The sequence below is a fragment of the Ostrinia nubilalis genome, chromosome 27 (genome assembly GCF_963855985.1).
Source record: "Ostrinia nubilalis chromosome 27, ilOstNubi1.1, whole genome shotgun sequence".
NCBI lineage: Eukaryota > Metazoa > Arthropoda > Insecta > Lepidoptera > Crambidae > Ostrinia > Ostrinia nubilalis.
The window spans coordinates 460,707-1,037,422 of record NC_087114.1 but is presented as its reverse complement, the minus strand read 5'-3'; the positions used below and the strand labels follow the sequence as shown (position 1 = coordinate 1,037,422).

Sequence of the window (576,716 nt, the reverse complement as noted above, 5' to 3'; positions counted from 1 at the left end):
ACCATAGGGGTCACTTGAAAATTAAGGATTGATGGTGAAAACGGGCATAAAACAATTATTTTGAGTTTTTAAGCAGGGTGGAGAAAAACTTTTATCAATATTGTAGTGTAACCCTTGCCCTTGCTAAGATTGCTTAGGAACATGCTACAGTGTGTTTAACACACGCCGCATGCGGTCGTCTGTCCATCGCCCCATTAACAATTCAAAGTGCGTACGCTATGGCTTTGTAGCGGGTTCGGAGAAACGAAATTGGGTAAATCGCTTCACTCAACGGGACCTCTGTTTGGCAGTCAGCTGGTGTTTTGAATATTAGTAGGTTTTTTCTTCTTAGGCCCGATTCAACCAAACTTTTATCCAAGAATAACTGGGACATTGACAGTTTCAGTATGGGAAATATGTCCAAAATGACGAATAACTAACGATTTATTCTGAATATTTACTCTTGTTTGGTCGAATCCACCCTTAGGCCTCAGCCTCGAACTTAGCGGGCAGCGGGGCGGGAGCGGCGGCGGCGCGGGAGCGGGGCGGGCAACGCAGACCCGTTCTCGAAACAAGCGGGCAGCTAGCGCGGCGCTTTAGCGGCGAAGTGTTGTGTTCGGGGTTGTGTTGTCGAGATATTTGTTTTTATTCGCAAACGAAATGTCTGAACAACGGCGACAATTTTATTTCAATTCAAATTGATTCCTAACGCTCGATTTATTGTGGGCAAAAGAAGGAGTGCGCTGCCCGCTCGTTGCCCGCTCCCTCGCCGCTGCCCGCTCGTTGCCCGCTGCCGCCCCGCTGCCGCGCCGCTGTTTTCGAGAACCGGTCTATTTGATTTTACGCATAAGATCCTGCCGCTCCCGCGCCGCCGCCGCCGCGGCCCCGCTGCCCGCTAAGTTCGAGGCTGAGGCCTTAGACTGTTTTAAAAGCGAGTATTTTTCTTTGAAGACCATTCATAATAATATTTTAAACGCCAAAGCCTGAGAATGGATGGATTCTTCCTCGATAGAAGCAAAAACTACTACTAAACGGAAGAATTTTGATAAGAGCTAGGATCTCATTATCATCATCATTATTCCAGCCAAAAGACGTCCACTGCTGAACATAGGCCTCCCCCTTTCCCTTCCTGTACGTGGCCCCCACTCCAGAACCTTGCTGCCCCATCGGCCGTCAGTTCTGTGTACTATGTGCCCTGCCCATTGCCACTTCAGCTTGCTAATCCGTCGGGCTATGTCAGCGACTTTAGTTCGTTTACGGATCTCCTCATTTCTGATTCGATCTCGTAAAGCGACGACCTGATAAAGGTAGCAGAAAGGCGCTGGATGCAGGCTGCTATCAACCGTGCGATTTGGAAATCATTGGGGGAGGCCTATGTTCAGCAGTGGATGTCCTGTGGCTGAAAATTCATTTCAAAATCCCATTCCTAAGACATGATCGGTATCCATAGACTAACTTTCGTCTCCTATTTCACCCTCTGTAAGAATTTTTACGAAAATAAATTAAATTAAATAAATTTTACAGAGTACTTTCGCGTTTAATTCTGTACCCACAGCCTCAACAAAGTTAGTAATAATTCTTCCATGATTACACGATCAGAATAAGCGCCCCATTACCATTTTATGATTACAATCAGTCGATCGCGATATCGGCGCACGCGCCGGTATAGTTGTAGTGTATTTATGGATAGTGTTATAGGAAAGAACTGTGGGAGATATGTGTGAGTTTTTAATATTATTATAATGGCTGCTTCGTGTAAATAATTTTTGTTTGTGTAATAATATTGTGCAATACAATAACATAAGGCTGAGACCTAACGAGTGAAAATGCGACTGCGTTTTGAATGTAAGACACCTTAGAGCTTAGAAGAAGAAGAGTAAGCACCACTAAACCGATTTTGATGATTTTTTAGGGATTTTTTGAGTCCCTGGAAAGGAAGAAAGGGATATTTATTTATTTAATTCGTCTGCTAACAACGACATAGGATCTATAGTTTTTATCCCGGTTTTTGAAATAGGGATGCGCACGCTAATTCTCTTCTGTGAGTGACAAAATATCTCATGGGCGAAGCCGTGGGCAAAAGTACCTTGGTACTATTACTTATTCTGTGCAAAAGCTATTGAAAAATATATGAAAATGAATATTGCTTTGTTAGTTCTAAGGCCTCAGCCTCGAACTTAGCGGGCAGCGGGGCGGCGGCGGCGGCGGCGCGGGAGCGGGGCGGGTAACGCAGACCCGTTCTCGAAACCAGCGGGCAGCTCGCGCGGCGCTTTAGCGGCGAAGTGTTGTGTTCGGGGTTGTGTTGTCGAGATATTTGTTTTTATTCGCAAACGAAATGTCTGAACAACGGCGACAATTTTATTTCGATTCAAATTTATTCCTAACGCTCGATTTATTGTGGGCAAAAGAAGGAGTGCGCTCCCCGCTCGATGCCCGCTCCCTCGCCGCTGCCCGCTCGTTGCCCGCTGCCGCCCCGCTGCCGCGCCGCTGTTTTCGAGAACCGGTCCATTTGATTTAACGCATAAGATCCTGCCGCTCCCGCGCCGCCGCCGCCGCCGCCCCGCTGCCCGCTAAGTTCGAGGCTGAGGCCTAAGCATTATCCAAGCTATTTTTTATTTTTTGCCAACCTGGCCCTTACACTTTTTGTATTAAAATATGCAACGCTACTCAGAAGTTAAGTATAATGAAGCAATCATAGAATTTTAGCTCCGCTCCAATAGGCGTATTAATAACTTATTTACATACTAGCGGCCGCCCGCGACTTCGAACGCGTGGATCCCGCTTTACCCCTTAGGGGTGGAGTTTCGTAAAATCCTTCCTTAGCGGATGCCTACGTCGTAACATCTACCTGCATGCCAAATTTCAGCACGATCCGTCCAGTGGTTTGGGCTGTGCGTTGATAGATCACTGTCAGTCAGTCAGTCAGTCACCTTTGAGTTTTGTATATTTAGATGCACATAGAGTATACAGTTTTGTTGCAAAGTCGCTTTTAATACAAGTACATAAGGTACAACAGTGTGTAACTTGATCAGCCGTCTTTATTCTAACCAGCTTTGTTTGATTTATAACGTCCTTCTTAAACGGTATATGGTGAAGAATGTAAATCAGTTTCTTCAATGCATTGTTAAATAGCAGCATACTCAAAATAAGATTAGCTTTTTGGTACCTTAATCCTAACGAAATAATAGGCCTTAAAATCAGTCTTATTGTCTGACATCTTGTACAAATATAGCTCAATTTGTTTTTAGTGCATCTTAGTGCAATTTTATTTATAAACTCAATCGCATGAGTCGATGTCGCCGCGCTTTGAAATGAATGATGCATATAGTAGGGAATTTAGTGCAAGAACCCCTCCACTTTGGTATAGAAGGCTCATTTTTGCAACAGTGGTTCTTTGGGTGCTCCTGAGTAGATTTCCGTCGGTAGACATCGGGAGCCCCCCCTGTGGTAGCAGGGGGAGGGGGGGCAAGTTTCCTTCCGCCGCGCTTCACTTTAAGCCCCATATCTTCAAAACTATGGGTATTGGGGCAAGTGTGGTATCATTTTCGGATAATTAAAGGATGGCGAATTCATTTCTAGAACAAACTTTTTGCCTTTTCATACAAAAAATTAGAAATATTGAGTAAAATTCACAAAAACCAAAAAGTATTTTTTTAAATAAACGTCGTTTACTTTTAAACCACTGGAGATAATCTAATAAAAAAAATATGACCTGAAAGCTACATTTATCAGGATTATAAAAATATAACATTGTATGGTACTTTTTCCGCAAAAAGTAGGTTAAAAAAATTTTTTCTTCAGGACACAGCGGGCGAATTTTATTGCGCATCGGAAAAAAATATTTATTTTATCCATGAATTCATACTATTTGGTTCATAAGCAAGCAAGGATTATTATTTTAGAATTTATTTAGAGTTGCTGGCACATCAATCTACCATAATTTGTATTTTTTCGTCAATTGATTTTGAACTCTATGTGTGAGACATAAGGTTGAAAATAGCTTAAATACATTTTAATATTGAAAATATCATAAGAAGGAAGCACTAAATAAAGAACTTTAATTTGTCTAAACGTCTTAATGATTATTATTATTTTAATTAACACTTTTATTTCTACATATTATTGTACCAGTGATTTAACGGAAAGGTAAGTGTGAGGAAAATGAGGTTTCACAATCATAGTACGGGAAATATTTTTAGCACAAAGGTTACGGCTGTGACCTTTTTAGTTGTTTTTTTCAGACAGCACCAGCTTCTGCACTACTTCTTGCACTTACATCTCACCATTTCCAGGCAAGCCTCGGCAGCTACGGGCAAACCGGTCCATGTAGGCTCCATCTTGCTATCGGCTCTGGTCCACCACCAACCAGTCGGGTAAAGGGAAGACTGAGTCGGTTGCTTGCAACTAATCCTATACGCGAACCCCTTGGATTTATCTAATAGTAAGTGGATAGATCTTGAACAAGGGACGACTAGAAAAGAGGACCAAAATCCCAACAGGGCGCCCCGGGTGCCAAGCATCAGAGGGTGACACATGTCGCACAGATTAGCACTCACTGGCGCATCTGCATAGCAAGTCTGCGCGTGCAAAGATGGCATTGGGAACGGGAACGGGAGTCTACTGTAAACACTTCGAACATAGTAAATGCTTAAGGAGGTTTGCTACAGTGTTTCAAGCTGAATTCTACGCTATAATATTATGTGTGCACTAAAGAACAGGGGTGTAAAAAACGCAATATTTACATCCTGATCCACAGCCAGGCAGCACTCAAACAAAAAGCCATCGCCTCAGTGAAGGTTGAGTCTAGAATTATTCTAGATTCAATCGTAAAGATGAACAAACTCGGAAGGCATCAAAGTGTCCCTGATGTGGGATACCTGGATATACACGGATCAAATGCAATGGGAGAGCCGACAGTCTAGTGAAACTAGGGTCAGAGCAGAGGCGATACCTATTGGGTCAGAACTGATACTTACCTTTATCTAACGGCATACCTCATGGCCATAATATGGCCATATCCAAGAAGCACAGTGCTGAATGGGAAAGCTCCAACGATATAAGATAAGCATCTCCAAATCATTCCTAAAGGGAAACACAGGGTCATGGAGAAAACTCATTAAGCGGAAATAAAAGGTACTTATGCCCAAGCAATTACTAGTACGCAAACTGGGCATTATGGAACGAACCACATGTCCCACAAAATAGGCCTGACAACAGAAGACAGCTCTCGAGCATGTAGAATACATGTGGGATCCATGAATCAATACTGTAAGGATGGGTCTGCTTGGGTCAGCATACCCGGCATCAGAAGACTTAGAAGGCTTTCACTCAGACGCTTAATTCATCTAATGAATAGGATTTTTTTGGATGATAGGGAATAAAAAAATGGAGAATAAAGATCCTAATGGGTCGCTGTGGACTACGCTAAGACCTAGCTTAGCTTAGCTTAGGCCCTACATAAGATAACCCAGACAGCAGCAGCAGCTTTGTATCAGCCTTGGCTACTGGCAGTATATCAAGGGATTAGCGTATAGGATCAGGTGCAAGCAACCGACTCGAGTCTTCCCTTTACCCGACTGGTTGGGGGTGGACCAGAGTCGATAGCAAGATGGAGCCTACATGGACCGGTTTGCCCGTAGCTGCCGAGGCTTGCCTGGAAATGGTGAGATGTAAGTGCAAGAAGTAGTGAAGAAGCTGGTGCTGTCTGAAAAAAACAACTAAAAAGGTCACAGCCGTAACCTTTGTGCTAAAAATATCTCCCGTACTTTTTTTTTTTTTTTTTATGTGATAGGAGGCAAACGAGCAGACTATGATTGTGAAACCTCATTTTCCTCACACTTACCTTTCCGTTAAATCACTGGTACAATAGTATGTAGAAATAAAAGTGTTAATTAAAATAATAATAATCATTAAGACGTTTAGACAAATTAAAGTTCTTTATTTAGTGCTTCCTTCTTATGATATTTTCAATATTAAAATGTATTTAAGCTATTTTCAACCTTATGTCTCACACATAGAGTTCAAAATCAATTGACGAAAAAATACAAATTATGGTAGATTGATGTGCCAGCAACTCTAAATAAATTCTAAAATAATAATTCTTGCTTGCTTATGAACCAAATAGTATGAATTCATGGATAAAATAAATATTTTTTTCCGATGCGCAATAAAATTCGCCCGCTGTGTCTTGAAGAAAAATTTGTTTTACCTACTTTTTGCGAAAAAAAGTACCATACAATGTAATATTTTTATAATCCTGATAAATGTAGCTTTCAGGTCATATTTTTTTATTAGATTATCTCCAGTGGTTTAAAAGTAAACGACGTTTATTTAAAAAAATACTTTTTGGTTTTTGTGAATTTTACTCAATATTTCTAATTTTTTGTATGAAAAGGCAAAAAGTTTGTTCTAGAAATGAATTCGCCATCCTTTAATTATCCGAAAATGATACCACACTTGCCCTAATACCCATAGTTTTGAAGATATGGGGCTTAAAGTGAAGCGCGGCGAAAGGAAACTTGCCCCCCCTCCCCCTGCTACCACAGGGGGGGCTCCCGATGTCTACCGACGGAAATCTACTCAGGAGTACCCAAAGAACTACTGTTGCAAAAATGAGCCTTCTATACCAAAGTGGAGGGGTCTCCATACAAATCATTGCACTAAATTCCCTACTAATAATCCTGTATTCTCATACTCGCCCCAGCTAAGTCGAACTTTAATTTCGAACTCCTATGTTCTATTTTGTAAGAGACAATATTTTATTTACAAATTCGTGTGTGTATTTGTCCCAGTTCAGCCGTATTGCTGTACTGTTTCTATAGTGATTTGTATTTACATATTTGTCGGCCGTTTGGTGTAGTGGTTCAGAACGGACTACTATGCCGAGAGGTCCCGGGTTCGATCCCGGCCGGGCAGAAATTGAAATGATGAATTTTAATTTCTGTGACGGGTCTGGGTGTGACTATGTATAATATATGTAATTAAAAAAAAGTATATGTATAAGTAGTATATCCGTTAAGCTAGCACCCATAACACAAGCATTAAGTTGCTTACTTTGGGGCTAGCTGGCGCTGTGTGAAATTGTCCAAAGATTTATTTATTTATATTGTGTTTTTTGCTTGTCCCAGGTGGCCCAAAATGGATTGGAGGTGCTAGCAGCGCTTGCCGAGCGAATGGGCCCGGAGTTCTCACACTATGTGCCCACTGTGCTGCCCCATATTATTGACAGGTACGTGTCATCATCATCATCATCATCATCAGGTCATCAGGTCATTCAGTCTCTACTGCAGGAGCATGACCAATCTAATTTACCTGGTAAATGGAGGATTTGAACCAAATATGAGCACGACTTTCTAATTTACTGACCATATTGACCCATTTTCTGGTGCTGGTAAAATTTTGGCCGCCGTATTTTGGTTCTTAAATTATTTATCTAATAGCCAAGAGAGACGAGCTAACACAAATAAAGCCAAAAATATTTACACTTATTTTTTGCATAAGTAAATATCGTTGATTGTGTAGTGAAGTAAATTAGTTTCACTTATTGTTTGAATAAATTTTTCGCATAAAGTTTAAGAGTTGACAGTTTCTATAGGTGAATGTAGCCGTTAAAACATACTTTTAGAGTGCTTGCACATTTAGGGAACTAGCAGCTTTAATGTGAAAGCAGTCTTATGACCCACACGACACAATACAACTTAATGTCATTAAAAATCTAAAATCATGATTATGATGACCAAGCTGTCAATTTTATTATAATTAATTAACCAATGACTCCAGCTAATCATGCCAGCTTATCCCATTGTTTATACCCAAGGATGTGACGTCACACCCACCAGAGCGTCACAACCAATGGCTCGTGACAGCATGAATTATATTTATGCTAAGTTCTGTCACATTGTTTTCATAATGCTGAGATAATTTATGCCTTATTGTAAAGGAGGAAGATGCGATTGTCGATTGTGTGGTTTGATTTGTTATAATGTTGGTTTTGTATGCCTTTATTGGGCAAAGATAAAGGTTGCTGTACCCAAACGGGTGTGCATTAGTTACCTAAGTTACCTAGTTTTAAGTTTCTTAGTGTACAATGTATTTTATTGCAATAAATAAATAAATACTTAGCTTCCTTGAAACGTAATTTGTTCAGTTTAGTATATCTCTTTCACTAATTAGTTAATTAGTTAAAAGAAAAAGACAAACTGATCAAACGATCATTATTCTCCCTTTATCTTGCAAATAAAAGGAAAGTCATTTAAGTTGGCGAGAAAGTGACGTCATAGTTTGTTATTGCCATAGAAAATCTAGTTTTGCCAGCTCATAAAAAAATCAATTGGCTAGTGTGTCTTTCACTTACTACCCTAATATCATGTTTTGTTAACATATTGTAAGGCACACATACTCCAACAACACTGGTGGGATAGAAAATCTTCTATATCTTCAAAAGTGTGTCTATCTTAATAAAATTGCTATAGACTAGGCGCAGACCATCGATTTTTACCCGACTACGGCAAAGCAAAAGGAGTGTTATGATTTTTTAGTTGGCCGATAGTTGTGCCCGATTTTAAATTGTATGAAGAATCGACCAAATCAAATCGGTATAATGTGCGCACTTCCATACATGCCCATACTGATCAACTGTCCGGCTAAACTATCGGCCGACGAAAAATCGATGGTCTGCGCATAAGCTTAAATGTATAAAAAATTATAATATTTTGTATTTTCCTTCCAGACTAGCGGACACCAAAGAGTGCGTTCGTCACATGGCCCGCGTGTGCCTATCCGCGCTAGGAGAGAGCCGCGCGGCCCCCCCTCGGGCCCTTTTAGCCCGCCTCACCCCCGCGTTACAACACAAGGCCCCCCATACTAGGGAAGAGGCCGTGAGGTGTATACAGGCGCTGCTAGACACGTGAGTGACCTTCTACCTCCTTCTAGAGAGTCTTTAGCTTCAGTTGGCTCTAGGAGAGAGCCGCGCGGCCCCCCCTCGGGCCTTACTGGCCCGCCTCACCCCCGCGCTACAACACAAGGCCCCCCATACTAGGGAGGAGGCCGTGAGGTGTATACAGGCGCTGCTAGACACGTGAGTGACCTTCTACCTCCTTTTAGCCTGAGTTGATCCTAAGAGAGAGTCACCCTATTATTCTGTAGTGCCCTATTAGCTTGCCTCTCTCCTGAGCTTTTGAGTATAGCTCCAGAGAATTAGCTGAGGTTGAAAGGAGTATACAAGCGCTGCTAGACACGTGAGTGACCTTCTACCTCCTTCTACAGGGTCTCTACCTTGAGTTGATCCTAGAAGAAAGTCGCTCAGTAATTTTCTAGCTTCCTGTTAGCTGGTCTCACTTTCACTCTAAAGCATAAAGCGCCTCACACCATGGCCACAGAAAAGTAGTTGAGAGGCTGTGAGGTGTATACAGGCGCTGGTAGACACGTGAGTGACCTTCTACCTCCTTCTAGAGTCTCTAGCTTCAGTTGATCCTAGGAGAGAGCCGCGCGGCCCCCCCTCGGGCCTTACTGGCCCGCCTCACCCCCGCGCTACAACACAAGGCCCCCCATACCAGGGAAGAGGCCGTGAGGTGTATACAGGCGCTGCTAGAGACGTGAGTGACCTTCTACCTCCTTCTAGAGAGTCTCCAGCTTGAATTGACCCTAGGAGAGTCTTCTTCTAGCTACCTTCTACCTCCTTCTAGTTGAGTTGATTCTAAGAGAGAGTCACCCTATTATTCTGTAGTGCCCTACTAGCTTGCCTCTCTGCTAAGCTTCAGAATATAGCCACAGAAAAGTAGTTGAGAGGCTGTAAGGAGTATACAGGCGCTGCTAGACACGTGAGTGACCTTCTGTCTCTTTCTAGCTTGAGTTGTTCCTAAGAAAGCGTCTCCCTGTAATCCCCTCATACCAGGAAGGAGGCTGTAAAGGTATACAGGCGCTGCTAGACACGTAAGTAATCCTCTTACCTTCAAAAACAGCTGTTGGAAAGAAGCTCTTGTCTCGCTCCCAATTCACCCTATTATTCTGTAGTGCCCTACTAGCTTGCCTCTCTCCTGAGCTTCTGAATATGGCTCCAGAGAAGTAGCTGGGAGGTTGAAAGGAGTATACAGGCGCTGCTAGACACGTGAGTGACCTTCTACCTCCTTCTAGAGAATCTCTAGTTTAAGTTGATTCTAGGAGAGCGCCGCGCGAGAGTCTCCAGCTGTCATTCTTAAGCTTTCTGCTAGCTCATCACTCTTTTAACTCTTTAGTACTACGCAAGCAATGTAAGCTGTTTACATTATGACGTCGCTGTTGTCATCATTGCTTACACGAGAAATGTGTTCTGTTTTTGGGCATATTGCTGCGACACCGGCCACGCCCCCTTGTCACATCTCCCTTTAGTTTTTGTGATCTGTGATTATAACCAGAGTAAATAGAAATGAGTAGGTCATCTTCATAGAAACGCACCGAGCGCGGTTTGTGCGTGAGCGCGCCAATATACGTATGCGGCGCGCACGCACACACTGACAAAATTCGGCGCACTATAATCCACGCTAATCACGCTAAATTTTGTCAGTGTGTGCGTGCGCGCCGCATACGTATTGGCGCGCTCACATACAAACCGCGCCCGTGCGTTTCTATGAAGATGACCTACTCATTTTTATTTACTCTGTTATAACTTTTTGACACTAACATCTATTTCTTCATTGTACACAGATACGGCGCTACGGAGCTACAGCTGCGAGCGGCGGTGCCTAACTTAGCGGCGTTAGTGGGCGACCCCAACAGCGCCGTGCGGGACGCCGCCATGCAGCTGCTGGTTGATGTGTATAGACACGTCGGTGAGTATAACGTAACGCGACATAGTGCGACACCACGATACACTGGGAGACGCTACGCTACAGGACGCCAGCATTAGTAGCTATAGGGCGCGAAGCTAGGCTACAAATTGCGATGCTACGGTACAAAACGCGACGCTACGCTACACAGCGCGACAACACGCTACAGCTGCGAGCGGCGGTGCCTAACTTAGCGGGCGACCCCAACAGCGCCGTGCGAGACGCCGCCATGCAGCTGTTGGTTGATGTTTATAGACACGTCGGTGAGTATAACGTAACGCGACATAGTGTGATGTTACGCTACAGAGCGCTACACCACGCTACAGGACGCCAGCATTAGTAGCTATAGGGCGCGAAGCTAGGCTACAAATTGCGACGCTACGGTACAGAGCGCGACGCCACGCTACAGAACGCGACACCACGCTATAGGCTGCCAGAATTAGTAGCTATAAAGCGCAGTGCCATGCTACACAGTGCGTCTTGACGCTACACAGCGCGACGCTACGCTACAAAGCTTGATACGCTAAGGGACACCATCATTAGACCCCAACAGCGCCGTGCGGGACGCCGCCATGCAGCTGTTGGTGGACGTGTATAGACATGTTGGTGAGTACAACGATACAAAGGGCGAGGCTACGCTACAGGGTGCTAGCATTAGTAGTTAGGGCGCGACGCCATGCTACAGAAGGCGACACCACCACGCTACACAGCGCGACACCACGATACAGAACGCAACGTTACGCTACAAAACGCGACGCTACGCTACAGAGCGCGACACCACGCTACAGGACGCCAGCATTAGTAGCTATAGGGCGCGAAGCTAGGCTACAAATTGCGACGCTACGGTACAAAACGCGACGCTACGCGACACAGGGCGAGACTACACTATAGGAAGCCAGCCTGGTAGCTATAGGACGCGAAGCTAGGCTACAAATTGCGACGCTACGGTACAGAGCGCGACGCTACGCTACAGAGAAGCAGCTGTGATCCTAATAGCGCCGTGCGAGACGCCGCCATGCAGCTGCTGGTGGATGTTTATAGACATGTCGGTGAGTACCACGATACAAAGGGCGACGCTACGCTACAGGGTGCTAGCATTAGTAGTTAGGGCGCGACGCCATGCTACAGAAGGCGACACCACGCTACAGAGCGCGTCGCTACGCTACAGAACGCAACGTTACGCTAAGGAGTGCAACACTGCGGAACAGGACGCCAGCTTTAGTAGCTATACGGCGCAACGCTAGGCTACAGAGCGCGACGCTAGGCTACAGAGCGCGACGCTACGCTACAGAGCGCGACACCACGCGACCGTAACAGCGCCGTGCGAGACGCCGCCATGCAGCTGCTGGTGGATGTTTATAGACACGTCTGTGAGTACCACGCGACATTACGCTACACAGCGCGACGCTACGATACAGAGAAGCAGCTGTGATTCCAGCAGCTGCTGGATACACCACGATACACAGCGCGACACTACGCTACAGGACGCTAGCATTAGTTGCTATAGAGCGCGAAGCTAGGCTACAAATTGCGACTCTACCCTACACAGGGCGACACTACGCTACAGGACGCCAGCATTAGTAGCTATAGGGCGCGAAGCTAGGCTACAAATTGCGACGCTACGGTAAAGAGCGCGATGCTACGCTACACAGCGCGACACCACGCGACCCCAACAGCGCCGTGTGAGACGCCGCCATGCAGCTGCTAGTGGACGTGTGTCTTGTATAGACGTGTCGGTGAGTACCACGCGACACGACGATACAGAATGAGACGCTATGGTACAGGATGCCAGCATTCGTAGCTAAATAGCGCGATGCTACGCTACACAGCAGGACGCTAAGCTACAGAACGTGACGCCACGCTACAGAACGCGACACCACGCTATAGGCTGCCAGAATTAGTAGCTATAAAGCGCAGTGCCATGCTACACAGTGCGTCTTGACGCTACACAGCGCGACGCTACGCTACAGAGCTTGACGATGCGCTAAAGGACACCATCATTAGTAGCTATAGAGCGCGACTACGCTACAGAGCCGCAACTGCGACCCCAACAACGCCGTGCGAGACGCCGCCATGCAACTGCTGGTGGACGTGTATAGACATGTTGGTGAGTACCACGCGACACAGGGTGACGCTACGCTACAGGGTGCTAGCATTAGTAGTTAGGGCGCGACGCTATGCTACAGAAGGTGACACCACCACGCTACACAGCGCGATACCACGATACAGAGCGCGACTACACTACAGGAAGCCAGCCTGGTAGCTATAGGACGCGAAGCTAGGCTACAAATTGCGACGCTACGGTACAGAGCGCGACGCTACGCTACACAGTGCGACACTACGCTACAGAGCTACAACTGCGACCCCAACAACGCCGTGCGGGACGCCGCCATGCCGTTGCTGGTGGACGTGTATAGACATGTTGGTGAGTACCACGCGACACCACGATACACAGCGCGACCCAAGAGCGACGCCGCTATGCCATAGATGCCTATAGACACGTCGGTGAGTACAGCGCGATCCTACGCTACACAGCGCGACACTACGCTACACAGCGCGACACCACGATACACAGCGCGACGCTACGCTACAGTGCGCTACGGCACGATACAGAGCGTGACACTATGCTACACAGAGCGATGCTGCGCTACACAGCAGGACGCTACGCTACAGAGATCGAACCAAAAGCGACTCCACTATGCTGTTGTTGATAGATGTTTATAGACACTGGTGAATACAGCGCAACGCTACGATACAGGACGCCAGCATTAGTATCTATAGGGCGCGACGTTAAGCTACACAACGCGACTATACGTTACAATGCGCGATGCTACACTACATAATGCGCCGCCACGTTACATAGCGCTACAAAAGGGACCCAAACGCCTCAGAAGGGACGCTACACAGCGCGACCTAACAGTGCCGCATAGCGCGACGCTACGCTACACACTTTGATGCTACGCTACAGAGCGCGACGTTACAGAAAGAGACGCTACAGAGCAATATGATATAGACCAATACAAATTGTCGTTGACGCTTAGAATAGAATAGAATAGAATTTCTTTATTGCGGTAAATGTGGTACAAAGTAGTGATAAACAATGAATGTCCGTTTCACACATCTAACCAACGACAATTGGCATGCAACATACAGTGAAACTTAAACTCAAGCTTTATCCTTTTTAAACGTAAATTATATGTATGTTTCTTTCTGTGCAGGTGAAAGACTGAGATCAGACTTGAAGAAGAAAGAACTGCTGCCGGCCCAGAAGTTGATGCTGCTAGAACAGAAGTTCGACGAGGCGAGAGAGGCAGGCCTATTGCTACCTACAGGTATGATATTTTACAGTATTATTTAGAAACGAGATTATTCCCACCGCTGCAACTCCTGCTTACAAAAACTTTATAGATGATGGTCAAGTTTGTACCGGGTGTTAAGTCTATTAAATAACATAAATAAATAAATAAAGTACATAATTAAATTCATAGATATAATATACAATAATAATAAACATAATGTTTGTAATAGAAAATAATTTTACAAATTGTACGTACACCACATTAGTTAAGTTCAAAAGGTTACTAATAGATGGCGCTGTGCTTCTTTAGATCGCGCAAGCGTTGTATTTTTTCCGAACTACTTATACCTTTCTTACAAACATTAAATCGCCTCCGTTCTGAGATTGGAGTTTTATTTGAATTTCAACTCAAGGATTTTGGGATCCTGTACCGATATCGTACAAGGTCCTACGAGCCGAAGGACGGTTTTTGAGTGAACGCACAAGTCCTCCCTTGGAAATTGTATGCAAAGTATTAAGTGCCTAGTGAAGTGATCCAATGTATGGAGTCTCGAGCACCGCTGCCGCGCTGTACTACCCGGAAGCTGCCCCTACCGTACCGTGCTGTGTGAGCAACCATCGCCGGCGCTGGGAACTGGATGAGCGAGCAAGGAGCAGTAGCCGTAATCAGTGATAAGTAAAGTGCAAGTGAAACCGTGAGTACATTTACGTGTTACAAAGTGTTAAGTAAAGTAAATTTGACTTAGAATAAATCAGTAGATCTTGGACTTAGAATAATTCGCTTAAAAGTGACGAGACGGGGAATCCACGCCGGTTTTCATAGCGATTGCAAGCTTCAAAAGACTTAGAAAATTTACGCAAAAAGTGGACCGGACTTAGAATTTTCAACTCGACGTCTCAGTCACACCCCAACATCTGCACTTCGAGTTACAATCACTTCACTAGGATTACAACCAGAGATAACTTTATTTATTTTTCATAATGGATAAAACTTTGCGTGTATTGATAGATTTAAAATCACAGATTGAGAAAGGATTTACCAACTATAAAAAGTCACCTAAAGATCGGATAACTGAGAACTACATTAGGGCGAGATTGGATATTCTAGATAAGCAGTATCAAGACTTTATAAAGAAACATGAAAAGCTCGTTGCAGAATTTACTACTGAAGATTTAAGTAAATCAAGTTACATACAAGATGATGCATTCGATAACGTTTTCGAGACATTTTTAGCTTATAAGGTTGAACTTCAGAATGTACTTTCAAAATTCGAGTCTAACAATGTTTCAATTGACAATAAAAATAATGATGGCCCTAAGGGGGAGTCTGTCTTACAATTACCTAAGATTCAGCTGCCCACTTTCAGCGGAAAGTACGTTGAATGGACGTCGTTTCGCGATTTGTTCACTTCCCTCGTACATAACAACGCGTCACTTGATGACGTTCAGAAATTGCATTATTTAAAGACACAATTGTCAGGTGAAGCAGATCAGCTCATACGCCATGTACCAATTACGCAGAATAACTATGTTAAATGTTGGAATATGTTAACAGATCGATATAATAACAAAAGATACATATCATTTTGCATTCTGAAACGTCTGTTCAGTCAACGTAATATTGTACAAGAGTCTTCTAGCGCCCTTAAAGAATTGTTAGATGTAACTACCGATTGTTTGCAGGAATTAACAAATTTAGGTATCGACGTCACTTCCTGGGACGTTATTGTAATATACGTTGTAAGTATGAAGTTGGACGCCGAGTCGCGCAAGCAATGGGAGTTGCAGGTTAGTAGCACTTCCAATGATTTACCTACACTAACCCAATTCAAAGATTTCTTAGGTACTCGTTTCCGCGCTTTAGAGTTTGTTGAACCTAAAACCAAACCCAAGGCCACTCCTAATGTAGTTTCTAACCCGAAAGCTTTGCATACAACCACAAATATTTCATGCCCGCATTGTTCTGAAGAACACAAGTTGTATAATTGCAAGAAGTTTGCTAATGAGGATGTTGATAAACGTCGTAGCATTACCAACTCGTTGGGGCTATGTTTCAACTGCCTCGGATACAACCATTCGAGCAAGGTTTGTCGCTCGTTCACCAAATGCCGTATTTGCAAACGCAAACACCACAGCCTATTGCATCCCAAAAGCCAATCCGACACAACCACGACTACATTAACTGCTGCCCACAGCGCTGCCGATGTTGTGTCGAATAGCGAGGCCGTCACTAATATTGCCGCCCATTTTTCTAAAGGTACTACAGTCCACCAACAAGTTTTATTAGCAACAGCCCTTATTAAGGCTGAATCGAAAGATGGGTCGTCTCAAGTTTTGAGAGCGTTGTTGGATCAGGGGTCGCAGGCCTCATTTATATCAGAAGCTGCCGTTCAATTGCTGCGGCTGAAAAAGACATCGACTAAAAGCGCCATATCAGGTTTAGGTGGGGGACAAGGTGATCTTACCTCTAAATATACGGTAATGCTCAACATTCAGTCCCGTTGTGACCCTACCTTTTCCATTCAGGTCAGAGCCCATGTACTCGGAACTCTTACGTCAGTTTTACCTGAAAGAAAATTTGCTTTAGTAGATTGGCCTGAGATCGCTAATATTGAATTAGCTGACCCGAACTTTAATTCCCCAAACAAAATTGACGTTTTGTTAGGAGCCGAGACTTATTGTCATATTTTAAAGGAGGGACTAATTAAAGCCCCGCAAGGCACGCCTATTGCCCAAGACACTTACCTCGGATGGATCCTCTCCGGAACAATTGAAGATTTGCGTAAGGAGTGTCATCACAATGTTATTGTCAGCATGCACACACAAGTTGAAGAAAATGACTTACTGAAACGAATATGGGAGCTAGAACCAGAACCAGTTTCCCTCAAGAAGCGTCTAACGCAAGAAGAACAGGCTTGTGAAGACTACTACGATGCTACCACTCGAAGAGATGAGTCTGGCCGATACGTTGTGAATCTTCCTTTCCGATGCGCGGATCCTCCATGTAAGTATGGAAACTCGAAGAACATCGCCGTGAAGAGACTTCAAGGTCTTGAACGGAAGTTCTTGAAACACCCTGAAATTAAAAAACAATACACAGAGGTGATTAATGAGTACTTGACACTTGGGCACATGGAAAAGATCACAGATGAAACTCAAAGAAACAAACCTGATGCGGTATATCTGCCACATCATGCGGTGATTAGGGAGGATAAGAGCACTACCAAGTTGAGGGTGGTTTTTGATGCATCGTGCAAGGGAACGAACGGCTTTTCCTTGAACGATACCTTAATGGTAGGACCCACACTGCAAGCAGATTTACGACACATTATCATGAAGTGGCGCGTTCATCCTATATGCCTGTCTGCTGATGTTATTAAAATGTTCAGACAGGTAAGAGTTACTGAAGAACACGTCGATTTTCAACGAATTGTGTGGAGAGAAAGACCGGAAGAGGAGATTGAAGATTATCGCATTTTGGTTGTGTCATTTGGTACCGGTTGTGCACCTTACTTAGCGGTCAAAACAATGCAAAGAATTGCTTGTGATGAAGGTCATAAATATCCATTGGCCGCTGAGAGGATAAAATCAGATGTGTACATCGATGATGTCATGACAGGGTGTCAATCGGAAGTCGAAGCAATCGAGGTCTACAAGCAGTTAAACCAACTCCTAGCAGAAGGTGGTTTCAAATTGCAGAAATGGACAAGCAATTCTGACAAACTCTTAGAAGTTTTTAAAGAAGATGCAGGAAGAGATGTAGAGATAAAGCAAGATCAAGTAACGAAAGTTTTAGGACTTACCTGGAACAGAACTACTGATGAATTTGATTACTCGGTGAAGCTACCTCCGCGCACCGCCACGTCCGCACCTGAAACAAAAAGAAAAATTATTTCCGAGATTTCACGTCTGTTTGACCCACTAGGTTGGATTGCACCATGCATAATTACCTCAAAGGTTTTCATTCAACGACTGTGGATCGCTGGAATGGGTTGGGATGATGAGCTGCCGCCGGAGCTTCTGAAACAGTGGGAATCATATCGCAGTGAATTAAACAAATTGATAAATTTTCACTTACCGAGATGGGTTAACACCACGAATGACGCCAAGGTTGAACTACATGGATTCAGCGATGCTTCCAATATTGCTTACGCGGCCGTCATCTACATCCGTGTGGTCGATCCAATCGGTAATGTTCAAACCCACTTAATTACTGCCAAGTCCAAAGTAGCACCGATAAAACAAGTATCCATCCCGCGACTCGAGTTGTGTGGTGCTGTCCTTGTGAGTCACTTGCTGGTTGAGGTAGCCGAAGTGCTGGGAATACCGAAGTCTCGCCTACATGCGTGGACTGACTCTACAGTGGTGTTGGCATGGCTAAACGATCACCCAAGTCGATGGAAGACGTTTGTAGCCAACCGCACGTCGGAAATCCTCGGTCTTCTGGACAATTCACAGTGGTCTCATGTACAATCAAAGGACAACCCCGCCGATATTGCGTCGCGAGGCACTACTCCAACTGAGCTTTTACATAATCCTCTTTGGCTACAAGGACCAAGTTGGTTACGCGGCGAATCTTTGAATTACGGCAGACCTAGCTCTATAAACCACAACGACGAAGAAAAAGTAGTCCGTGTTCATGCGACGGCGATAACTCCCGAAGATGAAGATAATTGGTTGTGGGACAGATTTTCTTCGTTACGAAAGCTGGTTAGAGTAGTCGCTCTTTGCAAAAGGTTCATAAAAAGATGTCGCGAGCCCAAACTCAAGTTGTTGCCTTACATTTCTGTGTCCGAAATAAAGGAGTCTCTACAGCTATGCATTCTGAAATGTCAAAAAACCTGGTTCCAAGATGACCTTCGAACTCTTCATTCAAAGGAAGAGGTTAGCAAGAGTAGTCCTCTTTCTTCGCTGTCGCCGTTTCTTGACGACGACGGAATTTTAAGAGTTGGTGGGAGAATTCGTCATTCCGAATTACCACCTGAAAGCAAGCACCCTATTGTTGTCCCAAATAAATCAAGGCTAGCTAAATTGTTAGTGGCTGATGCTCACGAACGAACGTTTCACGGCGGGCAACAATTGATGCTCCGGTTCTTACAGACTGAATATTGGATATTGAGGGTCAAAGGTTTAATAAGATCACACATTCACAACTGTGTTCCTTGTATCCGTTACGCAGGAGCTTCTCGAAATACGTTAATGGGAGAGCTACCTTCTTGTCGAGTTACACCTAGTAAACCGTTTTTAAATGCAGGTGTCGACTTCGCAGGCCCCATAAACATTCGATTTTCCAAGGGGCGAGGACAAAAATCATACAAGGGATACATCTGTTTATTCGTTTGTATGGCCACCCGCGCCGTACACATCGAAGCCGTCTCGGATTTGACGTCAGCAGGGTTTCTCGCCGCCTTCAAAAGGTTTGTCGCCAGACGTGGCCATTGTAGCCACCTCTGGAGCGACAATGGCACGAATTTTGTGGGTGCTTCTCGCGAACTGCGTTGTCTGTTCGGGGATGAGAGGAGTCAGGTCGCTTGTGAAATAGCCGATGCTCTAGCAAACAACAACACTGACTGGCATTTCATCCCTCCTCATTCTCCAAATTTTGGAGGGTTATGGGAGGCAGGGATCAAAAGCGTAAAACACCATTTTAAACGTGTGATAGGAGATAGCACTCTCACTTTTGAAGAGATATGCACAGTATTAAGCCAAATAGAAGCGTGTCTTAATTCGAGACCGCTGTCTAAGGCCAGTTCTGAACCAGATGTAGCTCCGCTTACACCTGGTCATTTTCTGGTTGGGCAACCTCTTGTATTGCCCCCAGATTACAACTTTGAACAACATGTTCATCTCAGCACTTTAAGGCGCTGGCAGTTGACGCAAGGGATGGTGCAATGCTTCTGGCGACGGTGGTCGGCTGAATACCTGACAAACTTTTTTCAACGACATAAGTGGTCAGTACGCACACCAGGATTTAAATTAGGAGATGTAGTCCTGATTAAGGAAGATAATTTACCTCCGGCTAGGTGGTTGTATGGAAAGATTGTCGAATTGCACCCGGGTAGAGACAACATTACACGCGTGGTCTCACTTCGTTGTAAAAACTCCGTCATCAAGCGTCCAACTTCAAAGTTGTGTCTTTTACCTACAGCTGATTGTTAAATCTATTTAGAATTAGATAGATACTTGGAATGTCGATTTTATTGTGTTACTTTGTCCATACTTATTCCGTAGCCAAAGAAAAATGTATTGTTAAAAATTTAAAAATGTTGCTAATGTTTCCAATTCATTTTAGATGTTTACCATGAGCCTATTTAAAATGTTTAAATTTTGTAATTTGTAACTTACTATTCTCATGGTGGGCGGATTGTAAAGACTAGTCTTTGGTGGGCGGAATGTTAAGTCTATTAAATAACATAAATAAATAAATAAAGTACATAATTAAATTCATAGATATAATATACAATAATAATAAACATAATGTTTGTAATAGAAAATAATTTTACAAATTGTACGTACACCACATTAGTTAAGTTCAAAAGGTTACTAATAGATGGCGCTGTGCTTCTTTAGATCGCGCAAGCGTTGTATTTTTTCCGAACTACTTATACCTTTCTTACAAACATTAAATCGCCTCCGTTCTGAGATTGGAGTTTTATTTGAATTTCAACTCAAGGATTTTGGGATCCTGTACCGATATCGTACACCGGGAGAAAGTGAAATTATCATTAGTCCCAAAACTGAATAAAGATTCTTCTCATTTTAGGCTGAGTTGCACCACCTAATTTTGACCGTAACTTTGACGATAACTGGTGGTTTTTGTATGGAAGTTGACACTTTTTCACGTTTGTCAAAGTTAAAGTAAGATGGTGCAACCCAGCCTTAAAGTCGCTTAAAAATGAGTTTAAAATTGCACTTCTTCTCAATTCATATAGCACTAGTAATCTTATCGTGTATGTTGCTACAACTGAAAGAAGAAATGTTTAGATCCTGATTTTACTAGGGTGTCAATAAAATTATGATTATACTTAATTTTGTGTAAAGATACTTTACTTTGTTTAGTACTTTGAGAAAAACTCATCCATCATAGATTTGGCCATTGCATCTTCTGAAGGATTAATAGTCCTCACCAGATATTTTATGCTACAGTAATTTAAAATTTTAATAAATTTAGATAATCCTACTAATATTATAAAGGCGAAAGTTTATACGCAACGCACCTGTAACGCCCCTGGGTCTGCGGGTGTCTATGGGCGACGGTAATCACTTACCATCAGGTGATCCGTCTGCTCGTTTGCCTCCTGTCACATAAAAAAAAAGTTTGTATGGATGTCTGGATGTTTGTTACTCTTTCACGCAAAAACAACTGAACGTATTTTGATGAAACTTTACAGTGATATTGTTTATAACCCAGAATAACATATAGGCTATAATTTATGACGATCTGTGGCAAACGAAATTTCACGCGGTTGAAGCCGCGTATTACAATAATTACTCCATCCACAGCGACGTCAGGCGGCGACGAGCCGGACTTCATAGCGCGCAGCGCGAAACGCACCATGACCATACCCACATCCGCTCGTTCTAGAGATGGAGACAGTTCTGGCGCTTCCACACCAGGTCAGTACGTCATCAACAGCATTATCTTTTCAGCCTAGGACAATCGTAAGGGCTGGGGCTCATAAGGATCCCACAAAACCGGTCTGTCGTGTGTTTTAAATTGTCGTGTGTGTGTGTAATTCGAACAGAGGTGGAATTCTGTAAAGCAATTGTTATCATTTGACAGTTCATAACGTACGATAAAGTCAGTTTAACAAAGCGTTTGACAGAATAATCGTACGTTATGAACTGTCAAATGATAACGATTGCTTTACACAATTCCACCTCAGATCGGTTTTTAACGGGACACTGCATTGCACTGTTCATGAACGTTAACATTGTATACTATTATCAAACGGGATCTTACAAAAAATCTCCGTGGGAACAAGCCCTTGAACGTCACAAAGCACGATCTTTTTAGCATACAGACCAAGACCTTCCTCGTAGTGGATAAAAAAATAGTAGTCCACTGCTGGACTTGAAGAAACTCCAAGAACGATCTTAGTCCACTACTGGACAAGCCAAGGAACATTTTTCCATCCAGCTTCCCCTATCATCCTGAGGTCGTCGGTCCATCGAGCAAATATTTTTGCACCACAACACCTGTAACCACATAAAATGCTACTTTATTTATGTTAAAGTGCTGTCATCTAAAATTGACGTGGTATTTCTAAAATCAATCTTTTCCAAAAATGGTTGTTGAACAAACTAAACACAACAAACATTTTCTTTCCCTAACTTAATCTAAACAATAAATCAACTATTTTAGTATTTGAAACGAAGTGAACTATTCAGATTCAAGCGTTTGATTGTTATCTAAATATATAAAAGGAAGAAACTGACTGACTGACATATCAACGCACAGCCTAAACGGCTAAACGTAGGCACTTGAAATTTGGAAGAGATATTTGCTTAGGTACCGTAGAGGTGCACTAAGAAAGGAATTCCCGAAATTCCCATGGGAACGGACCCCTAAGGGGGTAAAAAGGGGTACACGCGTACGAAGTCGCGGGCGGCCGCTAGTAAGTAATGAAACTCAACCAATCAAGCTTGAGTGCGTGCTTGAGTTTGAATCAAGTTTCAGTTTCGTTTTTGCAACCTTGAAATTTTGCATGACCATTAAAGTATAATGATGTCCAAGTCTTCAAACATAATTTACATCTAATCTATCAATAAAAACTAATATTCAATTCTCTTCTCTTCACCATGTCTTCACCGGCTCGCTGCTCATCACCTGGGACTGTCCATCACCACGTAACCTCATCACCGATCTAACTAATGACTTGACACACTAATACTGTCAACACATGCTATGACAACTTCATAAAATCTATAAAAAATGCCACGACTAAAAACGGCATGTGTCGCGACAATTTTCGTCACTACATTTTTAAAAATGTCATGACTGAAACTACATCTTTTAAAAAATGCAATGCGGTAATAAATGATCATTTTCAAAATGCATGTGCATTATTAATTTTTCTAATGAATTAATTTAATTTTGGATGTATTTTTCTCCGTTACATATTTAAATTAATATTTCTTGCCCACATTTTTGCTAAATTATCACATTTTGCATCGTCAAACTTCTAAACGTCATTGCATATTTCAATTGACATTTCTTGATCTAATTTCTGACTAAATTAAACTTAATTTTCATTGATTACCACACACATTTGACTTTGTTTACCCTTTATTTCGGGATCTACCAAATTGTGCCCACTTTCCGTTCAATTTTGTCTACTCTGGGTCTTTATAATTCTCCTTGTGCAATTAAAATATTCTTGGGTTGCAAACGTCTCAATACACTGACTATTGATTCCTACACTTCTATTAAATATCCCCAATTTGTGACGATCCTACACATCTCGTGACAAACTGTGACACACGTCCCCAACTCTACACATATCGTGACATACTTTACTACACGTCCCCAACTTTACAAATTTCGTGATAAACCCTACACATCTCGTGACAAACCCTACACATGTCGTGACAATACTCTACACACCTCGTGACAATACTATATACCTCTCGTGACAAACCCTACATATCTCGTGACAAATTTCAACACACGTCCCCAACTTTACTCACCTCGTGACAAAACCCTACACTTCTCGTGACATACTCTACACGTCTCGTGACAATCTCTACACATCTCGTGACACACCCGACACGTTTCGTTACAAAACCCTACAAATCTCGTGACATATTTTGACACACGTCCCCAATTCGCGACATACAATGTGACAACTGTTGACACATGTCCCCGACTCGTGACACGTTGTGACAACAGCGTGCGAGCCACCAAAGCGGACAGTTCCAGGACTGTACAGCCTACCATCAGCGAATAGGAAGCCCCCGCCGCCGGCTAAATTCACCTCTGGTGGGAGCGGTAAGTTATAAACAACTGGTTACTACGTTAATAATATTGTTTTGTTTTTCTTATGTTTATTTATAGCAATTAAAATGTGTTTTACGCCATCGAAACTAAGTATAGTCGGCCACAGAACTAGCTACACATTTCCGTTTTTTCTCTCGCTCTAATCAAATGGTGATTCTTTGCGATAGATCGAAACGACATGACCGGGAATGTGTAACTGAAACTGTGGCCCATAGAATTTTAATTTGCGACATTAAATATAAAATAATTAGATTTTTCATGATCCGTACACAAAATACCAATAGGCACCCCAAAAGTGACAGCACTAATATAATTTTACACTTACCTATTGCCTTATTTACAAAGACAAAAGTTTTTCGTGATTCAAAATACATACTAGCTTCTATTTACCACTTTTTTTACAATCGATAGTATTAATACTACGATATAACATACATTATTCATGATTGAGGATAGATATCGATAGTCCGATCTAGTGATCGTCACTGTGAACTTCATCTCTAAAATGTTAGGTTGGCCGTAGTTTATGATCGCCGCATCTATACGAGACACCTTTCCACCTCAGTCTAGGAGGGCGAGATTCTCGAAACTATTAAAGATAGATAAAGTGACCCACTTATCTCGCGTTACCAAGGCTCCTAGTCATCAAGGAGGTTTTCGTCAGCCCGTTTACTATCGTAGTTTCCACAATGTTCAACACAGTTCCTCCTACAGTGTCGACAGCCATCGGCAGCGCCTCCACCGGTTCAGGCGAGGCCGGTGCGGTCTCCAGCGAAGCATTCGAGGCTGCCTTCGCGGCCGCCGCTCCCGCTGCCGTGTATGGAGCCAGAGGACTTGACGACTTGTGTCGACACACCGCCGCCTTGCTGGGAGATAGGGGGGCGGACTGGGAGAAGAGAGTAGACGCGGTGAGTTTAAAGTCCGGTCGCCGAGCACGTTGAATTTCGTCCAATGACCCCAAGCTACCCATCCTTATCGCTCGCGCGTAATTATATTGCTGTCGCGACTGTGCGACGGCCGCCCGCAGTGAGTGTGCGAGCGCGACAGAAATATTATTATTACGCGTGATCGATAAGGATATGCAATATGCAGGGGTAGCGCATTTTCTTACATAACTTTTCAATTCCTATCATTGGAGGTCCGAAAATATTTCTCATACAATTTGATACCATAATGATCATTCTTCATAAAAAATTTAAAACCTACATATTTAAAAACATAATCATTGATATTCATAATATCACTAATCATACACTTAGTTATTACTAATATTTGTTTTCATATATTTTTCTATACTAATGATCGAAACTCATAATCATTCGAATAAATAACTATAATATTCATAAATGTGATGTATCCTAATATTTGTTTTCATAAATTTATTACTCATAAGTGTAGGTATTTATCCATATCATTGAAAATCATGATGTCTATATTCGTATTAAATCGTATTTTAACATTAAATTAATTTGAAATGGTCCAAAACAGGCAATATTTTGTGCCACAAAACTAACGTGAGAGAAACGAATCGCTGCAAAACCGACTCCACGTAGTCTTGTCTGCCCTACCCCTAGAGTGTAATTTAAAAGCCGGAGGCGCGGAGGGAGGGCAGCCCTCGCCCGCTGTAACGAGGCTCAGGCGCCCGGGTGAGCTGGAGCGGCTGAGGCTGGTCAAAAAGCCAAAGCTGCGGAAGCAAGCGTGGGCGCCTGAGCCTCGTTAAGCAAGGGCGGAAGGGCTGCACATCCCGCAGCGCCGGAGACGAGGAGATACCAATGCATGCTGCATGCTTGCTTTCATGCTGCATGCTCTGCATGCTTATCTACTCTATTAAAAAATTATATATGATTTTTTTAAATATACGAGTATGTCTGTTATAAAGTAAATTATTCTGAACAACAACATTATGAGTTAAAAGTATGTTCTTAGTAACAACATTATTAATTAAAACAATATGATCAATGAATGTTATGAAGAAAAAAGATCTGAAAATAAAAATTATGTATTTTAAATGGTTCTTGGTAGTAACAGTATTGATAAAAAAATTATGATTACTAACTGTTATGAGCTCCGATGGTAGTAATAAAAATGTATGAATAAAAAAAGTATGAAAAATAAAATTATGAAGAGAGATTATTATGAACACAAATCGGTAGTAAGACAAAGAATAGGATTTAGAATTTTATGTGAGCCAATATAGAACCATATGCAGGGTATATAGCATGCAAAATTGACGGTAGACGGGGCAGCAAGGTTCTAAAATGGAGTTCACGTACCTGCAAATAAGGTAGAGATAAGGAGATTTAAGACGAAACGATAAAATAACTATATTTTAAAGACTATAAATACACCCTTGAAAAAAGAATTTTGAAAATCGGTTCATAATTGGCGGAGTTATCGCGTAACAAACATAGAAAAAAAACATACGGGTCGAATTGAGAACCTCCTCCTTTTTTTGAAGTCGGTTGAAAAGGAGGCTGGCAATAGTGAGTTTCTTGCGTTGCTTCTTCTCAACACTGGCCCATTTATTGTCCCAAAGCATTGGTAGGGACAATAGTGAGTTTCTTGCGTTGCTTCTTCTCAGCACTGGCCCATTTATTGTCCCAAAGCATTGGTAGGGATAATACTGGAACGTGTAAAAGTGCTTTTTAAAAGCCTATTTGCACAAATAAATGACTTTTATGAGTTTAACAGTTGTCTAATTCGTAATATTCGTCCACAGCTAAAGAAAATTCGCTCGCTGCTAACGGCGAATGCGCACACACAGTATCCGACGGAATTCGCGGCGCACCTGAAGGACTTCTCCGTGCCTTTCCTCGTCGTCATCAAGGACCTCAGGAGTCAGGTCAGTTCTAATACCTTTGAACGCAGAATAAGGCCCGATTCGACCAAACTTTTATCCAAGAATATCTCCTGGTATAACTGGCACATAGACAGTTTCAGTATGGGAAATATGTCAAAATTTTGAATAACTGACGATTTAAGCCATGTATTCATTAGGCAACATTTGTTGATAAACACTGATCATAAACAATGTTTCATAATGTTTCCTCATCTCTGTAAACAGTTTATAAACAGCCCATAAACATAGGTGGAAAAACATTGTATATGATACATGTTGCCGTGCTCCCGCTATGAGTGGAGAGCAAGTGTGGACGGCCAAGTTTCAGAAACCTGTGTTTATGGTAAACTTGTTTCACACTAGTCATAAACAGTTTTATCAACAAATGTTGCCTAATGAATACATGGCTTCATTCTAAGATTAATATTTACTCTTGTTTGGTCGAATCCACTATTAATCGATTTACGTGAAGAAATCATTTTTTTATACCTATTTCATTATTTTTATCCGCTGCGCGCGGTTTCCAAATTGGCACGCGTGGATAATTTGTTACGTTCATAAAAAAATACGTATACACAGCTAACTACAAAGTTTAATAGACACAATGGTACGCCAAAATAAGCCTTAACCTTTAAAAAATAAGATATGGGCACCTGCAAATTAGATGTTCAATTTTTTATGATTGCAATGAATGCCTCAACGACGGTGTAGAGAGAAATCCGTGGAACACAATTTCTGACCTCGGGACTTTATTTAGACTAGTTAGGAGGTGAACATAACAAAAGTCCCCGCCCTTAGCCCTTGAGCCGGCGGGGAGAGGGGGGTTTAAAGGTACCACTTTTCGGTTTTTCGCTGAATCCTCGGAAACTATGCGTCCTAGTGACATGACTACTATGAACCAAACAAAGCTTATTCAATTTGCTACAGGTGAGAGAGTCAAGTTTTTCTTTATCTTGTATAGTTTTCGCGGCATCTGCTCTAGAAGGTCTGTAATATTGGAAATTTTATTTTTGTCTTACATGTTCCCATCAAGAGAAAATCGATTTCTATCTATAATGCTTTATTGACTGGACTATTATTTAAAAAAAAATGGATACTGATTACAAAATCACCCTGTATTTAAAGGGTTAATATCAACAATTTCAATAATTCCTCTCCTACCCACAGGTGGTTCGCGAAGCGTGCATAACGATCGCGCACATGGCCAAAGTGTTACGTCACAAGCTGGAGCAGTTCAGCCTTTACATCCTGCAGGAGCTCATCAACCTCATACAGAACGCTGCCAAGGTGAGCTTACAATGTGCAACGTATAATGGGTCACAGTTCTAGCTACCCATTTCCGGTCATATCATACTGCAAAGAATTACCATTTGATTTGATTTGATTTGCAAAACCAAAAAGAGAAGATAATGCTTTACACTGCCACGGTGTAAAGCACTGTCTTGTGTTGTAACCACTGGGCGACACACATCACGATAACCCGAAGATTTGCACTATCAGTGTTATCAAGTTGTGTATGGCCCAGCCATAAGAACATTTTCCCGCTAAGTCAGAGCCGAATCTGTCAAAATACGGATCCAAAAAATTTACCAGAGATATTAATTTAATGAGTTAACTCCCATACAAATAATTTCAAGAATATTCCGAACCACAGATCACAGATTTTAACGCGAGTTTTAGCGATGGTTTTAAGGCGCAAAAATTACCTTACCATACAAACTAAGACTGAGTTGCACCCTATTTTAATCGTGACTATGACCATAACGGGTGTTTATTGTGTGTAGTTTGACATACTTTTGACCTTTGTAAAGTAAGAAAGTGCATCCCAGCCTTACATAGAGATTTGTTAACAGTTAACTATGTATTAAAAAATTAAAATTAAAAATTCTTTATTGACAAAAAGTTTTATACAATATTAATAGCGGAGGCTTCCCAGTAAGTAATCGAAGATACTTGTGTTGGGAATGTCTCGCATCTTTCCAAACGGTAAACAAAATTACATAGCTTTATGCAAAATACAATTTGTAGAGGTAAAAAAGAGTGAGTGTTGTAATTATGATAAGTAAATGCATGCAAGTGTGTGTGTATGAGTGTGCGTGTGTGTGTATGAGTGTGCGTGCGCGTGTGTGTGTGTGTGTGTGTTAGGTTATTCTAGTTAGTAAACTTTCAGTCTCTGCGTATGATAAAGTTTTTAACCACTCAGTAACCGTTTTTTTACATGTAAATAGTTGCATAGGGTAGATTTTGAGTATACGTTTAATGTTATTGTAAACGTAAGTTGTTGTATCATCATCAACAGCCCTTTACAGTCCACTGCTGGACTATGAGCCTCCTCCACTATAGTGGAGGGTTTTGCCATAATCTCCACGCTTGGCAGGCGGGTTGGAGATCGCAGTTTAAAAGATTGATGTTTTTCAGAGAGCGCTGCTGCCCATTCTCTGTTTGATGTGTAGTCCCTAAGTCGCCTCTTACGACACCCGCGGGAAGAGTAGGGGTTGGTGACAAATGTATTCTACTCTGCCGTCACCACACGGCCAAGTTGTTGTATTAAACACTATTTTTTTTCTATTAACAGGTTGTGTCGTCAGCGGGCACGGTGTGCGTTCGCTACATAGTTTCGTACGTGCACTCGCCGCGCCTCATCCCAGTCATCGTGACCAACCAGACCACAAACAAGTCTAAGGAAATCCGCTCCACGCTCAGGTGAGAACCGTTCCCCAGTAAAGTGCCCCATAAGGGCTACCTTTTCAAAGATAAAAAAAGATAAAAGATCATTTATTCACCGAGACAAGGTAATACAACAAGGTAGATGTTACAATATGTTTCTTTTTATTGTTTGCTATATTTGACGTTCATGAGTGCCACTTGTGGTCCAAACTGAATAAATATTTTTAATTTTGTTCAAACTCTATTTGCTAGCTTTTTCTTGTGGCTTCGCCCGCGTGAATTTCGTTTAGTCACAGAAAGATAATTTTTCGTGTTAATGCATATTAAATACCTGTAATGTTAGAGCTAAGATTGTTATTAAATAAATAAATCTTACGCAAAATAGACAATTCGCGAACGAAATTAGAGCTCTCTATCGAAAACTTTAGAAACAAAAATTCTGACAATATTACTTATAGGGATCGTTTGGTGTCTAAAGGTAATTTTAGCGATTTTTATAATTGTGATGTTTTGCACGAACGATATTGTCTATTTATGACATCCACAAAATAATGATGTGGCTTTCTATTGCTAAAATAATTTTCTATTAGTCATCATCATCATCATCATCATCATTAACAGCCCTTTACAGTATTTTTTTCAAAATCGGACGAAATCACAGACTTTAAAATATTAGTATAGATAGAATGTAACCGTTCAAATGTCGAGTACACTAGCTATCTCGGTCTTGCTAAATATGCGCAAGCGAGACAGAAAGTATGAACCTTACTAATTCGGTATCAGATCAAAATATTAACAACTTTCTCTCTATCTCTTACAGCGAAGTACTAGTGCTCCTCCTAGAAAACTGGAACCCATCGATTGTGGACAAACAAGCGCAAGTCGTCAAAGACGCGATACGACGAGCGTGCGTAGACGCAGACAGCACTGCGAGGACTTTTGGACGGAGGTAATTTGGTTGATCAAAAACATATTGAAATTTGACAGATGATGGACAGATTTGGATTAATACTCAATACTTTATATTGCTTCACCACATTAGCATTTAGGTCTTACAATTCAAGCAGATCAATGTGGACTCAGTTAGGGCACAGCAACCTTTGGAAGGAGGCAGAACGATCTCAGTAGTTTATATCGATTGAACTTAACCGGTTGAGTATGGTGGAAATTTATTAGGATTGAATATAGAAAACCAGCAATAGACAACAGACAAAAGACCAAAATCAAGTAATGATTGCGCTCTTCTGCCTTGATTTCTTGTCTCTTAATTCTCCTTTTTGCTTCAATGAGGGTTCTTCGCGATTGAAAAATCCGCCAGATGGCAATACGTAGACGCGAGGTCCAAATGCTGCACGATTGGTTATTTTTGACAATCATGACATTGACAGATATGTCAAAATCCACCAATCATGCCGCATTTGGACCTCGCGTCTACGTATTGCCATCTGGCGGATTTTTCAATCGCGAAAACCCTCATAAAAACCTTTTGATTCCTTTTCAGAGCGTACTGGGCCTACAAGCGACAGTTCCCCGACGAAGCCGAGCAGTTGTTCGCGAAGTTAGACATCGCTGCTCAGAAGCAGATAGAAAGAGAGCGGAATATCGGCAGCGTGGACAGCCTGCACCATGTTGGGACAGGTCAGTTTGATGAAATATGCGGACTTATTGCCATAAGGTCTAAACTTTAACCGCCTCTATGGTCTAGTGGTAAGACCACCTGCTTCAGACGCAGAGGTCCCGGGTTCGATTCCCAGTGGGGGCAGATTTTTCTGTTTGGTTGGTGGTAGGGCTTGTTCTAAGTCCGCCTGGCTAGCTACCACCATCTTACCTAAGTCTGCCGCCATAACAATAATGTTAACAGCATTGTTGTGTTCCGGCAGTTAGAGGTAAGATAGCCAGTTCCTCCGTGGTTGAGGATTCCGGGTGAAGCTCGCTTCCACCTTCGGCCTGATCATCACTTACCATCAGGTGGGATACAGGCCAAGAGCTTCCTCGTTGTGGATAAAAAAAAGATCCAGAAATGATATTGAATACGTTTCTTCAAGGGCCAGTAGCTTACCGAAACCGCTTTTATCGTGCAATTTTATCGATTTTAGGTGACAAAATTTGTTGATGCCTAAAATAATCGATAAGATTTAGTCACGGCGCGCACAATATCAAGTTTTTATGATATTATCCTGACATTTGTAAGTCAATGTCTCATTCATAAACAGTTGGAGCCATTTGCTAGTAACAGGAACTTCGAACTCCTCCTAATAATTTCGTTGCGGGTTCAATGCCAGTTTAACTTACTTTCCCCCGGGACAAACTTTAAATAAATAAAAAAATGTATTTATTGCCTTCGAACCATTTGATTAGACATAGGTAACTTGACCTTCACTGATTGGGTTGTAGGCGGTCGAGCTGTAGATCCTGGCTACACAGGAGTTGCAGCGGCGAGAATAGTCAAGCAGTCCATATGTTGTCTCGAAGTGGTGGTAGGGCAAGCTATATTTGGGACGTGTATAAGCGCCCTAGAAAGGACATATGTACTGAATAAACTATTTGATAAGTCTATTTAAAAATATTTTCTCCCTTTTCACAGAAAGGAGAGCCATCACCAGCCCTCGTAGTCCATCTGCCAGCGTCTCAGGTATGTATAACTAAACTAGACTTATATTTACAAGATTTATATTATATAAAGTTTATTTACACTTATACATAGTCCATGTTAAGACTAGCCAACTTTAGAACTTATTCCAATAAATGTTTACATTCCAAAGAGGTTTTATTATTCGAAATTGATTTTTAGATTTTAAAACATGATCGGTCCTTCCAAAAGTTGAGTGAATGGTGTGTATGTCTCAAAAATATTTTTTAAAGTATAAAAGTGTGTTCGTAAGAACGTAGGAATGAAAGTACAGTGTGAGATATAAATGAGGGTTTTCGCGTATGAAAAATCCGCCAGATGGCAATACGTAGACGCGAGGTCCAAATGCTGCATGATTGGTTATTTTTGACATGACATTGACAGATATGTCAAAATCCACCAATCACGCAGCAGTCAGACCCCACATCCACGTCCCGCCATCTAGCGGATCTTTCATTCGCGAAAACCCTCATTGTGTATGAACGAGTGTTTAGTGTCATATTTTTTATATTAAATACGATATTGCACCAAGTCACAATGAAAAAAATTGCGATCAAAAAAATGAGCAAGTTTAACTAGACTCGAAGCCTATTCATCCGAAATATTACAAAAATAAATAAATTAATACGTGTTACAATTTATTTATCTACTGCTTCTAACCGATCACTCAAATATCAATTACTGCCTGAGTATGTTTGTGTGTATATTATGTGTGTCCCTGAATGTGTGATATTAACAATAACTTTGCATTATATTGAATGAATGTGTGATATTAACAATAATTTTAGCATTGGTTTTCAAAGTTGGGGGCGCGCCCCCCAGGGGAGGCGTAAAGACCTTTAAAGGGGGGCGCGGGCCATCTGTGTACTTAAGTATAAAAACCTGCGACCGCTGCGAGAATGCATTCCAGACTGCTCGATACGACCAATAAATAATCTTGACTGGAGGAGGGGGGGGGAGGGGCGCGGTTTATTTGTATGGTCGAAAGGGGGCGCGTTTCAAATAAGTTTGGGAACCAATGACTTAAAGTTTAACGATTTTCATACCATATACTTCACTTATGTAATACATTTTCTTGTAGTCTACTACTAAGCTACACTTTGTAGGTTTAAACTTACTATTATATTAGTTGTAAACAACTAATACACCTTCAAGCATGCTTCCTACTCTTTCTACACATAAAATTTCAAAATTGGAAGGGCAGATCATGTTTTATGGAAATCTTTTAAAATTTAATTGCATATATCATACTAGGGGCTAATTTTTCAATTGCCAGATAACTTCCACCTCCAAGTTTTGAATATCGACGGTTTCTCTGTGGAAATACGTCAGAATGTCAATTTTATTCTTCAGTTCATCATACATGTTCTTTCTCCTTTACTCACGGTATATCTATTTCATTTCACGCCGCTTGGATAATTGGTAACGTAGCATCGACGGAAAACTTAGTGTCCGGAGTTAGTCGCACCAATTCTCTTAGGAGACGGCGGGCCTCACAGGAGAGACCCCCCATTTCACACATACCCGTCGCTATGAGAGGTCAGGTTATTTGGACATTGAATAGACCTTCCGTTTAGTTTTTTAAGGGATTATAAGTGGGCGATCACGCTGCGACAAAATTCTTACAAAGCATGCCATTTCAATTTTGGATAATGTCAACGTGAAATTGTGAACTCTGTCAGTTTATAATATAACGCTAGAGATTGTAAACTACCAGGATTAGGCCCGGTTTCTGTTTATCTGTCAATTTCATTCTATCTGAATGAAATCTGATTGGTTATTCAAGACATTTCTCCGCCCCGCTCCGCCATGATGGAAACCAGGCCTTAGGTTAAAATGTAATCTAACTGTCAGATCATAATCTGATGGAATTCACAATTTTACTGTAATGTATCCTTGTAAGCAGGTCATAATGGTGAGTTCGATACTTACCTAATATTTTTAATCTTTTCCAAGGCAAATTCAAGACGCTACAAAAAAAAGGAATATGTGCCATACAATATCTGCAATATTAGCGAGATATTTTTTTTACATTTGAATAAAAAACACATCAACGCAATATTGCCGTTCAATATTGTAAAAAAAAAAGGAATATCAGCGGGCGATATTGCTCTATTATTCTTTGTATTATTCCCTACACTCTATCAGTCCACGATATATCGTCAGAGCTATCGCCCGGACCGGAGCTAAAGAAAATAGCCGAATTACAGCAATATTGCCCCGGCAATATGGCAACAAAATTAAATTAAAAATTTCGTAATATTGCCAAGCAATATTGCTCAGTTATTCCGTCCATCAGCGCACGATATATCCACAGAGTGATCGCCCGGAAGCGCTGCCAGGTCAGTGTTAGCGGTGGACGCGGCGGCGGCGCAGCGTACTATCGATGCTATTTTAGTTTACATATCTGCAATGTTTCCAGAAAATATTGTAATTTGGCAACATTTAAATATTACTATAAAAAATAACCGAATTACAGCAATATTGCCAGCAATATAGAGCATCGACATTCAAATAAAGACTTCGTAATATTGCCGGGCACTATTGCTCTACCATACCCGGTCCGCAATATCGTCAAGCAATATTGCTCGTTTGTTCCCGGACAATATTGCGCGTTTCTCCCGGTCAATATAGCTCGTTATCAGCGCACGATATATCCACAGAGCGTTCGCCCGGAGGCGCTGCCAGGTCGGTGTCAGCGGTGGACGCGGCGGCGGCACAGCGTACTATAGATGCTGTTTTAGTTTACATTTCTGCAATGTTTCCAGGAAATATTGTAATTTGGCAACATTTAAATATTACTATAAGAAATAACCGAATTACAGCAATATTGCCAGCAATATAGAGGGTGTTAGGTAAATGGGTATATGAGCCGACACTAGCCCATGTTAACATGGTCATATAAATGGTATGGTGAAGTCAAAAAATTGATATCTTCATTTTAATTATTTTATTTTTCATACAAATCGGATTTTATAAAATTTGTTTTGTATGTAAATTAAAAAAAATAAAATGATGCCCATGTTAACATGGGCTAGTGTCGGCTCATACACCCATTTACCTAACACCCTGTAGAGCAACGACATTCAAATAAAGACTTCGTAATATTGCACTATTGCTCTACCATACCCCGTCTGCAATATCGTCAAGCAATACAGCTCGTTTGTTCCCGGGCAATATTGCGTGTTTTTCCCGGGCAATATTGCGTGTTTCTCCCGGTCAATATAGCACGTTATTAGCGCACGATATATCCACAGAGCGTTCGCCCGGGGGCGCTGCCAGGTCGGTGTCGGCTGTGGACGCGGCGGCGGTACAGCGTACTATCGATGCTATTTTAGTTTACATTTCTGCAATGTTTCCAGGAAATATTGTAATTTGGCAACATTTAAATATTACTATAAGAAATAACCGAATTACATCAATATTGCCAGCAATATAGAGCAACGACATTCAAATAAAGACTTCGTAATATTGCCGGGCACTGTTGCTCTACCATACCCCGTCCGCAATATGGCTCGTTTATTCCCGGGCAATATTGCGTGTTTCTCCCGGTCAATATAGCTCGTTATCAGCGCACGATATATCCACAGAGCGTTCGCCCGGAGGCGCTGCCAGGTCGGTGTCAGCGGTGGACGCGGCGGCGGCGCAGCGAGCCAGGGCCCGTGCGCTCTATTCGCACATGAGTAGAGCCAAGATGGCCGCCGGCACTGCGAGTTTGCGTGAGTATTGTCAACTGTCAATATTGTGCACTATATTCGGGAATATTGCCACCTCTAGTTTTCTGTTAACAGTATCTAAAGCCCGGTCCGTGAGCACGTAGAATTTTGTCCAATGACCCCAAGCTACCCATCCCTATCGCTCGCGCGTAATTATGTTGCTGTCGCGACTGTGCGACGGGCGCCCGCAGTGAGTGTGCGAGCGCGACAGCAACATAATTACGCGCGAGCGATAGGGATGGGTAGCTTGGGGTCATTGGACGGGACTCTACGTGCTCACGGACCAGGCTTTAGACTCGACATCAAATAAATCGCACCTCCCGCGACAAGCACTTTCAAACGTATGCATCCCCACTTCCCACCAATATTGGCACCATTTTAAAGCCTAATTCTAAACTTCATTTCATTAAAGGAAAGGTTTTTTTACCCCAAAAATGTGTCTTTAGAAGGATCCAGTCACTTCTTCAAAAAATAGGTAGTTACCCTTGAGCCAACTTTTATGGCTATAAAACTGTTAAGTTGGGATTAATCGCTATCCATCTGTTAAAAAGGACACGTGGGAACATTATTTGGTTTTATAACCATAAAAATTGGTCTAATTGATCCCAGATATGAGCCCAAAGTGAGGTCTTTTTTTAAGTCACATTTATGGTATACGTTAATCATTTATTAAGAAATTAAATGTGTTTTTCTTTAAGGATATTTATTGGGCTTTCAAATAACACCTATATTGTTGGGGCATGGGGCACTATGATTGTGTCAGAAAAAAATCTTTAAAGTTCGCGTCGCGGAAGGTGCGGTTTATTTGATGTTGAGTGTATATTCGAGAATATTGCCACCTCTAGTTTTCTGTTAACAGTACCTACTTGAGTTTATCTTCGGGAATGTTTTAGTTTATTTTGTATTCATATCCCAGTTAAATACCGTTTGATAAATTCAAAAACATTACTCGCATATTACTTTGGCTTGAATTTTAAGACGAAGCTCAAGATTCGCTTCAAACTTAACAATTCCATATCCTAAACTTGCATTACTTGAGTTTGAGCCGAATTTCGAGCATCTTTTTGGAATACTGGTCTTTTTAATTAAATCATATTATATTTATTTAGTTAATTATTCAAATATTATAATGATTAAAAAGTAATGTTTGTGAATTTTCAGCGCCAAGAATGAGCAATTGAACAGAAGATAGATGTAGTTACGAATAAATAATGTCGAAGTATATAATTTATGTAAATATTGTATTTTACGCCTTACCGAAGAGGGGGAAATGGCACAACAAGGTATCTATGTAGATAGGAGCCTGAAAGAAAGCTCAGAGTGATCGCTATGCGTCATAGATCGTTTCATCCACGAAGACGCGCCCCACCATTCTTCCGCGAATGTCTGAGTGTTATCGGTACACGCTAAATGCTCCATGAGTGCACACGCACACTACAGTAATGCCTTACGGCTTGCTCGGACCACACTCCCCGCACCCCGCGCGACTGAGACCAAAAATTGGTGGATGAAACGATCTGTTACCATCGAAATCCTCGTCTTCAGTCACTCTCTGCTTTCTAACGACAGACTCTAGTAATTAGAGGCTTCATTTGTTTAAATTCGCTTTAATATTCGTACAGTCCTCAGTATACCTTAGTAGGTACAAAAAAAATCTCAAATTACTGTATTTAGTACAATATAAACGTCAAACACTGACCTCTACTCACCACTGGACAGGCTGTCTCATACAAATGACAGCTAATTTTGTGTGCCGATTTGAAGCGCCACTACGAGTGTCCCGAGAACTAATTTTGACGTTGTATGGAATAACCATAGAAGTAAGCGGGAAAGAAAATCACAAATTTTAGTTCCATGGACACTATCACACTATCTGCCTACAGCATGGCCTACAGCGCCAAATGGCGATAATCAAATAGGCACAAAAATATTATAACAGCAGCCAGTCCAGTGTGTAGAGGTCAGTGACGTCAAAGCACTTGTTCTAACTCCGTCAAGTAAGCGACGAAATCAAATATTTTCTCCCTCAAAAAACAATAGATGGAGGTCCCGTGTCAATAAAAGAGATAGGTAGGGTGATCGCTATAGTAATTAGCCAATACATAGTTATTGGCCAACTTGCCTAAAATGAAAAGAAACAAGCCTAATGGAAGTTATTAAGAGAGGAAAAGAGACAAATTTTATATTTTTTCTGAGAAATGTAGTAAATATTTTTGTCTCTTACTTATTAACAGTCCAATATGCCAATAACTATGTATAGGCCAATTACTATAGCAATCACCCTATTTGTATTAATAGCTTATCGCTGATTGTACTCAATAGGCTAGTTTCATTAAAAAAACTTTTAATCTGTCAATAATATTATCAAAAAATATTGGACACATTTTATTATTTGTCAATCAAACAAGAAAATAAATAAATAACGACATGACATGACATCACGGGCCTCTTCTTTTAAACTTTGGCACGCTTTACCAATTTTCAATAGTTTGTAAAAGTGAAGAATACCTGTCAAGTATTTTTTGATAAGTTAACTGACGGACTAATTCAAACTCTTGCTTTTTTACCCAGGAAACATGACTATTAGCTAATCTCAACGACGAAAGCTGTCAAATAAAATATTAGCTATGCTTGCCGAGATAGGAACCAGTAGTATTTTTATTTATTTATTTTATCTTTATTAAAGAAACAAACCACTCTATTTTATAATACTAATATTTACTCGAACACTCGTTTGTATGGCGCTGGCGATAAAGCTAACAGAATTGACGTTTGACTTGACAACATGGCGTGCGTGACGTTTCTTTTGCGTTAAAATAATTTATTTGTTGCTTACTGGCCGGCAGTGGGACAACTGTCTAAAATCCATAGCGAAAATTCGTCATTTTGCAGTACAGTCAGCGTCAAATAGTTCATGATACCCAAAGTAGCCAATAAGTTCGCTACACGTCTTTGTTACAATAGACAATTTGACACCATTCCCCAATAATTCGAAATGACAACTTTTTATAAAGACCCTTCATTCTGGTCTTAAAAACTTAATTAATTTTAAATTACCTGTAAATTGCGATTATTGGTCGCATTGTAATTGAAAAAAGTAGTTTAATCGAGTTGACAAAATAGTGACGTCACTTGCTTGTGCCATACAAAGTCTATGGGAGAGTTTCGTTTTGACAGTTTCAAAAAGTACGTCAATTGATTGGTGGTGTCAACACGTCTATTGATATAGGGTTGTGTTATCAACTTTTTGTCCACTTTGATAACTATTTGACGCTGTTGTACCATCGCCAACAGTGTTAACTATCCATTGCCTGTCATGTCGTCTCGTTCTATCGCATAAAATCGCCATTTGATGAGAGCGAGAGAAAAAACGGAAATGGATAGATAACAGTGTGGCTGACTGTGTCATTAGTGTGCTATCAAATAACAAATATTTGTCTCACACAGCGCGCGCGAAGAGATCCCCAGTAAGCGGGACGGCTAGCGGTGTCCCTCCCAGTCCGGAGAGAGTCGTGGGACGCTCTAGATCCCGGCCCACCGTGTCCCAGTCGCAACGTGAGTGTCTAGTGCAACCTATACTAATCTACGAGGCGTGTCCCAGTCTCACAGACATCCCCAGTGAGCGGGACGGCTAGCGGTGTCCCTCCCAGTCCGGAGAGTCGTGGGACGCTCTAGATCCCGACCCACCGTGTCCCAGTCGCAACGTGAGTGTCTAGTGCAACCTATACTAATCTACGAGGCGTGTCCCAGTCTCACAGACATCCCCAGTGAGCGGGACGGCTAGCGGTGTCCCTCCCAGTCCGGAGAGTCGTGGGACGCTCTAGATCCCGACCCACCGTGTCCCAGTCGCAACGTGAGTGTCTAGTGCAACCTATACTAATCTACGAGGCGTGTCCCAGTCTCACAGACATCCCCAGTGAGCGGGACGGCTAGCGGTGTCCCTCCCAGTCCGGAGAGAGTCGTGGGACGCTCTAGATCCCGGCCCACCGTGTCCCAGTCGCAACGTGAGTGTCTAGTGCAACCTATACTAATCTACGAGGCGTGTCCCAGTCTCACAGACATCCCCAGTGAGCGGGACGGCTAGCGGTGTCCCTCCCAGTCCGGAGAGTCGTGGGACGCTCTAGATCCCGACCCACCGTGTCCCAGTCGCAACGTGAGTGTCCAGTGCAACCTATACTAATCTACGAGGCGTGTCCCAGTCTCACAGACATCCCCAGTGAGCGGGACGGCTAGCGGTGTCCCTCCCAGTCCGGAGAGAGTCGTGGGACGCTCTAGATCCCGGCCCACCGTGTCCCAGTCGCAACGTGAGTGTCTAGTGCAACCTATACTAATCTACGAGGCGTGTCCCAGTCTCACAGACATCCCCAGTGAGCGGGACGGCTAGCGGTGTCCCTCCCAGTCCGGAGAGTCGTGGGACGCTCTAGATCCCGACCCACCGTGTCCCAGTCGCAACGTGAGTGTCTAGTGCAACCTATACTAATCTACGAGGCGTGTCCCAGTCTCACAGACATCCCCAGTGAGCGGGACGGCTAGCGGTGTCCCTCCCAGTCCGGAGAGAGTCGTGGGACGCTCTAGATCCCGGCCCACCGTGTCCCAGTCGCAACGTGAGTGTCTTTCATTATTTTCAGTTAAGAGCAGTCAATAAAAGTTCGAAAGACAACCTCAAGAAGAAGAAAAGTAAAAAAAAATGTAAAGTAACGGAGAGTACAGTTCGCGAGGCGTAAGCTAGCTCTACATTTGTATGAGTGATCATTAAAAGTAGTCAGACAAAAAACTTAAAAAAATCTCAAAATGTTTGGATAGAAAATTTTTACACAGAAACAAAATACGAAGAATTAAACATATCACGCTGCTAAGTGTGACAGATGCTCGGCGGATTTGTGCCTCAGACCCATTGATAGAAAGCGGTAATATTAGCTGTCACACCTACACCACTCAAATGCGGTGTGCGCACACACAAATGCAAATCTCAGCTTAGGCCTCGCGACCTGTGGATCTAGACAAAGTGCACAATAAAATCGCAAACCAGTCGAAAAATGGTCGAAAGGCCTTTTTTGTATGGAGTTTTGACGGATTCGATTTTCGATTCGATCAAAAAGTGCAACTTGTCTAGGGAGGCTGTAACAAACAATGACAGTTGTGATTACGAAATAGTAACGCACCGGCGTTTCTGTGTGTATTTACTTCGCTCCGTGAAGCGATTTCAATTTAAACACACGGATATTAATTTGTCTAGACCCCTGAATTTTCTAAAATTAAGCAAACATAAATACTAACCTATGTTCTTTCCAATCACCAGCTACGTCCAGGTCATCATCGCCTTCGTCCCGAAGCAGCGGCCCCATGTCTCTGGCCAGCGCGCGCAGACGGCCCTCGGGGATTCCCCGGTCTCTGGCGGGTTCTAGGGAGACCAGTCCTACCAGGTAAGAGAGCAGATAGCTAGAGAGACTTTACAGCCACGTCCAGGTCCCAGGGATCCTACGAGGTGAGAGCTGCTGATAGATAGAAAGACACTCCACAGCCATGTCTGGGCTCTAACGGGTTTATGTCTAACTAACGCGCACTAGGTCCCACTTGGTGACTTTAGCTAAGGCGCGCCACCGGCCCTCGGGGATTCCCCGGTCTCTGGCGGGATCTAGGGAGACCAGTCCTACCAGGTAAGAGAGCAGATAGATAGAGAGACTTTATAGCCACGTCCAGGTCCCAGGGATCCTACGAGGTGAGAGCTGCTGATAGATAGAGAGACACTTCACAGCTACGTCTAGGTCCCACTTAGTGACTTTAGCTAAGGCGCGCCACCGGCCCTCGAGGATTCCCTGGTTTCTGGGGAGACTAGTCCTAGAGAGAGCAGATAGATAGAGAGACTTTACAGCCACGTCCAGGTCCCAGGGATCCTACGAGGTGAGAGCTGCTGATAGATAGAGAGACACTTCACAGCCACGTCTGGGCTCCAACGGGTTTATGTCTAACCAGTGCGCACAGACGGCCCTCGGGGATTCCCCGGTCTCTAGCGGGTTCCAGGGAGACCAGTCCTACCAGGTAAGAGAGCAGATAGATAGAGAGACACTTCACAGCCACGTCTAGGTCCCACTTAGTGACTTTAGCTAGGGCGCGCCACCGGCCCTCGAGGATTCCCTGGTTTCTGGGGAGACTAGTCCTAGAGAGAGCAGATAGATATAGAGACTTTATAGCCACGTCCAGGTCCCAGGGATCCTACGAGGTGAGAGCTGCTGATAGATAGAAAGACACCACAGCCACGTCTGGGCTCCAACGGGTTTATGTCTAACCAGCGCGCACAGACGGCCCTTGGAAATTCCCTGGTTTCTAGCAGGATCTAGGGAGACTAGTCCTACCAGGTTAGAGATCAGATAGGTAGAGAGACACTTCACAGCCACGTCCAGGCCTAAGATGCGCGCCGCGATAAGCGGTTATCACGCCATTTTATCGTTTTTCCATACATTTTGACGTCGATAAAAGTTATCACGACGCGCATCTTAGGCCTACAGGTCTCAGCGGCCCTATGACTTTGGCCAGTGGGCGCAGACGCCCCTCGGGGATTCCCCGGTCTCTGGCGGGATCTAGGGAGACCAGTCCTACCAGGTCAGTTCATACGGTCTTTATTATAGAACAGCACACACAACTGGAATCAATCCCAGTCTGTAATTGCTCTAAATATTAAGTTCTACCAATCAGAACCCTTTAATTATAAGTTCTTTCTTTGTAATGGTTAGTGAAAGTGTTTTTTTGTTTTAGAACTATGCTTTAAAGTCATTGATATCACTGAATTGTGCGCTCACCAGTTTGACCCGCTATTTGGTGGCCAAATCTTACGTGATAAGTGATAACTGATGAGCGCTAATACATCTAGGATGTAAACCTGCAACCGCCGCTTCCTGATCACAAAGCAATCACAGTACGATTATTATCTAATGATGATTTTTGCTAAAGGACATCCACTGCTAAACATAGGTCTTCAATGATTCCAAGATGGACTGATTGATAACAGGCTGTATCCAGCTCCTTACAGCAAGTCATCCATCTACCTTGTAGGTGGATTGTAGTGTACGATGTCTAATAACAATATTTTCTACAGAACGGGTCGGTCCAGCAGCGTGGTCGGGTCGGCCATCCGCAGACGCGAGTCGGTCGAGAGGACCGCGCCCTCCCGCGCGCCCACCGCCACGCTGCGGCTGCTGCGACAAACTAGGGATGCAGAGGGAACGCTGAGGGTAAGTCATCTATAGAGCTTAGTCGGGTCAGCCATACGTAGACGGGTCGCTCCAGTGACGGTCGGTCCAGCAGCTTGGTCGGGTCGGCTATAAGCAGACGGGTCGCTCCAGCAGCTTGGTCGGGTCGGCTAAACGCAGACGGGTCGGTCCAATAGCGTGGTCGGGTCGACTATACTTACACGCGAGTGAGTCGATGCCACGCTGCGGCTGCTGTGATAAACTAGGGACGTGGAGGGATCGCTGAGGGTAAGTCGTCACACGGGACGGTCGCTCCAGTGGTCGGGTCGGCTATACGCTGATGGTCACTCCAGCATCGTGGCTGGGTCGACTATACGCAGATGGGTCGCTCCAAGACGAGAGACGCGGAGGGAGCGCTGAGGGTAAGTCATCTATAGAGGCGACGTCACAAATGACGGTCGCTCCAGCAGCGTGGTTGGGTCGGTTATATGCAGACGCGAAGCGGTCGATGCCACGCTGCGGCTGCTGTGACAGACGAGGGACGCGGAGGGAACGCTGAGGGTAAGTCGTCACATAGGACGGTAGCTCCGGCAGCGTGGTCGGGTCGGCTATATACAGACGCGAGGCAGTTAATGCCACGCTGCGACTGCTGCGGCAGACTAGGGATGCGGAGGGAACGCTGAGGGTAAGTTGTCACATAGGACGGTCGCTCCGGCAGCGTGGTCGTGTCGGCTATACGCAGATGAGTCGCTCCAGCAGTATGGTCGGGTCGGCTATAATTATGCAGACGCGAGGCGGTTGACAGAAGAGGGATGCAAAGGGAACGCTGAGGGTAAGTAATCTATAGAGGCGACGTCACAAAATCTTCAGTGTTCACTGTTCAGTGTGGCGTGTCTATTTCAGGACATCCTGTAAAGCTGTAATTTTAATTATTAAGGCATTGCTTTATGTCATTTTTTTCCCAAAATTGATCACACCATATTTACTTAACAACTACTTTACCTGGGTATCTACACTAATATTATAACGAGGAAAGGTTTGTTTCTATTAAATAGGCTCCAAAACTACTGGATCAAATTGAAAAATGTTTTTTACCATTAAAATCCTACATTATTTCTGATAAACATAGGTGGTACGAAGTTCAGCTAGGCAGTTAGTCACAATAAAAATCTGATTTAATTAGAAAAAAGTTTCAATTGTGAAGTAAGTACTGTTGGTTGTAAAAAACTTAATGTTTTGACAATCCGCAGAGCCCCGAAGACAGTTCGGCGTGCGACGGCGGCCGCGGCAGGGACGACGACTCGGAGGCCTCCAGCGTCTGCTCTGAGAGGAGTCTGGACTCCTACAGGAGGCATGATGTGAGTTACAAATAATAGGCTGGGGTATGAGAGCGGCACGGGAGGGGTGACATTGACATGACACATCAGAAGATCATACAAATCTGAAGGAGATCTGAAGTCTTGCTGACGTTTGACCGTCATAAAAACGAAAGACATACTTGACCTTCATTGATTGGGTTTTTATGGCGGTCAAGCTGTAGATCCTGGCTACACAGGAGTTGCAGCGGTCGGAACGAGAAGTGGGAATAGTCCCGTCACAAAAACGCCCTCTCGTGCTACTCCTATACCTTTAAGGCCCGTTTCCCACCAAGGCGGAGCAGAGAATTGTTTTGAATAACCAATTAAAGGGTTATGCCCACTTAGTATGGGACCTTTGGCCTGAGGTGGACAGACATTACAGCATGTAATTTGTTATTTATTAAATAGTCTATACCAGTAAGAAACAGAATATAAATATCATTTTGTATCCAAGTCCTAAAAAAAATTTTTTTTGGCTTAAGACTAGAAAGGTTAGAAGCAAAATAAAACACCATTTTTTTATTATTATTATTTTAATCTGACTCATGGGTCAATAAAATATTGTCTAGGAACTAGGCAGGTGGAAATACATGTTCCTGATACCTTGCCCAGCTCAAAAACCACTAAATTGTCATAACATGAGCACAGCCACCTACTGTTATTCGGCCAATATAAGGGCAAATGAATTCTCGTCCCATCATGTGTATGTTGGGGCTCCACAGCATATGTAGCAGCTCGATCAGCTCACTGCCATCAGGGATGACATATTTGGTCAGATCCCCGCAGCTGAAACAAAGAAATTAATTATGGTATCATTCAAAATTCATTCTTTAAGATATTGAGATGTGATGTCAATTTTTATCTATCAGTTAGAAGTATTTGTATAGAAAAAAATATACACTTTGTTCAAATATATCAAGCCAATGTCTCTAATAAAATATAATGAAAATAATTATAAAAAAAACTTACTTGACGAGGTGAAATCTGTTCCATTATTACATTATTTTCGAATATGTGATTCTCTTTCCGTGTTAATATGCAGTCTATGGAACGTATTTGTAACAAAGATAATCCACGTTAACTGTGACCAGTGCTAGTGGTTGCTTCTTCATTTGAAATATTATTTGTCCTTGATTGGTGCAAAGCCACACCGTGGACACGGTCCAACATGAGTGACAACATACACTGCTGTTATCAATCTAAAAAAAAAGTTTTATTAGGACTATGGTAATCTACGGTAAAGGTAGTTGATCAAATACATTGTAAAAGGTATTCAACAAGTCCACACGCTCATTCAATAACTTACCAGCTGAGGAGTCATCCACTGACATTATAACCAACTGAACTTAATAAGCTCTAGGCTATGTCGCCTCCTCTGCATCATGTCAGCTATACAATTGATACAATATCATAGGTTCCTCATGAGATTGAGGAATTGCTGGTTGCATTATCCAAAATCGGCCTGGGGTTAACATTGGGGCTCGGGTCGGAGTCCATACGTAAGCCGTGGTGACGGCGTTTAGGCAAGGTTCGAATCGATGTCCGAAAGTGAGCCATTGGTCATTCATTGGTTGAGTGAGATTCGTAGTTCGAGAGTATGCCAGGGTCATCGGGAAGGGAAGCATCGAGGACCATGGTCAAAAAAATAAAGTCGTCAAAAGGGAAACTTATACAACACTCTTCTGCTTTTATTTTGGCAAAGACTTGGTTTTGAGAACTAAACAACACTCACGATGAAAAATACAAAACAAAGCGAATGACAGATAACAGCTGTGACAATATTTTCAGTGTTGCCATGCTAATAATGTGGTGATGAATAAAAATAATCGATATAAAAATCGATTGTATTTTTTGATGACTCAAAATAAGGTGTGTGTGAAATAAGGTTTCATTTAGTTATTCAAATATTTTTGGTAGTGTTATTGGAATATTAAAAAGGTTTTATAAATGTCATTTTAATGAATACGTGTTTAAAAAAATACTAATTGTCATAGTCGAAAACCAATCGATATGAATCGATTCTTACCGATAAGATTCATTTTGGCAACACTGAATTGAGTGTTAAAGACAGGAAGTTGTAATTATCACATAAAGTACTATTTAAATTGGATTTTTATAAAGGCAAATTGATACTAAGTTACACTAAGTGAATACTTTAAAAATTAATTAAAAATTTTTGGCAAATTCATATTTTCATTAGCAGCTTGTCCACGCCAGGCCAGAAATGAACATTGTCCTTTCCTGGTTTCCTGAATTATAAAAATCTGATTAGTCATTCAAAACACTTCTTCGATCCGCCCGCTCCGCCTTGGTTTTACGTTTGTACGAGCCGTGGATGAATGTCCAATTTTAGAACAATAATGTCCGTTTTCACCAGCAATCCCTAATTTTAAGTGACCCCTTGGAAACAAAATTCTTGTTATATGATACCATAGGAGGGCTCCGTTTCAATGGCCCCGGAGGGCAGAAAACATATGCAAAAAAGATATCTTTGTATTTATATGATGTCCCATAGTAAAACCTTTATTTTCTGTTTATTAGAGCGTGTCATGGTCCGGCTCAGCTAGCCGACTCGGTTGGGAGTGCGGCTCTCCGCCGCCGCCGCCCCCGCCGGATGACATTATAGAACTTTGTGCCTGCACGCACTGGACCGAGAGGAAGGATGGCCTCACACACTTGGTAAGTGTCATAACACCTCTTTTTCCAACACAGCATATCATCATCAGGTCATTTAGTCTCCATTGCAGGAGCACGTCCAGGAAAATGGAATTTACGCACTAGACCGAGAGAAGGGATGGCCTCACACACTTGATAAGTGTCATGCCACCTCTACAACACAGCGTAGGCGATCCGATCACATAGGTGGAGCGACTCGTCTGCGTATTGCCGACCCGACCACGCTGGTGGAGCGACCCGTATGCGTATTGCCGACCCGACCACGCTGCTGGAGCGACCCGTCTGCGTTTAGCCGACCCGACCACGCTGCTGGAGCGACCCGTCTGCGTATAGCCGACCCGACCACGCTGGTGGAGCGACCCGTCTGCGTATAGCCGACCCGACCACGCTGGTGGAGCGACCCGTCTGCGTTTAGCCGACCCGACCACGCTGCTGGAGCGACCCGTCTGCGTTTAGCCGACCCGACCACGCTGCTGGAGCGACCCGTCTGCGTATAGCCGACCCGACCACGCTGGTGGAGCGACCCGTCTGCGTTTAGCCGACCCGACCACGCTGCTGGAGCGACCCGTCTGCGTTTAGCCGACCCGACCACGCTGCTGGAGCGACCCGTCTGCGTATAGCCGACCCGACCACGCTGGTGGAGCGACCCGTCTGCGTTTAGCCGACCCGACCACGCTGCTGGAGCGACCCGTCTGCGTATAGCCGACCCGACCATGCCGCTGAAGCGACCCATCTGTGTATAACCGACCCGACCACGCTGCTGGATCATCTCCGCATGCGTATAGCCGTCCCGACCAGGTTGTGGAGGCCTGATGTTCGCAATTTTTTTTTTCATGTACTTGGTTTTTACACTACGCTTCTAGTCCCAAACTAAGCAAAGCTTGTACTATGGGTACCAGACAACGGATATAAACATACTTAAATTGGTCCCACATTCGCCTCTTACGACACTCGCGATAAGATTAGGGTTGGTCCTATCAAATAATTGTATTTGACAATTATTGAATTGTCTACATACGTTCAATGATACTTCATTCCCCAAGTCCCATTTTAACTCTTGCTTTCTCCCCCAAACTATATCAACATTTTTTTTCCACAGGCCAACTACCTAAACAGCGGTCGCCTCCTAACCGACGAGCAGTTGAAGCGACTCACAGAACTCCTCAACAAAATGTTCGTGGACGCGCACACGAAAGTGTTCTCACTACTACTGGATGCTGTGTGCGAATTGCTGCTGGTACATTGGCAGCAGCTTAAAGACTGGCTATACCAGCTGGTGTTCAGGTATGTCCAGTTTAACAAGACCCTCCGTTTGTATAGAGCGGCTCTTTAGAAAGAGCTCCAGTTACAGTGGTGACCTGAATCGCGGTGACAAAGTTTTTTACCCTGACTACATACAGGGTGGAAACGATAAGTGATCTCACTCGATTATTTCTAAACTATACAAGATATCGATAAACTGGTTACTGATCCTGAAAGTACTTCACAAGATCTATCCAACGGTACCAATAATAGGTTACAAAATAAACTGGATCTATCCGAAAATTCAATGTTTCCAGCTTCCATACATTTAGTAAAACCTCTTAATATTAAAAACTATACACGATATCCAAAAACTGATTACTGATCCTGAAAGTGCTTCACGAGCTCAACAAACAACAAGTAACAATAATAAGTTACAAAATAAACTGGATCTATCCGAAAATTCAATGTTTCCAACTTTCATACATCCATACTGCCACAGTCATGGCACTCATGTCTTGATAATATTATAGCAAGTAAAGCCTACAATCAATGTTTTCCATGAATAATTTTAAATAAGAATGCAATTTACGAGTTCATTTTAAATGTTTATTATTTAGTAAAAAAAAATAACACTTAATATTGTGTGGCTGGCATACATTTAGTATGGAGGCTGAAAACATTGAATTTTCGGATAGATCCAGTTAATTCTGTAACTATTTATTGATACCGTTAGAAAGAGCTCGTGAAGCACTTTCAGGATGAGTAACCAGTTTTTCGATATCTTGTGTAGTTTAGAAATAATCGAGTGAGATCACTTATCGTTTCCACCCTGTATAGGCCTGAAGAATTCCAAATTTAACCATGTAGGTGATCAATAGTCAATCGTAACTTGGTGATTCTATGGAATCTTCTAAACTAGAATGTTCTCTGATCTGGATTTACGCAGAAATCGCCAACTTTTTCACGGAACCCATAGACATTAAGGTAGATTTTGTCAGACACGCTGGCCTGGTCCTAATATAAAAGATGTACTTCTATCCACCTACCTAGATTACAGTACATTGGCAGCAGCTTAAAGACTGACTATACCAGCTGGTGTTCAGGTATGACCAGTATAGAAAGACCCTACGCTTGTATAGAATGGTTGAGCTTTTTGGGCTCAAAGTATAGTGGTGTCCTGAATCGCGGTGATGAAGTTTTTTACCCTGTAGTTATTATTATTATACAGGGTATTCGGCGCATGGTTTGACAAACGGAAACGGAGCAAAGTGGTGGGATCATAATATGCTATGTACCAAACCCAAAAAGTTTGACAATTCTCCACGGTTTTTTTTAATGAATTTCATTGAAAAATTTAAGAATTACCAACATTAAAAACCAATTCACAACCAAATGACCCCACTACTTCGCTGTTTCCGTTTGTCCAAAACCGTGTATAATAACTAGCATTCCGCCCGCGGCTTCGTCCGCGTAAAATTTTGTCTGTCACAGACTCACAGATAAACTTTAACGCGCGCTCGCTGTTTCCAAAATCGGGATAAAAACTATCGTATGTCCTTTCCCGGGACTCAAACTATAAGCCTTTCATAAAAATCGGTCGGTTCAGTGGTTTAGGCGTAAAAGCGACACAGATAGACAGAGTTACTTTCACGTTTATAATATTAGTAAGGATTATTTTGTCAACAGATTGCTCATGAAACTCGGCACGGACATTTTGGGCTCAGTCCAAAGCAAGATCATGAAGACATTGGACGTCATACACGAGTGCTTCCCGGCTGAATTACAGCTACACAATATATTCAGGTGAATCTTCAGTATTTTGCAAAAATGGGTTTTGTGTGACTTATAAGAAAGTGTAAAAAAATAAAGTACTTTACATGTCCAGAGTCAATGACATACTTTTTATCAGCTTTCAAAACGCTATTATTCTATACAGATTATATGAAAACGCATAATGTTTTGAACCAAAATTTAGATTTTGGGAAAGAGACGTTTGACGTCATGTGTATTTTATTACAATAATGTAAAAACTATTCCTTTAATTCCTGTAGCAATGCGGTCCCATAAGGATTGAAGAAAAACTTCAAAGCTTTTTTTGTATCTTGCTTTTTCAGGTATAATTTCTGTTCTCCTTATAACATCTTTTTTAAAAATCCTAATTCGTAAACAATAAAAAAATTGCTGAACATACATAGAGGTGATTCGACTAAAGTCCGGTCTCCGAGCACGTAGAATTTTGTTCGAATTTTGGACGAAATTCTACGTGCTCGGCGACCAGACTATACCTCTGGGTTTTGGCTTAACACTATTTTTGGGACACTCTGTATAGTACCATATTCAAGAAGCAAACTCCTAAACTACCACATTTCTCCAGGTTCCTAGCAGATGGTGCGACGGCCCCGACCACTAAAACCAAGGTGGCCGCGCTTCGATTCCTGGCGGATTTGGCGCACGATTACTGCACGCCCAATAGCTTAGCGGTGGCGTTGCATGGTAAGTTTTATCGAATATCTACTCTGAAACAAGGAAGCTAGGTTCAAAATGTAGTCTATCATATCTGTAACATGTTTCCAAAGCCTTGTTATTACCGTTTTAGGCCCGATTCGACCAAACTTTCAAAATGTCGAATAACTGACGATTTACTCAAGACTAATATATATAACACAAGCATTGAGTTGCTTACTTTGGGGCTAGCTGGCGCTGTGTGAAATTGTCCAAAGATTTATTTATTTATTTATTATTTATTTATTTAATATTTACTCTTGTTTGGTCGAATCCACCTTTAGCATGATATTAATATTGAATTTTGGGAATATTTTTTGTGAAAAGTATATTTAAATGTTTTGTACAAATTGTATGTTGTATGAACATACGAACATACATATGACATACTAGCTTTCCGCCCGCGGCTTCGCCCACCTGGAATTTCGTTTGTTAAATTTTCCTGAACTTTTTTTGCTATAAACCTAACGGAGCCCGAGACCTTTCCAACGAATGCAAAACCGTGGAAATCGGTTCGTGCGTTCTGGAGTTATAGCGTCAGGAAGGAAAACCCGACTTATTTTTATATAGTAGATGAACATTCTCCTAACATAAAAATATTTAACTCCAAAAACACTACATATTGTTTACCCCCACTAGGAATCGAATACGATACCTCTGGGTTTTAAGGTGGTGGCACTATACCGCAGAGACGATCCCACATGTTATTTATTCAATAACTCAATACATCTCTCTGTGCCTTTTCTCGTTTCATCTGGAGTCAGCCCTCGTTCAAGACAGTCTATCTAAGGTTGTCTGATCGCTGTCGTATCTATTTTATTTTAATTGGGATAAGGTTTCTTTTTTGTTCTTTTATGTATGTTTTATCTTGTATTGTGCCTATATCTGGTATTGTGTATTGTGCCAAATAAACAATATTTTAGTCTATTCTATTCTATTGATCTATGCTCGTTCCAAATCCCTTGCAACGGTTATTACTTGGCCTGCGTCTTTTGGCTGCCTTACGTTCGAGAACTTCATTAATCATCATTATAATCATGTTTTGTCCACAGGTGGGGCGACAGGCGTGGCAGGACGCGCCCTGGTCAAAGTGTCCTTGCTAGCCAGCGACCCGCGAGCCGGTGACGTCAGAGCGGCTGCAAGACGCGCACTCGCGTGCCTTTATGACTGCAACCCCGTGCCGGTGAGACATGTGACAGTGACAGGTGGCGCGACGGGAGACAGGTGGCGTGACAGGAGATACAGGTGGTGTGACAGGAGAGACAGGTGGTGTGACGGGAGAGAGGTGGCGTGACAGGAGAGACAGGAGGCGTGGAGGCGAGGAGACAAGTGGCGTGACAGGAGATATGTGGAGACAGGTGGCGTGACGGAAGAGACAGGGAGTGTGACAGGAGAGACAAGTGGCTTGACAGGAGACAGATGGCGTGACAGCTGTGACAGGAGAGACAGGTGGCGCGACAGGCGTAGCGGGCCGCGCCCTGGTCAAAGTGTCCTTACTGGCGAGCGACCCGCGCGCCGGTGACGTCAGAGCGGCCGCAAGACGCGCGCTCGCGTGCCTTTATGACTGCAACCCCGTGCCGGTAAGACATGTGACAGTGACAGGTGGCGTGACGGGAGACAGGTGGCGTGACAGCTGTGATAAGAGACAGGTGGCGTGACAGCTGTGATAAGAGACAGGTGGTGTGACAGCTGTGATAAGAGACAGGTGGCGTGACGGGAGACAGGTGGCGTGACAGCTGTTATAAGAGACAGGTGGCGTGACAACTGTGATAAGAGACAGGTGGCGTGACAGCTGTGATAAGAGACAGGTGGCGTGACAGCTGTGATAAGAGACAGGTGGCGTGACAGCTGTGATAAGAGACAGGTGGCGTGACAACTGTGATAAGAGACAGGTGGCGTGACAGCTGTGATAAGAGACAGGTGGCGTGACAGCTGTGATAAGAGACAGGTGGCGTGACAGCTGTGATAAGAGACAGGTGGCGTGACAACTGTGATAAGAGACAGGTGGCGTGACAGCTGTGATAAGAGACAGGTGGCGTGACAGCTGAGACAAGAGACAGGTGGCGTGACAGCTGTGATAAGAGACAGGTGGCGTGACAGCTGTGATAAGAGACAGGTGGCGTGACAGCTGAGACAAGAGACAGGTGGCGTGACAGCTGTGATAAGAGACAGGTGGCGTGACAGCTGAGACAAGAGACAGGTGGCGTGACAGCTGTGATAAGAGACAGGTGGCGTGACAGCTGAGACAAGAGACAGGTGGCGTGACAGCTGTGATAAGAGACAGGTGGCGTGACAGCTGAGACAAGAGACAGGTGGCGAGACAGCTGAGACAAGAGACAGGTGGCGAGACAGCTGAGACAAGAGACAGGTGGCGTGACAGCTGTGATAAGAGACAGGTGGCGTGACAGCTGTGATAAGAGATAGGTGGCGTGACAGCTGTGATAAGCGACAGGTGGCGTGACAGCTGTGATAAGAGACAGGTGGCGTGACAGCTGTGATAAGAGACAGGTGGCGTGACAGCTGTGATAAGAGACAGGTGGCATGACAGCTGTGATAAGAGACAGGTTGCGTGACAGCTGTGATAAGAGACAGGTGGCGTGACAGCTGAGACAAGAGACAGGTGGCGTGACAGCTGTGATAAGAGACAGGTGGCGTGACAGCTGTGACAAGAGACAGGTGGCGTGACAGCTGTGATTAGAGACAGGTGGCGTGACAGCTGTGATAAGAGACAGGTGGCGTGACGGGAGACAGGTGGCGTGACAGCTGTTATAAGAGACAGGTGGCGTGACGGGAGACAGGTGGCGTGACAGCTGTGATAAGAGAGACAAGTGGCGTGACCGGTGACAGATGGCGTGACAGCTGTGATAAGAGACAGGTGGTGTGACAGCTGTGATAAGAGACAGGTGGCGTGACGGGAGACAGGTGGCGTGACAGCTGTTATAAGAGACAGGTGGCGTGACAACTGTGATAAGAGACAGGTGGCGTGACAGCTGTGATAAGAGACAGGTGGCGTGACAGCTGTGATAAGAGACAGGTGGCGTGACAGCTGTGATAAGAGACAGGTGGCGTGACAACTGTGATAAGAGACAGGTGGCGTGACAGCTGTGATAAGAGACAGGTGGCGTGACAGCTGTGATAAGAGACAGGTGGCGTGACAGCTGTGATAAGAGACAGGTGGCGTGACAACTGTGATAAGAGACAGGTGGCGTGACAGCTGTGATAAGAGACAGGTGGCGTGACAGCTGAGACAAGAGACAGGTGGCGTGACAGCTGTGATAAGAGACAGGTGGCGTGACAGCTGAGACAAGAGACAGGTGGCGTGACAGCTGTGATAAGAGACAGGTGGCGTGACAGCTGAGACAAGAGACAGGTGGCGTGACAGCTGTGATAAGAGAGAGGTGGCGTGACAGCTGTGATAAGAGACAGGTGGCGTGACAGCTGAGACAAGAGACAGGTGGCGTGACAGCTGTGATAAGAGACAGGTGGCGTGACAGCTGAGACAAGAGACAGGTGGCGTGACAGCTGTGATAAGAGACAGGTGGCGTGACAGCTGAGACAAGAGACAGGTGGCGTGACAGCTGTGATAAGAGACAGGTGGCGTGACAGCTGTGATAAGAGACAGGTGGCGTGACAGCTGTGATAAGAGACAGGTGGCGTGACAGCTGAGACAAGAGACAGGTGGCGTGACAGCTGTGATAAGAGACAGGTGGCATGACAGCTGTGATAAGAGACAGGTTGCGTGACAGCTGTGATAAGAGACAGGTGGCGTGACAGCTGAGACAAGAGACAGGTGGCGTGACAGCTGTGATAAGAGACAGGTGGCGTGACAGCTGTGACAAGAGACAGGTGGCGTGACAGCTGTGATAAGAGACAGGTGGCGTGACGGGAGACAGGTGGCGTGACAGCTGTTATAAGAGACAGGTGGCGTGACGGGAGACAGGTGGCGTGACAGCTGTGATAAGAGAGACAAGTGGCGTGACAGGTGACAGATGGCGTGACAGCTGTGATAAGAGACAGGTGGCGTGACGGGAGACAGGTGGCGTGACAGCTGTTATAAGAGAGACAAGTGGCGTGACAGGTGACAGATGGCGTGACAGCTGTGATAAGAGACAGGTGGTGTGACAGCTGTGATAAGAGACAGGTGGCGTGACGGGAGACAGGTGGCGTGACAGCTGTGATAAGAGAGACAAGTGGCGTGACAGGTGACAGATGGCGTGACAGCTGTGATAAGAGACAGGTGGCGTGACAGCTGTTATAAGAGACAGGTGGCGTGACAACTGTGATAAGAGACAGGTGGCGTGACAGCTGTGATAAGAGACAGGTGGCGTGACGGGAGACAGGTGGCGTGACAGCTGTTATAAGAGACAGGTGGCGTGACGGGAGACAGGTGGCGTGACAGCTGTGATAAGAGAGACAAGTGGCGTGACAGGTGACAGATGGCGTGACAGCTGTGACAGGAGAGACAGGTGGCGCGACAGCTGTGACGGGAGAGACAGGTGGCGTGACAGCTGTGATAAGAGACAGGTGGCGTGACAGCTGTGATAAGAGACAGGTGGCGTGACAGCTGTTATAAGAGACAGGTGGCGTGACAGCTGTTATAAGAGACAGGTGGCGTGACGGGAGACAGGTGGCGTGACAGCTGTGATAAGAGACAGGTGGCGTGACAGCTGTGATAAGAGACAGGTGGCGTGACAGCTGTTATAAGAGACAGGTGGCGTGACGGGAGACAGGTGGCGTGACAGCTGTGATAAGAGACAGGTGGCGTGACAGCTGTTATAGGAGACAGGTGGCGTGACAGCTGTGATAAGAGACAGGTGGCGTGACAGCTGTGACAGAGAGACAGGTGGCGCGACAGGCGTAGCGGGCCGCGCCCTGGTCAAAGTGTCGTTACTGGCGAGCGACCCGCGCGCCGGTGACGTCAGAGCGGCCGCAAGACGCGCGCTCGCGTGCCTTTATGACTGCAACCCCGTTCCGGTGAGACATGTGACAGTGACAGGTGGCGTGACAGGAGACAGGTGGCGTGACAGGAGACAGGTGGTGCGACAGGAACAAGGTGGCGTGACAGGAGAAACAAGTGGCGTGACAGGAGAGACAAGTGGCGTGACAGGAGAGAGGTGGAGTGACAATAGAGACATGTGGCGTGACAGAAGAGAGGGTGGCGTGACGGGAGACAGGTGGCGTAACAAGAGAGACAGGTGGCGTGATGGGAGAGAGGTAGCATAACAGGAGACAGGTGGCGTGACAGGAGACATGTGGCGTGACGGGAGAGACAGGTAGCGTGACAGAAGAGACAAGTGGCGTGACAGGAGAGACAGGTGGCGCGACAGGCGTGCCTTGCTGGCAAGCGACCCGCGCGCCGGTGACGTCAGAGCGGCCGCAAGACGCGCGCTCGCGTGCCTTTATGACTGCAACCCCGTGCCGGTAAGACATGTGACAGTGACAGGTGGCGTGACGGGAGAGACAAGTGGCATGACAGGAGAGACAAGTGGCGTGACAGGAGATATGTGGAGAGACAGGTGGCGTGACGGGGGACAGGTGGCGTGACGGGGGACAGGTGGCGTGACGGGGGACAGGTGGCGTAACAGGAGACAGGTGGCGTGACAATAGAGACATGTGGAGTGACAGAAGAGAGGGTGGCGTGACAGGAGAGACAGGTGGCGTGACAGGAGAGACAGGTGGCGCGACAGGCGTAGCGGGACGCGCCCTGGTCAAAGTGTCCTTACTGGCGAGCGACCCGCGCGCCGGTGACGTCAGAGCGGCCGCAAGACGCGCGCTCGCGTGCCTTTATGACTGCAACCCCGTGCCGGTGAGACATGTGACAAGGACAGGTGGCGTGACGGGAGATAGGTGGCGTGAGACAGGTGGCGTGACAGCTGTGATAAGAGACAGGTGGCGTGACAGCTGTGATAAGAGACAGGTGGCGTGACAGCTGTGATAAGAGACAGGTGGCGTGATAGCTGAGACAGGAGACACGTGGTGTGACAGGCGTGGTAGGACGCGCCCTGGTCAAAGTGTCGTTGCTGGCGAGCGACCCGCGCGCCGGTGACGTCAGAGCGGCCGCGAGACGCGCGCTCGCGTGCCTTTATGATTGCAACCCTGTGCCGGTGAGACATGTGACAGGAGACATCATCATCATCGTCATTTCAGCCACAGGACGTCCACTGCTGAACATAGGACTCCCCCAATGACTTCCACATCGCACGGTTGGTAGCGGCCTGCATCCAGCGCCTTCCTGCTACCTTTATCAGGTCGTCGGTCCACCTTACGCAGAACTGACGGCCGATGGGGCAGCAAGGTTCTGGAATGGAGGCCGCGTACCGGAAAACGCCGTAGCAAACTGGGACGTCCACCCACAAGGTGGACCGACGACAGGAGACAGGCGGCGTGGCAATTGTGACAGGAGAGAGGTAGCGTGACAGGAGAGATGCGCGCCGGTGACGTCAGAGCGGCTGCAAGACGCGCACTCGCGTGCCTTTATGACTGCAACCCTGTGCCGGTGAGAACTAAAGCCTGGTCCGTGAGCACGTCGAATCCCGTCCAATGACCCCAATCTGCCCATCCTTGTCCCTCGCACGTAATTATGTTGCTGTCGCGCTCGCACACTCACTGCGGGCGCCCGTCGCACAGTCGCGACAGCAATATAATTACGCGCGAGCGATAAGGATGGGTAGCTTGGGGTCACTGGACGGGATTCTACGTGCTCACGGACCAGGCTTTAGTCGTATTATAAAGCCTACTGGAACTTATTTAAGCCAGTGCCATTGAAGTAGCAATGGGCAAGGCACATAGTACGCAGAACTGACGGCCGATGGGGCAGCAAGGTTCTGGAGTGGAGGCCGCGTACCGGAAAACGCAGCGTGGGACGTCCACCCACAAGGTGGACTGACGTCATCATAAAGGTAGCAGGGAAACGCTGCACGCAGGCCGCTACCAATCGATCAACGTGGAAAGCATTGGGGGAGGCCTATGTTCAGCAGTGGACGTCCTATGGCCGAAATGATGATGATGATGATATTTCCTCTCGTTCCCACCGCTGCAACTCCTGTGTAGCCAGGATCTACAACTTGCAACAACCCAACCAGTGAAGGTCAAGTTTGTCCCGGGGGAAAGTTAAACTGTCATTGGGCCCACAACGAAATTAATCAGAAGATAATTTAGCAATCAAGTCGAAACTATGGAATTTGACACCAAGTCAATTGACATAATTTTTACAAGCTGTCAAAGTGCACCAATCCCATAATATTTATGTTGTAAATGTTTGTTCCAGTTCACGGCGCTGATGAGCGAACTACCCGCGGAAACCCAAGCGATGGTGAACGGAGTCGTTCAACAACACGTTAGAAGGACTTCCAGCAGTAAGTACACTTATCATCATCATTTTAGTATCCACTGCAGGAGCACGACTCTCTAATATAGAGGCAAATAGAGAATTTAGCCTACACTCCCCATGCTGGCCAGACGGGTTGGGGAGGCATTATCATTTCAGCCTATGGCCACAGAATAATAAAGTACTACGTACAGAAGTTTTACTTCGCGAAGGTATTTAAAAAAATGTATGCTCAATGTCATTAACAATATGGTGTAATTTAGCCTGTCTCAAGAGTCAAGCAGCATTTTGTTGACAAACGTCAGTGATCGGCACTGCGCCGAAGCTATAGGGCTGACTTCGGTAAAATGATGTGACGTGAGGTGCCAAACTGCGGAAAATGGCGGAGGAAATACATGATTTAGCATGAATTATCATGAATTAACTACTTATTTACCTCTTAGTGTCTTGAGGCAACTTAAAAAAGTACATTTTGTGTTTTTATTATTATTTAGGCAGTTAAATACTGCACAGTATTTAGTACACCATTTTCTTTATTTTCTTCCATCATATACAAGAATACGCGTGCGTGAGTCAATGTTCGCTCGTATGTGAGGCCTTGTCGAATAGTATCCTGTAGGTGGGCCATCGTGCGTGTTTTGTTTTCGATGTAAACTCGCGGAGATGAACAGGCCTGGTATGGCCCGGTTGCCACCAAAACGGAGCGGAGAAGTGTTTTGAATAACCAGGACCTTGCTAACTAACAAACCTTGGTGGGAACCGGGCCTATTCGTCATTATAGGTGTACCTATGACTTGGAACTTGTTACATTTGATTATGCAAACACTATCTTTCCGCCTGCGGCTTCGCTTCGAATTTTGTCTGTCACAGAAAAACTTTATCGCGCGCGTCCCTGTTTCAAAAACCGGGATAAAAACTATCCTATGTCCTTTCCCAGGACTCAAACTATCTCTATGCCAAATTTCTTCAAAATCGCTTCAGTTGTTTAAGTCGTGAAAGCGAGATAGACAGAATATGTCAAAGATGTTTGCAAAGATGTCTGTTATTTTAGATGTCATAAAAGAAATTTACTACGAACATAGCAAATCAAAAAGAAGCATAAGACAAATAAGAAACGAAAAGCAAAGAAAAACACTGGAAGAAGTCGAAAATGTCTTTATTTTCATAACAAATATTTAACTTTAACCTTATCAATATCTGTCCAGCTGGCAGCGACAGTCCGCTGCGTACCGTCAGTAGCACTAGCAACTCGGGCGCGGCCGAAGACGTATACTCGCGGATACGGAAGACCACCAGCGAGATACACACCTACACCGCGCAGCATGCTAATGGTAAGTAAACATTTTTAACCGTTGAGTGTCACGTTGCCTCGTCACTCGTGTCACGTAGCCTCGTCACTCGTGTCACGTTGCCTCGTCACTTGTGTCACGTAGCTTCGTCACTCGCGTCACGTAGCCTCGTCACTCGTGTCACGTTGCCTCGTTACTCGTGTCACGTTGCCTCGTCACTCGCGTCACGTAGCCTCGTCACTCGTGTCACGTTGCCTCGTCACTCGAGTCACGTTGCCTGGTCACTCGTGTCACGTTGCCTCGTCACTCGTGCCGCGTAGCCTCGTCACTTGTGTCATGTTGCTTCGTCACTCGTGTCACGTTGCCTCGTCACTCGTGTCACGTTGCCTCGTCACTCGTGTCACGTTGCCTCGTCACTCGTGTCACCGTGTCTCGTCACTCGTGTCACCGTGTCTCGTCACTCGTGTCACGTTGCCTCGTCACACGTGTCACGTTGCCTCGTCTCTCGTGTCACGTTGCCTCGTCACTCGTGTCATGTTGCTTCGTCACTCCTGTCACGTGCCTCGTCACTCGTTCCACGTTGCCTCGTCACTCGTGTCGCGTAGCCTCGTCACTCGTGTCACGTTGTCTCGTCACTCGTGTCACGTTGCCTCGTCACTCGCGTCACGTAGCCTCGTCACTCGTGTCACGTTGCCTCGTCACTCGAGTCACGTTGCCTGGTCACTCGTGTCACGTTGCCTCGTCACTCGTGCCGCGTAGCCTCGTCACTTGTGTCATGTTGCTTCGTCACTCGTGTCACCGTGCCTCGTCACTTGTGTCACTGTGCCTCGTCACTCGTGTCACGTTGCCTCGTCACTCGTGTCAGGTTGCCTCGTCACTCGTGTCACTTTGCCTCGTTACTCGTGACACTTTGCCTCGTCACTCGTTCCACGTTGCCTCGTCACTCGTGTCCCGTTGCCTCGTCACTCGCGTCACGTTGGAAGACCACCAGCGAGATACACACCTACACCGCGCAGCATGCTAATGGTGAGCACAACCGCATCATAAAATATTCATCTAAAGTCCGGTCGCCGAGCACGTAGAATTTCGTTTAATGACCCCAAGCTCGCACACTCATTTCGGGCGCCCGTCGCACAGTCGCGACGGCAAATTACGCGCGAGTGATAAGGATGGGTAGCTTGGGGTCGTTGGACGAAATTCTACGTGCTCGGCGACCGGACTTTATCTATCATCATCATCATTGCAGCCACAGGACGTTCACTCTATCTTTTTTGTTTTATGCATAACAAGACAGTTATTTGACCACAATCGCACCTGATGTTAAGTGGGATGCAGTTTAGGATGGTACATATTTTATCGGTCCTGTAAGTGCCTTTTCACTCTCGCCTTGAAAAGGCCCGGCAGCAGGCAGCGAAGTCCAGTCCCTAGCTGTTCGCATTATAAAAGATTATCTATCATCAAAGCGACGATAGCCGAACGATAAAGTGAGCTCACTGTGACACAAGCATATTTAGCTTAGTACGAGGGGCTAACGGGACTTAAAAAAACATTAATGAATATAATTTGGACTAGGGCTAAGAAGAAGCAGGGAAAGAAAACACACTTACCCCTGAGCCATACACATCGCGATTATCCAAAGATTCCCGTTATAGCGATGTGTCACATGTGTGTAGTCAATTATTCGCGTATACAATCCGAAGATTCACTCTAGCGGCCGGTTCACACATGTCTCCGTTTTATCGTGTACGTTTTTTTTTCGTCGATTTATGTATTACTGTATACAGAATACTGTGTCATGTGTGAAGTCGCTCATACAACTACATACGCCATCGACGAAAAAAAACGTACACGATAAAACGGAACAGTAAAACGGAGACATGTGTGAACCGGTCGTAACGCGATGTGTGTAACCAACTATTCGCGTATACTTCGGTGCTTTTTAGGGTTCCGTAGCCAAATGGCATAAAACGGAACCCTTATAGATTCGTCATGTCTGTCTGTCTGTCCGTCCGTCTGTCCGTCTGTCCGTCCGTATGTCACAGCCATTTTTTTCCGAAACTATAAGAGCTATACTGTTGAAACTTGGTAAGTAGATGTATTCTGTGAACCGCATTAAGATTTTGATGCAAAAATAAAAAAAAATATAATAAATATTGGGGGCTCCTCATACTTAGAACTGAAACTTAATTTTTTTTTTTCGTCAAACACATACGTGTGGGGTATCTATGGATAGGTAAAAATGATATCGAGGTTTCTAAAATACTTTTTTTCTAAACCGAATAGTTTGCGTGACAGACGCTTCCAAAGTGGAAAAAAGTTGGTCCCCCCTCTAACTTCTAAAATAAGAAAATTAAATATTTAAAAAAAAACATATGATGTATAAATTACTATAAAAACTACCAACAAAAATTGTTTTGAACGAGATCTAGTAAGTAGGTTTTTTTTAATACCTCGTAAATGTCGGCCGTTTGGTGGTGTGGTTCAGAGCGGACTACTATGCCGAGAGGTCCCGGGTTCGATTCCCGGCCGGGCAGAAATTGAAATGATGAATTTTAATTTCTGTGACGGGTCTGGGTGTTACTATGTATAATATGTATGTATTTAAAAAAAAAGTATATAAGTAGTATATCCGTTAAGCTAGCACCCATAACACAAGCATTAAGTTGCTTACTTTGGGGCTAGCTGGCGCTGTGTGAAATTGTCCAAAGATTTATTTAAAAAAAAAAAAAAATCGTAAACCGCTTATTACCGCGTAATCTTTCACACAAATAACTTATATAAAAAATAATTTCATAAATCAATGGTACGGAACCCTTTGTGCGTGAGTCGGTTGGCCGGTTTTTTGCATAGTCGCAAGAATTCGCTCCGCTTTCAAATGTCGCCCGACTATTATCGCGATGTGTGTGGCCCAGTAGATCTAAGATGTGCATTTCGATAAACTTTTATCGCGCCGTTTTATCGATTTTTCGCGATAAACTCAAACATTTGTCTATAAATCGCGCGCATGCTAACCCTATCCTAAATAGTTTTGTGTTTTTTATCGTATTTAAATCTTGTTTCAGCGGAGTGCGGCAATCATATGTCGAGCAAGGACTCCGGCATCAGCCAGATGTCTGACGTCACGCTGTCCAACCGCGGCCACAACGGAGTGCCCAATGGGCATTACAACGCGTAAGTTAAAAACTAAAATCCGGTCGCCGATCATGTAGGATTTCGTCCAATGACCCCAAGCTACCCATCCTTATCGCTCGCGCTTAATTATATTGTTGTCGCGACTGTGCGACGGGCGCCCGCAGTGAGTGTGCGAGCGGACTTTAATAAAACTCATTTATTTTTGCAAGTAGGCTTTCAAAAAGCGCTTTTACACGTCCCAGTATTTCTTTAACCCTATCACTAATTCTGAACAATAAGTGGGCCAGTGTTGAGAAGATTTTAAAACCTTTACCTGTAGGCGTAGGATGCACACCGCGATAAACTTCTATCGAGCCATTTTATCGATTTTATGTGACAACCCCATACATTTATCGTGTAAAATCATCGATAAGATTTTATCATGGCGCGCAACCTAGCCCGGCTGAAGATGGCAGAATTGATGCCACCATATTTTGAACTTTGGTGAGATAACATTAGCTTCAAATCCAATGATAAATATTTTTCACTCTACCGGTTACAGGGTTGACGCACTCTGTAAATAAGAAAGATATGGAAACTTCATCAAGTCATTAGTGTCTACTGCAGGAGCACGACCATCTCTAATTTAGTATCAAATAGAGAGTTTCACATTCATACAGGAACAACATCCGAATTCTCGAAAAAAATTATATTCCCATACTTATTAGCTGATTACTGATGACAATTCGTATGAAAATGTGAATTTTGTTTGATTTAAACTTCCTTCTCTTGGGGAAAGTTGTTCATCAATCCTTTTTGTTTAATCCATATTTAAACCGGCACCCTGTATACTATTATTTGTACTAATCTAATAATGTGTATCTACCCTCAGAGAAGCACTGGCGCGCGCGGCCTCTGCAGACAGTTCTGAAGAAGCTCCCAGCACTAAAGAGTCTTCGCCGGTACCGCACGCGAGGCTCGACTACCCTCACGCGCACGGGTGAGCTAATTTCAACCTTATTGCCTGAGATTAAGGTCCAAAATCAGTTTAAAATATTGGAGCTAGAGAAATGTAAGTTTAAAGGAGGTTCCCAGTACTAAAGAGTGCTCGCTTGTACTTCAAGGGAGGCTTGACTACCCTCACGCGCACGGGTGAGCTAATGACAACCTTATTAAAATAAAAAAAATCATAAAATTAATTTATTTTTGCAAATAGGCTTTAAAAAAGCGCTTTTACACGTCCCAATATTAACCCTACCACTGCTTCGGGACAATAAATGGGCCAGTGCTGAGAAGAAGCAGCGCAAGAAACTCAGTCACTATTGTCAGCCTCCTTTTCAAGGTTTTACAGTCTTTAAAATATACAAATTATAGTCATAAGTATTGATGCGAGCTAGGTAGTTAAACATTCCAAACATTTTTATCTTTTATATAATCATCAACTTTATAGTAGCCCTTTTTCATTAAGGTGCTTTTGATATGTGCTTTAAATTTATGAATGCATTGGATTAAGGTCCAAAATCAGTTTAAAATATTGGAGCTAGAGAAATTTAAGTTTAGAGGAAGCTCCCAGCACTAAAGACTCCTCGCTAGTACCGCACGCGAGGCTCGACTACCTTCACGCGCACGGGTGAGCTAATGACAACCTTATTGCCTTAGATTAAGGTCCAAAATCAGTTTAAAATATTGGAGCTAGAGAAGTTTCAGTTTAGAGGAAGCTCCCAGCACTAAAGTACCGCACGCGAGACTAGACTACCCTCACACGCACGGGTGAGCTAATTTCAACTTTATTGCCTGGGATTAACGTTCAATTTGATTCACAGTTTGCAAGCATTTCTAAAGTCCGGTCGCCGAGAACGTAGAATTTCATTCAATGACCCCAAGCTACCCAACCTTATCGCTCGCGCGTAATTATGTTGCTGTCGCGCTCGCACACTCACTGCGGGCGCCCGTCGCACAGTCGCGACAGCAATATAATTACGCGCGAGCGATAAGGATGGGTAGCTTGGGTTCATTGGACAAAATTCTACGTGCTCACAGACCGGGCTTTAGGATGGTACATGGCCGTGAAAAGGCTCGGATTATAGTCTTCAGGGAAGACAGCAGCAGGCAGCGAATTCATGTCCCTAGCTGTTCGCATTATAAAAGAGTCATCGAAACGCTTAGTGCGAGTGGTGGAATGTCGACACTGTAGGGATGGTACGCCAACCTGTGTCTGGTTCCCCGGTGATGGAAGGAATAATGTCAACCTTATTGCCTGGGATTAAGGTCCAAACAACTCGGTATTCTTCATTCCATCAACAACCGGTACCTTCATATCACACCCTCACCTACACTACCTCCATCTATTGGAAGGTTTTGGAACTATTTACAGCTTATACGGACGGTTCTCCTTACCTCAACCCTCCGTATTCAATGGGTGGCCTTGTAGGACAGTACGTAGTAATTCGGTGGCTCACCCATAGATGGCGTTGTACGGTTTTAAAAGGCGATATCATATGATTTTTTCTTGACTTTAAGATCTTAGTGATTTCCTAATATTGTATAATTACTTATTTACATTCCTACAATAATACATAATAACTAAAATTTTTGGAAGTGACCAATATATTTTGTGATATTTGTGTGTGATATATTGGTCACAAAGAAATTACTATGAAAATACAAATCATCATTATCATTTCAGCCATAGGACGTCCACTGCTGAACATAGGCCTCCCCCAATGATTTCCACAATGGCCGGTTGGTGGCGGCCTGCATCCAGCGCTTTCCTGCTACCTTTACGAGGTCGTCGGTCCACCTTGTGGGTAGACATCCTCCGCTGCAACATTAATATCAAATCAATATAAATTTTTTGTTTTTTTCGCAGAGAATTCAATTCAAGTCACCTTGGCAGAGACAAGATGAAACCTTACGAAACGGACGAGAATGGATATATCATTACCAAATGTAAGTTATTTACACATCACTACTTATTTAAACCTTTTTAGGGTTCCGCATCCAAAGGGTAAAAACTTAACCTTATTACCAGGCCTCCGTCACTCGCCTATGCCGGCCGAGATAATTACCTACAGCGCGCGACAACTTCAAGTTGCAAATCAGTCAGGGCCGCCACGCGCCTGTGAGCACACGCGTATTTCTATACACGTTCGGTCGATCATCGTCGCAATCAAGGTTTATTGTTCCAACAGCACTGTTTTCTTTAATGGAAAATCGTAATATTTGGGAATAATAATTAACTGTAGTAATTTAAATAATTAAAAAAAAACTACACTTTAAATAATTTTGAAATGCTTATGACAAAAAACTGTAGAAAAAAAATATTTTAGCATAAAAACATTAACTTTAATTCACTGTGTCTGTTTTCCGACACTACACCGTTTAAAACTGTTTGTCTAATTTCGAATTATCGCAACACTGAAGTTTATTAATAGGTACTTTAGAGGTGGTACGATTATAGAAACACCACTAGATTAAAGTTTACCAATCGTAAATACAATAAATGCTTCTTAAAATTAAGTTTTTATTTACTTTACTTTTCTTATACAACCCTGACGCTTGTGCCGTGAGGTAGATCAATTCTGAACACAAAAAAATTGCGCTCTTGTGAGCGTAGTAGTAAGGTGCGATTTCGAATGCACCATGTGCGTTGGATATTTGGCATTATTATTATTATTACCGTTAAAATGTCGGCATCTGATCCTAAACAAAGGATTGCAATTTCTGTTGCTACTATTATGTATTCTGTGCTATTACTAAGACTCCACCGTCTGTCTATCACCAGGATATATTGTATAGATCGTGTCATCCACTCGGCCGCGCCCCAGCAATGTCTGGTCTCGGTCGCGCGGGGTGCGGGGAGTGTGGTCCGAGCAAGCCGTAAGGCATTACTGTAGTGTGCGTGTGCACTCATGGATGATTTAGCGTGTACCGATAACACTCAAACATCAGCGGAAGAATGGTGGGGTGCGTCTTCGTGGATGAAACGATCATACAGGGTGGAAACGATAAGTGATCTCACACGATTATTTCTAAACCAGACAAGATATCGAAAAACTGGTTACTGATCCTGAAAGTGCTTTACGAGCTCTTTCAAACGGTATTAGTAATAGTTTACAGAATTAAGTGAATCTATCCGAAAATTCAATGTTTTCAGCCTCCATACTAAATGTATGCCAGCCACACAATATTAGAGTGTTAAATGTTTTCATTAAAAACTAAACACTTAAAATGAACTCGTAATGCATTCTTATTTAAAATTATACATGGAAAACATTGGTTTTAAACTTTATTTGCTATAATATTATCAAGACATGAGTGCCATGACTGTGTGTGAAGTACTAAATGTATGAAAGCTGGAAACATTGAATTTTCGGACAGCTCCAGTTAATTTTGTAACTTATATTGGTACCGTTGGATAGAGCTTGTGAAGCACTTTCAGAACCAGTAACCAGTTTTCGGATATCTTGTATAGTTTAGAAATAATCGAATGAGATCTCTTAACGTTTCCACCCTGTATGTATCTACAACTTGTACGGAACTTTCAGAACGAGAGTCCGACTTGTATTTACCCGGTTTTTTTCTAATTTCATCGCATCTTTCACAGCGGGCCTCCGCGAACAAGAAGTCTTAGAAGCCCTATGCAAGCTTGACGCGACGCAAGCGCCGCCTGAACAATGGGAACGTCTATTGCTGGCCACACACGAGCTGTTGAAATATGGAGATTGTCGCGCGCCCTGCGAGTATTTCAAGTAAGCACTTTTTTATGCATAACAAGACAGGTTCGTTCGTTACAGCTGACAGACGTCCACTGCTGGACAAAGGCCTCCCCCAAGGATTTCCACAAAGACCGGTCCTGCACCGCCCGCATCCAGGCACCTCCCGCGACCTTCGCCAAATCGTCGGTCTACCTAGTGGGAGGCCTGCCCACGCTACGTCTTCCGGCTCGTGGTCGCCACTCCTTTCCTGCCCCAGCGACCATCAGCTCTACGAGCTATGTGCCCCGCCCACTGCCATTTGATTTTAGCGACTCTGCGGGCTATCGCCCGTATTCACAAACATTACTATGAGGTCTCACTGTGCGCGTGGACGCACAGGGTGACTCACGAACCGACACACAGGTCGACAATAACAAAAACAACCCGGCTCCAATAGATGTGCTTCTAGTGTCGTTTGAAAGGTCTTACCAAGACGAACAACTTTTACTATGGCCACCAGCCTCAGATCTAGTTGTGTTCGAAGATAAACATACTTTTTTGCAAAATGGTCCCGGCTCCAATAGTTATGTTTGTGGTGTCATTTCCATCCATCATCCTTTCTACACACCTACCTTATATTTAATTCTTAAATTCGATTATTGTGATTGTTTCAGAAACATCGTCAGGGTGGCGCTGGCAGCGCTGACGATCGAAGAGGGCTCGGGCGACAAGGAGAACACTGAGAACGCTTCCAACGCACAGCAGTCGTCAGGTAAGCTAATATCGTGGGCGTAAGGTTCTTTTTCAGGGGGCCTGGCCTCCGGATTATCAAGATTCTACTGTGTTCGCGCCTTGCAGACGCGATGGAATTTTATAAATAAAACACGGAAACTGCTTATTTCGTTGTATTCTTGAGACGTTACAATTTTGATGTTGTTCGATGGGAATCCAAGAGAAGTGAATTCACACAATGTTTAACTCAATATAAAGTATTGACTGACAAAAGTATATGATGATCATAAGTGCCACTTGTGGTCTAAACTGAATAAATATTTTTTGATTTTGATTTTGAATAATTATGATAAGGTGCGAGTAGGGCCGCAACATACTGTATTCACTAGTTACATACTTAATCTGTCATTTATTTATTTATTTACAAATGATTTCAGTTTGAAACTGATTTACTCATAAAGTTAATATACCTAGCGGAATACAGCAACAACTGAGCGAGCGAGATGTCACTAGCAGCAACACTGTGTGATAAAAAGAGATGTGTGATGCCGTCGCCGTTACGTCAAACAGAACCGTTTTTTGCACCTATTTGACAGTTTGGAGGCACTTTCAGCGTGCCAATAACGCTGAAAATTTGAACTGAGATATTTTCAGATTTTACGTAAGTGAAATCGTGGATTTTAATGAGAAATAGTGCTTCAGAAACGGGGTGACTAGTGCAGTGATTGATTTATTGTACAAACAAATGATATCCAATGTCATTAAAAATCGGTTTCGTTTGACAGCTCGTGGTTGTTGCTCTATTCCGAAGGAATATTAACTTTATGCGATTTACTACATACTAAAGACTAACCACTTAACCCGTCCAGGCTGGGGCACGGCCAACGAGCGCGCCGCGGCCGAGGCAGTGAAAGTGTTAATCTGGCTGTGCCGGCGATCCGAAACGCGCGCCCAGTGGCTGGACTACTTCGACCTTATACTGCTGAAGCTTATCAACGCTTACGGAGCTTTAAACAAGGAGGTAAGAAGGGGAGGGACAGGGTGACAATAGTGTGGGGACAGGGTGACAATAGTGTGGGGACAGGGTGACAATAGTGTAGGGACAGAGTGACAATTGAGCCAGGACGGGGTGACAATAGTGTGGGACAGGGAGATAATAGTGGTAACAGGGTGACAATAGTGTGGGGACAAGGCCACTATAGACTGGACAGATTGTCATAGAGTGGGGACAGGTCGACAATATAGCGAAGAGTGTAGGCAAGACGTTATCAACAGAGGTTTTGACAATCTGTCAAATGCCAAGAAGGAGATGAGTACAGACAGGTCGAATAAGAACTAGACACACGGTGGTGTGTATAGATAAGTCGTCTACAGGGAAGTTAGTGTAAAACAAGCCTTTAATATAATTATGTGGAGGCGGTGAAAGTGTTAATCTGCTGTGCCGGCGATCGGAGACGCGCGCCCAGTGGCTCGACTACTTCGACCTTATACTGCTGAAGCTTATCAACGCGTACGAAGCACTTAATAAAGAGGTAAGGGACAGGGTGACAATAGGGTGGGGACAGAGTGGGAGATGGACAGGGTGAAAGTAGTGTGAGGACAGTGTGACAATTGAGTGAGGACAGGGTGACAATAGTGTGGGGACAGGGTGACAATAGTGTGGGAACGGGGTGACAATAGTGTGTGTGGACAGGGTGACAATAGTGTGGAGACAGGGTGACATATCGATATAAAGTGTGGACAAGTCGACAACAAAGAAGAGTGTAGACAAGACATCAACAAGGGAATTGACAAGCCGTCAAGCGCTGAGAAAGAGGTGAATGTAGACAGGTCGAGGTCGAGGTCAGTATACAGGGAAGTAACTATAAAGACAAGTCCTCAATATACATATACGGAGGCAGTGAAAGTGTTAATCTGGCTGTGCCGGCGATCCGAGACGCGCGCCCAGTGGCTGGACTACTTCGACCTTATACTGCTGTAGCTCATCAACGCGTACGGAGCGTTAAACAAGGAGGTAAGGGACAGGGTGACAATAGGGTTGGGACAGGGTGACAATAGTGTGGACATGGTGACAGTAGTGTGGGGACAGGGTGACAATAATGGGGACAGGGTGACAATAATGGGGACAGGGTGACAATAGTGTAGGGATAGGGTGACAATAGTGTGGGGACAGGGCGAAAATAGACTGGCGACAGGGTGACAATAGTGTGGGGTGTCCCCCAGGCGACAATGTAGCGAAGAGTGTAGACAAGACGTTATCAACAGAGGTATTGCCAAGCCGTCAAGCGCCAAGATGGAGGCGAGTATAGACAGGTCATCTACTGGGAAGTAAGTGTACAAACAAGCCTTCAATACATATGCGGAGGCGGTGAAAGAGTTAACCTGGCTGTGCCGGCGATCCGAGACGCGCTCCCAGTGGCTGGACTACTTCGACCTTATACTGCTGAAGCTGATCAAGGCGTACGGAGCGCTTAACAAGGAGGTAAGCGGGACAGGGTGACAACAGTGTGGGGACAGGGTGACATTAGTGTGTGGACAGGGTGACATTAGTGTGTGGACAGGGTGACAACAGTGTGTGGACAGGGTGACAGTAGTGTGGGGACAGTGGCAATAGAGTGGGGACAGGGTGACAATAGTGTGAAGACAGGGTGACAACAGTGTGTGGACAGGGTGACAATAGCGTGGGGACAGGGTGACATTAGTGTGTGGACAGGGTGACAAATGAGCCAGGACAGGGTGACAGTAGTGTGGGGACAGGTCGACACTACATTAAAAAGATAATGTAACCGTTAGAACCATGTTAGCGAATCTTCGCTCTATCACTTAATGTCTGATACTTACTGACGGTTTTAAGATTGAATCTTTTATGAAAAATAGATTTCTTTGTAGGTAGGAATATACGGGCAGAAATTTCAATGATGAATTTTAATTTCTGTGATGGGGCTGGGTGTTACTATGTATAATATGTATGTATTTACAAAAAAAAGTATTTAAGTATGTTTGTATCCGTTGTCTAGTACCCATAGTACAAGCTTTGCTTAGTTTGGGACTAGAAGCGTAGTATAAAATGTCCAGGGATATTTATTTTTCAGTGTAATATTTTGAATTGTTTTCCGCAGGTGATGCGAGCAGTAGACGCCGGTATGCCGCACATCGCTCAGGCATTGCCGGCACAACAGGTAACTATATAATCTATATAAATAAAAATGAATTGATGTTCGTTAGTCTGATTAAAAAACTCGAGAACAGCTGGGCCGATTGAGCTGATTTTGGTTTTAAAATGTTTGTCGTAGTCCAGGGTAGGTCTAAACGGTCAGCAAATACGCGCGCGATATTGTTTTTCTGTGACAGACAAAATTCCACGCGGGCGGAAAGCTAGTTAAATATAAATATAGTTTCAATGTGCTTCCACACGCAAAGCTTTTCGTGGCGCTATGTAAATGTAAAACATTTTTTAGTTAAGGCTTCGTATGATTTGATTATTTAACCAATGCCAAGTATTACGTGTCAACTTTTGGCGTGTTTAGTGCAAATTCGCTTGCAAAATCCCCCCTTCATTGAGTGTACTGAGGGCCTAGTAAGAGTTTTTATTAAACGCGCTCACAAGTGAGCGCGTCAAAAAATTACATTAAGAGCCATTTTACATTTTCGTGCGAATTTCTAAGATTTTGGAAGCATGAATTACTATCTTAAGCAACACCCAGAGATTATTTAATAACTGCGAAAGATAGGTCAATCCTTGTTGTTGACCATTAATGAAACGGATTCACTAAAACTCTTTTGCTTAATTCACAGTGCCCCATCTCCCACAACCATTTTACGAAAAAATTGCCGCAGACTCATTTTCAAAGTCCTGTATCTATTATTTATGCTCATATAATAAGCTTAAAAATATATAAAAATCATCGGACATATATTCTTGTAGTCCATTAATGAAATAGATTCTTGAATTTCATTACCATTATTGAGTAAAATCTAAAAATAATTTGGCAAATTTGAAGATTAACGTCACATTTTGATCGTGGTTTTTGGTTTAAAAACACAGCATAAACTGCAATAAAAGTATCCCAAATTAAAGAATATTCATTGTAGAATTAATTTCTACAGTTATTGTTTAAATATTAGTAACCACTTTGTCAAAATATTGATGTGAGTATCAGTATAAATTACAATGCGCAAGCCGACATCGATTAGTATGGCGCGAGCGCCCGTCAAGGCAGGACCTGTGTCATTTTTCCCGCCGTGACGTTTACGTGCGTTCGTGTCGTAAAGCGGTGATTTGTACGGCGACCAAATACATTTGATACTATGCCGAGAGGCTGTTTCGAGTCGGCCGGCCGAGCAGAAATTGAAATGATGAATTTTAATTTCTTTGACGGATCTGGGTATAACTATGTATAATATGTAGGTACCATGTATTTAATTAAATAAATAAATTATAAAAAAGTATATTCATTATGATAGCACCCTTAACACAAGCATATTGGTTGCCTACTTTTGGACGCGCGAGATGGCGCTGAGAAATTGTCCAAAGATTTGTTTATTTATTTATCCGCTTTGAGTTTTGTTTCGTGAAGAAGAAAAAGAAGCGTTTTGTTTTGTTGTTAAATCTATACTAATAAAAGAGGAAAGATTTAATTGTTTGTTTGTTTGTTTGGAGGCAATAGGCTCCGAAAAAAAATTCTTTCACGATTTAGAATCCTAATTTTTTTCTATGTAGGCTATAAAATATTTTCAAAAACTTTAGTCCAAAGTCTTTGATAAAATTCGACGTTTAATAAATAAATTAGATAACATGTTAATACTTTTTTTTTTCAGTACGATTTTAGTACTTGTTTTTCAGAAATTCTACGATTTAACTAAACTTCTAAAGTGTTTATATTTTATGCATAATTTATTAACTTCTAAAATATACATATATCCTATTGATAGATGACGTGCTTCGTATTTTATTAAAATTATTACCTGACTAGGTTAAAAAGGTGTGGAATGTTATTTTGGAGATAATTTGGTTCCATAGAAATATAGAGAGATGCTAAGTAATGCGCTGAGTTCGAAACTCAGTGTCGTATTAGAAATTCACACACACAAAGAAATCAAATTATGTGCTCATTATCCATTGCGGTATCATCACTATGCAAGCAATATAAACTGTTTACATAATGACGTCGCTACTGTCATCATTGCTTTCACAAGCAATATGTTCCAATTTGTCCCTTGTCACATTTCCCTTTAGTTTCTGTGATCTGTGCTTGTTTCTAAGTTGATATCAATGAAATATTCCTTAGTACTTTTGATTTAAATTATTATTTTTTTATTTTGACACGTGTTTGAAAAATCAAGGTCAGATTACAATAAAATAACAAGTGAAAACGTAACATTGCATTGCAACTCGCAATTTCGCAATATTGATGAGGAGATTCCATTGGAAAGTCTGTATTCATTCCTAGAATTCCCCTAACACCATCAAATTCAAGAGAATTCAAGAGAGTGCAGTTTCCCATCTCATGCTTAGGGACCACGGTTTAAAATAGTGTGGTTGCATAGAGCCTGCAATGGGCAACCGCGTGCGCAGCTGCTCATACTAATTTTCGATACAAAAGCAAGTGTTGGCGCCCTCACGAGTTTTAGCGGAGTTCCATATGGTAGCGGGAGTAGACTTAATGGAAATCTATGCTTCTCCGACGACCAGTTGTATGTGGAATACTCCAGAGTATGCGCACACAATAGCCTGGTGATTTTAGCACCTGAAGGAAAAACAAAAAAACATTGTTTACAAAGAAATCTGCGGCAGGTGTAGTGTTTTAATTTTGTTTTAGAAAGATCTCATAATTTTGTAAGTATTCAAATATTTAAACATAATGATGTGTAGATTTTATATCAAAAAATATAATCATTTAACAAAATTAATTTTCTTAGAATATTTTAATTCTATTAGAACCATTTTCCACTTCATCGCAGAAGAAGTCGCGGGCAAAAAGCTAGTATGAAATATGTAGTATTGCCCGCGGCTTCACCCGCTTGAAATTTAGTTTGTCACAGATCGTCATAAATTATAGCCTATACATTGTTATTCTGGTCGACGCCAGGGATGGATGAGCGTCGCTGTCGCTGGCGACAGGGTCTTCTGGTTCAGGGTTCATGGCGTAGGTCTCAGGCAAAATGAAATCTACTCGTAGAAATTAATAAACTCAGTGTATTAACGAAAATAATTACACACAGCACTAGAGTCGTATCGGAACTGAGTGAACCAAAGGTCTTGCGATAGGAACGTCCGACCCGAGTGATAGTTGAACACAGACTGCCTAGTACTGCTGTACTGTACTGTAAAGTTTCATCAAAATCTGTTCAGTAGTTTTTGCGTGAAAGTGTAACAAACATCCAGACATCCACACAAACTTTCGTATTTATAATATTAGTAAGACTAGTAAAAAGTAAGATAGTAAGATGAATTATTTTAGTTATTTGTTTACTTATAATAATATTTATTTATTTATTTCTTAGCTCTGTCTGATAATGGATCTGGAGGAGATGCAATGGCCACCTCCGTAACAAAACAATAGAACCATATGGAGTTTGGGCTTGTGTGATTCGCCTTGACGAATATTTCGTATCCAGGGTCCGATGATGGAGCTGTAAGGCATGGACCTATAAAAAAAGGCGGACGGAACTCGCGCTACAACAAAACTGTGACGCAAAATTTTGGCGTTTGTCTATTGTGTGAGTGAATTTAGGGATGCCATGTTAGCCAAAACATTTTACCCATTTATTTTAAGAAAAACATAGATCGGCAGATGTTACTTGGAAATGTAGACAGAATTTGAAAAGGATGAAAGGTGAATGCGTTGAGGTAGGCGAAATTTTCAATGTTCAAATTTTGTTACATTATTTGCAAGTCATTGTCAGGGTATGTACCTACATAATGTTGATCAAAAATGATTTACGCAGTTACAAATTACGAATCTTGTGTACATTATAATCATAATCTTATGCATCATCAATATAATTATTATTATCTCTGATAGATTTTAACATACAACCTGATACTGACTTGCAATCAATGTAAGAAAATTTGAATTTCGCAGTTTCACATTTTTAGGAAGGATCAAATCTGCCTATGAAAATATATCCCATTAAAACACAATTATTATGATAAATTACTTTATTTCTATAGTATGCGTAATAAATTACTAAAAAGTCCTAAAATTATTATTAATTTCCCATATTTCGGGTAATTTTCCCACGTAAATAACTGAGAACACTGGTTTTAGACGTATTATTTTTTCGAGTGAATGACGTTTGATTTCAATTAATTTCAATATTTTAATGTCGGGGAAATAAGTGATTGGATTATTATTTTACCTGTGAAATGTGATTCCTTAATTTTTGTTTGTTCGAACAGAACGGTTTTTACACAATTTCATCACACAAGACATGTCGTATTCGTATTGTTTTTTCGCTGCTTAAATGTGTCAACTGTGTGAAGTTTGCACTCGAAGTGGTGTATCAGGGTGTGAATGTGTGCGTGCCGGCCTGTACGTACAGGCAAGCTGGTGTATCCTAATGTCACAGTATTTTGTTGATGAGAATCCGTCCGACTTTTTTTATAGGTCCATGCTGTAAGGGGTCAGATTTTTTTTTTCACTATGTAACTGTCTTTATTTTGTACTTAATATATTTTACATATTATACCTATTCGTGTTTCATTATTCGTATCCAGGGTCCGATGATGGAGCTGTAAGGGGGCAGATTTATTTTTCACTATGTGACTGTCTTTATTTTATACTTAATATATATTTTACATATTATACCTATTCGTGTTTCATTATGAATCGAAATATAAAAGACTTAATAAACTCTATTAAAAATTTAAATTAATTAATCAAGTTTGAATACCTCATTCTACCTTAAAATTAATAACTTAAATCAAGTCTTAATACGGTCACGGCTCAAGATTTTTTTGTCCATTTCAGCGTTCTTTTTACTCTTTTGACGTTGCGTTGACAGCTTTTACCTAAATTCGCGCGGAATATTTTTGTGAAATGGCTCTTAAATGTATGACGGATTGTACAGAGCCCCTAGTGGGAAACGCCCAAAAACTAAAATTTTCATACATTTATAAACGCGTGCACTAGTGAGCGCGTTTGATGTAAACACACAAAATAAAATAAAAAATCAAAAATATTTATTCAGTTTAGACCACAAGTGGCACTTATGAACGTCACACTCAGCCCACTGGTGTTATGATATTGTTTTACAGTTAATAACAAAATGATTTCCACTCAGGTGCTAGCTCTCCTCAAGCCGGTGATCCGCACCCGCGGCTATCCCACGTCCCTGTGCGCGCTCAAGCTCGCCGCAGAGGTGGCCAAGGCTCGCAGCCACGAGCTCGGCGACGAGACCGTGGCCTCGCTCATGGAGGGGGTCGGACAGGTAATACGTCCTTCCACGCAGGTGCTAATCCTTCCACACAGGTGCTAGTCAGCAAAACATCCTTCCACATAGGTGCCAGCCCTTGGTTTCTGAAGGAAGAGGTCGGACAGGTGAAACATTCACAGGTGCTAGTCAAGAAAATATTCTTCCCACCCAGGTGCTAGTTAGCAAAACATGTTTCCACTTAGATGTTAGCCAGCAAAACATCCTTCCACACAGGTGCTAGTCAACAAAATGTGCTTCCACCCAAGTGCTAGTCAAGAAAACATGCTCCCACCCAGGTGCTAGTCAGCAAAACATGTTTCCACTCAGGTGCTAGTCTACAAAACATCCTTCCACCCAGGTGCTAGTCGACAAAACATCCTTCCACCCAGGTGCTAGTCGACAAAACATGCTTCCATCCAGGTGCTTGCCTTCGGTCTCTTATGGAAGCAGTCGGACAGGTGACTAAACATCCTTCCACTTAGGTGCTAGTCCTCTATTTCTAATGGAAAGGGTTGGAGAACATATTCTTCCACTCAGGTGCTAGCTTTTTTCAGTATTATTGTATAAACATCAGAATAACATATACCCCCTTATTTATAAAAAGTTACACCTAGGATAAATCCTGGATTAAAATGACATTTCCATACTAAATGTCAATTTAAGCCAGAGTTCAACTAGGTACGTAACTTTTATTAATAAGGGGGATAGGCTATGATTTATAACGATCTTTGACAAGCTAAATTTCACGCGTGCATAAACTAAAGCCCGGTCGCCGAGCACATAGAATTTCGTCCAATGACCCCAAGCTACCCATCCTTATCGCTCGCGCGTAATTATATTGCTGTCGCGACTGTGCGACGGGCGCCCGCAGTGAGTGTGCGAGCTTGGGGTCATTGGACGAAATTCTACGTGTTCGGTGACCGGACTTTAGTTAAAAACACTTCCATCTAACCGCCCACGTTGCCCACAGCTGGCCGACCACCAAAACTCTGCTGTGCGCAAAGCAGCTGTGTTCTGCATGGTGGCGTTTACCTTCGCGCTGGGCGAGGAGCGCATGCAGCCGCATCTCAAGCACCTGTCCGTCAGCAAGTACCGGCTACTGCAGGTGAGTCTCCTGTTGGGACGTCCACCCACGAGGTGGACCGACGACATCATATAGGTAGCAAGAAGGCGTTGGACGCAGGCCGCTACCAACCGGCCAACATGAAAAGCATTGGGGGAGGCCTATGCACAGCAATGAACGTCCTATGCTATGGCTCAAATGATGATGATGATGAAGTCCCCTAAGCTCCCGCGCACGGTTAGATCGCATCAATACAAAATGTTTAGAGATCGATGTTTTTACATGATACGGGCTGTCTTGATGCTTTGTGTTTGAGTTTCGATCAACAATACCAACTGGATCAGCGCAAAAATCACATCTGATGCGTTTCTTTCGACCTGCCTGTGGCCTAATTCACGTATCAAAACTTCATGCAAGCGATTTGATCGCTGGCGTCACTTTTTGTATTCACGTATTAATCGCCCGATTTTGTCTCGATTTCATTTTGATGCTTATTCGATCGGTCCTCCGCGGTATTTACCTTTTGAAGTTTGGTGCCAGTGATTAAATGTCAAGTGACAAATCGCTGAGTTGCGATCCTATTGAGTAATCGTGAATACGGATAGGACTGTCTTTCAATAGGACGACTTCTAAATGTTAACGACATTTTGACTGTTTCAAAATACGTGAATTAGGCCACTGATCGTAGATAACATTCAGTGTGACAGACAGATCTTTAAAAGTTAATTCGTTCCCCAGGTGTACATAAGCAAGCAGCGCGAGGAGGCGGGCCGTCCCGGCGGCGGCGGCGTAAGTTCCGGCGGCACGTAGCGGCGGCGGCGCGCGCGCACCACCACGCGCGCCACGCAGACTGACGCGCGCTAGGCAGCCGCCATCTTGGACGCCATCTTGGTTGGTGACGTAATGTAACTAGGGTTGCCAGATGGAAACTTACCAAATCCGGGACAATCCTACTAGGACAACGGTGTTGGGACTTGGCCATAGTAAAAATATCTTGGTTTCTCAAATGATTTAATTTGAATTTTAAAAGAAAAATGCCATTTATTTTCAAATACACACTTTTATTAAATAAGTAATGTACGTCAACGTACATAATAGGAATCACAGGCAGGCCAGCCGTGTCATTTGTTATTACATATATTAGTTTATTTTGACACATAACTATTAGGTTTTCGGAAATCCGGGACAGTAATGTCTAATTACTGGACACGGGACAAGACGCAAAATTCCGGGACAATCCCGGATTTCCCTGGCATCTGGCAACCCTAAATGTAACTGACACATTATAAAGAAGATTATAGGTCGCGCAAAAAGAGTTGAAGCGAAGACATAGTCACACTTGATGTAATATTGGTCATTAACTATGAAATTAGCGTTTTTTTTTTCTTCAATATTCATTAGTATTTCCTTCATATTGTAGCCATGTTCATCGTTCTTTTTTATTTGAAATTTGATTTCAAGGACTTACTTTTAACCAACTTCTATATACATTTTTAACAAATTTTGATTTTTTCAATTAGAATTAAATCTTCAAAGAAAGCTCGTCCTAAGTGGCATCAGTTTTCGTTACAAAAGTAAAAATGTTTTTACACAGATACCAATTAAAAAAACTTGATGTTTTCTATTGAATTAGTGTTGTTTCAAACTACCTACAAAATTTCAAAAAAATAGTCTTAGTATTTGAACATATACAAATCTTTGCTTATGTTAACAACTTTCGCTGCGCGACCTATGCTTGTTAAAATGGTGTGCCGTTCATTAATCGGTTACGGATTAATTAAAAAATAATATGTCAAGATTTTGTTTAGTTCCAATAAATACAGTAATAAATATAGTCTTGAAAATTTAATTCACTAATCTTTTAAAAGCTAAAGTAAAACTTTCACTGTGTAAAATGTAAACACATCACAAATACATAATTAACTAAATAGCATCACACTTTTTTATTTTATGAACACTGATTAAATATCACTTTTTGCAAAAACAGAAAAAATAATACTGTAAAGAATAAATGAAAAAAATATTTAACACATTTTTAAAGTACTAATTATTTTGACAACTTCATAACCTGATGGAACGTTTGTCAAACGTCAAAAACCAAACAAGATGGCGTCTAAAGAACTGTCAAAGAACAAGATGGCGACGAAAGAACTGTCAAAGTGTAGCAAGTCGAGCGCGGCGGGCGGTTATTTAAACGTTTATTTGTGACGAATGTCGGTTGAACGCGGTGTTGTATAAACAACTTTAAGTCGGAGTGTTTGAGCTCTAAGTCGCGTGACGAACGCTTGATGTTACTTGAGAGAAAGGGTGTTGAGAAAGAGACGACAGTTTTGATTTTGTATAGCACTATCTCTGTCATTTACACAAAAAAAGTTAATTTTTATGCATACTTCGTCTCTTTCTATCGAATATTGTTTTCGCTATGATAGAAAGAGACAGTGATACCACTAAACCTTGTTCTAAAAGTACTAGTTTTCTATCAAAATGTCAGCAAAAGTCTTCCAACATTGTAAAGTTTCCTTGAAAAGCAACTTACAACTAATTTCCTCAAGAAATTGAACTTTAACGCCTTTAACATAAGATTAAAAAACAATTGAACAATTTTGTAAAATTTAGTTCATAAGAAAAGTGTGACAGAGATAGCGCTCTACAACTGAAACTATCTGCGTCTCTTTCTAAACCCAAGTGTAATTTCTCTCCGTGTGTCCCTAATTTGAGAATAGGGTAAATGTAAACAACAAAATGTGAACCTACCCGCATATTTTAAGGGTAACAGCACTAGTCATTTGACCGACAGTTGATATTGTATTTTGGACATTATTCCTTTAATATTACGTTGTATGGTTTGTTTATTGCGTACATAGTTTATTATTTTTCCTCTTTAAAAGAACCCCTTTTTTGGAAGTCGGCTAATTCCTAAAAACATTCCTAATGACATCAAAAATCACAGTTACACCCGTATTCACAAACAAAAACAATGCTTGCTTAAGTGAAGCAGCAAATCTAACGCACAGCGTTGAATAGAGCTCTGTGATTGGTTCGTGTGTCACCCTGTGCGTCCACGCGCTGTGAGACGTCGTAATGTTTGTGAATACGGATGTTAAAGTACTAAGTGACAGGTAAAATATGTCAGTCAACTGTCCGTAACTTTATCTGGAAGATAAAAATAATAAACTATGTAACGTGAAGTTATGTGAGTTACAAAAGACACGTTCCTTTTATTTGGTATTGGGCAGCGCGCGCGTCGTATGTAAGGGTAGCTTAAGATTAGATCTATGATGGCTGACGTTTCTATAAGTTTTATGACATGTGTCAGATGTCAGGGCAAGGGTATATTAGTTAGACAACGCTGAAGTGTCTCAGACATGACATTGTCAGGAGGGCGCTACTATCTATACTGGACTAGCTTTCCGCCCGCGGCTTCGCCCGCGTGGAAATTTGTCTGTCACAGAAAAACTATCGCGCGCGTCCCTGTTTCAAAAACCGGGATAAAAACTATCCTATGTCCTTTCCCGGGATTCAAACTATCTCTATGCCATGCATTTCATCAAAATCGGTTCAGTGGCTTAGGCGTGAACGCAAGACAGAGTACCTTTCGCATTTATAATATTTGTACAGATTATTAGTTCAGATTATTGCCACGTTGGGTCGTTCGTTCGTTCGTTTCAGCCAAATGACGTCCACTGCTGGACAAAGGCCTCCTCCAAGGTTTTCCACAATGCACGGTCCTGCGCTGCCCGCATCCAGGCTCTTCCCGCGACCTTTACCAGATCGTCGGTCCACCTAGTAGGAGGCCTGCCCACGCTACGTCTTCCAGCCTGTGGTCGCCACTCGAGAACTTTTCTGCCCCAACGGCCATCGTCTCTACGAGCTATGTGCCCCGCCCACTGCCACTTGGTTTTAGCAATTCTGCGAGCTATGTCGGTCACTTTGGTTCTCCTGCGGATCTCCTCATTTCTGATTCGATCACGCAGGGAAACTCCAAGCATGGCCCGCTCCATCGCCCTTTGGGTGACCTTGAGCCTTCTTATGAGGCCCATAGTAAGCGACCACGTTTCGGATCCATAAATCAACACTGGCAGCACACACTGCTCGAAGACTTTTGTCTTGAGACACTGCGGTATTTCGGACGTGAGTATATTGCGTAGCTTCCCGAACGCTGCCCAGCCGAGTTGGATTCGACGATTGACCTCTTTCTCGAAGTCGGCCCTACCTAACTGGACTGTTTGTCCCAGGTATACATAATTGTCAACAACTTCGAGTGTAGAGTTGCACGTTGGGTCACCATATAATTATTATATTTACAGGAGGGCGCTAGAAAGAAAAAAAGAAAACAAAATATTTTGGCAACAAAAGACATACACAAAAAAATTAACAAAGTTGCCAAAAAAGGTCACCCACTCAGTAACATCAAGATGTTACTTGTAACTGCCAAGACACTACGTCTACTGTAAATATTAATTTTTGCCACCTGACGTTTCAGATTCGTTTGTCTATGTGAATACTTGTGTCAACAACTTTGGTGTCAAACTGCGTCAGACAAGACAAGACTTATCATGCCATTGGCATTGTCAAAAACTTATCGAAACGCCAGCCTTAAGGTGTGATGTGAAGTGAGATTCGTCTGTGCGGTGATGTGTAAAATAGCTGTATGTATGTACAGGTTTTGTATTTATTACGCGGTTTTCGTATTAGGTATATAAAGAGCGTTGGTGCGATGTGCTAAGTTTTATCAGTAAAGGTGCAGCATTTACAAGAGTACTTGATGGTAAATTGATAATGCGATTACTATCATAGCTCATGAGTGAGTACCATCAACTAACTTTGAATCAGACTCTGATTCGGCGAACTTCGTATCGCCTATGTTCATCAGCAATAATGTAGGAGAATGGCGCAAGAATTTTTAAAATCGGTTCAGTTTTTGAAGCTTATTCAGTACAAACAAACAATCTAATATTTCCTCTTTATAATACATATTAGTGTAGAAAATGCAAGTAAGTATATCAATGTTATATCACACCTAATGTTACAGTTGTCCAACACAGTTGTCCAACACTATCAATTATTAGTTCATTTTTGACAAAACGCAAGATTCCTTTACAGTCCACTACTGGACTATGAGCCTATAAAGGGCTGTTGATGCAAGATTCCTAAATAGGCTAGTTTCCTAAAAAAATTTTTTTAGTCCGTCATGTTTAATATCAAAAAATATTGGACACATATATTTTTATTTGTCAATCTAACAAATAATTACATAGTTATGGTGCGTTGAAGTTCCGCGCCACGTCACAAAGTGCAGCACTTTTATGCACTCATTGACGTCACGGGCCTCTTCTTATGAACTGTGGCGCGCTTTATCTCTTTAAATTTTCATTAGTTTGAAAAAGTGAAAAATACGTGTAGAGTATTTTTTGATAAGTTAACTGACGGACTAATTAAAACTCTTGCTTTTTGACCCAAGAAACATCCCTATTATTATAGCATTTACAGGAGGGCGCCACTATCAATACTGGGTTGTTATTTCCAATTTTTGCCATTTGACGTTTCAGAATCGTTTGACTATAAGCTGACAACAAAACATGATATTATTATGTAGTTGTAACTTGTAACACATCGCACCAACACCCTCTCGCTAGATTGAAATAGGCGTTTCTCTGTCGCACTCGGTAAGTAAGGAGCTTGAATCGACGTGGCCGCGTGTTCACATCCCGGTTAGTGCTTCAAATGTGGTTTTAGACAACTTTCGCTGTAGTTAGCACCTATGTACAGTCAGCGTCGAATAGCTCGTGACACCCAAAGTGGGCCAAACGTTGATAACACAAGCTTATTTCAATTGTAACAAAAAGGTTGCGGACTTTTTGGCTACTTTGCGTGTCCCGAACTATTTGACGGTGACTGTACCCTGCTGGATTACTGACATTTGGCAGTAAGATTAGCAGTTCAAAGTATGATGGTTAACTATACTGTACAAAAAAGATATAAAAAAAAACTTTGAATTTATGCCAAAATGAAAGTTGTCTAAAATCACATGCAATCGGATATTCGTAAGTCGATGTAGCTTGTTTTTTTTTTGTAGGAACTCTGAATTACTAAATAGAAACTTAAAAGGATATTAAAATATTTATTGACGTCCACTTTAAAGGCAAAAGAATAACTAAAAAAATGATTTATGTAAACTTTTTCCCATAAAATGTTTACACTATTGTCTTTTGCTTTAAAAGTGTACGTCTTTTCATTCATAATATTTCTTTAAAATAACGGATAAATCTATAAGTGCCCTTCACCACATTACCTACAAATTCGGGGAGTAGAGTTGTGCTAGCATATTTTTTGGCATATTTTTTTGTTAAAAAATATTTATGCCAAACCAAAATCGATGGCTCGTTAAATTTTTCGTCAAAAATTTAACTAATCAACTTTTATTTTTAACAAAAAACTATGTCAAAAATCAGATTTTGATATTGAACACGAATTTACAATATAAATCAAAGTAGACAGTTGAAAATAGCGCAGACTAGATGAAAATATAGTGGAATATTTACTAATAATAAATAAATAAGCAGTTAATCTATTTTTAAAACATTAAAAAAGAAATCTGCTATCGAAATTGATGAATCGATTCGAAATTTTACGATATTGTTTCTTTTACTTTGATATTTTTTCGTTAACTAGTCTTTATGCGACTAAAAGTTTTGGATATTAACTATCTTCTATCACAATGATAACCATTGTGCATTGCTGGGCACTCTTATTTAACATAACAATTTTATTACGTTTGAAAATACCTTTTTTTTGCATAATTTAAATGATAGGCCAAAGTTCTGCTGTCAAAAGTGCTTTTAATGACATGTTTTTGACAGTCAAATGTCAAAATCAACCATTAGGACGCAAAAGAAAAGCAAAATTGATAAAATTATGTTGCAATTTTTTGGATAAATCGTTTATTTACATTATTGTCGCTGTCTATTTTTGGTAACATTATGTATAACTAACTTATGTTCTAAAAATCATGTACATCACTATTTGAATTGACTGTATTTCGTTCTAAACTTTAAATTTTTGAAAATAATGTATGGAAAGGAAAGCTACATAGCACGATATGTTTTTGTATAGATTGTCACTTAACTAATAGTAAAGAAAACCTGACTAAATGTAACACAAGTCAGTCGGTGTTATTTTTGATCACAAAAATAATAATCGTTGTCAAAATCTCTCATAGTTTTTGAATAATTGAATTAATTTATCATTGGTTATTAAAACTAATTATATTTAACCTTCGTTAGATTAAATTAAATGATATAATCATTGCTTCTTTAGCTTTAGAGATTAACAAAATAAAATAATTTGAAACCGTTAATTGAGAGATTTTGACAGCGCCACGTTGACAGTTTGACAGCTGTCAGTCTTCGATATGAGGTTTCAATTTTTATATATTTAAATATGTTTGTGTTATATTAGACGGCGTTGGTTAGTATATGTGCCTTCATGCCAAAAACTTGTTGCGTTCACATTATATAAAATTAATACTCCTAAGATGTTTGTATTGAGCTCCAGCTAAGGAAGGGACGCTACGCTGTATGAACCGATGTGTCATCAATGTTGTATGTTTGTAAGTAAGTATGTATTTGTATTGTACATTTATTGTATCAGTTTTTTTCCGCAGTACGGACGCTTGAGTTGAAGATGTTGGTTTTGAACTTTTTTTTTTTAATTAAAAATAATAATGTGATCATTGTATTGCCTGATCGTGCAACAGATGAATGAATGTTTAAAAGTAAATTAAAATTAAAAATGCTAAATCACTCTTAACGCGCGCCGTGCCATTTTGACATTATCTGTCACTATGACATCTGTCAAAAGTGTCGGTTGCAAAGATGGCGCCGGCGAATCACGTTTTCTAACTTCAATCATCTGTCATGTTCTTTTTCGTTTTTCTCCTTTTTTTTAAGCTTAACTGTCATGTCATGGGCGACTTACTTTTTTAACTATACCTAGACTTTGTATATCGCGTGTTGGAAAGGTTATTTTAAATGTTTTAACCGTTTAAAATGCAGTTTTGATTTTATTAAATGATGAACGAGAAAGAAAAATATTGATTTGACCATCATAATGTGGTTTTGATTATGTTTTCAATTATTTTGCTGTCACATACAGACGTCAACACAAATGACGAATTTCTCAATTTATTTTAAACTTTCTATCTTTACCATAAGGTTGAAAATAGATTGAAGGTTTGTAGCAAAAATGTGTGTTGTCGATTGTAAAAAAATAATCGTTTAAAACAATTTAAAATGACCTTTAATGCCCTTATAAACAGTTTTCAATGTGAACTAAAGTTGTTGAATCTCAATGTACTTTTGTTTTGTAGTTTCAATGGTTTTAATTTGAAAACAATAGCTTTAAGATTATATTGTCTCGATATTAAACATTGTTCTTTGATATTTTTTTTTTCAATTAGAAAAGTCATACATAAATATTTGTGTTGTGTAACTATAGCTCTAGGGCTTATCTCAGTGATTAGGTATGGGAGGGTGTTTTTGTAACGTCAAACGTCAGCGAGACTTCAGATTTGTGTGCTGTCACGTTATACAGGGTGTCCTAGAATGGGTGAATCGTTCCGAAATGCTGTTGCGTTACCTTTACTCGGAAACGACACACTCCGAACATAGAGGTATTTATAGACGGTGACCTTATTCCCTGCTGCAACCAGGTCAAATTTTTGGGTCTGACTCTAGACTGTAGACTGTCAGGTGTCGCTCATTTTAACTCCATCCTTAAAAAGGCGGAAAATGGAATTAACGTAATTCGCGCCCTTTCAGGCACTTGGTGGGGGGCCCACCCTTACTCTCAAAAGCTCCTTTATAACGCCATTGTGCGCAGTCATTTTGACTACGCGTCTTTTCTTTTGGACCCTTGTAACAAAGCAGCCCTTGATAGATTATCCAAAACACAATCAAAGTGCTTACGCATAATTTTGGGAGCAATGAAATCTTCGCCTATAAATGCGTTACAAGTAGAGTGCGTTGACCCTCCCCTCTATTTGCGTAGGCAGTACCTCAGCGACCGTTTCTTTGCTAAGGTCGCTCAGAATGCCTCTCATCCACTTTTAAAAAAACTTGAGCTTCTCTCGTCTTCTAACATTTCATCTTCTTCTTTTCAAAAGACACCTTGCATTTTGCTGAGCTTCCAAAAATTTAGTCGTCTTCCATGCCCCATTACAAAAACTCCTGTTTTCCCTCTCTTCTCCAATAGCTTTGAATCTTTAATATTTCAACCGCCTGTTATTTTAAATTTCGGTATTTCTAAAGATTCCCCTGCCGCACCCCAAGAATTCAGAATTATTTTATCCGAACACTGGCAAGGCTGGCTCACGATGTACACAGATGCGTCCAAGCTCGCTGATGACGGCTGCGTCGGCGCCGCAGTGTGGATACCTGTGTACAAAATCGCTCTTAGTTACAAATGTCCCCCAGTGACATCGGTTTTTACCGGTGAAGCAGTGGCAATTTTAGAAGCAATTCTATACGCTAAATCTCACTCATTAAATAATGTTTTAATTTTTTCGGACTCCCTAAGTTGTCTCCAATCGATTCTGGCTAATACTTTTAAGTCTAAAGTTAAATTTCCAACCGTCTTAAAAATAAGAGAAGCTCTTTTTGATTGCCGTTCGAAGGGTATAAATATCGTTTTGGCTTGGATCCCTAGTCACAGAGGAATTCCAGGAAACGAATCTGTTGACTCATGCGCAAAACATGCTATATCCTCTGGCTCCCTAGAGCACTACTCACTATTCTCTCATGACGCTGCATCCCTCTCCCTAGCCCATCTTTATAAATCGTGGAGAACTCATTGGGACAATTCAAAAAGGATGGTTGGCAAATACTATGCAGACATTCAAAACGATATTCCCCCTAGACCCTGGTTTTTTAAACACAAATACTTACCAAAAAGTTCTGTATCAATTATATGTCGACTGCGAATTGGTCATGCGTGTACTCCGGTTCACCTTGCGAAGATGCACATAAAGGATAGTTCCTTATGCGAATGCGGCTTAGACGAAGGCACAACTAATCACATTTTCTTCAATTGTCCAAACGTAGGTTCCTCCTTATTTGATTTCCTTCCTGAAAGCGTTCCTCGCCCTACTAATATTAAATGTTTATTAAATTCTATGGACCCACCGCTTTTGAAACTACTATCAAAATTTATTCAATCCCGCAAAATTCGTTTGTAGGTAACCGAAATTTTTTTCTTTCCTCTCCCAATCTTTCGTCCCACCTACCCCCTTCCTTACATTTTAATTTCTATGTTATGTATCTATTTGTGGTGTCTCAATTTGTGTTGTCTTTTTTGTTATAGGTACACAAATAATAATTTTGCTTATTATTAGAAACGTTAAATATTTTTGTTTTTTTTTGTAAACCCTGTTACTTTGTCAAAACTGTTTACGTGACATTGGCGAAATCATGGTTCTCAAAACCAAGCCGTTGCCATAAAAAAAGAAGAAGAAGAAGAAGAATAGAATGGGTGAATCAAACTGGTAGGGGAGGTAGCTCTACTAATGTACTATCCCTAAAAAATATGAAAACAAAGCGCATAAGGACACGAAAAATTTTTTTTAAAGTGAAATTTAGCTTTGCCTAAGTATCTGGCTATAATTGCTGCGTTTGGAGTTTATTTGTACTTTTTTCTTACTAATATTAATTGTACATGATCGCTTCGTTTATCTGTAAACAAACTTTTGAAAATAATGACTAGATTTCGAGATTAGAGCACATTATTTAAAAAAAAATCCGAACTCATTTTTTTTCATATTTTTTAAAGATAAAGCCTGGTCCGTGAGCACGTAGAATTTTGTCCAATGACCCCAAGCTAGTATCCTTATCGCTCGCACATAATTATGTTGTTGTCGCGTTTGCACACTCAATGAGTGCGCGCGTCGCACAGTCGCGACAGCAATATAATTACGCGCGAGCGATAAGGATGGGTAGCTTGGGGTCATTGGACAAAATTCTACGTGCTCACGGACCAGGCTTTAGTAACTATCAGTTTGATTCACCCATTCTGGGACACCCTGTATCTCAATGTCACGTCCCGTGCCGCTCCCATACCTCGGGCACTGACTGAAATAATCGCCAGATCTATAACTTGTATTGAAAATTCATTATTAAACATAGTTTTCGCCATTATTTAGCATTTATTCCCCATTTCAATGTATTTAACCAATTTTTTTCGTTTTCTATTGTAAGATATTATGTTAATCACAAAAGTACAGTTAATTGACGAACTTCTCCAATGGATTTTGATCTTTATACCTTTGGAATACGGTTCAAAATCGATTGAAGTTATTTGTCGGCTGACTACCTTACATTTTTACCATACTCGGCAAGGAGTGATATTTGAATTTGCAGAAAAATTATCATTTCTCCAAAAGTCAACAAGTCCCAGTCTACAATATTGTTATTTGTTACTTTAGAATATATCAGTCTCTCTCAATCACCAGTGAATCTAACATGAGTGACAGAGACAACCAGGTATTGCTTGCGTCTCTTGCCGAGTAGGTAAAAGCCCGTATTACAAAACGACTTAAAACTCGATTCAATCTAAGACATAGATTCTGTCTTTGATCTAAACATTGAAATTCAATCAATCAAAAGCGTCAATCTACAGCCCGGTTGCGTTAACTGCGCATCTGGCAGCCGTGACGTCACATCGACGATTTGGTACGGATCGAACGAACGCAGGGAGGTGGGCGAGAAAGAGAATCGCATTCGGCTGGTTTTAGAGTCACGCTGACGCACGCTGACCGTCAGCGCTGACAGCCGAAATGTATGAAGCGTTGGCGCCGAGCGATCAGCGTCACTCAGGAACGTTCCCTTCAATTACATACATATTGATCTGTCAGCGCCGACGATCAGCGAGCGGTCAGCGCGATTCTAAAACACGCCTTCCAGCCAGGTTAGCCCGATTGGGTTGTATGCCTGAAATTAAGTCTAGTTTTTTTCGTTTTCTAAGACCTTAGTTGTCTATGCTTTTTTATTTATTTTGTACCATAAGTTAGTATTTGTAAATAAGTTCGTTCTTCGAGTACATTGAAACCTGTTTATAAGTTTGTTTTTATATCGTTTTTGAATCGCAAGGGTGTGTTGAGATATGAATAACTATAAAATAAATACATAGTTATGTTTGAGAAAGTTGAATACATAAAAATGCATAAATGAATGTTGTAAGCCACTCCCACTTTGAGGAGGCGTGGATATCCATACTAAATTCATTAATTGTATGCACATCTAATTTATATTCATGACACATGGAGACATGGAGTATCATCTAAAATAATCCTGATATTGAAAAGTGAAAAAATAAAACAAATTCAGATTAACTTAAATGCAAAAAAAAGTGTGAGAATAAATTTAAAAACTGTCAAAATGTAGTTAAAGTCAAGCTGTCATTAAGTGGGCGTGGTTTAGCTGACTGCAGACTTGTCAAATGTCAAAAGTAGATGTCAAATCGTGGAAAATTCGAATGTGAACTCTATGGGAATTTCAATAAGGCAGAATATTCGTTGGTAAATAAAATATGTACAGTTGTATCAAAATGTGTATATTGAGATATATTGGTTTTGTTGAAAACACGAGTTATTTTAGAGGATTGTATATGAGATTTTGTTTGGAAAAACCCTTGTGTCAAAAACGATGTATAAACAATGGTATGATATATAAAAACTGCATTTATATAAATAAAAATAACGCTTGTGAGTGCGAGTGACTCTGTGTCAAACGTATTTAATTAATTGATTAATATTATTATTGAATATAATTATTAATGTACGATAGTTATGAATAAAAATGATTTTTAAGCCTTTAATGTGTTGTTTTTATTTATTATCCCCTTTTTAATAGCCTATAATTTAGTAAGTATAATAACTTACATACAGGGTGTCCCAAAAAGGGCGTGACAAACTTAAGATGATAAACTAATGAATGAGCATCCTACACAAAAAGAACTTTAGTAAATGTATCGCCATTTCAGATATATCTTTATTTTTTTATAAAATCCCCAATTCTTTGCCTCTTGTTCCTGTGTGTACAAATGAGCAGATATTTTCGAATAAGAATAAGAAAAACATGAAAAAAACTCGAATGGTGATACTTTTACTAAAGCAATTCTTAATCGCATAGATACCTGCATTTCATATCTCAATATAGGTACCAACTCATTAATATCTTACTCACTGCAATACAATTTTGTTAATAATTATATTTGCATTCAGTCGCAAATAAAATATCTTTCTTCTGACTCACAAAGTTCCGTGTGATTCATTTAATTTTACAGTTATCAATATTACTTTTGCGTTTGTTTTGAATAAGTAACAATTGGCCATCTGCTGGGAACAATGAGTAAAATTGGAACGCAAAATAAGTTCGCAATAACGAAACGCAAATAAGACCTGCCTCACAATATTTAAAATGACAATATTAAGGCGTAAATATTTTTTCATGGGATGGGCTAGAATCTAGATCCTAATTCCTAAAGTTCTCACATAGGTAGGTGGTAGGTACTTTGTTATCGTCGTATTTTTTTTTTGTATCCACCCACAATGTGAAAGCTTTTGTCTTGCATCTCACTCAACCGATGGAAATGTGAAAGTTTGAGAAGGTGGATCTTCATCATTAATTTAGGTATTCTTCCACGCAAAAACTTCTGAACTGGTTTTGATGAAACTACAGTAAGTATCATAGTTTTTACATTCGATATGAAGGTAGGCTAACAATTGATAAATTATGATGAATGAACCCCCGGTAAGCCCCCACAAGATGGTGTAATTTTTTATTGTCCAAATGGATAACTATTTTTTTATTTGTTTTTTTTATCCACAACGAGGAAGCTCTTGGTCTGTATCTCATCTGATGGTAAGTGACGATCAGGCCGAAGGTGGAAGAGAGCTTCACCCGGAATCCTCAACCACGGAGGAACTGGCTATCTTACCTCTAACTGCCGGAACACAACAATGCTGTTAACATTGTTGTTATGGCGACAGACTTAGGTAAGATAGTATTATATGTATCCTAGTTCTTCTTGGGATTCGAATCTAGAACCTGACGTCATTGTAACCGCTGATAAAAGGGGCGTTATGTATTACACAATATAACATAATGTTAACTTATCCAAAATAAAATAACTATGTAATATCGTCAGAGCAATTTTTCTTCATGACAACACACCGAAATAAATCATTTCCTTTATTGACTTATTTATTTTATTTACATACCATTTACGTGCGTTTATTTGTTCTTGTGTGAGCAGACACAATTAAATTGAAACAAAAGCATGAAAAACATACGCTCTTTGTTTTATATACGTACCTACTAATATTGACGAGGTTTGGCTGTATGTCTGTTTGTCTGCCATTTAATTAGATACTGTGGTAATGGGTAGGAGACATAGCTATAGAACTGTCGGATATAGGCAGGCCTCCCACTCGATGGACCGACGATCTAGTTACGACGGTGAAGGTCGAAGGTTGTGGATATCTTTAAGGCCTAAGTATTCAGACCTAAGCGGTATTCGCTACCGTCTGCGGCAGAGAAAACACAGCGGCAGCGAATATCGCTCAGGTCGCTCTAGCCGCGATACTTGATACTAAATACCTGAGCGAAACCCGCGCGGTATGTACCTCTACCCACAGCGGCAGCGAGTATCGCTCAGGTCGCTCTAGCCGCGATACTTGATACTAAATACCTGAGCGAAACCCGCGCGGTATGTACCTCTACCCACAGCGGCAGCGAATATCGCTCAGGTCGCTCTAGCCGCGATACTTGATACTAAATACCTGAGCGAAACCCGCGCGGTATGTACCTCTACCCACAGCGGCAGCGAATATCGCTCAGGTCGCTCTAGCCGCGATACTTGATACTAAATACCTGAGCGAAACCCGCGCGGTATGTACCTCTACCCACAGCGGCAGCGAATATCGCTCAGGTCGCTCTAGCCGCGATACTTGATACTAAATACCTGAGCGAAACCCGCGCGGTATGTACCTCTACCCACAGCGGCAGCGAATATCGCTCAGGTCGCTCTAGCCGCGATACTTGATACTAAATACCTGAGCGACACCCGCGCGGTATGTACCTCTACCCACAGCGGCAGCGAATATCGCTCAGGTTTGAATAGGCCTTTATTCTTTGGGAGAGGCAGCAGTAAGTAGGCGACTTTAAATTTAATCATATTTATTAGACAGTGCAGTGGCCACCTTCTCAGTACCAGACAAACTTGCGAGCAAATCCAAGTTTAAATTAAAGTAAACAAAGTATTTATCGAATTATAATCGTTTTCATACCTTTATTCGCGTCAATTGGACCAAAGTTTGTACAGCTGAGCAAATGACATAAATATTGTCCCATACTTTTCCAGAACCAGCGGCTGTTAATTTGAATTATTGTGCAGTAGTTTCGCAGAACATAGAGCAGAGAGTCGTGTCGGGCTCATCACAAAATGGCGTCCAGACTTATTGTTTTATCTGTGATTCTCGCTGCCGCCTGGGCCGGTAAGTAAAATATAGAAATTGGAAAAAAGATTTTAAGGAAACCTCAAAAAGGGCTAACCAAAATAATAAATTGGATTTATTTGGATAACTAAGTAGATGATTATTTTGTTTTTTTCTTTTGTTTTTAAGCGTAGTCAATTTTTAGTGTTCCGTAGTCCATTATGAATGAAATAAATAATGTTCTTTTTTTAATTTATTGTATTTCACTTTTTTTTATTTTAAGTCCTAATAAAAAAGTTAAATCAGTTTCCTTTAATTCTACTACTGATCAGTTTAGGCATAGAAGTCATAAATATTTAATTTTTCAAATTAAACTTTCAAAAAGCGATTTTTAAAGTATCCGCGTATAATAAATCTAACTTTCTTAACACCCTGTAGCACCCAGTGTTCGACTACTGCAGTCATTAACGCTTCAATCTTTCCATGTAAAATTGTAAATGGCTACAAATAAAGTTTTATTAAATAAATAGTAAGCACTGTGTAAATTATATTATAAAACCTCATATTATGTATAATAATACCTATTCTATGCAAATAAATGTTTGAATTTGAATTTATTTATTAAATTTATTTTAGCTTCACCACCAGTACCACAACCCAAATCTGGTAAAGTGAGGCCATGCTACCTAAACGACTACAAATGCATCGCCGACAACCTGGCAGCTAACAGCAAATGCAACAAGAAGGTCGTGGGTTCGGTGCCAAGCCAGTACACAGTGAGGAACCAGCGGTTCGAGACACCATACTTTAACTCGTCGTACGTCGATAACGTGTTGATCGTGAGGAATCATAATAAATGCTACGTTTCGGAGTTCTTGTGAGTATGAATAAGTATTTAGTAAAATAACTGAATTGATAAGTTTTTTGAAAGTCAAGTGCTGAAGTGATGCTGCAAAATGCTGAAAAAAGTCTCGCTCGAGGCTAATTTTGTAGTTTAACTTTAACTGCGTCATTTAATTTATTAAAAACTTAAGTAAATCTCTTCAAATACCGATTCGGTTTAAATATTGATCTTTAGATCAAAAATGATAAAATGTCCAATAATTTTGTTAAATTATAAAGAAAGTTTATACGAACCATCTTTTTAGAAGTCGGTTCAAAATGTAACTAAATTATATCTGACCAGCATGGAGAGTGCAGAACAAATCCTCCATTTGCCTCTAAAGCCTGGTCCGTGAGCACGTAGAATCCCGTCCAATGACCCCAAGCTACCCATCCTTATCGCTCGCGCGTAATTATGTTGCTGTCGCGCTCGCACACACACTGCGGGCGCGCGTCGCACAGTCGCGACAGCAATATAATTACGCGCGAGCGATAAGGATGGGTAGCTTGGGGTCATTGGACAAAATTCTACGTGCTCACGGACCAGGCTTTAGTAAGTAATTTATAGGGTCGTGCTCCTGCAGTGGAGACTAGCGCCCGTATTCACAAACATTACTATGAGATCTCACAGTGGGCGTAGACGCACGGGAGACACACGTACCAATCACAGAGCTCTATTTAACGCTTTGCTGCTTCACTTAAGCAAGCACCGTTTGTGAATACGGGCGTAAATGACCTGATGATGATGATAAAAAAAATATAACAATGTTTTTCATCTCTTTCTAAAGCTTCAACATAGACAGAGACACGCTAGTCCTGTCGGTGGACTGCCCTAAACTCGACCTGGACTCAAACCGCACCCTCATCCAGCACCACTCCTTAGGGGAGGATACGGAATACAACTACCACATCAGGGGAAATTACCGTGAGTATTACCTTTCTTCTTCTCAGTCGGTACACTCTGGTCAGAGCAGGGGCGTAGCTACTAAGGGGCAAGGTGGGGCAGTGCCCCGGGGCCCCCAAGCTTAGGGGGGCCACAAATCCTTACCAGAAAATCTCAATTGAACTGGTCTCATATAAATTTCTCCCATTTTCAACATAAATAGAGATAAATTCGAATTAGCCTAAATTCTTCTGTGGATTGGCACACTTTGACGGATAGCGATAATAATATGTGTGTTTTATTATTTATCTATGTGCGTTTTATTGTGAAGAGAAGAGAACGGTTAAAAAAAATAATGCTATAACAGGAGTGAGTAAGCTTAATGTCAATATATTGGATAATAAAACCTAACCAGTTCAGATTGTAGTGGGGCCCCATTTTTTTATTTGCCCCAGGGCCCTTGGTTACCTAGAGCTACGCCACTGCAGAGTGGTCGTGGTCATCATTGTGAATCACGATGAGTGATGTTCCTCGCAATACGGCGCCATTCCTCGCGGACTGCAGCTTTCCGGGCACTTTCGTTAACCGAACACTTAGTTGCGGCCTTGATCTGGTCCGTCCATCTCATTGGTGATCTACCACGTGGTCTGGTGCCCTCAACCACCCTCAACTTTTCCCTGCACTACGAGACACTCGTAGAGCTGATGGCCGTTCGGGCAAAAAAAAGTTCAAGTAGCGACCGCGGAAAGAAAGACTTGGTGCGGGTAGACCTCCGATAACCAAATAATGGGAATTGCGTAGATAAATCTATGCTAAATACCTAGGAATTATGATAAATTAGTACATGTTCACGCCTAGGTAAAAAAAAATGAAAATGTACAGGTACTTACCTAGTTCGGTAATCGCTCAGAAAATGTTAACTGTGAACTATGTAGGTACGAGTTACACTACGGACGGCAAGTAACACACAAATTAACGTTCATAAATATTAACCAGGTACATTGATAGGAAACCCACTAACCTGCAGAACTGATGATCGCCTTCACTGGCTGAAGCCAAGACCCGTTGAGTTTGGAAAACTTCTTGAATCGTTCTTCACAAGCATCACAATTCATTTCACAGTTTTACAGTACCTAGCTCACAATTTAAAAAGAGCGCATTTTCACAATAAAATTATGAAATGAAAATTAATATCAAGACAAAAAGTTAAAAAATACGGTGGCAGATGGATTGGAAATATTTTCAACAATGATTTGATTGGTTCACGAGACACGATGACAGAAGTTTTCATTGGCCGATGACTAGCGCCATCTATGCCGAATAATTTTTGAATTTACCGACAGGAAGTCATTACAAGAACTTTAATATTTAAACAATATTTTTTTTAAATTTGTGAGCCCAAGTTGTTAAAGTCATGAAATAAAAATTTGTTTTTTTTTTCGAGACGCACTTTCAATCTCTTTTTGAAAATAAAACAAAAATCGTTATTTTAATCAACTTGAACAATAATGTTTGGATGTTTTCTATGTATTAAGTACCTAATGTTTCTCTAATTAAATATTTTTATAAATACAGTTTTAGGTATATTCCTTGTCTAATACCCACAGTATTTTAAGCATGTGTTTTATTTAAAAGATCAGTGTTATCCTATATGTATTTAATACCTATCCGTTTCCGGGTGTACCCAATCATTGCCTACTTTAGGTCTAGATGGCGCAGTATCTAAGTCCTAGCATATTCTAAACAATGTTCCCTTTCTTCCCAGCTCTCATCCGCATGACCACGAACCTGAAACACGCCGACAAACTGGACCTGTGCTCGGCCTACGTGCTGGGTGACGTCACCGCGCTGCCGATCTTCAACATTGATCCACTTGGTAACTATAGAACTAATAGAAAAATTACTTTAGTTAAAAACACTCCCTTTTTTCGTAACTGGGGTTGTAGCACGGGTTGTAGTGGCCAAGTTATAATATTCTAACATCTATTTAGAACTGTGTAAGTTAAATTAGGTTGAACCATCCCCACTCTTCCATGGATGTCGTTATAACAACTAAACGGCCAGTGCAATCCTAGAAAGGCGTGGCGAAGAGACCAAGAAGAAAATGATTTCAATAAAATCCCGATGTAACAAAGCCAGGGTTTTTTTTAAGTCTTTTCGCCGCGCCATCGCTAGTTTTCGCTGGCCCATAGGGACAAAATAATATGCGTAAATAAGGCCTCCCCACCAACCTGGCCAGTGTTGGGAGTGTAAGCCAAATCCTCCATTTGCCTCTGGCAAATTGGAGAGGGTCGTGTTCCTGCAGCGAAATCAACATTGATGATGACTGGCTTCAACTACACGTCCCACTGCAATGCACAAGGTCTTCCCAACTATGGGCTGGTGTTAATAGTTTTTATTTTTCACAGACAAGCCAACAGCGAACTTCCTGTCGCACGACCTGACCTTCCTGAACATCTACGAGAGAGAAACCTTCTTCTATCGCGCACGCCATCTGCTGCGTTACTTCGTCAACTCTTACATCTGCAACTTCGGATGCAATTGAATAATTTGAAATAATGATATTATTATAAATATTGGGATTATTTGTGTATTAATTATGTTATTTTGGGAGCGGGAGATATAAAATAAAATAAAATTTTGTACAAGGCCTTTCTCATTTTCGAACCTTTTTCCAATCATAAAAGGTAGGCAATGTTGAAATATTTTCTTGAATAATTTAATATGAGGGTGAGATAAACAAATAAAAAATACAACCGCCATTATTAAATTGTATTTTAGGGTACATAAGCCTAGTTTCTGGCGCAGTCAGGTAAAAAAATTAAGCCATACGAGGAAATAAATCTATGAAGGAATTTTTTTACGTTTTTTTTCTTTTGATTAAAAAACAAATAAACCTTTTCAGTGCCATTCATTTTTTTTGTATATTTTTATTTATTATTAGTCACTTTTTTTGTTTTAAGTTTCAGCAGAAATAAAACGAACAAAAACTTTCCATCTTTTATTATCAAAAAATCACATCTGGAACACTATGCTTCAGGACTTTTAAAAAGGCAAAAGCTAACTTTATTAAATTATTTAACTTCATCTCAACATTCCTTAAAACTTTCGAACAATATGGAAAAATATGTACTATATTACATTAATAATATGGCGATCGTAGAATGGCCTTAGCTGTGGCTGAGAAAGAAGAAATTTAAAACGGTTCAGATTCAAGCAAAATCAAGCATATAAATGTAATATTTACAAGTTTTTTTAACCATTTAATCAATCCAAAACGCTTAAATTTCCAGTCTTTCAGCCACTACATTCAGTATAACTATGCTATATCCTCCACAACCTAATTCAATGTTTCGTTTCATACCAAATCATGCAAAATTTTAATATCTGTTTTGTTTATTTGTATCTGCCTTTTGTTAGCGAATTGAGTTTAAAACACAATATTTGATATAAGGCTATACGCGTACGGGTGACTTTTTGCACCTTTTTGTCACCGTGATAGTTTATCTTTCTCTTTTACACTTTTATAAAGAGAAGAGAGACATACTGTCACAGTGAAAAGTCATTCGCGCGGGCGCCCTTTTAGTCATTACATTGCATTTGATTGGTTAATCCAATTTTTTAAGTTTTTATAATCCACGATTATACACGATTCGATCTAAGATCACAGATAAACTATGTGAGAATGTTTATAACAGCATTATTGTTTTTATTACATCTACAAAGGCTTTCCATATTTCTTACAACGGGCGGATGATTTTTTTTATTTAACAGAATTTTTTATTGAATATCTCGTGCGATATCGGGTGATATACGAATACGAAAGAAAAGTTGTACAAAAAGTCATGTAAGAAGATAGGGGGTACACCCTACAACATAGAAAGATGTCGCACGACATATTTTGACATCAGACGACGTCGTACCATATATTTGGATGACAAACGACGTCTCACGACGTATTATAGACTTCAGACGACATAGGCTGACGTCGTACGACATAGCCTGATGACACACGACATATTAGTTCGACGCTACACTATGTAGCTCGTTATATTTGTTCCCTAATTTAAAAAAAACCTTTACAGTACACAAAAGACGAATTTTAAAATAAATCACAAAGGAAGATTATAAGATTTCTTCAAAAAAGAATAAAAATTAACTTAGTAAATAAAAACTCAGTAGCTCGTAACACATACACACCGAGTCCTGTAATACTGTAATACAAGTCCTTAAAGTGTTCGCTTTTCTATACACATATAGGCACATATTTATGACAGATTGATGACAACTAGCATCCAAGACAGATTAAACGCTTGTTAAAATATAAAATCACAACTGCATTTCTATCAAGGCTGACTGAGCAAGCAATTAGTGAAAATTAACACTAAAAAGTTGCCAGTTAAAAAGAAGAATTAGACCATAACGCATTCTTTCAAGATGAATACAACTTTTAGAAACGATCAAGTAAAATATGACTAAATATGTAGTAACAACCGATGTAGAGATAAAATAATTGATTATTAAAATAATTTCATTATCAATTTAAAAACAACCATTTTAAAAGTTCATTTTTGACAAAAGTATATAAATAAAACAATATTTATTTTTGGCATGGCAACATTTGACGGAAAATGGCAACCATCGAAATAGTTTGAAAGTGACAGTCCTATGTTTACCTAGGTACATTAATTTTGTTTAAAAATCGCACCTTTCACAACTCAATAAACTAAATAAAGTGCTACAATGTGTAACTCTATGTGCCATTGTTAGTAACCTTGCCATATTGAGCTACTACAAAATTTCAAAACTGCTCATTCGATTATAAACCTTAAACCAAAGACTTAAAGTTTATGATCTGCTAGTGGCCGTTACATAAAAAGTCTAGCTTATCTATTAAGCTTTACATAGTTTATATACGTATGTATAAATACTTAATTATAAATAAAATAAACTATACGAATGTTTAAGATTTATACATAAAAAATACTTATATTTAATCAAATTTAAATAGAAACTTAATGCATATTTAATAGGAAGTTTATGTTTTAAAAGATGTCAATTTACTGGTAATCCAATTGATTTTTAACTTTATCCCAATAAGTTTCAAAATCAATTGAAAAAAAATCATTTGGTTTAGGTAGAAACGCTGGCGTTCATTCGCAAATAACTTTACTAACTATTTATTTTTATATTAACTCTAATTACTAGTTTAAGGCTTTCATTGTTTTCAATTCAATTGCATCAAAAACCAGACAGCATTGTGGTGAAGACCGTTTTACGAAATTGGGCATTACATTTCTTATTTTTTAAATTGCATTTAAAAATGTCACAACTAAAATCCTAATAAAATACGAATTATGGTATATTTTTAACCTTCTAAGAATCCTCACTCAATTTGGGAGCTAATATCAAAGACATGAAGTTCAAAATTGTTTCAGGTGATTTTCATTATTTCGTAGGTCGATTTTAGTAGATTTTACCCGACCAAAGAAATTTAAAACAAAATTATCCTTAAAATAATTTACATAACGTTCCTTTTACTTTGATCTTAATTTTTCTTACATTACTTCGAGCGCGATGTAGTTTTTTAATGAAGAGAGTAATTTTAATATCATAATTATTGAGTTTACAAATCACATTCTCACTTAACTACCTACTATTGGGGTAAAGTCGGGGCTTGACTATCAGCGGATAATATAAAAGTATTTTTTATTTGTGTATAAATCACTAATAAAAAATCTAGTAAACAATTTGGTAGACCCTCTAAAGGCGTACATCATAATTTTAAATATTCCTTTACTGCATCGCTTTTTTCTTTTAGTTTTTAAACATTTTTTTTTTACTTCTGGAGATCAAAATTTGGAAAGATGTCTTAAAAACTATTTTTCCCTCGTCCATCGACAAGGTAAAAAAAATATATAAAACTTATTTTTTTTATCACATGAGGTTTTAAAAAACGTTACTGGAGATAAAAAATATTTTAAGTCGGTAAAGCAAAAGGTAGGGTAAGCAACAGGTAAGCGTCCCTGAGTATTTTTTTTTTATTTTAATCTTTTTTTTTTGTATATTTTTCGCCTTCAGTGTAGCCCCGGCCTAACCAACCTGTCCTTAACCTACAACTCGCAGTTTGACTGCGCCTATCTAACTATCATCGAGGACGTAACGGTTAAAGTCTAGTACATTGCCAATATGTTTACATCTAGTAATGATACAAAAACATGACATAAACAATTATTTATAACTGTGCTGTCAGTCGTTAAGATAGCAACAGTGACCTTTCTCAACAGACAATAACTATCGCCCGTATTTACAAATATTATTATGTCTCACAGTACGCGTGGACGCACAGGGTGACACACGAACCAATCACAGAGCTCTATTCAACGCTGTGCGTTCGATTTGCTGCTTCACTTAAGCAAGCATAGTTTGTGAATACGGACGTAATACGAGAGGTATTCACAAACTATGCTTGCTTAAGTGAAGCAGTAACGCTATGCGAAGTTGAACGCATAGCGTTGAATAAAGCTCTGTGATTGGTTCGTGAGTGTCACTCCGCCACTCAAGTATAATAGGTAGAATAGGTTTTTGGGATCCTGTGCGTCCACGCGCAACTTGAGACCTCATAGTAACTGATAAGTATTTCTTGTTCTTTTTTATGGCGACTTTAACACAACCATGATTCGCCAATGTCACTTGATCACCAAAGTTGCCATGTCAAAAATTGACATTGACAAGAGCACAGTTATAAAAATTGATCACATCCCTTGGTCTATGACATTGTAATAACTAGGGAATCATTTACTTTTGGATGGCTATTATTTATTTTTAAGTGCTGTTTGGCACCAAACATGAAAATTCTCGTATTTTTTTATCTTTTTTGTATCATCAACAATGTTACAAACTTCAATGGTAAGAATGGAATTAATTGTAAAGTTTTTTTTATTTATGTAATGGACCATGGATGTTTTTTACGTATACTTGTTTGAAGTAATGAGAGCTGCTATTTTTAATGTTAATATTAAAAAATCAAAATCAAAAAAAAAAATTATTCAGTTTAGACCACAAGTGGCACTTATGAACGTCAAAATGTAAATAACAAAAAAAGAAAAGGTAGCCCTTATTTTATTTATTTTGTTTTCTAAAGTCGATATCGTATTTTAGATCTATCTATATCTCTTATGGCAGCATCTCGCTTTGATCGACAGTGATAGATACAAAAGTATAACGTTTAAATTTTAAAACTACCCTCAATGAAAATCAAGCCTGTTATTGGTTGAATTTGATTTTTTTTTTAACAAATACAAGCACTCGTAAATTGTCAAGTGTAAATTCTTATTTCAACGTAATTTCACCGGTATACATTTAACTTTATACTTAAAGTCCGGTCGTCGAGCAGATATAATTTCGTCCAATGACCCCAAGCTACCCATCCTTATCGCTCGCGTGTAATTATATTGCTGTAGCGCTCGCACACTCACTGCGGCCGCCTGTCGCACAGTCGCCGACAGCAATATAATTACGCGCGAGTGATAAGGACAGCTTGGGGTCATTGGACAAAATTCTATCTGATCGGCGATCGGACTTTAGCAATTTAGCTGTCAAAAGTTTACTATTTGTATGTCAGCTGATAATCCTATCTTCTCTGAAGTCATAATTATGTAATTACTGTACAAAAAAACCTACATTTTATTTACAAATGACTATGTATCTATTTCTATTGTGCTTTGCAATGCCTCCAAAATACAATATATTTTTTAAGAGCACATTTAAAAATTATATAAAAAGATAAGGAAATTTATATACAGGATTACTTGTAAATTAAAAAATGGGTCACAACAGTCGATTCTGACACAAATTTTGTGAGGTTTAAATCGAATTTTCAGTCATCAATTCATACTAAATCTCTGATCATGCTATATTTTTACCCTTAATGGAGAAGCTCTTGGCCTGGATCTCACCTGATGGAAAGTAATGATCAGGTGGATATATCAATTTGTATACAGTAATATTGTTCAGTGAGAGTAGTGCACTAACAATGCAGTAAGTATACGAGCAAAACTTGTAATATACATTTTGCCCGCACTGGTATCGCGAAACTAAATATTTTGGCATCAGAATTGACCCAAACTTTAATAGGCAGTAGTAATATAATTACTACTACCGTATTTGGTGTTCAAACCTTGTGTATAGAGCCAAACACATGGTTATTTATATTTTCCAAGTAACCTTGTATATTTTTATCATGGAACATCGATCTATTATATTAGTTAAACACATCAGCGAGATTAAAAGTGTGACATGATTAATGGGTGAACGACACGAGTATTAAATTGAATATGAAGATGCCTTTAATGGAGTCTCGTATGTGGGCCAATCGATATAGTAATTGGGCCAAATGTTGGAATTGGGTGGATGTAGTTGGCACATAAAGAGCCTTATTACAAAAAAGTGAAAAACACGCTGTTAAGGGGCTCACCGGTGATCCGCAGGGTTGGGTTAAAAAATTGATTTAAAAATAAATTCGTCTAAAAAATTTTGGAATGCATTTATACATTGTTTCTTTCCAATTTTAGACTATGTATGTACGTATTTCCTTTTGTTTGGGCGGTTTTTACTGTCAATTACAAGTACCTTATACAATTTAAACTCGGGAGGGGAATAGTTTGAATAAAAATAGGGAATGTGGTGAATTACAGAGGGATATAATAGAAAAGAAATATAATATGGATAAATGAAAATAAGAAAATACGAGATTTTCGTGTGAGAACGATTTTCGTGTGAGAACTATTCGTTAAAATATGGGAAGTACTTCGATTTGTCTGTCCGCCTACCAATATTTTTTTGAAGATTCATTTTTTAATACATTTTATAAAGTCTGGTACATTCACATTTAGAATAAATAATATGAAACAAACACAGTCATAATTTCACAAATAGAGATTTAAAAGCTTTCAGCTACATTAAAAAAATAATCTCAATAAAAGTTTTTGCACTTGATTGTAATAATCAAGACGAGTATTTAGCTTTTCCTTTGATTATGTATATTTAGCGTTATATTTTGTATACAGGATGGAAGGAACAAATTGACAAAAAAATTGACAACTTAGATCATACTAGGAAATTGTGGATTATTTCCCAGTTTCTTTTACATATTTTCAATGTTTTTTTCTTATTTTAACTGATAAAAAACAGTAAATCACTGGCACGAGGGCAAAATGTAGTTAATTGTGGAGATAAAAAAAGTATTTTTATTTTCTGGAAAATTATTTGAGCCAATCGTTCATAACATCCTGTATACTACTAACTATGAATAACAAAATAAAAATATATATTTGTATATACACGAAAACATTGATATAAATCAAAGCAAAAAATGCTAAAAACTAAATAAACAATTTAAAAACGGGAAGCCCAAATTCACAATGTAAAAAAATATAAATTTAAAATTGATTTTATGTACAAATTTAATAAAACGATATTAAAATGGCACCATTTTAAGAATTTTCGCACATTTGCTATATTTTTAACCAACGCGTGAGTGATATTACTTGTAAAACATTTAAAAAGACTTACCTAAAGGGAAATACTGAACACAAGATAATGGACCTATTTTTCTTTCTCAATAAATAATCTTCTAGTCTTAAATCGAGTATAAATCAGTCGAAGTTGCCTAGATTGGCTTGAGATTAGATGTTTTTTTACAAAATAAAAATATTTTTTTTTCCTAGCATTCTTGACTTACAATCATCCGAAGATACTTGTAAAATACGTACGTATTTTCTCGCTCCAATTTAATCTGGAAAGGATTAAAAAAGAAAATAAACAAAAAAGAGCATAAAAATCCTGACATACCCATAAAAAATAAAAAAAAAACCCATTTAAAACGAAGAAAAACGACAATAGCGGACAGACAAATATTTACCTCAATTATTAACTTCCTTAATTTATTGAAATGTTTACAAAAAGCAAGCTGTATTTTTACCGCAATTATGTAATTTTACCGTATAAAACCCAGGAAAGTTTCCACAAAAGTTCTAAAAACTGCAAAAATTTCAGTTTATCTTTTCATAACGTTTAGAATAGTGACAAAGTGAAACTGTATAATTAAACATAATAAAAAGAAACAGTGAACAATGAAAGATATATAAAATGTTAGTGTAGTAATGTAAAGCGCGTATACATAAAATATACACAGGATGTAAGGGAGAGGTTGAAATATCACAAGTAATTTGGACCTTGAAACTTATTATTTTTTTTAAAGTTGTTAGTAAAAATTATCGTATGCCTGCGAGTTCAAAAATATTATACGAAAAAAATCTAATGAACCCACTCCAAGTGAAAAATGAAAGAAAATTGTAGAGTGCCAATAAATAAGTTACTCTAGAGACTATATTTTTATTTATAATAAATATATTTTTACCCCATCTCTTCCACACTACCTGTATATGAATCATGTATAAAGCATATCCCATTGTTAGCTAATGATTATGATATTTTCGCTAGATTATGTAATGATGTAAGTGCACATACAAAGCTATATAGTGTTAACCCATTGTAATTTTGGAAGCATTGCACTGCACGGTTGCAAATCTTAAGGCACTAATGCTTAGCCCATGCATGCCTATTCTGTAGATATGTATACAGGGTGTAAAAACAGGCATCCAACTGTGAGGCCAAGAATCTATCATAGAACAGAGTAAGAATGTAGTTAAAAAACGTCGACAGTTTTTTATTTGAATTCTTATCCAGATAAAATTGTCGTTATCTTTTCTTCAGTTCAGCATATCTACAAAAACTTAGTCTTGTCAATTACATTTTTAAATATCAGAGTTGTAATTTTCCTCTTTCTTTGATTGGTTCTTAACCACTCCTATAAACCTCCCTTATTTTTACACCCTGTATGTTCCTGAAAACTTTAACCGTATAATAATGAAGTAGTATAAATTCAATACACCCAACAAACCCAATAAAGCATAATATACTTGAGAAAATATTTAGCGCAAGCAATTTTGTGTACAAATACATAATACTAGAGAACAATTCCGCTTGCACTTAATATTTTCACGAGCACAGACTACGTTTAAAGTGCGTTTAAGTGTTTGCCTACAAAATGACTGAAATAAATGAAAATAATAATGTGGAGTTATTATTCTCATTTATTATTATGAAAATAATAACAGTGAAGTTATTATTTTTATTTATTTGAGTGGAGCCTGTAGATTTTAGAACTCATAAAAGCCCAATGCACCGCGTAATATTGGAAACAATATTTTTATATTCAGTTACTATCTATTTCTATTTCTTTATTATTTTGTCAGCCATCATGTAAGCAACACTTCAAACCGTAAATAAACTAAAAATTTGTTAATTATGGCTCAATTACGGTATGTAACAAAATCTTATTAAATATTTACTTCCATCGTTGGACTTATATAGAAAATTTGATATCTTACTCTCTAACATTTAAATTAAATAAAATAAAACAATGACAGCACATCAATAATAAAAATGTTTACATTTCCTTTCATATAAAATCATAGAAAGCATTAGTAATAATAATAAACAGGACCTGACGTATATTTTAGAAATAACTTTAGAATTATTCAACGAAACAAGCAACGAATTTAATCAATATAATAATAATAATATACGTTAATATACAACCAATTTTTACACAACAAAATAATATAATTCCGTGTAAATATGTACTTATTTAATTTGATATCATAGCCAGTATAAATAAATATATTTGTACTTATGTTTTTTAAAGCAAAACAAAATGCAAAGGCATGTTCTTTCACTAAATATTATTACTGGCACATTTATTTGTTCATTGTTATTATGTCACATAGCTGATAATTATTATGTTATTAGACACTTTTTGTCAGGATTTTAGTATACAAGCTGTCACAGACAATCCACGAAATATTTTTTTCAAACAAGTACCAAAATTGATATACAAATTTTCAACTAATTTATAAAATACTAGCTGACCCGGCGAACTTTGTTCCGCCTTAATGGCAATAAATAAGCAGACTTTTTTTTTAATTTCGAACGGGATAAAAAGTATCCTATGTCCTTCTCCTGGCACTACCTCCCTGACAATTTTCAGCTAAATCGGTTCAGCCGTTCTTGAGTTATAAGTGGAGTAACTAACACAACTTTCTTTTATATATATAGATTTTAAAGATAAAAAATCCAATCCACGAGATATTTAATGCCTATTTTTTTCTTCAACTTAGGCTGAAGTTAACGGGAATGTTAGCTAAAAAATCTTGTAATCTTTAAAAAATTGCGGGAATAATAATATTTGTTGCAAAAAAAATTACTAAAATTCTTTTTAAATATAAAAAAATATCAAAAAAATATCCATTGGTTCGGTGACAGCTTGTTACTAAACCCGACAGATGGCGCAATGCATCACAATGCAAAAATACATCTCCAACGCACCTCGGTACACTATAAAACGTTTCACTTAAATACTCGCACGATCACAGTCTTCTTACCATCAAAAGAAGCATCAGAGTGCTGTGAAGATGATGATGATAAACTTTATCATCTATTTATATAAATTGATAATCGAGGACAAACTTACAGATCAAACTGAGATCCTTCTTTTTTCGAATTTGGCTAAAAATCTGTCCCCGCGACAAGTAACACTACGATTTTGGCCCTATTACTATTAAATTAATAAAAGAACCCTTTGGATAGTTCTTCTTTTCCTTATGAATCATTGCTATTGAATATGACAAAATTTATATCTTTGCCTTATTGTGAAAACACAATATTTAATATAGTTGCCGAACAAATTCCTTACACGATGTGACGACATGAGGTGTTAAAAAAAGCTTTGGAAATAATATTTAATATAGCTGCCGAACACGTGACGTCATGACATTTGACGTTTTGGGAACGTCAATGAGATTTTCAAAGAGTGATATCTCGGGGAGTTTTAATACTACCGAAGTAATTCTTTCATCAATATTATATTAAAGATCTATCTTTCAAACACCAAAATAAAAAATTGATAACATGCCTATTACTACTACCGCAATTAGTTATTACCGTTATTAGTCTGTAGACACAAGATTTTGAGACAAATACTAAAAAAATAATTGAAAAAATTATACCTACCTGCCAACCGAATTGAGAACCTCCTCCTTTTTTTTGAAGTCGGTAAATATCATTAATACTGTTAATAAAGTTCATCACCTAGCTACAACAAATCACCATCATCATCATCATCACAGCACGACATCCATAATGCACTTAAAATACAACAAAAAGGGAAGATACGTTTCCATGGAAAAAACATTCCTTGAAAATATGGCGAATGTCAGCGTCAGATAGTGTCAATTTTATTGTATTTTATAAAGGAAAAATAGATGCCATGGACTTCATATTTTTAAATAATTAAATTGTATTGCGTAAGTCAGATCAATTGAGACCCGTCAAAAATGATATCCTAGGACAATGATGGCACACCTATGGCACGCGTACCAATGATGGCACACAAGGCTGCATAAAGAGCAACATTTTTAAGTTTTTTATTAGTCTTTATTTTTATTTTAATATTTGGCGATTTATAAACACTATTTAATAGTCCATGCAAATAAATAAATTTTGACTTTGACACAATATTTTAGGCACGCCACCAATCACAAAGTTGCAGAATTTGATGCCAAATGTTGGTCTCGAAGCGCTGGTAGGGTATAAAGATTATGAGACATGTAGAGGCTCCTTAAGAGCAAAATGACGATTTGTAAGAACTATTTATTAGTCTAAACAAATAAAGAAATTTTGACTTTTGACTTTTTTGACTTTTAGGAAAAAGTGACAATTTTTTAGAAAAATATGGCACGTTGAAACATTATATTCCTGTCCTAGGGCGTTCTAAGAGCGAAACAAGTTTTTCAGTTTATCTTAGAATGGGCCCAGCTCCCGGAAGAAAAAATATTAAAAAATTCAATCCGGCGACTTGGCCCGTGGACCAAGCTAAAAGTGGGTCAAGTCGCTGAAAGATTCGCGAGACGTTTCAAATCAAATCAAAAATGTTTATTTGTGGAAAATCTTCCCTTTTTGTTCTAATCTAAGATAATGCAACATAAGACCATCCACCAAACCTAAACTAATCTAAAGAGATTCTCCGAGATTCTAACATTCCAGCACCACACAAGCGTCCTTAGGTCGCTATACATAAGGCCCAGAGTCGCCCAGCACTACTTGGTCGAGGTAAGGCCGTATTTGGTTAGTTTTTTTGGCGTAGGTTTCGGGCGAAGGCGTTCTTTCCTTACCTGTGTGAGTCGCCACCGCTCGCAACTGTAACAAAATACTATGGTTAACATAGTGTATAGCAGTCTTTCCCAAAGTGGGCGATAACGCCCCCTTGTGGGCGCTGCAGGCTTAAAGGGGGGCGGTAAGAGACCCAGATAAAAAAAGCGGGACGTTGTGTAGAGGCTTGGGAGGCGTCATTTACTAGGCGGACTCTTTCTTAGACACCGACTGAGCTCGACTCGACTACAAAAATGGGGGGCGCTAAAAAATAATTTATTCTCTAAGTGGGCAGTAGACTAAATAAGTTTGGGAACCGCTGGTGTATAGTCTGGTCTGCGAGCACGTAGAATTTTGTCTAATGACACCAAAATTCTACGTACTCGCAGACCGGGCTTTAGAACATAAATACAAGCCGCTTACTATGGGCCTCATAAGAAGGCTCGAGGTCACCCAAAGGGCGATGGAGCGTGCTATGCTCGGAGTTTCCCTGCGTGATCGAATCAGAAATGAGGAGATCCGTAGGAGAACCAGAGTGACTGACATAGCCCGCAGAATCGGTAAAATCAAGTGGCAGTGGGCGGGGCACATAGCTCGTAGAACTGATGCCCGCTGGAGCAGGAAAGTTCTTGACCGAAAGGCGACCACTAGCAAGAAGACGTAGCGTGGGCAGGCCTCCCACTAGGTGGACCGACGATCTGGTGAAGGTCGCGGGAGGTGCCTAGATGCGAGCGGCGCAGGACCGGTCTTTGTGGAAATCCTTGGGGGAGGCCTTTGTCCAGCAGTGGACGTCTTTCGGCTGAAACTAACGAAGAGCATAAATATTTTATTTTATTTGTTTATACAGGGTGTCCCTAAACCTTAAGTAGCTGAATGAAAACAGCAGAACGGACGTGCTCTTTAAAATCTGTGGGGACAGACCTTTAAAAAGGGTACGCATAAATGTAGGCACATATTAAAGTAGTTACTTCAAAGTGTACCCTGTACCCGATAGGTACCGAGGGTACACGCGCCCTCTACAACGTGTTAATGAAAAAGCGCAAAACCTCAGACAGCCCAACTTATGGTTATTATAAAAGAATTATGTAAATTATTAAAATTCACTCTTTTTGTTTTCGCCCCGCGCACTTATTATCTCTTTTTTACGCATTTCTGGAAACGTATTGAACTCTCACACGCTGATTGCAAGGCATGCACGCCTATGAGTAGGTTAGTAGTTAACGTAGATAGTTCATTCACCTCTGAAAATAGAGTTAAGTAACACGGCGTAATTAAAATATTTTTTTGGTTAAAAGAAGAACGGTCATCTGTGACCCAGGCCCGACAGAAACGAGACATACCTTAGTTTTTTTGTCATGATGTCTTAATTAGTTAATTTATATATTTTTTATATTCGAAATCTATGTATAACACCAAAATATTACCCTTTCTTTTTGTTCAGGCGTTATACAAAAACTAATACAAAATGCCTATTTATCACCAAAATTGGTAAATGTATGTACCTAAATGTCTATTACAGCTGCTATGGAATGTATCTAGGTGACCTGGAGATACAGCCGGATTATACAGGGTGGAAACGAGAAGTTACAAAATCCAAAAATTCAATGTTATCAGCTTCCATAATCTGTAACCTATTATTAGTACCATTTGAAAGAGCTCATAAAGCACTTTCAGAATCAGTAACTATTTTTTCGATATCTTGTATAGTTTAGAAATAATCGAGTGAGATCACTTATCGTTCCATATGTATAACCACCCTGTATAATCCGGCTGTATCTCCAGGTCACCTAGATACATTCCATGGCAGCTGTAATAGACATTTAGGTACATACATTTACCAATTTTGGTGATAAATAGGCATTTTGTATTAGTTTTTGTATAACGCCTAAACAAAAAGAGAGGGTAATATTTTGGTGTTATACATAGATTTCGAAAATAAAAAATATATAATTTAAGTAATTAAGACATGACAAAAAAATTGAGGTATGTCTCGTTTCTGTCGGGTCTGGGTTTTTTTTTGTATGGGGCGTGACCGTTCTTCTTTTGCGCTTTTTCATTAACACGTTGTATACATGTACCGGGAACTGTACCTGTGGGGGAACAAACCTGTAGATATATGGGAAAATCTAGTGTACCCTGTAACCAATAGGTAACGCGGGTACACGCACCAGACGTAGGTGTACCGGAGACTGTAACTATAAAGATACAGATCTTTAAAGCGGGTACTTATTAGAGAATTCCCTCTATGGGCCAGAAGCTAGGTACGCAGTTACGCACATGCTTCCAGCAATCTAGAATCTGTAAGTAGTCTAAAAAAGGCGGACGTTTGTGCTTTGTGGCGCTTTATGAGGCGGCTTGCGTCCGGCTGTCTTTTGTGGAAGTGATAAGGAAACTTGACTTCTGCAGCGCTCTTTTGGGTGTTCTGTGGCGCTCCTTGAAGGCTCACGTCCAGCTCTGGACTCCCACCTGTCTGCTATGCTATTGGCTCCTATCTGCTAGCTTACCTATCAACATGAATTAGTCACGCCAGGCGTCTGTGCAATCTAGAATTTAAGAAAAGCAAGAGATCGTTGATGGACGAACCCAAGTAATTAAAATGGCAGCGACTCGCTGAAAACAGGAGGAGAACGTGCTCTCTTAGTTGCCCCTTCTCGGGGCATTCTTCCCCCTAGATTATAGTCTGGTCCGTGAGCACGTAGAATTTTGTCCAATGACCCCAAGCTACCCATCCTTATCGCTCGCGTGTAATTATGTTGCTGTCGCGCTCGCACACTCACTGCGGGCGCCCGTCGCACAGTCGCGACAGCAATATAGTTACACGGGAGCGAGAAGGATGGGTAGCTTGGGGTCATTGGACAAAATTCTACGTGCTCACGGACCAGGCTTTAGTAGCTAGGTACGCCCATGGTTCCAGCAATCTAGAATCTGTAAGGGAAGATCGTTTTAAGGCGCATCTTTGGGGCGAGTTCCATCTGGAAAAGGTGATAGTGCTATGTGACTCTCCTTGAAGACTTACGTCCAGCTCTGGACTCCCATTGGCTACACTGCTAGCTGTAATGACCACCTACCTATCAGCCAGGTCTAGGCGCCCTAACCGCCGATGTAACAGCCGCATGCGCCGCGGCGACACGCGGTGCGTGGTCGCGTGCGAATGCGCGGCGCATTCGGCGCGCGTGCTGCCCGCCCGGTACGAAAAGTCCGGGTCGTCCCGCGGGATTATCCGGGGGGAGGACCGGATGGCGCACATGCCTGGAGAGAAAAATAATTTAAAATACCTAAGTTTAGAAGATTATAGGCAATAACTAGTAATATAATAGTCAACATACATATTTGTTTTATTTATTTTTATGAGCTATCAAAACATAGTTCTCCCATAGTTTTGACAAAAAGACGACATCACTTTGACTGAGGATTGGTCTCTCAGAGGTCTCTCAGGACTATATTTCGAATATTGTCAAAATCAAAAATATTTTATTCAATTTAGATCCCAAGTGGCACTTATGAGTCGAAATAGCAAATATCTAATCGACAGTCTGATTCTGACACTGTTGGACTATTTTATATCATAAATAAGTGCCACTAGTGGTCAAAATTTAATAAAATATTTTTTATTTTGATTAAATTCATTTCAGGTAAAGTTACAATACCTACAACTACATAGAATTAATTTATTATCACCTCAAAATTGAAAACTCAAAATATTTACAATCATTATTAAAACATCGAAATCAAACTCACCAGTGATATAAATATCCTCCAAATGGAAATAGTTAGTTCTGAGCGCCGCCGAGTAGAGGGCGCTGGCAGCACGCGAGCTTAGAGCGTACCCTGTACCCGATAGGTACCGAGGGTACACGCGCCCGCCGTACATGTAGCGGGGACTGTACCTGTGGGGAAACAGACCTGTGGTTATGTGGGATAATACATAGAAAAAGTTCAGTGTACCCTGTACCCGATAGGTACCGAGGGTACACACGCCCGCCGTACATGTAGCGAGGACTGTACCTGTGGAGGGACAGACCTGTTAAGTTATATGGGATAACCAGCTATAAATATAGAGCGTACCCTGTACCCGATAGGTACCGAGGGTACACACGCCCGCCGTACATGTAGCGAGAACTGTACCTGTGGAGGGACAGACCTGTTGAGTTATAGGGGTTAACCAGCTATAAATATAGAGCGTACCCTGTACCCGATAGGTACCGAGGGTACACCCGCCCGCCGTACATGTAGCGAGGACTGTACCTGTGGGGAGACAGACCTGTGGTTATGTGGGATAATACATAGAAATAGTTCAGTGTACCCTGTACCCGATAGGTACCGAGGGTACACGCGCCCGCGGTACATGTAGCGAGGACTGTACCTGTGGGGAGACAGACCTGTGGTTATGTGGGATAATACATAGAAAAAGTTCAGTGTACCCTGTACCCGAAAGGTACCGAGGGTACACACGCCCGCCGTACATGTAGCGGGGACTGTACCTGTGGGGAAACAGACCTGTGGTTATGTGGGATACTACATAGAAAAAGTTCAGTGTACCCTGTACCCGACAGGTAGTGAGGGTACACGCGCCCGCCGTACATGTAGCGAGGACTATACCTGTAGGTGGACAGACCTTTAGAACGGATACTCATGAAATAATAGATCTATAGTCTGGTCCGGGAGCACGTAGAATTTTGTCCAATGACCCCAAGCTACCCATCCTTATCGCTCGCGCGTAATTAAGTATATTGCTGTCGCGACTGTGCGACGGGCGCCCGCAGTGAGTGTGCGAGCGCGACAGCAACATAATTACGCGCGAGCGATAAGGATGGGTAGCTTGGGGTCATTGGACAAAATTCTACGTGCTCGCGGACCAGACTATAGATCTATTATTTCATGAGTATCCGTTCTAAAGGTCTGTCACCAGACTATAGACACATATTTATGTAGTCAGTTCTGAGTGTACCCTGTACTCGGTAGGTAGCCCTGTACCTGTGGGGAAATACACCTACATACCTCCTTCTCTTATCACCTTATTTAAATCTGTCGCTGCAAAAACATTATTAACAGCATCGTTGTCTATCGGCAGTTGGAGGTAAGACAACCAGTTCCTCTGTGGTTGCGGGTACAACTGTACCTGTGAAGGAATAAGAAAAAAACAAGAAAAAGTAGAAGACATTAGAAAAAACTAAAATAAACTGACCATTTATTATTGCTATCCAGCACAGGTCTCGCACCACATATTAGCGCTCCAATCAACAAGTACTCGTGGTCTTTCGCCCCCGCCGCCACCTTCTCATCGAAGTCTCGCGAACGGTTCTTCAGGTTGAACATCAGTTTTGGCACGTTTATGTACATATCGTCGTCTGTCTTTAGGATGTAGCGGACTGGAACAAGACATACAATTTTAAAATCTATATCTATAAAAGCGAAAGGTCACTGACTGACTCACTCAACACAAAATCTCAGAAACTACATGATTAACGGATTATCTCACTCATTTATCACGGAATCTCAGAAACAACAAGTTCTAGGAGTCTCAAATTTTGCATTGGGGTTTCTTTTACAACGTATGTAGGTGCTCACTAAGATTGGGTTGCACCATCTTACTTTAACGTTAACAAACGTCAAAAAGTTGTCAAACTGTATACAGAAAGCACCGGTTATCGTTATAGTTACCGTTAAAATTAGGTGTTGCAACTCAGCCTAAGACGAGATTTTGCAAAATACAACCCCTAAGGGGGCAAAACAGGATCCACACATACGAAGTCGCGGGCGGCCGCTAGTTGAGTATGTATTTGATACCATTTAACAATAATTAATACACGTCGCAGTTTTAACCCTACCACTGCTTCGGGACAATAAATGGGCCAGTGCTGAGAAGAAGCAGCGCAAGAAACTCAGTCAATGATGATGATGATGATAATGATGTACTCACCACTCTCATTACACTTATTGGTGATCCACTTCAGCATCATAATAGACTTCAGCGTCAGATTATTGTACGAGTCTATAAACCCCTCCTGAATGACGTCACCGTACCTTTCCACCTGAAGAAAGAACGCAGAAAAACAATCTAAATATATATAGGCTCAAAGGTGACTGGCTGACTGACTGACTGACTGACTGACTGACATAGTGATCTATCAACGCACAGCCCAAACCACTGGACGGATCGGGCTGAAATTTGGCACGCAGGTAGATGTTATGACGTAGGCATCCGCTAAGAAAGGATTTTACGAAACTCCACCCCTAAGGGGGGTAAAACGGGATCCACGCGTACGAAGTCGCGGGCGGCCGCTAGTTTCGTATAAAGTTGGACAGTATCTATCACGTTTTGTTCGCTCACCTCTTCGTCAATTTTACTCTGGACCTCCGTGTCGTTATTCTGCGTTGGCAACCCTAACAGGAACACAAGTTTGAACTCTGGTTCGGTGTTGTCAGCCTCTTCTGTTTTTTCCTCCACCTTTTCGGGGAAAACGTCTTTTTCTTTCAACATTTTTAGTATTTTCCCCAAACTCGGACTGTCTTCGTAACCTGTATCAAAATTTAATGTATTAGAAGCAATCTATTTGTATTACTTCGATACAAGAAATATAAGGAAATAAATTAATAACATTTATTACCCTAGCTTTTTTATTTAAGAACAAAAGCCATACATAAAAAAAAACTATGTCCTACCGCAAGATCTATTTTTTTATCAAAATTTAATCAAAGTTGAGTATTTTAGATAATATATGAAAAACAGATTATTATTTTCGCATTTAGGTATAAACAACAAATTCAAACAATGCTGTGAGTTTCTTTAATAAAGTTAAATAAATGAAATAAATAAATAAATCACTCGAAGCTCTAATTTCGCAAAAATCACGCTAGATTGAAGACATCAATCCCTAATTTTTAAGTGACTCCTATGGTAACACATAACAGGAATTTACTTTCATATTGGTCACTTAAAAATTAGGGATTGATGATGAAAACGGACATTAAAGAAAAGATAATAATTCCACTCACCTCTTGGAGGTATCCTCATAATATTAGATTCATATTCATAATCATAACTTTCCGCGTTCTCCCCCAGCTCTTTATTCATGTCGAACTCTGGCAACACCGGATCATCGTCGTCCTCAAACCGCTTCTCAGGTACATCCTCAGTCTTTGTATTAACCATATTATTCTGCAACACCTTAGCTAATTCTGGCAAAATACTGCCAATGGATATGTCTCTCCTAGACTTACTTACATTCACACTAACATTATGAGATTCTGGGTACAAGTCGTACGTATAATTGTAACTTTTGTATTTATCCGAGACAGTATTGAAGACTTTTTCGAGATTTCTGTATATGTCTCGGTTGCCCCACGTTTCGCGTATGGCAACTCTTCTCTCGAAATTAGTGGTTGAGGAACAAACCACTATAAGAAGGAACAGTTTGTTCTTTTTGTTTCTATCTAGCTTGGAGCATATGTCTTTCGGCTCGTGAATTAAGGTTACGTTGTTCGGCTGTACGTATATTTTTGTGTCCCGATTCGTGTGTACCGACCAGCCGGCTACTAGACCTGAAAAATAGAGGAAATTTGAAGCTACTGTTATAATAATAGCGTTTACTAGCCTGATGCTAGTTAAGGAAGAAAAGTTTTTGAGTGATGACCATGAATCAAAAGACACGGTAAGGACAAGCCTTTCACTCAGTCACTCAGTGGACAGACGATCTAGTGAATGTCCTGAAAAGCACCTGGATACGGGCAGCGTTCAATTCAATTTCAATTCAATTTATTTATTCCAAAATCAAAATACATTGTATAGGAAAATTAGTTAGACATTAAAATTCACACAATATTCAAATCAATTAAAATAAAATTAATCTAATTTAACCCTAAAATTTCATTTCACATTACGGGCAGCGTTACCCGTACAGCGTGCCGTCTTTCCTGATTCCAGATATCCTGAACACCTCTGTCCAACAGAGGACGTCTTTTAAGTTGGTCAAAAAGTGACGTCATCAGCTAGTGTTTTCTTGCAACATCTTTGGAAGCGAAAGTCTAGATGGGGAAACCTCGAATCCAGCTCGACGCCGTTGTGTTTTTGTCACCTTTGGACCTTTATCGTTGGAGGGAAATGGGGCTAGACCTTTTCCCAGCAATAAGACACTTTGGAATCTTTCTTCTGCAGTGGACATCCTTTGGCTGAATGATGAAGTCATCAAGTAAGTAAAAAGTGACGTCGTCGTGGAGGAATCTGGGGGGATACTTTCGCCCAGCATTGAGACAGAAGGTCTTCTATGAGAAGCACTGGGACGCTGTAAGGGTATGAAAACAACGAACCTATAAGCAGCTGACATCGTTGGGCTACTGTCGCCTTTATCTAGCAGACGATAGGCAGAAATGATGCTGTACTCACCTTTATGCAGTTGACACCGTTGGGCTTTCGTCCAGCAGTGGAAGTCCTTTAGCTGTTGGATGATGATGACGCACCAGCAGCAGGGGTGTTTGAAGCTACTTGATGGACTGACGATCTAGTGTCTAAACTGAGTCTTAAGGTGGACCGATGATGACCTAATGACACTAAAAAACGCGATGTGAACAGGCCTTCCACTCAGTGGACAGACGATCTAGTGAAGGTCCTGGATAATGCCTGGCAGCTTAGTACCGTCTTTCCTGATTCCAGACCTATGTCCAGCAGAGGATGTCCTTTGGCTGAATGATGACGTCACTTTTTAAGTAAAATGTGACGTCATCAGCTAGTGTTTTCTTACAACATCTTTAGAAGAATTGCGTTTTGACAGCTCATAAAGAATCCGAAAGAGAGATGGCGCCAAATACCCTTTTAGCATTAGCAAACATGGCTGTTAGACAGTCGAATCAGCGATCCAGCTTTGACACTTTTTGTCATCTTGCAGTCTTGAGGGAGGCTTTTGTTCAGCAGCAGTCGTAGTCGGCTGAAAGGTGACTCGACTCACCTATAGGCAGCTAACAAAGACCTTGGGCTGTTGGATGATGATGGCTCACCTTTGGGCAGCTGGTCGCTGGCGCGGTTGTAGGCCGGGATGTACAGCAGCGCGCAGAACAGGATCATGGCGGCGGAGAACAGGAAGCACTTGGCCAGCGCGGTGACGGCGGACCTCCTCTCGCGGGGCCCGTGAGGCTCCGAGGCCTGAGTGTACGAGGCGCAGCGGGGCAGGGCTTACAGCAGCAGGGGTGTTTAATGCGACTCGATGGACCGACGAGCTGGCGAAATCACGAGAAGACCCAAGATGCGGGCAACAACAAACTTACAGCAGCAGGGGTGTTTAAAGCGACTCGATGGACTGAAGATCTAGTGTCTAAACTGAGTCTTAAGGTGGATCGATGATGGCCTAATGATACTAAAAGACGCTATGTGGACAGGCCTTCCACTCAGTGGACAGACGATCTAGTGAAGGTCCCGGAAAGCGCCTGATATCCTGGATATAGGCAGCTTAATACCGTCTTTCCTGATTCCAGACCTCTGTCCAGCAGAGGACGTCCTTTAGCTGAATGATGACGTCACTTTTTGGGCAAAAAGTGACGTCATCAGCTAGTATTTTCTTGAAAATCCTTTGGAAGAATTGCGTTTTGACAGCTCATAAAAAGTTCGATAGAGAGATGGCGTCAAATACCCCTTTAGCATTAGCAAACATGGCTGTTAGACAGTCGAATCAGCGATCCAGCTTTGACACTTTTTGTCATCTTGCAGTCTTGAGGGAGGCTTTTGTTCAGCAGCAGTAGTAGTCGGCTGAAAGGTGACTCACCTTTAGGCAGCTAACATCGTTATAGATGACCCACGCTGAACTGTCCCACCAAACTCAATGACAGGGGGGCGCTACCATCGTTCAACTATATGGTTTCCAACATGGCAAAAATCGGAACCAGCGATCCGGTATTGACGGTGGCGCCCCACTGTCAATGTCATGCATAGGACAGTTCAGTATTTTGGAACTATATCACTTTTATCTAGATGACCTTTAGCTGTTGGATGATGATGCCTCACCTTTGGGCAGCTGGTACCGTTTGGGCTACTGTCTCTTTGTCCAGGGCTGGGTGCATAGCTGTAATGATGATGACGCACCTTTGGGCAGCTGGTCGCTGGCGCGGTTGTAGGCCGGGATGTACAGCAGCGCGCAGAACAGGATCATGGCGGCGGAGAACAGGAAGCACTTGGCCAGCGCGGTGACGGCGGACCTCCTTTCGCGGGGCCCGTGAGGCTCCGAGGCCTGAGTGTTCGAGGCGTAGCGGGGCAGGGCTTACAGCAGCAGGGGTGTTTGAAGCTACTTGATGGACCGACGAGCTGGCGAAAACACGAGAAGACCCTAGTGCGGGCAACGCAGACCTAAACCACGAACTAGAAGACGCGGTGTGGACAGGTCTTCCACTCAGTGGACCGACGATCTAGTGAAATTTGCGGGAAGCGCTTGGATTTGGACAGACCAGTCATGGTAGAAATCTTTCAGGGAGGCTTTTACCCAGCTGTGGACGTCTTTTAGCTAAATGATGAGCTTAATCAAATGGGTAAAAAAGTTACATCAGCATTACCCTCCTCGCCTCGTCTCCTTGTCACTTTGTGCGTTATGCGCGCGTCACGTAAGCGCACGTCATTTCAACGCACTGTGTGGCATGTCATTCAGTCTCTATGTAGAATCACGGAGCGTCACCGCTCAGTCGTCGCAGCGTCTACGCATCGCACTGTCGTGCTTGTGTGGCGTCTCTGTGAGACTGAAATGAAGATGAACAAACCTTTAGGCAGCTGGCACCGTTGGACTATTGTCGCCTGTATCTAGCAGACCTTTGGCTGTTGGATGATGATGGCTCACCTTTGGGCAGCTGGTCGCTGGCGCGGTTGTAGGCCGGGATGTACAGCAGCGCGCAGAACAGGATCATGGCGGCGGAGAACAGGAAGCACTTGGCCAGCGCGGTGACGGCGGACCTCCTCTCGCGGGGCCCGTGAGGCTCCGAGGCCTGGGTGTACGAGGCGTAGCGGGGCAGGGCTTACAGCAGCAGGGGACAGTGTATAAAACGACTCCATGGACCGACGATCTAGTGTCTAAACTGAGGCGGGCCCGTGAATGGGCTCCGAAGCCTGAGTGTAGGAGGCGTAGCGGGGCAGGACTTACAGCAGCAGTGGTGTATAAAGCGACTCCATGGACTGACGAGCTACAGTGTCTAAACTGAGTCTTAAGGTGGACCGAAGATGACCAAATGACACTAAAAGACGCGATGTGGACAGGCCTTCCACTCAGTGGACAGACGATCTAGTGAAGGTCCCGGAAAGCGCCTGAAATCCTGGATATAGGCAGCTTAGTACCGTCTTTCCTGATTCCAGACCTCTGTCCAGCAGAGGACGTCCTTTGGCTGAATGATGACGTCACTTTTTGAGTAAAAAGTGACGTCATCAGCTAGTATTTTCTTGCAGCATCTAGGGAAGAATTGTGTATTGAAAGCTCATAAAAGTACTTGATTTGGTAGATGGTGTCTGCCTTTTAGGAGCAGCGTAGATGTTTCTTACACGGTGGCAGTTGGAGGGTCTGGTAGTAGACCTTTTCCACGTCTTGATGACGATTGAACTGCCGTCTCTGTCTTTCGTATCAGTAGCCCTACAGCCGTTGAGTTGCCTTGTCTCTTTCTACTCTCTCGTTTCGTTCTTCAGCTGTTAGATAATGCCTCACCTTTGGGCAGCTGGTCGCTGGCGCGGTTGTAGGCCGGGATGTACAGCAGCGCGCAGAACAGGATCATGGCGGCGGAGAACAGGAAGCACTTGGCCAGCGCGGTGACGGCGGACCTCCTCTCGCGGGGCCCGTGAGGCTCCGAGGCCTGAGTGTACGAGGCGTAGCGGGGAAGGGCTTACAGCAGCAGGGGTGTTTGAAGCGACTCGATGGACCGACGAGCTGGCGAAATCACGAGAAGACCCTAGTGCGGGCAACGCAGACCTAAACCACGAACTAGAAGACGCGGTGTGGACAGGTCTTCCACTCAGTGGACCGACGATCTAGTGAAGTTTGCGGGAAGCGCTTGGATTTGGACAGACCAGTCGTGGTAGAAATCTTTCAGGGAGACTTTACCCAGCTGTGGACGTCTTTTAGCTAAATGATGAGCTTAATCAAATGGGTAAAAAAGTGACGTCATCGCAACTCACTCAGCAACAGCGTTACCCTCTTCGCCTCGTCTCCTTGTCACTTTGGGCGTTACGCGCGCGTGACGTAAGCGCGCGTCATTTCAACGCACTGTGTGGCATGTAATTCAGTCTCTATGTAGAATCACGGAGAGTCACCGCTCAGTCGTCGCAGCTTCAACGCATCGCACTGTCGTGCTTGTGTGGCGTCTCTGTAAGACTGAAATGAAGACGGACGAACCTTTAGGCAGCTGGCACCGTTGGACTATTGTCGCCTGTATCTAGCAGACCTTGGGCTGTTGGATGATGGTGCCTCACCTTTGGGCAGCTGGTCGCTGGCGCGGTTGTAGGCCGGGATGTACAGCAGCGCGCAGAACAGGATCATGGCGGCGGAGAACAGGAAGCACTTGGCCAGCGCGGTGACGGCGGACCTCCTCTCGCGGGGCCCGTGAGGCTCCGAGGCCTGAGTGTACGAGGCGTAGCGGGGCAGGGCTTACAGCAGCAGGGGTGTATAAAGCGACTCGATGGACCGACGAGCTGGCGAAATCACGAGAAGACCCTAGATGCGGGCAACACGGACCCAGATCAGGAACTAGAAGACGCGGTGTGGACAGGTCTTCCACTCAGTGGACCGACGATCTAGTGAAGTTTGCGGGAAGCGCTTGGATTTGGACAGACCAATCGTGGTAGAAATCTTTCAGGGAGGCTTTACCCAGCTGTGGACGTCTTTTAGCTAAATGATGAGCTTAATCGAATGGGTAAAAAAATGACGTCATCGCAACTCAGCAACAGCATTACCCTCCTCGCCTCGTCTCCCTGTCACTTTGTGCGTTACGCGCGCGTGACGTAAGCGCACGTCATTTCAACGCACTGTGTGGCATGTCATTCAGTCTATCTAGAATCACGGAGTGTCACCGCTCAGTCGTCGCAGCGTCAACGCATCGCACTGTCGTGCTTGTGTGGCGTCTGTGAGACTGAATTGAAGACGGACGAACCTTTAGGCAGCTGGCACCGTTGGACTATTGTCGCCTTTATCTAGCAGACCTTGGGCTGTTGGATGATGACGCACCTTTGGGCAGCTGGTCGCTGGCGCGGTTGTAGGCCGGGATGTACAGGAGCGCGCAGAACAGGATCATGGCGGCGGAGAACAGGAAGCACTTGGCCAGCGCGGTGACGGCGGACCTCCTCTCGCGGGGCCCGTGAGGCTCCGAAGCCTGAGTGTACGAGGCGCAGCGGAGCAGGGCTTACAGCAGCAGGGGTGTTTGAAGCTACTTGATGGACCGACGAGCTGGCGAAATCACGAGAAGACCCTAGATGCGGGCAACGCAGACCCAAAAGACGCGGAGCAGGGCTTACAGCATCAGGAGTGTTTGAAGCGACTCCATGGACTGACGAGCTACAGTGTCTAAACTGAGTGTTAAGGTGGACCGATGATGGACTAATGACACTAAAAGTCGCGATGTGGACAAACCTTTCATTCAGTGGACAGACGATCTAGTGAAGGTAGAGGAAAGCGCCTGGATACGGGCAGCGTAATAGTAACGACTTTCCTGATTCCAGACCACTGTACAGCAACCGTCTCTCCTGATTCTAAACCTCGATCCAGCAGAAGACGTCCTTTGGCTGAATCATGACGTCACTTTTAGGGTAAAAAGTGACGTCATAATCATGCTGATGACGTCACTTTTTAAGAGAAAAAAGTGAGGTCATCAGCTAGTTTTTTCTTGCAACATCTTTAGAAGCGCAAGTCTAGATGGGGAACCCTCGAATCCAACACGACGCCGTTGTGTTGACACTGTAAGGGTACCTATGAGACCAACGAACCTTTAGGCAGCTGGCACCGTTGGACTATTAATTTGTCGCCTTTATCTAGCAGACCTTGGGCTGTTGGATGATGACGCACCTTTGGGATCTTTCTCTTATACAGTACTTAATAGCCGTTGAGTTGCCTTGTCTCTTTCTACTCTCTTTTGTCTCGTTCTTCAGCTGTTGGATGATGATGCCTCACCTTTGGGCAGCTGGTCGCTGGCGCGGTTGTAGGCCGGGATGTACAGCAGCGCGCAGAACAGGATCATGGCGGCGGAGAACAGGAAGCACTTGGCCAGCGCGGTGACGGCGGACCTCCTCTCGCGGGGCCCGTGAGGCTCCGGGGCCTGTGTGTATGACGCATAGCGGCGGTGGCGGTCGTATCTGGAACAAATACTCAATTATAGTATTTATGCCGAGTCTGCACGTTTGGATCGCCACGAGCCTGTCATTGTACTCGTTAACATATTTGCAGTCTCACAGACAAGCATTCAAAACGATTTTACAGCTCGACCTGAAAGATTTTCGGGCTTTGTTTGGAGGGCGTGTAGCCGCTGGTTTTTTTTTTTAACTCGGCGCGCACCTCTCGTTCGGCCAGCCTGCGTGCGCGCTGGCATTTAAGTAATGTATGAATTTGTAGCAATGAGTTCACATCAATACGTCCTGTTATTGGCTGCGGCGATCTATGCAGCGTCTGAACGCGGCGATCGGCGATAAAACACGCTTGTTATTTTGGCGTTTCTGATTTTATTATAGTAAGCCTTAGGAACGCGAACGCAGGCTGCACGCATTGGTTTCGCCGAAACTTTATCGTTCTTCAAATTGAAGAATGTGCGTCAAGATGCATTGAAGACTTCAATGCATTTTGACGCGCGGTGCTATGACATGTATAGGTCGCGCAACAAGAGTTGAGGCATGCAAAGATTTGTAACTGTTTACGCTATTTGCGCTGACGTCATATTTAATCAGACTGACAAGTGATCTGTCTCGCTTGCAGACATTGACAATGTATTCACAAACATATCATATAACTGTGAGGTCTCACAGTGCGCTTGGACACACATGCATAAATGCTGTATGTATTGAAAAATTCAGTCCTTACATCTTTGTAACCTTAAAAAATGCATGAAAAAAAGCGAGCAGTCGGGGGGTCGCAAAATATTTTTTTATACTAGGGGGGTCGTGTCGTGTCATGAAAAAGGTTGAAAAACACTGCCTAAAGCATTCCATCAGTTACTGAGCTGGCGCATTTTTTTGTTTAGTCATTTTTAACGGCCAGCACATGTGTTTTTGAAGGCCATTTTCAATTTTAACGAACTTAGTTGACAAATTAATTAATTAAGTAACATGTACTGACGGCGTGTGCGATTAATGGATTAAAAACTAAGGCATGATTAGAAACAGCTCAATTGAACTAATTGGAATGTTTTTATCAATTTAATTGGATGTTTTGTAATAAAATGCGACATGATAGTAATGAATCATAGATTACAGATTAAATTGATTAGAGATTATAGATTCAGATTTAGATTAAAAATCATGTTTGATTACAAGATTAATTTTACTTTGCGGGAGTGAGATTATAGATAGCTTTTTGATTGATTCACCAATCATTATTTTATACCAAAAGCAAATTCTAGGCAGAATTTTATACGTCCTAATTTACGAAGTTATTAAATGTTTTTCCACCAATGTTTACCCATAAGGTGGACCGACGACCTCATAAATACAGGCCGCTGCCAACCGATCATAATGGAAGTCATTGAGGGAGGCCTACGTTCAGCAGTGGACGTCGTATGGGTGAAATGACGTTGATGATGATGATGAAATGTTTTTGCGGCACGCATTACATCTCTAAGGCCTCAGCCTCGAATTTAGCGGGCAGCGGCGCGGGAGCGGCGGCGGCGCGGGAGCGGGCCGGGGAACACAGACCCGTTCTCGAAACAAGCGGGCAGCTCGCGCGGCGCTTTAGCGGCGAAGTGTTGTGTTCGGGGTTGTGTTGTCGAGATATTTGTTTTTATTCGCAAACGAAATGTCTGAACAACGGCGACAATTTTATTTCTATTCAAATGTATTCCTAACGCTCGATTTATTGTGGGCAAAAGAAGGAGTGCGCTGTTGCCCGCTCCCGCGCCGCTGTTTTCGAGAACCGGTTTATTTGATTTTACGCATAAGATCCTGCCGCTCCCGCGCCGCTACCGCCGCCGCCCCGCTGCCCGCTAAACTCGAGGCTGAGGCCTAATGGTACAGCCAAACCAACGCGATCAGCTGGCGTGCAGCGGCCAGCGATGGCGATCAATGCATTTAAGTCTGATCGCGTTAGTTTGGCTGAACGTTAACATTACGTACGTCATGCTTTACGTCTCAAGGGACAAGAGAATCATCACCATCATCAGGTCATTTAGTCTCCACTGCAGGAGCACGACCCTCTCTAATTTACCAGAGGCAAATGGAGGATTTGGACTGCACTCCCCACGCTGGCCAGACGGGTTGGGGACGTCTAATGTTCGCATTATAATACGGGACTATTCCCACCTCTCGTTCCCACCACTGCAACTCCTGTGTAGCCAGGATCTACAGCTTGACCGCCACAAAAACCCAACCAATGAAGGTCAAGTTTGTCCCGGGGGAAAGTTAAACTGTCATTGGACCCGCAACGAAATTAATCAGAAGAACATAGGAGGAGTTCGAAATGAAGGTTCGACTTCCCTCCATTGCAAAGCGGATGACAGGTGACAAACAAAGGTTCGGTTGGTTCGCATTATAATAGCAGGTAACTTCTTCTATTGCCCAATTTGATTTGGCATATTATGATTTTTTAAATACAATTTTAACAAAAAATAAACTTCAGAATTATGCACAATCGAGAGTCATACATGGCGGTTTGATCGATACGCATGGTAGGTAGGAACACCTGTATAAAAATTAATCGTATGTAGAGCAAAAATCGAAATTAGCTTTATAATTCGGCATTGTTTTTTTTAACGAGGAGAAAATGCAACTTTCAGTGTATTGTATCATTATTTTCTGCCCTACCAGCGCTTCGAGACAAACATTTGGCAAGTGCTGAGAACTCACGCCCGTATTCACAAACATTACTATGAGGTCTCACAGTGCGCGTGTACGCACAGGGTGACACACGAACCAATCACAGAGCTCTATTCAACGCTGTGCGTTCGTCAGTCTCACAAAATCAACCGTAGGTTACTAATTTATGCACTACTAGCGGCCGCCCGCGACTTCGTACGCGTGGATCCCGTTTTACCCCCTTCATCTATCTTACGCGGTTTAGATTTTTTCATACAAATGTTTTTTCCCGCTAACTCCCGTTCCCGTGGGAATTTTGAAATATCCTGTTGTAACTAAGCTTTAAGTTTACTAAGGTATCTGCATGCCAAATTTCAAGCGTCTAACTTAAAGCAGTTTAGATTTTTCATACAAAAGGATTTTCCCGGTAATTCCCGTTTCCGTGAGAATTTCGGGAATTCCTTGTTGTAACTAAGCTTTAAGTTTACTAAGGTACCTACATACCAAATTTCAAGCGTCTAACTTAAGCAGTTTAGATTTTTCATACAAAAGGATTTTCCCGCTAATTCCTGTTCCCGTGGGAATTCCTAAGTATACTATAACCTGCCCAGGAGTATGAAGAATAATTGTACCAAGTTTCGTTAAAATCCGTCGAGTAGTTTTTGTTTCTATAAGGAACATACAGACGGACAGACAGACAGACAGACAAAAATTTTACTGATTGCATTTTTGGCATCAGTATCGATCACTAATCACCCCCTGATAGTTATTTTGAAAATATATTTCATGTACAGAATTGACCTCTCTACAGATTTATTATAAGTATAGATGCCCGCATTTAAAAGATAAATCGTTCCAATCAATAACAATCCATCGCATGGCCATGAAGAAAACAAGTACTAAGTGGACAGAACAATTTCTATTGTCAGCGGTTTGGTTTAATTATTTTTTTCCCATTGTTTCATAGCAGGAAACGCGCATGACCTTGTTTCGCTTTTTACTGTAGCTCTGTGATAATGAAAAGGTAGTTAAACTAACTACATAGATAAAGGTACCTAAACTAGGTGGACCGACGACCTCATAAAGGTAGCAGGAAGGCGCTGGACGCAGGCCGCTACCAACCGGCCATTGTGGAAATCATTGGGGGAGGCCTATGTTCAGCAGTGGACGTCCTATGGCTGAAATGATGATGATGACCTAAACTAACTACATAGATCGCAGAGCTCATGGCCGCTGGGGCAGAAAAGTTCTCGAGTTCACGAGCCGGAAGACGTAATGTGGGCAGGCCTCCCACTAGGAGGACCGACGATCTGGTGAAGGTCGCGGGAGGTGCCTGGATGCGGGCGGCGCGGGACCGGTCTTTGTGGAAATCCTTGGGGGAGGCCTTTGTCTAGCAGTGGACGTCATTCGGGTGAAACGAACCTAAAATAACTGGGCAGGCCTCCCACTAGGTGGACCAACGACCTGGTGAAGGTCGCGGGAGGTGCCTGGATGCGGGCGGCGCGAGACCGGTCTTTGTGGAAATCCTTGGGGGAGGCCTTTGTCCAGCAGTGGACGTCATTCGGGTGAAACGAACCTAAACTTCATTTAAAATCATTCATTTAGTTGTAATCCTATCCTTTGTCACTTTTTTTTAGTTTTTGTAACCCGAACTTTTAACATTTCAACAAGACTCCTAAAACATTTTCTTTCATATTTTTTTTTCTCTTTATTTGGGACAGTCTTTGAGCATTACATCGGTACAAATATTAAGTTAAGTAAATAATATTATTTATTAAAATCTGAAATAGGTATCTGTTGCATGCCGATATGGTATGATGTAGCTGAACAATATAATTTTTTATGTGACCTATACAGGGTGTTAGGTAAATGGGTATATGAGCCGACACTAGCCCATGTTAACATGGGCATATAAATGGTATGGTGAAGTCAGAAAATTGATATCTTCATTTTAATTATTTTAATTTTCATACAAATCGGATTTTATAAAATTTATTTTGTATGAAAATTAAAAAAAATAAAATGATGATATCAAACTGACTTCACCATACCATTTATATGCCCATGTTAACATGGACTAGTGTCGGCTCATATACCCATTTACCTAACACCCTGTATGTACCTACATTATGCAATAAATGATTTTGATTTGATTTGATTTGAAAAAAGGTATGTTAACCTGTAACGCCCGTATCCACAAACGATACTTGCATAATTGAAGCAGCAAATCGAACGCACAGCATTGAATAGAGCTCTGTGATTGGTTCGTATGTCACCCTCTGCGTTCACGCGCACTGTGAGACCTCATAGCAATGTTTGTGAATACGGGTATTCGATAAAGGAATGAGGCAAAATGTGAGCTTAACTATAGGATTAATTAAATTAATTTAAGATTAAAATAAAACCCGGTAAGATAAGCAGTGCCCATATTTCCGCTTAGTTTTAGAATTAATTAAAGAGAACATTTCACACTTGATTCCATGTGGTTTATCAAGGTAAAAAATCCTTTATTTTTATAGGCTATTAAAATAAAATAGTACTTAAAAACATCGCAAAGTATTTAAAGAAAACTAGCTTTCCACTCGCGGCTTCACCCGCGTAAAATTTTGTCTGTCACAGAAAAACTTCACCGCGCGCGTCCCTGTTTCAAAAACCGGGATAAAAACTATCCTATGTCCTTTCCCGGGACTCACACTATCTCTATGCCAAATTTAATCAAAATCGGTTCAGTGTTTTAGGGGTGAAAGCGACACCGACAGACAGAGTAACTTTCCCATTTATAATATGTATTAGTAGGGAGGGATAGACTAAAAAAAAATTAAGTACTGTCCTTTTTACATGTCGCATAGTTTTTTTGCCCTACAAGCACTTAGAGACCAACATTTGGCGGGCAGGTGTTCTTAAACTACAAACTTTTTTAGAGCTGCCAGTTCCTAATTTGTGTTACTGATTAACAAAACCATTATCTCGAATACTTACTATACTTATGAGGAAGTCTTTAAATAGACTTCGGACGCAGGTCGGCCGTAGTAAGGACAATCTGTTCAGGTGGGGTTTCTTGGATGGCTCAAACTTGGAGTGCAGGTGTGGTTTTGTTCCCCAGTCGACGAAGCACATGATGTCGTGCCCTGCGTGCCCAAACAACTGCAGGCCGGAAGATTTAATGAAGGCTACTGAAAACGCCATTATTGTGGCGGAGTTTTGGGCCGACGCTGTGTAGGTTTGTTGATACGAAAAGAAGAAGAAGTAAGAAGAATAATAAATAAGTAAATAAATAAGGCAGTTACGTCATCGTCAAGTGATTCAGTCTCTACTGCAAGAGCACCTCTAATTTAACAGGCAAATGAAGTATTTGGCCTACACCCCCCACGCTGGCCAGACGGGTTATGAATGCCTAATTCATAGACTAGCGGCCGCCCGCGACTTCGTACGCGTGGATCCCGTTTTACCCCCTTAGGGGTGGAGTTTCGTACAATCCTTTCTTAGCGGATGCCTACGTCATAACATCTACCTGCATGCCAAATTTCAGCCCGATCCGTCCAGTGGTTTGGGCTGTGCGTTGATAGATCACTATGTCAGTCAGTCAGTCACCTTTGAGTTATATGTATTTAAAGATATGCCATCATCGTCAGGTCATAGAGTCTCCACTGAAGGAGCACGACCCTCTACTACCATAGGCAAATTTCTACCATAGGCATAGGTCTTTTCTTAAAAATTACTAAACCTTTTTCGTCACCTGTCATCCGCTTGGCAATGGAGTGAAGTCGAACCTTAACTTCGAACTCCTATGTTCTTCTGATTACTTTCGTTGCGGGTCCAATGACAGTTTAACTTTCCCCCGGGACAAACTTGACCTTCACTGGTTGGGTTGTAAGCGGTCAAGCTGTAGATCCTGGCTACACAGGATTTGCAGCGGTGGGAACGACAGGTGGGAATAGTCCCGTTTGAACCTTTGTTTGTCACCTGTCATCCGCTTTACAATGGTCCCTCCATTCGAACTATTATTCGAATTAGGTCGAACCTTAACTTCGAACTCCTCCTATGTTCTTCTGATTAATTTCGTTGCTGGTCCAATGACAGTTTGACTTTCCCCCGGGACAAACTTGACCTTCACTGGTTGGGTTGTTGGCGGTCAAGCTGTAAATCCTGGCTACACAGGAGTTGCAGCGGTGGGAACGAGAGGTGGGAATAATCCCGTATCATAGGCAAATGGGAGATCTGGCCAAGTTAAATTCTGATACTAACCTGTAGGATAGTATAGGGCTGTCGTCGCTGTCTCGGCCTGAAGAATAGAAGCGCTCGTCATCGTCCCAGCTTTGTTTCTCGCCATCATGTGCCATGTAGTGTACTGGAACAAATCAATTTAAAATTGAGATGTTTGTCGGAAGATTTTGATTTTGTCGGGAGTCAGGAGAATATACAAAAAATCTGGAGAATCCTGCCAAATCCTAACCATCTGGCAGCCACCCTTAGCGGAAGACAAACGCATTAGGGTCCTTACAAATAGCGACTTTTTGCATCCATAGGGATATAGCTGCTGTAACTAAAGCCAAGGGCGTGTTACTGCGGAAAACAGTCGAGAGATTAGAAAAAGAGGGTCCGTGGTCTCCGATATATCATGAATTCAAAGCTAACCGTAAATTAGATATTGCTTATATTTCTAACATAAAAATTAACAACACTCATACGGTGGGTGTAGAGGAAACAACAGGTGCTCTTCTTAACGCGCTTATACCCGACGATAGTGTGTCTGACGATAACGATTATCATCGGGACGTCAGAAATGCTATTGCGGTGCTGCCTGAGTCGCCTGTGTCTTCTATTCCTAGCCTTGATGAGTTTTACGATATAGTAAATAGTTTACCCTTAAACAAAGCATCGGGCGAAGATAAAATATCAAATAAAATGATTAAAGCAGCGTGTAAAACAGCCGGAACGGATATTCTTAATGTTTTCACTCGTTGTATCTCGGAGGGCGTGTTTCCGAGTATATGGCGTCGCGGATTTATTAAAATTATACCAAAGGGAGGTGACAAACCGCCCGAAGATCCTAAATCGTACCGACCTATTACATTACTTCCCTCATTAGGTAAATTGTTAGAGCGATTAGTAGTGCCGCGTTTGCTACCGGGTGGTCCAATTTTTCACGAGCAGCAGTTTGGCTTCACCGCCGGGAAGTCTACTGCAGATGCAGTAATATCTGTTAGACAAAAAGTGACGTCCTCGGTGGCAAAGTACGTTGTAGGAATATTCCTCGATATTTCAGGTGCCTTCGACAATGCTTGGTGGCCGATCCTGCTCTTAAAACTGAAAGTTCGTGGATGCTATAGTAATATATATTCACTACTGCACTCGTACTTTTGTAACGGTACAACTAAATTAAAACTCGGCCATCATGCTGAATCAAAGGTGCTCACGCGCGGCTGTCCCCAAGGATCGGTCCTAGGGCCCTACCTTTGGAATTTGGGTTTCGATGATTTTCTAGCATTACCATTACCCGAAGGCTGTTCGTTAACCGGGTACGCTGATGACGGTCTCCTTTTAATAGAGGCTGACACTAGATCAAAGCTTGAAAATCTAGCGGATACATGCTTGAATTTAATATCTCAATGGGGAGACAGGAATCGTTTGCAGTTTGCCCCTCACAAAACTTATCAGCTTCTATTAAAAGGTAATCTTAAAGTTTTGCCTCGCATTAAATTCAATGAAATAACTGTTAAAAAACGGGAATCTGTTTGCTATCTCGGACTAATTTTAGAGAAAAACTTTAGTTTTGTCGAGCACATTAAACAGATCGGTGAAAAAGCTAAAAAGAACTTTTATGCCTTAAGTCACATTTCAACCTCGACGTGGGGTCTAACGTTTAAAATCCTCCGAGTAATATATTCGGCCACTTATTTAAGCTCCATTTGCTATGGTGCACCAGTTTGGGCTGACAGAGCTACTATAGGAGCCGCTCGACGGAAACTACTCCAAAGTCAACGCCTTGCATTGATTTTTCTTTGCAAAGCTTACAGAACTGTGAGCACGGAGGCTCTGCCAGTCCTGGCTGGTGTACTGCCGGTCGACTTAGAGGTACAAAAGCGTGCGGCTATGTACTTCGCATCAAGGGAAAATATAACCTCCGATTTCTTAAATAGCCGCGATCGTTCTAAAATAAGTCGATTATTTGATTCCCGAGAAGTCGTTGAAGAAGATTTACTTAATGAATGGCAAAAAAGATGGGATACGTCAGTCAAAGGACGTCACTTATATAAATTCTTCCCGAATGTACGCGAACGTCTAACTAGGCGATGGTTAGAAATCGACCATTGCTCGTCGCAGTTCCTCACGGGACATGGCAACTTTAAACATAAACTTCACGAATTCAAACTAGTTCCGTCTCCTTTTTGCGAGTGTTCCACTGATGATGTCAGTCATGAGCAGTCTGCCCATCATATCTTGTGGGAGTGTGATCTTTGGAAACATGAACGTGATATAATGCTTAATTCAATACAACATACATCTGTTTCCGCAATTTATTACACCGATCTTGTCGCGACAAGGAAAAATTTCCGTGCTTTTAAGCGATTTTGTGAAAAATATTATTGGCAGGTAGTTGCTAATTGCTCATAAGATAGGCCCCCTTAATTTAATTTATTGTCCGTGGTGCATAATCTTTTTCTTAAAGGTTTTAAACCTTTGTTTGTCACCTGTCATCCGCTTTGCAATGGAGGGAAGTCGAACCTTAATTTCGAACTCCTCCTATGTTCTTCTGATTAATTTCGTTGCGGGTCCAATGACAGTTTAACTTTCCCCCGGGACAAACTTGACCTTCATTGGTTGGGTTTTTGTGGCGGTCAAGCTGTAGATCCTGGCTACACAGGAGTTGCAGTGGTGGGAACGAGAGGTGGGAATAGTCCCGTAAATCCATAGGGATATAAATGCGAAGTAACTCTGTCTGTCTGTCTGTCTTGCTTTCACGCCTAAACTACTGAACCGATTTCGATGAAAGGCATAGAGATAGTTTGAGTCCCGGGAAAGGACATAGGATAGTTTTTATCCCGGTTTTTGAAACAGGGACGCGCGGGATAAAGTTTTTCTGTAACAGACAAAATTCCACGCGGGCGAAGCCGCGGGCGGAAAGCTAGTACTTTCTAATACATTACTAATTACCTCTTGCAAATAAATATCTTTATCTTTACATCATGGATACTCTAAAATCTGTGATACATTTCTTTTGCTGCGAGTCTGGGACTGGACAGATCACCGAAGATGGAACGAAGCGATTTCGAATTAAAAATGTCACAACTGGGTCATTCCATCGTTTCGGGTGTTACGTTCGTACACACATATTCAACAATTTCATGTATTTTGAAATAGTATTTTAATAATGTTAGTGCCTTAATCTGTCCGTTTTTAGTTGCTTTATCTAAATAATAAAGTTTGTACAGCTTAGAATGTAGGATAACGAAAATATGAGTCGAAAAGTGTGCGTTTCGGGCGTTACGAGATTTTGCCTCTATGTTCTGACTGTTGCTGCATTTACTCGAAATTTAGCGAATTTTCTTAAGAAATCATACCTATAACTTACAGGACTTCTAAAGTATGATATTTACAAACCATGTAACATACAATCACTGTTACATAAAACGTTTTACTATATTTTTATAATTTTTTTCTTTGTTTCGGGTGTTACAATGGTTCTGTTTCGGGTGTTACGAGTACGAAAATTCAACGCGTTTTATCGATAAAATCGGTGTTTTATTAGTCTCTAGGTACTACAAAATAAGGAGAACAACAAATAAACACAAATAGAGCGATTTCTGGTTTGAAATTACGAAGCAGCTTTTTTTTAAAAATATACAAAGTTCAAGTTTAATTTTTCCTCAGTATACAGCTTTTTCTATTGTTTTTGGCTTGAAATAGCATTAGTTTAATTTCTAATTACGATATTTATTGGAAATGTTGAACATCGAGACTTTTTAGCAATGCCTTAATTTTAGTGTTAAGTCGACATTTCAAAAAAGTCTTAAATAGAGAAATATGACTTCTTTTCCGATGCCAGCGCTAGTGGGAGGTCGAAGGACCCTCACAGTAATACTTTTTGACTTCTCCAAGCAATATACACATGTTATCGACATATAAATAAAAATGTAATACCCGAAACGTTTCGGGTGTTACAGTTTTTAATCAAGAAAAAAACATACTAAATTAGTATCATGCTCAGATATTAGTTAGTATTTGAAATCATTACTACCATGACCTTACTTTTACCAAATATTGTTACCCTAATCCATGTGTAAGGTATAATAATAAAACAAATACCTGTTTTTTTGTTTCGGGTGTTACATCGTCGAAGTAACAAGAAAACACACTTAAAACTTGATGATTATCAATTTTTTTGGGACTATGACACTATTTACCAATACTATGATAAATACCCTCAAATCATATTGTGGCAAAACGGTTCACAGATTGATAGTTTTTTTAAAATCGTATTACCAAAAATTAGAGAGAAAATTATCATTCAGACAGTTGACTTAAGTATAGACTTTGAAGACTAATAACTTAAAAATTACTTGTTTCTTCCAGATTTTTTTTGTTGCACATTATAAGTTGGAATGTTTACTTTCAAAATTCATCAGATTTAATGCGAAAAGAACATATTTACTTTTTCACCCTCGGTAACATTTGTCATGGAATGACCCAACTGATACTTTGTCACGGGACTCAACTTGGTTACTTGAACCATCAAGTATCAAGATTTTATTTCGTAACACATCAACACTTATGATAAGGGCTTTTGTAAATAAAAACAGAACCACAATGACATTTAAAATGTCGGGGAACCGGTTTTAATTACTTTTATTGCTGTTTATGTTTAACAATAAAAATGAATCCGTGTTGCCCTTGGTCACGTCAGTATTTGAGATTAAACAAGACGATTTCATTCATTTTTTTTAGTTTTCTTAATACTTTGTAGAAGGTTTTTATGGCGAAAAATACACTACATAGTATTGTACCTTCATCCACAACTAAATTTTGCAGAGGGATTTTAGTGAAACGCAGGTATTCGATTTGAAATCCGTGTTGAACAAAAGTCAGTTACAATGTAATTGAGAATGTAATACAATTTTTTGATGGTCATTCATTAACTGAAAAATTCCAAGTTATTTTAACGACTAGTTGTAGAACTGTCAAAAAGATTGGTTATGACACCGCATGCGGTCTATACTATACTACATAAATAAAATCATAATCATAAATAAAAATAAATACAATAAATTAAGATTTGGTATAACGCCACAGTATAAAACAAAGTAGCTTACCGCTGCCTGCCCCTATGCTTAGAACTTTAAAAATACGCAACGGATTTTGAAGCGGTTTTTTTAATAGATAGGGCGATTCAAGTGGAAGATTTATATGTATACTTAGCACCCGTGCGAAACTGGGGCGGGTCGCTAGTTTAGAATATTTCTAGCACATCCACGGCAAACTTAAGGCCGGGTAGCAGAGAAAATGGCGAAAATGAGGTTTTCATTTTTCATTTTTGAGGTACTAAACAGTAAAATTAAAGGCTAAGATTTTTATTGGGCATAGTTGAGGATATTTTCTAGGGCTATTAACGGATGGAAACACGATTTGATGAAGTTGACTCGATAGAATAAATTCCCAAAGTCACCTCTATTCGTTTTCTATTTATGGTTTTATTTTTAAAATAAGCGATTTGAGATTCTAAATCTTTTACTAAACTAAAGTTCAGAAATAACTTGAGGGCTTTTAACGGATGAAATTTTTATATTGCGTCTTATTTAGTTACTATGTTAAAAAATGTGGAAAAAATCGTCCATGACGGCTTGGACAATCTCAATCAGTCGCGCGGTGGCGCTTACGGAGGACGGACGCGTGTCAGTTTTTTGGTCGTGACAGTTCGCGATTTGTCAATATTTTTGACAATGATGACTTTGATGAGTCACAGTATAATAATATCAGTGTTACTGGAGAAAGCTTAAATTTTTGATAATTAAAAATTATCAATTTTGTCTACCTATTGAAATTTAAATCGTTCGCATCCTTTTAAACGAAGACTCTACTCATGATACATAGTACATTCCTCAAATATGAGACAAAACCAATGAGTTAAAATTACATTTTAATAGTACCTAAAGGGGTCATTGGACAAAATTCTACGTGCTCACGGACCAGCGTGAGCACGTAGAATTTTGTCCAATGACCCCTAGCTACCCATCCTTATCGCTCGCGCGTAATTATATTGCTGTCGCGACTGTGCGACTGGCACCCGCAGTGAGTGTGCGAGCGCGATAGCAACATAATTACGCGCGAGCGATAAGGATGGGTAGCTTGGGGTCATTGGACAAAATTCTACGTGCTCACGGACCAGACTATACATACAATCGTCTTACACTCTTTAGAAGAGCAAACTGACACAAATAAATAATAAAAAATACTGTCTAAGGTCTGTAGCTAAAGGTCTAAGCTGTAAGATAGAAGAATCTTCTAGCCAAAAAGATGGCAGATGCAGCAGATGTCAACGGATTTAAAACTGGAGTTCATATGACTCCTTGTAGACTTGAGTCTCTAGAGCGTCCCTTCCTCCACCATGCGTAAGAATGTTTCAAAAATACTGTCTAAGGTCTGTAGCTAAAGGTCTAAGCCGTAAGATAGAAGAATCTTATAGCCAAAAACATGGCAGATGCAGCAGATATCAACGGATTTAAGACTGGACTGGCACCACCTTGCAATGTCATCCTCTCATTGTTATCTGTAATGTAAATTATTTTTAAAATTTATTTAAAAAATAAAATGTTCGTTTTATTATTTCAATAATCTGACCTCTCAACTCAACTACACTACACAAACACCTTTGTTCGCAACTGTACTGACGAAACCTCGATATTATACCGTTCATTTAAGATGGCAAGCCTTATGTATGGAACGGTCGCTTTTTTGTAACCTTTATAATTTGGTCGGCTTATAGAAGAATTCCTGATATTTTTTTGCAGTTCGATAACTTTCATAAGTCGTAATATTAGTGGACAAATTTCTGCTCACGATGGACTAATTATCTGCTATACTCTCGACTCTCTAAAGCACAACATTTATAAACATTTTGCTGCGGTAATGCACTCCAGGTAACCGTGTGTGATGCTTATTGCTCATAGTGATTTTCGATACAGAGCCCCGTACATACGTAATACATAAATTATGGAAAGAAAACACCCAGACCAATACAAACAAATATGTATGCAATTTTAGTATGATATTTTTATTTATTAATAAACAAAAAGACTGAACAAAATTGATGCGTGTACTGATTAATGTAATTAACCACATGCAAAGCTTTGTGAATTGCAACAACTATAATTTATTATCCAAGCTCTAAATAATCGCTACTACGAGTAACTGATCATAAAATGTTTTTCCAATCGCTCAAGCTCCCGAGGATCTACCGATAGGTCGGGTGACGTAATCTTGAAATTCTCTTAGCCGGCGCGGAACTTCCGGAAGGTCGGGTGACGCCACGCCTCTTTGAACCGTGTTTACTTTGGCAGTTATATTCTATATTTATTCGATTCTAAAATATATTCCCAAAAGTTTTGAAAGTTGTTTTAATTTGTATCACTTGGATATGATTTGTATTAGAAAGTGCTGTGAGTGTGACGCTTGAACGGAAGGAAGTCAACCTAACCTAACCAACTGCGTATTTCTAAACTGCGTATTTCTATACTGTGTAGCCGCGAGAGCTCTTTGGCGCGCTGTCTTCGGCGAAGAATTGCGCGCGCAGATTTTGACAGCGCGAAATACCTACTTTAGCAGAAATACCAAGCCTTAAGAATCTGCTGTTTTAATGCAAACATATTCAGTCAAAAAACTGCACCATATGTTCGTTTTAAGCTTTCAAAACGCTCTCCTGTAAAATCCATAATTTAAAGATGCGAAAGTTGGCCGTGAAAGTGATTTTCACCGCTATTTCGAGAAGCTAACGATGACTTTTCTTATACAGATGTTCCTCATTGTGGCATCACGTAGAGAAACTCCAAGCGTAGCTCTCTCAAGTGCTTGAAGTGTATTTAAGAGGTCAAGGGCCACATCTCAGTGTCGTGAGTCATCACTGCTGCACTGCACTGTACGAAAACTGTGAGAATATGGGTATGGGTGACTGTTTTATGCCCCTTTTCAAAATCTATACTAATATTATAAAGCTGAAGAGTTTGTTTGTTTGTTTGTTTACTTGAAGGCGCTAATCTCTGGAACTACTGGTCCGATTTGAAAAATTCTTTCAGTGTTAGATAGCCCATTTATCGAGGAAGACTATAGGCTATACAACATCACGCTACGATCAATAGGAGCAGAGTAATGAAAAATGTTGCGAAAACGGGTTTTCACGCGTTCGAAGTCGCGGGCACAGTTAGTCAAAAGGATATGGGTGATTTTGTTTTATGTCCGTTTTTAGCCAGGACAAACCAAAATATCATCGATATTGTAGAGACTCGACATTGACGTTTTGCATCGTGTGCAGACTGCAGTCTAATAAAATCATTTATTCAGTACTTAGACCCTTTCCAGGGCACGTGTACACGTACCAAATACAGCTTGCCCTACCACCACTTCGGGACAACATATGGGCTGGTGCCGAGAAGAAGTGGCGGAAGAAACTCAGTCACCTTTGTCCAATTTCGAGACACATCGTATAAAAAAGATTCCTCTTTCTACTTCTATCACGCTTCCAGATCCATCACTTACGTAATACCTAAAGGATGTCCGAAAATAGTTGAAAAAGAAGCTGGCACAGGTGACTGAGTTTCTTTCGCCACCTCTCAGCACCAGTCCGAATATTGTCCCGAAGAGGTGGCAGGGCAAGCTGTATTTGGGACGTGTACAAGTGCCCTGGAAAGAGCCTAAGTATTAAATAATGATTTGATTTGAAAACACGTCATACTAACACCGGAGCCTAATCTATGTACCTATATCTATAAAAGCGAAAGGTCACTCATCGACTGACTCACTCATCACGAAATCTCAGAAACTAAAGTGCTAGGAGTCTCAAATTTTGCATGGGGGTTCCTTTTAGATCGTAGGTGCTCACTAAGACGGGATTTTGCAAAATTCAATCCTTATAGGGGTTAAACGGGATCCACGCGTACGAAGTCGCGGGCGGCCGCTAGTAACAAACATAGAGACAATATCCTTAGAAGAAACTTAACATCCATTTAAGCGCGTGCGCAAAATGTTTAGACGACAGCACATCAATCTTATCACTGTAGTATCTTATAACCTCGTCATAGAAGCTATTTTGCAACAGAAATGCATAGTCTGACATTGTTGCTATTATCCGTTCGCGATAAGTTTGCCACTGGCAATATGACGTCACTCGAAAGGAAGCTATAACTATGGAAAACTATATTAAAAATAATTTTAATTTTAACTTATTAATATTGATAAAAATCGTGTATTTGCGTAAAATAAGACACATTAATTGGGTTTAATCACTAACTAATGAGGGCTATCGTTTTAGCGCTCACCAGTTAGCGCCACTGTAGAGTAAGGTCCTGTCACTTGCTAGTAGCGAAGACAGTGGCACCAACTGGTGAGCGCTAAAGTGGTAGGAGGACTATTGCATTTGCACTCATCAAGATGGCGCCACTGTAGAGTAAGGTCCTGTCAATCGCCAGGGGTGCCAACTGTTAAGTATAAAAACGATAGCCCTCATTGCGTTTAATCGCGGTTGGGGGAGGGGACGCGCTTTCCACGGACCGGCAAACTTAGCGCGAACGGGTAGTACCAACCTACTTGCTATATTTCCAGACATATCGCCACCATGCCTACCGACCGACAAAAATGGAAGCCCAGGATGACGTCAGGTTCTATTTTAGTAATGCCATTCAAATTAGGCTTAATAGCAACTCATACATCGAGTATTGACGGGTCAATTAGGACTGGTATCGAGTTGTACCGGCGTTTCTTCCCGGCACTTTATAATTCACTTATTGTCTCGAAGATTGGGCCCAAAAGGTAAGGAGACATGTAAAGTGCCAAGGGCTACCTTTTTTTATTATTTTTGACGTCCATAAGTGCCAAAATACTGGTCAAAATTTCATAATTTTTTTTACGGCGAAGCCGACCGCGGCTTCGCCCGCGTAAAAATATTGTCTGTCACAGAAAAACATCTGCGCGTCCGTGTTTAAAAAACCGGGATAAAAACTATCCCATATCCTTTCCCGGGTCTTAAACCATCTCTCTGACAAATTTCAGCAAAATCAGTTCAGTGATTTAGGCGTGAAAGCTACACAGACAGACAGACAGTTACTTTCGTAGTTTCATCATTATTGGTAGGGATTTGATTAGTACCTACTACGCACAAGATTTTGCACTGCAAACCGTGCACCTTACTTTAGTGCGACTTTGAAAATCATGTAAGGGATTTAACGCTGCATTTTACAAGTTTGGTCAGACGACAGATATTTTGTGACAGAACTGTGTGGATGTCAGAAAATATTTAAGCTTTGTGAAAATGTTACGCGCTTCAAATAATTTTCAGATTAACTAATTTAATTTAGTTCATTGTATGCACTTCTACTGTATAAACTGCTCCAAAAATATTTGCGGAACGTGAGTGGGCGAATTTACAGTGATTAAAACACATATTCGCGTAGAGCGAAAAGTAAGTAGTCAGACAAAAAACTTATAAAAAAATGGCAATAATCTAAATGCGAAATACCACTCACTGATTAAAATCTCGAAAACTATACCTACAAACTTGAAATCTGGCAGGTAGATTCCCTAAAGGACGTAGAAATCTTCTCTCTAAAAACGGATTTTACGAAACTCCACCCCTAAGGAGGTAAAACAAGGTCCATGCCTACGAAGTCGCGGGCGGCCGCTAGTGTTCATATGGTAAAATTTAAACACAAAAACAAAATATGAATTAAGAGCCTGTATGAGCTTTAAATATTTACCTCTGTTTATATTTTTTTTGCGCAAAAATGACTTTTGGCGCGATACTCGCTCGATAACAAGAAATGCGCGCGAAAACCGGTTCCACACGATGTTTTGAGCCGCGCCATTTTTATGCCCATGACTTTTATGATAATAACTAAGTTTCGTAATATCGTAGCAGCTATGGTGAAAAACTAATGGCTTATAGTGAAATCATGGAAAGTTACATAAATTATGAGGAGAAAATTTGTGTAATCTACAGTTTTTTTTTATTTTCACATCATATAGGTGTGAAAAGAGATCCCACATTTTAGTCACATGCAGGCACTGAATTGTTTAAGTGACTAGGGCCTAGTAACTAGACATTTTGTACCCTAGTAATAATAAATTTAAATAAAATAAGTAAGTAGGTACCTACCTAACATCATTTAGTTGCAGTTTCTCTTTTTAGAACTAAATAACCCAGATTGTTTACTGTTGGTACATACAGTTGACACTAGTTCAGCATCTATTTGGTTTACACTCAATATTTACTTAAGTAATTTGTATGAAGCGTAGTTGAACATTTAAACTGACAAACAGACTATGACATACAGATATGTATATGTTATAACCAGGATATAGATTTTATTTGGTTTCATTGAAGACGTACTATCATATTTTTAAAACAGAAAAAGATTTGTTAAAAACTTTGAACTTAATTGAATTTTAAATCACTTTTTACTTTGATTATTAACTTATCACCGTTCATATTTCAATTAAGCACTGACATATCTCATGCAGTTGTAAAAATGTGAATTTTCAATAAAATACATATAGTGAATATTAAGATCTTCATATTAGTAGAAGAATTTGTTTATATCCACTATGCACATCTCTGGGGAAAGACAAACCTATCTGCCTTTCAGAGATGTAAAGACCAAAGATTCAACCCAAAAGCAAATGCAGTCTAGAAAAATTTTACCAATCAACTTTAGAGCACTCAGTAGGTACTTCCCTAGACATATCTAGTCTATCACTTCTTTAGGATAAATAGTAAAGTTATGAAAGTTACTTTAGTCACTTATGGCTTTACTACAGAAAACTCAATTGAAAAATAATATGTACTAACATAAGATTTAAATAATTTAAATTATTCTAAAAAACATTAGCAATGAGAATAAAACTTGTCCTCATAATCTGACCAATGTCACACATATGAAAATACACAGATATGTAAATATCTATTCATAAAAGCAATTAAAACACAACAAAGTAGCGCGGAAATACCCACTTTTTACATTAAAATTAATTACTGAGAATTTACAGAATGCCTTGTAAAACTGTCCATTAAAACCCTCATTTTCTTATATGATAGCCTATTAGATCTTTACAAAGTTAAGAAGTTACTCAACATGATTTCAACACCAGAAACCTTATTACACAGTAATTAATATTACTTAGACAGTCAGTGACCAACTGGAGCAACGTTGTTACTAATATAAACATTGCATGCATGATGAGTACCCTAACCCAATAAGAAAAAATTACACAACAAAAGTGTTGGATTGTTTACCTACCTCAGAGGTTATTTATAGCTCAAGAATAGTTACTTCCAATAAAGAATATGATTAATATCCCACGTTCTTCACAACTACTATACAAGGCTATTCTAGACACCAGTTTAAGCTGAAAACTAAATTACATGTACGTAAATATCAACACAATATGTACGTACGTATTTCAACTGAAAATACTCACTGTAAAATAACTCGGTCGATTGCAAACGGTCACCAAATGATATCAGTTTTGGTTTAATAAATTTTGATGTTGTTATGGTGGTTAAATATTTAATTTAACGTTAAAATTCACATTGATACACTATGCCTCGCTCAATACATGACTGCGACTAATTTGGTGTTGCCATGTTACCTCATATAAATTCCCTAAGTTGAAATTTGAAAATGCACCGGGGATGTTCCTACAATAATAATATTTGTATGGTTGGTGGTACAGTAAGTTGCCTACTAGTTGCATGATGAAATGAAATGAATATAAATGAATTAACATATTCTTATAACACCTTTGTTTTTAACCTTCTTCATTTTTTAACTTAATAATAGAAATGGATGATTCTCATCAACCTTTGTACTAGTCAAATTTCCTGGTGGATTTGTCTTACAAAGTGGTTGTGAACTTTTTCATGTATGTAATGGTACGTTTACACGCTTGCCAAGCCTTCGCAAGCGGCAAACAGCTCCAAGCCTCCACAAATCTCGTTTGGCGTTTGAAAGGAGTTTACACGCTTGGGAACGCGTCAGTCTGCAAGATAGATCCAAGCATGGCGGACACCGAACTTGTAACGGCTATTGCATTTGGTTTATCGTACTTTTATTTAAAATGCAAGCAAAGTGAAACAAAAAAAAGAAAAACTCGACGACAACGAAGATGGTGGATGAAAAAGATTCATCGAAATCGTACCAGGTAACTACTATTTTGGTGTAACCATTATCTGTTGTAGTTACGTTATTCCACAATATTTACTGTACCTATATTTTATTTGTTACAGACAATTTATAGAAGAGAAATTTAATGAACTTTTATATGAACCTTCTGGCGAGTTTGATAACTTCTGCCGAATGAGCTATACCGATTTTGAATTTTTACTGCAGAAAATTTCACCAATGATATCCAAGCAAGATACAGACTTCAGAGATGCTATACCGGCCAAATTTCGTCTTGCCATTACGCTACGATTTTTAGCATCTGGTGATTCTTACAAAAGCCTTCACTACATGTTTAAAGTATCTGTCTCTATGATATCAATAACCATTCGTGAAGTTTGCCGATCTCTTAATGAAATTCTAAAGGATCTAGTTAAGGTAAGAATAAAAGAAAAAATTGTTATACATTTGTTTAGGTTTTAATTGATTCATAGGAAACTTTTTTACAGCTTAATTATTTAACTTTATATTTAACCTTAAATAAGAATTATTTTGACGACTCAAAATCTTCGAAAGCATTCAATAAAGCTAAGTTTATAATGTTGGTGTCTCGCGGGGGTGGGTTGAGGATTTGGTCCGATATTATACGAATAGATGACAGGGGTGCTGTTGATGTAGAATATGTAGATGGAGCTGGAGGTATTGGAGTTGGTATATGTTCTGTTGTGTTTGGCACTGAATGAGAGGTTTCTGTGTATGGAGAGGGAAAAAAACTTTGAGTGTTATGTATAGGTTCAGAATAAACGCTATTAACTGATGTTGGCCGACTCTGAATGACTTGAGGAGATGGTGTATGGCGTGAATATGAACCAGCAATTGAGGAAGGTCGAGAATAATATTGAGGGTATGGTGTATGACGCTCATTTGATTTTTGACTGATTCTGTTTATAAACAACCCATCTATTTGGTACATCATAATTTTTCGTTCATCATTTGGCAGTTCACGTAGCTTTATAGCCAATAATTTAGCATATAGATCGCAATCATCTTCTTTGTAAGGAGGTCTATTTTCATTCTGTTTTTGACTTAAAACATTCGTTAATTGACCAAAAGCCACGGCCATTTGCTTTTCAGCCGTTTCAGAATCAGAAGCAAGGCGGCGACGTTTATTAACTGCCTGTATGGATGGTGATCTAGATGGTGGTCTGGATGGTGTGGTAGCCGTACTGGTGCGGTCTCTTATCAGAGGATCATCCTCTGTCTGATCTGTAATTTCTTCTATTTGTTGTGATTGCTGCAAAGAATAATATACAGGGTGTTAGGTAAATGGGTATATGAGCCGACACTAGCCCATGTTAACATATACATATAAATGGTATGGTGAAGTCAGAAAATAGATTTCATCATTTTAATTATTTTGATTTTCATACAAATCTGAATTTTTAAATTTTATTTTGTATGAACATTTAAAAAATTAAAATGATGATATGAAATTTCTGATTTCACCATACCATTTATATGCATATGTTAACATGGGCTAGTGTCGGCTCATATACCCATTTACCTAACACCCTGTATTGTTACTCACACTTCATTTAGTTTCTTTTTTTACAGATGCCCACCACAGCAGAAGGATGGCTTAATATTGAAGAAGGATTCAGGACCAAATTTCCACATTGCATAGGGTCATTGGATGGCAAGCATGTAGTCATTGAAAGCCCAACTCATAGTGGAACAGAATATTTCAATTATAAAAAAACTTTTAGCATTGTCCTTTTGGCGTTAGTGGATAGCAAATACAAATTTGTATTTGCAGACATCGGGAGTCAAGGAAGAATAAGTGACGGTGGCGTGTTTAATAATTGTTTACTATGGAAAAGAATATGTAGGAACGAGATAGATTTTCCACCGCCATGTCCACTTCCAGGATCGAATATTAATATTCCATACGTGTTTTTAGCTGACGGTGCTTTTGCATTGAGTCAACACGTAATGAAGCCCTACCCTGGAAACCATGAAGTAGGCTCACCAAAAAGGCTATTTAACCAAAACTTATCTAAATCCCGAGTTGTAGTTGAAAATACGTTTGGAATTTTAACCTCGGTTTTTAGAATATTCAGACGTCCTATCGATTTAGAACCACAAACTGTGACAGAATTTACGATGACTTGTGTATTACTACATAACTTTTTGAGAACAAGTAAAAGTTCTTCAAATCGATATATTCCTCAGGGTTCGTTAGACGTATATGACAGTAGTGGAAATATGGTTACACCTGGTTCATGGCGCAGAGATAACGACGGATATAATGCATTGCAAACATTACCACAAATACCACGAAGATCTCCGCTGAATGCCAAAGAAGTCAGAGAAGAATTTACTTCATATTTTAATAGGATTGGATAAGTTGATAAAAATGTATAAATAAATTTATAATAAGTAACGGATTTTTTTTATTTAGAATAAATGACTTTTGACTTACAGTTTCGGTGTTTAACCCTTCATTACAAGTATATACTTGCAGTAAGAATGACTCCATGATTTCGTAGGCATACCAAGTGGGATTGTATATTTCATCGGCACCTAAAATAAAAGATATATAATGTAATGTAAATAATGGAATTATAGGAATATAATTTTTATTATTTAAAATGCGTGGAAACACTTTTAAACATATATCTTTTTTGATCACTTACATTAATAGCTCATTTAAATTTAAAAAAAAATTCAAAACGTATCTTCATAAATTAATACGGAAGTGACCAAAAAGAAAATATGATTAAAATATGGGAAATGTTACGGGAATAGGTAATCTAGTGACTAACAGAGAGTTTTTTTAGTATCACAATTATTTTCTCAAACCTTTGAAAACGTCGAAAATTAGAGCGAGACAGTTGCGGAATAATAGAGAAACTAACTTTAATTAAAGTTACACCTTGCTAAGCAGACTATCAAAATAATTATAAAGGTACATCATAGGAACATACCTGCGCCAGAACGCATAGATTCCTGTTTCTTTTTTAAGTGCTTGCGAAAAGTAGTCATCAATATCTCTTTTTTATTTTTTACTTCCTTCACTGGCCTTCCGGTAAGTTGAGCGAGACGAATCCATGCATCTGCTTGTTTCTTCTTATCTTTGTGATTTGCATCTTTCGGATTCCAGATGCAGGATTCCATCTGGTAATGCTCGAGGAAGGAAAGACACTCGTCATTTGACCAGCTACTCATTTTTTATTTTGTCCGTACAAGCGTGTACTCGCCGCGAGATCACAATGCCCACTGAACGTGGACCAACGTGTAAATGCGTCCCAAGCGCTTGCCGCAAACGCCCTTTGATCTGCGTCAAAAAACCGACACTCGACTGGATCGGAAGCAAGCGCCCACAAGCTCACGCAAGCCAAGCCAAACGCCTTCTTTACACGCTTGTGATTGTCGGGGCTTGCCAAGGCTTGGCAAGCGTGTAAACGTACCATAAAATTATAAAAATGAGTGGCACAGGGGCCACAGGGCCTATATTATGATATTGCTTTTTGTTTCGAGTATTTCAATTAAATATCCTAATTAAGTGGAGAAATTCTTAAAGTAGCAACACTTTTTTGACATATAAATTTTTTTTGTCGGTCGGCTTGTGCAAGTGCGATCACGTAAACATTTTATAGCAAGGTTTGGTTTCTAATTTAATTTATTACATAATATTTTCATTATTTATTTACTCTAATTTTTTTCTTACAAATAAGAATATTACGGGTCCTAAAAGTTCATATTTTTATTATTTATTTTGAATAAACAAGTGCCTTAAACGGAACGAGTGTAGATATAACGTTCCGTTCTAAGTTTTACAATCATGTTTAATACTGATTTAAATCATAATTAGTCTGTTTTATTATAAATGATTTATTTGTATGTCTATTTAAAACAACAATTTTACTTATTTATTGTAATTTTGATTTTTAAAATGAATAATTATGAAATAAATCAACTTTTTCTTTTGACATAAGCATTAACTGCGCAAAACCGAACGTACTTTTATTTACACAATTTTCCCTGAAAAATTCTTGTGAAAATTGTACCTTCTAAAAAAATCTGAAAATGTCTTCAGGCGTAACAAAGATGCAAATTCTTTCGATGTATAAATTACTTATGAGAGAATCACAGAAGTTTCCCAATTACAACTTCAGGTAACTGCAAATTTATTTGAAAAATATTACATAACCTCAAAATTGTATAAATTATCGTATTTTGCATAAGATTGCAACAAAATTTGTAGTTTTCTGCTGGCTAAAATGTTCTAAGCTATTCCTATTATAGTTTCATGGTTGGTTTACATTTTAAATATAGCAAATTGAGCTATTTTCACTTCAACATGGAGTTTCAAGTCACTTTCTCTATATTGTTATTAATAAATTTCAGGTCCTACGCTCTTAGGAAAGTTCAAGATGCATTTAGGGCTAACAAAACTCTATCAGACCCCAAACTTGTTAAGAAGGAGTTTGATTATGCAAAGGAAAACTTGGGCATCATTAGACGTCAGGTACGTATTTTTTATTTAAACTTTATTACACAAAGAAAACCACGCCATGGCCACGTACCGGAAAACGCAGCGTGGGATTCCGCCCATAAGGTGGACCGACGACCTGATAAAGGTAGCAGGAAGGCATTGGATTCAGGCCGCTACCAACCGTGCGATGTGGAAGTCATTGGGGGAGGCCTATGTTCAGCAGTGGACGTCCGGTGGCTGAAATGATGATGATGACACAAAGAAAATACAATTTAGCATTCTCACTTGTCGTCGTCGCAATGACTGCATTCTCTACCAGTCAACCTTGAGGTATTACAGATGCCAAAGGCAGGTTCAAATTTAAATTACAAATTATTATGATTTCAAGTTTTAAAAAACCTGTTGACATGTCTCCATAATCCAACATTTTTGAGATAGCAACCCTTCGTCAAATAATTGTAATTTTTACGTATTACAGGTCGTGATCGGAGATATGTACAGCACAGAGAAGCTAGTGATCGAAAATATTAACCAGTAAATGTAAGTTTCATCGTTATCCGTTACAGCTTTACGAAGACATCACTGTAGTTTTTGTGTTTGTTAATATTGTAAAAAATTTCAATATTTTTAGGTTTAAATTCTGAGATGTTATTACAGAAATATTTTAGAAAATCATTTGCAGCTACGAAAAAGATGTTACAATATTCAAAATAAGTACAGCTAGCTTTTGTGATATTCAAAAGACGTTGTATTGTAGTTGTAAAAACAAAATCTATAAAAGAACAAATTATTTTACACAAATAATTAAAACTTGTTTTAAGCTACACTCTCAATAATGTACTATCCGTTCGCGATAAGTTTGCCGCTGACGATATGACGTCACTCGAAGAGAAGCGTCTATAACCATAGCAAACTGTATTGAAAATATTTTTTTATTTATTAATATTGATAAAAAATGTGTATTTGCGTAAAATAAGACACATTAATTGCGTATAATCACTAACTAATTGCGTTTAATCGCGGTTGGGGGAGGGGACGCGTATTCCTCGGACCAGGAAACTTAGCGCGAACGGGTAGTATACGTTTTGTATTGCACTGCCCATTTTTATGTGAACACAACTTTATTTATAATACTCGTAATAACTAATAGTCTGATGTAGTACGCGAATGAACTAGCTCGGAACTGTGTTCATTTATAGACGAAGTACGCATTCAAACTAGTTTCCAAACCCTCAAGTCCTTTAGTTAGTTTATTTTACTGGGTTTATATGTCAACGTAAAATTGTGAATTCATTCAAATTTTAATTTGACGCAGTTAGATTACAATCTAACCTACCCTGCTGTTAGTTTACAATCTTACGCGCTATATTATAAACTGACGGAGTTGACAATTTATTATGTTTCTGCTTCATGGCAATCTGTTTTTCAACAATAAGCCACTTCTTTGGTTGATTCCTCAGTTTAAGTTTTCTTCGAGAGCCATACTTGTGTGAAAATTCATTTCACACACGACTCTCTTTATGTCAAGTGGTAAATCTTTTGTGTAGGCTCGGTATGTCATTTCTTTTTAGGCGGGTATACTGAAGAGCGCCTTACTCATATTTTCTACAGCAGTAGCCAACCGGTTTCACCATTCATGGAAAAATATCTTTGGATAGATCATATCACTAAGACTTCCTCAGTTATAAACTAATACAGGACTTATATTTATTCATGAATAAATATAACACCTTGCTATGTATTGTCTACCAAGTAACTTGCACATCTATACATTATACAAAATAGTTCGTTTCATCGTGTACGTTACTCCAGCTGGAAAGTAGCTCCTAGAGTGATATGAGTAGAACGTATAATTAGTTCCCAACATGGTGTAAATGTGCGCTGAATTAGAGATTAGTGCGTGCTGTCGTTTTGGTACAAAACGAAAAAAAACGATTCCTGCTGGAGTAACGTTGTTCTAGCAGGAAAATTCTAAACGAATGATCGGAAAGAGAAAAACTGTGTACGAGCACATAGCTTATATTTGTTCTATTATGTGAGCTGAAAATGTGATTTGTGCGTCTTCAGGTTTTCGAGATACTGCATGTCCTGCCAGGGTAACGTTTTGCAGAATGCTCTATCTCAATAACCGTTATATGTGCGCCTATAGAATAAACACACACGAGTAGCTCTTGATTTGTGCGTATTTGTGAAAGAAACACGTTTATGAAAATATTTATAAATATCAAGTAATCGAGCTTTCTTCAAAATCCGAAAAAATCGTGTAGCGCCTGAATAACACAACATACAAGCTCACTGAAAACTGTATTCGATCCTTCTTAATACGTATTATAACCATAAAAAGTTTCAAAAACGCACATTCATGGGTCATTGAATAATATCACTAAAAGTAAATACGACGGTGCTATAACTTTGAAGTCAAAATACAAGGAATCAGCTACACCAAGATGAGCGGATGTCAACCTTATAATTAGAGCGTTTATTAAACAAATATAAAATATAATATTCAGCTTGAAATGTATCGCTTAAAAAAAGATATACACAAAAATATCAAATTGTAAATAACGGCTGGTTACCCGACCAAATTTGAATGCATACAAAAAAGCGACGGATTCATACACATCGATGACCTTCTACATTGAGTGTATTAAACTTAAGCTGTTGTTAGTACAGTCGTGTTCAAATGTTTTGGCAATTATTTTAAATAGTCGTATTTTAGATTGTTAATGAAAAATAAATACAATTTGTAACCACATCAAATAAAAAACCCTTATTATTTCTCTTCTTAAGAATCTCTTATCAATTTATCTTAAAAAGTATTTAATCATGACGTAAAATCACAGATCAATATCGTTCGAAAGACAAGACACTACTGGACAAAGGCCTCCCTCAAGGATTTCCACAAACACCAGTTCTGCGCCACTCGCATCCAGCTACCTTCCGCGACCTTCACCAGATCGTCGGTCCACCTAGTGGAAGGCCTGCCCACGCCACGTCTTCCGGTTCGTGGTCGCCACTTTGTGGTGGAACTCTCCTGCCTCAGCGGCCATAAATTACTAAAAATGTTTTATAGACATGAAAGAAAAGTGATTTGTGTTGTGACAAACTAAATTTCATGCGGGTGAAGCCGTGGGCAGAAGCTAGTATTAATATAATACACATATTTCACGTCAAGACTTAATTGTAAATTATAATATAGGCGCACTTACACATTACTCATGCAAAAGATAAGAAAAAAAAGTTTGTCATTAAAATTTATTTTTTACTTGTTATTTTGTACTTCAGTGTACTTCGGTACAACAAATTTCTACCGATTAGTGAGTATAGTTAAGAAGGTCATCGATATGTATGAATCCGTCGCTTTTTTGTATGCATTCGAATTTGGTCGGGTAACCAGCCGTTATTTACAATTTGATATTTTTGTGTATATCTTTTTTTAAGCGATACATTTCAAGCTGAATATTATATTTTATATTTGTTTAATAAACGCTCTAATTATAAGGTTGACATCCGCTCATCTTGGTGTAGCTGATTCCTTGTATTTTGACGTCAAAGTTATAGCACCGTCGTATTTACTTTTAGTGATATTATTCAATGACCCATGAATGTGCGTTTTTGAAACTTTTTATGGTTATAATACGTATTAAGAAGGATCGAATACAGTTTTCAGTGAGCTTGTATGTTGTGTTATTCAGGCGCTACACGATTTTTTCGGATTTTGAAGAAAGCTCGATTACTTGATATTTATAAATATGTTCATAAACATGTTTCTTTCACATATACGCACAAATCAAGAGCTACTCGTGTGTGTTTATTCTATAGGCGCACATATAATGGTTTTAGAGATAGAGCATTCTGCAAAACGTTACCCTGGCAGGAAATGCAGTATCTCGAAAACCTGAAGACGCACAAATCACACTTTCAGCTCACACAATAGAACAAATATAAGCTATCTGCTCGTACACAGTTTTTCTCTTTCCGATCATTCGTTTAGAATTTTCCTGCTAGAACAACGTTACTCCAGCAGGAATCGTTTTTTTCCGTTTTGTACCAAAACGACAGCACGCACAAATCTCTAATTTGGCGCACATTTACACCACGTTGGGAACTAATTATACGTTCTACTTATATCACTCTAGGAGCTACTTTCCAGCTGGAGTAACGTACACCGTTTCATCCACTCGGCCGCGCCCCAGCAATGTTTGGTCCCGGTCGCGCGGGGTGCGGGGAGTGTGGTCCGAGCAAGCCGTAAGGCATTACTGTAGTGTGCGTGTGCACTCATGGAGCATTCAGCGTGTACCGATAACACTCAAACATTAGCGGAAGAATGGTGGGGCGCGTCTTCGTGGATGAAACGATCTATACCTCTTCTACTGAATAATATAAATAATAAATGAATAGACTTATATGTAAATTATATGTATTATATGCATTTTGTTGTACACTAGTATAGATAGATGATAGTTAAATTTTAAGCTTGTTATAAATTATGTTGTAAATAAACGCAAAGACGAATATTTAATTGTTTTATTGATTTAAAAAATTGTTTCTAAGTAATTTAGTAAATAACTTTATTATGCTTAAATATACCTTCAAATAAAACCACAAAAACACTTCAATAAATGGCTAAGAATTACTAAAATACACAATTTTTTATAATGGCAAAGCCATTTATCAAGGCTTATGAAAAGAAGAACCATAATACAGTATAAAACAGCAACAAAATCTTACTAATATTATAAACGCGAAAGTTTGTTACTCTTTCACGCAAAAACTACTGAACGGATTTTGATGAAACTACAATATTATAATTTAAACATCTGTAACAAACTGAATTTCACGCGTGAAGCTCTTCAAAAGCTAGTTTGAAATAAATCAAAAATAAAAGACTAATGCCCGTTTTCACCCTCAATCCCTAATTTTAAGTGACCCCTTTGAAAACAAAATTCCTGTTATGTGTTACCATAGGGGTCACTTAAAAATTAGGGATTGATGGTGAAAATGGGCATTAAGTACTTATAACCAGACTTATTCCAAATAGCTTGTCTAGTTTAGTAATATTACTATTTGAAGAGGGCAGCGAGGTTCTGGAATGGAGGCCACGTACCGGAAAACGCAGTGTAATCCTAAGGTGGACCGACGACCTCATAAAGATAGCAGGAAGGCGCTGGACGCAGGCCGCTACCAACCGGCCAATATGGAAATCATTGGGGGAGGCCTATGTTCAGCAGTGGACGTCCTGTGGCCGAAATGATCATTATTTGAAGAGAACTTAGGCCCAGAACAGACGGTGAAACGCAACTGCAACGAAACTGCAACTGTTTTTGAGTTAATTGCATCTAAGTTTCTGCCATAGCGTCCGTTGAGAGACCACACATGACGCGACCAGTTTGAAACTTTCAGTTTCAGTTTCATTCATCAGAATCAACAGAAAGTTGCATCAGAACGATCAGAAAGTTGCAGTTTCGTTGCATTTGCGTTTCACCGTCTGTTCTGAGCCTTTGTGTGTTGTTTCGATAGGTTTGTCTGTAAGTACTATTGGGAATCATTTTCTAGCCATAGCACTACTGTCTTCCAGCGAGACCACATTCCTATCCAGCTCCACGGAGTTAACTTTATTCACTCGCTTCTTCTTGTCTTCTTTATGGTGTTTCTTATGGCTTCTGCCTTTGCCTTTCTTCTTCTTATGCGAGTGTTTTTTCTTCTTCTTCTCCAGTTCTTCTGAGACGTCTGATAGGATGTGGGTGGACTTGCGACGGTTATCGACAGGGGCCATGTAGGTGGCTTGGGGCTCCTGGAACAATTTTTATAAATAAATATTATTATTATTCAATAACAAAGGGAAAATAATCTATCCTTAGTTGAGAAAAGTAATAAGTGAAAACTGTCAGCAAAATTTTCCTGAATCCGGCTCGAAGGACCAAAAAATAAATTTTATAACCTTGCATATTTTTTACATTGCGCCTCTAGTCCCAAACTAAGCTAAGCTTGTACTATGGGTACTAGACAACGGATATAAACATATCTAAATATTTTTTTGTAAATACATATTATACAGGGTGGAAACGATAAGTGATGGCTTAGCAGGCAGGCTTGGTAGGATTCCTGTATCCGGCGTTACTCAATAATTTATTGCATTCCTAATGCTACTGCTACAAAAGATGGTATGGTAAGGTTAGATACAATTAATAGAATTCGCTACCACTGCTGTCTTTCCTGAACACTATAATCCAGCCTTTTCGAGGCGAGAGTGAATAGGCACTTACAGGGCAGGTATGTACCATCCTGGACTGCATCTGACTCAACACTAGGTGCGATTGCGGTCAAATACCTGCCTTAATTTTGCCTGAATTTTTACTAATATCTATAATATTATTGGGTCTGCAGTTAAATGAACACATTCTACTCACAATGGCGCTATGGTTGCAGTGCTTATGGCTTATGTATGTGTCGTCGTGGCCCTCCAAAGCCTCCGGAGCGATGCGCTCGCCACTCGTCGAGTTGGCGTCCGCGTCCCTCAGCTGAGGGCAAAAACATCGGTCAGGAAGCTTTGGGAGGAATAGACTAAGAGCTGGTGAACGCCAGACCTACGTCATTTTATAAAAGCTGAAAGTTTGTCAGCGTATGCTCCCAATATAGGTTAGAATGTTGGTGAATCATGAAGTTTGGGTCATCGTGGCTTTGGCAGTTAAAAATGTTGTCTGGCAAGGAGTTGGAATTGAAAACTGGCTGATATGGAAACAACTTCTTCATACGATGACAAACTTTCAGCTTTTATAAAATGACGTAGGTCTGGCGTTCACTAGCTCTTAGTCTAGTAGTGCTTTAAGTACAAACTTCGAGGCGTCAAGTTCTTATTTTTTAAAGGCTCGAGGTGGATTTGCTGGACTTAGTGACCTCGGTATGCTCGTACAGTCAGCGTCAAATAGTCTGTGATACCCAGTGGCAAATACCAATCTTTGTTACAATTGGAATAAGGTTGTGTTATCAATTTTTTGCCACTTTGTGTGTCACGAACTATTTGACGCTGACTGTATGTTCAGCAGTGGACGTCCTGTGCAGGGGCGTAGCTACTATGGTAAGGGGAAAGGCGGGGCAAGGCCCCCAATCTTAGGGGGCCCCCGAATCCTTACCAGAAAATCTCAATTGAACTGAACTTTTAAAATTTTCTCCCATCCTCAAAATAAATAGAGAGAAATTCGAAAGTGATACCTAGGGAATTCCCCTAAATTCTTTATGTGGGTTGGCAGTGTTGTAAATTTGACGATAGCGATATGTGCGTTTTATTATTCATCGATGTGCGTTTTATTGTGAAGAGAAGAGTTAAAACAATTAATGCTGTATCAGGAGTAAGTACCTAAGCTTAATGTCAATTTTGGTAAAACCCAACTAGTTTAGATTGCAGTGGGGCCCTTTTTTTTATTTGCCCCAGGGCCCTTGATTACTTAGCTACGCCACTGGTCCTGTCCTGTGGCTGAAATGATGATGTAATGACGCAGATTTAAGCACAGACCTTGGGAGGGTTAGCTCTCCTCAGCACGCTGTTGCTAGCGTCGCTGAAGTAGCCGTTCATGTTGTTGTCTTCCACGAAGAGAGGCTGTTCCGTCGTGCTGTCTGTCGCTGCGTGGAGGTACTTGCTGCCTCTATTCCTTACTGAGAACCTGGGAAATTAATAAAAAAACTCATTTCTTTTTGCATACAGGCAGGGACAAACTTGACCTTCATTGTATAGTATGTAGTATGATCAAGTTGTAGATCCTGGCTACACAGGAGTTGCAGTGGTGGGAATGAGAGGTGGGAATAGTCGCGAGGCTTTTAAAAAGCACTTTTACACGTCCCAGTATTAACCCTACCACTGCTTCGGGACAATAAATGGGCCAGTGCTCAGAAGAAGCAGCGCAAGAAACTCAGTCACTATTTAAAACTAGTAACGCGATAGCTGAGTCGTTTTTCTCCTCGATTCAAGTTACCCTAATCTCATCGATGATCCTGAAGGTTAAAAGAATCTTTGCCCAGTATTTGCATGCGCCTTCACAGGTCCGGTTTCTGCACGAATACAATTGAAGTGTCATAGAAAAGTGTACCGTTTTTAAAATCCGGGATAAAATATACTAGGAAAGGTTGCGAAACATGCCTAGATACGGGCAGAATCGGTCCGTGGGGTTCCCACTTTCTTCGCTTTTGTCCAGCAGTTTGGTTGAACTTGAAACATAGTTACTAAATATTTTTGTAGTAAATAGCAGTCCCTATTTAAATTCCATAAGATGCAGCAGTGTTAATCTTTAGGCCCGGTTACCACCATGGCACTTCTCCGCTCCACTCCGCTTTGGTGGAAACCGAGCTTTCATTTCAAACCGTTTCGGGGGTCCAATTACAGTTTAACTTTCCCCAGGGACAAACTTGATCATCACTGGTTGGTTATTGGCGGTCAAGCTGTAGATCTTGGCTACACAGGAGTTGCAGCGGTGGGAACGAGAGATGTACGGCTAGCACGAAAAACTTTCGAGTTCGAATCGTTTGCGTATTCGAATCGCCATCAAAAGGTTTAGTACGAAAACTACAACTTCGCCCTTGTGAAAGTGCTGTAAAGTGAACTTAGTATGAAAAATGGTCGCACGAAACTTATTTTGAGAATCAAAATTGACACGTTATCGTTTAATTCGAAGGTTGAGTATCGAGTTTCGAAGACGAAAGTTGTTCATGCTTGAGGTGATAGTCTCGTAAGCTTTCATCATGATTAAAGTGTACCTTTTGTAATGGTCTCCATCAGGGTTGGGTCTCTTAGTCCGGTCCTTGCCGTGTTCCTTCTCCCCTTTATGGTGTTTCCTCGGTGGAGGGGTTCCTTCCACATCTGACAGTGACCTGCTGAAACACGGTCGATGTAACTTCGTTGGTAGTAGGTACGGATAATCACACTAATATTATAAAGGCGAAAGTTTGTGTGTGTGTATGTTTGTTACTTCTTCACGTCTAAACGGCTGGAGCTATTTTAATATTTGGTATGGAGTTAGCTGACACTCTGAACTAACACATAGGCTACGTTTTACCGCGGGTAACACCGCGGGGCACTTAATTAGAGAGTTGAACTCGTGATCAATTGGCTGTCAAGATGAGTTGATAAAATCTTATCGATGATTTTAGACGACAAATGTCGTGCAAAATCGATTAGTTTGTCGTAGCGCGCATCCTAAACCAGTAGGTAGGTAGCTACTGGTTTCGACGCAAATTGAGTAGTTCGAACACGGGATATTTCCACTTTGAACAATTACTGTTTTTTCCTCAGTTTGTTAAAAAAAACTCTTTAAAATTGCCCTATCTTCTTCTGGTTAATTTCGTTGCGTGTCCAATGACAGTTTAACTTTCCCCCGGGACAAACTTGGCCTGGATTGCTTGGGTTTTGGCGGTCAAGCTGTAGGTCCTGGCTACACAGGATTAGCAGCGATGGGAACGAGATTCAGAAAGAAGAGGTTCCCGCAAACGGGTTGTTTGTGTGAATGTCATATTAAAACACGTATTAAGGTCGTAGCACACTTATCAACCCAGAAAGGGATCGTAACCGTATCCACTCGAGGCGCTCAGTTTTATTTGTATGAAACTCCATACCGCAACGCACACGTATCCGCACCGTAACATAAACGCCTCGCCTCGCGGTTGACAGCACGCAAAAGGCGATGACAGCTCGCGAAATACGATACGGCGTTGATCCATTTCCGAGTTGATAAGTCTGCTATGACCTAGTGGAGCGGTTCCTCTGGACCGCATTACTCTAAAACGCTCCCTAGAAGTTCATACAGATTGCCCGTGCGGAGCGGGTCCGCACCGGACGGTCCGCGTGACACTAAAACCAGCCTTAGCCTATCCTACAAAAACTGTGCCTGCAAAAACGTTTTCTAAGAGCCCTTAGTTCTTACCTTTTCTCAGCACTGCTAAACTCAGGAGTGGGAGTCTTCGCCTGATGTACCTTCTCGCTCATCCTTTGCACCACGTTTTCGATGTCTCTCATCCTGGTGCCGATGGCGTCTACCAACGCTTGGAGGTTGGTAGGTTTCTCTTCCTTGAAGACTGGTTGTTTTTCTTCTAGAGGAGGGAACTCGGGCTGGTGGCTACCGTCCTGAAGACATTTTAAAGTCAAAGTTTGCTTTGAATAGTAAGTAGGTCCTTACAAATGATCAAATATTTTAATTAAAAAAAAAAGACTAAGTAATGATAAAAAAGTTTTGCTCAAGGAGCCTTCACATGTCTCATAATCTTTTTGTACCAGCGCTTCGAGACCAACATTTGGCAAGTGCTGAGAAGAAGCGCCGAAACAAACTCAGTCACCACTGTCTGCCGGTTGAAATATAAATAGAAAAACCGGCCAAGTGCGAGTCGGACTCGCACACCGAGGGTTCCGCCGTACAAACGTAGCGGTTTACAATTTATGACGTATTAACTACTTACTAGATATCGTAGTAGTCTTTAAGTTTTGATTCCGTTGCGAGTAGTGGCGAATTTCAAAATATGCGGTATGATTATAGGTAGGTACCTACCTCAGCGTTTTGAATTTTTGCGTTGATTTAGAATTTTTCACAGTTTAGAGGCAATTAGATTTAAGAAGTGTTTGATATAAATTTCAACTTTAATATCTCTACGCGTTCATGTGAAAAAGGGTAGGTAGTAAGATTATAATTATTAAAAAAATATTTTATGTCATGTAAGCAAAAATAATATTTTATGTAGCTAAGTTCAAATTTATCATTTTCGCAATTTTTCCTTTATCTGTACTATAATAACGTTGCTTCGTGCCGAATTTCAAGATTCTGAGTTCACGGGAAGTACCTTGTAGGTTTTGATTCCCTAGCGTGTGACGGAAATTCGTCTAAGGTGTCGGTATAACTGCTGTATCTTTTGATCGCGTTAACTTAGAAGTTTGATTTTTTCACTGCTTAAAGGGACAATAGGCCTAGGTATTTGGTATAAATTTCATATTTGATACCTTTATTCGTTCGTGAGAAATAAGGTAGTAAGTTTCATTTTATTAAAATATTTTTATTATATTATATAACTAAAAAAATGTGATTTTCGCAATTTTTCCTATATTTGCATTATATGACAATGCTTCATGCCAAATTTCAAGATTCTGAGTTTACGGGAAGTATCCTGTAGGTTTTGATTCCTTTGAGTGTCGAAAATTTGTAGAAAATATCGACATAATCGGCTGTATCTTTTGATTGGCTTGGCTTAGAAGTTTGATATTTTCACAGCTTAAAGGGACAATAGACCTGAGTATTTCATGTGAATTTCAGCTTGATACGTCAACGCGTTCTTGAGATAAAGGGTCTTGACAGACAGACAGACGGACAACAAAGTGATCCTATAAGGGTTCCGTTTTTTCCTTTTGAGGTACGGAACCCTAAAAAACGGTAGAAGGTACTAATAATAACTGAGACTATGTAAACCCTGGTCACAAAATAGGATTTTGTGCCCTGGTCTTCCTAATATAAATAAATAAATCTACCGAAGAGGCCTGTCCAGACGACGTCTTCCGGCCTGTGGTCGCCACTTGAGAACTTTTCTGCCCCAAGCTGCTTGGGCGGTCATCATGTCTACGAGCTATGAAATTTAATTTGCATTCTTATGTTTTGATTTTAATACATTTGTCGAAAAAATGGCATATTCCCAAGGGCGTCACAGTAAAAAGTTTGGGAAGCCCTGCTTTATCCTATTTCAAGAGTAAGAAAGCCATAAATTGATGTCATACCCTGACTGTGGTGTCGACATCTGGAATAGGCTCGTGTTCGTTCCACTGGCCATTCGGGATCTCCGTCCAGGCCACTTGGTGGTGCTGAGACTGTAATTAATAAACATACATTTCTAAATATTATAACTCAAAGGTGACTGACTGACTGACTGACTGACATAGTGATCTATCAACGCACAGCCCAAACCACTGGACGGATCGGGCTGAAATTTGGCATGCAGGTAGATGTTACGACGTAAGAAAGGATTTTACGAAACTCCACCCCTAAGGGGGTAAAACGGGATCCACGCGTACGAAGTCGCGGGCGGCCGCTAGTTTGTTTTATAAAGATTTATCCAGAACTTCGTACCGCCTATGTTCATCAGAAATAATATAGGATTCTAACGGTGAAAGAATTATTCAAATCGGGCCAGTAGTTTCGGAGCAATAGCAGTATTGAAATACAAAAGTTAAACATAATATCGCCTTCCTCAATGTTAGTAAATTAATTAGTTTTTGTTTTTATTACCTTGTATGGTTTTTGTGTGACTCCATAAGCGTTTACGTAGAATTTCTCTTCCGAAATAGGGTCAGCTGGCTGAAACGTATAAAGTAATTTACTTAATTAACTAAAACAGTTATACCTAGTAAGTACCTATTATAAAAACATGCCTTCTAACTCTTCATTCCTCGTATTCCTTATAAGAAAATTAGAATTATTTGTTATGTCATTCATTACCTACATAATTATTCTATAATGCGAACTTAATGCCATAAAGCATTCTCTGCCAGTTATCTTTTAAGCTAAGCAGAAAGAAATGTATTATTTAGGTGAACTAGGTTAGTTATTACCTTCTCAGTCGGCATAGATTCTTCGTTATCTACTTCGTTGTGGTGCTCAGACATTTCTTCTTCATAAAATGGACCGGTGGGCGGCTGCTTCCTTACTCTTTTGTGCCTTTAGTTGGTAAAAAGAATAATCAATTGAAAATTTTGAAACAAAACATAACCCTTATGGCGTAGTCGGGTAAAAATATTATGAAGATGTATTTTTTATAATATTATCATCCATGTAACTCGTTCCCAAGGCAATCCAGTAATGCAGAAGAATCCCGTAAATCTGGACGTTCGTGCAAACTGGAAACACCAATTATAAATTCGAACGGAACGGTTTTTTACGTGACACTGTAAACGGGATGTTCTTGTGAACGTTAATATTAAAACACTTATGCCTGTGTTCACCAACAATCTTTAATTTTTAAGTGACCCCTATGTAAACAAAATTCCTGTTATGTGTGACCATAGGGGTCACTCAAAAATCGACTACAAAAAGCAGTTCCTGCAAAAAACAGAATGTCTCCGTGGGAAAAAATCCATTCAGCTAAATGCTTTGTTTACTATAAAAAAAAGAATAATTTAGAATTTATTTTACGAGCGCGTTTTTTGCCCCATTAACTTTCGTATCAGTCCGAGATCTTAAGGGTGAAGTCGTAAGCAAGTTACAATAAAAAACTTTAACTAGGGGAAAGTAGTACGAGATGATCCCCTTAAGCGGGAATCGCTGTAAAATACATATTTTTCAAGGTAAACCAAAAATAAAGACGATTACTACTAGTATATTTATCTATCCAACTTTCCTTATACTCAAAACCAGAAATTAATTGAGGTTTCATTAAAATATTTCATTTTTTGCAAAACCTTACAAAGTGATCATCTTGTACACCCCTGTGGGTAAGATGATCCCCCAGGTAGGGGTAAGATGATCCCTATGATTCTGTTCTATGATCTATTCTTTTCTGGTTATATTCCTTTCGGAGTACCTAATTATGCGAACAAATCGTTAAAAAGTTAGAAAAGAAAAACATTTACGAATTAAATAACGAAAATAACTGATTCTTTCTTAGTACCTGCTAAAAAGCGTTTAAATAATTGAAACGCTTTTTGGCTGGAGCTGTGTTGAATTATCACAAATAAATTCACCTGCTTCATCACCCTCTACCCCAGCACATGCTTTATGGCCCCATTTTCCACATGCATAACATTTTATCCATCCTTCACCCTTGGTATCGCTTGAAAACTTTTCTGTTCAGTACAGCCACTCAGTATCATCTCCTTCAGACTCAGGTGAGTTATATGAAGTTCTCTTTCTTTTATTTCACTTCCCTTTACCTACTCCATTTACTTTTTGGTTTTAATTCCCAGGGATCATCTTGTACATATAGGAAGGGATCATCTTGACCCAAGTCCCACTTTTTGTTAAATATTTGCTAAAATAATCTACAAGTACGCGGCTACGTTTTTATGGCCAAAATATTAAAATTAAACATAATAGAAAGCCTAACGACAACAGTAATTACATTTAACATTGTTTGAATAAAAGTAACATAAGCTCAAAGTCATGCCTATTTTAGATCAGAAGTACACAATTTTTCTTTTTTCTCGTCAAATTCGATGTATCGCTCACGCCACCATTACAATTTGACTGAGGCGGGGATGTGTCCAGAGCTATGTTTTACCAGTGAAAGAAACTAAATGACGTTAGTGGTTTCAGCACAATCGCGAAAGATCATCTTACCCCAGGGGATCAACTCGTACTACTTTCCCCTACCCTCTTTATGGCACATGTTAAAAAAACATTGGTTTCCTCCATCTTATGACAAGTGAATATGGTTCAAATTATGTTAGCAATGCTACCCTATAAAGGGTGAAATGGCCAACCCTTTTCACAAAATAAAAATAAAATCTTTAAAACCCTTACCTACGCAACTTGTTCCTTCAAATCGGTACATTAATGTCTTCGAAAGTATAAAAAATAATAGATCCAGAAAATATTATTGTTTTACAGACTCACGAACTACATACTAGATAGGACTGAACGAAGGTATTCCTCACATAAGGTGCGCAGTAGCTTTTATCGCGGCATTTTTATCGATTTTACGCGATAAGCCCATACATCGATAATATTTTATCACTGCGCTGCTAAAGGCGCGACCGCACGGGTGTCTTAGGCTGGTTTTAGAGTCACGCTGACGCACGCTGACCGTCAGCGCTGACAGCCGAAATGTATGAAGCGCCGGCGCCGAGCGATCAGCGTCACTCAGAAACGTTCCCTTTATTGATCTGTCGGTGGTCTGCGCCTAGGCAAAAGTAGCATGTCTACTGTGACCCTAATTTATTATTTTGAGCCCTATCTAGCAGTTTTATTTTAAGTCTATATTGCTTTAACCTTGTATTCTCGTTCTTTTTGTGTTCTTTCACGTCGTTGTTGGTCGACAGCGCGATCTGTGAACGCAGAAATTGTACGTTGCTTATTCTATTTGTTGTAGAGGAAACGAACGATAAACATAATAGTTAATAAGGAAAGACAAGCGCAAACCCTATGGTAAATTATTACAAAGTGTCAAAATGTTGGCAGAGTAACTATTGAAAGATGGCAGAATTGCAGAGTGACTATTGAAAAATTACAGAATTGCAGAGTGACTGTTGCATTAATAAGTGACTATTGCAAGATTGCAGACTTCAGTTAGTATTGAAAGATGGCAAAATTGCAGAGTGACTGTTACAAAAATGCAGAGTGACTATAAAAAGACCTAAACAAATAAACAATCAAATGTTAATCCTCTTTATAATATTAATGTAGAAACTCAGTTTTGACAAAGAATATCGCTAGCAAGGCTGATTTTGTTTCATACTTTGTGATCGATGGCGTGCCCAAAATATTGTACCGCGTGCCATAGGTTCACCTTCATCATCCCAGCTCTATGCTATTGTAAGATTGCGAAAAACAAGACAGTTGAAAACTTGCACAGCTTCGCTAACAGATTGTAAAATCATAGGGTGACGTGAGATTTAAAAATATTCGTAATAATACAAAATGTTCTCACAACGATGTCGGGCGTGGGCACCGCTCGTGGCGCCACCTCGTTGCAATCCGGCGACTCCGTGGTACTCTTCTTGTTGGCTCGGAGCACCTTCTCCCTGTCCTCAGTGTCCGATGCTAGTTCGTAGATCGGACCTTCGTTGGGAGATCTAAAAAAACATCCCTGTAATTTCACCATCAATCCCTAATTTTTAAGTGACCCCTATGAAAACAAAATTCCTGTTATGTGATGTGTTACCATAGGGGTCACTTAAAAATTAGGGACTGATGGCGAAAAGGAGCATAATAGTCGTGGATCAGAGAAGAATAGGACCAGGCCCACTCTTCCCGCGATGTCAAAGCGTTTAAGGGAGAAATATACAAACCCATTAGCCTCTGTAAATTAGTTAGGGACTTCATCTTGACCTGAATGACCTGTCAGTTGACTACTCACATTAGGTACAAGTACAATATACCATCTCAGTACCACATGCTCGACAAAATGGGCCTAACAACAGAAGACCGCTATCGAGCATGAGGATAATATGTGAAGTCTATGAAACACAAATCCGTTCTGCTCTATGGGTGTGAAACGTGGAAGGTCACCAAGGTTATCTCGCACCAGCTGCAGGTCTTCATCAACCGCTGCCTTCGCCGAATTCTCGGCATATACTGGCCCGAGAAAATCTCCAACGTCGAGCTATTGGAACGCTGCCACGAAATTCCGGTCGACCAGCAGATCAAGCGCCGCAGGTGGAACTGGATTGGCCACACTCTCCGAAGGGACCCCGATCACATCCCTAAGCAGGCTCTGGATTGGAATCCCCAAGGGAAACGCAAACGTGGTCGACCCAGGCAAACTTGGCGGCGCACTGTAGCGGACGAGGCGAAGAAGATCGGCAAGACCTGGAGCGAGATCAAGCGAGAAGCTCAAGACCGAACGAGATGGAGGACTGTTGTGGACGCCCTCTGCCCCATCTAGGGGACATAGGACCATAAGTCAAGTAAGTCATGAAACACGAACATTGCGAAAGCGACGCGTTAGCAATAACAAGGATGGGTCTTCAGGAATCGGTATATCCGGCACCAGAAGACTATAGGTCCCACTCACCCTGGTACTTAATTCTCCTACTAGATAGGATTTTTGCGGATGATATGGAATAATGAAAAAGGACGCATTAAAAGATCATTTTGTAACGATGTGCACTACGCTTTGGTATACTTAAGATAATATGATATCTGCCCCCTTAGACAAAACGCACTTTTTGATCGAATCGAAAATCGAATCCGTCAAAACTCCATACAAAAAGGGGCTTTTCGACCACTTTTCGACTGGTTTGCGATTATAATTTGCACTTTGTCTAGACCCACTGTAGTAGTCCTTTCAGAATCATGTCTGGCCCCACAGACTCAAAAAAGCATGAACTGAAAGAGTTTTTAATAAGAGGCTAAGAAGATCAGTTTATACTCACTTGGGCAAGAAGGTGCTGTCCCCTGGAGGTGGTTTCTTCATCTTGTACATGTGGCTCCAAGGAGCGGCAGGGAGGGTCTCCCAGGGCTGCCCCAGCACCCTGGTCCAAACCTCACCCCTCACTACCACCAGGCATCTAGAAGAATACTTAGGTAAATTGTTTTGCAACGCTCGTTCTGCCCATTTCAACTGCAACTCCTGTGTAGCCAGGATCTATATCTTGCCAGCTACCACAAACTAAAGAATGAACTGATTTCAGATCTGGTTTTAGGCAACTCCTGGTTAGCCAGAGTCTAAAGTCCGGTAGCCGAGCACGTAGAATTTCGTCCAATGACCCCAAGCTACCCATCCTTATCGCTCGCGCGTATTGCTGTTGCGCCCAATTTTACGTGCTCGGCGACCGGACTTTACCGCTTGATAATACATAAACTTGGTCTGCCGCGTCGCGTCGCGTCGCCATCGCTCGGCCGTTGCCAGTTTTGTGCCCGCAGACTGAGTGAGTTTCAGCACTCATCAACGTCGATAAATGGGAAAACTAAAGGCTTAAAAATTATTTTCAGATGGCTGGTATGACAATAAAATACACAAACATTATATTATTCTGTCCTTACCTAAGTCTGGTGCAGCAGAAGGGAAACTGCATGTTGGTGTCTTCGACCACTTCTTCACACTCAATCGCCGACTCCGGCGCTTCTACGCGCTTGCATCTAAAATGAAAAATACATTTGAAACTCAACTCCAATATCAGTTGTGGTGGTAGATTGTGATCAAATACCTGCCTTGTTAAGCATAAAAAAAATCAGTCATGGTAGCGTGACTAGTCTCTTCAGTAGCAAACACCAATGACAATCAAATCAAAAGACATTTGAGGCGCCAATACTTAGTCCAACGTTGAAGGTGCGGACTGCCCGACTCGAGATCCAAGATACGTTGGTCCAAAACTCGCCTCCCGCTGGACTATTATGGTGAACCCACTTGCTTGTGACACAAGTATATTAATCTACATAAGTATTTGCTTATCACAAAGGGTAAACTAGACTTATTTTCACCATCAATCCCTTATTTTTACGTGACCCTTATGGTAACACATTTAACAGGAGTTTTGTTTTCAAAGGGGTCACTTCAATATTAGGGATTGATGGTGAAAACGGGCATTATTTCAGTATTTTTTGCATAAAAAATATTCAGATAACGTCCTAAAAAGCTTCCTTCTCTGCTCGTTTCTGGACCAAGGCCTCAGTTTCTCATAGACTTGAAGAATACTAGGGTGCATAATTAGTTCTCCCACTTGGTGTTGCTCTAATTCACGAAGGTTAACGGGACTTGTTATAGTTATTTGTGTAATATTATTTAGGTAAGGTGCTGCCTTCTCTGGTCTGGTGGACTCTGGACCAAAGTCAAAGTCAAAATTTCTTTATTTGTTTAGACTAATAATAAATAGTTCTTACAAATCGTCATATGCTCTTAAGGAGCCTCTACATGTCTCATAATCTTTTTACCCTACCAGCGCTTCGAGACCAACATTTGGCAAGTGCTGAGAAGAAGCGCCGCAACAAACTCAGTCACCACTGTCTGCCGGCTAATATAAATAAATAGAAATAGTAGTATTAGGTACATTCGATTCAGGAGCAGTTCACTGAATTTACCATGCATTCTTGTATGGTGTATCATAAGAATGGGTATACAAGATTGCGTGGTATATTAAACAAGGTAGTGACGTGCTAATATCTAGACTTACATATTAAGGTACCAGTAGAAATGACTCGCTTACATAAATTTGAATAACTTGGATTGACCAGTCCCCGAAAGCAGCGCCTGTTCACAGACATGACGAGTGAACCAGCCATCGCCCGAGGCTTTTACAGCCTGTCATAGACTTGAAGATTAAGGTGTTGAATACAGGCCTCCCACTCGGTGTTGCTCCAATTTGGAGAAGATCGCGGTAAGCGCCTGGATGCAGGCAGTTTAAGATCAGTCTTTGTGGAATGAAACAGGCCCTTGTCCAGAATTGGATGTCTTGGGAAACTGTCCAGCAGTGGACGTCTTTTTGTTTTTTGAAGTGGCAATGGGCAGGGCACATAGTAGGTACGAAGAACAGCTGACGGCCGATGGGGCAGCAAGGTTCTGGAATGGAGGCCGCGTACCGGAAAACACAGCGTGGGATATCCACCCACAAGGTGGATCGACGACCTCATAAAGGTAGCAGGAAGGCACTGGATGCAGGCCGCCACCAACCGGCCATTGTGGAAATCATTGGGGGAGGCCTATGTTCAGCAGTGGACGTCCTATGGCTGAAATGATGATGATGTTGACTTACCCCACAGTGTAAATAGCCAGGTTTCTCCCCCCAGGCTGGCAGCGATGACGTGTGCAGGAATACGCGTCGGCCCACTCCGTGTAGGCTGCGTGTTTCTGCATCGTGCGAGGGTCGGTGCAGTCTGAGGGACATTCGAAGAATACGTCATTATTCGGCATGTGACGATGCACAGCATCTGGTGAGAGATGCGTCTACTTCCGGTGTAGTTTTTTACCATTTTATACCTTAAATGACGTCATTTCCGCAATTATTTAATAGGAATTGATAGTGTCCGACCGAATGTTCGGTTTCGGTTTCGTTTTCGGTTGAGTTTCGGTAAAAACACGAGTTTCGGTTTAGTTTCGTTTTCGGCGGCAAACTTGCCGAAACTACGACCGAAACCGAATGTGCATTCGGGAGTTTCCGCGCTGTTATCGGTCATGTTCGGCGCGTTGAATTAGTGAATGCATCCGATCAGAGCCAATGTCGTGATTCGCTCGCTTGTTTGTTTGCTGTTAGTTTTGTTTTGTTGTGGTGGCGAGTTTTCGAGTGATTTATTTTGAATTTGGTAAGTTTTATCTCGTTTTATGTCGTTATAACATAAGAGCGGGTGTAAACATCAAAAAAAATATTTAATATGACTGATAAAAGTATAATCAAGTTTAATCTAACCTACAATTTTTTTTTTGGTTCGCAAATGCTATACGTAAACAAACAATTTAGTTGAGTAGTTAGTAATGACTATAGTGCATTTCATGGTGATAATATTATGGATTCAGAGTTTCAAAGTTCATTTTAGTATTTATCACCAAGGTATCCAAGTGGCAAGTACAGTAGATACTAACTTACGTACTACCTATTTTGTTTTGAGAAATTATTATAGTTCCAAAATACTGAACTGTCCTATGCATGACATTGACAGTGGGGCGCCACCGTCAATACCGGATTGCTGGTTCCGATTTTTGCCATGTTGGAAACCATATAGTTGAACGATGTTAGCGCCGCCCTGTCATTGAGTTTGGTGGGACAGTTCAGCGTGGGTCATCTATAAGGTAAAAGACTTGACCATGGGACGGGTTATTATACTGAATATTGCGAGTAATTAAAAAAAATCTAGACTATAAATCCTTCTTTTTCTTTTTTAAACATAATTTGATATCTTTTAGAGTAAAAAGGCACTTTATAAGTTCAATTTTAATGCAATTTAAAGAGAAAACTAAAGACTGACTGATTATAATTACGTTTTCTTTATTTTTCCCTTAAAATATGAGCCTTGTAAGGAAGTTTCGGTTTCGGTTTCGGTTTCGACCGAAATAGACACCGTTGCCGAAATTCGTTTTCGGTTTCGGTTTCGGTCGTAAAACTTGTTTCGGTCGGACACTAGGAATTGATTTGACTTACTTCCGTTTGCCGCCATTTTAGTCACCTGGGGGCGAGCTTGCTCGGAGTTCTTCATAGCGTCTTTAACTTCCAAACTAGCAACATCGTAAGCAGAAACTCTGCTCAGATTTTTACTGAAATAATTTATTTCTCAACGTTCTTATACTAAGTTTAAAATTAAAAAGTGCAATTGACCGCGCGTGTGTGACCGCGAACGACATGTACGTGATGGTGGTTGGCGCCAAAGAGGACGAGTGTCTTCCGGACGACGAGCAGGTGGACCCAGAGCGTCGGATACCGGAGAAACTCGGACCCCGGCGAGATTCAAAACGGATGAAACGAGGTACGTGGGATTCTGATAGCTTTAACACTCTTTTCGATCAAATGAGCATTCTCGCGAATCTCTATATTGTATAAATAGATTGAATAACGTACCCACAACCATCTTATACAATTTTAACGGTAGCCCCAATCGCAAACATTACCAATCAAAATACGTTGTTAGCATCACCACAATCGAACGATAACTCTTTCTGGTACGAGTTTCTTAATAAATACCCATTTAAACAGGCTCATTGTGCTCATAAGATAAAGCACCCACAAATGCTTTACCACATCAACAAAGCACTTTAAACTACAACTATTAGTAGACTGGGTGGCCACCCCCAACACTGAGCCAGCTTACAGCTTGAATTATTAAATTCTAATGTTTTTTGCAAATCAAGAAGCTTAATAAGTATGACAAAATGTGCTAAGTGCATCGAACATGTATACTTCTATTTTGCAACAACATATAAATCGTAATGTGACATGCAATAAACGTTTTTGAATTTGAATTTGAACATGTCACGAGCGTATCCTGGCTAAAATTCCTAATAAGCATTGTGCGAGGAGCACCCTCCCAGTGCTGGATTTTTGTTGGGCAAAATCACCCTGTGCTCGTACTGGTGATACCTATCTAAAAAATAATCCGACCTTGGTTCTCTAGCCGGTCACTTCAAGCAAAATCAAAACATAATAATATCTTTATTTGCTTAGACTGATTAAATTAGTTCTTACAAATCGTCAAATACTAATAAAACAAAAAGCCAAGGATTCCAAATCAGTCCCTTCAGGTCCCCTTGACGACCAATAAGTCAAATGACCATCCACTCAGCAAATTCTATGGAAGCTGCCTTTGAGCGTACCTATCTTGGGCATTGGCAGGCGTCATCATCAGACTGCGGAGGTCAACCTGTTACCTGACAATGGTTCCAAGGATGCGTCTGCCATTCACCTCCAAGCCGGTGCTTGCCCCTGCACCTGCAACGCCGTGCTTTATTCAGCGTCTTAACACTCTTGACTGTCTAGCGCTGACCAAATAAGAATAGCAAAGTCAAGTGACTTTCCACTCAGCAAATTCTACGGAGGCTGCCTTTGAGCGTATCTTAGGCAGTGGCAGGCGTCATCAGACTGCGGAGGTCAACCTGTTACCTGACAATGGTTCCAGGGATGCGTCTGCCATTCACCTCCAAGCCGGTGCTTGTCCCTTCAACGCCGTGCTTTATTCAGCGTTCTAACACTCTTGACTGTCTAACGCTGACCAAATAAACCGAAATCCTGTTAAAACAGGTGCTGAAATTACCAGATAAGGCACCGCTCAGCATGAGCCTGCTCCTCACAATTTCCCTTCGCAAGAAGGACAGACCAAACAACCTATTCTATTAAACGTCCTAATCAGTAGATACAATTATGTAAGTATTGATCCGATCTGAAGTAGTTGAATGCTAAATTCTAAATCTGGATGCAGATACCGATCACAGAGACACCGCCGGCCTCTCCGCATGTCTTGTCAAGGTACCCTAAAATTATCAATCTCTCGTTCTCTACTGCATACCGAAAAACATTGATACAATCACAAACTACTTACTAAACCTCATCACCTTTGACAAACCAGACGAGACAGCAACTACTAGAACGGAAGGTTAGTGTGTAACATTTTATCTTCTGGAACACTTTAAACCTTGTCAATTACGTGAAATCAGGTTCAACAAGTCGTCATCTCTAAGGGTTTTGTCGGTAAATACGAAATCTATACGACTCAACAAGTGCCTATAATGGTAAGCTTGTTCTCCAGTGAGGGCTCATCACAACTCGACCCCACACAACCGATCCAATACACAAGACTCCAGCTCAGCATCTCTTAACAACCATCTGGATGTCTACAAAATATCAGAAATCATAATCAGCGATGTGGGATTTCTCATTCTTTCATTTCATGTGCGTTCACTAATTTTGCTATCGGACAATCAAAGCATAGCCTATACTCGAAACTAAGGGAGGAAGGGGCACATTCAGAGCCTCTATTGGAACTGTCTCTCTAACTTTTCAACTTGAAAAACATCACCTCCTTTCGGTTCAGTCGGGTAAAAATAGCTCTGACAGCGCAAAATATTATCTCCCAGGTCGATTCAATCAAATTTATCTGACGATCTAGGTCGATTTACGGGGAAAACAACCTACTTAGTGGCATCTCCTGGGTTCAAATCCAAAGGTATATATTCCAAAAGTTCGGGAAACTGGATATCCAGTGACCCCACAGAGATTCACCAGCAGCCTTTGCAACGACTTCAACCAGGGTGGCTATGGTGGTAAACTAGGCTAAATCTTTGCTGTCCCGTTTCTTACCACAACAAAAGGTACCTGCTTAGCACCTCGAAGTGACCTTTCTGGCTTTTCTTAGCAGGGCTCGAGGCCGACCCTCAAAATACAGAATCTCCACCATGTTCTTACCACATGGTGACCTCCACGTCAGGATCAGGTAACATGTAATTTTTTAGTATGTTGAGTTGGGGGTAATAAGGTATCGTTCCTAAAACATACCTGGCAAAAATTCACTTTAAAAACTTTTAAAATAACCTGGCCTTGGTGGTTAAACTAATGGCCTAAGGAAAACAGTCGTAGCTATATACTTACCTCTTGAAGCTCGACAGCAAGATTTATTTGCTAGACTAAATCGTTTATCTACTCTTCTACTACCTTTATGCCCTGTGGGTCTAGACAAAATTCACTTTAAAATCGCAAACCAGTCGAATGATGGTCGATTAGCCTTCTTTTTTTTCTATATGAAGTTACAACGTATCCAATTTTCGATTCGATCAAAAAGTGCTACTTGTCTAGGGGGGCTGGTATTACTAATCTAAAACTATATTAAAGATAACTTAATTTTCTTACTAAGCATAAAAGCTTAACCAATTTCACTTCCTGATAAAGGCCTTAAACCCAACAGTAGGTATCTAAAATGTGTCCTTTACGAGGCTTCTCGTAGACTAGCTTATGTATATTTTTCTCCTACCATCTACATCAGCTGCTGACATGACAAAACATAGTCTCACCTGAATCATTTCAAGATTAAGTTAATAAACCTTGACCTACGAGTAAGTTTGGCACCGTTACGGCATCATTAGGGTTTCTGCTCGAGCTTTCTCGAACTCGAGAAAACTCGAGAAATTTGGCTTCATTCGAGACGAGAAAAAAATCACCGGAGCTCGAGAATTCTCGAGTTTCGATTTTGAAGCTTTGATATTCTTGAAAGCCTATTTTCTTAGACAAAAGTAAGTTTTTAATTATTTAATAGGCAAACGTTGCTTTTAGACTGGCCTAGTCTTTCCTTTTTTAACTGATTTGATTTGAAAGTAATGATCTAAATCGAAACTAAGTTATAATGTTCACCAACGAGTATGCTATATTTATTATTATGAATGTTTAACTCTGACTGATTTAAAGACGAAGATGCTTGGTGTTTCTTTGCGAGATCGAATCAGAAATGAGGAAATCCGTAAACGAACTAAAGTCGATGACATAGCCCGACGGATTAGCAAGCTGAAGTGGCAATGGGCAGGGCACATAGTGCGCAGAACTGACGGCCGATGGGGCAGCAAGGTTCTGGAACGGAGGCCGCGTACCGGAAGGCGCAGCGTAGGACGTCCACTTACAAGGCGGACCGACGACATCGTAAAGGTAGCAGGGAAGCACTAGACGCGGGCCGCTACTAATCGATCAACGTGGAAAGCATTAGGGGAGGCCTATGTTCAGCAGTGGACGTCCTATGGCTGACATGATGATGATGATGATGATTTAAAGACTGAAAAATCTGTCTGTTCGTTTAGGTACTCGTGCCTCTTCGTAAAGTTTATTCAAGTCGTTATCTTTAAGTTTAAAAAAATATTAAAAAGTTTTTTATGTTTATAAAAAAAAACTATTTATCGTAATTTTGCTATTCGGACTTGTGTTCTTTGGAAAACAAGTGATTCAATTGATTTTTATTGTTATTTATCCTTAAAGTACACGCGACTTTATGACTTTTGTTATGATTATTAGTTAATATTAATTATGAAAGAAGATTTTATTTTTTGTTTCTTTCTTTACCAAAATAAGTGGTACTAAATTCTAATATTGATTGTTGTGCAATAAAAGTAGGTATATTACATTAAAAAAACCTGTGTTTTTATTATATTTCAACCGATTTCAACAGTTTTCATTAAAAGACTCGAGACCCGAGAAAACTCGAGACTTTGGCCTCGAGAATTCTCGAAACTCGAGAAAAAAAATAAGTCGAGAAATCAGAAACCCTAGGCATCATACAAACAACTGGGAAAAATGACAGCAAATCCCAAAAAACAACATATTATTATGTATGCCCTTGCTACGGTTGCGTAAGTTACTGGAATCAGGCGAGCAGAGGCGAACAGCGGAATATAATAACACATTATTTATTTATTTATTTTTTTTCAACACCAAGTAATACTAGGAATCTACATGGATAAAAACAGTATAAAGGTTGTTGGATTTAAAACCTCTCCTGGTATTGTTGACTTCGTTGTGGCATCTTTAATTTGGGTTGATATTTAGCCATAGATGAAATTATTTGACGAGATATTGGCGTAGGCAGAACAATAATAGCAATATTATAAGGCAGACACTTTTATTAACTGATCTACGACCGATACACCAAATAACATATTATTTAATTAATAACTTTCAATCAACAGATCTAATGCACGTTGGATACTCTTCAATCACATCGTACGCCTGTATTATAAACTTATGTTGATGACTCGCATGAATCTTACTGCCATGCGGGCAAATTATATCAATACACACTCAATCTGCATTTTAATGAGGAAAGAATTTCTGAATTCAGTTCAGTAGCTTTCCAGTTTATTCATTTTAAACATACAAAAGTACAAACCCTCCTACTTTATGATATTAGTGCTGCTTTCACTGGGCATTTAGAACAAAACATATTAATACCCTGAAATTAATCATGTTCTAATCTAGTTCTGTTACAGAAACTCGAAAACTTTCATCACATAGCGCCATTGGTAAGTAGTCACCAGGAGCTAATAAACAAGTCTCTCACCAGATGCTGTGCATCGTCACATGCCGAATAATAGTACAAGTTTTACAAAACAATAAAACTTGTATTATTGAGCAGAGACGATGCACAGCATCCCAAGAAGGCCTCCTGGTGAGCTCTCTATGAAGAACTCCGAGCAAGCTCGCCCCCAGGTGACTAAAATGGCGGCAAACGGAAGTAAGTCAAATCAATTCCTATTAAATAATTGCGGAAATGACGTCATTTAAGGTATAAAATGGTAAAAAACTACACCGGAAGTAGACGCATCTCTCACCAGATGCTGTGCATCGTCTCTGCTCAATAATACAAGTTTTATTGTTTTGTAAAACTTGTACTATTAAGAGTGACATTACCTTAATTCCAAGAATTTGCAGTGTAGTCGTGCCATCCACGAAGACTTGCCCCACCATTCTTCCGCTAATGTTTGAATGTTATCGGTACACGCTAAATTATCCAGTGCACACGCACTCTACAATAATGCCGCTCGGATTGCTCGGATCAAAATCCCCTCACCCCGCGCGACCGATACCAAACATTGGTGGGGCGCGTCTTCGTGGATGGTACGATCTATAGTGGCGTCACCATTATTAGGTCATTTAGATTCCTTGGCCTTTACAATCCTCACGTGCTCAGATGGATACTATACACTACACAGAAGGGTAGGTATATTCGACATTAACCTTTAAAGTCCCAGACGGCATACATTAATGCCATAACAATTGATTATCTATTGTGTCTAGATTCGCGGGCCATGAAGGATTAATCGTCACTGTAATTATAGGTTTAGCGCTTAACTCACTCAGTGCCTGAGCCTCGGGAGCGGCGCGGGAGGGGTGCCCCGTGACATTGACATATTATGACGTGACAGAGCATATAAATCTGGTGGTCTAGACAAAACGCACTTTTTGATCGAATCGAAAATCGAATCCGTCAAAACTCCATACAAAAAAGGGGCTTTTCGACCACTTTTCGACTGGTTTGCGATTATAATTTGCACTTTGTCTAGACCCACTGAAGTAGATCTGAAGTCTCGCTGCCGTTTGACGTTACAAAAACTGACTAAGTTTTTAAGCGAACGAGGTGGGAATAGTCCCGTATAGTTAATCCCTACTAATAATATAAATGCGAAAGTAACTCTGTCTGTGTGGCTTTCACGCCTAAACCACAGCACAGATTTTGATGAAATTTTGGCATAGAGATAGTTTGAGTCCCGGGAAAGGACATAATGATAGTTTTTATCTCGGCTTTTGAAACAGGGACGCGCGCGATAGTTTTTCTGTGACGGACAAAATCGAAACCGCGGGCGGAAAGCTAGTAATAATGTACATAATAAACACAACTCAAACTCACACTGGTCTTTGTAACTTTCCGTAGCTGGCCCAGCCATAGCCGCAGCTAGCATAGCAACTAACACAACTATCATTTTGTAGATCTTGAGCCTAACTCAATACATTATACTTCAAACTGGCAGACTCAGTAACTAGGAGCGAAATGAAAGCGTTTTCAAAGAATAGCTGCTTATGATTTCGTACAGTTAGCGAGAAAAGTTTTTTGGGAGATTTTTGCAGAAGTGTGAAGTAAAAAAAAACAGGTAAGTTCATGTTTTTAACTGTGCGTGTTAAAAAGGTTCCGTATTAGTATTTACTTCAATAATGCTGCTGGGGCAGAAAAGTTCTCCATTGGTGCTGGCGACCACGGGCCGAAAGACGTAGCGTGGGCAGGCTTCCCACTAGGTGGACCAACGATCTGGTGAAGGTTGCGGGAAGAACCTGGACGCAGGGCCGGTTGTTATGGAAATCCTTGGGGGAGGCCTTTGTCCAGCTGTGGACATACTTTGGCTGAAACGACGACTTCAATAATGGTTTCATAAATGTTAGGATTAGGAAAATTATAGCAATTACTACTTAGTCACACTCACATAGCACGCAGAACTGACTGGCCGATGGGGAAGCCAGGTTCACGTACTGGTAATTACTTAATTGATCGCGGGAGGTGCCTGGACGCGAGCGGCGCAGGACCGGTCTTTGTGGAAATCCTTGGGGGAGGCCTTTGTCCAGCAGTGGACGTCTTTCGGCTGAAACGAACGAACTGGTAATTAAGCGCAGCGTAGGACGTCCTCTTATAAGGTGGACAGATCGCAGGAAGAAAAAGGTCCCAGGAAGGCTCCGCAACGCTAGAAGGATGTAAGATGCTTCTAACCGACCAAACTGGGAATCATTAGGCCTAGCCCAGCAGTGGACGTCCTGTGGCTGAAATTATGATGATGATGATGAAGGAATCTCAAATTGAACGTAAGTCTGACTCGCATTGACACTGTTTCTTCCGCCACTTTCTTCTCAGCACCAGCCCATATTATGTTGTTCCGAAGTGGTGGTAGGGCAAGCTATACAGTGTGAGTCACGTTAAAGTGTACATATGAAAATAGATGAAACTAGACCTATTTTTATCGACAAAAAAGAGGTCAAATTTTTTTTGAGATTTTTTTTTTATTTTTTATAGAATTTTTTTTCTTCCAATTACTTATTGTAAAGAAAACGTAATAACTTTTAAACGAAGCGGTATATCCTGATAAAATAAATCAGTAATAATGCGTAATAACAGGCGATACTAAAAAAATACATAAAATACACAAAAAATGCCAACAAATAATAAAAAATGATACTTTTTGAAAAAAATCTGCTTTTAAATTCGTGTTTTTTTTGGTTATTTGATAAATTTCTCCAAAAAATGCCCCTATAACAGGTGGTTTTTATTACTTTGTATTATTCTCTATCGTATTATCTTTGTAGAACCAAAAATCGCATGTCTCTATCCCTATCACAACATTTGCTATGATCGTTTGAACAAAGGCCTGCCACAACATTATTCTCCGCTACAGGTAGAGACAATTTTAATTTTAACTTAAATGCTTATTTTACTTCGAAATCTTTTGTTTTTATTTGAAATCTAACTTGTCTTTATCAAAATTACAAATATAGAGCCATTTTCAGTTTCGTTGTTAACGAAGCGTTGAATGGCGCGCCCGGAGAGGCTTAGTTCAAACGATCATTGCAAACGTTGTGATAGGGATAGAGACATGCGATTTTTGGTTTTACGAAGGTAATACGATAGAAAATAATACAAAGTGATAAAAACCACCGGTTATAGGGGCATTTTTTGGAGAAATTTATCAAATAACCAAAAAAACACGAATTTAAAAGCAGATTTTTTTCAAAAAGTATCATTTTTTACTATTTGTTGGCCTTTTTTGTGTATTTTATGTATTTTTTTAGTATCGCCTGTTATTTAGCATTATTACTGTTTTTATTTTATCAGGATATACCGCTTAGTTTAAAAGTTATTACGTTTTCTATACAATAAGTAATTGGAAGAAAAAAAATTCTATAAAAAAATAAAAAAAATCTCAAAAAATTTTTGACCTCTTTTTTGTCGATAAAAATAGGTCTAGTTTCATCTATTTTCATATGTACACTTTAACGTGACTCACACTGTATTTGGGACGTGTATAATAAGTGCCCTGGAAAGCTACAACGCGAAGCTCTCAAAGATCGAGCCATGACAAAAAATCTAGCTTTTGAGGAAGTTGGTAACTATATTTAAATGAGAAAGTTTGTATGTATGTCTGGAGGTTGTACATGTTTGTTACTCTTTCACGCAAAAACTACTGAACGGATTTTGATGAAACTTTACAGTATTATTGTTTATAACGCAGAATAAGATATAGGCTATAATTTATGACGCTCTCTGACAAACTAAATTTCACATGGGTGAAGCCGCGGGCATGGACCTAGTGCCGTACAGCTTACGCTGAGCCGGATGCCCTTGTCACCTTATTTTTAATTGTTAAGCTGTGTTAAAGTTGTATTTTTTTTTGTTATGTTGACAATAAAGGTTTATTTATTTATTTATTTATTTAAAAGCTGTAGGTAATATACGTAACTCAAACAAAATCGGGTCGTTCAAACTCAATGTATCAGTGTGTATTTTTAGTTGACTTTAACAAAAAACAGTCCTCCCTCTGAGGTTACCACAAAAACTTTTCCCTCCGACTGTACAATAGGCCGCAGTAAAAATCTGATATTTACCAACATTCCTCCCATGTATCCGGCAAAGTATTACACTCTAATAACTAGCTTACCGCATTATGTTAAGGACATTAATTGAGAATCAAGGTCCGTAGTTAAAGAATGCCTTTTTGAAAAAAAGGATTTTTATGGATTCACGTGGTTCAAGACGTGTGGTTTTTGGGTTATTGTCAATTTACAAAGTAGAATCGTCATATTTTTATAACTATCATCATCTAGGGAAGCGCTGGACGCAGGCCATCAACATGGAAAGCATTGGGGGAGGCCTATGTTCAGCAGTGGACGTCCTATGGCTGAAATGATAGTTAATAGTGACTGAGTTTCTTGCGCTGCTTCTTCTCAGCACTCAGTACTGCTGACCCATTTATTGTCCCGAAACAGCGGTAGGGTTAATACTGGGACGTGTAAAATGTTTTTTTAAAGCCTATTTGCATAAAATATTTTAAATCTAAGTATTACACACGTTGAAGTCTCCTAGTCGCCTACTTTATTTTCAGTTTGGCCCTAAGGTTGACTGGAGGAAAATGCCGAAAGGCATTAAGTCCGCCTTATGTTCACTGCTCTATGTGCATACAAGTTTAAATAATAAAGTATTTTATAGATAGAAAGCAAATCAATACGTCTACAATTATAAGACTACTGTATAAAGTTCCATTATGTTTATTATTATGCGATCGTCCTTGGACATCCCGTCGTCCTTGTAAAAAACCTAACAAACAAGTCCCATAACCACTTTTACTATCCTTTGGGTCGACCTTTTCATTCTAAACATGTAGGATAGAAAGAGTAAGATTGAATAACTTGCGCTTTCGTTTAATCTGGGGGCACGGCAGTGCCCCCACCAAGTCGAGCAAAAAAGCGGCACGGCCGTAACATCCTTTTCTCGAAGCAATTCAGGCCATTTTCGACCGCCTGTAACTTCGTTGTGGATAAAACTAGAAGGCTGAATTTTCATTAGCTATGCAGGCATTGTAAAGACACGGTATATTTAAAATTTCATTCAATTTGAACCAGTAGTTTAAGAATTATAACGGGTCAAAGTTACTTAATTTTGTCACTCACTGACTCACTGACTCACCGATCATCAAAATTCTAAGGCACTTCTAGCAGACCTAGAAGCTTCAAATTTGGAATATAAGTAGTGTTTGGTGTATGAATCAAGGAAAAACGAAAATATTTGGGGGCACGGTAGTGCAACCGCCAAGTCGAGTAAAATTTTTCAATTTCGGTCCAGTTTTCTAGATACATAACTGCTGTCTACAAAATACAAAAAGAAATGAGATCCCATCAAAAACAATACTTGTCAAAAAAACCAAGTCAAATTCAAATTCAAATTCAAATTTTTTATTCTAGTCTCGCAACTCAGTTGTTCTACGGTAAAAAGTTGTGAGATCCATGTAATACCAAGTCCAGGCCAGGAAATCTTTAACGTTTTACATAAATATATTGACTTGGCCATCGCATGAAAACACGTGTAAATTAAATTATTTAGTGCGATGGCCAAGTCAATATATTTATGTAAAACGTTAAAGATTTCCTGGCCTGGACTTGGTATTAGCTACATGGATCTCACAACTTTTTACCGTAGAACAACTGAGTTGCGAGACTTGGTTTTTTTGACAAGTATTGTTTTTGATGGGATATAAATTGTATTAGCGGACTTCAAAAAAAAGGAGCAGGTTCTTAATTTTTTTTGTTTCATTTTTCGAAGACGCCTGGGCTAATTTGGAAATTATACTTACTTTTTTTGTTTGAAAGAGAATTTTATTCCCAGATGGTGGTTTAGGAGAGACCGACCTACATGAAAGCGTAGGTAGGTAAATCGATTTGGTAGTTTTTCAGAGTCCTGAAACTGTACAAGTCGCAAAATTATTTTTTCCCAACTTTATGCGCAGATTAGTACTCACTGGCACATCTGCGGTCTATGTCATGATACGGGGGGGGATTGTCTTTCAATCTTCGAATCGGTAGGTATCCTCTGGTACCTTAGGAGTTATGATGGGGGGGGGGGGGGGATCGCCCCGGTGCCAACCCATGCTACGCCGCCACTGCTCCTGGTATAACTGGCACATTGACAGTTTCATTATGGGAAATCTGTCAAAATGTCGACGAATAACTGACGATTTATTCTGAGATTAATATTTACTCTAGTTTGGTCGAATCCACCCTGAGTTGGTAAACAAATAAAAGTAATTTAAATAAAACAACAAAGTGAACCTACCGAAACCAAATGCACTATACAACTTAAAGCTACAAAAAAGTTCTCCCGCATTATAAAAATAGAATAAGTTCTGTAACGTACGACTTAACGTGTCATTTGCATGCAAGCAGCCATGTTGTCAAGTTGTGTGTTGTTGTTACCGGTTATCTCGGTACGTACTTTTTTAAATTATAACTGTCATATTATTATTTACTAAGGCTGGGTTGCACTATCTTACTTTAACTTTGACAAACGTCAAAAATCTGTCAAATTCCATACAAAAAGCACCGGTTATCGTCATAGTTGCCGTTAAAGATAGGTGGTGCAACCCACCCTAAAATACTTCTTTACTTAGTGCGCCCGCGGCTTCGCCTGCGTGGAATTTTGTCTGTCACAGAAAAACTTTATCGCGCGCGTCCCTGTTTCAAAAACTAGGATAAAAACTATCCTATGTCCTTTCCCGGGACTCAAACTATCTCTATGCCAAATTTCATCAGAATCGGTTCAGTGGTTTAGGCGTGAAAGCAAGACAGACAGACAGAGTTACTTTCGCATTTATAATATTAGTATAGAAGTATAGAATATAAAAGATGTAGTGATACAGTGTTTATGTCAGCTGAAAAAAAAATCGCACTTGTTATCACGAAAATGGGTGATATTTATTAGGTCAAGTATTTTTGTTTTATGTATTTTTAATTGTTATCAAATCAAAAATAAAAACAATAAGTACGTTACGCAGATTTAAATTCTTTCAAATGAACTTTAGATTTTAAATACATAATATTGTTTTTACTGGTATTATAACTTTTAAGTCAAAACTAAATTATGTTAGGTATGCTTCGATTTATTTATTTTTGACCTATTAGACCAATTTTATCTTAGCCACGGGTGACTTTTTGTCACCGTGACAACGTAACAGTATAATTATCTTTCTCTTTTACACTTTTATAAAGAGAAAAAGAGAGACAACGTAGTACTTATTCTTAACCATGTAGACATCTTGTCACGGTGACAAAAGTCACCCGTGCGCGCGCACCCTTATATCTTTTTTTTTTTCGACAGTCCCAAAAAAATTTTTTTTCATAAGTTTATTCATTCGTTATTGTAAGTAAGTCTTTAACCGATAATTTAGATTAATTTTACGCAAGTGTGTGACGCAGTGATGTTGTACAATTCATTTTCAATAAATTGCTCTCATTAAATTTTTTATCTGCATGTAAACAAATAGATAACTGAAATGACATAATATCGTTTGACGTAAGCAATAAAATAAAACAAAGTGAGAATCTGAGATTAACTATGATACAAAATATGAGCAAAACTATGTAGGTTCATCTCCGCGAGTTTTCATCGAAAACAAAACACGCATGACGGCAACCTAGGATATTTTTAATCGACAGGACACTCAAGAGCGAGCATTGACGCACGCACGTGTACTCTATACCCATTTGCATTGTAATTAATACTGTGCTGTATTTTAACTGCCTGAATAATAATAGAAACACAAAATGTAATTCATGCTTATTCATGTATTTCCTCCGCCATTTTCCGCAGTTTGGCACCTCACGTCACACATCATATTTTTACCGAAGTCAGCCCTATGGTTTCGACGCAGTACCGATCACTGACGTTTGTCAACAAAATGGTGTTCGACTCTTGAGACAAGCTAAATTACACCATATTGTTTAACGACATTGAGCATAATAGCGACGTTTTACCTGAAAATAAAACGTTTATTAAACATACTTACCTTATTCGAAGCCTTTATAATGAGAGTAGTGTCTGTCTTTTCCTGTTTGAGTACTAGTTTTGACGTATAATCTGCCCACGTGACTTCCGCTCCGGTCCCCCCCCGCCTAGGGATATTCCGATACTAATAAATACGAGTAGGTACTCGATACTTTTGATTCGATACCAAGTATTTATTGTATCGAATCAATTTTGCGATACATAATCGGTATCGAAACAAAAATACGTGGTATCGAATCGAATCAGCAAAACAACCGAAAACGAGATGAAGTTTCTCTTTATTTATAAAATCCAGTAGTTTCTCTTAAAAGCAACCCATTTGCAGAATGGGATGACATGAAGTTGGTGTTTCCTTGTCTTTACAAGTATGCACAGCAAAATTTAATTGTTGTTACAACATCAGTTCCTAGCGAGTGCCTTTTTCCAAAGCCGGTGCAACAATGACACAAACAAGGAATAGATTGTCTTCAAAATACCTTGAACAGTTACTGTTTTTGGGCAATCTTAATGCTGAAGAGTTTTTTGTTTAAATTAATAATAAGCCTAATAAAAACTTATAATAAATAAATAGTTGTTTTCTTCTCAATTTTGTTTAAATTATTGTCCTTCAACGTTCATTGATATCACCCTCAAAATAATAAAACAAAATAAAAGTTCCAAAAAATATCGATATCAGTAACTATCGATACTTTAAGAGTACTTATTTAAGTAGTATCGAAAAAATATTTGAGTATTATCGAAATGAGTAGGTATCGATACTTAGGTGGTATCGGAACATCCCTACCCCCGCCTAAGCACGCCTCAATTAGCGACACTAGCGCCACCAATGGTAGCTCGAAACTAGGTTTCGATATTCTCGCCATTGTGTTTTATGACACCAGGTAGATTTAAAAAGTAGGCTTCGAATAAGGTAAGTATGTTTAATAAACGTTTTATTTTCAGGTAAAACGTCGCTATTAAACAGTACTGTACTGTTATTCGAAGCCTTTATAATGAGAGACGTGTCTATTATCTCCTGGTGGCGCTGTGTAATCGCCAATGTGATCAATTTAAGAATAGGACATTGATCAGTGAGAAATGTTATGAATTAGTTAGAACCTAAATAAAATTGTTGAATATTTAGGTGGATACGCTTATCTGTCTACCGAGTGGTAATGTACTGTGTGCAGGTACATTAAAATATTTTACAGAATGCAACCACTGCATCTGCATCTCCGTAAATTCACGTTTAATGGATCGTTTATTAACTACGTAATAATGAACTATCGGTTACTTTACGTCATGTAAAAGGCTCAAAAGCTACGTTCACCTTCACTCACATTATCAGACCATTGGATGAAATATGTAAGCTTCGGTAAGAGTGAATAATTATTAGGTATGGATAAGAATATTCACTGGTATAGTTAAGGTCGCTTGCCGATAGCGGGCGTTTGATGATCTCCAACATTTACCACATTTAGGTATCAGATCAGATTTTAATATTTATAAACCTTTACAGGACCGTAGCCTAGGTGGACGGTGTAATGAATAGGTGACAATAGCTAGCCGGCTATGTATAGGTACGATACTTTTGTATTGTCTGAGTATTCCGCGTTATCGCTGTTCGCTAGGGATAGCGAAGTTTGAGTCGGAATTGATAAAATTTATAATGATACAAACTTTCCTAGTACAAAGTTAGTAAACTTTGCGGTTTACCAACGTCGGTGCTGTGGTAGGACTGTGCGACCATTATCTTTAGGGCTAACAGTGATAACTTGTTAGCTAGATCAGCTTATTGACGGTTAGTCAACCAGCTTAATTCAGAGCAATCTTAATATGTAATTATGTATTATTGTAATTGCAATTATGATAATAATGTTATAGGGCTGAAGAAGAGTTTATTTGCATCAACACAAAAATTATCTTTGTGTTGGAGTCCTTTAACCACGAATGCTATAAAATCATAATTACATCATTCTACAACCAATAGTAGCGGAGCATCAATAAGAATGTTGCGAAAGCGGGAAAAGTTATGCAGACGAAGTCGCAAGCATAGCTAGAATTAAATGATAGTTTCGTAGCCGATCTAAACCTTATCAGGTTTCATCAAGGCCCTTAGGGTGGGCATCGGTTCGAATGATTTATTTTCATCACCCTGAATGCCGTTGGACGATCGCTCATTTGCACGATGTAATAATATTTATGTAAAAATATTTGTGTAATGATGTTTGTGTAACACAAAGTTTTATATCATCGCCAATGTCACTCATGATTCATTGAAGTGTACATACCTAAGTTGCCTGTAGGTAGGTAAGTACTAATTTTTGTGACAATAGTCAGCAGAGACAAATTACTTTATTGACCTAGCGAGTCGGGTAGGTATTAGAATATTTCACGAGGCTGTTGTACTTAAAACAAGCTAACTCGTAAACAGTTGTTTGTGCCACAACATTTTGCTTGTGACTACCTTCGTTACAGTATAATAATTGATGGATTTAAATCACATCAAATACGAATTTTGTAAATTGTACCATGTAGGTAGGCGAAGGACTTTCGGCCCCAAGCAAAGAGCTTAAGAGTGCGGCACAATTATCCAAAATTAATTCCAACCATGTTTATGTACTTCTGTGTGACCCTAAGGTCACAGTGATAATTGGAAAAATCAGAGTTAAATTACTTTCTTGGACTGAAGGTTTTTATTTATTCCCTTAATTCTTCGTAAAACTCGTTCATATTCATACGACAATTTTTATTGTACCACAGAGGTGCACAAAAGGTCGAATTAGCAATATGACATGGTGTCATATTATGACACTAATAATAAATTATATTTATTTACTTAAATTAAGTAGACTAGACGTAGTCATTGACACTATAATAGGGCACACGGAAAGTTCAGTTAAGAGACTGAAGACTTGTGTGACTTTTGGTATGCAATCTTTTCTCCAACGAATGTAATGGCTTGTGTAAATGAGAAAATAACAAATTGTAGTAGGTAAACCTGCGCGGTTTAATATATATTTAGTAAGTACGGTTTACTAAAGTCACTGTTTTCGTTGTACAGTGAAATTCAATTGCGAAATGCGTTACCATGCAGCGTGTCCAATTTGTTTTAAGCTCAGATAAGCTTCATACTTTTGGTTATTGTGGATCATAAGTACTTGGTATTGGGTGCCATGAGCGCCTCAAGTTGGCGGTTAAAATGCTCTTTGCCTCACGCAAATCATGAATTGTAGTGTTATAACATGAAAATAGCCAATGCTTTAGGATTTGTAACGTTACGTGACTTGATCTGCATGTTTTTGGTAACCGAGACTCGGTTAGACCATTTTGTATTTATGGAGTTCACCTTTTACTGTTACTAGTTTGTAAGACTGTTATTATTTTGTTTATTTATTTTATATAGGTAAGGACCGACTTCATTGTGTTTATTATCCAGACTTGTATGCTTTTATTACAATAGGGGCATGGGTTATATCTGACCCCGAAGCAAGGATGGGTCCTGAGTTACCCCAGAATGAAGTCGTCCAATAGGTAAGGGCGCGAATGTCGCGACTCTTTCTGTGCGAATCAATTGCCGTCAGAACATTTGCATGAGTCTGTCGGTTTACTATAGGTATGTATAGGCAGAAAAATACTTATTTTAGTATTCAGTACTTTGTGGTACCCGCCCAGCGTCTATGGATGTATAACCTTATTTAAAAGACTATCAGGGCAATAGTTGTAACTCTGTACCCCCAGTGAAAAGGGAGTTAAGTCGAAAATGGTGATTTTTGGGAAATCGCATTTGAAGTTAAAAAAAATCCTGCTTCATCGCTATTAGAGATAACTTGGTGAAATATTTTTTAGGTGAAAGGTAATGTTAGATATAATTAGGCAGTGTGCCAGTTTGGGAAATATAGCATGTGGTTTTTTCGTAATTAAATAAAAACACAGTTATATCACCATGCACGACAACTTTACATTCGTGCAAAGTGATGTAATGGAACATAAATCATTTTACACCACACTGAATTGACCACACGCTATCAAGTGTAAAGTGATACATTTTCCGCCATTTCTGTTGATAATTTTTTGTTTCTTCAATTTTAGAAAAAGTTGTAAAACAAACATAAGTAATTACACTATGAGGAATCATTTTTTCAGGTTATTTAGGGTAAATCGTCGAAAAATTTTAACTTATATCAATATACACCAATTTTTTGGTGAGAAAAAAATGTGTAAACTGATCTAACTAACATAATAGCGATCTAAGTATCCTAATAATTATGTGTAAAGTGATACAAGTGGCGACTGTAAAGGAATAAGGCTAGAATTTGAGACTGAATTCTAATTATTTACTCCTTAAATGTTTATTCTGATCTGAAACTACTATTTTATTAATTATTACACCATATACCATGAATGATATCGGCCTAAATCACATACATTATCTCCTATTTTAAAGTAAGTATAGCTGAAGCAATTGTGTAGTAAAGACCAGAAACAACAATGGTTTCACATCAACTAATTAGACAGGAGACATAGAAAAGTTTGTTTTCTACAATTACCCTATTAGGAATCAAACCCTGGACCAGAGATGATGATGTCAAGCTATATTGATTGCCTTTTGGCTACAGAAGGATAATATAAAAGTAAAGTCATAAAATGCATTTGTTTTCAACAAAGAGGCTTTTAAAAAGCCCTTTAACACGTCCTAGTATTACTTGAACCCTACAATTCTTTTGGGACATAAATGGGCCAGTGCTGAGAAGAAGCAGCGCAAGAAATTTAGCCACCCTTGTCAGCCTCTTCTTAGATCATAAATAACTTGAAAAAATCGAACTGCCTAAGGCGGGAATCTTCTTAAATCAATAGAGACATGAATTAACAAGACATGTTATACTTGCGAGCTAAGCAGATAAAGTTCAGCAACACATGCCATTTACATAATTATTTACTTTATACATAGTAACCATTCATAAGGACATAAGGACTTTCGTAGTTAGTTTTTCAGGGCAATCGAATATTGCACTTAGCCTCTTGATTAGACCATTGTGCGCTATTTGTAGTTTATCTTCCTATTCCAACCGCTCCAGATCCCCCCCAGGTAGCAGCAGCCTATCTAGGTCGCTACAGGCCTTCTGCAGCGACCCTGGTGATTGGAGAATTTGAGCCTGTTGATGTGCTACGCTTGTGCACTCCTTGTGCACGTGCTGCGGTTTTTCTTCTACCTCCATGCATCTTCTGCACAGTAGGCTGTCTGTAACAGCTATATTGTGTAGGTGTTTGTTTAACATACCTGTTATTACATTTAGGACCTTGCGGATGTTGTCCCTGTTTAGTCTTATGAGGCTGCGGGAGAAATTTTTCGACATATCCACAACTGTATCTTTTGTTTGCCTGCATCTTTCACAATCTTTCCATTCTGTGTGGTGTTATTTTTCTATTTTTATCTGTGCTTATGGTATCGGCATTATAATTGTTCCGGACCAAATACCGTCGTGTACGATCCCCTTCTGTCCAGTTCATCTGCTGCGTCGTTGCTCAAGGAGTTACTGTGCCCTTTGATCCACTTCAGGAGTGCAGTCCATTTGCGTCTGCAATGACTTAGGAGCGCGTCATGGCATTCCAATATAAGTATTATAATGTAGTATATTAAGTTGCTTTGTATTGCTTGCACTATCTGAGATTATTTTTATATTCAGACCTCGGATGTCTATGGTTGCAACCGCCTGTGCTGCTCTGATTGCATTCTGCTTGGAAAATTGTATTGTGTTTATCTAGTGATGTTGATATTCTTAGTATATTTAGGTAATTCGAGAAGACACCAGCTCCCGTACCTTTTTGGGTTTTGGAGCCGTCAGTGTATATCCTAACTTCATTGATTCCAGAGCAATCTTGCGTTTCCGCTGTAAGCTGGATATTATATCTCCAGTCGAAGATGTGAACACAGGGAATTCTGTCGATGGGTGCCTCGGTGAGAGGTATTTCTTTTATTAGGGTTTTGTGCAGGATCGTGGAATATCCTGTCTCCTTGTTTTGCTTCTATATGCCGTTCTTACCTTTAAGTCTTAGAGCGGCTGCTTGCGCTTCCTTCTGAATGAAGAGGTCTAAAGATCTAAGATTCAGAAGGTACTCAAGTGATGTCGATGGAGTGGTTCTATACAACTAGTGGCCGCTATGCTTACTAGGCGTTGCAGGCTTTGGAGTTTTGATCTTGCTGTGGATAGTTGTGTTCTGTGCCACCACACAAGTGATCCATAATAATATGTGTAAGAGGGCCATATAACCGACGTGTAGAGCCAAAGTGTTATCTTTGGGTTGAGACCTCATCTACTACCAATGAGTCTCTTGCACTGATGGAATGCTATATAGGCCATTTTTATTTTGTTCTCGACATGACTCGCCCAGTTCGATTTGTTGTCAAAGGTGATGAGTTGTGTTTATAAAGAGTTCTGGTAGTTGGAGCTCTTGTAAATTCGATAATGCACTTATTAAGTACTTTTATTGACAACGTTAGGCACTATGAATTCAATTATATGTTTTACTAGTAGATATTCACCATTATTTATTAAAACTATTAACTAAAATTCTTTGATTTCAAAACTACGACATTATTTTTTCCTTTAGTCTGACGTTTGGGCTAAGTGATATCATTTTACACCAATAATTAACCACATTATTAGTTGCGATTTTCAAATGTTTTTGATCTAAGTAACTTATAACATTTTACACATGTACGAAAGTTTTGTGGTTAATGGTATTAGTCTAATTGAATCATTATACACAAAATAAATAATCTTTTGTCTTTCACTTTTTGTGCTTTAAATTAAGTTACATTCTTTTTCACCAACCAACAATACATAGTTTTTTTTGTGTATATTAATATGAGTCATCTTATATTGTTAATCACAAACTCAATCTGAACAACTTCAATCGTGTAAAAAGTAGTAACACGAGTCATACCTCTTGACACAATAAAAAAGTGAAAGAAGCCTCCGGTACACTTTGTTAAAAGTAGACATGTATCAATATACACGAAAGAAAACTCAAAATTGGTTCACAAAGCCTTACTTGTATCATTTGGCACAAAATTATTTTCTTTTCTATACGTCGTAGAAACATACCGATTAGATACAAAAATAGCTAATTTTTCAGAGATTCACATTATGTTATAAAGTCAATTTTGATCTAAGTCGAGTTAGATCCCTTTTCACTGGGGGTACAGAACTTTACTATGCAGAGGCTGCATAAAGGCTTAAGTTTATTTAATTTCTCCAGGCGTTAACTGTTCGGTACCAAAAATTCAGAGCGCATAGCTGCGGCCCCGATTAATTAACATCCTTCAAGATTCTGAAGGTTTAGGGCGATGCCCTTGTATCATCTCGGCAGTAATGAAATAAGCCAAACTGACACGAATCGAGTCATTTTTGCGTAATCTCATGATCTCTGTCTCCACCTTTTACCCATGGCAGGTCTTAAATAGCTTACTTTTGTCATGAAATAAAGCATTTTAATTAGGGTTCCATAACCCTTGAAAATTATGAGGATTTGGGGCGATGCCCTCATGTCCTCCCGGCAACATCACTTTAATTTTGCCGTGCAAAATAGAATTTCAGAACCTTTTATAGTTATGCGGATTTAGGGCGAAGCCCTCATGTCTACCCGGCAACTTTACTTATTTTCGTTTGCCGTGGAATAAGGCGTTTGGGTTCTATAACTCTTCAAAATTATGAGGATTTAGTTTAGGACGATGCCCTCATGCTTTGAACCGCAAATACAAACGAGCGAGGTTGCTTGGCTCGAAATGTAATGATCTGAGTCCGATTCTCTTTGGGTAATCTCCTATCCCAGAGGGATGAGGGATAACATGACAGTTTAGAGCGATGCCCTAAGATCTCTCGACGTAAATAAAAATGAGCGAGGTTGCTCGGCTCGAAATGTAGTGATTTGAGTCCGGTTCTCTTTGGGTAATCTCCTATCCCAGTGGGATGAGGGATAACATGAGGGTTTAGAGCGATGCCCTAAGACCTCTCGACGTAAATAAAAATGAGCGAGGTTGCTCGGCTCGAAATGTAATGATTTGAGTCCGATTCTCTTTGGGTAATCTCCTATCCCAGTGGGATGAGGGATAACAAGAGGGTTTGGACCAATGCCCTACTAAGACCTCTCGGCATAGATAAAAATGAGCGGCGTTGCCTGGCTCAATATGAAACTCCTTGAGTGTTTGAGTTTTCTCCTATCCCGGTGGGATGAGGGAGAAAAGGTTCTGGCTCCTGGTTTTTCCCTGTTTGCTCCAAGAGAACTTACCCTCGCTACAGGATTATGCTGCTGCGCTTTGGTTACACTGCCATCTAGCTTGCCGAGTAGCCAGTTTGAGTTTTCCACTGTAGGTATTTAGCATAAGACGAAATCTCAGATCGATCTGCGGAGCAGAGTTGCGATCGTATTGCTGCCGAAAAATTTTCCAGACGCCGCTAGCATCAAATAAACTGCGTATCTCCTTCACCGTTTATTACACAGACTCACTGTTTATCTACACAGTAACAGCATAGCGTTTTCCTGAAATCATAGTTTAAGAAAACCACAAAGGTATTATTATACCTACGTACCGTATCCTAATAGGACAAACTGCACACTTCACTCTTGGGTTATAAGCCATGCGTTAGACTTCCATAATGGCGGTAGGGTAGGTACGTCGGTACGCTACCCTACCTAGTGGAAGTTTTCATACTTTCCCCGGATGCATATTGATAACGGTAGTTTACCGTTTATTTATTTTGTTGATTTATAAATCAACACAATCCGTCCGATGGAATTCGTATGTCTGAAATGGTATTGGTAAGTTGGTACTTACAGCTTATTGTAGCAAGCAATCACATCTTGCGACTATCACATTACACCACACCATCCTTTGATTTGACCTCTACGCCAACTCTTGCTCCTCTTCTGCACGTGGACATAATATTTCCTCTTTCCTTTTAAAAATAAAGACATCTAACGGAAAACCCTTAGGAACAAACACAGCTAAAAAGGAGTGTTATACCGTTAGGAATGAACATTGCTAAAAAGGAATATTAGTTTTAACACTAGAGTGCTCGCGCGGGTGACATATGTCACCCAGGGTGTAAAATTTGTAAATATTTTTTCAAGGTATCGAGCTACAGTGCTACCTTCTCAGGTATTCCTCGAGCATGTATTGTCGCACATGATAGTAGTAACACCATCTTGCTAGACGCATCAATGTGAGTGCAGAAAACATTTAAAGTGTTTGGGTGACGCATGTCCCCCGCGCGAGCACTCGAGGAATTGTTTGAGATCTTATCATCGCGGTTTAAAATCAAGTTTACTTTCATGTAAGTTCAAAGTTATTCTTTTTAACCATTTTTTAAACTTTTACAATAATTATATTGTTTTATAAGCATAAACTGATGCAAGAAAGTAGTTGTTTTAGATTGTAAGTAATGTAGTAATAATACACCTAGGCCTATAAAATTAAAAACCAGGATTCTTCTGGGGTTGCGAGAACACCAACTAGCACAAAACTTGCCAGTACTGTGGCAAAGGACGATGTGTTTATCGCACAAGAGCAAGAAATCGAACCACTCGTAAGCAAATGTAACAAGTGGAATAGGCGTTTTTGTCCAGATCATCAAATCAAATCGTGCCCGAGTTGTGATCAAAATATCACAGAATAAGATCAATCTATTGATTAACTTTCTAATTAGGTAATATTTTTGCCAAAATAATGGGTCCAAGGACTATTTAAACGACTTTGGTCTCGTCGACTCTAAAATATTTGGAAAATATTGAAGTATTTATTTTGGTGTATAACATGAGTTCATGAAAGAATTACTCACTTTTTTTTAATTATTTAGTAAGAAATATTGTTTATGTTTAATATTATAAATTGTTTTACTTGTATTAAATAATATTAGAAAAAATAAACCCATATCATAATGGGTGACATATGTGACCCGCGCGAGCACTCTAGGAGTATTTAGGGGCGCGAGCACTCTAGTGTTAAAACACATCTAACGAAAACCGTTAGGCACAAACATTGCTAAAAAGGAATGTTAGTTTTAAAACACATCTAACGGAACACGCCGTCAGGTACGAACATTGCTAAGAAGAAAAGTTAGCTTAAAAACATATGTAACGAAAAACCGTTAGAAACAAACATTGCTAAAAAGTAATGTTACTTTTAAAACACGTCTAACGGAATACCGTTAGGTACAAGTATTACTAGAGAAGAAAGATAATTATTAAAAATTACACTGAGTTAGATTGAATGCAATCTACCCCCGAACGGTAACACCGTTGTAAAAATAAATTACACTGCGAAATAAGTAATCACAGTAATTTTTATAAGTTTTCAGCCAGTACATAATAATTTAGAAGTACTTACATTATGATGGTAATATTTTACCTGAATCACGTCACGACTAGTACCTGTGAGATGGGTCGCGAACTAGCGGAGCTAATTCTACGACCCTCTCGAACGGGAACTAAAACACCAATGGCGAGAATATCGAAACCTAGTTTCGAGCTACCATTGGTGGCGCTAGTGTCGCTAATTGAGGCGTGCTTAGGCGGGGGGGGACCGGAACGGAAGTCACGTGGGCAGATTATACGTCAAAACTAGTACTCAAACAGGAAAAGACAGACACTACTCTCATTATAAAGGCTTCGAATAACGGTACAGTACTGTTTAATAATATTCTTTTAAATACCTTCGTGAAGAAAACCTTCAAGTCACAAGTGTGCGCGCGTCCTTAATGTCTATTGATGCTGTGTGCCATAAACAACAGCTTACTGCAACTGTAGGTAGGTAGGTACTATGTACAATTTATTTAATATGTAGGTAGTTGTAGTTATCTCATTTCAAATCATCCTACTCACGCTCATTTTACTCGTGGGTGGATAGCATACCGAGCGTTTTACTGCTGATAATTGAAATAAATTATTTTTTTGCAATAAATTAGTATGTGTTTCGGAGAAAACGAAGTATTGAGAAGAATCCGTGGTTACTTTGGTTTTGGTAGGAACAGGAGTTCTGCAGATAGTACCGTAAGTTTTTTTAAATTTCTTAGCGATTACTCGCTTCTTAAACTAAATTTTAAATAAACAACTTTAAAATATCGAACTGCCTAAGACGGGAATTGAACCCACGACCTTTCGTTTGCCGGGCGACTGCCCTATCTAATTAATTAATCCTACCGTAAGTAGGCAAGTTTAATTTTTTACCGTTACAATTTGTTCTTTTAAAATTTTTACAGGATTTTCTATTTCTTTACAAGTAGCATTTTAGTGAAGACAAGTTGACTCGGCGAACTTCGTAACTTCGTAATATGTACATCAGAACGACGGTCCCTACGTATAAAAACGTATCTGAAAACGGCCAATTTTACAGGAGAGCGGTTTGAAGGTTTAAACATGTGTAGCTCGCGTTCTATTTATCATACATTGATGAAATTTGGTATAATAGTTTTATATGAGGTATATTTTATCAAAACATGAAGAATTATCAAAAAATAGTCACAATAAGTGTATTATTTGTCATTTACTCACTTATACAACGGAAAGTTTCTAATTACAAATGACGTAAGTGGTACTTACTAACTTTTACGTCGGAGTAATATATTTGTTTAACTTATTAACTGCCACATAAGCAATTGTACACGGGAACAAAGTTCAGCTACTACTGACCGCAACTCTCACTCTAGGCCCATAGTCCTGCTCGACAAGGTATAACAGCGTCGCGCCTCGTTTCCCAGATAGTTGCATTTTGGAGGCACTCAATACCTTAAGATTCTTCCTTATCTAAGGGGTCTTTTGACTGAAGAATACTTGTAGAACCGGTAAATTTTCTTTGTCAATAGTGCCGGCCAGGTTTGACGGCATGGCATCGAGTCCGAAGATCAACATGGCTCTTTTTTGAGTTCGATCTTGTGGAACATTGAATACAACTGGGTACTAAATGGAACCCTTTTCAAGGGCATGGATATTTCAATATTTCATATTTTCTGTCATGCAGATAGTTTCATCATTACATGAATATCCTCATAAATAAATAACTATCACAGCGAGGTGGCTTGCCTGGGCGAAACAGACGGCATTATGTTTAAAGGCATCCCTGACACCTTAACCTGACGCCCACACCACTGTCAAAACTAAGGCCCAGATCAAATATCTAAGAGTTATCCTGTTAATCACCAGTGGCACCAAGTAGTGAGTGCAAATACGGTGACCTTAACTGTATATAACCAGTGGCAGCTCGCACTTTTTCCAATTCGTCGCCATGCATATGGAAGACAGCTTGCTTTTTCATGGCTGCTTCCCTAATTTGGAGGTCCGAAAACTCTATGTCGGAAGGCTATGGAGAAAGGCCGGGAGCTCTATACTGGCACCCTCAAAAGCATAATTCTGTACAGGACTCCCATCTAAGGCATCACCCTCGTAGGGAAAGGTAACGCTGCCCATCTTCTAAGATCTTAACAGGCCCAGAAAGTCTACAGGGCTACATCGTCGGCTTTAATGCAGCGTGAAGAACGAGGTGAAAGCTCCGCATTAGGAGGACAGAGAAGCCATTTGACGTGAGACTCGCTAGACTGTGCTGTAGTCTAGTAGTTGATAAACTACCTCGCCGTAGCTAAGTTGGGTCACTGAACTTTATTCGCACTCGTGCAGAAGTTTAAGGTTGCTCGAGCGATCGCACCATGACTGGGCACGGATCCTTCGAGCCCTAACTGTATTGTGGTGGCTAGGAGCATACGGCACACCATATTCTTGCGGGATAGCATAGTCAAAGCTATGTGGACGGTAACAAAACCTGGGTGGTAATAAATCACCTCTATCTGAGAAGACAAGGTGCCGAAAGAAGCTGCGGTACGATAGCGCGACTACGAAGCAAGTGCGGGTGCATTTGAATTCGTTCCAGGGAAGGTGATAGTATGATTGCGTTTTATCTTCCTTCCTTAGTAAATTTCCGTGCTTTTAAGCGATTTCGTGAAAAATATTATTGGCAGGTAGTTGCTAATTGCTCATAAGATAGGCTCATAATTTAATTTATTGTCCGTGGTGCATAATCTTTTTCTTAAAGGTTTTAAACCTTTGTTTGTCACCTGTCATCCGCTTTGCAATGGAGGGAAGTCGAACCTTAATTTCGAACTCCTCCTATGTTCTTCTGATTAATTTCGTTGCGGGTCCAATGACAGTTTAACTTTCCCCCGGGACAAACTTGACCTTCATTGGTTGGGTTTTTGTGGCGGTCAAGCTGTAGATCCTGGCTACACAGGAGTTGCAGTGGTGGGAACGAGAGGTGGGAATAGTCCCGTTCCTTAGTAATGGCCAGCGTAACGGAGTCGTGAGGCTGCACGGGAGGCATTGCATAGGCCACCACCATCGTCTCCTGACGGTGAGTGTGTGTACGAGAAAGCTGTATACTTCCAGCTGCTCTCGTCCCAACTGTCGCCGTGTAGGCGGGAGGTCTTTGTCTGGAACCTCAAAGTTAGCACTTATAGCGAGTGACGGGGACATCAGGGTATTTTTAGTGGGTATACCTCATCCTTCTGACGGGTATGTATGCAATATCATGTAAGCATTATCATGTAATAGTAGCTTCTAACTACAGTTAATTGAAACTTTTGTTTGTAAGTGTTACCTACTTATATTTATTTCTGAATGCCATAATATGCTTGATAAATAAATAAAATAAATTTAACGATATTTTTACAAACTTGTATCTTGTAAAAAGTAGCATAGGAGAAGAACTTGGTTGCGTTAAGTCTAATAAATGACCCTAGATACTTCAGTCGTGTTGTATATCATATTTTATATTGTTTTGTCTTCACTTTTATCTCCACCAGATATTGCTAAAATACAATTTCTCAGCGTAAAACACCGTTACTGGCACTTGCTTATAGACATAAAACAAACTTTTCCAAAGTAAAACATTTATAGTGGCAGTTACGGCTAGATGATACTTTAATTTTCCGACGTAAAAATAGGTAAGTGCCACTTACTTATAATAGTAACTTTAATTTTCCCTAATGAAACAACGCAACTACCAGGTTCCTACAGTTAATTGATTAATTTGCCGTTGGTATAATGTTGAGTGAAATAGATTAGGTTAGAAACCATAATAATACCTATTTTCTTCATAAATTACGTATCAATTCACTCGATCTGCGTGAATGAAAGTGGCAGTTGCGGGGCTGGGCGAGCGGAGCTAAGCGTGAGGTCCAGCGTAAACTTTCGTAACTCCCACTAATGCAATTTTACTGCGGAAATCGTTCTAATTTTGTAGTTGCGGGATTTGTTTTTTGGCGTTTTAAGGTTCAATTTGAATAAAAAGTGTATGTTTTTTTAACTGAGCCGCAACTGTTGGGTCCTCTGAAGGTTTTGCAAACAAAAACGGCAAATCACGGAACTGGTAGATACTGAATTGTACGTAGGGACCGTCGAGAAAATAATGTAGGTTAATGGTGAAATAATTTTTCAACGGAGTAGTTTCGGTCTATTCAATACAAATAAACAATAAAATCTATCCTCTTCATAATAATAATGTAGATTAAAGTATTTGTGTTATAACTGTTTGTGTTACTATTTCTGTATTTCTGTTTATTCATAAACTCGGTTTCGGAGTTTTGCGTACCTACCTACCTACCTACCTATGGTGCATTATCTTTTCATAAAGGTTACTAAACCTTTGTTTGTCACCTGTCATCCGCTTTGCAACGGAGGGAAGTCGAACCTTAACTTCGAACTCCTCCTATGTTCTTCTGATAATTTCGTTGCGGGTCCAATGGCAGTTTAACTTTCCCCCGGGACAAACTTGGCCTTCACTGGTTGGGTTGTTGGCGGTCAAGCTGTAGATCCTGGCTACACAGGAGTTGCAGCGGTTAATCAAGTAGGTCGTGCTCCTGTAGTGGATAATGACCTGATGTCTGATGTCTATGTTAATGAACTAAGTATACCTTGAAATTGCACTTATCGTCTAGGAAAATATTGAAGGCGAGCGTGTTTTAAATGGCAAACTAGCATTACTGCGGTAATCTTGATAATGTATTTTTAATTGACCTCTAAATTCCTCACGGACTCTATAGGATTACAGACTGTACATTTTTGCTTCAAAATGAATCTTTTTACAACTATAATAAGAACACATGTTTGGTTTAAAGTGCCCTTGTGCATAACTAGTTACTTAAAAATAAAATAAGTCTACATGCAAAAGCAAATTCGGTCACAAATAAGAAACATGTAAAGTTTGCCTGCACCGACTCCAAAAGTATCAATCATGGTATACCTACATAAATATTAATTCGTCCTAATAAATAAGTAGGAAATTAGTAATTATTTTTCTACTTTTTAGTGTAGGTTTTTTGGAGTCGGTTTTATTTTTTTTTATAAAATTTTACTTATTTCTTGCTTTTTAGTTAACTAATTATTTGTCCAGCAGTGGACGTCATTTGGCTGAAACGAACGAACGAATTATTACCTTGATGTTACCACTGAAGGTAGGCAGTACCTACATTGACACCATATTCTTCATGTCTAGTGTAAATAATATTCCATACAAAATACAGGTTACCATATAGGAAACCTAAAAGACCCTAAACCGTCAGCCCACCTTAAAAACATGAAAGAATACAACTGTTGGTCTATTTGTACTTATAATATTTAAAGAATTATCCTCCAACTCCTAAGCATTAAGGAGTTGTACCTACCATGACCAATTCATCATGATGAGATGATGAATATCTGATGTAAACACTTGAATAACTTTAGAAACTATACTTATCTATAAAATTAAAAGAATTATCCTCCAACTCCTAAGCATTAAGGAGTTTTACCTTCTATCATCAGCTCATCAATATGAGATGATGATTTCCAGGAGCAAATACTTGAATAACTTAAGAAAAAGTTTGAAAAACGATATACGTGCCTATAAAATTTGAGGGTTGCCCTCGATTTCCCTAGGATCCCATTATCAGATCCTGACTTGGTGACAATGGGACCACCTCAAAAGTATACCCTATCGAACAAAAAAAGAATTTTGAAAATCGGTCCACAATTGACGGAGTAATCGGTGAACATACATAGAAAAAAAAAAATACATACAGTCGAACATTATAACCTCCTCCTTTTTTGAAGTCGGTTAAAAACTTGGTTCATGGTATCGTAAGGATAAAATAATATTTATCACACAAAAAACCTTTGTTCAACTTCATGGTATCTTAAGGATAAAATTACCTACATTAATTTATCACACAAAAACTTAGGTAACTAATAATTCTGTAACTAATTTATCTTAGTGCCTTTTTCCTGGTGATATGTCGACATGCTTGTGGATCAGTATTTACGTTAATCTTAACAAAAATATAAAACGTGCGTTTAAGAAGAATGAATGGATGTTTAAGTCTTTTACGCAAAATACTGGACGGATTTTGACGCAAAACAATAATATTATATCTATATTAATAGTAGGTATCAGGTCAGGCGGTAAGTTGCGGAAATCCATAATTCGATATTAAAAAGATAAAATTACTTACTATTTTATCTTATTAATATCTAAAGTTATTAGATAGTACCTATAAAATATAGGAGAATAGCTCAAGGAAGGGCACAATTAGGCTGTTTCTTATTGAAATAGCCTAGCCTATAATTAATGCAGATAATAAATATAAATAGGTAGTTGCAGAAAAGTCTCTTTGTCGGCGTTATACCTACTCAATTATTACTAATTTGCTTACTCAATTAAATTCTTTAAAACATAACCCTCCTGGCGCAGTCGGGTAAAATTAAAATTTAAAGGGTCTTCAAAATTCAACTTCATACTTTAGTTGAGAATTTGAAAGACTGTGCCAAACCGGTATTTTTGCAGACGAAACTACGCGACGCTAACTTTAGTTTAAATTGCGATTAACTGCACACAGCTATCTTGTGTACTACAGTTTGAATATTCATTCACGAACACAGAGCTAAGGCAAGCCACTTGATTCTACGTAACTCATGTGGCAATACATAACCTAAACGATTGAGGCATGATGGTCTGTTGTTGTAAAACAATTTAGCGGCAAAATCCAAGTAGGTATTTTATGATTTTTTAAAGCCTCATGATATTTTTTTATTTTTTCACAGATGGTGGTCGGGGTAGAAGTTCCGAAGCTGAAAATGAACGACGGAAATTACATGCCAGCGATAGCTCTTGGCACCTATTTAGGATTTGGCAAGGTAACGTAATTAACTATTCATAGATAATGGAAATACCTAACACCTTAGCATTTACACATTTATCTGACGTGTTTAAAAGAAACAAAAATATTTACGTTTGTCATTTTGATCGATTGGATGAGTGCATGCATTTCCTTTGACCTTCACTTATTCTGATGTTTTTAAAAAGCGCGCGATTTGGGGATGTCAACTCTTAATTTTTAATTACCCATTTTTTGATACGTTCACTATTTTTGAGTTTTTTGACTTTGATTGGTACACCCTGTTGTGTCAAAACATTGTTTATTTTCAACTCTGCTTATTTTTTTAATTTTTATTTGCAATTATTTTCATACAGCTTATAGTTTAATACAAATAGCATATAAAAATGAGTTATACATAAGCCTAGGAGTTTTCAATGCTAATTTAAAATAGAAAAAAACAAATTACATTTGAAACTAAACTTAAAAGCGTACGCAACTCTTAACTAGTAAGGTTTTTAAAAAATACATAAATTTTGTGTCTACGTTTCAGGATGGCCCAGTCAATTCTGAAAATAACATGCTGCACGACGCTATAATTCACGCATTGAACGCTGGGTACCGTCATATCGACACAGCCGCTATTTACAATACGGAAGCTGAGATTGGTGAGGCGCTGAGGATGAAGCTTGCTAGCGGTGAAATCAAACGAGAAGACTTGTTTATAACCACTAAGGTATTTTTCAAACTATTTTGTAAAGAAGATGTTAATGATTTCTATAGTTATGTTACGGTTAATGTGATAAATTGAAAATTATTAATAATAACCGGTTATTATGAATAATTCCCGACAGTCGCGGTGAAAGTGATAAATTAATCACATTTAACAGTGATTATTTAATAATTCAACCTTAGTACTAACAAATTTCATAAAAGAGAACAACATATTGTGTACGTGCTCGTGTACAGCCAAACTTTTGAACGTTTTGATATCATATATTAATATAATTTGGCATAATGAGTTTGGAATGTTTTTTGCATAATATTACTTTTCCATGATGCCTACAACATAATGTTTTGATTTAAAGTGAAAAATAGGTTAAGGTGCGGCGGGGGTGGCCCTTGGGCCACCCCTAAGCCGCCTATTTAGTTTTATACACACATAAATGACCTCATATTAATCACATTTACCAAATCATGCGGTAATTATTCATAATAACCGGCGATTATTCATAATTTTCACATTTATCACTTTGACCGTAACAGTTATAGCGCTTAACTCAATTAGTGCTTGAAGTATGTGATAATGTGAGGTATGTGAGCAACACAGCAGCAAAGTCATTCACTTTGACATAATAATTATGACGTAACAGAGCATTATAAATCATCTGAAGAATAATCAGAAGTCTCACTGACGTTTAACTCTTAAAAACACCCTCCCGTGTCGCTCCTATACTTACCTCAGGCACTGAGTTAAGCGCTAAACCTATAGTAAATCGAATATTACTATACTCATGCAAACTTGTTTTTTTAGTTGTGGAATACAGACCACAAGCGAGAAGAAGTAATGGAAGCAATGAAGGAATCTCTAACGAAGCTGGGACTCAGCTATGTTGACTTGTACTTGATGCATTGGCCGATGGGTCTCAATGTGAGTAACATTGAAAATAGAACTGATATAATTCATTGCACGATTTCTTTTACGAAAATGTTTATTATTTATTTATTCATGTAATTGTATTTTATGCGTGAAGTAATAAATAAATAGATAATAATTATAATCTTCTAAGAAATGGTGCCGGCCCCAGTGTCGTAACTATACCATGGGAGGCCCGTGGCAAATTCCGTTCATGGAGGCCCCCCGTGGCGTATCTAGAGTTATTTTTCAGGGGGGCCCGCGGGACCATCGCGCTGAAGCAACGCGAGCAAGGGGGTGGGTGCGATTAGGGTCGGGGGCCCGTGGCATTTTGCCAGTCCTGCCACCCTATAGTTATGTCACTGGCCGGCCCAAAAGATAAGGAGAAATGTAAAGTGTCCCTTAGGTGCTACCTTTTTTTTAGTGTATGTTGACGTTCATAAGTGCCACATTTTCCAGGAGGACTACTCTCATTCTGATACTGACTACATCGAGACATGGCGTGGGATGGAAGATGTCCAACGCCTCGGGCTGGCCAAGTCCATTGGTGTGTCCAACTTCAACAAGGAACAGTTAACAAGACTATTGAGAGAAGCGGAAATTAAACCAACTGCTTTACAAATTGAGGTGAGTAGAGTATACCCGAGTGGCGACCACGAGCCGGAAGACGTAGTGTAGGCAGGCCTCCCACTAGGTGGACGGACGTTCTGGTAAAGGTCGCGCAGGACCGGTCTTTGTGGAAATCCTTGGGGGAGGCCGTCATTCAGCTGATACGATATATCTAATGTTTAAATCATTCAAACAAATGCTGAATCGCGGTTTGTATTGTGCAAGTCACTTAGTCGTAGTTAAATTTCTGAGACCATTAAATTTCTTTATTAAAAGTCACGTAGTTATAAAAATAAATCTAATAATAGATTTTTTCAAATTGAGGTTAACGAAAAAGTGCACCATAATAAAAAAAATACACCTATCTAATTCAGTTTATTCATTTTTCAGGTCCACCCTCAAATCATCCAAACGGAGCTGGTACAGTTTGCCCACTCTGAGGGAATAGTTGTCATGGGTTACAGTCCATTCGGCGCGCTTGTGATGAGATATGGCATGGAACTGCCTGGCCCCAGATTCACCGACCCACGTTTGGCTGATGTCGCCAAGAAATACCGCAAAACTCCAGCTCAAGTAGCGTTGCGGTGGTTGGTACGTATAAATTCTTTATATCTGACAGTTAGATCTGTAGCTAGAAACGTTGTGTGATGTGATGATTGAGTAGTATTTTAAAGCTTACACTACCGACCGGTGTCATTACAAAAAAACTTAAACAGACGTTAACCACGTGTTTCAAATTAAAGCATACGAAATGTCAATTTAAACAAGTGTTTAACGTCCGTTTAACTTTTTGTAATAACTCCTTAAATGTTTATTTGTTTGGTATTTTGTTATGTTTCTCACTTCGTTTGCCTTTTTAACTTAAAATTGAGACTTATTGATTTTTAGCCACAAAAACAAATCATAATTTATTTTGAGTGCGTATCTGGAAGTCCGATTGATAGAAATATTTTTTTACAGGTTGACAGAAACATCGTGCCAATACCAAAGAGTGTAAATCCGAAGCGTTTAGAAGAAAACATCAATATATTCGACTTTAAGCTCGCTCCGGAGGAAATAAACAGGATCAACGATTACAACTCTAACACTAGATACACTCTGCCCTCGTTCTGGCAGGATCATCCCTATTATCCCTTCGAAAAGATTGCGAGCCCGGCAGCAAATCCTTTTCTTAGAGATTAACAGATGATGTGATTGTTACTCAGTAAATTTTAAGATTTATTATTGTGATAAAAAGTCAGGTTTCTTTGATGAAATTTTTGTACTGATGTTTAATAATTAATGTGAATTCAAGATAAGTATAACAGTATTAAAGAATGAAATTTATTTTTGTACTTATTTTTATCTATTTTTCACACCCTACTTATTGATTATTGAGTATAATGTAGGTATGTAATGATGATGATCAGCCATAGTTAACTTCATTTTGATTACAGATAATAATAAAAGTACAGTAAAACCATGCAACGATTCCTTGCATAAAATTAAACATGAAAGCAATTTTTTACCATATTAAATGTAAGTTAGCTTAACGGTGGCAACACCATACTGCAAGTGTCAAAGTAAGTATTGATTCCGTTCCGATTTTAGTTAGTGAAATAATTTCTGTAACCATTTATTCTTGTAAACTTGTATTAAAATGTTTAAAAATAAAGAATAAAACACAAAATTGACTTGAATATTAGTTAAGTAAATATTATTCTACAATTAATTGAATTATTGATGAATAGTGAATATTTTTTAAAGTGCAGTAGAGATAGGTCTGTGCGATTCGGACCATACAAACGTCAGATTGAAAAAATAAACGAGTTGGTCTGTCGCTTGCATTTTGTAAAAAATCAAATCAATTTGTCGTCCATATTTCTTTGTAAACCTTTTGTGCAGACAGTGTGAATTTCAGTGCTGGTGTAAGTGAAATTTTGCATAGTGGCCAAGGTAACTCCGTACCCGAGTATGGCGTACTCCGGAAGAAATAAGTTCGAGGTGGGTCTATCGATTGGTGGAACAAGTTTTCTTTGTTTGTTTTTGTTCTGAACAGCTGACGGATGTCTGTACAGCCCTTCCTAGCCCTTTGTTTGCTATCACGTTTAATTTCCTCCATGCATAACCTTTTCAAATTAAAATGTAGCAAAGTTATAAAAGTTACACTCGGTTGGTACGTTCGTAATCATAATAAACAATCCGAATCTATTTTTGACTCGAGAACAAGCACGGAAGCATTCCGACGCTGTTAGTGTACAGATAAAATACTTTTTGAACGTTTACGACGCGTTTTCTGCGCATTTAGGTGTATTTCGTAGTTTTTGCTGTCAGTTTATCAACCTCTGTGGAGGTCAATCAACTCCGATGGTACCGTTACGCGATGGAAATGACCCCTAAATTCGGTGATTGGGTTTTGCAATTTTGGCCACTTAATTTTTTTTTTCATGTTTTTTGAACGTTCCAATTTTCTATTTAGTTTTCTATCTAGTTGCAATATTTTGCAATTAAAATTTTTTTCAAAACTAGGAAACGGTTAAAATTGATTAATACTGCCTACCTAATTTATTTTCATATACCTATTTTTTATTTATCACAATTTTTTATGAATATAATAGTAGCATAATAATAATAAAATAGAAACTTCAATTGCTGTATAAATTGTAAATTTTATTTAATTTAGTTATTTGATTTGCATTAGTACATTCGAGTAATTATCACACCTGAAAAGTATAGGTAGGTACATAAAAGTTTATAATTTTAATAATTAATGAGTTCAATCTGCATTTTTATTATATTTTAATTAGGTATTGGTCATGTTAAGCAGATGCTAGAAGGACATAACAATATTATAAATCAGACTATGACGACAAATAATAATATCATAAGCCACATGCAGCCAAAAACTTTGCAAAACGTCTTTATTAAAATTGGAATAAGGATTGTGTTGTCAACTTTTTGGTCACTTTCGGTGTCACAAACTATTTGAAGATGACTGTACGTTACTAAAATTTTCATATTAAACATTTCCTGACAGTCTGACGTATATTATTGTTGTATTGTTATTGATTCCTTATCAGCTGTTATCAATAGGTGTCAACGTAATTGTTTAATCACATTCATTTGTTTTGTGTCTACCTTTTTTTGTTGTCTTTTCTATCTTGATTATAATTATTATCAATACAAACAAAATAATAAATGACCTAAATAATTTTGGTCATAAATATTATTATAAATTTTATTATGTGCAAAATAATAACATAAGTTTTGTTTTCCAAACTTGTTTGATTTTGAAGCTGCAACATCAAAATTACTTTAATAGTCAACATTTTAATGGACTATCTACCAGCTTTTGCCCGCGGCTTCACCCGCGTCAAATTTAGTTTGTCACAGATCGTCATAAATTATAGCCTATATGTTATTCTGGGTTATAAACAATAATACTGTAAAGTTTCGTCAAAATTCGCTCAGTAGTTTTTGCGTGAAAGAGTAACAAACATACATCCATCCAGACATCCAAAATTTCGCATTTTATAATATTAGTAGGATAAAAAAAGGTCCTGGGTTCAATTCCCAGATGGCGCATATTTTTCCCAGTCTCAGCTGATTATCTAAAGAAAGAATTCTAGCCGCAGTGGACATGCAAAGTCGTCAGTCCGATTAAATCCCATAAAGACAGAAATTACCTTCAGCATCTACAATGTGCTCTTTTTGATTTCCTGGAACTCTAGGGTATTAATAAGACCACTTCAAAGAATGGAATGGCATTACATTTTTTGTTAAACAATTTTTTTCGAATATTTTTTTCATACGAAATTATTTAAAAACTTAATTTTTCACTGAAATAATTCATAATTTACATACACTTATCAATAAAAAGTCTGCACAAAAAGACTAGGTGACAATTTTGATTAAAAAAAACTAGATTGATGATACTATGTATAATCTAAATCAACTATAGTCTGATTTTTAATTCGACGGAATTTTGACTTTTTTTTTTTTTTTTTTTTTTAATCCTTCCTGGCCTGGAAATTTGTACCATTGGCCGAATACTTGTAAGTTGTCAATATATTATTTCATGTCGTTAAAATAAAATGTTTGCTTCCATTCCAGTTTGCTTCTTCTTTACACAGTTTTGAACTTTAAACTTGTCCTTTTTATAAATGTCCAACTGTAGTGATTACATATTTATATAAATATTCATAAGTAATAGGTTTTGATAATATTTCCTGGATGTGGCGGGGTATTACATTAACATCTGTATCTGCTTCTGATAAGTGATTCAAATCGGCTACTAGTGTAAGTCTTTCAAGGCCAAATCTTGGGCATTTCATAATCAGATGTTCCAGGTCGGCATCAGCCTCATCACAAAAATTGCATGAACTGCTATTCACTATTTTCATTCGCTGTAGATGGGAGGGAGATCTGAGGTGTCCAAATCGCAGACGATTAATTGTTGTTACAAATCTACGGCTTATATACTCTTTGTAATAATACCAGGGTTTCGTTGGTATTTCCTTTTGTATCCCAGCATACCATCTGCCTTTGGTTTCTGAGCATATTTTCCAATAATTTTTCCATATCTCTTTACAGTTTTCTTTCATAATGGTGTGAAAGTCCGTGAAGGGGACCTTAAAATGCTCCGAGTGGTCTTCATGAGGTTCAGAGTTGGCAACTTGATCCACAATTTCGTTCCCTGGTATGCCTCGATGAGACGGAATCCACTTGAGTGAAATTGGTTTTTTAATTTCATTAATAATGTTTCTTATATTATAAATTAAATAATTTGTTTTAAAGTGCATATTATTATTGTCTAAGCTCATCAAAACACTTTTCGAATCAGATAATATCATAAACTCATTATAACTACAATAGCTTAAAGACTTAATGTAAATTAATGCTTGTAATATAGCATATGCCTCAGCAGTAAATATGCTACACTCTGTATTAATTTTAAAACATTTACTATATTTACATTGTGGATCATAAAGGGCAGATTTGACTGCATTTAAACTTTTTGATCCATCCGAATATATTTTATACACCATAGTTTTGTGACTCATAAACTGAAAAAAGTCTTCTTTGGAATCTACACTACTTACATCAACTTTTATTTTATTCAAGAGCGAATCATATTTACATGTGTAGATAGGCCACAAATTACATCTGTACATATTCTTAGTCATATCATTAATATGAGTTATTATTTTTAACATAACAGGTATGTTACCATTTATAACATCATTTGCTGTAACGTAAGCAGAATTTAGCAAGGTATTATACAGAGGTGTTGGTAAGTGAAATTTTTCTAAAACTAAGGTAAGTGCCCCCTACTTCGGTATATTAAGGCTCTTACGACTTTAACATTTTATTTAAAAATAACCAAGCATGATATCAGTATGAAATCTTTTGTATGCTAAACTTTGGTCTTTTGACAGTAAGTTAATACATAATTTATAGTTATAAAGTTTGAACTTTTTTTTATATTAATTGTTCTGCGGACCTCTTGTTTGGATCCTGTTTCGTGACAAAATTTTGCTCTGTTTCTAAGTTCGTGAACTCATGTCCCCTATTTCGGGATAAGGTTTTATGCATACAGTTAGGATATTTTAATAATGATTAAGGGTTTAATAAATTTAAAAACGATAATAAAAATTTAGAATAAAATAATTATGTGAAATTGACGATATTACTTACCTGAAATATTCGAAATAATGTGAGTCTAGTATAATATTTTGATTTGTTAATTCTAAAAATATATGAAAATATTTATATAACCATTAGAAATGTAGGGGGGGGGGGGGGGAACTTAACCCCCCCCCCCCCCCTCGTACCCATAAAATTTAAATTTGTTATTTCTAGCGATATGTGAAAATATTTATATAACCATTAGAAATGTGGGGGGGACTTACCCCCCCCCCCCCCCTTCGTACCCATAAATTTTTGATTTGTAACCCCTTCTCCCCATAATCCCACCCCCGGAGCTGTTTCAAGTGAGGGTAGCCCCCCCTGAAAATAACCCCAGATATGCCAATGACTCATAATAAAAAGTAAGTAATTAATTAATTTCTTAGGTAGGTAAGTATTAAAAACTAAAAAATATGTCGATTTCTTTGATGGTGTGTGTCATAAAAGTACCTAACACCATACATTTATATATCACGAACTTGGAAAAAAGTAACAATAATACGGTTCCTTGTTTCGTGATACTGATTATTCAAAATTCCCCAAGTAAAATTCATGGATTATTGTCAAAATGTGTCAATTAACTATTATCTATCCCATATACAATACAAATAAACAAAGATAAATAAAACAAATCGAAATAAAACCAAAATTATGCTGGTACTACTTATGCTAATTTATCTTAAAATTGGTCATATATGTGAACTTCAAACTCGTGTCATATAAATTCTAGTGAACGAAACATATACCGAATTTAGGTCATGAGAAACTTAAATAAATGCGTTATTTGTTTCATAACTGACATTTAAATTATTATAAATAATTATTTAAAAACCAAGCATCAAAATGTTATCCATAATATCCTTGAATCGGTAGTGTCACGAAATAGGGGACACCCGAAAAATAATATGTACGCTATTTCGTGAGTCAATTAGTCGCAATTTTAAAGGAATTCTACGTTTTCATATAACTTTTTTCTAAGCCAAATCAATTGTCAAGGAACACATGAAACCACTATTACAAGTTTTATTGAAATGGACGTTCCTTCGCCTTTTTATAAGCTTAAGAAGTTGGAGCGCTAACCTTACGGTGAGAGCAACCTTCGCAAGCCGCACGGGTGTTTTTGGCTCTCTGAGAGTTTAAAGCTTCGTATTGCTCTCATTTTTGGCGCCACAATGTTGGTACTTGGTTTTTTAGATAGCTTAAATAACAGAGTTTTTGTAGTAATGAAGAATTTTTATAAATAATATTCCATTTGCTTATTATTTGAGCTAGAAAAAAAACTTACGAACTTACGTACTATCACGAACTAGTAGCCGTTTACCTTATAGGGTCATTCCTAGCTAAAATTTTTGAGCAAAACTTTTCTGATAAGTAAAGTCTACGCAGAAACAATGGTTCTATACATGTTTCTACTTCCAAAGAGTTGATGGGTGTAGTGCGCATTGCACCACTAATTATTCGCAAAGCCATATTTTGAATTACATCCAATCTTCTTAATACTACACTATTCGCATGAAAATAGGCAAGACAACTGTAGTCAAAATGACTTCGAACTAAACTTTTATACAACATATTTAAAATTTTAGGGTCTGATCCCCAAGATATACCAGCAAGAGATCTCATTATATTAATACCCTTCATAGCGTTGCGGCAGATATAATCTATATGACTTCTAAATTGAAGTTTCACATCAACGATAACACCGAGAAACTTTTTCTCCTTTTCTTGTGGAATTTTCATACAATTATATACAATATTTACCGGAGAGCTATCTCCAAATACTAACACTGAACTTTTGTTAGGATTAATATCTAATTTTAATTTATTTTTGTAATAATCATTTAATTTATACAAAGCACTATTTACATTACTAGATGCTATATTTACATTTCTATTAACACTGTACACTAGAATATCATCCGCAAATTGTAATAAATTTACATCTCCTGTTACATATTTGTTTATTTGAGAAGTATATAAGTTGTAAAGTAAAGGGGACAATGAAGAACCTTGCATCAAGCCCTTGCTAGTTGTTTTAGGACCATGTAAAATGTTTCGTTTAACGTATAGAGTCCTATCATAGCAAAAATTAAATATCCATTTTACTAATTTACCTGGCAGACCTATTTCCTTTAGAACTTGTACTAGCTGTTGAAGATTTACATTATCATACGCACCCTGAACATCGAGAAATGCACATACTGCAGTAGACTTAGCTAATACGCATTTTTTCATATCTTCAACAAAGGACACAAAACTTTCTGTACAACCTTTTCCTTTACGAAAACCAAATTGATAATCCGGTAACAGATGCTGGTTCTCAACATAATAATCTAATCGTAACTTTATAATTTGTTCAAATAATTTTCCTAAACAGGATGATAAGGAAATAGGTCTGTATGAATTAAAATCATTTACAGGTTTGTCTGGTTTCAGTATCGGTATAACGCATTGCGTTTTCCATGTTTCTGGAATAACTTGATTTACCCAGAGAGTATTGAAAACCTTTAATAAAACATCTTTTGCAGTCTGATCTAAATGTTGTAGCATTAAATAAGGATAATTATCTAAACCAGGAGTTGTGTGTTTTCTAGTTTTCAAGACCATATCAAGCTCTTTGATACTAAATTCATTCAGTAGAAATTCATTATTATCATCAACATTATCATTATCACAAATATCATTAATATTAAAATCAATTAAGTTCACGTTATTAGAAAGCTTATTTATAAAGTCATTAACCCACTCATCATTTCTATAAACATTTTTACAGGAATTGATTCTCTTAAACCTACGCATATAATTCCACACTACAGCTATTGGAGTTGTTCTATTAAACGAAGCACACAGATTTTGCCACCCATTCCTTTTAGCATCACTCAATACACGCTTTTTAAGAGCATCAATTCTTTTATATTCTATGTATGACTCCATAGTAAGGCAATTTCTATAATTACAAAGAGCTAACTTAGAGTCCTTAACTGCTTTATCACAGTCCTCGTTCCACCATGGAGCTGGACTCTTAGTATTATTTAATTGTTTGCCCTTAAAAACTGGCACACATTCCTGCCTTAATTGAGTTAAAATATCACAAAAAGAGTTGTAATAATCTAGTGGGTCATTCTTGAAAATACAATTTTTTATTAATAATTTAGAAAGAGCTTGATACTTACTCCAGTCTGTTTTATGAAATAAATATTTCTTTTCCATACTTTCATACTTATAATTTATTGAGGATGTTATTATATCAATAAATGTCGGATAATGGTAGCTACCCAATGGATCATCACCAACTTTCCACTCGCATAATGGAGCGAGGACCGGACTCACACAAGAAATATCAATTGCCGACTGATTTATGTTTGGCCTGCCGACAGTCGTCACTTGACCAGTATTTAGAATACATAGGTTTGTATCATCAATTATTTCTAGTAATTCCCTACCTCGAGATTGAGTGCTATTACATCCAAAAACTACATGGTGTGCATTAAAATCACCAGAAATTAAACAAGGTTTAGGTAAGTTATTGATTATAGTCTTAAGTTTCTGTAATCTAATATTTCTTCTATTATCAGTTCTAGGAGGACAGTAAACACATAAAATAGAAATAGGACCCATTTCAGTTAAAACAGAAATTGCAACATTTTGAACATCTTGATAGAAATTTGTATCAATAATTGAATACTTAATTTTGTTGTTTATTAAAATGCCTACACCACCATGTTCATTATCTGCATTTTTAAAAATAAAATTATAACCAGGCAAAGCAAAATGTTTATTATTTTTAAGCCATGTTTCATTAAGTAGGCACACATCTATATTGTGATTCATTAATGTACTTTTTAAAAGAGACTTTTTATTACATAAACTCTGAATGTTATGCTGCATTATTCTCAAGAAGAGGAAAGATTTTTAATTAATTCCTCTTTTATGTGCGCCGATGTTTTTATTTGGCTTGAATTGCCCAAAGTAATTAAAGTTTTAACTATGGCATCTAATAATTTTGAGTTATTTACAATATTCTGTACATCACCAATTGCTGATGTTGGTTTGCTCTTTGTTTTGTTATTTTGAGATATTTCATTTTGTGTTGCCTGGGACCGTTGTTGTGGTAATGATGGGAAATCATTTTTGCTCAATAAAGAGGCATAAGTTCTATTTGAGTTTTTATTTTTATGCAATTCCTGTTTTTGGGTTTTGAAAGGGCACAGTTTTGAAATGGCCAAGTGCGAACCTTGGCAGTTACTACACTTAATGACTTCAGAAGTACATTCCTTATGACTGTGATTACCAGAGCACTTAGAGCAGACCTGTTCATTACGACAAATTTTTGCTGAATGATTAAATTTGAGGCATTTAAAACATTGCATTAGAGGAGGCACGTATTTGAAAACTTTATAACGCCAATTGTCTAAATAAATATATTGAGGAAGTATGGTTCCTACAAACGTGACCGTGATCGTTGTTAGAGGAACAAGTTCATCTTGTTCCTTCTTCATGAACCGTCGAACAGAAATGATTTCCGAGTCTGATGTTAACTTTAGAAATAAGTCTTTGTTTGATTGATCCTTCGGAATGTATCGGACCACACCAATTGTCTCTACCGATGAGGCAGGAATGTATGCTTTCATTGAGTTTTCCGTTAAGCAGCTGTGATTTAGAAAGTCGTTCGCTGCGGAAGCCTGTTTAAACACTAACATTATTTTGTTAGCTCTCAATCGTCTGCTTTCATGAATACCTTTCACTTGTTTAAATATCTTTGAGAGAAGTAAAGGATTTTTATTACCGATTTTATCCTCAGTGCGCAGTCCCTCGACGTAGACTGGGAACTCGCCATTAGTAATAGTGTCGGGGTACGTACGCTTGTACCCTGGCTTGGTGTACATTTGGTATTTCATCCTCGAAGATTCTTCCGAGCTTTCCTCTCTTGCATCCTCCCTCCCTGGCGGAACTATCCTGCGTTTTTTGTTCGCCACCATTTCGGCTGAAAAACCTCTGAAACTTTCTCCGTCGTCATCTGACGACATCCCGGTGGAATAATCGCCAGTTTTTGCGATATTTACAACTTTCTACACAATTATTTATTAAAATAAAATACGAGAAAATTTAACTACGCCCAACTCTCAAAAAGCCCGCCACGGCAATCCCGGAATTTTGACATTTCAGAAGTGTTGCTAACATTGAAACATTCCCATTAAGAAAGGAGAGCATTTTCACAAATTAAAAAATAATCCTTTCGTGAATTTAAGGTTTCACTTGAAAAACTAAGGCTTAAAAATGTACTGATCATATCAAAATGGTTATTTGATTTTTTATTATCATATTTTTGAAGTTACAAAAGAAATTGGGAAATTATTTTTCTATTACTGGACTCCCTGGCCAATAATCCATGGGTTACAAACCTTTTTTATGAAAATCCTTTTGTTAATAAAATCTTAGCTTCATAAAATAACCAATTTAACAAGATGCCAATTTTATAATCCAAGTTGATTAAGATGACGATAATGATGGTTGATGATCAATACATATTTTCGTTTATGATAATATGTTGTTTTACTGTGTTAAAAACACGTTTTTTTCTATTTAATCTCTAAAATGTACATAATAATTAGTGTACATTGATTTCACAAAACAAACAATAGTTCATTCTTGTAAGTTGTACTTGATGAAATTTCATTTCATATTATTTATTAATAATTCAAAGCAAAAAAGGCTTATTACCTCTGAATTGTCAAAAAATGACAGCTGTCAGAATTCCGTCGAATTAAAAATCGGACTTTAGGTATCTTCTAAATCTAGAATCCACAATATCTTCAAAAATATGCTTTTAGAAACTCATATTCCTAAGACTCTTTAACTAGTTTTTATTTATAGAATATACCCCTAAAATTTCCGGAAAACAAAAGGAGCACGTTGTATAGAAGTTTAGAGACAACCCTAGCACATAAGCATTGTTTTGATAAAACATTCAGGTGCTAAATACGTTTATTTTTTTACGATTTGTCTATAAGTTAAGTCGCAGGTACATAACTTCGCAGTTGTTTTTCGCAGTACATTTGCTTTTCGCGCAATTTGTCAATAATTTTACTGCGCAGCACCTCAATATTACCGCTAATGCTTAGCGCGTGGGTCTGGAATTGATAAAATCAACAATTAGAACTATATCGCCACAATGACTTTTGTAACCGTAGGCAAGCTGCCACATGAAGAATCTTGAGTCCAAATATGTATAGCACTAGCAGCCTCAGCGAACATCGTACCGCCTATCTTACATTATTTCTGGTGAACAACGACCTGATGTCGTGCCCTGAGTGCCCAAGCAACTGCACTCAGGAGGATTTGATGAGTGCTACTGACAACGCCACTCTTGTGGCGGAGTTTTGGGCTGAAACTGTGTAGGTTTGTTGTCGACACGAAAAGAAGAAGAAGAATGTAGCATTATAATGGTGAAAAAAAATTTCAAATCGGTCCAGTTTCGAAACCTTTTCAGAACAAACAATTAACAAATGTTTTCTCTTTATAAATAATGTAGAATAGTCCTGTAAATATACCACGTCATATCCTACTAATATTATAAATGCGAAAGTTTGGATGTCTGGATGTTTGTTACTCTTTTGCGCAAAAACTACTGAACGGATTTTGATGAAACTTTACAGTATTATTGTTTATAACCCAGAATAACATATAGGCTATAATTTATGACGATCTGTGACAAAACGAAATTTCACGCCGGTGAAGCCGCGGGCAAAAGCTAGTCATATAGCCAAGGAGGTGATCTGGACTGGGTTTTTTAAGGAACAAAGTAACTCCAAATAAACGCCGGAGCGAAGGCCTTTCGAAATTATAACTGTTCGTTTTGCCACTTGTCTAAGGGGGCTGGCGTCGCCTGTATAATAAAGCGAGAGATAATGCTTTATGATACTCCCTGAGCATGCTTACATGCAACTAAGTATGGCCTGCCATTGCCTGTGGGCTGAGTGTGAGTTTACATTTACATCAAACGTTTACATTTCAAAAATGTATGAAAATTTTAGTTTTTGAACGTTTCCCGCTATATATTACGGGCTATGTACAATCCGTCATACATTTAATGTCATTTTTTGATGCGCTCACTAGTGAGCGTGTTTGATGAAAACTCACACTAGGCCCTCTGATAATGATAAAAATACTCAAGAATTTTCTTTATCTTTTCAGATATCCCGGTTTACGGGGGAAGACGACAACCACATAAACAAAAAGCTGCCGAAGGAGCTGCTCCTCAAGATCCTGTCGTATCTGGACGTGGTCTCGCTGTGCCGGTGTGCTCAGGTAAACGGAACTTTATCTCTTTGCTGATAAGATACATTATTCCGTAAGTACTTTGGAAAGCATGTTAGGGTCTTGCCACACTGGCGGATTGCAAGTGGTTTCAAATCGGAGCGGCGATTCTGCCTAGAGTTTTCGCCTCGTGTTCGCCGCAGACACGCGGAGTCGCCGCTCCACTTTGAAAACGCTTGCAATCCGCCAGTGTGGCAGCTCTTTTAGGCAGAGTACTCACCTGCCATGTAGCACGTAACGTAGCATGTAACGTAACCAACCTTCAAGTGAGTACGGCTCGTCCACGGTCATCGCGTATCTGACTGCGAGCTCCTGGATCCTACTGCGAGCCCCCTTTGTGCTCGCAGTGATACCGCCACTCGGCGGTTCGCTGAGATCTCCCTGCGAACGCTCGGGCTCGTGCCCATGTACTCACTTGATACAGTATCTGACATTACATGCTACACACACGGCTAGATGAGTACCCTGCTTACGACCATCATCGCCTTTAGACTCCCCGCAGACAACAGACTTTCTTGGCCGATAGTTTGGTCGGGCTGTTAATCAATATGAACATGTATGGAAGTGCACACATTACACAAAATTGGTATCGGCCGATTCCTCATACAAATTGAAATCCGGTCAACTATCCGCCAACTAAAAGTCTATAGTCTGCAGGGAGTCTTGATCGAATTAATTGATTGAATATTAATTATGCCCTATCTTGACAATTTAATAATTTCAAATTGCAGGTCTCGAAACTATGGAATATTTTGGCTTTGGACGGCTCAAACTGGCAGAGGATAGACTTGTTCGAGTTCCAAAGAGACGTGGAGGTTCGTATACGAGTAGGGTAGACTGGGTACAGTTGTAAGTAACAGGTAGAATGTAGCAAGGTCGGTGAGGGGTACAATGGGAAGGGAGGGTAGACTAGGTAGATACGGTTGTAATAAGGCGCTTTTACACTGCCCGAAAATTAGCCGAGTCAAGTCAAAAAACAGTGGGGTGGGGATGAAAAATGAATGAATTTCATTCCCACTCCACTGTTTTTTTGACTTGACTCGGCTAATTTCCGCGCAGTGTAAATCCGCCAATAGCTCGAATGTAGCACGGTAGGCGAGGGGTACATCTTACAAGGGGAAGGGAGGGTAGACTGGGTACGGTTGTAACAGGGTACGGTTGTAACAGCTCGAATGTAGGTGAAGGGTACAAGGGGAAAGGCATGCGGGCGATAAGACAAATAAGGCTGCATGGACTTGCCCACATGTCTTTCCCCTTGTATCCTACGCATACTGTGCTAGTGTAAATGGGATTTCCTGTTTTCAGGGGCCAGTGATCGAGAACATATCTCAAAGATGCGGCGGGTTCCTACGACAGCTGTCGTTGCGAGGCTGCGAGAGCATAGCCGATGGATCGATGAAGACTCTCGCACAGGTATGTTGTAGCGCAAGAGAGAGATAATTATTAGGTATACAGGGTGGAATATTGTAATGTCATGGAAATGTCATGTTGCCCGGTTGGTAGCGGCCTGCGTCCAGCGCTTTCCTGCTACCTTTATGATGTCGTCGGTCCACCTTGTAACATGGAAAGCATTGGGGGAGGCCTATGTTCAGCAGTGGACGTCCTATGGCTGAGATGATGATGATGATGGAAATGTCATTTGTCAAAACAGTGTTCAACAACTGTGTAACTTTTTATTAGTAAGGGGGTCAGTATTTAAGAATAAAAAAATCTTTAAACATCCAGAATGGTATGAGGATGTTGGTTTTCAGAATGTGCTCATGTTTATTTCTGTATTTTCCAGTCATGCCCAAACATCGAAGACTTAAACCTGAACAAATGCAAGAAAGTCACCGACCAGACTTGCCAGGCCCTAGGCAGAAGGTGCAGCAAACTACAAAGGTAAAACTGTTTCACCATAAACTAATTTATCTTTTTTTGTACTGGCAACTTTTGTAATGAGTTTATTTTATACTGGCAACATTTCGCAATATCTTAAACGGATTTTGTTGTCTGTGTATAGTTCAATATGGCTAAGTCATAAACATCGTTTATAGATCAAGCCCATAACTCAGTGCCTGAGGTATGTGAGCGACACGGGAATGATGATTTTGACATATCATGACGTGACAGAGCATACAAATCTGAAGTCTCGGTGACATTTGACATAACAAAAACACATCTCAGTCACTGACTGGCTAGACCTATAGTTGGCATTTTTGGTTTCGTAGGTAATAGCTGTTGTTCATAGTAGGTGTGGCAAAATTACCTACTAGACAGCACGAAAAAAATACGGGACTATTCCCACCTCTCGTTCCTCTTAGGCGTTCGTGTATATTCGGAAATCTATACTTAATCTAATTATAAATGCGAAAGTCTCATACTCTGTCTGTCTGGCTTTCACGCCTAAACCACTAACCGATTTTAATGAAATTTGGCATAGAGATAGTTTGAGTCCCGGGAAAGGACATAGGATAGTTTTTATCCCGGTTTTTGAAACAGGGACGCGCGCGATAAAGTTTTTCTGTGACAGACAAAATTCGGGAAAAACGGGCGGGCGGAAAGCTAGTAATTTATATAAGTGACGCCCTTTACTTGACGTATCTCATTTTTTTTGCCATTCAGTAATTAGATCAATTCAATTCAATTCTCTATTGCCACACGTTTAAGGATCTAGTTTTTTTAAAGATTTAGGTTAAGGAAAATCTTCTTCAACGATTTTTTCTTCTGAAGATAACGTTTGCTAAGATGTCGTCGTAACTCCTGTGAACCGTACACTTTGCAATATGGCCGATTTTGCAGTCCCATATTTGTAATTCGGACATTTTGCGATGTGCACGGTTTGCCATGTCGTCGTTCTGAAGTTTGGAACAAAATAGGTATCTATGTCGTTAATTCAGTGTTGGATGTTTTTAGTTGTCGCTTCTTTTCTTTTGGTTTTGTAGTTGTTTCGGTTTTTTTGTTGTTGTTTTAGCGATTTGTCGCCCTTTTCGTAGTGTTTTTTAGTATTTTTTTTTTAGTTTTTGGTTTTTTAGGAAAAGTTGTTAACAGACTCGTACGGACTGTGGCATGAAAGTACGTTTTTTAAAAAATATAACATTTTATCGTTTTATTTTTGGTAGTTTTTTGTTTTTATCTTATTCAGTTTCGGCTTTTAGGACTTTTTTTAATTTTTGAGGCATATTTTGTTTCTTTTTGACTATTTTTTGGTTATTTCTTAGATTGATTATGTTTTCGTGACGTAGTTGTATTGTTTGTTGTTAGTCTTTTTATAGTGGTATTATTTAGGTAAATTAAATGTTGTAGATACTTTGGGGCACATTTAAAGTACCCTGTCACGGGTACCCGAAAATTGTACCCCAATTCTTTACACCCTGTATACAAGATTAGTGTTACCAGTATATTAAATATACATTCTATTGTTTCCAGGATAAACCTCGACTCGTGTCCGAGCATAACAGACATATCCCTTAAAGCACTATCAGATGGATGCCCGGTAAGTTTTTCTTTATTTTTCATATATTTTTCTAATATCATTAAAACTACAATGTTGTCTTTGCATTTTATTCTCATAGACATTTTTGTCATAAATCAACAATTGAAACATTAGATTAAGCCTAAGCGCAGACCACCGACATTTAATTGGGCGATAGTTGGGCCCGATTTCAATTTGTATGAAGAATCGGCCGATACCAAATCGGTGTAATGTGCGAACTTTTTTAGTAATTTGTTATTACACAAATTACTAACAGTCCCGTTAGCCCCTCGTACTAAGCCATTGGTTCCCAAACTTATTTAAGTCACGCCCCTTTTCGACCATACAAAAAATTCCGCGCCCCCCTCCTCCAGTCAAGATTATTTATTGGTCGTATCGAGCAGTCTGGAATGCATTCTCGCAGCGGTCGCAGGTTTTTTATACTTAATTACACAGATGGCCCGCGTCCCCCCTTAAAAGATCTTTGCGTATCTCCTGGGGGGCGCGCCCCACACTTTGGGAACCAATGTACTAAGCTAAATTAGCTTGTATTACGAGTGAGCTCACCACAATAGTCATACCACAATACTTTCATACATCTCTACTGATTAACAACCCGACCCAACTATCGGCCAACTAAAAGTCAAAACAAAAAGGCCATCGAATTTTGGGCCCTTTAACTCAAGATGGGGAAGCGCTGGCCGCTACCAATCGATCAACATGGAAAGCATTAGGGGAGGCCTATGTTCAGCAGTGGACGTTCTATGGCCGAAATGATGATGATGATGAACACAAGATGGCGGCTAACACGTCAACGTGTCGTGTCCACAGATGCTCACACACGTCAACGTATCGTGGTGCCAATCGATCACAGAGAACGGCGTCGAGGCTTTGGCTAGAGGGTGCCCTAAACTCAAGAGCTTCATATGCAGAGGTCAGTTTTTTAAAACAATTCTGTTATTCTACCCATAGAGATATACAGGATGGAATTTTTAATGCCACCTGGAGGTAAAGTACTCTTAATACTATAGGTAGAAAATTTTACTCAAAGAAAACATTCCTTAATTTTTGAAAAGAAATAGAACTGCATTCAAAGATTGCCAAAAATTCGCATGCCACACCCGGGAATCGAACCAACTAAAATCTGTCAAAAATTACACCCTGTATTTTTATTGCATCGAGGGTTAAGTATAAGGATGAAATCTCTCTAACAAACTTGATAAATCAAATGAAAGGAAATCCAAGAAATCTTAAATTATTGTAATTTTTTTCAGAAAATTATATGTATGGTATGGTAGAGAAATTTCGAAAAAAAATCGAAAATCTTTGAATGCAGTTTTCTTCCATTTAAAAAATAAAGAAATGTTTTCATTGACTAAAATTTTCTATCTACAAAATTAAGAGTACTTTACTACTTTCTCTCCAGGTGACATTACTAAATTCCACCCTGAAGAGAGATGCCAACTAATGCGCTGAGTTCCAAACTCAGTGTCGCATTAGAAATTGACACACACAAAGATCAAAATATGTGCTCATTATCCACTGCGGTATCAGTACTCAACGTTCGAATAATCTTTAGTAGCAAGCAATATAAATTGTTTACATTATGATTATGCTGTCATCATTGCTGTCACGAGCAATGTGTTCTGTTTTTGGGCATATTGCTGCGACACCGGTCCCGCCCCTTTGTCACATCTCCCTTTAGTTTCTGTGACCTGTGATTCTACTATTTAGTGTAGCATGAGATTTTTATTATTCAACTTGTTGTTTTTGTTCTCAGGCTGCAAGAATGTGAACGACAGAGCGGTGTCCTGTCTTGCTACATACTGCCCAGACTTGGAAGTTTTGAATGTGCAGGGATGTGATGTGAGTATACAGAATATCGACGACTTATAGAAAAATTATAAACTTATTTTCGGGTCTTTGACTTAAAAAACATAATATATTATTTTACGTCAGTAAAAGCAAGCATGTAAAAAGTCTATTCTTTCTTATTATCTTTATAATTTCTATTTTTTCTTCACTGGTCCTTCGAGCCGGATATTGTTGAGTTAACAGGGTAAATAAGGACTACTATTATTCAACAGTCACACAAATTATACTTATTCTTTTGGTACATAGTTGCACCTATTAACGTACTATTGAAGCTCGCTGGAAGAACCTGGATGTAAGCAGCTCAGGACCGCTCATTGTGGAATTCCTTGGGAATGTCTTTGTCCAGCAGTGGATGTCCTTGGCTAAAAGAGGCTGACAATAGTGACTGAGTTTCTTGCGCTGCTTCTTCTCAGCACTGGCCCATTTATTGTCCCGAAGCAGTGGTAGGGTTAATACTGGGACGTGTAAAAATGCTTTTTAAAAGCCTACTTGCATAAATAAATGAGTTTTTTTTTAATTAACGATACACTCGACCTCCTCATGTACTAATAAAACTATTAACTACTTTCTTTCGCAGAATCTAACAGACGACTCGATAATCAAGCTAGGGGGCGCCATGCGTCGCCTCTGCGTGTCCGGATGCACGCGACTTACGGACACCTCGCTGTCCGCGCTCGCAGCGCACTGTCCGGACTTGGTGACGTTGGAACTCGCGCTGTGCAGCCAACTGACTGATGCTGGATTCCAGGCTTTGGCTCGGGTAAGAGCGGTTTTTGAACCACAGTAAGAATTAGAATTTTAGCAGTTAGAATGTTTCCATCATTTTTGGATCAGAATGCACACACACACACACACACACATACATAGTGAGCAGCAAGCATAACACAAAAGCCACATGTAAAATTAAATTTAAGTAATTACAATACAATGTCTCCAGAGGAATCACTGTTCTCTAAGATACAGGATCTATCCTAGTTTAGAGGACAGGGGCATGCCATTCTACCGACTTGTACCTACTGTACTAAAATACTTATGTATTAAGTTCTGTTAACACTGTGTACATATTTCTGTTATGGTGAATAAAAAATTTTTTTATTATTATTATTTTATTATTATCAGTGACGCGCTGCGAACGGGCGATATCGGACGTGTGCGTGTTGTGCTATTCGTGACACGGTGACGCATCGCTTGTGGTTATGACTCCCATGTCAACTACGGTGAAGTGTGCGAATTGTGATGTTGTTATCAACGAGCTGTTGGCATTTCTTTGGAATGTCCTGGATTACATGGATGAGGAAAGCGTTCATCAGCTATGTACGTCGTCGTTTTCATCAGAGGATATAACAAAGGCAAAGAAACTGCTTTTTGAGTCGTTACCCAATGCGAAAAAGGTACCCAATCGAAGGAAAGAAGGCAAGAAAAAAATGTCTAAGGAGCTGGATGACATAATTTGTCTGATGAAAGGTACAAGCAACGAATTATTTCCGATCTTTGTAGCTAAAGATCTACACAAACTTCCACCTGTCTCATTCGACCATGTCGATGTTACGCGTATTTTGAGAGACATTTCGAGGCTACAAAATTATGTGAGTACGATGGAGGAAAAATTCGTTACTGTTCATCAGTTTGACGTTTTTAAACAAAGCGTTGAGAATATGAAACACGCATCTATGATAAATGGTTCACCTGAACTTAGCGTTTTGAACATAAATACAAGAAGAGGTGCATACGTATTACAAGACAGTTTTGATTTGGATAGTGGGCCCATAGGTCTACATTATGTACCAATTAAAACGATAAATACGTCGCAAACAGCAGCGGCGAATAATTATCCGTTGTTACACTCGTCGTCGTTAGCAAATATGTGTGCGGGTGATTTGCAAAAATCGCCCAACGGTCGAGATGAGGCGCAAACAAACGAAACTGCGGTTTCGAACAGTGCGAGCAGTATCGGGCAACCTACAGTAATCCCTCCGGCATGCAAGAGCGAGAGCGAGATACACCAAGAGGCCGCGCCGTGTACTTCGGTTTCGCAAAACGACGCGAGCGCAGTGTCCCCTACTATCGTTATCGCTGGGCCGGTCAACCGCGAGTCAAGTGAAGTTATGAATAAATCGTGTGACTTACCGAAGGAGTGTAGTGATAACGTCCCTTGTGTGCGAGTTTTAAGTGAGAATCACGAGCAAGTGGTACGGGAACGGGTTGATAATAACAATTGTTTACAAGATTGCGTTTCTACGATTCATAGTAAAAAGTTACTGTCGGAAGTAGCTAAAAATGGCAAGTGGAAAGTGGAAAAGCCGACCGAAGACTGGACTTTAGTGCAGCGTAAACGTCTACGTAATCGTTTTGTAGGTATGAAAGGGAAGGCAGATTTGTCCCCGGAATGTAATTTTAAAGCGGCCGAGGTAAGGGTTCCCTTTTATATCTATAATATCGATAAAGCGTCGTCAATGGTAGATATTGCGAACTATATAAATCGTAAAACTAATGTTGAAGTTAAGTTGCAACAAGTAGATATGAAATTAGATAAACAATATGTAGCCTACAAATTTTTAATTCCAAAGGATAAATTGTCTGTGTTCATGGATGAGAATTTATGGCCTAGTGGCGTCTCCTTTCGAAGGTTTGTGAGTTTCAATAAAGCGCGAGGAAAGCAGCAAAATAAATACAAATTGTAATGAATTCTATTAATTATTCCAATTGCAATCTCGTTTCAAAATTTGTAAGTTTTAATTGTAAGAGTATAAATAGATCAATTGAGTGTGTGCGAAATCTTTGTAAGTCTGCAGATATTATAGCATTGCAAGAAACATGGCTTATGTCAAATGAAATACCTTTATTGGGTGATATTGATAGTGACTTTGGGTTCCACGGTAAGTCTTCTATGGATTCCACCAAACTCATACGAGGTCGTCCCTTCGGTGGGATAGCCCTCTTATGGAGAAAATCTTTGTATCGGACGGTGTCTGTGGTTGAGTGCAGTAGTGACAGAATTGCTGGAATTAGGATTACACTTGGTGACCGAGTGATACTGGTTTTATGTGTATACATGCCTACTAATTGCGCAGATAATCTAATAGAATTTTGTGACTGTATGAGCAAAATAGCAGCAATAGTAGAGAGTTGCAACGTTGAATCCGTATTTATTTTGGGGGATTTTAATGCTGATCCTAAGCAATTATTTGGTAAAGAAATGCAGTCTTTCTGTACAGAGCAAAGTTGGCTCTGTGCAGACATAACTAAATTAGGATTAAACTCGGGTACCTATTCGTATGTCAGTGATGCCCATGGATCTACGAGCTGGCTTGATCATTGTCTCGTCACGGAAGCGGCGTGGCGGTCGGTTGAGCATGTCGAAGTATACTATGACATATACTGGTCGGACCACCATCCGTTAATGGTTCAAGTTAATTTGGGAGTAATTGGGCCAACATTACTTAGTCCCACGATAAGAAAGTCGGTTAATAAAGTAATATGGGGCTCGAGAAATTCCTGTCAGGTTAAATGTTATCACAAAATGTGTGCTGAAGGTCTAAGAGAAATAGATTTTCCCAAGGAATTTGCTTCATGTTGTGACAGTATGTGTAACGATGTGGGTCATAGATTAGTGATAGATAGGTTTTATGACGATATCGTAGTTACGCTTCAGGAGGCAGCTGAGTCTAGTTGCGTACAGAGCAACCGTAATAAACGAAGCCGAAACACTCCGGGTTGGAATAGGTTTGTCAAGGAAGATCATGGTAGGGCTAGACAGGTATATTTGGACTGGGTTTGGCATGGAAAACCTCGATCGGGTCCTCTGTATCAGGATATGTGTGATTCCAGAAGAAAATTTAAGGCGAAGTTAAAATCATATCAAAGAAAACACGATCAAATTAAGATGGATTTACTGGCATCAGAACATGAAAATAAAAACTTCCCCAATTTCTGGAAACACACAAAAAAACTTAGTCCAAGGCCGGTTGCCCCTATTAGCGTGGAGGGAGTCAGTAAGCCGGAAGAAATTGCAAATTTGTTCAGAGATCACTTTTCTGTAAAGCCGGTGCTCCGGACGAGTGACATGGAGGTTGCGTGTACTGGGGACGTCGTCTCGGGTGTTCCTGTCTATATTACACCTAGTGAAGTAAGAGCGATACTCAAGACGATGAATAAGGGTAGGTCGCCTGGGCACGACGGCCTCAGTATAGAACACCTTCACCATGCTGGATCTCATCTTCCTAGGGTTCTGTCATTGCTGTACACCTTCTGTATTAGGCACTCGTACCTACCCTCTGCACTAATGAAGACTATTGTGGTCCCTATAGTCAAAAACAAGACAGGGGACATGTCGGACAAAGGCAACTATAGGCCTATTTCGCTGGCCACCATACTGGCAAAGGTCCTTGACGGTGTGCTTGAGCGACGACTTAGTCACCATCTTAAGCTTAATGATGCTCAGTTTGGGTTCAGACCCGGTTTGTCAACTGAGAGTGCTGTGTTTTCGCTTAAGCATACAGTCAGGTACTATACCCAGAGAAGGACGCCTGTGTATGCTGCTTTCCTGGATCTCTCTAAAGCATTTGACCTGGTTAATTATAAGTTATTGTGGTCGAAACTATCTGACATAGCATTGCCACCTGAACTAATTACTACTTTTCAGTACTGGTATGGTAATCAGATTAACCAGGTCAGATGGTCTGGAGAGCTGTCTGATGAGTACACCCTTGAATGTGGGGTGAGACAGGGAGGGCTGACGTCTCCTGCGCTTTTTAGCCTTTATGTGAACGACCTCATCGTTGAGCTCAGCGACACCAGGGTCGGCTGCTCAGTTGACGGTCTTATGATCAACAGCATTAGTTACGCAGACGACATGGTGTTGCTGTGCCCAACGGCAAATGGTCTGTGCAAATTACTGTCGGTGTGTGAAGAATATGCTTCTAAGCATGGACTTCTTTATAATGTCAAAAAAAGTCAATTCATGGTTTTTCGATCAGGTAATAAGAAATCAATTCCAATACCTCCAGTGAAACTTCTCAATGTAGAACTGGAGAGAGTAACTCAATTCAAATACCTTGGACACATTGTCACTGAAAACCTATCGGATGACTGTGACATTGAACGAGAGAGGAGAGCGTTGGCGGTCCGATGCAACATGCTCGCCCGCAGGTTTGCCAGGTGCACAAGAGATGTCAAAATTACCCTCTTTAAGGCATTCTGTCAAACATTTTACACCTGCAGTCTGTGGTGTGACTTCACGCAAAAGACCTATAACGCTCTCAGGGTTCAGTACAACAATGCCTTCAGGATGCTGATGGGGCTACCAAGGTTCTGCAGTGCTTCGACTATGTTCGCGGAAGCGCGTGTGGATGACTTCTACGCTATCATCCGTAAACGAACAGCGTCGATGCTTGCGAGGATACGGGAAAGCGCCAACAGCATCCTGTCGGTTATCAAAGATAGGCCATCGTGTCCCATCTTTAAGCACTGGATTAATATTCCCTTGCATGGATCCAGAAACCGGTTTTTTGACTGATTTATGTTACTACTAACCTAGTTTTTAAGTATAAGATTGTTACTAACACAATGTGTTAAACAAATGTTGAACGTCGTAAATACGCAGATCAAAAACAGCTTGAATGCTTTGAATGAGCAGGTGGGAAGCTTTCGTAGTTTCATGGATTTTATTAGTGACAAATTCGACAAGTTTACCGAAGATTTTAACCGACAAGGACAAGAATTATTGTCACTAAAGAAAGAAAACACGATATTGCGTGGTGAATTGGACATACTTAAGAACAAAGTAGGCCAACTTGACCAGTTATCACGAGCTTCATGCCTTGAAATACAGTGCGTACCGGAGAAAAAATCTGAGAACGTCGTGAACATCGTAAAAAACCTAGGGCGCACCGTCAATTACACTATTGGCGACCATGACATCCAGTACTGCTCAAGGGTGGCGAAATTGAACCCTAACAGCCCTAGACCTCGCTCAATCATAGCAAAGTTCGTCTCACCGCGCATCCGTGATTGTGTACTGTCAGCTGTTGCGGAGCACAATAAGAAACACAGCCGCGATAAGCTCAACACCCACAACCTGGGCTTCACGACCGAGGATAAATCACCAGTGTTTGTGATTGAAAATCTATCGCCCGAGAACAAACTACTGCACGCCGCAGCCAGAAAACGCGGAAAGGAACTCAACTATAAATACATATGGGTTCGTGCAGGAAGAATATACATGAGGAAGTCTGATACTACTGGGACCATATTTATTCGTAATAGCGAAACTTTAGAAAACCTAAAAAACTAATTTTACCTGAGAGTCAACTGTTTGCTCATGTTATGTTTAATCATTTTTTGCTGGTAATGTTTGCTATTTATTTTCATACAGATTTACTTTTTACTAATACACTTAATAAAAAGTTATTAATATGTATTATAGCTAACATCTGTTCATTGTTTTTCTCAGTACTGTTGCATATTCTATGTTTTTACCGTTATCATGTAGCAATGCTGGCTGGTCTTGGCAGGTTCAGTGATGTAATATTTTATCTTGATGCAAAAGGTGTGATGTTTTTAAATAGTATCTGTATAATCTTAATAATAAGCAATTTATTCACTTTTGAGTCGCGTATTATTATTTCTTACACGCATTCTTTTTCCCACAGTTACCTTTTACAATATACTATGATATGTATGAAGATATTCATTTTTATCAGGGGCGGTTTCTCACTATCACAACAATGTCCAACTTATGCAGTGGAGGTTATTTTTCTTCTCAATAACTTAAAACGTAATTTGTACACTCACTTTCGTTTTAGATGGAATATATTGAATTTTATCAAAGACTGTCTCTCACTTTCACAATTATTTACAACTTATACAATATTGCAATTTTTTAATCATATTAACTTATTATTATACAAATTATTTTACAAATTATTTAATCAATCTAATATTGGGATGGTATTTTATTTTAAATGGCGCTGTTTCGCTTCAATTCAACAATCATCAACTCTTACAATGATGTTTTATTGCAATAATTTAGAATATAGTTTGAACAATGGTTTTCATTTTGGTAAGAACATATTCAACTCTTTTAGAGGCTATTTCTCATCAACTCAACTATTTACAATTTCTACAGTGATAATTACTCGTGCAATTGTATCTATTTTTACAAGCTTTATTTATGACTATTACGCTAGTTCTGCAAGTATAATATTTTTTAATTTTTATAGTTAAATATGGATTTCAATAAAAAACCTATTAGTATCTATTATCAAAATGTAGGGGGCCTAAGAACCAAATGCTTAGATCTTTGTAACAACTTACTCAGTTCAGACTTTGACATAGTTTTATTCACGGAGACGTGGCTCCAAGACGACATTATGGATTCGGAGCTGTGTGATAACAATACCTATGATATATTTAGAAAGGATCGTAACTTAGCAAACACTGGTAAGAAAACTGGTGGGGGGGTCATGGCTTGTGTAAGGAATTCCTTGAATGCACAGGCATCGGGTAATTTCAATACCAATGCAAACACAGAATTGCTTTGTATTACTATCCCTGCTTCCAAAACGGGTTCAAGCTCAGAGTTAACAATAATATTAGTTTACATTCCGCCTGACATGTCTTCTAAGCCTGCTCAACTTGCCGAAACAAAGGAGTTTTTGGCTCAACTGGTGGACTGCCAACCCACTCATACCTTCTTACTGGTCGGAGACTTCAACCTTCCTTTCCTGAATTGGCAGGATGAACAGTACTCATTAGCATCATCTCCTGTGGTGAGTTCTGAACAACAGGCAGCAGCATTCTCTTTTGTTGAGGATTTAACTTACTTGGGCATGACTCAATATAATTATATCCGTAATAACAATGACCGCTGTCTTGATTTGGTATTCTGCAATATACACAGCACCTGCGATCAATGTATTCTTCCTCTGTTAAACGTAAGCTCTCATCATCCAGCTCTGACTATCAGTATTATGGATTTGTTTAATAGGCCGCTCTCCAAAACTATTATCAAACGTCGAAAATTTCATTGCTCTGATTACAGGCTGATAAATGATTATTTAAACAAAATAGATTGGCATGATACCCTCTCGCATGGGTCCGTGGATGAAGCTATTGACAGGTTCTACTCAGTTTTGGGCGAGTGTTTTGACAAGTATATTCCTGTTTCTGAAGTGAGTACTAATAGCAATAGATATCCAATTTGGTATAGTAATCCATTGAAGAAAATTATCAAAGAAAAAAGCAAAATTCACAAGAAATGGAAACGGTTTAACAACCCTCGCGATTATAATGAATTTGCGATACTCAGACAACGTGTACGATTGTTGCAAGATGCCTGCTTCAGGAAGTACATTGCTACTATAGAGAATGGAATGTGTAAAGGTCCTAAAGCGTTTTGGTCTTATATAAAATCAAAGAGAGGAGGCTCGCAACACCCTAACCATTTTATTCATGACGGGGAGACCTTGACCGATGGCAATGTTATTTGTGATGCCTTTAATAACTACTTTCATAACATGTTCTCTAATCCCCAAGATAATGTCATCCTTAATAATTTAGATAATGGCGATGAGATTACAGGAGATATTATAACTAATATCGACATTCAGCATGAAAGAGTGGTGGGGCTGTTGGAAAGACTAGACGCTTCCAAGGGGCCAGGTTGTGATGATGTACCACCTATCTTCTTAAGAAACTGTGCTGAATCATTGGCTTTTCCTATAACCCTGTTATTTAACCGATCAATAAGGGAGTGTATTTGTCCCACTATCTGGAAAAAAGCCTTCGTAATTCCAGTGCATAAGAAGGGGTCTAAATTACAAATACAAAACTATAGGCCGATCTCTATCCTTAACACTCTTAGTAAATTACTTGAAAAAGCTGTATTTGAAAGTATTTACCCCATCATCAGCAACTCCATATCCACTCATCAACATGGCTTTTTAAAGAAAAAATCCACTGTCACTAACCTAGCTGAGTTTACAAATTACGTTCTATGTGAAATGGAAGGGGGAGGGCAGGTTGACGTGATCTACACCGATTTTGAAAAAGCTTTCGATCGTGTCGATCACGTCATCCTGATCAACAAACTATATACACTCGGTATACGAGGGAATCTGTTGAGATGGGTTGAGTCCTATCTAACTAACCGTTCTCAAGCAGTGGTCGTGGGGGGATACAGATCAGACTTCATAAATATTCCATCCGGGGTTCCTCAGGGATCTCACCTTGGTCCTCTCTTTTATTGTGCTTATATATACGACATCCACAGATGTTTTAAATACTCTAAACATTTGTTATATGCTGACGATAAGAAAATATATATGAAAATTAATTCTACTCTAGACTGTGAACTTATTCAACATGATCTTAACTCTCTTTATACGTATTACAAGATGAATAATATTAAGGTAAACATAAAAAAATGTCAATGTTTAAGCTTTAGTCGTAAAAACACAATAATTAATTATCCGTATAATTTTAACAACACGATCATTGAGAGGACCAAGATAGTGAGAGACCTGGGAGTCTGGTTGGACTCTAAAATGCTCTTGTCCGAACATATTGACCACATCACAAAGCAGGCTTACCGCAACTTAGGCTTTCTAATGAGATCTTGCAAGCCATTTAGAAACATCCATAGTTTGAAAGTGGTTTACTACGCTTACTGTCGAAGTATCCTTGAATACGCAAGTGCCATATGGTCTCCTCAATACAATAAATACATAGACAGAATTGAGAGAATCCAAAAACTTTTTGTAAAGCACCTTAACTACAAGACCCACAGGCATAGCGTATCTTACGAGGACGACTGTCGTCACTACTCACTCATGCCTCTTAAATCTCGGCGTGAGTTACTAGACATGTCTTTACTACATGATATTGTAAATAGTAATATTAATAACCCTATTTTACTTGAACAAATTCAGTTCCGTACCCCCAAGTATCGCACGGCCAAGACCCCTTTGTTCAATGTGCCTTTGCACCGCACTAACTATGCCAAGAACTGTGTTATGTCTCGTTTGCTTAGTACCTATAACAATAATCATAGTGAAATAGATTTATTTAATCTCTCAAAGGGCTCATTAAAACAGCAAATAGTTCAGGCATACATGGATATGGATGAAACCTAATCATTACCATTGTATGAGTTGGATATGACATAATTTGACACAATTGAACAGATTTTTTTTTTCTTTTATCCTTTTATTCTGTAATCCAAACATCACACCTTCGTCTTTGTATTTCCTGTTGTCTAGGAGCTTTCTATCCTCGCCATGCGCCAGCCAGCACATCTTGTTTTATTTTTGCTTTTTTTTTTATTTGCATTAATGGTTATTTTTGTAACCTAAAATAACAAATTACATTATTTATTCTGTTGTTCCTACACACTTAAATTAGCTGTGAGACTCTGTAATTGGCTAGAGTTATATAATGTACTACTCTGTAACATGTAAATTGTCGACCAAGCTGTTGAGTTTCCAAATAAATAAATAAAAATAAAAAAAAAAAAAAATGTATGGATCATAATGGTCTGATAATAAACGTATTATTATTATTATTATTATAAGACAAGGCAGTAAAGTTCAAAATAACGTTCTATTGGGGGGGGGGGGGGTGCTTCGAACTGGCGCTGGATTCCAGGCTTTGACTCGAGTGAGTAAAAGTGTTTTTTGAACGACAGTAAGAATTAGAATTTTAGCAGTTAGAATGTTTCCATCATTTTTGGATCATAAGACAATGTAGTAAGTTCAAAATAACGTTCTATTGGGGAGGGGGGCTTCGATCTGGCGCTGGATTTCAGGCTTTGGCTCGAGTGATTAAAAGTGTTTTTTGAGTGGCAGCAAGTTGGAATTTATCGAAATTAAGTGAAGGCAGTAAGGTTCAAAATAACGTCCGGACTTGGTCACGTTGGAACTGGCGCTGTGCAGCCAAAGTGAAGCTGCAAATCGAATGCTCAGCGTTGAATAGCTTTTTGATTGGTTCGTGTGTCACCCTATGCGTCCACGCGCACTGTGAGATCTCATAGTAATGTTTGTGAATACGGACGTAGGTTTCTTAACTGACAGTAGCTTCACAGTTCATTTATGAAAACTTTTTATATGTTCGCAAAAATATAGAGCAATAAATTCACGAAAAAGAGCGATTTGCATAACTTTCATACAAGAAACAGAAATAAACTTGCCGTTCCAAATTTCAGACTGCATAAGATTGGGAATTCATTTATGGGGAAATGTATTAAATTATTTAATAAATTACCACAAACTGTTGTAGAACTACCCATTCATAAATTCAAAGCACATATTAAAAGTACCTTAATGAAAAAGGGCTACTATAAAGTCGATGATTATTTAAAAGATAAAAATGTTTGGGATGCGTAACTGCCTAGCTCGAATAAATATTTATAACTATGTATTTTGAAAACCTGTAAACCTTTGAAAAAGAGGCTGACAATAGTGTCTGAGTTTCTTGCGCTGCTTCTTCTCAGCACGCCCATTTATTGTCCTGAAGCAGTGGCAGGGTTAATACTGGGACGTGTAAAAGTGCTTTTTTAAAGCCTACTTACAGAAATAAATGAGTTTTACTGAGTTTTAGTTTTTTGGCAATCGCCTCCCACCCTCATCACCTAATAATGATGATAATTCTCCACAGAGCTGCAGACTCCTCGAGCGGATGGACTTAGAAGAATGTGTGCTGATCACGGATGCCACGCTTGTTCACCTCGCGATGGGCTGCCCTAGGCTTGAGAAACTGGTAAGAGCATTTATAATGTCCTAAGAAAGTTATTGGTTTTCTATCTTATGATCAAGTGGATAAGGTTCATTATTGTTGTGGCTGTAACAGAACCTCTAAAACCGTCACGATGGGCTGCCCTAGGCTTGAGAAACTGATAAGAGCACGTTTAATGTCTTAAAAGTCATTTATTTCGATCTTATGATCAAGTGGATTTGGTTCAAATTATGATGGACCATAAAACTGATTTCAAAAAGGTAAATGAATTTTTTTTTTAGAAAGCCAACGTCGTTTTTTGGAAACAATATAAAAAAGCATGGCAAATTAAAAGGGTTGCTTACTTATCAGGTAGTTGTTTTGTTCCACTGTATTTTTTTCTACGTATGTTCAACGATTTCTTTGTCAATTTGGTTGAGAACCAATTATCAACTTACAGAATGAATACTGCGAAGTGACGTCACTGTTTTTAAAGTAAATAATTAAAAGCAAAATGATATTTGAAAATAGTTGCAAAAGTTGCTATAAAAAATTACATTCTTCTATCTAATTATACCGGGGGACTATTCCCACCTCTCGTTCCCACCGCTGCAACTCCTGTGTAGCCAGGATCTACAGCTTGACCGCCAACAACCCGACCAGTGAATTCTACCTAATGTTGGTATAAAATGCGTTTTCCAGACCCTATCACATTGCGAGCTGATCACAGACTACGGTATCAAACAGCTGTCAATGTCGCCGTGCGCCGCGGAACACCTCACAGTACTTGGTAAGTTAGATGTTTCTACACTTTTTCCTTTACAAACTTACTTTTGCAGTTGTATAGTACGGAAGTTCATACATTTCAACTGCACAGTTAACTTTGTTTTTGATTCTCCTTTATTTTCTTAAGGAGGAAATTAAGAAACTGACAAAGCAAGGGAAAAACGAGATTACTAAGAGACTAGACAGTAATATAAAATTTACTACAGCTTTACCAGTAGAGCTATATCGTTCCTGGCTCATTCTGGAGTTTTAATTTCGTGTTTGTTTGACGTTATACACTCGCGAGCAAAAATATGGAATCACCCCATTTATTCCGAGCGATCATAAGAACTAAATGACTAATAGAAGTTCAATAAAAATGTACCATTGTACAGGTGATGTTATAAGCTTAAAAATGATACCATAGATACATACAATACGTAGTCATTCAGTTCTTAAGACCGCTCGGAACACAAAGGGGTGATTCCATACTTTTGCTTGTAAGTATAGATCGTTTCATCCACGAAGACGCGTCCCTAATGTTTGAGTGTTATCGGTACACGCTAATGCTCCATGAGTGCACACGCACACTACAGTAATGCCTTACGGCTTGCTCGGACCACACTCCCCGCACCCCGCGCGACCGGGACCAAACACTGGGGCGCGGCCGAGTGGATGAAACGATCTATACCAAGAGACAGGATAGTAATAAAATTGACCAATGAGGGTTTTCGCGATTTAAAAATCCGCCAGATGGCAATACGTAGACGGGAGGTCCAAATGCTGCGTGATTGGTTATTTTTGACAGCATTTGGACCTCCCGTCTACGTATTGCCATCTGGCGGATTTTTAAATCGCGAAAACCCTCATTAATTGTCCCAGGCCTGGACAACTGTCCGTTGGTGACAGACGACGCGCTGGAGCACTTGATCTCCTGCCACAACCTGCAACTCATCGAGCTGTACGATTGCCAGCTCGTCACCAGGAACGCTATCCGAAAACTCAGGGTAAGTGGAGAAATTGAACTTATTGAGTATATCATATGAAGGATAATCTAAACGATGTGTCAAGGATTTTCCACACTGTCAAAGGTAACGCAGCCGCATCATATATGAACATCATTGTCGATTTCTACACATTTGTATTGATCCGGTCTGAGAGTACGGGCACGAGCAAAGAACGCAAACTGCTAGGCTGCGTTCATTTGACCTGACTGCAGAACGCATCTAGTGTAACAATGGTTAATGCTTTGTTAAGTGTGCGATGTTGCAAACGCACTATGCGTCTGGTAAATTAGAGAGGGTCGTGCTCCTCTGCAGTGGGGACTAAAATAATGATCTGTTTATAATGATTAAATTACTTATGTTATCCATATTAGTTATTTACGTTGGGGCTAGATGGCTCTGTGTGAAATTGTCCAAAGATATTTAATATGTATCTTTTCCCACACAGAACCACCTGCCGAACATAAAGGTGCACGCTTACTTCGCTCCCGTGACGCCGCCCGTCGCCGGCGCCGCGCGCCCGCGGTACTGCCGCTGCTGCAATATTATATGAGCCGCGGGTGAGTGTGCATATACAGCTGTCGTGCAGCCAATATAAAGCTACTAGCCACTGCCGCGCCCGCGGTACTGAATAATAAGAATAAGAATAAGAATAAGAATACTTTATTCAGCATAGAAAAATAAAATAAAAATACAGTACATATAACATTAAACTACAAGCTATGCTGAAGAGGCGTCCGCTCAGCTATATTCGCGACATAACAAGCGCCATGTCGAGAAGCTGGTTTTCAGCGGGAACCAACACGATGAAGATTGCGGATTGCGCACCCTCTTGACCGGGACCATATTGAGGCTACCAGTCAAGAAGGCGCGCAACAGGGGGCGTTATGGACGGTGATCACAAAAAAGAGAGAGAAAAAAAAACAAAACAAAAAAAGAAAACAATATTAACACAAAACTAAACAGAATCAAAAACTAAATTAACTAAAAACTAATGTATTAAGAAATGCCACACCCGAGACACTAACAGGGGGACGCCACCGTCAATACCGAATCGCATGTTCCGCTATTCGCCACGTTAAAACTATTTACTTGAACGACGGTGGCGCCCCCCCGCCGTTCCGCCCATTTTACGACTGGTTTGCGATTACAAATTGCGCCTAGCAAATCAAGTTCCAGTTCAAGTAAAAATATTATATTTTTACTTTAATAAAGTACTGCCGCTGCTGCAATATTATATGAGCCACGGGTGAGTTTGCAACATTTATACTGATATACAGCTGTTATGCAGATGTTATGTTGATGATGAACATGAAAAGCATTGGGGGAGGCATATGTTCAGCGGTGGACGTCCTATGGCTGAAATGATGACAGCTGTTGTACAGCGTATATAAGACTTCTGTACACTTCACTAGCCACTAAACAGCTACTAGACAATTTAGCAGCTATGGAGATCCGATGCAGGTACTATAAGGATACTAGATACTTAGCAGCTGGATTAGTCACTTATACAGCTAATATAAAGCCACTAGCTACTGCAAGTGGCTGCTGCCGCGCGCCCGCGGTACTGCCGCTGCTGCAATATTATATGAGCCGCGGGTGAGTTTGCGACATTAAGCCGATATACAGCTGTTGTACAGCTAATATAGGTTACAATGCTGGTGAGTCATGAAGTTTGGGTCATCGTGGCTTTGGCAGCTATCCTAAAAAAACTGTCCGGCAAAGAGTTGAAACTGTCAAAACTATCTGGCTGATGTGGAAACAACTTCTAACCATTGCTCAAATATTATGTATAAAAATCTGATTTTTTGGAATCAGAAATATTATAATGAGCCACGAGTGAGTGTGCAACATTAAGCCGATATACAGCTGTTGTACAGCCAATATAAAGCCAATAGCCACTGCCGAGTCCGTGGTACTGCCGCTGCTGCAATATTATATGAGCCGCGGGTGAGTGTGCAACATTTATACTGATATACAGCTGTTATGCAGATGTTATGTTGATGATCAACATGAAAAGCATTGGGGGAGGCCTATGTTCAGCGGTGGACGTCCTATGGCTGAAATGATGATGATGACAGCTGTTGTACAGCCAATATAAGACCTCTGTACACTTCACTAGCCACTAAACAGCTACTAGACAATTTAGCAGCTATGGAGATCCGATGCAGGTACTATAAGGATACTAGATACTTAGCAGCTGGTTTAGTCACTTATACAGCTAATATAAAGCCACTAGCTACTGCACGTGGCTGCTGCCGCGCGCCCGCGGTACTGCCGCTGCTGCAATATTATGCCGCGGGTGAGTTGCAGCATTTATTACATTGTCTTACGACATCGTCGGACTATTGTACAGCATTTATACAGGGTGTCCCAGAATGGGTGAATCAAACTGATAGGGGAGGTAGCTCTACTAATTTACTATCCCTAAAAAATATGAAAAAAAAATTATGAGTTCGGATTTTTTTTTAAATAATGTGCTCTAAACTCGAGTCTTAGTCACTCTCACTAGTCTTATTTTCAAAAGGACATTGTCAGAAACCGCCTTAGATTCCTGAGCACAGCAGTAAAGTATCAAAATTAATCTCTTACTTTTTGAATACTTAAATATTAATTAGATTGTAACGGACACTTGAGGATTAAAAAATGAAATAATAAAAGTATTTTATATGTATTCCATAATACTATGACGACATCCGGACATTTTAGGGCGTGGCCTGCTCCATATCCTATGAAGTTTCATAATTTGTGTCGATAAAATCTATGTAAAATCGGCACAAGGCAATGCCGTACTTCATTGTTAGGAATCCATGTAATAGTGATGTTGACTGCGGTCATCATAGACAATAAGATACCGATCTTGTAAATAAAATAAATCGTCCAAATTGCTACAGTATGACTAGATTTTAATTAAAAGTTAAAAATATATTGCACGATACTACAAGAAGCTATCTAATGTGTCCAACTGGTCGAAGGTCATGAATAAAATAAAAAGAATTGTGATCATAACACTGATATAGACAATGACAACAATATGGGATCATCTTTAATATATCTGTTACAGTTTCAAAATTCGATGAAAAATCCAATGCCGCTTAAAGTGAGAGAAATGTCTAAAGTTCTAATAGAATTGAAAGTTTTATTCCTAAAACCAACATCTACCAGCTGACAGAGGTAAAACCTAGCATATACTGAATTCGAATGGTAAAAGCTCGAAAAAATCGTCGTATTTTCAGAAATACTTACATTTACCAACTCATGTCGGTAAATCCTAAGACTTACACTTAAATCTTAAGATTAACCGTAGTTCGAGCTTTTACAGTAACATATCGATAGAACCAAAATGATATCCTCTCAGCTTGGAAAGGGAAAACCCAGGATTGGGGGAGCGCTCCAGGCAATTTTTAGAACATTTCATAGGTGGTAGTAAATAATATTTATTTTATTATTAAAATTGAATATTTTGATATTGATAAAATTGAATATATCTTTCGATTCAAATACCGAATATTTTTCAATCGATAATAATTATCGAGAATTGTTAATAATATTCAATTAAAAGTTGTTCAATCCCTAGTCATGCATAGACTAAGACGGTAACCATGGAGATAGTTAGTTTGGTAAGTCACGTGTTAAATGTCAAGAGTGGAAAGTAAACATAGGATTCATGTTATTTATTTAAGTGCAAAATGTAAGTAAGTAAATCATAAAAGTGGAACGCCGAGCTATTTCCAAAACCCGTCCAATATTATAATACAATTTGGCTGCGACAACTACAATACAGAACATCTCCCAAATCGATGTGCATAAAATAATATAATACAATACTAGTAAGTAAGAGGTTATGATAACAATATTGCTATCAATAAGTTTATAGAATTGGTCCGCCAGGAATAATTGTTCTTACATAAAGATTTGTGTCATTTAGAACCTAGAAAGTATTATTTCGGCACTGTTGATCTAACGGCGAACAATGTATGGAGAACGAACATTGTCCTTTGTTTATAGATAAACGAAGCGATCATGTACAATTAATATTAGTAAGAAAAAAATACAAATAAACTCCAAACGCAGCAATTATAGCCAGATACTTAGGCAAAGCTGATTTATTTTCACTTTTTCAAATAAAAATTTTTTTGTGTCCTTTGCGCTTTATTTTTTTTTTCATATTTTTTAGGGATAGTACATTAGTAGAGCTACCTCCCCTATCAGTTTGATTCACCCATTCTGGGACACCCTGTATAGCCTTTGTACAGCTATTAGTCACTGTACAGCTGATATAATGCGTCTGTGCTGCTGCTAGTCAATGTATAGTTCCTAAAAAGCTACTATACAAAAATAGCTGGTATAAAGCCTTTGTGCGGTTACTAGCCAACGTCAGTTATCAAATAACTGTGGATTCAACTGTAAATAAATACTACAATGCTACGGTGTTTAGCTGTTATGAAGTAACTGTATGGCTACGAAAAAGCCACTGCAGTTACTATAAAGGCATTCATTTGTGCAACAAAAGCTGTTTAATGGGTTAAAACGTAACAGTTTTTTAAGTTTTATTTTATTAGTGTTAATAATAATTTTCACTATTTAGGTTTCATATAAGAAACTATAGCTAAACCATTCTTTTTTCATCAGGTCCATCGCAAATCACAGTGTGTTGATCGGCGAGCGCCGTCGGATTGCATCACCGGCCATTTGTGGCCGCAAGATATTGATAAACCCTGTCGTGTTGCAGTGATATAATGTGAAATGAAGTGAGAAAGTGAGAGCTTAGTGACTGTGCGCTTTATAAGAGGTATTTAAGTTGCTGCTATAGAACTGTGGATATTTTTTACGTATTTTTTCCCAGTTAAAAAAAGAATGTGCAAATAAAACGAAATGTTTTTCCGTTAGTAACGAGTCGTATTTCAACGAAATAATTCAAAATAGTGTCGACCACAAAACTTATGAAATTATAAGTTTTGAACGAAAATGTGAATAGTTCATACAACTCTTTGAAAGTTGTAATATAAACGTATTACAAACTACTATTAAAATTGGAAGTTCAAAATAAGGTTTAACGTATAGTATAAAATGGGATCATAGTATGTTGGAAACGCACCTATTGGAAAAAAATAACGTCCATACATGAGTCAAGTCCTTTAAAATCGTGCAACACTTTTAAAGCGTAAAAAAGCATTTTTAAAATAGTCATTATTTTAAGTTAACGCGTTTAGGGTTTATCGATGTGGTGGGAACATTGGGAACATACGAATTTTCGAACGACAGGGCTTCTGTGTTGCCCTCTTTAGGGTGGCCATAATGGTTACGTTTATGTCAATATTTGACAGTGATTTGGCAAAAAATTTGGCGATTGGTCTAATTAATTGATGTTTTAAAACCACATGCAACTAATTTACGTAGCTATGACGTGTGTCTTAAAATTAGGAGGGAATATGCATTTTTGCCATTACAAACTTATGTTTGCAGTTGGCCAGTATGGGAGCACGCGTCTTCCAACTACAAATTTATGTTTGTTTTTGAATTTGGCTAAACCAATGTTCATTTGGTTTCAAAAACTGATATTTTAGATAAATAATGATAGAAAAAGAGTACGAATCCCTCAGTATGCAAGTCCGAATAACTTTTGACCGGGTAAAGTTGTCTGTGGTTTATACAAATGACCAATCGCCATATTGGCTGAGTCTTTGTCTATGCCTATATGAAATGTAGATTATAACCATATGGTCACCTTTCAAATAAATGTGCTAGACATTTGAGTGGGCGACTTTTTCTTCTTCCAACGTTTATGGTTGAATCTATAGAAATATTGTGGGAGGCTACTGTGATATTGGGCTACCATCACATAAAAATTGTGGAGGTATGTACAGGGATGTTGTATTGTAGAATTTAAGGGGGTAGTTGTAAATATGAAGAAATGAGGGTACTTTGACAAAATGTATTTCGTTGATGACTTATTTCCTGGAGAAAGTTATGTAATATTGATTAAAATATATAAAAAGGCTACATGCCTAACAAAAAATGCATTTAATGTACTTTAGTAAGAAAGTGAAACAAAGAAATCTCTTGATAGATTTTATTTCTTTGAAGCTAAGACCAAAAAAGGTTTCTATGAAGAGAGAAATGTGAGATTTAAGCAGAAGATAAAAATAAAAAGCTTGGCAAAAACTAAACTTATACTATAGCGCCATCTATGAAAAGAATCTGGATTTAGTTGCCCACTCAAATGTTTGACATCTGTCATAGATTTAAGAGCCTGTACATACGTCAGCCTTACTAATCAATAAATATAAATAAATAAATAATAAAAATAGAAAAAAAATGTTGAACGTAAAGAACGAAGTACTTGGGAGTCTTAAAAAGAGGTTTTTTTGTATGTTTTTTTGGACAGCACAGCAGAGTGTAAAGTTTTGATGAAAAATGACATCTATTTACAAGTAAATAAGATGCTACAATGTTAAGTTTATGTGCTATCGTATGTACAGTCAGCGTCGAATAGTTCGTGACACCCAAAGTGGCCTAAAAGTGACAACACAACCTTATTCCAATGAGGGCTATCGTTTTTATACTTAACAGTTGGCACCCCTGGCGATTGACAGGACCTTACTCTACAGTGGCGCCATCTTGATAAGTGCAAATGCGATAGTCTTCCTACCACTTTCGCGCTCACAGTCGGCGCCACTGTCTTCGCTACTAGCAAGTGACAGGACCTTACTCTACAGTGGCGCCAACTGGTGAGCGCTAAAACGATAGCCCTCATTGTAACAAAGACGTGTTGCGAACTTTTTGTCCACTTTAGGTGTCACGGACTATTTGACGCAGACTGGTAAGAATATACATTGGCTTTTAAAAGTCTTAAAAAAGTTGATAGTGAATTTTTTAAAAGCCGGTGTGTACTCTGCTATAAAGGTGTTGTCTGTTGACTTATCATTTTGTATTTAATACGTATGGTGATAAAGGTGGTTATTGTTTGAAAGCCTCTTAGTTATGTCTAGGGGACGTAAAATGTAAAAGATTGTGATTATGATCAAAGAACGTTTCTTAACGAACGTGTGTTTATCTGTTCTTCTATTGTCATTATTTTTAAAAGCACACAGATTTTTTAAGAACTGTGTACTTTATTAAAAGTTTTAACACCTCACTTATTATGTTGCTTAGAGCAATGAAAAAGAAAATGAAAATTGTTGATAAAGGGGATACACTCAAAAAAAGGAATAAAGTATACAAATATGTACTTTTTAACAAAAAATACACAAAATGAAAAATTGACATGAGATACTTTGTTGTCAACCAGTAATTGTCATTTAACCAAAATGAAGAAAATAAAAAAAAAGCTTTAAGTGAAACAGTTTTACTTTTTTGTGTTTTATGTATTGTGAAATGATAAAAAAATGCTACGAAATGTAATTAAAAAAATGTGTTTTATTATTGCAAGCAAATTGTAATTCAAGTTTTCATTTTTAAAATTGACTTGTACCTAGGTATATTGTAAGAAACATTTTTTTGTGAATAAATAATTGTAAAAATTGACGTTTGCGGTCGATTGTAAAAGTTTATATTTGGAGTGGGAAAGGTTATGAGGCTTTAAAGGTGCGATGTGAATCCATATTAATCTAAAAAAAAATATGCTAGTTTTTATCTAGACAAATTGAAGTTCTCTCAATAAACTCCGTAATTGCTAAAGTGAATGTACTAATGTATTCATAAACGATTGAGTTTTGGGTAATTTCAGTTAAAGTCCCATCAAAATCGGCATTCGGTAAAAATCTGTTACATTATACATTTTGACACATTTTTTTACGCAGAAAAAAAGCAAATATTTGACTGCAAACACACTTGATGTTAAATAAAATGATGTTATATGAATGGAAAAAAATCACGATTCTCATCGCACCTGATATTAGAAGGATAAGTTCGATTGAAACTTGTATATAAATATGTTATTTATGTACCTTTATTGTACGAGGAACTAAAATACGAGGCAAAAAAGTTATTTTCATATGAATGTGTGTAGAAATAGAACAGGAACCCAAGTATGTGTAGATGGCTAGCTAATTTTATCAATACTGGTGTTGTATCATTTTGACGTTGACGTATTTTTTTACACATCTCAACTGTCAAATGTATAATGTATCATGAATGATACATGCAGTAATTAATGACATAACACCGTTAATTTTGGGGCTAATACAGATTGCAATTGAAAGCTTCTAGATCAGATATTAAAAGTTGAGGCTGTTTCAAATACTCACAAAGTTTAATAAATTTTGACAGTTTAGTTTGGAGGTGGCGCCACCTATTTGTGATACACCTCGATTTTTAATCTCTACTTCACTGTTTGACGTTAACTGTCACTTGTCGTCCATAGATTGCATTCTCAACTGTCACATAGTAACAATAGAATGTTTAAAATAAATAAAAACGTGTTCAATGTTCATGTTGTAAGCAAAACTGGGGCGACTCTGTAAAAATAGTTTGATTCTTATGTGTTTAAAACGAGATTATGAAAATGACAAAAGGCTTACATAAAAATGTTTTGACATCATCACTGATGTGGCGCCAACTAAAGTCTGGTCGCGGAGCACGTAGAATTTTGTCCAATGACCCCAAGCTTCCGCGGCAGCAGTGAGTGTGCGAGCGCAACAGCAAGATAATTACGGGCGAGCGATAAGGATGGGTAGCTTGGGGTCATTGAACAAAATCCTACGTGCTCAGGGACCGGACTATACAGGGTGTTAGGTAAATGGGTATATGAGCCGACACTAGCCCATGTTAACATGGTCATATAAATGGTATGGTGAAGTCAGAAAATTGATATCATCATTTTATTTTTTAATTTTCATACAAAATAAATTTTATAAAATCCGATTTGTCCTGTAGAGAGCGCATATACGATAAGACGGCGTTTTATGTTGTAAAGTTTGGAAGAACTTTCTGCCTCACTCGAAGTAAAGTAATGGCATAATAATCGAGCTATGTTTACAGAGAGCCCGACTTTAGAGCTGTAATCGATTATTTTGCGTTTTTAATGTCGGAAAACAGTGATGCGACTAATCGCATGTATGTGATGAAGCCACGCGTGGGTTGGGTGGTCGTCAAATTATTGTAAAACAATATAATTAATGTTTCGAGATTTACCCCCTTACTAATAAAACTTACACGCTCGTTGAACAGTGTTTTAAAGTGACGTTGTGTATGGAAATGTCATTTTAAAACAGTGTTCAACAACTGTGTAACTTTTTATTAGTAAGGGGGTTAGAATTTAAAAGTAACGTACCAAAGAATTATTTTTAGGCCAAAATTTTTGTCTCCATAGTATCTAATTTTATTATTCAAAATTATTTTACACAGATGTTTTGGTAAAAAATTATCTGAAATTAGTATTTATGACTAAAACGATCGAAATGATGACTTCATCCAACCTACGCAAGGTGTATGAATAATATGATCTTATAGTATGTTTGTCTTTAGAATATTGGTAAAGATACTAACTCATAATATCCCCATCACCTTTAAATAATGTTTTTCATTTTCGAATAGCACTTCAAGTACTTGCCTTGGAACATAAGTGATTTTGAACCTGATCTACAAAGATGTGTGAGGCGCCAAGTTGGCGCATATTGGAAACACAAATTGGCGCCACTGGCGTCTGGATCTTACTAGTGGCGCCAACTGGCTAGCTCAAACATACAGTATTTCATCGAGTGTGTTTGTTTTGAACTGAAGGGAAGTCGAAAATTAACTTCGAACTCCTATGTTCTTCTGATTAATTTCGTTGCGGGTCCAATGACAGTAACTTTCCCCGGTACAAACTTGACCTTCACTGGTTGGGCGTGTTTTTATTGGCGGTCAAGCTGTAGATCTTGGCTACACAGGAGTTGCAGCGGTGGGAACGAGAGGTGGGAATAGTCCCGTATTGAGTGAGTTTAGTATCTTTACCAATGTTCGAGTGAAAATGAAAGTTGGTATATATTACATCGTTAATGTATCATAATGTAGCGTGATTATTTCACAAAATGGTATTTACAAGACTTATCATTGAATAAAAAAATTGTTCATAATAATTTTGTATTTTTTACATCCCTATTTTTATCATCTTAGAAAAATCTTAAATCAGGTAGTATTTGTTCAGACTAATAAATCTATACTACCTATTAATATTATAAATGCGAAAGTAACTCTGTCTGTCTTGCTTTCACGCATTGGGAACTTTAATATGAGAAAATGCCCCACGGCGGACAAAGATGAAACGTATTTTATTTCAAAGCTTTATACTTGTAGGTATATTCACTTAAAGCGCTATGTTGTGAGATATGGGAATTCTGAGATATGACGAGTCTAAGTTGAAAATATATTTGTCTAACATGATTTGATATTTTTACATGTTATGTTGTTTGGCATTGCAGAGTAACCAATAAAAGTTAATAAAATAATATAAATAAATAAAAAATATAAATAAATAAAAAATATAAATAAAATAATATAAATAAATAAAATATTATAAATACTTAAATTAATATTAGACAACATCTCATATATTACTCCAACCCAAAATAAGTAGCTAAGGCATTTGTGTTATGGAAATCGGGAACGACGAACCACAACACACCCAAACCAGAGACAATGTGAAAAGATCGTTTTCTATATTGTCCCGGCCGGGAATCGAACCCGGGACCTCAGGATTGGCCCGGCACACCTTGAAAACCGGTGTGTGCGCCTCTCCGCCACGGAGGTCGTCAAAAATGTTACTTAGATGTAAAATAAAGTAAAATATCAAAACTTCATTTTCTCAATATTCCCATATAAGAGAGAAAAAAAAATGCACGGAAATTCATTGGATATTAGTATGTATCATCTGTGATAGGTTTCGTTTGTGTCCGCTACTTTTCGAAAAGTGGGGCAAAAAGTTCCCAATGTCATTTGGCAAAGAGATAGTTTGAGTCCCAGGAAAGTACATAGGATAGTTTTTATCCCGGTTTTTGAAAGAGGGACGCGCGCGATTAAGTTTTTCTGTGACAGACAAAATTCCACGCGGGCGTAAAGCTAGTTGATTATAATTACAAATCGTCAAAACTTTAAAAATATCAAAATTATTTTGGGTTCGATTCCCAGATACGCTCATACGTAGTGTCAAAGTAGTTGTTTTATCAGATAGAATAATACGTACTATTTTATTTAATAGTGTACATTTACTAAAAATAACTATGAGCACAACACTATGAGCATTTTACACATAAGGATGCCTCCACTGCAGGATCACGACCCTCTCTAATTTACCAGAGGCAAATGGAGGTTTTGGCCTACACTCCCCACCCTGGCCAGACGGGTTGGAGATGGGATTAAAATTACCCAAAACAGATTCACATTATTTCAAAGCCTTAGTACTTTTTGACACCATTCCCTGATAATTCGAAATCACAGCTTTTTTAAAAAGACACTTCAAACTTTTTTTTCCTCAACGAGGAAGCTCTTAGCCTGTATCTCACCTGATGGTAAGTGATGATCAGGCCGAAGGTGGAAGCGAGCTTCACCCGGAATCCTCAACCACAGAGGAACTGGCTATCTTACCTCGTACTCAGCCGGAACACAACGTTAATTTTAAATTACCTGGCTAAATTAAGATGTTTGGCTGCATTTTAATTGAAAAAAGTAGTTTGAATTGACAAAATAGTAACGTCAAAGGTTTGTATTGCCATACAAAATCTATGGGAGTCTCGTTTTGACAGTTTCAATATTTGTTTCGATGTAAAATATGGGTAGTGACCGTCCATTGTGACGCACACGCGAATTCGCCCTCCTAGACAGGCCCTAACTACTTGGAAAATCTCACTGCAAACCTCCATGCTTATACTCGTAATGTAATGCATTGACCCGACCCGCAATCGAACCCAGACTGGGTCGACCGCACCGGCGTCAAGGTCGATACGAATCTATGCAACGGGCGACGGAACACTAACAAATTAATGTGTAGTTGTTTAACTAACTTATAATCAAAATCAAAAATATTTTATTCAATTTAGACCACTGGTGGCACTTATGAACGTCAAAATATTGTAAATAAAAAAAAGGTAGTCCTTATGGGGCACTTTCAATGTCTCCTTATCTTTTGGGCCCGACCAGCTAATCATTCAGTACTTATGAGGATAAAAAAAATACATTTCTGAAGATAAATTCAAACTAGCTTTTTCCCGAGGCTTCGCGTGAATTTGCAAATTTTCCCTTTGTTTCTCTCTCTCAAGTTTCGCAAAAACCTAGCCTATTTCATGGTCAAATCTATCTCCAAAGCAAAATGTATCAAAATTGAACGTGAAAGTATGGATTTATATTTAGGTACTTAAAAATGGTAAAAACAGGAGTGACAAACCGAAAGACGCAATCAAGCAAGACTTTAGGCACTATTCGTAAATAAATGTCTTTTAAATCAGAAGTACTCTAAAGAACACTTTGAGACATTCTGGCTAATTATAAATACCTTCCTATCTCTAGAAGAAGCAGCCTCATTATACAAGGCACTAACCACTAACAACCTATACACGTATATAAATTAACAAAGACAATATACTTTATTGCTATCTTAATAGGGATCAGAATCGAACAGAAATATGACTGCATTGCGGTGTCAGCAACTTCGTACGACTTACGTAAATAAGACGGAACGCCTGTCAGTATTATTATAGCAAAAACACAAAAACGTGCATCTGCTATTACATTTTTACAGACGTTTGAGAATTATAATTATTTGTGCACGTTTTTTGTTTTAATAATGAAGTTTTCGTTTATAAAAGTCGAAATAAAAGAGAATACATGTGTAGGCAGTGTATTTAACATCTCCGCATAGCGTCAGCGAGCAGCCAATGCCGGGTTTTCGGTGTTGCTACAGTTTAAAATTTGTTTTCAACAATGGGTAAGTTCTCCCCAAAAAAGTTGTCTTTCTTATCAAAAAGAAATTTGGTTAATATAAGGGAATGCGTCAAGTAAAAATGATATTTAGAAAACCGTAAAGAATATTTCCAATAAAAATAAAAGTAAAAAATAATGAATAATATAAACTGCAAAAATAATATTATGCGTTTCATATTTCACTTCGTGTTATTCGTGTTCTTTTAATAATACTTATGATCTTTTATTTTTTGAGGCTAAAATTAACTAAATGTATACCTATTTGGTATATCATCAAGTACCGAATAAATTGTATCTACCAAATATAATTTCGCTACGATACCAGCATTTACTGAACTGACTAAATATTTTTATTTACTGACTAAATATTTTTATTTAGATCCCAATCTTAAAACTTTTTACAGAAATTATTATTAGTTCCCGTAGTTTATTTTCGTGACAAACACCAGAAATCAACACAGACAGCAGCCGCGGGGAGACATAGTCGTCTCTATTTTATATTTTTAGTCGGGTGACATTTTCGTTGCGCTGGTAACCCGGCCAGTCGCAGCCGAGCGTGCGGTGGGTGGACAAATACCTAGCCCACAAAATGGATTTTGAACCGAATACCACTCGTGAACTATAGTAAACGTATAAAATAATAACCAAACGATGTTTCGTGCGCGGTTATAACACACGCACCAAAAAACAAATAGTGTATTTTTTTCATCGTCAATGTTTCGCAGATTATAAAATGATACTGGCCGGTAAGTGATTCCTTTTTTAAATATTCAAAAAAGTTTTTTTTATTAAATTTTCAATAAGGCGTGTGCTGAAAATTGGCAATGCGTAACGCATAACCTATTTGGTTGTGTCGATTAAAAATACAGGGTGTTGTAAACTGAATTATGAATTAAATAGTGTTTAATTTAGGAAAGTGTGCTCGTTTAAATTACTTATGGGGGTTGTGTTTTAGTAAACAATGCAAGAGAAACCTCCTTTTCGTCTAAAATCGATAATGTCCGCGCAGCGTTCTTCGTCGACACCACTCGCCCCAAGCATGTTTTTGGCGCATTTTTGACGGAAAAAATTAAAATCCCACAACTTATTACTAAACACATATTAATTATTAAATTGAAATGGTAAATTTGGCACGTTTTTAGTCAAACTTAATTGCAAATAAAATAAAATGCAAATCTCTATATTTTACAGGTTTTAAATCGTAAAAATTAACACATCTTTGCTATGTCTTCAAATATTTCTTGTCCTAAACACGAAAATGAATTTATTTTAGCATTTAAATACTTAATAATGTTCTTTATAATCAACAAGAGAGGTTACGAAACTATTACCGCGTATTAAATAAAGAGAAGCGTTTTAATTATTACTTTTTACGTTAATTAATGATTCACACAATATTATTTGACACGTAACTACTTATTTCGTTTTTTAAAGTTCGTTTACTAAATGAAAACCAGGTTTTGCACACCTACGAGTATAATGCGGACTACGAAATGGTAGCATATAGGTTGAATTTTAAATCTACTCATAAAAAGCGGTACTTACAATAAGGATCTAATTTAGTTGTATTAAGCACTATTTTGAGACAAAAATGTACAGTTTAATGCTCTGTCGACTATACAAACACACACTTTTTGTGCTTTTGTACTCATAGTCACCAGTAGGTACTATTTTAATAATAAATAGGTATTTCGTATTTTAGTTCACACGAACTTGAAACTTTTTACTAATTTTACTATGAAATCGTGAAAAAACGTCTCATAAAGACGTAAAAAAGTTAAAAAGTTTTCAAGTATTCAAGGTTGTTTATGTTATTACGTGATACATCAAATAAACAGTAATAAAATAACTAATATCGGACCCACAAAAGCGATAAAAGAGGTCCCAGTAGTCAGTACTGAGCAAGCACGTCAGTTTTAAGTTTGATCTTGCGGCAAATTCAATAATAAACGAAAAAGATTTATGAAAAATCGAACTCGTAGTATTATAATGAGGATTTAAATGAAAAAACATATAAGAAAAAGATTGTGGAAAAAGAAATTGGATGTAATATAATAAAATAATATTGAAACTCGCATAAAATTATTGTACATTTTTTAAATGCAGACTGACAGTCATGGCTAGCTCTCTAGCGTAAAGAAGTAGGTACTTCAATGCACTCAAAAATCACCCTGTATCAATACTACAGATTTACGTACAGGTTACTATGACTACTATTTACTACGTAGGACGTAGGTTCATTTACACGAATCGAGGGCTTCGGCTTAAAACGGATTTTTGTTATTTAATATTTTATATTCTACGATGATATTTCGCGTTATTTATTTGTAGACTGTTTGTAGTGAGTGAGTTTCTTGCGCTGCTTCTTCTCAGCACTGGCCCATTTATTGTCCCGAAGCAGTGGTAGGGTTAATACTGGGACGTGTAAAAGTGCTTTTTAAAAGCCTACTTGCAAAAATAAATACGTTTTATGAGTTTAAGAGTAAGGACAGTTAGAGATGATTAAGGAGAGAGGATAGATTAATGCGTATTTCGGCACGCATGCGGATCTGGCCCGCATATCATTATTTTTTCCTATTACGCGGGCTACACACCGCAACCAGCAGCTGCAGCGTGATAAATACGCACGGAATTGTCTAATTCCTAAGTGCTTCTTAGGAAATATATGAAAACAGCACGTCATGTTACACAATATAGCATAGCATCCTATGTAAGTTGCAAATAGTTCGCGACACCAAGACGAATGCGCTGGATGCAGCCATCGTGGAAATTATTGGGGGATGATGATGATGATGAACCAAGACGTGTTGCGAACCTAATAAGATCATTAATTAATTTAATCAAAGAAAACAAGAAAAGAAAGTTAAAAGAAAGACGATTGAGGCCGATAACCTAGTAACCTCTAGTAGGTAGATAACCTAGGAATCTCTTTAAGATAACCTGTCTCTCTTTCAGTGTTGTCCAAAACACTAAACTGTCCCCGATATGACATTGACAGTAGGGCGCTACTAGCAATACCGGGTTATTAACATATAGTTCCAAAATACTGGACTGTCCTGTCGATGACATTGACAGTGGGGCGCCACCGTCTATACCGGATCGCTGGTTCAGATTTTTGCCATGTTGGAAACCATATAGTTGAACGATGGTAGCGCCCCCCTGTCATTGAGTTTGGTGGGACAGTTCAGCGTGGGTCATCTATATTAGTTTCCATTTTTACCACGTTGAAAAACACTGAAATGTCATTTACGATTGAGACTAGACGTGTGTCGTGCTGTATAGATCGTTTCATCCACGAAGACGCGCCCCACCATTCTTCCGCTAATGTTTGAGTGTTATCGGTACACGCTAAATTATCCATGAGTGCACACGCACACTACAATAATGCCGCTCGGATGGCTCGGATCAAACTCCCCGCACACCGCGCGACCGAGACCAAAAATTGGTGGGGCGCGTCTTCGTGGATGAAACGATCTATAGTTGAGTCGAATTGTAATCAGTACGGAGATGTATGAAAGTACGCACATTGGATCGGCCGATTCTTCAACAAATTAGAATTGGGCCCAGCTATCGGCCGACTAAAAGTCTGTAGGTCTGCGCCACAGAGATATAGAGAGATGCCAACTAATGCGCCAAGTTCGAAACTCAGTGTCGCATTAGAAATTGACACACACAAAGTAATCAAAATATGTGCTCATTATCCACTGCGGAGTGTGGTATCAGTACAACGTTCGAATAATCTTTAGTACGCAAGCAATGAAAACCGTTTACATTATGACGTCTGTGTTCTGTTTTTGGGCATATTGCTGCGACACCAGCCCCGCCCCCTTGACACATCTCCCTTTAGTTTCTGTGATCTGTGGTCTGCGCCGATGCTGGGTTCGATTCCCATTTCAGACACAATAAAATACTTGAACTCAATGGTCAGAGCAGAATAGTCGTGGGACGTCCATCATCCACCCACAAGGTGGGCCGACCTGATAAAGGTAGCAGGAAGGCGCTGGACGCAGGCCGCTACCAACCGGGCGATGTGGAAGTCATTGGGGGAGGCCTATGTTCAGCAGTGGACGTCCTGTGGCTCAAATGATGATGATGGCCAGAACAGTAACCTGGGTTCAAGTCTCAACTGAGGCAGATTTTTTTATGAAAATATATTTTTATGTGTAGATATTTTATTTTTACTTAAGAACATTATTTTTTCTTCACGTTTGTCGTTAACAATGTCTAGAGGCCGTCCTCGATTATAAGATTTTATTGCTACACTCAAAAACTGTGCCAAGATTATTATTATGGGAATTATTATTTTAAATGTGTTAATATTTCTTTGATTTGTGCATCTTATATTACACTCTTCATCTACCCACGTTTATTCTGTTCATTTGAAAACAATGTTTATATATAAATGTAATTACGCAAACCATATTTTATATTCGCTTGTCTTAATTTTTCGGTCACTATTAGGGGAGATTGGGGCAAAATTATCAACGCAATAATATTTTACTAAAATGAAGTTCAAGATATTTTGTATGGCGTGGATTGTCGGCACTAATTCAACCTCTAATTTCTACCACTGGAACTTTTGTATAGTCAAAATCTATCAACCGATTCGTCTTTGCTTAGCTTTGATTCGGAAACTCATAATGACTCTCAAAAACAGCTTGCAGACAAGACATAGCCCAGAAATGACATGGATCTATAAATTGTTAATACCTAGTTCTTCAACGGGGTTTTTAGTTCCATTTTTGTCCACAGGAGCGGCGCTCGGGTCGAGGTGAGACGCGATCCGGTTCGAGTCGACGCGAGCACAACTAGCGAAAAATGCGCTGGATATTTCCCGTGCCAGGTATGCACGCACAAAATCCTATCATTTAACACAAAAATCCAGAATTAAGATGGGTTTTAGAATCGCTTTGACGACTCGCTGACCGTCAGTGCTGGCTGACATATCAATATGTATGTAATTAAAGGGAACGTTCTGGCTGTCAGCGCCAACGGTCAGCATGCGTCAGCGCGATTCTAAAACCAGCCTAAGGTCTAGTTCAGACACGGCGATAATCGTGCGGCTGCTGAGCAGTGGCCAATGAGAACCACCCAGAAACCGCGTGATTATCACTGTCTGAACAAGCCCTTATAAGATTTATCCAGAATTTAAGACCACCATGTCTCAGGCTCATGAGGATAGGTTAGGAATAAGTTATGGAAGAAAACTAAAGAGAGTAAGTAGTGAGAAAAGTAAATTAAAGTAAGTAGCACAAGAAAGCAATGTACTTAGACACTGCACAAAGAAGCACTATAGTCTATAACTGTTACATAGCAGAAATCACCTATTATGAACACCAGAAGAAATGCGTTAGTTTTATTGAATCACGTAGTATTCAGGTAATTTTACACACAGCACCAAATTAATAATGATAGTTCAAAAACAATATAATTTTTTTGAACGATATGCATGCATGGTGATTTCAAGGTCAACTTATGCCCATCTTTAAATGCATCATCATTTTTAATTTCAGAACTACTATTGACTAGGCAGTACGGTTTTGACACTAGCTTATTTTAGTACGATCGAAAAAATATAAAAAAAAAATTAAAACGCCACTTTTGTGGCGGAGTTTTGGGCTGACGCTGTGTAGGTTTGTTGTCGATACGACAAGAAGAAGAAGAATATTTTTTTTATTCCACTATTCATATTCTTCACTGTCCATATCACCCCATTCTCCTCCCAATAATCGGTCAAACCGCGGGAAACGCGTTAATGACGTCACGGGTATAATTCGAGAAAATCTGGGCCACGGGCAGGCCTGGCTCACTCCGCGCGGTACATCCGATAATTACCTACAGCGAAGCGCCCCGCCGGCGGGTATTATATCAGTCGAGTGTCACTCGCTGTCAGGACGCTGGCGTGCGTTGTAGTACCTAATTCTATGATCGAAGTATTATTTAAAAATGGACATAAAGAGAAAGAAATAGTGTGCGGCGTTCGGGTGTTCCCAAAGATGCTGAAAAGTATGTTGGCCATGTAGGTAATCAATAATTCTTAGGATAGTATAGGAACCTAACCTACCATGACTACTGCTAATAATGCGTTCGTTCGTTTCAGCCGAATGACGTCCACTGCTGGACAAAGGCCTCTCCCAAGGTTTTCCATAATGAATGCGTACTTACCTACATACGTACCTCATGACATATAAGTAGATTAATTATTTTTTCACTAGACAGCAACCCTAACAGCGTAAGAAGAGTTCAGAGGCACGCGATAGAAAGAGACAAAACTTGTAGGTGAATAAAATTGTAGGTACGTAGTGCTGTGCGAGCTGAATTCCACTGTATCGCGTCGTAGCAAGACTCGCATTTATTTAAATCATCTTGCGGAGTAATCCTTCTGTACCTGTACTATTACTTATTCTGTGCCACGGGTGAGCGATATGTCGTCGCGGGCGCAGATATGATAACCTGGGCCACAAAATATAACAGAAGGTAACTCATGTATGTACTTCGCTTTGCATACCTGGGCTCGGCCGTCGCGCTAGGGTTGTCTTGTCATGTGTTGCGTTTATTTCGTTATGATAGAAAAATGTAACTCTTAATACTATGGAAGAAAGATAATAACAGATATCCACGTATAATTATATAGATAAGTTTAGTACGTTATTATAGTAATAGTTTGCAAACAAATACACGAGAAGGAAGTAGCATGTAGTTGGGTGATTGACACTATTATCCAATAATTCCTAAAACCTCTTTAAACACTTCGATATTCCTAATAATTGAGTTGGCTTTCAACTTTTCAACGTTAAACGAACTATTGAAATACAAATAAATACCTTGCTTACCTCCCGGAATTAACTGGTAGTTAAAAAGGTAAGGTAGTTATAAACGAAAATTTAGTTCTTAATGTTGAGTGTAAGCAACCATCTACTTAACAAATGTTATAGTACCCCTTTTTTGTTGTTCACTCATTTTCGCACAAACAAAATAATTTCACAAACGCGTGAGCAGCGTCTCTCAAGCGAACGCAGTCGCGCCTCGCATTCGTCCAAGACAAGTCTTGATCGCGCGTACGTGAGCGGTGTCTATGTGTGCGTGGCTCGAGCGCGCTTAGTATGGAGTTTACCTTCTGTTATATTTTGTGCCTGGGCGGTCTGTGACGTCAGTGTGCTTGTTGAGTGTCACTGACACACTTATGTCGTCGTGATAGGTACTATTTTGGAATGATAATGTAGGTACTTACAGTCTGATGTGTTGATGACTGTACAAAAATTAACAAATTCTTTCTAATTCGGTTGCTAATAATTCATTTTAACCTGATGACGTTCACTGCTGGATACAGGCCTCCCCCAAAGATTTTCATAGCGAGTCTTGCGCTGCCCACATTGAGGTGCCACCAGATCGTGTAAGATCGTCGGTCCATCAAGTGGGAGGTCTGACTACACAACCTTCACCAATATTCAAGAATATATCAACCCCAGAACTTTTTTGCACCATCATGACATCTGTGGCATCCGTGGCTCTAGCCCTGCATCTCACTTAATGAAACTATGCTGTTAACATTGTCCAATAATAATTACTAGCTTTTGCCCGCGGTTTCACCCGCGTGAAATTTAGTGTCACAGATGGGCATAAATTATAGCCTATATGTTAATCTGGGTTACAAACAATAATACTGTGAAGTTTCAACAAAATCCGTTCAGTAGTTTTTGCGTGAAAGAGTAACAAACATCCAGATATCCAGACATTCTGACATCCAAACTTTCGCATTTATAATATTATATAGTAGGAGTAATATAGTAGGATAGCCTATATTTTCATGTTATTCTGAAATAATAAACAATAACACTGTAGATTTTTATCTAAATTAGCTCAGTAGTTTTTGAGTAAAACACATCCATCCATCCATTCTCACATTATCATTCAGCCACAGGACGTCCACAGCTGAACATAGGCCTCCCGCATTATCAAGAACTATTTTTATATTTCATTACTAGGAATTTAACATTCTGCTTCTTTTACAGTTCTGCTCATGTCCTGGTTCGGAGTGGACCAAGTTAAAGGAAACTCCTGCATCAGAACCGGTAACATACAAACCGCTAGTAAATGTGTCAATTATGTTTCACTGACTTCTGTACGTTATACAATAAATAGATGTTCAAATGTTGATTAGTTTGTGTCGTGAATGTGTACTGCAAACACGCGAGGTGATCGATTCGGTTGTAGCGGTAAAGCTAGAGACGTCCGCGCGGCTTAAAGACCGCCGCGCGACTGACGTTGTAACAGCGTGCGAGCGCTAAAGTAACCTCGGTATAGTTTTATAGATGGCGCTTTAAGTTATATTTTTTATTAGTTTTATTTTGTTTTTTATTACTCTTCTCATGTTTTTAGTTTTTAGCAGACTGAATGTGTGAACTATATTTTATTTTAACTGTTTAACTTACTTTGTGATTGTTTTTGTTGAAACTAATAATTTAAATAGCTTTTTACATTGACGGCCATTAATAAACTAAAATAAGGCCTGATTTTTTAAAACGCCCAGTGATGTACCATTTTTAGAGTGTGCTTATTAATGTCGATGTTTAAAAATACTAATAAATCTAGTGATGTGCCATGCTATGAATCGATTAATATCGATGTTTGCAGTTCGTTGTTATTATATGTGTTTGAGTGTCCACAGGAATGCGATTTTACCAGGAATGGGTAATTTTCTGCATGAATTTAACTTCCTAGCCACACAATCACTTCCCGAACAGTACATTGATGTACAAAACAGTTGATTTGTTTTTGTTTTTATTGAAAAAAAAAAACACAAACTTTGCTCCTGTGAATAACTGACGTTTGTTTTTCAGATACTAATCTATTAGATTAAATACACATCAAATACAACACTAACTCACGGTATATTAGTTTTGATTTGGTAAGAAATAAAAACACATTTTTTCACCAAAAAGTGTGTTTACCTTTTTGACAACTAACCTATTAGATTTCCTTTTTTTTCCAAATTCTCTCCTGTATTAGACCCAGTCTACGGACATTTAGTTTATTTTCAGTTATTTACAGGACTATTAATTCTGTTCTACTATCTCTGTTTAGTTACATGTGTAGTTATATGTTATATTTCCTATTATGTATATTATTTTTCTTTTTTTACTAATTGAAGCATGGATTTTCAGCATTATGGGCACTAAGTCTCAGCCCCCTTATTCAGGCGGAATGCCAAAGTAAGTACATGTTTATTTTACGAACAGTATTAAAGAAACTCTTTTTTAAATCACAAGAGACGCTTCAAAGCTTACGTCATTCAAGCTAACACATAAAATAGCTTGTTATTTTAAATATTTGAATATTCCCAACCAATTGGAATATTGTTCAAAAGCTACGAAACGAATAAAGAAAAAAATATTCACATATTTAATCAATATTACACTTTAAATGCCGTAGACTGGGAAAATGGTTTTACTTCTGTATATGTTTTGCGTTTTTTCTATTAGTCTAGCTCTGCCTGCGACTTAGACGTGGTATCTTTGATTGTTGGTAAATATACGCTTCATTCAAGTATCGATATTTTATCTATCGACTATATCCCCTCACTATATTTTTTTACAACAAATATAGACAAAAAAAGATTGAAAATAAAATGGCGAAAGGATATATTGATAGATATAACATTAATATTAGTTTTATTCGTGTTTAAACGCTAAATTAGCATGTCAATGTTGTCAATAACTGTCATAACGCTACAACAAGTTTGACATTAATATTTGGTTCGAACCTGTAATATCCACACTCACAGTATCTCATTCTAAAAATATATGTCTCGTATTTTTATCATATAATTATTGAAAAACTATTTAGAAGTAGCCAGTTAGAATCAGATTGTTTTAAGGCTCTTAAATTACCTCGAATTTGGAAGAGTTTGAGAAAAAACATTATTAATTAGATGCCATATTTTGTAAATAGAGATTACTCTGAATTTCAGTGTTAGGTACAGTGGATAATCTCAGAATCGAACCTAATATCCACATAAAACATATAAAAACAAGGATATGAATAAACGAATTGAATTTGATTTCTAAAAACATTTAAAAAAAAGTATAATTTTGAACAAAAAAAGTTTCAAAAAAACTAAAAACTGATTTTCCAGCGTTCATTTAGATCCTTGTCGTACGCATTGATCATATCACTGTGGGTTGATCTTTAACATCTATTTCTTTAGGTGTGTCTATTATTAGTCGTGTTATTTCGATTCAAACGATATCGTCACTGTTTGAAATGATTCCAGTTGACACAAAGGGCTGACTGTGGTTCATTTTTTAATGGTATAATAAGTATGTAATAACAAGTGAATGGAGACTCGATATAAATTATACTTTGTTAACAAGCGCGATCCCATGTTTTAGGATGTCAATAATTATTGCGGAAACGTATTATCTCCATAATACGTTGTGGAGTTATTTTTATATACTTTTTGGCATTATTAGATAAAACAAATATAAAAATATCAATACGGTCAGAGGTTTTCGAGGTCGAGGACATTAAAGATAACGAAAAAAAACAATCATTTTGGATAACTCTGATTTCAGTTTTTTATTTAGTAAACAGAAATACAGAATCGTATACTTTGCTTACATCGTTACCGTCACTGAAATCCCTACTAATATTATAAATGCGGAAGTAACTGTCTGTCCATCTGTCTGTGTCACTTACGCGCATAAACCACTGAACCGATTTTGATGAAATTTGCCAAAGAGATACTTTTTATCCCGGTTGGTAAACAGGGGCGCGCGCGATTAAGTTTTTCTGTGACGGAAAAAATTTTACGCGGGTGAAGCCGCGGGCGGAAAGCTAGTGTTAAATAAAATAAAATTTTAATTATGTTTGCCCAAAATTGTGCAAAGAAATATTTGAATTTGAATTACAATTAATAGTTAAAAGTTTAAAAAATACTTGCACATTAAACAAGTAAGTAGGCTAGTAAAATTAAATGTACGTCAATAATCTTGCGACCCACAATCACGCTATCTGGGACACATGCATAAATAATAACTTTACGTTATAAAGTGCATAATTGCATGGAAGCACAGTAATTCTATACTAGGTACTGATAAATCTGGAAAATTTAAAGTACTACCATTGCTACTGGGTAGTTAGTTACGTGGTTTTTGTATACTAATTTGATTAAATATACCTTGTTTTCAGGCAGCACAGTTAAATATAAACTTTTTTCTTTAAAAAAGGCGAGAAAAAATCAAATCGCACCAGGTGCGATTGCAGTCAAATACCTGCCTTGTTATGCATAAAAAAAACTCGCAGCAGAGTCGGCTGAGTTAGCCAAACGGCGCAAATATGAGTCACTTTCTAATGACTACATATTTGCGCCTTTTGGTGTCGAGACCTTCGGACCTTGGGGACCGAATGCTAAATTACTGTTTCGGACCATTTCCCCTAAATTAATTAAAATTTCGGAAAATCTAAATGCTGGCTCTTTCCTTGCACAAAGGCTTAGTATTGCCATTCAGCGAGGAAATGCAGCCAGCATTCTCGCCTCTTTGCCTCACGGACACACTTTTATTTTTGAGTAAAATAAGTTTATATTTTTATTTTGTTTAGAGTTAAGTTTGCCTTAGTTTTAAAAAAAAAATCTGTTTTTTGTAAATAAAAAGTATACCCTGTTGTGAAAAAAACTTCGATCTTATGTAGCTTTTTACACGTTTCTTTTCGAATAACTTTTTGATAGGATCCCTGCCACTGCTTTGGTAAACAAAATTTAAACATTCAAAAATTCTAAAATTATTAAAATTCATTCACCGAGACAAGGCAATGCGCATATTTATTTCAGACAGCCCATAATATTGTATGTGTGACAAACAAAGAATCTTATAAAACTAGTGTTAGAAAACAAAGTAGATAACCGATAGAGTAACTGATTTTTATCACAATATTTTTTTCTTCTTAACTAAGAAATCGAATGAGTTTAGATCAAAAGGTTATACGCACAGTGAAATGATAATAAAATGCTAATTTAGATGTTTGACTAGCCATTAAATGTTCCAGGTAAGTATTTTGACTATATCTAGATTTAAACCCATGTTTAGTTAATAAATTTAGGATGTTACCCCACCAATTACATAGCTCATGATGTTCACTGGTCAATTTAACATTTAGTTTTAGATTTAGGTATCCACCATAACCATTAGGCTGGTTTTAGTGTCACGCGGACTGTCAGTGCGGATCGCTCCGCACTGCCGATCTGTATGAACTGCTAGGGAGCGAGCGGTTCCTCCGGACCGCATTACTCTAAAACGCTCCCTAGAAGTTCATACAGATTGGCCGTGCGGAGCGGGTCCGCACCGGACGGTCCGCGTGACACTAAAACCAGCCTTAGATTGTACTTGAATTGGATTTTCGATATTGAGTGCTGATTTTAGTCGATAGGATACATTTTACCAAGACATATTATTTAGCCTTTTTGGAAAGAGCATTTCTCATTTATCTAAATCTCTCTCTAGCAAACTTTATTGTAGGAAAAAACGTAGACATTTGGAAATAATAATATGTAGATGTAAGTATTAGTGGTTTTACTAAGACAGTAGGTAACTGTTGCTTGCGTAACATGAAAATCTCTGGAAAAAAATATAGCTCATGAAACGTTTCATTATATCGATATTTGTACAGCCCTATTATAAAATTGGCGTAGATTATACACGGTTTTAAAAGGTTATCTAAGACTTTTTATCTTGTATTGAATTAAAATTAAAAGTAATCTTTGGAACGACTGAACTTATTATTTTTTTCATCGACAGAAAAAAAACAATCTGCTGGGCTACTCCGAAAACGTTATCCGAAGTTTCGAATGTTGTCATCCTTCTCACACAAAGCGAGATGCCAGTATGAGTGACAGTGACAGATAGACTCGAAACTACGTAAATAGCGTTTTGGAGTAGCCCCCCAGACTGCACACTCAACAAGAGCCGACTTTCATTGAAATCCAAATCCGATTATAGATTCTTGACGTAATTATTTATTTAATTTATCGATATTGTATAATTAGACACGCTACATCACTAACTAGGTTAAATAGGGATGCCCTTAATTCAATTAGTCGATCGATTTTAAACGTAATCTTAACTTACATTGTAAGACGTCACAAATAGATGTAGGAAGTAAAAAATACATTACACTGTTACACATAGGTACATATTATACATAGTAATGTAATTCAGGTCCAAATTGGTCCATATTACAAAACAACGTTAAAAACTAGATTTCATCTCAGTCAAAGATTCCGTCCTAGGTCTAAATATTGAAGTTGAAGCAATCACAATCTCTAGCGCCCATATTATTCACAAACGATACTTGCTTAATGAAGGATCAAATCGAACGCACAACGTTGAATAGAGATCTGTGATTGGTTCATGTGTCAGCCTGTGCGTCCACGCGCACTGTGAAACCTCATAGTAATGTTTGTGAATACAGGCATAAGACTTTTAAGCATCAAAAATACAGCCCTCTGTAGGCTTTAGAAACTGTCTTTGCGATTAATAAAAAAGCGTCCAGAGCCATATTTTACATTACAATATTAAAGTTTTATTTTGGTACACAAATGGTGTCAATCATTGTCAAATCATCCACAAAAGTAAAATCGGACCACATTTTCAGCTTCTCCAAAGCGTGACGAAAAAAGCATAGCTTATTAAAAGCATTTAAAACAAAAACATTTAATTCACAAGGACATGTGGATAAAGCAAAAATCTGTAACAATCGCGTGACTGAATAGCCCTTTCGGACCGCTCCAATACAATTGTGCGGGTTACAAAATAGAGATTATCTCATTAGTTTTACATCGGAAGTGGATGGGCTGAGTATCGTACGATTGTGCGGGATGCGTTCTTTCACCTCCCGTGCAAATTTTGTCCGAAGCGCAGTTGGTGAGCCGGTTACAACATGTACAGTTCATGACTGATTGCGCTCCCCGACTTGGCGAAAGAAAGTACCTACTATGGTTTTATTTTGTAATTGTAGTAATATACAAGTTATTGATTAGACAAACAGTTAAAAATATCATCTTTTTGTGATAACAGTGACTACTTGTAAGCAAAGGTTATGGCGTAACGGCTTAACGAACTTAACTGACACAATTGTATCGACGTGGGCCCTACAATACCTTATGCGTATTTTAAGTTTCTCATAATTATTAATTTTTCATGGTTTCCGTACCATGTTTCCGATTTTAAACGACGCTACTATCTAGAGATTCGTAATGCATCTGGGGATGAGAGCGATGACAACGACAAAAGCTAGTTTCGGCTACTTCAGATGAACTACTCCTCTTCATCTGATGAAGGCTCAGACATTCATGATGATACATACCTCTGAGCATGCAAGCAGCATGGTAGACGAAGCCCTTCAACCTTCAACATCTTCCAGGAGACGCTGTTCATGGTATAGGAGATATTAAAACTCCATAGGAATATTTCGAGCGCTATATTTACTGTTGAGCTCATGGAACAGAAGGTTTTGCCCACAAATCAATATTAAATGGCAAATACTGGTATAAAAATGTAACCTGTTTATTCCTTACTGGTTATAAAGACGTTTTTCGGAATACATGCCATTGATAAAATTTCCAAAACCCTAACAAATTTGACCCTCACAATTGTACGTGGGAAGTGAAGGGCCCAGTTTGATACAATTGTTGGTATATGAATTTTCCAAGATGGCGTCGGAAAATCTGGAAAATTATAGCAGATTCGTAATCTGCGGCCCCAAATTACCTAAAATTCATGTTCAAAATTACAAATTTCTTTCTAGTTTAAGCGCGGGTCCGAAAGGGATAGCCTTGGCTAGCCTAGCCTAGCGACAGGTTGGTAGAAACTAGTAATGTTGGGAACAAGTCGGTATTTTGTCGATGGAATACAAAATACAAATCTCTTATTCAGTACTTAGGCCCTTAAAACACATAATATAGGCTGATGTTCAGAAGAAGTGCCGGAAAAAACTCAGTCCGACATTTTTGTTGCCTAATAATTAGAAGAAATAGGAAGTTTAAGCTTAATCCTCCATTTGTCTTTGGTAGATTAGAGAGGGTCTAGCTACAGGAGTGGAGACCAAGTTACCTGAAGATAAAAACGAATTTTAGGTAGTCAAATAACTAGCTATTAGACATAAATTAGGTTTAGAAGTATTTTCAAAAGATAAAACATTGTATTATAGTATAAGGTTGTTTCTTCATACATGAAATGCCACTTATCCCAAGAGAAACCGCTCTTCCAATAATTAATAATGAATCACATAATAATTCACTAAAATATTCAACTAGGTAAAAACAATTTTCCTAAATCAATCATTCTATTTTATAAACCTATGTCGTCAGATTTATCGATACCCAAACTATCGACAACCTCCCCTCACTAGGCCTGCCTGAAATAGCCGCAAGAAACCTTTGCTAGGCGTGAGCAAATTGAGTTTTGAAATTTACCCTCAACACGATAGTGGCGACCTAGGCCAAGATTTGGCCTCAAATACTTCTTAGTAGGTACTAGCTAGACTGGTATACCACTAGCTAGACTGTTCAGAATAAAAGTTGTGTCATAGCGCGGGCATACACCGGTTAGAAATAAAAATATTTACCTGCTATTTGACACACAGAAAAATATAACAGAAAGAACAAAAAAATAAAAGAAAATCAATAACAGACAAAAAGCTCCGATTAGCAAGCTCAAATTACGTAAAATTTCACACGAAATTGCAACGTACAGTGTGAGAGTGAAGCCTGTTTTCACCAATAATCCGTAATTTTTAAGTGACCCCTATGAAAACAAAATTCCTGTAGTGTTATCATAGGGGCAGAGTTAATACAAATGAGTAGGTCATCTTCATAAAAACGCACGAGCGCGGTTTGTATGTGAGCGCGCCAACACGTATGCGGCGCGCACGCACACACTGACAAAATTTAGCGGGGAGCCAGTCGTGGTTGCACCGAATTTTGTCAGTGTGATAGGGGTCACTTAAAAATTAGGGATTAGGGTGAAAACGGGCATTACTTTGTAGCTTTCTATTGGGCAGAAGAATTTTTAAAATCAGTTCAGTAGTTCCAAAGATTACCCGGATTTGAAAAAAAATCCCAGAAGAATAAAATTCATCGCGGCTTAAAATAAATTGACGGATATGAATAAAACTAGGGATCATTATAAGTAGGTAGTAAAAAACGCAATTTTGCAACAATATATTTTATATATTATACTGTCTGCGGTTATGATAGGAACTCACGCTAAGAAATCACGTAGCACCACCAGCCAACATTATAGTTATTAACAATACAATAAATAGGCACAATTCATTGTCATAATGCAGTTATAATAACCTCTGCTACAACGCCTACAACACAACTATCACCAGCAAAATATCATCATGAGTGCTAACGAATACTCGATTATTATTAACTAATGGATTGTAGTCGATTTTTAGAGATTATTGATCAAATCAATCTTTAATTTCCAACAGTATAATCGATTGTCATAATCTAGGTATCGATCTTAGTTTCACGACAATATAATACAGGCTGTATTTTTTATACTTGATCGAACAAAAAGCATTGCTTCTACTGCTCAAATGCAACAAGCGTGGAGATTATGGCAAAACCCTCCACTATAGTGGAGGAGGCTCATAGTCCAGCAGTGGATTGTAAAAGGCTGTTGATGATGATGAAGTTGAGAATTTTATATTGGTCCTATAGAAAAAGTATTTGTAATTGAGTAGTAGAATCAGCCCATATTGTTTGATCAAGTGAAAAAAATTAAAAATTACACCCTAGATTATTATTAATTAATTAATTGAGTCGTTTAATTTATTGACTATCTAATTACTCAACCCCATTCCATTTATCGATAAAATACCGACCACGCGGCATCACTAAACTCACGAGTCTACCTTCCCCAGCCCGCACAATCTACTGCTACGAGTGTGACAGCTGGACCGACTACCGCTGCAAGGACCCGTTCAACTACACCGCGTTGCCGCGGGACCAGCCGCCATTGCAGACTTGCAACGGGTGCTGCGTCAAGATGGTGCGATACTCAAAAAGCCGTGAGTATATTATCTTAAAACCTACTTATAATTTAGCAATTCTGCGAGCTATGTCGGTTACTTTGGATCACGTAACATTTTTAAGCGTCCATGATGTGGGTCACCTTTCAATTCCTTCCTGCCACTGCTAGGATATTACAAAACATAATTATGTCTATCAAACACTTAACTAGATGATCTTGAAGAATCTATTCATAGCTCTATTTAGGTATTTTTATAGACTTCCTCCAGGACACAAGACACTACGACCAAGGCTACAACCAAGTGTTCTTCCTGAAGAATCTACTAACCTATTAGGTATTTTTATAGACTCCCCACAGGACACTCGAAACTAGCACCAAGGTTACAAACTGCGTCAATTACCTGTGAAATACGAGCATCACCACTTACGCAAATTCGGCACCAATTACTACAATTGAACTGGATCTACCAGTCCAGGAAGTCTCGCGAAGAGCTATCTGGGATAAATTGGTACTAAGTTAAAGTAATGGTTCGCCACAAGGTTCATGTACTCTGCTTTAGTTGGAAACAAAGGAACATATCTAGAATTCGTAAATCGTCATAAATGTGCTGGACCTCAAGAATTTACACAACGATCAGTCCTGGATTGCTCGCATCCAGGTTTTTGGCCTATATCTCACCTGATGAAAAGTGATGATCAGGCTGAAGGTGGAAGCTAACTTTACTCGGGATCCACAGTGACTTAGGAACTGACTATCTTACCTCCAATCGGCCGAAAAAGCATAAAGCTCATTTATTTTTGAAAGCAGGCTTTTAAAAGGCACTTTTACACGTCCCAGTATTAACTCCACCACTGCTTCGGGACAATAAATAGGCCAGTTCTGAGAAGAAGCAGCGCAAGAAACTCAGTCACTATTGTCAGCCTTCTTTTCAAGGGCACCACCAACAAAACCAAGCCGCGAATTTTGCTCTCCCTGAGCTCCTCTGAGAAGAGGCAAGTAAGAAGTATTACGACTAGACATCTAACAGTAATTCTCTCTCTTTCCAGCGTACGAAGTCGTCCGTCGCACGTGCACCTCCCAGCTTCAAATAAACCTGTTCATGGTGGACCACGTTTGCATGATGGAAAGTACGGGGACGGGGCACATGTGTTTCTGCGAAGAGGATATGTGTAACTCCGCGCCTGCAGTCGACACTCCATTGGCCCTCACTGCATTAGCGATTCTAGCATGTGCATGTATAAGGTGAAGTAGACGTGTCACACCCAGTTGGGTCAACCGAAACCCTCGAGTGAACCAATTGGATGACCCTAGCTGATTTACTCTTCGTCCAATAGTAGCTGTAGCCTAGACTAGAGCTTATTTGAAAGGAAGCTAGCAATGGTTTTGATTAGCTTTTGCTGATGGAATAAGCACGTATCATCATCATTCGATTTACTAACGATTTTCCAAATTTAAAATAGCGTGTATATAATGCTCAGTAATAGTGATGCGACGATCTCGGAACGGTTATATCGACGCTTCACTAACGGTCGTTTTGGCCCGATTTGCTCATAGATGCACTTTAATAGACGTGTGACACCTTAGATAGATAAAGAAATGGAATGAACTAGCGAGAACTGCCGTATGAATTAGACGGAAATTATAAATCTTAATTAAAGTAGGTTAGGTGTAATGTAATTCGTATGGCAATAAGCTACCGCCACTGTGTAAGTCGAGTAAAACGGTTGTGTTTCATGTTTTGTAAGTAGAAGACAGGATAGGGTCATTTGATTCGACGTGATTCTATTTTCTGTCTTTGTCTATCGGTAGTGAGTGGATGAAGACAAAATATAGTTTAGCAGACTGAAATGACCAATATAATAGAAGCACTTAGTTACCTGAGAGTTTTATAAGAGATACAAAATAGGTGATACTGTCCAATCGTAACCTGCGCGTAGGCAGGCCGGATCCATAGGCGCGAGTTGACGTTAGCAATCAATTATAGATTGAGCCATAGTTTTGCAGGTAGACGACGCTATTGAAGGACTGGTTGGGGATGATTTGTAGTTTTTTTATCGTAAAAACTCAAGAATATTCAGATCATTATAATTTAATTAACACTTTTTTCATTATATCTAGCTTATTTTGGCAATTTTCCCAACTTAAAAATCGCTAATCGAGCTCAGTGCGTTGTTTTTTTGACATAAGCATGTTTTCTTTTGTGTTTGCTGGAAAGTCAAAGATTTCGAGTGTGGTTTGCTTCAAAGAATTAGCGTAAGGAACAAACTAAAAGCTAGATTCGTATAGTAGAACGCTATGCGGTTAAGTAAGGTTAACTATAGAGTAATTATTATACGAAATTAAACACCAAATAAATTTTAATCGTTAATGTATAATAATATTTTAATTGTTAAGTTTTCTGCTTAGTGTTTTATAATGAGATTGGTTAGCAGAGGGCAAAATGCATTGATAGAGGTACAAATTTGTGTTAACAGTAATATACCTAGGAGTTAAACAGCAACAAAGACTGTTATGTATAATTGGAATATATCTCGGACCCAAATACATAAATATTTTATATGATAAATAAAGAATAATGGCCAATTAAAAGTGACCTTGTCGAAATGCAAATATAATATAAGAATAATAATTCAATAGAACGGAAACTATATTGAGTGTTAAGCAGCTGTATTTTATCGATACTTTTGTCGACTAAGGCACACTTCACGTCCCTAGTGTATCTGAAAAATCCCAATTGAGGTGTAATCATATTGCCGCATGGCGTCCACGCGTCAATATAAATATACCTTTATCGACAATAATTTCTTTCGTGGCTTTGTCGGATTTAGTTTCGCTAGCACGTGCTGGGTGCATTATCAAGAATGTAGTCGATATGTAGTTGATTGTGGTGCGCCCAGCACAATTAGGGATCCTCAAAACGTCACACAACCCCGTAACTGTCTACACGTCCTTCCGAACTCCTAACAGTCTTTGCTGATTTGTTTTTTATGATTATTTTTAATTTACTGGCATGCTGAGATATGTATGCGTGGATATAGTTTAATCCAGGCCTTATGAGTACTATATTAGTCATTATATTGTAAGGTAAATAAGAGTTCATCTCCGATTCGAAGAAGAGGCTAATTTATGGCTTTTTGAATTAAATTAAATTAGATTATTAATTAAAACTATTTTTACATGCCGTGAGAAAGCAATATTTTAAATATACAAATACTTAGTTGGTTTATTAGCAACTGCTCTAGTGTATGAAAATAACAGTGAGAAAACCAGTGAAACTAGTATAACAATAGTTAAACCAAATCGCATCGATTATTATAGTTAGATACCGGTATACAGGGTGGAAACGATAAGTGATCTCACTCGATTATTTCTAAACTATACAAGATATCGAAAAACTGGTTACTGATCCTGAAAGTGTTCCACAAGCTCTTTCAAACGGTACCAATAATAGGTTACAGAATAAACTGGAACTATCCCAAAATTCAATGTTTCCAGCTTCCATACTAAATGTATGCCGACGACACATTATTAGAAGTGTAATTATTTTTTGTTAATTAATAAACTTAAAATGTCGGTTAAATAAACTCGTAACTTGCATCTTATTTAAAATTATTAGTGAAAAACATAAGTTTCAGGCTTTACTTGCTATAAAATTATCAAGAGATGAGTGCCATGACTGTGATAGTACTAAATGTATGGAAGACGGAAACATTGAATTTTAGGATAGATCCAGTTTATTTTGTAACTTGATATTGATACCGTTGGATAGAGCTCGTGAAGCACTTTTAGGATCAGTAACCAGTTTTACGATATCTTGTGTAGTTTTTAAAATTATGTAACTTTACCAAATGTATGGAAGCTGAAAACACTGAATTTTCGGATAGTTCCAGTGTATTCTGAAACCTATTATTAGCACCGTTTGAAAGAGCTCGTGAAGCACTGTCAGGATCAGTAACCAGTTTTTCGATATCTTGTATAGTTTAGAAATAATCGGGTGAGATCACTTATCGTTTCCACCCTGTATATCGATAAATATATAGACACTTGGTGCATCACTAGGATACTGCCAAGAGGTTCAGTGTTGCCAGTGCATTAAAATGTAATCCACAAAGAGTAGAATAATGCATACCACGGTAGTTCCTTTACAAATCCACAGAGCGTTATTTAAGCAATTATAACTGCAATATTTGCCGGCGTTTTACAAGCGGCACCTTATAATAAGTAAAGTTATTTTTGCTTTGATTTACCTCTGTATATAAATATAATATAATAATGAGTGCAAAGCATATAATAGATAATTTGGTATGTAAATTAATTATGGAGATATAGATACATATAATATCATATGAATAGAAATAATCTTCCTATAATTGTTATTAATTATTTAGTAATATTTACCTGACACTTGCGTGTCACCTTTGAGTATAACTATCACCTAATTTTATAGAAACACTTGAAAATTATATAATTAAATTTTAAGTTAGTAAATAAACATTTAAGTGTAATTTTGTTTCAAAACAATGTCAAGTGTTTCTATAAAAGTTGTAGGTCTTTTACCTCTAAAAGTATCACAATCATTGCATGTGGTAAAGTTAAAATTTTTAAGGCTAGCAACAATGTTATGGTATAGGCGGTCAGGCATGCGTCACTGCACTGTAGTGGGGCCACATCCACCCAGCCGCTACACTTGGAATGCTACGAACGACCCTAAAAAACTACCATTTAAATTAGCTGTCATAACTTAAAAAACTACGTCCGAAAAAACTACCAAATCACAATGTGCTGCCAGTAAATGTACTAGTGGTAGAAATGTGTTCAAATGATGGCTATTTTAAATGAGTATCGTATCTAGAATTTTTATTCTGAGAGCTGTTAAGACATAAGTACTACATTTTTATCCTATTCGCTTTAATTTAATATAATAGTGATAAATCTAAAATTGTAAATGTAGTGTTGGGACACATTTTTTACGGTTGTCGATGTTTCCGATTAATTAAATTAGTGGTTTGAATTTTTTTCGACGGCAACCGTTTCGAAATGTGTTCCAACACATTTATTTAAATTAAACTTCTTTCTTCACCTTCTAATTATTGCATATCACGCATTTAGATTGACTAGCTGTTCTGAAAACTAACGTTACATAGTCAATTAGAGTTTTAACATATCTATGCAGAATTGGGCTTAATTGTTGATCGGGGGCCATTTGGCCCCCATTGGGGTTTGTTCAGCATGAGTTTATTTTTTGATAATAATATAACAAACGTCTTACGGACAAAATTACTTCGCCTTGGGAAAGCTTTAAAATACACAGAAATGTAACATTTATGATTTAATATTATTTTGAGAGTGACAAAGAGAAGTGCCTGATACAAACGACAAAATAAAATGATAGTGCTGTTACTTGTGTGACAAGGTAATTAAATTATCGGTAAATTTTATCGATATTGTCCTTACATTGCAGTTACGAACATAAGCGCGGTAATTTTGTCCGTAAGTTATGGAAAAATACAAAAAATAATAACGATTGCACTTTTGATTTTTGGAAACACTAACCGGCTGAAGCTTTGCGGGTAATATAAAGGCCAGTTGAGTCTACTGCTCGCCGACCATCGATAGGGCCACAGAACAAGCGTTTTAGACGAGAGAATTATACTTCATCAACCATCTTCATATTTTAGCCTTACAATAATAAATTTAAGCTTATGCTTGGTCAGGATGTTAAAATCCAACCAATCATAGATTTAAATCAATGCTTAGATTTCTCATTTAATTAAGGTTTCCCTTATATTGGGAGGGAAAAGTATGAAAATTAAAATCTTTGAATACACTCAATATTATGAGCTTTGTATTCGTCGTTCTCTTACTGGCACTTGAAAGTATCAGTGTCGATGGTGAGAAAGGAAAAATCTGAAGGCTTCCACTGAAAGTATAGCGGGGGAATAGCTTTCAAATATGAAACTAAGTCTACTTTAGGTCTCATCGACCTGTATACAAGCCCATTTGACTCGCCAAATTTCGAAATGTTGGTCATAATCACTCTGATATCTGTCAACAAGTTATTGATTATTTGTTTATCAAGTAAATAAGTTGACAATACAAAATCAGAGTTTAAAAGACAGCAAGGTAAGGTGGAATTCACATGAAACATCAGTCACAAAAAGACATAAAAATCTCGCACCGAAAATGCTTATTCTCTGGCCGTATTATAAACATACTGTGGTCCGTTTTCATTTTTTTCTCATGTCATCTGTTGGTCCGAAATGAATGGAAAAACTATATTTAAGTTTATTTCTAAGTAACCATTCCGTTTGGGACATTTTATGTATAATTTTTGATTTTATTTGGCAAAGTTATTGTGAATACTAAAGAAGCGATATTGTAAAATAGAAAATTTGCCTTTACTACTTATTTGTCGTCAACCACAAAATTGCGAAATTCTCCAATAGATTTTGAACTTTATCTTTTTAGTGTACAAAATCATTTGCTATTTTGTGGTGAATCAGTCATTGTTAAAAATAATGTTACAAAATTGTATTTTTATCGATAACTATTTACTAAATTGTCGACAGTTGGACATCTGTAGTGTTCAAAATTAAAAAATATTGTTTAAAAATAAATCCATTGTAATAAACTTAGTCACAAACTTAACTTTATATAATTGTATTAATTGAAATAGTTTTGTTCTTCAATCGCAAATGTTATCATAAAGATTTATATAGATTTTTTCATCAAAATTAAATCAAAATGTCATGAACGGAATGGTGGAATGTAAACCGATGGTTTGAATCTAAACTTTCTATTTTTTGACAATAAAAAAGAGCAGTATTAATGAACTTTTAAAGTCTAGGCTTCGGTGGCAATTTAACAAAAATATTGTACAAAAAAGTTTTTACGCGTGGGGGAAAGATAACACTTTACAGGCTCAAAGTTTTACAGTGTATCTTTTTCTTTCATACGCTAAAACTAGACTGTGAATATTTTATAAAGAATTTATGGTACAGGTTTATTTCTTTGTTAATTTTATAACTTGCATAAGAAGTAAGAAGACATTTAAAAAACCCAAAAATATTATGTCATTTTAACTCAAATGATGTCATGCGATTCGTCATTCAAAAACTTTGAAAAAAAAAATTCGTTTCCTGATACGTATCAAGTATGTATGGAACCGGTATCATTTAGTTATCTGTATTTTTATTGATATCAAAATAGTTTTGTACGTTTTAATAAGGTACCGGTTCAAGTCATAGAACCGGTTTAGACAAATACTGATTTTTGAAAGGATTTACCGGTTTTTTGCCACTGGACTCTAGACTGCGCTACTTCCTCCTAGCTTCAAACCTAAGGGATAATGCAATTGTTTCGTCGATATTGAAGTGCCATAATTATAGAGATATTGTTATAAACATGCAGTTTTATTTTAACCCCGAATATAAATATACAGGGTGTTAGGTAAATGGGTATATGAGCCATATGATATTTCTGACTTCACCATACCATTTATATGCCCATGTTAACATGGGCTAGTGTCGGCTCATATACCCATTTACCTAACACCCTGTATACAGGCTGAATGATGAATGATTTGTCTCTCTGGAGAACATCGTTCGTTCGTTCGTTCGTTTCAGCCGAAAGACGTCCACTGCTGGACAAAGGCCTCCCCCAAGGATAACATATTGCGTATCAATGAGTAGTCTTATTTTAAAAGGATGCCAACGATTTAACTTTTTCCTGTATATTCAAATAATTATATTAAAAAGCCGTAAGCCAAAAAAATCTGAAAACCTTGCTAACTTGAAATGCGCAGTCTAACAAATTGAGACTAATTTAACGACTCTTAAACTAAAATCGTCTTTTGTGTGCGTGCTCTTAGAGAACTTAAAAAATATTTTAGCATAGAAATAAATGAACCTTTTTAAAAGGAAGAAGCGTAAGAAACTTCTAATCTAAGTTATGAATCGTATTTGTTGAAAAGAAACACATTTTTACACATTTTTTTTATGTTATTATATTTAAATTTGTCATGTAGTTGCATATGGTGGGTTTAAAAATAAGTATACATTATAAATACAGCTACATACTATCATACTATTACATATAATATTTGTTGTGACTTATGAAAGGCAAATAAGGCACTGAGAATAAATATTAAAAATCAATTATTAAACTTAATACTTAATTTAATACAGGGTGTCTTGTACTTAGTATTAAAATAACAAACTTCCTCAATTTATTATCAATTTTATACGTAATACATAGCTAACGTTGACTACAAATTATCATTATAAAATAAATAAATAATCTAATTAAAAATACTATATCATTAAAATATAGTTGAATTCGAGATCAATGTGCGAATTAGCCAATATGTGGACGCGACGTTACAACAAAAATACTTTTTGAATTATTTAAAAAGGCCCAATTTAAAAATTTGTTAGTTAAAATTGTTTTCGAGAGAAATAACTTAGATTTAATATAAATAAATATAATTAATCAACAAATTAATTTCAAGTGGTTTGGAATTTTTTTTGTTTAAACAAAAATTAAATTGTTAAAAATCCGAGTATTTTGTTAATTTTGTGTTTAAAAATAAATGACAATTATACATATTTTTTGCAAAAAGTTACACGTCAATTTTTCTTTTCTTTATGGGCAGTGCAAGAAGAATCTCAATTTTGTCACCCTGTATGTGATTTTTAATAAATTAAATTAATATAATAACTTAGATAAAAATAAACTTTTTTAAACTCGAGGTCAATAAATTTTCGCCTCTATTCTTAAGAATCCAAGTTTAAAACAGAATGGCAAGTATTTTACGATTACCTGCGAAAAGAAGGTCTACCATTTCAGTCTTTAAAAAAATTAAAATCAACTATTTCTTCCATAATATACAGATAATAAATAATATATTTACATACTAGCTCCGAGGCTGCGTGCTGAGTTTCTCTTGAGTAGTTCCTGAAAAGACAGAAATACATATTTATTTATGTATTTAATTTTGCCTCTGACCGACATAGCTCGCAAAATTACTCGAGTAGCAGTGAGCGAGCACATAGCTCGTAGAGCTGATGGCCGCTGGGGCAGAAAAGTTCTCGAGTGGCGACCACGAGCGGAGGACGTACTGTGGGCGGGCCTCTCACTAGGTGGACCGACGATCTGGTGAAAGTCGCGGGAAGTCCATGGATGCTGGCAGCGTTACCTTGTTATGGCCACAGACTTAGGTAGCTAGCCAGGCGAACTTAGAACAAAACTTTGCCGCAACCCTAACATCATTTACACATTAAGTAATAGTTTAATTTTGTCGAAGCTCTGCAATTTACTACTTTAGATCCTATCTGTGGACAATGGTGCTGGTTGCATTGTTACAAAATTTTCAAATTATTAAGATTTAGTACATAAGCCCTCAATGTAACTGTTTGTTGGCCCAAATAAAGAGAAAAAAAAAAAAAAAAAAAAAGACCTACCACCAGCCAAACCGAACAGAAATATCTGCCCCCACTGGGAATCCAGCCCGGGACTTCTGGATCTGAACCAGTAGACCACAGAAGTGGTCGATTTTTTTTTAATGCAAGATAAGGCAGTTATTTGACCGCAATCGCACCTGGTGTTAAGTGAGATGCAGTCTAAGATACATATCTGCCCTGTAAGTGCCTATTCACTCTCGCCTTGAAAAGGCCCGGATTATAATGATGACGACACTTACTCAAGTGGTCAACTTTGGGACAGTGCTTCGTAATGTATAATGATAAGTCGTGCTCCTGCAATGGAGACTAATGCCCGTTTTCACCAACAATCCCTAATTTTTAAGTGACCCCTTTGAAAACAAAATTCCTGTTATGTTTCTATAGGGGTCACTTAAAAATTAAGGATTGATGGTGAAAACGGGCATAAATGACCTAATGACCGGGGGCGTTCGATGTCGACTGGGTAAAAAAGTGACATTAAATGTATGACGGATTGTACAGCGCCCCTAGCGGAAACTTTCAAGAACTAAAATCTTCATATTATACAGGGTGGAATTTTGTAATGCCACCTGGAGGGAAAGTACTCTTAATACTGTAAATAGAAAATTTTACTGAAAGAAAACATTTCTTTATTTTTGAAAACAAAGAGAACTGCATTCAAAGATTTTTGTTTTTTTTTTGAAAATTCACTACCATACCATACAATTTTCTGTAAATAATTAAAATAATTTAATATTTCATGGATTTCCTTTCATTTAATTTATCAACTTTGTTAGAGAGATTTCATCCATAAACTTAACCCTGACGATCGATGCAATAAAAATACAGGGTGTAATTTTTAACAAATTTTAATTGCTTCGATTCCCGGGTGTGGCATGCAAATTTTTGGAAATCTTTGAATGCAGTTCTATTTCTATTCAAAAATAATGGAATGTTTTCTTTGAGTAAAATTTTCTATCTACAGTATTAAGAGTACTTTCCCTCCAGGTGGCATTACAAAATTCCACCCTGTATATTTTAAACGCGCTCGCTAGTGACGACGGTTCATATAAACTCACACTAAGCCCTCTAATGATGATGATGACACTTACTAAAGTGGTCAGCATTGGGACAGTGCTTCATAATGTATAATGATAGGTCGTGCTTCTGCAATGGACACTAAATGACCTGGTGATGATGATGATGACACTTAGTCAAGTGGTCAGCATTGGGACAGTGCTTCATATGTTCAGTGATGGGTCGTGCTCCTGCAATGAACACTAAATGACCTGGTGATGATGATGATGACACTTAGTCAAGTGGTCAGCATTGGGACAGTGCTTCATATGTTCAGTGATGGGTCGTGCTCCTGCAATGAACACTAAATGACCTGGTGATGATGATGATGACACTTAGTCAAGTGGTCAGCATTGGGACAGTGCTTCATATGTTCAGTGATGGGTCGTGCTCCTGCAATGAACACTAAATGACCTGGTGATGATGATGATGACACTTAGTCAAGTGGTCAGCATTGGGACAGTGCTTCATATGTTCAGTGATGGGTCGTGCTCCTGCAATGAACACTAAATGACCTGGTGATGATGATGATGACACTTAGTCAAGTGGTCAGCATTGGGACAGTGCTTCATATGTTCAGTGATGGGTCGTGCTCCTGCAATGAACACTAAATGACCTGGTGATGATGATGATGACACTTAGTCAAGTGGTCAGCATTGGGACAGTGCTTCATATGTTCAGTGATGGGTCGTGCTCCTGCAATGAACACTAAATGACCTGGTGATGATGATGATGACACTTAGTCAAGTGGTCAGCATTGGGACAGTGCTTCATATGTTCAGTGATGGGTCGTGCTCCTGCAATGAACACTAAATGACCTGGTGATGATGATGATGACACTTAGTCAAGTGGTCAGCATTGGGACAGTGCTTCATATGTTCAGTGATGGGTCGTGCTCCTGCAATGAACACTAAATGACCTGGTGATGATGATGATGACACTTAGTCAAGTGGTCAGCATTGGGACAGTGCTTCATATGTTCAGTGATGGGTCGTGCTCCTGCAATGAACACTAAATGACCTGGTGATGATGATGATGACACTTAGTCAAGTGGTCAGCATTGGGACAGTGCTTCATATGTTCAGTGATGGGTCGTGCTCCTGCAATGAACACTAAATGACCTGGTGATGATGATGATGACACTTAGTCAAGTGGTCAGCATTGGGACAGTGCTTCATATGTTCAGTGATAGGTCGTGCTCCTGCAATGAACACTAAATGACCTGGTGATGATGATGATGACACTTAGTCAAGTGGTCAGCATTGGGACAGTGCTTCATATGTTCAGTGATGAGTCGTGGTCCTGCAATGGAGACTAAATGACCTAAGGATGATGATGATGATGATGACGACACTTACTCCAGTAGTCATGATCTTCCATTTGCCTCTGGTAAGTTGGACAGTCGTGCTCCTGCAATGGAGACTAAATGACCTAAGGATGAAGATGATGATGATGATGACACTTACTCCATTAGTCATGATCTTCCATTTGCCTCTGGTAAGTTGGACAGTCGTGCTCCTGCAATGGAGACTAAATGACCTAAGGATGAAGATGATGATGATGACACTTACTCCATTAGTCATGATCTTCCATTTGCCTCTGGTAAGTTGGAGTGCTCCTGCAATGGACACTAAATGACCTAAGGATGATGATGATGATGATGATGATTATGACACTTACTCCAGTAGTTATGATCTTCCATTTGCCTCTGGTAAGTTGGACAGTCGTGCTCCTGCAATGGACACTAAATGACCTAAGGATGAAGATGATGATGACGACACTTACTCCATTAGTCATGATCTTCCATTTGCCTCTGGTAAGTTGGACAGTCGTGCTCCTGCAATGGACACTAAATGACCTAAGGATGAAGATGATGATGACGACACTTACTCCATTAGTCATGATCTTCCATTTGCCTCTGGTAAGTTGGACAGTCGTGCTCCTGCAATGGAGACTAAATGACCTAAGGATGATGATGATGATGACACTTACTCCATTAGTCATGATCTTCCATTTGCCTCTGGTAAGTTGGACAGTCGTGCTCCTGCAATGGACACTAAATGACCCAATGATTATGATGATGATGACACTTACTCCATTAGTCATGATCTTCCATTTGCCTCTGGTAAGTTGGACAGTCGTGCTCCTGCAATGGACACTAAATGACCTAATGATGAAGATGATGATGACGACACTTACTCCATTAGTCATGATCTTCCATTTGCCTCTGGTAAGTTGGAGTGCTCCTGCAATGGAGACTAAATGACCTAAGGATGAAGATGATGATGATGACACTTACTCCATTAGTCATGATCTTCCATTTGCCTCTGGTAAGTTGGAGTGCTCCTGCAATGGAGACTAAATGACCTAAGGATGAAGATGATGATGATGACACTTACTCCATTAGTCATGATCTTCCATTTGCCTCTGGTAAGTTGGACAGTCGTGCTCCTGCAATGGAGACTAAATGACCTAAGGATGAAGATGATGATGACGACACTTACTCCATTAGTCATGATCTTCCATTTGCCTCTGGTAAGTTGGACAGTCGTGCTCCTGCAATGGAGACTAAATGACCTAAGGATGATGATGATGATGATGATGACACTTACTCCATTAGTCATGATCTTCCATTTGCCTCTGGTAAGTTGGAGTGCTCCTGCAATGGAGACTAAATGACCTAAGGATGAAGATGATGATGATGACACTTACTCCATTAGTCATGATCTTCCATTTGCCTCTGGTAAGTTGGACAGTCGTGCTCCTGCAATGGAGACTAAATGACCTAAGGATGAAGATGATGATGACGACACTTACTCCATTAGTCATGATCTTCCATTTGCCTCTGGTAAGTTGGACAGTCGTGCTCCTGCAATGGAGGCTAAATGACCTAAAGATGATGATGATGATGATGATGATGACACTTACTCCATTAGTCATGATCTTCCATTTGCCTCTGGTAAGTTGAACAGTCGTGCTCCTGCAATGGAGGCTAAATGACCTAAAGATGATGATGATGATGATGATGATGACACTTACTCCATTAGTCATGATCTTCCATTTGCCTCTGGTAAGTTGGAGTGCTCCTGCAATGGAGACTAAATGACCTAAGGATGAAGATGATGATGATGACACTTACTCCATTAGTCATGATCTTCCATTTGCCTCTGGTAAGTTGAACAGTCGTGCTCCTGCAATGGAGGCTAAATGACCTAAAGATGATGATCATCTTCATCCTTAGGTCATTTAGCCTCCATTGCAGGAGCACGACTGTCCAACTTACCAGAGGCAAATGGAAGATCATGACTAATGGAGTAAGTGTCGTCATCATCATCTTCATCCTTAGGTCATTTAGTCTCCATTGCAGGAGCACGACTGCAATGGACACTAAATGACCTAAGGATGATGATGACGACACTTACTCCATTAGTCATGATCTTCCATTTGCCTCTGGTAAGTTGGAGTGCTCCTGCAATGGACACTAAATGACCTAATGATGAAGATGATGATGACGACACTTACTCCATTAGTCATGATCTTCCATTTGCCTCTGGTAAGTTGGAGTGCTCCTGCAATGGAGACTAAATGACCTAAGGATGATGATGATGATTATGACACTTACTCCATTAGTCATGATCTTCCATTTGCCTCTGGTAAGTTGGACAGTCGTGCACCTGCAATGGAGACTAAATGACCTAATGATGATGATGATGATGATGACGACACTTACTCCATTAGTCATGATCTTCCATTTGCCTCTGGTAAGTTGGACAGTCGTGCTCCTGCAATGGAGACTAAATGACCTAAGGATGATGATGATGATGATGATGATGATGATGACGACACTTACTCAAGTGGTCAGCATTGGGACAGTGCTTCATATGTTCAGTGATGAGCAACTGGAGCACTGCCTTCTCCTCGCTGAGTCTTTGGTTGGTTTCCTTCAGCTGGTTGATTTCAGCCACCTGCCTGCGCATGGTCTCTCTTAAACGAACCCTGTAATATGAAAGAATAATCAGAAATAATCATTGAAATTCAGTAGTAAGAAACAACATCCATCCTCACAAAATTCGGACGCGTTAAATTGAGTAAGAACAAAAATACCAAATTACTTGTCACTATTTATCATTTTAATGTGGCCAATTAACTCAATATCGTTATAAATTATAGCCTATAAATGTTGTTATGCTGTATAAAAATTAATACTGTAATAATTTCGTTAAAATCCGTTCAGTAGTTTTTGCGTGAAAAAGTCACGAAAATCCATATCTCCTCACAAACTCACAAAAATGTACGTATTACTTTTAAACTTGATCATTAATCAAACAAAACAACTTTTCATTCAAGGAGTTCAAATATCAAAAATACTTTTGCATACAAAATTATATTTGTCATTTAGTATGAGGAAGTTTTTTAAAAAAATTTGATAATGGTCATGTATAGCCTGACCAGGAACATAAAAACCCTGGCATAGAGGCGCGTCAATTGCATTTGATAGTGCAACACTGAGTACAGTCGTACCTGTGTTAAATTAATAGGCTAACCTTATGTATCAGGATTCAGGATTACGTGCTAATTTGATATTTTCATAAATTAACGAAAAAATATTATTATAGGTAACCTGATTTAAATAAATTAAATGAAACCATCAATCGAGCTAGTAGAATTTATTTTATTATTCATCAATAATCAAATTCAGAACTTGAATATTCAACTGCAATGTCTGCTCATGAACGCTTCAAACTCGGTACTTCTTTCCCAATCCCATAAAATTCAACACTTAGAAAGTGACAAAATTTTTTAAAATAGGTAGTTGAAACAAACCACAGCTAATTTTCATAGTGGACTGTACTATACGATAAACATGTCAGTCAATTTGACAACCTTTGTCGGAAACATTATTCAATGAAAATATTGTCCGAACCCTTAGTATTTCTCTTCGACAAATACTTTAACACATTGTGAACCACTTTTCTTTCACGACTATAAAAATATTTTAGCAATTTAATTCATAAAACCAATTGCGCACATTTAAAATAAAGTTTGTTTACACTTTGACAGCAATAGACTGACATGCAAGGTGACATGTCAATGAAGTTTTCAGTTACTGTTGCCATTAAAAGAAATTAGTACCATTAGTTTTCCGCAACATGGCGAGGGTTTTTATGTTCCTGGTCAGGCTATAGGACAAGTTATTGTATTTGAGTAATCAAGTAGAATCAACCCTTTATGTTTGATGAAGTATATAAAAAAAACCACCCTGTATAATATTAGTACGATAAACTCACCTATACCGTCTGGAAGCTGCTACCCTACTGTTCAAATCTTCCCTCGACCTTTTATTCGACTGGGCTTCATCTTCATCAATTATAATCACATCATCATCATCCACCGGCTTATTTTTATCATCATCACTGGATATCCTATCGTTTTTTCTTTTGACAGTCTTTTTGAACTCCTGATTCGGTTTTTGTAAAGGATTGAATGGTGCTATCGGAACTTTTTGAAGTATCTGAGCGTTGTTACTGGTTACTATAGTTACCGGTATTAGAGTACCGGTAGATATCGGTAGGATGGTTGGGATTTGAGTATTGATGCTGGGTATTCGTTGTATAACCGGTTGTTTTTGCGATACTTTGTTATTAATTGCTAATTTTAACTTCTCTTTCGTGTCATCTTCGATGTTTTTCCCTTTATCTTGATTCAGTTCTTCGACGGCTTTCATTCTCACTTGTTTCCCATTGGGCAGTTTAATAATCACTTCATAGTCTTCTTTTGAATCGGTCTTTGGTGTAACTGGACTTTTTGGTTTAGTAACTTTTCGCGTTTTGGGCTTGGGCGCCGGTTTTTTAATTTCATCTCTACACAGATCTGAGGTGAGACAATCTACGACGAAGTCTAAAGATTTTTGACTCATCATAGGGGGCACTTTTGGAAGTTCATTTTTTGCTCCATCAGTTAGTAAAACGTCTTTAGTAGTAACATTATTGGAGTCTTTTATAACCGAATCTGTATACATTATACTAGGTACAACTTTTGCTGTCTCTACATTAATCAAATTGTCTTTCCTAATTTCTATATTATTATGTATCTTTATAACATTATTCGTGAATGACACTGACGTTTCGTTGTGCACGTCTTTCTGGCGTACATCATCTTTGTTGATGACGTCATCGGCGTGTATCTTGTCGATGACGTCATGCTTGTTGACGATCCTGCTGATGGTGGTGACTTCGTTAGTCAATTTTGATATTGTTGTTGTTTCATACTCTTTGATTGTGCCCGATTCGTCGCTGGATGATCTGTAATGTAATATGCAAGACTTGTAGTTACAATTTTATCTCGGAAACAGGTTTTATGATACACTTTTTCAAGGGCTAACCTTCTCCTTGCTAACCCTTTATAGGGCTCTAGCAAATATACTGCTACCACAAATTTAACATGTGTGGCCTTATAGTAATAAAGAGGGTTAAAATAAGACATGCCCCATAAGGGCTACGTTTTCTTTTTTATTATTTACTAGCCCCATAAGGGCTACCTTTTCTTTTTTTTTCATTATTTACTATATTATTTTGACGTTCATAAGTGCCACTTGTGGTCTAAACTGAATAAATATTTTTGATTTTGATTTTTTGACATACAAGGAATAAAAACCTGATTAAAAAAACAAGAGGATGCTTGAGGATAGGTATCATCATGCAAACCAAAAGTTGTAAGTCAAAATACAATACGCATTTGTCCTACAATCGCCTTTTACGACATCGGGGACCACGAGAGTGAATGTTAGTCCTGATATGCAGAAAAAAGCAGGTATTTGACTGCAATCACACCTGATATTAAGTGAGATGCAATCTAGGATGGTAGGTACATACCTGCCCTTTAAGTAACAAGTAGTCAGTAGTAGTAAGCATATCATTATAGCCGAACGCCACGATAGCCGAACGGTGAAGGGGTCGGACTTGTCTACTCGTGATCCGGGGAACGCGGGTTCGGTCCCCGCCGCCGCTCGACTATTGTGGTGAGCTCACTGATACAAGCATATTTAGCTTAGTACGAGGGGCGAACGGGACTATTAGTAATTTGTGTAATGACAAATTACTAATCTTTCGTTCGTTTCAGCCGAAAGACGTCCACTGCTGTACAAAGGCCTTCCCCAAGGATTTCCACAAAGACCGGTCCTGCGCCGCTCGCATCCAGGCACCTCCCGCGACCTTCACCAGATCGTCGGTCCACCTAGTGGGAGGCCTGCCCACGCTACGGATTCCGGCTCGTGGTCGCCACTCAAGAACTTTCCTGCCCCAGCGGCCATCAGCTCTACGAGCTATGTGCCCCGCACCACTAATTACTAATAATCTTTTAAAAAACAAAAAAAAGTATCAATAAAAGTAAGTATCCCACCTGCTAATAGTAATATTCCTCTGGTTATTGCTGGTGTACAACGTGGAGTCTCCAGGGTCAATCATGGGGAACACCATTTGCGGCGTGTGCAGGTCGTCGGATGTCGAGGTTGGAGTACTTTCCAGGAGGCTGCCGTGTCTGCGGAAGAATATTTTTTCTATTTATACATCATGCAATGAGGAGATCCGTAAACGAACTAAAGTCGCTGATATAGCCCGACGGATTAGCAAGCTGAAGTGGCAATGGGCAGGGCACATAGTACGCAGAACTGACGGCCGATGGGGGAGCAAGGTTCTGGAGTGGAGGCCGCGTACCGGAAAACGAAGCGTGAGACGTCCATCGGGTTAAGAGACACTGTTCTAACTGATTCATCATCATTTCAGCCACAGGACGTCCACTGCTGAACATAGGCTTCCACAATGACTTCCACATCGATCACGGTTGGTAGTGGCCTGCATCCAGCGCCTTCCTGCTACCTTTATGAGGTCGTCAGTCCACCTTGTGGGTGGACGAGACCGTGAGCAATTGTGGGGGTCCAAAGCCTTATCTATGGAGCAACAATTATAAATAAATGCCACCAAAAGTCTCGTAATCGCTATGCACGCCATGCTTTTTTTTATTAAAGGGGTCCTTAAAATTGTGCCTGATTTCATAAGGGATACATGGACTAAAAAAGTTAAGAAAACACTGAGCTGGCAGACTATGAACAGATTTGCTGTTTGATTAGGCGCTGGGAGCATTAATCCCTACTGGGTTTCCCTCAGGGTTCGAAATTATCAAGATAATTACGCTTCGTGATAATTATCGGATAATTATCAACAGTATAAGATACATTTGTCATATTTCATCATAAGAAATTCTGATGTTACATTGAGAATGTTGCTTATGTTTTTGGTTACTGATTGTTGTCAAGTTATCCATCACTAGTCGCATAAAGCATTGTAGAAAATAGATAAATATTTTGACGCTAGTTAACGAGTGATCGTTATGGAGCTAAATAGATAGGTTTTAGAACTATCTATGTTAAATAACGTCCACCACTAGACGCAAGTGCGGAAATACACGTTCGAAAACTTCGAACACAGTTCAGTTTGTCGTTTTGAGGCCTATGTTCAGAAGTGGACGTCCTATGTCTGAAATGATGATGAAGAACTTACTTGTAAGTCTCCATCGCGCGTTTGAAGCCCTCCTCGAAGGGATTCACCGTCAAGTCCTGGAAGAGGCCCACCTCCTCACAGTTACGGATGAAGCGGGTCGGAGTCGGAGTCTGGTCAGCTGGAAGAATTACATATATTTATAACTAGCTTTCCGCCTGGTGTTTTCCTGGAAATTATTCGATTTTTTCTCACGGTAAAAACCATCCTTGGACTTGAAAAAACATTAAAAAAAGAATTGGTAAAATTGGTCCCGGCGTTGTTGAGTTATGCCCTTACCAACACATTTTGCGGTTCATTTTTATATTATGACTTTCATAGTTAGAAAACTTCACAAAGAAAATCTACCCCTGACTTCCAATATTAAGAATAATGCCCGTATTCACAAACGATGCTTGCTTAAGTGAAGCAGCAATGCTATGCAAAGTCGAAAGCCCAGCGTTTAAAAGAGCTCTGCGATTGGTTTGTGTGTCTCACTCCACCACTCAATTATTGTATATGAATCGGTTTTGGGACCCTGTGTGTCTACGCGCACTGTGAGACCTTATAGTAATGTTTGTGAATATGGGTAATATGTACACACGGCCACGCTGTTAACTATCAATTTCCGTTTTTGCTCTCGCTCTAATCAAATGGTGATTGTTTGCGAGAGAACGAGACAACATGACTAGCAATGGCAGTTAACACTGTTGCCGATAGTACTTACATCATTAACCAACCATTTCTAATATGAAGAATTTTAAATTCCATGTCTTATTGTTTACATGACGTCATTGTAAAGCGAAACGAAATTCTAAATGGAATCGTGTATTGTCAGCAGTTACAAAACATTCAAACTACCTACTTAAATAACAAAAGTAGTATGTAAAGTATTGATTGTTATTTTGTTAACTTACCAACAAAAGCCGCCTTCTGCTCTGAACCTAGTTGTAGCATCATATCGTGTTTCTTCGTGTGAACGTGTAAATGGTCTTCATTCGTGAACGTCATGCCACAGTCCGGCATGGAACAGGCAAAAGGCTTCTCTGGTTCAACCATGTTTTTTACTATCTTCCCAGTAGATTTGCACTAAACGAGTACTACAATAGAGCAGTCGGTATATCTGTGGGTTGGTTATTGAGGCGATATCCCACCAAATACGGCGAAATAACTTGCGATTTACGAAAGTCTACATGGCGACGCAATCTGGTGATATCAAACAGGTTTCCATAGAATTATCGGTGTTATTGTAGTAATGAATCAAAAGGATACGAAACACTATTAATTAAGATGAAGACATAGCTTTTTGAGAGATTAATTGCATTAAATTTAATATAAAAACTCGAAAGAACAAACAAGGAAATTAATAATTTACTGATACCATCTGACATTTCCTGACAACTTGCCTGATTGACATTGACAGTTAACAGCGTATTTAGTGATGTATAGTGTATTATGTATTCAATTGAATTTGATTAGTTAAATTGAATATTTGTGTCTTTATTATCTTTTGATTTAATAAACATTACCTAATAATAATACTATGATATTTTTGATTAGTACATTTCTTATACTCTTTCATACATACGAAAAAGTTGTTGGAAATAGGAAGTAAACTAGGATTATTTTATAAACATTTAATGAACTTGCAACAAATAACATGCATAATTACGACACATATTTCTAACAAAACGTGCTTATCAATAAACAAAACATATCTAGACTTATAACAATAACAAAATAAATAACATTGCATTGATTTGGCAAACCTTGTGCATTTGTGTCAACTTATACAAATAATAAATAAAGCTTTTTACATTTTATACCAAATAGGACACTCTATGACATGTTAAAGTGAAGTTTTGGGTTGTGTAATCCTTTGACGCTATTTGAGAAATATGAAGTGTATCTTTCAGGTGAGAAACCGTGGATTTTTACTTGATGTGGCTGGTAAGATCCAGCATCACGGGGAAGTCCTCTGTCGAAAAGTGGGTAGACGGTGGATCGCTTCTTCCTCGGGGAATCCTGCATCTGCTGCGTGGGGTAGGGGTCTACATATCGTCGCCCATTAATATCGTTGCCATCCGCTGTCGGGAATATCGTTGGCTATTAATAAAACATTGACGTTAAGACTGAAGTTCCAAAATTGTCTCTAATGCAAAAATATATTACTCAGGGAAAATCACTCATGAAAGGCTTAAGGCTAAATTGTGACGCTAGACGCTAGTAAAATACGAATGGAGAGTTCAAATTATTATATTACACTTTAAAATATCATTTACAAGTACAAACAAAACGTGAAAAACGATATTATTAGCCTCTGATTAAGATGGGCTTAATCAAGGGCTAATAATACCTTCTCCCTCTTGCCTGCGCCTCGGCTGTTGAAGATACCAGGAGCTGGCTGTCCTTGGGGTTCTCCTCCTACGGTGTTTTGCTGGATTCCACCCATGCCAACTACAGCTGGGTTGGGCTCGTTCTGCTGGCCTTTCCAGGGTCTAGAATCGTATAAATAGGGCATGGTCAATAGTGAAAATTCGCAGTGATAAAAGGAAAAGGTAATAAATTAACGGAACATACTTATCAGGGAACAGTTCTCCAGGCTGTCCTCGAGTTTGCACAATTCTTTCACCATTTAGTTCAACTACACATCTCAGGCGAGCGCAGCATGTAGGAAATTCTGAAAAAAAAAAAACGATTTTAAGATTTCTCTATAGTGATAAAACCATTTAAGTTTAAGACAAATGTGCAGTTTACGTACCAACATTCTCGTCTTCAATATATTCGTGACATTCTAATGCGTTTTCAGGTATTTTTGGCTTCCGGCATCTGTATGTTAGACAGAACAAATTTATTGAAATGATCAAACACACTAACTTTACTAACAATAATTAGATCCTCTTTACCCAACGGCGGCAATAAAATATTTTCCATCTCTGATTTCACATCTGTATCGATGGCAAGTATAGTGATCAGACCATTCTTGCCATGGTTGGTAGCCTTTTCTTGAATACTTATCAACACAAGCCTGGTCTGAAATATACGAAAATTATAATAATTAAATCATACGGTTTCCTTTCTCACAATAAAAATCACTATTTTTCATTAACATTACAATTAAAAAATTAAATTGTGTACGTTAGGAAAAACTTACAGCTAACATCCTCTGCTGAAATGGATGGTATCACTAGATAAACTAGAAATACAAAAGCACCAAACTGCATTTTCACTGAAACACTTGACTCTGCAACAAAAATTAAATTAAATTCCTTAGTTTCTTCTTTGAAACCCAAACGCTTTCTGATTCAATTCTTGGATTTTCCGCCTAGAAATACAGTTTGGGTGGTCTGCTATTTGGAAAACAATGACATTCAATATCCGTGGACAAAGTGAAAGAAATCAAATATTATGTGAATCTTGCCAATTTCCGCATCGTTTTTAAACAAACAATACCTACGCGGTACCGTAATCACTAGTCAAAATTTTACGTGAGAGTAATTTAGATGTTCGATAACGTTAGGCAAGTTTGTCTTGCATAATAGTACAATAAACTTAGTTTATTCAACTATAAGATTATCTTGATGCTAAAGTACCTATTTATTTTGTTAATTTCACGCATACGAGCTATATCAAAATTAAGAAAAAGAAAAGGATAAAAATCTAAATAAAACTTAATTAAAAAAATATAATACTTACCCATGTTTTATGAGCTAGCTATAATGAGAGTTCAAAAATAACAACGTCCCATAAACGCCACCATTCTGCAAATGATACAAATTAACCTTCAATCAATAAAGTCAAGAGATGTTTTGTAATCGATAAAGAAATTTCTAAGAATTGGGTCATTGTCATTTTTGTTTGTTTCCAAGATCGTGTTGCATTCTTTGTAATGTGAAAGTGCATAAATCGAAAAGTAAGTTGTTAGGCGCAGATCGAAAGAGTTCTATTAAGAAGATTTAAAAAAAGGATATTCTGACTCTGACCAGCAGTTGCAGCAAGTTATTGGGAAAAAAGGTAATTCCTATAAATAAATAAAAAATGTATTTATTGCCTTCGAACCATTAGACAGATACAGGTAGTTAGACTTACAATTACAACTATAATAATATGATGAATATAACAAAATGATAAAGTCAGATGGGTTAAAGAAAGAAAGAAAGATATTAGTATATAATTCTGCTTTTTCCTTTTATTTTTCATATTCAGATTCATAATTATTTATTGTTGTAATACTTGTTTTTAATCTTTAAGATCATACAAAATAGTATGTAATCGATACGTTCCTTTTAAAAATTAAAAATATATCGATACCAAATCATTCAAATAATAAATTGAACTTTTAAAAAAATCTATACCTAAAATACTTTTTTTTTTTATATAAAAGAAAGTCGTGTTATAGCCTGACCAGGAACATAAAAACCCTCGCCATGTTGCGGAAAACTAATGGTACTAATTTCTTTTAATGGCAACAGTAACTGAAAACTTCATTGACATGTCACCTTGCATGTCAGTCTATTGCTGTCAAAGTGTAAACAAACTTTATTTTAAATGTGCGCAATTGATTTTGTGAATTAAATTGCTAAAATCTTTTTATAGTCGTGAAAGAAAAGTGGTTCACAATGTGTTAAAGAATTTGTCGAAGAGAAATACTAAGGGTTCGGACAATATTTTCATTGAATAATGTTTCCGACAAAGGTTGTCAAATTGACTGACATGTTTATCGTATAGTACAGTCCACTATGAAAATTAGCTGTGGTTTGTTTCAACTACCTATTTTAATTTTTTTTGTCACTTTCTAAGTGTTGAATTTTATGGAATTGGTAAAGAAGTACCGAGTTTGAAGCGTTCATGAGCAGACATTGCAGTTGAATATTCAAGATTATTGATGAATAATAAAATAAATCCTACTAGCTCGATTGATGGTTTCATTTAATTTATTTAAACCAGGTTACCTATAATAATATTTTTTCGTTAATTTATGAAAATATCAAATTAGCCCGTAATCCTAAATCCTGATACATAAAGATAGCCTATTAATTTAACACAGGTACGACTGTACTCAGTGTTGCACTATCAAATGCAATTGACGCGCCTCTATGCCAGGGTTTTTATGTTCCTGGTCAGGCTATAGTTACTTCGCTTATAACTCAAGAACGGCTGAACCGATTTAGCTGAAAATTGTCAGGGAGGTAGTTTAGAGCCAGGAGAAGGACATAGGATACTTTTTATCCCGTTCGAAATAAAAAAAAAGTCTGCTTATTTATTGCCATTAAGGCGGAACAAAATTCGCCGGGTCAGCTAGTTAATAATAAATAATATTCATATTTAGATAACATGAAATAAAATTAAATTAGGAGTCACGTTATTATTATATCTTGATGTTTTAATAAAGTATTTTTAAAGCACATAATGTATTTCCATCATTACAATAAAAAATATTAATATTATGAAACTAAACGCACCCCAACACTTCCGATTTTTGTAGAAAACGAAACTTTAGTGAGAGCTGTCAAAATTGTGAATGCAGTTGTACTACTGTGTGTTGGTCGAATTTTTCACATTTTATTTAATTTTTAATACAAAATCGATGTTTACGACCTATATTTTGCCTTTAAAACCGTTTACCCAATAAATCAATGAGGTGAGTCAACCATACAATTCTTTATTTGGGCTAGTTTTTCAAAAATCCTGTGTCAAAAATTGCAGACCTAGTTTTTTCGATTTATTTATGTTTTTAAGTTTATGGGGCGTTTTCCGTGTAAACATTTAATCGTATTTTATGTCCCTGTTCATATTAATCGTTTCTATGTGTGTACTATACTGTGATATATTGTATTGAACTACCTTCAATTCAGTGTTTTAAATCTGATAAAAATCTGATGGTGGTGCAAAATAATTGAAATGTCAGGGTCAATTGAAGAATTTACGTCGAATGTGTTAATGATTCATCAACACGTTTGGTATAAAAGTGATAAAGTTTAAATTAGTTGATTGCATGGCTTAAGGATAATTTGTTTAATAAATAATTCTGTTTTAAATTGAATTTAAAACATTTTTAACAGGTACTTTCGAATTGGCTCTAGAAACTTCATATATTTTGAAACAATGGGATATCTATAGGGTCTAGCTGGAACTGAGATCCAGTTCTGAAATAAAATATTGTTTATTTTGAGTTTAAATATTTGGAGAGATCTTTGGGAAGAGTCTACTCAGGTTTTTTTCTGGCAGAAAAATTGGCTTAATTTTGACAGTAATTTCAATTGGATTAACCCACTTGTTACTAGCGTTTGATATACGGATCAACATAAAAATTAAATTATTATAAACAATGAGGGTGGTTTCTGATAACATTGTTTATGTTAAACGATTTCTGTGGGGTCCCTTTGTCCATCAGAAGTGTTCTGTTCTCCATTGGGTGTCACATTTCAATCGTAAGCGTTTTGTTGTTTTCGTAAATTTTACTATGACTTTTTCAAGGTGAATACAAACATGATAAGTATTTATTCTAAAGTATTTCTTGCCGAAATATGAAAGTTTGTAGCCCACTTTTTGTAAATCGATAACATAATTATAAACATTTTTATATTAACTGTTACTAATTCAACGTTAAACTTAGTGATCCGTATAAGGAACGCTAGTAATATGAACTGCGGTATTTTGTTGTTTTAGCGCCTGCCTTCGAGGCCCTTTCCTTTAAATGAAATCATTGAAGAACTGGAAAAAAATGAAGATGAGTGTATCCCTAACTCAATCACAATTTTCCCGTCGGAAAATCCGGAAAATGTAATGGTGACATAACCAAAGAGAACTCTGGGGATAAAAATAAAGTGTCTATAGATTTGCCTGGATTACAAATGAGAGCCCACGTAGAAATCACTAGAGAATTCTTCATCCAGTGATGATGAGAAGAAGAGACTGCATCCCGTTAGCTTAGATAGCCAATTATGCTCTAGACAGGGTCAGTCATGTTTGAAGATATGAAGAAATTATAATTATTGTTGGTAAATGAGATGATTTAGTGTGGTTACAGTTGCTTCAAATGCATTGAAAATTGCCAACTGTCAAAACCAAGATATTTTCTTCGCCACATAAACAGAGAAGAAGTATTTTAACATCTCAAATTCAGTCACAACACAGTTTTTATGAAACTCAAGCTTTGATACAAATGCAATGTTTTTTGCAAGAAATATAATAGGTATTACCCTTTATCCCAGAAAATGTTTAGGGCATAAAATATACAGTTCACACTACTGGAATTAAATTTGAAAAATAATAAATTTAACTCTAATTATTTTTTTATTAATGAATATTACATATTTTATGCAAATACTTTAATAACTTACGCAAGTCGCAAAGAGTAGGTATTATCTCTAAGTTCATACAAGTGCTTAAGTGGCCGTACATATTACTAGCGTTCCGTATATCAAACACCATTTTCCAGTGTTTCCGTAAGACCAAAATTTTTTTTTGGATTTTTCCTGTTGCCTTGATGCATTAAATAGCCGATATATGCAAAATCACAGGAATCGTAAGGAAAAAGGGATATCCGTAACAACTGGGTTAATCTAAGCCTAGGGTATAAGGGAACACACATTTTGAGCCCTACACTTGGAGTGAAGACTGACAAAAAAGTAATTCTTTGATCGATTAGGCCAAATTATCATACAAACATATTAAGCATCGTTTACTTCCGTTTATCATAATTTTCTATTTTATTAACCCCTTTTTGATTAAACTTTTTTTAATGTTGTGTGAATTTATGAATTTGTAGGTTTCAAATATTTTGTGGTAAAATGTTGATAATCTAGACCTATAAAACTAGAAATTAAATTAATACCGCCACAGCTAGACTCATATACAACGTAGTAATTAGTACATAATAGAAAGTGCACTTAGCACTTAACACTGGCTATTGTTTTTGTTAATTGCACTTTCACTTGCTCTATGGTTCCTTGCCATTTGGGCAGTGCTAGTAAAGATGTTCCAATTCCAATAGCCCACAACTTGCAATTTTGTAAATAAATACTACTAATATGGAATTATTGTGAGGATATTGCATCTATGTAGAGCTTATCCTCCCATTTTACAGCCGGGCTAGGATCCGCGCCGTGATAAAATCTTATCGACGATTTTAGACGATATACGTATGGGCTTATCGCGTAAAATCGATAAAATAGCGCTATAAATGCTGATCGCGGCGCATATCCTAGGCCTACAGTGCCCCGATTACGCTAATTTTTAACGTCTCCAATACAGACGCGCTTCTTCGATACGGATTTGTCAAAACAGCTGACGTCCGGGCACGTTGAAGATAAAAAAAAATTAGCGTAATCGGGGCCCAGTTATTGCAAAACTCCTTTTCGAACCTATTCACACTAGCTATTTGCCTGGAATTTCTCGGCAGTTTTAGAGTGATTGTTAAATCGCGGAACGCCTAGTCCATACATACATGGACTGATCCATACATACATGTACTAGGCGTTCCGGATACGCGTAAACTGAGTACGCGTACCAGGGTACGTGCAATCCGTACGCACTTTAATAATTCACTGCTGACTCGCTATGATCTCCGAGACATCTGCAAAGGATCTTAGACCTTATTCCTTGTTTCAGTAGTTTCAAAACCCACCGGCCGAACGAAGATGACATGCTTACGCCTCCGTCATCAGACGAGAAAATGGACACCGGATCTGAGTCCTTCAAGTCCCAAGACACCTCCAACTCCCTCTCGGACGAGGACCGAGACCACGAGAGCGTGCTCCGACTCCAGAACCCAGAATCTGAAGTCTTGAGATTCACAGAACCTGAGACCAACCACAATCTCAAGACTCCACTTTCCAAATTCAAGCAGGATCTCAATGATAGTCTTATTTCAAAAATGTCCACACTAAATATAAATTCTCCCAAATTGGAAAACAGGCCACAAAATCTTGGCATCAGTCCACCAAGGTTCAGTTCTACACTGACCTTAACAACTAACCATCCCTTAATGACATTGGGAAGTCCCGACGACAATCCTGATGTTATACCTAAAAAGCACAAACTGGACGAAGAAAAAGACCTAAGTCTTTCCAGCATAGAAGACGACAGACACAACGAAAGTAATGGTTACATGTTCAGTCCAGTGCGGAATAATTCGAAGAACAATTTATACTTTTCTGAGAACTTCGTGACAGCTGACAGCCAGGTTTTAGGCGATAGTAGGATAGACCAGCCTGACGTGACGAGGGTTACAGAAAAGAAGGTGGAGAGAAAGAAGATAATGCCAAGATTGAGCGACAAAGAAGAAACCCCTCCGAGGAATGAGAGAATCGTAGATGGGAGAGACGATAGTGCCATATCGAAGTTTCTGGATAGAAATAAGCTGGTGAGCCAGAGCACGCCCAAAGCTAGCTTTGGGATAGATATTCCTGAATCGGACGAGTTTCATTCTGGGGTGAGTTTAATAGTAATTTATTAGATAATAGTTTTAAGCAAACGCAGAACAACTATCAAGGTAGCGGTTTGCGAGAAAAGCGATCGAGGCGGGAGACCGCGACTGTTACTTGACTTTAGGCAATGTATAAGCATCACTTTGCGAGCGGGACAAAGGCTACGGAGACTTAAGTAAAGGCATGTGTTGATGACCCAGTTTCTGCCTGGCCTAGCGTCGGATGGGGCTTTAAGTGCGTGTGTTGACGAGCCGGTTTCTACCCGGTCGCGGTATCCCGTCTCGGTCTTTTGTCTATGTCACGCCAGAAATATTCTCTTTTTATATCAAGTATGTATTTTTTATTAATTTATTTTAATATTGTAAATTGTCACCAGGTGGCAGATTGGTGCGAGTCCCCGTCACAGCTCCGCAGGATGCCCAATTTTGAGCTGCCCATTGAGATGTCAAGCACCATCGGCTTACACAACGTAAGTTGTACATATCTATACTAATATTATAAATGCAAAAGTAACTCTTTCTGTCTGTCTTGCTTTCACGCCTAAACCACTGAACCGATTTTGATGAAATTTGACATAGAGATAGTTTGAGTCCCGGGAAAGGACATAGGATAGTTTTTATCCCGGTTTTTCAAACAGGGATGCGCGCGATAAAGTTTTTCTGTGACAGACAAAATTCCACGCGGGCGAAGCCGCGGGCGGAAAGCTAGTAAATAAATAAATAAATAAATTTGTTGCAAAGTAGCACCTATTACCACTGCACGAGATACTAGTGTTTAGACTGATGTACTGTCGTCTGTATTTTGGCTATACAGAAGTTGCAAAAGAATTAAGAATTCGCATTAGTCCCTTTTTAGGTAATAACTAAGAGAACAACAATTGTACAAGGCTGAGAACAGTAATGAGTGAAACGACAGATCTCAACCTTTTCCTGAATCCGGCTCGAAGGACCAAAAAAATTTCATCACCCGATTCATCATTAAACCTTCATGGAAGTAATTGATATAGATCGTTTCATCCACGAAGACGCGCTCCACCAATTTTTGGTCTCGGTCGCGCGGGGTGTGGGGAGTTTGATCCGAGCAATCCGAGCGGCATTATTGTAGTGTGCGTGTGCATTCATGGATGATTTAGCGTGTACCGATAACACTCAAACATTATCTGAAGAATGGTGGGGCGCGTCTTTGTGGATGAAACGATCTATTCTACAGGGTGTTAGGTAAATGGGTATATGAGCCGACACTAGCCCATGTTAACATGGGCATATAAATGGTATGGTGAAGTCAGAAAATTGATATCTTCATTTTAATTATTTTATAAAATTTATTTTGTATGAAAATAAAAAAAATAAAATGATGATATCAAATTTCTGACTTCACCCTACCATTTATATACCCATGTTAACATGGGCTAGTGTCGGCACATATACCCATTTACCTAACACCCTGTATATGTAGTATATCCGTTAAGCTAGCACCCATAACACAAGCATATTAGTTGCTTACTTTGGGGCTAGCTGGCGCTGTGTGAAATCGTCCAAAGATATTTATTATTAAAAAATAACTAAGGGAACAACAATTATATTGTACTGGGCTGAGAACAGTAATGAGTGAACCGACAGATCCGGCTCGAAGGACCAAAAATTTTTTTCATTGCCCGATTCATTACAAAACCTTCATGGAACTAAATGAATAACCGTTTTCCTATCTAGGACTCCCCAGAACCAGTGTCCACTTCAACGCAAGAAGACCGCTCGGCATACCAAGCGCTGTTGGATCCCTACACCGGCTGCGTCGCGCTCCGACACACGGCGGCGCGGAGCCCACACAGCGCGCTACGAAGGCGGGTGCAGATTGTAAGTGAAAATGTAGGCCTTTTATCAATTTAAGGTACGCGATAAGCCCATACATTTGTCGTCTGATCGATAAAATTTTATCACGGCGCGCATCCTAGCCTGGACTTCGTGTAACTTTACTGAAATTGTCAAATTTTGTTATTTTTCTTTTTGTTTCCTTTTAAAAAATACTAAAAGGACATCATTCACGTTTCATACATTTTTGGTTCAAAATCAAAAGTGCCGGCCAACAAAAAAAAAGTGCTGTATATTGACAGAATACGTCTGCCTTAGCATTTGTTACTATGGCACCAAAGCTGTAGCCGACACACGGCGGCGCGGAGCCCACACAGCGCGCTACGAAGACGCGTGCAGATTGTAAGTACCTTAGGTTACTAGATTTCCTGAAGTCTAGGTACGCGACAAGTCCATACATTTGTCGTCTGATTGATAAAATTTTATCACGGCGCGCACCCTAGCCTGACTGATGGACTTATGGCGACACGACTCGCCACTACAAACTGGTGGCAGATATCACTCAACAGATGGCGCTGATTCAAGCTTCTATCGCCACACCTCTGCGTCTACAAACCTGCATCGCGGTATAAGAGTTTTTTGCCCTGGAAACTATATAACGAAACCAAGATGGTATACAATTGGACCATGACACTCGTTCGGAAGGAAGCAATTCCACCTCAACTTCCTTTAGTGGTGCATCTCTATATGTCACATACTTACTAGACCACTTGTAGTGTAGCTAGTCTTAGGGGTCACCGTATTAAGTACCACCATCTAAGACCTACAACCTTGGTCTGTAACGCTTTATAGTTCCTCCGTGAGGATTCCCGGTGAAGCACGCTTCCACCTTCGGCCTGATCGTCACTTACCATCAGGTGAGATACAGGCCAAGAGCTTCCTCGTTGTGTATAAAAAAGAAGTCTAGACTTTAGGTAGTCCTGAGTCCCAGTCTGATAGTCTAGACTAGGTAATCCTACGGACCAGTGTCTACTTCAAAGCAAGAAGACCGGTCGGCTTACCAAGCGCTGTTGGATCCCTACACCGGCTGCGTCGCGCTCCGACACACGGCGGCGCGGAGCCCACACAGCGCGTTACGGAGACGCGTGCAAATTGTAAGTGTAACTAATCAATTTTAGGTACGCGATAAGCCCATACATTTGTCGTCTGATCGATAAAATTTTATCACGGCGCGCATCCTAGCCTGGACTTCGTGTAAGTTTACTGAAATTGTCAAATTTCGTTATTTTTCTTTTTGTTTCCTTTTAAAAAATACTAGAAAGGACATCATCCACGTTTCATACATTTTTGGTCCAAAATCAAAAGTGCCGGCCAACAAAAAAAAGTGCTGTATATTGACAGAATACGTCTGCCTTAGCATTTGTTACTATGGCACCAAAGCTGTAGCACCACTGTGCGTCGAGTATTTGAGATCTAAAAGTCATCGACGATTCATACATTTTTTGTTCAAAATCAAAAGTGCCGGCCAACAAAAAAAAGTGCTGTATATTGACAGAATACGTCTGCCTTAGCATTTGTTACTATGGCACCAAAGCTGTAGCACCACTGTGCGTCGAGTATTTGAGATCTAAAAGTCATCGACGATCCATACATTTTTTGTTCAAAATCAAAATCTCTCATCTTTACATTTGTTAACTAATATTTGATTTGTATTTGATTCAAATCATCTGATTTGAGACAGAGGAAAAATCCAAACGGGCGATGCCGCGGGCAAAAGGATAGTTCCAAACGACAGACAACTATAATTCAACATCAAATCTAAAATTACACAACTCACCAAAGAACTAGGCACTATACCGCACCGCACTCAGCAGTATTGTGTAAGCACAGTTCGCACGGTGTTTACTAACAACGTCGCAAAAACATGGCGGATCACGTGTACGCGTTGTGCCACGAATGCCTGTGGAAAAAGATTCATTATTTGTATATTAATCGACTTCAAAAAAAGGTTCCATTTCGATTGTGTTTTTGGATGCCTACTCGAAACACCATCACTCATAATTCGAATTGGATTTTTTTTTAATTATTATTATTATTTTGTAATTCTAAGTTGGTCATATGAATGTTATCCAGATCAATGATTTAGTTTTTGAATCAAATATGTAGTATGTTATACCATTTTGCGCCAGTAAAAGTCGTCGGGCAGGCAAATCATCGATGCAATATTAAAGGCAGTGTCTTCTTAGGATTATTATACTCGTACTTTATGCCTGTACCCCCAAGATACCACATTTACAGGGTGTTAGGTAAATGGGTATATGAGCTTGAGCCGACACTAGCCCATGTTAACATGAGCATATAAGTGAAGCATTTAATTTTTTAAATTTCCATACAAAATACATTTTATAAATCTGATTTGTATGAAAATTTAAATAATTAAAATGAAAATATAAATTTTCTGACTTCACCATACCATTTATATGCCCATGTTAACATGGGCTAGTGTCGGCTCATATACCCATTTACCTAACACCCTGTATAGATAACTGTTGTTATGACTATTAAATAGTACATACTTGAGGCCGTCAGCGCAAAAGTGGCCTAAGCTTAACATATTAGTATGGAGCCTAAACTTGGTTAGGCCACTTTTATACTGCTTTGTAGGCAAAAACAATGCGCGCAAAAGGAATGTTTACAACGCCCCATCTCCTAACTAAGGGTGAAACTAGGGATAGGCCGCTTTAGCATCAAAATTTATTAGGTTTTGAATAAATTGCAATAGATAAGTACGAATATGAAAAATGTGGGTTAGGCCACTTTTGCGCTGACGGCCTCACTTAAGCTACGGTTTACCAATGTCCCCATAGCTCAGTGGTCAGAACAGTCACCCGACAACCAAAGAGTCATCTATAGCAACTATTTCTTCAAGATCTACCTTCCCCACAGCCAGTGGAAGACGACCGCTGCAGCCTGGACAGCGTCAGCGCCTGTTCCATGGAGTCAGAGGATGAACCGCCCCCGCTGGGGCCCCACGTGCCGCCGGGGCCCCAGGAACCGGAGGCGCCGCTTAGCGATGACGAAGACACTGCAAGGTCTGAGAAACAAAAAAATATTTTTAACTAGCGGCCGCCCGCGACTTCGTACGCGTTGATCCCGTTTTACTCCCTTCATCTATCTTACGCGGTTTAGATTTTTTCATACAGATGTTTTTTCCCGCTAACTCCCGTTCCCGTGGGAATTTTGCCATATCCTGTTGTAACTAAGCTTTAAGTTTACTAAGGTACCTGCATGCCAAATTTCAAGCGTCTAACTTAAGCGGTTTAGCGTTCCCGTGGGAATTTCGGGAATTCCTTTCTTAGTGCACCTCTACGGTACCTAAGCTACGTCCCTTCCAAATTTCAAGTGCCTCCGTTTAGCCGTTTAGGCTGTGCGTTGATATGTCAGTCAGTCAGGCAGTTTCTCCTTTTATATGTACAGTCGCGGAATGAAAAGGTTCGTCACCTTAGTGTCGGTTTTTGCTTGCACTAGGTACTGTAAGAGTCAAACCTGCCAACATAGCAGTGCAAGAAACAGTGCTGCTAACATTTAAATAAATATGACGTTTGCTAACGAATAAGGTTTTGCTTGTTTATTTTTCTATCCCATTAGTGCAATATTACAAAATGTAGTTTTTTTATTTAATAGATAATGGCAGGTTGAACCAACAAGAAGGTTTTAGTTTATCAATCATAATAATCTTCTTGACAAGTTGTTTGACACAACTTTGATGTGAATAATTTTGAACTTTACTGACGAGCAGTTAAAGATTATTTTCTATAACTCGAGATTATTCTGTAACATAGTTTCAAAAGGTAATATGTGCTCGCGATTCGTTGAAGGAATCAATTTGAAAACTGACGAACCTTTTCATTCTGTGACTGTACTTAGATTTTCAACCGACTTTAAAAAAGGAGGAGGTTCTCAATTCGACCCGTATGTTTTTTTTTTTTTTCTATGTTTGTTACGCGATAACTCCGCCAATTATGAACCGATTTGAACAAATCTTTTTTCGGCGTATAGGTAATACCTCAAGGGTGGTCCCATTTAAATTTAATAATAGAAAAAACAACCCCCAAGGGTGGAAAATTGGGGATGAACTTTTTTATACGCAATATCTCCGCCGATTATAAATCAATTTGAACGATTATTTTTTTGTTGAATAGATATTATCAAAAGGGTGGTTTCATGCGAAATTGAAGAAAATATTTCACCCCCAAGGGTGGAAAATTGGGGATGAACTTTTTTATACGCAATATTTTTAATTTTTAGTTTTTTTTTGTGTTCACGCATTTGAAGTCGGTTTTATTTTTTTTTAAAGTTAATTATTCTATGCATAAGATCGCTTGTAAACATTCGTTTTTTTGACCGAACAACAGCCGGATTTATTCGCCGAATTTAGCGGTGGTACTTATATGGTTTATAATGAACGTGTGCACATGCATCGGACATAGATCCGGCGAGAAAATAATGGATATCAGTTTTTTGACGGTCCGTCGTCCGATGAAAAAACTTATGTCTACAAACGGCCTAACAAGGCCGCAATCGCACCTGGTGTTAAGTGAGAAGCAGTCTAGAATGATACATTGGTACCCTTTAAGTGCCTAAGCCTAAGCCGAAAACATTGAATTTTAGGATAGAATCAGTTTATTCTGTAACCTATTATTGATACCATTTGATAGAGCTCACGAAGAACTTTTAGGATCAGTAACAAGTTTTTTGATATCTTGTATAGTTAAGAAATATCGAGTGAGATCACTTATCGTTTCCACCCTGTATGTGCTTGAATCGAAATATTTATTTATTCCCAGTGGTGACTGAGTTTGTTCCGGCGTTTCTTCTCAGCACTTGCCATATGTTTGTCTCGAAGCGCTGGTAGGGTCCAAAAGATAGGAGACATGTAAAGTGCCCCAAAGGGCTACCTTTTCTTTTTTATTATTTACTATATTTTGACGTTCAAAAGTGCCACTGGTGGTCTAAACTAAATAAATATTTTTGATTTTGAAAAAAAAAACCATTTTTGATTTTGATTTGATTTTTGTTTTCCCAGATCCAAATCAACCAACACAGGCAGCTCCTGCAGCGACCCGATACCAGAATACTCGGCCGCTGAAGAGATGAACAACGAGCGATCTTGGCTCAGTGTGCCCCGGGGAGACTCCCATGTCACTTGTGATATGAAGGTATCATCATTTCAGCCACAGGACGTCCACTGCTGAACATAGGCCTCCCCCAATGATTTCCACATCACCCGGTTGCCAGCATCCAGCATCTTCCTGCTACCTTTATGAGGTCGTCTGTCCACTTTGTGGGTGGAGGTTCAACGCTGCACTTTTAGGTACGTGGCCTCCACTTCAGAACCTTGCCTTGCTGCCTCATCGGTCATCAGTTCTGCGTGCTATGTGCCCTGCCTATTGCCACTTCAGGTCTAATACGAACTCTTTTCAGAGCACTTATACACGTCTCGATATAGCTCACTTTACCGTCATACATCAAACCGGTAAGTTTCTCTGTTCTAGCCATTAAGTTCCTTCGGAATAGGGCAACAATCACGAGCTGTCAAATGAAATTATATGTGATATTCTATCACGAGTATTTATTTACTAGAATTTCTCGATCGCAATATAGAAATGTGAAAACACCTGGTTATGAATAAATAAATTTGAATTTGATTGTCAAATGAAACCGATTTTGGATGACACTGGATGTCATTTGTGTGTCAGTGGTCAGGATTATTTCACTGTTTTGTACAATTAATCAATGACTGAACCAGTCACCACGTTTCTGAAGCACTATCTATACTAATATTATAAATGCGAAAGTAACTCTGTCTGTCTGTCCCACTGAACCGATTTTGATGAAATTTGGCATAGAGATAGTTTGAGTCCCGGGAAAAGACATAGGATAGTTTTTATCCCGGTTTTTGAAACAGGGACGCGCGCGATAAAGTTTTTCTGTGACAGACAAAATTCCACGCGGGCGAAGCCGCGCCGCGGGCGGAAAGCTAGTTTCTTATAAACTCCACGATTTCACTCACGTGAAATCTGAAAATATCTCAGTATTCAAATTTTCAGCGTGCCACTAAGTGCTTCTGAATTGTCAAATAGTTGCAAAAAACGGTTCTGTTTGACGTGACGGCGACGGCATCACGAATCTCTTTTTATCACAGTGTTACTGCTAGTGACATCTCGCTCGCTTAGTTCTTTGTTGCTCTATTCTGCTAGGTATACACCTAGTTAGTTAAGTTAATACAACTTTATGGTTTACTAGCGGCCGCCCGCGACTTCGTACGCGTGGATCCCGTTTTACCACCTTAGGGGTGGAGTTTCGTAAAATCCTTTCTTAGCGGATGCCCACGTCATAACATCTACCTGCATGCCAAATTTCAACCCGATCCGTCCAGTGGTTTGGCCTGTGCGTTGATAGATCACTATGTCAGTCAGTCACCTTTTTGCGAGTTATAATTTAGATGTATGTTTATATTTCTATACAGGTAATAGAGCCATACAAACGCGTGGTCTCGCATGGCGGCTAGCTTTAGCTAGGCGTGCTTTTGCAGTGGAGACTAAAGCCCAGAACAGACGGTGAAACGCAACTGCAACGAAACTGCAACTTTGTGATGATTCTGATGAATGAAACTGAAACTGAAAGTTTCAAACTGGTCGCGTCATGTGTGGTCTCAACGGACGCTATGGCAGAAACTTAGATGCAACTCAAAAGTAACTAGCAGTTGCAGTTTCGTTGCAGTTGCGTTTCACCGTCTGTTCTGGGCCTAATTTTTAAAGATTATTAGTAATTTGTTATTACACAAATTACTAATACCACAGAATACATAATAGTAGCAACAGAAATTGCACTCCTTTGTGTAGGATCAGATGCCGACATTTTAACGGTAATAATAATAATGCAAAATATCCAACGCACATGGTGCATTCGAAATCGCACCTTACTACTACGCTCACAAGAGCGCAAATTTTTTGTGTTCAGAATTGATCTACCTCGCAGCTCAAGCGTCAGGGTTGTATAAGCAAAGTAAAATAAATAATAACTTAATTTTAAGAAGCATTTCCATGTTGATCGATTGGCAGCGATCTGCGTCCAGCGCTTCCCTGCTACCTTTACGATGTCGTCGGTCCACCTTGTAGGTCGATCAACATGGAAAGCATTGGGGGAGGCCTATGTTCAGCAGTGGACGTCCTATGGCTGAAATGATGATGATGATGATGATGAAGAAGCATTTATTGTATTTACGATTGGTAATCTTTAATCTAGTGGTGTTTGTATAATCGTACCATCTCTAAAGTACCTATTAATAAACTTCAGTGTTGCAATAATTCGAAATTGGACAAATAGTTTTAAAAGGTGTAGTGTCGGAAAATAGACACGGTGAAGTAAGTTAATGTTTATATTAGCTAAAATAATTTTTTTGCTACAGTTCTTTGTCATAAGTATTTCAAAATTATTTAAAAAGTGTAGTTTTTTTTAATTATTTAAATTAGTACAGTTAATTATTATTCCTAAATACTACGATTTTACATTAAAGAAGGATAACAGTGCTGTTGGAACAATAAACCTTGATTGTGACGATGATCGACCGAGCGTGTATAGAAATACGCGTGTGCTCACAGGCGCGTGGCGGTCCTGACTGATTTGCAACTTGAAGTTGTCGCGCGCTGTAGGTAATTATCTCGGCCGGCATAGGCGAGTGACGGAGGCCTGCTAATACTCCGTTAGCCCCTCGTACTAAACTAAATATGCTTGTGTCACGAGTGAGCTCACTACAATAGTCGAGCGGCGGCGGGGACCGAACCACGAATCACGAGTCGGCCAGTCCGACCCCTTCACCGTTCGGCTATCGTGGCTTCATAAATGACCTCATGGTGACTGATGATGATGGCAGGTGATCGAGCCGTACAAGCGGGTAGTGTCGCACGGCGGCTACGACGCGGCAGTGATCGTGTTCAGACTTGTTCAGTGCGCTAACGTATAGGGCTACATTATAGAGTTGTGCTCTTAAGTAGGGACTAAATGACCTGATGATGATGGGTTTAGGTCATCTAGACGCATAAAACTCGTTCTTTCATACAGGATCTTGCTGTGTAGACAAAATGAGCTGATGGTGATACAAGTTATCTAACCGTAAAAGCACGTGGTCTCGCACTGATGGTAGTGATGAGAATGATGACGATTGTAATGGCTTCTTATTCGCAGGCTAAACTTTTTTCGTGTCGTGTCATATTTCCTGAAGCTCGCTCCCTTTATTAGTGATGATGGTGATGATGATGATGGCAGGTGATCGAGCCGTACAAGCGGGTAGTCTCGCACGGCGGCTACGACGCGGCGGGCGCGGCCGTGATCGTGTTCAGCGCGTGCCACCTGCCCGACGGAGCGCGGCCGGACTACAGATACGTGATGGACAATTTGTTCCTGTGAGTACGACACTGTTATTATTCTTCCATATCCATAAAAACTTCTACTTCTTCCTGTATTACGTGTAAACGTTGATTTCCTTGTAGTCTAATTCATGTAAAGACTTTCTTTACGACTACAAATTGCCCCTGTTAGTATAACTTGTCTTTTCTTGACGTGTCGACAAAAAACCTATACAGTCAAAACTCCGGTACAAGATTGCTTGCCTTTTTTTACGTTTCCGTACCCACAAATACCAAAATACAGATATTTTATTTCATACAATGCATTGTGGAAAACCTTGGGGGAGGCCTTTGTCCAGCAGTGGACGTCATTTGGCTGAAAACGAACGAACGAACAATGCTAACGGAACCCTATTAATATGCCACTGTTGTCTTACCTCCCCAACTCGTCTGGCTTACTTGTCTTTACTGTCTTGTCTTAATTCCAAATTATTTTTAGTATGCAGGGTACTAGTGTACCTTTCAAAACATGACTAGTAGCGTACGGATGTCAACTATTCAAAGCACGTTTCAATGTAGACCTTTTTGTATCATATATCTCAAGTGTACGTACTGTGATAATTAATTTTAAATAAATAAATAATTTGTAAATGTAGCCTGTTATGAGACTAATAAATGCTTTCTATTCTATTCCATTAACAACATTTAAAATTAAACACCCTGTATATTTGCAGCTACGTAATCTGGACGCTGGAGCGACTCGTGACAGACGACTACGTGCTAGTGTATCTCCATGGCAGCGCAGGCGCGAGACGAATGCCTACCTTCCACTGGCTCCACGAGTGTTATAAACTCATAGACCGGCGGTAAGTCACGCTACAAGCTCATAGAGACACCCTGTATACGCGCTACAACCTCATAGATACACTGTAGCCGGCGCGAGACGCATGCCGACTTTCCACTGGCTCCATGAGTGTTATAAGCTCATAGACCGGCGGTAAGTCACGCTACAAACTCTTAGGGACACGCTACAAAGTCATAGGGGCCCGCTACAACCTTGAAAAGACATGTAACACGCTCATAAACATACACTACATTTAATTGAGACGCTTCAAATTCATAGAGACTCGCTACAAATTCATAGGGACACCCTACAACCTTATAGGGACACGTTACAGCCTAATAGGGTCACGCTACGGCCTCATAGAGACGCTACAACCTCATAGACACCCTGTGTACACGCTACAATCTCATAGAGACAACCTGTAGCCGCCGCGACCTTCCACGAATGTTTTAAGGTCATAGACCGGCGGTAAGCCACGCTACAACCTTTAATGGGATACGATACAACCTCATAGGGACACGCTATAGCCTCATAGGGACACGCTACAGCCTCATAGAGACGCTACAACATCATAGACACGCTACAGAGTCACAGGGGCACGTTACAACCTTGTACACACTCATAAATATACACTACATTTAATTGAGACGCTACAAATTCATAGGGACACCCTACATCCTCATAGGGACACGCTCACCATCACCATCCACTGGCTGCATGAGTGTTATAAGCTCACAGACCGGCGGTAAGACACGCTACAAGCTCATAGAGACACCCTGTATACGCGCTACAACCTCATAGATACACTGTAGCCGGCGCGAGACGCATGCCGACTTTCCACTGGCTCCATGAGTGTTATAAGCTCATAGACAGGCGGTAAGACACGCTACAACCTTACAGGGATACGCTACAATCAAATAGAGACACGCTACACAGTCATAGAGACATGCTACAATCTTGAAAAGACACGTTACACACTCATAGAGATACGCTACATTTAATTGAGACGCTACAAATTTATAGAGACTCGCTACAAATTCATAGGGACACCCTACAACCTTATAGGGACACGTTACAGCCTAATAGGGACACGCTACATCCTCATAGGGGCACGCTACAACATCATAGACACCCTGTGTACACGCTACAACCTCAAAGATACAACCTGTAGCCGTGGCGACGTTAGTCATACATGATGCGGGCTAAATTCACTTTGACCTGACCGCAGAACGCATATTTAGTGGCAAATCCTTAAACATATTGTTTTGTTCGCAGGTTAAGAAAAAGTCTGAAGCATCTGTATTTAGTCCACCCCACGTTTTGGCTCAAGTCTTTTGTGATACTCACCAAGCCTTTCGTCAGGTGAGCTTGAAGTAGTCTTGAGATCATTGGTTTGATTCCCAGTCGAGTCAATCTGAAAATTATAGTACAGTCACCGTCGAATAGTTTGTGACACCCAAAGTGGCCAAAAAGTCAACAATACAACCTTATTCCAATTGTAACAAAGACGTGTTGCGAACTTTTTGGCTACTTTGGGTGTCGCGAACTATTTGATGCTGACTGAATAAGAATTTTGAATCTTACAGCTCAAGTAACTTATCATCATTTCAGCCATAGGACGTCCACTGCTTAACATAGGCCTCCTCCAATGATTACCATAATGACCGGTTGGCGGCCTTCATCCAGCGCCTTCATCGGTCCACCTTGTGGATGTAACTCATACATTTTTGTATCAATTTTCAGTTCCAAATTCTTCCGCAAGTTAAGCTACGTGCGCAGCTTAGACGAGTTGTCGCGTTGCGTCCCCGTCGCGCCACACGCTATCCCCGACCTCGTACGGCAGTACGACGCGGCGCGGTAGACCTCGTACGAGGTTGATTCCACCCCGTACGCCCACTGATGGAATTGGGCTCCTGTGTAACATAAGTTCGGCCATACGAGGTTATTTCCACCCCACACATCCACTGGGACCCCTGTGACTATCATAAAGGCTGTCACGCAGACACGAGCCTGTTCAGCCATCGTCTCGCGCATACGAGGCTGTTCCCACCCCCTACTTCAGTGATAAAGTGTAGAATGTACGGTATTATGTATGTACGTACGAACTTTTGAGGTGGATGGAAAGGTACTATAAACTTTCGTAGTATACCCTGTATTATGAAGGGACAGTGTTTTAAATGCTGATTATTTTGAGCAACAGTTTTTTTAAACTGCCCTGCATTTAGAAGAAGCAGTTTCCACTTTATAATGCCAATTCGAAACTACGGAAATAGTGAAATAATTATCTGTGTTTTGAAGCATCCTGTATTCTGAAGAAATATGGAAGGACAATGGTTTATAAATAAACGGTATTAGTTTAGTATTTTTTGTGTATTTAAAAAAAGTATAAGCACAAGTGAAAACAGGCTATATTTTTAGGACAGCAAGGCTTATTTTGGCGTAAGTGTTCACGCTCTGAGTAGAGGTTAACACTAAATGGATAGATATGGCAATTTCATTTAATTTTATGGCCACACTTGCCACTTAACACGTTAACTGTCGCCTTAAGGCATATATGGGGTTGTCACATAGAAATGTACCCACGAATTTTCATATATATCTCGAATATAGTGCTATATTGTGTTGTGTTCAATGAAAAAGCGAAAATTCACACGATTAATTATATCGGTCTAGTTCGTTGGTTAAAAAATTTAAATATATTTAAACCTAAAGTACAATAAAAATACATAAATAGTTAAAAGTTATTTTAAATATTTACACTTTAATAAAAATATTCATTTCACGTCCTCTCTTTTTTCCAAATAGTATTTTCTATAAATTAAAATTAAGGTCATAATCTTCAATTGGTTTTCGACCTTATGCCATGACATTAAAGTTCAATATGTCGCGAAGCCTTTAAGTATTTTTTCGTATTAACCTGTGATATATCGCCAGAGCAATAAAATTCCACTATTTTGTAATTTTATATCGCACAGTTCTTACAAAAATAAATTTAAATAGATACGTTTAGTTTTTATATCTGGTAACACCGTAGTAATGTTGCACACTGTAAAAATGTAAAAAATTAACAATATACAGTAGAATTGTAGCCATGTGTGCGTAATTATAGTAAAATAATATATTTTAGCATCAGTGATACACATCTGCGAATATATTTCACTTAGTTGTATTGTTGTATTTTTTTAACCACAACGGGACTTGTTCTAAGCCTGGCTAGCTACCACCATCTTGCCTATTAAGTCTGTTGCCATAACAACAATGTTAACAGCATTGTGTTTTGGCAGTTGGTGGTAAGATAGCCAGTTCCTCTGTGGTTGAGGATTCCGGGCGAAGCTCGCTGCCACTTTCGGCCTGATCATCACTTACCATCATTACCACCAGGTGAGATGCAGACCAAGGGCTTTCCCGTTGTGGTTAAAAATACTATTCAATACGAAATTACATACATAGTTTGTCAATATCTAGTAATATAGTAAAAGTGCTAATGTATCATTCTTTATCAACGAAATCAGATATTTAAGTCATACACTTAATAATGCCAGTATTAAGTACATAATATACATAGTAAATAATAGATATTTTAAGTCAATCCATGTAATTTCGTGTAACAACAAGTATACATATTATAACATATTACATATTGTGTTTTATGTGGATTGACTTAAGTTTCAAAATAGCTTTTTATTAGACGAAAATAGAATTTTGTTGTTATTTTGGTTTGCTCACATTCTAGTGAAGAAGGAACTGAGAAAAAATATTAGAATATTATTCAGAAAAAATAACGACAGCTCTTATAAAGATTTCTCTAATAACTGCACTAATAATTTATTAGAAAATGTAACTACTTGATATTCTTAAGAAGATATTTATTTAATTAAAAACTCGAATATCAAAATTCCTATGTACCTGTATAATTGCCATTTTGTTAGTTAACACGTCTAAATTGTAAAAATATTTTAGGAAAATTCTTTAAATTCTTAATAAAAATATTTTTGTTGATATTTTTAACTGCTTTTCGAATTTCAGTCAAATTGAATATATCAAAGTTCTAAATTAATAAATAAAACTATATAATTTTAAGCTTTATTTTTTAAAAATTCGTATTTTTAACTGTCAATCGAGTTGACTGATATTCGAAAATAAATGCATTTAGTAAAAAATATTTTTATTTAGGTAATTTTAATAAAAAATCTTAGATAAATTCACTATTTTTTTATAGCAGCTATCGCATACATCAATTGCCTTTGCCACGAACCCAATACTAATAATGTTTTAAAAAGAAATAATATTAGTAAAAGGGTTTTATAAAAATAAAAATAATCTCTTCACTACAAGTACCTAAATGAAAAGTATATTTTTTGAAACCACTTAATAATTATCGTGAATGTGAACGCGATATGAGAAAAATGATATGTAGAGTCGAATTTAAACTAATTACTTGTATAGCCTGACCAGGAACATAAAAACCCTCGCCATATTGCGGAAAACTAATGGTACTAATTTCTTTTAATGGCAACAGTAACTAAAAACTTCATTGACATGTCACCTTGCATGTCAGTCTATTGTTGTCAAAGTGTAAACAAACTTTATTTTAAATGTGCGCAATTGATTTTGTGAATGAAATTGCTAAAATCTTTTTATAGTCGTGAGAAAAGTGGTTCACAATGTGTTAAAGTATTTGTCGAAGAGAAATACCAAGGGTTCGGACAATATTTTCATTGAAAATGTTTCCAATAAAGGTTGTCAAATTGACTGACATGTTTATCGTATAGTACAGTCCACTATGAAAATTAGCTGTGGTTTGTTTCAACTACCTATTTTAAAGTTTTTTGTCACTTTCTAAAAGTTGAATTTTATGGAATTGGGAAAGAAGTACCGAGTTTGAAGCGTTCATGAGCAGACATTGCAGTTGAATATTCAAGTTCTGAATTTGATTATTGATGAATAATAAAATAAATCCTACTAGTTCGATTGATGGTTTCATTTAATTTATTTAAACCAGGTTACCTATAATAATATTTTTTCGTTAATTTATGAAAATATCAAATTAGCCCGTAATCCTGAATCCTGAAACATAAAGTTAGCCTATTAATTTAACACAGGTACGACTGTACTCAGTGTTGCACTATCAAATGCAATTGAAGCGCCTCTATGCCAGGGTTTTTATGTTCCTGGTCAGGCTATACCCTATTTTTAAATTATTTTACTCTTATTCTTAAGAAAGAGAGTTCTCTCTTAAACTGTCACTATATCTATACTAAATAGAAAAGGGACAACGATCGATCAAATGATCAGCTGTAAATTCTATACTGATGGGCAATATTCAACTATTCTTCACCTTTTGTATCTTTAAAACCCAATTATCCATTTCCACTTCTCTCGACTCTACAGATCAGTTTTATATAAATAAAAATAGTAAGTATATATTATATAGTGAATATTACTTGTTTATTGTCACTGCGACCGTGTATTTATAATTTAACAAGGTCGTTATTGACAGTGAACATTTAGCGAGCACAATAATAGATGTGTATGTGTTTTATGTAGTGTGTGTAATTTTGTAAAAAATATAGGCATTCCATGTAAACACATATATTATTAGTTAGTAAGCATGTACCCAAATGCGAATATAGTTCATCAAAATATTGTTTGTATATTTTTATTATTTACGATAGGACTACCGCATTTTCGCTCACCAGTTTGCGCCATGGCGAGTGAGTGGCGCCAATTGGTGAATGGCGTAAACTCAGCTTCAGCTATTTTAAAAACAAATATTGTAGTCAACGGAATGCTTTAAGTAGGAATCTAATATACATATTATTATACATTGTATCTCCAACGACGGATCGTTAGTATTATGTTAGTCGTGTTGTCAGAGTATTTCATTGTAAGTGTGATTAAATTAGTTTTGTGAATAAAAGTCTGGTGCTCTTTTGTTGTTAATGTATGTTTTAGTGTCGCACTTGTATGCTCAATTTAGGCGCTACCAGTAAGAATATACCAATATACAGCGGATATCGTCTCAAATATATGTATGTAAATGTTTGTAGCGTGTCTCGCTCATATAATTCAAGCCTATATAAGAATAAATATACAGAATTATAGAAGAATATATACAGCATGTTCTAAAAAGGTTGCTACCTTAAGGCAAGGACTTCTTTGTGTTTAATATAATATACAATATAGTCAATATACGAAGCTATATTCAAACAACATTCGTAGATAGCGGAATTTGCCAATAATATTAAGTTTATTCTGCACACATTTGTATGTACCTCGCATATCATTTACAGTTATTTTGTTGTGCACAAAAAAAAACCTTACAGAGGGTTTTAATCGTCCTCAAGTTTTTTTAAACCACTATAGTCAGGTCTACGAGCACGTAGAATTTTGTCCAATGACCCCAAGCTACCCATCCTTATCGCTAGCGCGTAATTATGTTGCTGTCGCGATCGCACACTCACTGCGGGCGCCCGTCGCACAGTCGCGACAGCAATATAATTACGCGCGAGCGATAAGGATGGGTAGCTTGGGGTCATTGGACAAAATTCTACGTGCTTACAGACCGGGCTTCACAATAACTTTATTAGTCGCTGTATGTAAATGGATGTGTAAGTAGGTGTGTCTTAGAAAGGTTGTCGTGTAAGGTGAATAGAGTGTCGTAGGATTATAATAGCTGTTCCCTAAAAGGACCAAATACTTGATTAGCTAATAGATCAATGATACAGGGTTCCGGGTTTCTTTTTCCAATTTAACTGTCTGTTATTCGCAGTATGTTATTTTGCCAATGTTTTTTGTAATATAGTGACGTATAAACTAAATCATTGTTTTCGTATCCTTCATGTTTGTGAATCAATATGACAGACTGTAAAAAAGCATATAATTTTTCGAGACACTACGAGTACTTAACAAATATGCAACTGCGAATGTTTTATCTACCCAGCACCAAAATGACAATTTACAATAAATTGATCTTGGACCTTATGATAAAGATACAAGGTTCAAAACTATTGAAGAAATTCGTAACCCTGTAAGTAATTGATCTGTTGTTAACCATTTACTAAGGGCGCGTCGGGTGAATAACAGTCGGACCGACAGTCTGAAACACGCTTTAGGTGCAAATCTGTGCGTACGTACAATATAATATTATAATTTTGTAATAGTACTATGTATAATGCCGATATAAGCAGCAATAACATATAAACTTTTACACATTTTTTTAAGTGTGAAATATTGTCCGAAATAATTTTATATTTTATTGATTAAGCGATATTGACAATATTCATAATTATTGCCAATATTGTTTGTAAATTGTACGTTATTTGTATTACTTTGATATCATTAATATTTACTCAAAGAGACGACAATATTAATACGATCTCCTTATTATAATATTGTAAGAAACCTCACTTACTGCACTTATGAGCCTCAGCATACTTGAATGTTTTCTTTATATAATTTTTAATCAATATTTGTGAATTTAATTTATTCACAGCCACGAATGGATTCAAATTGTGATTGGTCTTATTGCAATTTGGTCTGAATTTGAGGTTGTGTTAGAACTGTTGAATTACATTTTTGAGTCAGAGGACCGCCTATCAATATTGCTTTCCAATATAGTGTAATATTGATAGACGTTATTAAGTGGCGGAGGTATTTCCAAGCACACTACAGCAGGCTGGGTGGGTCTGTTGTAAACGTCATGTTATTTTGTTCGAATCTGGAAGTTTTGTATGTTTCATATTATTATAAGTTGTATTACACGCAATGCAAAGCACTGGTTGTTTCATTTGAGTTATAGTCCAGTCATTATAGTAAGTTCACCTCGGAATTCGAGATACCCAGCTGTAAGTCTGTAAATACGTGTATATTGACACCCTAAAAATTGTCTCAAAACCTACATATGGTAGGGTGTAAGCAACTATTAAATTTCAAGGTCAACGGTCACAAAAATCGGTTTTTTGCGCTTTTTTTAGAAATATCTCATTTCCTATGGGTTTTTTGCTATTTGTATTTATTATCAATATTGTAGAATACTAAATTCTCTACAAATTTTGTTTAAAAACTTTTTTTATACGGTGAACCGTTTTCGAGATAGAGGGCGGAGAGCGCGCGGTCACTGCATCACTTCAGGTCTACTTAAGCGGTTTAGATTTTTCATACAAAAGGATTTTCCTGCTAATTCCTGTGGGAATTTCGGGAATTCCTTGTTGTAACTAAGCTTTGAGTTTACTAAGGTACCTACATGCCAAATTTCAAGCGTCTAACTTCCGTTAAGCGTTTAGATTTTTCATACAAAAGGATTTTCCCGCTAATTCCTGTTCCCGTGGGAATTCCTAAGTATACTATAACCTGCCCAGGTGTATGAAGAATAATTGTACCAAGTTTCGTTAAAATCCGTCGAATAGTTTTTGTTTCTATAAGGAACATAGAGACGGACAGAATTCTATACATGAAATATATTTTCAAAATAACTATCAGGGGGTGATTTGTGATCGATACTGATGCCAAAAATGCAATCAGTAAAATTTTTGTCTGTCTGTCTGTCCGTCTGTATGTTCCTTATAGAAACAAAAACTACTCGATGGATTTTAACGAAACTTGGTACAATTATTCTTCATACACCTGGGCAGGTTATAGTTTACTTAGGAATTCCCACGGGAACAGGAATTAGCGGGAAAATCCTTTTGTATGAAAAATCTAAACGCTTAACGGAAGTTAGACGCTTGAAATTTGGCATGTAGGTACCTTAGTAAACTTAAAGCTTATTTACAACAAGTAATTACCGAAATTCCCACGGGAATTAGCGGGAAAATCCTTTTGTATGAAAAACCTAAACCGCTTAAGTTGACCTGAAGTGATGCAGTGACCGCGCGCTCTCCGCCCTCTATCACGAAAACGGTTCACCGTATAAAAAAAAAATTTAAACAAAATTTGTAGAGAATTTAGTATTCTACAATATTGATAATAAATACAAATAGCAAAAAACCCATAGGAAATGAGATATTTCCAAAAAAAGCGCAAAAAACCGATTTTTGTGACCTTTGACCTTAAAATTTAATAGTTGCTTACACCCTACCATATGTAGGTTTTGAGACAACTTTTAGGGTGTCAATATACAAGTATTTACAGACTTACAGCTGGGTATCTCTAATTCCGAGATTCTTACCTAATTTAAGCTTAAATGATTGGACTATTATGTAATAAGTATTTTTGAGTTCTTACTGTCTTTGAAAGACGCAATAAAAACATAACTTTCTTTTAATTATTAATGAGGAAGTTTTCGAGTCTAATGAATAAAACAACAAAATTATATTAGTCAAGTTTATTACATACAAATATAGTCATACGGACCGTACAATGCCCCAACAAAAGTTTTCTTGCACCGAACCGAATAAAATCTCAAAAAAATATTAACAAAATCAATAATTAATTAATAATCAAAAATAAATCGAAGTCGAGACATAAGAATATTATAATATAAATGAATGATTAGTAATTTTATTTGGTTTTCAAATATTGACAGTAAATGTAATTCATAAATTCTTATTCTAGTTATATGTATCAAAAACTACATTGAATATTTATATAATATTATAGTATACTAGTACTACGAGAACCATACATTTTCCATTATATAAAACATCAAGTTACAGCACATTAAGACACGTTAGAGCCCATTTAAACACCCTTAAGTACTTAATAATTTATTATATTTATATAGTTGCCAATATCTAAGCTGACTTTAGAGATCTGCAATTCTAAGATTGTATAATATAATTCTTTTACTACATTATTCTGCTCATTTATATTCACTTGTATTGTTTAGATGTTTTATACGTAAGGGCGAATAGTAAATATTAATATAGCCATACTATACCTATATTACAAGCTACATACAACTATGTATAATAATATTCTACTCTATTTCAATTGGTGTTACAATACCTTCAGTGGACGAATCGCTTACGCGGGCATCTCTATACAATAAATCAAAATAATGTATAAAAACTCAAAACATATATTTTTCAAGCCGAAAAAACTAAGGCACTTCATATATCTAAATTTTGTTTATATATTTTCGTGTCATTTATACATTAAAATGTATTTAGCTTGAAGTTCAGGCTACTTCAGTCGACGTCACGGTTACAATCGTGCTATAAAAAGAAAAACACAATACATTCTACAAATCCCAAATATAAGTATTACGTTATTTCAAATAATTTGAGATTACTACAACGCTAATTAAACGTATAAATAATTGTATAAAATTAAGACAATCGTTCAAAAAACGGAACAATGTATGTGCGTTTTTTGAAAATTGTTAATTTAAAAATTTTTATACGTTCCAATTGTTACATGTTATAAGTTGTTATAAAAATTTAGTACAATTAAATATATAAGTATGTATACAATCTAAAAGTACATTAGTGGGTAAATAGTTAAAAGTTTAGTTTCATAGACATTGCACCAAACGATCACTACTACAATATACTTAACTACAAGTATGTTTATATACAACGTATTATTAACCATGGCGGTCGATGGCACATATTTCGTACAATTATACATTTGGAGTATATAACAAGCAATATAAATTATAAATATTATTTAAATATAAATCCAGTTCATAATAAATAGTTTGCGTATTTGAAATGTCAATCAGTCACCGCTTGAATTGACAATTTAATACACAGTTTCTTTTTAGTCACTTGTATATACCCCACGGAGATTTCATTTACGATTAATTATTTGAAGGCACGATATTTAAATAAATAAACTTTTTTTTAATGGCACGCTCGGCAAATTTTATAGTTAGGAACTTATGAATCCATACACTTTACAAAAAAATATAGAGTTTATATAAGTGTCACAAACTTACTATTTGTATATAGTGCCTTGAAAATGGTTCACAAACCAAATTAGATATTTTATTGATGTTTGTACATAAGACAACGAAACAATATAATATCAGTAGTTACTATCTTTTTATGTTAGTCATATTTTAAAAATACTTATTCATAAGTGTTCGTTTACTTATTACCTATGTAAAGTGAGTTTGGATTGATAAGCTCCTAGCCGTAGACTTACTACACATAAGGCATAAGAATGTCCAACAATATCATAAGTAAATATATATTTTTAAGAAAGGCATCAGGAATAAGGTCCCCAACGGGGTTAGCACTTTGTGATTCGTTTAAAACTATGCGTGTCAAATTACAACTATATTTGTTTGAATCTTGTGTTAAATGGAGAACTAAAGAAGAAAGAAGACTTTCTGAAGTGTGTATAAATTTTGCAAAGTATTATAATATTTTTAGCTTTACATCCCTGTTCAACTGACAGAGGTGAATGGATTGCTGTGCTAATAGATGGAGGTCAGATCCAATAACGAAATACAAATCAGTCTTTCGTACAAAAAAATGGTTTCAACTATTAATTTTATAGTAGGAACAAAAGTATAAGTTGCAGATAAGTAGCATTAAATTATATAAGTGTTTAAAAGTTTAGTTGATTTGGCAAGCATAGTTAGACCAAAGTAGCCACAATTTTTAGAGTTTATACTTTTTATTTCATTATTATACTTCAATTCAATCATTATCGTCATTATTAAATCGTTTGTAGACGATAAATTATATTTTTTGTATAAAAACATATCGGTGGCTCCAGGTCTGAATAAATCTGTATAAAATTCACAAAAATTTCAACTTCAAATATAATTGTTAAAATCGAACATACTCTTTAGTTAAGGCCAATCGTAGGCACTGCGTTCTCTACTACATAATAATATTATATTATACATATAAATAATAAATAAAAACTATTTAGCACCGCAGATCATTTATATCCACTAACTGAACGTATATCCTTGCGAATTATTTCTGACATTTTACTATACTATACTTAATGTAAATGCAATGTTTAAACTTAGTAAAATATTGTATAAAAATATGTTTCAATAAAAACCAGCTGTTGTTTATGGCAAGCACCATTATGGCTTAATGATGAATTGATCTGACGATTTCATATTTTGTACTGAGATACAACTTAAAAAAATATTATAGGACTAAAATATTTTCGAGACTTAAATCAACAAGACGCAAGAATATACGTTAATGTCAAACTACAGCTAAACGTGCATTGAAAACTACACTTTAAGCTTAACATCATAAGACACATCGTCCAACGCACAAATGCAAGCGTCAATTTGACAGCCGTGAGAAGCCACACACGCCCAACGTTGGGCCAACATTTGAACCAACAAATACCTTAAAAGTTGCCGAATTTTTTGGTGACGGTCGAACTCGTCTCAGACTTATGTGAACTGGTCATAACTGACTTTCTTTCAATTGTCTCCGATGTTATAGTCTGTTTAGACAATTTCTTGTCTAAGCTGTCGATTTCTTTGGACAAATCCGGTTTTTTGACTTTAGTGACATTAGTCGTCGATTGGTAGTCAGACGATTGGAACTCCGAGGGTCTCATGAAGGAGCGACTGGTGTCAGAACTCATTTTGGACTCTAAAGTGTTGAACCTAGAGTCTAAGGTGCTGTAACGCGAGTCGTTGTCGAATGATTTCGATAGTTCGTCGATGCCTTCCAGTTTTATTGGTTCGTATTTCGTGTTTGTGCTCGTGATGTTAACCGGCGACGAACTGTATATTTTGGTGGTGGTGATCTTTTGCGTTCCGTTCGGAATTTCTTTTACTTCGGTGGTGGTTTCTTCCATATAGTTCGGGCCGCCATAGCTGTGCGTCTCCTTTCCATACGGGGACGATATCCTGTCATAGTCTGGGGTTGCAGCTTTGACCAGTTCAGTGGATGTTTTAGGGTAATCGAAGTCTTTGGCGGGCGTCGAAGTGGTGAACGGAGACTTGGTTTCTTGACGCGATTCTGTTTTAATGTACTCCGTCTTTGGATAGCTCTGGTAGGATTCGCTTTTGACGGAGAATTCTGAGTGTTTTGTGCCACCAGGGATGGCTTCTGTCGAGACCTGATGTTCAGAGAAGGTTTGTCCAACACCGTCGAAGGGAGATTTTGGAGTGGAAGGCTTTTTAAGAGAAGAATATATCGGTTCGGGTTTGTCGTCAAATTTCAGCTCTCTCGCGTTGAACTTAGGGCTCATCGGAGACGCTTTGGGGGCATCGTATCCGTACTTCTCTTTGGTGTATTGGTATTGGCTAGACTCGTACTTCTGTTCTTCCTCAGTCCTTTTGTACTCGTTGACGGGGCGTGGCGTGTCGTACAGACGAGTCTCGTAACTGGAAATGTTACTTGTTGATTAGTTCATTAATCTTTTTTGTTTTTAATGTATTTATTTTAAAAATCTTGACGGTTGAAGACACGAAAACCACATGCTCATGCATTATAGCCTGACCAGGAACATAAAAACCCTGGCATAGAGGCGCGTCAATTGCATTTGATAGTGCAACACTGAGTACAGTCGTACCTGTGTTAAATTAAAGGCTAACTTTATGTATCAGGATTCAGGATTACGGGCTAATTTGATATTTTCATAAATTAACGAAAAAATATTATTATAGGTAACCTGGTTTCAATAAATGAAATGAAACCATCAATCGAGCTGGTAGGATTTATTTTATTATTCATCAATAATCAAATTCAGAACTTGAATATTCAACTGCAATGTCTGCTCATGAACGCTTCAAACTCGGTACTTCTTTCCCAATTCCATAAAATTCAACACGAAAGTGACAAAAAAAATTAAAATAGGTAGTTGAAACAAACCACAGCTAATTTTCATAGTGGACTGTACCATACGATAAACATGTCAGTCAATTTGACAACCTTTGTCGGAAACATTATTCAATGAAAATATTGTCCGAACCCTTAGTATTTCTTTTCGACAAATACTTTAACACATTGTGAACCACTTTTCTTTCACGACTATAAAAAGATTTTAGCAATTTAATTCACAAAATCAATTGCGCACATTTAAAACAAAGTTTGTTTACACTTTGACAGCAATAGACTGACATGCAAGGTGACATGACAATGAAGTTTTCAGTTACTGTTGCCATTAAAAGAAATTAGTACCATTAGTTTTCCGCAACATGGCGAGGGTTTTTATGTTCCTGGTCGGGCTATAACTTTAGTATTTAGTAAGGAAAGAAGAAGAATTAGTTGGTTTTAAAAGATATCCACATAGCGATGGTGTTGTGTGTTGATGATGTGATGTTCTATTGTGTATTTAGACATTTAAACTACTTGGAATTCGTCCAAGATGTCTTAATGCTTTCTGTCAATACAAAAATTTAAAAAAAAGATTCGACTGATCAAGATCAATTTATTGCATTTTAATGAAGCTAAATGGTATACAAGTACTTCATCGAAAAAATGACCGACATGAGAAATAAAAGCAAATGTAGGTATTTGCTTTATTTAAATCATTGCCGTGCATATTGTAATGGGTGCACTCAAATGTCTGAGTGAGTAGCGTTCAAGGGGCGTGAAATGACACATATAACGTGCAGTCTTCAAACACTTAAATGTGAACAAAATTGATTTCTGAAAACGTTGAGTGCACGCTTGTGAAAATGTGTACGGACTATGTGCATTGCTTGTGAACATTTGTACGGCCAATGGACTATTCCAGGCTAGGACAGACACATTTACAAAGTGAATGACAGATGGATCGGTGGAGTAACAATGCCTTTCTCTCTACTTTGAAGTGCTTTAATGAGCTTTGAAATCACGACATTTAGACAAGTGGGTGTGCATTGATGACATGATAACTTTACGAATCTGACCAGTCGACATCTTCAATGGATGAACCGGATGGCCTACCCCTGTGCATAGATAGATAGACGAACCCCTCATGATCTACCGATGTCCTCATACTTTTGTAGCGAGACTCGTCTGGGCGGCGGCGGCGGCGGTCTTTCGGTGCGGTAGTTAACCCGCTCGGCTCTATACTGCACGGTCTCCGGCTCGCTGACCAGTTTAGCCGTGCGCACTTCCGGTAGGTGTAACGACTTGACTACAATGCTCGCATCCATGCTGCTGCTAACCGCATGCAAGTTAGAGATTAGGTTTGGTGAGAGTTGACAAATGGTTAACATTTTTTGTTTGGTTTCGAATTGGAAATTGAATACTTGGAAGAATGTTTTGGATTTAAAAAAAGAATGTTTAGTAGGCTACAGTTTTAAGACATGCTACAGCTAATACCATTTTAGAAACTGATTAAATATAAAGAAGCTAGATTCAGAATCTACTGTGGTGTAAAGAAGAAATAGAGAAATAAAGAAGTATTATTGCATGGGTAAATTAAGGTTTGAAAAAGTAATATAATCTTAGATTGAGAATTAAGATTTCAAATCTAGCTGCATCATTGTTTTTAGAATTTAATGGTAACAACAACTACACTACATTGTTAGTTAATTTAATAAGTTATCTGATCCCTAAAATCCATTTATCAACTCTCACAAGTTAGAATAGACTCAGTCCAGGGTTTTTATCAGGTTACAGTGGAAGTAAAGCTGTTGATTAAAATATAAAAAACACATTAAAACGGCAAGAAAAATATGTACAGAACGATAATTCGGGCTGTGAAACGCGCGGGGGAAGCCACGCTTTGTACACATCGCGGGGAAGCGCGGGAAGCATACTCGGTAGTTTGTTATATAGATGAGCTATTTGTATTGTTGAAAACTCCTCAATAACATTATGATCCTGTAAGCTCTATTATTAGAGTAAAATAATTTTACAAGTTAACAATTTCTGCTATTTTAAAGTATTCTTAAAAAAAGTAATATACCTATTGTAAGTTGTTTTGTTTCGAGTGTTTTTTTTCTGACTTATGAATGGAAAAAATATGTATTTTGAAAGTAGACGAGTAGCAAATAGTTTTAAAAATAATTCTTTGTTTAAAAGAGTGATAGTGTATAAGAATTTAATATTGCAAATATAAAGTAAAAAAATTGCCATTATAACTTTATTTTCATAATAGAGCTTAGTTTGCCTGTGTAGCATTGACACGAGTGATAATTTTGTGCAAGATTTGATACAATTAAATGTATTTCCATAGATATATCAGCAAATCTATATGACAAACCAACGCCTCCGCTTAGCGGACGACTTACTTATTACGCATCATCGTTCTGTCATTACTGGAGTCTTGGCTGCAATCGAAACACAAGATTACAACTAATATTAATCTAGACACAGACATTATTCTAGGCGGAAGCGTGGAAGAGACCGGTCTGCGGTTCTAGGCACGATCAGGTCTTCAACAATATTAAATATAATAATATCTAGACATCTTTAAAATATACTTTAAAACATTTAGGCACGATTGCGTGTAGGCACTTCACTAATAATTCTTTGACCAATATACATAAACATATTTATATATTTTGTAACTTTTTCATATATAAAATGTTGAAAACCTGTATTACAATAGTGGCAATGCCCCAGTGGTATATTAATACAAACATACAAGAAGAAACATGTTATTATACAGTACAAGCGGCACCCATGCCCTTGTCGTGGTTCTATAATATGAATATAATGAGTTTTCGTACGAGACATTTCTGATAAAACTAATATTATAATGTAAAAAACTTTACTACTAGAGAATCTAAAAATATTAATAAAGAAGATGTATAAATATTGAAATACTAAACTAGCTCATGAGAAATGTATAGAGGTCTTTACAAATTTAGTATACAAACTTTTTATTTGAAAGGTATAAGTCACATTATCCATCTTCTTTACTACAAATGTTTAGTAAAAAAGTTCAAAAACATCTCATACGAAAATTTTCTAACAATTTTGACCGACCCTCCAAATATATCTCAATGAATACCTTAAAGTAACGCTTAACAGTAAATATATATGAATACAAGTTCCAAAGTAGGCACAAGTCATAAGTGATGTAGGAAGGCACATTTAGTTTAGTTTTAGTCGATCATCTGTGGTCCGGCGGCGTGCAAAGAAAAATTTAGATTAGAGAAGCTGAAAGATTTATTTAGATACAAGGGCAAGCCCCAATTTATTATATTAGCTATAGTCCGGTCGCCAAGCACGTAGAATTTCGTCCAATGACCCCAAGCTACCCATCCTTATCGCTCGCGCGTAATTATATTGCTGTCGCGACTGTGCGACGGGCGGCCGCAGTGAGTGTGCGAGCGCGATAGCAATATAATTACGGGTAGCTTGGAGTCATTGGACGAAATTCTGCGTGCTCGGCGACCGGACTTAACAATGATTTTTTAAAACCCCCGCTATCATTTTCGGGATTTGAATCAATGATAGGAACTATCTAGAGGTCTTTGAATAGTCTTTAGTGATTGCTTAAATTGGTTTGTTTGTAGGGTTTAAGAAATCATAGATTGTTTTGCGATCGCACTCAAAAATGATAGAAAAATTTGAAAAATAAGAAAAGATCTGTCCTGTCATCAGTGTTACCCGATCAAAATATTAAGTAAATATAAACGTTCTTCAGACTTTGGTATAAGATATTTAATTCTATTCTTATTTCTAGTAGGTGGGTAATTTTAAATCAGTCTTTTGTAGTTTTGGTTTTCAAGATACAATTTTTAAATGTGATCGATCAGTCATGATTGAATTAAAACTCTATTGTTTAATAATTTAGAAAACTGAAATAAAATGATTCATTCATTTTAAAACTGCCCCTTGCAAGATTCGAACCCGCAACAAATGAGAGAATAGTGAACCATGTTATTTCAGATCTTTATTTACACACTAACTATCCACTTCCAAAAACACCGGTTAGCACGCTACAGCGTTAGCTATTATTTACCATAATACACGTTGATCTTTAGAATGATTCGACCAAAGCAAAATAATTTTGTTATATCTGTCTCTCTCACTCTCGGCAGGATTATAATATGAGTGAGAAAGACAGAGTGAGTTATGATACTCGACTCATATTCGAATCCTACGAAGAGTGAAAGAGATATAAGAAAATCGTTTTGCTATTCCAAAGATCAACGTGTTAAATAAGGTATTTGACACCACCAATCAATTAACGTACTTTTTTAAACTGTCAAAACGAGACTCCCATAGATTTTGTATGGCAATACAAGACTGTGATGTCATTATTCTCAACTCGAACTACTTTTTTCAATTACAATGCAACTAAAATCTTAGTTTACAGGTGTCTTTTAAAAAAAGTTGTGATTTCGATGAGGAATGGTGTCAAATAGTCTGTTATGGTCATATGAGCGTACCATACCCTACAAGCTTTCTAAAAAAACTCACCGTGTGGTAAATCCTTCGTAATTCTGTTTCGGTTCTTCCTGAGGTCTGAAACTCGTGAAGGTCGGGCTCTGAACTGTATACTGCTTTTCGTCCCTCTGGCTGTATACGTTCTGGTATCCGTTCGCGTTGTGAGCGTTAGGGCTAGTAGGAGAGGGTGCGTAAGGTGACTTAGGGGGTTGGTAGCCGTGGATGGACTGGTTTAAGTTGGATATGTTCTGGGAAAGGTTGTGGGTGGTGGTGGTGAGGTTTGTGGTGTTCTGATTGGAGTATGTACTGTTTGGACTGTAAGTTGTGTTCGCGAAACTGCTGTTTGGTGTTTTGAATCTAGAAAGAATTAAAAATTACGTTATTTGGAAGCTAAAACTGTGAAGTAAATCCTGTAAATAATAGATATCTTGTAACTCGAGAGTAACGCCAAATAGTGAGTGCCAATACAGCAACTCGTTAAGTTGGAGAACTAGCATTGTCATTTTTACAAAAAGAAATCAAGTTCAATAGCAGGTAATTTTAAAAAATACTCTTTATTTTATAGGAAGATGAAGGCCAGGTCTTCTGGTAAGTGACCTAACGCGGGTAGTAGAACACCGGTTGTCGTGAATTCCTTTACCCTTCCTTTCATCTATAGCCTTGGTCTAGCAATTGAATTTCTTTCGAAAATATCATATTAGCTTACGCCCGTATTTACAAACGATGCTTGCTTAAGTGAAGCAGCAAATCGAACGCACAGCGTTGAGATAGAACTCTGTGATTGGTTCCACGCGCACTGTGAGACTTCAAAGTAATGTTTGTGAATACGGGCGTCAGTATTTTTGTGACTGACCTATGGACACTTCGTCCAGGCCAGTTGATGTCAAAATACCTGTGGCAGGGGCTTTGTCCAACAGTGGACGTCTTCAACTCACCTCTGACGAACATCGGAAGCATCCAAATGCTCCGTATCGGTGTCAGTGTCAGTGTCACCGCGCAGCTTGTACTTGGCTTGGCGGATGGCGGTGAGGCGACCGCGAGCCTCTTCCAATTCCTTCTCGATGCGCAGTACTTCAGACCTGCAAGGAAATTTGGAGGTGAAACTGAGTTCTTTATTATGGCCTTTCGGTTGTTAAATCTTTACCTGGTAGTGGCAGAATTGTTGCCACCATATTTTGAACCTTATTGAGAAAACATAAGGTTCAAAACTAATGAAAAATATTTTTCTCTATACCAGTTAAAGGGTTAAAGCATTAGAAAGCAAACAGTTTTCAATGATATTTTTCATATAATTATGGTCTTTCCAACCGGATCTTAACTAATATCGATTTCCTATGCAATCACCATTCTCCTGTAAAGCACCAAGCTTCACTCTTATTTACAGTGTATAGCGTCAAGCGCTATTCGCACTAGTTCGTCATTTTTATGGTCCTTCAGGCTGGATATCTCACCTCGCGTCGATCTCCTGCGCGATGCCGCCCACCATTCTCCTATTCAGCACAAGACTGCTCTCCTCCTCAGTGTAAAACGTCACTAATTTAATATATGGTCCTTCGAGCCGGATATCTCACCTGGCGTCAATCTCTTGCGCGATCCCGCCCACCATCCTCCTATTGAGGACCAGGCTGCGCTCCTCCTCGCAATGTATCGCGTCCCTGGCGGCTCGCACGAGCCCGTCGGTGGAGCGGATGACTTCCGCGCCGGCCGCCTGCAGTCGTCGGGTCGATTCCGAGCTGGGGTCGGCTTTCACCTGGTGGAGGAATGGACTTTTAGTGTTGCATTTAAGAAATAGGATTAAATATATTATAGTCTATTGATACTATCTACCCTTTACTCTTGCTATCACCCTCTGTCCTATTGGTAAAGAAAAATCAACAGGGAGCCTGTCTGCCATGGGACCTATCTATCTAATAAATAATGACGGCCTCACCAAGGTCCCTAGTAAGATACTAAAAACCTGATGTATATTTCCTAAGGAAAACCTTTCTCCCTTAGTCTGTAAATCTTGCTGTCTTCCTTTGAGGTACTGAGAAAGAAAGAGCAAGGAAACAGCAAGCGAAGAAACCCATACGACCAACAGTAGTACTCTAGCTAACCTCAGTATAGCAGTAGTCCGGCAGGGGTCGACTTTGGTCTGACTCAACCACATTGTACGGAGCTATATAAGGATTGGGAAAAAAACTTCGTCACCGCGATTCAGGAATGGCCCACTCACCTTGCAAGCCACCAGAAGTTGAGCTGTAGACGCAGCCACTTGTCTCGCGCTGGATATCAGGCGTTCTTCGGAGGCTGCGCCCTGGACCAAGGCATTGGCTGCCTCCACAAGGGCATGAGAACTACCACTAGGGATCCTAATAGTATGACCACTGCCTACCGAAGTTAGCCTACCTAGCCAAGATACTAAAACCGGAGGCATTTTCCCTTAAAGTCTTGCTGTCTCTCTCTGTCCTATTGGTAAAGAAAGAGAGAAAAGCTACAGGGAACGACCAATCCCGTAAGAAAGACCACAGTAACCTAACTGCAGTCCAGCAGTTGTCAAGGGTCGACTTTGGTCTGACTCAACCAGATTGTACGGAGCTATATAAGGATCGGAAAAAAAACTTCGTCACCGCGATTCAGGACTCACCTTACAAGCCACCAGCAGTTGCGCCGTAGAAGCAGCCACCTGTCTCGCGCTGGATATCAGGCGCTCTTCAGAGGCTGCGCCCTGGACCAAGGCATTAGCTGCCTCCACGAGGAAAAAACCACCAGGGGACTTTAGCTACTGATCGCTGCCTACCAAGGTTTATACCTACCTAGCAAGGGCACTTTCCCTAACGGACACCCCCTCAAGTCTTGCTATCTCTCTCTGTCCTCTTGGTAAAGAAAGAGAGAAAAGCTATAGAGAGCGAGGAAACCCATGAGCAAGACCACAGTAACCTAACTGACAGCAGTTTTCAAGGGTCGACACTCGACTTTGGTCTGACTCAAGCAGATTGTACGGAGCTATATAAGGATCGGAAAAAAAACTTCGTCACCGCGATTCAGGACTCACCTTGCAAGCGACGAGTAGTTGCGCCGTAGACGCAGCCACCTGCCTCGCGCTGGATATCAGGCGCTCTTCAGAGGCTGCGCCCTGGATCAACGCATTGGTTGCCTCCACAAGGGCATGAGAACTACCACTAGGAGACCTAATAGTGACCACTGCCTACCGAAGTTAGCCTACCTAGCAAGATACTTAAGGAAAGAGGCATTCTCCCTAAAGCAAACCCTCGAGTCTTGGTTATCTCCCTCTGTCCTATTGGTAAAGAAAGAGAGAAGCTACAGGGTGCGAGGAAATTCATAAGACTACCCAGAAAAGCCTAACTTCAGTAATACAGTTTTCAAAGGAGAGTTCTCCTACCTAGCAAGATACTAAAGCCGGAAGGCATTTTCCCTAATGAAAATCCTCAGTCTTGCCATCTCTCTCTGTCCTATTGGTAAAGAAAGAGAGAAAAGCTATTGAGAGCGAGGAAACCCATGAGCAAGACCACAGTAACATAACTGACAACATTATCAAGGGTCGACACTCGACTTTGTTGGTCTGACTCAATTTTTTTTTTTTTTTTTTTTTTTTTTTTGAAGGGACGCGCGCTGGTAGCTTGAGGAGCTTTTCCAGCTTCACCGGGCAGAGTGGCGAGTACAGAAGGTACTCTAGCCGTTTGGCGATCGTCGGTGCGCGTGCCGACGTGGCCGAGTGTGGGCTTCGCGAAGCGAAGCCCAGGCACGTCCGCGTCGGTCGCAGACCGACGTTCGCGATCGGGCCGTATGGTCTGACTCAACCAGATTGTACGGAGCTATATAAGGATCGGAAAAAAAACTTCGTCACCGCGATTCAGGAATGCCTGTAGAGCGTGACTCACCTTGCAAGCCACCAGCAGTTGCGCCGTAGACGCAGCCACCTGTCTCGCGCTGGATATCAGGCGCTCTTCAGAGGCTGCGCCCTGGACCAAGGCATTGGCTGCCTCCACGAAGGCATGACAACTACCATTAGGAGACCTAATAATGACCACTACCTACCGAAGTTTGCCTACCTAGCAAGATACTAAAACCGTAGGCATTTTCCCTAAAAGTCTTGCTGTCTCTCTCTGTCCTATTGGTAAAGAAAGAGAGAAAAGCTACAGGGAACGACCAATCCCGTAAGAAAGACCACAGTAACCCCTAACTGCAGTACAGCAGTTGTCAGGGGTCGACTTTGGTCTGACTCAAGCAGATTGTACGGAGCTATATAAGGATCGGGAAAAAAACTTCGTCACCGCGATTCAGGACTCACCTTACAAGCCACCAGCAGTTGAGCTGTAGACGCAGCCACCTGTCTCGCGCTGGATATCAGGCGCTCTTCAGAGGCTGCGCCCTGGACCAAGGCATTGGCTGCCTCCACAAGGGCATGAGAAATACCACTAGGAGACCTAATAGTGACCACTGCCTACCGAAGTTAGCCTACCTAGCAAGATACTTAAGGAAAGAGGCATTCTCCCTAAAGCAAACCCTCGAGTCTTGTTATCTCCCTCTGTCCTATTGTTAAAGAAAGAGAGAAGCTACAGGGTGCGAGGAAATTCATAAGACTACCCAGAAAAGCCTAACTTCAGCAAGACAGTTTTCAAAGGAGAGTTCTCCTACCTAGCAAGATACTAAAGCCGGGAGGCATTTTCCCTAACGAAAATCCTCAGTCTTGCTTCTCTCTCTGTCCTATTGGTAAAGAAAGAGAGAAAAGCTATTGAGAGCGAGGAAACCCATGAGCAAGACCACAGTAACATAACTGACAACATTATCAAGGGTCGACACTCGACTTTGTTGGTCTGACTCAACCAGATTGTACGGAGCTATATAAGGATCGGAAAAAAAACTTCGTCACCGCGATTCAGGAATGCCTGTAGAGCGTGACTCACCTTGCAAGCCACCAGCAGTTGCGCCGTAGACGCAGCCACCTGTCTCGCGCTGGATATCAGGCGCTCTTCAGAGGCTGCGCCCTGGACCAAGGCATTGGCTGCCTCCACGAAGGCATGAGAACTACCACTAGGAGACCTAATAGTGACCACTGCCTACCGAAGTTTGCCTACCTAGCAAGATACTAAAACCGGAGGCATTTTCTCTAAAAGTCTTGCTGTCTCTCTCTGTCCTATTGGTAAAGAAAGAGAGAAAAGCTACAGGGAACGACCAATCCCGTAAGAAAGACCACAGTAACCTAACTGCAGTACAGCAGTAGTCAAGGGTCGACTTTGGTCTGACTCAACAAGATTGTACGGAGCTATATAAGGATCGGGAAAAAAACTTCGCCACCGCGATTCAGGAATGGCCCACTCACCTTGCAAGCCACCAGCAGTTGAGCAGTAGACGCGGCCACCTGTCTCGCGCTGGATATCAGGCGTTCTTCAGATGCTGCGCCCTGGACCAAGGCATTGGCTGCTTCCACTAATGCATGGGCAGCGGCGGCTACCAGTCTTGCGGCGGATACCAGTCCTTCGGACCACTGGCCGTCGTCGGACGACGCCGCCGGACGACGCGCTACTTTGCCCTAGGGAATAGAAAGAAATATTATAAAGTCACACAATGTAAATAAGTGATTGTGATTAATTTCGTTGCGGGTCCAATGACAGTTAAACTTTCCCCCGGGACAAACTTGACCTTCATTGGTTGGGTTATTGGCGGTCAAGCTGTAGATCCTGGCTACACAGGAGTTGCAGTGGTGGGAACGAGAGGTGGGAATAGTTTTTTTAATGTAAATAAGTACAGACAGTGGCATGTCAAACTAATAAAGCCATTGTAATAGAGGCGAGTTTCCAACAAAAATGTAGTCTGAATATGCTATTGTTTGTACTGTTCGGGACTATTCACTGTGAAGCCACAATCTATAGCTTGATAGCAGCTATAGCCGGTGTCAAGTTTTATCAATCTGTGTCAATGAGGGTTTTCGCGAATGAAAAATCCGCCAGATGGCAATACGTAGACGCGAGGTCCAAATGCTGCATGATTGGTTATTTTTGTCATGACATTGACAGATATGTCAAAATCCACCAATCACGCAGCAGTCAGGCCCCACATCCACGTCCCGCCATCTAGCGGATCTTTCATTCGCGAAAACCCTCATTGATCATCATCGACCGACAACATCGGAATGTAGACCAAATTTTTCATATTGTCTCTAACATATTGGTGAGGGACGTGTTTCTGCAGTGGAGACTAAAGGTCATAGCAGACTTATCAACCCGGAAACGGATTGTAACCGTATCAACTCGAGGCGGTCACTATTCTTTGTGTGAAAATCCATACTGCAACGTAAACTATCCGCACCGTAACGTAAACGCCTCGCCTCCCGGTTGACAGCGCGCGAAAGGCAATGATAGCTCGAGAAAGGCAATAAGGTGTTGATCCCTTTCCGAGTTGATAAGTCTGATATTTTATTTATTTATTTATTTACACTTTTGCACATACAACTGTACAGTGGCGGACTTAATGCCAGGTGGCATTATCTGCCAGTCAACCTTAAATGACCTGGTGATCACCCTTTTTTACCCAGGAAAATGGCCCATCCATACCTACCGCCGGGGGACGGCAGGTTACGTGGGGCTCGAACCCGCTAAAAACCTGGGGTGTTCCCTCTGCCGCATAGTGGTCGGCGCCTTGGGTACTAGAAACGACCAAGGCGCCGCCCTACACGGCGGGACCCAACACGCCCCCACTTAATGGGGGGCACCTGTTGATCACCCTGTTTTGACACCTTCTATTCTACTCTGTCTTGGTCTCACCTGGTCGATAAGCTCCCTCTGTGCGGCTGAGGCGGCACGTACAAGAGCTGACGTGGCAGCGATTATGGATTTAGCCGCTTGCAGGATCATCTCGTCAAAGTTCAGGCTGTCATCGGTCTCCTGTCGAAAATAGTGTCTATTAGTCAAAAGTCCTTTATTCCAGTAACAAAATACATTGTGTGAAAGAGACTAACGTAGAAACTTTTGAATTAACCACTCTCTGTGTAGACATAGACAATTTTCGTGACCAATTGCTTCCAGTTGTATGAGTTGACATCATACAATAACTCTATTACTCATACTACTAAATTGAGGTGTCAAAATTGAGTGTCGGTAACAAAAGATGTCTACGTTACTTTTATACAGTTACACTGCAGCATTAACCCTACCACTGCTTCAGGACAATAGTTTTGAGAAGAAGCAGCGCAAGAAACTGAATCACTATTGTTAACCTCTTTTCCAAGATTTTTAAATAAATAAATACCTAGTTAAAATGTGTTCATTGGATTTCATTAATGTTTACAAGATTTGGTTATCATATTATCCTGTACATCATAATACCCATTTAGGCTTAGCAGTTAAATGATTGAAGTTATAAATTGATTATTTTTACATGCAAAATAACAGTTCCTAAATTATGTAGGTACCTAAGCAAAAACCGTCTGCTGTCATATTAAATTCAACAATATACGAGTACATCTAAAACATAGTAAACTGGTCTTCTTTCTTTCTTCATTTCTTCTTATTCTCCCCTGAAGACATTGCCGCGGTCCCTGTGTAATATGTTTGATTCCTGGGTGATATTAAAACAACCAAGAATATCAAACATATCTCAGCGACGCGCGGCTTTAAGACGACTTCTTTCTTCTTTATTCTTCTGTGGTGTTCTTCTGTTCTTTGTAATTCTTCTGTCTGGTTTCTTTATTCTTCTGCGACGTTCTTCTGTTCTTTGTTTTTCTTCTGTCTGGATTCTTTATTCTGTGATATTCTTCTGTATTTTTATTCTACTTAATCTGTTCTAAGTTCATAGCGTTTAATGACCGCAATAAATTGGATTTATGACAAAATACTGTCATAAATGCTTAAATGTAAGCTTTTAGAGCATGTTTCACCAGTTCCTGATAGGGTTGTGTACGCGATGGTACAAGATTATGTGTTGTAGTTGTCTTGATTGAAGGAAACTCTTGAAACTCTTGATTGTTTATTTAAGATAATAACAATATAAATCTTGACAATAGTGTGCACACTAATTAATAGGGCTGAGAACTTGTGTAGAACTGATCGGCGAATGCTTCAAGTTAATAAAATTAAATATTGCAGCGTTTGCATGACCTACATAATTACTCGTGACTTATTGTACTTTGTACAAGAGTTTTAGACAGATTTCTATCCGAGACATGTGAATTCAAGTTTGGGTAATCCGATGGATAAGTTTCTAATAGACTATCTATGTGTACTTTATCAGCAAGTGGTGAAACAGGCCCCAAAAGTAGTATCATATTTGTCAGATAAGTATCAATAGGCTATCGTATCTAATAGGATATCAGGTAGTTTATCATCAATAAGTAGTGGACTAGTCCTAATTTTGTATTTTATCTGACAGATAAGTTTCTGATAGTTTATCAGGTACTCCATCAGCAAGTGGTAAATCCAGCACCAAAAATAAAGTTTCTCCACCAGATAACTCTCTGATAGCCTATCAGCCACTTTATCCGCCAGATAAATTAACCCTGCATACAAGTGGTAAATCAAGCACAACAAATAAAGTTTCTCCACCAGATAACTCCCTGATAGCCTATCAGCAACTTTATCTGCCAGATAAACAACCACATTCTCACCTGCACAACAGCCGGTCGTCGCGGCCTCAAAGCATCCAATTTCCTCGCGGCCGCGTCGATGGACGCCGCCGCGCCCAGTAGCTCGCTTTCCGCTATCACAGTGGGGTCTGCTGGGTCCACCCAGTCCGATCCTGTTGAGACATGTTTGTTATAATGTGATAAAGGTGTTGGGACAAGGGATTTTGAGCGTTATGACTTCAGCAGAAGGTTTGAGCAGGAACGACCACACACTACACTGGCAAGTCATACTTGTTACAATGAAGGAAATCAAAAATACAAATACGGCGTTCCATAATTAAGTTGTAACAGGGTGCTACGACACGCTACAGAATATTATGTCCTTCATTCGTAGCATACTGGTCAACTTTTCTACAAAACTTAGTCATTGCTATGACTTTGAGTGTACCTGAAGAGATGTTACAGTGCATGCAATGCTATCCAAAGCTTTGTAGCTATCTGTATCTCTCAATCAAAGCCACATGCATGAGCATAGACAGGGAAATGGATACTCAAATAGCAACAGCAATAAGATCTATTACTGTGCAACACTGTACTGTGTTACAAACTGTTCTACGATGTAGAACAGTAATTGCTATAGTTGAATACAGTGCTATTGCGAATGTTCTGGCCAACAGATGGCGCTATCTCTAAACTAGCTTGCGGTGGTAACTCTCACTGACCTTTCAGCAGCTCAGCAGCGGCTATGATATCAGCCACAGCATGAGCGACCCTCCTAGACAGCTCCGGGAAGTCTTGCTAAACTGACCAACAGATGGCGCTATATACAAATTAGATTGCGGTGGTTGCTTATGGTGGTGATTGTAACTGACCTTTCAGCAGCTCAGCAGTCGCTATAATATCAGCCACAGCATGGGCCACGCGTCAAGACTGCTCGTAGAAGTGTTGCTAAAATGATCAACAGATGGAGCTGTTTCTAATCTAAACAGTGGTGACTCTCACTAACCTTTCAGCAGTTCCGCAGCGGCTATTATATCAGCCACAGCGTGAGCTACTCTCCTAGATAGCCCCGAGAAGTCTTGCTAAACTGACAATAGATGGCGCTATCTCTAAACTAGCTTGCGGTGGTAACTCTTACTGACCTTTCAGCAGTTCCGCAGCCGCTATAATGTCAGCCACAGCATGGGCCACTCGTCTAGACAGCTCCGGGAAGTTTTGCTAAACTGATCAACAGATGGCGCTATCTCTAATCTAGCTTGTACCTTTAAGCAGTTCCGCAGCGGCTATGATATCAGCCACAGCATGAGCGACTCTTCTAGACAGCTCGGGGAAGTGTTGCTTGTCGGCGCCACCGACGGCGTTAAGCACCGCAGTCAGCAAGGCGCGGTAGGCGCTGGCGGCGGCGGCGCCGGCTTCGATCGTGCGCGTGCGCACTTCTTCGCTCTCCGCTGTGTAGGCTGCGGCCTGGTAGAAATGGAGTGGTGAGTTACAAAGAATAAGGTATAGTTCTTGCAACTCACGAAGGCGAGTGAGCTTTACATGATCGTTGCCAGTTTTTTTTTTCGCCAAGTCGGGACTTTGGTACTTTTTGAGTGAAAATAGCGGGATTCTTCCGTCAAAAGCGGGACATAGTAATAAAACGTATACAATCAAAGGTTTTCAAATATTTATCTTTTTATTTGACTTAAAATTACGTTTATTTGACAATAGATAGCAAAAGTAGCCATAGAAAATGAATTTTTACAAAAAATAATATTTTAAATCAGATTTACTCTATCGTTAAATTCGTCTTTAGAATAAAAAAAGAATAAATAAACCAAAATCGAAATAAAAAAAAAATTCTTTAGAATAATATGGCGTTTCAAACAATAGTCTGGTGAAGTGAATGTCTCTCTCCGAAAAGCGGGACCGAGCCTGTCCCGCGCGGGACATATAAATTTTATTTAAAAATCGGGACGTCCCGCCAAAATCGGGACGTCTGGCAACGCTGGTGTACATGCACATAACGATAGTGTAATGTCTATCAAAACTTTTGAAAAACGAAGTGAACCACCACAAATGTAAAGCTCACTCGCCTTCGTGAATTGGAACAACTATAATTGAGCGTATGTACTGTAGTTAGCACCACAGGGCTTTAACCAACAGTGTTGACATAGTGAGTGCAAACGCAAAACTATCGCGTTACTCGCTTCGCTTCGCTTTGCACCAGAGTATTTCTCTCGGAGTTAGCAGCAGCTAATATCTGATCCTGATCCTAACTCCATGTAGGCGTTGCTATTCCAAAAGACACTTAAAAACAATATTCCGATGGTTTGACTTAAAGCAATGAGACTTTTCTGCATCTACTGGTGTAGATCCAGTAGTCTTCATTCCAAGGTTGGCAGCTGCCGTGAGCTGGTCTTGCTTGTAAGTAACATTGCCATTCCAAAAGACACTCTCCCTCAGTATCCCCACAATCTAACAGTGTTCCTATTCCGAAAGACACTCTAAAACAATATTCCTATGGTTGAACTCACCTTGCAAGCCACCAGCAGGTCTACCACAGTCTTCCTTCCAAGGTTGACGGCTGCTATGGACTAGTCTTTCTTATTAGCGTTGCTGCTCCAAACAAAATACATCCTATTTCAGGATCTATAAGGTCTAACTCACCTTGCAAGCCACCAGCAGGTCAACCACAGTCTTCTTGCCAAGGTTGGCAGCTGCCGTCAGCTGGTCTTGCTTGTTGGCGTTACCGGCAGCAACTGCTCTTGCAGTGGCGGTGGTCATTTGGCGAGTGCAGCGCACTAACTGCTCTTCTCTACCTTGCTATTCTAAAAGACACCCTACACAACTATCCTGACGGTCTAGCTCACCTTGCACTAATAAGTCTTGCTCTCAGAATTAGCAGCAGCTAATATGATCCTGATCTATTGCCAAATAGGCGTTGCTATCCCAAAAGACACTAAAACAATATACCTATGGTCCAATTTAAATACTGTTCTGGATCTACTGGTGCAAATCCAGAAGTCTTCTTTTCAAGGTTGGCAGCCGTGAGCTGATCTTGCTTATTAGCAGACTAACTTCTCCTCTCATCTACATTTCTACCCCAAAATACACCCTATAGGAACTATCCCTACGGTCGAACTTACCTTGCAAGCCACCAGCAGGTCCACCACAGTCTTCCTGCCAAGGTTGGCAGCTGCAGTGAGCTGGTCTTGCTTGTTGGCGTTACCGGCAGCAACCGCTCGAGCAGTCGCGGTGGTCATTTGGCGAGTGCAGCGCACCAACTCCTCGGCGGTAGCCGTGCCTTTAGGCGGCGAGTCGGATAGAAGGACCTTGAGGGAGAAAGAAGTTTGATTACATTTTCTGGGGCACATCCGAGCGGATCGCATTATAGTCTACCAGTGACTTAATAATAGACTTTTATTGTACATCTGGACATATAGCATGTCATCATCATCATCGTTATTTCAGCCACAGGACGTCCACTGCTGAAAATAGGCCTCCCCCAATGATTTCCACATCGCACGGTTGGTAGCGGCCTGTATAGTGTGTATTACAACGAAAAATTTGTCCGTGGTGTATTAGCTCATTCTAAAACCTGTCTGCCGTTTTGAAACAGAGGGAAGTCGATATTATATTCTGGGTTCCTGTTATATTTCTTTGATTAAATTCCATGCGGGTTCTAAGACAGTATTACAGTAACCCATCCTACGAAACTACTAAGCCTTCACTGGTTGGGTTATCTTGGAGGTCAAACTATAGATCCTGTTTATACAGGAGTTGCAGTGGTAAGAAAGAGAGGTGGGAACAGGCCCGTAACTGCTCCAACATTGCAGGAGCATTATCAGTTATTCTCTATAAATGTAGCAATAACTGAGCTCTATTTAGCACTCTATTTTCTATACAACAAGATTCATAATTCACTCACCTCAATCTCCTGCGAGATAGCTTCTATGGTCGACTCGAGGGCCCTGGTGCCTCTGGTGTGCTCGTCTTCCACAGCCTTGACGGTCTTCAGCAGTGACGTCACGTTGGTCACCATCACCTGCGCAATGACGTCATTGGTCAGTATTGGATTGGAGGTGTGGAGTGGGCGGGGAGAGATGGACAGACGAATTTTGAAGAAGTTTTGTTAATTTGACAACCGGAAAAGGTATCAGTAATAATAGTTTTTGTACATAATTAATGACATGAACGCATATATATATAAGGCACATGAGCATTAACTTTTTTTTCTCAAGTCTGTTGCTGCATTGCAAGATTTAGGCATGAATGAGAGTTTTTATGGATCTCAATTAGATAGATAACTATTTTTACGAATTTTAGATTTTTCCACAGAGAATTGTAGATTACAGATGTATTTTTACGAATTTTAGATTTTTCCACTGAGAATTGTAGATTACAGATGTATTTTTACGAATTTTAGATTTTTCCACAGAGAATTGTAGATTACAGATGTATTTTTACGAATTTTGGAATTTCCAACAGCTATTGTCTATCTTATTCTCTATTTTGTCAAAACCCTTCACAATACCGAAAAAATACCTTTTCTTTATATAAAAACGTTTACTTTTAGAGCCAGTAACGTTTATAGCCATCACAATAACGGTAAATAAATACTTCGACTTTGAATCTCAAAGAAACCTACAAAATACTTAATTTTAATAAAATTCGTCTGTCATCTCTCCCATCCAAGCAAACCCGCGTGATCCAGCGCTCGCATGACCGCGTGACACCGTGATGGGTTAACTATTATAACTTAACTGTGCAAAACAACGCGACAAAAGGTTCACATAATAATATATTAGTGTCTAACAAACATACGTAAACAACATTCATATTTACATGTAGAAGAAAAAAAGAAACTGTCAATCCAGCTGCTAAAAAGTATATTATGTTCTAACAAATTGGTAGATTTGAAACTAACAACTATAGGTAGCACTAAAGGTCACAAACGTAGACGGAGAATTGAGTAGTCTTTGAAAGTTGATACAATAGGGGTCTTCCGTGACAAAATAATGAAACTTTCTATGATGTTACTTGCACACACGGCCACACTGTTAACTATCAATTTCCGTTTTTGCTTTCTCTCTCATCAAATGGTCATTCTTTGCGATAGAACGAGACGACATGACAGGCAATGGATAGTTAACACTGTTGCCGACGGTACAACAATTCACATCCATCTATTTATTGTTACAAATCAACCAAAAATATAATTTTATTATAACAGTAGCACTATCTTCGAGAGAAAGACAAAAGAGTTTCAAGAGGTACCAGGATTTACTCTCCCTTCCCCTTGCATAAGAAGGCCCTGGACAATCGTATTATAACAGGTAATACAGAGACATTCATATTATGTGGCCACAATATGCACTATACAGCTAAGGGTTCTGAAAGCTCATCGTCCGTACCTCTGTAAAATTCTGTGAAGTAACACAAACGAGAGAAAACATTGTTGTACATACAATAACAATTTTAGCAGCTATCATGACATGGTACACCAGCTCTGTATATTTCACATACAATATTATAGAGCTAGGAGTATCTAAAGGATTTCAAATACAAGACCTTTTGTCCAACATTATTCGACACAAAAAGCTTCGGGCTCCCGTATATATTAGAACGTATGATAAAAACCAGTGCGGACGTCGAAAGCATCGCATGCTGTATAGCGGTCACCCAGAAGCTTTCAATTACACCGTTATGCAGCTATTGGTTTTACGGAGGATGTATTGAATGTTTTGGCCGGTAAGTGTTCATAACATTGCCACGAAGCAAGATGCTTCTTTCGTGATTATTTGTATGAGAGAGAAAGGGCCCGGGTGAACGTCTCATATACCCCATGCATGCTACGTGACAATGTATTTATTAAGAACACTTCATTGAGAAAATGTTATACAACCGTTACATAACTTAAAGCTGTATAAGATCTTTTTTACTTAAAAATGATTTCCAATACATCCCACGTTCAACCAATAAAGCTGCATACAAAAAAGAGATATAAATAAATAAAATATTTATATGGTGAAGCGTATATCGTCAATATAAACGTCAATATTGGACTTTAAATAAATGAAAGCTTATGGTGTTTGGTTATTGTACGACAAGCGGAGTAAGCTCCACCGGTAACCATGGTGATCTGTGGAGAGTTGCATTGGAATGTGTTTAGACGCCGCGGGCGCGCGGCTTAATGACAGGAAAGTGACAGTTGCTGATGTTTTTGATAATATTCGAGTCAAAACTTCAAATTACTGATCTATTCAAAGACAAAAGTAATTAAAAAATCTTACATCTTTTAAAGAAGAGGAAAAGAGATAGAAAGCTTTATAGAATGAAACAGATATACTTACCCCCGGTTGCCGAAATGTCTGCCAATCTAGCTATGACACACGGTGGCCTTATCAAATGAAATGACAAATAAATCACCGGGGGCACTCTGTCCAGAAGTAGATCAAATGACTTTAATAAAAAATTACTTGTCGTACCTAAGACCAACTTCACAAGTAGACCCCAATGTTGGACCAAACGCTACTGAATAGCTTGTCCCAACGTTGGGGCCAATACTATTTGCTACATCCAATACGTTGGACTAGATGCGTTGGGACCAAAATTGGGGCCAACGTTTTAGAAACATAAGAACCTACTTATAGCTGTCAAATATGACCAAAACATCAGCATAACAAAATTAATAAGACAGCATGAATGAAGTTAACCACTCAAGCGAACACCATGCCCTAACCGATTGATCGTTGGTGCTCCGAACGTTTTCTTCTTCTCGGAAACTCTGCGTTTTCACTTCGTCTATTTTCTTCATGAGATCACCCAGTCTACTGTTCGGTCTTCGAAGACTGTTCCTGTATCCAACCACAGCGCGGAGTCTTCTTAATTCCTCATCATTTGTGTCTTCTTTATTTAGTATAGCTTCATAGAATCGCCACCAGTTGTCGATAGATCCGAATTGGTGCTCGCGACTCTTCAATATGTCTTCGTATATCGACCACCAGTTATTCGCGTAGTATTCCATAGGGTAAGTTCTGGTCAGGTCGAAGATTTCTGTGTTGTTTCTAGACTTGTGCTGGTTGGATCTAGATCTTTCGAGAGAATTCGTGTGAGCTATCATTGAATTTGAGTAGGAGTTGATGTTTTTGGTCAGGTTTTGACTGGAATGGATGTTTAGAATGACGTTTCTGTGGTAAGATGGCGGCGCTGATCTGTTTTCAACCTCTCTGTCGTAGCTTGGCTCTCTTGGTATGATGTTTTCTTTATTCAAATGCTCCGTTTTGTATTTGCGGATGATCTCTTTATAATACTTTTCTAGTAGACACAATTCTTCGTATGTGTATTTGGATATATCTATTTGAGTGTATATGTTGATGATGTCTTGTATATTGACTTTCTTTCTACGATGTTCGATTTTTATGTTTGACAACTGCTTCAACTGTTCGATCAGAGGATCGAAACCTTTGTAAATGAAATCTTTCTTTGCGAATTCAATAAGTTTCAAGACCATATCTTCGTATTTCTTATCGTATTCCAAGTCCTTGTTCACAGCTTTCGATTTGTCGACTTCATCGATAAACGACTGCAACGTAACCTTCTCTTTTTCAAATCTATCTATCTCATTCTGGAATTCGCCTAAAACTAGTTCATGGCCGCTAAATCTGGCCAATTCTCGTTTAGTTTCTTCCATTTTTTCCAAATTTCTTTTGGCCAGTCCCTTCCACCACTCCGAGTCGTCTTTGAACATTTTCCAAAAGTCCAATTTGACTTCTTTTGTTTTGACGTCAGGTTTGACAACTAGTTCAGTGGACTCATCTTTTTGCCTCTGTTCGGGACTCATCAGAGGTGTGTTTGGTTCTGATTTGACATCCAAATTGATTGAAAGATTCACTGGTCTAACTTTATTGACTTTGAACACTGGACTGGTTAATTTAACGTCATCGGTCTTTGGCTTCTTCACCGGTACTATTTCTGTTTTAGTGACCGTCGTGACTGTTGTCTCAACAATTTCTGAATCCATATCCTCTATTACTTGAGAAAGCCTTTGCATTTCGTTGTCCAGGTCATTATTAGCTTTAAGTCTGTACAAGACATCTCTCTTTCGCTTGTTTTCTTGCTTATCGAAGACATCACCAACGAAATCAACCAATTTTTTAATTTCACCCAATAGTATATTTTCACCGTACTTAAGCACGCGCCAATCCATATCTATCAAGCTATTCCTAGCCGCCATATTGTATCTGTCATTGACATCGTCATCTATGACAGTTTTTGTTGGATTCTTCATTAAATTTTCGATGTACGCAGTCACTTCTTCACAATTATCGTGGAAGACTGATGGAGAAACATCATCATCTTGACTGGAATAGTCCAGAAGCTTGAGCAATTCTTCCTCTTGGTCAGATTGGAAGAGATCGGTCTCGGAATCGCACGAGTTGTAGTCGGGCTTTAGAGAGAGATGAACTGACAGCCGTTTCGCTTGGCGCGGCAGCGTGTTACGCTTTAGGGGGAGGCTCCACCGCATCGTGTGGTCCGCCAGCCGCTACAAAAAGTTGGCATTAGTCGGGAAAGTCCAATATTGACACGGATGAGCGACACATGGGCACACTTTGATCTGTACATGGTGAGTTCTGACGATTTTTAATTTTGGTATTAGGATAATTTAGACTCTATTGAAAAGGTAATATAAGTTACCAATTTTGAGCAGGGCAGAGAGACAATTTGGATTGTGAGATATGCTAGAAAGTCTATTGAAAGAAATATTGAGTTGTATAACCCTTGCAATAGAAGAATGTAAGGGTCATTGTATTTAGATCTTTAAGACCTTTTCTTAAGGTTGAAAAGCAATAAAAATGACATTTTGCAATCATTGTTAAGTTCCAAAGAATACCATATTGTAGGCATCTTAAACATAGTAGATTTAAGTTTTAATTTATACCAAAATTAAACATACAGCAGAAGTAAAATTTGGAATAAAGGCGTGTCATATAGTTGCCAGTATTGTGTCTTAGTCATCATTAATCAAAATAACAATTAGTGTGCTAAAACTAAGTAAATCATTGAAATATGTTAATGTAATATATTAACAAAGTTACTTATTTATACCACAGAATAATAATAAGTACTAGCTAAATTGCGATATAAACAAAAATACGGCAATAACTCGGATATTCAACCACGTAGTTATATTAAGTCCAAAATTTTAATAAATTAAAAACAGTCACAAAAACAATAAAAAAGTGTCAAATTAAGGCGACTTACACGTGCTGGGTTTCTAACTTGTAGCCCATAGACCATTCTAATTATTAGCTACAACAGATGGCCAGGTAGTCACCAGATGTCACCACTAGCTCGCTGTTTAAGTAGATCACGTGACTGGTTTTCATCGTTACCTTCCTTGTAATAACTACTTAAGCCCAGTTTTTTTGATTCATAGTTAAAATAACTAATAGTCAAATTTAACAGATGTCAAATGACAAGTGGTTAAATATCAGAAAAAAATGGATTTCGAATCAAATTCATAGTTAAAATAACTAATTGTAAAATTTTGCTACAAATGGTTAAATATTAACAAAATGTAAACTAATAATCGGAGTTCAGAATTAATATTGTGCTATGTTGTTGTGTTAATTGTATTGTTATTGTTTGTTCTCTCTCTGTAGCTGTGCCTTAAATAAATCAATAATAGTTAAAAAAAATTACTAAAAATTACTAAAAGTCAAGCTAACCATTGTTCGAAAAACATTTTTTTCTGATATTTAATTTTAACCACTTGTCATTTGACATCTGTTAAATTTGACTATTGGTTATTATAACTACGCATCAAAAACTGGGCCTTAGTCTATACCTAGTACCACAGACGGACTTTTATAGCTGCCCCTCTTAAGCCTTGTTCGCGTATTTTTTTTTTACCAGTCGAGTATTTTTTTGTAGCGAGTAATTGAGTTACTAAAAGTGAGTTACGCGACTAAATTGACCAGTGCGAAGAAGGCTTCAGTGACTCACTCATTCCGTACCTAGCACTCCTACATAGCCTTACCTTAGCAGCATGCTTCAGCCGTGCCATATCGGGGTGGTGGTGGTGCTTGCCACTGGCCGCCGTGGTGGCAGCGGCCAAGTCTCTCAATGCTGCGGCGACGTCGCGTGCCGCGTGTAGTAATAGAACTTGGGACTCGGGGCTACTGGAGCCGAGGGACATGGCGCCTTGCTTGACGACTTCGCATAGTTGCACTGTTGGGGAAAGACCAGAATGAGCATTGTGTAAGAATTTAAAGTTTGCGTTTTATTTAAATGTGAGAGAGGGACTTTAAATAGCATTTAGCCATATGCTTTTTTTAAATAAATAAATGATTTATTTTATCACACAAAATACAGGATAAAATACATTTAAAGATATTTATTGTGTTTGTGTAAAGCCTGGTCCGTGAGCACGTAGAATTTTGTCCAATGACCCCAAGCTACCCATCCTTATCGCTCGCGCGTAATTATATTGCTGTCGCGACTGTGCGACGGGCGCCCGCAGTGAGTGTGCGAGCGAGAGAGGCTTTAGTAGACTACATTTTTCAACCGACTGAAGAAAAAAAGAAAATTATTAATTCGGTTAATATTGTTATTATGGCGACAGACGGACATCTTACTAGTTATTACTAGTCACTAGCTAAGTTCTGGTATTGATTTGATGTGAAATGGTGACAGATCTGCCCTGTTTAGTCCACGACAAATTTAAATTCAAATAGTTTATTCAGTACATAGGCCCTTTCCAGGGCACTTATACGCGTCCCAAATAAAGCTTGCCCTACCACCACTTCGGGACAACATATGGGCTGGTCCTGAGAAGAAGTGGCGGAAGAAACTCAATAACTTTTAACAACTGAATCTGAGATCGAGACATTAATCTTTCCCGGACTCTTCCTAAGAGCATCAGGCTTCCCCAAACCGTCTATCCAAAAAGCCTGCTCTGAAACGCATTACTACCCGTTCGCGCTAAGTTTACCGGTCCGTGGATTGCGCGTCCCCTCCCCCAACTGCGACTAAACTTTTCCGCCCTAGGCTTCAGCCTAATCATCATCATCATCATCATTTCAGCCATAGGACGTCCACTGCTGAACATAGGCCTCCCCAATGCTTTCCATGTTGACGAAAACGCAGCGTGGGACGTCCACCTACAAGGTACAGACATCGTAAAGGTAGCAGGGAAGCGCTGGACGCAGACCGCTGCCAGCCTAATCAGCCTACTGGTAAATCCACCTACTGGTAAATCCGCCACTGGAAAGTGTGAGAGAAAGAGAGATAGAAAGAGAGAGAGGTTAGTGACGTACCAATAGTGCTGACGGCGGCAGCGGCGGCGGCGGCGAGCTGGTCCTGCGAGCCGGCGGCGCCGCCGACCAGCGTCTTGGTGTCCTCCACTAAAGTCTTGGCCGTCTTCAGGATGCTCTCGCGGTGGTCTGAGAAGGTGTCTGTTTCTTTCTCGGAGTGGAGAGTGCCTGTTGGAATAAGAATTTTTGAATGGTTTTGTTCGTAACATAATAAAATTTACTTAACAGATTGAAGCTCAAAATAAGATCATAATCATAGATTCTGTCTTACGATTCAACGTCGAATTTAAGACGATAACCTAGGCTGGCTTTCAAAAACCAATCAAAAGCATCAATCTAGGCTTTGAAAATTGTTTGAGTTTCGGTCTGTAATAATAACATGGTAATACGGACTTAAAACAGTAACCACAGAGTTATACAAAAAGACAATAGGACATCTAGTTATCCAGACCATGTGTTGCCGATTGCCAAGAGCAAAATGAGGTAGGGTGATCGCTATAGTAATTAGTCAATACATAGTTATTGGTCAACTTGCCTAAAATGAAAAGAAACAAGCCTAATGGAAGTTATTAAGAGAGAAAAGGGACAAATATTTTTTCTGAGCAATACGCAGTCCAATGTAGTAAATATTTTTGTCTCTCCAATATGCCAATAACTATGTATAGGCCAATTACTATAGCAACCACCCTAAACATCCACGAAAACATTTGCATTGTAAATTAATGAATCGTTATTCTTTCCTCCACAGGACAGGCAATGCCTAGTTTGGAGGTCTGTCTTTTTGGTAATTGTATTGTTTGATAAATATTTTCATTTTCAATATCTCCGCTTCAGTACAATGGGCAGATAGTTGCGACTTGCGAGCTAGTTTAAAATTCATACAAAACCGAGAAGTGGAGCGGGGAAATCGACTAGGAAACACAAATGATTCGTCGCATGCTCGCGGCCTAGCCAAGCTGGTGGAAAAACATAGTCTATGTACAATGTACATCTCTGCTCCACATACTATCTCCGCCCAGAGATGTAATTGTGTAAAGCAATCGTATTCATTTCACAGTTCAAAACGTAATTCTGTCAAACGCCTTGATAAAAACATTTTATCATACGTTTTGAACTGTCAAATCAATACGATTGCTTTACACAATTCCACCTCTGATCTCTTCTGTGGGATAGCCACTCGGGAAGCCACTCACCAGCACTAGCGAACAGGATGGTGGTGTCCAGGTCTCCAATAATGGCAGCGATGGTGGCAGCCGCGTCTATGCAAGCTTGAGTGCCGCGGGAACACGATTGGAGAGCGCTGAGCACTGCTATCACCTGGAGACAATGTTCAATGTTAGTGAGCTAAGTAGAATAGAATAGAACCACAAAAAGTGATACGACATGACCACGCTGTAGCGATGGCAGTGCTGTGTAGTCATGCCAAAACGATGGCAGTATTTGTAGCCACGAAATAGCAATAGCAGTTCTACGATGTACCCACGCTTTTCTGGACAGTCTGGCCAAAAGGGGGTAAATCAGATTTTTAGGCCTGTGGTTGGACACGGGCGAAAATTATAAGGTTGGTATGGAGGAGCGTACCATTTCGAGACCCCTGTCTCTGTTTCTATGCTATGAGATGCCGAAAGAACTGTCCTCCCTTCTGGATATATCTCTGCTCCTGATTCTATCCTGGACGCTGTAAGACACCTTCTACACCCCTGTCTCTGTAAAATCTATCCCGCCCCTGGACACACCCATTTCTCTGTTTCTACACTAGGAGATGGTACAGATACACCCATGCCTCTGTTTTTACGCTATGGGATGCTATAAGGACTGTCCTCTGTTGAGAACCAACAAAAGAGTTTTTAATGTTTTTTTACTTTTTCTTACAAAACAAAATAAAATCACTTCTTCACTTTGACAGCTGAAAAAAAGTCGTTTCATTTATCCATTTTATCCATAAATTCAATAATTCATACACATACAATAATTAATTTATGTCTTATGCAACATCCTCCCTCATAGACATGCCCATTCCTTTGTTTCTACGCTAGAAGATGCTATTGGATACGCCTACGTCTGTTTTTACGCTATAGAACCCTGTAAGAACTGATCTTCCCCCTAGATACCCCCTCGTCTCTATCTCCTTGCAATAATGTCTACAATCCCACAAAAAGTCAAAGTCAAAGTCAAAATTTCTTTATTTGTTTAGACTAATAAATAGTTCCTACAAATCGTCATTTTGCTCTTAAAGAGCCTCTACATGTCTCATAATCTTTTTACCACGTCCTACCTTCTCGCTAACGCGCTGTGCGTGCTCCGCGACGGCTCGTTGATTCTGCGGCAACGCGGCGAGTCGGCAGTGGCCTCCCGCCTGAACTAGTTCTGACACGCTTTGCGGAGCGGATAGTATAGGAACTGCCCTGCTCTCTTGGATACTAGAGACGACGGGAGCTGCGTGTATGGTGAGAGCGAGGAAGATCTCCACTACAATCTTTGGTACTGCCCCCTTTACGAAGACCTTAGTCAGGAGCTGCTGCAGAGGATCTTTCTGGAAACACGCGGCCCTGCATCTTACCCCGATCTTGTTTCGTCTGAGGCGAACTTCAGCCGGCTCAAAGACTTTGCGTATGTATAAGTGGCATAGGAGGAGGATCTGCTTCCCCCCCCCCCCCTGGATAATCCCATGTCTCTGTTTTTACACTATGGGATGCTATAAGGACTGTCCTTCCACCTAGACTATAAGGACTGTCCTTCCACCTAGACTATAAGGACTGTCCTTCCACCTAGACTATAAGGACTGTCCTTCCACCTAGACTATAAGGACTGTCCTTCCACCTAGACTATAAGGACTGTCCTTCCACCTAGACTATAAGGACTGTCCTTCCACCTAGACTATAAGGACTGTCCTTCCACCTAGACTATAAGGACTGTCCTTCCACCTAGACTATAAGGACTGTCCTTCCACCTAGACTATAAGGACTGTCCTTCCACCTAGACACGCCCGTACGCTAGAAGATACTGCCGGATACGCCCATGTCTGTTTCTTACCTAGGAGGCGCTGTTGGATACGCCCAACTTTCTGAATACGTCTTATCTCTCTACTGTAATGTCTTTATTTCTGTCCTACCTTCTCGCTGACCCGCTGTGCGTGCTGCGCAACGGCTCGTTGATTCTGCGGCAACGCAGCGAGTCGGCAGTGGCCTCCCGCACGAACTAACTCCGATACACTCTCTCCTAGCTCCACCACTGCGGAGCGGATGCTGTAAGAAGAACAGATGAATTAGTATGTAACCACACATGGAATGCAATGCAAATAAATTATGTGGATTTGACCAAATAATGCGTGATCGAATCAGAAATGAGGAGATCCGTAGGAGAACCAAAATAACCGACATTGCTCGCAGAATTGCTAAAATCAAGTGCCAGTGGGCGGGGCATATAGCCCGTTGACACACATAGAGACGATAGCCGTTGGGGCAGGAAAGTTCTCGAGTGGCGACCACGGGCTGGAAGACGTAGCGTGAGCAGGCCTCCTACTAGGTGGACCGACGATCTGGTAAAGGTCGCGGGAAGAGCCTGGATGCGGGCAGCGCAGGACCCTTCATTGTGGAAAACCTTGGGGGAGGCCTTTGTCCAGCAGTGAACGTCATTTGGCTGAAACGAACGAACGAACGACCAAATAATTCACATTATTGTTCAACAAGCTTCTGTTAGCTTTTATTGGGCGTAAAGACAGCTTCTATAGCCGTGTGGTTTCGGCAGAGTAGAATAGGACCCTCCAATTCTCCTATGGATTTCCACAATTCAACTGAGGGAAAAATCGTCAGGACAGTGTGGGGAGTGTAAGTCATCATCACCATCCTTTGTCGCTATAGTCTGGTCCATGAGTACGTAGAATTTTGTCCAATGACCCCAAGCTACCCATCCTTATCGCTCGGATGTAATTATGTTGCTATCGCGCTCGCACACTCACTGCGGGTGCCAGTTGCACAGTCGCGACAGCAATATAATTACGCGCAAGCGATAAGGAACCCATCCCTCCTTGAGCTAGGGGTCATTGGACAAATTTCTACGTGCTCACGGACCGGGCTTTAGTAAATTAGGGAAAGTCATAAATTACGACTCATTGTGGATAGTAGAACAATTAATACACTCGTGTATTCTGTTTAACGGCGACGTAGATGCCTCATCTGTTGGTGACTCGTGTGTATTTTGAATCAAGGTGCGCAAACTTAGTATTCTGTCTTAGGGTGTTTCTATCCCCGCGTCCGTGATGAAATCCGCACGACATAAAAACCACCCTTATGTACAGTCACGGAATGAAAAGGTTCGTCAGTTTTCAAATTGATTCCTTCAACGAATCGCGAGCACATATTACCTTTTGAAACTATGTTACAGAATAATCTCGAGTTAGAGAAAATAATCTTTAACTGTTCGTCAGTAAAGTTCAAAATTATTCAAATCAAAGTTGTTTGACTATTTATCTTGTCAAGAAGATTATTATGATTGATGAACTAAAACCTTCTTGTTGGTTCAAGCTGCCATTATTATTTCTATTAAATAAAAAAAACTATTGTCAATTGGTCAATGTCATCATTGCATTGCATTGATGGGATAGAAAAATAAACAAGCAAAACCTTATTCGTTAGCAAACGTCATATTTATTTAAATGTTAGCAGCACTGTTTCTTGCACTGTTATGTTGGCAGGTTTGACTCTTACAGTACCTAGTGCAAGCGAAAACCGACACTAAGGTGACGAACCTTTTCATTCCGCGACTGTACAAGTCATAAGTTGTTTTATCCACTCAACGTAGACACTTTTCGTGACGAATTGCTTCCACTCTGAACCTTATTCAGCTAAATATAAGGTCACTATCAGCTCACCTGTTAGCGACGTCTGCGTTGGGCGTAGTAGCGGCGGCTCCCAAGCTGTCCTGCGCCAATGATTCGTACTTGTGCACCATCTCGCTGCCTAGTTGCACCAGTCGACTAGCGTCGGTGGCTGACTTCGCCGTCTGAGAAAATTAATACACTTATATAGCTACTCTTTCATACGCTGTCTTGTCAAAATTTTACAATATTATTGCACCTATAGTAGTTGAAAATGCCATAAAAGACGTTGCTTTTTCCAAATCGGAAAATTTTCGTGATTTCTTTAGTTAGAGAGATATAAAATCGCCACTACTCCATTGAAGTAATATTACTACGTATAGAACAGACATCGCGAACAAAATATGTACAGTGCGGGGTGCGGGGCGGGAATTTGACGGACAGCTGTCAGTCAAATCCATGACTATCAAGTTTCATAATTTATGGCGATAAAATCAGCACCAGAAAATGTCGTACTTCATTGATAGGATTGCACGAATAGTGACGTTCCTGCGGTCGCCTCATCATAGACATTGTAAATCGATTGTGAAAATAAACAAATCGGCTAAATTGTGTTAAATTTTCATGTTGCTCAATAGCAAAAAGGTTCAGCTACTTACATTATTTTCTTTTATTATATTGTGCGTTTCCTGTAATGTAATCTAAGCTCCCCTCCCTTAGACTAAAATTAGCCCTCCTAAACAAGTGACAAAACGTAGCAGTTGAAACATTCGAAATCACTTCGCTCTGCCGTTTTTTGGTGTTAGTTACTTCACTCTGTGATGCGATTTTAAAATTACAACTGGCGATTCCGAATTCACAACTGAGGGGACTGTGGCTAATCGTGTTACTTGTGCTACAAGTGCGTATGGGCTTCATACTGATGCTTAAGCCATTAATTATTTTTCTTCCCGATTAAAATCTAATGTAATCGATAATCGCCTTGAGAATCGTTAACTGGTATTTTCTAATTCGATAAAAAAATTACCCATCTCTAGTTTAAAACTGTCATCCAACAGCGCACGAAATATTATGAGTTATAGATAATGATACCATTACAGAGGCGACACTTCGTTTACGTTTAGTTTCTGCCTATGGAATTGGATACTGTAAGGAAACATCGTCATCATCATTTTAGCTACTCGACGTCCACTGCTGAACAAAGGCATCCTCTAATGATTTCCACATCGCCCAGTTGATAGTGGCCTGCACCCAGCGTCTTCCTGCTATCTTCAGTCAGTCCATCTTGAGATTTTAGAAAAATTCCCACTCGTCACTGTAGGAACAAAGCTAGGGATGACCCACGCCTTCATTCCAGAACCAATAAAATAACTGAAAGTCAGAAACTTTCAGTTATTTTATTGTCTCTATTGTTGACTATCTCAGTGGTTGAGTACACGTATAATAGCTGTGAGGTAGAAGTTACGGGACTATTCCCACCTCTCCTTTTCACCGCTGCATCTCCTGTGAAGCTAGCACCTAGACTAGTTGATTTAAAGCCAAGTTATATCAGTTTTCAGGTAATGACTTAGTGCATCTAAAAATGTAAAACTTTCTAGTTTTTTGTAACATTGAAAAATCTAAAAAGAAGCATCATTTTTTTACGTTCAAGTGTTTCTAAGAAATTCAAATGGAAGCTTTTGATGACAACGTATTGCTTACTTTTTCAGCTGTCGAACGAATCACTTTTGTACTCATAGGTCCTGTACATCGGTAGATTTGGTAAATAAATGAATCCATCCGGACTCAGAAACTAAACAAATTAAAATAGCTGTAATTTTTTAATACTGGATTTGTCGATTAAATTGATCATATTATTGCGCCCTAACGGGTCGGACACTGGTGACCAGACACACTGTACAATTATTATAATTTTAGCCTATCTCGTGAGCTAGGTGTCAATAATTAGGGTGATTTACTAACTAACCAGTCGCATACGAACAACAGCAGTGAGATTCAAACAAGTTTGATCCATGATGCCGCACGACTGTTGTGTGAGCCCACCCGTAACCCAAGCTTATTTAGCTTAACACAAGGGGCTGGACGGGACTATTAGTAATTTGTGCAATACAAAGTGCTTATAATCTTTAAAAAAATCTTTTTATTGCTGTATTTAACCTTCCTTTCGTATACTAATTTATGCGTCAGTGTCAAGTCTGCGATTTTTATTCTTTGAAATTTTCGTAAAATGGCTGCCGCCGCGGTGACGCCTTGTAATTAACAAATTAAAATTAAATTAGTGTTTTAAAGTGCATAAATGTACAACTTAATGGTAAAAAGTCATTCCTTGATTTTTACTTAATATGTATCTGGAGTTATTTGAACAGTATTTTCGTCTATAGGATGGCATATTTCAAAAAACAAAACTGCACTCAAGCGTGTTGTCACAGCAACCGCTGAGCACATACTAATTGAATTTCGGTCCATGGACCTGTTTGCGTGCCAGAAACAGTCTAGTTGACATGTCTTCTCTAGTACGTAGTACATTATAACTCAATGCACTACTCTAACATTATCTGACAGAAATATTATCTGAATGACAGCTAAATTCCCAGGGACTTTATCAACAAGTAGTGAAGCAGACGTTAAAATAATTACGATAGTGGAGCGATGCGGGAGTAGTGAAATGTGACGTCACAGTACTGTCAGATCCTGCGGCTTTTGACGTTATAAAAATGGAGTTCCACGCCTCTTCATTGCCGCAGGAAACAACTCAGTTATGCGTTATGTGGCTTACCATGTCTGTGGCGAGTCGCGCGATCTCCTTAGCAGCCGCGATCATACGCGCCTGGTAGTCAACAAACGAGTCGTTCTCGTCGTACGACGCGATCAGAGACATCCTGGGGACAAACAGACATAATGTAAGACTATACATATAATACTGCTGACGCGATTAAAAAGTATGGTAACCTTTTGGGTATAGAATATTGACAACGTACAAGTGTCCGGCCAATGGTACAAATATCCAGGCCAGGAAGGAAGGAGGTTTAAAAAAAAAACTAATTTTATAAAAATGTAAATAGGTGAAAGATAATTTTGCGCGTTATTAATACCCCTGCAACATCTCACAATGTCACTAACCAGCTTTTGCCAGCATATCGTAATAAACCGCATCACAATATCGTAGTAAATAAACATTATTCTAATGTATAAACCATAATAACCATTAGAACGGATGAAACTTTAAATTACTTTATCTAAATTGACTGACTGACTGACTGATTGATATAGTGATCTATCAACGCACAGCCCAAACCACTGGACGGATCAGGCTGAAAGGCATGCAGGTGGATGTTATGACATAGGCATCCGCTAAGAAAGGATTTTACGAAACTCCACCCCTAAGAGGGTAAAACGGGATCCACGCGTACGAAGTCGCGGGCGGCCGCTAGTTGTTTTATAATTTAGTATTGTCATACTCTGTGTCGCTATTTATCATGCTGTGTGTATACAATTAGGTTGGCAATCAAGCTATCTAAACCGTGTCTACTAACAAAACTCGATTGTCAACTGAAGTAATATACATACCTAATAAATAAATAAAAAAATCTAAACCGCTTAAGTTAGACGCTTGAAATTTGGCATGCAGGTACCTTAGTAAACCTAAAGCTTAGTTACAACAGGATATTGCAAAATTCCCACGGGAACGGGAGTTAGCGGGAAAAAGCATTTGTATGAAAAAATCTAAATCGCGAAAGATAGATGAAGGGGGTAAAACGGGATCCACGCGTACGAAGTCGCGGGCGGCCGTTAGTACCTAATAAATAAATAAATAATGAAAAGTTTCACGAAACCTCTTCACTACTTTTTACAGCAAAAAGTAACAAACATTCATCAGTCCTCACCAAATTTCACATTCACGGACAATAATAATATTTATAAGCAGGAATTATGACATCCGGCACCGAAAATTTTCGGTTGAAAATTGTAAACAGTATTTAAGTTAGTTGCACTGCTCTTTATAAAGACCCATATGGGGTGTAACTTAATCAAAAACCACGTACATTTTCCCCATAAGCCTGATCCTCTCCATGACTGACACTCCAGCCATCCACAGTCTACTTTGCACTGAGTTCGCCACTTTTACAACCACTACAAACTATTGAACCACAAGCACTCACGCGCAGCGTAGTAAACAAATGTGCTCACTTCTGTTTGCGCGCGGCGAGACTGGCAAGACGGCGTCATTTTAGCACTAGATGTAAATATAAATACTAACCCCCTTACTAATAAAAAGTTACACGGTTGTTGATCGTAATTTTAAAATGACATTTCCATACTAAACGTCACTTTAAAACACTGATCAACGAGCGTGTAAGCTTTATTAGTAAGGGGGGTAACTCTGTAATATGTCACAACAAAATAGTGGACGCTCTAGTGATCTAGTCAATTGAAATACTTTTCACAGCTGTCAAAATGTAGGCAATTCGTCATGTTAATTGAAAACTATAGTGACTGAAGTATGGGCACATGAGTAAAGGAACGGAATCTTTACTCATGTGGTATGAGATCGGCACGGGAGGGTGTTTTGAGACGTCAAACGTCAGCGAGACTTCAGATATGTTTCGGATTTGCTCTGTTACGTCACAATATGTATGTCAATGTCACCGCTCCTGTACCTCAGAAACTGGCTGAGTTAAGTGCTAGATCTATAGGTCGGTTTTTAGGGCTCTAATCAAATATTCACCAACCAACTACTAAATTGGTGAATTTGATTGCTTCTATTTTTTAGCTTTAACAACCGATGAAAACATATTACGAGTAAAACGGCAGAGCAAGTTGATTCAAGCTCGCAATGTTCTTACCAAATTCTAAATAAAATAATTTATTTGGCCCACTTGGGAACAGAACCCAGGACCTCCAAGATTAAAAGAAGAAAGTTAGAAAACCTTGTTCAAACTGAGCGCATCGCAATAATTTCAGTGTAACATTGTCTAGCTATTATTATCTGGCGACAGTCATAACGCTTAGTGATGACATAATATTTAATAATATGCAGTCTACATTCCGCTACGTAATAAACTAGCGAACAACCTGGTTTCACTCGAGTTATACACTAGCTGTGCCCGCAACTTCGTACGCGTGAGAATAGTTGGAATAATATTTCCCGTTTTTGCAACATTTTTTTTTACCGCTCCGCCCCTATTGGCTGTATGGTGATGGTATATAGATCGTTTCATCCACAAAGACGCGCCCCACCAATTTTCGGTCTAGGAAAGCGCGGGGTGCTGGGAATTTGATCCGCGCAATCCGAGGGGCATTATTGTAGTGTGCTGCACACGCACACTATATGGATATTTAGCGTGTACCGATAACACTCAAACATTAGCGGAAGAATGGTGGGGCGCGTCTTCGTGGATGAAACGATCTATAGTATAGTCTTAAGCCTTCGTCGATAAATGGGCTATCCAAATTTTTTTTTATATCGGATCAGTAGTTCCTGAGATTAGCGCGTTCAAGTACAGCTTTTGATTTCAAAACTCTCTCATTAGTCTACGTCATGTGTCAAGAATGAGAGGCAATAAAAATGAAATGCTATTTATACATTAGATCTAGACTTGAAGGCCAGGGTTTAGTGGTTTGTGCTAGAAAACCTACCGGTTTCTGGCGCAAGATTTAGTATTTAGTGGAACTCCTCTTATTTTCTTTTGATTTTCCTATGATTTGCTTGGACTGACTTAACATTCACTGGTTAGGTTTTATCGGCGCTCAAGCTGTAGATCCTGGCTACACAGGAGTCGCAGCGGTGGGAATACTCCTTCTATGGTAGATTTTTTGGACATAATGTAGAAGCTCTTGGCCGGCATCTCACCTTTCACCCGGAATCCTCAACCACAGAAAACTGGGTCATAGTTTTTTTTCCGCTTTTTTATTTCAATGGAGTCCTTGTATCACTGCAATCCGGTATCGATTTATTGTGATTGTCACTATATTACAGTTCGCCTCTGAGTTCTGTATCTAGCAGCCTTCCTACATATTTTTTTTTTGTATTTGTACCGCAAAAAACTGGGACACTGTCATGTGAACACTCAATTTTGTGGGATTCAGTAATGCTCCGGCATTTTGCGGTATCAAAACTAAACTGCCGTGCGAAAGGGCGCTTAGGTAGTGCAGTATCTTTTTGGAGACGATATATTTTATATCCATCATCTTTCTAAAAGTTCGTTCGTTAGATTTGTTTTTAATGAGTGACCACGGTCAATTGGCGAATTTTAGTCATCAGTTCACGGCTATATTTACGGCGGTTTATTTATAAATCGATTGATGAATCGCGTGCGGATCGACAAGTCTTGCTGGCCGAGCGCCAAGTGCACCGCTTTCACTCTTTTTCAAGTGTAATTATAAGTACTGACTTAGTAATATAATTATTATATATTTTAAAGTCTGAAAAAGACCTTTGAAAAAGAGGCTGACAATAGTGAGTGAGTTTCTTGCGCTGCTTCTTCTCAGCACTGGCCCATTTATTGTCCCAACAGTGGTAGGGTTAATACTGGGACGTGTAAATGCTTTTTTAAAGCCTATTTGCATAAATAAATGAGTTTTATGAGTTTTACTGAAGAAATATAAATAGCTATACAAACAACTCAGGGTCTACAACAAAGATACGAGTTCATTAAATTAAATTCTTTTTGGGTCCAATAAATCCCACTAAATAATATTGTAGAAACCAAAGCCATCCTAATAATGCATATTTGGCATAAATTTACACAAGAAAATACACAATGAACAAGAATCTAGAAAATTTTAGTTTAGATTTTTACACTTCTAAAATTACTTAAATCTTGGATATTGGAATATTTTACCTGTTTGGACTGTTGATGACCAACATTGGACCACATTTTCATAAAATAGCGACGACACTACAGTCGATTGCGTTTTGACAGCTCACATAAACTTTATCAATAGGGTAACGTAGGAGGTTCACCTACAAGGTGGACCGACGACATCGTAAAGGTAGCAGGGAAGCGCTGGACGCAGGCCGCTACCAATCGATCAACGTGGAAAGCATTAGGGGAGGCCTATGTTCAGCAGTGGACGTCCTATGGCTGAAATGATGATGATGATGATGAGGGTACCGTAGGGTAGGACATAGACCTTATTGACAGGGTACCGTCCCCTACCTTTTCAATACATTCCTCGCCGATCTTTCAAGCCACGCGAACGTAATAAACACTGACCTTACGCGCCGCAAATAGCTCTGAATGCAGGCCAGCTGGGTCGGTTAAGGGCGGGTAGCGAAAATGTGTTTCATTCAGTTTGAATTATTATTAGAAAGTAATACGAACTAGGCAAACTCAATGTCTTTCAAGCTGGATTAGTACTTGCGATATAGGGATCAAAGACCTTAGCTTTAATAAAAATTTAATTACTTTTCAGGACTGGAATAAATATTTTCCTAGTTGGTTTTATTTATACCCCACATAATATTGATCTTTCGAGTCGAATATGATATTGATCTTTCGAGCCAAATATGATATTGGTCTTTCGGGCAGGATATGAATCAGTTCACGAAGGAACATTTGTAGAAAGTAAGTTTTCCTGGCCAGAATGAAGTGTTATTTAATTTATCTTAAACTAGACTAACTGATCCTTCAAGCCGGATATGAATTAACAATTGAAGAGCAAAGCGCTTGTTAGGGGAAAATAAAGTGTTGTTCTGGTCGTGGCGTACAAATGATGCTACTACGGTCTGTCAACGAATGTGTTATAGTTTGTCCTATGCGTTCTTAGTAAGACGCTGCTAGCATCGGGTGAACGTTCCTTACTTGCTCTTCAACTTAGAAAATTGGTCCTTCGAGCCGGATATGTTTAATCCAACCTGTTCTCAGTCATGCACTGCTGGCAGCGGGTGAACGCTCCTTACTGATTCTTCAACTTGAAAAATTGGTCCTTTGAGCCGGATATGACTTCAGTCTTACCTATTCTCAGCCTGGCGCTGCTGGCAGCGGGCGAACGCTCCGTACTGATTCTTCAACTTGGAAAATTGGTCCTTCGAGCCGGATATGACTTCAGTCTTACCTGTTCTCAGCCAGGCGCTGCTGGCAGCGGGCGAACGCTCCTTACTTGCTCTTCAACTTAGAAAATTGGTCCTTCGAGCCGGATTTTAGTCAAGTCTCACCTGTTCTCAGCCAGTCGCTGCTGACAGCGTGCCAGCGACTCCAGAAGTGGGCCGACGGCGCCGCGTTCGGTACTCAGTGAGCGGACGAACGCGCTCAGTTCGCTCAGCGACGAGCGAGTCAGCTGCGATTGGGCGTTGACCTCGCTGTGGGCTGACACGGCCTGTGGGAGAAGGAATAATGTTATAACAAACACAGCTATGGTAGGTACTTCGGACAAGCTGGTCGGAATTACATTGCGTCACAACACGGTGGTTGTACGCGTAAATAATGACGTATTGATTTTGAATTAGTATTTTGATAGCCATTCACGGGCACATCCAATTCTCGCTCGCTAAAGAGTGGTCTAAAAACCGGGATTAAGTGAAAATTACATGGGTGTCGCTAAGCTTGTCCAAAAGTATCGCAAGATTTCAATGAAAACCGTTGATTCTTTGATACCACAACATCGCAGTCACGTCACTATCGCGTGATAGCCCCTTTGTCTTCTCCTATGCGTGTTAAAGCATCCTCCTTGGTGAGGCAACGTCATCACGTCACCGTTACAACTCTGCTGCGTCACTCTCACGTCACTATCGCGTGATAACCCCTTTGACTTCTGCTATACGTGCTAACGCATCCTCCTTGGTGTGGCGTCGCCGTTGTGTCATCCAAATAACCCTGTCGCTGTCACGCCACTATTGCGTCACTGTCACTTCACAATCGCGTCACTATCTCGTCACTTACCCTCTGGTTCCCGCGTGCAGCGGCGGCGGCTCGCAGCAGCGCCATGGCAGCTTCTAATACAGTGCGAGTGTGTTGTAGAAGCGCCGCCTGCGCATCCGATTGCGTCACTAGTGACGCTAGGCTCACTGCGTCACGTCACCATTACAATAATGTCACGTCACCCCTTTTGTTGCCGCCTCGATGTCACTTCACTATCACGCCTCTTTGACCCCACCCTATACGTGCTAACGCATCCTCCTTGGTGTGGCGTCGCCGTTGTGTCATCCAAATAACCCTGTCGCTGTCACGCCACTATTGCGTCACTGTCACATCACAATCGCGTCACTATCTCGTCACTTACCCTCTGGTTCCCGCGTGCAGCGGCGGCGGCTCGCAATAACGCCATGGCAGCTTCTAATACAGTGCGAGTGTGTTGTAGAAGCGCCGCCTGTGCGTCCGATTGTGTCACTAGCGACGCTAGGCTCACTGCGTGATTGTCACGTCACCATTACAATCATGTCACGTCGCCCCTTTGCTGCCGCCTCGCTGTCACGTCACTATCACGCTTCTTTGACCCCTCCTATACGTGCTAACACAACCTCCTTGGTGTGGCGTCGCCGATGTGTCATTCAAATAACCCTGTCGCTGTCACGTCACTATTGCGTCACTGTCACATCACAATCGCGTCACTATCTCGTCACTTACCCTCTGATTGCCTCGCGCGGCGGCGGCGGCTCGCAATAACGCCATGGCAGCTTCTAATACAGTGCGAGTGTGTTGTAGCAGCGCCGCCTGTGCATCTGATTGCGTCACTAGTGACGCTAGGCTCACTGCGTCACTATCACGTCACCATTACAATCATGTCACGTCGCCCCTTTGTTGCCGTCTCGCCGTCACGTCACTATCACGCCTCTTTGACCCATCCTATACGTGCTAACACATCCTCCTTGGTGTGGCGTCGCCGTTGTGTCATCCAAATAACCCTGTCGCTGTCACGCCACTATTGCGTCACTGTCACGTCACAATCGCGTCACTATCTCGTCACTTACCCTCTGGTTCCCGCGTGCAGCGGCGGCGGCTCGCAATAACGCCATGGCTGCCTCTAATACAGTGCGAGTGTGTTGTAGCAGCGCCGCCTGTGCATCCGATTGCGTCACTAGCGACGCTAGGCTCACTGCGCCCGTGCACGTTGCTTCTGCGTATGATACCTGCAAGAACACACACGTTACAATACATGGAACACTTCTTTTAATAGTTTTTAAGAGGCTGCGCAAATGGAAACATTTTTGTCTTGATATACAAGCAATCAATGAATAAGTAAATAAATAAATATCCTTGGACATTTTATACTGCGCCGCTAGTCCCAAACTAAGCAAAGCTTGTACGATGGGTTATGAATATGGTTCGATAGCAAAAAGTATGCTTAACATTTTAGCAACCAGGGTGGATAAAAATCACGATTTTTTTGATTTTTATTAGGTTCTGCGATCATTTCTTTAGTTTTTCTTACGGAATACATTTTTATTTACGTAGAATTGATGTATGGAGCAGGCAACACCGCCAAAAAAAATTAATTATGTGGTTATCTGAAAAATCGCAAATGTGATTGTATGGAAAAATTAAAATTTTCAGATTCTCCATACAAAACGACAATTTCATACATTAACACCTAATATTAACATTGTTTTCGAACATTACAGTTGATTAATATTAACTCCCAGCCATTCATTAATTCCATTTTCGATCATTGATTTAAATCAATGAAAAATTTAAAAAAATCATGTAATAAAAATCGTGATTTAAATCATGATTTAAATCAACTTGATTTAAATCATGCAACCCTGTTAGCAACGAGCCACCGATCACAACCACTAGTGGTTGTCGTACGCCACCTTAATTAATATCGCGCTAACTCAAATGGAAAGAAGTCCTGTCCCTGTTGAATGCAGCCAATTTTCAACCGGGCGATCTGTAAGTCACGATAAGGCATTATCACGCCCTTTCATCGATTTTACGATAAGCCTCTACTTTTGACGTCTAAAATCATCGAAAAGACTTTATCACGGCGCGCATCCTAGCTTGAAGAAAGCATTGGGTGAGGCCTATGTTCAGCAGTGGACGTCCTGTGACTAACATGAAGCGAAGGTAAGTTAACTCACCAGCTGCGTGACGGCGTGTCCCAAGTTCTCAGCCTCGCCTATAGCGGCCACTCGAAGCGGCTCCACGCGCTCTAGCATTTCTGTGGCGCTATTCTCGATCTGCTCCGAGTAACCTGTGGAATTGACAATGTTATAGATTTCTTTTAAGGATTAACGAGTCATAGACTAAGGGACTATTAATTTCAAAAGATTCGGCACTCTCGTAGTTATTATGAATCCTGAGAAGTACTCTGACAGCGAGCATCAGACGTATCGTATCGTATCCCGATATCCGAACCAAGGATACCGAAAGTAATCTATATCAACTTTAAGCTCATAGCAGACTTATTAACAATACCTTATCGTCTTTAGCGCGTTGTGTTAATTAAATAATTCATAATCATTTTCTGACATTTGCATGACATTCAAATAATAATGATACTAGGTACTTTTTAATATTAAAAACATAACTGTATTTTTTTGTAATATTTGCACATCGTATGTACGATAGAATATGTTGGAAACTTCTTTCTCTATAACCTTGTAACCGTATTCTGGCAAATAAATGATTTTTATTTATTTATTTATTTGTCAATTACGAGGCGAGGCGATTACGTTACGGTGCGGATAAATAAATGCCATGCCAGTTATTATAGAGATCCAAAGATTCATCGCGTTCGCTACCAGCATGTACCCTATACATTATTGTATGTACCCTGTCCACACGTACCCTGCCACGTGTTCCCCTGTCGCGGCGCGAGCTCCTGTCCAACTGCCTGGATGGCGGCGGTGTCGAGTTATCGTAACAGCCGCGCTAGTGTCTCTTGCGCTGCCGTGCACTCCTTCACGCCTGTCCCTAGTGTACCCTGTCCACACGTACCCTGCCACGTGTTCCCCTGTCGCGGCGCGAGCTCCTGTCCAACTGCCTGGATGGCGGCGGTGTCGAGTTATCGTAACAGCCGCGCTAGTGTCTCTTGAGCTGCCGTGCTCTCATCACGCCTGTCCCTATTGTACCCTGTCGACACGTACCCTGCCACGTGTTCCCCTGTCGCGGAGCGAGCTCCTGTCCAACTGCCTGGATGGCGGCGGTGTCGAGTTCTCGTAACAGCCGCGCTAGTGTCTCTTGCGCTGCCGTGCACTCATCACGCCTGTCCCTAGTGTACCCTGTCCACACGTACCCTGCCACGTGTTCCCCTGTCGCGGCGCGAGCTCCTGTCCAACTGCCTGGATGGCGGCGGTGTCGAGTTCTCGTAACAGCCGCGCTAGTGTCTCTTGAGCTGCCGTGCACTCCTCACGCCTGTCCCTAGTGTACCCTGTCCACACGTACCCTGCCACGTGTTCCCCTGTCGCGGCGCGAGCTCCTGTCCAACTGCCTGGATGGCGGCGGTGTCGAGTTCTCGTAACAGCCGCGCTAGTGTCTCTTGAGCTGCCGTGCACTCCTCACGCCTGTCCCTAGTGTACCCTGTCCACACGTACCCTGCCACGTGTTCCCCTGTCGCGGCGCGAGCTCCTGTCCAACTGCCTGGATGGCGGCGGTGTCGAGTTCTCGTAACAGCCGCGCTAGTGTCTCTTGAGCTGCCGTGCACTCCTCACGCCTGTCCCTAGTGTACCCTGTCCACACGTACCCTGCCACGTGTTCCCCTGTCGCGGCGCGAGCTCCTGTCCAACTGCCTGGATGGCGGCGGTGTCGAGTTCTCGTAACAGCCGCGCTAGTGTCTCTTGAGCTGCCGTACACTCCTTGACACCTGGCGCCTTGTCCCTGCACACAAAATTAACATCTATTACAACCGCTTAATGCAGCCTTTTGCAAAGTGGGCGATAACGCCCCTTATGGGCGCTGCAGGCCTAAAGGGGGGCGGTAAGTTACAAAGAAAAAAAATCGGGGCGTTTGAAGTTAGTGTTTTTTAACAGGTGAAAAATGGGTTAGTTAGACAAAATAAGTTTGGGAACCTCTGGTTTAGGGATGCACAAAACATAGATACTTTTCACGCATTTTAGTCGTCATATAAGCCGAGTAATTGTATGGTGTCAAGTGGATGCAAATTGACATAAAAGTATCTACGCTTGCGCCTACGCAAGTAACCGATATAGCTGACTTTACAAACTTAAGTGGTGCGCTGCGAGCGTGCTTCCTGTAGTGCTCAGAAGCGTAGCGTACCTTGGCGGGGCCCCGTATAAAGATATGTTTGGGGGCCCTTAGGAAAAGTAAAGATTTCTCAAAAAAGAAAAAAATGTTGTTGTTGCTTTACTCGGGACAAAAGAAATAGCTTTTTCATACCTTTCTCATTTCTGAAATTTTAAAAATTTGGGAAGTTTTTATTAATTTTTGCTTACGCACCTTGGGGGCCCCCGTGGGCCGGGGGCCCCGTATAATTGATACGGCAGATACGGCGGTAGCTACGCCCCTGGTAGTGCTGTACCCTGCCAGGTGTTACCCTGGCACCTTAAGGAGGTCGTTGATGTCCTTCACTGGTTGGGTTTTTATTGGCGTCAAGGCGTCTTTCTATTTAAGTCGAAAAGTTTAAAATCTTATAATTAACTTACCGGATGTCGGTGACGAGCGCCTTGATGCTGTCGGATACGGTCTTGCTATGCGCAGCTAGTTGTTGCCACTGCGTTCGCTCCTGTGGTGATAGAGCGAGCACCTTGGCTGCTTCCAGCATCGAGCAGGACGACGATATTATGCTCCTGTTGGAAACAATAGGGGTTATATTTGACTGGCTGGCTAGTGTTGTACAGAACAATGTAGTTTTGAAACTAATTTTAATGGGCGTAAGTTTCGCATTGTGTCCGATCCAAATCCGTGAAAATACTGTCCAAAATAGTCGCAGACCTATTTGTACGATAGATAGTCGATCAGAATTCCTTCATCTGATTTCTCTTTAAAATTTTCTTGATCCCTATTTTATGGATTTGTATTGGTACGTCCAATTATTGGACGTAGGGCAAAACTCTAACTGTACAAATGTATCACGTAACATAATTAGCACGTGATTCGCAATACATTTAAATCTGAAGGTCAATAATCAATAATTTTACACACAGTTAGCATCTCATCCTCCATCTTGCTGTGAATAACGTAAAAAGCAACTAAGAGTAAAATATGCGAGCATCAAGTTTTCTCAATCAAACTTGGCCAACGTGGAGAGTATTCCAAATCCCTGATGATGGTTATTGACCTGTCGCACTGCAATATAGGCTCCACAGAAGTACAAGCTTGAACCAGGCCTCCTAAATTCATCTGGCCTACGCAAGAAGTATAAGCCAAATCCTGCATTTGCCTCTGGTGAATCAGACACGGTTTTGCTCCTGAAATGGAGACTCAATAACCTGATGATATATGACTAACCTGCCACATTGTAGTATAGGCTCCACCGAAGCGCGTGCTTGCTGTGAAACTCGAGCGGGCACGCTAGCAAACTCGGGTCGGTCCGCAAACAAAACGAGTCCACGCACGGCTTCTAGCAAAGGACCGGTTGCGCTTGCACAGCGGGCGCGGTTCACACGTCATACTTTAGTGTCACTGACCTACGAGCTCTATTGTCATTGACCTTCGTACTCCAGTGTCACTGACATTCCACATTGTAATATAGGCTCCACGGCTAAATAGCAAACCAGACCTCCTAAAATCATCACGCCTACGTTGGGAATGTATTTCTAATTCTGCTTTTGCCTCTGGTGAATTAGAGCGTCGTGCTGTGCTCCTGCAGTGGAGATAAAGGCAGCAGGAAAGCGCTAGACACAGGGCGGGAACAAACCTCATCATCAACATCCGTTTACAGTCCACTGCTGGACTATGAGCCTCCTCCACTATAGTGGAGGGTTTTGCCATAATCTCCACGCTTGGCAGGCGGGTTGGAGATCGCAGTTTAAAAGATTGATGTTTTTCAGAGAGCGCTGCTGCCCATTCTCTGTTTGATGTGTAGTCCCTAAGTCGCCTCTTACGACACCCGCGGGAAGAGTAGGGGTTGGTGACAAATGTATTCTACTCTGCCGTCACCACACAGCTTAACACGGGAACAAACCTACCTATGTGGTAATCATTGGGAGAGACATGTTCAGCAGTGGACGTCCTGTGGCTGAAATGATGATGATTATGAGTATTACTAACCTGCCGCACTGCAGTATAGGCTCCACCGAAGCGCGTGCTTGCTGTGAAACTCGAGCGGGCACGCTGGCAAACTCGGGTCGGTCCGCGAACAAGACTAGTCCACGCACCGCTTCTAGCAAAGGACCGGTTGCAGCGGCGCAGCGGGCGCGGTTTTCCTGCGCAAACAGAAAGTCATAAGTAATTTTTTCTGCAAAGGAAACTCTTTAACACGATCCAGTATTACTTTAATGCTTCAACCAGGCCAACGCGTGCAGATCGGCATCGACCACGGTGCGATCATAGGGAAATGACAAGTCGCGTGAACTGTCATGGGTCGCGCGACCTGTCATTGGCCTATGATCGCGTCGGCGATGGCGACCTGAACGCGTTGGTGTGGTTGAAGCTTAACTCTTGGTGTGGTTGAAGCTTAACTCTACCACTGCTTCGTGACAATAAATGCTGATAAGAAGCTCTGCATGTACTACAATTCTTCCTTATTTAAACCTGGTCTGTTAAACTATGTATGTATTATCGACACACACATAACTTGTCAATTTTGTTGCAATATTGCACCTACATTGACGTGTCGAGTGTGTGACAGTGTCAAGCTTGACGTGCTCTCGTCCTTATACGAATACTTATCTGAATCTGATTGGATCACGAAATGTCTTTTGGCTTGAGGTTCTTCGTCTTGGATGAGGCTACGCGGCACATGTTACACGAAATGATTCAAGTTCCAATTCTCGACGCATAGTTTTTTTTTGGACTTTCTCGAGAATTCTCAAGCAGGAACCCTGTCACAAAATAGAGTATTACAGGTCACTCACCTCACTATAGTCGCTGTCAAGCGCTTTAATCTGCTTCACAAGAGCTGCAGTAGAGTTGGCTACATCTTTAGCAGCCTGCACGAAGTGTCTCTTCGCTTGGGGTTCTTGAGTCTTGGAGGAGGCCACGCGGCACGCGTTGCATAGCGCTGAGGTGTGCTTGGCTACCACTGTCGCTGCTGATAGCACCTGGGGAGAAACATTTAAATTAGAATGATGAGGTGAGAGTAAGTTTAAACAGAACTAGAGTGATTCAGTTAAAGGAGCTCCAAAATTGACAATTGATATGGTATCATGCACGATGAAATTATGCATTTCATTTTACATGGTATTACCATATGTATTCATTAGGCAACATTTGTTGATAAACACTGTTTATAAACTGTTCATAAACAATGTTACAACATCTCTGTAAACAGTTTATAAACAGTCTATAACCATAGGTGATGAAACATTGAGCAAGTGTGGACGGCCAAGTTTCAGAAACCTGTGTTTATGGTAAACTTGTTTCACACTAGTCATAAACAGTTATCAACAAATGTTGCCTAATGAATACATGGCTTTAATGTGTTAGTTGCAGTGTTGGCAAAAAGTTAATCTGATTAATGATTAAAAATTAATGATTAAAATCATAATCAAATTTTTTTGATTATGATTAGTTAATCATTAATCAAAAATTTTGATTAAGATTAATTAATCATAATCATTAATCGTTAATTTGATTATTTGATTAACTATCTACTATTTTCATAAGAAAAGGGTTGGGAGTGTATGAAAAGGTACCCGCGACTTATAAAATATCTAGCAAAGGGGGGATCTGGAGTTGTACTGTCGTTTTCCCAAAAAACTGCGTCAATTTTCACTACTCAAGGTAGGCGCAAGCGTGGGCAATTCAACGGAAAGGTGGGGTTGCTAAACTAGGACGTTTTGTGTGTTGGGGAGGTGCAGGAGAGTTCGTAACAGAAGTTTCGGGGGGAGGCCCACGCGTGGGCAATTCAATAGAAGGGTGGGGTTGCTAAGCTAGGAAGTTTTGCGTGTTGGGGAGGTGCAGGAGACTTCGTACCAGAAGTTTCGGGGAGAAGCCCACGCGTGGGCAATTCAATAGAAGGGTGGGGTTGCTAAGCTAGGAGGTTTTGCGTGTTGGGGAGGTGCAGGAGACTTCGTACCAGAAGTTTCGGGGAGAAGCCCACGCGTGGGCAATTCAATAGAAGGGTGGGGTTGCTAAACTAGGAGGTTTTGCGTGTTGGGGAGGTGCAGGAGACTTCGTACCAGAAGTTTCGGGGGGAGGCCCACGCGTGGGCAATTCAATAGAAGGGTGGGGTTGCTAAGCAAGGAGGTTTTGCGTGTTGGGGAGGTGCAGGAGACTTCGTACCAGAAGTTTCGGGGAGAAGCCCACGCGTTGGCAATTCAATAGAAGGGTGGGGACGCAAAACCTCCTAGGGTTTTGCGTGTTGGGGAGGTGCAGGAGACTTCGTACCAGAAGTTTCGGGGGGAGGCCCACGCGTGGGCAATTCAATAGAAGGGTGGGGTTGCTAAGCAAGGAGGTTTTGCGTGTTGGGGAGGTGCAGGCGACTTCGTACCAGAAGTTTCAAAGTAGGCTAGGGGTGGGGGGCATGTGGTGGGACGTGGGAGTGTGGGGTTGCAAGTAAGTGCTGGAACGGTAGGGGAAGTGGACTGATATCCTCCTACGGGAGGTCGGAAGAACTGCACCGGAAGTTTCAGCGAGGGAAGGGGGCGGGGGGCAGTCTAGGTTACCTTATATTTATCTAGGTATGACCTGTCATAGAATTGTAGCCTAAAACCAAACATCTAATATTAGAATTCAATGTTTTAACATTGTTTTCGATAGAACATTTAAAAAGTTAATCAAGTTAATCAAATTAATGATTATTGATTAATGATTAACAAATTAATCATGATTATGATTACTTTTTTAATCATGATTATTTTAATCAGGATTAATTTAATCATGATTAAAATTAATCAAATTAATTAATTGATTAAAAAATTAATTGATTAGTGCCAACACTGGTTAGTTGTATGGTTCCAGTAGAGTAGAATATGATCACTCCCCATGTGGATATGTAGACTGTCCTAATAGGTTATGCGACAAATATACACATTATTTCTTTCCCTTTCTTTTATTGTCTTGTGTGATATTCGCTGGGTGCGAAGTACTAGGTGGGGGTAACATAATCTATCGCAGCGCTCATGGTGGTCAAAAGTAGAAATAATGTAAGCTCTGTCATCAGATGTATCTGTCAATGGCAAAGCGATTCTACAGAATACATTTTAATATCATTCATTAATCGCATGAAAAGGGTCCTACTGGGAACTTAAATAAAAGAGTGGGCTGTATTTCGATACGGCTGGTTTAATTAGACGTTTACAATTTGGAAATAACTAGACTATACAACGTGGTAGTACAAAAATGAGTCACAGTAGTTGTTGTGCACAGATGTTTGCCTTATGATGAGAGCGTGAATTATTGAACTCTGCCCTTGTTTTGTTCTTAATTCTTCTACATCTCGGACTTGTCCAGCCAATACCAACAACTTTCCTTTAAATACGGTTTGTGGTTGGAATTTGATATTGTAACACTCACAAACCCGGTCTTCAAAACAATACTCATTTCGATCTGAAAACGATATTTAATTTATTACTAGCGATACAGGAACATTTAAATATATTTACTGTTATATAATGAAACCGTTAAAGTAGCTTTTTCTTTTCGTTTTACTGTAAAACTACAACTATAAATGAAGTAAACAAACCCTGACACAATCAAAATTAAACACACTTTTTGGACTTACCTCATTTGATTTGAATGACCAAAATGATTTCAAAACCTTTTTTCCACCCAAATCGTGGTATCACAACAATTTATTAGTCGAAAATATTTGTTATTTTTTCATTTCGATATTTTTTCACAAATAGACGACCTAAATGTCAATGTGACAGAGCCCACAAAGTTGTGGACGCTAGTTGGCGCTGTAATCGTGCACAGAGCCAATACAATAAAGTGTGTTCTATCTATCTAACTAAGGAGTGACGGGGAGTCCGTTACTAGTTTGATACACAGGGGAGCAGTGACACTGCCCTGCCCTAGTCGCCACGTAGTAGATCCTTGGAGGGACATCTCACTGTCTCTCTTTCGATGCCTCGAGCGTTACTCTGACCTTGCGCTGCTCTGATTCTCTCAGTGCTCTCGATTCCTGCCACATAAGCTCTACAACGGGGCTATTCCCACCTCTCGTTCCCACCACTGCAACTCCTGTGTAGCCAGGATCTACAGCTTGACCGCCATAAAAACCTAACCAATGAAGGTCAAGTTTGTGTCGGGGGAAAGTTAAACTGTCATTGGACCCGCGACCTTCACCAGATCGTCGGTCCACCTAGTGGGAGGCCTGCCCACGCTACGTCTTCCGGCTCGTGGTCGCCACTCAAGAACTTTCCTGCCCCAGCGGCCGTCAGCTCTACGAGCTATGTGCCCCGCCCACTGCCGGCCCAGGACCGGTCTTTGTGGAAATCCTTGGGGGAGGCCTTTGTCCAGCAGTGGACGTCTTTCGGCTGAAACAAAAGAACGAACGAAGGGGGCCTATTCTATGAGCAATTAGCAACTACCTGCCAATAGGGATGTTTCCTGGGTCAAAAAGCAAGAGCTTTAATTAGTCCGTCAGTTAACTTGTCAAAAAATACTCTACACGTATTTTTTACTTTTTCAAACTAATGAAAATTTAAAGAGACAAAGCGCACCAAAGTTCATAAGAAGAGGCCCGTGACGTCAATGCGTGCATAAAAGTGCCGCACGTTGTGACGTCGTGCGGAACTTCAACGCACCATAACTATGTAATTATTTGTTAGATTGACAAATAAAAATATACGTGTCCAATATTTTTTGATATTAAACATTACGGACTAAAAAAATTTTTTTAGGAAACTAAAATTCATAAAATTCGTTTATTTTTGCAAATAGGCTTTTAGAAAGCACTTTTACACGTCCCAATATTAACCCTACCACTGCTTCGGGACTAGGGCATGCAAACCGGTTAACCGGATAACCGAAAAAACCGGATAACCGACACAATTTGGAACTCGGTTTTTGTCAGTTATAAATCCGGGTTTTTCGGTTTTTTCGGTTTTTCTTCTACGATTTTAGATAATTTAATAACTCATACAAGAACACGCTTCTTTAGTCATATCAATAAAAACAATTATTGTAATGCAATGTGGAAGCGGTACCAAGGCTCCAAAGTGTTCGCAAGAGACAACTCTATTGGGCAAAGCCAGCTGACGAAGCTAACGACGGCGGACGGTAGTGTAACGTCAACAAAAGCCGAGGTTCTGGGTGAGATCGAGAGGTTTTATGGACAGCTATATACCTCGGTCACCAAACCCGTTGATAGCTCAACTTCAGCTCCAAGAGCTAAGCTAACTCGACACTATACCGAAGATATCCCGGACATCAGCCTATACGAGATTAGGATGGCTCTCAAACAGCTAAAGAACAACAAGGCACCGGGTGATGACGGAATAACATCGGAGCTTCTGAATGCGGGTGGAACACCGATACTGAAAGTCCTTCAGAGACTCTTTAACTCCGTCCTACTCCAGGGAACTACGCCAGAGGCATGGAACAGAAGCGTGGTGGTGCTCTTCTTCAAGAAAGGTGATAAGACCTTGCTGAAGAATTACAGACCCATCTCGCTTCTGAGTCATGTCTACAAACTGTTTTCGAGAGTCATCACGAACCGTCTCGCGCGTAGGTTCGATGACTTCCAGCCTCCCGAACAAGCCGGATTCCGAAAAGGTTATAGTACCATAGACCACATCCATACGCTGCGGCAGGTTATACAGAAGACTGAGGAGTATAACTTGCAGTGTTACAATCTCTCCAGCGGTGCCGTATTGACTATCGGTATATCGAGGTGCTGAAGTGCTTGTACAAAAACGCCACCATGTCGGTCCGAGTACAGGAGCAGAGCACGGGGGCGATTCCACTGCAGCGAGGCGTTAGGCAGGGAGATGTTATATCTCCGAAACTGTTCACCGCTGCATTGGAAGACGCTTTCAAACTCCTGGAATGGAAAGGATTCGGCATAAACATTAATGGCGAGTACATCACTCACCTTCGGTTTGCCGACGATATTGTAGTCATGGCAGAATCGTTGGAAGATCTTGGCACAATGCTCGAAGACCTTAATCGAGTTTCCCAACAGGTAGGCCTGATGATGAACATGGACAAAACGAAGCTTATGTCGAATGTCCATGTTACGCCCTACCCAGTTTCAGTTGGGAGCTCAATTCTCGAGATTGTCGACAAGTATGTCTACCTCGGACAAACGATCCAGCTAGGTAGGTCCAATTTCGAGAAGGAGGTCAATCGTCGAATCCAACTCGGCTGGGCAGCGTTCGGGAAACTACGCAACATCTTTTCGTCCAAAATACCTCAATGCCTGAAGACTAGAGTGTATAACCAATGTGTGTTACCAGTGATAACTTATGGCTCGGAAACGTGGCCTCTCACTATGGGCCTTATACAGAAGCTCAAAGTTGCACAGCGTGCTATGGAGAGGGCTATGCTTGGTGTTTCTTTGCGAGATCGAATCAGAAATGAGGAGATCCGTAAACGAACCAAAGTCGCTGACATAGCCCGACGGATTAGCAAGCTGAAGTGGCAATGGGCAGGGCACATAGTACGCAGAACTGACGGCCGATGGGGCAGAAAGGTTCTGGAATGGAGGCCGCGTACCGGAAAACGCAGCGTGGGACGTCCACCTACAAGGTGGACCGACGACATCGTAAAGGTAGCAGGGAAGCGCTGGACGCAGACCGCTGCCAATCGATCAACATGGAAAGCATTGGGGGAGGCCTATGTTCAGTGCCGCGGACGAATGTCCAATAGGACAATAACTCGCGGCTTCGTATCAATGGCCCCGGAGGACACCGTCGGGTTTTAGTGGGTAGGCCCCGCCCTCCCGGCGGGGAGAGTCCCACATAACCCACTGACTGACTGTCCCCATCAGCCAGTGGGCATGCGCAAAGCATTTCCCGACGCAAAAAAAAAAAAAGGCCTATGTTCAGCAGTGGACGTCCTATGGCTGAAATGATGATGAATGATGATGAATGCAATGTGAATGAGTAGAGTATAGTCTATGGCTATGGTATTGAACTAAAGTACCATGTATCTTCTAGCTAAAGCTATAAGCGCGCGGGCGCAAAATGGAACGCGCTTTGTATTTGACCATTGCCGCCATTATTTTTGCTTTGCTAGTCTCTGTCAGTGTCAACTTACATATTATTTAAATAAGCATAACTATGACCAAATTTTCTTCTTCTTTTTTGATGATGTTGGCAATACACGTCGAGGTCGACTTGATTTGTGCCATTTTCCAGTATATAAGTGATACGAGTTACAAAATGAGATCAAGTAATGATATAATGAAGGATGATAGATGATACCCTTTCCCACCCTTTGAGTCTCAGTAAAGTTGTGGTGCTTTACTGAGACCTCCTATGGACAACTTGAGAGAACCAGAAGAATCACGATGCACTGTTTTGCTTCACTTGCCCACACCCATGGACGTTCACGAACACTCAATGGTTAATAATCCACCATTATTATACATTAATAGTCGCCCACACACGAATTTGAGGAAATAAAACAAAACCGCTAACATGACGCTTCAGATTCCCGCCAAGAAGTCCTGACCAAAGGTTTTGCTTTGCTAATGAGCGAAGTATCCTATTGTTGATCTCTTTATATTTGATTTTTAATTAAACTATTCAATTGATCTCACAATATTATGTTCAGAACATGTAACTTCATCTTGTCAAACTAGAATATAAAAGAAATAAAATGATTTTTATTATAATTTTTATTTACTTACAAACAGTCGACCCGAAAAACCCGAAAACCCGAAAAAACCGGTTTAGTTCGGTTTTTAAAAATAAAAACCGAAAAAACCGGTTTTTCCAAACCGCTCGGTTTTTGCATGCCCTATTCGGGACAATAAATGGGTCAGTGCTGAGAAGAAGCAGCGCAAGAAACTCAGTCACTATTGTCTACTAGCCTATAATACCACCTAAGCTCTACAGTCGATGGTCTGTGTTCGTTACCTGCTGCTGCGTGCTGGCAGGGTCGGCCAGCTGCCTGCAGGCGAGGTCGATGGCGGCGGCGGCGCGCGCGAACTGCGCCTGGTCGACTAGGCCTGGTCGCCCGGCCGCGCTCGTCTCGTCCGATATCGCCACCTGTACACAGAGATAAATATAACTGACAAAGGACAGAAAGAAAATATGTTTATATTACAACACCAAAAAAAGAATATGTAATAACTAGCGGCCGCCCGCGACTTTGTTCGCGTGGAGCTCGTTTTACCCCCGTTTGATATCATATTGATAGATGGCTTTTCACGGCTTCCCCCGCATGAATGTTTACGAACGTCAAAAACAGTAGTTTGTCCAGCGCTGTAGATGATTTTAACCAATGATGATAGATGGCGCTTTTTAGACTCGTCGTTATTGCAATTTATTTGTCACATATCGTCATAAATTATAGCCTATTATGTTATTCTGGGTTATAATCAATAATGCTGTAAAGTTTCATCAAAATCCGTTCAGTTGACCGTGAAAGAGTAACAAACATCCAGACATCGACAGAAACATTCGCATTTATAATATTAGTGGGATGTGCCAACCAATAGCAGCAGACTTTGATTGACACTTTTTATGGATTGTCTTTCTGTTAACAAAATAACAAATACTACCATCTAAAGTTGCCGTAGTTTTTTAATATCCGTTAATATTAAATGATGGTCAGCTGTTAGTGCGTGTGTGTGGTCAACTAGTGGTACTTTTACCCCAGTTTCGCCCGAGCTATGGTCGTTGGAAAATCACAAGATATTGTCAGACCGAAGTTCAGAGATGGACTTTAAAAGCTACAGATAAAAAGAAAATAATGCAATATTTTTTTAAAGAGAACCGTTACCCGCTAGCGACCGAAGATTGGGCAGCTTGTGAAATCGATGAGCCTGCTTGGGACGAACTGCTGATTACGCCTAACATTCGAAGCATGTAACATACGTACCAGGTAAGCGGCCTGCGCTGTACATTCCACGAGCCCAGTGACGGCGGCGGCGACAGAACCGACTGAGCGAGCAAACTGCTCGTGCTCGGATCGTTTCACAGCACTTGCAATTCCGGACATTCCCTCACCTGTAAAAGAAGGTGGTTTAGAAAAGAACAAAGTTCTTAAAAGTTTTTGATATTATACTCATAGATGTACCATTTCTGGACATTCCCTCGCCTGTAAAATAAGCGATGGTTTAGAACAAAGTAAATAAATAAATAAAATAAATATCCTTACACATTTTACACTCCGCTTCTAGTCCCAAACTAAGCAAAGCTTGTACTATGGGTACTAGACAACGGATATAAACATACTTAAATACTTTTTTTTTGTAAATACATACTTATTATACATAGAAAACACCCAGTCCAATCCAAACAAATATGTTCATGCACACAAATGTTTGTACTGTGCGGGAATCGAACCCGCTACCTCCGGAATAGTAGTCCGTTTCGAACCACTACACCAAACGGCCGACATAAACTTTTTTATATTATACTACTATATAGATGTACCATTTCTAAGTTTTTAGGTATTGAGAAGACTCAAATTTTCACTGTGTATAACACAAACCCAGCACGTTAGGTGCACATTGTTTGATGAAGCTTTCAGTGGGATCTATGCAGTGTTCTTCACTTTGGATAGACTCATAGAGCATTGCATAATGGGGGGTCAAAAGGTATTGTTCTTGCAACTTACGAACGTGAGTGAGTTTCACTTGTGTGTGTACATGCATTTAACGATAGTGTAATGTCTGTCAAAACTTCTGAAAAAACGAACAGTAGCGAGCCACCACACATGTAAAGCTCACTCGCCTTCGTGAATTGCAGCAACTATCGTAGCTTTTTTGTTGTTGATGGCCAGTAACCTGGGCCTCGATTGCGCTAAAAACTTTTAACTGCAACGCAACTGGACGACGAACGAACTTCAGCTGTTTTGACAAATCCGTATCGCGTCGTTTTGACAGCTAGTTCAAACGAAGTTGTAACGTGAACGGAACCCAAGGGCGCCTCTGAGTATAAGCCTACAGAAAGCTACTCACTGAGTCCCTTGCTCTGCTTCAACATTGCCAAGACACTAACATCGGTTGCGAGGCCGACTGGATGCGCAAGATGGCCGCCGCGTATTCCTTCTGCGTCGTGCTGTACTTTGAGTGATCTTGAGCCTTCTTATGAGACTCATAGTAAGCGACGTCCTTCTGCTCTGTGATACGCTGGCTGACGGTGGATGGGACAGCAAGTTTTTGGAGTGGAGCGCAGCTTGTGACGTCAACAAGTGAACAAACGGCCTCACAAAGAAAGCAGGAAAGCGCTGGATACAAACCGAACGGTAATTTTTATAAATTTCTGCAAGCCGGACAACCTAACTTTCACGTGCAAAACGGTTCAATCCGGTCACCAAGCCGCCAGGAAAAAATTCCTTGCTTGCAACGCAGGAAGTCTATGTTCAGCAGTGGACGTCCTGTGGCTGAAATGATGATGATGATTCCTTTTGCGTCCATCTGCTCTGTGCTAGCAGCAAGTTTTTGTAGTGGAGCGCAGCGTGGGACGTCATCAAGTGTCAAGACACGCGAAGTGCCCCAGCTGTGTGGGCGATGGCAAGATGGCCGCCGCGCACTCCTTTTGCTTTAGTCTACGTTACTCACTGAGTCCCTTGCTCTGCTCCAACATTGTAGAAACATGCGAAGTGCCCAAGCTTACAACGGCTGCGAGGCGACTAGATGCGCAAGATGGCCGCCGCGCATTCTTTCGCGTCGTGCTGTGCTTTGGGTGACCTTGAGCCTTCTTAGAGACTCCTACTCCTAGTAAGCGACCACGTCTCAGATCCGTATGTAGAGAGACGCTAAGTGCCCGAGTTAACAACGGCTGTGAGGGCGACTAGATGTAAGATCAACATGGGAATCATTGGGGGAGGCCTATGCCTTCAGCAGTGGACGTCCTGTGGCTGAAATGATGATGATTCCTTCTGCGTTCTTCTGCTCTGTTCTACGCTGACTGACGGTGAATGGGGAGCAAGTCAAGCGTCATCAAGTGTCAAGACACGCGAAGTGCCCCAGCTGTGTGGGCGATGGCAAGATGGCCGCCGCGCATTCCTTCTGCTCTGTGCTCACTGAGTCCCTTGCTCTGCTCCAATATTGTCGAGACACGCGAAGTGCTCAAGCTAACAGACATATCTAACAGGCTGCGAGGGCGACTGAATTCCTTCGCATCGTACTGTGCTTTGAGTGACTTTGAGCCTTCTTATGAGACTCATAGTAAGCGACGTCCTTCTGCTCTGTGATACGCTGGCTGACGGTGGATGGGACAGCAAGTTTTTGGAGTGGAGCGCAGCGTGTGACGTCAACAAGTGAACAAACGACCTCACGAAGGTTGCAGGACGACCCTGGATGCAGGCCGCTACCAGGTCAATATGGAGAGGCCTATGTTCGGCAGTGGACGTCCTGTGGCTGAATTGATGATGATGACTCCTTCTGCTTTATTCTACGCTACTCACTGAGTCCCTTGCTCTGCTCCAATATTGTCGAGACACGCGAAGTGTCCAAGCTAACAGACATATCTAACAGGCTGCGAGGGCGACTGGATTCCTTCTGCTCTATGCTACTATACTCTATGATACGCTACTCACTGAGTTCCTTGCTCTGCTCCAGCACAGCATCTAGGCAGGCGAAGTACCCGAGCTTACAACAGCTGATGATGATGATGCAAGATGGCCGCCGCGCATTCCTTCTGCGTCGTACTGTTTTTAAATCAACCTTGACCCTTCTTATAAGACCCATAGTAAGCGACCACAACGCCAGCGTCATACAGCGTCACAACTTCGAGCGTAGTCTCCAACTTTCAAAGAAACTGAGGCTGAAACGAACATCCTATGCTACGCTACTCACTGGGCCTCTTGTTTTGCTCCAATATTGTAGAGATACACGTAGTGCCCAAGCTAATAGCTGTCTGTTTCTGCGTCCTTCTGCTTTACTCTACGTTACTCACTGAGTCCCTTGCTCTGCTCCAGCACAGCATCCAGGCAGGCGAAGTACCCGAGCTCGCACAGCGGCTGCAAGGCGACTAGATGCATAAGATGGCCGCTGCGCATTCCTTCAGCGTCCTTCTGCTCTATGCTAACAAAGGCGATTGAGTTTCTTCTGCCATTTCTTCTCAGCACCAGCCCATTTGTCCCGAAGTGGTGGTAGGGCAAGCTAAATTTGGGACGTGTATAAGTGCCCTGGAATGGGCCTACGTACTGAATAAACTGTTGAATTTGCTATCCTACTCTGTGCTAAGCTACTCACTGAGTCCCTTGCTCTGCTCCAGCACAGCATCCAGGCAGGCGAAGTATCCGAGCTCGCACAGCGGCTGCGTGGGCGAATGGATACGCAAGATGGCCGCCGCGTATTCCTTCGCGTCGTGCTGTGCTTTGAGTGACCCTGAGCCTTCTTATGAGACTCATAGTAAGTGACATCCTTATGACAGACACCTCATAAAGTTAGCAGAAAGACGCTGGATATAGGCAAGGTCAATATCGAATGATTAAGGGAGGCGTATGTTCAGCAGTGGACGTCCTGTGGCTGAAATTATAATGATAACTTCTTTTACTCGTGTGCTTGACATTCACTGGTTGGGTTGCTGGCGGTCAAGCTGTAGATCCTGGCTACACAGAAGTTGCAGCGGTGGGAACGAGTGGTGGGAATAGTCTCGTTATGCTCTGCGCTACGCTACTTACTGAGTCCCTTGCTCTGCTCCAGCACAGCGTCCAGGCAGGCGAAGTACCCGAGCTCGCACAGCGGCTGCGTGGGCTACTGGATGTAAAATGGTCGCCGCGCATTCCTTCTGCGTCCTTCTGCTCTATGCTGAAAAAGGTGATTGAGTTTCTTCTGCCACTTCTTCTCAGCACCAGCCCATTTGTCCCGAAGTGGTGGTAGGGAAAGCTATATTTGGAACGTGTATAAGTGCCCTGGAAAGGGCCTACGTACTGAATAAACTGTTGAATTTGCTATCCTACTCTGTGTTACGTTACTCACTGAGTCCCTTGCTCTGCTCCAGCACAGCATCCAGGCAGGCGAAGTACCCGAGCTCGCACAGCGGCTGCGTGGGCGCGGCCAGCAGCGGCGCGGCGCCTCGGATACGCAAGATGGCCGCCGCGCACTCTTTTTGACCTGGAGCCGCTTCTGTGCACACGTCCACCTGGAAAAAGAGGTCTGTTACAGCAACAAATAACAACATTGAGGGACCTCCTATACTAGCGTCTTTAGTTTCGAACAACGTTGTCTTGTCGCAGCGTTGAAACGACACTAATGTCCGTTTTCACCATCAATTCCTAATTTTTAAGTGACCCCTATGGTAACAAATAATTACGTTTTTGTAATGTGAAGGGAGGAATCAGCTGTCACATGGTATGTAATTTTCGGCAGCGCGTCTGTCGCGCTGCTAAATCGCCTAAGAGCGCTTTCATAAATAGGCATTTTTGTCGCGCGGTTGTAGTGCTTCTAAGTCGCGCTGCAGTCGCGCGACAAAAAAGCCTAAAGCGCTCTTAATGTGAAAGAAATCTTAGGGCCAAATAGGTAAAATACAAACTTGATGATGATAAAGATGCTGACTCATGACCTCACGAGTCTACTAAAGCAGATATCAGCAGCACTCTTTTCGCGGATGTCTTAAAGGCGACTTAGGGACGGATTTTGATGATTACGAAGATGATGATGACTTACCAGCCTATTAATGCGGTCAGTGACTGCTCTCGCAGCCGCAATGAGCTAGTTGTTGGCATTCGGTCGCTTGAGGACCTACCTAACTCACTAACGATGACGTCTAACAATGTCTTAAAAAGCAGATGATTATGATGACTCTCCAGCCTATTAATGCTGTCAGTGACAGCTCTGGCAGCAGCGGTGAGCTGGTTGTTGGCATTCGGTCGCTTGAGGACCTACCTAACTCACTAACGATGACGATGAAAGATGTCTTAAAAAGTTGATGATTATAATGACTCACCAGCCTATTAATGCTGTCAGTGACAGCTCTCGCAGCAGCGGTGAGCTGGTTGTTGGCATTCGGCCGTGCGAGGTCCTAACTCACTAACGATGACGATGAAAGATGTCTTAAAAAGCAGATGATTATGATGACTCACCAGCCTATTAATGCTGTCAGTGATAGCTCTCGCAGCAGCGGTGAGCTGGTTGTTTGCATTCAGCGGCGTCAGGTCCTACCTAACTCACTAACGATAACGATGAAAGATGTCTTAAAAAGCAGATGGTTATGAAGATGATTAATGATATTGACTCACGATTCTATTAATGCTGTCAGCAGCAGATATCACGACCACTCTTCCAGTGGATGTCTTAAAAGGCGATTTAGGGACAAATATCTTAAATTTACACATTTATTTATTTATTTGTTCATATTTTTTTTTAAGTAACTGTCCTCACCATAGGTTGTCTGGAAGAGATCGCTTCATAGCGATAAGACCGCCTAGTTGTACCTTGTGTGTTCCTTTTCTTTCTGTTCTTATCTTTGGTGTGCAATAAAGTGTATTTATTATTATTATTATTTGTTTTTTGGGAAACATACAGTTACAATATAATTTAACATGTTGATGATTATGATGATGATGATGACGACTCACCAGTCTATTAATGCTGTCAGTGACAGCTCTCGCAGCAGCGGTGAGCTGGTTGTTGGCATTGGGCCGCTTGAGGACCTACCTAACTCACTAACGATGACGACTAACGATGTCTTAAAAAGCAGATGATTATGAAGATCATGATGCCGACTCACCAGTCTATTAATGCTGTCAGTGACAGCTCTGGCAGCAGCGGTGAGCTGGTTGTTGGCATTGGGCCGCGCGAGGTCCTAACTCACTAATGATGACGTCTAACGATGTCATAAAAAGCAGATGATATATGAAGATGACCAATGATGAGCACTCACCAGCCTATTAATACTGTCAGTGACAGCTCTGGCAGCAGCGGCGAGCTGGTTGTTGGCATTGGGCCGCGCGAGGTCCTGGCTGACGGCCTTGGCGGTGGCCAGCAGCTTGGACGAGTTCACCGTCACCGACTTCATGGACGTCACCATGAGGGTCTGACGCCCGTATTCACAAACGATGCTTGCTTAAGTGAAGTAGCAAATCGGACGCACAGTGTTGAATAGAGCTCTGATTGGTTTGTGTGTCACCCTGTGCGTCCACGCGCACTGTGAGACCTCATAGTGTTTGTGAATACGGGCGTGAGTCACTCACTAATGATGACGAGTCTGTTATTGCTGTCACAGCAGGTGTCAGCTGATTGTTGGCTTAGAGCCACGTCCACTCCTCCCATGGATGCCTTAAAGGCGACTTAGGGCTAAATAGGTGAAGTTTGAACATGTTGATGATGATGATGAAGATGTTGACTCACTATTATAGATCAATTCATCCACGAAGACGCGCCCCACCATTCTTCCGCTAATGTTTGAGTGTTATCGGTACACGCTGAATGCTCCATGAGTGCACACGCACACTACAGTAATGCCTTACGGCTTGCTCGGACCACACTCCCCGCACCCCGCGCGACCGGGACCAAACATTGCTGGGGCAAGGCCGAGTGGATGAAACGATCTATAATGCTGTCAGTAGCAGATATCACGACTCCTCTCTTGGATGTCTTAAATCTTAAAGGCCGGCAACGCACCTGTAACGCCCCTGGGTCTGCGGGTGTCTATGGGCGACGGTAATCACTTACCATCAGGTAATCCGTCTGCTTGTTTGCCTCCTGTCATATATTAAAAAAAAGCAGATGATAATGAAGATGACCAATGATGATGAGCACTCACCAGCCTATTAATGCTGTCAGTGACAGCTCTGGCAGCAGCGGTGAGCTGGTTGTTTGCATTCGGCCGTGTGAGGTCCTGGCTGACGGACTTGGCGGTGGCCAGCAGCTTGGAAGAGTTCACCGTCACCGACTTCATGGACGTCACCATGAGTCTGACGCCCGTATTCACAAACGATGCTTGCTTAAGTGAAGCAGCAAATCGAACGCACAGTGTTGAATAGAGCTCTGTGATTGGTTCGTGTGTCATCCTGTGCGTCCACGGGCACTGTGAGACCTCATAGTAATGTTTGTGGATACGAGCGCAAGTTACTCACTAATGATGACGAGTCTGTTACTGCTGTCACAACAGGTGTCAGCTGATTGTTGGCTTAGAGCCACGTCCACTCCTCCCATGGATGCCTTAAAGGCGACTTAGGGCTAAATAGGTGAAGTTTGAACATGTTGATGATGATGATGAAGATGTTGACTCACTATTATAGATCAATTCATCCACTCGGACGCGCCCCACCATTCTTCCGCTAATGTTTGAGTGTTATCGGTACACGCTGAATGCTCCATGAGTGCACACGCACACTACAGTAATGCCTTACGGCTTGCTCGGACCACACTCCCCGCACCCCGCGCGACCGGGACCACACATTGCTGGGGCGCGGCCGAGTGGATGAAACGATCTATAATGCTGTTAGTAACAGATATCACGACTCCTCTCTTGGATGTCTTAAATCTTAAAGGCTGGCAACGCACCTGTAACGTTGCTGGGACTGCGAGTGTCTATGGGCGACGGTAATCACTTACCATCAGGTAAACCGTCTGCTCGTTTGCCTCCTGTCTCATATAAAAAAGAAGATGATTATGAAGATGATCAATGATGAGCACTCACCAGTCTATTAATGCTGTCAGTGACAGCTCTGGCAGCAGCGGCGAGCTGGTTGTTGGCATTGGGCCGCGCGAGGTCCTGGCTGACGGCCTTGGCGGTGGCCAGCAGCTTGGACGAGTTCACCGTCACCGACTTCATGGACGTCACCATGCGGGTCTGACGCCCGTACTCACAAACGATGCTTGCTTAAGTGAAGCAGCAAATCGAACGCGGTTTGTGTGTCACCCTGTTCGTCCACGGGCACTGTGAGACCTCATAGTAATGTTTGTGGATACGAGCGCGAGTTACTCACTAATGATGACGAGTCTGTTACTGCTGTCACAGCAGGTGTCAGCTGATTGTTGGCTTAGGGCCACGCCCACTCCTCCCGTGAATGTCTTAAAGGCGACTTAGGGCCAAATAGGTGACGTTCAAACATGATGATGATGATGAAGGAAGATGTTGACTCATGACTTCACGAGTCTACTAATGCTGTCAGCAGCAGATATTACGACCACTCCTCTCGTGGATGTCTTAAAAAGCTACTCAGGGAAAAAATCACTTCGGAGAATATGCGAAAGAATTACACGAACTAATTCCACCAGCCCCCTTCCATCATCGGGGAACCAGACGCAGGTTAGTGTACCATCCCTACATTGTCGAAATATCACCAGCTCGCACTAAGCGTTTCGATGACTCTTTTATAATGCGAACAGCTAGGGACTGGAATTCGCTGCCTGCTGCTGTCTTTCCCGAAGACTATAATCCGGGCTTTTTCAAGGCGAGAGTGAATAGGCACTTATATGGCAGATATGTACCATCCTAGACTGCATCCCACTCAACATCAGGTGCGATTGTGGTCAAACACCTGCCTTGTTATGATGATGTCGATGAAGATGATGATGATGACGACTCACCAGTCTATTAATGCTGTCAGTGACAGCTCTGGCAGCAGCGGTGAGCTGGTTGTTGGCATTTGGCCGCGTGAGGTCCTAACTCACTAATGATGACGACTAACGATGTCTTAAAAAGCTGATGATTATATAAAGAAAATGAAGATGAAAGGTCTTCACCTTAAAGGCCGGCAACGCACCTGTAACGCTGCTGGGACTGCGAGTGTCTATGGGCGACGGTAATCACTTACCATCAGGTAAACCGTCTGCTCGTTTGCCTCCTGTCTCATATAAAAAAGAAGATGATTATGAAGATGACCAATGATGAGCACTCACCAGCCTATTAATGCTGTCAGTGACAGCTCTGGCAGCAGCGGCGAGCTGGTTGTTGGCATTGGGCCGCGCGAGGTCCTGGCTGACGGACTTGGCGGTGGCCAGCAGCTTGGACGAGTTCACCGTCACCGACTTCATGGACGTCACCATGCGGGTCTGACGCCCGTACTCACAAACGATGCTTGCTTAAGTGAAGCAGCAAATCGAACGCGGTTTGTGTGTCACCCTGTTCGTCCACGGGCACTGTGAGACCTCATAGTAATGTTTGTGGATACGAGCGCGAGTTACTCACTAATGATGACGAGTCTGTTACTGCTGTCACAGCAGGTGTCAGCTGATTGTTGGCTTAGGGCCACGCCCACTCCTCCCGTGAATGTCTTAAAGGCGACTTAGGGCCAAATAGGTGACGTTCAAACATGATGATGATGATGAAGGAAGATGTTGACTCATGACTTCACGAGTCTACTAATGCTGTCAGCAGCAGATATTACGACCACTCCTCTCGTGGATGTCTTAAAAAGCTACTCAGGGAAAAAATCACTTCGGAGAATATGCGAAAGAATTACACGAACTAATTCCACCAGCCCCCTTCCATCATCGGGGAACCAGACGCAGGTTAGTGTACCATCCCTACATTGTCGAAATATCACCAGCTCGCACTAAGCGTTTCGATGACTCTTTTATAATGCGAACAGCTAGGGACTAAAATTCGCTGCCTGCTGCTGTCTTTCCTGAAGACTATAATCCGGGTCTTTTCAAGGCGAGAGTGAATAGGCACTTACAGGGCAGATATGTACCATCCTAGACTGCATCCCACTCAACATCAAGTGCGATTGTGGTCAAACACCTGCCTTGTTATGATTATGAAGATGATGATGAGCACTCACCAGCCTATTAATGCTGTCAGTGACAGCTCTGGCAGCAGCGGCGAGCTGGTTGTTGGCATTGGGCCGCGCGAGGTCCTGGCTGACGGACTTGGCGGTGGCCAGCAGCTTGGACGAGTTCACCGTCACCGACTTCATGGACGTCACCATGAGGGTCTGGGTCTCGCGGTCCTGGGAGCAAAGAGTAGCATTTAGGAGATAGCTCATTCATTCATGTATCCTAGCTGTAAGATAGTACAAGATTATTTTTAAAGGCCCGATTCAACCCAACCGGGTCTATGTTTGAGACTCCAGATTGTTTAAAACCTTAAAGACTTGAAACTTTTATCCGAGAATAACTCCTGGTATAACTGGCTCATTGACAGTTTCAGTATGGGAAATATGTCAAAATTGACGATTTATTCTGAAATTAATCTACTCTTGTTTTGTTTTTTGTTTGGTCGAATCCACCCTAAGGCGTATAGTAGAAATATTAGGCTATTGTGCGCAGGTTAACACCCTAGTTGAACTCTGGCTTATTTTGTCATTTAGTATGGAAATGTGATTTTAATACAGTTCATCCTTTTTATTAATAAGGGCGAAAAGGTTTTATACTATTTTAAGAATAATACAACCCGGTCGAGTTAAATGCGGACCTGACAGCTGTGACGTCACATCGCCGCTATGGTACGGACGGGGCGAACGCGGGTGCGGGTGAATGCAAGAGAGTCGCATTCCAGCGTGGTGCGCAGTTAACTCGATCGGGTTGTACACATTCCTTTCAGCCAAATGACGTCCACTGCTGGACAAAGGCCTCCCCCAAGGCTTTCCATAATGAACGGCCCTGCTCTGCCCGCATCCATGTTCTTCCCGCGACCTTCACCAGATCGTCGGTCCACCTAGTGGGAGGCCTGCCCACGCTACGTCTTCCAGCCCGTGGTCGCCACTCGAGAACTTTTCTGTCCAAACAGCAACGTGGGTATTGAGCTATCACGTGAGTGTAGCGAGTGTATGGGGCCTTATACACTCGACAGCAAATAAATCGCACCACCCGCGACAAGCACTTTCAAACGTATGCATCCCCACTTCACATAATTATTGGTACCATTCAAAAGCCCAGTTCTAAACTTCATTTCATTATAGGAAAGGTTTTTACCCCAAAAATGTTTCTTTAGAAGGATCCAGAGTCACTTCTTCAAAAAATAGATAGTTACGCTTGAGCCAACTTTTACGGCTATAAAACTGTTAAGTTGGGATTAATCGCTATCCATCTGTTAAAGAGGACACGTGTGATCATTATTTGGTTTTATAACCATAAAATTCGGTCTAATTGATCCCAGAGGTGAGCCCAAAGTGAGGTCTTTTTTCAAGTCACATTTATGGTATATGTTAATCATTTATTAAGAAATTAAATGTGTTTTTCTTTAAGGATATTTATTGGGCTTTCAAATAACACCAATATTGTTGGGGCACCATTATTGTGTCAAAAGAAAATCTTTAAAGTTCGCGTCGTGGGTGGTGCGATTTATTTGCTGTCGAGTGTAGTTCAGCTCACCTCGGTCTGTCCAGCCATCTCCATAGCGACGGATATGAGCCGGTTGTAGGCCTCGCCGAACTGGCGGCCGCTGGCTCGCAGCTGTTGTGGCTTATCCACTCCGCCTACTACGTCAGACGACGCTGTGTTGAGTTCTACTGCCGCTGTGTTCAGTTCTGATTGCAGCTCGCTGTGGATGACGAAATAAATGTAAGTTTTTGCACGAAGTGTTTTGTATTAGAAATTTTAAAAGTGGTGCCAAATAAAAACGTTTTCTTTCTTTCAAATGTTCATCATTTTAGCCACAGGTTGTCTCCTTCTGAACATAGGCCTTCCCCAATGCGCCTTCCTGCTACCTTTATGATGTCGTCGGTCCACCTTGTGGATGCATGTCCCTCTTTCTCTTACAAAAACTTAATAGTTTATGGCTCAATTCGACCAAACTTTTATCCGAGAATAACTCCTGGTATAATTGTCACATTGACAGGTTTCAGTATGGGAAATATGTCAAAATGTCGAATAACTGACGATTTATTCTGAGATTAATATTTACGTCTTGGTCGAATCCACCCTATATCGACGATACGATATCCACCATTTTGATTCCGCTAAAAACATTTTCAAGTAAAATGTTGCAAAGACGAAACCATATTATTAAGGTTCTGAAGGTGAAAAAGTTTTCCTGCATTACTGGATCCCGTAAAACTAAACTACTATGGGAAAGGGCCCTAACACGCAACTTACCCATAGCTCTTGTCAGAAGGCGGGAACTCTCCCATATTCAGTATATTGAGGGTCTCGTTGATGTTTTCAGCCGCCGCATCCAGCTCTGTCTGCGAGGGGACTGCCTCCAATGTGGATTCTAGACGCTGGTGGACAAAGGGTTAATTATTAGCTTTTATACGCGGCATTTGAGTTGTGAATACTTATTATTATACTATGGTGTGGGTTTCGATCTGTCGTAGAAGACCGGAATATTTTTTTCTAGTAAAGCCAAGACAACGGAAGTAGTGAAAACAATCTTAATTGAAATAAAGAGTATGTTTTTTTACTAAATCCCCATGATATATTCTGACGTCACTATTTATTTATTGAGGCATACCAACAACATTACATACAAAGTAATTACATAAAAATCTTACATAAATAGAAGTTTAGTGTGTATGCATGCCAGTAACAGGTACACACAGCTTTGGCCAATATACAATGAGGGTTTTCGCGATTGAAAAATCCGCCAGATGGCAATACGTAGACGCGAGGTCCAAATGATGCATGATTGGTTATTTTTGACATGACATTGACAGATATGTCAAAATCCACCAATCATGCAGCATTTGGACCAGTCTACGTATTGCCATCTGGCGGATTTTTCAATCGCGAAAACCCTCATTGGTTTATAATAAAATGGCCTAACTACTTAAGTGGGGGTTCGAGCAATAGTGTGATAACCACCGATCAATAAGTTCATTTAAAACCGTGCGAAATATAAAAATGTTTATTATACCTACCTACAAGTTGTACGCGAAATATAAAAAAGTTCATTGTACACCTACAAGTTTTACTAAATTGTGCTGTTTATTTATTTATAGAACGGTAGTACCAATCACACTATTGAAACATGTTAACAGTTATTAAAGTTGTTGTAGATTTAGCAAGTGTGTATGAGGAAAAGTCAAAGATAGCTGATTAGATATGTTTCTGTTTGTGTTGTCATCTATCACCAACCTCGGATATGTCTTTGGCGATGGAGACGATGTGCGCGGTATCCATTTGCTCGGAGCTGGAGAGGTACGTCTTGACAGTTTCAACCAGCGTCAGCGATGACGTCAGCACTTGGCGTCCCGAGGATATTACTCTGTGGACAAGTTCAAATATTGCAGTCAGATGTTTTACACAAGCAAAGAAATATTATAACTGCCAAAGAAGAGAAATGATGAAATCATCATTATGGTCTTTGGCGAATAGTAGTTTTTTTTGTGGCTGAAATAAAGACGAAAAAAACAAGGAAGCAGTAACAGCGCCTTCGCCAACTCAGAATGGTAACAAAAAAGCTTCGTCCAGCAGTACCACGCAGTATCTGTTGATAGACTTCTGTCCAGCAACGGGCATTTTCCAACTAAGAAAAAGACGACAAAAAGAAGGAAACAACATCAAACAGTAAATCAAGTCTTTGGGGAGACCCTCCCTTGTTTAGTAGGGAGGTGTTCTTTGGGCTGAAAAGAGGAGAAACAAGGAAGCTTGGGCCAGAAGTGATCTTCAGTAGTCTTTGGGAGAAGTTTCTGTCTAAAAGAAGTCGTCTTTCAGCTCTAAGAAAGAGACGGCAACATCCAGCATTACACTCTCACGCACCTGCCCGGAATCCTTGGAAGAAGTTTCTGTCTAAAAGAAGTCGTTTTTCGGCTGTAAGAAAGAGACAGAGAACAGTACAAGTCTAACAGATCACTCTGTGGAGGGTGCGCGTCAGCTCGGGTTGTCTTTGTCTAGCAGAAGTCGCCTTTCAGCTGTAAGTAAGAGAGAGAACGCACCTGTCCCTCCTGTGTGGCTCGGGTTGCGTGGCCACCGCTGCTCTCACGCCGCCGCTGAAGTCCCGCAGCGCCGCCGCCAGCTCGCCGCCCGCTCCGAGGCGACAGCTGGATACCAGCTGAGACGTTGATGAGGCCGAGCGAGCGCTTGAGGGAGGAGCTACTTCTACACCTGCTGAAGTCTTGAAAGCGACGTGAGAGAGGAACCACACCCATTAAAGACTGGCAACAGCGTCGCCAGGTCACTAGAGAAACAAGAAAGCTACTCCAGCAGTACACTGCACCCTAATCCAAGTAACTAAGAAGGCTAATAAGAAAGCTACCGCCAGCAGTAAGCTACACCTGCTGAAGTATCTTAAGAGCAGCTACCAGCTAAGAAAAGTAACAAAGGAGTTACATCCAGAAGTAAACTATCAAGAAGCGACCTGGAGAATATCTGAATGGCAAAAGAAGAGGGTCAAGATAGAAGAAACATCTAGCAGTCAATCAGTGCTGCTTTGGAAGCAGCCTCTTTGTCATAAGCATCTCCCAGCTAAGAAGATGAGAGGAGCTTTATCCAGCTGTCATTATACACTAAGCAGTCTGCGGTGGCTAGCTAGCTAAGAAGAAAAGAGCGCTGAATCCAGCAGTGCTCTTCAATAGTCTTGGGAGAAGCTTTTGTCTAAAAGAAGTCGTTTTTCGGCTGTAAAAAAGGCGACAGACAACAGTACAAGTCGAACAGATCACTCTGTGGAGGGTGCGCGACAGCTCGGGTTTGTCTTTGTCCAGCAGAAGACATTAAGGCTCGAAGATGAGCGCTGGCTAGCTAGCTAAGAAAGAAGAAAAGAGCGCTGAATCCAGCAGTGCTCTTCAGTAGTCTTTGGGAGAAGTTTCTGTCCAGCAGAAGTCTTTCGGCTGTAAGAAAGAGAACGCACCTGTCCCTCCTGTGTGGCTCGGGTTGCGTGGCCACCGCTGCTCTCACGCCGCCGCTGAAGTCCCGCAGCGCCGCCGCCAGCTCGCCGCCCGCTCCGAGGCGACAGCTGGATACCAGCTGAGACGTCGATGAGGCCGAGCGAGCGCTTGAGGGAGCAGCTACATGTATACCTACTGGAGTCTTGAAGGCGACGTGAGAGAGGAACTACACCCATTGAAGACTGGCAACAGCATCGCTAGGTCACAAGAGGAACAAGAGAGCTACTCCAGCAGTAAACTGCACCCTAATCCAAGTAACTAAAAAGACTAACAAGGGAGCTACGTCCAGCAGTAAGCTACACCTGCTGAAGTATCTTAACAGCGGCTACCAGCTAAGAAAAGTAACAAAGGAGCTACATCCAGAAGTAAGCTATCAAGAAGCGACCTGGAGAATATCTGAATGGCAAAAGAAGAGGGTCAAGATAGAAGAAACATCTAGCAGTCAATCAGTGCTGCTTTGGAAGCAGCCTCTTTGTCATAAGCATCTCCCAGCTGAGAAGATGAGAGAAGCTTCATCCAGCTGTCATTCTTTATTAGCAGTCTCTACGTTCAAGCTCCCCGATGGGCGCCGTCTAGCTAGTTAAGAAGAAGAAAAGGGCGTTGAATCCAGCAGTGCTCTTCAGTAGTCTTTGGGAGAAGTTTCTGTCTAAAAGACGTCGATTTTCGGCTGTAAGAAAGAGACAGAGAACAGTACAAGTCTAACAGATCACTCTGTGGAGGGTGCGCGTCAATTCGGGTTGTCTCTGTCCAGCAGAAGACGTCTTTCGGCTGTAAGAAAGAGAGAACGCACCTGTCCCTCCTGTGTGGCTCGGGTTGCGTGGCCACCGCTGCTCTCACGCCGCCGCTGAAGTCCCGCAGCGCCGCCGCCAGCTCGCCGCCCGCTCGGCCGCAGCCCTCGCCCGCTCCGAGGCGACAGCTGGATACCAGCTGAGACGTCGATGACGCTGCCGAGCGAGCGGCATTGCGCATTGTTGCTGATGCCCACTCCTCCTGGAGATGGAGAAATAACTTTTGAGTCAAGCCTTTGTGATAGGACAAAAATGAGACATGTTCTTTTCGAGAGCAGCTCACTTGCTTTTGCGATAGTGACGCCATCTGGTAAGCGTTAAAAGCAATACAATGACTATTGCATTTGAATAGCGCCACTGTAGAGTAGGGTCTTGTCACTCGTCAATGGAGCCATATAAAGAAAGCTAAAAGAATAAGTAGTATTGGCAAAATAGCAAACTGACATTACAACTAGTTTTTACAAAAATCTATGGGAGACCGACCGACCGACATAGCTCGCAGAATTGCTAAAATCAAGTGACAGTGTACAGTTCTCGAGTGGCGAGCACGTAGCGTGGGCAGGCCTCCCACTAGGTGGACCGACGATCTGGTAAAGGTCGCGGGAAGAGCCTGGATGCGGGCAGCACAGGACCGTTCATTGTGGAAAACCTTGGGGGAGGCCTTTGTCCAGCAGTGGACGTCATTTAGCTTTTAGCTGAAATGTCGGGAGCCTGTTCAGCATATTTTTATTTTAACCTATAGTTATGTCTGCTCTTGCTATGTCCACCATATTGTGCTGAATAAAGACTTTCTTAATCTTATACATGTCAAAGCTAAAATCTGCAAAGTCATGTCAAAGTCAAAATTTCTTTATTTGTTTAGACTAATAAATAGTTCTTACAAATCGTCATTTTGCTCTTAAGGAGCCTCTACATGTCTCATAATCTTTTTACCCTACCAGCGCTTCGAGACCAACATTTGGCAAGTGCTGAGAAGAAGCGCCGCAACAAACTCAGTCACCACTGTCTGCCGGTTAATATAAATAAATATAAATAGCAGTAGTAGGTACATTCGATTCAGGAGCAGTTCACTGAATTTACCATGCATTCTTGTATGGTGTATCATAAGAATGGGTATACAAGATTGCGTGGTATATTAAACAAGGTAGTGACGTGCTAATATCTAGACTTACATATTAAGGTACTAGTAGAAATGACTCGCATACATAAATTTGAATAACTTGGATTGACCAGTCCCCGAAAGCAGCGCCTGTTCACAGACATGACGAGTGAACCAGACATCGCTTCACTCGACCATATTAGAGGGAATGTAACGCTGGGAATGCATGCTCCTTCACTGGCCCTAATGGTCCCCATTTCCCCACACTCACCGTCTGTCCAGGCAGCGGGCGCAGCTCGAAAGCCTTCGCCGCTCGGTCCAGCTCATCCAGCTCGGCTTGCAAGCTGCGGATGATCTCGGCCGCCGCGTCTAGCTCCAAGCCCTTGCACGAGATGCGAGCGCGACTGACGGCCGACCTGTGGGGAAAGGGTATTTTGAAGACATTTATTCTTTGAACGATGAAAGGATTCATTCATATTAATATAAGGATACTGAGAATTACTTTCCTTTCCTAATCAGATTGACTAATTCCTAATACGAGTGTGTATTTGACTATAAGTATGCTTACTTTTTATTCAGAACAACAAACTAAATTTGTACAAGTAATTTACAAACTTAAAAACTAAACTATATACAAAAAAGAAATACAATATTTGCAAAAAAGGAAAATAAAAGTTAAATTAAAAAAGAAGATTAAAAGTATTAATTGTGAAAAATCTAAAACGTTAAAATAGCGGTATCGTTATAGTAATGAGCTGCTGTCATAGTGACATTGACGTAATGTCAATGTCACACGAGAATCAACCGTCAGAATAGAGGGCTCTGCGCGTTTTTGTGCTAAGTGATGAATTGTATTAAAAATAAGGCAATATAATGTGAAAGTTAAGTATCCAGTGTTTTATTTATGAGAATAGATCTACCGGCCTCTAATAAAAGATAGAGAAGAGAGGGCTTAGTGTGAGTTTACATCAACGTCATATGAAGATTGTAGTTCTTGAGAGTTTCCACTAGGGGCGCTGTACAATCCGTCGAAAACTCACACTACGCCCCCAGATCTTTCAAAAATGAACAGAATTGAGAGTTAGTTGGACAGGTTTGTTGCAATGGAATTATGGTCATACTAGCTTTTGTATACGGTTTCGCCCGCGTACATTCCTATGCAACGAAAGCTTGAAGCAGGTCTTGTAAACCTTTCGCTATCTTTGTTTGATGATTGAAGGTCGCGGGAGGTGCCTGGATGCGGGCGGCGCAGGACCAGTCTTTGTGGAAATCCTTGGGGGAGGCCTTTGTTCAACAGTGGACGTCATTCGGCTGAAACGAACCAAACCTATTCAGTGATCGGTCACTGCTTGTTCGTGAATTCTTTGCAATCTTTGCGGATTAGCCATGTCAGGCTGCGTGCTCGCAGCTATAGTCTGGTCCGTGAGCACGTAGAATTTTGTCCAATGACCCCCAAGCTACCCATCCTTATCGCTCGCTGTCGCGCTCGCACACTCACTGCGGGCGCCCGTCGCACAGTCGCGACAGCAATATAATTACGCGCGAGCGATAAGAATGGGTACGGGACTATTCCCACCTGTCGTTCCCACCACTGCAACTCCTGTGTAGCCAGGATCTAGAGCTTGACCGCCACAAAAACCCAACCAATGAAGGTCAAGTTTGTCCCGGGGGAAAGTTAAACTGTCATTGGACCCGCAACGAAATTAATCAGAAGAACATAGGAGGAGTTCGAAATTAAGGTTCGACTTCCCTCCATTGCAATAATAAGAATGGGTAGCTAGGGGTCATTGGACAAAATTCTACGTGCTCACGGACCGGGCTTTAGATGTTTGAAGATGACGTCATACCTGAGCTCGGCGCAGCTGGTGGCGAGGCGCTGCGTGCTCCCAGCTAGATGCTTGCCGGCGTGGCCTTGCTGCACTGTTGGCAGTACTGCGCGCGACGCTGCGATCACGTGGCCGCTTGACTGTTAAAATAAAACTCATGTTAATAAGTTATTTCTGATGACACACAAAATACCAATAAGCAGTACTTTTGACAGATGTTCTTGACTTTTTTTGTTAGTTTCCATTGTCAAAGCACGACACTCTAAAATCGCTTTCACATTTAGGCGATTTAGCAGCGCGACAAACGCGCGACAGACGCGCTGACGAAAATTTCATACTATGTGACAGTTGATGCCTCCCTTCAGATTACAAAAACACCGCTACCGCGCTATAACGCCCTAATGTGAAAGCGCTCTAATTAAACAAAAACAAATAGAGAATTTAGCATACTCTCCCCACGCTGTTGACCAGAGAGAATTTGTCTTTGCGACATCCAAAAAACATAAAAAGAAGTACAGAAAAAGAAGTGGAAAGGGCTTCCACTCGGTGGAACGAAAATCAGTGAATACCGCTGAAAACACCTAGACGCGGTAGTTGTAGAAATCCTTGGTGAAAGCCTTTTTCCAGCAATGGACGTCCTTTGGATAAGAGGAAAAATAAGATCTAGACCTAAGTCTAGTCCAACGTGAGACCTTCTCGCCTCTCTAGCACTGCTTTAAAGACTATATAGATGACCCACGCTGAACTGTCCCACCAAACTCAATGACAGGGGGGCGCTACCATCGTTCAACTATATGGTTTCCAACATGGCAAAGATCGGAACCAGCGATCTCGTACTGACAGTGGCGCCACGCTGTCAATGTCATGGATAGGACAGTTCAGTATTTTGGAACTATACCTGCAGGCTTCAGAGACTGAGATGACATCTTAAGTAGCCCTGACATTCTCGCTAGGGTTGGCACAGAAGGGTGGCAGACACGACAGGGCTATTTCGAAATGCTTTTGTAGCTTCGGGTCTATCTGTCACTGTCACTCATGCTGGCATCTCACTTATGTGAGAGGGACGGCAACATTCAAAGCTTCGGAGATCCTAAGTAGCTCTAGCATTCTTCCTTTGAAGACTATACCAGCAGGCAGGCTTTGGAAGCTGAGATAAGCAGTCCTAAACTTTTATTTGTCTCCGTCACTCATGCTAGCATCTCGCTTTGCGTGAGAGGGACGACAACACAGGTGCTAGGCAGCTGCAGCATCAGCACTGTACCTGCAGCAAGGCTTCGGAGGCGGAGAGGAGGTCCTAAGTAGCCTTGGCTTATTGCTGGAGGGAGAGAGTTGGCAGAGAATTTGTTTTGTGACCTTTCGTCCATCGACCGGTACTGCTGCAGAGTGAGGGTGGGTTTTAAAGACGGAGACGAGGTCCTATGTCGTTCTAACATTCCTGCTTTAAAGGCTATACCTGCAGGAAGGCTTCGAAGGCTGAGATGATATCTTAAGTAGCCCTGGCATTCTCGCTAGGGTTGGCACAGAAGGGTGACAGAGACAATAGGGCTATTCCGAAATGCTTTTGTAGCTTCGGGTCTATCTGTCACTGTCGCTCCTACTGGCGTCTCTCTTTGCGTGAGAGGGACGACAACACAGGTGCTAGGTAAAGCCCGGTCGCCGAGCACGTAGAATTTCATCCAATGACCCCAAGCTACCCATCCTTATCGCTCGCGCGTAATTATATTGCTGTTGCATCTGTACGACGGGCGCCCGCAGTGAGTGTGCGAGCGCGACAGCGGTAGCTTGGGGTCATTGGACGAAATTCCACGTGCTCGGCGACCGGACTACAGCTGCAGCATCAGCACTGACCTGCAGCAAGGCTTCGGAGGCTGAGATGAGGTCGAGCTGGGCGGCGGCGGCGCCGGGCCTCGTGCTTGACGCCTGCGCCGCGTCCAGCACGCGCGGGACTTGGGAACTGAGCGTCTGGCACTCTTGGAGGAGCGTCTCCTGCGAATAGAACATGCGGTTGTAGATCTTAAAGACATAGATGTAAGGCTGAAAATGTTTGGAGTGGTATTCAGGCACGATTTCATCTTAGGCTGATGTCGCTGACCGACGTCGGCGACGCGTACTAATATGCACTAGTTCTATGTAAACATCAGCGGCTGAAGACAGCGCTGCAGTGCGGTGATTCATAAAACTAGGGTATATTCGTAGGCTATACGTATGTCAGGAAGCGACGTCAGCTTAAGAGATCAAGCCTTAGCGACAGGGCTCACTGGGCGACAATCGCGGCAATTAGACGCCGCGCTGTCACTTAGGCTGTTTTTTTAGTGTCACGCGGATTTTCAGTGCGGATCGCTCCGCACAGCCGATCTGTATGAACTGCTAGGGAGCGAGCGGTTCCTCCGGACCGCATTACTCTAAAACGCTCCCTAGAAGTTCATACAGATTGGCCGTGCGGAGCGGGTCCGCACCGGACGGTCCGGGTGACTCTAAAACCAGCCTAAGGCTGAAAATGTTTGAGGTACCATTCTATATGGTGGAAAGGGTCGTCTCAGTCGTTTTGGGGCTCTTTCACGATCCACAAATTAAATTCTAATAATTACTTCCTGAATAAGGCCCGGTTTCCACCGAGGCAGAGCGGAACGAAAGTGTTTTGAATAACCAATCAATAACCCAAACCAATCCTGGTTTCCTGAATAATGAAATATGATTGATCTAACACTCTCACGTGATGACACTGGCAAGACTTTAATCACATGACTCTGAAAATGTTAATCAGGAGAACTATGAAACTTTACTCGGAGATAGTGAATGTCTCAGATCATCCTTGTTAAGATGCCAACATAAATAATCAACGCAATAGCACAGACATGTTAATTTTGAGATAGCACTTATTTCCGTACAATAATTGCACAATGGCTAAAAGATCTACACAACAAGATTCCTCAATTTATTTTAAACCTTATCCTTCAGACAGCAAGGTCAAAATTAACTATAAACTCAGCACACGAAAGATACATTACATAGACAATTCTCACCTGTGAGTATTTGTTGGTGTTGTACTGAGTAGCGTTCTGCGCCGACGTTATCATTTGGTTGGCGCTTGAAGCAGCTTGGCGGGCGCTTTCCTGTGGGAGAAACAGCAATATATTCATCTTTTCTTCCACGTTCCCACAAGTAAAATGCAGGGTGTAGTTTTTATACATAGAAATACCAAGGTGGCGTCTAGGAATATAATTACGTGCGAGTGATAAGGATGGGTAGCTTGGGGTCTGTAGACGAATTTCTGTCTGCTCGGCGACCGGACTTTGGTAGTATTTTGAGGACATTTTTTTTTTTTCAAATATTCTACCGTCTATGTTAATGCTATCTTTACATATAGACTAAGAGCTAGTGTCCAACCGAAACCGAAACCGAAACTTCCTTACAAGGCTCATATTTTAAGGGAAAAATAAAGAAAAAGTTATTATAATCAGTCAGTCTTTATTGTTTTCTCTTTAAATTGCATTATTTAAAGAGAATTTAACTTATAAAGCACCTTTTTACTCTAAAAGGTATCAAATTATGTATTAAAAAAGAAAAAGAAGGATTTATAGTCTAGATTTTTTTTAATTACTCGCAATATTCAGGACATCTACATAACCCGTCCCATAGTCGGCTCTTTTACCTTAATAATTTCTCAAAACAAAATTGGTAGTACGTACCTAAGTTAGTATCTACTGTACTTGCCACTTGGATACCTTGGTGATAAATTCTAAAATGAACTTTGAAACTCTGAATCCATAATATTATCACCATGAAATGCACTACAGTCATTACTAACTACCTAACTAATGTTTGTTTACGTATAGCATTTGCGAACAAGAAAAAATGTATAGGTTAGATTAAACTTGATTATACTTTTATTAGTCATATTGAATATTTTTTTTTAATGTTTTCTACTACTGAATAAAATTTACCAAATTCAAAATAAATCACTCGAAAACTCGCCACCGAAACAAAACAAAAAAAACAAGCGAGCGAATCACGACATTGGCTCTGATCGATCGGATTCATTCACTCATTCAACGCGCCGAACATGATCGATAACAGCGCGGAAACTCCCGAATGCACATTCGGTTTCGGTCGTAGTTTCGGCAAGTTTGCCGCCGAAAACGAAACTAAACCGAAACTCGTGTTTTTACCGAAACTTAACCGAAACCGAACATTCGGTCGGACACTACTAAGAGCTGGTGAACGCCAGACCTACGTTATTTTATAAAAGCTGAAAGTTTGTCAGCGTATGCTCCCAATATAGGATAGAATGTTGGTGAATCATGAAGTTTGGGTCATCGTGGCTTTGGCAGCTATCCTAAAAAAACTGTCTTGCATGGAGTTGGAACTGTCAAAACTGTCTGGCTGTTGCGGAAACAACTAATCATTGTCCAAATATTAAAAATCAGATTTTATGGTATAACCTAAGTAGAATTACAGTCTTTTGAATATACAGAAAAAGCCACAGTAAAAGTTAGGCTTACTGTGATTCACACAGTGTACCATTGGTTAAAACGGTGTCCACGCGTACGAAGTCGCGGGCGGCCGCTAGTAAATAAATAAAATACACATAAGACAGTCACTGAGTTATCTTACCTGTAGCCTGGCGACCTGCGAGCCGATAATGTCCTGTCCTTGCGCGTAGTCCGCTGTGATGTATCGCACTTCTTCTGCCGCCTTGCGGAGGGCGTCTTGCTTCTCGCGGTCCTGGGGGATATAATAAACCCTATAGTATGTAGGCTTTATACACGAATATACGAGTAGCTTGCCTTGCGAACTAATATTAAAAAGTGGTGAAAAAAATAGAAGAAGAAACTTTGTCATCATCATGAGATTTTTAGTATCTTCTGCAGGCAAGACGACTTTTTCCAATTTATCAGTCAAGTGGAGAATTTAGCCTACGCTCATGAGTCGGGTTGAGGAGGACTGATGTTCGCATAATTTTGTCTATTAATTAAAATTCAAGGAAAGTAGGAATGGTTCTACTCCTGGTCCTTGGTCAACTTCTTATTTATTACAAGAAACACATATTAAATTGTAATTTTATATTTTTTAACTCAGGTGGACCGACGACATCATAAAGGTAGCGGGAAGGCGCTGGACGCAGGCCGCTACCAACCGGGCAACATGGAAAGCATTGGGGGAGGCCTATGTTCAGCAGTGGACGTTCTATGGCTGAGATGATGATGATGATGATTTTTTAACTCGGTCTTGTAAATTTATAAACCAATAAACCAAACCACACGTCTACAAGAGATTGTGAAACATTTTGATACAATTTCCCAAGTATAAACGGTTAACACTTTATTGGACACCGGCTACGTTATATCATAGCCACCAAAAATTGAACCTTATTAATTCAAAACAATTCAAATGCTCTATGTTAACGTGTTATAGGTTAAATAAAAATTAAGTACGTACCTGTGGCGACGAAGCACACTGTCTAGCCGCTTCCACCATCCTGGCAGTGGCATCGGCTAACAACTTGGCGGCTGCCAACAGCTTGCGTTGTGATTCCGAAGGCTGGCTCTCTGCTTCCGTCTGTGAATAAAATGTAGTTCATTGTATACAGGGTTGGGGTATCATCTGTTTGAAGTCAGAAATGAGGTCAATTTTTTTTTATGTTACCGGAGGCAAACGAGCAGACGACGGATCACCTGTTCTTTTCTCTTCTATATTGACAAGAGAAGGGAAGGAGAAGTGAGCTGTACTTACGTGCTCTTGCAAGATTCGATTTTTACACCGTGAGGTAAGTAGAACCCAATGTTAGTGGAGGGATTGTATCTAGTTCGAGCTCAAGATAGGCTGGTACCCTGATATCGCCTCACTGATATACATACAAGGCGCTAAAGGATGCCATTAGATTCGTAGTGTTCATGTCCTAGGAAGGCTTGACCCTATCAAGCAAGGCCGAAGAATAAAACAAGGGAGTCAAGAAGTGTGGCGCGGTGGAGTGTAATGTGCAAATCACCACCATGACCGCTCGCCGTCACCACCGTCATCGCTCGCCGTCATACCGTCACCGTCATCGCCGTTACACGTACCTTGATATTAGTGATAAGGTGCGCCGTAGCCTGTCCCAGCTGTCTCGCATGCCGCAACATCTCAGTAGCGTCGCGCGCGCCCACCACTCGCTCGGATGCTGTCATCACTGTTTCCACTGTTCGCCGTCACCACTGTCACCGCTCGCCGTTACCACCGTCACCATTCACCGTCACACATACCTTAATATTAGTGATGAGGTGCGCCGTAGCTTGTCCCAGCTGTCTGGCGTGTCGCACCATTTCAGTAGCGTCGCCGGCGCCCACCACTCGCTCGGATGCCGTCATTACTGTCTCCACTGTTCGCTCGGTCACTGTCGCTTGGGCGTGGCGCTCTGTTGAGAAGAAGGAACTGGGTTAGCAAGTTATAGATAACATTTTAAAGGTGCTATTTCGAAGCGAGCTGGAGAATGATGATTCTTAGCAGCCTGATTCGGGCAGAGTAGAGTAGGGACAAACATGAGATCAGGCTTCTTCAAGCCATGTCTGGCCAGCGTGGGAAGTGTGTGAGAAGTTTATAATGACCTGCTGATGATGAACAGGATTGTTTTATTAGACTATCGTCTTTGTGGGAGTTCTTGAGGGAGATCTTTGTACAGCAGTGGGCGTTCTATGGCTGAAATGATGATGATGATGATAAGACTATAGACTCACCGAGCGTGCAGTGAGCCAGCAAGCGGTCCAGCTTGTCAGTGACGCGCTTGGCCGCGTCGGGCACACCTGTAGCAGCCTCTCTCTACACTAGCGACCTCTGACGACTTGCTGGGAGACTAGAGACACTCACCGAGCGTGCAGTGTGCCAACAGCCGATCTAGTTCGTCAGTGACGCGCTTGGCCGCGTCGTGCACACTTGTAGCAGCCTCTCTCTACACTAGCGACCTCTGACGACTCGCTGGGAGACTAGAGACACTCACCAAGAGTGCAGTGAGCCAGCAAGCGGTCCAGCTCGTCAGTGACGCGCTTGGCCGCTTGTAGCAGCCTCTCCATAACACTAGCGACATCTCAAGCTGCTTTTCACACTACGCTGTAGACAGTAGACTCACCAAGAGTGCAGTGAGCCAGTAAGCGGTCCAGTTCGTCAGTGACGCGTTTCGCCGCGTCAGGCAGACGGTGCGGCGCGGCGGCGGCAGGCGGCGCCGCTTGTAGGAGCCTCTCTCTACACTAGCGACCTCTGACGACTCGCTGGGAGACTAGAGACACTCACCGAGCGTGCAGTGAGCCAGCAAGCGATCCAGTTCGTCAGTGACCCGTTTCGCCGCGTCGGGCAGACGGTGCGGCGCGGCGGCGGCGGGCGGCGCCGCTTGTAGCAGCCGCTCCACGGCGCCGGCGACCGCTCGGGCCGCGCTGACGACTTGCTGAGAGACTAGAGACACTCACCGAGCGTGCAGTGAGCCAGCAAGCGGTCCAGCTCGTCAGTGACCCGTTTCGCCGCGTCGGGCAGGCGGTGCGGCGCGGCGGCGGCGGGCGGCGCCGCTTGTAGCAGCCGCTCGACGGCGCCGGCGACCGCTCGGGCCGCGCTGACGACTTGCTGAGAGACTAGAGACACTCACCGAGCGTGCAGTGAGCCAGCAAGCGGTCCAGCTCGTCAGTGACCCGTTTCGCCGCGTCGGGCAGGCGGTGCGGCGCGGCGGCGGCGGGCGGCGCCGCTTGTAGCAGCCGCTCGACGGCGCCGGCGACCGCTCGGGCCGCGCTGACGACTTGCTCGCGGCAGGCCGCGCTGTGTAGCGTTGGGGCTACCACCTGGGTGAAGGAAATTAGGATTATTTATTAGTAAGGGTTGCTGCAGATATAAGGGACTATTCCTACGCGTCAGACTTTTAGGGTGTGTGTTGACAAGTCGGTTTCTATCCAGTCCGGCGTTGCGGACGGCCGCATCGCTAAAATAATCGTACTGACCGGGTAAAAGCCGGTTCGTCAACACACGCCCTTACAGAGATGCTACACGGGCGTAGCAGCGTAATAATTCAACGCATTGAGTGCCATACGAGCGTTACGATGTCACAACGCAACGTTGGTGAATGGCGTGTCATTCTTTGAACTAGCAGCTGTCACTTTTGACATTTAAAAAATTACTTCATTGCGATGTCACTCTGTCTTCGCACTGCTGCACCACTTTCTTGCGCACGCGTTCTTTCGTCGTTTCATCGCCCGTATGGTATCTCCCTGTAGCTATAGTTCGTTTCAGCCAAATGACGTCCACTGCTGGACAAAGGCCTCCTCCAAGGTTTTCCACAATGCACGGTCCTGCGCTGCCCGCATCCAGGCTCTTTCCGCGACCTTTACCAGATCGTCGGTCCACCTATATAGCTATAGTTCCTCTTAATCTATCCTCACCTTAGCACAAGCCACCAGCTGGCTCGTAGCGAGGGCAGCATCAGTAGCAGCAGCTATGATCTGGTTCTGCAGCGGCGGGTCGTCGCGACACGCGGCGGCCACGTTCTTGGCTTTGAGAACCAGCGCCGCTGTCGTATTGGCCACGGCCTTAGCCAGGGAGAGCAGGATGTCCTGCGGGCGAAGAATGAACTAAGCGTCTAGTTTCTCGATCGATTGTGTAAAGCCCGGTCTGTGAGCACGTAGAATTTTGTCCTATGACCCCAAGCTACCCATCCTTATCGCTCACGCGTAATTATATTGCTATCTCGACTGTGCGACGGGCGCCCGCAGTAAGTGTGCGAGCGCGACAGCAACATAATTACGCGCGAGCGATAAGGATGGGTAGCTTGGGGTTATTGGACAAAATTCTACGTGCTCGCAGACCAGACTATAGTTCACATCTATTTATTTTGAAATATAATTGTACACTGGGTTGCACCATCTTGCTTTAACAAACATCAGAAATCTTGTCAATTTCCATACAAAACAACCCGGTTAAAAGTTATAGTTGCGGTTAAAGTTAGGTGGTGCAACTCAGCCCAAGCGTCTAGTTTGTCGATCGATTGTGTAGTTCACACCTATCTATTTATTTATTTTTAAAAACTTAAAAAAAATAAGGTGGGAGTCGAACCCACAACTCTTCGCTTGCCAGGCGTCTGAGCTACTTAGACATTCGGTACACTGGAAAATTTCGATAGACTACAACTACCGAATACATTAACTACATAAAGAGTCCTAGCATCACTGCAACCAGTTGTCTGTTTGCTTCTTTCTTTCCTGATTATTTTGCGTATGCTATCCCTGTCACCTAACCCTCCCTTCAAACACACTCAGATGTGATTTTTACCCGACTACGGAAAAGCCAAAAGAAACATGTTTTACGTTATGATTTTCCGTAGCACCTAAACTACTTATCTGATTTTGATGAATAAATTGTCAATAGATTCGTCATTATGCATAGTTATCATCGCATAACAGGTAACATGGGTTACATTTTAACCCATAATCAAATGGAGCCATTTTTTGATTGATAAATACAAAATACAGACTAAGATCGGGTCTTGTCCAAATATTATGACTCGATGTTTGACCTCATAAAATTATTCATTACACAAACATTTGACTGGTATTTCTCTGAATATAAATTGTCTATGTTTTGCAATAAAGATATTGTCTATTGACTATTGTTCAGGCAATCTGAATACTCCAGTTCTCAAAATATGTACAGATATTTGTGTTAAAGTACGGACGACAGCACATCAAGCCAGACATTGTAGTAACTTATCTAGTTGTGCTAAGAACGTTTTTTCCACATACATGTATAGTATGATATGCTCTTGACTGTACTTTGAAGGGGGTATGTTAGTAAGTAATTTGCACCCAATCTAACATCAATAGAGGACTTTTATACTAGCTATTTACAATTATATACAATTTTTTCTATTATTTTTGAAAAAAAAAAGTGTCCAAAATAAATAAAAAAATGTGGCAAAAATCCAAAAAATTGTGTCAAAAGTCCCCTTAAAGTGCTGGGTGTCGTTATTTTTGTCACTACATTTACTTAGCGGACAGTTAGTCGCAAATAAAAACTCGTTGTGTGTGCTCAAGCAAATGTATTAACAAAAATAACCACCGGCAGTGTTATATGTAACCAAAACCAAAAATATGAAGGTTCAAATGAGAAGAGAGTTGAAAATAAAAAGAAAAAATAAACAAAAATTAATAAAAAACAGCAAAAGAAAGATATATGCAAAAGGAGCAGAATGCACGCCATGATAAAATCTTATCGTCGATTTGACAAATGTATATGTTTATCGTCTAAAATCTATGATAAGATTCTATCTTGATGCGCATCCTAAGTTAGCTGATTTAAAATGGATAAAAAAATACATGGTGCTGTCTGTAGCCAAACTGTCCATAAAAAATGTTCTGATCCCAATTAAAAAAATTAATCGTCGGATAACTTTTATCTGCAGAAAGTTTAACATAATGGTAGTTTCTATATGACACATAATTCCGTCAAAATGTAAATTTTATAGTCTTTTTCTTATTTTGACTATGAATTTTATAATCAGTTAAATTAAAAGTTATCCGACGGTTGAAATGTCATCTTAAAAAACCGTTAAATACTCAACTTTTCAAATTACCTTCTCATTTGAACCTTGTTGAACTAAAACTAACTTAAAAATGATAGGTACAATGTCAAATAAGAGTAACAAAATATATCTTGTGGCAAACACTTACACTCGCTTTCAAACATAAAAACTACTCTTTGGATCTGCAACTTTATAACCAAAAGTTATTCATTTTTAGTAGTTTTTTTTTACAAATTAGTAGTTTTAGTTTCTAGTTTCTTTTTGTGAGTGTACGTATTTTTTTATTCATAAAAATAAAAATGTCTCTGTCAATAAAATAAATGTGTGTCCATCGAGATTTTCATAGTTAAACTTATTAATTGTTAGTGGCATTTTTAAAAGATATCACTAAATCTCGATGAACAAATAAATAATGTAAACAGTCATTCACAATAAATCAAATTATACGTTCCCAAATTTATTCAATCTGTGTTGAACTTATTTGAGTAAATTTTAAGATTTTTTAAGACTATTCAAGAATGTTTTTTTTAATAATGGCACATGTGATTGACTGTACTTTAAAAATAAAATGGCAAAAATAACATTCGTTTTGTACTATTATTTCACAGCGTTAAAATTAATAATATTAACAATTTAATATTATTAGTAGTTGGATATGTAGGCATCTGTTACTATTAATAATTAAAAAATAACCAAAACCAAAATTAAAAATAATGTTGCTGTTGATTTTTGATACCGAATTAGGTATAATACTGATATTACTTTTTCCAAAATACTAAATAAATACTGAAATATATACTTTTAAGTAACTCAAAAAACTTCACTCCCCCATATAAATGCCAAATAATGTTTTCTGCAAGTGTTTTAACATGTTATAAAACTTTTGCAATGTAACATGTTGTAAACTTTTTTTAATAATTAAAAATAATTTGTTAATTTTAAATTTTGGTCAACAGCCGCTTTATACATAGGCGTAAAACCTTAAAATAAAATTAAAAGACTAGATTAGTGAAGCCTTATCACGATGTTAACAAATGTAAAAATAAATTAAGTAAACAACAAAAATAAAACATAAAACCTTGGACACCTTGTACCTTGTGGCACTGTAAAATTGTGAATTCCGTCATATTATAATCTGACGTAGTTAGATTATACAATCTAACTTAACCCACTGTCAGTTTACAATCTGACGCGGCATATTATAAACTGACGGAGTTCACAATTTCACGTTGTCCAAGGTTTAATACTGGGCGATGAGCGATATTTAAATAATAGTTCCAAAATGACTATGAATGTACACGACTAGAATTTATATGAGCTGCCAATAATAATAATAAAAAAATAAGTACAGGGTGTGGTTTTTATAAAAAACAACGTCTGAAATTAACAGTGTTTTACCACAGATGTATTTTAAAGTATGTATATGATTTTATTTTGTTTCTCTTTTCTAAAATGCCGATTTCATGACTTTACGAAACAAGGTTCAAGAAAAAATAAAAGAAATAAGTTTTTCTCTATGTATAATATATTAAGTCCAAAATGCTAGTCGCCCAGTATTCTCACTAATTAATAAATAAATATTGTCATTTTGCAGTCTTTTTATTTTACAGTTTTGTCTTTATACAAAAGACTGACAACCGAGATGCGCCACCGAGATTCGTCTTTATTAAGAAAAGCATAGTTTAGATTAAAATAATAAAAAATAATTAATAAAATACATTGTGTTTTAGAGTCTCGCATCTCTGTGGTCTTCATTGAAGGTCAAAATGAAAGAAAACAATTAAAAAATATGAAAATACAATAAAAAGTACTTAACTAAATAAGACAAAACAAAAAAATAGCTGTCATGCGAATAATATAAAAATAAATTCAAAAATAACAATAGAAAAGAAATTAAAGGTAATTGTATAGGTGGAATAGGTAATTTAGTGTTCAGATCTTTAGTCAATACCTTAGTGAAGTATACAAGCACCGATAGAAACATAAGTCTAGATGAGTTTTAGACCAAAAAATAATATCTTCGTGCTTCAATGGGTAAAGTCAGCGTCAAATATATCATATTGTGTCATATTGTAAATTAAAAGTAAATTGTTATAAGTGACACGCTTTAAATCAATAACTGTAGGAAAATATCATGAAAATAAATAATTAGATTAAATATTTTAAGCTACCCTCCCCCTGATTCCCGCTTCCCCTAGCCCTAAGAATATTAATGGTGCCATTCAAAATTAAGAAAACCGCAAGTTCTGTTAATAAATAGTAACATGTATGATTCAGAGATCAAGCCTACGTTTATCTCCTTTCGCATCATCATCAAATCATCTCAAAACACTTTTCATCCGTCCCGTTACCAGTCACCCCATCGCACACATCTTTGGGCATGAAACACTGCACTATCAACGATAGCATAACAACTATCATCGCTATGAACAGCAGTATGTTTAGCCAATTCTCTCTCCAAATCTGTTTGAATTCTAATTCCAAACAAATGCATTTGGGGCAGCACTTTTGCTCAGATCTGGGGCATCTGCGTTTACAAAACTCACAAAAACCTCGTATGTATCTATCGCCAGTGGTTTTGAATGTCGGATTGTAGAAAATACGGATCTCTGTCTTACCCTTAGGGGTATCTTTCGTGTTATTTAGTTCGACTGTGGTTTTTCTATCACGGGACTCCGTTGTATAGTACTTTTCGCTACGTTTGATGAACGATTCGAAATCTTTATTATTTTTGCTGAGTTGGTTCCTAGTGAAACTGGCTTCAGCCTTTTCTACGAACGTCTCAGTGGTTGTTAAAACCCGGTTATACTTGTCCAAGTTAAGTAACTTCATGTTAAGCGACCCGGACACTTTGACGTCCGGCCCGGTTTTAGTGACGTCATTCCGGATGCTGTGACACTCGATCTTTTTGTCATTACTACGATTGAAGCGATCGTTAATGTCATTTTTGTCGTTAACGCCCAAAAAGAATCGCTCGCGGAGGATATCGTTTTTAGTTTTCCTATCCAAATTGACGTTTTCGTAGTCGTGGAAGTTGACGTTAACGTAATCGTGGTTCGAAAAGTCCTTTTTGAAGTTGTATATTTTGTCTGTAATCGTACTTTTTGGGTATAATTTCGGTTGGTCATTTTTGTCGAGGTTTTTATTAATTTTGATATATTCGTAGTCGCTTTTATGGTCTGTATTATCAATTTTACTGTCTACACCTACACCGTTATCCTTAATATTTTTATTATCCAAATAGTTCTCGCAATTCAGCAATATAGCTTCATAATCCCCATTCTTAGCGCTATCTTCTACCACCGGTTTATTTTTCTTAAACATCGCGTTACAATAATCTAAGCTCCTATAATACTCGCTATCAGACTCCTCCTGAATCACATCTAGCATGCCCCAGTTATGACTGGTATCGATGTCCTCATATATGCCATCGTCTTCATACTTCTTGCTGTCAAAGTCGGTGTCATAGTCGTCGCCTTTGAAGAATGCTTTGTAGAAGTTGTCGTAGCAGTAGTTTAGTTTTCTGTAAAGGAATGATTTCTTGCCGGCGCGGCGGTCGTCGGTTACCTGGGTTTCCTTATCCTCTTCGGTCTCTTCGCCGATGGTGTGCAGGACGGATGTGGAGGCTTCGCCGACGCGGGAAGCTGCGTTGAGAAGGTTCTGGCGCGGCTGGAAAGATGGATGGACAGTTTTAGTATGTGTGAGAGTACCTCTTTACAAGAGTTCTTGAAAAAGAAAGAGTTTATTATTAAAATTCATGTTAACTATTTATTGGAGCGAGATCAAGCGCGAAGCTCAAGACCGAACGAAATGGAGGACTGTTGTGGACGCCCTCTGCCCCATCTAGGGGACATAGGACCTTAAGTCAAGTAACTATTGTTTCAATCGCATTTTGGAGTTATTTTACCACTTCTCATTAAAGACAATGGGTTAATTTGACAGCGGATCAAAAAACTGGCACTTTGTAATTTTGAAATGTTATGTAAAGGTACTAGAAGGTACCATTAGTTAAAAAATCGTATCGTAGAGTAGTCAGAACCTGTAGAGCTACTCCGAAACGCTGCTTACATAGTTTCGAGTCTATGTGTCACCGTCAGTCAAGCTGGCATCTCGCTTTGCGTGAGAGGGATGGCTACATTCGAAACTTCGGATAACGTTTTTTGGAGTAACCCCGCTGATCTTTTTAGCTGTCACTAAAATTGCGTTAACCTAAACGTCGCAAGAATAATAGTTTCTAACAACTCTCAGCGACTTTAGGAACACCTGTAACCCAGGCCAGTGATCCAAAGTTCAGGGTTTGGTTCCCAGCTGTCTCTATCACTTACTTCTTTCGTCTCCGGCTCAGCAGCCGTCAGCAGATCATCCATCAGCGCTTCATCATACACCACAGAAAAATCTGTCGCCAATGGGAATCGAACGCGGGAACCTCTGGGTCTGAAGCAGGTGGTCTTATCACTAGACACTTACCAGCAGTCTGTCACCATCCACCTTAGTTAGTTGGTCTTGCCATTAGACCGCAGAGGCCCTGATGATGATGATATAAATAAACGTCACAGCTTCCTAGTAGCGTCCAGCAGTCTATCACCATTATCTGCACGCCTTTCGTCATCTCTGGAAGGTTGGTGGTGATGATGATGATCATAAATCTAACTTCCTTAGTCTCCCAGGCTCAGCAGCCGTCAGCAAGTCAAAGAAGAAGAAGAGAAGAGAGTCATCTAGAAGATTGGTGATGATGATGATGATAAACCTCACCTCTTTAGTTTCTGTTTCAGCCGCCGTCAGCAAGACAAAGGTCAAAGAAGAAGAGAATCAGCTAGAAGTCGGTCACTATCTTACATCAGCTCTGCGTCATACACTTAAATCTGTCACCACTGGAATTCGAACTCAGGAACTCTGGGTCTGAAGCAGGTGGTCTTACCATTAACCATAGACTCTCTGATGATGAAGGAACCTCACCTCTTTAGTTTCTGGTTCAGCAGCCGTCAGCAGATCCGAGAAAGCCACACACAGCTTCCTGGTAGCGTCCAGCAGTCTGTCTCCATCGTCTTCCATCAGCGCCGCGATCATCTGCACGCCTTTGGTCATCTCAGGAAGGTTGGTTGTGATGATGATGATATAAAGGACCCTCACCTCTTTAGTTTCTGGTTCAGCAGCCGTCAGCAGATCCGAGAAAGCCACACACAGCTTCCTGGTAGCGTCCAGCAGTCTGTCTCCATCGTCTTCCATCAGCGCCGCGATCATCTGCACGCCTTTGGTCATCTCAGGAAGGTTGGTTGTGATGATGATGATATAAAGGACCCTCACCTCTTTAGTTTCTGGTTCAGCAGCAATCAGCAGGACAAAGGTCAAAGAAGACCATGAGAAGAGTCATCTAGAAGACAATTGCTATCATAGATCAGCGCCCCATCATACACACACACAAAACTTGTCCCCAGTGGGAACCGAACGCGGGAACCTCTGGCTCTGAAGCAGGTGGTCTTATCACAGAGACCCTGATAATGATATCAAGGAACCTCACCTCCTTAGTCTCTGGTTCAGCCGTCAGCAAGTCAAAGAAGAAGAAGAGAAGAGAGTCATCTAGAAGTTGGTCGCCATCTTACATCAGCGCTGCGTCATACACATAAATCTGTCACCACTTACATTCGAACTCAGGACCTCTGGGTCTGAAGCAGGTGGTCTTACCATTAACCATAGACTCTCTGATGATGAAGGAACCTCACCTCTTTAGTCTCCGGTTCAGCAGCAGTCAGCAGGTCCGAGAAAGCCACACACAGCTTCCTGGTAGCGTCCAGCAGTCTGTCTCCATCGTCTTCCATCAGCGCCGCGATCATCTGCACGCCTTTGGTCATCTCGGGCAGGTTGGTAGTAATGGTAGTGATGGCTGCACCTACTGCTGTGTGGTCTACTTCTTCGGTTGGACCTGGGGGGAAAGAGGTGATGCTGAATAATGGCGATTTTTTTCTTTATTCACCGGTAATATAAAATTGAAATTATGAATAAAATGAGTGACGAAATAATATTACTTAATTACAATAGGATTACTATTGATACTATTTGTACTATAGTATTAATAAATGGGAATCAATAAATGGTCATGTGCAATGATCCAAGGAGCCGGGATCACATTACATACTACATATTATGGTTTTCTCTCGTAGTAGATATATTATATTATTCAAAATGTAGTTTCCTACAGGCATGGGAAGGTGTTTTTGTGACGTCAAATGCCAGCGAGACTTCAGACTTGTATGCTGTTACGTCATATGTCACCCGTGGAAAATTTAGGACAAGTTTATAGCGGCTTCCACTGCAGCTGTGACAATTACCTACCAGAGGAGAGCGTGTCGAGTGTGACGAGTACCTGAGATAAGCGTGACGAATGTGACGAATACCTAAGGTGAGCTTGACGAGTGTAACGAGTACGGTATAAGAGTGTGACGAGTACAGTATATGAGTGTGACGAGTACCGTATATGAGTGTGACGAGTACCGTATGTGAGTGTGACGAGTACCGTATATGAGTGTGACGAGTACCGTATGTGAGTGTGACGAATACCGTAATGAGTGTGACGAGTACCGTATGTGAGTGTGACAAGTACCGTATATGAGTGTGACGAGTACCGTATATGAGTGTGACGAGTACCGTATATGAGTGTGACGAGTACCGTATGTGAGTGTGACGAGTACCGTATATGAGTGTGACGAGTACCGAGTGTGACGAGTATCGTATGTGAGTGTGACGAGTACCGTATATGGGGTGACTCGTACCTGAGGTGAGCGTGACGACCTGCGCGGTGGCCGCGTTCATGGCGGCGATGTGTGACGTCACGGCCTGCTTGCTGCTGTCCATGGTGACCTGCTTCCACTTGATGGAGGCAGCATCTCCACCCAACTCTGGTATGTTGGCCTGTGGGCAAATATGGCGTTATTAACACTTTAAGGTATAATAAAGCCTGACCCCAAGCTAGTCAAGCTACCCATCCCTATCGCTCGCGTGCAATTATATTGCTGTCGCGACTGTGCGACGGGCGCCCGCAGTGAGTGTGCGAGCGCGACAGCAACATAATTACGCGCGAGCGACAAGGATGGGTAGCTTGGGGTGACCGGACAAAATTCTACGTGCTCAAGGACCAGGCTTTAGACTATTTGATACCACCAATCAATTAACATACTTTTTAAAACTGTCAAAACGAGACTCCCATAGATTTTGTATGGCAATACAACCAAGTGACGTCAAAAAGACACTTTTGTCTTTTTAAAAAAGTTATGATTTCGAATTGGGGAATGGTGTCAAATAGTCTTATTGGCTGCTTTGACGTAGGCCTATACATCTTTGGATATCCGAGATCTCATGCAAATACAAGGTGTCCAAAACAGCGGGCATCGGGCGACAAGTGAGCTCAAGACAGCTCTGAGAAAGTTATGGTGCGTTGAAGTTCCGCGTGACATCACAACGTGCTATACTTTTTGCAACGTAGTGACGTCACGAGTTTCTATTTTTCAGGTTTTACGAGCTTTATCTGTCTATTTTCATTGATTTGAAGCGAAAAATACATGACTACGGTTTTTTTATAAGTTAACTGAGGGCCCAATGCCCGTTTCCACCATTAATTCCTAATTTTTAAGTGACCCCTATGGTAACACTTATCAGGAATTTTGCTTTCATAGGAACACAATTAGGGATTGATGGTGAAAACATGCAGGCATGATTCAAATTATTATTTTTTTAAATCTATTGGATGACGCACATACAAGTTTATCTATTTTATCCCTATTACGACGTACCCTAGTGAGCCTGCTCTCAGCGCGCTCGATGACCTCGCGTCCCGAAGTGATGGTGGATAGCAGAGCCCTTTGAGGCTCCGTCATGACCGTGGTCACCTTCGTCTGCTGTACTTGTGCGGCCTGCAAGTTGTTAATGGATACTTTATTTACTTGGATATTTTCTTCTTGTCGTGTCGACAACAAACCTACACAGTGTCAGCTCAAAACTCCGCCACAAGAGTGGCGTTGTCAGTAACCTTCATTAAATCTTCCTGCATGCAGTTGGATATGACGTGATATAGAAAGACAACGATGAAATGAAGACGTAGTGTGGGTAGGCCCTCCACTAAGTGGATCGACGATCTGGTGAAGGTCGCGGAAAGTATCTGAACGCGGGCCGGACCTGTCGTTATGGAAATCATTGGGGGAGGCCTTCGTCCAGCAGTGGACGTCATTTGGCTGAAAAAATGGTACCTAGGATGATATGATAGTAAGACTTTGGTAGTCTTAGATTTAGTAGAATAGAATACATCATTGTAAAATTAGTTATATAATTGCAAAGTCTAGTATTATGTATTTTGTTTATTATCTACGTTTAGTATCAATAATTATTTGACTTTAGAAAATGCTTTAGGATTAGGCAACAATATTTTTGCTAGAAAGTTATCTATTTAAAAATCTTTTACAACATTATAACCAAATACGTGCAATTTCTGTACTAATCTATGTAAAATAAAAAACATATAATATAATAGAATACATATTAAAATCATTATGTACCTACACAGCCCATTTCGACGACTGTTCGCGATCCAAAGTAGGCGTGGAACAAACAACATTGCAGGTTAGTTTCGTTATAGTTTAGTAAATATTATTTATAATAACATTCGTGATATAACACTAATAAAAAGCATGCAACTAAATAACAAAATTGTGTCAAGTAGATTCATAAAGCAGGTTAAGCCTTGTCCAGGAGGGCGAATTCGCCGCGAATGTCTTCGCGGGTAGAATCATATGCGCGTTGGTGAGATCATCGTCATCATCATCTCAGCCACAGGACGTCCACTGCTGAACATAGGCCTCCCCCAATGCTTTCCATGTTACCCTGTTGGTGGTTGGCGAGATACTAGCAGTCAATACATAGCGTCCACAAGACACGCGCGAGTCGAATTACGCGCGAAGACATTCGCGGCGAATTCGCCTTCCTGGACAAGGCCTTATTGGACCGTGGTCTCATACTACGGACCACGCCCGTGCGTCACGTGGCAATATAAATCTACATTTACTTACATGCAATGATAGCAAACATTTATGCGAATGGTATGATGATTTGTGTTTTTATCTACATAAACTGTCAGTTTGTCAGTCAGTGCACTATAGAGATGATTAGCAAGGACAGGTATTACGGAATTAAAGATAACATAAAAATACACCCTCTACCAAAAACTAACGACATTCAGTGAGTCACTGTGCTGTTACACAGGCACATGTCTGAACCGGTATAAAAGATACCAGTAAAACTATACAGGGTTATTCGGAAATCGTTAAAGGCCATGGCTAACGAGAAATATACAGGGTTATTATGCAATGGACATTTAAAAGTTAGACTGAAGTGGTTAGTTTTTTCTTAAAGTCGCTGAATGTTTTGTTCCAAAGTAATAATAATTATTTATTTTCTTTATTAGGAAAGCTGTAGCTTAGTATCTTATATTTATATCTTATATCTTATGTATATTAGATAATAGTTATCTTTGAATATTAGACGTGGTTGTTTTATTTTAGTATTTATAAGACCAACAGTGAGTTTCTCGCTATGTAATACCAGTAAACTTAGACAAAATATTAGTAATACCACTCGGACATCACAGGGTTAGGTTAGATTAGGTTACGTTCCAAAACAAAACTATACGAACCGCGGGCGGCGTGTGTCCCGTGATGACTTGTCCGGACACCGTGGTCTGCTGTGCGCCCGTCATATGTCCGACTGCGAACGACTTCGCGCCTGCATGGGGGCAAGCTGGTGAGTTGGGGGCTGGCAGATCTTGGGATTATGTTATAGGGGATTTTCTTGGATTTTTATGAGTTTGTGATTCTAGTGACGTATTAATATTCATTATAGCTACCAAATCGTTCATAGGTAAGGTTCTAAGGTAAGACTTAGTTATTGCCACTGGTTCAGTGGCACAAATTTCTTCCTAAGAAGATTACAAAAAACATCTGTCATTAATTTTGTTGCTGGTTCAGAATTCAACATTCCCCGAGAATATAGATGACTTCAGATGACTTGCACTGAACCGTCCCAGCTATGACATTGTCAGGAGGGCGCTACTATCAATGCTGGATGCTGATGCTACTATGAATTCGGATTTTTGTCACGTTGAACAATCATATAATTATGTCATTTACAGGAGGGCGCTACTATTAATACTTGGTTGTTAGTTTTTGGTTTTTACCACTTGACGTTTCAAAATCGTTGGACTATAACATACATTTCGAGATTTTATTGGAGAAATTGCTTCTGGCTACAAAGTTGAAGTAAGATCAAAACTGTCCTCTAAGGACGAAAAATTTTGAAACCATCACTAACGCAAGAATTATCAACTATCAACAACTTCTGTGTTGGTTGTATGAAATGAATTTCCGAGATCTGCAGCCGCCAACTCACATTGCAAATAAACTTGGAAGCAGCAAAAGTGCAACTTAATATAAAGTGATCATTTAAATCTCGTATCATATTTACAATAGAAGTAATTACAATAGCAGTCGATTTTTCAACATTTATGAGGTGATATCGATATTTTAGCATCACTTTCTGTATTATACATCTAAAGCCGCTTGTACACGCTAAGAAAAGTCGCCAAGCCTACGTAAGAATTCGTGTCGTTTCTACTAGGGATGTTATGGATATGTATTTTCGGTTATGGATACGGTTACGGATATAGGAATAATATTATACCGGCTTCGGATATTTTTTATTTCGGATATCAGAAAGTTTCGGTAACGGTTACGGATATCTGTGGTTTAGAATGCAATTTGCAATAGTTGTCCAACACGGTTCATTCATGGCCGCACACTTTACATCGAATAAAAAGTAATAAAAAAATAAAAAGATGATTGACCAGATGGCATTATAAAGGTAAATCAGACTGTTATGCCTTTAATAATGCCTTTAGTAATGCTATACAAAAAAAAACTGCCTACATCCGTAACTATCCGAAAGTTTTGAATCGGGTATTATCCGTTTCGGATATTTTTTTATTTCGGATATCCGAAAGTTTTGGTTACGGTTACTGAGAAACCAGGGATGTTGGTTTCTACACACGAACCGTGTACATTGCTCCGGCGCTGACCAACAAATAATTCTTGTCTGCGTAAGATACGACACGCGGCAGACGCGCACTGTGTGACAAATTTTCGTAGCTAAAGCCCGGTCTCCGAGCACGTAGAATTTTGTCCAATGACCCCAAGCTACCCATCCTTATCGCTCGCGCGTAATTGTGTTGCCGTCGCGCTCGCACACTCACTGCGGCCGCCCGTCGCACAGTCGCGACAGCAATATAATTAGATATTAATTTAATTAGATAGAAATAGAATTACCCACGAGCGATAAGGATGTGTAGATTGGGGTCATTGGTCGAAATTCTACGTGCTCGGCGACCAGACTATAGGTCCGACGAAATTCTTGTATTATCTGCGGCAGACACTGTGAAACTTCGCGTGTACAAGAAACCTTACAGTTAAAAAATCGACATATTTTTTTGTCAAATATTTTTTAGCAAGACAGCGTATTGCAATCATACCTTCAGCGCCAGGCCGGTGCACGGCGGGTTTGGCCACGGATTCCGTGTTCACCTTGCCAGAGACAAACGTGTCGTGCTGGATGATGTTGGCTCTGTGGACAAATAAGATATGTTTATAAAAAAGTACAGGGCAGTGGGTAAACAAGGTGCTGGGAAGTGGTTACAACAGGACAGTGGGTACAAGGAACAGGGCCGTGGGTATAAGGTGCAGGGCAGTGAGTACAAGGAACAGGGAGGTGGGTACAAGGAACATCGCGGTTGGTACAAGAAACAGGGCGGTGGGTACAAGGAACAGGGCGGTGGGTACAAGAAACAGGGCGGTGGGTACAAGGTATAGGGCAGTGGGGCCGTGGGCCGTGGGTATAAGGTGCAGGGCAGTGTGTACAAGGTGCAAGGCAGTATGTACAAGGTACAAGTCGGTGTGTACAAGGTTTAGGGCGGAGGGTACAAGGAACAGGGCAGTGGGTACAAGGAACAGCACAATGGGTACAAGGTGCAAGGCAGTGGGTACAAGGTACAGGGCAGTGAGTACAAGGTACAGGGCAATGTGTAGAAGGTACAAAACAGTGTGTACACGGTAGAAGGTACAAGATATAGGAAGAGTGTGTACTGGTTACAAGTAGATTACAGGGCTGGTGGGTACAAGGTACAGGGCAGCGGGTACTCACTTGGAGGGCTGCACAGTCTTTCAGCATAACCGAGCCCTCGTCAGCATCTATTCCGAGGTGGTCCTTGGCGCGCTGCTTGCGAGGCAGTAGGTACAAGGTGCAGGGCAGTGGGTACAAGGTACAGGGCAGTGTATACAAGGTACAGGGCAGTGTATACAAAGTACAGGGCAGTGTATACTGTGTACTCACTTGGAAGGCTGCACGGAGTCTTCCAGCATGGCGGAGCCTTCATCGGCGTCGATCCCGAGGTGGTCCTTGGCGCGCTGCTTGCGTACGATGATGTCGATGTAGCCCGCGATCACTTGCAGGATCTGCTCCGCTTCGGTTGTCTGTACTGAGTAGTACTGGTCGCTGGAACAGGATAGTAATGTTAGTATGTTGCTGATAGGAAGAGTGCAAGGACTATATCTATCGCATTTATAGATCGTTTCATCTACAAAGACACGCCCCACGATCTATAGTAGATTCTATACAATAGGCTAGTTTCCTAAAAAAAAATTTTTAGTCCGTCAATTTTAATATAAAAAAATATTGGACACGTATATTTTTCATTGTCAATCAAACAAATAATTACAAAGTTATTTTTTTTATTGCGCTGATTCTGCTCCACACTGATGGCTGGAGCCTATAATAGATGGTATTGTTTGTTTACACATAAAATGTCTCTATTTTGTTGCAATATCTTACAAAACTTGCGCGCAGAAAGCAAGTCTTGTACGTAAAATCATCAAACTTCTAATGCTCGTAACTCAGTTTAGACTGAGTTTAGAGGTATACATGTAATATTATATAAATAAGTTTGGTTTATTACACTATTTTGTAATCAAAAAATAAGGTTAAGTCGATGGCCGCGAGAAAAAAAAAAGACGCCACCTTCCATACAAAATCTGGCATTGCCATTTTAATCTCCTTTTTGGAAATTAGATTAGATTCTGTTCTTACTTAGATCGCGATATCAAAATATTTTTTCCAGCTTCTAAGTACTTCAGTCTGATTTTTTAATAACTGTCTATCCTCTAGAACTGGCGTTTTGTTCTTTGCCTAACTAGGCATCATACCCTCGGACAACGTTATTGAGAAAGGCCTTTGTACAGCAGTGAGCCTTACCTGTAGTCTCCAAAGTCCAGCGTGAATGTGTTAAGACTGGCGCACCAGCGACGCACGGTGGTAAGAGGCCAGGTCTGCAGAATCTCCTTAGTTTTCTCGTCAGTCCTACATTTCTGGACCTAGTGAACATTCTTGGTGACCTCTTTCCAGTAGTAGCTTACCTGGAGTGTCTAAAATCCAGCGTCAAGGTGATAAGCCAGCAGGATTTTGGTCTTCTCATCGGGACCTAATATGCTTCCTTCGAGAGATTTTGTTCAAAAATTGAAGTTACCTGTAGTCTCCAAAGTCCAGCGTGAATGTGTTAGGACTGGCGCACCAGCGACGCACGGTGGTCAAAGGCCAGGTCTGCAGAATCTCCTTGGTCTTCTCATCCAGACGAAGAACGGAGTCTTTCGTGACTCCGAGGAGACGCGGCACCAGTTTGTTCTTTCCTTTCATTTTCTCCTGTGGACAAATGTTTATTTGGGTAAGGACAAGTTGAGAAGAACTGTCTTTAAATTGCAAACCTTAGTATTTCTTAACTGAAACCAGATTTTATTTGTTCCGTTCGGTTTCTTCCTAGCTAAAAATCTTTGGCTGAGTTGCACCACCTAACTTTTGACGATAACCGGTGCTTTTTGTATGGAGTTTGACAGATTTTTGACGTTTGTCAAAGTTAAAGTAAGATGGTGCAACCAAGCCTTAGATTACACGTTTATGACGTATTGTTAATATATAAGTACTAGCATAGAATAATAATAATAAGCACTACGGTAGTAGTTTAAAGTTGCGAGTTTACTTGTTCATTTTTGTTGGTCATAATTTTATTCATGTTCATTTATTTAAGGCCCGAATTGACCAAACCTTTATCTGAGAATAACTCATGGTATAACCTGTCGTATAACTGGCACATGGACAGCTTCAGTATGGGAAATATGTCAAAACTGACAATTTATTCTGAGATTATAGTTCCAAAATACTGAACTGTCCTATCGATGACATTGACAGCGTGGCGCCACCGTCAATACCGGATCGCTGGTTCAGATTTTTGCCATGTTGGAAACCATATAGTTGAACGATGGTAGCGCCCCCCTGTCATTGAGTTTGGTGGGACAGTTCAGCGTGGGTCATCTATATGTTGGCGTTTATTTCTCTGTAGTGTATGGATTTTTTATGTAAGCAATCAGGCAATATTTTCTTCGTAGAACTGACCTTGACGAGGAAGAAAGCAACTCCATAAGTCTTCAGATCTCTAGCGCTCTTGGTGTACAGAACTTTAGCATCCAGCTCGCTGAGACCGACGTGTTTCTTATGTTCCTTGAAGATTTTCTTCTCAATTCCTTTTACTTTCACGTACGACGCCGGCAGGAACTCTTTGAGGCTGTAAAAAGATTGGAATTAATTTGGAGTACTTTGAAGAATGATTTTGAGCCTTATGATTAGGATGCGAAGATTAAAATCCATGCACAATATTCGTCATTATTATGCTTGATATGTTAAGCAAAGGTTTAAGACACTCACTCCAAGAATCCGGGCGTGTGTTTGTCCTCCTTGTGGTCTCCGAACTGTATCTGGCACTGGATACCGGCGAACTCGCATGCTGCAGACAAAATATAAGGTTCATTATGTGGTTCTGATGAGACTGAGTAGAAATAACAGTGGGATCATTGATGAGCCTTGGGCGACCCCAAAATGGACCTTTTTCTCAAATGTCTTGATTTCGTTCGAGTTTCTATATCATATCCAGCTACTTTCTCGTTGTTCAATCCCAAAGTAGGTAGGTATTCAGTTTGATCTCAAGGAAATATTGCAAAAACATTCGTTAAAGAAATGTAGGTAAAAGTGATAAAAATACGTTTATATCTTTCTTATTCGTAGACATGTAAAAGGCACATGTTTAAAATCGTGATCTTCTACTACGTGACTTATCTATCACCTACATGAAAAGTAGATGTAAATACTCGTACATGTACAACAGGGAAAGACAATATTTGAAGAATTATATCCTGCTCGAAGGACCAAATAATTGTAATAGCAGCGTACAAGTACCCTTGAAAGAGAAACGTCTCCGTCACCGTCTATCCGGCTCGAAGGACCAAATAATTGCAATAGCTGCTCGCACGTACCTTTATCCTGCGTGACGGGATGCGTCCCGTCCAGCACAGCATCTCTAGCTTGGACGTACAGCAAGTTAAGCTGCACAGGGTCGCGGGAATCCACATTGCGGTCTGAGAAGAACAGCTTGCGGCGAAGGAGAAGCGTCTCTGTGACGTCGATGCCTTGCTCGCGGAGAGTCTTGGCTGGTTCTACCCAGTTCACTGTGAATAAAGGAGTTGTTATTGAGATGGGTATAAATCTAAATATACAGGGTGTTTGGCGGAAGGTTAGACCAACTTCGTGGGTGTATAGGTAAGGTCATTTTAAGAATACAAGTTCGCCCATTTGACCCTAAGTGAGCCTACCTATTTTTTAATTGATTTTTTTGTTTATTGATTTTTTTCCGAAATTCGACTTAAAAGCTGCTTCAATTTTTTTTCTCTCGTGTTTTCAACCAATTTTTTTATTTGATATTAATCTCGAATATGTCTTTAGTCAAATGAAATAAATTTTAGATCCAGATAATGATTGGATAGCTAGTTACGAGCCGCCAAAGTTTAACAAAAGTACAAACCACGATAAAAAATTCAACTTAGATATCGATTTTTAAAAAAATTAAGGGTGAGCCAATGATTTTAAAAACATCTTTAGCTTCTCTTCTTTCCTATGATATATCACACGTGGTAATTCGTCAAAAAATCTAATAAGACGGCATAGAACAACAGGATTTGATTCAGTCGGCAAAGTTACTTGGACTATAACTAATATTTAGTCATATTTATACCCGACTCCCAAAAAAGAAAGGTCTTCATTGTCCTATGTAATATAATATCTCGCTTCTGGCTGGACCGATTTAGATGCGGTTTCTTCCTTACCTTCATCATCAGTCCGCAGCTTCTTCCTGAGCTGTTCCATCTTGGCGTCTCGTTCCTTCTCATGGTGCTTCCTGCGAAGCGTGAGGGTGCCGTAGTTAGGCTTCTCGCACGGATCCGGCTCCTCCTTCTGTTCTTCGCGGACCTGGTGGAAACATGGACTTCGATTAGGGGAACAAATATTTTTGGCCTTATTTTTGTGCCTGTGCAGTTCAAAAAGGGATGCCAAAAGGGATTTAGGTTAGTAGACCAATATACCATATTCATTTATTGATTTCAATAATCAAACTACATTTTAGAACAAATTTTGGCAGCAACTTAACCCCTTATGTGGGGTTGCTCGCACAACAGGTAAATTTTAGAATTTCGTCGCTATATGGCATCTACAGGGTGTTAGGTAAATGGGTATATGAGCCGAACCTAGCCCATGTTAACATGGTCATATAAATGGTATGGTGAAGTTAGAAAATTTATATCTTCATTTTAATTATTTTAATTTTCATACAAATCGGATTTTATAAAATTTATTTTGTATGAAAATTAAAAGAAATAAAATGATGATATCAAAGGACATCATCCATTTTGGTCCAAAATCAAAAGTGCCGGCCAAAAAATAAAAGTGCTGTATTCTGATAGAACACGTCCGCCTTAGCATTTGTTACTATGGCACCGAAGCTGTAGCACCACTGTGCGTCGAGTATTTGAGATCTAAAAGTCATCGACAATTCATACATTTTTTGTCCAAAATCAAAAGTGTCGGCCAATAAAAAAAAGTGCTGTATCCTGACAGATTACGTCCGCCTTAGCATTTGTTACTATGGCACCAAAGCTGTAGCACCACTGTGCGTCGAGTATTTGAGATCTAAAAGTCATCGACAATTCATACATTTTTTGTCCAAAATCAAAAGTGTTGGCCAATAAAAAAAAGTGCTGTATTCTGACAGAATAAGTCCGCCTTAGCATTTATTACTATGGCACCAAAGCTGTAGCACCACTGTGCATCGAAGTATTTGAGTTCTAAAAGTATGTCTTTTTAACATTTACGATTAAACTATTTACTAAAACAAATGAAGTATCTTGCCGAAACATGTCGTTTTTAATATGTTTTAGATATCACGATGGACTTATTGTCGTTCACATACACTGCATACCCAAAAAAATGCACCATGAGTACCTACAAACAATAAAAAGGAATGTTAAAACTAGACGCGGCTTATGACTTCTACGAATAAAACCAATAGCCTTACCCTACCGCCATACAATAGGCACACCGCCGCACCGCACCACAACACCTCCTTTTTACGGGTAAAAATGCGTTGAATCGCATCCCTACCCTGCGGGGACAGGGTCAGAAGGACGAGGCATACCCATTAAAAAGACCCCGGTACTCCGTCGCTCGCCTTAAATGGCAGGAAACTGTGGGGTTCCGGACAAAGCCTTCTCTACCACAGCCCCTCCCGGCCTTACAAGCCCCCCAGGACGGGAGGCGACAGCAGCACACTTTGACCTTATGGCCCTCTTCACCGCAGCGGAAACAGAGTCCACTGCGGTTATGCCAACGGCGCATTTGATGGCCGTGTGGCCAGTGCCCTAACAGGCGACACACCTTAATGGTCTCGGCTTCAACAGTGTTACATGACAGGACGAGGAGTTTAGTGGCCGACTGACTTGGCTTGAACCGGAGATCGACTACTCACCCCTCCCTCAACCCTTCACCGCTGGTCTCGCGCTCCACACGCGTGTGTCGGTCACTGTCGGTTTATTTCTTTAGTACCGAGAGCGAAGTTGCCGTGTGTGTTTTCTCAGAATACAGCACATTTTTTTTTGGCCAGCACTTTTTGATTATGCATTAAAAATATATGAATCGTGGATGACTTTGATCTCAAATACTACGACGCACAGTGGTGCTACAGCTTTTGTGTCATAGTAACAAATGCTAAGGCGGACGTATTCTTTCAGAATACAGCACTTTTTTTTTATTGGCCGACACTTTTGATTTTGGACAAAAAATGTATGAATTGTCGATGACTTTTAGATCTCAAATACTCGACGCACAGTGGTGCTACAGCTTTTGTGTCATAGTAACAAATGCTAAGGCGGACGTATTCTTTCAGAATACAGCACTTTTTTTTTATTGGCCGACACTTTTGATTTTGGACAAAAAATGTATGAATTGTCGATGACTTTTAGATCTCAAATACTCGACGCACAGTGGTGCTACAGCTTTGGTGCCATAGTAACAAATGCTAAGGCGGACGTATTCTGTCAGGATACAGCACTTTTTTTTATTGGCCGACACTTTTGATTTTGAACAAACAATGTATGAATCGTCGATGACTTTTAGATCTCAAATACTCGACGCACAGTGGTGCTACAGCTTTGGTGCCATAGTAACAAATGCTAAGGTAGACGTATTCTGTCAGAAGACAACACTTTTTTTTGTTGGCCGGCACTTTTGATTTTGGACCAAAAATATATGAAACGTGGATGATGTCCTTTCTGACTTCACCATACCATTTATATGACCATGTTAACATGGGCTAGTGTCGGCTCATATACCCATTTACCTAACACCCTGTATACAGCTGCATAAGATGTAATAGTGTTCAATCCGACATGTCGATACTTGTATCCGTACACACTAGGCAGTAGAATTTAGTTGCAAAATGCCACCAATTACTGCTACACAACGGGACAAACGTTGAACCATTAATTTGATTTATCATCATCATTGCTAAGTATCGCGCCACAAGAGTGGCGTTGTCAGCAGCACTCATCAAATCCTCCTGAGTGCAGTTTCTTGGGCACTCAGGGCACGACATCAGGTGCTTCATCGACTGGGGAACAAAACCGCACCTGCACTCCATGTTTAAGCCGTCCAAGAATCCCCACCTGACCAGATTGTCCTTACTACGGCCAACCTGCGTCCGAAGTCTATTTTAAAGACTTCCAGGTAAGCCAGGGGAGCTCATGTCCAGGTGGAGGACTCTCAGACATAGGGACAAGACAAACTACCTAACCACAGCTTGACCGCCAATAAAAACTCAACCTGTGAAGATCAAGTTTGTCCCGGATATACTGTCATTGGACATAGAAGGAAGGAGGGACATAGGAAGCGCTGGTAGGGTAAAAAGATTATGAGACATGTAGAGGCTCCTTAAGAGCAAAATGACGATTTGTAAGAACTATTTATTAGTCTAAACAAATAAAGAAATTTTGACTTTGACTTTGAAGAGTTAGAAGTTAAGGATCGCTTTCCTTCAGTACAAAGCGGACAACAGATGGACAAACTATAGCAAAAGTGTTCACTTACCAGGCCATACTCGTCGTAGTTGGTGATGCCGATCTTGGTGCAAATGACCACCATCAGGTTGGCCACAATCTGGCTGTCGTCCACCAATAGGGTTTTGACAGTTCCTGTAACAATACGTTTGGTTATTTAACGGTTCTACAGAACCCTATAATTTCTATAACAACATGGTTAGAATAGAAAGTTAAAATATATGTCAACCTCTTGGGTCTTGAGTTCACTTATACCACGGTACTTGTACTCATACCAAATATAGCTTGCCTTAGCACTCACTACTTCGGGCCTACATATGGGCTGGTGCTAAGAAGTGGTGGAAGTAACTCAGTCACCTCTTTCAGCCTCTTTTTCAAAAATAAAATGTCCAGGTCCATGGTCTAGCTGTTGACATCTTTTAGCTGGAAGGATTTATAATTCCCACTAACCGTCAAGCATCCTGACGCGCAGGTTCCTGGTCTTCTTGCTGTAGTCCAGCAGGTCTCCGTTCCGCAGCATGTAGTAGTCGAGGCTCCGCGACGGCTCCAGCCAGATGCCCTTCTTGGGGTCCTCCTCGGATGCTAAGAAGAGACCGAACTCTTTCGCTGTGGGGGGAAAAGGGTGAGAATATAGTTGACACATCTTAGTAATATTCTTAGGCTGGGTTTTTTTAATTTTATTTATTTATTTACACTTTTGCACATACAACTGTACAGTGGCGGACTTCATGGCGGGTTTCACCATCCTACTTTAGAAAACATCAAAATTCCGTCGAACTCCATACAAAGAACACCGGTTATAACAATTAAAATTATAGTTACGGTTAAAGTAATGTGCTAAGAGACAGTGTATCTGAAAGAATACTTCATTCAAGACTTGTGAATCCAAAGTGGCCATTAGCTTCAGGTTTAGCTCATAACTGAGTCGTGTCTGAAGTATGGAAGCGGCATGGGAAGGGTGACATATAACGTGACAGAGCATACAAGTCCGAAACACATATAAAGTCTCGCTAACGTCTGATGTCACAAAAACACCCTCCCGTACCGCAGGCACTGTCACAGTTATACGTTAGACTTGTAAGATTGTTGTCTTGTTAGCTCGAAGGACCAAAATACGTAAATCCGTCTCAGAGGACCAAAATAAATGTATGTTTGTGAAGTGAACGTGAGCTTCGTATTACTCCAATGGCCAGATCGATATGGAGATATTCGCCATCTTGTCGAGGGAGTGACACCTGCAGCACTCACAGTTGTACACACGGCCACACTGTTAACTATCCATTTCCGTTTTTGCTCTCGCTCTCATCAAATGGTGATTCTTTGCGATAGAACGTGACGACATGACAGGCAATGGATAGTTAACACTGTTGCCGATGGTACACTGTGACAACTTGTAATTGTAACCTGTTTTGAGACAAAACCTTTCGATCTATCTATCTACTCACGCTCGCTCTCGTGCGCCTCCTGTATCTTCTCGCGGATGGCGCGGCAGGCGTCGTACACCGTGGTTGCCGGGTCGAACTGGATGGTCTTGACCACCTGCCCGCTATTGAGCGATATCTTGAGGGAGAGCGTCGCCATCTTGCTTAGGGAGTGGGCTCTGGAAGGAGAAGTGTTTAATTGTTTAATTAGAGTACTTCAGAAAATACTAGCTACCAAGACAAGGCACTCAGCAAGTTATGATAAGGTTATTGGAAAATTTGGACCGAGGTCATTTGACTTGATACTGTTACGGATGTTACAGGAAATGTATGAAATCCGTCATTGTATACAATTCCTAGGATTTGTGTATAAGTCCTAAAATCACCCGGAAATGTGAGATGTAAATTATATTAGGCACATTTCCTAGGAAATTTACACATTTCCTAAACAGCAATCGGAAATGTAATTAAGATTTCTTTTTTTTCTCCGAAACTTAAATGGCGCTACCGCGCCGCGGCCGCTGTGTATGTGTAAGGTCGCAAGTCTAACCTAACCTAACCGAGACTTTGTTATCCAGCTACAGGAGTACTAAAACCTTCATGCCAATAATAGATTAATAAAAGAGATGTTAAAATTAGGGTTTTCCAATACTTCAGCTTAATATGCGTGATGCCGAAAGAAAGGTATGCCAATAGGAAAATATTTTTTTCAGCCAAAGTATAATAGTGCGAAAACAACTTTCAGGCTAAACAATAATTATAGTTGTGAGTTAAAAGTACCTATCGGCCAATGTGGTTTGGCTAATGGAAATTTTAGGCGTACTGAGGGGCACCCGATCACACGACCGCGCTTGTGCCGCTTAGTTTTATACATTTCCTAATACAATATTGGAATTCTATAAAATTCCTAGGAAAAGTATACATGTCCTAGGATATGTGCGTATTAAAAAATCTCTGAAGCAATATTTTATACATTTCCTAAATAGCTTCGGAATTGTATACATTTCCTAGGAATAGTATACAATTCCTAGAATTCAAACATTTCCTGTAACATGGACATACTCTTGATTCAAAAATGTAGCACACTCAGGTGGCAGATTGCCGCCCATCGTGCTTATTAGCCAGCAGCTGGGTAAAAAAGGATGGAGTTTTCGTGGCACCCCTTGAACCTCCATCAAGCAGTAGGCCTGAAATGGCCCTTTGCATGGCTGAGGAAATACTATTCACATCATATTTTTTACCTTACTCCATTGTGTTAAGCAGACATCATAAAGGTAGCAGGAAATCGCTGGATTCAGGTAACTACCAAACGGTCATTATGGAAATTCGATAAGGGAAACCTATGTTCAGCAGTGCGCGTCCTGTGGCTGAAAAGATGATGAGGATCATGATTGTGTTAAGGGCCAAAAACGAAACATGTAACGTACTTGTGTATAGTGGCAGTGTGGAAGAGTCTGTCCTCGGGCTGTAGGTCTAGAGAGAGCGCGCTGGGCCTGCGCTTACGTCGCTCGCAGCTGAACGAGCGTTGTCTTGTCCGGTGGGGGGTTGTGTCCTGGAACAACCAGTACCATACTGATTATTTTGACGCAATCATAATGTGCACGGGACTATTCCCACCTATCGTTCCCATCTCTGCAACTCCTGTGTAGGATCTACAGCTTGACCGCCAAAAAACCCAACCAGTGATGGCCAAGTTGGTTCCAGGAAAAAGTTATGCTGTCATTGGACCCGCAACTATGTTCATCAGAAGAACATAGGACGAGTTCGAAGTTATGGATCAACTTCATTTAGTGCAAAACGGATGAAATCATGATGGTGTAGTAGACACCACATTAGAGTCATAAAAGTCATTTATTCTCTCTCTGCAAGCAGTTTCCCCACGTGATACGTAGGCGAATCAAATTAACCGATATAGTACTCAGAAATGCCAAACTTTATTAAGCAGTGGGTTGTGGGACAAATGCTGCCAGGTCAATCTATGTCCAGACCAATGAGATCAAGTTGGTGAATTTCGCGAGGAGCTCCTTGACCGGTCGCCTGGAAATGGAAATCCTTCGAAGAGATCCCTTTTCTTTATCCTTCGAAGAGGATCCTTTCAGCAGTGAACGTCTTTCAGTTGACTCACGGCGACTGCGGGGCTGTATAAGTAGTTGTTAGCTACTAAGCAGCAGAAGTCACTCACAGTATGGGCCGCGGTCAGCCGCCGCCAGTTGTCCTGGAGGGCTCTCTCGACTCGCTCGCGCAGGGAGCGTCACGCGCCCGCCAATGCTTGCGGTGACTGCGGATCGCTTGACGTCTGTGGACAACGACAAACGATGGTTAATGGACGAAAGAATTCTTTGTTGTACGTTAGTAGTAATAGTTGTAGTTTTGTTGCAAAGTAACTCCTATTGCAACTACGTAAAGGCAGCGGTTCACGCTGCGACCGGTACCTGAAGTCAATGACTGAGTTTGTTCCGGCGTTTCTTCTCAGCACTTGCCATATGTTTGTCTCGAAGCGCTGGTAGGGCCCAAAAGATAAGGAGATATGTAAAGTGCCCCATAAGGGCTACCTTTTCTTTTTTTATTATTTACTATATTTTTTTGACGTTCATAAGTGCCACTTGTGGTCTAAACTGAATAAATATGTTTGATTTAGATTTTTTGATAATGTGTAAGCATCAGTTCGCGAGTGAAACCGAGACAGGAGACAGATACTTATCCTAAGTTTCGGATGTCAAGTGAGATGCCAGTATGAGTGACATTGACCGACGGACCCGAAACTCCTACTTCTGGTGCCAGCAAGCCTTTGAAACTACTCCCGGCCAACAACGTTATCCTAAGATTCAATATTTCCAACCTTCTCACAAAAAACGAGACAACAACAGTCACAGATGGACTCTTAACTACATAAACCCTTATGGAGTAGTTCTGCTGACTTCTGCTAAACCCAAAAGGTATCACGGAGTTGACGGAGTATCCCTACTGACTCCTGCTACTCCCGCCTAGGGTTGCCAGATTTCCGGCCAAATATTGGCTTGTCCGTCCTGTCCGGCATTTTATGTGGCTGCCGCGCCAGGCGAAAGTCGAGCTACAGGATAATATCAAGCTCACGCATGACATGTCCGGCTTTTAGGGTAAAAAGTCCGGCCAAATGGAGAACATAGTCCGGCTTTTGTGTTTTTGGACCTGGCAACCCTACTCCCGCCAAAACCCAAGCATCCAAAATGTTCGCCATGATGTAACTCCGCGCATCAACAGCGCCGACATCCGCCGTTAGAAATAACACCTGAGTCAGCCGCGCGCGACTCTCCCGGCCCCGACACCGGAACGGTTATTTTCAATGAGTGATGTCATTGGTGATAGTAAACTTGATGTTGCTAGCGTATTTTTTGCATGTTTTGGAGTGTGTATTTTGAAAACAGGATTATTTAAATGCGTTACGATGTTTCTTTCCCACATGTTAGTGAATGAGACGCGAGAAAGTTATGCAATCCATAACTTTCTGACATGAGCAGCGTCAAAGTGCGGTATTCCCTGACAAAAAACGGGACAATTCCCACCTCTCGTTCCCACCGCTGCAACTCCTGTGTAGCCAGGATCTACAGCTTGACCGCCAATAAAAACCCAAATAGTGAAGGTCAAGTTTGTTCTGGGGGAAAGTTAAACAGTCATTGGACCCGCAACGAAATTAATCAGAAGAACATAGGAGGAGTTCGAAGTTAAGGTTCGACTTCCCTCCATTGCAAAGCGGATGACAGGTGACAAACAAATTTTTAGTAACCTTTACGAAAAGATATTCCCTGACTATCTGTCTGTCTACTGAATGAAAAGGCAATTTGTGGATTAGCTTCCACGCAAGTTCTAAGTCTGTATAATTATTTTGAGTATAGGGCATCAAGCTTATCATGTTGGCATCTTATTTACTTGTAAGTGCAATCTTCCAACAAAAATAGTCCAATGAGTTGCCGACATTAGAAAGTTGATACAAATAATATGGGACCGTGTTGTTATAAATTAAAGCACTGATTTAGATAAATAGACTTTTATTTTTAACTAATATTACAAATCATTCGACCGATAAACGATACGTCAGAGCACAGAGAGAGGAGAGACTTCTAGGGGGCGCTGCTGTTTGCGTCAGTGCTCTGTGGTTTGCGTTTTACTCCAACACCCTCCCTTAAACGCAAACCCATTGCAGCGGTGAAGGCATGGTGCTTGCAGCGAGGAAGTCCTTTGGTCAATACATCAGCCACCATCTTTTCAGTGCATAGATACTCCATGTGTATTTGGCCTGCTGCAACCTTTTCTTTCACGAAGTGGTATCTGACATCTATGTGTTTGCTACGAGCTTGATAGACAACAGAACCTGAAATGCTAATGGCACTTTGATTATCACAGTACATAGTCAAAGCCCCTAAAGTATTTTGACAGATGTCCTTTTCCAATTGTTGAAGCCAGAGTGCTTCCTGCACAGCAGAAGCCAGAGACATATACTCAGCCTCGGTGCTGGAGAGGGCAACTGTTGTTTGCTTCTTTGAGTTCCAGCTTATACATGCGCCTTGAAAAATAAATAAATATCCAGTACAAGATCTTCTGTCTAAAGTGTCACTCGCCCAATCGGCGTCGCAGTAGCCAACCATGTTCTCATCATTCTTTTTGAAAGTTAATTTCATGTTCATTGTTCCTTTGAGATAACGGAATATTCTTTTCACAGCTGTCCAGTGTTGCATTGTAGGACTGTTATTGAATCTACTTGCAGTGTTCACCGCATATGTTATGTCTGGGCGTGTGCCTTGCGACAGATAAAGAAGGCAGCCAACAGCTTCTTGATAGGGAATATTCTGTAGAATTTCACTTTCATTTTCAGCCTTTTTTAATTGTGTTCCAGCTTCAAATGGTGTTGGTACTGGTTTGCAGTCAAACATTCGAAATCTGTGTAAGATTTTCTCAATATAAAGTGATTGATCCAAAGATATTTCATCTAAATCTTTACTTTGTGAAATTTTCAACCCAATACATTGTACAGCCTTGCCAAGATCCTTCATTTGAAATTTTTCTTGTAATTTTTCTTTCACAAATGATGCAGTTTTTTCATTATTGAAGAAGCAGAGTAAATCGTCAACATACACTGCTATAAGGAGTATATCATGTTCATTATTAAGTCTATAGTATATACAAGGATCCATAATTGATCTTTTCAATCCAATCTCCAATAGTGCAGCGTTGAGCTTTTTGTTCCATTGACGACTGGCTTGTTTTAAGCCATACAGAGCTTTGTTAAGTCTGCACACTTTGTTTTCGACTTCATAACAAGGCGGCGGCGACATGAATATTTCCTCTTCAACATCTCCCTGTAGAAAAGCTGTAATAGCATCCATTTGATGGATTTCCAGTCTGTATTTTGTTGCTAAGCCAAACAAGTATCTTAATGAAGTCAAGCGGACCACAGGAGCATAAACATCGTGATAATCAATACCTTTTGTTTGTTTAAACCCCTTGATGACAAGACGAGCTTTGTATCTTACTATTTCTCCAACATCATTTCGCTTAGTTTTGAAAACCCATTTGCATGGTATTAACTTTTTGCCTGCAGGTAAGTCTACTACTGTCCAGGTGTTATTATCTAGTAATGATTGATATTCAGTATCCATAGCCATTTTCCACAGGTTAGAATCTTCTCCATTTAGTGCTTCAATGTGACTTTGTGGCTCATTATCTAAAAGACTCATGGTAGACTCAGAGTTAGAACATAAGAATGAATTAAGTTCTGTATCATTACTTTCATCCTCATGTTGTAAATTTTCTTGCAGGTTTTGTCGACGGGGTCTTAGGTTTACATGGTATGTACTTTCTGGAGAACTCAAACTATCTGAAGGTATGTAACTCTCATCTTCCAGGTCTTCGTATGTGCTTGAATCTGAGTCATTATATCTTGTTTCATTATTCAATTCTGCATTGTTAGAATTATTTTCAGGTTCAATTTGAATATGTGTACTATTAGACTCATGACAATCATTCCTCTGATTTATTTCTGCCTTATGTGTGTTTTCATTTTCATTCAATATTTTAGAATTATGAGATTCGCAAACATTCTGGCTTATACTGTTTTCAAGAAATACTGCATCTCTACTCATCACAACTTGTTTACTTTTCTTGTCAATGAAGCGATAACCTTTGGTGCAGTCACTGTATCCAATAAAAATCAACTCACGAGATTTGGGATCTAATTTCTGACGTTTTTCCTTTGGTATATGTACCATTGCTCGGCATCCAAATATTTTCAGGTGGCTGAGGTCAGGCTTGCATCCAGTCCAACGCTCTTCAGGAGTGACATGTGGCAGTGATCGATTTGGCGAACGGTTGACGATGTAGGCAGCAGTTGCTATGGCTTCTGCCCAATACTCCTTCTGCAAAGAGGCATTGAATATCATACACTTAGCCTTTTCAACTAAAGTACGGTTCATTCTTTCACTTACACCGTTTTGTTCAGGTGTGTATGGAGTACTTGTCTCATGTTTTATGCCAAAATGCTTCAGACATTTATCAAACTTATGATTTTTGTATTCTGTCCCATTGTCACTTCTTAATGTTTTAATTTTACAGTCCAATTCATTTTCAACTTTATTTTTAAATTCTATAAATTTCTCAAAAACCTCTGATTTTTGCTTCAAAAAATAGACAAACACCTTTTTGGAATAATCGTCAATAAATGTTAAAAAGTACCTTGCGCCTCCGATAGACTGGTTCTCCATTGGCCCACATACATCGCTGTGGATTAACTCCAATAATTTTGATGCTCGGGAACCTTCATGCTTGAATGGTTGTCTGGTCAGCTTGGCTTGCAGACATGGAGTACATGTCACATCTTTATTGTCTTGAGATAGTTTCACACCCAGAGTACAATTGGGGATCTTCTTCAAATCATTGAAGTTGAGATGTCCGAGTCGTTGGTGCCATATGTACCTGTCTTCAGCTATGACAGACATAGCCCTTCCACTGTTGCATGTTAATAATTTGTATGTATTATTCACTAGTTCCGCATTGGCCACTACATTTCCTTCCTTGTTTGTTACTGCACATCCATTTTCATTAAACTCAACTCGGTTTCCATTGGAAATTATTTTGCTCACTGACAGCAAATTTGTGGATAGACCCGGCACATATAAAACATCATTCACTTGAATGCAGTCCACAGTCCCAGTGTCTTCATTCTTGACTTGAATAGTGACTGTACCACAGCTCTGAACACGAAGTACTGTATTGTCAGCAATTCTGATGGTATTTACAGATGGTGCTTTTTCATTCTCAAGCCAGTGGCCATGCATTGTCATGTGAGCAGATGCCCCTGAATCCACATACCAGTTGGTGCTGTCATTCAGTAAAGAAGCAGAGAAAGCAGCAACAAAACTATTCTTTGTATCTTCATTTTCCTCCTTTTTTTTATTTTTAAACCAACAATATTTGCTAACATGACCATGTTTATTACAGTTAAAACATCGGGGTCCTTTAGGCTGATTGGGTCGAGAGTAATTACTAGATTTGACATAAAAAGCAGTAGTAGTATCTGATTTAACTTCTTGTAGCAATTTGGTTTTAATCAGATCGGCACTAATCTTTATTCCACAGCTCTCAATCCCCATAATCATAGGCTTGTACTCTTCGGGGAGGCCGGCCAGCATTAAAGTGCCAAGCCACTCATCATCAACTCCGAAGCCTATGGCTCTCAACTTGTGTGCTGCTGACATTATTTTATTGATGTAATCTTCTACATTTAAACTTGAACTGAGATTTGTATTTATTAGATCTCTTAAAAGACCAACTTTACGGAGTAGGCCCGAGTCTTCAAATGCTTTAGATAACTTGTCCCATACCATTTTCGCAGTCGTGGCGTCTTGAACATGCACATAGAGCTGTGGGTCTATTGAAAGTATAATCTTGGACTTAGCTTTGATGTCTTTCTTCGTGTCTACAGAGTCCACGGAGGTTATACACTCCCACAGTTCTTCATGTTGTAGATACGCTTCCATTGCGAATTTCCAGGTCGAAAAATTATCTCTTCCAGTTAGCTTTTGTATGGACAAGGTGTTCGAAGCCATATTTATTGACTTTATAGCAATATAATCTGAAATTGCTGAAAGAGAAAATGTGCTGCACGCGGTCTGTGAGGTTATGTTACTGAACTTTACTTTACTTTACTATTTACTAAATTCTTACTGAAACTATTGCAGGATGGGACGGCCCATAACCTGTTGTTATAAATTAAAGCACTGATTTAGATAAATAGACTTTTATTTTTAACTAATATTACAAATCATTCGACCGATAAACGATACGTCAGAGCACAGAGAGAGGAGAGACTTCTAGGGGGCGCTGCTGTTTGCGTCAGTGCTCTGTGGTTTGCGTTTTACTCCAACAGACCGTCCCACAATTAACAAAAATAAGTCCATTTACAAAACGACATAATGATTTCCTTGACGAACTATTTAGCGTGAGAACATTTTGATAGCATAGATAATAATAATGATGTCTCTATCATCATTAAGGCGATTAGAGTCCTCAATGACCTTGGGCGTTTGACCTTCACGCCGCGCGAAACACCCGCGCACCCCGCACGAAAACTCCGATTTGACACCGATCAAAATTACACGGGCATAGGTAGATACAGAATAGAAGCTCTTTTTTCATGACATTACTGCCTATTATTTTAAACTTGAATTGATGAACCTTGATGTCGGTGTCATTTAACTCAGGCGAAAAGGTAGGATTTAATAAAAATAACACAATCCATAAACATTTTGTACGGGATATTTTTTTTTATTTTTTCGTAAATTTTCTAATGTTTTTGTCGGTTCAGCCGTTCTCGAAATTTGAACATGTAATATGTAGGTAACTTCGGGTGGAATCTTGCAAGCTGAATTTGTTAGACCAACTTCCTGACGACAACTGTAGGTATTGGAACACATAGTAGTATTGTCTATGGTTTAAAAAAGCAAATGTTTCTTCTTTTGTCTATTGTTATTCTCTTTGTGTCACTTATGAAGAATAAACTGAAAATGTGTTTAATCTCGTCTTTTTATTAGAAATCCTTCAACAACTGATTGAGTTAAAATTTTGGATATTACATGTAATTCGGATGACAATGCAATATTGTGATGACATGGAGTCGATCTGATGATAGAGCTGGAATGCCAGTGGCCCCATAGCAACTCCGGGATTAAACGATTCCATCGAGTTTAGGCTCGTTTGATTTGTATTTATTTATTTATATAAATATAAGTAAGTAATATTATGTAAGTAAGCTACTTTAAAAATCACGAGTAGTTACCTACCTACTTCAATTCTTAAAGGCAAACAGGGTCTGATGGAGCTGGAATGTGGCCGTAGGAATAGGCTAGTTTCTTAAAAAACACTTTTAGTCCGTCAATTACACTATCAAAAAATATTGGACACGGGATATTTTTATTTGTCAACAAAGAAGTAATTACGAAGTTATGATGCGATGTAATTCCGCGTGACGTCACAAATCGCAACAATTTTAAGCACGCCTTAACGTGATGGGCCTCTTCTGAACTTTGGCGCGCTTTATCTCTTTAAATTTTCATAAGTTTAAAAAAGTGAAAAATACATTTATAGTATTTTTTTGGTAAGTTGACCGACGGACTAATTCAAACTCTTGCTTTACCCAGGAAACATCCCTATTCTTCGAAATTATTACGAGCTACATAACGAAAACATTGTGGAAAACCTTGGGGGAGGCCTTTGTCCAGCAGTAGACGTCATTTGGCTGAAATGAACGAACGAACGAACGAACATAACGAAAAATGTTTGCTACTACGCCGCAGCAAATTCCGCATCATAAATAAAAAAATAAATTAAAAGAAAAAACCTTTTTTTTTAAAACAAGTTTTAGTATGCTAATAATTTTAGTTTCATGACATCCTCCCAAAATTCATCATCTTATAAGAGGATTTCAGTTTTTATCGACGAAACTTTTTAATTATTATACCCTAATAGGTACGTTTCATGGTTAGGTAATTTAGGGAAGTTTATTTGCACTTAACATGAAAAATATGGTATCAATGTACTGTGTACCTATGCATGCACCTTCAGTGGCAACAACAAGGTCTATTGAGTACCTATAGTCTACTAAAGGCATGAAATAAATTAATTTTCACCAAAAATTAAAACAAACTCCAAAACGAATCACCAAAAGGTAGGCTGTCACCGACTCCGAAAATATCAATCATGATAATATACGGGCATTTGTAATCGGATACTGATTTTTTAATAAGCTCTTTATAGAACAATTTATCAATACCACTTTATCTTTTTTTTTAACTGTGGTATTTTCGCGAAGAAACGTATTGAAAATCTAATTCTAAATGGCCCATTTGCGCCGAGCCTAAGTATGAAAAATATAAATTGTTTTCTTCACGTAAATCGATTAAGTTACTGATTCTGACTCGCTCCTAATTTGGATAGTGATTGCAAAGGCCTAGTAAATAAATAACGGAATATATTTTCAACTTTTACTTATCTAGTGCCGTGTTTTTTTGGAGTCGATTTTTTACACTAATAGATTCTATTTAGGTAGATAATAGCGTCCGAGCATGCCTTAATTCAATCGTATCGTCTGACTGAACGTGCTCTATGAACAACTCTGACATAAAAACTATTGTCAAACAAAGACTAGGTTGCACCATCTTATTTTAAATTTGACAAAAGTCAATAATCTGTCAAACTCCATACAAAAAAACACCGGTTATCGCCAAAGCTACGGTCAAAGTTAGGTCACGTCAGGTGGTGCAACTCAGCCAAAGAAAAAATTCATTTTGATCGCTAATGTCAGTTTGCAGCGAGTGACACAACCTCCCCGTCTGAAGGCCAGCGGCCGACTGCCGCCCGCACCCCGCGAAGGCCCCCTCAACAGCAAAACGTTCGGAATTTATCAAAAGTAAAATTTATGAATGAAAGTAATGTTCGATTGAAAAACGCAACGTGTCATTTAAAGATTAAAGAATTCCTAATCTATTCGTGCAAAAATCTTTTAAATTAACATAGCCGTTTTGGAGGAGTAGGGAATTTAAGTAAAAAATCGATGTCCCGTATTTATTTTTTTAATCCAAAACAAAGAGACGTAGCGAAAATTCAAACGTCACAAATGTAGTCCTTGAACTGTTGTATAACATATATTTTTTTCAACTATTTCTGTCCAGCAGTAAAAGAGGAGTAGGCTTTACAAAATGCCCATTTGACGCGGATTGAGGACTCTAATCGCCTTAAAATAGGAAACTTCAATCTTCATATTATAGTTCCAACTGAACTGTCCTATCCATGACATTTACAGCGGGGCGCCACCGTCAATATCGGATCGCTGGTTCCGATTTTTCTCATGTTGGAAACCATATAGTTGAACGATTGTAGCGCCCCCCTGTCATTGAGTTTGGTGGGACAGTTCAGCGTGGGTCATCTATACTTCGATTGCGTGATTAACAAATCGTATTATTTGCTTTAAATAATGCCCCGAACATACCCTGCTTTCAGGATTTATGCTATTATTAAAAATCCTATACTGAAATCCAAGCGTTATATTGCACATTCCAAACTTTTTCTAAGGTAATATCCATCCTAACTATTGCAGACAAACTATCAGTTTCGCACTGTTCTAGTTTATTATACTTTGTATAAACAACAAAAACTATGTTCCCGCACCCAAACACCATACATCCCATCGTCTACAACGCCACATGGCCCGTCAGTCCGTCACCTGTACTTCTATATTTAACCCGCTATTCTTGGGATGGTGTGAGACAAAACTACGACACTTTGACGGATGGCTGACGGGATTTGGAGATTGGAAGGGTTACGGTCCCTTTAAATTCGATTAGAGATAAAGTTAGGAGGAATGGCCTGTTAATATTAAGATTGGAATTGAGGACTGCAATGAGTTTGTATGAGCGTGGGTTGATAATTGTGCAGAAGTGTATAAAAGACGGTCTTGTGAAACGATCTACATTGTATCTATAATCTATATGTAGCAGCTCTATTAGTGTAATTTAGTCTTACGTTAGATACGTTTCCACGCCTGAACTGCTGAATTAGATTAATTTGGTAGCGAGGAAGACAGCTACACAAATGTGTCTCGAAAAAGCACTAGGCTAATTTCAGTCGAAGAAAATGTCATATTAATCCATAATTTGTGGAGCAAGTTAGCCAACAAAATTAGTTCTGGTATGCAATTAAATATTCTGATGTTAGCGCCACTGGCACTGCGGTGAACAATTTATGTATGAAATCGATGTTAATTGAGAATGAAGCCACAATTAGAAGCTAGTCTTAGATTAGGTTAGCAGAACAATTAAAACCGCACTTGTTGGTCCATTGTGCGTAGAAACTAGTCTTATTGTTATTTAATTTGTAATCTTTTAAGTAACCATTCATCCATTAAGAACATCGCTGTCCACCGCTTATGTATGTGGAACACCGTAAATATTTCACATGCAGCTCCTTAACAGAAACCATAAAACGCCCCCGGTTATTGACCACCGAACGAATGTTTACTACATTTCTATTTCTGTGCCGACTGAACGTAGATTTCGACATCGCTTTCTAGCATAGCGTTTGTAAGTCTTCCCTTGCTTGAACTATTTAGAACGATTTGATCTGTGAATGGAGCATTGGGCGAGCTTCTGTTTACTACCTTTAATGTTCTTATAAGACTACGACATGATAAGTTATTGTATGGAATAAAAATAGCAGAGTTTTTTACTTTACGTAAGAAGACGGCCACCTGGCTTGTTGTGTACAGTCAGCGTCAAATAGTTCGTCACACAGTGTCCAAAAAGTTGACAAAATAAACCTTATTCCAATTGTAACAAAGACGTGTTGCGAACTTACGCTACTTTATATGTGCAATGTTTCTGTCTTATTTTTTGTGTGATTATTTGTCTGTATATCAAAATTGTTTGTTTCCCTAATATAAATAAATAAATAAAAAAAAATGTTTATTGTAGGTTCGAATCCCAACATGATTAAATGACAGTATAAAGAATTAAATACTTTTTAAATCTTCTCTATTTTTAGAAAAACATTTCATGATACTTTAAATAAGAAAGAACAATTGATTGAAGAGCCACTTTACGAATAAGTATGTTGTAAAAATATTACAAGCAATAGAGCGTAATAACTATCAAATTCTTTATGCTACAAGTTTACAACTTGCTTTCAGATAAGTATAGTATTAATTACACGTAGACCCGGAAAATTATAGCTGTTCAATGCATAATAAACCAGAATAACTACAGCGACTGAGTGACAATCTGTAATAGCAGGGACATTTATAAATCGTTAGAAAGTTTATGGTATAACGCACTAGACGTTACTGGATTAATAAACTGGAAACCATTCTTCTAGTCAAATTTAATAGTTCTATAAAACCTTATTGAATACCACATTCTAATCTAACGCCATAAAAACCTACGCGAATATTTGGAAATAGGTCTTACGCCTCCGCAATACTGTTGAGCTCGACGACGGCTATCGTCAAATTCATGTGGACTCATTAAAGCCCCATAGCCATAACGGGTGCGAGTTATTGCATACGGTTTTGCATAAAAAGGCTGTCTTTCGGTCGGAATGATCCGGCCCAGAGCTGTCGAGACCTACAGGAATTTTAATAGTTCAATATGAGTGAGTGGTCCGGTTATTTGGACGACTTTATTGTTATTGCGAAGTGCTTGAGTTTTTTAATTTGCGAGGAGACGGTGAATGTTTAGAATTCAGTCGACACTTGAGTTTAAATGGCAATGCCAGATTTTGTATGGAAAGTGGCGTCTTTTTTCTTTCGCGCGGCCATCGACCAAACTTTGTTTTTTGATTACAAAATAGTGTAATAAACCAAACTTATTATGGCATGTATACCTCTAAACTCAGTCTGAACTGAGTTACGAGCATTAGAAGTTTGATGATTTTCATACTAGATTTGCTTTTTGTGCTCAAGTTTTGTAAGAAATTGCAACAAAATATTGCGCTATTTTTTTATTGCGCTGATTCTGCTCCATACTGATGTCTGGAGCCTTTAATGGATGGTGTTGTTTGTTTACACATACAATGTCACTATTTTGTTGCAATTTCTTACAAAACTTTGCGCGCAAAAAGCAAATCTAGTATGAAAATCATCAAACTTCTAATGCTCGTAACTCAGTTCAGACTGAGTTTAGAGGTATACATGTCATAGTAAGTTTGGTTTATTACACTATTTTGTAATCAAAAAACAAAGTTTGGTCGATGGCCGCGCGAAAAAAAAAAGACGCCAATTTCCGGCATTGTCTTTTGATTAAACCTTTGAATATTTATAAGGGATTCCTTTTTAATTCCCTTCGTTCTGATCAACCTTATGTTATTCTTATAGTCTAAAAATATTTTATGAATGTTACTTGTAACCTGAAATGATAAATAAACAGTGATAGTAATATTGTTGACAGCTGTTGTACAACCGACAGCACATTAGACTGTACATTTTTTGTTCCAAAAAGAACCTATCACAACTAAATAAGATATAGACGTGTTTTTAGCTTGCCGTGCGTAATTTCATGATTATGATTTAAGCAAATTCAAAGACTGTACTTAAAAATGAGATCTATACTTCCAAAATATAAACCTACAATTATAATCTCAAGACTACCTATTAAAATATTCCCGATCCATAAATTTATTAATGTATCCAGCGCTTTCTATTAACCACATGACCGCCTCCCATCACACGTCGCCCGCCAAATCGCGTGCGCGAGTAGGGTTGCCAGATGTCCGGCTTTAGGCGGACATGTTTGGCTTTTTACGGACGTGGCAGGTCTAATATTTTCTGGTCCGGCCTGTTAGGCTCTTTATTTAGTACCAGCCAAATTATTCACCGAGTCCGGCTTATGTTTTTTGGACCTGGCAAGTGGCAACCCTAAGTGCGAGTGACTGTACCATTAATTGTTGGGGCGCGGGTCCGCGTGAAATCGTTAGCGACGCTGCGCACTGGGGTGGGAGTCAACTTGTTGATTTGTCGATGCTAAGCTTCTGGACTCATTGATGAATTCGGACGGTTTAAAATGTTAGATTGTTTAATGCAGAACTGGGCAGAAATTACACCTGATTTTAGTAAGGTCATTTAGAAGTTTGGAATTTATGTAGCCGTCAAAAAAACCACTTACTACATTATGTATGAACGTTAGGTCATTATGATAAAATTAGAAATTGACATTTATGACCAATGTAGCGATAATAGCCCAATGGAGTCGGCTGGCCGAAGGTGCTGGTGACTATACTGTACCATATTATTGGAAAATGAAGCTTCAGAAGATTGACTACATTTATTTGATACCTTTCTTTGATCAACAATCAGTTGAGTTTATCTAAAGAGACGACGAATTTAGTTATTTTCAAATAAGTTAATTTTTAATTTGAATTAACTTTAGAGCAACACAAACGATTATTAGACGAACAACAGATACCGCCACATCAATATTGAAGTTGAAGCCAATAACTTTAAAAAGTTTAAGCACAATTCAGATTTCGGTAAACAGAATTTAATGCCTGAACATGTCACCCGTCGGTCTCAATCATAACACAACAATGTTCATCTGTACGTCTACGACAGGGGCGGGCGCGTCGCAGCGCATCTTTGACGGGTCGCTGCGCGCGGTTTAATGTAGGGTTAAACTTAAAATGTATCCAAACTGACAAGACGATGGCTCAAGATGGGGGGTTGTAGTCATGAATAACAATTGCTTTATTGTCACGCAAAATATTTTGAAAGTACAGAATAAGTTGACTTTCCGTTGTCTGGTGCCTATAGTACAAGCTTTACTTAGTTTGGGACTAAAAGACGCAATGTAAAATTTCCAATTGATATTAAATTAATTCCTCAGAGTCAGATCTATCCATAAACCTCTTCAGATTTGAACCCGCTACAAATACTAGCCTTATTGTTGAACAATAAGTGCAAGTCGAAACTAAAGAATCGTAAAAAGATGCGTTTTAGTACTTACTACTAAAACTTTATGACTATTCTATAAGACAAGTTTAACGCCTTTTATTCTAATAAGAAACCAATCATAGTCTTCTTCACCCCAAAGATAAAAGAAAGAGATAGGATGCCGTTTAATAATGACTCTAAAACTTCGAATTGACCATTCTATACGACAAGTTTAACCCTCTTACTCTAAAAAGAAACCCATCATAGTCTTTTTAACCCCAGAGATAAAGAGAGAGATCCAACACCCACACCCCATTGACGTCATATCCCAAGTAAACATCTTCGAAACAATGACTCCTTTGTATCATATTATTAAGCCGACATCTTGACACCTGCCCATTGACACCAATAGAATCCATTAGCCACCATTCTTTTATCACTCAACCCGAATTATCCACAAAAGAAATCCTATATTTGTGATACAAAAACAAATAATGGGTAAGCACCCCTTTCATCGAAGACAACAGACATGTCAATGACGACCTGATACAAAGCACGCATTATAGTGTCGTGTTACAGTCGCTGTGATTTGTCCGAGGAATTGGCGAAGTGATCGAAAGGGATGATAGAGTTAATCTGAGGGTAAACAATGTAGGGGCTCCAGTAGATTGTCTTTGTTGAGATAATGTTGTCGAGCTGAGAAAACCTATAATGGAAATAAGATCTTGAGTAGTTCACGTACTATCTCAAAGTCAGTAGTCAGAAATTTTTAGGTTAGCCCCTTGAGCGACCATCCTCTCATCGGTTAGTAGAAAATTTATAAACGCTTATTATTGGGTTTACTAAACTACATTTACACCACACAAGTATCATCAAGTAGTTTTTCAAAATCTAATCGAAATTCTTATGCTTCACGAGGTACTAGATAGTGTAAGTGGAAGGTGTGATTCAAATGAGGAATTATTTTGTAAATATTTTCACATAATTATATCCATTTACATAGGTAAGTAACTACAAAGTTAGAGGGACTAATCCCACCCCTCGTTCCCACCGCTGCAACTCCTGTATAGCCAGGATCTACAGCTTGACCGCCAATAAAACCCAACCAGTGAAGGTCAAGTATAAGAGGTTCAATAATTTTTAAATATTGAAATACATTAATGTTTGATTTAAAAACTAACATAAAAATTTCATTGAAAACAACTCCTGATCACCCAATCAAATACATAAAACTTCTAAATAACAGAGAAATCATTTCATCCCAACTCCCAAGTACCTAAACCTAAGTTGATACATAACAGAAACCTCACCTAAGCTATTAATATCTTAACGACAAGAAAATCCATAATCTGAAGGAATCGGAACAAACAAACTCGACGCATGCGTCATCCCCCCCACCCGGGGTGGGGGGATCGATGGACTCAGGCGCCGGTGCGTCTGGCGCCGGGCTGCCCTTATCTGTCTTGAAGGAGACTGGGGTCAGAGAGAGACAGCGATATGGGTGTGGTTATGTATGAGGCATGTGGAAGTTATGTATTTGAGGAGAGAAATCTAGTACATAGAACAACTGCGAAATAGAATATTCTAGTCGCTTAGAGTGGAAAATAGAAAAGAGAAATCAGATATTATGAGTACATGTCTCGAAGTGGAAAACAGAAAAGAGAAATCAGATTTCAGGGATAAAATATTTCTTTTCATAAAACAAACTAGAAAGAAGAATACTAGAATATAAAAATAGAAGTGAAACTAGAAATACGTTGAGCCACGACATCTCTCTATCTAACGATCTGTATGACGTCTTGCACAATATGAAAGTTTTCACAATTTAATTTATTAAGATCATAAACTATCTACGTGGTGTTTAGGTGATACACGTGCTTTGACTTATCTAGATTCTACATAGATCATAACGTATGAGATAATGACTAAGAAACCTGAGATAAACTAAATTCAAATTCAAATTTTTTATTGCATATTAAGTGTTTACAATTGGGTCTTAATCTAAACAATGAGCTTATAACTTAATAACCCGTTAATGGGTATTGCAATTTTAGTGGTGAGAGAGGACTAGTCTAAACTTAGGTCTAGCAACTTACATTATGAGATGCCTTATCTTAAAAGAGTTTGTTTACTATTAAAGAATTCATCTAATGTATAAAAGCAGTTGGTAATTAAATATTTTTTTAATTGGTTCTTGAAAATTTTGAATTTAGTTTGGTTTTTTATCTCTATAGGTATTTTATTATAAATTTTTACTGACATAAATAGTGGGCTGCAGTTAAGTTTTTTAATTCTAGATTGTGGCAGAAAGAGTTTATCTTTATGTCGGGTGTTTAAATTATGAGTGTCTTTCCTCTTTAAGAAGAAGTGCATATTTTTAAAGACGAATGTGCATATTTCCAGAATGTATATCGATGTGAGCGTGAGGATATTAAATTTTTTAAAAAATGGTCTGCAACTTTGGGTATTTTTAATTTGGGCCATAATTCGTATACATTTATTTTGTTGTAAGAACAGATCATTAACATTGACGCTATTCCCCCATAGGATTATGCCATATTTGAGCCATGAGAAAGCATACGCGTAATAAGCTGAAAGGGCTGTCTTCATATTGGTACTTTGGTTAATTTGGAAAAGGGCATAAGTTATGATTGATGATTGAATTTGATTGAAAATGAATGATTGATTGATATGATATGTATTTTCTTGCAACATAACTATTAATTATGTTGCAAGAAAATAAATTCTCAGTAACTGAAGATGTAGCTATTACTAATAAATTTAAATGACGATGAAAATGATGCGTGCACCAATAATAATTATACTAAACGAAGCAACAAAATAAAAAAAATAGCTCATGTTACTCCAGCAATAGATAATTCTTTATCTACTCCCCCTACATCCGATCCAGCATCAAACAAATCGATTCCCGAAGCTATAGACGATGGAAATACATTAGCATCAGGCTCCGTCCATATTGAACTTCCGGCTACACTTCCTGGTGTCACGTGACATCCGATACACTTTCTATTAACGAATTAGGGTCGCGATGGACATAGCGGGGGACTCGCGAATCCCGAGGGATCATAATCCCAGGGGACAGATTAAGTTTTTTAGGGGAATTATGCGATTTTCTGTGTAATACTATGTGCGAAATGGCTCTCATGTTTGCTTTTTGGGAAACGCCTTATACGCCGGTAGAACGTTTGTGTAGTGATTTTTGCTTTTGGAGAATTTTTAGGGCTGAATCTACGGCTCATCAACATTTAAAACTTTTTCTTAGGCATCGAATCAAAATTTCAAATTGGCCTATGTGTATCTTAAAATGAAGATACGATACGACTAAATCTACGTTGACTTGATAAAATATCTTTTTTTAGACAAATACTTTATATGATCACGAGCGTTAAGAAAAACTTTGTCAAACAAAAAATAGAAAGAGACCGAAATAATTTTAATGAAAAATTCTATGATACCTGCTGCAAAACTCTATAAAAAACCCTCATAAACTAATACAAATAACAGTAAAACTGAATGAACTGATGCTATTTATAAGGCTTTAAACATGCAAAGATTCAAAACACACATAACTGAAATTCTAACGAAGGCTTTCCCTCTAATGTTACTTTAGTTTTCATCAAACATGTAGGTAGAGCGACTGATCGAATTCTCACAGTGGGAAGCTCGAATTTACTGGACCCTGCTGAGAGGAAATGGTTTCCTAACGAGCTGGACGGGATAATATACGATACACGATCAAATATATGCCAAGGATTAGCTAAAGATACGGATTTTGATGAAGCTAGTAAAATTTACAAAGGTGGTTTTTCTGTAGCTATTAAAATTTTCATTGAGGACTTGATTTTAGATAAAGATTTCGAAAAAGACGCGGATTAAATATCTTGTTGCATCTTTTACTCAGGCGAATGGAGATACTTTGTAATATACTGAGGAAACTGCTGGTAGGGATCCAAAGATGAGGAGACATGAAGTCTTTTAAGGGCTACTTTTTAAAAAAATATTTTGACATTCATAAGTGGCCAATATTGGTCTAAAAATCAAGATGTTTCATTTTTAAACATAAGCTAATGCACGTTTGTTACTAGAGATGTGTCTTTAGCACCAAACACAAATTTTAGTCTGTATCAACATACTCGTACATACGCGTTACGGTAAAGATTTAAGCCCTCTATCAACGTAGAGGGCTAATATCGTAAGGCGCGTGATCTTATAGGCCAACGAGGGCAATTTGTAGTGAATTAATACAGGATCGCAGCAAGACGCTACGGATTAAGGAACCCTGCAGTGAAAAAATCCCCTAAGCGATGAATGACTTGAAACTTTTACAAGACAGGATTAGTATGCTGATACCTCTAATTTGAATAATGAAAAAGACTTTACAGAAGGTGATTACGCAGTTTTGCAAATAGGGTTACTCGTAATTGGGTTCTGCGTAGAAACAATAAGTGAGAAGTTACTTACAACAGAAATATTGTTTGCTAGGGGATAATGCAAAATTAAAACCGACTTCATAGTCCAGTAGAATTAGCTTTTAAATCGGAAATAATTCCTACAAAAGATTTTATTGTTTTAATGGCTTCATTGGTTGCCCATTAAGACTCTCCTAAGTTTTCGACTTCGACGGAGTTGTGCTTAAGTGGTGGGGGCCCCCGAAAGAGGCATTTTTTCGGTTTTCCGGTTATACCGCGTAAAGGACTTACCCTATCAAAAAGTGGTCTTCATGACGGTTGAAGGGCACTTAATCCTGCATTGAATAAGACCAAATTCATATGTTTTGGACAAACCGTTCTCGCGCTAAAGTTCGGCAAAGTAGAAAATATACGTATAATTAATGACCCTCTCCACGTCCAATGGTTTGTTACCCACAGGCTTCCAAGTCTTGAAAAGGGCCACCTCAACCAGTGTAACCCTATCAAGGCTTACGAGCTTGATACGCCTATCCTTGTTCGTCCCAGCCGTTCCTTAACTGCGGTTGCTGCACCTCTTCCTGGAATTCACCTGAATGACTCTGTGTTACCTACTGTGGCTGCCCCTCTTCCTTGTATCCTCCTGCATGACTACGTTGCCTAGCCGTATGCCTGGTCTAAGGTTCGACGCCAAAAATCAACAACAACAAGTTCATATTAAAACGCTGAAGAGTTTTTTGTTTGTTTGTTTGAACGCGCTAATCTTAAGAATTACTAGTTTGATTGAAATCATTATTTTTGTGTTGAATAGCTCATACATTGAGGAAGGCTATAGGATATATACAATCACTCTACGACTAATAGAGGCGAAGCAGTAAAGAAAAATGTTGCAAGCACGGGAAATAGTATTTAAACTATTTTCACTCGTACGAAGTTGATTTTGTGGCGTCGAACCTTGGACCAGGCATATGGCTAAGCAATGAAATCGTACAGGAGGGTACAAGGAAGAGGGGCAGCCACATTAGGTAACACAGAGTCGTTCAGGAGAGTGCCAGGAAGAGGTGCAGCAACCGCAGTTAAGGAACGGCTGGGACGAACAAGGATAAGCGAATCAAACTCGTGAGCCTTGTTAGGGTTACACTGGTTAAGGCGACCCTTTATAAGGCTTGGAAGCATGTGGGTATCAAGCCATTGGACGTGGAGAGAGTCATTAATTATACGTATATTTTCTACTTTGCCGAACTTTAGCGCGAGAACGGTTTGTCCAAAACATATGAATTTGGTCTTATTCAATGCAGGATTAAGTGCCCTTTAACCGTCATGAAGACCACTTTTCGATAGGGTAAGTCCTTTACGCGGTATAACCGGAAAACCGAAAAAACGCCCCTTTCGGGGGCCCCCACCACTTAAGCACAACTCCTTCGAAGTCGAAAACTTAGGAGAGTCTTAATGGGCAACCAATGAAGCCATTAAAGCAAAAAAATCTTTTGTAGGAATTATTTCCGATTTAATCAATTTTTGTGTTTAATTCTACTGGCCTATCACCTAAATGAAACTAAATTATATGATATTACTATTAGAATGTAACAAAATATTAACACAATCAGAATCTAACAAGACTACGAACGTAATTTTTATGCTAAACGATATTGAAAAACTTGAAAAGAACGAATCATTATAACATCGAAAAAAAAAACCAAACGACACTACTGAATTAGAAGACGAATCCGTAGTGACGTTGATGGATCAGTATACAATAAACAAGCAAACAAATTAGCTGACAATTAATCACCCTGATCCAATTACCTTGCATTGAATGCAGATCAAAATCCGGCGCCGCGGGACGCCCGTGCCTTGAAAGAAGCTAACAACGTGTAATCACAGGCTGCGATGGCAAATTACAAAATTATGCCAATTCTGAAGGGAAGGATGATGGTAGAGAGAAAACAGATTGCGAAGATCATGTGTATGATATAATTTGGGGACACGGTGAGTGATACAATGTGGTAATTAAGATAGACGTAGAAAAGGGTATGGACCAGAGGATGATCAAAGAGTAAATTTTAGAGAGAATTTCAGGCAGAGATTTAGTATAGCTCTGTCAAATGTTATCCAGATAACGACGAACATAATTTTATTGGCATAGAATAAGTTATAAGATAATCGTATTATATTTGAGATGTCATTTCATGGACTAAAATTGCAATTTGATAAAATAGGTTTTCGTATCCTAGTTAGTATATAGTTTTAAGAAAAGAAGATATTGATTAAGCTTGTTTTATTGAGCTTACTTTTAGAATGGAAAGTATGTATTTTAAATACAAATAGTCAGGCTTTGTAATTGGTAATTATTGGTAACTTTGCAGTTTATACTCATGCAATTTCAAACCAAACTAAGTAATACTGTGGAAATCACTATTACGATTTTAATCCCAGTCACAAATAGAAATTACAATCAAAATATGACTGTTTCAATAAACATTATAACCGCACCGAATATAGACATCAAAAGACAAACTGAAGCCAGCGAACCTCAAATTGACTGACGGCTTCAAAACGGTACGAAGTAAAACAATAACCGTACAAACATTAATAATGGTCGGAACGTTTTCAACAATAACACTCACGAGCCCGGTAATGGACCGGCCGACAATAGCTTTTGCTAGAACAAAAGAACAAACTAGTTTCGGGAGGCACCTGAAAACTGGCGGCCGAAAGTTGTGAACACGTGGCTTACAAGTGGCACTTACCTCCATGAGCGGCGGGCCATCGCGTTGTCTCGTTCCCACTTTAAAGAGTTTACTGAACCTTCTCGCTCTCTCACACCCTGGTTGATTTCAATTGTTAATTTTGGGCTTGGTATTGCAACAATAGAGTCGATTGAACTGAGTGTGACTTAATAATTTTGTAGTAGGAGGAGTGTAGGGCCGAATGAAGACCCTTGCAGTGCGCTTTGTGAGTTTGGTTCAGTGCAGCAATGCAGTGGATTTGGCCGGGGGGTGAGAGAGTGGGACCTCCGCCTCCGCGGACGGTCCACGGAGGAATGTACTGCTTCCCCGGCAACACGCCAGGACCTCGTGCCGAAACTATGAACCTTCTCCAAAGCTGATGAGGGGTCGACCCGCGCAGGCGCCCTGGACGCGTGCCGTCCCTCTCACACCCGAAGGGAGTGTAGAAATGGGGAAGCAACTTTGGGGATGATTTCGGAGGGTGAAAAGACGATGAAAGATGGAAATGCATCTCGCGCTTCGCTCAGATTTCCGTTCGTGATTTTGTTTATTGATTCGTATCGGGGCGAGGACTTGGGTTTATTAATCCCCATCAAGAGTTTTACTGCTTTTATTATTTGACCAATAAAATTTATTATTCCGCCTTCATTAATGTCTAAGTTATCTCTATCTACACAGGCATTATATTATAACATCGTAAGATTTATTGACGCTTTAAAAACCACTATCAATTTTAGTCTCTACCCCATCGGCATAATACAGTTCCAGTTCTTTTTTATTCCAAATAGTTACCACAACCAATTCGCAAAGCTCAAAGTCACACCTGTAACTAACCTGTAAAAAATCTCTTTCTGCTCATCAAAAATCAACCCTATACTCCTCACAAACGGTTGATTATAATTTCCTTCATATTTAACCCTCTATATTTAATGGCATTCGCTATTCGCGGGGCGTCGTTCATTTTCGTGGGGTTGCTTTCTGTTCAGTTGCCAGCGGGGTTGACAGTTCAATTGATATGAAACGCTTGTACGCGTTTATGTTAGTGTTGCACAATTTATTGGTAGCGAGTTTTGTGAATAACTTTTTAGATTTAGAGAGACTTATCGTAAAAGAGCGTTAAGAACGTGCGAGACATTCTCTGTAATATTAAGATTGACGAATATAACATTGTTATAAGACAATTATGAGATTTTATAAAACTTTCTAATAAGAAAAACATTATCTTGTATTCTCGTTTCTTTTAGAACATAAAATTACAAAAACATGAAGAAAACCACATAGGTATTGATCCTACTGAAGACGCTTTCCAAAACAAGTTTAGTTCAGCTTTTGGCCACAAGGAAGCTTGTGGCGCTGTTTTTGGACCCCTGCTTATTATCGGGCACCATCTATTGGAGAAATTTTGAAACGTATTTTAAGGCCCGCGTTTTGAGTTTGTTTTTGGCGCAGTGACAAACTAGATGGCGTTACTGTGCGTACTTTAAGTTTTTAAGGGCCCAAAAAGTTTATTGTCAAATACGCAAGTGTGTTTTTACCCGATTGCGCCAGAAGGAGGGTTATGTTTTTACATAAACACTTGAGCAAATTCTACGGTTTCCATTTCAACCCTATCAAATAAATATTATTGTAACGTGTTTTCTCAAAAGCCATTCACTTCCAATTACCATGGATGCGCTTTAGTGCGCTTTAAAGCACTCGAAGCTTAAAGTTTACTTAACATATTGCTGTATCCACTTGTAGCGAGTGTTTGTTGATCTATGACAATTTACAACAATATTGTTGGAATAATAATTCTGCTATCTCATGGAATAACATTTATAAGTTAAAGGATACTTAAGTAATTTATTGAAATCTAGCTTTTTGTAGAGCAGTTCTTTCGGTGGAATTTGATTAAGGATCCTTTAGTTAGAAGATAGTTTGACACCTAGGTAAAAATAGGATAGCTTTTTTATCCCGGGTTTTAAAACGCGTGCTATATGATTGATCGCTCACCAGAGCGAAACCGCGGGAAAAAACTAGTAAATCGATCACAGGATTTAATCTACGTTTTGAGCATTTTTTATAAATTCCATTGGTTAATGACCAAATTGACCAATGGAATTAACAAGTAGCAATTTTATAAATAGCTGACACTGCTGATAGACACTTTTCCAAATTCTTTTATTTCGACCTCTGTTCTTAGTCTGAATATCACATTATTTATTCTTTCATATGCAAAACTTATACTCAAATCTCTCACAGCAGTACTCCCAAAACTCCTCATGTGGACGTAATGGTAGTCGGTACCTTAGAAGAGGGGGTAGTTGGAAATTTATTTTGCTTACACGCAGCAGGGCGCCATGTCATCGGGAGTGGAGGCGATTTGGCGGATAAAAAAATATTTTTTTTTTTTTTTATGCATAACAAGGCAGGTATTTGACCACAATCGCACCTGATGTTAAGTGGGATGCGGTCTAGGATGGTACATATCTGCCCTGTAAGTGCCTATTCACTCTCGCCTTGAAAAGGCCCGGATTATAGTTTTCGGGAAAGACAGCAGCAGGCAACGAATTCCAGTCCCTAGCTGTTCGCATTATAAAAGAGTCATCGAAACGCTTAGTGCGAGCTGGTGGAATGTCAACAATATAGGGATGGTACGCTAACCTGCGTCTGGTTCCCCGATGATGGAAGGGGGCTGGTGGAATTAATTCATGTAATTCTTTCGCACATTCTCCGAAGTGTAGCCTGTAGAAAACCGATAGGGATGCTACCTTACGGCGATGGTCAAGTTCCTGGAGCGCCGCTTCAACAAGGGTAGGGCTGTCGATAAGTCTTCTGGCACGCCTTTCCACCGAATCCAAAGCAGCCAAATGTTTCTTGGCAGAGCCGTCCCAGAGGTGGCAGCAGTATTCCATGCAAGGTCGGATCTGTGCTTTATAAAGCTGCAGCCTTTGCTTCTTGGAGAAGTACTGCCTTGCCCTCGAGAGGATACCAAGCTTTTTGGCAGCAGTTTTCGCTATGGATTCGATGTACTCGCCAAAGTTCAGCTTGCTGGACATTTCAATGCCCAAGAGTTGCAGTCGCTCGGTGATTTTGACAGGCACACCTCGGAATGTTGGAGCCATAAGAAATGGACTTCGTTTGGCGGAGAACAGACACGCCTGTGTTTTTGACGCGTTAAATTGGACCAGGTTGGCATCGCCCCAATCAGAGACATCCTGAAGGGCCAAATTTAAGCGTTCAATTAGGGACTCACGACAAGACTCGACCTCACGCCTGTCGGCTTTTGCGTTGGATATATATTTGGCTGTCACTGTCGTGTCATCTGCATACCCAAAGGTACCGGGTTTGAGCAGGTCATTGATGTGCAGTAGGAATAGTGTTGCAGACAGCACCGAACCCTGAGGGACACCAGCGTCAATAGGTTGTTGACTAGAAGTGTAGCCCTCAAGAACTACTCTTATTGATCGTCCCTCAAGAAAATCGGAGATCCATTTGCAGAAGCCAACAGGGATTCCAAAAGATGGAAGCTTGTTTAGTAGGCTGCCGTGCCAGACTCTGTCAAATGCCTTTGATACGTCCAATGAAACGGCAAGAGCTTCTCCATGTTTCTCAATGGCCTCGCTCCATAGGTGTGTGGCATACACGAGAAGATCACCTGTAGAACGACCATACCGAAACCCATACTGACGGTCGCTGAGTAGGTCATTTTCTTCAAGGTATGACAGGAGTCGGCCATTGAGGACACGTTCCATTATCTTGCAGAGTATAGACGTAACAGAGATGGGTCTGTAATTTGTTGGATCAGCACGACTGCCCTTTTTAGGTACGGGCTGTACGTTGGCAAGCTTCCATGATTTTGGGACTAGTCCAGTCTTAAGTGAGAGTCGATACAGGCGTGTAAGAATAGGAGACAACTCCGGCGCACAACTACGCAGGACTATCGCTGGAATTCCGTCAGGTCCACTAGCTTTATTTACGTCAAGAGAACGTAAGACATTTAAAACCTCTTTGTGCCGTATGCGGACCTCACGCATGGTGGTGGAGGCAGGGGGTAATGAGGGTGGTATTTTGCCTGCAACGTCAAGACGGGAGTTATCAGCGAACAGGGTGGCAAAAAGATTCGCTTTTTCCTCAGCAGAGTGAGCCAGTGAACCGTCGGGTTTCAGCAGTGGTGGCAGGCTGGGGCGACAGAAGTTGGATTGGATGGCCTTGGCAAGGGACCAAAACGGTTTAGACCCGGCTGGGTAAGAAGCAAGTTTTGAGCCAATGCGTCCAATATGGTCGTAGCGAGCCCTGCGTAGTGTTCTTTTGCAAGACTTGGAGGCCTGGTTGTAGGCTTTCTTCAGATTGCGAGTGTCTGGTGAGCCGCGCGTTCGAGCATCTGCCCATGCCAGAAACGCCGACTGCTTACACGCTTCAGCATGACGGCAATCAGCATTGAACCAAGGGCGAGCTTTGCTACCTGAGGCAATGTCTGAGTAGGGAACAAAGAATTCCATACCCTGACGTATAACCTCGGTGATGGCATCGGCGCAAATCGTTGGATCTTGAGAAGAAAAGCAAGCCGGCCTCCAAGGAAAAGATGCGAAAAACTGGCGCATCTCGTCCCAATCTGCTGACTTGTATCGCCATACTCTTCTTACTCCACAAGGGCCACGATCGGATGGGGAGTATGACGATACAGCTTTCACCAGGCAGTGGTCAGAAGTTCCAAGAGGAGCAGCAACCATGGTGGAATATCTGTCTGGATCTGATGTCAGCACAAGGTCTAGGCAATTGGCTGTGTGAGTGTCGACATCCGGGACCCTGGTTGCACAGTCTATCAATTGCGAGAGATCAAGTGTCAGAGCTAGTTTACGTGCCTCTCTCCCAGCGTGATCGGTCACCTGATATTGCCCCTTCTTAAGAGTAGTGAAAAAACCTTTTGTTTTGGTGAGGAGAGAATTTTGGAACTATTCTGATTTAGTAGCTTTAGAACTGTGAAAGGATCAATTTAGAAACATTTATCACTGGTTCATAAATAGGTATATACTGAATATTTCTTTAAGTATGTTCATAGCAAATAGTCTTCTTAGGGCTGATTTTTCAATCGTCAGATATCTTTTAACTGCAGAATAAACTTGTCATTTTGACATATTTCCCATACTGAAACTGTCAATGTGCCAAACTAATTATTCTTCAGTTAAGAGTAGGCGCACACCGTTGATTTTTCGTCGGCCGATAGTTTAGTCGGGCAGTTGATCAGTATGGGCATGTATGGGAGTGCGCACACTACACCGATTCGATTTGGCCGATTCTTCATACAAATTAAAATCGGGCACAACTATCGGCCAACTAAAAATCAACGGTGTGCGCCTACTCTTAAAGTTATCCGACGATTGAAAAATCAGCCCTTTACTGGAGAACTGACATCATAAAGGTCATCAGCAACATGTATCCATAGTCCAAGAAGCCACCTATAAGTAATAAGCAATTTAATTCTTTGAGAATTTCTTTCCTTCTCTTATAATTGCTGCGCCAGAAGGATGGTTATGTTTTTCCAGTGTATTTTAAGAAAATATCTTTACGTATTTAATACTTTTCTAAAGTCACCAACTAAGACTCAAAAAGGTGTGTACAATTTGTGTTTGTCAACTTACCTATAAACTAAGTTTCGTTTCTCGTTTCGTTCGTCTTCTATCTCTAGAAGGCACTTGTGTCGCTGCGGTTTGTTTAAGGCACGTGGTTTCTGTTTTTGTTTGTTTTATTTCTTCACATCGCAGTCTTTGTACCTGAGGAAAAAAGAAAAATCTTTTATAAACAAAATTATCATATCATCTACATAAATAATACATGTAAGATCAATAAAATGTAGATTTAAAAAGTTTGTAAGGGGGCTATCATATCTATGATTTATTATTGACATAAATCACCAACAAATTGCATTCGCAATGCACTTTAAGTCATTACGCGTGAAGACATTGAATCCGAAATCAGCGCTTCCTTTCAATTCCTCAATTTATCTAATCATAAAATTTTATTGCCGATACAAAACATAAATCTCGATTCCAAAGATACTAATACATTTTTATCTAACAATAAATTGAGGCGGATCAAATTGGTCCTTCGAAACCGAGTTACATGTTGGGCGCCAAGTTTCTGTGGGGGAGCGAGAGGGGTGTACCGAGGGTGTTGCTGTCTCGGTCGGGGCGCCGGGCAGCCGGGCGCCGTCTGCGGCCCGTCTGCCGCCTCTGCGGAGCCCGTTACATAACCAGCTCCGGCCGGGCCGCGGTCCGGGATCCGGGTCATTGAATCGGTGATGGACTGGTTTCGCGGTGGATTATAATGCCGTGTTTTTGCAGGAGATTAGGTGTTGTTGATGGCCGGTGGGAGGATTTCCTTGTTTATCAGTTTTTTTTTAATATCCGGAAGCTGACGCACTTTTCCGCTCTATTTGGACCTTTAGTTCAATCTACGTTAAGTTTAAGTCACATTTGTTAACAGTCGATACAGGATGCTTTAATCCCGATTTAAGTTAATCTTAGTTATGCCAGCATAAGATTCTAATTAGAATAGAAACAATAGTCAGGGAACCGAAGTCAAGTCACTATTGCCTGACATCTCATTAGGGTTACTTACGTAACAAATCTTTAACCACAACAAATGATGATGATGACGTAACAAATCGTTAGGTCTAAGAACCTTTTAGCAAAATTGAGTCAGTAAGCTACCTTTCTGCGAGGAAAAGTGCAGATGATAAATAAACCATGTAAAATATAATTCAAGACATAGACGCTCTTGAAACTTTTAATGAACCCTTTTAAATCCAGACGGGGCTTACCACCAAGTGGAGGAAAAAATCATTTTCAAGCTCAAATTAACCAGTTTCTAATCAGAATTTCAGAAGTACGATTCTGTGTTTAGAAGAGGCGTATTGAAACAGGTGTGTCGTGCCATTGAGACATACTTATTTGATTACTTTTACTGTAAAGTGAACTGTAAACGCAAGTGTTGATACAGGCCATAAATTACGAAAAAGTAGTTGTATAAAATTTTTAATTAATAAACCTCTCAAATGTAGATCTAAGCTATTATCAAACGATGCTTGATTATTTTAAGCAGCAAATCGAACGCACAACGTCGAATAGAGCTCCATGATTAGTTCGTGTGTGACACTGTGCGTCCACGCACACTGTGAGACCTCATAGTATGTTTGTGAGTACGGGCGTAAGTACCAATTTCATTGTATTCCACCACATAGTAGTCATATTTTATGCCATCAATATTGTCAATTTAACAGTAGCAACAAACAATCGGCAGTCGCTAATTCCATACTAATGCAATGATGACTGTGACCCATATATGGCACAAATGCGTCTAATCAACTATTGTACAACATTTGCCCGGCATGCTTCGCCATGCTAACAACTACCGCACACATACACTTAGGGCTGCTGCCTAAGCGATATAATAAACAAAAAATTAATTGATATGTATTTCAATTAAAAATAAAATAAAATACACCTACTCGAATATAGATCATAGAACCCCTCCTTTTTTGAAGTCGGTTAAAAATAAAGTCATCATCATCATCATCACCATTTCAGCCACAGGACGTCCACTGCTGAACAATAATGATTTCCACAATGGTAATAAAAATAAGTAATTCGTTGTTTTTTGGTGGAGACTTTTGTTCAACTGTGTTCATTATTCGTTAAATTAGAAACCATGTTGCAGGGTTTTGGAAGTATCGGAAACCTATATCGATTCGCTAATAATGAATTCACTTTGTCACAAATACAAATTCCTCATAAGTGAACCATTCTTTATTTATCGTAAGCAAAAGCTTTCTAGCTTAGAACATTTCTGATGTCACGTCAATAAACTGAACCATGCCCTATAGCTCTATTCAAAATATAAAATCCGTAGCATGTCTTGTGACAGCCCTGGCCAACATGGCGTCCTCGTTATCATGCGCACGCGCCTATCTCGCGCCGATTGCGGACGGCAGCCGCTGATCTACATGACATGCTACTGGGGGACATAATAATGTTGTTGTACGATAGGTACGATACCTTTCAAGAATGATAATGATTGTTTCTAATAGTCCCGGTTTACCGTTCGTACTTCCCGCGACCTTCACCAGATTGTCGTTCCAACTAGTCTATGAAAGGTCGGCTACGCATTTGCAAATTATGTTGCAAGATCAAATTATCAGCAATGGCAAACATCCTACTGAGTTTGTTACTCTTTCACGCAAAAACTACTAAACGGATTTTGATGAAACTTTACAGTATTATTGTTTATAACCCAGAATAACATATAGGCTATAATTTATGACGATCTGTGACAAACTAAATTTCACGCGAGTGAAGCCGCGGGCAAGAGCTAGTTAGTAATATTAGTGTAAAAGTTTGTGAAGATAGATGGATGCTGTTACTCTGTCACGCAAACCATTGAACTGATTTAGATAAAATTTGGAACAGACAGTTTAAGACTTGGGGAAAGAAATTCTTCCTTCGGGCACTTACACAAGCCACAAAATTGATTTGCCCTATTCAACGGGCGAAGAACCGGGCATAAGGTGTAATTCCAAACTGTACCAGGAAATCCAATTCCAATTCAAGCAAATGTTCCGATTCCCTTAATAAGGACTCATTGAGCACTCATTACAATACTAGTGACGTACACTTACATTGTAGAGTTGTATGACCGCTGCATACGTGATGAACGTATTATTGTGAACTTTACATTCACGATATTGAAATAAAATATCATTGGTGGATATGCCCAGATCAGCAAATATTGTTGTATAACTTGATGCTTGATGGACGGACGTGCATGTTAAAGAAAATGGAACAAAGATCCCAGTTAAGAAAAGTATAGTAAGTAATGCTTTACTTGAATGACATGAAGCATAGGGATTTTATAGGATTTTGATTGACAGCCATCTAAACGGTTGTAAAATGTTATTTATTCTGGATCACCCTAATACGAATATTCCTCAAGTTTTCAGAGGTGTCCTGTGTTCTAATAGTAGATCTGTCTATTACCTACAAGTCAGATTTCTTCCAAAATCGGCCCCATAAGTTACATTGCCACAGTGCTTTCCTTGATGTTTAAAAACGTGAAAAAGAACTACTGGCAGACAAACAATAACTGAATGCATTTGTAAAATACCTATTACTTTTGCATTTACCATTATAATATTCGCAAGTAAAGGTAAAGACGTAATGCTACGCAAAAATTCCAGTATGACAACTTTTAAATAAACCGAGATAGCTGCAACAATGAAAATCGGATTAAGCCCTCAAAGGTCAGCGTTTCGTAACCCACGCCACTTTCTCGGGCCCTTTCTGCGCCCACGCAGCCCACGAGTATACAGATCTTATGTCTCATGTAACAGGTGCGATTTTACAACAGACTTGATGGTCCCACACAGTTGTTACAGACGACAGCATATCAAGCTGAATACTGCATCTTATGTACCTGTAACAGGGGCTATTTTATACAACAATATAGTCAGATGAAGCGTACGATTCCGCGAATGTGGGCCGAGCGAACTTCACTTCGGTGTAGGTTCATTCATAAATGAAAAACATTTGTCCAGTTATTTAAACCTGCCTGTTACGTTTTAATACAGATTTAGATAGACCTTGTAGGATATGAGCTACTTTAATCGTTCATAAGGGATGAAAGAATGGGAATGAGGAATCAATATTGGTCATATGAAAACTCATTATGTACTAATGACTTGATGATAACCGATAACAAATAAACTATAGCCTGTAAATTCAGCAAGTGCTAAGACAACGCAGTATTTCTTCAATGATAATCCTAACGTACTTAAGAAAGTACTCATGGTTAAGATTATTTATCATTGAAGGTCTCTATATCACTGAAATTTTACAGAAAATATCAAATTGTATTTTAATCTATCTGGCTTTTAACTTGACTGTCGAAGATGTATAGTTTCTTGTCCGATTTTGGTTTGGCAAACTCTACAAGTAATACAATATTTTACTTCCTTACTTGGTCTAACAATAAACCTTTATGCTCCCACATAGGGTTGCCAAAGTGGCCCAGATAAAAATGGACACAATTTGGTGAATGCCTAATTCACTTTTACAGCTTTTTAAATCTGCTGATTCGGTAAGGTGCATCTGAAACGGGACTATACCCATCTCTCGTTCCCACCGCTGCAACTCCTGTGTAGCCAGGATCTACAGCTTGACAGTAAAACCAATGAAGGTCAAGTTTGTACCGGAGGACAGTTAAACTGTCATTGGACCCGCAACGAAATTAATCAGAAGAACATAGGAGTTCGAAGTTAAGGTTCGACTTCCCTGAGGTGCTGCTGAAAGTAAATTTGTAAAAAATCCGAAACCGAGACCCTGCCTTGTCTTCCTAATGTCTAGTTAAATTGGCTAACCACATTTTCATGGACAGGAATTTAACAGGAAGGCGCTGGATGCCGCTCCCAACCGGGCGATGTGAAAATCATTGGGGGAGGCCTATGTTCAGCAGTGGATATCCTGTGACTGAAATGATGACGATGATTTTCCTGGCAACCCTACACCCTACCCAAAAATATCCAACTTCCTCATCAATAAAAGTACAGTTGCAATTCGCACGCGATGACGTCACGGTATCGACTCGTTACATCACTTACGTCATAATGTTGAATCAGTCGCAAGGAGAACGAGTGTGAATGTCATGGTGACCTTACGTTTGTTTAGACAAACATTTTGGAATGTGACATAATAACACATTTGGGTTGTAAATAAGGCAAAAATATCAGTTAATTACCTTCTAAGTTTATAATATACTTGGTCGCCAACGATTTCGGTCAAATCTAATCTAAGATGGAGTTTAATTAAGTTCACTGCAGCAGTCCAGCAGTGGACGGTAAATATGAAAAATTCTTATTTTAGCTATACCAGTTTCTACTGTTTCTGTAGTTTAATGGTATAAGTGATGGTGATCCTAAAAAGGCACATAAACTGTCCTTACAAGAGGATCAATATAATATATGAGTACATTAGCGTAGACCAAATCGTCCCTTTTGTTACTGGTAAAGTAGAAGAGGATGCAGGTTCTTGCAGTGGAGACTAAATGATTCGACGATGATGATGAAATTAGCATTCGTACTTATCCTACAACTTCTTGGACCTTGATTAAATGTAATCGAAAATCTTCATTTATACTAATACTATAGTAACTCTGTCTGTCTGTCTGTCTGTCTCGCTTTCACGCCTAAACCACTGAACCGATTTTGATAAGGCATAGAGATGGTTTGAGTCCCGGGAAAGGACATAGGATAGTTTTTATCCCGGTTTTTGAAACGTGAATGATGATAAAGTTTTTCTGTGACAGACAAAAGTACACGCGGGCGAAGCCGCGGGCTGAAAGCTAGCACTTGAATAAAACAATCTTGGAACCCGTAACGCAACGCAACTAAGTTATTTCCTACCAAGATGCTTTTACGCTACATTGCTTGACTCAGGCTTCATAAATCTCTCATCTTAAGACTCGTCGTTAAATTTTATAGCCTAATTGAGGTCTTGGGCCTGGATAGATTAGATTAAGACGCTATCGCAGAGAGCTAATTAATAGTCATAAAAGTAACAATTTTAGGCAATTAGGCTTTTAAAAAGTTGGTTTACACGTCCCATTTGAATTCTACTAGGTACTTCTTCACAAACATTACTATGAGGTCTCACAGTGTGCGTGGACGCACAGAGTCACACACGAACCAAACGCAGAGCTCTATACGAGGGGCGGCTGAAAAGTTTTGAGCCTAGGTATCTTCAAGTGTTATTATTGACTCGCGCTAAATTTAATTAATTTGCCAATAACCTTCTTAGTGTATGTACAAAGTTTCATTTCATTAGCGTCATCACGCTTTTAGTAATTAATTCGTAAACATCATCATGTCTCAGTCATCCGCGCAATGTACGAAATTGAAGTACACAGTTGTCATAAAATTCCTCAAAAAGAGGAACAAAACGCTGACGGTAACATTTGATGAGATGTTTACAGTTTATGGGGAGTCTGGGCCTTCATTTGCCATCATGTAAGATTGGATCCGATAGTTCAAGCATGGCAGGGAGTCGCTAAAAGATGACCGCAAGTCAGGGCGGCCAGATTTCGCCATTAACGAATAAAATAATGAAAATTTAATGAATCTTGCTTTAGAGATCAGCGAATTAAGCTGTGACAGATAGCTGAAGCCATAGGCATTAGCAAGGAACATATTGGCGATGTTTTTCATACTAATTTTTACATGAAATAGGGGTGCGTGCGATGGGTGCCAAAAATGCTCACGCCGCGCGACAACCAGCGTCGAGTCACAACTTCGCAGGAGTTTTATGACATCTTTGGCCATAATCCTAAAAATTTTTTTCTCACATTGTCACTATTGATAAGTAATAGATCCGGCAGTACGATGTAGAGTCAAAATAAGAGTCAATGCAATGGATTTAAAAGGGAAAACGCCGCCGCGGAAATTCAAAGTGGAGCGATCGACACCCAAGCTCATAGACACTATTTTTGAAATTGTGGAGGAATTTTATTTATTGACTACCTATTTAAAAAAAACTACAATAAACGGGGATTATTATACTGTACTGTTGATAAGAGTGCGTCAAATGGTTGTTGAAATATTGAGAGACAAACTGGCGAAAGGAAATCTGTTATTGCAAGACAATTCGCCCGCGCACATCGCGCATGTTACATGGCTTGCCCCGGGTAAAATTGGATTTCAAGAAATGAATCACCCACCACACAGTTTAGTCCAAATACCTAGCTATTTTTTCTAATTCTCAAATTGGAAAAAAGACCTTCAGGAACGAAGATTTTTGAGTGACAAAGAAATGAAGGCGGCGTTAAAGGCTCTTTTCGAAGGCAAAGATTGCGAATTTTTTTCAGTGGGTTAAGAGCCATTTCACAAAAAAGTTCCGCGCGAATTTAGGTACAAACTGTCAACGCAACGTAAAAAGAGTAAAAAGAACGCCGAAATGGACAAAAAAATCTAGAGCCGTGACCGTATTAAGACTTGATATAAGTTCTTAATATTAAGGTAGAATAAGGTATTAAAACTTGATAAATTAATTTAAAATTTTAATAGAGTTTATGTAATCTTTCAAAAATTTTTATATTTCGATTAATAATAATGAAACACGAATAGGTATAATTTGTAAAATATATATTAAGTACAAAATAAAGACAGTCACATAGTGAAAAAAAAAATGCCCTCTTACAGCTCTATCATCGGACCCTGGATATCATTTAGGGACGAAGGCGAATCACACAAGCCCAAACTCCATGGGGTTCTATTGTTTTGTTACGGAGTTGCAATGGAGGTGGCCATTGCAACTCCTCCAGATCCAATAACAGACAGAGCTAAGAAATAAATAAATAAATAATAATAATAATTAAACAAATAACTAAAATATTTCATCTAACTATCTTACTTCTTACTAGTCTTACTAATATTATAAATACGAAAGTTTGAATGGATGTCTGGATGTTTGTTACTCTTTCACGCAAAAACTACTGAACAGATTTTGATGAAACTTTACAGTACAGCACAGCAGTATTAGGCAGTCTGTGTTCAACTATCACTCGGGTCGGACGTTCCTATCGCAAAACCGTTGGTTCACTCAGTTCCGATACAACTCTAGTGCTGTGTGTAATTATTCTCGTGAATACACTGAGTTTATTAATTTCTACGAGTGGATTTCATTTTGCCTGAGACCTACGCCATGAACCCTGAACAAGAAGACCCTGTCGCCAGCGACAGCGACACTTATCCATCCCTAGCGTTGACCAGAATTGTGCGCATACTCTGGAGCATGCTACATACAACTGGCCGTCGGAGAAGCATAGATTTCCCTTAAGTCTACTCCCGCTACCATATGGCACTCCGCTAAAACTCGTGAGGGCGCCAACACTTGCTTTTGTATCGAAAATTAGTATGAGCAGCGCACGTGGTTGCCCGTTGTAGGCTCTATGCAACCACGCTATTTTAAACCGTGGCCCCTAAGCATGAGATGGGAAACTGCACTCTCTTGAATTCTCTTTAATTTGATGGTATTAGGGGAATCCTAGGAACGAATACAGACTTTACAATGGAATCTCCTCATCAATATTGAGACATTGCGAGTTGCAATGTTACGTTTTCTTGCAATCTGACCTTGATTTTTCAAACACGTGTCAAAATAAAAAAATAATTTAAATCAATAATAATAATAATTAATAGCTCTAAGGAATATTTAATTGACATCAATTTCGAAGCAAGCAAAGATCACAGAAACTAAAGGGAGATGTGACAAGAGCCGCCCCCTTGAGCCTTGAGCCGGTGTGAACAATATACCCAAAAACAGAACATATTGCTTGTGAAAGCAATGATAATGTAAACAGTTTACATTGCTTGCATAGTACTAAAGATTATTCGAACGTTAAATACTAATACCAGAGTGGATAATGAGCACATATTTTGATTTCTTTGTGTGTGTGAATTTCTAATGCGACACTGAGTTTCGAACTCAGCGCATTACTTAGCATCTCTCTCTATGGAAGCAAGTTATCTCCAAAATAACATTCTACACCTTTTTAACCTAGTCAGGTAATAATTTTATTAAAATACGAAGCACTTCATCTACACTGGTCATCATAAAAATCGGCCCACCTACGTTTTACAGGAAAACTCGTTTCTACTGACACAATCATGGTTCTCCAACAATATTGGTGTTATTTGAAAGCCCAATAAATATCCTTAAAGAAAAACACATTTAATTTCCTAATAAACGATTAACATATACAATAAATGTGACTTGAAAAACTTGAAAAAAGACCTCACTTTGGGCTCACCTCTGGGATCAATTAGACCAATTTTTATGGTTATAAAACCAAATAATGATCTCACGTGTCCTCTTTAGCAGATGGATAGCGATTAATCCTAACTTAACAGTTTTATAGCCATAAAAGTTGGCTCAAGCGTAACTACCTATTTTTTGAAGAAGTGACTCTGGATTCTTCTACAGACACATTTTTGGGATTAAATCCTTTCCTTTAATGAAATGAAGTTTAGAACTAGGCTTTTAAATAGTAATATAGTATAGTAATATTGGTGGGAAGTGGGGATGCATCCGTTTGAAAGTGCTTGTCGCGGGTGGGTCGATTTTTATGATGACCAGTGTATTAATAGGATATAAAATATATTTAAATTAATTATGCATAAAATATAAATGTTACGGTAAATATGATAAATGTGAAAATTATGAATAATCGCCGGTTATAATGAATAATTACCTCATGATTTGGTAAATGTGATTAATATGAGATCATTTATGTGTGTATAAATCTAAATAGGCATCCTTTCAGTTTCTGCTCGGCCGGGAATCGAACCCGGGACCTCTCGGCATATTAGTCCGTTTCGAACCACTACACCAAACGGCCGACTTGAAACAGGGACCTCTCGGCATAGTATCAAATGTATTTGGTCGCCGTATAAATCACCGTTTCACGACACAAACGCACGTAAACGTCATGGCGGGAAAAGTGACACAGGTCCTGCCTTGACGGGCGCTCGCGCCATACTAATCGATGTCGGCTTGCGTATTGTAATTTATACTGATATTCACTTCAATATTTTGACAAAGTGGTTACTAATATTTAAACAATAACTGTAGAAATCTATTCTACAATGCATATTCTTTATTTTAAGATACTTTTATTGCAGTTATTGCTGTGTTTTTAAACCAAAAACCACGATCAAAATGTGACGTTAATCTTCAAATTTGCCAAATTATTTTTAAATTTTACTAAATAATGGTAGTGAAATTCAAGAATCCATTTCATTAATGGACAATAAGAATATATGTCCGATGATTACTATATATTTTTAAGCTTATTATATGAGCATAAATAATAGATACAGGTCTTTGAAATTGAGTCTGCGGCAATTTTTCCGTAAAATGGTTGTGGGAGATGGGGCACTGAGAATTAAGCAAAAGAGTTTTAGTAAATCCGTTTCATTAATGGTCAACACTAAGGATTGACCTATCTTTCGCAGTTATTCAATAATATCTGGGTGTTGCTTAAGATAGTAATTCATGCTTCCAAAATCTTAGAAATTCGCACGAAAATGTAAAATGGCTCTTAAAAGCTCTTTTACACAAATGTAAGAAGTCCGTTGTAGTAGAGGGAGATTAAATAGGAAAATATATTTTTTGTACTTTTCTATCGGCATTTTTAATACCCTAGGCTCAAAACTTTTCAGCCGCCCCTCGTATAACGTTATGCGTTAGTTACTAGCTAAGCTATAATGTGTACAAGGGTTATTATAATTAACATAAGAAGTACTTTTCCAATATTTGAGCTTACGCTAAATCTGAATTTAGTTTTATAACAATAACAACCTGTTATTTTATTGTATTCCGCGAACTGGTACAGGAGTAGGTCACGGCTAACGCGGTCCGTGTTGAGTAACATTCAAAATTAGCATTAAAGGAAAAATGCACAATTTGAGAACACAAATTGGTCTGGACAACTCATATATACTCGTAAGATCGTTCTGCCTCCTTCCAAAACTTCATGTGCCTTAACTGGGTTCACATTGTATAACTGCCTGAATTGTGAGACCTAATGTAGTAAAGCAATAAACGATTGAGAATTGAGTACACATGAGTTGTAGTAGCGGTAGGAACTACAATCGAGGGGCTTATTCCACTATTCCCCGTTGGCAATCCCCGTCAACGGGGATTAGTGAACTTTTTAGTTCATTATTCCCCATTATAAGCTCCAATTGGCGTTAACGGGGATTGCCAACGGGGAATAGTGGAATAAGTAAAATCGAGGTAGTCTACTTAAATTATTATCTGTCTGTAGAGTCTTACAGCATTTATCATTGCACCATGGAAGATATATCTTTATGGATAACTTCTCCGTACGCACAGTACCTATGTTTCTTAACTTAGCGTTGTAATATTTATTTAATCTATTTACAAGCACACTACATAAATAAACACTCGGAATATCCTCTATGACAATACGTGTATTCTAGTCATTTTGGACCGGAGCCAATCATAGTAGCACTAATGATAATACTAATAGTACGCCAAAAGCAATATTATTGGATGGTCAAAACATTCTCTAGAAAGAAACCCAATGTTCTTGGTTTGATTTTATTTTAGGCGATGGCGCCTGAGTTTCAGTCACAGACCACAGTCAAGTTTTTTGATTTCGATTTTGTACAATCCTACTAATATAATAAATACGAAAGTTTGTGTGGATGTCTGGATGTTAAGTTACTCTTTCACGCAAAAACTACCGAACGGATTTTGTTGAAACTTTACAGTACTATTGTTTATAACCCAGATTAACATATAGCCTATAATTTATGATATGACGATATGTAACAAACTAAATTTCACGCGGGTGAAGCCGCGGGCAAAAACTAGTTTACAATAGTTCAGAACTCAAAAAAAAATTCCTGTTTGTCTAAAGAAGGGCTACCTACAAGTCACATATTTTTGCTCTGCAAGCGCGGCTCTTCAAAACAAATCTGTCAAATTTGAAAGAGAATGCTTAGGCTGGGTTGGTTTAACTTTAACAAACGTCAAACTGTGTCAAACTCCATACAAAAAACACCGGTTGTGGTTATATTCACGGTTAAAATAAGGTGGTGTCTAACTCACCCTTAGTGTTAGATCTGCCATTTTAGGGATACCCTATCTATATGGTTAAATACTATGATCTTACTTAACGAATGAAAAAATAAAGGTCAGTAACGCGATCTATTTTATCGTAAAACATTTTCAAAACGTCAAAACGCACTTTGCGACATCACTACCACGGTAATACTATCTAAACAGTATTCCAACTTGACCATATTTTTGAAATAAATGTCAACAGCCGCGTGGAACGTCACGGTATGACAACATGCGATAGGGCTGCCCACCTACCTGCAGACCCTATTTTCATTACATCTGCCTACTTAGAATTTCTATCTAGTTTTGTAAAATATATTTTGTTTGTGATTGTATTTTTTATTTTTATTTTGACAAACAAAATACTTTGTGAATGAAATAGGATAAAAATGAATGTTGTTTTGTGATTAGTACATTTAATTAAAAAAATAAATTTGTGTTAAGATTTAGTAACAAATCTTATAAATTTGCGACCGTAAAATGTATGCGCCTCTTCTGAGGCGTACAAAATGCTTGATTATTATACAGGGTGTTAGGTAAATGGGTTTATAAGCCGACACTAGCCCATGTTAACATGTGCATATTAAATGGTATGGTGAAGTCAGAAAATTGATATCATCATTTTAATAATTTTAATTTTCATACTTTAATAAATTTTTCATACATAAACATTTTATTTTGTATGAAAATTAAAATGATTCACCATACCATTTAATGTTAATATGGGCTAGTGTCGGCTTATAAACCCATTTACCTAACACCCTGCATAAATAGGTACTTGTAATTATTTTTATAAAAAAAAGCGCTTACTGTTTAAAAAACAACACATCGCGGCATCGTCCGTTTATTACTGTGGCACATTCGCGACACCCCCGACGTTTGCATGTCGAGCGCATACCGAGATTTGAATTTCGAAGGAAAGCTCGTGTTTCGTCCGTTTATATGAAGTTACAATACTGTATGATAGTATTACCGTGTCACTACACAGATCGTACCTACAGATCTTGAGCTAACGACCGTTCAATTGGCACACATTAGGCCACAGTTAGCGCCTGAGTGCACTCGGTATTCTCACACTCGGGTGCATAGTATCATCTCACACTGTGCACTCAAGATGGTTGAGGATATTGCCGGATGACATCACATGCACATCACACGGCGAAAGATCACAACCAGATGTTGGCGTGAAGAAATAACTTAGTTTAGAAGATAACCAAATAGATAATATGTATGTACTGGTTCGTTCGTTCGTTTCAGCCGAATGACGTCCACTGCTGGACAAAGGCCTCCTCCAAGGTTTTCCACAATGAACAGTCCTTTGTTGCCCGCATCCTTCGTACGCGTGGATCCCGTTTTACCCCTTTAGGGGTTGAATTTTGCAAAATCCCGTCTTAGTGAGCACCTACGTTCTAAAAGGAACCCCCATGCAAAATTTGAGACTCCTAGCACTTGTAGTTTCTGAGATTTTGTGATGAATGAGTGTGTCAGTCAAAGCTTTCGCTTTTTATAGATGTTAACTTTTAAAAAAAGTTTAAAAAGTTTGTCGTAGGCATTTTCTATATCTGACTATCTGTATCGTGCTTGTAAATATTATTACATAGAAACGTCGTCAACAGAACATTACATTATTGTAATAGTTTTATTCCGACACGAATTTATTATTATTATGGATGAATCATTGTTATTTCATTGTTGACTCATCCATGTTAATGGGAAATAAATAATTTACGTTGAATTGGAACTGGAACATGAATGGGTTTCAGAAATAATCACTGGTTCTCTCAAAACGTTGGTTTCAATTGTAATGGAAGTAGACAGGCTAACTTTAGGACTAGAAACTAGAAACGAAAATGAGATGAGTCATAAGGTATGATGTGTCGGCAAGTAATACCTTCTCAATAAAAAGGCAGTGAAATGAAATTAAATACATAGTTTATTCAGTACATAGCCCCTTTCCAGGGCACTTCTTGTACACGTCCCAATCCCAAATATAGCTTGCCCTACCACCACTTCGGGACGAGAAGAAGTGGCAGTAGAAACTCAGTAACCTCTGTCAGCCTCTTTTTCATTCCAATACAGTAGTTTGTGGACCGACGATCTGGTAAAGGTCGCGGGAAGAGCCTGGATGCGGGCAGCGCAGGACCGTGCATTGTGGAAAACCTTGGAGGAGGCCTTTATCACAGCCTTTATCCGGCAGTGGACGTCATTTGGCTGAAACGAACGAACAGTAGTTTGTAGCTTACATGACACGTAATAAGTGCGAGCTAGGCAGGTAAAGTCCACGCACTTGTCATTTATAATAAATAAATAAATAAATAAAAAAGAGTTGCAGTAATTTATCTTACAGTTACATCCTCATTAGAAAACCCACAGATTTTGCGGTTAGACTCCGTCCTAGCAGTCACCAATAGAGTCTTAAGGCATACCAAGAGTTCCGTCATCATAAATTATTTTACAGTAAACATTATAAAGTGTTTATACTGACCACACCTTTGGTTACTTGTCTAAATAAATAAACAAGCGTACTCTTTTTTCCATCATTGACAGGTTAAAAAAGGCGCCAAACATCATCACCGAACACCGACCACAGTAATCGTATAAGGTAAAACACACAACGATGATTATGTCATGATGATTGCACGGCCTTGTCGTGGGAGGCCGAGGCAAAACATATGTTTTCTGTTACTTATTAGTTATTTAGTTCAAAAGGGAGATGATTCAGTTTGCGGTGAAGTAGTGGACATTTGACAGGTATTGTGACCACCTCATGACGTCATGAGGTTTACTTTTCCACTAGCATGTAGCGAGGAGGCTCCTCCGGTGGATTTATAGATACATTTCTTCCTTTTCAATCCGTTTTATGAGCCTAATATCTATAAGCGAAAGATCACTGATTGACTGACTCATCACGAAATCTCAGAAACTACAAGTGCTAAGAATCTAAAATTTTGGGGTTCCTTTTAGAACGTAGGTGCTGAGAACAGATTTTACAAAACTCCACCACTAAGGGTAACTCTTACGGGATCCACGCGTACGAATCGCGGGAGGCCGCTAGTAAAAAAATAAATGTAAAAGAACGAATATTTTTATATTAAAGGGTTGCTATTGATACAAAAACATCTTCAGCCATTTATCATTAGCTTTCCGAGCCACGTATTGTTCCGATGACTCATTTGGGAATAACGAGCTTATCTATTCAGTACGAAAATAGACCAAACATATTTTGGTACGCTATTCGGATGATGTTTGCAGAGGTAAGTCTCAAGATGATTTGATGATGCTTTACAAAAATGGTGACTGAGTTTCTTCCGCTACTTCTTCTCTGCACCAGCCGATATGTTGTCCCGAAGTGGTGGTAGGCCAAGCTATATTGGGACGTGTATAAATGCCCTAAAAAGGGCCTACATACTAGAATTTGTACGTACACGGATAAGAAGAAAGAATAAAAACCGCTCCATACAATACAATCTTATAAGATGTTTTTTTTTGCCAGAAATGTGTAGGATCATGGAAAAGGACATAGAATTACAAACTGCAAGGTGGTGATAATAAAAATTTTGTAAGGCGATTAAATTAAATTCCGGCAGTTAGAAGTAAGATAGCCAGTTCCTCCGTGGTTGAGGATTCTGGGTGAAGCTCGCTTCCACCTTCTGCCTGATCGTCACTTACCATCAGGTGAGATACAGGCCAAGAGCTTCCTCGTTGTGGATAAAAAAAGAATTCTCATGTTGGCGATAAAATCTAATAATGCGTGCGCTACATTTCCAGTAACAAACAGAACTCCACGCTGCAAAACTGCAGGCAAAAACCTGTTCGTTCGTTCGTTCGGTTCGTTTCAGCCAAATGACGTCCACTGCTGGACAAAGGCCTCCTCCAAGGTTTTCCACAATGCACGGTCCTGCGCTGCCCGCATCTAGGCTCTTCCCGCGACCTTTACCAGATCGTCGGTCCACCTAGTAGGAGGCCTGCCCTGTCTAGACGTGTGTATTACAATATTTACCGCATTTTCCTGTAACATGGCGTAACATATTCCTTTATTATGTCAAGGTTGATTCGCGCTGATTCACGCTCCCATTAAGCACTAATTGCAGGCCCATTCATGCCAAAAATCTAATGACTCATAATAATTATACTACAGCTTTTTCTTTCGGCTGTGCGCGAATCAATTGTGTATTGCCATCACATTTTTTTACTACGGAAACTGATACATTCTTGACATAGAAAAGTGTAGGTATAACACTAGTTTACTGCCCACGGTTTCACTAGAGTGATTTTGGATCTGAGTGCTTAAAATGAGTTAACATTTTAGGTGTGCTCGCTAGTGAGTGCGCCAAAAAAATCTATAAGGTTTTTAGTTCTTGAAAGTAGCCGCTTGAGTGCTGTACAATTTGTCATACATTTAATGACATTTTTTACATAGTCGAACGAAGAAAGTCCACACGATGAAATAAAACCTAATTAAGATGATTTTTGCTAGAAATAAGAAATGGAGACAGACATGGGATTACTTTTTGTCGCAAAAACTTGAAGCTGATTGAGCACAAGTAAACCCCAGAGGTTAAATTCATTATTAAAGAAGGGTCATTCCATCGTTTCGGGTGTTACGTTCGTACACACATATTCAACAATTTCATGTATTTTGAAATAGTATTTTAATAATGTTAGTGCCTTAATCTGTCCGTTTTTAGTTGTTTTATCTTAATAATAAAGTTTGTACAGCTTAGAATGTAGGATAACGAAAATATGAGTCGAAAAGTGTGCGTTTCGGGCGTTACGAGATTTTGCCTCTATGTTCTGACTGTTGCTGCATTTACTCGAAATTTAGCGAATTTTCTTAAGGAATCATACCTAAAACTTACAGGACTTCTAAAGTATGACATTTACAAACCATGTAACATACAATCACTGTTAAACAAAACGTTTTACTATTTTTTTATAAATTTTTTCTTTGTTTCGGGTGTTACAATGGTTCTGTTTCGGGTGTTACGAGTACGAAAATTCAACTCGTTTTATCGATAAAATCGGTGTTTTATTAGTCTCTAGGTACTACAAAATAAGGAGTACAATAAATAAACACAAATAGAGCGAATTCTGGTTTGAAATTACGAAGCAACTTTTTTTTAAAAATATACAAAGTTCAAGTTTAATTTTTCCTCAGAATATAGCTTTTTCTATTGTTTTTGGCTTGAAATAGCATTACTTTAATTTCTAATTACGATATTTATTGGAAATATCAAACATCGATACTTTTTAACAATACCTTAATTTTAGTGTTAAGTCGACATTTAAAAAAAGTCTTAAATTGAGAAATATGACTCCTTTTCCGACGCCAGCGCTAGTGGGAGGTCAAAGGACCCTCACAGTAATACTTTTTCACTTCTCCAAGCAATATACACACATTATCGACATATAAATAAAAATGTAATACCCGAAACGTTTCGGGTGTTACAGTTTTTAATCAAGAAAGAAACATACTAAATTAGTATCATGCTCAGATATTAGTTACTATTTGAAATCATTACTACCATGACCTTACTTTTACCAAATATTGTTACCCTAATCCATGTGTAAGGTACAATAATAAAACAAATACCTGTTTTTCTGTTTCGGGTGTTACATCGCCGAAGTAACAAGAAAACACACTTAAAACTTGATGATTATCAATTTTTTTGGGACTATGACGCTATCTACCAATACTATGATAAATACCCTCGAATCATATAGTGGCAAAACGTTTCACAGATTGATAGTTTTTTTTAAAATCCTATTACAAATAATTAGAGAGAAAATGATCATTCAGACAGTTGACTTAAGTATAGACTTTGAAGACTAATAACTTAAAAATTACTTGTTTCTTTCAGATTTTTTTTGTTGCACATTATAATTTGGAGTGTTTACTTACAAAATTCATCAGATTTAATGCGAAAAGAACATATTTAGTTTTTCACCCTCGGTAACATTTGTCATGGAATGACCCAGAAGAAGAACTGATAATTTTAGTACGAGTTAAAAAATTAAACAGTAGGGTTTAGGAATTGAATCCCTAGTCCCTACTCGTATTTTCTGAAAGTGTTTAGTTAAGGTATCGAAGCATATTTTCACCTCAATATCAGAAGGATTTTAAAGACAGCCTGTACCTACATCTTCTAACTTTGATCGCGTGCTACGCGGTCTACAAAAGTTTCTTCTAATGAGACAGCGTGTCTAATAAAGTCCCATACTTTAATCTACATCCTACATTCCGTTACACATAACATAAAGGCCACACATCAAAACATTATTTGAAGAGAGCATATTAAATCATAGCGTTTGATTCAAACTTGCTTCATCGAAATGAGTTCATACTTCTGGCCGTCAGCCAACGAACATTGGTCCATTGGCCGTCGTTGGGCAGTTGGATCAAATGTTTGGGCCACGAATTAGCGTCAATTAAGATATGTGTGGAGTCCATTAAAGTGGATTTTGGTCTATTACAGACACAAAGAACACGAGTATAGCTATCTCACTTAGTTTCCGACTAAAGTCACAAAAAATATATGGATATTATAAAACTACTAGAGGCCGGCGCCCGCGAGTCCCGCGACTTCGTACGCGTGGATTCCGTTTTACCATTGGTTTTACCCCCATAGGGGTTGAATTTTGAGACTCCAAGCATTTGCAGTTCCTGAGATTTCGTGGAGAGTGAGTGAGTCAGTCAGTGTCCTTTCGTTTTTTGTAGTATAGATGGAGTTCTTTAAACACTTTGCCCTAGCCCTTTCTCATTATTTGGGATCGGCTCTCCTCGTTCTGAGGCGCCAGAATAGTCTGTCCTAAGTTGTCGAAATATTTTAAGTTTTTTATTTGATCAAAAAATGTGCTCTTCACTACTTTATCCAGCTTCAAACCTCTCTACATGAAATGCGTTTAGTAGCATGCCGTGTGAAAACGTAATATAAAACAAAACAGGCAAACAGTACCTAACTAGGTCTCTCGCATTTACTCGTATAAATTGTAGTTTTAACGTGTAGATTAACAGTATATCAACGGACCTACATAGGTGAGGTTATAGGCATAAATAGGCGTCTGACATGACATTTCTAGGTACAAATTATGACTATAGATAGGTGTAGCACTTTTAACTCAGTCAGTGCCTGAAGCAGCGGCACGGGAGGGTAATATTGATATTTTATGACATGACAGAAAAATCTTTTTTTTTATGCATAACAAGGCAGGTAGGTATTTGGCCGCAAACGCACCTGGTTATAATTGAGATGCAGTCTAGGACGGTACATAACTGCCCTGTAAGTGCCTATTCACTCTCGACTTGAAAAGGCCCGGATTATACGAGTAGTGATCAGGAAAGACAGCAGAAATTTCAGTCGAATTCCAGTTCCTAGCTGTGCGCATTATAAGACTTATCGAAACGCTTTTATCGAATCTGAAGCATATCTGACGTATCGCTGACATTTGCCGTTCCAAAAACACCTTCCCATACCATACTGAGTTAACCTTTAATTAATAATCTTTAAAAAAAAAAAAAAACCTATAGTAAAACTTGGTTCGTCTGCAATACCGTTGGACTTCTCAGAACCAATGTAGAAAGGTTTGGCAAACACAGCTTTGTTGTTTGAGTGTGAACTGATAGGTATTTGATTAGTCTACAGTCGCTAGCGCATCGGACTATACACATTGCTGTTGCAAAACCGTCTCTATGACTACTGCATAAGATCCTAGTTGCTCAGCTTATCTGCTGCTATCCTACATAGGCTAAGAATGCATCTGTCTATTTGTTCGCATATCAAATGTATGGGAAAGTCTTCTTATGGTTTAAATGCTTCCACTGTCTAAGTATTAGATCATTAATTGAAAAATTCGAACTGCCTAAGGTGGGAATCAAACCCACGGGGTAGTGAGTGCTACATAGCTACATTGATGAAAAAAGCGCAGTCCTTAAAAGCTTATTATACACTTGAAAATTTCGACTGGTTCATCCAGTGTCTAAGTAGCTCAGATGAAGAGCAGTCGCCCCGCAAGCAAGGTCGTGGGTTCGATTGTTAGGTTTTTTAAAGTTTAGTTTAAGATGCAACTCTTAACGCTGGATAATAACTCTCTCGATTTAGTGGTCTTGGGTTCGACTCCAACGAGGGACTTAAAAAACTGAAAATTTACTAAACGCCATGCGTCATAACATGATAGACGCCGATTCATAAGAAAGGGTAACAAACATGTTTATTGTATTACAATACTAGAACGATGGGATGACCAATGGTGTGTTGGTCATTGATATCCCACGTCCTACGAACGATGACTGTCTCAATGACTTACATTACATACGAAATTAAACGATGATTTCTTGGTAATGAGATTGAACTAGAGGCAAGAGGTGACCTAGATTTAATTCTAGGATTTAATAGCAGTCCTTGAATTAAACAATGCAAATAAATGAAATAAAAATCCTCTATCTTTCTTGATTGAAAACTACATCTTTTCTGGAGGTAAAATACGGCCAAAAACCTGAACTAGTCAATTTGGACTTCACTGTTAGATCGTTTCATCCACGAAGACGCGCCCCACCAATTTTTGGTCGAGGGAAGCGCGGGTTGCGGGGAGTTTGATCCGAGCGTCATTATTGTAGTTGGCGTGTGTACTCATCACATGGATAATTTAGCATGTACTTACCGATAACACGTTTACACGTTACATGTTTGACATTAGCGGAAGAATGGTGGGGCGCGTCTTCGCGGATGAAACGATCTATACCTATGGTGCAGGTTGCAACAATTAGTCACAACCCTGATATCAGAACTCCAGAAGTCTGATTGAAGTTTAATCAGACCTCGACACATGTTTGTCCAACCATTAACACAAACATTCTAGATTTCAGACAAATCTATCGTACAATTGTCTGGAGGTCACGGCGTCTTCTCAGAAGCTCGGTATCAATTGGCAGACCTTGTGAGACAGAAAGTATCTGTCGAACTCGACCGGCCTTCGGGCTCCAGTTTAAGGCATTAGATTTGACGGGTTCAAAGCAAAATAATATTAATTAACCCGATATTATCATAGTTTAGACCCGGTTTCCACCAAAGCAGAGAGAAGAGGAGATGTGTTTGAAACCAATCAGGTTTTGCTATTTCCACAACACCTCTCTGCTCATCTTCGGTTCAGCTCACCTCTCTTTTTCGCTTTGGTGGAATACGGGTCTGTAATGGGATCTATTTTGCATGACTGTTTTAGTCAAAAAGACCCAATGGCTGCCATTGAAACTCAACCAAAATCCTGTTCTTACTAAGAGGTTTCATTTTTAACGCTGTTTCTTTTTTTGATCCCGTTCCCATATGGTGCTGGCAATGGGTCTGGTTGGAGCATACTACAGGAATCAAGGCAGCATCTTATCGAATCAGACAGTACGCGATAAGGCATCGCTGGGTTTCTATCATTTTCTTTAATTTAAAATCTTGCCAGAATGTACGTGTGAATCGCTTCAGTTTATAAATTAGCCGCAGGTTACATCAGCGATCGATTTAGCGAGTCAGTGTCATCGGTTCACTGCATCGGTCCGTTGCGATTGACCTAATTGATAACAGAACTGTCCGAATCTTTGACGAATAAAGAACATGAGGTTGACCTTTATGAAGATAGTCTTCTTTGGGGATATTTAATTGTCGATAAGTCAAGAAAGAATGCAGGCCCCTATCGCCCTATGGCTGAAATGATGATAAAGTCAAGGAATAGCGGATGGGGATACATTCTCTGCTCTTGACTTTGGACAAAAAGACACTCTTTGATCCGGGGAGATCAATCAAGCCAAATATCTTTCGCACCTTGGTTTATGTAGGCGCCGCATATTATTTTGAATAAATAGCATGCGGCATTTTGGCGCCTCGACTAACTGGCGCCTAAAGATTGCTCTTCAAGCTTTACGCTACAGAATCTACAAATAGGTACAGACAGAAGCATGTACGTAATGGTAGGCAGGAAAGTTCTTGAGTGGCGATCACGAGCCGGAAGACGTAGGCCTCCCACTAGATGGACCGACGATCTGGTGAAGGTTGCGGGAGGTGCCTGGATGCGAGCGCCGGTCTTCGTGGAAATCCTTGGGGGAGGCCTTTGTCCAGCAGTGGACGTCTTTCGGCTGAAAGGAACGAACGAATGGTAGGCAACGGCCACAAGGTGGCAAAATAAACTAAAGGAAGGCCGCCCCTGGAATATTAACCCTAGAGGCGCGCTACGTATTAATAATACATGTATTTTGATATTTTTAACTTATTTACAAAACATTCACGCACCGCGGGTTGCCGACCGCTGAACTAGACCAATCTATACCTAAGTAAGTTTGAATCGATATTTGTTTGAACCCCGTCCAGCAGTATGGACTGACATTGGATGATTTTGATGCTTTCTTTGATAAAGCTGAATCAGACAAGATTCGGGCTAACGGGGCATCGAAAAGGACGTATTAAATGGCTAAAATTATTCAACGCAGGCCGAGCGGGATCCGAAATCGGCACAGGATGCCGATTACAAAACTGGTTTATTTTTCGACAGTATAGGCATTTAAGCGTACATGCTGTCATGCTTGTATAATGCTTGTAGTATTATGTGGCGCGTTGAATAACATGTTACGTGCCGCGGTGAATATATTGTGCCCCGGTTCGAATCCTGGTCGTGTCACATTCAGGAAAGCGAGGGAAAAATCTATGGTAGTTGGAAAGACAAGGTTAATTCTTCTAGAGTCCCAGACCACAAAAAAATGAGATAATTTTGATTGTAATTTTGATCCTACCTTAATTCATTGAGATTTTGGGATCATGTATTAATTGAAAAAAAAAATCTATAATATCAGTATTTATAGGCCCTTTACAAGGCACCATAATACGCCCCAAGTACAATAGCCTGCTCTACCAGACCAGAGTCAATAATAGTGGTATTGATGATTTATAGATGCAAAACAAGAAGTTCAAGCAATGTTGGAGTGTCTGTAGACCAGCCTGGCCAGCCAGACAAGTATAAAACAATTTATTAATTCCATAATAGGGTCATTCCATGACAAATGTTACCGAGGGTGAAAAACTAAATATGTTCTTTTCGCATTAAATCTGATGAATTTTGAAAGTAAACATTCCAAATTATAATGTGCAACAAAAAAAAACTGAAAGAAACAACTAATTTTTAAGTTATTAGTCTTCAAAGTCTATACTTAAGTCAACTGTCTGAATGATCATTTTCTCTCTAATTATTGGTAATACGATTTAAAAAAAACTATCAATCTGTTAAACGTTTTGCCACTATATGATTCGAGGGTATTTATCATAGTATTGGTAAATAGCGTCATAGTCCCAAAAAAATGGATAATCATCAAGTTTTAAGTGTGTTTTCTTGTTACTTCGGCGATGTAACACCCGAAACAGAAAAACAGGTATTTGTTTTATTATTGTACCTTACACATGGATTAGGGTAACAATATTTGGTAAAAGTAAGGTCATGGTAGTAATGATTTCAAATAGTAACTAATATCTGAGCATGATACTAATTTAGTATGTTTCTTTCTTGATTAAAAACTGTAACACCCGAAACGTTTCGGGTATTACATTTTTATTTATATGTCGATAATGTGTGTATATTGCTTGGAGAAGTGAAAAAGTATTACTGTGAGGGTCCTTTGACCTCCCACTAGCGCTGGCATCGGAAAAGGAGTCATATTTCTCAATTTAAGACTTTTTTGAAATGTCGACTTAACACTAAAATTAAGGTATTGCTAAAAAGTGTCGATATTTGACATTTCCAATAAATATCGTAATTAGAAATTAAAGTAATGCTATTTCAAGCCAAAAACAATAGAAAAAGCTATATTCTGAGGAAAAATTGAACTTGAACTTTATACAGGGTGTCCCGTAATGTAACGTCAAGCCGGAACTGGGTGTTGAGGCAAGTTATGCTGGTTATCAGAAAAATATAAAAAAAAATCTATGTGGCATTTTGTCAAAATAATAGGCATTTAAAAAAAAACAAAAAATTCTACTCCTGGTGACGGTCTTTTTACTCGTGTTGCCACAAATCTTCACTTTTTCCAATTTTTTTTTATGTTATGTAACCCTGAATAATGCTTCTCTAAATTGTTATCAAAATTACAAAACCAGCTGCTCCAGCTTGGATGAAAAAAATACATTATTCCCAAAAAAAATTTCAAAATAAAAATTTTGCCTAGTTTAAACTGACTGTACTGAAAAAAAATTGTACTACGCGAGTGTGGCAAGTGACGTCATAATTTGGCGCATTTAGTAAGGATTCCAAAATGGTATAACACTTGGTAAATTCTTGCTGTAATTGTCGACAATTTTTGGTTTTTTGGAAATAATCCCGTTTTTAACTTTATCTACCTTGGTTAAAAATTATTATTCAAATGTGAGCAAAATTCAAGTTTCTGGCTTAAATGAGGTGGAGAAGCCATTTTAAAAGGTATGAGCGGGACGGAGAGGGCCATCTTACCAAGCAGGGATGTTATGGATATCCGTAACCGTAACCGAAACTATCGGATATCCGAAATAAAAAAATATCCATAACCGTAACCGAAACTGATTCAAAAGTTACGGATAGTTTCGGATAAAGGCGGAGTCTAAGGGTACAATTATTCCAAACTGCAAAACTCTATGAAATCTGCAGTATACACGCCGCAGCTGCAATGCCGCGCTGCCGATTTCATAGAGTTTTGCAGTTTGCGGTCTGCGGCCCGTCTTGGAATTGTACCTTAAATCTATATTTGTTACCAACTTGTCTGGCATTCCCTGGCACCATCTAATATGCCAGCCTGTTTTACCTTTATCATACATAGGTGTCGTCTTAGTTGGTACATAAAGTAGCTATGTGGGTCACGCAGCATCTTGCTATTTGAATTATACCTACATTTTTGAAATTCTAATAATTCCGTAACCGAAATTATCCGAAACTTTCGGATAATCTGAAATGATTTCATATGCGTGACCGTAACCGAAACCGGTATAATATTATTCTAATATCCGTAACCGTATCCATAACCGAAACTTCATATCCTTATTATCCCTGTTACCAAGTACAAGTGCAGGCAGAGCAGGTAGTAACGGCGCGCACGCACGGGTGACTTTTGTCACAGTATGTCAACTACTAATTACTGTCATGGTGACAAAAGTTTCTGTGACTTTGTGAATTTTGGGCACATTAGAATAATAATTTTTAACCAAGGTAGATAAAGTTAAAAACGGGATTATTTCCAAAAAAACAAAAATTGTCGACAATTACAGCAAGAATTTACCAAGTGTTATACCATTTTGGAATCCCTACTAAATGCGCCAAATTATGACGTCACATGCCACACTTGCGTAGTAAATTTTTTTTCAGTACAGTCAGTTTAAACTAGGCAAAATGTTTATTTTGAAATTTTTTTTGGGAATAATGTATTCTTTTTATCCAAGCTGGAGCAGCTGGTTTTGTAATTTTGATAACAATTTAGAGAAGCATTATTCAGGGTTACATAACAAAAAAAAAAATTTGGAAAAAGTGAAGATTTGTGGCAACACGAGTAAAAAGACCGTCACCTGGAGTAGAAATTTTTGATTTTTTTTAAATGCCCATTATTTTGAAAATATTCCACATAGATTTTTTTTTATATTTTTCTGATAACCAGCATAACTTGCCTCAACACCCAGTTCCGGCTTGACGTTGCATTACGGGACACCCTGTATATTTAAAAAAAAAAGCTGCTTAGTAATTTCAAACCAGAATTCACTCTATTTGTGTTTATTTGTTGTACTCCTTATTTTGTAGTACCTAGAGACTAATAAAACACCGATTTTATCGATAAAACGAGTTGAATTTTCGTACTCGTAACACCCGAAACAGAACCATTGTAACACCCGAAACAAAGAAAAAATTTATAAAAAAATAGTAAAACGTTTTATTTAACAGTGATTGTATGTTACATGGTTTGTAAATGTCATACTTTAGAAGTCCTGTAAGTTTTAGGTATGGTTCCTTAAGAAAATTCGCTAAATTTCGAGTAAATGCAGCAACAGTCAGAACATAGAGGCAAAATCTCGTAACGCCCGAAACGCACACTTTTCGACTCATATTTTCGTTATCCTACATTCTAAGCTGTACAAACTTTATTATTAAGATAAAACAACTAAAAACGGACAGATTAAGGCACTAACATTATTAAAATACTATTTCAAAATACATGAAATTGTTGAATATGTGTGTACGAACGTAACACCCGAAACGATGGAATGACCCAATATCCAATAATGACCATAAAATAACATTAATGGACAGGAAATTAGTTATCTTCATTAACACAATGAATTAATTAATAAACATTAATGCATTGTATAATTGTTTAGTGATAAAACATTTTCCCGTTTTATTCAATGAATATCAACCATATAATTGTTATAATATTGTTGAAAAATAAATAAATTAGTCCATAGCGGTCACTATTGTATAATGTTGTCTCATATTGTATTGTTATAAATTAGCAAATTAAATCAACATTCCTAAGATAGTTATTTAAAATAGATAATTAATTTTAAGTTGATGTTGAAAGGAAAAAATTAGGGACATGGATTAGTTATTGATTGAGAACTGTCACACCCTAACACAGCTTCTAATAATGTATTGACAAAACAAAAGAAGATCTAGATTAATAGTGCATTGTCAGTAATAATATTGGGGTACATAATAATGCTAAGATTAAATCATAGATTAGAGTTATAGATATAATATTGATAAATCTAGAGTAATGAACATGTTAAAATTAAATAATTTTGTAACTTCAACGGAGTAAGATTGATGCAATGTTGAACATTGAAACAAAATTACCAAGAAAGGTCAATGCCTAACGTTCATAATAATTCCAGTGCATCTATTAATAATTAAATTAGTATGTACAGAAGATATGCCATTAAGATAATAGGTCAACACTCTGACAAACCTAATAAGTAAGTATTTGTTATAAGTATACACCAGGCCAGACTAATTTATTAGTTTCAATGTTTACACTGAGAATTTTTTTACGATAACATGTTTTTCTAACAAGCCAATGTAGCGCAAACTAACGTGAAAAAGGCCATTCTTTCACAGTTCTATTTAAAATTTGTGATGTCATACAAATTATGTAGGCGCAAGACAAGGCCAAAAAAGTTAACAGGGGAACTCATTAGAACGAAAATTATACCCGAAAGAATTCTTACGAGGGCAGGGCACCCTACCCGACTCGCTCGGGACTTCCGCCCATAGAAATGTAAGGAAATCCCAAGTTTTTCAGACGTTTGCTAAAGTACTAATGTCAACAAAGCAAAAATTATCTATTAAGCTGATGACGCCTACACGAGTTAATAATTAGGAATTGTGCAATGATGCTACAGTTCACGAGGAACAAGAATAACGATAGAATTAGGTTACAGAAAGCTTGCGATCGATATATTTATACGAAATCCTGAAAGGCTCCTACAAGATGGCGGGAGTGCAACCCGACCGAATCACGGAGAACGGGAACAGTAGGAAGTGCACCGCTAATGAGACGACCTAAATTCGGTCGGGTTATACATCTGATCGCACAGATGTAAGATTTCTCATTTCCTACGCGTTTTCTGTAATGTTCACAGGGTTGTAAACATTGTATGTGATGAGTTGGGGTGTTAAGTCTCTGTACTCACCGTTTTTGTGTTCCATTAACGCGTAAACATCACAAAACACTATTTTTTTTGCACAAGCACTCACACGCCCATACGGTATGTAACAACATCACGAGTACAACTGCGCCCTCTATCGATTCACAATGGCAGCTGCAGTGAGTTACCTGCTGCTATGTTCACGTCAGTGTTAATTTTAATTTTGAGACCACACTTTAAACTTTATTTAACTTTAATTCCAATGAAAATTACTAAAGTTAATTAAAATTTTAGGCTTAGGAATTTAGTATAATACTGGTCAGTTCAGTCTGACTAGCAGAGCGCACACTAGAATAAGAATTAAGCGTCCAGTATTGATTTTTGCTGCTGATTCATCGTATTGCCGCGTTTTCGCGCAAAATGGGAGCAAACTTTGACTCATAGTTATTTCTGTTTTCTCAGTTAGTCTACAATTTGATTGTTACTGCATGTATCTTGTTAGTTATGCAGGTTGAACGGTGGCAATGCCATTTATGGTGACTTGTCACCGGTTGTCTTGAATCGAATAAGAATCCACAAGGTTTAGCGTAGGACAGTCGCTAAGCTGTGTTAGGAAAGCCAATTATTAGATTGTCGTTGTAATACGGCCTACTTAATGCCTACGCTTTAAATACCTGAACAAAATAAATTAGTTTACTAAACCTTTTGGCCACGTCCCTGTACGAAACTTAATTAATTTTAAATATTTGGATAAGTAATGTAGTGTCATGATTAAAATAATAAAATTCTACAGCAAAAATATTCGGTTCGAAAAAAAAAAACAACACGAGAGGTTGACTGGAACTACTGGAAGATAATACCTTAGCTGCTACTTACTTTATTATTATTTTCTGTAGGTATTAGGACCCTAAAAATACTTTCTGAACTTTACTAAGGATAATGAAATTTAAATTAAGTATGCAAGACAGCACTGCGGTCGCGGTTAGTTTACCAACCGCAATAAACATTAATTTTGGCGCCATTAAATCTTAGGGTGTGGCTGCGACTATAGCAATGCTGCGAAAGCTTAATTCCACCACACCACCCACGCCACAATAATTACCTCCAATAAAAAAACTTTCTTCATTGTCGGTTAATTAAAAACTGAGAGTGAAATATTTCAATGAGTCAGTTCATTTTGTTATCTACCACATTTAACCGTGAATATTATCACAAATCGATAATGCGATATCTATGGTGACATAATCCATGTGAAAATCTCCTTCCAGCTGTTTCATAATCAGTATTAATCAGTAGAGTTGCCACTGATAACATTAAAATAACATTATAACATTATAATGGATTGGCAATAAATTATAACACAGATTTATGCTGGCGCCTTACAGAAACTTTATAGCAATTTTGCACTGCGGTGAAATTGCGGCGCGAGTGTACGAGCTCAACTTTACATTGGATTTTATTTTAAAATAATTTTGACTTTGTTGTTGTCATTTTTTAGACGTTGTACAAATTCAGGTGAATGCCGTTATAATTCAATGCACTTGTTTATGTTCAATTTCATTTGAGGAGGTGACGAGACGACCTCTAAGGTATTGAAAAGGTTTTAAAAAACTCTACTACATCGTTACTAAGTGTACTTAACAGTGAGATAATTAGTTTATAACTGGCTCGTCTTTCTAAAAAAACTTAAAAAAAACTTTTCCCAAATACCTAATTCAATTATGCAACGCGAAAGTTTAAAATTGATTATGAAAAAGAATTCTCAACTTCACTTTGCATCCACAAATGCCTGCAAAAACTTCAATAAATCTCTCAGATAAATAAAACGAGATTGCCAACTCGCAATCTACTTTATTGTATCGCAAATAGCTCGCAAGTTTTACAACTTACTTGCGATAGCATCTAAATGTATCTGCGCGTCGGATGACCCTCGCATGGCTGCATCCGATGCGCTTCATTGTACCCTCAGTCTACGCTGTTGTAGAGGGTGTGTATTCAGTAGCGGCGACATTAACGCTTTCCTAATTATGTAAGTATAGTAATAAGACACGGGTCTTAACGCGACGTTTATTATTGACTTACATTATTTACGTCGCGTTAAGATCCGTGTCTTACTATTTTAGTTGAAATGGAACGCGAAAGTTTAAAATCTTATGTAAGTAAATATCCAAAATTGTTTTTTACCCTACCAGCGCTTCGTGACTACCACTTGTCTAGTGCTGCGAGAAGAAGCCCTCGAGCGCCGCAACAAAAGTAAATCAGTCAGTGACCACCACTGTTTGCCGGTTGTACTTAATATTTTTAGAAACCAGTTACTGTACAGTACGACAGTCAGTACAGACCATGCTTCTCCCTAATAGAATACAATGTGACCCTTATGGCTGAGACGAGAATGCGTGAGAGCTCTAATTATTTAATTAATGCCGTGCTGATAGGTATAATAATATGTCTAAAGAATTGATTGAGATGTCCAGATTCGAGCAGTCCAGTGGCAAGTAAGTTCAAATCGTACTTAAGGCAGTAGCTTATTCATCTTGCATCAAATAAAATCTTGTTAAGCACTTATAACCCAATCGAGCTAACAGCGCACCTCACTGGAATGTGACTGTCTCCCACCAGACCTCCCCGCGTTTGCTCCATCCGTAGTCCGTACCAAAGCGATGTGTCGAGCGATGTGACGTTACGGCCGCCAGGTACGCAGTAAACTCAACCGGGTTGTATGAAACTTAGTTACCGATTCCTTTTTTTTTACGCTAGACAAGGCAGGTATTTGACCGCAATCGCATCTGGTGTTAAGTGAGATGCAGTCTAGGATGGTACATATCTGCTCTGTAAGTGCCTATTCAGTCTCGCCTGGTCGATTCTCGCTGCAACTGAGTCCCCACCCTCTCGTGAGGACAGTTCGCAAGTTATGAATAATTTTATGTAGCAAAAACGTTGGGGTGGCCGCCATTATCCCGCGAAAGGGCCAAATTCTTGTTTATGAAATGTGCAATCGCCAAAGTGACGTTATCGCTTTTGTTTCGATTGCGTTGAGTGCTTTAGTTAATTGGAAAATTAATTGTTGTTGGGATTTTTCAAATTGCATTACTTTGATAAAGTGCTGTTTTAACTTTGTTTATTGGTAAAGTTTAATGTCTGTATTGTTTGTTGGATGTTTATGGGATTTGGTCCTTCTCAGATTTGTGATAATAGTCACAAAAGCCAGCTAAGTATTTTATGCATTTAATTCCCGTTTTCACCATCAATCCCTAATTTTTAAGTGACCCCTATGAAAACAAAATTCCAGTTATGTGTTAGTAGTTAGTAGGGGTCACTTAAAAATTAGGGATTGGTGGTGAAAATGGGCATGTCTTTTTTTTTTTTGTTTAACAATGTTTCAACAGCATTTAATGGTACATACTTAAATGTGCAGGAAGATACAACTTGAACATAAGCCAATTAAAGAAACACATTCTACTACTACTACATTTAAACAACGTTTTTTTACACATGTCGACATCTAGACACACATCTGAACCAATTTTGAAAAAAAAATTGGTAATAAAGAGAGATAGACGAGAAGAGCAGCTTATTAAGTCACCAAAAATAAGTGTAACATGGGCTTTTTTTCTGGGAACTTACCGATTATAATAAGTTGGAGCTCTACTCGTGGATATTAATATTCATTATGGTGTATTTTTTAGTAATTAAAACTCGTTTCATATAACTTTTTATGCAAAAAAACCCTTTGATTCGTCTCTGAAGACAGGAATAGATCATTGCAGAGTTTTCTTTAATAAATCTATACTATCTATACTAATATTATAAATGCGAAAGTAACTCTGTCTGTCTGGCTGTCTGTCTCGCTTTCACGCCTAAACCATTGAACCGATATTGATGAAATTTGGCATAGAGATAGTTTAAGTCCCGAGAAAGGACATAGGATAGTTTTTATCTCGGTTTTTGAAACAGGGACGCGCGCGATTAAGTTTTTCTGTGACAGACAAAATTAGACGCGGGCGAAGCCGCGGGCGGAAAGCTAGTTGACAGTGTTCAAGACTTAATAAAATTTCTTAGAGATATAAAGAAAGATACTCAACCACAGGGGTCCATCCATCCACGGACCCTTGCCATCATGTCTGCGGTCCATAAAAGAGTAGGGACGATGAAATTTATGGCAAACGACTCGATTGTCTTCGAACTTCCGATAGATTCTCATTTGATAGTTATCTGGGTAATTTATTGTATGATTGAAGTTAGTTTAATAGATGTTGATAACCAAAGTTATCAAATTCTAGGGGTTGATTTCGTCGATTGCGTCTTACAAGGGGTCTATTTGGATGAAAAATTTTAGGTCCAAGACCTTCGTACGAAATAACAATTAAAATACTCAATTAATCTCTATGTAGTAAGAATAAGAATAAAAATTTCTTTGAAAATTATAAAAACTTGAAAAAATCGAACTGCCTAAGGCGGGAATTGAACCCATGATCTTCCGCTTGCCGGTTGTCGTGGGTTCAATTCCCGCCTTAGGCAGTTCGATTTTTTCAAGTTATGTATAATTTTCAAATTAGTTTGAGATGCGACTCTTAATGCTAAAAATTTAGTATGTAACTGAGAATTTATTTATTGCGGTAAATGTCTCTTTTTCATTAAGTAAATGTTTTTTTTCCTTGGAAGTGATTGTAAAGATTTCTTCCTAGCGATAAGACCGCCTAAGGGCACTTCTTCGAAATCGCATTCTTCGGCTGATTCATATGGACAAATTTCAAATTCAATTTTAGGTTTGTAACATAGACTCATATGAATATAGGTACACCCAATAACATATCTTTGGATAAGGGACTCGTTTTTGTAAAGTAGTTTTCAAGATATCGACGTTCAAATATTTTGTGTCCATATGAATCAGAATTTGTTACATATTAATAAAAAATGGAAATAAAAGGACATCATCCATTTTGGTCCAAAATCAAAAGTGCCGGCCAAAAAATAAAAGTGCTGTATTCTGATAGAATACGTCCGCCTTAGCATTTATTACTATGGCACCAAAGCTGTAGCACCACTGTGCATCGTGGTATTTGAGTTCTAAAAATATATGAAACGACTGACTTTGATCTCAAATACTACGACGCACAGTGGTGCTACAGCTTTGGGGTCATAGTAACAAATGCTAAGGCGGACGTATTCTGTCAGAATACAGCACATTTTTTTTTATTGGCCGACATTTTTGATTTTGAACAAAAAATGTATGAATCGTCGATGAATTTTAGATCTCAAATACTCGACGCACAGTGGTGCTACAGCTTTGGTGCCATAGTAACAAATGCTAAGGCGGACGTATTCTGTCAGGATACAGCACTTTTTTTTTTATTGGCCGACACTTTTCATTTTGAACAAAAAATGTATGAATAGTCGATGACTTTTAGATCTCAAATACTCGACGCACAGTGGAGCTACGGCTTTGGTGCCATAGTAACAAATGCTAAGGCAGACGTATTCTGTCAGAATATAGCACTTTTTTTTGTTGGCCGGCACTTTTGATTTTGGACCAAAAATATATGAAACGTGGATGATGTCCTTTATGATATTTATATACAATTGGCTCTAAATTAAGAAAATAATCATAGTATAACAAAAACAATGATCTATTGTTATGATAAAATGCAACGATTCCACAATAATTCGTGAAAAAACATTTTTTTGAAACTTTAGTATACATCCATAATATTTTGTCATCATCATAATCATTTCAACTGAACATAAGCCTCTCCTAATGATTTCCATAATGACCGGTTGGTAGCGGCCTGCATCCTGCGCCTTCCTGTGGGAGGACGTTCTACGCTGAGCTTTCCGGCACGTAGCTTCCATTCCAGAAACGTGCTATCCCATCGGCCATCATTTCTGTTTACTATGTGTCCTGCCCATTATCACTTCAGCTTGCTAAAACATCGGACTATGCCACCATGCGACTTTAGATCGTTTACGGATCTCCTCATTACAGATTCGATTGCATAAAAAAAACAAGCATAGTCCACTCCATTGTACACTATGCAACTTTGTGGTTCGTAAGCCTACAGTGAGAGGCCGCTTTTCAGTACAATTTGTCATCACTGATAAACACACACTGGATGTAGACTTTCATCTTATGGCACTAAGGTATTTTAGATGACTCTACTGAGCTGTATCACTTATTCAAGCTATTGTTGTTAAGACGTCCACCTACAAGGTGAAGAAGGTGAGATGAGCTTATAGAGGTTGTGGCAATGGCAATCAGTTAATCTCGAAATCATTGGAGGCCTATGCTCAGCAGTATATTATTATGTGCTATGGACGCCATAAGTGTAGCTGAAATAATAATAAAAATAAATAAATCGTTGGGCAATTTTATACAGCGCCATTTAGCTACAAAATAAGCAACAAATATGCTTGTGTTATGGTTGCTAGCTTAACGGATATACTACTTATTTACTGTTTAAACACAAATTATTCTTAACATAAAAATGATAATGTTTTTTTTATTCATAACAAGACCGCAATCGCACCTGGTCTTAAGTGAGATGCAGTCTGGGATGTCATTCTTAGTTAGAAAAAACCCTTTTTTGGTGCTTGAAAGACCAAAAACTAATTTATTTTATGATTCATATAGGGCCCTGACCATATGAATCACGCACAGATAAATCAGTTTTTTGCCTAAAATCGAGCAAAACTCGTCATACATACAGACTACAGTGTTGTCATTTTTCTACATGATTATATAACCCAAAAGCATCACAAGAAAGACAGATTAGATTTTTAATGCAATAATGTAATTTTATAAAGCAGGCATTGTAATCAGCATGCCACCTGAACCAAGCACAGATGAATCAAGTATTTGCCTTCGTCACACCGGGTTCTAAGCCAACCAGCTCCACGTCTGCCTTCTAGCTCATCCGTTGCAAGATGGGCTTGCCTCCACGCCAGAAACCAGACTCTCATGATTAAAACCTGACCAGTTATGGTCAAGAACAGCTCACGCCATATGAATCAGTATTTTATGCCGGACACTGCTTATTTATTTTTTTGCAAACAAACTAACTTAATAAAAATTATGACACATTTTTTTGTAGAAGGACAACTCATTAGCTTTCGAAATAATTTTAATTTATATTGATATATCAAAAGGAAAATGCTACATCAACCATTTTGTTCCGGAAAATGGCTAACGGACACACCATATGAATCAGAGAATCACACTTCAAATATTTTTATTTTGTATAAAGACAGCAATTATGTCAAAAATGTTATTTGCGCCAGATAGGGCTATAGCTAAGCTATACGAAAAAAAATATTGCATGCCATTATGTTAGTTGGTTACAGAACTATACCCAAAGACATCGAAAATTTTGCCTCCGAAGAAATACCCCTAAATTGTGCTGATTCATTTTTCTATAACTTTTATTTATCTCGTGTAAAGTGCAGTAAAGATAAATCTCGTGTAGAGCGCAGTAAAGATGATTTTTATCAATTTTTCTGTTTGTGTTTTTTTTGGTGAACAAATGTCTTACATGTTTTTAAATCAAGGTGAAAGACATGACCCGAAACCTTTTTGCTATCGGTTGTAACATGTTTGCAGTTTTCTTCGTGCTTTAGGTAACGCTTACAAAGATAGGTAAGGTACTTACAATATAAATTATCAAACCCAAAATCTTAAAAAATTTAGACGACAGACAGAAGGAAGGCCTAAACTCCTCCCTCTTTATGTCAGTCCCCTAGACAAACTAAAGATTTCGACAAAGCATTCACTTAGATGCGTGAGAGTCACAAGTCTGCACAAATATTGCTATTATTTCGAAGGGTCACTTTTGTCCTTTTGTCTAAACTTACTAGAAGTGACTTGAAAAGTTGAGAGGCGAAGCTCTTTAGCTCCGTCTTACTCAAGGGAATAATGCTAGAGGTATGGAATAGTATAAAAATAAATAAGAAGCGTGGTGTGCTCTTCTTCAAGAAAGGAGATAAATATCTTACTGAAGTATTACAGACCCAACTCACTTCTGCTTCTGAGTCATGTTTAGGTACACAAGATGTTTTCGAGAGTTATTCGAATTGTCTCGTTCGGGAGTTCGATGACTTCTAGGCTCCTGAAAAAGGCTAACTAATATTTTGTTCCGGCGTTTCTTCTCAGCACTTGCCACTTTACTTTTACTTCACTTTTGTTTTGAAGCACTGGTAGGGCCCAAAAGAAAAGGAGACATGTATTGAAAGTGCCTATTAAGGCTTTACCTTTTTTTAAATTATCTTTGACGTTCATAAAACTGCCAATATACGTAAAAAAAAGAATAAATATTTTTTGATATCGGCCTCTTTCTAACTAACTATACCACATCCAGAACTATATAGCTTGTGTAAGACAGCCACTCCAATAAGTTAATGTAGCCACTGAGCCGCTAAGCCGATTTTCAACATTGACGTCGAGCAGCGGTCATCTATCAGTCTTAATATAATAATTTTATTGAGAAGGTTAATTGTATCGATTGCTTCAGTAAGCTACTGTAGCGTATGAGACGCTTACATAATTTTGGGAATTTTTATTAGGAATTCACGATAAATTGATCAACAAATATTGGGTAGAGTCACTGGTTGGTAGAGGCCAATTTTATTAAAATACCATGTGTGGTTATTTCTTAGTGCAAATGCAAATAGATCAATCAATTTGAGATTCAAACTAACTACCTACAACATTACTTAATCTAACGGGGGTTCGATCCCATAGAAAAATGTGCACACCTATTTAATAAGTAGTGTGCATGCACGTAATATTTGTTTAATTACTACTATGGGATGGTTGGAATGGAATGTATTATTAAAAGAGCGCAAAATAAAGTGTAAAAATAATTTAATAAAAACAGTAAATGTGTGTGTGTGAATAAATAAATAAACACATTAAAAACTTACAAAACATCACCCGTAATACGTTGTGTGCGTCGACCGTAATATCCAGTTGGAATAGTGAGAGACATTCGTGAAAATAGCCAATTTAACATCACAATCTCTAGGCTTCACTGCTAGTACTCCCACAACTTTATCACCAGAGTATATCGGCCCGAATTCATGAATGAAACAGTCCTCGTAGTCTGATAAGTCCACACAAATCAACGTCTCATCCAACTCCACGCCGTAGCTCTCGAAACACCGCGTTTGCGACACCACAGCCACCTCAAATTTATCGAAATCATTCGTCAAATACATCTTCTTATCCATTGTAGATACAGTCTTCCACACGCTAGCTTCTGCTTCTTTGACTCCCTTGTCATCAAACACAGAAGGCTTCATTGTGAATGGATAGAAATCCACATTCAATTTCGCGATCGCAATATCGTATTTTGGAGTCGGATGACTGGCGTTGAATTTCTCGTGTAGCCGCCAGAACAATATTGGGTAAGTATGAGTGTAGTTTCTGACGAAATCATAGTACACTAAGACTCTATGTGTCGACCCATACCTTCTGCAATGTGCTGACGTGACCACCCACTTGATTAAAATAACGCTGGCAAAGCAAGAAAACGACCAGGTCGAGGATGAATTCCTGGTTATTGCAGCGACATATGGGAACCGTTCTGACATGGATTGTGAGGAATTATCAGTCAAGGATATCACTCCCATGGACTTGGCGAACGAGTAGACCCCTCCTCCAGACATATACTCCCGTTTCTTCTCCTGCACGGTGATTTCTGTGGCGAACTTCACCATGATGCAGACCGCCATAATGGCGACTACTATGAGGACGGTCAGGATGATGCAGGCTGCCTTCATTGTGGATTATCAGCTTATTATTGTTTTACGGCTTCAATGGTGCGTATTTGAAGCACACTGGTTTCGCCAATGTCGAGTGTTTAACGAGACACGGTGGACAGTGAAATTTGAAGATTGCCCGGTGGTAATTTATTTATTCCATGTTTCATTGAGTTTTTTTTGTTAGTAACACAACCTAAAACAATGCGAGACAATCACAGTAAAGAACGACACAAACAAATAATTTGTAGATCTGGTACAAAAGATTAAAAAAGGGATATAGGATTAATGTGAATTATATTTATAGTTTTATTTTATATGTATTATCAGCTTTTGGAAGGTGTAAACTTGGACTTGTCTCGGGTGACGTGAGTGTGAAGTTGTCACGTTTGTGGTAGACGAAGTTACAATTTTTTTTGAAAGTGGAGGTTTTTAGCAAAGAGGATTACGTAGAGCCATAGAATATTTCCTTTATCTATTGATTTTTTAGGTTTCGAAAAGGTTTGAAAAAAATTTGAAAAAGTTAGGGATTGTGCATAATCTCCGTAACTGAAATACGCCTTTTCCTAAATAGGCTCTAACTTAAATTTTTCATTTCATATTGTAAAAGTATTTGTTGAAGCTTTTAAAACCGTTGTATGATCTACCTCAGTAGGTATATAAGTACTTAACTCACTTTTCCAACAACGGAAGTCTTTTAGGTTTAGTCTAGTTAATTAGTTACATATTCTAGAAATTAATACATAGTCATAAATGACTGATTCTTGAAGTTGATACAAAGGAATTGTAAAATGGTCCCCTGAAATTTCGTTAAGCTGAAAATTAAAATTATCATAGAGATTTTCTGTGACAGAGTAAAATCCACGCAGAGTAGCGGCACGGTGATAATATCATATACATATTACCGTGTGGTAGCGGGCAGAAGCCATGGCTAACATAAAGGACGCTAAAAGGCGTCCTGTCGATATTGATACACACAAATTGTTGCTAATCCACGCGTCTCAATAACGCCATAAACTTTCCCCTCCGATCCTCCACGGTTCATAGACTAATGCTCTATGGTTTTCATTGTTATCTCCCTATATTTTTTCCCATTTATTTACCACTCTATCACGCAGTATTAAGGTTGGATTTCTAATATAAAAAGTTATAGCAATTGAATTATTTTTTCTTACAAATGACTGTCTAGAATCCACGCTAGGAACTAATGATGCATGCAAACATTAGCCGTGATTCTATTCGATTATGGTGATTTTTGGTCGTAAAGTATCGGAATTACGAGATTTTTGTAGGGCTTTTTGGTTGTAGAAAGTTGTGATTGTTTTGAAAGTTAGTTTTTTAATGCAAGAGCAAACAAGGACTACCACACAGCATGTTTTAAGACAGATGACTATAAAACGTTCTAAAAGTTAAAGAACAGACAAGGCAAATTCAGCATGAATGTCCTGAACAAAGTTTCTAATGTTGTCTCGAAGCGCTGGTAGGGCCCAAAATATAAGGAGACCATGTAAAGTGTTAAGGGCTACCTTTTTTACCCGACTGCGCCAGAAGGAGGGTTATGTTTTTTATTTACTATATTTTGACGTTCATACATGCCACTAGTGGACTAAATTGAATAAAATATTTTTGATTTTGATTTTATGATCCTACACTGAACCATCGTCACCACCGGATTGCTGATTCTGATCTTTGCCATTTACCGTTTCAAAATCGTTCATGATTCCATAATGAGGGAGGTAGGGGACAAATGACATTGCTCACAAACAGTCCACAATGAATGAGTTACTTGGTCTCCTCTTTGAATTGGTCTTGAAGCAATCTAATCTTAACTAATTAAAGTGCCCCAACTCTGAAATAATTCCGTCCGAAGTCGCCAGCACAGACGATAATGATCTTAACGAATCTCTAATCTATGGATTGGACCCATAAAACTACGGACCCCCAATTAGCAGAGCATCGTAAAGTCCTAAAGGGTCTGGGGTCCCTCGGACAGTGTCCTGTGACATTTCCCTAAAGTGCTATCGGTGTCCCTCGGACAATACAACGCGACGGCTCATGTTGGCAAAATTATAGTTAAAAATGCGGTCAAGCTCTTAATTAGGGATCATTAAAATTTCAATTGCTCAGCAGTTTTGTTTACTTTTTTTAAAACGTAGGGCATGTGATAATTATTATTACTGACGGGATTGCTACCATGTACCTACCTTAATTTTGAGTTTCCGATATTTCGGCACTGTTGCAAGCGCCATGGTCACGGAGTAACTGAGGAAATTTGCGAGTGAGATGTTATGGGCAGACATGGGTAGCAATCCCGTCAGTAATAACAATTATGATAGTGACCATGAAAGTTTAAAAAAATGTAGGCATGTGGTTTCGACTGAGCAAATGGGAATTCTAACCGTAAAAAATATGCGAACATCGCCGCCTCAACCCGTCTGGCCGGCAGTACAGAGTGTAGCCCAAATGTTTCGATTGGAAATTCCTGTGTTCTCGAGTGGCGACCACGGGCTGGAAGACGTAGCGTGGGCAGGCCTCCTACTAGGTGGACCGACGATCTGGTAAAGGTCGCGGGAAGAGCCTGGATGCGGGCAACGCAAGACCGTTCATTGCGGAAAACCTTGGGGGAGGCCTTTGTCCAGCAGTGGACGTCATTTGGCTGAAACGAGCGTGTTCCTGAGACTAAATGACTGATGATGATGAAATGGAGGGAAGTCGAACCTTAATTTCGAACTCCTCCTATGTTCTTCTGATTAATTTCGTTGCGGGTCCAATGACAGTTTAACTTTCCCCCGGGACAAACTTGACCTTCATTGGTTGGGTTTTTGTGGCGGACAAGCTGTAGATCCTGGCTACACAGGAGTTGCAGTGGTGGGAACGAGAGGTGGGAATAGTCCCATTTTTGTTGATGATGAAATAGTAACATTAGAAAGAAAGTTTATTTCCAATTTTCAGGGTTGTCTTTACATAATCATTTGAAACGAAAGCCCTTGTAGCTCCTGCATAGATTAAAACACTACAAATGTAACAACAAATTGTATCAATCGTCAAACCACTTCCCGCACGAGTGTTCAAATATTAGCTTGTTTGTCTACATATTAGTCCCGGGTTCGGTTTCCGGGGGAACATGATCGAGTGGCTCGAACGGGTTATTTACTGTGCGCTGCTGCAGTTTAGAATAAACATGTATTTAATATGTAGTTACTTTTGTATGTGTATCGTAAAAGCTATTTCACTTAATATTTTTAAACTTTCTTACAAATAGAATACAATAACACAATTCCGTCTTCTCCGTAAAAAAAACCTCCAGTAAGGAATGTTACAAGATGTGAAGTTGCGTCTTATCTTTTCAAAATCGAAGTGGAAACTCTTTGAGTATACTTACCGTCCATTATTATAGACCACTAACTTTTGCCCGCGGCTTCACCCGCGTGAAATTTAGTCTGTCACAGATCGTCATAAATTATCATAACGGTATGTTATGTTATTCTGGGTTATAAACAACAATACTGTAAAGTTTCATTAATATCCGTTCAGTAGTTTTTGCGTGAAAGAGTAACAAACATCCAGACATCCAGACATCTAAACTTTCTCATTTATATTATTAGTAAATATAATAATTAGTAAAATTAGAAAGATAAGATGTAGGCATGTAACTACTTACCACCTAACTACAACAGCAAAATATTAGCAGCCCATTACCTACCATCCGAATCGAGCATCCATGAAGTAGATTTAAGTAGGTACTTAATTAATTTAATTTAAGTACTTAATTAAGTTACAAATATTTTAAATCAAATTAACTACAATCATGAGGGCTTTTCTTTTAGTGTCCCGCCCGTATTTACAAGTGTCACCCTGTGTGTCCACGCGCACTATGAGACATCATTAGTAATGTTTGTGAATATGGGCGTAAGTCAAGTAAGTAAGTAATTTAAGTGGAAAATCTTTTAAACCAAAACTACGAGCATGAGGGCTGTTCCTGGGACTATTAGTGCCAACGTATCGTCGGGGGAGCTTCTCGACACTTCTACCATTATACCAGGGATTATCAAACTAAAAACTAAACTAACAGATGCAAATTGGCCGCAATTCCGCGCCAGCTGGCGTCGCTTAGCGCACATTAAACGAATCCATCGCGCATCGGTGCGCCCGCGCGTGCAAATCGCGACGCTAACTCGTATGGATGCGAGAAGTCATTCGATTATCGAAACGGATACTTGGTGTGGAGGAATTTACACTGCACGATTTAATCTGTGAGTTACGAGGTTAAGTTTTTGAAGAGAATCATGATCATTCTGTCTTTTTATCTGACTTCTTATTTATTGTCCGTTTCAGCCGAATGCCGTCCACTGCTGGAGAGGTCTTTATAAAGACCTCTTCCAATTATTTCCACAATGAACGGTCCTGCGCTGCTCGCATTTAGGTTCTCCTCTTGACCTTTACCAGATCGTCGGTCTACCAAGGCCTGTTACAAAAGTTTATCAAATCAGATTTCATTCTGTCAGTTTCATTTGATTTGAACGGAATTTGATTAGTTATTCAAAAAACATTTCTCTGCTCCGCTACCCCTTGGTGGAAATCGGGCCTTATACTATTCATGCTCGAGTTAAACGGCGTCTTAGAGTAAGAGCTGTAAACGAGCTTCTACAACTTATTAAAGTAAACTAAACAAACTTATTAAAGTCTCATGGTGTAAATGCCACGGCGAGGCTTCTAAGTGCTCGCAAATTGTTCAACGATCAACGACAGGGGATGTTTTATAGTCCAGGGGTCACGATGGATGGCTCAAACCAAATTTAATTTTAATGTCTTTGCTATCTGCTAAATGAGGATGAATAGTGGTGTTTGCGCCGCTTTGTCTTTGCCACTATTTGAACGAGTGACAATTTTTTTTTTCAATTTTGACTTACTGCCGTTTGCACACTTAGCCTAAGTAGCAGTTAAGTTTAACCGTAACTTTAAATATCAGTGTTTTTGTATGGAGTTTGACTTTTGACGTTTGTTAACTTTAGTTAAATAAGATGGTGCAACCCAGCCTTAGCATTTGCTACTAATCGAATCGACTTACTCAATTTTATAAACATGACATGGTAATAGTAGTGTTAAGTTAAATCAATTTTTCATTAAGTTGAGTATGCATGATTGGTGATACGTACTTGCTTTCCTTGAGTTTTCAAAGTCAAAGTCAAAATTTCTTTATTTGTTTAGACTAATAAATAGTTCTTACAAATCGTCATTTTGCTCTTAAGGAGCCTCTATATGTCTCATAATCTTTTTACCCTACCAGCGCTTCGAGACCAACAACGGAGACTTACTTTACGGAGACCTCACGCGGACTTCTTGAGTGTCTTGAGAGAGCTTGAAGATTTGCTTCAATCACCAATAATCACCATACACGCAAGTTACAGACACTTATGAATTAACCCACTATATTTGATATTTCACATTATTCAGCTAATTACACTAATTTTAGAGAAATATGCAACTCTGCCGAATTAATTCTTTACTAACACGGGTCGAAGTATCGACTATTTAAATATGGAACGGTAAAAAAGTTGTAGTTAATAATTCGAATGTTTAATTTTGTGTCATGTAGGTTCAAGTAATATAATTTAAATGCAAAATATCTTTAAAACACTTCCATTCAAACCCTGAAATACGAGTTTGTTTTCAATTTACTATAAAAAAATATTTTTGGCTTTGAAATCAACAGAAATAGTGTCAATGACTTCTTTTGCCATACAATTACAAAAGTAATGAGAGTCGCGTTTTGACAGCTCATGAAGAGTATGTCAATTGACTAATTTTATTTTTTCAATTTCCTCTATTCGTGTCGTAGCCATGACTCCTTTTACTCCGTTGAGATTTAACTGTGACTGTTTCGTGCCAAGTAAATAATTGTAAAAAGGGCAAAAATTTTGATGTTTTGGTGATTTTAAACTGCTTTAATTGAACTCCTAGATCTAATAGGTCCTTGGGAAAGTGAAACAAAACTTGTGAATCTTCAAATAACTGTGATTACAAGAATATTCCTGAAGCTGCGAGGTAAGTGTTTTGAATTTTTAATACAAGATCCCATAGTGTTCGGAACACAAAATGGTTGCTTTGTAAGTTTATAGCATATCTACCGTTTTAGCATCATTTCTCTATGAAATAGTTAAATCTTGATGGTTTTATGGGATAAATGTTTTAACTTGGGAAAACGTAGGTATTTTTCAAAGAATCGAAAGCTCAATTTTAAAATAAGTTTTGTAAAAAAATTTCGGCATAAGTTAGTTAATTACTACCTACTATAAGTACGCGAAAATTGCCACTTCAGCTTGCTAATCCGTTGGGCTATGTCAGCGACTTTATAGTTCGTCTACGAATCTCCTCATTTCTGAAAATTCATGTATTGATTTTATTTTGAGTTGACGACTGACTTTTAGCCATAGACGTTCGTAATTTTGATCCCGGGACGCGCAACTCATAAAATCCACCCGAGCGAACCCACAGCCAGAAGCTAGTTTATATTTCTGTGGAAATACATAACAATAACTTAGTAGATGGGCGTATCGCGGGGGAATGAGGGCGGGTTCCCCGGACGGGAGGATCCTCGGGACTCGTTGACTCATCCTGGCTGCAGTTTGTTAGATTTAACTGTTTGAGGTTTGCACGTTAATCACTAATATAAAACAAAATCGCTTTCCTGTCTGTCTGTCCTTGTATGCATAGATCTTTAAAACTACGCAACGGATTTTAATAGATAGAGTGATTCAAGAGGAAGGTTTATGTGTATGTTTTCCTAATAAAGAAAATAAATAAATAAAAAACATGCATATTATAGAAGAGAAAAGCTGGGAAATTCCATTGATCCATGCGAAGCTGGGGCGGGCCGCTACAGTCCTAACTATTATTATAAATGCGAAAGTAACTCTGTCTGTCTGTGTCGCTTTCACGCACAAACTACTGAAACGATTTTGGTGAAATTTGGTTAGAGATAATTTGAGTCTAGGGAAAGCACTTGAACTTTGTGCTTTTGAAGCAGGGACGACGTGCGTGATAACGTTTTTCTGTGACAGAAAAATTTCACGCGGGCGAAGCCGTGGGCGGAAAGCTAGTGGTTCTATAAAATATAGTTAGAAGATGGAACCTCAATTTCGGTTGACTCATCCTGGCTGCAGTTTTGTTACATTTTACTGTTTGAAGTTTGCACGTTGATGGTTCTATAAAACGTGGTTATACAACGTGTCCCAAAATTCAAGGATAAGCCGGCGCCATATATGGACCATGGACATAGTCATTACTACTTTAGGAAAAATAAGAAAAAATAATAAATAATAATAAATAATAAATAATAAATAATAAAGTTTATTTCGGTAACTTTTACACATTTTTCATTACAAGTATTTGGGGCTTCCCATTAAGCAACCAGTTTTGCTTGTGTTAGGAAGCTCCGCTCTTCTATGTATAGTAAAATTACAAAATAAATGATACTATTAGCAAAAGCGTTAGTGCCATAACTAATACGAAACAATTTTGAGTAAGTATGTGTGTGTGTGTGTGTGTGTGTGTGTGTGTGTGTGTGTGTGTGTGAGAGTGAGTGTGTGTGTGTGTGTCTGGTTACCCTACAATATTTTTAAAATTAAAGTATCTTTAACCTGTCATCTAGAGGTGGGCGCCGATATAAAATTGGCCGGCGGCGGCGCGCCGACTTTTTGACCTCGGCGGCGGCGGCGTCGGCGGCGTGACCTTGTTTGACCTTTGTTCATTAGGTTTTTTTTTTAAATCTGCTTTTTTAGTATCTGTCGTCAAGACTAATCAGGTGATTTGCAGTTGATTGGGGTTTGAGCCACTAAAGCAGTGGTTTACCCTAGTAAATTAGCTCTCTTGATCATAGATACTTTGATATTTGGATAGTGAGTTTGGCTGAGATCAGGTTCTCGTGTATTTCCTAAAGGCGAGCGTACCAATGTGCCGATAAAAGTACCCTTAACATGTATTTTTGAGCTCTTTGGAGGCACATAGTTAATGTTGGATTAGCTGACTGTCGGTGGAATATTATATTCAGTTCTGTTTTATTTATATTTATGGTCTTTCCATGTCATCCTACGGTCCAGGATTTTAATGCAGGTTGATTGCAGCAATGTGTCGAGGTCTAGATTGGCCGGAGGATAAGTTTCACGTCTTAAATGATAATATGGTGAGACTTCGGGGCTTAATTACATGCGCCACTTGGTCAGCCAAGCAGCTGGCATTGCAACAGTCTAGTCACTTTAAGATCACAGTTACATTTGAGGAATGCCTCAGCTTTCTGGTGTCTGGGCTACTTTACTAGTAGATATTATAGAGTATCGGACCAAGTACAGAGTCCTGGGGTACTCCAGCTCTGCAGCTAAAAAGAGAAGATTTTGTCACCGAGTTTGATTTAAAACTGTCTGTCACTGAGATAAGAATCCATCAGCAGGTAGTAGTCCTTTATAATAAACCCAGCTGAAGCCGCAGCGAAAGCAGACGTACAGGATTCTTTCTTTTTCAAACATTGTACTGATTATGGTTGGTATGGTTTCTGCCAAAATTTCTGGTCGGATATACTGTATTACATGGGTCATACTTAGGCAAGAGAATAAACGAGCAAGAATGATCCTTTTCCATAATTTTAACAGTACAAATGTCAGATTAATTGAGCGATAAGAGAATTCGTTAGGCGACTTGCCAGCCTTATGGATCATTTCCAAAGTTAAGAGACTTGCGAGGTTCTTCTCACTCAGTGTGGTCATTGTCAAGACCATGGACTTCATGGTGATCAGATCAAATGCAAGTGCTTTACGAGGGTCCATTTTGGCTATTTCTTTAGCTTAGCCATCTCTCATAGCGTTAGTTCTTTCGTTTCAGCTGAAAGACGTCCTGCGCCGCTCACATGCAGGCACTTCCTGCGACCTTCCCCAAATCGTCGGTCCACCTAGTGGGAGGCCTGCCCACGCTACGTCTTCCGGCTCGTGGTCGCCACTCAAAAACTTTACTGCCCCAGCGGCCATCAGCTCTACGAGATATGTGCCCCGCCCACTGCCACTTGATTTTAGCGATTCTGTGGGCTATGTCAGTCACTTTGTCCTCCTGCGTCTTTCGTCCTCAATTAGCGTAGTAGGAATCAATCTTCTACTTTGAACTTGAGGAGGGTAAGCGGAAACATGGCGGTCAACTCCTCAGATAGTCAAGTACTAAGATGTCCAGAAGCAGCATACGAAAAGATGCCAAATGAGCCCTCTCAAATCACAATGGGAAGGTTTGGCAGCACAGCACCTAGAATGGCGGGAGATTGTGTTGTGTAAGCGGAGAACACTTTGAGGGAGGTACTTTGTTGCCTTCCAGAGGTTGTGGTTCCCATTTGCATTCCGAGACATATTTGCCAATCTCTGTGTGAGTGATTCGCTTAAAGTATAGTAAAATAGCGTGGGTTATCTGCCAGACGAAGGCGGGGATTTTTTTCTTTACAGCAAGAGGGACCGGCGCCTCTCGCGCTCAATTATTTACTAGACCAAGCAGTAACTTGAATAATGTACTTGATTAACTGTTAATATAGTTAGTATTAAGTTATTCAATCAATTATTAGTATATCAACGGCATTAAGTTCGCCTTGTGTACCAATTTATATGGCATAAACATATAAATTGTACCTCCATCCTCCACCCCCACCATGTACCTCGTCAGCGCAACCACGACCACTCTGACAAGAGTAAGACCGATTAAGAAGAACGTAGGCTTTGGCGTGTATGGAGAGCAGCCGAAACTTAGGCTATCTCAAAGCCTGGGTAAATTTGCCTCTATCTTTCAGAAGTCTACGACATTAATGAATGTGCGGAAGCTAACCTGCAAAAAAATTATGCCAACCACATAATTTACATTAACTCAGACAGTCAGGCCGCGCTGCTGGCCTTAAACTCCAACTTAATCATTTCAAAGTTGGTAGAAAACTGCATGAGTCGACTGAATACCCTAGGAAAACGTAACAGAGTAACGCTGAAATGGGTTCCAGGTCACGCGGGAATCGTGGACAATGAAAATTCCGATGAACTGGCCAGAGCGGGAGCGGAGGGAACACAATATGGTCCAGAACCCTTTTGTGGCATTCCCAAAAGTCTCGCTCGACTGACCCTGGAGAACATCTGTTTAAACGAATCCTTTAAGGCATGGTCAGACATGCTAGGATTAACTCATTCCAAACCTCTTATAAAAGCCTATGACCGAAAATGCTCTAAGCAGATCATAGGACTGAGTAGGATCAAAATGCGCATCTTAGTTCGAGCCTTCACTGGACACAGCAGCTTAAACAAGCCCTTGTCCACTATGGGACTGTCCGAATCAAGAACGTGCAGGATGTGCCAAGAGGCAGATGAAACGCCACTACACATTCTCACGGACTGCGGACCATTAATGCGCAAGCGGAGCTTACACCTGGGCAAACACACCCTAAGCCCCCCAAAAGATACTGCATTCCTAATGGACGCAGGACTCGGAGGCGAACTGTAAGGAAAATAGCGGCGATCACAATAGATCGGTACCGGTCGCAGTGATACTAGGACTTTATTGAACAAGAATAGCCGCTCAACTCAATAAAAAAATAGTTCTTTTGCGTTTGAAACACAAATTAGTACAGTATAGCAGAGGAATAAATTTCAAATAGTTTGTACAGTATAAATATCGGCGCGCCGATAGCTGGTCGTCGGCGGCGGCGGCGTGAAAAAATTCGCGGCGGCGGCGGCGCGCCGGCGTGGCGCCCACCTCTACTGTCATCAGAGATTCTGTTTCATCATAATTTTTTAATTTTAACCATTCAGTTACAATATGTTTGCACTTGACATAAGATAACGGGTAAATATTAAGTTCCCTATTCACTTTATTATATAGAATAGCGGCTCTATTACCAAATTGCCTTTCAGCAAAAACAGACTTTATTTTTAGTTTTGTAGCGACGTTATATGTCCTTCTAGAATTATTCCCAATAGGTATGTAAGGAAGCGTTTTATGCATCCTCAGGATGGCATTCAAAATGTATAATTTCCTAACAGTTAGGATTTCCGTACTGGAGTAGAGCAGCTCTGTTGCAAACCTTCGCGGCTTAAAGAATATGACCTTCAGTAGTGCTCTTTGGGCTCTTTCCAAATCAATAAACCGAGTTTTATTTGCCCCGCCCCACACAGGTAGGCAGTACGCAATAACTGATTGGGCCAGAGAAGTGTAAGTTTGTCGTAGAAGACGTTCAGAGGCTACATACCGCAGCGTCCTGAAAGTCCAGATCAGCTTCCTAATTCTGCCCATAATCAATTCAATATGACCGTGCCACGACAAACGCTGATCAACGGTGACGCCCAGGTATTTTACCGTGGTCACCTTTTGCAGCTTAGTACAGGAGCAGCATGTATCAGTGCTTTTATCGCATTGGTGGATGCAAATTTTAAAGTTAGAAGTAGGTTGGCTGGTCGCAAAGGTAGCTTTCAAGTAGTTTGAGCGGTGTTCCTCTAATGCCCATGTACTGAAGATTGCGCACCAGAATGGGTATAGAAACTGTATCGAAGGCTTTTTTCAAGTCGAGGAACACAGCTGCTCTAAACACTTATTACCAGCGTCTACGTTTTCAACAATTAGAGATGTCAAAGCCAAAACCGCATCCTCGGTAGACAGGTTTTTGCGGAAGCCGTACTGCGAGTCGGAGAGAAGTTTGAACTTAGTGAAGAACACAATGAGTCGCGTGTTTATTAACTTTTCAAGTATCTTCGCCACCACTGTTATCACAGATATAGGTCGATAATTAGATGGATCCATCTTTTCACCACTCTTATGCACAGGTGTTATGATTGTCTGCTTATGCTGGGCTGGGAAAACACCAAGCTCAAAACATTGATTTGTCAGATGTACCAGGATAGGCACAATCTCTTTATGTGCAAGTTTTAAGAAAAATGTAGGAATTTTGTCCCAACCCGAGGCACTATCAGTTTTCATGGTCATAAGAGTAGAGTAAACCTCTTTATGATCAGTTTTCGAAAGTACAAAAGATGAAACGGGAGACAGAAAACCATCCTCACCCATAATATGGGATGTTGTTTTGCTAGTGTCAATGCTTTCCGCCAACTTTCTCCCAACAGTAGCAAAAAATACGTTCACTTTATTTAACGACTCACGAGGTGAGTCTGCTATTTCAAGTAGTTCCGAATTTTGAGCTTTGGGGGGTTTACGCTGTGTTATACTATTTATAGCAGACCAAAGTTTTCTGGGGTTTTTAACCGCGTTTTCAAGTTGCTTTTTATCATAGTTACGCTTTAAGGTTCAAAGTCAAAGTCAAAGTCAAAATGTATTTATTGCATTTCATGAATGTTTACAAGATGTGGTTATCATATTATCCAGTACATCATGTTACCCATTTAGGCTTAGCAATTAAATGATTGATTTAGTAATCAACGTGTAACGGATACAAAAATATTTATTTATTTCTAATCATATTTGTGCAAAAATTGCGATATCGTTTGTACGTAATTTTAAGCGTTTGGTTATCAGGATCTATTTTTAATTTATTTTGCATGGCATTTCTATTTCTAATGCAACGGAGGGCACCCGGAGTCATCCAGGCCTTGATTATGCGCTCTTTGCAGGGGATTACGATTGTTTTGGTATTTAATCTTAGAGTTTTTTGTAAAGTACTGATTAAAAACTGTGTTATAAGGTTCGGATCAGAGAGGGTCAACAATTCATTAAAGTTATTACTTTTAAGACATTCCAATGCTTTTCTGTAGTTTACTATTTGTTTGGATTTTATATTTTTATTACAATGGGAATAAACTTTAGGAAAAATAAGAAAAAATCTATCTCAAGTATTTTTTAAGTTACACAGTAAATTACGATATTCTTCGAAAATTGACACCCCTTATAATATTTTTCATTACCACGACCACCATTTTTCAAATATTTCTGTTTTTTGTTTGTATCGGCAACTTAAGTAGTGTTGCTGTCCACCTCAACTCTTAAAACCCCCAGAATCCTTGCAGTTTTTACACAAAAGTTGATCAAAATATGTTATTTCCTTAAAATTTTGAACGATTTTTACTTTCACTCCACTTTGACTCATCGCTTTGTAAAAAAAAAAGTATGAACACTACTGCGGCAAGTTTTTTATAAAGTTGACGCAACTATCCAAGATTCCAAAATGGTATAATACTCTAAGAAACAGTCGCAAAAAAGATATGCGTACCATTTTTACAAGCACTTCGCTTGTTAGTAAGTATGGGATAAATCTTGCAACTGAATTTAAAACCAGTTCTCCTCAACCGATTGAGCTGAAATTTGGTATACTTATGTAAGTACGATGAAAATGCAATATTATGGTACCATTGAGCTGAATGGAGACTGGACGTGGCCACAGGAACTTCTAAACGAAACGGCGGAATCGCATCTAGTTTGGGTTCGTTGGATTTGTCTTTTCGAGCACTTTAGTGCTAGATGATGTCCAGGGTCCTGATTTTTTTCCTTATTTTTTCTTAAGTAGTCATGACTATGTCCATCCTGTAACGTCGGCTTATCCTTGAATTTTGGGACACGTTGTATACGGTGGTTATGAATAGGATTTCGTCTTTGACTTGTAATGAATTTTGTGAAGTTAAGTGCAGTACAGCGTTCTTAAAATCCATAAATGTCAAGTAAAATTGAGTTACAAAACTTAAGACTTAAGTTGGACTACAAAAGTCTTATTTCTTTCTCCTAGTTCCTGTCTATCTCTATACCATTACAGCGTAGCGTTCCCAAAATCCGTGAATGTTTAGCAATGTTAGAAAAATTAAGAGGTTAGACTACAAAAGGATTCCGTGGAGGGTAGTTGAACGGGAAGCATGGTCGATCTGTTTTAATGGTTTCAATTTATTATTTAATGGACTTTAGTGTACAAATTTGGTGTTATTTTGTGTTCTAAAGTGCAGTGAAGTGATAAATTATAAAAAACATTGAAATACTTCGAATTTGAGCGCGCATCGAGTGTCGAGTGGGTTGTCGTATGAACAACCCGCTTTGGACCCGGTGGCGTCTTGAAACCTGCTTTCGGGCATACTTATCTCCACGGAATCCATGAAAAATCAATAGAACTGAAACACCCACGTTCTATTGATAACTATGTCAATTTTCACTCGACATTGGCAGAAATAAACCTCCCAGAGAGGTTTGGTTGCCATTAAACAAAAAAAAAAAAAATAGACTACAAAAATTCGAATCACTTTCTCCTGTCGATGGAGATACCATACCAAACTTAATTTAATTGATTCTTCGGCTTATCACATAGTATTCGGCGATTCATCAAAACTACTCGTAGTTAAACTAAGGAATAAAGTAAAACTGGTAACACTGCCCTATTCTTGAATCGCCATTTAAAAGAAGAAATTACCATTCAATTCCCTCAAAACAAAACGAACTAACAACTTAAAATGCTTGCAAGGAATACCAGTTTCGTGAATTCCCCGAACAGGACAACGCCCCAAAATAGCGACTCGCTGGAATAGAAAAAACATGTCTGCCGCCAGACGGAGTTCCGCTTCCGGTGACGTCAGCGGAGGGCGGAAGTGACGGAGTTTGGAACTAAGATTAAGTGAGCCGTTTCGTCCCAATGTTCTTACAAAACTAAGGGAAAATAAACGCATTCTGGAATAATATTGAAAACATTTTACTTACTAAGGCCGAGTTGCACCACGTAACTTTGACCGTAACTACGATAACCGGTGTTTTTTGTACGGAGTTTGACAGATTTTTGACGTTTGTCAAAGTTAAAGTAAGATGGTGCAACCCAGCCTTAGTTGTTAGCTACAAGAGCTGTAGATAAGTAACATTGTATTAATGGCTGATTCAAATGGATAAGTTAACATACTATGACGTCATAATTATTTAATGCATCACGTCTAAGATACATGAGCCCTGTAAGGGCATTGCAACCATAAACAGGCACACTCATCTAAAAGAACATTTTGTTTTACGAGTAATTACCTATTTATAAAGTCAAAGTCAAAGTCAAAGTCAAAGTCAAAATTTCTTTATTTGTGTGAAGAAAAACCAATCGAAGACTTGTTCAAGTATGTATTTCTACACCACTGATTTACATAATTACAACATTACTTCTTACTAATAAGTACATCTTGTTTGAAAGCCCAAATCGAACTGTATGTCTGTCCGGTGGCATGCCAGCAAAAAGGTAGCTTCCCCTTCCATTCGTCAAATTCAAACGACTTATCGACGGCATGCCCCGGAAGTAGTCAATTGCATTACCTAATTATTAATTTAGTTTATTTTTATTTCTAAAATAGCAAATTATATACAATAAAAATTCTAAAATTAATGTAAATTAAACAATAATATGAGACAATCGAATACAATACAGAATTAATTAAAAAATCGTTCTAATATCTGTAACATGTCCAGGAAGTAATCAAATAAAGTATTTTAATTTAATAATGGGTTTCTAAATTCTACTAGAGTTGTTACAATAACTATTTATAAGCAACCAATCGTACCTATAAAATACGATATACATTCTAAAATCATTACATTTGTTTAGACTAATAAATAGTTCTTTATGAAAATTAAAATAAGACTAAGAAGATAGTTTTGTCTGACATCTTTATCCGTGTCAGTTTCGGTCTTTCTGGAAAATTGATCACTTGTGTATTCCTTTAAATAAACTATCCTATATTTTTCCTGGGTTTCAAACTATACTTAATAACTTTCATCTAAATAACTCCAGTAGTTTAAACGTAAGAAGGTAACAGATAAAGAGACAAGAGGCTTTTTATAGATGACTAGCTTTCCGCCCGCGGCTTCGCCCGCGTGGAATTTTGTCTGTCACAGAAAAACTTTATCGCGCGCGTCCCTGTTTCAAAAACCGGGATAAAAACTATCCTATGTTCTTTCCCGGGACTCAAACTATCTCTATGCCAAATTTCATCAAAATCGGTTGCGAGGTTTAAGCGGGAAAGCGTAACAGACAGACAGACAGACAGACAGACAGACAGAGTTACTTTCGCATTTATAATATTAGTTGGGAAGTTGGGATTGGGATAGTTGGGATTTAAATTAATTAAATTGCTTATAGATAGATTGAGTTAATAATCAAATCAAAATCAAATCAAATCAAATCAAAAATATTTATTCAGTTTAGACCACGCACAAGTGGCACTTATGAACGTCAATAGAAAATAATAAAAATAGAAAAGGTAGCCCTTATGGGGCACTTTACATGTCTCCTTATCTTTTGGGCCCTACCAGCGCTTCGAGACAAACATGGCAAGTGCTGAGAAGAAACTACTCAGTCAGTAATTAAAATAGAGACGTCATCGGCTTCAATTAAAACATACATTATGGGATGTGTATACCCTACCCATTCCCAGTTATTTCCTCTAGCTCTATTAGAACTCCTGAAAAAATATAAATATTAATACTAAGTCTGCGACTCGATCTTACAGGCCTGAAGTAAGTGTACCGTATAGTCATGACATCGTAATAAGACCGAGTCAAACTACTGTAATATTCAAAATAACGTTAATTATGTTCATCCATCACTGGGAAGAATAAAATATCTTTATTTTTTCTTCGCGTCTTTCATCCGTCTTGCGGTTATGCAAGTCACATTAGGGTTTGTTCACAATACTGTGTCTGAGAAAATTGATTTCACTAAAGGTCAAGAAATAATAAGCTTAGCCAGGAGTAAGGAGACTGTATAAAAATAATAATAAAATTTATTTTTAATAGTGGTTGAAGCGAAATAATTTTATCCCACTGTGTGTGTCACATTTTTTCAAACATACTACACGAACTGGTACAATAGATTCATAAGATAAGGCTGATTTTTGACGACGTGGAATTATTATAATTAATAATTCGTAGCACATCCGTAGCGAAGATCGTAGCAAGCGATAAAATGCTACTACTACGGAACTCGTAGCGTTTACAGGTTCGTAGACGATGCTCGTAGTCACGTAGCTCGTAGTCTTGTAGTTCGTAGTCAGATATTTGAAAATTAATTCAGTTTTATGTAATTTTAAAGCTTGTTAAGATCCCAAAAATAGTTTTTTTTTTGTGACAATAGGATATTCCTGAAAATATATTTGTTACAACTGAATGGTGTTGTTAAACAATTAGATTAAATAAATAAAAATTCATATTTGGCTTTCCACTAAAAACTTTTATTTTTATTTAAAACTGCTCTCAGTTTTAGTAATGAAAAGTCGAATACGAAATTGAGAACTATTTAATATTTTCTCATTATGGACGTCGCTTTAGGCACTCAGTTGAAACAATAATTCGTGTTTCCTCTCCCCACAATTATGAGTTGTTGATGGTTAAAATAACAAATGTTATCTGTCCCCCGGGGCCCCGGGGCCCGGGGTGGCGATCTCTTTGGGGTTGATCGGTACCACAATCCAGTTACAGCTTACGCATTCGACCCTGTTAAAAAAGTCAGTTCCTTCTAAAGCCCTGTCCGTGAGCACGTAGAATTTTGTCCAATGACCCCTAGCTACCCATCCTTATCACTCGCGCGTAATTATATTGCTATCGCAACTGTGCGACTGGCAGACCAGACTATAAACAATACAACAATTGCGCAGACTACAGATTGAGATTTGAATTGACCAGTTTTGAAACCGGTTTGAAATGGTCGTGTCATGTGTGGTCTCTCAACGGAATCTATGGCAGAAACTTAGATGCAACTCAAAAGTAACTAGGAGTTGCAGTTTCGTTGCAATTGCGTTTCACCGTGTGTTCTGGGCCTTATTGTTAAACTGTACAGTATTTATTGTTTAAACACAGTTTTACCTTTTTTAATCATTGAAATATTAATTATATTAATTTGCCAGAAAGTAATTAAAACCGGTGTTAATAGCCATTGCTTTATTTTTTACGTAAGATCAATCTACGTACCTAAGGGTTATTTTTGAAAAGTTGCCTAAACTCCTGATGTTGTCCATTTAAAGTAACTGTGAAATTAAATGTACGATTAAAAATGTTGTACCTATGTCGCTTAATGTTTTAAATCATTGTAGTCGAATATACACTGTTATTTAATTTTAAGTGGAATTAATAGTGTATTTAAATAAAAGATGTTCTGTTTTAATAGGACCACTTTAAGCACAAAATAAGACTTAGCTTAGGCGCAGACCACCGATTTTTAGTTGGCCGATAGTTGGGCCCGATTTTAATTTGTATGAAGAAACGTCCGATACCAAATCGGTGTACCATACTCGGCCCAAAGACTCGTGCCAGGCGGGGCCATAAGTAATTTTTGAAATAGAGATGCACACTTGCCAATATTTTATTAACTATTAACGTATTATAACCAACGCAATGCCTCCCTTTGTGTGACGTCACTCATAACCAGTGTGAGTGCGAAAGAAAACGTGATATGCACTGTTTTATTATTACACCGACTGCCATGAGTCTGCGCCGAGTATAATGTGCGCACTTTCATACATCAGTATCCAACTATCGCAATATCGGCCAACTAACAGTTGGTGGTCTGCGCCTAGGTTTAAGGATCAAATGCGGTCACCGTATCGCGAAACAACCCACTGATCTGTGCATCCCTTAAAAATGTCAACTTATTGCAAGGCTTCATTAACCCCGTACCCCTCCCCCTCGTTAATGACGGAGAACAATGACGTCACTAATTGGCGACACTTAATTGTCATTGCAATGTTTTTTGTCCGACGTTATGAAGCAAGATTCGGTTAGCTGTATCCCCAGAATGTCAGTTGTTTTTGCAGTTACTTCAAATTTTATTGCTGTTTTATGGTTTTATTAAAATTTGGTCTTTATAATCAGTGGTAATGTTCAAACTGTAACTAACTTTGCTACGAAGCCATTAATTTAATTTTGCGTGTTATTTAAGTTTACTACACTTTACGTGTCTAAGGATTTAAGACATTATTATTTAGCTTTTAAAAACTTTGTTTGCTGAAACAACTGAAATTAAACCTTCTAAAACCAAAGTTAGAAACGATGACTCCCTCTTAAAATTGTTGCTTTGTTTTAAAGCCTTGGCGCAGACTAATAAAATACAGAATTTTTATCAACCGATAGTTGGCCCGATTCTAATTTGTATGAAGAATCGGCCGACACCAAATCGGTGTAATGTGCGCACTTTCATACATCTCCATACTGATTAGAGTAGGCGCACACCGTTGATTTTTCGTCGGCCGATAGTTTAGTCGGGCAGTTGATCAGTATGGGCATGTATGGGAGTGCGCACACTACGCCGATTCGAATTGGCCGATTCTTCATACAATTTAAAATCGGGCAAACTATCGGCCAACTAAAAGTCGGTGGTCTGCGCCTAGGTTTCAACACGTCACTTAAGCTTTTGCTATCTTCTAAAAAGTTTTCTCCAGACATGTTTGTTTCAAAGATAACTTGCACTTTTTATTTTTAAAAACACCCTTCACAAAACATTTGAAAGTGAAATCACAGTTTCCTTTGCGCAGTCTCAATTTGTCCGCCATACATTACCCGCGATCGGGGCGAGCTATAAACTATAAAGAACGTCAATTCCCATGATTAATGGTGCCCTTCGTCGAGGGGCTGCGAGTTGTTTACGAAATGCTGAGATACTTGCAAGAATAACTGTGTAGGCGCGGAATAAGAATTACTTTATTGTAACTTTTGGCTGCGTGGGTTTCGATCTGTCGAAATAAAAAAAATGTTTATATCCATAACGATTCAAAAATAAGACGAAACGCTTGAGAAAAGGTAGTTATTGCGTATATCGTTGTCTTTTCTTGGCGGGCACACTACCATGCCCCCAGATATGCCTTATTTCTAGAATTTAGCTTTCCTGCTGTCTTACCATCAGTAAGTCTACTAGTAAGGATACCCAGTAGTTCAAGTAAACTACTGGGATGTGTAAATTTCAAGATCGGTTCAGTAATTCCAGAGATTTAATACTTCCTGATAATGTTTTACTTATGTAAAACACTGTTCAGTATCTATCATGAAGATAATTTAAATGTACATTTAGGTAATTTAGGCAATGTTTTTAAGCTTGAACTGTATGTCTAATGTATGGGGGCCCTCTGAATAGTGCATAGTGCATAGTGATCTATCAACGTACAGCCCAAACCACTGGATGGATCGGGCTGAAATTTGGCATGCAGGTAGATGTTATCACGTAGGCATCCGCTAAGAAAGGATTTTACGAAATTCCACCCCTAGGGGGGTAAAACGGGATTCAAGCGTACGAAGTCGCGGGCGGCCGCTAGTTACTTATAAACTTATGAAATCCAGTCAGAACCGTCAATGCCTCTGATTAACTAGGTAAATCCCGTTGCCACCATTTATCACGATTTCCCAGTTTAGCCACCCTTCATTTAGTTAAGTTGTAGCCGGAGTAATGGCCGTCATAACAGCACTTTGCTGATTGCCTCTACATTGCGGGGAGATGCGATGTTCGGAGTTTATGTCCGTCTGTCTGTTGAGGCTTTACGATTGCATATAATATTAGTTAGAGCTTCTGTATATGGCTTTGCATGCGGAAGTTTGGTTATCAAATCAAATCAAAAATATTTAATCATATTAGTATGTACTCGTATATTCCTTGGCTGTTCACTTTGTCAACGGCATAAGAAGTGAGTCCTACCACCATAATTTAATCGGCTGTTGCTGAGAAGTAGCGAAAGAAATATTAGTCAGCCTCCTATACATAAGTCAATCATCATTCCTTTATCACCCCGTAAAGTTTTGATTCTGTCTCTGCTAAAAAAAATCCTTGACTCATTCAGACTAAGTTTTTCTTGTGAATGCTAAAATGTAACCTATCCTACTAAGTTATTAGTTATTTATTTTATTTTATTTCACAGGTTTTATACCTTATTATTACGTAATTAATTTATGACGATCTGTAACAAACTAAATTTCACGCGGGTGAAGCCGCGGGCAAAAGCTATCATTCAAATAAATAAAATAAAAGATAAAATCTCCTTCAGATAAATAAAGTAACTAGACAGAACACCAAGTTTCAGTACTGTGGCAGTTAATACAGTTTAAAGTACCTTATGATTATAAGGTACTATAATTTGTATATTTTAAAGACTGTAAACCCTTGAAAAAGAGGCTGACAATAATGACTGAGTTTCTTGCGCTGCTTCTTCTCAGCACTGGCCCATTTATTGTCCCGAAGCAGTGGTAGGGTTAATACTGGGACGTGTAAAAGTGCTTTTTAAAAGCCTATTTGCAAAAATAAATGAGTTTTATGAGAATTGCTATTTTGCACTAAAAGGTATAGCCTGAGGTGCTATCAACAGTACATTGCCCTTAAAGCTAGCACCTCATTCGTCCACCCTCACCTCCGAGGGCCAATGGTGCGGAGGGCACAACAGGTGGGCGGGCCGCCATCTTGGGTTTAAAAAGAACAAAACATGGCGGCGGAGGTGACTTTTTAATTTTCTGCCGACTGAAATGAAAATTATTCAAAATTCCATTTGTGCTAGCCTACGTTCGATTTAGAGTCTACTGACGTTCTGCAAGTTCCAACATTGGTACCATTTGAAAGCCTAGTTCTAAACTTCATTTTTCATTAAAGGAAAGGATTTTACCCCAAAAATGTGTCTTTAGAAGGATCCCGAGTCAATAAATAGGTAGTTACGCTTGAGCCAACTTTTATGGCTGTAAAACTCTTAAATTGGGATTAATTGCTATCCATCTGTTAAAAAGGACACATAATATCATTATTTGGTTTTATAACCACAAATATTGGTCTACTTGATCCCAGAGGTGAGGCCCAATGAGGCCTTTTTTCAAGTCTCATTTATGGTACCTGTTAATTGTTTATAAAAAAAATGTATTTTTCTTTAAGTTTATTTAATGGGCTTTTAAATAACACCAATATTGTTGGGGCACCATGATTGTGTCAAAAGAAAATCTTTAAAGTTCGCGTCCCGGAAGAAGGTGCGATTTATTTGATGTTGAGTGTATCGATTTATTGGTACTTCACTTTACCTATTTTGTATACGACCGACGCACAGTAGTCGGCAAGCGGAAAAAAGTCCAATATTGGAAGGTTCTAATTCATTAAAATTAGCATAGTAGCCTTATTGTAGAATAGTTATGGGATCATAATCACAAAAAAAATAATTAATTAAACGTTATTTTAAAGGAAAATTATGCGTCATAAGTTGATCAAACACGAAATCTTTATTTTTAAGCGTAGTTTCTACGCTCGGATGTCTACGAATGTATTTCTTAAGACATTGATGATATCAACAATATTTCTTTTTAATTGTCTTTTATGAAGCATTATGTATTTACATTTAACCCTTATTCAAATAAAGGTAGATATATTACCACTTCGTTTACTTTTAAAAAAGGATCCTAATATTCGATATGGTAATACTTAAAGATATCGTGGTCACTTATTTATATTTTTAAATATATTTTTTTACTTATCTATGCCATTTTACAACTTTTCAACGTCATTTGTCACTGTCAGGTAATGTCAAAGTCAACCAAACAGTTTTGTTGTGAAAAATTTCAAGTTCTTAGCGCGCGTTTTTGGTTTTTTTGAAACTTTGTTCAACGAAAATTCTGATAAGTGTTTTTTCGATTCAAATTCCTAAACTATAACATTTATTGTATAATCTCGCTTATAGGCAGCGTCTGCAATTGATTTATTCATATAATTTAGACATTTTAAAGAAGTGGTAAATAGTTTACCACTGTCCGATCCCGTCATAACAAAAGTTTGATGATATATGAAAAAAACTGTTGTTTTTTGTATTTGCACAAATAAAACTAAATAAATATTTGGAGAAATTTTAAGTTTTTATTATATTAACGTTTTGACGTTACGTAATTGTAAATAGTGAATTGTTAGTTTCAGATTCAAGGTAAGAATAATCATTGTAAGCATAATAACTAATATTAATAAATATATTTTTTATAAAAACAATAAAAAAAATTCAATCCCAAAATATTTAATAAAATAAAGGTAGAACCAAGAGGAAGTCACTAGTCAAGAACCAAAAACAAACCAAGACGGACAATGGTAACTATTTTACCACCAACATTTAATAATTGGTAGTCATGAATGGATAATGGTAAATTATTTACCACCCAAAAAACTACCCCTTCCCCTATTTTTTTATTAATTTTGATCAAAAATATGAAATAAGTGACCCACAATTACCCAAAATCCACTTCAACTTTGTAAAAAAAATGCATACCAGCTCGCATTTGAATAAGGGTTAAACTATATTTTGCAAATAACTGCTGTCGTCATGTCCTACTTGACCTATATAAAAGACACTCTTTTATATTCGAAATTATTGCTTTTCTTGGACCATAACTTTTTTGCCTTGTCGATCCTAGTGGAGATGTATGTATCAAAAGATTCCTTAGTCCTTCTAGTAACTAGCCTATTATAGATTAGCTGCTAATATCTGCTACCCTTGTCATACGATTCATTTATCTAATGAGGTTAAGTGGTTGGATATGATGAGACGGGGATGAGAGAGTCGGTATTCTCGGTGCAAATGAGGATATTATGAACATGCTTCTGGCTTCGTCTGATCCATTCATCAATAAATTTAGAAGTAAAATCAGCAAAAACTATTTAGTTCTAAACCTAGAAGTTTTAGACCTGATAAAAGAGTGACATTATTTGTTACTAATTTCTGTTATGTATTGAAACATAGATATTGCACTATATAACATTTTTTTAATAATTTTAAAGCAATGTTATGAAAAGAAACATGATAATACTGAAAAATGGAATTATTTCCGCTCTCCCATACAAAGCCGACCACTGTGCGACGCGACGACGACTTTTTGCTATAAAAGAAACAATTGATAAATAAATACTAATGAATCTACTCTATCGCATTGGGGTAACCTGTATGTAATGTTACAGATATGATTGTTATTAAATCTACTATATAAAAATAAGTCGGGTTTTCCTCCCTGACGCTATAACTCCAGAACGCACGAACCGATTTCCACGGTTTTGCATTCGTTGGAAAGGTCTCGGGCTCCGTGGGGTTTATAGCCGCGCGATAAAGCTTTTCTGTGACAGACAAAATTGCTCGCGGGCGAAGCCGCGGGCGGAAAGCTAGTTAAGTAAATAAATATTTGAAGCAATTTTGAACAATGCCTCTCTTTTGCCCTACCACCAATTTTATTAGGGATAATGGGCTGATAACGGGACTATTCCCACCTCTCGTTCCCACCGCACCGCTGCAACTCCTGTGTAGCCAGGTCTACAGCTTGGGCTGGAAGAAACACAGCCACCTTTGTCAGCCTCCCTAATATTTTTCGTAGTGGAAGTTAAATTAATGTCTTCAACGCATTACGTCAATAAAAACATTGCATCGGCACACATTGTATATTTACTGAAACCAAAAAGGAAACAAAAAAAACATCCAAAAACAAAAACAAAACTCAAAAAGATTCCCCTCTTCCTCGGTTAAGTCGGCGCCAGTCACGTCACCGTCACGGCCGTGATCAGCACGATCGTGAGCCACGCTTGCCACGCCACGACAGTGTCCCGCCACGTCACGACAGTGCCCTGCCACGCTCGCACGCCTGGCGTGACGTTGCACCAGCTGCCGGTGCATACGCACGCGTGGAAACGCGCGTAGAGCGAGATACCGCGCGAGAGCGGGACGAGAGATGACATCGGACTTATGATGCAGCCGTTGTCTTCGTTCTGAAACCAATCAATAGCACAAATTAATAAACTTATTGATACATAGACTTACACAAAAATACCCTGGACTGATTTCAGAATCTAAAGCCTGGTCCGTGAGCACGTAGAATCCCGTCCAATGACCCCAAGCTACCCATCCTTATCGCTCGCGCGTAATTATATTGCTGTCGCGACTGTGCGACGCGCGCCCGCAGTGAGTGTGCAAGTGCGACAGCAACATAATTACGTGCGAGCGACAAGGATGGGCAGCTTGGGGTCATTGGACGGGATTCTACGTGCTCACGGACCAGGCTTTAGTAGGCGTCTTTCTTCAACTACACAGCAGCCTAGAACAAGTGAGCGCAGGGTCTCAATTTGAATTTTAACGAGCCTTATTATGGTGCGTCCAGACTGGACGAATATGCTCGCGCGGCAAACTCAACATCCTGCTCACTCAAGAGCAGAGTGAGCAGGATGACCAGCGTGCCGCGCGAGCACGTTCGCCCAGTGTGGACGCACCATAAGGCTTACAGTTTAGAGCGTTGCTGGACGAGATTAACTGTAGGTTTTGGGATGAAAACGGCCAGAGAATATGTTAAGCTACTAACTAGGACCGCTAACCAATCAAAGCAGAATATTTAGCCTTCTCTCGACTACAGAGGCAATCAGAAGGCGGTGGTTTTCGCGAAAACTTTGATCGTATTTTGGCGGTCCACTGATATTTTCCATAACACTGAAATGCCTTTCCAATCCGTTCACCCTGCTGAAATGACTTTAGCAGGGGGAACTGCCAAGTGCCGCGCGGCGCGCCGCCAGGAACAGTTGCAAGGCTATCGCAGCAACCCTAAGGGACGATACCCATTGACCGACGCGCATCGGAGCGCGTCGGAGCGCACTTACACGGCAGTAAAGAAAATAGTATTTTATTAACAGTTCTTAGGCTGGGTTGCACCATCTTATTTTAACTTTGACAAACGTCAAAAATCTGTCAAACTCCATACAAAAAGCATCGGTTATCGTCCAGCCTTAGAGTCGTAATTGCTTACAAGATTAACTGACATTTAAATCCGGACGGATGGGCGAGCATGCGTCGGTACTCGGTAGCCGGTCGGCTCCGAGCGTATTCCAGCGGATACGCGCGCAGACACGCGCATTCCACTGCATTTTCGGCCAAACGGGACTCTGCGCTGCGCGCCGTCTCGCGCCGGTAAATGTAAATCCAGCCTAATGAGGGCTATCGTTTTTATTCTTAACAGTTGGCACCCCTGGCGATTGACAGGACCTTACTCTACAGTGGCGCCATCTTGATGAGTGCAAATACGATAGTCCTCCTACCACTTTCGCGCTCACCAGTTGGCGCCACTGTCTTCGCTACTAGCAAGTGACAGGACCTTACTCTACAGTGGCGCCAACTGGTGAGCGCTAAAACGATAGCCCTCATTGTGTCACCTTCAGAGCCATCTCGAGCTTGGCCATGCGCTTGCTGACGTAGTGTTGGCCCATGGTCGCGTGGCGGCGGTTGCGGCAGGCGCGCTGCGTGTAGACGCCGCTCAGGTCGATCCAGCGCACGGAGCACCCGCCGGTCCAGCGCCCGAAAACAGAACGCGGCTGCGTCTCGTTGATCAGCATACCAGGCCTGGACATGATGAGACCATGAACATTGGGTGCACGACCCCATTAGACCTGGTTTCCACTAAGGCGGAGGGGTGCGGAGACGAGAGAGATGTGTGGCGAAGACCATGATGAAGATGAGAAAAAAGGTGAATCATGGCTGTATCTAAGAAAATTTTGTATGTGACATCCTGTAATACCCATATATGTTTATGAATGAATAAATGATTATGATTATGAAGCTAGCAGGCTATGTCCACCAAAGCGGAACAGAGACGAGAGAGACGTGCGAGAGCAGTGCGTAGCTGTCAGCTGTCAGTTTATTCAGTTCCAAAATACTGAACTGTCCACCGTCAATACCGGATCGCTGGTTCCGATTTTTGCCATGTTGGAAACCATATAGTTGAATGATGGTAGCGCCCCCCTGCCATTGAGTTTGGTGGGACAGTTCAGCGTGGGTCATCTATAATATCTGTGAATACCACACCGCTGCGCATCTCCGCACTGCTCCGTCTTGGTGGAAACCGGGCCTTAGGCTACGGTACCCTATTAAACGCTATATGCAGCGTCTCAACGTCTTAAAGAGACCACAACAGACATTCGTAGTGTGCATTGTGACGTGGGCACGTGGAATGCACGACAAAACGTATGGGTAAGTAAAGTCCGGTCGCCGAGCACATAGAATTTCGTCCAATGACCCCAAGCTACACATCCTTATCGCTCTCGCGTTATTATATTGCTGTCGCGACTGTGCGACGGGCGGCCGCAGCGAGTGTGCGAGCGGACCGGACTTTAGTCGCGTTTTGACAGCTCATTAAAAGATCAGCCCCCATAGACAAGTGGCAAAACGTGACAGTTGTAATTTTGTAATCGCTTCACGCAAAGTAACCACATAATTATCTACAATAAAAAAGACGTCGGAGCGAAGGCATTGAAAATTGCACTGTTGTTGAGGTATAAATGCCATGGATATAATACTTTTTAGATTATTGTTTTAGTCCGAGAGGGGACCGTAAGAAACCCCACGTCAATCCCAAAATCGCGCCGTGAGTTCTAAGACTAACCGCGCAAATAACCGCTCCCGTGAGTTTTGAAATAAAACCGCAATTCCACAACCGCCGCGGGCGCGGGTGAAAATCGCGCCGCGAGTTCTTAGCCTTACTCAATCCTTTATTATTTCCAATCCCTAATCGCAATAACTCATAAAACGATAAAATAAATGATGATGACTCACACGTCCAGATACCGGCAGTATTTCCTGTAGGTCGCAATCTGTCCCTTGGCTCGCGGGTCGACGGGAACCAGCGGCAGGAAGTCTCCCGCGAAGGCGTCCGCGCAATACGCGTTGCGGGGAATCCCCGGCGTGCCCATGCCGCACACAAAGCACTAGCGAAAACACAGGCGATTATCACACTGCACCGCGCTCCGCCGCGGTACGCGAGACGACAGATTTAATCAATATGCAAGTACCTCAGTTTGTATAGAAAACACGCGCGGCACAACACACTGACAACGCGTCTGCGCGCGGGATTCGTTATAATTATATCGCCACGCGGACCGCGGCGGAGCGCGGTGCAGTGTGATAATCGCCTAAAAGATTATTTTGACACCACTCACCAATAATTCGAAATAACAACTTTTTTAAAAACGCACTTCATTCTGGTCTTAAAAACTTAGTTAATTTTAAATTACCTCTAAATTAAGATTTTTGATCGCATTGCAATTCAAAAAAGTAGTTAAATTGAGTAGATAAAATAGTGACGTCACAAGACTTGCTTGTACTTGAGTTCCGTTTTGACAGTTTTAAAAAGTAAATAGGTAACGTCAATTGATTGATGGTGTCAACACGTCTATTAAGGCCACAGATGAACTAGGGAAAGTCCGAGCATAGCACGCTTCATTGCCCTTTGGATGTCCTTGAACTGAATAAGGCTTGAGACTAGGGATGTTATGGATAATGTAGTTTCGGTTACGGATATTTTTTTATCCAAAACCGAAACCGAATTTATCCGAAACTTTCGGATAATCCGAAATGATTTCGTATCCGTAACCGTAACCGGTATATTATTCTAATGTCCGTAACCGTATCCATAACCGAAACTTCATATTCTTAGGCTGGTTTTAGTGTCACGCGGACCGTCCGGTGCAGACCCGCTCCGCACGGCCAATCTGTATGAACTTCTAGGGAACGTTTTAGAGTAATGCGGTCCGGAGGAACCGCTCCGCTCCCTAGCAGTTCATACAGATCGGCTGTACGGAGCGATCCGCACTGACTATCCGCATGACATAAAACCAGCCTTAACATCTCTGGCCTTTACCTTGGAGATGATGGAGGCGTTGACGAAGTCATATGTGGGCTCCTCGGTGGTGGTGGTGTCTCCGCACATCGGGATGCCGTACTTTTGCAGGGTGGCGTTGAACAGCTCCGTCAGGTTGGACTCGATGGTGTTCATGGTGAGGTTCGCTATGATCGCCACCAGCTTCCTAATATCGATGATGTCAGCCGTGGAGGCAGCCTCGGTCGTCGTAGTCGTCGTGGTAGTGGTCGTGGTCGGAGTCGTGGCTGAAAACGTCATCATCATCATCATTTCAGCCACAGGAACATAGGAACTGAAGAAAAAACTTGCGGGCGAGATGTTATGGGCAGACATATCAGTCTACCCTCTTTGGAGTCGGTTTTATTTCATTCTACAGAAGCTGGTGTAACCTTAAACAGATCAACCATGCTCCCTGTTCAACAAAAAACACAGCCGAATAGTGAACCACCATATTTTTCTAAGTCTGTTGAAAAAAAAAATACAGATTGTCTCAAAATTAGCACGTACTTTAGATGGGCCTAAAACGCGTCAAACAAGCCTAATTATATCCATAGAAAACTTTAATGAGTTTTGAAAATTATAACTGTTAATAAGATTTTAAACTTTCGCGTTCCATTAAACCAGAGTAAATACAAATGAGTAGGTCATCTTCATAGAAACGCCCGAGCGCGGTTTGTATGTGAGCGCGCCAATACGTTTGCGGCGCGCACGCACACACTGACAAAATTTCGCGTGGATTAGCGGTGAGGTGCGCTGAATTTTTTCAGTGTGTGCGTGCGCGCCGCATATATTGGCGCGCGCTCACATACAAACCGCGCTCGGTGCGTTTCTATGAAGATGACCTACTCATTTGTATTTACTCTGATTAAACTAAATGTGACCACGGCTGCAGCATAGCAGCCGAAACGTCAAGCCGGGTACTTGTACCTACTCCCTATCCTATCCTATCGAACCTTAACTTCGAACTCCTCCTATTTTCTTCTGATTAATTTCGTTGCAGGTCCAATGACAGTTAACTTTCCCCCGGGACAAACTTGACCTTCATTGGTTAGGTTTTTATGGCGGTCAAGCTGTAGATCCTGGCTACACAGGAGTTGCAGCGGTGGGGACGAAAGGTGGGAATAATCCCGCTAAGACCCGTGTCTTTCTATTTTAGAACTGATATGAGTTATTTTTTAAGGGCTGATTTTTCAATCGTCAGATATCTTTTATCTGAAGAATAAACTTGTCATTTTGACATATTTCCCATACTGAAACTGTCAATGTGTCAACTTATTCTTCAGTTAAAAGTTATCAGACTATTGAAAAATCAGCCCTAAAATGGACATAATAGACTTGTTCGATGCGTCGTAAGTCCACCTCTGATAGTCCAGTCATTTTCATTATGTGTACCACCTGAATTCCACATACCTATGTTTTACAAATAAATGATTTGATTTGATTTGGTATAAAATAATGGGGTTACCTGGAAAGTTTTCCGGGAGTATGAAAATTGGGATTTACGAGTATACTGATTTCGATGTGCTCTTTACGAATTTCAACTTTGCGAACTCGTATGGTTGCCGCTCGTGCCGCCATAGATATTGGAAAAATGCTGCCTAGTAGCAGTTTTTTTTATATTTCCTTTCGGAATTCACAACTGCTGCACTGCCAGTTTCTTTTTCTTTGAACTTGGCTGAACATGCTGCCGGGTGTCCAGATGGGGAGCCCTCTCAAACGCATAACATTTTTCATCATAATATAGTTTGGCACAACCTAAATAAATAAATAAATAACAGTTTTGGCATAAAGTTTTTTCGCATAAATTTTGATATTCAATGTTTTCTAAATGCATAATGGTTTCTTAGGCGAAATAATAATAACTTTATCTTATTTCCAATACCATAATTTAAATAATTATAAAAGTAAAGAACATAATTTTTAAATTCCTAAAGTTTGTTTTTTATAAAATACCTACGAACCTACGATGTATTAAAGAAGAAATTAATGAATTGGTTACTGAGCAATGGTTTTTATAGCATTGACGAATATTTTAACTTAAATAGATAAGATAGTGTTGATTTATTGTGACATCTACATTTAACTTTTGACATTGTGATATCAATGCATTTTTTTATTATTTTACTTATCTTTTCTAATTAATTACCGTTATATTAAGTTTATGCCTTATCTTTACCGCGACCATATTTGAGGGTCTCATTTACGCGAAAACCGTTTTGAATAATTTGATGCTATTATGATTGTTAAATTCGTACTTTTCAGGTCTTTGATATTTAAATGCGTTTAAGACAAATACTTTTTTTTTATCCACAACGAGGAAGCTCTTGGCCTGTATCTCACCTGATGGTAAGTGACGATCAGGCCGAAGGTGGAAGCGAGCTTCACCCGGAATCCTCAACCACGGAGGAACTGGCTATCTTACCTCTAACTGCCGGAACACAACAATGCTGTTAACATTGTTGTTATGGCGACAGACTTAGGTAAGATGGTGGTAGCTAGCCAGGCGGACTTAGAACAAGCCCTACCACCAACCAAACCGAACAGAAAAATCTGCCCCCACTGGAAATCGAACCCGGGACCTCTGCGTCTGAAGCAGGTGGTCTTACCACTAGACCACAGAGGCGGTAACTTAAGCCAAATTTAAAAAATGATACGGTAATTAGGCGGAGAACGCCTAATCGTGAGAATGAATGCTTCATATATAGGTCCAAAATAATTAAAAAAAACTGCGAAATTTCCTGAACTTTCATAATAATACAAAAAAACATGTTACTTATTAGGCCAATATTTCCTGTAATCGCTCCACTAAAGTGGTAAGTCGGAGATTCGGATACATGTTTTTGACTTTCTTAGAGTGAAATAATATTGGGAATCCTCTAAGTTTACATTACGTAGAACAGATTTAGAGACAATAACTGAACAGAACATGTTTTTATTGTCAACGAGGAAGCTCTTGCCCTTCATCTCACCTGATTGAAAGTGTTGATAAGGCTGAATGTGGAAGGGAACTTCAACCACAGAGGAACCCTATCTCCTACTGCTGGAACACAGCAATGCTGTTAACATTATTGTTATGGTGCCAGACTTAAGAAGATGTGATAGCTAGCCAGCCAGATTTAGATCAAACCTTACCACACAGGAAATTTCGCCTCGACAGGGAATCGAACCCAGAACCTCTGAAGCAGGTGGTCTTACCACTAGACCACAGAGGTGGTTGTAAAATTTTACTATTACCCTTAAAATACTTAATATAGTGATGAAAAGGGGGAATATGTGGTATGTGGTTTATGGGTATTAAAACTACATACAATAACAAAATGTTTCGGCAGTTGAAGGAAGGATAGCCAGAGACATGCGATTTTTGGTTTTACAAAGGTAATACGATAAAGAATAACACAAAGTAATAAAAACCACCTGTTATGGGGGCATTACTTGGAGATATTACTATAAATACTATAATCTTTAGACAATTTCACACATCGCCAGCTAGCCCCAAAGTAAGCAACTTAATGCTTGTGTTATGGGTGCTAGCTTAACGGATATACTACTTAAATACTATTTTTTTTAAATACATACTACATTATACATTGGATTGAATATGAATCTCTCAAAGACTATGGCAATGACAAATAGACAGAGAAGGATATTAACAATAAATGGAGTGCCACTCGAATATACAGATTCATACATATATCTAGGGAAGCAAATTAGTTTTGATCGGAAAAATAACGAAATGGAAGTAAAAGGGTGAATTTCAACAAGTGCATATTTTTGCCTAATTTTGGTGGAAATTGTTATTTGTGTATTTTTATTCTTTAATTATAGATCAAATTTATTGGAAACTTATACTGTTTCTAAAATGATTAAGACATTAAATTTTGTCCAGTAGTTTTTTAGATTTTCCTTACACCAAAATTAAGAGAACACCAAAATTTATATTAAAGCACCAAAATTAGAAAATATGCTGTCAGTCGGTCATATCTTAGTGCCAAGCTCAAGAAATGGTTTTAAATTTACCAGCACCGACTCCAAAAATATTAATCATGGTATATTGTCCTAATAAATAAATAACGACGTACTTATTTTCTACTTTTAAGTGATTGTTGGCGTCGGTTTTAATTTTTTTGTTAAAATTATTTTTTTTCATGCTTTTTAGTTGATTAGTCCTTGTTATTGTCACTGAAGAGGGACAGTACCTATGTTTAATGTGATTAAGACTATAATTTTCCATTTTGTAATGGAAAATTATAGTCTTAATCACAATCCAAGTGTAAATAATCTTCCTAGCAAAATACAGGCTCCCTACTTTAAATATCGGCAACTAAAAAGTATCAATGTATCATGTGTCAATGTATGTATCAACAAATGAGTATTGAGTATCATCTAACTCCTTACTTATGTTGTTTGACCTTTCATTATCAGCTCATCTTAAATACCTGAAATAATACAACTGTATGTACATACCTACCTAAAATATTTAAAGAATTATCCTCCAACTCCTAAGCGTTAAGGAGTTTTACCTTCCATCATCACCTCATCAACATTAGATGATGACTACTTGAATAACTTTAGAAAACGTATTGTATTCCTACAAAATTTGAGGTTTACTCTCGATTTCCCTAGGATCCCATCATCAGATCCTGACTTGGTGACAATGGGACCACCACATAAGTGTACCCTATAGAACAAAAAAAGAATTTTGAAAATCGGTTCACAATTGACGGAGTTAAGTCGGTTAAAAATGCTTTGGTGCACCACCAAAAACACCAAAATTGACTCACCAAAATTAGATTCTCGTTGAAAAAGCTAAATTATATGAAATCTGTTTTAAATATAACAATAACATTTTAACACATGGTATGAAAACAGTTCCTTTACATTATACGAGGAATTCAACTAAAAAGAATAGCTTAGAAATCTTATACAAAAAGACACCAAAATTGCAGAATTGTTGTCCGTTTAAAAAAAAACAACACATTTACGTTTTTGGCGGGAAGACGCAGAGGTCTTGCACCCGTCTGCCGTCACTGCTCGCGGGGGCGGTACTAAACCTAACGAATGATGGGAGTGTTTAAATCCTGTTTGATCTTTAAAGAAACTGACGAGCTATTTCATTATTGACACCAAAATCATAAATTTTTCGCGGACAAAACTTAAGGACGTGACTTAATCACAGTTATTTGGGAAACGTGCTTAATTTGGTAATCTTAGATAATAGATAGATTGTATAATCCAAAAATATACTTTTTCCCTAAGTTCTGTTTTGATCTTCAGCTAAAAAAATACATATTGTAAGAAATTAAGGATGTGGACACTGCACCAAAATTAGAAACGCTTAGTTCAATTATTTTTTGTCGAATTTGTAAAAGAAAATACTAATTAATAATGTTGTCCTCAAAATGGAACCTCTGTATATTTTCGTGTAAAAAAAAATCAAAGTTCTATGTCATAAAAAACATATGATTTTCAGCTACGCCGCTCAAAAAATGTGTTTGGGAAATTGACCCAAAAAGAAGAATACAACAAACTTGGAACAAATATTGGAGTCTAAAGGAAATTTTTAAAAGTAACTTTCCTATTACCATCAAAACGAAAGTTATGAATACCGGCCTTCTACCAAGCTTGACGTACGGTTGCCAGACGTGGAAATTCACTGCAAAAATAAAAAACCTAATTACCACTTGTCAAAGAGGACTGGAGCGCAGCATGCTTAAAATAAAGAAATTAGACAAAATACGACACACAAAAATAAGGTCAATAACCAAAGCAACAAATGCGTTAAATTACGCACAGAAACTTAAGTGGAAATGGGCGGGTCATGTCGCAAGGCTTAAAGACCAGAGATGGACCATAAAAGCGACCTTCTGGAAAGGACCTCCAGGTAAAAGGAACAGGGGAAGACCACTGACACGCTGGGACGACGAGATCAAAAAGACAGCCGGCCCAAACTGGAAACAGATAGCACAAGACAGAGATAACTGGGCATCTTTGGAGGAGGCCTTCACCCAATAATGGGGTTCCTACAAACTGTGACAGGTATTTGAATAGCTATTCATAACCAATTAATGCTAGCTAAACCAACGGTTAATTAATACTTAGTTATTAAATTAAATAAAATTAGTAGTATCTAAATATACTTAGTTAAGAAACCTAAAGTCATTGTAAAGTTAATTTGTAGGAAATAAAAGGCTTTTTTATTTTATTTTATTTTTTATTTACATTATACATAGTAACACCCAGACCCGTCACAGAAATTAAAATTCAACATTTCAATTTCTGCCCGGCCGGGAATCGAACCCGGGATCTCTTGGTATTGTAGCACGTTCTGAACCACTACACCAAACAGCCGACTATATTTATCAAATAACCAAAAAAAACGCGAATTAAAATGCGATTTTTTATCAAAATGTACTTTTTTTATTATGTGTTGCCATTTTCTGAGTATTTTATGTATTTTTTTAGTATAGCCTGTTATTTAGCATTATTACTGTTTTTATTTTATCAGGATATCTCTTAGTTTAAAAGTTATTACGTTTTCTTTACATTAAGATTGGAAGAAAAAAAAATCTACAAAAATTTGAAAAAATAACTTAAAAAAAATTTTACCTCTTTTTTGTCAACAAAAATATGTCTAGTTTCACTTATTTTCATATGTGCACTTTATTGTGACTCACACTGTATAAATGCCAATTTTCATTACTCGCGAAAAACTTTCCAGGTGAAACTACCATGACTGGACTATGGTGTCAGTGAAAGTAATTTTAGGTACTCACGCCTGGATCGTATTTCATAGTAAGTTGAATAAGTGTCGTAAATGGTATGACAATATTCCCTATCATGCTGGTTTACATCATAAAAATCACACCTGCTATCTACCACTACCCATGACCTGCAAAATTTATCTATGTTAATAAAAAATACAAATTTTAGATTAGAGAAAGAAAAATATTCAAAAGTGGTTTTACAACATATGAAAATTAAATAATACAGGGTGGAAACGATAAGTGATCTCACTCGATTATTTCTAAACTACACTCAACATCAAATAAATCGCACCTTCCGCGACGCGAAATTTAAAGATTTTCTTCTGTAACAATCATTGTGCCCCAACAATATTGGTTTTATTAAAATTTGAAAGCCCAATAAATATCCTTAAAGAAAAACTTTATCTATACTTATAATAAATCTGTAGAGAGGTCAATTCTTTACATGAAATATATTTTCAAAATAACTATCAGGGGGTGATTAGTGATCGATACTGATGCCAAAAATGCAATCAGTAAAATGTTTGTCTGTCTGTCTGTCTGTCTGTATGTTCCTTATAGTTAGAACCAAAAACTACTGGACGGATTTTAACAAAACTGGGTACAATTATTCTTCATAGGTACTCCTGGGCAGGTTATAGTATACTTAGGAATTCCCACGGGAACGGGTATTAGCGAGAAAATCCTTTTGTATGAAAAATCTAAACCGCTTAAGTTAGTGAATTGTCACCTAAAATCCGCCATTTTGATTTTTTTTTTCAATTTTAGTATAGCCAGTGTCACTCTCACGATTAAGATGAATCTAACGACACCTCTCACTCTAAAATCGGTCAAGCCGTTTAGGCTGTAGGCCGTGCCAAAGCAATGTACATACATACATACACTCGAAAAACATAACCCTCCTTCTGGCGCAGTCGGGTAAAAAGACCTCACTTTGGGCTCACCTCTGGGATAGGTAAATTAGACCAATTTTAATGGTTATAAAACCAAATAATGATCTCACGTGTCCTCTTTTAACAGATGGATAGCATTTAATCTAATATTTTTTAAAATATAATAATATTAATTTAATTTAATTAATAGCCATTAAAGTTTGCTCAAGCGTAACTATCTACCTATTTTTCAAGAAGTGACTCTAGATCCTTCTAAAGACACATTTATTTTTTGGGATAAAAACATTTCCTTTAATGAAATGAAGTTTAGAACTAGGCTTTTAAATGGTACCAATATTGGTGGGAAGTGGGGATGCATACGTTTGAAAGTACTTGTCGCGGGAGGTGCGATTTATTTGATGTCGACAAGATATCTAAAAACTAGTTAACTACTGATCCTGAAAGTGCTTTATGAACTCTATCAAATGGTACATTAAGAATGCAATAATTCATGAGTTTTTATTTTAAGTTTATTATTTGATAAAAAAATACACTTCTAATATTGTGCAACATCAAAATAGTTACCCTATGTTTTTATTCGGTTTTAAACCCTATGTTTTAGGCGTTACACAAAAACTAATAGGTACGAAATTCGTTAGTTTAAGTACCTAAATAAACAGTTGCTATAAAATGTATCTAAAGCCTGGTCCATGAGCACGTAGAATCCCGTCCAATGACCCCAAGCTACCCATCCTTATCGCTCGCGCGTAATTATATTGCTGTCGCGCTCGCACACTCACTGCGGGCGCGCGTCGCACAGTCGCGACAGCAATATAATTACGCGCGAGCGATAAGGATGGGTAGCCTGGGGTCATTAGACGGGATTCTACGTGCTCATGGACCAGGCTTTAGGTGACCTGTGCAGATACAGCCGAATTATACAGGGTGGATGAAAATGAAAGATGACGGGATAGAGAATTGGAATAAAACATGGTTGCTAAGTAAATTGGGGAACGTTTTTGTTTTAGGGCTATATTTCACCGGGACACCATGGCGGCGCAACTAGTCGCCGGCTACCAATAAAATGTATACAGCTTTGCGCAACCAAACGGACACCAGGATAGTAACTCTCTGTAGAGCTGCATAAATTTTGTTGGTAGCCGGCGATTGGTTGCGCCGCCATGGTGTGAAATATAACCCTTACAGTCTTACTTGCAAGTAGTAGTGTTGACACACAAGCTAGGGCATGTTGTCCCATGATACTTTATTCTTAGGAAAGGTTCCTTCCTGCATCTGAGATCCGTATAAATATACATCTTGTAGTATACTCCTCTAAGATACGATAACTTCTTATCTGTTAAACAAGAATAAAAACAATTAAAATAGATATTTAATTTTTAGCGTTAAGAGTCGCATCTCAATCTAATTTGAAAATTATAAATAACTTGAAAAAATTGGCTGTAGCACTTGAAAATTTCGACGGGTTTATCCAGTGTCTAAGTAGCTGCTGCTCTTCCAAGTCTTCCAACTGAGCTCAGTTGGAAGACTTGGAAGAGCAGTCGCCCGGCAAGCGGAAGGTTGTGGGATCAATTCCCGCCTTAGGCAGTTCGATTTTTTCAAGTTATTTATAACTAGCTGACCCGGCGAACTTTGTTCCGCCCTAATGGCAATAAATAAGCAGACTTTTTTTTATTTCGAACGGGATAAAAAAGTATCCTATGTCCTTCTCCTGGCTCTAAACTACCTCCCTGACAATTTTCAGCTAAATCGGTTCAGCCGTTCTTGAGTTATAAGTGGAGTAACTAACACGACTTTCTTTTATATATATAGATTTTCAAATTAAAATAGAAACGGGAAGTTCTCTAAAGTATGGAAGAACCTGGGTCAGATTTTGGGCCGTTATTTGAATCATACTGAGTCTTGAGTCTCACTAACGTTTGACGTCACCATGCCGTCCGCTCCCTACCTCAGCTTCATTACTGTTCGTTCGCGAACTTAATACATAATACAATTACCTTGAACATTATCTACCCGCTGGATTCGAGAACGGTACTCTAGCATGAACAACTTTCGTCTTCGAATCGTTTGCGTGTTCGATAAAATTCGATACTCAACCTTCGAATCCAACGATAACGTGACAATTTTGATTCTCAAAATAAGTTTCGTGCAACCACATCTCATACTAAGTTCACTTTACGACACGTTCACAAGGGCGCTGTTGTAGTTTTCTTACTGAATCTTTTTGATGGCGATTCCAGTACGCAAACGATTTGAACTCGAAAGTGTTTCGTGCTAGCCGTACGGGTCTGCGTTACCCGCGCCGCAGCCGCGCCATACCTTGAAATTATAGTCATTTAAGAAAAGGCCATACAGTGACGACATACCAATCTGTGGTTCCGTATTATGTGCCATATATCTATCTCTCAACATATACGCAGATACTGTGCTTAGGTCGATCTGATTGGAGGCAGTTGATGACAAGAGGTCAACAAGCCTCTTATTGTTCGTCACGTCCTGAGTGAAATCGCTCAGGTTCCGACCTGCCATCATCTCTTTAAGAACACCTGGAAAAAAGTTTATTTAAAGACACAGGACACATAATTATTATAGCTACTTTTAGCATCGGCTATCGGCGATTTTGCCGGTGTTTAAGGTTCCGTAGTCCTGACATGGAACCCTTATAGTTTCGATATGTCTGTCTGCCTGTTTGTCCGAGGTTTTGCTTGGAAATTACGTGCACTAGGGAGCTGTAATTCTTTACACCCCTTGCCCCACCGTTACCGTGACCGCTACCGTAGTCCGGGATAGTGGGGCACATCTTCCCGCATCACAGGCACGGAGTCTCTTCAGTTTTTATGCCTCTAGCATCTCAGAAACATATTCGGGATCGTATTTTTTCTTTAAATGTAATTTACAGACAACATGATTGTGTCTTTTGCCCGTTTTCACCACCAACCCCTAATTTTTAAGTGATCTTCTATGAAAATCGTATACTAATGATACTTAGTAAGGGAACACTTAAAAAATTGATGGTGAAGACGGGCATTTAACTACCAAATAAAGAAAGAACCAGATTATAAAGAAGAAAATTAATATTAACTTCTTTCTAATCTGAGGCGTACCTCTGACTTCACTGATCTCGTTCGGGCTAAGGGTGCGGACCGGAGGGGTTTGGTCTTCCCGCCGGATCCTCGTGGGCCCCGCCGTGCCCCCCGTGTCCCCCGACTGCGTCGACAACATAGACATCATTGACGTCATTATTGACGACGAGCTGACAGCTGAAGAAATAAACAACAAATATTAAACAACATTTAAGTAAGCGGCACGACGAAGAGTCATCATTATCGTAGTTATTAAATTTCGGCTTAAGTCGCCGCAGTCGCAGTCGCCTCTCGCTCTAAATATTTTTAAAATAACGGAAAAATCAAACTGTCTACGGTGGGAATCGACCCACTTCTTTTCTTCGATTCCCACCTTAGGCAGTTCGATTTTTCCAATTTACTTTAAAAAATCATCATTTCAGCCAAAGGACGGCCACTGCTGAACATAGGCCTCCCCCAATGATTTCCACATCGGCCAGTTGGTAGCGCCTTATTCCTGCTTCATGAAGTTGTCGGTCCACCTTGAAGCCGGACGTCCCGCGCTGCGTTTTCCGGTACATGGCCTCCACTCCAGAACCTTGGTGCTCCGGTGCTTGGTGGACCGAAGATCTGGTGAAGGTCGCGAGAAGAACCTGAATTCGAGACCGATCGTTATGGAAATCCTTGGAGGAGGCCTTTACCAGCAGTGGATCTGGCTGAAACGGGACTATTCCCACCTCTCTTTGCCACCGCTGCATCTCCTGTGTAGCCAGGATCCACAGCTTGACCGCCAATAAAAACCCTACCCGTGAAGGTCAAGTTTGTCCCGGGGGAAAGTTAAACTGTCATGGGACCCGCAACGAAATTAATCAGAAGAACATAGGAGATCGAAGTCATTTGGCTGTGTGGGATATGATGTTCATCCACAATAAGGAAGCCTTCCGAGCGGGTGTTGTGCTCGGGGACCAAGGTCCAATTTACACTATCTTGGTTTGTCTATATACAGGGTGGAATTTTGAAATGCCACCTGGAGGGAAAGTACTGTTAATACTGTAGATACAAAGTTTTATCGAAAGAAAACATTCCTTTATTTTTAAAAAGAAATAGAACTGCATTCAAAGATTTATAAAAATTTGCTTGCCACACCCGGGAATCGAACCAACAAAAATCTGTTAAAAATTACACCCTGTTTTTTTATTGCATCGATCGAGGGTTAAGTAGGTATAATGATCAAATCTCTCTAACAAACTTGATGAATCTAATAAACGGAAAACCATAAAATCTTAAATTATTATAGTTAACTATTTACAGAAAAATGTATGGTGTGGTGGTGAATATTTGAAAAATTTTCAAAAATCTTTGAATGCAGTTCTCTTTCTTTAAAAAAATAAAGGAATATTTTCTTTGAGTAATGTTTTCTATATACAGTACTCAGAATACGGAACAAACCAGAAACCGTCAACGGGCGTAAATGTGTATTCATATAAATTACTCCAAATCGCACTAATTTGACTTTAGAGCAATTAGTCAATGGCCGGCGCGCGCATTGTTTACATATCCGTCAGATTGACACTTTATAATTAAATTATGCCGTCTTGTGCCGTTCCAACATGTAAGAATGCTACTGGAATTACGAAGAAAGTGCATGGGATCATGTTTTATCCGTAAGTAGCACATTTCCAATTCATTTTAATTAAATAATAATTTTCAAAAAAATCACGGTTGTATTTTGTAAGTGTTGCCACAGGTCAACGGAATATTTTACCCTACTTTTTTATATTGAATTACATTTGTCTATAAAAAATTCACGCGTTAATTTTGTTAGCGTTACCACAGAATAATGGAATATTTTCCCCATCCTTTTTGTTTTAATTAGTTTTTAGTGTAATTTCATCCATGACATGACAACCTGATTAATTAAATTATAAGTGCCACTTGTGGTCTAAACTGAATAAATATTTTTGATTTTGATTTGATTTTAATATATTGAATTAATTTATAATATTATTCCCTAATAATGAGGAGATAATAAATTACTATCGTGAATTTCATACTTTCCCATTTATTCAAAAGTAAGGCATTGGTATCAACAGATCAGCAGCAGCAATATTTGTATATTTAATAATAATTTTAAGTAATTAATTATTGCTTACATACTTACTCTGATTTTCTTTCAGGATACACAGCCAGAGTTGCCTCGCAATCAAATTCAAGTATTGGTGATGTTTTTGATTTGGATTCTGTTTTTGACTCCAAGAAAAGTTAAACTAAAAGCACTACTGCGCCGTAAACAAATGTTTTGTTGTCGATATGTTTACATAATAAAGAACCTTAAGTTTCTTTTTTGTTTTACTTGGCGTTCTAAAATTTATATTCGACTTTTGTAATTGACTTTTAAATAACATATTATACCTACATATAGTATATTACACTATTTAATAGAAATAAATAATCAATCATCTACACTTAGTTACTTCGGAGTAAAAATTAAATTTATAGGTAGGTAGGTACTATCTATGCCTATGGCCAGTCATGTCGTCTCGTTCTATCGCAAAGAATCACCATTTGATGAGAGCGAGAGCAAAAACGGAAATGGATAGTTAACACTGTGGCCGTGTGTACTTATTTCACTTACTTATTTTTTACTTGTTTAACATCTCTTTAAAAAATTACATAATTTTACCCCAAAAATGGGGGTGTCACACGGCGCTAGTAACACTAAAGGGGGTAGAGGGGCGCGGGAGGGGAAGTATTTTGGACACAAGTTGCCGCGTAGAAATGTTATCGAACACTCCTTCTGGTTTGTTCTGTATTCTGAGATACAGTATTAACAGTACTTTCCCTCCAAGTGGCGTTACAAAATTCCACCCTGTATACTTGGCAGGATATACAACTCCGTCACCGCGATGCAGGTTATATGAGCGGCGGAGTGTGCCATAGTGAAGTAGTAACAGCGCCATCTATTGGTCACTAGTTTTGTAGTGGCGTCGCCACAGCTGAAACGGAAGAAAGAACGATGACGTTACCTTTCTCGTCGTAACGATCGTAGATATCAGCATCGTGGTCGCCATCGCGTTCTGTATGCGAGCCCCAAGCGCCGGGGCCATGGCTCCAAGCCAGCAGAACTACCGCTAGCAGCATCTAACCTCGGTTAAGGGGAACCGACGGGACAACAACTACATGTACCTAAAAATCAACACATCTTGCGGAAAAGCACGGACATGTCAAATGAAAGATTGACAATGGAATCTGACATGTCAGAACGGTTTGTCAGGATCGGAAAAGAAAAGAGAAAACTATTTGAGAAGGAGGTTGTATATGTACAAAAAGAAAATTATGGGTATTTGCCACCACGCCGAAATAATAAAATTGTAAAGCACAACTTTTTTTAAAAGACACTTCATTCTGGTCTTAAAAACTTAATTATTTTTAAATTACCTACCTGTGAATTAAGATTTTTGGTTGCATTGTAATTGAAAAAATTATAGGATAATGAGAGTTGACAAAATAGTGACGTCACTAGCTAGTATAACCATACAAAATCTATGGGAGAGTCGTTTTTGGCAGTTTTAAAAAGTACGTCAATTGATTACGCAAGTACCCTATTCGTCGCGGGCACAGCTGGGTTACCTCTACTATATCGAATAACATATTATTATGATCGAAACCATAATAATTTGTTGTCCCTGAATCCAAAAATGTGCCCAGTTGTCCAAGTCTTTGCCTTATTAAGAGATAAGTAATTAAATACATTAAAATACTGCCTCTATCTACAGTTACGCAGTCCTAATGCAAAAGTCAAGCCAACATAGATAAATTAGCCGCCATAAACACAATGCGGAAGCAGGCTCGACAAACTATAATGCCTTCGCTTCCACAATACGAACGGCAAAATGGCGTCGGACAGACTGGCGCCAAAACTTCCCCGCGAGAAGACGTCAAAACGTTGTTACTTTTCCGACAACTCCAATCGAAATTGTATTGTATTTCACCAAGAATAAGGCTCAAATTTGCTATGTTGGTGTTTGCAGTTTCAGTATTGACTTTTCAATATAACCTCCTATGCGTTTTCGGCGAGGAGTGTTTTGTTTGCAAAATTGTATTTTATTTTCTAGCGGATACGGTTGCATATAGAATGAAAAGTTTTATAAAGGGATATGATTTGATAAATTTTTCGTTGGCGAAGCGTTGTCTGGGTGGCGCCAAGTCTGACTAGATATCATGCGGTTGCGATGTAGACTTTATCAGCTGGAGATATGGTATATTTCAGCAAAATACGAGCTACAGCCCTAAAGGGCCGGAGTTAAGATAAGGTTATTCGTATTTGCGTTGTTTTTATGTTTTCGCGTTCATCTCAAGAAAATGCGGGGTGACTCAGCAGAAATTTTAAATCTTTTAGAGCTATTTAGTTTTGGAATGGAAGATTAGGTATTACGTTAGGTACGTAGTTTCTTTTAAAAGTACTTACCTACCTACCATTATTAGGTAGGTAGGCTCCCGTTCTAGAGGGTGAGCAAGGAAGCAAACACGTCGATGTTCTGATGTATTCAATAATGTAAAGTTTCATCGAAATCCGTTCGATAATTTTTGCGTGAGAGAGTAACAAACCCGTCCTCATAACTTTCACAATAAAATTGTCATACTTATTTAGTTAGGACATAGATTTATTTATCTATGGTTAGGATAAGATAGAATACCGGTAGCAGTAGCACAAGTAAGATAGAATAGGGTAAAAAGTAGAAATTAGGATAGGATAGCAGGATTGTAGGATAGCAAGAAGTCCACGAATAGAGTACCTCTGACATAAACAATCGGTGGAGGGTTTACCACCTCCATGTCCTTAGGGGTCTCTTATTGAATCTAATGCAACTAAAAATGATAGAATTGGGACAATAAGATATGTTTAGAATAGTAGGATTTGATTAGGAAAGTAAGATAGGAAAGATCAACCGCCTCTGTGGTCGAGTGGGTAAGACCACCTGCTTCAGACGCAGAGGTCCCGGGTTCGATTCCCAGTGGGGGCAGATTTTTCTGTTCGGTTTGGTTGGTGGTAGGGCTTGTTCTAAGTCTGCCTGGCTAGCTACCACCATCTTACCTAAGTCTGTCGCCATAACAACAATGTTAACAGCATTATTGTGTTCCGGCAGTTAGAGGTAAGATAGCCAGTTTCTCCGTGGTTGAGGATTCCGGGTGAAGCTCGCTACCACCTTCGGCCTGATCGTCACTTACCATCAGGTGAGATACAGGCCAAGAGCTTCCTCGTTGTAGATAAAAAAAAGATTAAAAAAAGATAGCAGGATTGTAGGATAGTAAGATTCAAATCCACACTCCTCCTTAGCGCTCCTGCACACGACGCCGCTACCGCGCCGCTGCCGCGCCGTCGCCGCGCCTTTGCACTGTATAGAATACGCGCCGCGTGAACACCGCTGCCGCGCCGCCGCCGCCGCGCCGCGGGCGAAATTATGCTTTGACGGCGCGGCGGCGGCGTCCTGTGCAGGAGCGCTTAGGGGCCTTTATAATGGAGTCTAAGAGTGAAACAGACAACATTATCAAATTCTCTTTATTGAAATAGAAACTGGAATTATTATTTATACTTCGAAGGGGTAGTAGGGCGAGGCCTCCCAGTGCTTCACAGCTATGACGCGGTAGCGCCGATCGTAGCTCCGCAGCAGGTCCCGCTCCTGCTGGCTCAGCGAGAAGTCGAACACGTCGATGTTCTGCTCGATGCGATGCTTGTTGGTCGACTTGGGTATGGGGATCACTCCTAGCTCTATCTGTGAACAATGCAAACACATGAAAATAAATCCGCAACAACCGCGCAATGTCGCAATTTCACTAGTCGATAGGGTCCGCATGCGGAGTGCGAGATATTTCTGGAACGCGAGCCACAGGGCCCGCAATCTGGGTGCGAAGTTTACTAAAAAATAGAAACAGGCATGGCGCGTCAGAAAATATGAATGATGAATTTCATTGGTCGATAGCACGGTCGGTATAATGCATGCGGGGAATCCCCGCAGGCGTTGTACGGAACGCGTATCGACTTGCAACTTTCATTGGTCGTTATCTCGCATGCGGGGAGTCCCCGCCTTATCCGAATTATCGACTAATGAAAATGCGCCAATAGAGATATTGGCTCCGTGCACGATTACAGCGCCAACTAGCGTCCACAACTTTGTGGGCTCTGTCACATTGACATTTAGGTCGTATATTTGTGAAAAAATATCGAAATGAAAAAATAACAAATATTTTCAACTAATAAATTGTTGTGATACCACGATTTGGGTGGAAAAAAGGTTTTGAAATCATTTTGGTCATTCAAATCAAATGAGGTAAGTCCAAAAAGTGTGTTTAATTTTGATTGTGTCAGGGTTTGTTTACTTCATTTATAGTTGTAGTTTTACAGTAAAACAAAAAGAAAAAGCTACTTTAACGGTTTCATTATATAACAGTAAATATATTTAAATGTTTCTGTATCGCTAGTAATAAATTAAATATCGTTTTCAGATCGAAATGAGTATCGTTTTGAAGACCGGGTTTGTGAGAGTTACAATATCAAATTCCAACCACAAACCGTATTTAAAGGAAAGTTGTTGGTATTGGCTGGACAAGTCCGAGATGTAGAAGAATTAAGAACAAAACAAGGGCAGAGTTCAATAATTCACGCTCTCATCATAAGGCAAACATCTGTGCACAACAACTACTGTGACTCATTTTTGTACTACCACGTTGTATAGTTTAGTTATTTCCAAATTGTAAACGGCTATTAAAACAGCCCTATCGAAATACAGTCCACTCTTTTATTTAAGTTCCCAGTAGGACCCTTTTCATGCAATTAATTAATGATATTAAAATGTATTATGTAGAATCGCTTTGCCATTGACAGATACATCTGATGACAGAGCTAACATTATTTCTACTTTTGACCACCATGAGCGCTGCGATAGATTATGTCCCCCCCACCTAGTACTTCGCACCCAGCGAATAGAGAGATGCCAACTAATGCGCTGAGTTCGAAAATCACGCCCGTATTCACAAACGATGCTTGCTTAAGTGAAGCAGCAAATCGAACGTTGGTGGTGGTAGACGTCCCTCCTTCATCAGTCTTTTATTTTACTAGCTTTCCACCCGCGGCTTCGCCCGCGTGGACTCCGAAAAACCCAAATATTTTACGGAACCCTATTTTTTTCTACAATAAAATGTAGCCTATGTTACTCGCGGATAATGTAGCTTTCGAATGGTGAAAGATTTTTTAAAAACGGTCCAGTGGTTTTTGAGCCTATTCATTACAACCAAAGAAACAAAGTTTTCCCCTTTAGAGTAGGCGCACACCGTTGATTTTTAGTTGGCCGATAGTTGTGCCCGATTTTAAATTGTATGAAGAATCGGCCAAATCCAATCGGCGTAGTGTGCGCACTCCCATACATGCCCATACTGATCAACTGCCCGACTAAACTATCGGCCGACGAAAAATCAACGGTGTGCGCCTACTCTTATAATATTAGTGTAGAAAAACTAAGTACCTCGTATCTTAGCGCCACTTGCGGTACGGTCTTATTGTACTTCTGTGCTATAGCCACCAGCGCCGGCTCCGTGACCCTGGGCGGAGGCGCGTCGTCCCTGGCCTTGCTGTCCAGCAGAGATCCGAAGGGCGTGTACCCGGTGACGGCGATGTTCTTCTGTTTGCAATACGCGAGCAGTTCTGGCTGCTGGAGGTTCAGGTTGATCTGGGAAAGGAAACATTTTGTGTATCACTTGTAGAAGTAAGATTGAGCTAGTTTCCAGTACATGCTGGTTATTTTAATATTGACATTGTTTAACCTTGTAGTATATCAAATCAAGCCCCACCGTGGACTGACGATCAGGTGAAAAGCACGGAAAGCATTTCCTTTAGGCCTCTGTCCAGTAGTGTATCGATGAATGATGACACATGATGACAAAACTTATCATAAAGAATGAAAGAAAAGAAAGAAAAAATATTTATTTAATAAGGTGTAGGTATTAATATATGTGACTCTATAATAAGACGTGTCTGAATTCTGAAAGCACTTGCAAGGAGACTCCTATCGTCAAATACGATCTCTGCCTATATTCTTCTGATTCATTTCATTAAACTTTCAGTTGGGACAAACTTGGCCTTCATTGATTGGTTTGTATTGGTCAAGCTGTAGATCCTGGCTACACAGGAGTTGCAGCGGTGGGAACGAGAGGTGGGAATAGTCAGCTAACCTCGACTTGCAGCATGCTTGGCTTCACCCTGCTCAGCGAGGACAGCCTGTCCAGCTGCGCCTTGTTGAAGTTGGACACCCCGATGGACTTGGCCAGGCCCAGGTCCCGGGACTCTATCATGCCCTGCCACGTTTCCACGTAGTCGATGTTGGCAAGAGAGTGGTTGGACTGTGGAAGGAATCGACATTCGAAATCAATCATAACAATAATAGGAATCAACATGATAACAAAACAATTCATGCACAATATTTTAAAGCTTTGTGCCTCTCAAGTGCCTTCATTGCACCTTCATACTAGCGGCCGCAACTTCATACGCGTGGATACCGTTTTACCCCCTTAGGGGTTGAATTTTGCAAAATCCCGTCTTAGTGAGCACATACGTTCTAAAAAGAACCCCCATGCAAAATTTGAGACTCCTAGCACTTGTAGTTTCTGAGATTTCGTGATGAGTGAGTCAGCCAATCAGTGACCTTTCGCTTTTATAACTACTATAACTAGATATAGATTTTAAATTGTTTAATATCTTTCAGGACACTGAAATAGTGCTATAAGTATCCTACCGGATTACTAATGTTTGGCCAAAAAACGTTTCCCAAATTATCACATCGCAAACAACGTTTCGCAAACTTTCATTTGGCAAATTTTCATTTGGCAAAACAACTTATTGCAAATTAATAATTCGCAAATGTCGTTTTTGGCATATTATTGTTTACCAAATTATTGTTTGGCAAAGTATGTTTTACCAAATGTTTCATTTGGCAAAACTTACGTTTCCCAAAATATTTCACGATAAACAATAAAACTTACAAAATATTTTGATTGAATGGAATACAAATTAGCTTGTGGTTATTATTTTGTTTAGTGGGTAGTTAATATAAAGTTTAGTCTAAATTAATTCATTCTTTTTATCTAAATTTCCAAATGATTCATTAACAATAGAGGTGATTCTAGTCATTAATGGTCACTGTTCTAACCTAACCTAACCTACTATTTTCTGCAATACCTACTTTCTGCGACCATACTATTTTCTGCAATATCTTTTTTTACATCAAATTCTTGTGAATACATGATCATGTGCCTTATGCTTTGATTTGTGAGTAACGGTGGGTAAGTATGTGAAGTGTCAATTTGATCAAACAAATTATTTGGGATATAAAATTTGGCAAAATAAAACATTTGCTATATAAACATTTTCGAAGTAAAATTTTGCCAAATGATAATTTGACCAAATGAATTAGTTGCGAAAAGTACAGTTGCTAAAAGTTCATTTGGGAAATGAAACTTTGGCGATAAGTTGTTTGCGAAGTGAAATTTGGCGAAAAGTAATTTGGCCAAACGGAAGGATACCGTATCCTACCACCACTTTACGATTTAACTCAGCACTGTAAACAGGTGGAAATTTGCCCACCTTTACGTTTACTTATGAAGTAATTTCAAGTTACAAGCACTATTGAACTGTATTACTGTTTTTAACACCTTTACTGCGGCAGTAACTTTCTAATACTTTCCATTCCTTCGGTACAAGGTCAGTAAACCTGGTATTAAAACTTACATTGTGGCGGCACAAGGCTTAAAGACCTTGTAATATTTACGATATATTAATTTTATTTTTGGCTTCATGTTAATAGATATTGTGTTTTTTTTTCTTTGAATATAAATAATAATGCATTTATTGACATACACCTGAAGGCGTTCGTGAATAACTTGTTTAGTATAAAAATTATAGCTATATTCAAAATACTTATGGCTAGGCTTATGCACCCTGTGCCGCACTGAAGTAGGGAAGTCTGGTGGGTATTCTAGGGATGTGAAATACAAATATCGATAGTTTTAATTAAGTTTTAATAAAAATTTAAAAAAGTGACAATCAAAGATGTTTTGATAATTAAGTCTAAATATTTTACAAATAAGACATACGTGCATAAATACTTAAATAAGCTATATTTAAAGAAAACATATTATTTAATAACATTTAGTTACAACTTCAAATGTTTGTCACGAAAAACTATTTATATTAGCAATAAATCGTGTAGCAAATTAAATTATAATCAATTTGCAGTTTTGATTTTGTTTGTTTCTCTTGACGCCATGTCGACATGTGCGTTTCTTACGAATGCGAGGCAACACTGGCTGCACGAAGCTAGCGTGGGGTGCGGTACCAGGTGCGCAGGGTACAAGGTGCTTCGACCTGAGGTGGAATTGTGTAAAGCAATCGTAATCATTTGACAGTTCATAACGTACGATAAAGTCAGTTATACAAAGCGTTTGACAGAATAATCGTACGTTATGAACTGTCAAATTATAACGATTGCTTTACACAATTCCACCTCTGGTTTCGTATTGTGAAGACATTTTATTACTTCCGTGCGGTACCAGGTCTAAAAACCTGGTATTAAGGTAGGTACATCATTGGATTCTATTTTAAGAATACATCATAGATATATATTCATCACTTTCCTACACCGGACCCAATTGAAGTTATGCCTTTCGCACGACAAGGAAGACTATAATTTTCTTAGCCGCACGGTAAGCGAGACGTACACAAGGTCTATAGACCTGGTTTCGCACTCAACGTGTTAAAGCAATGAAATACACAAAACTTCTCCCGCAGAATACTAAAAGTCAACTCTGTTAACAAATAACACTGTTAGGCTGAGTTGCACCACCTAATTTTGACCGTAACTTAAACGATAACCGGTGTTTTTGTATGGAGTTTGACAGATTTTTGAGTAAGATGGTGCAACTCCGCCTAAGCACGCCTAAGGCTCAGAACAGACGGTGAAAAGCCACTGCAACGAAACTGCAACTGCTAGTTACTTTTGAGTTGCATCTAAGTTTCTGCCATAGCGTCCGTTGGGAGACCACACATGACACAGTTTGAAAGTTTCAAACTGGTCGCAGAACTTAGATGCAACTCAAAAGTAACTAGCAGTTGCAGTTTCGTTGCAGTTGCGTTGCACCGTCTGTTCTGGGCCCCTGTCTCGCTTAACTCGTGCCGCTCCTATACCTCAGGCACGGACTGAGTTAAGCGCTAAGCGTATAAAGCCTGGTCCGTGAGCACGTAGAATTTTGTCCAATGACCCCTAGCTACCCATCCTTATCGCTCGCGCGTAATTATATTGCTGTCGCGAGCGCGACTGTGCGACTGGCACCCGCAGTGAGTGTGCGAGCGCGCGAGCGATAAGGATAGGTAGCTTTGGGTCATTGGACAAAATTCTACGTGCTCACGGACCAGACTATAGTTAGTTTTTTTAAGTCACAACTTACCAACTCAGCTATAGGCCAGTGGATGAGGTACAAGTCCACATAGTCCAGGTTCAGTTGCTTGAGCGACTCGCGCAGCGCCGGCACCACCGAGTCCTTGGCGTGGCGGTCGTTCCACAGCTGGAAAGATGATGACGAGTGATTATTAGGTTGAAAAAATGTACAGCCTTAGGTGGGAGTCTGTCTAAATGGGCGATGGAGACTACATTACCATTTCTTTTTTTTTATGCATGACAAGGCAGGTATTTGACCACAATCGCACCTGATGTTAAGTGGGATGCAGTCTAGGATGGTACATATCTGCCCTGTAAGTGCCTATTCTAAATGAAATACACACGACCCAAAGATTGATAGCTTCCACTCGGCATGGGGCACACTGAAAACCAGGGTCGTGGCCTTCCCCACCGTGGGCCACGGCATATGCTGAGTGGAGTCCCATTGCGATGGGCATCGCTGTTGCGACAGGGTAGCACTGCTCAGTTCACTTTTAATTTCCTTATCATTTATGTGCTATTACGGTCTTTTTTTCGGTATACGTTCTTTGTCCTTAATCTTAACTAAATGATGTTCATCGTAATAAATGTTCCTTTCTTTCTTTCTTTCTTTTGATAAATTGATCATTTCCGCAAATGCTGGATAGGTACTTAAATATATTCTTATTTCTTTTGTTAACTTATTTTAATTATCTTGCATTCCTGATTAAAAATACTACCGAGATTAATGGTAGGTATTCTAACATGCATTGTGGAAAACCTTGGAGGAGGCCTTTGTCCAGCAGTGGACGTCATTTGGCTGAAACGAACGAACGAACGAACTCTACCAAACTGTAATTTTAGTAAAGGCTACTCTTCTTGGGTCTGTAGGTGCCACTAAACCGTTTTAGGTTTATTACAAAGACAAATAAAATACAATTGGGTAAGTACCTTCGTAGTGATGAACACATCTTCCCTCTTGATGACGCCCTCCGATATCTTTTTGTTTACGGCTCTGCCAACCTGAAAACAACAAAACACATTTTATTCTATCCCGCTTTAGGGGAAAAGGGGCGCGGTATAGTTTTTTTGTGGCAGACCGAAAATCCGCTGGCATAATATGTTGATATTGTTTCCAAAAGCGGGCGGGTTCATTCCATTCACGTGCGCTTGGTGCGTTCTCTAGCAAGAGCTGAAAATCGGTGTTCTGCCCTTTTCAGGGCAGTGTTTACACTGTTTGCAAATAAACGATTTATCCATTTATCTATCTACCTTCTAGCAGCAAAAAGACTTTCTTTTCACGTAGATATTAATTGTGCCAGTAGACAAACTATATCTGTACCTGATCTTCAGTGTTGTAGATGTGCGCAGTGTCGATATGTCTGTACCCGGCGTCGATGGCCCACTCCACCGCCTTCTGGACATCATCACCTTTCACCTCCACTCGCCCACCCTGAGGAAAAGGAAAAAAAAATGTTTACGTCCTTGGAACAGTAGGTTACAAGCTTTCACGCCTATTATATCACGTCCTTTTCAAGGCGGAATATATTTAAATAAGTCCTCACACCACCCTGTCCTCTGGCAGTGGTGGTGACAGTGAGAAAAGCATTCCCTTCGCGTCAAAAAAACATACCCATTTTCGCTCCAACCCTTGCTATTTTCGTGGTGCCTTGAAGTCAAGGCAAAAAATTGCCTGTGTTAGAAGAAGAGTAAAGACCTGTGTTAGCAGTGCCAAAGAATTAGCACTGAAATGGAATTAGTATACTGGCAAGCGTAGTGTAAGACGTTCTTTAAACATTAGAGTGGTAGCAAACATATATCTTGTTGGTCGTCATTAGTATAAAGTGCATGATGCCTTATAACAAGTTTTAATAGATGTTCAAAATACTCACATCCCTCGTGAAGCCCAGCCATGTCCCGATGCCCAGCGCTGGGACCTCTCGCCCATCGTTGAGCTTGATCTTCGGAGCCACCCCCGAACTTTGGGCCTGTAAATAATAATACTCTTTATTGCATACCAAAACAAGAAAAAGAACAGAAAAAAAGAAACATACGGACAGAAACAACTAGGCGGTCGAAATAACTAATATTTCAAATCAAAGATAACTATGTATTTTCAGTATCAGAACTACTACATGGTGCTAATTATTATTTTCTACATTGACTTCCTTTCCTTTAGACTCTCTAGAACCTTAAACGTCGGAAATTGTCTTGGTGTCTCCAAAACTTCGTGAACATAAAACAGTGTGCTTAGACTGATAAGAAGGTAATTTATTTACACAGTGTCGATGATGATGACACTGTGTAAATTGCATCATGGTCAGCTTTGGGAGTGGAGATCAAATCCTCGATGCTTCGGGTAAATTTGAGAGGGTTGTCCGCCTACAGTGGCGATGGATTGGTGAAGCCATTGAAGTAATATTACTAGTAGTACAAAGTATATTATATCTCAATGGGGAAGCCTGATGTTCGCATATTCCCTATGTCACCTCTCAAGGTACTCACGAGAAGAGTAGTGGTGGTCCTATTTTTTTCTGCCAGTACCGTAATACACACAGCATAGACTGAATACCTTTACCTATTAACGCTTTAGTGAATAGGTAAAGATAGAGTTCTTAGTAGACGTCCTTATGACTCTACCTCGCACTTGCATGGTTTCTTCGGTCTCTTCTTCAAGGCAGACTTGGGGTAGCTATTGATTCTATCCACATCTGAAGGTCCGACCACGACTGTGTTCTCTAGGTCCTCCTCCCAATTTGGATTAGGTCTTATTAACTTTTTTGAGTTCATAACTGTTGATATTTTACGAAAAGAGTATCATGTCCATATCTCCATATCGTTTGAGATGATGGCCAGAAATCATTTTACCTACTCACACAGCTATTTCATTATTACTATTTTGTCTAATGGCTTCATGGTGCGAATTTTAATTTAAAATTACTCAATATTTTAGCGCCTTAATCACTTTTGACATTTTAACGACATTGACATATTTCGAAAACTCTAGATACTCTTTGCACACAAAGGTTTGCATTATTCCACTATGACATAGTGGAACAATGCAAACCTTTGTATTGCATATTGAAACCACCAACCATTGACCATTTTAATAATTTTACAAAATTATAAATCTTTCTATTTATAACTAGCTGACCCGGCGAACGCAATTTTTCCTTATTTGCTCATCGTTTAGACCTACCCTGGACTGCGACAAACCAAAATCAGCTCAATCGGCCCAGCCGTTCTCGAGTTTTAATCAGACTAACGAACAGCAATTCATCTTTATTTATATAGATAGATAGATTCATTAGATATATAAGACTTATTATTATTCTGTGATATAAGTACCAAGGAGTACTCATAAGTCATGACTCGATCACCGAAGGTTCTGTACCTATCCTCATTGGAAATGACTATCACTTTTCTCTTTTTTTCCACTCGAGATCCTTCTATTACAAAGAAAGATAAACACAATCAAATGTTTGTATTACACGAGGAACGAAATCGCGACCTCTGGCATTAGTAGGTATAAGCAAACCATTTAGCCCAGGCGGCCGACGATAACAAACTAAGTTGATAGAATAGTTCAACAGACCGACTACAAAATGACTACCTATAGAATTATTTTCCTTACAGGTACCAAACCCTATAATATCAAGATTAGGAATATATTTAAGGACCGGAAAGGTGGACCGATGACATGTAAAGGAAGCGCTGGACGCAGGCCGGCCGCTACCAATCGATCAACGTGGAAAGCATTAGGGGAGGCCTATGTTCAGCAGTGGACGTCCTATGGCTGAAATGATGATGATGATGATGATGATGAAGACAGACCCCCCAAAGGTGGACCGACGATCTGGTGAAGGTCGCGAAAAGTACCTGAATGCAATGCCTGGATGCCGGCAGCGCAGGACCGGTCCAGGAAATCCTTGGGGGAGGCCTTTGTCCTGCAGTGGACGTCGTTTGGATGAAAAAAAGGGATCTATTTACTGTTAAAAAAAGTTTCAGATGATTCCGCGTAGTGCCCATGCAAATAAAACTTAATTACACCCTTACCCCCTTATAATAAAAAGTGACACCTAGGATCAACCTTGGATTAAAATGACATTTCCATAATAAATGATAATTTAAGCCAGAGTTCAACTAGGGTGTAACTTTTATAATAAGGGGGAAAGTTTTAAAGAATCTTACTTCTTACTATCTTACTAATATTATAAATGCGAAAGTTTGTATGGATGTCTGGATGTCAACATGTTTGTTACTCTTTCACGCAAAAACTACTGAACGGATTTTGATGAAACTTTACAGTATTATTGTTTATAACCCGGAATAACATATAGGCTATAATTTATGACGATCTGTGACAAATGAAATTTCACGCGGGTGAAGCCGCGGGCCAAAGCTAGTATTAAATAAAACAATTAATTTTAAGTACTCACACAAGCCACGGATAAAGCGAATAACCACAGCGCGTACATGACGAAGGTGCGCCGGAGACTGCCGGTCAAGGCTGATTCAAGTCGACTGGTAGATGGGACTGTAGGCAGAAATCTTGGCAAAGATAAACTAGCAGAATATACCGCAGACAGACCTGTAGCGTCTTGACAACTTGGATACACACAGGGTCCGTGAAGATCTTTGTCCATAAAAAAATCATAAAACTCATTTATTTTTGCAAATATGTTTTTTTTAAAACTTTTACACGTCCCAATACTAACCCTACCACTGCTTCGGGACAATAAATGGGCCAGTGCTGAGAAGAAGCAGCGCAAAAATCTCAGTCACTATTGTCAGCCTTCCTCCAGTCCAGCGCTGGAAGTCATTTGTCTGAAACCAGTTACTTGTTAATATTCTGTGCTGAAACGAACGAATACTAAAGTAGCTAGCTCATCGTCAGGTCTTAGTCTTCACTATAGGACCTTTTCTAATTTCATCATCATATTTTTTTCAGCCAGGATTGATTGATTTCCACAATGGCCGCTTGGTGGCGACCTGCATCCAGCGCCTTCCTGCTACCTTTCTCTAATTTACAAGGGGCAAATGGCGGATTTAGCCTACATTCCCCACCCTGGCTAAATGGGTTGTGGAGCTCTAGTTTGCCTCTTACACAATGGGTAAAGTAGTCCCATTCTACTCTGCCGAAACCACATGGTTAACTACCTACTACATTAATAAATAAAAATTCAACAGCAGCTGTTTAAACGCTTAATGTACACATCTTTAAAATACAATAATCAAAGACCAGCTAATTACCAGTAATTCTAGCTGAAGTAACTAAAATTGCTTCCGTTTTTGCGAGTCGCTTTTTCGTGGGGTATTTTTAACGATCGGATCACTAAAAAGTCAATAAAAATTATGATCTTATGTAGGTACCTTTGTTCGCTAGAGTTTAAAAGCCTTTAAAACACACCTGAACATACCTAATCTTTGTCTCAAGTAAGTAAGCTTTTGCATCACTGATTAACTGGTTTCGCATCCAGCTGGCATTGAACCCTGGGTAACAAGAGTTTGTTACAAAAGAGCTTACAACGGTTGCTTGTTAGGGGTCTATACTTATTGGTAGCGATTAGGAGCTAATGGTAGTATAAACAATGCCTTTTGTACTGTGTTGGATCATGACCATGTAAGACGCACTTGCTTCAAGAATGGTCATTTTATTGGATTAGTTTTTTACCGCGTCTTTGCGTGGATTTTTACTTAGGTAGGAAAGCGTTATTTAAAAGATGGAGCACACTTAAATCAAACGGATCGTAATCGTATAAAGTGGAGGTCTGTTATTCTTTGTATGGAACTCCGTAACAGCAATCTGCAACGCACACCTGCACCGTAACGTAAACGCCTCGCCTCGCGGTTGATAGCTCGATTTAAGCATAAGCGATTATGTTGATCCCTTTCGGATTGATAATAATTTGTGCTTCGTCCTTTAAACATTCACATTCCGCTTTCCTTGCTGCTACTAGGTGCTTACTAGCTGACCCAGCTCTTGGCCTGTATCTCACCTGATGGTAAGTGACGTGACGATCAGGCCGAAGGTGGAAGCGAGCTTCACCCGGAATTCTCAACCACGGAGGAACTGGCTATCTTACCTCTAACTGCCGGAACACAACAATGCTGTTAACATTGTTATTATGGCGACAGTTAGGTAAGATGGTGGTAGTTAGCCAGGCGGACTTAGAACAAGCCCTACCACCATCCAAATCGAACAGAAAAATCTGCCCCCACTGGGAATCGAGCCCGGGTCCTCTGCGTCTGAAGCAGGTGGTCTAGTACCACTAGGTAGAGACGGTTATAGGATTCTAATGGTGAAAGAACTTTTCCCATTGGTCCAGTAGTTTCGGAACTTATTCTACATACAAACTAACAATCAAATCTTAATTGCTCTTTACAATATCAGTGTGGGTAGATGATACGATTATTATGTAATTAGCTCCGTCTTTAACAAATGTTTAGTAAAAACTAATGAGCTATTATTTACTAATTATATTATCGTAAAGATAGTAGCGGTCACTCACCACAGCACAGCGCTCACAAGTCTTCTTAATGTGATCAAACATAAACATAGAATCGTTCTTCAAGTTTTAAATCATAATAATCTTTTAAGTACTTAGATGATTGTGTCATAAATACTATCGATCTAGACCAGGTTTTTGAAGGTCCATGGGGGCCCAAGAGATTAGGAAATTCTGGATTCTTGAAACCTGTGAAACGCCACGTCTATCCTGGACCTACCTTTAACAAGGATCTAAGAAACCCAGAAAATAAACAAGCAGTCTTCGTGGCGAACATTTTTACCCACTAAAACCAGCGTCATGGCCTTCCTCACCGTGGGTCACAGCATAATGCTGAGTGGGATCCCATTGCAATGGGCACCTTATTTATTATTTTCTTTCTTTTCTTGTAATGTTTTATGTACTATTTCTTTTTTTCTATATGTATAGGTACTTTTAGTTTTTTGTGATGTTGAATGTTTCGAATGTCTTTCTTTTTTGTTATCCACTACTACCGAACTAGCATGCAGCGTAGCATGGAGATCATTGGAGGAGGCCTATGTCCAAGGACAAACTGGAGATGAGTGCAGCTAAATTGTAAAATGAAATGTTAATGTTGTAAAATACCTTGTAATCCAGTAATAAAGGCTTATATTATACTACCGAACTAGAAGGTGCTGTTTGTGGTGCTGTTTTGCTAAAACTAGTTTTACTGGTCGCTGTTTCTACCCTTTTTTAGTTCACAATTGTACCGTTATTCATGTTGTCAATCCAGTCAGTTTTATTCCGAGAACCAAAGGTCACGGTTACCCACGGAAATAATAGTGATTGGTGAACCAATATGTTATGTAATTATGTTTTACTTCTTGTTTTGTGCGCTAATTTTGTGGTAAGTTTAGTTTTGAAAGCATTAACTTAAATTATTTCTGTACCTTTAATAAACACAAGAAGCTGTCATTTTTGATATGCGTTCCGGAATTCACACAGCTCCAAAACTGTTATTTTTTAATCTTTTCGACAAACTCCCTCCCTTTTTATGATCAAAAACCCTGAAAATGTTTTTAATTTTTGTCGCGTTTTGAATGAAATTGTAAAACTGATATTTACGTAAAACGTTAGTTACCACGTAACGTTATTCAAGTTATTTTTGATCTTTTAATTATTTTTTTCCAGTTTAGCGATGTTATACCGGCACCAAAGTTGAAACTCCGTGATGGAACAGAGATACCCAGCTTGGCACTTGGAACTTGGCTCGGCAACAACACCAAGGTGGGTACAGTCCCAATTTTTTTTGCCTACCCTGCAAAATATGTCAACAGTAGGACGAAGAATAACAACAGTTAAGTGCTAAAGTTACCTGCCGTTTTACGCGAACCAATTGAAATTGAGTTTAGGTTGAAAAATACACCAGGTTTCAACCATTATTCTTTTAGAGAGTTTGAGAGTTGTTTTAGCTTTGATCAAGGACCTTTACAACTTGAACGCTTGTCTTTGTGGTTGTATTTTTAAACCTCAGCGAGAATGCTCTCTGCATATCCCCTGATGTCAAGTGATGAACAGGTGGAAGCGAGCTTCTACCGGAATCCTCAACCAAGGAGGTCTTCCATACTTCTTTTACTATTTTTAAACCGGCAAACAGTGGTAACTGAGTTTGTTGCGGCGCTTCTTCTTTGTCTCGAAGCGTTGGGCAAAAAATAATGAGATAATGCAAAGGCTCCATTAAGAGCATTTGACGATTTAAAACTAACTTAATTATTTTTGATTTAATTTGTTTTCTTCTCAGGGCCGCATAGAGCCTCACTCCACCGAAGTGGAGAACGCCGTCTCCGCCGCCATAGACCTCGGCTACAGACACATAGACACGGCGTACGCTTACAAAGTGGAAGACCAGGTCGGGAGGGCCGTTATTAAGAAGATTGCGGAGGGCGTGAAGAGGGAGGACCTGTTTATTACTACTAAGGTACTGTAACACAGGGTAAATTGCACGCTGGTAACCGACGATTGATTGTAGTTCGCGAGAAGCGCCTGGATCAAGACAACGCAAGCTTGTCCATCGGCATTGTGGAAATGCTTGGGGAGGCCTTTGTTCAGCCGTGGGCGTTTTAGACCGCTAGGAAAATCTTTGAAGAGAATTTATCCATTCCTTTAGTTGAAATGAACTTCTAAGATACCAGTAAAGTGGTTAAATACCAAAATGTTGAAATCGGTTGAAACAAGCATATAAACTTATGAAAAGAAGTATAAAGCGATTGAAAATAGGTACTCATGGTCGTAGATGGACATCAATCTCACGCTACGTCTGATGTCTTTACTTCATTCATCAGCTCTTTGACATTATCTATCGGGCCTATAGGAAGAAAGAAAGCAACTTGTGATTACCTAAGTATCTACATACTAGAAATTTTAGGTACCCTAAATGTACTTTTATTTATAGCTCTGGAACGACCGCCATGCCCGGGAGGCAGTGGTGCCGGCGCTCAGGGAGTCTTTAGACCAGCTCAAGCTTGACTACGTCGACTTGTACCTGATACACTGGCCCGTGGGACAGTTTGTGAGTAAAATTACTTAAAACTTTTTACGCTGCATTTGCTTAAGCCGGGTCCAGACGAGTGTACTGTAATGTAACACGAATTCTACGTGTGGACGGCACTACGATCATTACACATGTAAAGTGCTGCCCACTATTTCCATTACATTACATTCGTCTGCAACCTTTACCAGATCGTCGGTCCACCTAGTAAGTAGGAGGCCTGCCCACGCTACGCTGGTAAAGGTCGCGGGAAGAGCCTGGATGCGGGCAGCGCAGGACCGTTCATTGTGGAAAACCTTGGGGGAGGCCTTTGTCCAGCAGTGGACGTCTTTCGGCTGGAACGAACGAACTACTTTGTATAAATGTTAGTTTTACAATCCGATTGAGTTAACTGCGCACCTGGCGGCCGTGACGTCACATCGACGCTCTGGTACAGACGAGGCGAAAGCGGTGAAGTGTACTTAAGTGGGAGAGAGAGAGAGTCACATGTCAGCGAGGTGCGTAGTTAAAGTTTAACTTTCCCCCGGGACAAACTTGACCTTCACTGGTTGGGTTTTTATTGGCGGTCAAGCTGTAGATCCTGGTTACACAGGAGTTGCAGCGGTAGGAACGAGAGGTGGGAATACTCCCGTGGGGTGCGCAGTTGGGTCGAACGGGTCGTCAGTATGTTTTATGTAGGCAACCGGAATAATTTCCTACAATCCTTTCAGGGTAATCAGAGCTACGACTACACAGACTACGTCGACACCTGGCGCGGAATGCTGGAAGCTAAGGTAAGAACATAAACTTAATTTATTTTTTTAAAGATATTATTAGTAATTTGTTACTAATAGTCCCGTTAGCCCCTCGTGGTAATGTGTTACGAGTGGGCTCATCACAAAGGTCGAGCGGCGCACGGTGGTCCCGATTCAATAAAACATGGACATTGATGCTAGAAGCACGAAATTTTTTTTGATGGTTACTGCTATGATAACTAATAAGGCAAAAAAATATTACAATCCTACGACGTCTATTTCGTAGTAAAAAAAAATATATACATATTTTTTGTATGGAAGAAATTACGTTTCTGTCAATTTTTCGAAATTCTTAAACGATGTCAAGATGCCGATCACACATGTTATAAAACAAGTGATTCTGAGTATTTCATGCGAAGATACTTGTCACTTATCTCTGCGTACTTTTGAGTTATCGAGGATTGAAAAATCGATTTTTTTATATTAAATATTTCCACGAAAAATTGCCAAAATTACAATATGGTGTATAAGGGACACCTTTGATGACACATAACAACGACTCGCACTCTCGCGCGCTCGTATGCATCAACTTTTATTAAAATAAAAAAAAAATAAGGGAAATACTTAACACAACGTTGTATGTATAGGTCCGCTGGCCGTCAAAAAGTAGCTTATACGAGAGGTTGCCCAATTTACAATATGTCCATCATTGATAACTCACACAAATATCATCTCTCTGTGAAGGATAACAAGTTTTTTTTGTTTCCAGAAGCTTTTGATAGGATGGAAGCTCATAAATACTCTCTGAAGTGAGAATGAATCTCAAATTGCGATATTGCCATTTTGACAAATTACATGATGTAACTAGCGCTAACGTTTATCTTCAGGTAGACACAGTTATAAGTTAAAAGATTGTCTACTATTTCACACTGTTTTTCGTTTTGGAACAGTTCTTTAGAATAAGAATAAGAAAAACTTTATTTGACACAAAAAAGGAAAAAAATAAAAAACAGAACAAAGGACTTAAAACTATACACGCATATTTTTGTGCCAAAAAGGCGCTCTTAGTTCAGCTTAGCTCTCAGTTCTTTGATTATAGGTAGTCGCTAATTTCGTTTTGTTAGACTCTTTCGGTTTAGCACATTAAGCGCAAACTAATTCCTCCTCAGAATGATCTAAAAGTGTTAGAGAGCGCCTCTTCTTCTGCAGAAGAAGAATTTTGCATAAATCTTCAAAAGGTTTTTTATTTATACCAGAAGTCGATGGTTGCACATCTACTTCCGCAGTCTCATCAACTGGAGCGTCTTCCTCGGTGTTAACGTTGTCTATGCGTTGTGTTAACTCGGTAAAAAAACATTTTTTAAATCTATATTTTTACATTTCGGCTCAGACTAAAATGAAGAACGTATTGGCATTGAATTGTCTTCCGAAGATTTGAGTAATTATCAAATCATTAAGTCGTAATTTTACAAGAAATATATCAAAGAAGATATGGTCTGCTTCCAGCAGAGCCCAAAAGACATTTTTGCACCAGAATTCGCATTGGCTAGACTCTGAAATTGTCTGGCCGAATTGTAAAAATATAGATTTAAACAATGTTTTTTACCGAGTTAACACAACGCATAGACAACGTTAATACTGAGGAAGACGCTCCAGTTGATGAGACTGCGGAAGTAGATGTGCAACCATCGACTTTTAGTATAAATAAAAAACCTTTTGAAGATTTATGCAAAATTCTTCTTCTGCAGAAGAAGAGGCGCTCTCTAACACTTTTAGATCATTCTGAGGAGGAATTAGTTTACGATTTATGTGCTAAACTGAAAGAGTCTAACAAAACCAAATTAGCGACTACCTATAATCAAAGAACTGTTCCAAAACGAATAACAGTGTGAAATAGTAGACAATCTTTTAACTTAAAACTGTGTCTACCTGAAGATAAACGTTAGCGCTAGTTACATCATGTAATTTGTCAAAATGGCAATATCGTAATTTGAGATTCATTCTCGCTTCAGAGAGTATTTATGGGCTTCCATCCTATCAAGAGCTTCTGGAAACAAAAAAAACTTGTTATCCTTCAGAGAGAGATGATATTTGTGTGAGTTATCAATGATGGACATATTGTAAATTGGGCAACCTCTCGTATAAGCTACTTTTTGACGGCCAGCGGACCTATACATACAACGTTGTATTAAGTATTTCCCTTAATTATTTTTTTTATTTTAGTAAAAGTTCATGCATACGAGCGCGCGCGAGTGCGAGTCGTTGTTATGTGTCATCAAAGGTGTCCCTTATACACCATATTGTAATTCTGGCAATTTTTCGTGGAAATATTTAATATAAAAAAATCGATTTTTCAACCCTCGATAACTCAAAAGTACGCAGAGATAAGTGACAAGTATCCTCGCATGAAATACTCAGAATCACTTGTTTTATAACATGTGTGATCGGCATCTTGACATCGTTAAAGAATTTCGAAAAATTGACAGAAACGTAATTTCTTCCATACAAAAAATATGTATATATTTTTTTTTACTACGAAATAGACGTCGTATGATTATAATATTTTTTTGCCTTATTAGTTATCATAGCAGTAACCATCAAAAAAATTTTCGTGCCTCTAGCATCAATGTCCATGTTTTATTAAATCGGGACCACTGTGCGGCGCCACGGCGGATTCGAACCCGCGTTCCTCGGATCTCGAGTCGGCCAGTCCGACCCCTTCACCGTTCGGCTATCGTGGCTTTTCTTTCTGTTTGGAATTCCGATTTTTGCCATGTTGGAAACTATAGATGACCTAACTGAGTAAAATTTCGCAGGCGCTCGGGCTGGCGCGTTCAGTCGGCGTGTCCAACTTCAACCAGCAGCAGATAGACCGCCTCGCAGCAGCCGGCCTGGAGCTGCCGGCGGTGCTGCAAGTCGAGGTGAGAGATACTTAAGCCTCTAAAGGGCACAACATGTTAAAAGATTTAGGCACTATAATTATTAACTTCGCCGTACAAGGCTTAGCGTCAAAACGGGGACACGTAAATTTTTAAAGAGGATTGAAGAGCAGTGCGGTTGAATATAAGATTTTAAACTTTCGCGTTCCATTTCAATTAAATAGTAAGACACGGGTCTGAACGCGACGTTTATTGATGAGTTACTTATGTAAGTACGTCGCGTTAAGACCCGTGTCTTACTATTTTAATCAGTGCAGTTGAATTTACTGTTTCTGTGTTTTGATCCGTTACAATACATAAACACACAGATGAAAGTAGGTACTAATTACATACCTATACCCTCCACAACCCTACTAGTAGTAGCAGCCGAGATCTTAAACCACTTCCCAAAATAAGTGTTAGGATCTGAAATTGAATTGAAACATTTAACTGAAATTGCGTAAGATCATTAGCCTGCCTGGATGCGGGAGGTGCCTGGATGCGAGCGGTGTAGGACCGGTCTTTGTGGAAATCCTTGGGGGAGGCCTTTGTCCAGCAGTGGACGTCTTTCGGCTGAAACGAAGATTACCAAATTGTGGTGGCTTTTATTTAACAGAGTCAAACGGAATAGGTATATTATGGCCTACATTCCCCACGTAGGCAAACCGGGTTCGACAGGCCTATTGGTCGAAAGAGTGAGAGTGATCTCACTCTGCTCTACCAAAACCACACAGCCATCATACTTTTTTCATTCATTGAAATTCATTCTTCAATCATTCTTTTCACATTTATTGCTTGTACTAATTTAATTAGTCTAAACAAATAAAGATAATTTTGATTTATAGTAGTTAATACTATGATCTACCGTTCTTGATTGAACCTCAACCTTCCAGATCAACCTGAACCTCCAGCAGCCGTCCCTCCTAGCCTACTGCCGCGACCACCACATCGTAGTGATGGGCTACACGCCCTTCGGCTCTCTGTTCCCCTCCAAGGCGAGGGAAGACGCGCCCCCACCCCGGGTCGATGACCCCACCCTGGTGGGGATGGGGGAGAAGTATAATAAGACGGTTACGCAGATCATAGTGCGGTATTTGGTGAGTTTTTAACTCATTTTAACTTAAAATTAAACGACAATAGCCGAACTGTGAAGGCGTTGGACTGGTCAATTTGAGAGTTGAGATCCCGAACGCGGGTTCGAACCCTGCTACACTTGGACTATTGTGTTGAACCCGCTTGTAAGACAAGCACATAATTAGCTTAGGGGACGTCCATTTTTAGGGGGGGGGTCCAGGAAAACCTCACTTATGCCCGTTTTCACCATAAATCCCTAATTTTTAAGTGACCCCTATGAAAACAAAATTCCTGTTATGTGTTACCATAGGGGTCACTTAAAATTAGGGATTGATGGTGAAAACGGGCATTAATCTCAGGTGGGGTAGAGGGGGGGTGTCGAGAAATATCACGTAATTTTTTTCCACAACAAACAGAGTAAATCCTCCAAAAAATTAAGCCAAAATTGTCTCACGTAATAAATGGACGCCCCCTTACTCGAGGGATTAACGAGAAACTTGATAATTTGTATTGCACAAATTACAATACCATTTTTTTTTAAATACACTGCGAAAACTAATGAGACACAAAATAATCAAGTTTCTTTCTAAGCTTGTGTTAGAGTAACAAATTTAAATTATTTTTTCATAATATTTCAGTTGGACCTCGGTATCATACCAATCCCAAAGGCCCTGAAGCCGGCCCACATCGCTCAAAACTTTGCGGTCTTCGACTTCAGTCTCTCGCAAGAAGACAGAGACTGGTTGAAGACCTACGACAAGGGTTATAGGACCATACCGCAGCTGAAATGGCTCGACCACCCATACTATCCGTTTGAAAAATCGTAAACGGTACGGGACTATTCCCACCTCTCGTTCCCACCACTGCAACTCCTGTGTAGCCAGGATCTACAGCTTGACCGCCACAAAAACCCAACCAATGAAGGTCAAGTTTGTCCCGGGGGAAAGTTAAACTGTCATTGGACCCGCAACGAAATTAATCAGAAGAACATAGGAGGAGTTCGAAATAAAATTAAGGTTCGACTTCCCTCCATTGCAAAGTGGATGACAGGTGACAAACAAAGGTTTAAAACCTTTAAGAAAAAGATTATGCACCACGGACAATAAATTAAATTAAGGGGGCCTATCTTATGAGCAATTAGCAACTACCTGCCAATAATATTTTTCACAAAATCGCTTAAAAGCACGGAAATTTTTCCTTGTCGCGACAAGATCGGTGTAATAAATTGCGGAAACAGATGTATTTATTTATTTATTTATTTAGGTACAGCAACAGAATACAAATTAGTTTTTACAAATAATTTAGACAATAAAAAGGTACATCAAATAAATTTGCACTCCAGTTATAGCTATACACGACATTTGCTTAGTACATGACACGACTGTTTAGCTTAATCTTATACAAAAATAGTTCCAAAACAAAAACTTCACAGATAAATGGCTCTATTATAACTTACACTTGCATATCTTTAAGTAAGATGAATAAGACTGCGAAAACAGGTCCACTTCCCTACTCAAGCCATTGTAGGCTCTGCACATTCGATAGACGGGGTCGTTGTACGTTACATTATTACTGCACGTTGGATGAGAAAAAAGCCTTCGTGCTCTTGTACTTCCCCCCGTTTTAAATGAAAAATGGCTTAACAAATCCCCTGTGTCCCACTCAGAGTTTATGATTTTGTAAAGTGTCGACAAACTAGCCACATCGCGTCTTGACTGAAGGGTGCTTACATTAAAATGCTCAAGTCTAGCCTCGTATGTTCTTAGTTTACGCCTCAGACCGAACTTGGCACTTAAATACCGAAGAAAACGTCTTTGAATGGCTTCTATTCTGTTTATATGGACACAGTAGAAAGGTGACCATATAATCGAGCAATATTCCAGTAAACTTCTAACCAGAGTAAAAAAGAGCGTCAATATGCTTAAAGGCTTACGAAAAGGTTTTATCGTTCGGAGTAGGAATCCCATCATTTTATTTGCTTTAGAGGCTATATAGTTATAATGATGAGCAAATGATAATTTACTGTCGATCATTACTCCAAGATCCTTTACCACCTCTTTCCGCGTTAGTGATACTCCGTTAATAGTGTAGACGCTATGTGTTGGCTGCTTGTTTTTAGTAAATGTTATGAGAAAGCATTTTGAGATATTTAATGACATATTATTCTTTAAACACCATTGGTACAATCTATTAATGTCGGTCTGTAACTTTGCGCAATCATCTATAGATTTTATTTCGGTGAAAATCTTTAAGTCGTCGGCGTAGGCGAGACAATCGCATGAGATCGAGTCAATCAAATCGTTAATGAACAAAGTGAACAGAAGGGGGCCCAAATTAGAGCCCTGTGGCACACCAGAATGAGGAACAAATGGTGCAGACTCGTATCCATATACTTTTACAATTTGTGTTCTGTTAGACAGGTAAGAAGTTAACCAACGCAAAAGTGAGCCGTGAATGCCGACGTGATATGCTTTATCGATTAAGATGTTGTGATCGACTTTATCGAACGCCTTGGCAAAGTCTGTGTACAGGGAATCTACTTGTACACGCTTGTTGAGAGCGATATTCAGGTAGTGGACGTAGCATAATAAATTGGAAGAAGTGGAACGGCCTTTGACAAAACCATGTTGTCTGGGGCTTATTATGTGTTTTAGATGGAAGTTCATGTGCTTACATATGAGGCTTTCGAAAACTTTTGAAAAACAACATAATATGCTGATTGGCCTGTAATTTGTGACATCAGATTTTTTGCCCGACTTGTGAATTGGAACCACGACGGCCTTCCTCCATAGTATTGGAAAGTAGCCGGTGCTGAGGCTTTTGTTAAATAATATATGCAGTGGTTCAATCAAAACATCAGCGCATTTCCTCACAAATGCGGGAGGAATACCATCCGGGCCAGGACCTTTAGACACATCTAATGATTTAAGAGTTAATTCAATTTCTTTATGAGTGATTACAATTGAGGAAATAGAGTGACACGCCTCAGGAAAGTCTGGTGTATACAGGTTTGTAGAAGGCTTACTGTAAACAGAGGCAAAATGATTAGCAAATAAATTGGCTATGTCGTTGCCACTATCGGCGTGATCACTGCCATAAAACATTTGGTAAGGTAGCTCGTTTGTGTTTCTTCTAGACTTCGTATAGTTCCAGAAGACCTTTATGTCACTCTTCAAGCTGTCCTCGACCATGCGAATATAAGATTTAAAATTAATATCATACATAGATTTAGCTCTTGCTCTCAGCATTGAATAGGTGTCGAAATCACGCGGGTTGCCGAATCTTTTGTACTTTCTGTGGTATTTGTCCTTTTCCATCAAAATTTTAATTAAAGAGCGAGAAAACCATCGTGGATAGCTTTTCTTAGTCATCGCTTTAGGAGTATGTTTATCTATGCAATCAGTTAAGTGGCTATAAAAAGTATGCAAAAAATCGTCACAGTTTAAATTTTCGTTTTGGCTCCAGTCAATTTGGGAAAGTTCTGCGATGCAGTTGGGGAAATCAGTTTTATTAAAACAGTATCTCTTAGCATCTTTTACCTTTAGTGTGGGCTTTCTGATTACCTTCATACTTATATCCAAGGGTGGATGATGACTGTCACGCCGACTAAGTAAGGCATTGAGACTCAATGACCTCGCAAAATGAGTCTGAGTGGCATAACACGAGATCTAAGATCCTGTTGTTATCGTTTTTGACAGAGCTATGTTGAATGAAATGGGTTCTCGTGAGAAAGTCTTGTAAAGAGGAAATCTTCGCATTTGTTGTGTTAACAGGGGAGGTGGAAGACCAGTCAATACCTGGGATATTGAAGTCGCCCACAATGAGTATTTCGCTGCCGGTAGATGAAAGGATTATTTGTTCGCAATTGTCAATGAACTCTAGGTAATCATCGTTAGTGAGATATGAAGGTATGTAGACTGTGCAAAGGTTGAGTGTAAAACTTTTAAAGAGTATGCTTACCCATATGTCTTCGGCTGGTGATTGCCATTGAATCTTTTCTAAGCTCGATAAACATTTTTTTACAGCAATGAGCACCCCTCCACCGTGTGATTTTCTATATTTACTCATAAATTTACATGATCTATCCCTACGATAAACAATATATCTTTGGTCAAACAATTCTGATGAGGCCACAGAGTCATCAAGCCAAGTTTCACATAGACATATGATATCATAGTTGTTAACCAAAACACACTTGAGTATATCAAATGTTTTTGTTTTCAGCCCTCTTACATTTTGGAAATAGATAGACAATAAATCCATTAAAAATCATTAATGTACATAAGATTGTTCAACAATAAAATAAAAAAACAACGATTAGAAAGAAAAGGAAGGCCGGATCAGCCTAATCCTTGTAAAACTTGTTCATTTCTGACATGAATAAATGGGGAAGTTTCGTTTTTGCGCATAAAGATCCGGCCACCTCTTACCCACACAAATTTGTAAGACAAATCCCTGGCTCTGGCCCTGGTGGCGGCATGGAGAGCCTTATTGGCCGGAGAGAGGTGTTCAGATACGTAGACTGGAGTGTTGTCGCCGGTTATTCCTAGTAGCGAGGAGCAGAGCTTGTTATTGGGATGAGTTTTGTTGTAGCGTGTTACTGCAGAGATGAATTCATCACGGCAGCGAGTACTTCTTAATTTAGCCACGATGGCTCTTGGTCTCTTGCTATCCTTGTTTATGCTGGCGACTCGCGTGCTGTTCAATATGTCTGTGTCGTTTATTTTTAGGGATACCACCTCTGCTATTCTCTTAACAATCTCTACAACATTTTCTGTTTTATGTTGAGGTGCTCCTTGAATTTCAATATTGTTATCTCGCTGCTGCTGCTCCATGATGTTTAGACGGTCTGATAAAATAGCTACGGTAGATTGGACACTGGCGCATTCAGCCTGCAAGCTCTTGTAGTCGTTAACTAATCTATTGGTGGTGTTTATTATGTCGTCATATTGCTTGCTGACGTAGTCCACGCTATCTTGTAATGCGCTTAGTTGGTTTTTAATAGGTGTTAGTTCAGAACGGATGATTCCCTGGATCAGAAGCCGAAGGCTGCTATCCTCAGTCAACGGTCCAGCTTCGGGGGAGGTAGTCTTCTGCTTGCCGCGCAGCGTTATATTCTCGTGAGACGACTCGCCGGAAGCGGGTGCGTCGCCCTGGGGTGAGATGCCGCGGACGGGTGTCCTTGAGTTATCTCCCTTCGGCAATTTCGTTACACATCCGGGACAGGTCCAGGCAGTCTTTTCTTTAGATGCTGCGCCATAGAAACTATAAAAACGCTTCTCAGATACTTGTGCACATTCCAAGTCGTACGCGCTGCTACACGTGCGACATTTTAGAAACTCTTTGCTTGAAATTATGGCTCGGCATCCTCCGCAGGTGATTTTTCTTGGTGCCATTATTACAATTTATAACCGTGAACAAAACAAAAATAAACAACAAAAAAAAAAAAAAATACAAAAATATATTGTCTGTGTGGAATCGAACTCGGGATTTGCAGATACGTTGCGTCCGCTTCAACCGTTGCGCCAAACAGCCATTAACTCACGGAGGCGAATATTACGGTATTGAGTATACGGTGACTGGTGTAGATCCCAAGGTCACGGCCGAAACATGCCTTTCACTTTTGCTATGCGCTGTTGCTTACTGTTTGCGGTCGGGTAGAATGTGATTTCTTGATAACTGAGCACTTTTACCGAAACTGTTTCGAATTGTATTTGCGTTAATAACACCTTAATAATGAAATGTTTTCAATTTTCACTTCGATCACTCTGCACCAATAGTTAATGGGAATGTTTTAAACGTAAATAGAGCCGTGAGTAAACGTTTTGGATACTATTGCGGAATTAAAAACGAAGAGCACGTACAAATAGTGATGTTGACCGCTCGGGCGGCGCTCGCGTAATCTGATGTATGTTGTATTGAATTAAGCATTATATCACGTTCATGTTTCCAAAGATCACACTCCCACAAGATATGATGGGCAGACTGCTCATGACTGACATCATCAGTGGAACACTCACAAAAAGGAGACGGAACTAGTTTGAATTCGTGAAGTTTATGTTTAAAGTTGCCATGTCCCGTGAGGAACTGCGACGAGCAATGGTCGATTCCTAACCATCGCTTAGTTAGACGTTCGCGTACATTCGGGAAGAATTTATATAAGTGACGTCCTTTGACTGACGTATCCCATCTTTTTTGCCATTCATTAAGTAAATCTCGTAAATCGTAAATCGTAAACGGTAGGTAGGTATTCAATCAATGAACAATGTAGGTACCTACTTAAAACTATACTCCAATACTCAAAAATAAAAGTTTAAGAATAAATATCCTGAGTTTTTATTTATCAAGTTCCAACCAGCGCAAAATAATCGTTATTTGATTTTTCCGATTTTGCGCCATCTATTTTCATTTTTAATAACTATATTACAATCAGAGTTGTGCATCATAAGCAAGACGTGGAGCTCAGCAAACAGAGCTCAATTTCTCGCACATGGATACCGGTTTTTATAATCTGTCGCTTGTCAAATGCACGAGGTACATCACTATAACCGATCAACAAATTTTTTGACGTGTGCGGTGTATTCGTGGTCGCGATGTCTGCGTTAAATAATTTATTAGTGTTAGCGACAATATCCTGCATATTAGTGTTTGTAAACACACAATCAGTGCATAGACGATTTGAATACAAGTATTCTTTCAAGCCTCCTTATTTAGCACAAAAAGATGGATCAGTTCCTTTCTGGGAGTATGGTGGCAGTGAGTATAAACGCTTTTCTTATTAAAATCCCTTGACTGGGGCTCGGTAATTGGGTTTTACGAACTGTAAAACTAATAGGCGTTTGCTCAGATGTACAAAATGTGCATTTTAATTTATAAAAACAGAATTAAAATGATAAAACAATTTGTTGTTACGGTCCAACTTGGGATGACAGCGACACGTCAGTGAAAACTGTCATGTGGGAAAGAGGTGGCTAGATTGGGGTTTTCTCATGTGTGAAAGAGACAGGTAGATGTGGTAATTGTCAAAAATCGTGTTTTTGGTTCCACGACGGCAGATGAAAATGCCGTGAACTGTGAAATTATGGAATTCAAAAATGTTCTCGCTGACCTGAATAATGTCTTTAATGTAGGTTAAACCCTGTATTAATTTCCCAGCATACGGGGATGGCGAACTTCAAGAAAAATACTTTCATATTTTATGAATGCAATTAATAAATTTTAGTTTTACCCCATTTACCCGTTAGCGTATCTAGGGTAATTTTTCAGGGGGGGCCTAGCCCCTAACATCTTATGATACAGGGTTATTTTGGTAGGCATCAGGGAATAGGTATCAACTTAACCACCAAAGACTGAAACCGTAGCTGCTAATTTCCAAATCGACTATGAAATTGTTTCATTATACACATACGTTGCATTTCTAGTAAGATATTCAAGTCAGCATCCATCTTACCTACCTTGCTCTAACTTCTTGCAATTAAGTTCACCCTTCAACTTCTCATCATGACATATTATTATCATTTTTTAGTATTTTCCTAAAATTGTTTGCATTAACCCTTAAGTAACATCCTTATTTTTGGTTACACTTTGAACACCCTGGGGTAAAAAAAATACCCCAAACGGAAATGTAAAATTTTAAGTTAAATATTTAAAATCAATTTAATTTGTGATTTAGAATGTATTAGTGGACTTACTAAATTATACTATTGCTTTAACCTCGTAAGCCCGGATGTGCCCCAGAAGGAACTGAAACTTTGTAGTCAGTAACGCCGAGACATTTTCGGAGGTGATTTCGAAGTATCGCCGGATGTGCCTTCAGAGGAACTAAAACTTTAGCGATAAATTTAAGTTCAAAAATTCGCGCCTATCGAAAAAAAAGAGTGATACTCTATGGCTTAAAGTATTCAAAATCAGGTATCCGAACCTATTAATATAAAAAAAACAAAATGTCACAGTCAAATTATCATTTTTCTTTGACAAGGTGGTTCGTCCGAGAAGACGTGATGAGCGATTAATTTTTTTTCTTCGCGTAAACGTAGTTTAATTGCAAAACTGACCAGTATAATTTAAGTTAAAATACTGCTAAACAAGCAAAATAATTATTTTTCCCAATTTGAAGTAGTTTTGTAAGACTTTTTTTCGTTTGAAAATATTAGTTCTTTGCAAGGAACATTCGGTCTTGATGGTGAAAGTATTATTTTTGTATATTTTTTCTTTTAAGATGGGATTGAATATTGGACTTTTAAAATTATCATATGATTGAGAAAATTTACCATGAGAACGTACTGATTTTTAGTTTAGTAAATATTATAATTAACATGAATATTCACTTTACTTCTTATAAATTGTAACCTATCATTAGTGTATATTATAAAACCGATAGTACTTTTAAAAGTACAAATTAAAAAACATTAAATATAATTAAAACTGTTGTAACTTTTCAGTTACATTTATTAATATCATTATTGTATCTTTATGTAGTATTAATTTATTAAGAAGGTTACATTTATGTTTTGCTTTAAAGTATAAAATACAATTTATTTATTTTTCCTTTTTAAAGTCTGTAATACCGAATGTTCTTTTAAGAGAAAACATTTTTTTATTATTTTTCACCTAAAATAAGCTCTATGCACTATTATATAGGGCCCCTGAAAATATGAATCCAAAAGAAAATCTCTAACATAGAAATTTTTTTACTCGAAGTGCTCGGCGTTTACTACTACAAATTATTCGTTCTTCTGAAAGCACATTCGGCGATACTTAGAAGTCGACAAAATTTACTCTTCGGTCTTACGAGGTTAAAAGAACGTCTATCTAGCGTAAAGAAACATCTTAAATCAATCATAACAAAAAACAAATAATTTTTCATTTGCAAATAATAGTCTTCACAGTGGTTTTCTAAAAAAATCTTGGCAAGTTATTGTGGGAACCAAAAACTTACACTAATAGGACATTGAATAGATGTTTTAAACATATTTTAAACTCAACGTGAAATAAAACGAAAATTTCTGACTTTATTATAAAGCAAAATAAATAAAAAACTTTTTTTTATAAAATTATGAAAAAATATTTTTTATTTATTTTATTCCCAATTATTATTTTCAAAACATATCAGACAAACTTAAATATTACGTAATTATCACTTTTGAGCTCTTTTTCTGTGTCGAATTTATGAACGCTGTGTTCTGAAGGGATATCTTCAAAGCTTGAAAAGTATCATGTAAATCAAGGTCTATTTATCTCTTTGCATTCTCGAGACAACGTGCTACTTAATCGTCATAATAAATATTTACTCATTTTGTTTCAATATTGTAAAAACCTATGAATAACATGTTAGGTGATGATAAATTAAAGCATGCGTAACTAACACCCTGGGGTAAATTTCTACCCCACCTACCTGTACAAGCCAAACGGATGACTTTTTTCACATCTTGCGTCTATGAGCTTAAAGCGCACACTCTGCATTGAGAATACACAAAACGACATTGCACTAGCTTTGCTAGAAAAAAAGATATGTCAATTTTTATGCGCCTGGGGTAAAAAAGAAAGAAAGAAAGAAAGAAAAATTATTTATTTGACAACTAAAAAGCACAAAAAACAACGAGGCGGAGAAAAAAAAAAATGTTGCCAAAGAGGTCACCCACTTAGTATTATCTTGACAGTTGACATTTTACTGCCAAGTGCCAAGACACTGGTTTTCAGTGGGTGCCTTGTACGCAGGGGCAAAAAAAATATAATAAAATAAATTCAAATTAATTAAAATTCACATTAAAATAAAAATAACAATGACAATAAAATTAAAAAAAAGAACAATACAATTACTAAAATTTTAAATAAACATGTCCAAAAATATATAAAAATTAAAATTCACAATAAAATAAAAATTACAATAAGAATAAAATTAACAAAATTAACAAAAAAAAAAAAAAACAAAAAACAATACAATTAATTTCAAATAAACATGTCAAAATAAATTAAAATTCACATTAAAAAATAAAATACCAAATTAACGACACAGACAGGACAATAATAATTTTAATTAGACAAATGTAATAAATATTACGTAATAAATTTTCACACCACATTTATGACAAGGGTAAAAAATTACCCCACGGTGTTACTTAAGGGTTAATATTTCTAACATTGAATAAGTTGTTTATTTCGAATCCGCTTAATATGGACTTAAAATTGTCTAAAATAAAGAATTTTAAGTCCACTCCAGAGTATGCATAGTATTGCCACTATGTATCTTTAAACTCCTTATACCTTACTTACATTTCATCCTAAAAACCTAATAAAGAGAAAACAAACAGCAAAGTATTGTCAGATTCCCTTCCTTCATTATAATTTTGTCTTTCTGAACTATTTAAATAACTCATAAAAAAACTCCATAATACTCATTTATTTCTGCAAATAGGCTTTAAAAAAGCACTTTTACACGTCCCAGTATTAACCCTACCACTGCTTCAGGACAATAAATGAGCCAGTGCTGAGAAGAAGCAGCGCAAGAAACTCAGTCACTCATTATTTAATCCTTATTTCCATGTGCTTCTTATCTCTTATCACCATTGTTTCCATAACTATTTCCTGATCTAATTATTTTACGACTCAATAAAAGATAAAACAAGGTTTTAAAATTAAATCGCTATAACAAGAAGTAAGTAATGGTTTTAACAATAATGTGTTCTATTTTGAGTAATTATTTTTAAAGTGTACTTAACAAACCTGTTTTTATGTGACCATACATTTTAATGTCTTTTGTTTTTGCATTCATCGTTAACAGAGCGTTCATTACTCTTTGCCACAGGACATTTACTAATTTACTAAAAGCTTGATAATTTGGCCTTCACCATTAACTCCACTAAAATAATTATTTGGTATTATTTAATCCCCCAACTCTATGATCAAATGCTGGAGAGTTTGTCTCATTATAATACAAAACACTGTCTTTATTGCATGTTACATAAAGCATAATTTTGCCTAGCTAAATTTATTACTTTTTTAAAATACAGTACTAAAACGTCAATAGCAAACGGATGGAAGAAATTTTGGTCTCTGAAGGAAGTCCTGAAATCCAAAGAGCTAAGCATGCAAATAAAAAGGAAAGTCTTCAACACATGCATACTTCCTGTCATCACATATGGCTGCGAAACCTGGGCCCTCACCAAACACCACAGAGAAAAGTTGGAACGATGCCAGAGAGCCATGGAGAGAAGCCTAATAGGAATAAAGAAGCAGGACAGAGTGAGAAGTAGCACAATAAGAGAAAAAACCAAAGTTGTCGACATAATTACCCGAATAGACCAACAAAAATGGAGATGGGCAGGTCACATGATCCGGGACCCAGAAGAAAAATGGTGTAAAAGCGTCACTGACTGGTATCCCAGGGATGGAAAGAGAAGTAGAGGTCGGCAACAAACAAGATGGGAAGACGACCTAAAACTCACAGTTGGACACTATTGGAGAAGGGTAGCACGTGACAGGTCCCAATGGAAATCGTTGGAGGAGGCCTATGCCAAGAGGCAAACTGAGCTTCGGGATATTTTATAACACAGATCTTATTATTTATCATATTTTGTAACTATTATGTAACCAAGTTCAGAATAAAAAGGCTTATTATTATTATTATTATTATTTATACTAAAACGTCAGCAAGAAATAAAAATATTCACACCACATTTATGAAAAGTATGTCACAAAGTGACTCATAAAGCAAAATAGGACTTAACCAGACGAATAAAATATAAATTGGAACGAATAGAACTAGCATAGACCAAGACAAATTGAAACAGTATCGACTATAGTTCAGTCGACATCTTTAGCATAACAGTGTAAATTACATCGATGTAGCATATCTTACAGCGTAATACTTTTATGCATGACTATGGAGAATTGAAACGTAAAGTAAGAGTTTTCATAGTTTGAAGGTGATTGCATATTAACGTTTAATATTATCCAATAAATATTTTAATGAACTGATTCCTGATTGTGCAGTGTTATCACAATCGTATTTCATTTGATATTTTATATGAATAGTGCCTGAATTAATTAGTTAAATAGGAAAACATGATTGATTTTGTTTGAATGCTGTTTTTCCTTGACCCGATTTCATTACAGTTAACAGGACATTAGACTACGATTTTGTTACAAAGTAGCACATATTCGTTTGTCCGTTTCCGACAAAAGGAAGTCCACTGCTGGACAAAGGCCTCTCCCAAGGATTTCCATAATGACCAGTCCTGCGCTGGCCGCGTCCAGGCACTTCCCGCGACCTTCGCCAGATCGTCAGTCCACCTAGTGGGGGGCCTGTCCACACTACCCAGTCCGTGGTCGCCTCTCCACTACATTACTACCAGCAGTGTCTTGGACAAACTTGATGTAGCTAAGCTATAATAAAGGATTGACTTTCAGTAACCAAATAAAATGCATTTTTGTTGCCACTGAACTTGAAACATCTGTTTTTTAAATAACAGATAGCATCTCAAAGCTTCTTCTAGTATAAACTACTAAGTTAATCTCAATAAAACAATATAAACTACTTATCAGCCTGCTAATCCGGTGTTAAGTTGTAAACCGGCTCCCTTAACGCCACTGATAAGCTTATCTATCAGATACTTGACGACTTTTACAGCATAACATAAAACTGACATTTGTGATAATATTCCCATTAAAACGCAAATAAAACTATTTTATTTATTTTAAAATGTCTGTTTATACTTGTAAAAAATAATGAGTGTACTAAATATTATAGTATAGTAAATAATGTACTAACTGTTATCAAGTTTTTTCTCCAAATAATTAATAAAATATGAGATCCAACTTTAAGAAGATGTTCATTTTTCTTCTGTGTCAATAGAAATAGTAAGAGGGTTCCTTACGTCACGTACGTGACATCGAAAATTGCTACATCGACTGTCACGACAGCGAAAACGCTGCATCCAATGATTGACATGACTGACAGATATGTCAAAATCCACCAATCATGCAGCATTTGGACCTCCGTCTACGTATTGCTATCTGGCGGATTTTCAATCGCGAAAACCCTCATTGTTGACGCAGCGAGCGAATGTCTTGACATCGAAAGGTTGTAGCCCTCAAGAATTTTCAGCTCAACTGTGTTTAAATCGAGTTAACTGCGCACCTCGCGACCGTGATGTCAAATCGACGCTCTAGTACAGATGGGGCGAACGCAGGCAGGTGTGCAGATAAGTGAGAGAGAGAGTCGCATTCCAACGAGTTGCGCAGTCAGCTCGATCGGGTTGTACACACGGCCACACTGTTAACTATCCATTTCCGTTTTTTCTCTCGCTCTCATCAAATGGTGATTATTTGCGATAGAACGAGACAACATGACCGGCAATGGGCAGTTAACACTGTTGCCGAGAGTACAGTGTAACACCTTAGATCTTAATGTTCTTAACTAAACTTCCTTCTACCCCATTCCAGATGCGATCGCGTCGGGTGAGAGCGTGCGGCTGGCTCCGTCTATGCGCAGCCAGAAGGGCGCCATCTGGTCCAAGCACCCGCTGTCGTTTGATTGGTGGGAGGTGGACGTGATGTTCAAGGTCACCGGGAGGGGCAGGATAGGAGCCGACGGGCTGGTGAGTACTGCCTTGAACATAAGGGGGACCCTGGGCATTTAGGAGTGTCCCTTCAGCTCCAATAGTTCTAAGATAAGTCAAATACGGCCTGGCCTGGTGAGTACTGCTGTTACATAAGGGGAACCCTGGACATTTAAGAGGGTGTCCCTTTAGTTGCCTCCAATAGTACTGATATCAGAGCACAGACGGGGCGTATCCAGCTTCTGGGCAAGTGTTTGGTGAGTACTGACACAGCTTAACCTACTGTGGATCCTGGACGTATAAGGGTGTTTCTCTAGCTACAATAGTATGGTCATCAGGGCACATACGGTCCTGACTTCGATATACCTAACTTCTGGGCCAGGGAAGGGGGCATAATTAGTTTGTAAGTGAGGCAGTCTTTAACCTACTGGGGGCCCTGGCCATACAAGGGAGAGAGCGTGCGGTTGACTAATGTCACGGTCGTGATCTCCAGCATTCTGGTACACTATACTACGCGTGGCGAGTACACGAGCGAGGTTTTGGAAGAAATCGCTTTATAGCGATAAAGTTGATGTGTCTTTTCTATTTCTATATTTCTTTTTAAGTAACTGGTTTGTGTAGTGTACAGTATACTGTATTAATTACTATATCTTAATAACACGTCCGTGATCTCCAGGCATTCTGGTACACGACGCAACGCGGTGACTACACGGGTGAAGTTTTCGGCTCCTCGGACCGCTGGAACGGGCTGGCGCTCATCTTCGATTCCTTTGACAACGACAACAAGCATAACAACCCATACATAATGGCCGTGCTCAACGATGGGACGAAGGTGTTTGATCACAAGAGGTGAGAAGGACTATAATACATATCTACTTAATATTTACTACTAAGAAACTTAATCAACATGGAAAGCATTGGGGGAGGCCTATGTTCAGCAGTGGACATCCTATGGCTGAAATGATGATGATGAAGAAACTTAATGACACCACACCACCAAAATATCTTTTCTAGTGTATTTAGAAGAAAAAGCCGGAGACAGCACAGTTCCAATTTATTTATTTATTTATTTATTTATAATATACCAATCGCAATATACATAAAAAATATGGTTTTTTTTTTTCATTTTTATTTTGCGAATTTTATCGAAACAATTTAATTAGTTACTATGGGGCAGAGACGAATTCAATTAAGAGATCATTTAAATTATAAGTGAAGCCGTCTGGCTTGGTAGTATGCGTACTAGATTACTATGCCAGAGGGTGCGGGTTCGATCCCCGTTGAACACAAACATTTGTGTGATAAGAACACCTTGGTAGTCTTGGTACACCACGCTTAATAACCGACTACGGTTAAAACATGCGGTATCAAAACTTAAACACATACCTTACACAGTCTTAAGGGGGCGTCCATTAATTACGTGAGACAATTTTGGCTATTTTTTAAAAATTACGTGATATTTCTCGACACCAACCCCCCCCCCCCTCTCCCCCACGTGAGATTAAGTGAGGTTTTTCTGGACCCCCTCCCCCCCCTAAAAGTCTCACGTAATTAATGGACGCCCCCTAACTTTCGCTTCTCTTCGCAGCGATGGATCCACTCAGTTGCTGTCGGGCTGCCTGCGAGACTTCAGAAACAAGCCGTTCCCGACGCGCGCTCGCATCGAGTACTATCTCAACACGCTCACTGTATACTTCCACAACGGTGAGTACTCACGATAGTGAGCTTCCGTCATTTACAGTATCAGTCGATAATGTTGTAATGAAGTGGTAGGGCAAGGTATAATTGGGGCGTGTATAGGAGCCTTGAAAATGGCCTACATTCTAATAAAGAGTTTTGATTACAGTCTATAAACCATAGAATTATAACATCTAGAAACCAAGTACGCCCAAGAAAAGTGAGGCACTTTAAATTAGACTATGAGTATGCCGAATATTCCGTGCTTTTACCCTATCAGCCTTTGATGCTTTCTACATGGTCCTTCGAACCAAATATAAAACGGTGACCTATGGATTCAGACAAACTTTTCAACTGTATGGTACAGTGTAGTGCCCAATGATATTTATTAATGGAAGTTTATATCCATAATCCGTTGACTGTTACCCATAGTACACGGCTTAGTTTGGGACTAGACGTCGTAGTGTATAATGTCCAAGCATGACTTCTCAGCACCAACCCATATTATGTTGTCCTGAAGTTGCTTCCACCTTTTTAATATAAGTTTTTTTTTGTAATTTCTTTTTTGTAAAGCAAGCAATAAACGATTTTTTATTTATTTATTTAAAGTGGTGGTAGGGCAAGCTATTTGTATTTGGAACGTGTACAAGCGCCCTCGAAAGAGCCTAAGTACTGAATAAATGATTTCATTTGAAGAATAATTATTTAGGCTGGCTTCCGCAGAATAACAGCGTCATGTTCTGGGTTTTACTACCTCAGAGCATGACACGCTGAACGGTGGCCATTTTTGGTTCTAACTCCCTTTTACTTATTCAAGCTGTGTGTTTTAATTTTTTATGTTGGAACCAAAATAAGTGTTTTCTTTCTATTATTTTTTTGTATTCTCCAGGCATGACCAACAACGAAGCGGACTACGAGCTGTGTTTCCGCGCCGAGAATGTGGTGCTCCCTCGCGGCGGCTACTTCGGGCTGTCGGCCGCCACCGGCGGGCTGGCCGACGACCATGACGTCATACACCTGCTGACTACGTCACTGCACACCACGCAGCAACAGGGTAAGTGGCATTTATCGCGCACTGTAGTAACCGCCTTGGGGGTCTAGTGGTTATATCACATGTCTCAATCCAGAGGTCGAAAGGAACGGAAAGCGACCCTGTCGATAAGTTATAAATAATAACCAGTCATGATTGATTAGACGTCATCATAACCAAGAAAACGCATCATGCCTCTTAACGGAAGATAGCGGAAAAACCACGAATTTCACGATGAGGTTTCAATGTGACCACAACGCGTTGTGATCTGTTTTTTTGCTCGATGAGCGTTTCAAGTCTTTAAGGTGCGATTGTGGTCAAATACCTGCCTTGTTATGCATAAAAAAAAATTAAAAAAAATCGAAATTTAAAAAAGTAATTTAATAAACATGTTTATATCTGTTATCTGGGAGCCACAATACAACTGCGGTACAGGTGCTGTGTAAAATGACCAAGACAAACTGTTGTGGCACCTAAATACAAGGAAGGCTTACCCCAAATGAAATAAGAAGAGGCACAGAAATAGTAGTTATTAATTCAAGTATATGAAACCTGTATATTTCGTTCCCAGGCGGGCAGCAGATCAGCGCGGACGAGCAGCAGAAGCTGGACCGCGAGTACCAGGAGTACCAACAGAAGCTCGAGCAGCAGAAGGACCAGTACCGCAAGGACCACCCCGACGAGGTCAGTCCACGGCGGACACTAAGGCATAGTCTGACAAGTTGTAACTCTTGGCTACCACTCACCTTAGCAGGGTGGATAAAAATCACGTTTTTTTTTAAAAAATCACGATTTTTTGATTAATTTGATTTTTTTTATTTTTATTAGGTTCTGCGATCATTTCTTTAGTTTTTCTTACGGAATACATTTTTATTTACGTAGAATTGATGTATGGAGCAGGCAACACCGCCAAAAAAAATTAATTATGTGGTTATCTGAAAAATCGCAAATGTGATTGTATGGAAAAATTAATTTTTTCGGATTCTCCATACAAAACGACAATTTCATACATTAACACCTAATATTAACATTGTTTTCGAACATTACAGTTGATTAATATTAACTCCCAGCCTTTCATTAATTCCATTCCGGTCATTGATTTAAATCAATGATTTTTATTAAAAAATCATGTAATAAAAATCGTGATTTAAATCATGCAACCCTGCACCTTAGGGTGGAAAACAGTAAAGAAATATTTTTTACTGAAGTCTAACATCGTAACCGACTCAGTTACAACTCACCTTAGTAGGCTACAATACGGTACAGAAATAATAATTTGTTCTGAAGTTTGTCACTGAGTATTACAATTTATTTTAGTTTAGACACCACGGGGTGTTTTTCAGTCTGATACCTAGTAGAGTAATAAAATTACAAACTACCTAAGTTTGTTAGATCCTACAAATAGCCATAACTTGATTTCAGAAACCGCCGGCTACTTGTAGTCCTGACACGAGAATTATAACTCACCTTTGTTAGAAGTTAGAATCATGTCAGGGATCACAGGTATTTCTTAAATTTCTTCACTAGGCGTCACATGTTCAATATTATGTTCTTGTCACTTAAATTTCTTCACTAGGCGTCACATGTTCAATATTATGTTCTTGTCAACCCTTACCCATGTGACATGCAATAAATAATTTGAATTTGAATTTGAAAATAAATCTTTACGAATAATATCGTGTGCAGTCCTACAAACGGATGACCAACGTCCACCTCAAAATGCCTTATTTGAAAGATCCCTTAGTGCATTTTTATTTAAGTATTATAATTTGGTCTGTACTCTGCAGCTAGTAACAAAACTAATATCATTCTCCCTCTCTCCCCAGATGAAGGACAAGGAGAGTGAATTCGACGACTGGTTCGAGTCGGACGGCCAGCGCGAGTTCCGACAGATCTGGCAGGGGGTCATGGCCTTACAAGACGCACTCCGTGACGTCAACAAGAAGGTCGATGAGGTGAGTCTGAAATCTGAATATGCTACCTTCGGAGGAGTCCCTTCATAAGGATCAAGAACGGCATTTCCTTTAAGAAAGGAATTTCAAAATTTTTTCAATGTTTCTTCGCACTGCCTAAATGAAAACCAAACCAAGTTTAGCCCTTTGGTACTTGGGCGGTAGTTACATTCTATTTATAACCAGTAAATAGGTTTTTCGCTAGAGACGTTCGTATAATGTATCTTACTCCGATTATAGCAAATGCCACTATTTGTGGTAATTATATTGGACTAGCTGACCCGGCGAACTTCGTACCGCCTTAGCGTAGAGATTTTCTTTGTATTTTTTTCCGTAAAAACCTTGTACAGAGTATTAGAAAACTACAAAAAAAAAATCAGCCAAATCGGTCAAGCCGTTTTCATGTTATGTCGTGACAACGGAAAACGGGTTGAATTTTTATATATAGATTAATTAGAATAAATGTTTAGAATATGAAGGTTCTTACCTATTGTACCGTTGGTATACTTTTCCAAATAAAAAATGGAGGATTAAAACTTACATTCCCCACGCTAGTCTAACGGGTTGAGGAGTCTTCATCGTCCTCTATAAACATTTTCATCCACAATAAATATTTTTGATATATTTCTCCTCTTTTTTCGCAGGTGATCGGCAAACAGACCAACTCGCTGTCCCTCCTCAGCGCAGTATACAGCCACACACAAGGACAGCCCATACAGCCCGCCGCGCCCGGCCAGCCGCCTGCGCAGGTAATAATCGTCCATTTATTTATTTATTTATTTATTTATTAATAGGTACAGTTACAGTACATACAGGGTGGAAACGATAAGTGATCTCACTCGATTATTTCTAAACTATGCAAGATATGGAAAAACTGATTACTGATCCTGAAAGTGCTTCACGAGCTCTTTCAAACGATATCAGTAATATGTTACAGAATTAACTGGATCTTTTCGAAAATTCAATGTTTTCAGCCTCCATACTAAATGTATGCCACTATGCCAGCCACACAATATTAGAAGTGTTATTTTTTTATTTTAAATAATAAACACTTAAAATTAACTCGTAAATTGTTTATTCTAATATAAAATTATTCATGGAAAACATTGTTTTTAGACTTTACTTGCTATAATATTATCAAGACATGAGTGCCATGACTGTGTCAGTACTAAATGTATGGAAGCTGGAAACATTGAATTTTCGGATAGATCCAGTTTATTTTATAACTTATCATTGGTACCGTTGGATAGAGCTCGAGAAGCGCTTTCAGGATCAGTTATCAGTTTTTTGATATCTTGTATAGTTTTTAATATTATGTGGTTTTACTAAATGTATGGAGGCTGGAAACATTGAATTTTCAGATAAATCCAGTTTATTTTGTAACCTATTATTGGTACCGTTGGATAGAGCTCATGAAGCACTTTTAGAATCAGTAATCAGTTTTTGGATATCTTGTATAGTTTAGAAATAATCGAGTGAGATCACTTATCGTTTCCACCCTGTATAATACTACTTATTTAGTAAAAAATACAGCTAAAAATCACTTACAAATCTATGGACCAATTACAACTGCACACAACTATGCCTAATAACTTAAGTGCTTAGATAAAACAACAAAAACGAATGTTAGCTACAACAACAACTAATCCAACAATCTAATCAGCATTTCTTAATTTATTTTTAAAAACCCGAAATGTATGCTGGAATATGTCCTTGTCAACGTCAAGACTATTGTAGGCCCTGCACATTCTGTAAATAGGGTGATTTACTGAGACATTATTTGTAGCGAGTGGTACATGAAACAGCTGAGGTCGACGCACTGAACGTTTCGGAACCCTAAACAGTATCTTTTGAAGCAGTGAAGAGTCGAGTGCACCATTCACTACTTTATGCAAGGTGCAAAGATCTACCACATCCCGACGGTCTTCTAAACTGCTCATTCCAAACTCCCGAAGTCTATCCTCATAACTAGGTAACTTGCGTCTAAGTCCCAGTCTACAGCACAGACCTCTCAAGAATCGACGCTGAGCAGATTCCACCCTATCTTTATGTTCTTTATATACATTACATTATTTACATTACTATTTATATAGACGTAGCGTAGGCAGGCCTCCCACTAGGTGGACCGACGATCAGGTGAAGCTCGCGGGAAGTGCCTGGATGCGAACGGCGCAGGATCGGTCTTTGTGAAAATCCTTGGGGGAGGCCTTTGTCCAACAGTGGACGTCTTTCGGCTGAAACAACAACTATTTATATCATTGTTAACGCATTGCCCAATCATTGAAGTGAAGTGCTGAAATATCGGAAACACAAAATTAAGGTACATGGTAGCAATCCCGTCAGTAATAATAATTATCATTGAAGTGATTTTAATATGTGTGTATCACCAGAGTAAATACAAATGAGTAGGTCATCTTCATAGAAACGCACCGAGCGCGGTTTGTATGTGAGCGCGCCAATATACGTATGCGGAGCGCACGCACACACTGACAAAATTCGGCGCAACTCCGCTAATCCATGCTAAATTTGGTATCACTTAGAAATCATACTCCAGGCAGGAACTTCAGATAACGATACAAATCGAATCACACACACAGTATGCGCAATGCGCATCCACTAAAGTACATGCAAGAGACGTAAACGTACTTTTGTGTTAATTTTAAATTGGGTATAAATGTCGTCGGCTAATCGTTGAATTGGCCATATCGTGATGTTCCCGAGTACTTCATGATTTAGTCGGCCATATCGTAATGTGCCCAGTGAGAATTTGGGTGACATACGTATTGATTTATTCGTGTGAGTGACTGAGTTTCAAAAGCGCTTCAAAATCAAGTGTTGCGAACTAGCTAAATGATGGTCTCGCTCGAAGTGCTGCGCTAGTAGTACAAAAATGAGACGTGAAGATTCTTAATGAGCTAGATTTCACAATTTCTAGTTTTCACAACATAATATCTGATTCTGTAAACACCTGTTTCACAATAAATAATTTTGAATTATATTTGATTTGATTTCCGAATTTATTTTGGATTATATTTGATTTGATTTCCCCCCAGATGCCGTCGCTGCCGATCGGGCGGCACGACTGGGACGGGCTGGTGGCCAACAACCAGATCATGATCAACACCATCGCCGAGCTCAAGTGAGTGCCGCCATCGTAACGCCCGTATTCATAACCAACGCCTAGACTTTGGATAAATTGTCGTTTTATACTTAAGAGGATGTGAGCTTACGTCTGTATTTATTTTTACCCGACTGCGCCAGAAGGAGAGTTATTTTTAGCTTTTTCTCTGATTGACTCTTTTTACTCTGATTCTCTGATGAAGTGTACAAACATTTTAAAAAACTATATGTATTTTTTTTTCAAATATTATTACCTATTATGAAAAATATTTCATGATCATCAACACGATCGATCGCCGAGCTAAGTGAGTGACATAACGCCCGTATTCATAACCGCGTCTCTAACTTTGGATTTAAAGACATTTTGTGATCTGTATTGTTTTTTGAGATTGTTGTACTGTCATTAATTTAATATTTTATTTTTACTGTGCTCCGTATTCACAACCAAGGCCTTGACTTTGAATAAGTTGTTAATTATTTTGTTCGTTTGTGCTTGAAATTATTGTGTTATGTTAACAAAACAAATAAAAGTTGTTTGTAATTCAATTTATCCTTTAAATAATAGATTTATTTATTTATTTATTTATTTATTTTTTGGGAAACATACAGTTACAATATAATTTAACTTAGGTGCAGTAAGATACAAAACTAACGTATCAATTATTTATTAGATAATAAATTACTTTTAATTACATTTTTTTCCTGTAATATTTTCGATTTTCACACATCTTGCTATCTCAATCAAAACTAAATTCTACTTCCATCCGCAGAGGGTTCATAATCGAAGTGGCGCGTAAATCAGACGCTCTGATAGCGGCGAGCGGCGGCGCGCCGGCGGCTACGGCGGCGGGTGCCATCAACCCGCAGTTCCTGAGCGAGATGAGGGACTCCATGCACCAGCTCAAACAGTCGGTCGCTGGCGTGGCGCAGAGGTGAGACTTATTTTATAGTAATATTTTCATTCGACCATTTTACCTAGGTAAAATCAATCTTGGTAATTGTTTTTTTATCCACAACGAGGAAGCTCTTGGCCTGTATCTCACCTGATGGTAAGTGACGATCAGGTCGAAGGTGGAAGCGAGCTTCACCCGGAATCCTCAACCACGGCGGAACTGGCTATCTTACCTCTAACTGCCGGAACACAGTAATGCAGCTCTGAACTGGTTTTTATCATTCATAGACACAAATTGCTAATATTGAAATTGATTTCCTTCATCATCATCATCATCCCAGCCATAGGACGTCCACTGCTGAACATAGGCCTCCCCCAATGCTTTCCACGTTGAGCGATTGGTAGCGGCCTGCGTCCAGCGCTTCCCTGCTACTAATAATCATTTAAGGATTTTTACTCCTAGGTGAACTTACGACCTTTCAGCAACACTGGATGCAGGTCGCTACCAAGGATTAAAGGATATGTTCGACAGTGGACGTCCATTGGCTGAAATGATGATGATGATAATGATTTACGTAGATAAAATCATTATTTTTTTGTGGTAAATTGACTAAAACACCCCAGCCTTGATTTGATTTTTTTTAAGTTATTAGTACATAATATTTACTAGTACACAACTGTTTCATTAACACTCATGTTAGCTAAAATATTATGCTTGTGTTTGGTGTGGTTTCATCATAAAAATGTTCATGAAACAAAACAACCCAAATGGTCTTTTTAAAAGGCTAAGGCCTAATTTTTCAATCGTTGGATAACTTTTAACTGAAGAATAAGTTTGGCATATTGACAGTCTCAGTATGGGAAATATGTCAAAATGACATATTTATTCTTCAGTTAAAAGTTATTTGATGATTGAAAAACCGGCCAAAAGTCAAGTTAATTTTAACAGACCAATTTATAACGCAATGAGATTCGAAATATTTGCAACTTGGTTTATCAATTTTTAAAAGACACAACAACAGGATAGAATTCAACTTCTACAAGATGACCTACTTCTACAAGATGACCTTGTAACATTTCACAATTATTATTTTTCACGCCTCTTACAAATTATTTATTTCATTTTATTACTTATCTTGCAGGATGTCCAACGCGCCTCAAGTGGTACAACAGCCGCTATCGTCGTGCCCGGACGTGTCGTGCGTGAGCCTGGCGGGGCTGCTGGTGGTGGTGGCGGCGCAGCTCACGCTCATGTTCTTCTACGCCGTCTACAAGTGAGTCACGCTTTTCACTTTAGTTGTGTGTTTTGGCAGAGTAAAATAGGATCAAAGAAAGAAAGAAAATAACTTTATTTTGACAACAGACATACACAAAAAAAAATAACTAAGTTGCCAAAAAAGGTCACCCACTCAGTAACATCTTGACAGTGTCAAGACACTGATTTTCTGTGGGTGCCTTTTATGCTGATCACTCACACTTTTCTCGTGGAAATAGTAAGATAAGAGGCTATAAGGCTACTAAGATTATGAGGCCTGATACTAGTGAGTGACGCTTTTCGTAGATTGAATATGACCACTCACCCTCTTCTCGTGGATATCGTAAGATAAGAGGTTAGGCTATGATAAATTATTAGGCTCTAACTTCTGATACATTTTTCGGTTGATCTAGGGTGGTCCTCCTCTCTCCTAATTGCCGTGCCCTACAGGGCCCATAATGTTCTAATTTTAAGTACATAATAGATGCAATAAAATATTGAGTATTAAGTCTAAGCTACTAAGTTAATATGATGCCTGATACAAGCGAGTGACGCTCTTAACTCTTTGCTTTAACTGTATGGTTCTGGCAGAGTAAAATAGAACCACCGACACTCTTCTCGTGGGTGTCGTAAGAGACTAATAACATATTTAAGATCAGCGGGCCTAGAAAAGGCCGCTTTGAGCAATTCTCGTTAGATCAGCGTAAGGGGTGTAGGCCTAACACTTTTCTCACTGGTGAATAAATAAATCATTATTAATTATTTTACAGTCATCTCTTGTAATACCTGTGGTCATTTAAATATAATTTGTGATTTTATGTTTACAAATTTTTGTGTAATATGTTGAAAAAATATTATTTGGCCATCATTCTGATTTGAAAATTATTCTTTTCAGAGAAAGAAAAGAAGCGCAAGCGAAGAAATTCTTCTGAAGGGAGTGACTGTGTAAATGAAGCGTCTATTACTATACTGCTTGCCCTCTATGTCACAAATATTACATTAAATAATGTTATTCTTATCATGAGATTGCAATTTTTACCAATTTTGTTTAAAAAGTCAAAAGTCAAAAGTCAAAATTTCTTTATTTGTTTGGACTAATAAATAGTTCTTACAAATCGTCATTTTGCTCTTAAGGAGCCTCTACATGTCTCATAATCTTTTTACCCTACCAGCGCTTCGAGACCAACATTTGGCAAGTGCTGAGAAGAAGCGCCGCAACAAACTCAGTCACCACTGTCTGCCGGTTAATATAAATAAATAGAAATAGTAGTAGTAGGTACATTCGATTCAGGAGCAGTTCACTGAATTTACCATGCATTCTTGTATGGTGTATCTTATAAGAATGGGTATACAAGATTGCGTGGTATATTAAACAAGGTAGTGACGTGCTAATATCTAGACTTACATATTAAGATACTAGTAGAAATGACTCGCATACATAAATTTGAATAACTTGGATTGACCAGAATTTACCGAATTGAATGCAACTTTTTTATGTTACTGTTATTGAAAATTTTGTCTTCCTGCATTTATTATTGCATTTTTATCGGTAAACAAAATCAATTATTTTATTTTTTAATAAGAACTGTCATTCCTCAGAGTATTATTGTTATTTTTTATCTGAATTTTATACTGTACTTCTTTTGATTTTAAATCTAGTTAATTGTTGTGTTATTTCATTATTTAACGTGGCAAGTAGTATGTAAATAGTAGATTAGTATTTCAAATTTTTTACCATCTGAGTGTGTTTGAGACGTAAGAAAAATAATATAATTCTGTACATAAAATATTTATTTTTTTATTTTCTCTGTCTTTTTTTTATATCTTTGTGGCGCTCTCAATTCTGACTTATAGGAAATAATTTGTGAGTAAATTACAAAATGGTTGTAACTAAAATTTTAGTTTTTTTATAAAAAAAATCTTTGGCGTTTAATATTTTTTTGGTTTTGTTCGACAGAAATGTTTTTCTTAGTGCTCAACTATGGGACTACAAGGATGAGCTCATCCTAATTAGAAAATCATATTCAACGGTAATATTTAACACATTTTTTTACAAATCAACGGAGAGTATTAAACACAATTTAATTTACGAATAACTGCAAATCGAACCTGAATAATAAAAAATGTGCTAAATGTTACCAATATCAAAATTCGGTCTCTATTTTCCATATCGAATTTGTAAAATATTATTCATAAGAGATACATTGTTTATTGTTCAACAATAAAAATGTGCCAATTATTTAATTGTTTTATTGAGAAACATTTCCCTCATTAAATTCTGGGGGTAGGTGAAAAAAATTCATCGCACAGTAGACGACGCCGCATCTCTTCAGTCGGACCCCGACCATTAATCGTGCAAACTTTGGGAAAGTACCTTTTTAAAAGTGTTTGTGTATTGCTAATCAAGTGGAAATAGTAATGAGTATTTAGCAAAAATGCAACATGACACTAAAATAAATTCCTACATTCTGTTCAGATCATAAAGTTAATATGTTCAGATGTGGTTAGGCCCAGTTTTTTGATTCTTAGTTAAAATAACTAATTGTTAAATTTTGCTACTAATGGTTAAATATTAACAAAATGTAAACAAATAGTTAAAAAATGTACTAAAAGTCAAGCTAACCATTGTTCGAAAAACATTTTTCTCTGATATTTAACCACTTGTCATTTGACATCTGTCAAATTTGACCATTGGTTATTTTAACTACGAATCAAAAAACCGGGCCTTAGTAGACTTACGAGCTGGTAAATCAAGTTTCAATTTCATTATTTTGGTTCTTTAATTGATTGTAGATACCGATTTGGTTTTTCTTGAAGAAAAAAAAGAGCAATTTTTGTTTTGTTCTTGATTTCATAATCTAAAAGCGCCATATTGAGATCAGGTTTAGTAATAAGGGTCATTCAAAGTGAAATTATAGTAGTTCAGTGCCGCCATTATTAATTAAAAAATAAAATCTGTCACCTGATCTTT

General features: G+C 39.5%; 22 protein-coding genes and 3 long non-coding RNA genes across 32 annotated transcripts; 16 read left to right on the top strand and 9 right to left on the bottom strand.

Moving 5' to 3' along the window:
- Positions 1 to 11,824: 11,824 nt before the first annotated feature.
- Positions 11,825 to 35,059, top strand: LOC135084775 (CLIP-associating protein-like). The gene is made up of 15 exons (XM_063979514.1): positions 11,825 to 11,830; positions 12,813 to 12,884; positions 13,029 to 13,206; positions 14,000 to 14,113; positions 21,583 to 21,696; positions 23,972 to 24,070; positions 24,794 to 24,987; positions 26,799 to 26,921; positions 28,086 to 28,205; positions 29,494 to 29,621; positions 30,406 to 30,534; positions 31,087 to 31,223; positions 32,170 to 32,217; positions 34,878 to 34,937; positions 35,040 to 35,059. The coding sequence occupies exons 1-15, from the start codon at positions 11,825 to 11,827 to the stop codon at positions 35,057 to 35,059; spliced, it is 1,542 nt and encodes a 513-aa protein (XP_063835584.1).
- Positions 35,060 to 42,467: 7,408 nt separating this feature from the next.
- Positions 42,468 to 44,469, top strand: LOC135084966 (uncharacterized). The gene is made up of 3 exons (XR_010259982.1): positions 42,468 to 42,530; positions 43,024 to 43,159; positions 44,368 to 44,469. It is a non-coding gene; the product is annotated as an uncharacterized LOC135084966 (long non-coding RNA).
- Positions 44,470 to 45,234: 765 nt separating this feature from the next.
- On the top strand, positions 45,235 to 56,021 carry LOC135084774 (CLIP-associating protein-like). Its single transcript, XM_063979513.1, has 6 exons — positions 45,235 to 45,246; positions 47,017 to 47,154; positions 48,251 to 48,435; positions 50,083 to 50,199; positions 50,771 to 50,889; positions 55,933 to 56,021. The coding sequence occupies exons 1-6, from the start codon at positions 45,235 to 45,237 to the stop codon at positions 56,019 to 56,021; spliced, it is 660 nt and encodes a 219-aa protein (XP_063835583.1).
- A 1,301-nt stretch (positions 56,022 to 57,322) lies between these two features.
- LOC135084773 (uncharacterized) lies at positions 57,323 to 71,245 on the top strand. Its single transcript, XM_063979512.1, has 11 exons — positions 57,323 to 57,394; positions 58,166 to 58,253; positions 59,431 to 59,556; positions 62,577 to 62,685; positions 63,518 to 63,625; positions 65,495 to 65,574; positions 67,232 to 67,376; positions 67,997 to 68,094; positions 68,924 to 69,075; positions 70,420 to 70,536; positions 71,174 to 71,245. The coding sequence occupies exons 1-11, from the start codon at positions 57,323 to 57,325 to the stop codon at positions 71,243 to 71,245; spliced, it is 1,167 nt and encodes a 388-aa protein (XP_063835582.1).
- Positions 71,246 to 76,325: 5,080 nt separating this feature from the next.
- On the top strand, positions 76,326 to 78,440 carry LOC135084951 (CLIP-associating protein-like). Its single transcript, XM_063979708.1, has 3 exons — positions 76,326 to 76,487; positions 77,443 to 77,577; positions 78,274 to 78,440. The coding sequence occupies exons 1-3, from the start codon at positions 76,326 to 76,328 to the stop codon at positions 78,343 to 78,345; spliced, it is 369 nt and encodes a 122-aa protein (XP_063835778.1). The 3' UTR covers positions 78,346 to 78,440.
- Positions 78,441 to 92,956: 14,516 nt separating this feature from the next.
- LOC135084964 (fibrohexamerin-like) lies at positions 92,957 to 97,435 on the top strand. Its single transcript, XM_063979722.1, has 5 exons — positions 92,957 to 93,082; positions 93,659 to 93,899; positions 94,693 to 94,829; positions 96,553 to 96,663; positions 97,196 to 97,435. The coding sequence occupies exons 1-5, from the start codon at positions 93,031 to 93,033 to the stop codon at positions 97,330 to 97,332; spliced, it is 678 nt and encodes a 225-aa protein (XP_063835792.1). The 5' UTR covers positions 92,957 to 93,030; the 3' UTR covers positions 97,333 to 97,435.
- Positions 97,436 to 111,921: 14,486 nt separating this feature from the next.
- Positions 111,922 to 142,812, bottom strand: LOC135084772 (uncharacterized). Its single transcript, XM_063979511.1, has 19 exons — positions 142,678 to 142,812; positions 130,243 to 130,345; positions 123,173 to 123,354; positions 122,234 to 122,407; positions 121,483 to 121,656; positions 120,722 to 120,895; positions 119,870 to 120,043; positions 119,128 to 119,301; positions 118,050 to 118,223; positions 116,055 to 116,600; positions 115,390 to 115,577; positions 114,979 to 115,090; positions 114,244 to 114,427; positions 113,240 to 113,303; positions 113,131 to 113,183; positions 113,004 to 113,063; positions 112,797 to 112,945; positions 112,127 to 112,307; positions 111,922 to 112,030 (listed from the first exon to the last, which is right to left on the bottom strand). The coding sequence occupies exons 2-19, from the start codon at positions 130,335 to 130,337 to the stop codon at positions 111,922 to 111,924; spliced, it is 2,967 nt and encodes a 988-aa protein (XP_063835581.1). The 5' UTR covers positions 130,338 to 130,345; positions 142,678 to 142,812.
- A 318-nt stretch (positions 142,813 to 143,130) lies between these two features.
- On the top strand, positions 143,131 to 145,803 carry LOC135084838 (uncharacterized). Its single transcript, XR_010259944.1, has 3 exons — positions 143,131 to 143,400; positions 143,486 to 143,798; positions 144,975 to 145,803. It is a non-coding gene; the product is annotated as an uncharacterized LOC135084838 (long non-coding RNA).
- On the bottom strand, positions 143,818 to 146,825 carry LOC135084837 (uncharacterized). The gene is made up of 3 exons (XM_063979576.1): positions 146,348 to 146,825; positions 145,843 to 145,943; positions 143,818 to 144,654 (listed from the first exon to the last, which is right to left on the bottom strand). Exons 1-3 carry the CDS (start codon positions 146,586 to 146,588, stop codon positions 143,908 to 143,910), a joined length of 1,089 nt encoding a protein of 362 aa, XP_063835646.1. The 5' UTR covers positions 146,589 to 146,825; the 3' UTR covers positions 143,818 to 143,907.
- A 546-nt stretch (positions 146,826 to 147,371) lies between these two features.
- Positions 147,372 to 148,418, top strand: LOC135084917 (LYR motif-containing protein 4B). The gene is made up of 3 exons (XM_063979663.1): positions 147,372 to 147,538; positions 147,771 to 147,891; positions 148,337 to 148,418. The coding sequence occupies exons 1-3, from the start codon at positions 147,450 to 147,452 to the stop codon at positions 148,394 to 148,396; spliced, it is 270 nt and encodes an 89-aa protein (XP_063835733.1). The 5' UTR covers positions 147,372 to 147,449; the 3' UTR covers positions 148,397 to 148,418.
- A 4,159-nt stretch (positions 148,419 to 152,577) lies between these two features.
- LOC135084771 (uncharacterized) lies at positions 152,578 to 165,550 on the bottom strand. Its single transcript, XM_063979510.1, has 11 exons — positions 165,519 to 165,550; positions 164,909 to 165,043; positions 163,462 to 163,606; positions 162,804 to 162,859; positions 160,430 to 160,535; positions 160,107 to 160,175; positions 159,599 to 159,688; positions 157,770 to 157,969; positions 156,607 to 156,720; positions 155,372 to 155,519; positions 152,578 to 153,652 (listed from the first exon to the last, which is right to left on the bottom strand). Exons 1-11 carry the CDS (start codon positions 165,548 to 165,550, stop codon positions 153,404 to 153,406), a joined length of 1,344 nt encoding a protein of 447 aa, XP_063835580.1. The 3' UTR covers positions 152,578 to 153,403.
- A 14,832-nt stretch (positions 165,551 to 180,382) lies between these two features.
- Positions 180,383 to 202,742, top strand: LOC135084968 (aldo-keto reductase AKR2E4-like). Of its 4 annotated transcripts, none has more exons than XM_063979728.1 (7): positions 180,383 to 180,438; positions 199,119 to 199,211; positions 199,725 to 199,907; positions 200,706 to 200,822; positions 201,267 to 201,434; positions 201,807 to 202,007; positions 202,377 to 202,742. In XM_063979728.1, the coding sequence occupies exons 1-7, from the start codon at positions 180,388 to 180,390 to the stop codon at positions 202,596 to 202,598; spliced, it is 1,035 nt and encodes a 344-aa protein (XP_063835798.1). In that variant the 5' UTR covers positions 180,383 to 180,387; the 3' UTR covers positions 202,599 to 202,742. The 4 variants fall into 4 exon arrangements, with proteins under 4 accessions (XP_063835798.1, XP_063835797.1, XP_063835796.1 ...); XM_063979727.1 differs by lacking the exon at positions 180,383 to 180,438 and adding an exon at positions 192,937 to 193,046 and having other exon boundaries at positions 201,270 to 201,434; XM_063979726.1 differs by lacking the exon at positions 180,383 to 180,438 and adding an exon at positions 192,938 to 193,046.
- Positions 202,743 to 203,118: 376 nt separating this feature from the next.
- On the top strand, positions 203,119 to 243,268 carry LOC135084918 (F-box/LRR-repeat protein 20). The gene is made up of 14 exons (XM_063979665.1): positions 203,119 to 203,399; positions 214,278 to 214,391; positions 215,132 to 215,215; positions 215,706 to 215,813; positions 216,184 to 216,281; positions 217,809 to 217,875; positions 218,686 to 218,788; positions 219,635 to 219,720; positions 220,307 to 220,489; positions 231,382 to 231,483; positions 232,141 to 232,228; positions 233,086 to 233,210; positions 233,656 to 233,767; positions 237,840 to 243,268. Exons 1-13 carry the CDS (start codon positions 203,370 to 203,372, stop codon positions 233,758 to 233,760), a joined length of 1,293 nt encoding a protein of 430 aa, XP_063835735.1. The 5' UTR covers positions 203,119 to 203,369; the 3' UTR covers positions 233,761 to 233,767; positions 237,840 to 243,268.
- LOC135084919 (uncharacterized) lies at positions 205,509 to 206,191 on the top strand. Its single transcript, XR_010259973.1, has 2 exons — positions 205,509 to 205,694; positions 205,989 to 206,191. It is a non-coding gene; the product is annotated as an uncharacterized LOC135084919 (long non-coding RNA).
- A 3,360-nt stretch (positions 243,269 to 246,628) lies between the features above and the next one.
- On the top strand, positions 246,629 to 270,546 carry LOC135084925 (protein quiver). 2 transcript variants are annotated; one of them, XM_063979671.1, is made up of 6 exons: positions 246,629 to 246,850; positions 250,857 to 250,947; positions 254,117 to 254,176; positions 255,269 to 255,316; positions 263,034 to 263,180; positions 264,190 to 270,546. In XM_063979671.1, the coding sequence occupies exons 2-6, from the start codon at positions 250,923 to 250,925 to the stop codon at positions 264,387 to 264,389; spliced, it is 480 nt and encodes a 159-aa protein (XP_063835741.1). In that variant the 5' UTR covers positions 246,629 to 246,850; positions 250,857 to 250,922; the 3' UTR covers positions 264,390 to 270,546. The 2 variants fall into 2 exon arrangements, with proteins under 2 accessions (XP_063835741.1, XP_063835742.1); XM_063979672.1 differs by lacking the exon at positions 255,269 to 255,316.
- A 1,181-nt stretch (positions 270,547 to 271,727) lies between these two features.
- LOC135084736 (uncharacterized) lies at positions 271,728 to 283,579 on the bottom strand. Its single transcript, XM_063979475.1, has 6 exons — positions 283,109 to 283,579; positions 282,216 to 282,333; positions 281,059 to 281,196; positions 278,949 to 279,962; positions 277,511 to 277,656; positions 271,728 to 272,098 (listed from the first exon to the last, which is right to left on the bottom strand). The coding sequence occupies exons 1-6, from the start codon at positions 283,248 to 283,250 to the stop codon at positions 272,058 to 272,060; spliced, it is 1,599 nt and encodes a 532-aa protein (XP_063835545.1). The 5' UTR covers positions 283,251 to 283,579; the 3' UTR covers positions 271,728 to 272,057.
- Positions 283,580 to 283,813: 234 nt separating this feature from the next.
- Positions 283,814 to 285,952, bottom strand: LOC135084962 (uncharacterized). Of its 4 annotated transcripts, none has more exons than XM_063979718.1 (7): positions 285,888 to 285,952; positions 285,346 to 285,435; positions 285,098 to 285,224; positions 284,953 to 285,020; positions 284,772 to 284,871; positions 284,548 to 284,689; positions 283,814 to 284,297 (listed from the first exon to the last, which is right to left on the bottom strand). In XM_063979718.1, the coding sequence occupies exons 1-7, from the start codon at positions 285,889 to 285,891 to the stop codon at positions 284,031 to 284,033; spliced, it is 798 nt and encodes a 265-aa protein (XP_063835788.1). In that variant the 5' UTR covers positions 285,892 to 285,952; the 3' UTR covers positions 283,814 to 284,030. The 4 variants fall into 4 exon arrangements, with proteins under 4 accessions (XP_063835788.1, XP_063835789.1, XP_063835790.1 ...); XM_063979719.1 differs by having other exon boundaries at positions 283,814 to 284,278; positions 284,562 to 284,689; XM_063979720.1 differs by having other exon boundaries at positions 284,160 to 284,278.
- Positions 285,953 to 287,710: 1,758 nt separating this feature from the next.
- LOC135084769 (uncharacterized) lies at positions 287,711 to 302,708 on the top strand. Its single transcript, XM_063979507.1, has 9 exons — positions 287,711 to 287,832; positions 290,805 to 291,627; positions 291,999 to 292,091; positions 293,332 to 293,475; positions 293,749 to 293,832; positions 296,377 to 296,522; positions 298,517 to 298,649; positions 301,759 to 301,895; positions 302,573 to 302,708. Exons 1-9 carry the CDS (start codon positions 287,828 to 287,830, stop codon positions 302,706 to 302,708), a joined length of 1,701 nt encoding a protein of 566 aa, XP_063835577.1. The 5' UTR covers positions 287,711 to 287,827.
- A 791-nt stretch (positions 302,709 to 303,499) lies between these two features.
- Positions 303,500 to 305,884, top strand: LOC135084959 (caytaxin-like). The gene is made up of 3 exons (XM_063979715.1): positions 303,500 to 303,558; positions 303,958 to 304,044; positions 304,426 to 305,884. The coding sequence occupies exons 1-3, from the start codon at positions 303,509 to 303,511 to the stop codon at positions 304,541 to 304,543; spliced, it is 255 nt and encodes an 84-aa protein (XP_063835785.1). The 5' UTR covers positions 303,500 to 303,508; the 3' UTR covers positions 304,544 to 305,884.
- A 6,108-nt stretch (positions 305,885 to 311,992) lies between these two features.
- On the bottom strand, positions 311,993 to 476,291 carry LOC135084768 (talin-2-like). Its single transcript, XM_063979506.1, has 75 exons — positions 476,032 to 476,291; positions 448,310 to 448,441; positions 421,772 to 421,885; positions 421,017 to 421,141; positions 419,614 to 419,768; positions 418,619 to 418,774; positions 418,200 to 418,303; positions 414,890 to 415,031; positions 414,044 to 414,235; positions 413,439 to 413,517; positions 413,130 to 413,298; positions 412,210 to 412,382; positions 411,021 to 411,182; positions 410,164 to 410,255; positions 408,277 to 408,365; positions 406,385 to 406,504; positions 405,368 to 405,506; positions 404,321 to 404,520; positions 402,168 to 402,269; positions 396,466 to 396,636; positions 395,682 to 395,871; positions 395,336 to 395,494; positions 394,315 to 394,466; positions 393,512 to 393,631; positions 392,687 to 392,797; positions 391,096 to 391,185; positions 389,921 to 390,058; positions 388,094 to 388,212; positions 386,518 to 386,662; positions 385,150 to 385,349; positions 384,323 to 384,466; positions 383,412 to 383,555; positions 382,612 to 382,741; positions 381,631 to 381,755; positions 380,908 to 381,076; positions 379,377 to 379,544; positions 378,493 to 378,657; positions 377,288 to 377,452; positions 376,409 to 376,588; positions 375,527 to 375,679; positions 373,326 to 373,398; positions 372,895 to 373,035; positions 372,596 to 372,718; positions 369,570 to 369,697; positions 368,603 to 368,734; positions 361,487 to 361,672; positions 360,681 to 360,835; positions 359,919 to 360,050; positions 359,114 to 359,257; positions 358,195 to 358,328; positions 357,897 to 358,091; positions 357,599 to 357,793; positions 356,591 to 356,703; positions 355,481 to 355,639; positions 355,148 to 355,223; positions 354,453 to 354,577; positions 353,729 to 353,889; positions 348,347 to 348,449; positions 345,625 to 345,755; positions 343,867 to 343,999; positions 341,948 to 342,071; positions 340,758 to 340,922; positions 339,479 to 339,669; positions 333,365 to 333,481; positions 332,583 to 332,768; positions 330,717 to 330,918; positions 329,497 to 329,627; positions 327,659 to 327,778; positions 326,218 to 326,427; positions 322,466 to 322,644; positions 321,830 to 321,973; positions 320,928 to 321,251; positions 318,785 to 318,823; positions 317,544 to 317,708; positions 311,993 to 315,943 (listed from the first exon to the last, which is right to left on the bottom strand). Exons 5-75 carry the CDS (start codon positions 419,747 to 419,749, stop codon positions 314,953 to 314,955), a joined length of 11,220 nt encoding a protein of 3,739 aa, XP_063835576.1. The 5' UTR covers positions 419,750 to 419,768; positions 421,017 to 421,141; positions 421,772 to 421,885; positions 448,310 to 448,441; positions 476,032 to 476,291; the 3' UTR covers positions 311,993 to 314,952.
- Positions 476,292 to 484,905: 8,614 nt separating this feature from the next.
- On the bottom strand, positions 484,906 to 485,757 carry LOC135084766 (trypsin delta-like). Its single transcript, XM_063979505.1, has one exon. The coding sequence runs from the start codon at positions 485,755 to 485,757 to the stop codon at positions 484,906 to 484,908; it is 852 nt and encodes a 283-aa protein (XP_063835575.1).
- Positions 485,758 to 510,092: 24,335 nt separating this feature from the next.
- LOC135084832 (uncharacterized) lies at positions 510,093 to 528,297 on the bottom strand. The gene is made up of 9 exons (XM_063979573.1): positions 528,081 to 528,297; positions 525,097 to 525,252; positions 524,359 to 524,538; positions 523,187 to 523,328; positions 521,112 to 521,227; positions 514,339 to 514,583; positions 513,255 to 513,406; positions 511,859 to 512,045; positions 510,093 to 510,430 (listed from the first exon to the last, which is right to left on the bottom strand). The coding sequence occupies exons 1-9, from the start codon at positions 528,193 to 528,195 to the stop codon at positions 510,203 to 510,205; spliced, it is 1,521 nt and encodes a 506-aa protein (XP_063835643.1). The 5' UTR covers positions 528,196 to 528,297; the 3' UTR covers positions 510,093 to 510,202.
- A 2,302-nt stretch (positions 528,298 to 530,599) lies between these two features.
- LOC135084923 (aldo-keto reductase AKR2E4-like) lies at positions 530,600 to 541,059 on the bottom strand. The gene is made up of 8 exons (XM_063979668.1): positions 540,956 to 541,059; positions 538,409 to 538,504; positions 537,859 to 537,969; positions 537,468 to 537,539; positions 536,548 to 536,664; positions 533,281 to 533,448; positions 532,575 to 532,778; positions 530,600 to 530,828 (listed from the first exon to the last, which is right to left on the bottom strand). Exons 1-8 carry the CDS (start codon positions 540,992 to 540,994, stop codon positions 530,643 to 530,645), a joined length of 993 nt encoding a protein of 330 aa, XP_063835738.1. The 5' UTR covers positions 540,995 to 541,059; the 3' UTR covers positions 530,600 to 530,642.
- Positions 541,060 to 543,700: 2,641 nt separating this feature from the next.
- On the top strand, positions 543,701 to 551,233 carry LOC135084922 (aldo-keto reductase AKR2E4-like). The gene is made up of 8 exons (XM_063979667.1): positions 543,701 to 543,893; positions 544,178 to 544,273; positions 544,788 to 544,964; positions 545,439 to 545,555; positions 546,245 to 546,307; positions 549,085 to 549,189; positions 550,080 to 550,283; positions 550,899 to 551,233. The coding sequence occupies exons 1-8, from the start codon at positions 543,846 to 543,848 to the stop codon at positions 551,085 to 551,087; spliced, it is 999 nt and encodes a 332-aa protein (XP_063835737.1). The 5' UTR covers positions 543,701 to 543,845; the 3' UTR covers positions 551,088 to 551,233.
- Positions 551,234 to 556,794: 5,561 nt separating this feature from the next.
- LOC135084765 (protein ERGIC-53) lies at positions 556,795 to 574,790 on the top strand. The gene is made up of 12 exons (XM_063979504.1): positions 556,795 to 557,016; positions 563,704 to 563,858; positions 564,496 to 564,668; positions 565,408 to 565,523; positions 566,386 to 566,550; positions 567,098 to 567,210; positions 568,353 to 568,481; positions 569,123 to 569,227; positions 571,532 to 571,617; positions 572,369 to 572,530; positions 573,633 to 573,764; positions 574,641 to 574,790. The coding sequence occupies exons 1-12, from the start codon at positions 556,854 to 556,856 to the stop codon at positions 574,675 to 574,677; spliced, it is 1,536 nt and encodes a 511-aa protein (XP_063835574.1). The 5' UTR covers positions 556,795 to 556,853; the 3' UTR covers positions 574,678 to 574,790.
- The last annotated feature ends 1,926 nt before the right edge of the window (positions 574,791 to 576,716 follow it).

What these genes read in the sequence shown, in the direction of transcription:
- LOC135084772 (XM_063979511.1), bottom strand. Translation starts at nt 130,337, where the DNA reads ATGGCACATGATGGCGAGAAACAAAGCTGGGACGATGACGAGCGCTTC. An exon ending in CAGCGACCAGCTGCCCAAAG is followed by an intron (nt 119,302 to 119,869) that starts GTGAGCCATCAT and finishes TGCTGCTGTAAG; the next exon opens with CCCTGCCCCGCTACGCCTCG. An exon ending in CAATAAGTGTAATGAGAGTG is followed by an intron (nt 114,428 to 114,978) that starts GTGAGTACATCA and finishes GTCTTGTTCCAG; the next exon opens with TCCGCTACATCCTAAAGACA.
- LOC135084769 (XM_063979507.1), top strand. An exon ending in ATGTCACTTGTGATATGAAG is followed by an intron (nt 298,650 to 301,758) that starts GTATCATCATTT and finishes TGATGATGGCAG; the next exon opens with GTGATCGAGCCGTACAAGCG. An exon ending in GTGATGGACAATTTGTTCCT is followed by an intron (nt 301,896 to 302,572) that starts GTGAGTACGACA and finishes GTATATTTGCAG; the next exon opens with CTACGTAATCTGGACGCTGG.
- LOC135084774 (XM_063979513.1), top strand. An exon ending in AGGATGGCCTCACACACTTG is followed by an intron (nt 47,155 to 48,250) that starts GTAAGTGTCATA and finishes TTTTTTCCACAG; the next exon opens with GCCAACTACCTAAACAGCGG. An exon ending in CAGCTACACAATATATTCAG is followed by an intron (nt 50,200 to 50,770) that starts GTGAATCTTCAG and finishes ACATTTCTCCAG; the next exon opens with GTTCCTAGCAGATGGTGCGA.
- LOC135084959 (XM_063979715.1), top strand. Translation starts at nt 303,509, where the DNA reads ATGCCGACTTTCCACTGGCTCCATGAGTGTTATAAGCTCATAGACAGG. An exon ending in TATAAGCTCATAGACAGGCG is followed by an intron (nt 303,559 to 303,957) that starts GTAAGACACGCT and finishes TTTTGTTCGCAG; the next exon opens with GTTAAGAAAAAGTCTGAAGC. An exon ending in CTCACCAAGCCTTTCGTCAG is followed by an intron (nt 304,045 to 304,425) that starts GTGAGCTTGAAG and finishes ATCAATTTTCAG; the next exon opens with TTCCAAATTCTTCCGCAAGT.
- LOC135084962 (XM_063979718.1), bottom strand. An exon ending in TTCAGCAGAGGATGTTAGCT is followed by an intron (nt 285,225 to 285,345) that starts GTAAGTTTTTCC and finishes CGTATATTTCAG; the next exon opens with ACCAGGCTTGTGTTGATAAG. An exon ending in TATTGAAGACGAGAATGTTG is followed by an intron (nt 284,872 to 284,952) that starts GTACGTAAACTG and finishes TTTTTTTTTCAG; the next exon opens with AATTTCCTACATGCTGCGCT.
- LOC135084765 (XM_063979504.1), top strand. Translation starts at nt 556,854, where the DNA reads ATGTCTGCGTTAAATAATTTATTAGTGTTAGCGACAATATCCTGCATA. An exon ending in GGATAGGAGCCGACGGGCTG is followed by an intron (nt 563,859 to 564,495) that starts GTGAGTACTGCC and finishes CGTGATCTCCAG; the next exon opens with GCATTCTGGTACACGACGCA. An exon ending in GCAAGGACCACCCCGACGAG is followed by an intron (nt 567,211 to 568,352) that starts GTCAGTCCACGG and finishes CTCTCTCCCCAG; the next exon opens with ATGAAGGACAAGGAGAGTGA.
- LOC135084768 (XM_063979506.1), bottom strand. Translation starts at nt 419,749, where the DNA reads ATGGCGACGCTCTCCCTCAAGATATCGCTCAATAGCGGGCAGGTGGTC. An exon ending in AGCTGGTGGCTTGTGCTAAG is followed by an intron (nt 395,872 to 396,465) that starts GTGAGGATAGAT and finishes TCCTTCACCCAG; the next exon opens with GTGGTAGCCCCAACGCTACA. An exon ending in CCTCCGAAGCCTTGCTGCAG is followed by an intron (nt 388,213 to 389,920) that starts GTCAGTGCTGAT and finishes TTATTTTAACAG; the next exon opens with TCAAGCGGCCACGTGATCGC.
- LOC135084925 (XM_063979671.1), top strand. Translation starts at nt 250,923, where the DNA reads ATGCGCTGGATATTTCCCGTGCCAG. An exon ending in AAACTCCTGCATCAGAACCG is followed by an intron (nt 254,177 to 255,268) that starts GTAACATACAAA and finishes ATGGATTTTCAG; the next exon opens with CATTATGGGCACTAAGTCTC. An exon ending in GGTGCGATACTCAAAAAGCC is followed by an intron (nt 263,181 to 264,189) that starts GTGAGTATATTA and finishes CTCTCTTTCCAG; the next exon opens with CGTACGAAGTCGTCCGTCGC.
- LOC135084837 (XM_063979576.1), bottom strand. Translation starts at nt 146,588, where the DNA reads ATGAGTAGCTGGTCAAATGACGAGTGTCTTTCCTTCCTCGAGCATTAC. An exon ending in ATCTATGCGTTCTGGCGCAG is followed by an intron (nt 145,944 to 146,347) that starts GTATGTTCCTAT and finishes CTTTTATTTTAG; the next exon opens with GTGCCGATGAAATATACAAT. An exon ending in AAGGGTTAAACACCGAAACT is followed by an intron (nt 144,655 to 145,842) that starts GTAAGTCAAAAG and finishes TATTCTTTGCAG; the next exon opens with CAATCACAACAAATAGAAGA.
- LOC135084951 (XM_063979708.1), top strand. Translation starts at nt 76,326, where the DNA reads ATGATTTCCACTCAGGTGCTAGCTCTCCTCAAGCCGGTGATCCGCACC. An exon ending in TCATGGAGGGGGTCGGACAG is followed by an intron (nt 76,488 to 77,442) that starts GTAATACGTCCT and finishes CGTTGCCCACAG; the next exon opens with CTGGCCGACCACCAAAACTC. An exon ending in GCAAGTACCGGCTACTGCAG is followed by an intron (nt 77,578 to 78,273) that starts GTGAGTCTCCTG and finishes TTCGTTCCCCAG; the next exon opens with GTGTACATAAGCAAGCAGCG.
- LOC135084832 (XM_063979573.1), bottom strand. Translation starts at nt 528,195, where the DNA reads ATGCTGCTAGCGGTAGTTCTGCTGGCTTGGAGCCATGGCCCCGGCGCT. An exon ending in CGATCGTTACGACGAGAAAG is followed by an intron (nt 525,253 to 528,080) that starts GTAACGTCATCG and finishes TTATTTCTTCAG; the next exon opens with CTGTCAGCTCGTCGTCAATA. An exon ending in CGAGATCAGTGAAGTCAGAG is followed by an intron (nt 524,539 to 525,096) that starts GTACGCCTCAGA and finishes ACTTTTTTCCAG; the next exon opens with GTGTTCTTAAAGAGATGATG.
- LOC135084922 (XM_063979667.1), top strand. Translation starts at nt 543,846, where the DNA reads ATGTTATGTAATTATGTTTTACTTCTTGTTTTGTGCGCTAATTTTGTG. An exon ending in GGCTCGGCAACAACACCAAG is followed by an intron (nt 544,274 to 544,787) that starts GTGGGTACAGTC and finishes TTTTCTTCTCAG; the next exon opens with GGCCGCATAGAGCCTCACTC. An exon ending in ACTGGCCCGTGGGACAGTTT is followed by an intron (nt 545,556 to 546,244) that starts GTGAGTAAAATT and finishes CAATCCTTTCAG; the next exon opens with GGTAATCAGAGCTACGACTA.
- LOC135084968 (XM_063979726.1), top strand. Translation starts at nt 192,963, where the DNA reads ATGTGTTTCGGAGAAAACGAAGTATTGAGAAGAATCCGTGGTTACTTT. An exon ending in GGAGTTCTGCAGATAGTACC is followed by an intron (nt 193,047 to 199,118) that starts GTAAGTTTTTTT and finishes ATTTTTTCACAG; the next exon opens with ATGGTGGTCGGGGTAGAAGT. An exon ending in AAGTAGCGTTGCGGTGGTTG is followed by an intron (nt 202,008 to 202,376) that starts GTACGTATAAAT and finishes ATTTTTTTACAG; the next exon opens with GTTGACAGAAACATCGTGCC.
- LOC135084918 (XM_063979665.1), top strand. Translation starts at nt 203,370, where the DNA reads ATGGCGTACTCCGGAAGAAATAAGTTCGAG. An exon ending in CAAGAGCTTCATATGCAGAG is followed by an intron (nt 218,789 to 219,634) that starts GTCAGTTTTTTA and finishes TTTTGTTCTCAG; the next exon opens with GCTGCAAGAATGTGAACGAC. An exon ending in GGAACACCTCACAGTACTTG is followed by an intron (nt 232,229 to 233,085) that starts GTAAGTTAGATG and finishes TAATTGTCCCAG; the next exon opens with GCCTGGACAACTGTCCGTTG.
- LOC135084736 (XM_063979475.1), bottom strand. Translation starts at nt 283,250, where the DNA reads ATGGTTGAACCAGAGAAGCCTTTTGCCTGTTCCATGCCGGACTGTGGC. An exon ending in CGCGCGATGGAGACTTACAA is followed by an intron (nt 281,197 to 282,215) that starts GTAAGTTCTTCA and finishes ATTCTTCCGCAG; the next exon opens with ACACGGCAGCCTCCTGGAAA. An exon ending in TCCCAATGCTGACCACTTGA is followed by an intron (nt 272,099 to 277,510) that starts GTAAGTGTCGTC and finishes CTGTCTTTTCAG; the next exon opens with GAACTACTCAAGAGAAACTC.
- LOC135084771 (XM_063979510.1), bottom strand. Translation starts at nt 165,550, where the DNA reads ATGCAGTTTCCCTTCTGCTGCACCAGACTTAG. An exon ending in AATCTATGCCGACTGAGAAG is followed by an intron (nt 160,176 to 160,429) that starts GTAATAACTAAC and finishes TATACGTTTCAG; the next exon opens with CCAGCTGACCCTATTTCGGA. An exon ending in ATGTCGACACCACAGTCAGG is followed by an intron (nt 157,970 to 159,598) that starts GTATGACATCAA and finishes AAATGTCTTCAG; the next exon opens with GACGGTAGCCACCAGCCCGA.
- LOC135084923 (XM_063979668.1), bottom strand. Translation starts at nt 540,994, where the DNA reads ATGTACGCGCTGTGGTTATTCGCTTTATCCGTGGCTTGT. An exon ending in TCGCTTTATCCGTGGCTTGT is followed by an intron (nt 538,505 to 540,955) that starts GTGAGTACTTAA and finishes TATTATTTACAG; the next exon opens with GCCCAAAGTTCGGGGGTGGC. An exon ending in CAAGCATGCTGCAAGTCGAG is followed by an intron (nt 532,779 to 533,280) that starts GTTAGCTGACTA and finishes TTCCTTTCCCAG; the next exon opens with ATCAACCTGAACCTCCAGCA.
- LOC135084775 (XM_063979514.1), top strand. An exon ending in TTCTGGCGCTTCCACACCAG is followed by an intron (nt 21,697 to 23,971) that starts GTCAGTACGTCA and finishes TTGTGACAACAG; the next exon opens with CGTGCGAGCCACCAAAGCGG. An exon ending in CCTGCACCATGTTGGGACAG is followed by an intron (nt 31,224 to 32,169) that starts GTCAGTTTGATG and finishes CCCTTTTCACAG; the next exon opens with AAAGGAGAGCCATCACCAGC.
- LOC135084773 (XM_063979512.1), top strand. Translation starts at nt 57,323, where the DNA reads ATGCGCGCCGGTGACGTCAGAGCGGCTGCAAGACGCGCACTCGCGTGC. An exon ending in CGTTAGAAGGACTTCCAGCA is followed by an intron (nt 58,254 to 59,430) that starts GTAAGTACACTT and finishes ATATCTGTCCAG; the next exon opens with CTGGCAGCGACAGTCCGCTG. An exon ending in ACGGAGCGCTTAACAAGGAG is followed by an intron (nt 70,537 to 71,173) that starts GTAAGCGGGACA and finishes TGTTTTCCGCAG; the next exon opens with GTGATGCGAGCAGTAGACGC.
- LOC135084917 (XM_063979663.1), top strand. Translation starts at nt 147,450, where the DNA reads ATGTCTTCAGGCGTAACAAAGATGCAAATTCTTTCGATGTATAAATTA. An exon ending in TTTCCCAATTACAACTTCAG is followed by an intron (nt 147,539 to 147,770) that starts GTAACTGCAAAT and finishes AATAAATTTCAG; the next exon opens with GTCCTACGCTCTTAGGAAAG. An exon ending in TGGGCATCATTAGACGTCAG is followed by an intron (nt 147,892 to 148,336) that starts GTACGTATTTTT and finishes TACGTATTACAG; the next exon opens with GTCGTGATCGGAGATATGTA.
- LOC135084766 (XM_063979505.1), bottom strand. Translation starts at nt 485,757, where the DNA reads ATGAAGGCAGCCTGCATCATCCTGACCGTCCTCATAGTAGTCGCCATT.
- LOC135084964 (XM_063979722.1), top strand. Translation starts at nt 93,031, where the DNA reads ATGGCGTCCAGACTTATTGTTTTATCTGTGATTCTCGCTGCCGCCTGG. An exon ending in TGCTACGTTTCGGAGTTCTT is followed by an intron (nt 93,900 to 94,692) that starts GTGAGTATGAAT and finishes CTCTTTCTAAAG; the next exon opens with CTTCAACATAGACAGAGACA. An exon ending in CTTCAACATTGATCCACTTG is followed by an intron (nt 96,664 to 97,195) that starts GTAACTATAGAA and finishes TATTTTTCACAG; the next exon opens with ACAAGCCAACAGCGAACTTC.